The sequence below is a fragment of the Hippopotamus amphibius genome, chromosome X, assembly GCF_030028045.1.
Source record: "Hippopotamus amphibius kiboko isolate mHipAmp2 chromosome X, mHipAmp2.hap2, whole genome shotgun sequence".
In the NCBI taxonomy this organism is placed as follows: domain Eukaryota; kingdom Metazoa; phylum Chordata; class Mammalia; order Artiodactyla; family Hippopotamidae; genus Hippopotamus; species Hippopotamus amphibius.
Genome location: NC_080203.1, coordinates 123,945,260 through 124,521,975, shown reverse-complemented (window position 1 = coordinate 124,521,975; position 576,716 = coordinate 123,945,260). Strand labels below are relative to the sequence as shown.

Here is a 576,716-nt window from a genome sequence, read left to right as displayed (position 1 = left end):
AAAAATAAACAAATTAACCTGCACTTACCTTCTAAAACCTTCACGGCTGGTGTGAGGGAGACAAGAGAGAGGAGGGTTATTGTGTAGGATGACTTGCACTATCACTAACGGAATCACTGCTATCTATTGGCTCAATGGAATCTTTTTCTTTTTGTGCAACTTTAACAAGAAACCTATCCAATGACACTTGCTTGTGCCTCCTTTCGAGGATTTCGCGGAAATGTGACATTGCATTGTCGTTAAACAGATTCATCGCTCGCACTGCTACAGCCTTATTCGGGTGGTGCTTTTCTACAAAACTTTGCACTGTTTCCCACATTTTACACATCTCCCTAATCTCATTTGAAGTGAGGGATTCCTCCACCTATTTCTCCTCCTCCTCTGCAGATGAGATCTCCTCCATAACCACTTGCTGTTGCTCATGATGCAGATCCATCAGTGCGTCGGTGGTCAGCTCCTGGCCATGTTCCTCTACCAGCTCTTGAATGCCGTCCTCATTCACCTCCAGCCCCGTGCTCTTCCCAAGGACACAATTTCGTCGACAGCTGGCGGCTGCTGTTCATGAGCAAGCCCCTCTAAGTCATGTCCCAGAATGCAATCAGGCCACAGTTTTCTCCAAGCAGAATTGAGGGTTCTCTTGGTGACCCCATCCCAGGCTTTATCCATGAACTTGAGGCAGTTCACGATGTGGAAATGATTTTTCCAAAACTCTCGCAGGGTAAGGTTTTTCCTTCGGTCACCTCGAAGCCTCGCTGAAATAGTGCTTTGGTGTAAAGCTTCTGAAAGTTCAAAATGACCTGCTGATCCATGGGCTGGAGGATTGGAGAGGTGCTGGGAGGAAGGAACTTGACCTTAATGAACTCGAATCCCTCCCGTAAGTCGTCCTCAAAGCCTGGAGGATGAGCAGGAGCATTGGCCATAACCAGCAAGGCTCAGAGTGGCAGATTCTTTTCTGAAAGGTATTTCTTCACTGCAGGACCGAAGACCTCGTTGATCCACTCAACGAACAAGATACAAGTGACCCAAGCCTTGCTGTTGGACCTCCACATGACATTTAACTGCCTCTTTTGCGCCTTGCATTTCTTGGAATGATACACAAGCAGAGGTTGACTTTGAGATCCCCGCTCGCATTAGCACAAAACAAGAGGGTGAGATGGTCTTTCATGGGCTTGGAACCGGGCATTGCATTCTCTTCTTCTCTAATGTAGGTCCTCTTTGGCATCTTTTTCCAAAAAAGCCCCATCTCCTTGCAGTTAAAAACTTGCTCTGGCAGGTAACACTCAGAAACCATGAGCTTCTGGAACTCGGTGGCGAATGCCTCAGCTGCCTCAGCGTCCGAACTCACAGCCTCTCCGTGCCTCACAGCGCTGTGGATGCCACTTCTCCTAAAGTTAGCAAACCATCCCCTGCTTGCCTTGAAGTCTTCTTTGTTTTCTGTTGACATACCTGGCAGTTTACTTACGAGGTTGGTGTACAAGGCCTTTGCCTTCTCGCAGATAAAGTTCTCGGTCACAGTATCACCTGCTGGTTGCTTCTCGTTTATCCAAACCAGAAGCAACTTTTCTGCATCTTTCAGAACGCGTGGCCGTTGCTTTGATAGTCTCATGACTCCTTTTGCTGCATCTAGCCCCCTTATTTCTTCTTTCTTCTTTAATATTGTGCAAATGGTCGATGGAGACTTCTTATAAAATCTTGCAATTTCGGCCACTCGCGTACCTCGTTCGTACTTCTCGATGATTTCCTTCTTAACTTCCACCGTAATCATCTCCTTCTTATTGTCTTTCTTTTCGACCTTTTTCTGCATGGGGGCCATTGTATATGCTTGCCGGGATGTTGACTGCAGTGCAGTATGAATAAACTCTTGTCATAGACTGTATTTAATATAACTGGCAGTAAGGCAGCAGAGGAAAGGGTCCATATCTGCAGGCAGACTGACCTAGAATGAAGCAAAGCATTCCTAAGCTTCCCCCTGTATGGAAAAGCAAAGGACTGTCCATAGGTGCTTTGAAGTGACAAAAGATACACTAGTGCCAGTTGTGGGCACCTTCCAATGTTCTGAAAAATCACTGATTTCTGCCAAACTCCACGGCCTGAGGCCGAGCATCCGAGCATGGGAGACTATCGCCCACAATCCCGCAGAGAGAGACAGAGGAGAACCATTGGCTTAGTTGTCATCATGTGACGTTCAGCATCACGTACTACTCGTATTGCAAGACATCACTTGTTTATCAAGTTAAAATTTATTGGAAATGTTTGCTCATCTTGCAAAACACTTGCAGAACAAGTTACTCGCAAACCAAGGTTTTACTGTACTAGTAATTGGTCTGTTCCTGTTTTCTATTCCTTCCTGGTTCAGTCTTAGGAGATTGTATGTGTCTAAGAATTTGTCCATTTCTTCCAGGTTGTCCATTTTGTTGCTGTATAGTTGTTCACAGCAGTTTCTTATGATCCTTTGTATGGAAACACAATAGGCCCTGAATAGCCAAAACGATCTTGAGAAAGAAGAATGGAGCTGAAGGCATCATGCTCCCTGACTTGAGACCATACTACAAAACTACAATAATCAAAACTGTATGGTACTGGCACAAAAACAGACACATAGATCAATGGAACAGAATAGAAGCCCAGAAATAAACCCATGCACTTGTGGTCAATTAAGATATGACAAAGGAGCCAAGAATATAAAATGGAGAAAAGATAGTCTCTTTGGCAAGTGGTACTGGGAAAACTGAACAGCTACATGTAAAAGAATGAAATTAGAACATTCTCTAACACCATATACAAAAATAAACACAAAATAGATTGAATATCTGAATGAAAGAATGGATACTATAAAATTCCTAGAGGAAAACATGGACAGAACACTGACAATAAATCACAGCAATGTTTTTTTGGATGTCTCCTAGAGTAATGGAAATAAAAGCAAAAATAAACAAATGGGATTTAATTAAACTTAAAAGCTTTTGCACAGGGAAGGAAACCATAAACAAAATGAAAAGAAAACCTATGGACTGGGAGAAAATATTTGCAAACGATGTTACCAACATCTTAATTTCCAAAATATACAAATAGCTCATACAGCTTAATATCAGAAACATAAACAACCCAATCAAAAAAATGGGCAGAAGACCTAAACAGACATTTCTTCAAGGAAGACATAAGATGGCACAACAGACACATGAAAAAGATGCTCAGTATCACTAATTATTAGAAAAATGCAAATGAAAACTACAATGAGATATCACCTCACACCAGTCAGAATGGCCATCATTTAAAAAGTCTACTAATAATAAAAGCTGGAGAAGGTGTGGAGGAAAAGGAACCCTTAAACACTGTTGGTAGGAATGTAAATTGATATAGCCACTAAGGAGAAAATTACGGAGATTCCTTAAAAAACTAAAAATAGAGTTACCATATGACCCAGCAATCCCACTCCTGGGCATATATCCAGAAAAAAACTCTAATTTGAAAAGATACATGTACCCCAGTGTTCATAGTGGCACTATTTACAATAGCCAACACATGGAAACAACTTAAACGTCCATCAACAGATGAATGGATAAAGAAGATGTGGTACATATATTCAATGGAATATGACTCAGCCATAAAAATGAATCAAATAATGCCATTTGCACCAACATGGATGAACCTAGAGACTAGCATATTAAGTAAAGTATGTCAGACAGAGAAAGACAAATATCATATGATATCACTTACATGTGGAATCCGAAAAAATGATACAAATGAACTTATTTACAAAACAGAAACAGACCCACATACATAGAAATCAAAATTATGGTTACCAAAGGGGATGGCAGCAGGGGGCAAAGATAAATTAGGAGTTTGGGATTGACATACACACACTACTTTATATAAAATATATAGGCAACAAGGATCTACTGTATAGCACAGGAAACTATACTCAATATCTTGTAATAACCTATAATGGAAAAGAATCTGAGAAAGTACACACACACACACACATAACTGAATCACTTTGCTGTATACTTGAAAGTAATACAACATTGTAAATTTACTATATTTCAATAATAAAAAAAGAGAGTTAAATGTAGGCACTTCAGGCACTAGTGTGATTAGAAACACAAATGCAAATATGGGCAGGGATAATTTATAATGTGATCACAGAGATGTGGGATCAGCAAACATTTTCCATACAGGACCAGATAATACATGTTGTCCACTCTTTGGGCCATAGAGTCTCTGTTACAACTACTGAACTGTATCATCATAGTACAAAAACAGCCATACATGGTACACATGTGAATAATGTGTAGCTGTGTTCTAACACAACTTTATTTACAAAACCAGTAGTATTTCAGTTTCCAATAGTGCTGTGAATAAATTTTAAATTCTCTTTGTGTTCACTATTATATTTTCTGCTTTGTTGTGGCTGATTTGAAGGAAAGCTACTGATTTGTACATGTTGATCTTACAACTGGCTTACTTACTGAACTCTAATATTCTGTTAGAGCTTGAGTTGATTGAATAGGCTTTTCTAGGTGGATAATGGTAATAACTCCGAATGATGACAGTTTCTAATATTAATACATGTATCTTACTTATTTTTCTTATCTAAATTCACTTTCTAAGAATACCAGAATAATGTTGGTTGAGCAAATGAAAGCAGCCAAACTTGTCTTGCTCCTTTTTCAGTATTTTGCTTAGTTTTTTTTTTTCATTGTAAGAAACTTTATTAAAGTTTTCCAACATTCTTCTGGGTCTCTGATGTGAAGCAGACAATAGGGGCCCAAATTTGCTACTTGTCAGCTCTCCGGATTTAAGCCCTAACGCCGGTGGTTGCGGCTCATTAAAAATACTGGCACTGGACCAATTTAATTAATTTGCTGAAGGGCATATAAAACTCTTAGGTTACACCTAAAATATGAGAAACTCATTTTTATATCAATCACTAGCAAGGGGTATGGGTTTTGGCTCAGATAAATCATTAGGGACCATTGGATGGTGTGGAGACAATTAGCATAGCCATCCGAGTGGTCTACAGGCAGTACTTTAATTTCATAACCAACTCACAGTGTAGATGGGGTTAATTCTGCAAACTTAAGTGCCAGTTATTAAACTATTGACTCCCAATTCCAAATCTGCCATCCTATACTCGGCTCTTTGATGCTGGGGCTGAGAGTCTACAAAACACGTTTTTAAGTTGCCAGCTAATGCCTGTTAGGATCTCACTAGGTGATGCCAGTAGTAGACAGTAAGTTCAGAGAAGGAAGAGGGACTTGTTTTTTCCTGTTTCCTGTTTGTTTTCTATGGGCTTCCTGTTGGACTCTTGTTTCTATCATCACCCCAGTCTCACTTCTTTACCCTGGCTGTGGCGAGTCATTGCTGGAGCAGCAGCTGCATTTAATTTTCACTTTCTTTTTTTTTTTTTTTTTCTTTAAACACGGGCACAGCCAGCCTCACTGCACTCCACCACCGGCCAAGCAGTGTGCCTTTCTCAGGGCTCAGAATTTTAAATCCATGGGCACCTCCTCCTCCAACCTTCTAAAACATTACAATCCCAACCTCTTCCCTTTGCTTCCCCAGGGGTAATAGCTGCTTCCTGTAGTTGCTACTTCAACAATGCCCTTTTCAGTTACCTAGTTAACACTGTATACCTGGTTAACAGTTCTTTATATTAAATTCTCTTTATTAAGAAAGACAAATACTGTATATCACTTCTATGTATGTAGAATTTAAAAAATACAACAAACTAGTGAATATAATAAGAAAGAAGCAGACTCACAGTGATAGAAAACAAACTAGAGCTTCCCTGGTGGCTCAGTGGTTAAGAATCCGCCTGCCAATGCAGGGGACATGGGTTTGAGCCCTGGTCCAGGAAGACTCTACATGCCACAGAGCAACTAAGCCTGTGCGCCACAACTACGGAGCCTGCGCTCTACAGCCCGTGAGCCACAACTATTGAGCCTGCGTGACACAACTACTGAAGTCCGCATGCCTAGAGCCTGTGCTCCACAACAAGAGAAGCCACGGCAGTGAGAAGCCTGTGCACTGCAATGAAGAGTAGCCCCGCTCGCCACAACTAGAGAAAGCCCATGTGCAGCAACAGAGACCCAACACAGCCAATAAATAAATAAATTAATTAATTAAAAAAAAAAGAAAACAAACTAGTGGTTTCCAGTGGGGAGAGGGAAGGGGAGAGGAACAAGATAGGGGTGGGGGAGTGGGAGGTACAAACTACTGGGTGTAAGATAGACTCAAGGATGTATTGCACAACATGGTGAATAGAGCCAATATTTTGTAATAACTGTAAGTGGAAAGTAACCTTTAAATCTGTATAAAATTTTTAATTAATTTAAAAAAACAATAAAAAGAAATTCTCTCTATTACAATTGCTGGTGTGATTTTTGTCTTCTGATTGAGCCCTGATTGATACTTACCTACAGAGAAAGACTTCCTTACTGGTTGCATGGATTCGTGTTAATTCTCATGCCAAAGGGCTTTTCCTGACATTGCCCCTCCTTTTGAGGATTATTTTACTTTTTGAGAGCAGAAGGTTCTAGCTGAGGATCACAAGTTACCCACGATTAAGATAAATAGATCGATAGATAGATATCCTTATTTAAAACTTAGGTTCATTTATATCATATTCTTCCCATTACTTTTAAGACTTTTCTGTCCTCTAGAAATCTGAACCTCAAATCATATTTTATGAAGTGCTCCTCTGAACAGCAATTGGAAGGCAAAATCAAGTTAGGTTGAAGGCAAATAAATATCAAAGTTTTCGGAGTATGAAAACGCAAAGACAGCTTTCACCAATGTAATTAAGTTTTGTCCACTGGAGAATGTCATTTGAGGAGAAAGAAAAATGAAGATCTAGGACAGAACACACTACATTAGTGATTAAGAAGGCAAAATGTTGGAAGCGAGAAAATTGTTTTTTACCTTGTAGAAGTAAAAGATCTTATAGTTATATATATCATTGTCAACATATTTAATAATTAATACATTGAGCAAAATCACCTTTGTGTGCAAAAGAAAATATTTTGCTCCCATGGGGTCAGGAGTATGGAGAAATCATTGAAAAATAACGCAGTTAAGTTGGATGAGAATGAAACATCAGCTCCTTGGTGGGTGTTCCCAGCTTGCCTCAGGCACCAAGACACAGGATGAAATTTGAAAGTAATAAACTTAACAGAAATACTTGGCACTGAGAGCAGTCAATACTTATAACAAGTTTAGGTTCCCATAGGGAAACCCAGCACACATTTAAGCTGATGGCAGAGGGGGAATTCCCTTCCCCCTGTACACTGACATAATATCTGAGCCTGAAGACCTAGTGCCTCCTAATTCTCAATGTCATAATGCATCTAAATTGGATAGGAGGACCTAGAAAATCGAGCACTGTCCACCCTACCTCCATGCAGTGAAGAAAATAACAATTTAGTTTGTGTTTGTTAATTAGTGGTTCAATTCAACACGCCTCCTAGATAGAGAGATATAGGTATGTTCATAGTTGTACAAAGTTTCTGTCTTCTATGCCTCTGTCCATCTGTTTATCCATCAATCCATCATCCATCCATGAGCCAGGCACTGAAGTGTCCAAAAAAAAAAATGCGACTGCCCTCATCCCCTTATCCCTAATAAACTCTGCATGGAAACGCAAATATTTGCAGGGTTTTGGAGCATTCTATTCTCTACTTTAATAATCAAATCACTGTTTAAAACTCAGGTGAGGGTCTTCCCCATTGGTCCAGTGGCTAAGACTCCGTGCTCCCAATGCAAGGGGCCTGGGTTCCATCCCTGGTCGGGGAACTAGATCCCGTGTGCTGCAACTAAAGATCCCGCACGCCACAACTAACATCCAGCGAAGCCACATAAATAAATAAAATATTTTTTTAAAACTCAGATGAAAGAAAAAGACTTGATACTTTTTCAAACTACATCAAATTCCCCTCCTCAGAACCTTTAGCTCATACTTTTAATTGTGCCGAGAATAATCTTCTTTGCCTGGCTAATGATTACTTATGTCTCGAGATTCCATCCATCCCGTGCCCCAATAGCTCTTTCTTATAGCACATTTCATATTAGAATAATCCATTATTAATATATTTGAATGATCCTTTTATATTAGAATAATCCATTTAATTGTTGTTCTCACCTACAGACCAAGACTAGGACTTTGTCTGACTTGATTTTCTATTTCGTGTGCTTATCTCAACACTTGGCACATAGTGGGTGCACAATAAGTGCTTGGTGTTCTGAACAAGTTCACTGGCAAGTTGGAGATTAAGACATACAAACATGAGGGTGTCATCAGAGTTTTCTGCCCGTTCTTCTGTTTTACAAGCCTATGTCCTCTTTCCCCAACTAGATTTAAAAGTGCTCCATGACAGAGACCCTATCTAGTCATTACTTTATTCAACTTTTTTCTTCCATATATTTTGCCAGTGCTAATACAGTATCTTTCTAGAAACTAAGCAAATTTGTGGGTTACAATTTTTCACTGAGACACCATGATTGTAAATTTTTTCCAATCATACCCAAAGATGAATACTTTTATTTCCCTAAAGCAAATACCTAGCCTTGTATAATGAAATACGCTGTTCAAGGCTCTTTCTCACCCAATGGTCCAAATCCTTATTCATACTCATTTTTGAATTTCAACAGGTTTCCAGAAACAAGCGTTAATGTTCCCTTCTGGGATACAGCAAAGTCTTCAAGGCAGTTTCAGACTGCCACTGTGGACACAGAACAGGATCTTTAGTATGAAAAAGAAATAGAAATTCAATGAGCTGAGTTCAATCAAACTTTTATGGATGCAAAGGAGTTCATAAGAACTCATGTATTTCCTTTGGTTGCAGGTGGATTTCCTTCTACATTTCCTTCTCTTGAATTAGCATCACCAGCCAGTACTTTAATAGGAGATGAAAGGGCTGGAAACCCAGCAGCCAGAATAAATAATAACAAGGAGCATCCCTGGAGGAAAGTGGAAACATGATAACTGTGTGGTCTCCTTTAAGCTTCTTAAGGGGCTATACAGCTAGCAGGTGGCATAGTCTCACAGGAAATATTTATTGTCAGATGCTCATCCTCAAATTCAAGGCTAACCATTTCCATCCCTACTTATATCCCAGAGGGCAGAAGCGGATTTAAAACAGCCCTGAATACCAATATATGTAATATAAATTTTATGTACGGTAAAACTGTTTAGAAACAGATTTGGCTGTCCTACGCCTCTGCTACAGGTATAAAAAACAGTAAGAATGTAACCCTCAGGAAAAATATTTTGGTGATTTATAAAAACATACTGGTCTTATTTTGTCTAGTAGTATAAGGCATTTTCAAACATACAGTTACAGTACAGAAAATCATATACTTTTGTACACCAATATTAACTAGAGAGAAATGTCTTACATTTTATAAATCTTTTCGTATAAAGTGTAAGAGATACAGCAGTAGCCACTCCAGCCTGTCCGCATTCAGCCTGAAGGTAATGTGTATTCTTCTGTATGTTTTTAACTTTAACAACATAAGCATATATCCATCGGAAATTACATTGTTTTCCTTTGTTTTTAATTTTTACATAAATGATACAATGATGCCTACTGCGTGCCTTGCTACTTTCATTCAACATTATGTTCTTTAGATTTTTCCATCTAACACATGCAGACTTAGTTCATGCATCTTCACTGTTGTATGACAGCCATTTTCTGAATACTACAGCTCCCCATTATTCTATTGAGGGATAGAGTTAGATTATCTTCAATGTTCCACTACATTATCTTGTACTTGTCTTCCTGTGCACATGTGTGAAAGTTCCTAGAAATGGAATTGCTCAGTTGATGTGTATGTTTATCTACATCTTTATTAAATGTTGCAAAAATGCTTCCCAAAGTAAGTAATCCAGTTTATAGTCTACAACCAATGCCTCTGACTTGGTGTTTCTCTATGTTCAACTCTTGCCAACATTTGGTGTTTTTAGACTTGAACAATGTTTGCTAACCTGAGAGTGGTAGAGTGATATTTCATTATTATTTGGATTTGTATTCCTCTGATTATAAATGAGGCCAAGGAACTTACCATAGGGCTTATTAGCCATTGAGAATTTCTCCTCTCTGAATTATCTGTCCATCCTTTGCCCATGTCTCTTTCAGATTGTTTTCCTTTTTAGTAAAACTTGCCTGTAAAACCACCTGGGCCTACTGCTCATTTTATAAATAGATATTTTAGATTATTGATTCTACTTCTTTAGTGGTTATGTTTTCTATTTTTTTTTCTTTTGGGCAATTTTATAACCTAAATGTATGAGTAAGAAATGAACCATTTTTTCCCCAAGTCTTCATTTTGCCCTTAATTTTAAATGCTGTTTTAGCTGGGTGTGAAATTATAGATGACAGTTAATTTCTCTCATTATTTTGAAGATATTATTCCAATGTTGCTAGGTCTATATAACTGCTGTTCCAAAACCCACTATCTGTCTTACTGTTAATATTGTGGATAATCTGATTTTTCTTTTTGGCTGCTTTTTAAATGTTTTCTTTGTTCCTTTGCCTGCAGTTTCATTACATATGTCTAGATGTAGGCATGGTTTTGCTTAATCCTACTCATGACATGTTGTATTTTTTAAATTTTAGGAATTATGTCTTTTATCCATTATGATAAATTATCAGTTACTATCCTGCAAGTATTGCCCCTCTGCCGATCTCTTAATGTCTCTTAACCCTTCTTTCATATTTTCCATCCCTTTATCTCTTCATACTTCATTCTGATCAACATACTCAGATTTACCTTCTTGGTGACTGAACCTCTCTAGCTGTGTATAATTCACTGTATAACTTACCCAATCATTTTAAAATTTCAATACAAAAAAATCAGAAAGAGAAATTAAGGAAACACTCCCATATACTGTTACAACAAAAAGAATAAAATACCTAGGAATAAACTTACCTAAGGAAGCAAAAGACCTGTATCAAATTAGAACACTTCCTAACACCATACACAAAAATAAACTCAAAATGGATTAAAGATCTAAATGTAAGGCCAGACATCATAAAACTCTTAGAGGAAAACATAGGCAAAACACTCTGTGACATAAATCACAGCAAGATCCTTTTTTGACCCACCTTCTAGAGTAATAGAAAGAAAAACAAAAATAAACAAATGGGACCTAATGAAACTTAAAAGCTTTTGCACAGCAAAGGAAACCATAAACAAGACAAAAAGACAACCCTCAGGATGGGAGAAAATATTTGCAAATGAAGCAACTGACAAAGGATTAATCTCCAAAATATATAAGCAGCTCATGCAGCTCAATATCAAAAAAACAAACAACTCAATCAAAAAATGGGCTTAGAGGACTGGGACGGGGAGGGTGGGGGGGACTCAAGGGAGGGTGGGGGGGAGTTGAGGGAGGGAGGGAATATGGGGATATGTGTATAAAAACAGATGATTGAACTTGGTGTACCCCCCCAAAAAATAAAAAATAAATAAAAAATAAATATGGGCTGAAGACCTAAATAGACATTTCTCCAAAGAAGACATACAGATGGCCAAGACGCACACAAAAAGATGCTCAACATCAATAATTATCAGAGAAATGCAAACAAGTCAAAGGCACAATGAGGTATCACCTTACATGGGTCAGAATGGCCACCATCAAAAAATCTAGATATGTATAAATACAGCTGATTTGCTTTGGTATACCTCAAAAACTGGTACAAGAGTGTAAAGCAATTATATTCCAATAAAGAGCTTAAAAAAATCTAGAAACAATAAATGCTGGAGAAGGTATGGAGAAAAGGGAACCTTCCTGCACTGTTGATGGGAATGTAAATTGGTACAGCCACTGTGGAAAACAAAAAATAGAATTAAAAAACTAAAAATGGAACTACCAGATGACCCAGCAATTCCACTACTGGGCATATATCCTGAGAAAACCATAATCCAAAAAGAAGCATGTACCATAATGTTCATTGCAGCACTACTTACAATAGCCAGGACATGGAAGCAACCTAAATGCCCATTGACAGATGAATGGATAAAGAAGATGTGGCACATATACACAACGGAATATTACTCAGCCATAAAAAGGAATGAAATTGAGTTATTTGTAGTGTGGTGGATGGACCTAGAATCTGTTATTCAGAGTGAAATAAATCAGAAAGAGAAAAACAAATACCATATTCTAAGGCATATATACAGAATCGAGAAAAATGGTACTGATGAACCTAGTGGCAGGGCAGGAATAAAGAAGCAGACATAGAGAACAGACTTGACACAGAGAGGAAAGGGGGGGCTGGGATATAGTGAGAGAGTAGCATTGACATATATACTAACAAATGTAAAATAGATAGCTAGTGGGAAGCTGCTGCATACAGAGGGAGATCGACTCGGTGACTGGTGATGACTTAGAGGGGTAGGATAGGGAGGGTGGGAGGGAGGCTCAAGGAGGAGGAAATATGGGGATAAACGTATAAATATAGCCGATTCCCTCTGATGTAAAGTAGAATCTATCACAACATTGTAAAGCAAATATACTCCAATAAAGATATATAAAAAAATTTCAATAATCATTTTTTTATTTCTACAAATTCTACTTGGCTAGTTTTCAAAGTCTGCTCTTTCACTGTATTTTTTATGATTTTAATTACTTCTTTTATGTCTTTAATTATACTAAACATATTTTTTATAGTCTCCAATAAATTGTTCTATCATTTTCAGTTCTTTGAGTTCTAGTTATTCTATTTGTTAGGTCCATGGACTCTTGGCTCATGGTAGACTTTGTCCTCAATTATTATCATAAATATTAAGTTTTAAAATTATCAATAATATATCAGTCAAATTCCTGGCAGGAAACAGCATATCAAATACAGTAATTGTGGAGAGTTTAATGAAAGGACTATTTCAAAAGTGTGGGCAGGGCTAAGAGAAGCCAAAAGGTAGTGAAATACTAAGCTGCTGCTATCCCAAGCCTGAGTGGCACAGGGAGGGAATGAATATCAGACCTGTAGTTAGAGGACAGGGCTGCCTGACAGGAGCCATGTGGTCTTCGGTAGAGGCAGGCTGACACTTCCAACCAGTGGCCCAGTATTGACGTAGTAGTTGGGGGAACTAATATCATGACCTTGCTAATCTATTGTTTTTCAATCTCCTGCTATTACCTCCCACTGGCTGAACCCAATGAAAAGCCAGAGACCAGATTTTTTAAATGGGCAGAAAACCTGAACAGACATTTTTCCAAAGAAGACATACAGATGGCCAACAGGCACATGAAAAGATGCTCAACATCGCTAATTATTAGAGAAGTGCAAATCAAAACCACAATGAGATATCACCTCACATTTGTCAGAATGGTCATCTTCAAAAAAATCTACACATAACAAATGTTGGCAAGGGCATGGAGAAAAGGGAAGCCTCCTACACTGTTGGTGGGAATGTAAATTGGTACAGCCACTATGGTAAATGGTATGGAGTTTCCTCAAAAAACTAAAAATAGAACTACCGTATTATCCAACAATTCCACTTCAGGGTATGTATCTGAAGAAAATGAAAACACTAACTCTAAAAGATACAAGCACTCCAACATTTATAGCACCACTATTTATAATAGCCAAAAGACTATAATAGCCAAGATATGGAAGCAACCTAAGCGTCCATCAACAGATGAATACATAAAGAAGATATGGTACATATATACTATGGACTATCACTCAGCAATAAAAAAAGAATGAAATTCTTCCATTTGCATCAACATGGATGGACCTAGATGGTATTATGCTAAGTGAAATAAGTCACACAGAGAAAGACAAATACTGTATGTTATCACTTCTACGTGGAATCCAAAAAATAAAACAGACAATGAATATAACCAAACAGAAACAGACTCAAGGATATAGAGAACAAATTAGTGGTTACCAGTAGGGAGGGAAAATATAAGGGTAGGGGGTAAAGAAATACAAACTACTATGTATGAAATAAATAAGCTACAAGGATCCATTGTACAGCACAAGGAAATATAGCCATTATTTTATAATAGCTTGAAATGGAGTATAATCTATAAAAATATTGAATCACTATGTTGTACACCTGAAAGTAATAAAATATTATAAATCAACTACACTTCAATGAAAAAAAAAAAAAAGGAAAGCCAGGAAGCCCAAGTGATGCAGTAAGTAGAGGTCAGTCTGCTGGGGAACAAAGCAGAGTGGAGAAGGATGGAACAAAGATCTGGAGGGCCAACTGGAGGACGCTGAGCACAGCTGTAAGCTCACAGTCACGGTTACCTTATCTGTTAGAAGCCCCTGTTGCTTAGCGGGGAGGGCATCCCCAGCCAAAGAAGTTTTATATTTGCTTCCTGACACCTTAAGTTTATCACTAGCATGGACTCAAGTTCTGTGTCAATTTTCAGCTCAAGCATTCCTGATCCAGAAGAACAGCTCACAGTCTAACAGTAAATCATGTGACACACACACCCATAACCATAAAACATAAAAGGAGTCAATTTTTATTTCTACCCAAAGCCCATTCATGGGCAGAAAGTTTTTTTGCTGCCTTATACCAATGGATGAAACTTATCAACTCTTGCCCTACATATGCAGCACTTTAAGAATCTTGGCTTTTTGCAGAGATCTTGCTTCCTGCTAGCTGCCTTGCAATAAATTAAAGACCTTGTCTCCAGTCCCTGCATGGGTGGTAAAACCCAAACCCCCAGCTTAATAAGATTGAAAACCTCCTTACCCACCAGCTAGTCAGAGGTTATAATTCCCATCACAGAGATATAGGGGGAAATATGAGATCAATTTATGTTATTTTCACCTGTATAAGAAATCAAGCATCACTAACATTTTATACAAATACTGACACTGGCATGTTCTTTCAACTGCATGTCAGATGGTCGCAATTAGTCCATCAGATGTCCCGAAGGAAGAGGGGGACATCAAAATACGGAGGCTTTGACACTCTTTTATCCAGCATTGGCACTTTGAGACATTTCAATTCACATACTACAAGATGTCATCAAGTTTTCTTTTATAAAAATAAGACCTTTAAACAGTAGATTCTTTATAAGGCCTGGTAACAAGATGGTATACCATTCCATTGTGTTCGCTACAGAATTTTCTGGCTATCTTGTGGCAAAGTACTTAAAATAGTTATTGACTTAAAGATAAGTTATATATTTTCCTTTCATAAAAAGGCTAGTTTCTTAGTTTTCTGGCAAGGAAGAGAATTTTCGCATGAGGATAAGTGGTTGTAAGTAGTTGGCAACTTAGACTGAAACAAAATAAATGCACTTATGTGTCTTCAAGGTACATCTTAACATTTTAGCAAAATGTGTAAAAGTAACATTTTCGAAGAGAGCATTTTCAAAATGAATGTTTGGGAAATTTTCCAGCATTATGTAATTTCTTACCAAAAATTATGTAAGTATATCATTTATAAAAATATTATCATAAATATATACAGAAAAGCCTTGAAGTTGAATATTCTAAACTGAACGCTCGCTTTAAAATGCAAAGGCTTACTATCTTTAAAACCCATTAAAATATATTTAAATGTGAACATTTTATCAATTCACAAGAACAACTGATTTGTATCATGGAAAATGGAAATTAACAACCAAATGTCAACAGAAACTTTGGCATACACGGTTGAGTGGGATTTTTTAAAATGAGAATTATGAAACAGAAGCAGTAGGCAATGAAGCTCTTATAAAATACGGCGATGGATTTCAGAGAGCAGAAGCTGGGGCCATCACCCTCTGCAGCTGAAGATCTAAGAGGCGTACAGCAGTACAGCAGACAAAGCTACCACATTCTGTGTCAGATTCAGAGCCACCAGGACAAGTGAAGTCATTCCTGCCTTTCATCCAATTGTAAATAAGCTTGCCGACCCCAGCCTGCATCAGTATCTTCAGTGCCTACACACAAGCCCACCTACCCATTTGCTGAGTATAGCGGGATATTGCACACCACACAGTCTATCAACAGTGAAGCCTCACAGGGCACATCATTAGCCCACCGTGGGGATTGATGGGAAGCTGAACAGAAGAAGGAAAATCCGATTGCACAGATATTCTCTCAGATAGAATTTTGCAAATGCTTATCTCTTGTATTTCATCAAGTACTTGGTCGACAACCAAATATTATTTGGAAAATGAAAGGCCCATATGCTCATACAGGTATAAAAATTTTTTTAAATAAATGCTCTTTTATAGCTTATTGGGCTGTTTTCCAAATCCTTGGCCAAACACGATGCTTGAAATGATGAAGTCACCTCTACGAGGTGTTTCTGCTGGGAAAATGTTGTTTGATGCTACATTCCACAGTTGAATTTTTATTAAATTTTATCCCACAGGCTATGCTCTAATGAGCTCCCACGCAAATTTCCTAGCTCTAACTTCATTTTGTTGATTAATGAGTCCAACTTTCAATTTAATTATCAAATGTGTTGATATGAGACTTAAAAAACACATACAGAAGAAAGTCTAAAAATCCTTTGCACCAACCATATGCTAAAATAGAGATTCCCAACCTTTATGAAATAATGATAGTTCCTAAAACTGTAAGGATGTTGGGTGTCCTAATACAAAGACTCTATTCAACCCTGTCCACCATTTAAAAAAATATTTTGTGACATCTATTTATCTTGAAAAGTAAATTTATTTTAAAGTTGTATTTTTAACTTTTGATTAAATCTCAAAATAATCAAAGATAAATGAAGGTGTATAAAACACAAAGGCCTAAATTAAGGGACAGGTACACTTGAGTTGCTTTCTTATGTCAAGCATAGTATAGTACTAAGCTAACCCTATACTATACTAAACTATTAACCTACTATCATAACTCTATACTATATGTACTCACAGAGGGTTCATGTATTAGTTAATATAATGCCAGCTACTGAAACAAATAAATGTTTAAACTGTCAAAGGCATAAAAATCAGATATTTATTTTTTACTCAGGTACAGTCCAGTCAATGGCCAAACGGAAACTTAGGCCAATGGTACAGTGATTAAGAAAGTGTTTTTTATAGGGGGACATCTCTGTTCAAAACTCAACAATATAATTTAATACGTGTGTAACCTTTAGCATGTTACTTAACCATTCATTCTGTGTCACAGGTTGGCAGAGACTAAGGAGATACAGCTAAATCTAATGTGAGATCCAGGACCAGAAAAAGGACATTAGTGGGGAAACTGGAGAAAGTCACAAAAGAGCTGTAGCTTGGTGAATAGCGCTGTGTCAAGGTTAATTTCCTGATTTTAATCATTACTATGGCCCTGCAAAATGTAATCATTAGGGGAAGCTGGGTAAGGACTTTCTCTGGGAACTCTGTACTATTTTAGGAGCTCTCCTCTATGTTAAAGGTTTTTTAAAGTAAGAAGTTTAAAAAGTAAACATTTAAAAGATGTTTTTGTGTAGTGGCATTGTAATCTCATAGCAATGCTATGGATATGATCCCTAACCTATAACTGTCACTTAGTCTAGTTATTGGTTAGTTCACAACAGGTGGCCTCAATGACTCTGGCACTTCCAAGCTTTGCAACTCTTATATTCAAGCATGGAAAGAGGTTCAGAATAAGTGAAGGAAGAGGGGTGAATGGCAAAAAATTTGTGAAGAAGGAAATGATGGCTAACTCCTGTCCTCTCACAATCCCCCAAGAGAAAGAGGACACAGAGGACATCCAGTTTCTTTCACAGCAGGGATCAGAATTTGATGGGATTGAATTTGATGTCATCATCATTTTAAACAACAGCAAAAACAAGAAAATACCTAGATCTACCATGGACACATTTTGAAAAGGCACATCCAAGTTTCATAGTTGAAGTGACTTGACCCAGCTGGTGATCTGAAGAGTTCTCTTCCCCTTCTCCTTTTATGCCATCTGCCTGGCATGTCCTGAATACCTGGGCTCTGGAGTGCTGCTGGAGCTGCTCTGGTGTCACTGTTGTGTGGCTTTCAACAGAGCAATGGAAAGGGAGACACAGAAGTAATTGGTTTGTCTCACATTTTGACAGAGAGACATCTATTCTCTGCTGTTGTCCACGCGAGACTTCTCCAAAATGCGTGGCTTTGAAGTGAGATTCATCTGGCAGCGTAGTAAAGACTCCAGGGAGGTTGGAATTTATCAGCACAAAATGAACTGACATGAAAGTGTGAGTAGAGAGAGAAGGGATGCAGTTAGAATACAAAGCCAGGCTGGGACTTCTCTAGACCACCGAGGTTTTTCTTCCTCTTCTGACACCGGAAAGTGAAGGAAGCATTTCCTGCCTAGTCTGTTTCCACTTGGAGTGAGTGATGCTTTCCAACTCCAGGAATTGCCTTGAGATGGGTTATTTGGGTCATCGTCTGTGCTTCAGTTTCCTAATCTAGAAAATGGGGATGGCGAAAGGATACAGGCTTGTTGGAAGGATAAGTGAGTTCATACCTATAAAGCGCTTACAACAGTGCCAGGCAGCCTGTAAACTCCATCACTATTAGCTGTTGTTGTTCATGGGGAGGGGGCTTTCAAAGTGAAAAGAATATAGGCTTTGCATTCAGAATATGTGGGTCTGAGTACCAATTCTGCTACTCACTAGTTGAGTGATTTGAGGAAAAATAAGTCTCAGTGGCCTTAACAGTGAAGGGATCAGAGTGTCTTACTTCATGAGGTGGACAGGAGAAAAATGACAGATTGCTTAGTAGAAAATAATCCTTATTTTTATTAGCATTAAATCAGTGACTGGCAGGACTTTGCGATGTTTTGAGTGTGGTGACCTCAAAGGCCACATCTGTGCCTGTCGGATGAGCAGATGGCCTTAGACATACCCTGGAAAGCTAGAAATGGAAGGATCTTGCAAATCATCTGGCTTCCTTGTTTTAAACATTTTAAGCATATTGCTGTTGGGCAGCAAGCCACACCCAAACTTCACTGAGGTCAAGTTTCTCCCAGTTTTGGAGATGAGGCTGAATCCTGATAAACGAGGACTGGCTAGCTGGCGGAAATCATTTGGGATAAAACTAATAGGATTTGCCCAGCTGTGTTTGTTTACACAGACTAACCACTCTTATTTAGAGACTGTCATCTGACGGCTTGGAAGGGCACACACAAATGAAGAGTGGAATTAGTACCCTGACACTGTGAAGCCAAGATTATAGCCTTTCTCATATGATTTTATGCCAAGGGTCAGCAAACTATAGCTCTGCAGGCCAAATCTGTCCACCTTCTATTTTTGTGAATAAAGATCTATTGGATTCCGTATATGTGAGTTAGCATACAATATGCTAACTCACATATACGGAATCTAAAAATGGTACTGATGAACTCAGTGACAAGAATAAGGATGCAGATACAGAGAATGGACTGGAGAACTCGAGGTATGGGAGGGGGCGGGGGGTGAAGGGGAAACTGAGACGAAGCGAGAGAGTAGCACAGACATATATATACTACCAACTGTAAAATAGTCAGTGGGACGTTGTTGTATAACAAAGGGAGTCCAACTCGAGGATGGAAGATGCCTTAGAGGACTGGGGCAGGGAGGGTGGGGGGGGACTCGAAGGGGGGGAGTCAAGGAAGGGAGGGAATACGGGGATATGTGTATAAAAACAGATGATTGAACCTGGTGTACCCCCCAAAAAATAAAAAAAAATAAAAAAATAAAAAAGATCTATTGGAACAGCAGCAGCGCACTCAGTCATTTACGTACTGCGTACGGCTGCCTTCGTGCTATAACAGAGGTGTTGAGTAGTTGCAGCCAACACTGTATAGCCCACAAGACCTAAGATATTTACTATCTGGCATTTTTATAGGAAAAGTTTGCTGACCCCTGGCCTTTGCAGTCTCAGTCTACAAACTAATGGAGTAGACAATGGCATAAACACATCATTTACTCAAATGAGTGCCATTAAAAAAATGTGGACACCAGGCTTAGAGAATTTAGCATAAAAGTCATAATTGCCAATACTTCTTAAAGGATGAATGCCACTTGGTAAATTTTTTCCTAATAGCAGTGTGATAAAAAGACAACGTGAAACAGCTCAAATATTCCCATCCATTCTGAACATCCCCCAAATGGAACAAAAATAAAATAAATAGTTGCGAAGTATTTCCCACACTGATAGCTAGCGGGAAGCTGCTACAGAGCACAGGGAGATCAGCTCAATGCTTTGTGAAGACCTAAAGGGGTGGGATAGGAAGGGTGGGAGGGGAGCGGATATGGGGATACATGTATACATACAGCTGATTCACTTTGTTGTACAGCAGAAACTAACACAATACTGTAAAGCTATTATACTCCAATAAAGATGAAAAAAAAAGAGAAAGAGAGATACTATAAAGAAGCACAGAGAAACGGGTCAATAGGCCACATGTCCTGTGCTTCAAAGTAAAGTGTCAAATGCCAGTAAAGTTATTCTCTGGTAATTTTCTTTATTACTGAACATCAAAAGACAGTGGAAACTTACAAGCATAATAGGATGGTGTAGACGCTTGGAAACTATCATGTCAGAGAAACAGGGTAGGTGTTACTTTGATGATTAGTATCTCCCTCCTCAAATTTACACAGAAACTTTAATAAATAAGTGATTACAATCCTCAATTTATCTACTAAAAAGATAGCTACATAAAACAACATAGTCTCCTAAAGCATTCTAAAACTCTACCCAAACCATCAGTCTTTCTCAGATAAGCTCTGAGTTAGGTGCTCCACTTTGAATTTCAGAGAACAGAAACACATTTTTATGTCTGTACCATTATGAAGGTAATGGTCATTTTCTATCCTGCACAGGTCAAATCCTTCTGCTTGGTGTGACCTGTAGAAAAGGTCCTGGTTGCCACTTACATTTTAAAATGCTGCATTTTCTCCCCCAGATTTCTCATTCACGTATTAATTTCCCAATAATCTTGGGGCAAAATGAGGAAATAAGATTAGCCATCTAGTGGCATGGTTGACAGGTTGGGCTCTAGAGTGAGGCAGCCCTGGTGCCACATACAAGATTTTATATTAGCAAACCAGACTCGCTGAGGCTCAGCTGCTCCACCTGTAAAATGGAGACAATAGTAGCACTAACTCATAAGGTTTCTGTGAAGATTAAATGAGATCAAACATAAAAAGTGTGTAGACAAGTATGGACAAAGCAAGACGGTTAATACTTGCAACCGTTTGAGCGTTATCTTTAGCATCATTTTAATAAAGTTAAAATTAGTACCATGGCCATATTTGTAGTAGGAAAGTATGAGATGAAATGTTGAGGGGTGTTTATGTGCTTGTGCATGCACGTGTGTGTGTGTGTGTGTGTGTGTGAGTGTGAGAGTGAGAGAGAGAGTGAGAGAGAGAAATCCTCTCTCCAAACAAGTTCTCTAATCTTGTTACAATGTACTGGATTTTTGACTACACAATGTAATCACCCAGGGAGCTTTAAATATCCGGAGGCCACACCCCAGACCAATTCAATCAAAGTCTCTGAGTGTGGGGTCTAAAGCATCAGAATCTTTTCAGATTTCCAAGTGATCCCAATGTGAATCCCAAGATTCAGAACTACTGCTCTAAAGCGACCTTTCTCCCAGGAAGTTAGGGGGATGTTGACATTACAATATGGCTCTTAACTGAGAAACAAAATGGAATCCAACTTCCCCATCTTTTCACAAATCCCCTAAAAGACAGCCCCAGATTTTATTATAAAATCCAGCTCTTACTTCTGGATTTTCTATCATTGAACGATCCCACCAGGGTCTGCTAAATTTCTTCTTTGTCACTCCTCACTCTTTGGACTCGAAGATCCATCAGTTGGTATCTATCTTGGCATCTCATATGCATCTCTCCCTCCCTACTACCTCAGCCTCATCTGAGGTTCAGATCGTTATCTTCCTGACACGATTATCTCCCAGTTGGTCTCCATATCCCTGGTGTGTCCCTCTTCAACACCTCTGTCTTAGTTTAGGTTCCTCAGAGCATATCCAGAGACAAGAATTGAAGGGCAAGTAGTTTATTTGGGAGGTGAATGCAGGAAACATCAGCAGGGCAGTAGTTTTAACCTGTGGGGAGTGACAATTTAGTCCCCCAGGGATATTTGGCAATCGATGGAGATATTTGGGGTTGTTATAGTTTGGAGGGGAGGGTTTCAATGGACTCTAGTGGCTAGAAATCAGGAATGTTGCTAAGCATTCTACAAGGTATAGGACACCCTCCCCCTGACATACACACAACAATAGCAAAGTATCAGTTGGCTCCAAATGCCAATAGTGCCCACGTTGAGAAACCCTGCAGTAGAGAAGTACAGAAGTGAGACAGGAAAGAGAAAGATGCCAAATAACAATACATGATCAAGCTAGTTAGCACTGTGGGCAACCATAGCTCAGTTCTGCTACTTTAGGAGACAGAATAGACCACATGCCTCAGAGTTATCCCACCCAAGGGGATGTGGGAACTGGGGTATTTAAACAATATCCTCTGTAAGTCAGTAATAGCTGTTACAGCAGTGGAACTGTGAGCTGCCTAATTATCCCATACTTCTAGTCTGCTGTACACAGAAGCAGAGAAAGAATAGGGTTCCATTACTCACAGAACACCATCAGGCAATTGGTGGGAAGTCTATAACGGTAAATTCCAAGGTATATGGCTGGGACAGCATCTGCTAAACATCCTTCACACCTATGCCAGGGGAATCATTCTAGAGCTTAATCAGATCATTCTTTCATTGCTTTTCCAAAATCTTTAAGATAAAAGCCACATTCCGTAAGATGGTATACAAGACACTTCATGACTGAACCCTATCCATCCCACTGGATGATAGGGTTCACCTGAATCCTCTGTATCAAACAGAATTGGACTTTATAACTCTAGGTTTCACATTGGACTCACCTCTGGAACTTTGATGCTCAACTTGGATGCATGTTGGAATTACCCGGTGTGCTTTAAAGAAATACTTTTACTGGGGTGCCACCCCTAGAGATTCTGATATAACTCACCTGGAGTGTGGCCTGGATATTGGCATTCTTTACAACTCCTCTGATAATTCTAAAGTGTAGCCAAGGTTGAGAAACAATGTACTAGAAATGCTGTTTCCTGGGACAGGACTGCCTTATTCATCTTTGTATTCTCCCTGTGATTTTCCACAGAGTGAATCCCATAACAGATGCACAACCAATGTTTGTTGAATTAATATAATAAAGAGAGTAAGCAAGGCCAGGCTTGTGTGAAGAAGGGCAAAGCTTAGAATCAATATTGGTTGAGCATCTACTATGATTATTAGCACTTGTTTTAGTACTTTTATTCATTGCAGTGTAGCCTTGTGTGAGATAGGTGTTATTCTGCTTTATTTTTTCAGAGGGGGAAACTGGTATTCAGAACAGTTAAAGATCAAAGAGCAGAGCCTTGACTCAAACTTTGACCGCCCTGACTCCAAAGACCTGGTCCTGTCTCAAATAGGAAATGGGAGGTGGAGGTGATTCCTTTCCTATTACAAGAATCTGAAAGGGGTTCCCAGGAGACTCCTGGAAGCAACAGAGAAGCAGCAGGAGGCCCTCATGGTTCTGCTACCATAAGGCACTCCTATTGATAGCCTATATATTCAAAGGTAGAGATTATACATTGAGCACTGGTGCCATGGTAGGCAATGGAAAGTCAGAAACTACTGTCTCCAACAGGAGCCAATTCAGCATTACTGACATATGACCGTAGGATCTTCTTCAGTGAAACCCAAGTCTTCTTGTGCAATTGCCTTCTTATGGTTTGGGCCATGGCAAATGCTGGGATGGCCCAGTAAGCAAGAGAGCCGGGGCAAACAACTCTATGGCTTCAAGCCTGTGAATCAGAAATAATACAAATAAAAGCCTCACCAACCGGAAATAAGTTTGCAGTGATTGACAGGTAGGCTGAGAGAATGCCTAAATAAACAGGTGATGTTTCCTTTTCAGAACATCAACAGTTTAAAAATAAAAACATGACGGAGACTTTTATGTCTCTGGCTCTTTCCATTCTAGAAAAGGTGGTGAGGGGGAAAAGCTACTAGTCTACCTCCACGCAATTAAACTACAGAAGGTTTCTATCAGTCTTGGCATTAATTTTTCCCCCATCACATCTCCAGAAGAATTCATATTAATGGACAAGGCTTGAGTAGCATGGGACAAGTCAAAATATAAACTCTCAGTGTATTCACTGGGTTACAAATTTCCAGCCATTGTTCAATACGTTTTGTGGGGAAGGGTAACAACAGGGAGAGCATGCTGCCTTGGCTTTCAGAGACTTAAATATTGTGATGTACAAATGCAGACACTTTAAACAACATAAACACAACCTGGTTGTTAAGTGTAATACTAGAAAACACTGCTACACTTTTAAATACAGAGATTTCTCCCCACTCACGTTGCTAAGCTTTTCTTCCTACAAAATCTGGGAAACAAGGACTTGACAAGTCTGACAGGAACTCAGAAATGCTACGTACCATCTCTAACGTTCTGTGTCTCCTGATTTGCTGACAACCGTTTGATGATGTGTGAAGCATCAAATCTGAAACGCATGGTGGATTTCACAAATGCAAGGATGCTCTCAATCTGGCCCACTTTCAGGGGAATCTATCTGTCTGAGAGCCGCAAGGGCAACTGGATTTGTATGTGTAATTCAATAATGTTATGTTTCAGAAAGACAAATATAAAACTTTGTGTCATGACACTGTCATTTCAATGAAATGAGAAATACAATGTTAAAAAAAGCAATATGAAAAGAATGTACATATATGTATAACTGAAACACTGTTGTACAGCAGAAATTAACACAACACTGTAAATCAACTATACTTCAATTTAAAAAAAAAACACTAACACAGAGCCAAGAATATGGTAACGTTCAGGTCAATGCATAACCATGTGTCCCAATTCAGCATTAATTTGTCCATCAGAAAATCCTCACGTCTGAGGTTAACTGCCCTGTACTTGCTGGCCCACTATGTATCCTGACATCCAAAGGATTCAGGCACAGTAATCAACACATGTCGTGCTCCCTGATCAAGCTTCCAGTGAAGACCAAACTCTACCCTTGCCTCTAGTTATGTCTATTTCTGGTGCCAAAATCCAAAGACAAAAATGCTGTAAACAAGCTGTTGAGTCTCTACCAGCACAAATGCAACACAGAGGACATTTATCATAACAGATATGAATAAATCACTCTCCCAACTGTCTCAGGTAGGCAAGCCAAAAAGTGCTTCACTTTCCAGTACTAAAATATCTGTTAGGAGGGACTTTTTTCCCATTTTCCCAACCTGTAGTTTTTCATTTACTCTTTCACTACTCTTTCACTGAAAGAAGATATATGTGAGAGGTAAGAATAGCAATCAGCCATAAAGTTTAAAGGAAGACTTATTCCGGAAAACCCCTTGGTGTTAGAATCTTTAGTAGAGTTTGCAGCCTAATTTTTGAAACTGAAATTTCATAGGGAAAATGTGAGTATGAATATAAAAACCACTTTGTTCATTTGTAACACTATTTAAATAGAAAAACTGATGTTTCTAGACCAATTGATTCTAGAGAAAGGAAAACAAGACTCCAGATTGGTCATTTGGGAACACAAAATCGGTAAGAAAAGGAAAGTTGGGAATCAGAAAAGTATTCAGAAAAAGAGGCTGGGAAGCAAGGCAAGATGCCCTTTGGATGCCATTACCCTACCTGGGAGTTGTGTGGAGAGGACAGGGCTGCCCTTTCCCCAGGATCCACATCACCTCACTCTTTGCTTTTCCCCCAGCTCTTGTTCTCCTTCTTATCTGGCAAATCTTTATCTAGTCTTCAGGGCAGGAAGCCTAGCTCTGTCTCATCACAGTTTACTTGGTCTGTGCTCTGAGTCCCCTGGGACCTAAGCTTATGAAACTCATTTTTTTTTCCTGTCCCCTCACCCTTCTTGTAACATCCCTTTCCATGTGATGTAGCTGCTCAAAGGATCAAGATCGCCAAAGAAGATAAGGAATAGACATGAAAAAGAAGGGGATAAGCTGGGAGCCTGAAGCACAGCTGCCTGTGTTATTCCTATCCATGGATATCTGCCCACAGCTTCAACCATGCCCCATAGGAAATCTGTGAGACTCACTGGATACATTGATCTCTCTCCGGGTCTGTACTTGGTAGTGAAAAAAAGGGCTTCCTTTGTAAAATTTTGTTTATGGATTTATTTCTTTGTTGGCTTTTTACTGGGGTGTAACAGCACACACACTAAGGTTCATAAAGTGTACAAAAATGTATCATTCAAAGACGTCTTACCAATGTATGCACCATGTGACCACCATCCAGATCAAGATCTAGAACACTTCCAGTGCCCCATGAGGCTCCTTTGTGGACCCCCATCAATACCCACTTCCCTCCCCACACCCCAGAGCAGGAACTACTATTCTGACTGCCATCACTGTAGCATATTCTGACCTCATCTTGAACATCGCTGTACAGCTTGCACCCTGTCTGGTTTCTTTCATTCACCGTAATGCATGGAAGAGTTATCCACATAGCTGCACACACCAGCAGTTCGTTTTTTTTTTTTTTCTTTTTTTCTTTTTTTTACTACTCTGGAGCATTCCATTGCATGAATACTCCACAATTTAATTTCCATTCTACTCTTGATGAACATTTGTGTCGTTTGCGAGCTGGTGCTATTATAAATGAAGCTGCTATGAACTTTCTTGGCAATGGTTTTTTGTTTTTTGGTTTTTTTTAAATCGGCATAAGCATTCATTTCTCTCAGGGACATACCTGGGGGTGTAAAATTGCTGGGTCACAGGATAGGCATTTGTTGACAGTTTGTAGACACTACAGGACTCCCTTTTGAGAAGTTCAGACACCTTTGCAGCAAAAGGTTAAATCTCTTTACAAACCTCTGGGTCATTTGACTTCATAACGCTACTGCCGACAGTAAAAACTTAGTTATGGAGAAACCTATTGAATAGAAAGCAGGCAAGAGTATCACGCATGTTTCTTCCAGAAAGTAAGCCCTGCTTATTGTCCACCCATGGCACACGTCTACAGGTTTATCCCCAAGAAGAAAAATTAGAATCTTAAGCATCGGGGATTTTATCCTCCCCAAATTGCAATCTAATTATGCAGTATACCAAGCTTGTAAACAAGTTTCAGCTACTTGCCAGTTCCCCAAGACATTTAATTAGCTGTTTCTGTTCTCACTGCCCTAGTCCCTCTGGAGATAGAGGCAATAAAATAAATGAATTAAACATTTTTTTAATATTCACTTGGCAAAATGTGTCATTCAGCCTGTAATTAAGTGAATGGTTATATCTGAGACTGGCCAGCTTATACATATTTAAATTCCGCCCCCCCCCCCCCCAATGAATTGTGTTGTTGCACTATGGAGTACACATTTCTCGCTGACACTGGTCTCATGTTTACTTACTTGTTCTAGGTTTCTGTAATTCTATGTGGGATTGCAGCAGGAAAGAAAAAAAGAAGAAAGGAAGAAGGGGAAAAGAAGGAAGGGAAGGAAGGGAGAAGACAGATGGAGGAAGGAAGAAAGCAGCCATTTTTCATGTAGCAATTTTACACTCACAGTCCACTCCAGGTTGCCTTTACCCCTGCTGTCACTGCATCAGTGTAAAGACTCACGTGATCACAAAGGTTGAAAAGACCAAGTTTGTCATTTCAGGTATCCCGTCTTTCAAAACTTCCCTTTATGGCCACTTTGCTTTTACAAAAGACCTACACTAGCACCTGTTTTTGCTAACTAAAACAAATCTGAAGAGGATTCTCACTTTTATGAGAAAAGATGAAAAGTGAAAACAGCACTCAGCATTTGTTTTGCATGGAGGCATTACAGAGGCAGCGCACATCCCGAGCAGTGAGAGTGGTCCCGCCAATCTCCTTCCCCGGAACTGCGTTCAGCATCTCAGCATCCCGCCGCCACAGTTTTGACCTGTGTCTGTGAGCACCTGTGCTTTATCCCGATTTATTTTGTGCATCCCTTACCAAGACGTGTCTTAAGGTAATTGCTTCTTTACGCCATTTCAGCTTCTGAAAGGTTTCATAGGAAACACTCTACTTTCAAATAGTGGGGAAAACCTGTATTAAACCTTGTCCTCAGAAATCTCAATGACTTTTGACACATCGTGAGCAGAATCACCTCCCCATGAATTCTAAACATATTGCTAGATGGATATAAGTTATCTCAAAATATGGAAGAAATAGATCAATAGATTAGACAAATACTAGACTTAAATCCTACATATCCACTCAAGGAAAAGTGAAGAAATGTTTCTGTGTTGTGGTGGTGTTCTTTTTTGCAGGCTCACAGTACTCAATAGATGTAGAAACACAGGAGGCTGATAGAGATAAGAGCTGCAAATCATGTAATAAAAAGTGATATCCTAGGAGCTGTGTCAATATCATAAGCCAAACAACATGAAAAACTATAAGGCAGCTGATTATTAGAATTGGGTTTGCATAAGGTAGGATACAGGAAAAAACCTCATATCATAGGGCCCAGAAAGACTTTTACATATCACCAGAGGTGAGAAAATTCTTGGCTGAAAGGTGAAATAACTTGCCTAAGAGAACAGGGAGAAGAAAATTAATAAGAATTGAGCAGCTATAATGGATATTATATGTGACACATAATATGTGTTAAATAATTCTGCATATACATGTGGGGGGGGTATGTGTGTGTATCCTGCTATACAGGTATATGATTATTCCCAGCTTACAAACTAGGAGACAGTTAACAACAGTTACCTCAGAGAACAGGGGGCAGGAGTGGGATATGTAATATTAATTTTTACCTTATAAACCTACTTATTTTGAATTGGTTTTTAAAAATGATTGCTTGAGGACAATAATAATGTATCATTTTTAAGTTAGAAACTTAATGAGTCTGAAAGAAATACAAAATCCAGACTCCATCAAAAATCATTAAATTTGACTATTAAAAAAATCTGCATGGGAAAATTAACAACAAAAAATTTTGTTGAGGATTTTTTCATCTATACACATCAGAGATATTGGCTTGTAATTTTATTTATAGTATCTTTGTCTGGCTTTGGTATCAGGGTGTGCAATTGTGGCCTCATAGAATGAATTTAGGAGTGTTCCCTCCTCTTCAACTTTTTGGAATAGTTTGAGAAGGATAAGTATTAGTTCTTCTTTATATGTCTGCTAGAATTCCCCTATGAAGCCATGTAGTCCTGGACTTTTGTTTGCTGGGAGTTTTTTTAAATTACAAATCCACTTTCACTACCAGAGATCAGACCATTCAGATTGTCTATTTCTAACTGATTCAGTCCTAAAAGGTTGCATATTTCTAGAAACATCTACTTCTTCTAGGTTGCCCAATGTGCTGGCATATAACTGTAGTTATCTCTTTTTTTTTTTTTTTGTATCTCTGTGGTATTGGTTGTTATTTCTCCTCTTTCATTACTTATTTTATTTATTTGGGTCCTCTCTCTTTTCTTCTTGATGAGCATGGCTAGAGGTTTATCAATTTGTTTATCTTTTCAAAAAACCAGCTCTTGGTTTCATTGATCTTTTTTTCTATCTTTTTTTTGGGGGGGGTCTATATTTTATGTATTTCCTCTCTGATCTTTATTATTTCCTTCCTTCTGCTGACTTTTGGCTTTGTCTTTTTCTAATTCCTTTAGATGGTAGGTTAGTTTGTTTGAGATTTTTTTTGTTTGTTTCTTGAGGAAGGCCTGTATCACTACAAAATTCCCTCTTAGAATTGCTTTTGCTGCATCCCACAGATTTTGGAAAGCTGTGTTTCCACATTCACTTGTCTTGATGTATTTTCTGAGTTATTCTTTGATATGTTCATTGACCCATTGGTTTTTTTAGTAGCATGTTGTTTTGTCTCCACGTGTTTGTGCTTTTCCCATTTTTCTTCCTGTAATTGATTTCTAGTTTCATATTAGTGCTGTCATGAAAAATGCTTGACATAATTTCTATCCTCTTAAATATCTTGAGACTTGTTTTGTGGCCTAGCATGTGATCTATCCTGAAGAACATTTCATGTGCACTTTAAAAGAATGTGAATTCTGCTGGTTTTGGGTGAAATGTCCTATAGATATCTTTTAAATCCAACTGGTCTATTGTGTCATTAAGACCACTGCTTCCTTGTTTATTTTCTGTCTGGATGATCTGTCCATTGATGTAAGTGGGGTGTTAAAGTCCCCTACTATTATTGTATTATTGTTAACAAAGTGGATATTTTAATGGAATATTTTTAAAAGTCGAAATAAATGCCAAAAAATTCATGATGAAAAAATATCAAAATTTTAAATAAATACAAGCTGTTGTTTCATGACCTGTCATATTGGGCAATATTGTTTTTATAGTCTTGGAAGATAGAGATACTGTGTCCCTCCAGAACAGGTGGCAAGTTTGCTTGCTGTCCAATATAATGAAGATGCTGTCTCCATCTGGGGCAAAGTTCAAGCAGGTTTCCTTGCAGCTCATTATAAAATAGTTTAGTTTCCTAAGACTGCAGTTCTTCAACAATGACATAAACCCATTTGGTGTGCAGCATCCACCTGGGCTGCTCCATGTCACCTTTGTGGGACTTGGCAGGCAAGGGAAAGTGGCACAAACATGAACCTCATGCTTCTTCTTGTGCTGTAATAAAGATCTTTGTCTCTAACTCAGGTATTTCACTCTTCTGATTGCATCCATGAAATCCACACTAACTTGTTAGGTTGCTAGTATGGTAAAAATTACAGATCTTTTGCAATTCTTGACAAGAAGGTTTCTTTTCTCCCATTTCAGGAAAAAGGAATAGTTCATGTAAACATTTGGGGTTCCAAGAGAAGCAAAAGCCTGGGTTAATTTCAAAGGTAGAGTGCATAAACAGAAATAGCTGGAGATAAAGACAAAGAAGGGGGTTAAGGCTAGAGCTTAAAGAGTCTTATGTGCCATGCAAATATTTGAAATTTGCTCCATAGGCTTCATTCAGTTTTAAGCCAAAATGCAAGTCTTACATTTGTTTATTAGAAAGATCACTCAATGGCAAAGTGAGGTGTTGACAGAAGTCTGGAGGAACCATTAGGAGGCTGTTGAAATAGTAATAAAAATCATAATAATTAAAAGTGCAAACATGTATTGGTCCCTGAGTGTCAGACACCATTCAGGATCCCCAGCTAGTATTATGTTCTTTATTTCTGTTAGAAAAGAAATTATTATCTATAGTTTATACATGAGGGAAATGAAGTGTACAGCAGTAAATTAGCTTGTTCAAGTAAATGGCAGAAACAAGACTGAGACTTGAGCTATCTGACTCCAGATCCCAAGTCCTTAAACACACTCTGAGGAGGGTTTTGATTGAATATATTCAACTACTGACATTTAAATTCTTATGTTGTGATCTTCTGTCCAATATGGACTATAAGCTCTTTATATCACACTGAATGTTTACTTCTGCTTGCATTTACCCTGTAATTTCTAGCTATCTTTGGCCACACTACCTTGCAAGTAAATTTTGTCATATTTTATCTCCTCCAAATACCTTACCTTATCAGTTAACAGGTTAAATTCTCCATAGTTTGATTCTTGTCCATATCGAATCAAATTCTCTAGATCTATTTTTATAACTTTATTGGCCTTTCTAGTGTGGGAAAACTCTCTAATTAGGTATCAGTGTAAAATTTAATGAGCCTGCTGTTTATTTTCTCTTCCAGGCCATTAATGAAGACTTAAAATAAAATTTCCTCTCTTTCTGTGCCATCATGTGTTACAAATTAATGCAGTCCTCAGAACGCTAGAAGATTCTATTTTTATTAAGAAATGTAAGTAGAAAATGCTAATTAGGTATGCCTGTAAAAGATTACCAAACCTAATACATATTGATTGTTTCATATGGATTGTTCTATTAATAAATGATATCAATCATCCTTACACAATGTGAAATTCCTAGCATATCTATGTGAAAATTGGGAAATAATTTACATTTCAGTTCATTTTTTGTCAACTCATTATGATTTATTACTTTTATTATTATTTTTCATACAAGAGGAAGTTTCCATGATATAGAACAACATAGTTTAATAAGAAACAAAATTGGGGGGAAGGAAAATTAGATGGAGACACTCAAATCTTCATGGAAGAAAATAAACTATTTCATAAATACATAACTACATTTCCTACTTCATGGTTGGGACTATACACCCTTAGTTTATTTGAGAAATTGGACTATCTGATGTTGGTAGATATTCACTCTTCTTTTACAACCCACATGCCATACAATTTACTCCCTTTACAATGCAATAGTTTTTAGTACATTCACAGAATTGTGCAGCCATCACCACAATTTTAGAACATTTTCATCACTCCAAAAAGAAATCCCATACCTTTTAATCACCTCTTGATCCCCACATCCCCTTCAGCCCTAGCTAATCACTACTTTATGCCTCTATAGATCTGCCTATTCTTGACATTTTATATAAATGGAATCACACAATATGTGATCTGCTATGACTGGCTTCTTTCGCTTAGCATAATGTTTTCAAGGTTTATCCATGTTGTAGCATGTGTCACTATTCCATTTCTTTTTGTGGTCAAATAATATTCCATTGTATGGATATGCTACATTTTGTTGATTCATTTGTCAGCTGAGAGACATTTGGTTAGTTTTCACTTCTTGGCTATTATGAATAACAGTGCTATGAACAGTTGTGTACAATTTTTTGTGTGGATGTGTTTTCATTTCTCTTGGGTGTATATGTAGGAATGAAACAGCTGAGTCAAATGGCAACTCTATATTTAACTTTTTGAGGAACTACCACATTGTTTTCCATAGAGGCTGCACCATTTTACATCCCCACCAGCAGTGTATAAAAGTTCCAATCTTTCCACATCTGTGCCAACACTTGATTTTTTATTACACTCATCCTAGTGGGTATGAAGTGGTATCTAATTGCGGTTTTGATTTCCATTTCTCTAATGACTACTGATGTTGAGCTTCTTTTCATGTGCTTGTTGGCCATTTACATACCTTCTTTGGAGAAATGTCTATTCAGACCCATTACCCATTTTTTAACTGGGTTATTTGTCTTTTTAGTATTGAGTTGTAAGAGTTCTTTATATATTCTAGATATGAGTCCTTTATCAGAAATGTGATTTCCAAATATTATCTCACATTCTGTAGGTTGTCTTTTGACTTTCTTGATAGTGCCCTTTGAAGCACAGAAGTTTTTAACTTTAATGAAGTCTAATTTACCTTATTTTTCTTTTGTTGTTTGTGCTTTTGGTATCATATCTAAGAATTTGTTGGCAAATCCAAGATCACAAAGATTTGCTTCTATGTATTCTTCTAAGAATCTTTATAGTTTCTGCTTTTATATTTAGGTCTTTGGTCCAAATAATTTTTATATGGTAGGGGTCCAACTTCATTCTGTTACATGTAGCATCCTCATCAAAAATCACAATACCTACATATTTACTTTTAAAGTACACTACCTATACTTATTTTTCTTTTTTGTCCATAAAGTTGTCTTTCACCTTATTTATAGTAACACTACTTGTGTTTTTTCTTTTCTTCTTCGCTGTGGCTCTTTAAGGGAGGGAGGCATGATCGTGATACGTAATTTATCCCTGGCCGATCAAAACATTTCATTTCTTCAACCACAATGATTGGTTCAGGGATAGGCATGTGACTCAAATGATGCCAACAGTCCCAGTCAGAGTCAATCCCTGGACTTGGTAGGAGTTATGGAAAAAATGTTTTCCTTTGGAATGAACCTGGAATGATGAAGACCTGGAGTTTTTGACTACCACAAGATCTCTGGAAATAAAGCCAACACAAAAAATTATACAGCCAAGGGATAGAGAGAAAGTAAGTCCTAATGATATGACTTGAACCCCTGGGTCAATCTTTTCCTAGTTCCACTTCTCTGGACTTTTCAGTTAGGTGACTAATAGGCTTCTTCTTAGGCTTATGCCACTTTGAGTTGTGTTCTCACCTTTCACAGAAAGAGTCCTAACTGATACATAAGCCAAGTGGCCTTTTAAACACAGAGAGGATAGAGGTTTTGTTCATCCATTCTTTCCTATAAAAAGGCCAGGGGAAAATTTCAGGGGCTTCATATGTCCCTTAACAGAGAGAATATAGGCAGGTACAACATATAATCAGAATAACCATGACTCAAGCTCCTTATATGAAAGCAGATTAATGGTCCTTTAAATTAAAGAGCAGAATTTTGGTTTTCAATGCCAGGTAGTATTTGCATATCTTTCAGAGTGTCTACCACATGATAGGCTCTTGATAAAGATAATGGATGGGTGAATTAATTGAAAAAGTGTCCTCTCTCTTTGTAACTTCTTGACAAAGGTACTAATTCCATCCAGTTCTTCCCAGGACCATGACCCTGTGTATGGCCCCATTTTGGTTGTATTAGTCAGTTACTGTTGCATAGCAAACAACCACACTCACATGTCTATGAGTTTGCTGAGTTTAGATGTTCTCGGTTGGTTTCTAATAGATTTTTCTGCTTCAAGCTGTAGATCCAGCCAGGCTTGCCTTGCTGTGGGCTGGGCTCTGTTCTGCTCAATGTGTCTCATCCTTCAGCCCAGGCTGAAGAGGTAGCAACTTCCAAGGGGAAGCTTTTCTCATGGTGACAGCAGAGACATAAGCATGCATGCTCAACTTCCAAGTACACTTAAACACTTTGCTTGCATCACTCTTACTAACATCTCACTGGCCAAAGTTAAGTCACATAACTGAACACATCAATGGAATAGGAAAATGTATTCCTCTAGTGGAGATGGGGAAAAAGAAGACTATGTTATGAATAATAATTCTACTACAGTGTTGAGAACCATATTCACATCAAGAGTTAGATAGTTCTGGGAGGACTCCAGGAGGGCTCACGCCAATGAGCACTTCCCAGAACCCCTGCCGCCAGTGTCCTTGTCCTCGTGGTGAGCCACAGCCACCCCCCACCTCTGCAGGCAACCCTCCAACAACCAGCAGAATGATGCTGACTTTCCCCAGGCAGGAAATTTGGAAGAATGAATGTTTCAAATCCGGAATGTGATTTTCCAGATAAACTGGACTCTATGGGGCTCCTGGGCATGGAAGCTTTTCTTTGTCCCCTGTTTATTGTTTGTAGGGAATAGATTCCAGCCTCCATGACCTTTCCTGAGTCCAAAAAGGCAGAATTGAACAGTTGCTACTCAGGGAAGGGAGGGGGTGCAGAGACAAGGGAGGAGTAGTCAAGATACAATAGTGCAACCTTGGGGCAGGGTCCTGGTTCCTCCTCAAGGGGTACACATAATATTTTTTAGCTCTTCTGCAGAACTAAAACCCCCACCAACTAGAAGATGTTCCAGAGAGAAGGTCACAGTTTGATAACCTCGAGAATTTCATCAGGGGACCATGTGAGGCCACGTTAAAGGAACCACAGAAAATCATTAGGAGACCACCAGAGGCCAGATTAAAGGAGTGCAGGCCCTGCACACACCCTGATCCTTATCAGCAACCCTGCTGTTGAACCATTGCTCTAAAACTCCTCACCAAATCCTCCTGGGTTGGGCCACACAGTTTTTGAGGCATGAGCCCACTGTGTCCCCATTTGCCTGGCAAAGCAATAAAGCTATTCCTTTTCTACTTCACCCAAAACTCTGTCTCAGAGATTTGATTTGGCACCAGTGCACAGAGGCCGAGTTTTCAGCATCAATACCAGATATTTCATGAAACTCAGCTGACTCAACCATCACTGACTACTCAATAATGTTTCCAACATATGGAGAAAGGACTTCAAGGAAATGATCAGACTGCTTAACCACTGTTTCCAAATAATAATATGCCAACCTAGTTCTGGGTTGAAGCCAAAATCTGCTTTAAGCTTGCAAACAGTGTTGCCTACATTTCTAAAACTTAACCATTTCCTCTCAGGTTGAAAGAATTAGAAGATCTGTTGGGTTTTTTGACATTATTGTGTGTTTGCCATAGAAATTCATTGCACATACCTCTGAAGTAGGTGAAGGCAAATTCCAAGTTTATCTGAAGATTAAAATAAGCCAAAAGTTGTCTTGTTCATAGTCCCTTCACTCCAGTAATGTTTTTTTTTTTTATAGGGAAGTGGAGTTGAGTGGCACAAAGCCAGATGCCTGAATCACATCTCACAGTCACCAAGGATTTTTATGAGTAATAAAAGCGAACCAGAAAAAAGGTTATTGAAAGAAGTATTTTGTTGAAAAGCATTAAGTATAAGGAAAGGGAAGTGAGGGACACTACAAAACGAAAAGAGTAGCTAGAAATTTTGGACAGTTAAATCATCATTACTAAAAATCACCACAGAAAAAGGATAGATTGCCCAGTCACACATTCAAATATACATTAGTGGGAAATAAGAGTCATATTTTTATACAAAGATGAGAGAAATTTAAATGAAAAACCTTCTCTGCCCTTTGGCCTCCTCTCTACCCCACACTGTGCATTGTGTATCTGCATTATACATAAACCAGACCTCCCCCATCTGCAGGAATACCTGCTCAATCAAAAAGAGCAACACTGTCCCAGCATCAATGAATCAACTCCTTAAAAGATAGTGTTTCCAAAAGCCCAGGACCAGATGGGTTCATGGGCGAATTCTATCAAACATTTCGAGAAGAGCTAACACCTATCCTTCTCAAACTCTTCCAAAATATTGCAGAGGGCGGAACACTCCCAAACTCATTCTACGAGGCTACCATCACCCTGATACCAAAACCAGGCAAAGATGTCACAAAAAAAGAAAACTACAGACCAATATCACTGATGAATATAGATGCAAAAATCCTCAACAAAATACTAGCTAACAGACTCCAACAACACATTAAAAAAATCATACACCATGATCAAGTGGGGTTTATCCCTGGGATGCAAGGATTCTTCAATATACGCAAATCAATCAACGTGATACATCATATCAACAAATTGAAGGATAAAAACCATGTGATCATCTCAATAGATGCAGAAAAAGCTTCTGACAAAGTTCAACATCCATTTATGATAAAAGCTCTCCAGAAAATGGGCATAGAAGGAAATTACCTCAACATCATAAAAGCCATATATGAAAAACCAAAAGCCAACATTGTTCTCAATGGGGAAAAACTGGAAGAATTCCCTCTAAGAACAGGAACAAGACAAGGGTGTCCACTCTCACCATTAGTATTCAACATAGTTTTGGAAGTTTTAGCCACAGCAATCAGAGAAGAAAAAGAAATCAAAGGAATCCAAATTGGAAAAGAAGAAGAAAACTTGTCACTCTTTGCAGATGACATGATATTATACATAAAAAACCCTAAAGACTCTACCAGAAAACTGCTAGCACTCATTGATGAGTTTAGTAAAGTAGCAGGATACAAAATTAATGCACAGAAATCTCTGGCATTCCTATACACTAACAACGGAAGAGCAGAAAGAGAAATTAAGGAAACTCTCCCATTCACCATTGCAACCAAAAGAATAAAATACCTAGGAATAAACCTGCCTAAGGAGGCAAAAGATCTGTATGCAGAAAACTTTAAGACATTGATGAAAGAAATCAAAGACGACACAAACAGATGGAGGGACATACCATGTTCCTGGATTGGAAGAATCCACATCGTGAAAATGACTGTACTACCCAAAGCAATTTACAGATTCAATGCAATCCCGATCAAATTACCATGGCATTTTTCACAGAACTAGAGCAAGAAATCTTATGATTTGTATGGAAACGCAAAAGACCCCGAATAGCCAAAGCAATCTTGAGAAGGAAAAATGGAGTTGGTGGAATCAGGCTTCCTGACTTCAAACTATACTACAAGGCCACAGTGATCAAGACAGTATGGTACTGGCACAAAAATAGAAAGGAAGGTCAATGGAATAGAATAGAGAACTCAGAAGTAAGCCCAAGCACATATGGACACCTTATCTTTGACAAAGGAGGCACGAATATACAATGGAAAAAAGACAGCCTCTTCAATAAGTGGTGCTGGGAACATTGGACAGCTACATGTAAAAGAATGAAATTAGAACACTTCCTAACACCATACACAAAAATAAACTCCAAATGGATTCAAGACCTACATGTAAGGCCAGACACTATCAAACTCCTCGAGGAAAACATAGGCAGAACACTCTATGACATCCATCAAAGCAACATCCTTTTGGACCCACCTCCTAGAATCATGGAAATAAAATCAAGAATAAACAAATGGGACCTCATGAAACTTAAAAGCTTTTGCACAGCAAAAGAAACCATAAACAAGACAAGAAGGCAACCCTCAGAATGGGAAAAAATAATTGCCTATGAAACAACGGACAAAGGATTAATCTCCAAAATATACAAGCAGCTCATGCAGCTTCATACCAAAAAAGCAAATAACCCAATCCACAAATGGGCAGAAGACCTAAATAGACATGTCTCCAAAGAAGACATGCAGATGGCTAACAAACACATGAAAAGATGCTCAACATCACTCATCATCAGAGAAATGCACGTCAAAGCCACAATGAGGGATCACCTCACACCAGTCAGAATGGCCATCATCACAAAATCTGGAAACAACAAATGTTGGAGAGGGTGTGGAGAAAAGGGAACTCTCTTGCACTGTTGGTGGGAATGTAAGTTGGTACAGCCACTATGGAAAACAATTTGGAGGTTCCTTAAAAAACTACAAATAGAACTACCATATGATCCAATAATCCCACTCCTGGGCATATACCCAAAGAAAACCATAATCCCAAAAGAAACTTGTACCATAATGTTTATTGCAGCACTATTTACAATAGCCAGGACATGGAAGCAACTGAAATGCCCATCAACAAGTGAATGGATAAAGAAGATGTGGCATATATATACAATGGAATATTACTCAGCTATAAAAAGGGATGAGATGGAGCTCTATGTAATGAGGTGGATAGACCTACAGTCTATCATACAGAGTGAAGTAAGTCAGAAAGAGAAAGACAAATATGGTATGCTAACTCACATATACGGAATCTAAAAATGGTACTGATGAACTCAGTGACAAGAACAAGGAAGCAGATACAGAGAATGGATTGGAGAACTCGAGGTTTGGGAGGGGGCGGGGGGTGAAGGGGAAGCTGAGACGAAGTGAGAGAGTAGCACAGACATATATATACTACCAACTGTAAAACAGAGAGTCAGTGGGAAGTTGTTGTATAACAAAGGGAGTTCAACTCGAGGATGGAAGATGCCTTAGAGGACTGGGGCGGGGAGGGTGGGGGGGACTCGAGGCGGGGGGAGTCAAGGAAGGGAGGGAATACGGGGATATGTGTATAAAAACAGTTGATTGAACTTGGTGTACCCCCCAAAAAATAAAAAATTAAAAAAAAAAAGATAGTGTTTCTTCTTGATGACCCACCATGATGCCACTTAGAACTGGATTGTGTAAACTATCAATAATACGTTTTGATGTACAGCCCTCTCTCTTAAAAAAACTTATATAACTGTGCCTTGATGTCTAATGGGTAGAATGATTCTCGAGGTTTTTGAGATGCTCATCTCAAAAATTTTTCCGTTTCTTTCTTTAAAAAAAATAGTTCTTTTTCTTGGAAAAAAAACCACCTTTGATTAAGTCTGTTTCATTCATTTATTCGTTCATTCGTTAAAAACAATTCATTGAACATCTACTAATGCTGTATGTGTCTGTATGTGTCTCTGTGTGTGTGTGTGTGTGTAAAATGGGAAGGCTGAAAGGATTTCTCTGAATAAATCTACAACTATATTCCAAGGTTGACCTTTTTTTCTCAAGGACAGCTCCAACACATCCTGTGCCATCCTCTCCTGGACAATGATTCAGCATCCTGATGAGCCTCAAGGAAGAATACAAGGAAAGCAGGGGAAAACATGGATGACATGACAGCACGCTTTGTTTCCCCATCATTATACATTTGAATTATCCCAGTGTTGATAAAGCACTACCTAAATTCCCAAACTAAGCCCTCATTGTGTTCAGTTGTGCTGCCAACATAATCCAGCGTGGCTCCTTTGTGTTCCACAATAAAGAAAGGCTTCCACAAATCCACCCTCTTGCAAGGGGAAGCTGTGAGAGCAGATGCAGAGTCTGGGATGGCTTCCAGGAGTTGACAGTGCTGAGTTGGCAGCAGCTCCTGCTGCCACCAGGAGAGGTCCACCTAGAAAGATCCAGTTGTCTATACCCCCACATCTTAACCACCGTTCATGTTCCCTGGAGCACAGAGGTTTGACTCTTCCACTTAGCAACTCATCGCACAAATCTCTCCTTTGCCATGAAGACTGGAGTCTCCAAATGATGTGCCACTAAGGACATGCTGAATTTGCCTTATACCTGCTCATGAGGGTCGATTGTTAAATGTCAGGAAGTGAGAGTTGTTAAACATAACCTATATTATGTAAACTTGCCATTAAATTATTTTAAAAACTAAGGTAATACTCAAAACTCATCACTTTCTAATTATTTGGTGCATTATATGATCATGCTCTTAAGATCCATTACATCTATCATATCTGCATGTTGAAAATTCCATATAACAGGGGGCTACGGCCCCTATCTCTTCCCGGTTTTGCATTCATTGACGCTATATCAGTAGCTTGAAACCTGCCATGGTGGGAGTATTTACATCATGAGAAATCAGACCCTTTTAAACATTTTTTCCCTAGAGAACTGGTTAGTCAATGTTTACAAGCACATAACTAATGATCTCCATCATCTACTTTATTTAATAAAGGCATCTTTACACTTTACAAATACTAACCCCTTTTAATCTTCAGAGCAATCCTATGAAATAGATACTATTTTTGGCCCTATTTTGCTGAAGCACAGAGAGGTTAAGTGACTTGCCCAAGCTCACACAGCTTCTAGGTGGGCATTTTGGTTCCAGGCGGGCATTTTGGTTCCAGGCTCCATGTTCTTATTCACTGTGTATGCAGCCTTTCCTTTCGTAAAACTACAGTACATTCTAGGGAACACTCTGCCTTCACCCAGAATGAGAGCTTGAGTTGTTTTCATCATCTCCATCCTCCTAAATACGCTCACCCCTGGTCCCAGGCCCACTCTGGGAGTTGGCGTCAACCTAGAGTTCAAGGCCTGGATCCAGGGGTGGCCACCTGGGTTCCTATGTGTGGTGGAATTCTTCCACCTCCCTCTTCCCCTTTCTCATGCCTTGATGCCAGTCTAGTTTGCCAACATTCCTACTTCCTGTTACTTTCACTGAAAGTAATCCCTGAAAATATTTTAAAACTGTCGGGAGTATTAGTTTCTCCATGCAGACACTGGGGCTCAGAATGACTGGTAACATATATGCAAAAACCTTGCTCTGTATCAAATGAACATGAGCTGAATTTGCATAAGCTCCAGCTCACCTTCACACACCCTCCCCTCTTCAGCTTGTGCTGCAGGGGTCCATCCTGCTGACTTCATCCTGCCTAGACTGCTTTCTTGAGTCGTCAGAAAGTGATGGAGGCCTGCTTCTAGGAAGGATTTCTTAGAGAGTAGTAATTCCTGCTAAGATGCCGGATTGCTAGATGGGTCTCCATGATCAATAGCAAGGCTTGCCCCCAGCAGGAATTCAAGCCATTTTGGCTGCTTCAATGGGGCTTAGACACTATGGAAATGCAATTACTGACTTTCACTTATTGTAGCTCTCTGGGTTCCTGGCTGGCTCAGTCTGTTACCCCGCCTCTCCAAGTTCCTTCTGCCTCAACTCAGCCTCTTCCTTCCTCTTACTGACAAAAACTGCCTGTGGGTCTTTCAAGGCTGAAATACCCCTTTTTCTCACTGTGGGTTTTTAACCTCTGATTCAGGACTCCCTCCCCCACTGGGCAAAGACACAAGGACTCCCTTGTGTTCTGCTCAGCTCAAACTTGGTAGCCCAGAAAAAGATCTTGAAACAGCCGGAATTAGCTACTCTGCGCAAACTCAAAGAGACCAGGACTTGAGCCCCTCAATTCCTCTACAGCACAATTCCTCTACAGCACAAGTCAGCGAACTTTCTCTGGAAAGGCAGAGAGTAACTATTTCAGGCTCTGCAGGCCACAGTCTCTGTTGTAACTATTCCACTCTGCTGCTGTAGGAGGAAAACAGGCACAGACAATATGTAAACAAATGAGTGTGGCTTGGTGCCAATCAAACTGTATGGACACTACAATTAGAATTACAAACGATGCTCACATGTCACCAATATTTTTTTTTTTATTGAGCCATCAAAAATGTAAAACCATTCTTAGCTTGTGGGTTATAGCAAAATGGGCTGTGGGCCAGATTTTCCCCTTGGGCCACAGTTTGCTGACCCCTGCTCTGAAGGAAATCTTCTGTGAAACTAGAGTCTGGGGGGCTTTACATCCCCTTCCCAGGGTACCAGCCATTGGGATTGAACACCTGTGCGTGAGCCAACCTATCGGGGTGTCCTCATTCATTGGATGGGGTCAGTTTTGGGCAAGTATCTCTTAATGGCCCTTTTAAATGTTTGAAGGGCAGAGCGGGTATTTTTTAGGTTACTCAGTTAATTATTCTTAAAATGTTTACAGAACAGAGATGGACTCACATAGAGGACAGACTTGTGGTTTCCAAGGGGGAAGGGAGGGAAGGATAAACTAGGAGTTTGGGGTTAACATATACAAACTAGTATATATGAGAGATAAACAACAAGGACCTTTTGTATAGCACAGGGAACTATATTCAATATCTTGTAATAAACTATAATGGAACAGGATGTGAAAAAGGATCATACACACACACAAACTGAATCACTGTGCTGTACACTTGAAGCTAAGACAACATTGTAGATCAACTATACTTCAAACTTTTCTAAAAAAGAAAATTTAACTGGTTGGTCACCACCAAGCTGTGATTTTAGAATCGATTCCCTAGAAGTCAAGCCTGAGATAGAGTTTTGGAGGTATGTGGTTTATCAAGGAAGAGCTCTCAAGAGGAAGGGCAGGATGGGGCAGGATGGGGCAGGATGGGGCAGGATGGGGCAGGATGGGGCAGGATGGGGCGGGGGGAATGGAGAGACAGAGCAGGCTTGGCTGGAGACTAGCTTCAATCTGATCCCATGGGATGCTTCGGAGCATAAATAGCACCACAGAGCTATATACTCAAGGTGCCTAAATAGCACCTTGAGGCAAGGGGACTGACCATCTGTGCCCCATGCCAGTAAATCATTAGCTGTGGACCTTAGAAGTGGAGGGGGCCAGCTTAGCTCCCAGGTGAGGCAGCTGCCATTCAGTTGAGGACAAATCTTCAGAGAAAGGGGCAGCCATGAGCTGTTAGGGGTCAAGAGGTACCGCAGCCAGGGAAAGGGAGCCCTAGCCCAGGAAAGGGGATCCGGCTGGTGCACCTGCAGCATTACAGCGCTTCCAGTGCCAAGAACATGCGGTTTGCCTTTCCATCCTGGCTCCCTCCTTGCCACAGACTGCCTGCCCTCCTGAAGTTCTCACTGAGTCTCCCAGGAATGAGAATGGATGGGGTTGGTTGGAAGTGTGCTACTCCACACTCCTGGGAGCTGCTGGCTACCTCCACTGTGGGAAGATGTCTCCAGTTCTGAAGTAGGTGGCTCATAAGCCAAGTCGAGGGACATGAATTTTCCATTTCAGCTGCCACTCCCCCCACTGCCAACCTGGAGAAGATGCCATCTTGCCTGACCTCCTGCTCCAGCTGTTTTCACTTCCAGCCTTTTCTGGGAGCTGTTTCTAGCCACTCAGCCTAACTGAGACACTCAGATGTCTCTCTTAGGTCTCCCATAATGCCTTTTTTTGGATGAGTGACTCTTCTGTTTATCCTCTGATTCTCTTGGGAGTAGGGAACAGTTCACCCACAATGAATGACAGATGCTTAAACTTTCGTTGTAAGCAGAAAATGAGTCGAGGTGCCACAGAAGGTTTCAAAACCCCGGGGACATAATAACTGATTTAGAACCACAGCCGAATCTCATTTTTCTAACTTTTGCTAAGTGCCAAATCACAACCCTAATGGGTTGTCTTAAGAAGAAAATCTTGTCATGTGTGTAAGACCAAATTAAAAGTATAGAACACAATCCCTAACCCACCCCTGGGGGAAGCCCAACGACTGTCCTCTCCTCAAGCCTAAGAGCACAGTGTGAATATTCCCAGAATGTGAATGTTACAATCTCTGCCTTAGACTCCAGCGCACTAGTTACAGAAAATGTTTACAAGATACTGGCAAACGTATGTTTGTGATAAAATTTCTCTAAACATGCACTAAAGGATGTTTACAGAACTTATAAGACAAAAATCTCGACTGGTTTTCCCTTCTACCCTCTCACTCCCCTCACCTCTGCACTTGCAGCCACAAAGGGCCTCTGAGTACACACAACTGGCCATGCCACTCGTCTATTTAGCATCATTTACTGGCTTCATATGCCTCTTAAAATGAAGACCTGAATCCATCCCCATGAATCCCAAGGCTCAATCTAGTTCAGCCCAGCCCTCCTTTTGGTTTTATCTCCCGCTTCTCTTCTTCTCACTCTCTACACTCCAGCTACAATCACTATAAATGAGACACAGGGCCTTTGCACATGCTGCATACCATTCAGGATACATTTGCCGCCATGTTTCTCCAGATTATTGCTTACTCATCATTCAGACATCAGCTCAAATGTTACATCTATTCAGAAACCTTCCCACATAAACTTTGCTCTCTCAGACAAGATGAGATCTCTATTTTATATACTCTTGTAGTCTTGTGTACCTTTCCTTCATAGAGCACTTATCACAGTGTATATTTACATTCTTGTTTCTATGATCATTTGATTCTTTGCCTCCCTCGCCAGATGGTTGGGATTATGTCTACTATAATCACCATTATTCCCGGCACAGAGCATCATGAAATAATTTGAGGAAACATAGAGTTAAAGAGGAAGACGTGAGTCACATGGAGCAGAAGCAAATCATTCTAGCCAAGCCCATTCTAGATCTGCAAAGCCCCAGCCAACCATCTAAATATAAATGTTATTTTTTTATGCCTTGTGGATGTTTGTAACCCAGTATGGTCATGGCCACAGAGGACAAATAGACATTTTCAGAATTTTTACTATACTCATGAGCATAGTAAATCTCCAGGAAAGAACTGAAATACAAAAGTAAAACCTTGGATTGCAACTCATTCTGCAAGTGTTCTGCAAGATGAGCAAACATTTCTAATAAATTTTAACTTGATAAATGAGCAATGTCTTACGAGTAGTACGTGATGCTGAACGTCACGTGATGACAACTGAGCCAATGGTTCTTCTCTCTCTCTTGCTGAGGAATTGTGGGTGACCATCTCCCATGCTCGGATGCTCGGCCTCAGGCCGTGGAGTTTGGCAGAAATCAGTGATTTTTCAGAACATTGGAAGGTGCCCACAACTGGCACTAGTGTATCTTTTGTCACTTCAAAGCACCTATGGACAGTCCTTTGCTTTTCCATACAAGGGGAAGCTTAGGAATGCTTTGCTTCATTCTAGGTCAGTCTGCCTGCAGATATGGACCCTTTCCTCTGCTGCCTTACTGCCAGTTATATTAAATACAGTATATGACAAGAGTTTATTCATACTGCACTGCAGTCAACATCCCGGCAAGCATATACAATGGCCCCCATGCAGAAAAAGGTCGAAAAGAAAGACAATAAGAAGGAGATGATTACGGTGGAAGTTAAGAAGGAAATCATCGAGAAGTACGAACGAGGTATGCGAGTGGCCGAAATTGAAAGATTTTATAAGAAGTCTCCATCGACCATTTGCACAATATTAAAGAAGAAAGAAGAAATAAGGGGGCTAGATGCAGCAAAAGGAGTCACGAGACTATCAAAGCAACAGCCACGTGTTCTGAAAGATGCAGAAAAGTTGCTTCTGGTTTGGATAAACGAGAAGCAACCAGCAGGTGATACTGTGACCGAGAACTTTATCTGCGAGAAGGCAAAGGCCTTGTATACCAACCTCGTAAGTAAACTGCCAGGTATGTCAACAGAAAACAAAGAAGACTTCAAGGCAAGCAGGGGATGGTTTGCTAACTTTAGGAGAAGTGGCATCCACAGCGCTGTGAGGCACGGAGAGGCTGCGAGTTCGGACGCTGAGGCAGCTGAGGCATTCGCCACCGAGTTCCAGAAGCTCATGGTTTCTGAGTGTTACCTGCTGGAGCAAGTTTTTAACTGCAATGAGATGGGGCTTTTTTGGAAAAAGATGCCAAAGAGGACCTACATTAGAGAAGAAGAGAATGCAATGCCCGGTTCCAAGCCCATGAAAGACCATCTCACCCTCTTGTTTTGTGCTAATGCGAGCGGGGATCTCAAAGTCAACCTCTGCTTGTGTATCATTCCAAGAAATGCAAGGTGCAAAAGAGCCAGTTAAATGTCATGTGGAGGTCCAACAGCAAGGCTTGGGTCACTTGTATCTTGTTCGTTGAGTGGATCAACGAGGTCTTCGGTCCTGCAGTGAAGAAATACCTTTCAGAAAAGAATCTGCCACTCTGAGCCTTGCTGGTTATGGCCAATGCTCCTGCTCATCCTCCAGGCTTTGAGGACGACTTACGGGAGGGATTCGAGTTCATTAAGGTCAAGTTCCTTCCTCCTAGCACCTCTCCAATCCTCCAGCCCATGGATCAGCAGGTCATTTTGAACTTTCAGAAGCTTTACACCAAAGCACTATTTCAGCGAGGCTTCGAGGTGACCGAAGGAAAAACCTTACCCTGCGAGAGTTTTGGAAAAATCATTTCCACATCGTGAACTGCCTCAAGTTCATCGATAAAGCCTGGGATGGGGTCACCAAGAGAACCCTCAATTCTGCTTGGAGAAAACTGTGGCCTGATTGCATTCTGGGACATGACTTAGAGGGGCTTGCTCATGAACAGCAGCCGCCAGCTGTCGACGAAATTGTGTCCTTGGGAAGAGCATGGGGCTGGAGGTGAATGAGGACGGCATTCAAGAGCTGGTGGAGGAACATGGCCAGGAGCTGACCACCGACACACTGATGGATCTGCATCGTGAGCAACAGCAAGTGGTTATGGAGGAGATCTCATCTGCAGAGGAGGAGGAGAAATAGGTGGAGGAATCCCTCACTTCAAATGAGATTAGGGAGATGTGTAAAATGTGGGAAACAGTGCAAAGTTTTGTAGGAAAGCATAAGGCTGTAGCAGTGCGAGCGATGAATCTGTTTAACGACAATGCAATGTCACATTTCCGCGAAATCCTCGAAAGGAGGCAAAAGCAAGTGTCATTGGATAGGTTTCTTGTTAAAGTTGCACAAAAAGAAAAAGATTCCATTGAGCCAATAGATAGCAGTGATTCCGTTAGTGATAGTGAAAGTCATCCTACACAATAACCCTCCTCTCTCTTGTCTCCCTCACACCAGCCGTGAAGGTTTTAAAAGGTAAGTGCAGGTTAATTTGTTTATTTTTCTGTATATTTTGTATTTTCTTTATTATTTTGTATTATATTACAGTATTGTAATCACTTTTATATGAATATTTTTGGGTTGTGGAATGAATCATCTGAGTTTCCATTATTTCTTACGGGGAAATTCACTTTGATATACAATTGCTTTGGATTGTAAGCATATTTCCAGAACGAATTATGCTCGCAAACCAAGGTTTTACTGTATATGCCATTCGCCACTTATTTGACCACGAACTCCTTTTTTTTTTTTCATAGACTATGTTATGGGACTACTTTTCTGAGAACATGATATAGGAATTGCTGTTATAGGATTTTCCCAGTTCTAACACTCATTCTGTGATTAATAGAGACCACACAGCTGAGTTCTTGGGTTTAACCTATGGTCCTTGTTTATCTGGATAGTTGTAGATGCATGTTAAGTTAGAAGAAATAATACAGAGAGATCCCATGTACACTTCACCCATTCTCCCCAATGGCAGTATTTTGTAAAACTATAATGTAATATGACAAGCAGGATATTGAAAGTGATACATTCTACTGATCTTATTCAGATTTCCCCAGTTTTACTTAGTCACGTGTGTGTATTAATTCTATACAACTGATCACAAATGTAGGTCCACCACCACAGTCAAGATGCAGAGCAGTTCCAACAACACAGGTGCAAGGATCCCTTGCATTGCCCTTTATAAACCACACCCAAAATTAAGTTAATTCAAAATGGATCACAGACCTAGATGCAATACACAAAATTATTAAACTTCTAAAGATAACGTAAGAGAAAATCTGGATAACCGTGGGTTTGGCAATGGCTGTTTAGATACAGCACCAAAGGCATGATCTATGAAAGAAATAATTGACAAGCAGGACTTTATTCAAACTAAAAATTTCTGCTCTGCGAAAGACACTGTAAGAGGATGGGAAGACAAGTTACCGACTGGGAGAAAAGATTTGCTAAAGACACATCGGATAAAGAACTGTTTTCCGAAATATACAAAGAAGTCTTAAAGCTCCACAATAAGAAAACAAACAACAAGGTTAAAAAAATAGGCCAAAGACCTTAACAGACACCTCACTAAAGAAGACATACAAATGTCAAATAAATATATGAAAAGATGCTCCACATCATACGTCCTCAGGGAAAAGTAAATTAATACAACAACGAAATACTACTACACGAGCTATCTGAATGGCCAAGATCTGGAAACTGACAACATCAAATGCTGGCCAGGATGTGGAAAAAACAGGAACTCTCATTCACTGCTGGTGAGAATGCAGAATGATATAGCCGCTTTGGAAGACAGTTTGGCAGTTTCTTAGAAAACTAGACATACTCTTAGCATACAATCCAGCAATCACACTCTTTGGTATTTACCCAAAGGAGTTGAAAATGTATGTCCACACAAAATCCTGCACATGGATGTTTACAGCGGCTTTATCCATAACTGCCAAAACTTGGAAGCAACCAAGATGTCCTTCAGGAGTTGAATGGACAAATTAACTGTGGTACATATAGACAATGGAATATTATTCAGAGCTGAAAAGAAGTGAGCCATGAAGCCATGAAGAAACATGGTGGAAACTTAAATGTGATTAATAAGTGAAATAAACCAATCTGAAAAGGCTACATATGGTGTAATTCCACCTATATGACATTGCGGTAAAGGTAAAGCTATGGAGACAGTAAAAAGATCAGCAGTTGCCAGGTGTTGGGGGAAGGGAATGGTGAATCAGCAGAGCACAGAGGATTTTCAGGGCAGTGAAACTACACCATGTGATACTATAATGATGGATACATGTTATTATACATTTGTCCAAACCCACAGAAATGCAATCTATCCTCCCCTTCCTCTCTCTCTCCTATCACAGTATACCTATGGTCTCTCAGCACTGCTTCTCTGTGCTCATGTATTTTATTCTTTTCTTTCTTTTCCTAGTTATCTTTGTTTCTTTATGCTCAGAGCCATCCCTCCACAGAGCCTAAATTCCCATGTCTTCACTTCAGGTCAGACACAGAGGATTCCTATCCTTCTCTGAATCCTGATTCTCAAGTCCTAGGACAGAGAATCTGGTTTCCCTAACTTGGAGCATATGCCGTCCTCTAATAGTCCGCAGTGGCCAGTGGCTGGAAATGATAACAAGGCACTTGTCACAGAGAACCAATATGGCTGTCACCCTTGTGGGGTGGATCTTCACAGGCAGGTCAAATTTACCATAAGCAGTCTACTCAAAGCCGCACCCTAATCGGGTCATTATATGGTATTTTGTTAAAACATGATCATCTCTCCTCTAGTGGATTTAAATGTTGAATTTCAAGTTGAAATGAGGACGTATTTGTGCTACATCTTAAAGTGATGAAATCCACATAGATACATTGTACTGCCATTACTCTTAGAATCTACCTGTACCCAATTTGGGCCTTCAGGAGGGTGGCAAAGACAAAGCAGAATGAGGTTAGGACAGCCCCACAATCTATCCCAAACCTCAATGTTACTGCCAATCCATCTCTGGCCCACACATGTGGGGACATCTTTGGATAAGGATGAGGTACTTCGGTTTAGCACACACCTCTCTTACAATTTGTAAAAGACAAGAAACAGAGCTGGAGAAGAGCATCCAGAAACATTTGCTTCCTATTGCCTAAGCTTTTATCCATGTATGAGTTCCCCCAAATAAATAGATATAATAATAACAATAATAATAATACAACATAGCTATAGTGTTTTCCTAAAGACTAAGTGAGATGACACATGTAAAGCACCTAGATCAATGGCTGGCACTGAGTAAGAACTCGAGAAATGTCATCTATCATGTGGAAACTTCTTCGCACCATCAGTCACCACTGAGTGGAGCAGTTGAAGTTTTCATGGAGCAAACCGGACTGGACTTGGAAAGAGTCAGTTAAGAAACACACTGACTGGTATTGCTGTGCAGCGTGGTTTGGTCATAGGTAGAAGTGGCCTCATTGAAGAAGTGATTGGTTTCCGTATATATGGCTATGTTAAACATATATTTAAGGACCAGGTATCAGCTTCCTTTACATCATAAAAAGGAAACAAAGATATTGAGAATTGACCACGAATCCAAACTCCAAAATAAAATAAAATTAATGTCAGTAAAATTCCTGGGCCTCTTCATTTTCTTTCATAATATATGGATGAAAACATTTTCAGAGAGAGCTGACAATTTTTTAAATGTGGTCTACTGGCATGTCGGTAAAAGTGTTCTCTCTTATTCACTTTAATTTTCAGGTTGTATTTTTGGTCCTAATTTATATATTCTGACAAGAGAAATTTGTATCTGAATTGGGGGAATTAAGTAATTTTAATTTGATGGGACCCTAGGGAAGAAGACACTGCATGTGAATGGTATTTTTTTTCAGAGTGTAGTTATCAGTGTTTATCTAAAAAACAAATGAGAAAATCAATCTTTTCTCCACAAGGAAATGGAAATAGATTTTGGCTGTATAATGAGGATCAGGCAAAAGGTTTTTGGGTATAGATGTAGGTACTGTTAGTTAAAACTGAGCCTTTCTTTTCAGTGTTTGCTATTTGGGGAGCTCAATAATAGCCCAATTCTACCCCAAAGGGAGAGTCACATTAAATTTCATTCCAACTGGATATTCTAACTTCACTGCTGACTTCTAAAAAGAAAGGCTCTGGACTGTTTTCTTGTCTGTTTCAGTTACTCAAAATAATTACATAATTTTCTTGTTGTTATGATTATACTATAGTTCCTGGAATAATAGTCACTAAAACAAACCGAAAAATAAAAAATAAAATCCCAAAGTGGTGGGAAAAGTCTACTTAACTCATAAGCCCACAGAAGGTTTAAGCCAGGCCCTCTCTGAAAAAAGAGGTCAGTATCTCCCCTCTTCAATGTATCTAGGAACTTGCAAAACTGTTAGGAGAGCCTAAAGTCATGGTTATGCAACCTTGAAATAATCTCTCAGAACAGTGAGTAAAGTCTGGCAGATGGTGTCATTGGTACACAATAGCCATCCCAAGCCTCTTCTCCCTTGCCACTTTCTATTAAAGAAGTTAAAAAAAATACTTACATTCTTGGTCCCTCCTATAGCTACACGTGTCCATGCGATGCAGTTCCAGTCAGCTGGATAGAAGACGAAGCCTGCTGAGAACTTCTGGGAAGTTTCTTTTTTCCTTATAAAGGGACAAATGTGCAAAGAGTACTCTCTGGTACAGCTCCTTCACTCTTCTTCCTGACTTGAATGTGGACGTGGGATGCTCTGATGTGTAGAACTGCAGCAGACATCTTGTGACCTAAGGCAGAAAAGCCAACAGGCTGAGGATGACAGAACAGAATGACAGACCTTGCATCTTTGAAGGTTTCATCAAGCCATCACATCAAGCCTGGGACCACCAAACTTCTTGTTGTATAATATAACTGAATTTCCTTATTGTTTAAACTATTGTTAGCTGTGAATTCTCTTACTATAGCCAAAAGTACTGCTAGCTGATACAAAGAGGATAGAACTAAGATCTCGTAACACACTAGCCCTGGTTATATTCAGAGAGGGGGAGACTACAGTAATGCCTTTCAATCCCTTGTGCATAAAAATAAATAAGAAGAAATAACTTTATCCGTTCATAAAGTAGGGGAGAGTATATTCTAGAGAACCTCTGCTGAGCTCTAAGAATGAGCAGTAATCATGAAACATACTGGAAGCAGTATTAGCATGATGGTTAGGACAGACTGCGTTATGGGCCCCAATCACTCTTCTCTGTATCCACATCTTTTGCCATGTGTCTTTGTAGTAACCCTCACCTCCTGTCCCATGCCTTGACATCAGCCTTTAAAGAAAATGCATTGTATTTCATTAATTATTCTTCTATAATTTTTTTATCTGCCTAGTATTGAGTTTAATACATATGACAGTTACTTCATCCCTCTCATTGGCTATTTAAGGTATTTTAAATTTTTAAATATATTTTTAAATACCTATGTAGAACACTTTGAGCATTATGTGGCTAAATTTTTGTGAAGATTAATAATTATTTTCTCAGGTCAAAGCCCTAGAAATTGAATTGTCAGGTCAACAGATATAAATATGTTTAACAAATTTCCCATACACAAAGGTTGCGTTAATTTTCACTTTCACCAGCAGTGTATGAAAATATCTTTTTCCACACTGTCCTTACCACTGAAAATTACTAATCCTTTCAATCTTTTCAATCTGATGGGTAAAAAATAGTATCTTTCTGTAGATGCAATTTGCTTTTTTTAAAATTTGGCAAAGGTGAACTTTCGAAATAGAGGTACATCTTCTTGGTGACTTTCTTACTCATGTCTTTTGTCCTAATTTTCATTAAAATTGCTTTGTTAGTGCTCTATATATATTAATACTATTAATTCCTCTATCATACATGTTGCACATATGTTTCCTAATTGATCAAATGCTTTAAAAAATTTGCTTTGGTGTTTCTTCACAAAGCAAAGGGTTTTTTTGTTTTGTTTTGTTTTTCTTTATAAAGTTAAACCAATCTATGTTTTTAAAAATGTATATCTTCTATATTTGCTTTCATAGATAAAAATGCAACAGATCCTGTAATTTTTTTTATGTCTTATGTAGAATAAGAGTGAAACTACTCACTTAATAAATGCAAACAAGTCAAAGAAGGAAAAAAAGAAAGTATTACATGTATCTTAAATGTTGTGCACAATTCTAGATATGTTCTTATTCTTTAACATATTAACCCTTATACTTTACAGTGTGCTATGACTGGCCCTCAGATAAGAAAACTGAGGCTCAGGAAAAAAAGTATGTGTTCATCTTATAGGATTTGGAAATGAATTTTCTATTTTCTATTATCTTAGAAATTTAAATCTGTTTCTTAATTTTGATGGCACTTTTCCAGTCATATTTATTTGATAATATGAGTTTGATCACAGATCTGACCCCAGGTATAAAGTTATCTCTTAGAACAAAGCTGGCCTCCTGGACGTCTAAGGGAGCTGAAGAACACAATAGCATGAAGGCAGCAGAATACATATTGTTTTTCAAGTGCACATGGAATATTCTCCAAGATAGATCACATATTTAGCCACAAGGCAAGCCTCAGTATATTTAAGAAAACTGAAATTGTATCAAGCATCTTTTCTGACCAGAGTGCTATGAGATTAGAAATCAACTACAAGAAAAATTACAAAAAAACACAATAACAGAATCTTCCCACCTGTGGAGAAGTTACCTCAATGCTTAACACAAATGCACATTCTTAGGGATGGGCAGCAAAACTCCAGGTATCTCTAATTGCAACATCAATGTCTACCACTGAGATGGAGAGAACTGGGTTTAAATGCATTTCTTTTATGGAGTTAGGACAGAATAACATTCTAGGGAAACCTCAGAAGAAAGCATCTGGTATTTCAAAGTTCTAAAAAGTTTGTTCTCTGCTGAGTTCATCCATAAAGAGCAACCTGGAAGCAAAGTGCCTACATTAACCAGGAAGTCAATGTTTATACCACGTGACAGAGCTCTTCTGCCTCCTGGGATGCCTGGACCATGGTCAACAGCAAAAAAAAAAAAAAAATCAACAGGTGTCTGCACAGTTGCTCAGTGTGAAATGTTGTGCTAATGAGGAAAGCTGCTAAGTGTCAAAATGGCAAGTGCAAGGAAGGCATGTGTTCTCTGAAAAGCAAAGGCCTTGGGAATTCCCTGGACTGACTGAGCCCACATTTTGGGCAGTGTAACTGTGCTCAAACCTCAGAATTCTAGTTTCATAGAATCTTAGGCTTCACAGATTCCTTAAAAGTAATGTAAGCAGATTAACAGTTGCTTGGCACTTGGGCTGGGTAACTAAGATTGACTGCACATGGGCATGAGGAATACTTTGGGGGTGATGAAAATGTTCCAAAACTGAATGGTGGTGGTAGTTGCTCCATTCTGTAAATTTACTAAAAATTCAAAGAAGACATACAGATGGCCACCGGTACATGGAAAGATGGTCAATATTGCTAATTATCAGAGAAATGCAAATCAAACCTACAATGAGATATCACCTCACACCAGTCAGAATGGCCATCATCAAAAGTCTACAAACAGTAAATGCTGGATAGGTTGTGGAGAAAAGGGAACCCTCCTTTTGGTGGGAATGTAAATTGGTTCAGCCATTATGGAGAACAGTAGGGAGGTTCCTTAAAAAACTAAAAATAGAGCTACCATATGATTCTGCAATCCTACTCTTGGGCATATATCTGGAAAAGACGAAAACTCTAATTCAAAAAGATACATGCACCCCAGTGTTCACTGCAGCACTATTCACAATAGCCAAGACATGGAAGCAACCTAAATTGTTCATCAAGAGATAAATGGAAAAAGAAGGTGTGATATATATATATCACACCATAAAAAGAATGAAATAATGTCATTTGCAGCAACATGAATGGACCTAGAGATGATCACACTAAGTGAAGTAAGTCAGACAGAGAAGGACAAATCTCATATGATATCACTTATATATGGAATCTAATAAGAAAATATACAAATGAACTTACTTACAAAATAGAAATAGATTCACAGATATAGAAGACAAACTTATGGTTACCAAAAGGGAAAGTGGGGGGCGGGGGTTAATTAGGAGCTTGGGATTAACAGATACACTATATATAAAAATAAATAAGTAACAAGGACCTACTGTATAGCACAGAGAACTATATTCAATATCTTGTAATAACCTACAGTGAAAAAGAATCTGAAAAAGAATGTCTAAAACTGAATCACTGTGTAGTATCCAGAAACTAACACAACACTGTAAAGCAACTATACTTCAATTTAAAAAGAAGAAAAAAAGGCCTGGAGGTACTCGGCAAGTGATAATGATTATTAACAGAAGTAGATAAAGGCAGTCTAGATGTTAGCTCGAACTTATGAAATTTCTCTACAGCCCTTCTTATTGCTTACCATTATAATCATGGTAGGTTAAGCTATACACCAGTTATAAAATAACCCTAAAATCTCAGTGGTCTATTGCAACAAAAGTTTACTTTTTGCTGTCATCACAGTCTGATGATGGTTGGGGGGGACTCTCTTTGTTGGTTCTCGTCACAGAAAAAGGGACTGAGTGGAAGATTTCATAGCTAGTTTTATATCCAAGCCAGTAAGTAATATGTATCCTTATGCCTACATCCCATTGGCCAGAACTTCATCATATGTCTTCAGATAGCTGTAAGGGAGGCTGTGTACCCAAAAAGTGAAACAGGATTTGGTTAAGAGAGCATTTTCTCTGCCACAGTTCATACACCTACCACTCGAAACTCATGAGTCTATGTTTTGGCTCAGTAAGATTACCTTGTTTGTATCTGTTCTATTCAAGTGTCACACTTATAGATATGTCTCAATGTCCTTCAATATTGAGACTCTTCTTTCAACAAACAACCATGTGTCTGTCCCTATAACCTTGGTGTATGGTCTCTGCCCCTTTTCATACTGGAAGGTGTAATCTATTCCAGTTCAGTCTTTATTGATTGATTCTTCCGGTGCTGGTTACAGGACGCACAACCGCCCACGTTCCCCAGCTTGCAGCCTGCACGCTGTTGAATGGCCCATTTTTCTCTTACTGAGTCACTTTACTGCTGTTCATATTCATTGCTCCTACTGTTAGTTCAAAATTCAAAATCTAATTCCACTTCTATGTATATTCCCAACAGAAATGTTTATATAGATATACAGTCACCAAAAAAATGTCTCTGAGCGTGTTCATAGAACACTATTTGTAATCAGCAAAAACTGGAAGCCATGCAAAGGCCCACCAACACCAGACTGGATAAACTGTGGAATAGTCACACGATGGAATACTACATGGCAACGAGAATAGCTGATCGACAACTACACGCAACAATATGGATGAATCTTACCCACACGATGTTGAACAAAAGAAGCCAGAAAAAAAAAAAGAGGACATATTGTGTGATTCCATTTATATGAAATTCAAAAACATGCAAAGCTAGTCTAGGGTATGAGAAGTCAAGAAAAGGGTTGCCGTTGAGTAGCCATCTAAGTCGGTTACAAGGTGGAGGCTGCCAGATGCCAGTAATGTTATATTTTCTTCAGCTGAGAGCCAGTTACATGGACGTTTGTTCAAATTTGTTTTCAGCTGTTCGGTTAGGATCTGCGCAATTTTATGCACGTATGCTATGTTTCAGAAAGTAATTTTGGAAAAAAAACCAACTCAGCATCTATTCTACCCTGCTTAACATTTTTCTTCAATAAGTTCTCACCATATGTTCCTTAACTGTAAGTATTTAGTTTTATTCAACTTCCTCTCCCAAGCACATAGTACATATGTAATTAATTTTCATAAAATTGAACATAAAATTGTTCCATTCTGCTTGGGTCAGCCCATCATAGCTCACTACTAGAAAAAAATCAATTAGATTCAGTTTTATTTAATTCAATATCTGATTGTTAAGCTGTCAGATAACATACAACCTAACAAAGAACTATATAATAAAAATAATGTCATAATATCACAACAATAGCTGACTTAGTGGAGTGCTGGCTTAATGCCAGGCACTGAATTTAAAACTTATAAAAATTATGTAAGTTGTATTTGTATTCTCACTTTATAGATGAGGAAACTGAGGCACACAAATTCTCAGCCCAAGGTCCTTGATTAAAACAAAGTGAGTTGGATTCCAGAACTCCTTTTTATCACTACCTATATTAGTTTTCTACTGTTGTATAATAAATTACCACAAACTCAGTGGCTTAAAACAACGTGCATTAATTATCTCACAACTTCCGTGGCTCATGAGTCTAGGCATGGCCTAGCTCGGTCCTCTGTTTGGAGTCTTAAAAGGATGAAATCAAGGTGTTAGCCAGGTTACATTCCTATCTGGAGGCTTGACTCAGGAAGGAAACATCCAGGATCCTTCATACTGTTAGAATTCACTTCCTTGCTATCATATGACTGAGGTCCCCGTTTTCTTGTTAGCCATCAGCTGGGGACCACTCTCAGCTTCTCAAGGCTGCTCTCGAGTCATTGCCACATAGACACCTCCACAGGCCCTCTCACAACGTGTCACTTTACTTCCTCAAGGCCAGCAGTAGAACCTCTATGACCTCTAGACCCTCTTTTAAAGGGCTCACCTGATTAGTTCAGGCCCACTCGGGATAACAACCCTTGTAATTAACTCAAAGTTAACTGAGCAGGGGTCTTACCTTATTTACATGTGCAAAACCTCTTTACCTCTGCCATGTGATCTAAGCTAATCATGGGAGTGAGAGCCCATTATATTCACAAGTCTTGGCCATACTCAAGAAAAGCGGTGGGGGAGTTATACAGCACATGTGCACCAGGTTCCAGGAATCTCGGGGGCCATTTTAGAATTCTGTGTACCATGCCACCCTATCTAAGTACAAGCACGTTGGCTGCTAGGAAAGAAGATGTGGGAATATCCAATATTAATTCATCCTGGAATCACTTCCCATGGTGAGAGTTTGGTAATGAGGGCATGGAGGCTAAGAAAGAGAGCCTGTGTTCTGGAGTGACGGTGCCATTGCCCACTTGGCCCTCGTATGTCCATTGTGTAGCAAGGGAGACACTGGTGAAAATGCAGAAGTGGGTCACGGCAACTGCTCTTAAGTTCTCTCCATCTTTTATATCTCCTCCCTCTCAGGTCTAATGCAACAATCCAGGAATCTGGAAGTGTTTTTAGAACCATGTGGAACAGATGCAGTCAACGCCGTGCTCTATATCCCTAAGTGCTGCCACTGAGGGAGAGAGCTCCTGGCTGGCTGACAACTTCCCTCCGTGAGCAATTGCATCTCACTTCTACGTCTGAGCACTTTCTCTGACAGTACAGGAGCTCACTCAGCCACAAGTGCCTAACACAGATTCACAGGGGAGCTAGTGGTCTCAGGGAAAGCTCTCTACAGGGAATGGAGCTGGTGAATAAATGCTCTGCCTTCCCATCATCCAATAGGACCATTGTGAGGTGTGTTGCACACAGTTGCTCAGAAGGCCCCAGTGGTGCTGAGTGTGAGTTGCTCCCCCGGCAGTAACCTGACCATTAGTTCACCCCATAGTGGCTCTTCTTTCTTCCTAGTCTCATATTCCCCCTTTGCTCAGGCATACTTTCTGGGACTCCCTCCCAAATAACTGCCAGCAGCCAAGCCTTTGTCTGCCCTGGGGGATGGGGAGGTAAACTTCGACACCCTTTCCCTCCCTTAGGCCTCGTGTTTAAATAATACCCAGCGTCCTAAGTTCTTGTTCCATGGCTAACAATTTCCCATCATTTAGGCCTGTACCGTTCATTGCTGGGATGAATGCACTAACCTTCCGTTCATCCTCTCTCTCTTGGTTGCTTGCATCCACCCTTCCTTTGGTTGCCAGCATGCTCTTTCTAAAATGATAATTGATCTTGTTCAGTTTCCTTGCCCACAATTCTGAAAAGGCTCTTCTTTGTCTAATACTTAGAATCTAAATTCCTTACAGAAATATACAAAGTGACTCATCCATTTATTCAATGAGTAGTTACTGAGTATCTCTTTGCTGCCAGACACTCTGCTAAATGCTGGTGATGAAAGAGGCAGACGCGGTTCTCCCATCATGGAGCTTAGGGTTTCAGGGAATGGACATTAAACAACCACCTGGGGACTTCCCTGGTGGCGCAGTGGTTAAGAATCTGCCTGCCAATGAAGGGGACACGGGTTCGATCCCTGGTCCAGAGAGATCCCACATGCCTCGGAGCAACTAAGCCCGTATGCCACAACTACTCAGCCTGAGCTCTAGAGTCAGTGAGCCACAGCTATTGAGGCTGCATGCTGCAACTACTGAAGCCCACATGCCTAGAGCCCATGCTCTACAACAAGAGAAGCCACCACAATGAGAAGCTCGCGCACCGCCGCAAAGAGTAGCCCCCGCTTGCCGCAACTAGAGAAAGCCTGAGTGCAGCAATGAAGACCCAATGCAGGCAATAAATAAAGAAATAAATAAAATTTTAGACCCAACCATCCATGCAAGTAAATATGTAAGGACCATGGTAAGAAGTGGTTTGAAGGACAAGGGCGAGGTTCTAGAGCTACACTGTCCCATATAGTAGCCACAAGGCCGATGTGACTCTTTAAATCAATTAAAATTAAAAATTCAGTCCTTCGGTCTCACTAGCCACATTTCAAGTGCTGATTAGTCACATGTGGTGTGCTGGACAGCGTGTATATAGAATATTTCCATCATCACAGAGCGTTCTAGTGGACAGTGTGGCTAAAGGCCTATGTGAACGGGTGACCTCATCAAGACTTGCAGGTGGGGAGACATGTGAGTCAGAGGGGGGCCTGCAAGGAAAAGGCATTAGAGCTGAGTATCGAAGGACTGTAGGAACTGGCCAGGTTTGGGGGGATGAGGGGAGAAGGAGGCGGTGAGGAGCCTGGAGAATCCACAGAACAGACGGAGCCTGGTGACTGAAGGGCAGCGTGGAAATATAGACAAAGGCTGGAAAGCAAGGTGGGAGCCAGGTAGGGAGGGTCTGTGCAGGCCATGCCAAGGATTGTGAACATTTTCCTAACAGCAACATGAAGACCTTGCCCGCATGCTAAAGCATGGCCAGGTTCCTTTTTTAAAAGGCCACTTATGCTACGTGCTTATGCAGGAATGAGAAAGACCATAAAAGTTCTTTTTCAGTGTATTTTCTTAATTTAATATCTCATTTTCAAATATATATCGATAAATATAGATTAAGTTTACCGATTTTAACTACAATAAGGACTCCATTGTATGAATAAACCACAGTTGGTGTACATTTTAAAATATACAAAGCAATACATTATGTTACGCTCTATTCATAGAAGTAAAAGCATACACGCACCTACAGAAATAACATACACCATCTTCAGGGAAAAGAGGAAGGAAAAAACGATGGGAGAGAGGGAAAGAGATTTCATTCCGTTTATACTATTTCTTTCAAAAGAGATCTTTTGCACACTACTATATCTAAAATTGGTAAACAAGGACCTACTGTATAGCACAGGGAACTACATTCAGTAGTTTTATATATATATATATATATATATATATATATATATATATAGCTGAATTACTTCGCTGTACACCTGAAACTAACACATTGTAAATCATCTATACTTCAATTTAAAAGAGATCTGAATCAACAAATGAAAAATGTTTATCTATGTAAAATCTCTGTGAAACTATATTTATCCCTGTAAAGAGTGGTGAGTTATATTTTTCTTAGTTATTTACCTGTCTGTTACCTTCTCTTTATTAAATAGATCATAATTAATATTTTAACAAATTAAAGATACATTTGAGGCAAGAATGGTCCTGGACACCCAGTAAGGAGAGTATCCCAATGGTTCAAGCAAGAGTCGATGGGCACTTAGATGAGGATGCTGAAACTAGAGAGGGAAAGAAGTGGATGGACTCCAAAAGCAGAGTCAACAGAACATGATCGATTGAATGCAAGATGGCAGGAAGGAAGGAGCTAGCAAGAATGAATCTCAGGTTCATAGGATGAGAACTGGGTAGATGGCAACAACACGGCTCTAGACTCATGATATTAGAGAAGTGACAGAAGTGGGTGAAGGTGGTGAGAAAGACTAATGATTCACTTTTGGAAATGTGAGGTTCCTAATCCCTCTGAAATAGCTCCATTTAGATGACAAATGTCAGAGGGCAGCACGAATTTGGATCTTAACAGAAAGGTCTAAGCAGGAGATATAAATGTGGGAGCTATTTTATAGACAGACACATACATACATCTTAGGTCAGGATGAAACAACCTAAAGAGAAAACATGGGGTAAAAATAATTAGGGGCAATTGAACAGATAAAGGATTACTTCTCCATTGCTCCAGCCATACTACCTTGTTCTATAGTGAATAATATTAAAATAATTATACTACTGAGAGTGCTAATTATTAGTTTCTAACTCTTAGAATCAACCTATAAATAAAGCTTCTCAAATACTTAAATCAGGCATCTAAAACAGGTAAAGGATTCTTTTTTTAGATTTGAATATTGGCTCTGCCACTTACATGCTGCATGATTTATGATGAATTACTTTGCTATTGTGATGTTCAATGTCTTCATCTACAAAGTGGATGTGACCAGAGCCCCCCTTCTCACAGCATTTTGGTTATGTGAGCTAACGCACACGACTTGGTACACTAATAAGCTCTCGATAAAGTGACGATAATAACAATAGCAGTATTAACAGACTTATTTTACTGCATTGTGGAATGACATCAGCAGAAAATATCTACCAAATATATCCTAGACATTAATATATACAACAGGTATCTCTAGATGGGATGTCAAGTGCAATAACAGAAGTATTACTTTCATAAGCCTAAAAATGATCAGGTTTTGGTCATTTAAGATTTAAATGCTGAACTACTAATATTTTGCAACTATTATAACCCTGATATAAGCAATGGTCCTCATTCTGAAAATTTTTTTAAATATGAAAAATCCCTTATAAACACAGCAATTCTACTGCTGAGAGCAAAAACTGTACTCTTGTTGCCAACTGCTTTTGCTGATCAGATGAAGAAGTTGGAAGCATGGTGGTTAAGCTTGCTTTTTCTTTTTCTTTTTTTTCTTTGTTCTTTTTATTTTTCTTTTTTGGCTGCTTTTGGGTCTTTGCAGCTGCACATGGGCTTTTTCTCTAGTTGTGGTAAGTGGGGGCTACTCTTCATTGTGGTGCTTGAGCTTCTCATTGTGGTGGCTTCTCTTTTTGCAGAGCATGAGCTCTAGGTGGAGGGGCTTCAGTAGTTGCAGCACGTGGGCTCAGCAGTCGTGGTGCACGAGCTTAGTTACTCCATGGCATGTGGGAATCTTCCCGGCCCAGGGATCAAACCTGTGTCCCCTGCATTGGCAGGTGGATTCTTAACCACTGCGCCACCAGGGAAGTCCCAAGCTTGCTTTTTCTGAATGATGCTGGAACACTCCATGCCTCTTGCTCCATAGCATGAGTATTCCTCTGTCGTGGACATTAAAGACTCACACAATAGGAATTGTACTTTTGAAGGTAGCATTTGGATTGCCTGAGATAAAAGATGGGATGCAAACATGAATGTCCATAACCTCTAAGTTATTGATATTAACAGATCAACTTTTTTTTTTTTTTTTTTTTACCTTCAGCTGCGCCACGCAGCTTGTGGGATCTTAGTTCTGCAACCAGGGATCAAACCCAGGCCCTTGGCAGTGAAAGCACAGAGTCCTAACCACTGGACCACCAGGGAATTCCCAACAGTCCAACTTTAGAATGTGCCTGTGAACCTCTCCATTTTATTTGCTTGCAAAATAATTTTCACAAAACTTAGAATATTACATTTATGTGGCCTATTTATTTCACTTGAAATTATCTTTTGTTCTCCTGTTGACCTATGAAGAAAACAACACCCATGCATGGTGTTTTTGATTCAAAGGTCCAGAGAAAACCTTATGGGATAAGATAGTATCATAAGATGAATGAGCACATTTTTAAAGTTAATTATTTCTTCCAGAGCTCCAATTACTCTTCTCTTACCATTCTACACTTTCCCATTGATCCGCTTTTTTAAAGGTAAAAACTTGCTCTCTCCTCTAAAAGTATCAAAAAGACTTTCTTTTGGCCATGCCACGTGGCACACAGGATCTTAGTTCCTCAACCAGGGCTCAAACCCTTGTCCTCTGCAGTGGAAGGGTAGAGTCTTAACCGCTGGACCACCAGGGAAGTCCCTTAAAAATACCCAAAAGACATTGATGAAGCCCCTGCATCTCTATCAGAGAGGGCCCCAAGCATACATCTATCTGGGCTCTCAGAGATGTCAGATCAAGCTGTTTCCCAGCCATTCTTTCCTCCCCACTGCGGCAATGCTCCGGCCATGTGTGTGGGTATCCTAGGCTGTGTTCTTGATAAACAGACCCTGAGACAAGTAACACATTGGGGAGGCATTCCCCGGAAGTGCTGGTAGGCCAAGTAGAGGAGAGTGACAGGAAAGGGGAGGAAGCCAATGCAGGGTGGGCCACTGTGGGGGGCGGGGCGGGGGAGATGACTGCTACAGGCTACTGGTCTCACTCCAGCTGCTGGAGATGGCCTAGCACATGCCTCAGAGCTTCCCAGCTGAGGGGCCAGGAAGCGAGCACGTTCTTCCTACCAATCAGCAGTTGCGGGTGTTCCTAGGAGCTAAATTGCTTGGCACACAGGGCCTGCCCAGTGCACAAACAAGCCTGCTTCCTCAGCCAGAGAAAGCCCTAAGGCCTCTAGAGAGTTTAGTATCTGCAGGAGAAAGCCTTTGGGAGATGTACTAGTTTCCTATTCTCACTACCTTATTGGCTTAAAACAACACACCTTTATTATCTTATGCTGGAGAGCAAAAGGAAACTCGAGAGAAGAATCCATTTCCTTGCCTTTCTGAGCTTCTGGAAGCCACCTGGATTCCTTGGCACAGAGTTTCTTCTATCTTCAAAGCCAACTGCATAACATCTTCAACCTCTGCTTCTGTCACCGTATCTCCTTCTCTGATTCTGACTCTCTTTACTCTCTCCTAAGGACCTTTGTGATTACATGAAGCCACATAGATAATCCAGAATAATTCCCTCAAGATTATTAACCTCATCAAATCTGCAAAATCCCTTTTTCTGTGTAAGGTAACGTATTCGCAGGTTCTGGGCAGTAGGAAATGGAAATCTTTGAGAACTCATTGTTCTATGCCTACCACAGAGGATGCACAGAGCACATCACAACAGTGTTCCCTTCCAGCCTAAGGTAGGCCTTGGCAAGATAAATGTGGTTAATTAGTCTTCAGATACTTTATGGAAAGAAAAAGTAAGTGCTGCATAAATAACTGTTCCTTTTATTCAACTAATAAAGACTGATGTCCTGTGTAGCAAAACCCTAATACACATAGTATCAACGGAGACATCAAGTTGTTATTTTAGCATTAGAGTTAACAGGTTTGGAGGCCCAGGATCACAGAGGAAAAAAGAATGCCTGAATTTTGATTTCTTGTCAGTTTCACAGGGGAACAAAAAGCCTCAAGACAATCACATCTTATTTTAGGCGCCCATCTAATTTCAGGAAGTTTCATCAAAAGCAAAAAAAAAAAAGTTTTTCTGAGGAATATTTGCTGTTCTGTTTATGAAAACAAAACCAGCAAGTGTCCACACAGGTGTTGGGAGATACAGAGAGATGAAAATCAGAGTAAAGACTCTGCCTGCCATTGTGGGTTTTGCAAGAGGAGCCAATAGCTTCAAAACCAAGAAAACTTAACACTTGCCAAAGACAATGAGGCTGAATATAGGAGGAGGGGAAGAAACACTGCAAGTATCACCAACTTAAGGGATGGTTGTTGCTTGCTGTTTTTTGTTTGTTTTTGGTTTCTAGAATAACTTATTGAATGCCTCAGATAAATGTAGGTCTTATGCTAGATGTGGAAATTCAGAGGCAAATAAGAATTGGGCTCTACCCTCAAGATGATCAGTCCAGTTTGGGTGGATACAGGTAACCAAACAATACAGTACATTGTGATACTTCCAACTTGTGGAAGACTGAATTCTTTGTCCATAATTCTTCACTCAGCAGTGGGCACATTATATATCCACATCCTCATCAGATCTTCTTAAAACGTGAGTTACTTCTCTGACCCCTTGACTTTGGGTTTGGCTAAGTGATTTGTTTTGGACAATAGGATGTGAGTGGACATGATCCAATCAAAGGTTTGAAATGCGTTTGCTCTACTGAGCTTGTCCTTTTTTAGTCTGGTGCACTGCCATGAGAAGTACATGCCCCACATAGATACTGCCTCTTCATCCTGGGCCCCAGAATGGGACATGTTGAGTTCACCACGTGCCCTGGGCAGCCTCTGGCCCACAGAAGAAGAGGCACGCCAAACAGAACTGGATTCAACCTGGAGTCTGGAACCTGAAATCTAGATCCTAGAGCCCAGACCCTGGAACCCGGATACCAGCCTAGCCCCCGTGTAGATGCACCCAAACCACAGACCTGTGAGCACCAGAATAAATGACTGTTGCCTAAAGTCACTGAACTTGGGGACTGTTTGTTATGAAGTGTTATTGTGGCAAAAGCTGACTGATACACTGTTATAGAAGCTGGGGATGTGGGATCCCAGTAGGTGGAAGAAGGGAAAACTAATGCTCAATGCTTAGAGGGTCAAAGAGGTAGGTGAGAAACAAAAACAAAAAGAAGGCCAAAAATAGAACAGAAAAAAAGTAATTTTCCCATGGTAATGCCTTTCCTTTTTAATGAGCAGAAGACATCTTCCAAGTGCCAGGTCACAGTGGGCACTGCTGATGTGAACATCAAGATGTAGTCATGACTTCTGCCCCTAGGGCCTCTCAGTGCAACCTCCTCCCTTCTACCTCTGCTCTGGCTTCTGAAGGCCTTTTGCAGAAATGAATTGTAAACAATTACAATCTACAAAGCTACATTTTTTTTATCCTTTAGCATCTTATGTGGTAATCTTCTCCTTATGAAATTTGAAAACAATGGCTCCTAATGAGAAAACTAGTTTGCTATAGCAACATGAGTCCCATGTTAGGCACAGATAGGGGATCATATATTTTTGTTGCAGTGAAGGATTCTCCATCTCTCTGGACTCACTAGTTTCAATTTAAAATGTGGAAACTAAGATGGCAACCACCAAGAGAAAAAACATATAGTCTTATGACTGGATATAATTTCAAAAAAAATTTGGAAATCTCTTCCAAAGGCTCCTCAAAACATACTATGTAGGGATCTGTCATCCTTTTATAGGTTTTCTGCTGATTAGATATCTAAGTTTCAATGAGATAAGTATATAAAAATTCTTCTCAGATAAATGTAAGTCAGTGCAGCCACCATAGAAAATTGAAAATAGTGATACCATATGATCCACCAGAAAACTACAAATAGAGCTACCATATGATCCAGCAATCCCACTCCTGGGCATATATCCCGACAAAACTATAATTTAAAAAGATACATACATCCCAATGTTCATAGCAGCACTATTCACAATAGCCAAGACATGGAAGCAACCTAAATGTCCATCAACAGATGAATGGATAAAGAAGATGTGGTACATATATACAATGGAATATTACCCAGCCATAAAAAAGAAGGAAATAATGCCATTTGCAGCAACATGGATGGACCTAGAGATTATCATACTAAGTGAAGTAAGTCAGACAGAGAAAGACAAATGCCATATGATATCACTTATATGTGGAATCTAAAATACGACACAAATGAACATATCTATGAAACAGAAACAGACTCACAGACATAGAGAAAAGACTTGTGGTTGCCAGGGGTGGGGGAGGAAGGCAGGTTGGATTGGGAGTTTGGGGTTAGGAGATGCAAACCATTATATCAATATGTAGAATGGATAAACAATAAGGTCCTACTGTACAGCACAGGGAACTATATTCAGTATCCTATGATAAACCATAACGGAAAAGAATTTTTAAAAGAACGTATATATATATATATATGTATAACTGAATCACTTTGCTGTATAGCAGAAATTAACATGACATTGTAAATCAACTATACTTCAATAAAAAAAAAAAATTCTTCCCCGGTAATACTTCTGAAATACCCACCTTCTTCAAACCCACATTGCAAATACATTAAAAGTAAGTAAAGATGTCTATGCTAAGGTTGGCATGAAAAAATGAAGATGGGAGAGTACATGTATATTAAAGTAAACCTATGTGCTGGGATTCCTGAAATATTTTTCTGTCCTAAGAGTTGAATTTTTTTTTTAAGTTCAAGTTATAGTTTGTGTGGATGTACGATTGCCTTGGGGTGACTAGCTGTTATCACCTGAGAGCAAGGTAGAGCTTAAGAATGTCTCCTTTATGACCCCCTCCAAATACACACATACACACACACACAGACACACACACACACACACAGAGAGGAGGTGGGCAAGAAGTCACAAAGAGAGAACTGGAAAAGCACAGCCCAGTCAGCCTGAAAATTTTTTAGCTGTTGTGATTTTCCCTCTACTCAGTGCCTTGCAAGCCCTGCACCAGGGGTTTGCGTGCTTATCAAGTTTATCACACTCAGAAAGAGGTGTCAAGCCTTGCCCTTTCTTATCAAGCCTTCCAGCTTAGGTTTGGAGAGATGCATAGTACAGGTGAGTGGAGAAAAGGTCATTTTGACAAGGGTTTTAATCAAATATGCCACACCAACCACCTAAAGTCAAGTTGTTTCCTGCGGGTGGATTACACAACCTTTTCTTTAGTTCTTTTTACTCCTTTTTTTTTTTCCAATAACCTCTTTGGAGCTGCAACTGAGATCTTCAAGATGAGCCTTTACTATTTAATCTAGCCTCTGACCATAAACCATATCAACAGGCAGAAAAATAGAAGCAGCAGAACTGACTCGACCTGAATTGACTAAAACTCTGGGAGGAAAGCTATTTTGGTTTTGGTTTTCGTCTTATAAGAAAAATCAAACTTGGAAACGAAAAGCTATTCTCAGCTGTGAAGGCAGCCCAAAGAAAGTTCAGGAGACTAGCCAAACTCACTGTATACAATTTAATATAAAGGTGACTCCTTTCTGTCCTTTCTCACTTGGCTTCTTTGCTTCTGAATGAAAGCGCCTCTATTATGAGAGGTGAGGCCACAGCCCTAGGGTTTAAGTAACTGAAAATTGCTTGTGTGACCTCAGACAACTGTCTTTGCAAATATGATACCAAATCTTTGCACTGGAGTCCACGGAGCTTGGTTTCAGTGTAAGCAAATAAGCCCAATATGTAGCGAGCACATTCGGATGGGCAGAGTCTTGTATCACTGCAGGACCACAGTGCTCAGACCCCTCAAGAGGGAGATTCGCCCTTTAGTAAGGTCCCTGCCCCCTCAGCACCATTCCCCATCCCTCCAACTGCCCTCCTCTCCAGGAAGCCAGATCCCACAGCTCCCTTCTGTTTTGGCTCTCAGGGATTTCTCTCCATTTTTTTAAAACCCAGTTCTATAAAATGTATCCTTAACTGAAATGCGCCAGGATCTTTCTCCCTCACTACCTTCCTATTCCACATTTTCTGCTTATTTGTCCCCACTTCCAACCCACATATTTTCACATTTTGTAATAACCTATAAGGGAAAAAACTGAATATAGATATGTGTATATATATATTATACGTATACACACACGTATGTATAACAATCCCTTTGCTATACACCTGAAACTAAGACAACATTGTAAATCAACTATATTTTAATTTAAAAAAATAGGATACTTAAAATTAAAAAAACAAAAAACAAACAGAAAAACAAAAACAAAATAAAAGCACATCACCCTGGGAGTGGCAAGGAGGTGTAGTAGACCGACAGATCCAAAGCCTCAAGCTGAATCTCACTGCGCCACCTAGTGGCCATGTGGCCCTTGGCAACTCACCTCCGGCACTGCCATTTTCAGTTGAAATACTAGGATAACAAATGTTGCCTAAGAGGATTATTTGAGGATAAAGTGAAATAATACAGGTGGAATTGCTTTGTAAATTGTCGATTATTAACTTATGATAACTAGTAAATCTCCTTTTTATTGCAAGTTTGGTTTGGGGTTTCTCTTACTTGAAAATGCAAGCATCTCAAACACTGCTTCTAACTGACATTTCTCGGTCTAATCTTCAGCCACTTTCACCCACCCTTTCTACCTTCCTCCAACCAGGGCTTAGCTCAGACCAAGATTCTAGAACGGAGCAAAGTCCCTAAATGGGAAAGAAAAGTCAGCAAACTGACTAACATTAGGAAGTGGGAAGAATCACCTGGTGGCAATGAACTTGGCAGTAAATCCAAAGAAAAGGTCTATTTAAAGGTTTCGAGACTTGAGGATCCAGGAGACAAAACAACCAACTGAAACAACGGGCATGGGAAAGATAGTTTCAAACAGAGCCATGTGGTATGTCTAAAACCAGCCCCAAAGACCTTGCTTTCTTAAGGACATCAGACTGGAAATTTATTCAGACTCGGCTCTGGATGTTCTATGAAAGTAAGAAAAGAAATGAATTTTTATTGTGGAGGAAGTACAATTCTGTAATTTTGTTCTGAATATGTTTTCCACCCCGAGATTCCTTACCCATCAGGGAAATAGATTCTTGTACTTTGAACAACTGGCTGAGAGTCTGATGGAAAATTTATATAAAGCTGGGGCTCTGAGGAGACCTCAGGGAGAAAGTTGTATCCCCAAGACTATAGTTTTATCAATTTTTATCTCTTGTCTGGTGGTTATGGATGCAACTAGCCATGAATACAAAAAAGGCTTCTGTTTGGAGGTGCTTCTGGCACCTTCTCATAGAACAATTTTCTTTTTTAAAAAATGGCTGACCGCTGGATACTCACAAAGTTAGAATCTACCTGGTCATGGCCCTAGCCATTCGAGCCAAAGGGCTATGCTTCTGAAGATCTCTGCATCTGGCTTGGCACACAATTGATTTGACCAAGTGAACAGAACTATTTTCAAGGACACCAACACCCCTGTCTGTCTCCACAGCCATGCAAAAGGTGTCCCTGGTCTTGGTGCCTCCAGGGGAACGCAGTTGTAAGTATTTTTACATCACTTAGGAACTTCCCTACAGGTGGGCTAGTAGTCAAGAAATAATGTGGTTTCTGGTTTATAGATTGGGAACATGGTATTTAAAGTATTTTTTTTTAATCAGGGGATCATAGCAAGTTATTTACAAGGGAATTGAATAGTCTATCAAAGAGAAGTAGAAATGTTTTCAGATGAAAATACTATTATGGTCTATTTGAGTAAAAATCCCATTTTCCTTCTCTCTAACCAAGATATCTTAGAGTTCTAGCAGTAATTTTAGTTTTTAAGCCCCACCACCACCAAAAATGTGAGCTCATGGACTGCAAACATCTCAAAAATATGAATCTATTGACCTTTAAACAGCCACATCCTATGCTAACCTAACTTGGGGTGATTTCAAATTATCTATCTTCAATTTACATACGTAGAAAAGCACAAAATGGATAGGTGGTACAAAAATCGACCGGAAGAGAACAAAATCACCGAGTATTTTGCAGGCGATTTCTCTTGACAATGATATTGGGCTAAGTTATAGCTAAGTCAAGTAGAGACGAGAAATGTCAACTATCCCATCAATCTGCTCTCCTCCTTTACACAGTAAAGTGTGCCCGTGGGCCAACCAGGAATTTATCCAATAGACGATATGTGCCTGGCCCTGGAGAGGAAAAAAACAGTGTCTGTTCGCAAGAAACGTACAGCCAAGCAGACAGCCTTAACTGGGCTTCATCTGTAAAGTGGAGATAATACAACCTTCTTTAAAGATGTTATAGGAAGATACAATAAAACAATATGAAATGTAACCAAATGAAATAATATGAATAAACAAAGTAATGTGACATATAAAACTAACATGAAATCTTGTAAATTCTTCAGCTTAACAAGCTTAACACTTAACAGTGTTGGGTACCATTCCTGTCTGTGAGTGATGTTATGAAGAAACCTGGCTGGTGTTCTGGGATGGATTACAGATGGCAAGGTTAGGAGGTTATTCTCTGTAAGGAGAATCTCCACTTGGCTTGTTTCTGTGAAGCTGTGATGACTGTATTAGGACAAGTCAGTGGGTTAACATTTTCTATACTGAAGTAAGTTCCAGCTAGATGTAAAGGATTAAATGTAAAACAACCTGACCCCAAAGAAACTGGGAAAAGACAAGAAGAAAACCTAGGGGTATATTTTTATATTCTTGGAGTGGGCAAAGCATTTCTAAACATGACGTAAACTCCAGGAGGAAATGTTTGAATAAGGATAATTTGCCTTTACAAAAATGTAACACTTCCACAGGTCCAAAAATTATTAATGTTAAAAGGCAAACAACAAACTAGGAAAAAACTATTTGTAACATATATGAGAGACAAAGTTCTTTTAAATCAAGAAGATAAAGATAACCAACTCAACAGAAAAATTATCAAGGACATGGACAGAGAACACACAAAAGAAAGAAGACCAATAACATCTGAAAAGATGGTTAAGCTATGATCAATAAGGGCTGAATATACAAATAGCTGATACAGCTGATCATCAAAAAAACAAACAACCAAATTTAAAAATGGGTAGAAGACCTTTTAACAGACATTTCTTCAAAGAAGACATGCAGATGGCCAACAGGCATATGAAAAGATGCTCAACATCACTAATCACCAGGGAAATGCAAATCAAAAGCAAAATGAGATATCACCTCGTACCTATTAGAATGGCTATCATCAAAAAGATAACAAACAACAAATGTTGGTGACGATGTGGAGGAAAGGGAACCCTCCTGCACTGTTGGTGGGAATGTAAATTGATACAGCCACCGTGGAGAACAGTATGGAGGTTTCTTAAAAAACTAGTAATAGAACTACCATATGATCCAGCAATCCCACTCTTGGGTATATGTCCAAGAAAAACAAAAACACTAATTCGAAAAGATACATGCACCCCAATGTTCACAGCAGCACTATTTACAATTGCCCAGACATGAAAGCAACCTAAGCGTCCACTGACAGAGGAATGGATAAAGAAGATGTGGTGCCTATATACAATAGAATACTACTCAGCCATAAAAAAAGAATGACATTTTGCCATTTGCAGCAACATGGATGGACTTGAAGGGCATTATGCTAAATGAAATAAGTCAGACAGAGAAAGACAAATGCTATATGACACCACTTATATGTGGAATCTAAAACATACAACAAACTAGTGAATTAAACCAAAAAAGAAGCAAACTAAGAGATATAGAGAAGAAACTAGTGGTTACTAGTGGGGGAAGGGAAGGCAGGAGGGGCAATATAGGGCTTGGGGATTAAGAGATACAAACTATTATGTATAAAATAAGCTACAAGAATATAGTGTACAACTTGGAGAATACAGCAAATATTTTATAATAACTATAAATGGAGTATAACCTTTAAAAATTGTGAATCACCATATTGTACACCTGTAACTTACATAATATTATACATCAACTATACTTCAATAAAGTAATTTTTTAAAAGATTGTCAAGCACACTAAAAATCAATAAATTTAAAATAACAATAATGAAGTAGAATGCCATATATCAAAAAGCCATATATAGCTTAAAGAGGTAGATAATACCCACTGGCATTTGAAGACTGGGAAACCATACACTTACACATATTCTTGGAAGAAATGTAAATTCATATAAACCTCACTAGTTCAAGATGGCAACATATATAACCCCTTGGTGGCATAATCTTTGACCAAGAAATTATCCTTCCAGGTATTTATCCTAAAGTAACATTTAGAATGAGGTAGAAACATAGAGGTTCTTGGATATTCGATACTACCAGAGTAGATAAAATTGGGAATACTCCAAATGTCCACCAATAGAGAATTTGTTAAATGAGTTGTGGTACATCTATTTTCAGGGTTTCTCAACCTTGGCATTGTTGACATTTGGACTGGATCATTCTTGGTTGGGAGGGCTGTCCTGTGCCACTAGCACCTTCTGCTCAATTGTGACCAAAAAAAATGTCTCTAAACATTGCCAACTGTCCCCTGGGAAGCAAAACTGCCACCCACCCCTTAGATTTAAGTGAATAGGATATGGTCTTTTAAAAGAATGTATAAGAATCGCACATACTGACATGTAGAAACAAGCATGGTATATTGTTAAATTAGATAACTGATTGCAGAATTATATGTACTGTGTAATCTGATTTTCAAAAATAAAAATAATTTTGCATAATTATCTATACATAATGTCAATATGTCCATAGGAAAAAATCAGGGAGAGTCCTGGCAAATCATTGGTCAACAATGACAATCATGAACCTCTAATCCCAGACACTGAAGGATGTCTGTGTTTAATATGAACAAGTCACATGACCTCTGCTTCTCAGGATCTCTCACCTCTGCACGTCATTCAAATGATAAAGGATTCATGAGGAAGACATTTAAAAAATAACAGAATCATTTTGTGAAAATATTCTCTTTGAAAAGGAGCTAACTTTGGCTTTGAGGCCATTGTTTTTAAGCTTTTGCAAAGTAGATTTATAATGATTTCTAAAAGAATTTTTGTGAGCATGAAATTCCTATTTCAGATCCCACCAACTGATATTCAGCTCACCCCTCACCCCTGACTTTTCCCCCAATGCCCTAGGCTTCCCTTATGCTGTATTTACTTGGTATTTCTCTTTGTGGCAATTCATTTATTTTTGCGCTGACCTTTTTTATAAAACAAAGAAAATGTGCCCTTGAAATTCTGGAGAGAAAAGCCATTTAAAACATGAAGGTCTCTAGCGATTTTTGGCCCTGCACTGATATCTATCTTATGGACTATAAAGAAGAAGAATTTTCCAGCCTTTTGCTGTTTAAAAATAGGCAATGATGATCAGAGGTCTTGGAATTAAAATGTCTAAAGCTCAGAGAATGATGGAAGTTGGGCAGCAAACCCGCGTTGTCCTTGCTGATCTATTAGCTGTCTAATTCTCTGGGTCTTCAGTGTCAAGTAAAAGAATTTATCTGATTGAGATATTTCTTTAACAGGAAATCCCATCTGTGACAGGAAGAACAAAATTAACTGTTATGCTTCATTTGTTTTCATTCTCCACAAAACAGCATGTCTCTGAGAGCAAACAGATTTCATTCTTTTCTTCTTAACACAGCTATGGCAAGTGGCACTGAGGAGAGAACAAACCTACTTTCTCTTGTAGGCCAGAGAGCCTACAGGAAATAAGGTAAGGTGTGCACGGATTTAGGATTTTAACACAAATTACAGAATTGGATTGTATTTAAAGGAGAAATTGCGACTTCCCTGGCAGTCCAGTGGTTAAGACTCCGTGCTTCCACTTCAGGGGGCGCGGATTCGATCCCTTGTTGGGGAAATAAGATTCCGTGTGGCAAAAAAAATAAAAACAAAAAAATCAAAAAAAGGAGAAATTTTTCAATAAATATCACACAAACTTTCAGAAATGTCAAAGTAGAAGAGGCATTCCTGGAAACGATGAAAGATTAGGCTATTGAATGGAGGGAGATGAGATGAAATCTCCAATTACTTTCAAACCAGGAGAGCTATATTCTGAAGTACATGCTCTTTGTATAAGTGATTGGGAATTAATTTCAAAGTGCCTTCCTGCAGTGAGTTTGGTAATTTCATACCAGAAGCAACTCGGAATAATTCAAAAGTGAGTTATAAAATAATTAGCACATAGTAGATTTTTTACTAAGAGTAGCTACCTTGAATAATAACCAGCACTACAGGGTCTCATTTGTGCCATGGCTGAAGGGCCACCTGTATACTGACAGATTCCTAATCTTCTTTACCTCCAGCCCAGTTACTCCACCAGCCATCTGTTTACCTTCTGCTCCCCTACCCCTCGCAGCACTGAACTTCCCTGTGAAATCCTGTCTGCTCACTTCTCTGAAATCTGCTCATCCGCCTGGGTGGGCTGAAGGGGTTTTCACCTCCACTTTTTCCATCAGTCCAACTCTATTTTTTAAACTTCCAGGTATTCCTCAAAATGTCTGATCTCATGGTAGCACCCAAGTCTCTTTCCAGAGCTGCCATGAGTTCATCATAATTCTTACCATTCTTCTGACACATCAATGGAATTTTCAAGTGCAGAAAAAGGTGAAGTTTGCCCTCCTGACACAGAAGGAATAAATTATTATTATTTTGCTTAGCGCTCTCTTTCATAGACTAGACAGTCAATTGTGCTTTCCTAGTCCTATTAAACCTACAGAGCTCTGGTAAGTATGTCCCATGTAGATTTAAAAATTTAGTATTTCCTCCTTGTTTGTTTATTTCTTATCCTTTTTGTTTTCTCCTATATGAAAATTTCAAAATCCTCTAGTACTTCAGTTTTGAAGCTCCTAGCGGTACGAAGAGAAAGTCATCTCTTTAATAAATAATGTGCACAACTCTAATGATAGTTTTCTATTAATCTTTAGCAAAGCATGAAATTTCATCTCCTCAGTATGATAAACATATGGAATTGATGAGCTCTGGCCGTGGGGCCACAAAACAAAACACAGGCCTCTATAAGCTGTTATGCCGTGTGGAGAGTTTCATATTAATTTCTGAATTACTTGGGTTAATGATATTTCATTAACAAGCCCTTAACACATGCAAAGTGTTCACTCTCATGGAGGGATTTAATGGGAACTTAATGGATTTATTCTATCACTTTGCTCGTTTAAAAAAGTCTTTAATTAGATATTACTATTAATAGACCCATTACACACATTTCAAGGAGTCTCTCCAATTTTTCAGAATTTAATCATTAAGCTTTATCAAATCAGATGGAGGAAGCAAAGATGAAAACAGTTACATATTTAGATAAGCACCCTTGAATTTAAGACTGATGTTACAAACGAACGGCTGAGACTTTATAAGGAGGGGATATTACGAATATATTTGTAAATGAAAAAGTGATCACCCAAATTTTTCTTTTTTATATACAAGGGGTTAGTTATTCATTCATTCATTAAACAAACATTTTTTAGTACCAATGAGGTGTGAGCTACAGTGATTTTTTTTAAAAACACGGAAGAATTTCAGAATCAAATGAAAGCAGAAATAGACAATTTAAATCAGTAACTACACTAGAATGTGGTTTGTGCTAAAATAAAGGTAAGAACAGTGTGCCAAGCAGCAAAGAAGAGAAACTCACCTGATGTGAATGAGAAGGGAGGAAAAGGTATTAGAAGGTGACATTTGAGTTGAGTCTTAAAGGGTGATTTAAACACTAACCAGGCACAAGAGATGCGGAAGGATATCGTAGGCAAAGAAGGTATCCTTCCGCATCTTGAAACTTGGAACACTGTGTGTTTCAGGAGGTCATGGTACACAGCGGAATACTGTGACAGCCTGAATTAATGTCGTGGCAGTGAGGATACAGAGAAGATGAACTAGAGAACTATTTCAGAAAGCTTCACATGCCTTGGATAACTTATCGTATGCACAATGGGTTGATGGAGAGAGCTGGGGCATTTACCAGATTTTTTACTTGGGTGACTGTATGTATGATGGTTCCATCTACCCATAGAGGAAATACGGGAGTAAGAGTGGGTTTGTGGGGGCTGGGGCGTCTAGGACTATGATGAGCCCTGTCGAGGCCAGGTGCTTTAGAGAAGCTTGTAGGCAGAGAAGTTCCAGGCAACTAGATATATTTGACACTCTGGAAAGAGATCTGTACTCGAAATAAAGAGTTGAGATCATTATTTTCTGATCAAATTGTTGGGAGAGGACCTTTATTTTTGTTGTTGGAGAAAAAAAAAAGTGCTACTTTCCAAATTAGTATCTGGTAGCATCACCTGCCATAAAACATGCAGACCGAGCGTGGAACTGGAGCTTGATCACCTGCACATATCCCTGAATTAGTGACTCTAATGTTCTGTTGAGAACCAGGCATTCCTGAAACATGGTGTATGGGAGAGAATTTAATTGGGGTTGGTATGATTGGAGAAGGGGGGGGGAGTGAAGGGGGGAAGAGGGGAGTGAAGGGGTGAGGAGGAAGGGGTGAGGGGGAGTTGGAGAGAGGGAGAAGGAGGGGAGGGAAGGGGGAGGAGGAAGAAGAGGAAGAGAAAGAGGAAGAAGCTAAATAGCAATAATGAAGTATTTGGAGATATTTTTGTCAGACACCTACTCTTTATCTGGGACTTTATATCCACCTCTAATTTATATCCTCATAACAAACCTAAGAAGTAGCTATTCTTACCTCTACTAAACTTATAGAGATGCCCAGACTTGGGAAAGTTAAGTAATTCACCAAGGTCACATTGCTAAGGAATTAGAAGAGTATGTCTGCCTGGACCTTTCCAAAATTTCCACAAGCCTTATCTGTCAAGGAACTTTGAGCCCTGATGATATTCAGAGGAGAGGGGTAAAACCAAGCCTCAGGTAAAGAAGCTAGATCAAGTGATATGGGGGTAGCAGTGTCCCTTAACAATAAGGTGGGGTCCTAGCCAGAGGCAAGGAGGAAGAGGCTTGGAAGAAACTCAGTCCTGCAGGCTGGGCCAACATGGAGAAATATAGGGTGGAAAGATCAGAGACCAAGAGAAACAACCCAAGTCTGAATAGCTTAGAGTCCATGAGGATCACGGGAAACATGAAGTTAAAAAGGGGCTGGGGACTTCCCTGCTGGTCCAATGCAGGGGGCCCGGGTTTGATCCCTGGTTGGCAAACTAGATCCCACATGCATGCCACAACTAGGGGTCCACATGCCACGACTAAGAAGTCCACATGCTGCAACTATGAGCCCACATGTCGCAACTTAAAAAAAAAAAAAGATCCCGTGGGCTGCAACTAAGACCCGGCACGGCCAAGGTAGATCGATAGATAGCTAGATAGATATTTTTTAAAAAATAAAAAAAAGGGAGCTGTAACTTTGGGGAATGTTTGAGTATTTCAGTCTTTTCTCTGAGGATGCTGAGGTCTAGACCCAGTTTGCAGTGAAAGCAATTTCTATGAAAGAAATGCACAAGAGGCCTACAGTCATATCTGGAGTATCAGGGAAGCGATTTTATTCCACGTCCCACCAGACTGAGGTGAGTTTCAATACAGAGGATGTAGCGAGGTTCCAGCCAGCACAGGCTGAAATTCACATTGTGCTGCATCTTCTGGGCCGCTGGCCCTCTAAACAATGGTATGCCAGAGCCGGCCTGTATCAGCTTGCAAAGAGCTGACGCACACATCTCTTCCCAACTCCACATTCCCTGATGTCCCATTGGTGGTTTGTCATCATCCCTGGTGGGAGCATTTATACCATGGAAACTGGCAAATGCGCTAAATCAGGGCTTTTTTTCTAAAGAGCAAGTTGTTAAACATTTACAACTGCCTCTAGGTATTAACACAGATGGGAAAGGATGAAGGACCTATGAGGAGGTTTTGAGCATCTGGGAGCAGAGAAGAGAGGGATCAAGAGGCAAAGAAGATCGTATTATATCCATTCCCCAGCCTGACCTGAGCGAGGAGATGTGAACCAAATAGAGGGAGCTCTACACAGCAGGGACATTGCAAAATGAGCAGCACTATGTGAATCTAAATCGTGACCTAGCGCAGACAGGGAGTCTTTGTCAAGTGTTTCTATTTGTTTTGTGGAAGATGGCTTCAAGAGGGCCAGGTAGACCAGAGGAAGCTCCATCGCTGGGAATACTCCTGACAGAGAGCACTGGTAGGAACGTCAGTGCCTCGATGTGTCTCCTAGAGGCTGCTGCCGAAGACCAGGGTGGGGTGATACATGAGACTACATGACACACTCTCTGTGCCCTCTCAGAAGTAAACAAAGTTGACTTTGAGGGAAAGCCTGGAGACGTGGTGCTAGCAGGTGGGGCCTATGATCCAGCTATATTTGGGCATTAACCACAACGTCACCTCATGTGTACCTCTGTCTGTGAGACCTGGGTTTGGGTTATGGTTATTTTGTCGGCCCCATCCGATTTGGTTCACATTTGTCTGTGTGATAGGCAGACTTCTCAGATGTCCCCTGATGAGTCCTACCTCCTGGTATTCATGGCCTGGCATAACCCTTCCTGTTAAGCGTGGGTTGGACCTAGTGACTTGCTCCTAATGAATAGAATATGGTAAAGTCACGGGATGTCACTTTGGTGATTAAGTTATAAAAGACTGTGACCTGGCTTCCCTGGTGGCGCAGTGGTTAACAACCCACCTGCCAATGCAGGGAACACGGGTTCGATCCCTGGGCCAGGAAGATCCCACATGCCGCAACTACTGAAGCCTGCGCCCCTAGAGCCCATGCTCCGCAACAAGAGAAGCCACCGCAAAGAGAAACCTGCGCACCACAACAAAGAATAGCCCCTGGTCACCACAACTAGAGAAAGCCTGTGCACAGCAACAAAGACCCAACACAGCAATAAATAAATAAATAAATAAATAAATAAATAAATAAATAAAATCTTTAAAAAACTAAAAATTAAAAAAAAATTTTTTTAAAAGACTGTGATGCCATCCTGCTAGTAGACCATCTTTATTGCCTTCTTAGCTTGCACAATTTGATAAAGCGAGTTGCCAGATTGGAGAGGCCCACATTGCAAGGAACTGAGGGCAGCCTCCGGCCAACAGCCAGCAGAGAACTGACCCCTTAGTGCAATAGCCCTTGAGAAATGGAATCTTGACAACCACCAGGTGAGTGAATTTGGAAGTCGACCCTTCTGCAATTCAGCATGATAGGAGACCATAGCCTTGGTGACACAGTGAACACAGATTGTAAGAGTCTCAGAGCCAGAGGACCCACACATCTCAGCTATGCCTGAATTCATAACCCACATAAACTTGGAGATAATGAATGTGTGTTGTTTTAAGCTAAGCTGGACTTCCCGGGCGGCGCAGTGGTTAAGAATCCGCCTGCCAGTGCAGGAGACACAGGTTCAAGCCCTGGGCCGGGAAAATCCCACATGCCGTGGAGCAACTAAGCCCGTGCGCCACAACTACTGAGCCTGCATGCCCAGAGCCTGCGCTCCACAAGAGATGCCACCGCAATGAGAAACCTGTGCACTGCAACGAACAGTAGCCCCCACTCGCCGCAACTACAGAAAGCCCACTTGCAGCAACAAAGACCCAATGCAGCCAAAAATAATTAATTTTTGAAAAGCCACTAAGTTTTGGGATAATGTGCTATCCAGCAATAGATAACTAATACAGTTGGAATAATACAGGCTGGGAGGCCACAGATGTTTGTACAATCAGTTTCAGGTTGGCATGAACACAATCATAAATCCTACTACAAAAACTAATGAAAAAGGTAGTTACGAAATGGCAGGCTATTAACAAAAATAATACCCAAGGGTGTAAAGAGATACAGTAACAAGCAGGTCGACTTTGGAAAGTCAGGTAAATCTAATTTCAAATTCTGGTTGTTAAGCATAAGGCAAGGCCAAGGCCTGACGGGTCTGGCCAGTAAAGAAACATGAATCCTTTTTAGATTCAGACAATTTATTACATAGATACTGAAAGGAAGACTAGCCAAAGATGTCAGCTCCCCGTGATCCTCACTCAGGGAAACACTGAAATAAAAGGGGCTAGATGACTCCATCAATGATTGGATGTGGGCAGGAATTCTTTTGCATTGCTCCCAGTTATCTACAAGTTGGAGTTGTAAAATTCTCCCAGAGAACCAGAAGGAAATAAAGGGGGAGAGTATAGATCTACACGAAAACACACATTTTTATTACACCACTGTTTCAAGTGCTGTGAGGGTATTTACTCATTTAAGATCGACAATAATGATGTAAGAATGGTAATATGATTAGCTGCATTTTGGAAAGAAGAAATCTAAGGCACACAGAAGTTAAACTGAGCCATTCAAAGTCACACAAAGTGACCGGCAGAACCAGACTCTGAAGTGAGCATATGCTCTCAGCCACTGCGCGCTCTTGCCTCTCTGTGGTAACCCAACCAGCTTGCTTGGACAAAGGTCCCAGGGAAGGAACTACTGAAAAAGGGAAGCTCCTGACTTTTATGCTCAGGATCTCTGGAGAAATGAGAAAGGATGTAATTTAGATGATCACGTTGTTCTTTATCTTCCAGAAGCTGTGATGCTTGCTGTCCTCTAAGAAGAACAAAAGAAACGAAAAGCAAAACAAAATGAAGTTTCTGTGAGGGGCAGTATTCTCTCCCTTGTATAGACAAGAAAAACCAAGGCCCAGAGCAGGTGCTGTTCCTGAGATGCTGGCAACTTGAGAATAGTTCAAGAAACTACTGAGAAGAACCTCTGTCATATGGCAGCCACATTCCTTCTTAGGACAACCAAGCGGGCATCCTCGGTGGCACGTACTGCTAAGCTTCTGTTGCTGGTCTGGAGGCTCAGAGACAGGAAACACTGGAAACCTCCACTTGGCACAGAACACTCTCTCTCTCCAAAGCAGTGTTTCTCAATGGGGCAATTTCACTCCCCACCCCCACTCCAGGGGACTTTTGACAATGTCTGGGGATTTGGGGTTATCACAACTGGAGCAGGGGTGCTACTGGCATCTAATGGGTAGTTACATCCTACGATGCACAGCACAGCCTCCACCACAAAGAATATTTGGGAAGTCCTGCCCTAGAGGAAGGAGTGTGCTGAGTCTCTGACTCAGACACCACCCTGAACATCTGTAGGAAAAGAAGAGTGTGGACAAAGAGGGAACAGATGGATGAGGATAAAAGCAAGCATCACCTGCATTGTCCTTTGGTGAAATGGGTTCCTCAAAAAGCCAACAAAAGGGGTCAATGGAGCCCTAAATTGCTTTCTATCTTAAATTATTGGCTTTATACATCTCCTAGAAAATCATGTCTGGCTCATAGCTAGAGCCAATAACTGAGAATCATACCCTGAAATGCAGTCTAAGTAACCTTTCTTCCCATGCCTGCAATATACTCGGTCAACAATTAGGATCATCGGGCACCTTGTAAAATGCCTGGCCATACGTTTTTCTGGTTTCCAAGAAAACACAGAAATACAGAAAACCTGAAGTGCTTCATTATTCAGCAACAAAATTGATTCTGAGAGTCCACAAGCATAACCACTTTAACTTAACTGGTGCATTAGTATAATTTGAACTGCATAATGGCAAAGCCAAAAAGGCATTTGGTCATTGACAGATACAAACAAGCCCAAGAAATTTAAAAAGAAAGGCTTCCCAGAATGAAACCCAAACCTATGGTGGAAAAATGAAATAATCCAACCAACAAAACACCCTTTTGTATCAATATAGAAAAGAGAGGGAACACAATTTATCAAAGGGTGAGCACCACCAGGTTTATGTACCTGTAAGTGAGCTCGAAAGTCAAGCAAAGCCCAGAGAGAATTTTATACACATTTCTGCAGTGAAGTAGAAGAAAGAATAATTCAATCTTCTCTTATCTCCTCGAGAGATAAATGGGTTCACCTTGTGACAGTCTCCTGTACACCTCGGGAGAGAGTTAATTTTGGAGGTGTGTGTGTACAATGCCAAGGATCAGAAGGCTCCTGACGTTTCATTATAAAATTGTCAATATCATATGATATCACTTATATGCGGAATCTTAAAAAATGATAATAAGTGAACTTATTTACAAAACAGAAATAGACTCCCAGATATAGAAAACAAACTTATGGCTAGCTGAGGGGATGGGGTTGATAAATTAGGAGTCTGGGATGAACATATACACATTCCTTTGTATAAAATACATCAACAACGGGGAAACCTACTGTATAGCACAAGAAACGATATTCCATGTCTTGTAATAACCTATAAGGGAAAATAATTTTAAAAAGTGTGTGTGTGTGTGTATACATATACGTATACATCACTTTGCTGTACACCTGGAGCTAACACAACATTGTAAATTAACTATACTTCAATTTAAAAATGGTTATTGAAAGAATTAAAATGTCAGACTCTTATTGGTACTATAAGGTTTTCCAGGAAACACTCTAAGGAGAGGAGGGTGGAGCAGCAGCCACCCCTCCTCCATCCGAGAAAATTCATCCTTTTACCCTTATTCATACAGAGAGAAGACAAAGGAATAAGTATTTGTTTAGCTCCAACTAAATACCAGGCCTTTAAAGTACAGTCAGCTCTCTTTATTCATGGTAGTCTCGGTCTATACAGTCACCTAATCAGTGGATTAGCAAACACTAAATCACTCTCCTGGGGGAAATACAGGGTTAGGTTCCTGTGAGCCTCCGGTCACAACCAAAAATCAATCAATACGCAATCTTGTTTTATGTGTGTTTCTGTTTAAAGACACCTCATTGAATACATATTGCTGATTCATCAACAGTGAACTCACAGCTAACAGCAGCGTAACTCAGGCCTGAGGAAGCTTCCCTAACACACACATTTTCTCCATAAGGCCCCTCACAGCCTTCTTGCACTTAGGAACACTGGACTTCAGCACTATGCCTGGGGGCATTTAAAACAGCGAGATCACCAACAGTGCAGTGGACCCTTGAACAACACAAGTTTAAACTGCACAGGTCCACTTACACATGGATGGTTTTCAATAGTAAATACTCTAGTACTACTCCATCCTCAGTTCAATCTGTGGATGCAGAACTGCAGATACAGAGGGCCAACGCTTTCTATATGCAGATTTTCAACTGTGCAGGGGTTGGGATCCCTAACCCCCTTATTGTTCAAGGGTCAACTGTACAAAAATGTCAAACCTGTGGCAATAAACAGACCAAAAAACAAACACTTGTTACCACGTGAGAGATGAAACAAGAAAGCAGAGCACTGTCCTGTTCGACCTCAGCTGGGAAAGTGTGTTTTGGGGGATTCCAATTTTTTGCCACTCTGCCCATCTCTGTGAATGATTGTGAAAGGATGTAAGTATTAACTTTGGGTTACAAATAAATTTCAGCAAGCAGGCAAATCCATGAATACAGAACTGCAAAGAGTGAGGATCAACTGTGTATTACCCTGCTTAAATCTTACTATGACCTTGCAAATTAGCCATTGTAATCTCTATTTTTACATAAAAAGAGCAAGTTCAGAAAGGTTAAGTAACTTGTCCAAGATTGCAAACTAATAAGTGATCAATCTGTTGTGAACAATTCTTGGGTTTCCATTGCCCTGTGCCAGGACTTGAAGTCCAATAAAGGTCATCCAACATCAAAAGTCGAGTAAAGTAGAAAAGACCAGTGTACTTTAAAGCCAAGACACATTCAGGAGCTGTCCTTCAGCTCCTATTAAGACTCCTTCTTAAGCAATACAGTCAAACACACCCTCAAATTACCACGTTTGTGTGCTCTTATCTACCAAAAGGAGCAGGTACATGGGCATTGCCTTTCTGGAAAAACAGTGAAACAACACCTAAATGGGAATGTTGAGGCCCTGCCAGAAAAGAACTACTTTACAAAAACTGTAAATGTGGGATCAGAAATTGTTCCTCCTTAGCCTAACCTCCAAGTTACCAATGTGGTGACTCTGAAGATTTCACTGTTATTAGATCAGCTGGCAGAAAGGTGAGCAGTGTTCTCTAACTTAATGCTTCCCTTAACTCATACAAATGGGTCAACTCTCAGCCTGACAATGGCCTATTTACCTAGTCTGACTTTTCTGAAACTTCCACTGGGGGCTTCTGATGTCTGAAGAAGCATTTTTCAAAGACCTCAAGTTTTGTGGCCCATTAGATCAGTGGTCCAACAACTGCTTTCCCTTGTATGTGGAGTCACAGTCTCTCCTGCTCTGAAGGTCAATCCTTTGGTCCTCTATCTTCTACAACCTTCCTATCATCTCTTCTCCCACTGTACTAATTCTCAGGCATGTGAGTCCCCCAGAGACTTCCTCTGCAATCCCAAGTGAAAAAATAAGAGCTCTATCACCAAGGCTACTATGGTCCTGTGCTCCAGGCCTTGCACCCTCCCTCCCCTCCTTTCAGTGAGGTGACTGCTGGTGCTCCTGATCCCCAGCTTGAGAAGACTCACAGTTACCTGAGGATGGTCCCTCCCATAGGAAGGTAACAGGAAACTTCAGGACAGCAGCCTAGAGCCCAAGGAGATACCAGTTGAAATGGCAAGAGAGAAGGATGCTAGAAGGGCTATGTTTGCTAGCACAAAAGGGAAGCTCCAGAAATTCTCTGAGTTTTTCCTGGATTAGCCGGAGCAATTTGAGGGAAGAATTGGTTTTGTCAATTCTGGCTGTGGGATGAAGAAATACTGCTTTATATTTACTATTGAAACCCTATTTTGGGACCAGGCCTGGTGAAACACGGACTATGTGTATTGGGTCAATAACTTACTCCCCAGAGCCCACAGAAAGGAGTTCTGTTATACTAAGTCTACACACGGCACCATGTCTTTTCTCTCCTCTAGAGAGGACTGTGGGTTTGTACATCAGTGCTGAGTTCTACAAGTGATATATATTCCCACAGGCACTGGTTGGGGACATCTTAAGATTATAATACCCAACCTTAGTTTAGGGGCATGGAAAATACTGAGTACTGGCATTTGATGCCTACATTTCAAATGAGACTTCTTATGACTTATAAAAGCATTGGTAGTTTAAAGGAAACTGGGGCTAATGGAGATGATGGATGAAAGGAAATAAATTCAAAAGACTTCTTAATATTCTTCAGATATTCTTGTTTGACACCTGGCTGAGAATAAATTATACTTGTTTTATTTTAAACTCTGTAATTTAGAGAGTAAGACGTTTCCATAAATACCTAATGCACATCTTTAAGAATGTTTTGAAGGAACTTTAGTGACAAATAAAATAAAAACATTCAGAAGGAACTAAATAAACCTTATTTTTTTGAATGTTGATGTTTCCAACTAGATCACTATCTAGAAATTGCAAGCTTAAAAAGCAGAAGTTTTAAGAAAAGAGGTCTTATTCTTCATTTTGAAAGAAATCAATTTTTTTCAGGAGTGGGAATAATATGAGATATTTTTAAAGTGGGTAGGGTTAAGTATCACACAATTGTTTTCCCATGGTACACAGTGGCTCTTATTAGGTACCATCCTTTGGGGAAGTGCTATCGTTGAGATCACAATAAAATAAGGTTTTTGTTCTGTTTTGTTTTTAGGATACAAAAATTAAGCCAGCTTTAATGGCTCCTAGGAAAATTCCACGCTTTGTTTAAATACCTGCCTATGAGCTATTTAGTTCCATTTAAAAAGCTGTAATCAATAGAAGGAGGCATGTTCCCTTTTGTCAAAGCCAGGTTGTAAAAGTGCAAGTAACCTAGGCTGGTTGGTCAGGAGAAAAATTGCGTGAAGCTCTAACTCTGGCTCATTAGGGCCACGTCTTTTTTGCGAATCAACCGTGGTGCCTAGAGCAACATTTTATTCCTAAGTGGTGTCTGGTAATTCTCGCTGAGTGAATTAATGAATAGGGGACTGCGCTGGCGATGTGTACTGGGAGAGCAGGGGTGGAGGGGGCAGAGAGGGCATTGAATGACAGTCTCACCAATGATAACCCACGGGACTAGGGCACTCCATAAAGCTACTATCGACTCCCTGGAATCTGGCCTTTTCCGAAAAATTCAACAATTTCACCTCGTCGCTTTCTTGTATCACAGATATTGTCTCGTTTCTTAAGTAGCTATGCCAATAAGGCAGATTCATTTTTATCTGGGAGAAGGGTAAACTCTATGAGAAGAAAGAACAGGGGCAGTGAAAATCTCTGTGTGGCTGAGTTGTCTTAACAAAGCTGGTCATGGATAAGTAACTATGGTATGTCACCATATGCTAGTATATTCTACCACTGTGTGGACATTGACTATACATGAATATAATGACACCATTACCTTTTCTCTACAGTGGCACAGATACTCAGAAGAGGAGTTTAAGACAACTCCTTTCATGATGCCCTTAATGCGCCATAAATTTGACTATAAGGCTTAAAGTTCGATGCTTTCCTATTTCTAAAAAGCTTTTAAGCTATGGTGGATAAAGTACCTTGTGCTTTTTCAATTTGATGGCTAACCCTTGAAGAGGATTCTGAAAGCCAAGAGAATACCACTGCTGTTACCACCCATCAATTCAGCAAACATTTGCTGGGCTCCTGGTATGTGACTGGTTGTGAGCTGGGTGTTAAGGATACAGAAGAATAAGCTATGGGCCCCACTCATAAGCACTTTTAGTCTAGAAATCATAAACAAACATCAATGTAAACAAATAACTCTATAAAGAGAGACATAAGATGTGATAAATGCACGCACAGTGTACAGTGAGACCCAAAGGAGACCATCATCAATTCTTCCTAGAAGATTAAGGAAAGCCTTCACAGAAGAGATGAAATTGAACCAAGCCCTGAGTAATGAGTTGGTACCAAGGTAGCTCGACCTCTTACAGTGCAGTGGTATTTTTCAAACTTGAGTGATAAAGCGATAGAAAAAAATGGTTTGGCCTCTCAGAATTGACTTTCAGCATTTACTCTAATGATATTTTGAAATGTACATACATAAAACTAGGTATAAAATCCTTATATGCTTTTATTCTATTATAAAATCAGAACAAATTTACAAAATAAATATGATCAAAGCTCCAATACCAATAGACTCCAAATGAGCCACATTTCACTTAATATAATGGATGATGCTGTTTCCCTGAAACCAAGCTGATGTTGCTGATGTCGCATCTTCTGTTTCTCTGGCTTGTCACGCTGTTTAATATGTGCAAAGTAATATACTTAAAAATACAATAGTAGAAAAGAATTTACGATGAAAACCTGCAGCTGCCTACCTTGGAAGAAACCACTATTTCTAATTATGTTGCTCTGATAGGCACTGCTTTCTCAATAATTTGCTTATACTGATATTTATGCATTGACCTTAAGCATCCTGAATCAATTTCTTCATTGTTAGACGTAGACTTAACCCACTTATCTACTCTTCACTTCTCCTCTATATTCTAGCCAATAAACTGACAAGAGCGATCCCCTCTGCAAAATTAAATAGCATTTTAAATCTCCACGTCTACAACTATCAAACATAGGCTCTCTTTCTCTCATTGTGTTAGTCAAGGACAGTACAACCCCAACCTTCTTTCTTTCTATTTTTTTCATCTTTTTTTTTTTTGGCCACGCAACATGCAAGATCTTAGTTCCATGACCAGGGATTGAACCCGTGACCCCTGCAGTGGAAGCACTGAGTCTTAACCACTGGATCACCAGGGAAGTCCCCCCATCCTTCTATGTCTCCACGCTCCCTTCAATCTCCCAGCTATTGTCAACTATGTCTCTCTTTGCATGATAACATTTATATCCTGACTTGTAACCATAGTCAAGTTTCTCGTGATTCGCTATAGATTGATCCTAAAGGCTAAAACCTATAAGCTTAGTTAACATTGGTTTAACCAAACATTGTTCACCCTAGAACCAAACAATGTTCTCTGGAGGCAGACTGCCAGAGGCAGACGGTTGAAATCCCAGTTTGCTTGTACTATCTATGTAACATTGGGTAAGCAGTTTCACTGTATTTTCATTACATCATCTGAAAAATATGGAATACTAATTTTATCTACCCCATAGGTTTGGCATGACTATTGAGTTAGTATATATAAAATATACTGTGCCTACAGATGAAAAGAACAGACTTGTGGTTGCCGAGGGGGAGGGACAGATTGGGAGTGTGGGATTAGCGGATGCAAACTATTGTATAAAGAACGGATAAACAACAAGGTCCTACTGTAGAGCACAGGGAACTATACTCAATATCCTGTGATAAACCATATGGAAAAGAATATGAAAAAGAATGTGTGTGTGTGTAACTGAATCACTTTGCTGTACAGCAGAAATTAACATAACATTGTAAATCAACTATACTTTAATAAAGTAAATTAAATATATATATATATATGGTGCCTATACATAGTTACTCCTAAATAAATGTTTGCTTTTTTTATAATGTATTTTCTTCCCATGGCTTTTACAGGAGAATGTCCCTACTGTCAGGTTTAAAAAACTTCCTGCTCTCCATTTTCCCTACCCTCACTTTCTTTAATTTCTAAGTTTCTGATTTAGGTGACTGAGAGGATGTTTGGGTTACTTACCAGAACAGGAATATAGAAGGAGGTGCAGATATAGAAGAAATCAATTTTGGACAAATGTTTTGCCTGTGGGACATCTAGGTAGAGATCACATTACATATTCCCTACTCAGAAAGTTTTCCTCTCCTTTCATCTATAATTCTCTAAGAATTAGAAGTATGTCTTATTTGCAGTATTTTGGGGGGAAAATATTCACTTGAGAAATTATCTGAGAAAAGGATATTTACCAAAAATATCATGAGTCAAAAATATGTTTTCTCCATTATACCAAAGTTCTCAGTACAGGTTAACATTTTCCACTCCCTAGAATAACCAAACAGTAACATTCGTGACAGATAGGGAAAAATTAATGCTGATTCCAAAGGGACAAAACTAGCGGCTGGGAAGCAGAACTGAACGAGATGTTTAAAAAGCATATCTCTTCCATCCTTTTCCTTTGCTTCTCTAGTTTCTTCCTTCTTAATCACACATTACCAAAACATTTCAGCTCTCACATTCCAGGGTAACTTGTAAGGCTTGGAGTATGGTATAAAAACTCTCCCAGGTCAGAAGACATTTCCAGTTGATTGTGCCACTTGAAAGAGAGAAGAGGCTTGAGAAAATGAAATATTAAAACGCCTCTCCTGAAACTCTCCTGGAATCCTGTGTCTGCCACTGAACAAAATGTCCCCTTTTAATACAGGAAATTGGAGCCTTGGGGACCCTAGCGGTTGTTCACTTCATTTAAGCATTTAGCCCACAGGCATTTTAAGATGGTTCCTAAGGGATTCTCCTCAGTTCCTTCCCACAGTTATTTCCTTGACACAGTCTGGGCAGACAAATATGCTAGAGACTTTAAGCAGGCTCCAATCTGGCCAAGGAATCTCTGGGTATACGGAGGACTTAAAGAACGGGTTGATTCAAGAGACAGTTGAGAGAAGTAGGATACTGGTAGCAGAACACCATCTAATCTTGCATGGGACGGAACTGCTGACCCACAAGAAGGATTCCAAAGTCAAAAAGGAAGATATGATTTCCTTTGTGTGATGTAATAACTTCCGATTGTAGATCCACAAAGGTCAGGAATGTTGGTGACCACTGTGATGGACTGCCCAGGCATCCCTTCAGGGATGAAGGGCTTACACCTCCAGCTGCTGGGAGTGTCTCCCAGGGACTGCCTCAGTTGAATTTAGCAAACTGGGTCAAGCTATGTTCTCTTTCCAGGTCAGCCTCATCCAATGATGAGCAATGCAAGTGGCATAAAGGCCTAGACCCTGGGACATCCCTGGACAAGTCTGAAGGGCCACCCTAGCTCCAAATTCCCATGGGGTCTGTTGAGGCCTTTTTATTTTTTTTAGCATGCATCCCAGTTCAACGTCTCCCTAGCCCAATCCTGCTTCTTTCCCCTCCCTTCCATAGGTGCTAATCCCAGATACTTTCTAATAAATGCCTCACATCTTAATGCCAAGTACCATCCTGTACCATCTCCAAGTCTGCTGCCTAGGCAACCCAACTTGTAACAAATAGAAAGTGCTTAAGGGCAAGTGCCTTGCCAAAAGGCATCCTAATACCTCCAAATCTATGGGAACGATGTCTAGATGTTTGTGTGGTGTTTCAAAGATCCAATAGTGGGACTTCCCTGGCGGTCCAGTGGTTAAGACTCTGTGCTTCCAATGCGGGGGGCACAGGTTCAATCCCTGGTAGGGGAACTAGGATCCCACATGCCCTACAGTATGGCCAAAAAAAAAAAATCCAATAGTGCTTTCATCTCATTAGAGTCGCAAATCTACTTTGTGAGGTAGGGATAATTTTATCTCTATTTTACAGGTCAGGAATGTAAGTCTCAGAAAAGTTAGCTAGTATATGGCTCAATTCACTAAACCATTGGTGGGAATCCTAATGGTGACGGCATAAAGAGTGGCCTTAAGGATGGGAACTGCTACGTTTGACTGTTGCCTCCTGTATTTGTTTTCCATTGCTGCCATAACAAATCACTACAAACCTAGTGGTTCAAGACAGCACAAACTTATTACCTCACAGTTCTATAGGTCAGAAGTCCTGGTGGGCTTAGCTGCTTTCCGAGCTTCATATCTTACAAGACCAAAATCAATGTGTTGGCTGACTGGGTGCTTCTTGGGAGACTCTAGGAAAAGTCAGTTTTCAAGCTTATTCAAGTTGTTGACTGAATTCAGTTCCTTGGGGTTATAGGACTGAGGTTCTCATTTCTTTATCGGCTGTCTTTGCTCCCAGAGGATGCCCACGTTCTTATGCTTTCTGTGTGCCTCCCCCTACCCCCACCAGCAGTCAAGTCCTTCTCATGCCTCAAAAATCTACAGCTTTGCTTCTGCTGCATCTCTCTGACTGCCTCTTCCCCCTTCCTCTTCTGTCACATCTCTCTTCTGATTCTGGTCAGAGAAATTTCTTTCCTTGTAAAGGCTCATGTGATTAGATTACCCATCGGAGTGATCCAGGTTAATATCCCTATTTTAAGATTCAGTAACCTGGGACTTCCTAGGTGGCACAGTGGGTAGAATCTGCCTGCCAATGCAGGGGACACGGGTTCGATCCTGGCCCCAGGAAGATACCACATGCCGCAGAGAAACTAAGCCCACACGCCACAACTATGGAGCCTGCGCTCTAGAGCCCGCGAGCCACAACTATTGAGCCCATGTGCCACAACTACTGAAGCCCATGCACCTAGAGCCCACACTCTGCAACAAAAGAGGCCACCACAATGAGAAGCCCGCACATCACAATGAAGAGTAGCCCCCACTTGCCACAACTAGAGAAAGCCCGTGTGCAGCAACAATGACCCAACACAGCCAATTAAATAAATTAATTAATTAAAAATTTAAAAAAAAAGATTCAGTAACCAGAACTAGATCGGCAAAATCCCTTCACTGCAATATCTAGATTAGCATTTGATTGAATAACCAGGGGATCGAATCTTGGGGGCACATCTCTAGAATTCTGCCTATCCAATTTCATGACTTATAATATCTAAAGCAGATGGTGGCCTCAGGGACCAGGGAGTAGACTGCGTCTGATACATTTGAGCTTGCTAACTTTGATCATGGCTTCTGAGAGGCTGACGCTGCTGAAATGAGGAATGGCGGAAAATCCAACAAAATTACACAGCATCCTTTACACTCAGCCCCCATCTCCTTCACCACTCTATGTTCCAAATACCGCTGTTAGTTCTATATGTGTAGGATTTCCCAAATATATCTAATGACAGCGTTTACCTGTTTCCTAGCACTCGCCTCTCTAGATCCCGCCCCAGAAATTCATAATTTTTGAAGGTCATCTTATCCTAAAGGAAGATGGAAACACACCATCATAAGACTCAGGCCCTTTCCTGCCACTAGGCCTTTGTATTTGCTCTTCCCTCTGCCTGCATTACACTACCACCTGCTCTTTACAGGTCCAGCTTCCCCCCATCACTTAGGTCTTGGTTTTCATGTTCTCTTCTCAAAAGGATCTTCTGTGACCACCCTATCTGCTCAAGATTGTTTACCCAGTTATATTTCAGTTCCTCACTGTTTTCATTTCCTGTATGGTGCTGATCATAATCTGCACATATTTTATTAAAGAATGTACTCGTTTCTTATCTACCTCCTAAACTAGCATGTAATATTGAACAAGGCAAGGACCACTTTGAAGTCTGTCTCTTATGCTGAGTATGCTGCTAGATGCCCAGCAAGTATTCATTGAAAGAATGAATGAATGAACAAACTTTAGCAAACTCATGAGCACAGTGCCACATGCCAAGAAACGCCAAAGTCCACTAGGGCAAAAATTTCCTGGGGGCTGATCTAGAGATCTCTCCATTTTCCCAATAAGAATATGTGAAAAATAAAACATTTTTGTCCAATTTGAATAAACAAACTTTGGAGATGTTGATACAATAGTTGGTCAACTGAGAAAAGACTTGTGCAACACCAGTGTTTCTAATATTAAAAAGACAGAAACCATTCTGCTTCATGAGCACTTATTACTACCTCTCCATGTAATAGTTGATTATCACAGTTCTCTGCTTAAATATGTACCCAAATGTGTATAGACTTGCATATAAACCCAGGTGGATAATCTAAACTTTGGGCTAAAAACTACTTTAAGTGTTCCTCAACTCGTTACTATAAGTGCGGGGTCTAAGTCCTATCTTTTGGGGAGCTAAAACTCCCTTGAAACTGATGTTACTCGTGTATATTTCAGAAGTGATTCACAAGTGAGTAAGCAAAGTGAGCACGTCCCTCTTCCTTTACCAGCCCCAACTTCTTCTCCATCTTTCTTTGTCCCGCTATGTGCCTCAGAAAGCTTGATTTCTACGGACTGCATCACTCAGACCTCTGTACCTCTGGCTTCTGGTTGGGTTTAGCTAATGGGGGCCACCTGGAGAGTGATCACAGCACAGGAGATTTGGAAAAAGGTTAAAGCAGTTATTTCCCCGGCTTTCTCCTGGCTCAATACAATTCTTCTGTGATGACATCTCCTGTGGGGGGCAGAAGTAAGGGTGGCTCTTCCATGGTTCCAGCTATCACTGTGCCTGGTAGCTCTGTTTCTTCTTTGGCCTCATTGGGCCTAAGGGTACTAACAGTTTCCTGATGTTACTCTGCTCTGGTGCTTCAATGTCCCTTAATGTTTCCCTTAACTCTACCTGTGCCTCTGAATGGTTCCTTCACTAAAAAAATCTCTTCAAAACTCCCAACTGAGCATCCTGTTTTCTTCTGGGACCCTGACCTCTATACTCATTTTCCTTGGCCAATTTCCCGTTTCACTTGTGTGATGACAAAGCTAGAGAAGCTGAGCAAGCGTTCCTAGGATATCTTTTGCTCCTGCCTATGGCTATTCCAGATACTAGGCAAATTCCTGCCTTCATACTTCTGATGTCTTAAAAGACTGAGAAAGGCAAAATAAAAATAGCTCACAGTTGGACAGGGATTTTCTTTTCTGCTTAGTAGAAAGGAGACCTAAGGCTTTAAAGCTAATTTGAATTTTTTTAAATGAGGAAGCCAACCTTCAGCACTTATATCTGAAAGCTTAATTGTTCAGCTTTGGAGCATTTCCATTAATTTATGAATGATAATAAATCATTTGAGTGGCCTATTTTGTTTACAAAGTGCCTCATTTGGCTATATTTCAAGAAATGCAACATGGCAAACAATACTTGTAATACAAATGCTTCAGAAAACAAATAAAGAGCTAATAAAGTCTCCATTCTTTGAATTGCTGTAAATGGGTCCTTGCACTTGAACAAAGCTCACGTAAAGAATGTTTACCATTCTGAGTAATTGCAAAGGGGCTACTTTCTCCAAATGGGTTGCAAAATGCCCTATGCCTATCTATGCCGCTGAATTTTTACACAAATAATTAAGGTATTACATGGAAAATGCTTTGGATCTTAGGAGGAAAGGAGACACTGATGTTGTGGAAACGGTGGACTGGAATCGATTCTTAGCTAGGACACATCCCAAAAATAAAACTTTCAACGTGCTACTTTACCCATCCATGCTTCAGCTTTCTCATCTTTAAAGCAATAGTAATAAAACCTTCCAACTTCATAAATAATGAGTAAATATATTAGTTTGTGTTCCCTCCAAAGCAGAGCCTAAGACAGGTCTAGAAAGCAGGTCGTTTCCTTGGGAGGTAGGCCCAGAAATCAGGAGTGAGAGAGCAGGAAGAATGAGACAGGGAAGGAGAAAATAAAACTTAAAACTTCAAGAACGAGCTTGTTAGCACAATAAGCAACTTGAACTCAAACCCACCAGAGACTCTGAGCATCCAAGCAGCATGAGCCTCAGAGCTGCTTCCCTGGAAGAAGGAGACTAGGACTGTGGCCAAAGCGTTCGCCCAGAGGGTCTCCACTGGTTGGTGGCTGCCACCAGATGCTAACCCCCAGCACCTCCAGCTGCGCCTGTCCAGAAGTTAAGAGGGCCTCTGGGGCCCTAGCGCAGAAAAGAAAAACAATTCTGTATGTCTTTGAGGCTGGATAACTTTAGGGTGTGTGGAACTGTCTGCCTTGGAGGTGCTGAAATCAGAGGGATGTGACATGGGACAAAAAGATGTCTGTTAAGGAAATATACTTCAAATGCTTTTTGCTCATGGCCTGAATTAAGGCAATTGTGGTGGGAAGAGGGAGGCAGTAAGGTTTCAAGAGATATCTGAGGTAGAAATGACCAGGTCATGACTAGTCAGAAAAATCCTGAATGAACTTGATATTTCTAGTGTGGAAGGCTGGATAGATAATTGACTTGATCACTGAGGTAGTAATATGGTACCAGGACAGTTTTGTCAAAGGAAAATAAAGAGATCAGTGGTACCCAATACTTGGTGGAGGGTAAGGAATCAGTTCACTTTCTAGTTTCCATGATGTTTAGAGAGGCAACACTCTTAGCATCATGTCATTCCAGACTTTCTCTAATTCCCAGTGGCAACAGCAGTCTCAGCCCATGACAGTAAGTGGGACACTAAAGGAGCTTCCATTTCTGCAGCAGAGTAGGCAGTAAGATGACTCAATGAAGAGGTTTCATACTCAGTGATACTGGGGTTGGGAGTATTTAGTCCTCTCCATCTCTGATGTTTCCTTCCATGTGGAGGGACATCCATTAACGTAGTCATTCTGGCCTCTCCATTTGAGAATGACTTCCCCATTTGGTATGGGATTATAAAACAGGCTTCCATAACTACGTTCCTCCCTCCTCCTCCTCTCTCAAGTCAGCCTACCTGCAGAGTATAGGCTTTTGCTTTCTCTCAGCCCTCCCCTTGCATAAGAGGCTTGTGGTTTTCTAGGAATACTGGTGACCTTGTACAGTAAGTCTGATTGATTCTGGACATCAGTGTTAAGAAGCCCACTTGTCCACAAATATAAGCCACATTCTCCAGTATCCTAAATGTTGGCTTTCCCTGTGAGTTTAGAACCCAGATAGTAATGAAGAATGCTATTAGGGCTTTGTGAACCCCCACAAATGAAGGCCATTCAACTGGAAAGAATCACCAAAGTCCTGCACACAAATTACAGCTCATTCCAGAAAGGCCTTTGCGGTAAACACGGAGACGGCAATTATTTAGGAATAGACTAGGTTTTGGAAACGAAATGAGAGCACACATTTCCAGGATCTGGACAGAGTTTTGACTTTGAATGATCTCAACTGACCAAACATGCAATTATGTATGTAATCAGAGTGCATAGGTGCAATACCCTGGGATATTAGAACTATAAGGGATGAAAAAATGAAAATATTTCCTTTTGGAATAAAATGTCTTTATAGGACACACTGATCTAATTTACCAGAAGGGACGGCGTTCTCTGACTATTTCTCTTTCAGGGTCAGACAGCCAATTTTCCCTGTTACCAAGCATCTTGGCAGAATTATTATTTCTTTGTGCTCAAAAGAGCCTTAGCAAATTAATCCAGCTCTCTTATTTTCTGTCCCCTCTAAACCAGGACGGAAATTTTTTTTCATAAAGGGCCAGAGGGTACATTCTTTGGATGCCACAGGGTCTTTGTCACAACAACTCAACTCTGCCACCGTGGCCCTGAAAGCTGCCCTAGGTGTAAGCAAATGGTACACAGCCACACCTGCTTTAAACCAGTGCTATTTAAAATGTGGTCTGATGACCAGCACACGTCCAAAGCACATCTTTGCCATGAGGCCACAATGAGATAGAGAAATCGACAGTGAGCACTTAGAAACCCATACTGCCATTGGACGTTGTCAATATCCAAGCACATGATTATTTCCAGCAATTCATGCTTATTGTATTTAACAGAAACATCAATTGATGATGAAATGGAAATAAAACACCTGATCCTCTACCCATACAGTTTCAGAAGCAAGACTCTAAATTCCAAGCTTATCCTCATTTTCCAGATAGGTAAGGAGACTCAGAGAATGGAGCTGTTCGGCGTCATCTAGCCAGTTAGGGGAAGAGCCAGGATACAAACCCAGGTTTTCTGATCCCTAGACCAGCGATGCTTCCTGATATGGTACAAATGTCACAGTCTGTGTTAATGACTTTACACCTTAAAAGTCTCCCACAAAGCTACAGCTATAGCTTTGAGCCCTTTTGTCTGCTCAGCAGGTTAGATGATCACATGCCACGTGATTTTCTGTCAAGGCAGAGAATAGAACCCTTCAGCTTTTGAACCCCTAACCCTGTGTCTGATGTTATCTGGGCTGAGACTGTTGCTCCAGGCTGGTCTGCCCTTTCTCAATTATTTAATTATGATTCTCATTTCCAGGCTAAATAGCTGTAAGAAAAGAAAAATTAATTTCAGTATCCCTTTTCACCTCCACCCATGCAAAGTGGCTGCGTTACGAGGAGGGCTTCATGGTTTTCAATCAAACCAGAAGTCACATTATTCCAAATATTCTGCCCCCCTCCTATTCCCTACCATCCACCTAGATTTTCAACCCTTACTTACATAGAAAAAAATAATAGCTACTTATATACCCCCAAAGAGCAGATAGCTATTAACAGTACAGTGAGTAATGAGTCACAAATGCACTGTCAGTGGTGGAGGGAGCAGCTGACAAACCGTGTGGAGGGCTCTTAAGGCCTGCAAATCTAGATGATGCTAAAGATCCAGCGACCGTGTCAGCAAGATCAGCTTAAAGAATGGTTACTTAAAAATGAACGAAAAATATCGATTCAGAAGTGAAAAAGATGACTCCGGCTAACATAATTCAAGGATAAGACAGCCACACGATGGTAGATCAAGGATCAGTTTTAGATACAACTACTTGAATTTTTTTTTAGAGGATATTTGCATAACAGTCTCAATTTCAGATTCCACTGACTTAACGTCATTGGTGAATGACTTAAGACCTGGGCCAAAGTTTGCTGCTTCTGAATAAACTCTACATAGATTGGAGGCAATTAATATTACTTATTATGGACTTGATTCATACTTATAGACGTTTCTAGTTCGACGCCATTTTTCTCTGTTCCTTAAATGGAACCCTGAAGAGTCTTTGCTAGATGACATGGCAAGCTTATTTGTTTTATTCTGTTTCTAAATATCTGCATGAAAGAAAAGGCATTTATTTTAAAATATCTTATAATTCATATGTTCTAACGGTCCTGATGGAATTTTCTTCTAATTAATCTAGATTAGTGTTGACTGGGACTTTTAGAATTGCTATATCGTTGATCTATCCAGAGCAATGAAAACATTCAGGCTTATATTCATTCAAAAATGCTCACCAAGATGGAATGTGAAATGGTGCAGCTGCCAAGGAACACAGTACAGAGATTCCTCAAAAATTAAAAATGGAATTACCATATGATCCAGCAATCCCACTTCTGAATATATATCCCAAAGAACTGAAAGCAGAATCTCCAAGAGAGCTGGGGGGAATGAATTGGGAGACTGGGATTGCCATATATACATTACTAATAAGAAAAAAATACCAAATTGTACACTTTAAATATATGCAGTTTATTGTATGTTAACTGTATCTCAATAAACATTCTTAAAAAAAAAAAGAATCTCAAATAGATATTTGCACACCCATGTTCGTAGGAGCATTATTCACAATAGCCAAAAGGCAGAAGTAACCCAAATGTCCATTGATGGATAAAGGGATAAAGAAAATGTAGTATCAGCAGTCTTAAAAACTGAGTATATCATAGATGAGTTACTGACCGGAGGAGGGAGAGGAGGTGGGAGATGGTAGAGCTGAAGGATCGTCAGCAGTAGGAGATCGAGGGCCAGCTGCAGTTTCACTCACGCCTGACGCTGATGGCACAGGTTCTAGTTCCTTGCTGGATTCAATTCTATCTATAAAGATACTGTACTACTGCCACTCTATACAGTACTATAAAGTACACAAAAGCACAACCATTTGTAGAGGATGCACACACGTGACAATGTATGCCACACACGTGAACTAGTTTACGTGATCGGGCATGCGAATGCACGTTCGCATCTTTGAAAGTTTGCAACTTGAAGGTTCGTAGGTAGGGGACTTATTGTACTCAGCTTATAAGACCACTGATCAGACTAAAAGTCACCACTGATGTAAAGCCTCTCTCCTGCTCAAAAGATAACGGCTCTAAATGATGATAATGAGGTCTGTGATGGTGGTGATGCTGCTGCTGGTGCAGAGTACTGCAGGATGGAAGAAGAAGAAAAGAGAATTCCTAACCCTAAGCGGCTTTTAGTAATATTTAGGTTTGTCTCTGATTTTTTTTCTATCCAGAAGATAAGGAACACCCTCCAGTTTTTCTTAGGATGCTGTAGGAAGCCAGTAGAAGTGGCAGACTTATTCCCTTATTTTATAACAGTCATTTAAATGATGGGCCCACAACCTCTTATTATTCCAAACTCTTCATTTCCCAGGAGCAAAATAACCTTCTCAAATAATGCTCTGCACCTGGCTGCCACTAAGTTTTGCAGGCATTGACTAGGAAAGAGACAGTCTGTGCTCAACTGCCTGGAGGAAAGCACAGCACACTCACCTGCTCTGTCCTTGGATGAATTCACTGTGGCTCATACGTGTTCGCTGTCATGCAGCCTACATGTTTTATGACTGTAAGTCCCAGATTATAATGCCATGTATTAGAGTTTTTGTCTGCCATGTGGATTATTTTTAGGGCTTTCCTTTTGAAATTTTCATCTTAGGAAAAACTTGTCATGGAGCATCATGATTTTGGCCATAAAGAATTTTTAATATAGCATACTGGGTTCTCAGGAAATGTGAATGAGTAGAAAATAAAAAAGGGCCAGATAGCTAATGAGTTGTGGGTTTTTTTTTTTTTTTCATTTTAAGTGATCAATAAAAACAAATGAAGTTCTAAACAGGTTTCCGATTTTGATTATCTAGGCCAGGGGCTGGCAAACTGCTTCGGTAAAGAGCCAGATAGTAAATATTTCAGGTTTTGTGGGCCACACTGCCTCTGTCACAACTATTCAGCTCTGCTGCTGTAGCACAAAACAACCATAGACAATACATAAATAAATTAGTGTGGCTATATTTATGATCACTGCATTTCTGGACACTGAAATGTGTTGCAATAAAACTATATTTATGGACACTGAATGTGAATTTCAAATAATTTTCACTCGTCATGAAATAGTATTCTTTTGATAATTTCAACCACTGAAAAATGTTAAAAAAAAAAAAAAATCTTAGCCTACAGGCTGTACAAAGCTAGGCCACAGGCCAGATCTGACCCACGTGCTATAGTTTGCTGATCCCAGTCTAGGTAAATTGTCCTTTAGAATGTCATCAATACCAAGAGGGGTCCTAAATGTCCACAAAATAAAATCCAAACATCTTACTCTAGCATACCAAGGCTTTTGTTACCTGACCCGAATCTCTTCTCCCACTACCATGCTCCAGCTATCTTCCACCCAGGATACCAGTTCTTCATCATTGCAGAATATACCAGGGACTGGCACATTACCATGCATTTTCCTCTGCCTGTGCTTTCCCAACCAGTTCTACATGGTAAAACCCATTCATGTCTTAAGGTACAGCTCCCGTGCCATGTTCTCCATGAGAAATTCCTTGATGACTCTTCCCCTAGTCAGAACAAATCGCTCACATCCTTCTGATTCATGGCCTTTTTTATATGTCTCACCTGTGCCATGTATGTCAAAGTCACCATATTTTTGTCTATATTCTAATCATATGATCATCTCTGTGAGGACAGAAAAATGTGTTTTATCCATGGCAGTGTATTCCCTCAAAGCCAAATCTGAACATGATGCCTTGCATGCAGCAGGTGTTTAATAAATACCTGTGGGTGAATGGATTTCTTCATGTATTCAGACACAAGATCAGAGCAACTTTAAAATATGCTAACACACCTCTGTCTCTGTTCCCTTTGAGTCCTGATGGGGAGGAGATGGGGAAGAGTTCTCCTCTGAAAAGGGGACAATTCCTGAACAGCTATCAAACCTTTTGGACCACTTGCCATCTGAGCCCTTACGCATGCTGGTAGCAGTGGGGGGCGGGCAGAGATTTCACGGCTTTGAAGGTAAGAGTCATATCACAAGCAAGGATTTCATAGACTCTTAATGTAGAGCTTTTAAGGAAACTGAGAAATCACCTAATCTCACCAATCCTTGTAAAATGAGAAGGTAGAGCTCAGAAAGATAACAGAGCCCACCGAAACCTTCATAGAGTCAAGGCTGGGACAGAGCTCTGAGTCACATTTGGTTCAACTCCACTTTGTTGAATATACATTTTCATTCCTTATGGGTAAATACCTAGAAGCAGAATTGCTAGGACAAAAGTAGGTGTTTAACTGTTTTAAAAAAAAAAAAAAAAAGGAAACTTTTCCCAAGTGTTCATACCATTTCACATTTCCACCAGTAACGTATGAGAGAATTCAGGTCTTCCACATCCTTGCCAACGCATAGTACGGATGGGCAGTATTTTTAATTTTAAGCATTCTGGTGGGTGGCAGTATTTCCTGAAAACATCTCAGATGTTACAGAGAACACCTCACACATTTAAAAATTGTACTTAATTTGCATTTTCTTATTGACTAATGATGTTGAAAACTTTTTCATGTGCTTATTGACCCCTCATATATCATCCTTATTGAAATGGCCGTTCAAGTCTTTCACCCACATTTTATCGAGCTCTGAGTCTTTTTACCGGGCTATAGGAGTTCTGGAGCCTGCCGTACTTTAAAATGAGCCTCGATAATAGCTTTCAGAACATTTGACCAGAATGAATGTATTTTGGCTCACAGTGTTTCATTAAGGCCTCACCCATGTATACCATTTAGGCCCCACATCATATTCCTAAGCAGTGATACAGCTTATATTTCTTTGCTCACTAAACTGACTCATACTTTCAACTTGCAGATGAAGCACTCAATTTCTGCTGCAGATTCCTACAAAAAGCCAGGATATTCCAATCCAATATATGAAAACAGGTGTGGAGTAAATTGAATTTCTTATATTGTCATCAGGCCTGTTGACCAAAAGCTATTTGACTTGCAAAGCCCTTCCTGAGTAGATGGGTCAGTGTTTATTTTCATGGATTTTGCTGTTCTAAATCAAATCAACCAACCAACAGGCCTTTATTGAGTGCTCTAAGTCATCTCTGTAAGGCATTTCACGCATTACATATTAAATTCCAGCTCCCAAATCCAATCCCTCGTTTTTGACCTAAGTTTTATTTGCTTTCTTTTGACAGCCTGTATTAAGCCTTTTCATCATTTTTAGCAACCAGATATCCAATTGAGAAAGCAAATTATTTCCCCGAAATTTGACATCATAATTCCAGTACAATGAACAATAATAACACTAATGAAAACTTAAATTTTCATAATAACATACCACGTGCATACAATTCAGTTATACCTTGCTACCACTCCATAGGTTGGAAATTACTATTCTCTTTCACTGAAGGAAATATTTTCAAGAAGTAAAGAAACTCATCTGAGGTCATGTAGCTGTTGAATAGGAAGGAGAAAACCTGAACCCTTTTCTCATAAAAGAGCTCACTGATATTTCTATGTTGTGAGGAATATTTTCCAAAAGTGAAGTCCATTCCAAAATTAAACATGAAATAGCAAATGTAGGGACTTCCCTGGTGGCACAGAGGTAAAGACTTTGCACTCAATGCACAGGGCCCGGGTTTGATCCCTAGTCAGGGAACTAGATCCTATATGCACGCCACAACTAAGAGTTCGCATGCCCCAACTAAGGAGCTGGTGAGCTGCAACTAAGGAGCCCACCTGCTGCAACTAAGGAGCCAACGAGCCACAACACCGAGCGCAACCAAAAAAATAAAATATTTTTTAAAATAGCAAATGTAATTCCTGCTAAGTGCTGCTATAAATCACGTAACCTGGGAACTCGGCTCCTTTTTCAGCCCATGAAAAATATTTCAACAACCTATTTTCATTATTTAAAAAGAAAAGTCAAAGAATCAGAAAAGCACAAAGAAGAATGTAAAAATCAGGTGAAGGCACATCAGTTAATTGTTTGGAACATTTAACCATCCTTCCAAATTGCTTGCTCTCAATTTCCCCTCTATTTTGTTTCTCACAGTCTGCACACACCCACCCTATGCAGAATTACTGGGATCAGGCACCTCTATATCTTTATTCTCAAGGGTCCTCCACCAGTCTTATGAGAGGTTCCAGGAAACACCTCACACGTGCTGAGGGGTACACTCCACTCTAGCATCCCTGTTACACGGCCAACCAGCTGCCCTCCCCCACCTACCCCCTGTAACAGAGCACTGTGACCTGGGTCCCAGCTCTGCAGGACACTGCTATCCTTGCCAGGTGACTGCTCCTGCTTTCTCGCTCTACCTTCTCACAAGGGAACACTACTATCCCAACACTGTCTTCATCACAAGTGAGGGATATACCCTCCTCCATATCACTTATCAGCATAACACAAACCAGGCTATGCCTTTTCACAGGACTTTCCTGCAAAGCTGGCGATCATTTTTTTTAAGTAAAAACAAAACAAACAAAACAAACAAAAAAACAGGACAGCTTGATAGCAGGACCCAAATGAAGACCCATCTTCAGGGTTCCTCGGGAGAGGACTTCTCAGCCCTGCTCCCAGCTTCCGCATGCAGATTACCTCCCACCCATAGGTGTTCATTGGGTTTCCTGTCATCCTGACCCTAAGTTCCAGAAAGAGAAGAATTCTTTGTTCCATTAATGTGGCTGCCTTACCAGCCTGCATCTCACATGCTGCATTTCACAGGGTGATCAGGAGGGAGAATGATGACAAGCTGTCTAGGTACAAATGCTTATTCAACTACTAAGATATGGTCCCATCTTATGGCCTCAACAGAGGTCAGATGACAACTCTTAATGGAACAGTTTATTAGGCACTGAGCATGAGAACATGAGCACATCCTCTGATTGACCCTGGGCCCACTAGAATCTTCAATAACCCATCCCAAACTTGTTTGAAACCAGCTTCCTGGCATCAGTGACACAACACTTAAAGACAACCTATCCCAAGGAGCCTGCCCCCTGTGGCAACCAGAGAACTGTATTCATGACCTGCCTAATTCGGTGTACTTCTTCCTTTTTGCCCTGTATCTCACTCATCTAATTTCTGTTCAGAGAGACGCACTGAACTCACATCTGAGTGACACAGCTTTCCTTTTATAGGCCAACAACAGATTCAGTTCCAGGATTACTCCAATTTTTTTTTAGGATTCATCACATAAGTTCAATTCCCAAAGTTCCCATTATTCAGTCTTAAATAAAATTACATGGAGGAACAAAACTCAACAACCCATTTCTGGCCTGCTTCACCAAACTTCTCAGGTGAGTTCTTTAACACTTCCTTGCTGGGAATTAAAAATTATACACACACACACACACACACATACCTATACAGTTGACCCTTGAACAACATGGCTTTGAACTATGCGGGTCCACTTATAAGTGGATTTTTTTTCCAGCAAATATACACTTAGCCCTCTGAATTTGCAGGTTTCACAACTGTGGACTCCAGCCAACCAGGGAACTGAAATGTCCATCCATGGTTTGTTGTGTCCACAGATGTGAAACCCAGGGATATGGAGGGCCAACTGTACTACACCATTTTATATAAGGTACTTGAGCATCTGCGGATTTTGGTGTACATGGAGGGGTGGGGGGGAGCTCCTAGAACCAATCCCTTGCAGATCCTAATGATGACTGTATATACATATATATGTATATATGTTATTTTACTTCAATGGAATCATACTACAAATACTGATGATTTTCATTCAATAATGTCTCATTAACATCTTTCCATATCAATACATATAGATCTATAATATCCTTTCTAAAAGCTAAACAATTCTCTATTGCCTGTATCTGCCATAATATTTTTAATCAGTTCCAATCAATGTACATCGAGGCTGTAAATCAGGATTCTATTGGCCACAAGTGACAAAACCAAATTCAAATTAATTCCTGCAAAATGGAGAATTTGTTGGATAATATAACCAAAAATTTAATGGGAAGACCAAGAATGACCAGATCCTCCGTTGAACTCACCAAGGATTGATTTCTATCCATCTCTCACTTCTCATCTCTGCTTCTCTTTCCTTTCTAGATTTATTATCTCTTCTCCCATCTTGCTAACAAAGCAGTGCCAATATGTTGAAGCTTAGGAAGATGATGACCGACTTATTTTGAGTTACATACTGGCCTATAATCACTGTGCTCAGAAGAATAGATTAGTTTGATTCATTACCCTGAGTCTCTTTCTCACTGAGGTGGAAGAAAATGATGGAGAACCATGTTTCCATCTGATGGCATGGAGGAAGAGAGTTCACCAAGGTAAGTTCAGACTGCACTTACCAGATAAAGATAAAACAGTGATCCCAAAAGCTGAAGAAGAAAGCACTAGAAAACTATGACTAAATCTCTTCAAATACCAAAGTAAAAATAGTAAATAAAACGTCCTCAAAAAATCCACCAGAATGTGTAGAAATATGCCGTCTTAACCGATTTCATTCATTCTGGAAATTCAAGAGATTTTTCAACATTTGGATATCAAGAATTATAAGTTATAATTACCATACTGATAAGTCAAAGAAGAAAAATACATATTATGCCTAGAAGGAGGAGAAAAACAGAGCAAGAAAAGGGCACTGGCCTCCTATCTGAGTCAACTCCCTTTTAAAAAAAAAAAATCTTTCCTGGGAAATTGGAACCCATGCACACTGTTGGTGGGAATGCAAAATGGTGCAGCCACTATGGAAAACAGTATGGAGGTTCCTCAAATAATTTAAAATAGAACTACCATATGATCCAAGCAATCTCACTTCTGGGTATTTATCCAAAAGAATTGAAATCAGGTTCTCAAAGGGAGATTAACACTCTCATGTTCATAATGACTAAGATACAGAAACAACATAAATGCCCACTGGCAGATTATTGAATAAAGAAAATGGAGTATGCACATTCAAGGGAATATTATTCAGCCTTGTACAGTAATTAAACAAAGAGGCCATTAGACTGGGGTTGCTCTAATGCCTTGGCAGCCTAGAAAAGCAGACTGAAAGCTAAGCCAGAGTTAATTCCTGTAAATGCCTCAATGTTAAGAACTCAAACTTAAGAACCATCAATCACAAATAGCCAACTAGGCTTTCCCAAAAAAAGGCAACTGCTTAAGCTAAAGCCAATCAAATAATTCCCTTGCTTTGCTTCCATGCCTGCTCTACAGAAGCCTTTCCTTTAGCTCCTTCAGGTGGAGTGCCCCTAACCACTTTCACTTTTGACACTGCGTAATTTTCTTGCTCAAATAAGTCTTCAAAAATTTAATGTGCCTCAGTTTATCTTTTAACAGCCTTAAAAAAGACGGAAATTCTGCAGTATGTAACAACATGGACGGACCTTGAGGACATTATGCTCGGGGAAGATACGGCAGATACAGAAAGACAAAGACGGCATGATTCCATTTATATGAGATAATTAAAATTGTCAAATTCATAAACTCAAGGACTAGAATGGTGGTTGCCAGGGGTTGCGGGGGGGGGGGGGGAAATGGGGAGTTACTGACCAACAGGCATATCTTGTTAACTAAGATGAATAAGCTCTAGATATTTGCTATACAGCATTGTACCTATAGCCGACAATAATGTATTGTACACTTAAAATGTGTTTAGAGGCTAGATCTCATGTTAAGCGTTCTTACCACAATAGAATAAAAATTTAAAAAGAAAAAACTTTCCAGGAAATCTAACCCAACAATTTCTGCTTCTCATTAAGCCTTCCTCATCTTCATGGAACACTGAAAATACAATTTGTTTGAAAGTCTGGGCACATTGGTGCTCCCAATAAGAGGGTTCTGTTACTAAGAAAGATAGCAGACTAGGCAACGGAGGTGGCTGCCCTTAATTTCTTTTTATGTGCTTAATCTGTCAGAGTCAGAGATGTATGGGACACTCTTCCACTATTATTCCACCTCTTGCAAAACATTTTTTGTCATATTTCTTATGATGTTCATTGGGATTTAACAGCTTCTGACAGTTACAACTTTGTTATGGATTTTACCCTTCACTGTTTTAATGTGACCCGTCCTGTCCTACTTGATGCTTTTGAATATCTAATTAAACCCTTGTTTCTTTTGTATTTGCCTAATATATTTCCCATATTCTTTTATTTTTAATCATTCTGTTAAGTTTTTCTCTTATATTCAGCATATATTTGTATTACAGGTTTGTTTGTTTTTTTTGGTGCAGAGCATGCACTTTTGTTTTTCAAATACCTACCTTAGAGCTTTGTCTTTTAATATATAAATTTACTTTTCCATTTAACAATAAAACATGTTTGATTATGAATAATCTTTCCATAGTATTTATTTTTTACATGCTTTTTTGAGATTTCCTTTATTTTTTCTTTTTTACACAAATGTTTCATCATCTCTCAGCTCCTCTCTGGTAAATTTACAACTGAGTATCTTATTTTAAATTGCAATTTTGATTAACATACACACACATCACCTATTAAAATACATTAATTTTGGGCTTCCCTGGTGGCACAGTGGTTAATAATCCACCTGCCATTGCAGGGGACATGGGTTTGAGCCCTGGTCCGGGAAGATCCCACATGTTGCAGAGCTCTAGAGCCCACGAGCCACAACTACTGAGCCTGTGTGCTGCAACTACTGAAGCCCACGTGCCTAGAGCCCATCCTCCACAGCAAGAGAAGCTACCACAATGAGAAGCCCACACACCGCAACAAAGAGTAGCCCCCGCTCACCACAACTAGAGAAAGCCCACGCACAGCAACGAAGACCCAATGCAGCCCCCCAAAAATAAATAAATTTTTTTAAAAAGTAAAAACAAATTCATTTAAGAAATAAAAATAAACATACATTAATTTTTAAAAATTTAAATGGAAATGGAACAATATCTAGTAACAATTTTACGGGAGATGAGAGAAAATTCTGATTTTCCTCATCTTCCAGTTTTATAACTGCATATGTGATTTTTAACCCAATTACTTATATTAAAATTGCTTGTTTATATCATTGTACCAGGTAAGTTTAGATTCAGCTGCAAACTACAGACTCCCGAATAATGGCTTAAACAAATTATGCTCAGCAGTCATTCTTGCTAAAGCCCACTCACATCGCAATCCTGCCCTGCTCTGGTCCTCAGAACCTTCATCTCTGGGACTTTCCTGGTAGCACAGTGGTTAAGAATCCGCCTGCCAATGCAGGGGACATGGGTTCAATCCCTGGTCCAGGAAGATCCCACATGCCGCTGAGCAGCTAAGCCCGTGCGCCACAACTACTGAGCCTGCACTCTAGAGCCCGTGAGCCATAACTATTGAGCCCATGTGCCACAACTACTGAGCCGCAACAAAGAGTAACCCCCACTTGCCACAACTAGAGAAAGCCTGCATGCAGCAATGAAGACCCAATGCAGCCAATAAATAAATTTTTTAAAAAGGGACCTTCATCTCTCACCTGCAGTAACTTTGCACCTGCCTCACATGCAGAAAAAATGTTGTGAGCTGCAAAGTCCTCTCTTAATTTTGACTGAGTTTATTGTGGCTGATCATTGTTTTCCAGAGACTTGGTAAAAAGGGAAAGTCTTTCCTAGTTTCCTTGTAAGGTTTTGAATTTAAATTTTGTTCTCTGTGTACATTTTGGTAGGGATTGATTGGAAGGTGGAGGTATGCATGCTTATCCTAATGTATGTTCTTGAAATCATCCTCAGTTTATTTTTTATAGAGCAATGCATCTTTATCGTTAAAAATTTGGAAAATATAATTATAAAAAAGAAAATCAAATTATTTTTGCATGTGAGTATATTTCCTTCTAGTAATTCACATATGTGTATGTAAATGTGAGGGAAGGTGAGGGCATGGAGTGTTTGCTTTTTGTTTTTGTGTACAAAATTGTGATAATTTCTATCTTCCTTTTATTCACTTAATTCAATTGAAAATTTCCTGTGCCGTCATATATTCTTTCAAAATATTTAAAAGCTACAGAGAATTTTATTATATAGATGGCCATAATTCAAATAACCAGTTTGTCTTTAAATCTCTCTTTTAGTTCTAATTATTTGTCATAATAAATAGTGCTACAATGAATACTGCTTTCCATAAATCTGTGCTCACATCCCAATTATGTCCTTAGGATATATCCTTGGGAATTGAATATCAAGCTTTTTGAGGCATATTTACAATCTGCCCTCGAAAGGTTGACAAATTTGCACTCCCAACATCTATTTTGTAAGTGACTATTTAACCACACCCTTACCACTGCCAAGCATTGTATGTTGGGGGGGAAATCACATTTTGGGGTAGGTAAAAAATTCTTCATTATTGCACAAATTTCATTTATAGCACTTAACCACTAATAATGTACATATTTTCTATTTGTATTTCTTCTTTTCTGATTTTTATTTCTAGTGCCCCTATTTTCTATAGAGATTTTAATGATTGATTGATTTCTTTCTTTGGTCTCTTCCACCTTCGCTCTTCAAAGGTAAAGTACATCCAAATTGCATGTTGCAAGAAAACCTTCAGTATTTTATTCTATAATCTAAAGAGGGAACAGAAGCTAATCAATTTTTCAACAGCAACTTTTCTTATTCTTTTCCAGAGCCAGAGGCAAATTACCATGAAAACTGTGTTGTCTTTATGAAAGCAAAACGTGTGTTCCATCAGTGGACACAAGGGAGAAGCTAATTAGCTTGCGCTAGAAAACAGCTATATTTAATCTTCTTGGATAAAATTATATGAACTGAAGTCAATCAGTTCATATTTGCTCAGAAGACTCCTTGTGAAGTTTTTAATCACACAAGTTTGTTCTCGCTTATCTTTATTTGAAAGGGATTCCAACATGGACAGGGATTGACTTGGGAAATGAAATCCTATGCCTCCAAACAGGAATGATATTAAAAACACTTCATGACTAGTCAGGCAGGGGAACCAACCAATCAGGATGGATGCCAGCTGTAAATGTTTCCAGCCACGTGGGTGTGCAGCAGCAGAAAGAAAAAAAAAAAAGTCCTGCCAATGAGAAGACTTCTCTCACAGAATGAGAAGCAACCAGAGGCTTTTAGCTCCTTTCTCTTTCTTTAAATCCTATGATTCTGGGACTTCCCTGGTGGCGCAATGATTAAAAATCCGCCTGCCAACGCAGGGGACATGGGTTCAATCCTTGGTCTGGGAAGATTCCCACATACCTCGGAGTAACTAAGCCCGTGTGCCACATCTACTGAGCCTGCGTGCTGCAGCTACTGAAGCCCGTGAGCCTAGAGCCTGTGCTCTGCAACAAGAGAAGCCACACAGCACAACAAAGAGTAGCCCCAGCTTGCCACAACTAGAGAAAGCCCGTGCACAGCAACAAAGACCCAATGTAGTCAAAAGGGAAAAAAAATTCATTGGAGGAGATTACTACACCTACTCCTCACCCTAGAATATGTATTGAAAAAAAGAAACATTTATTCTGGTTTACAAGAGGAATTATATTTCAGAGTAAGAGAATTGGCACAGCTGATGAGAAGGCTTTTTCTCAAAGTAGAATGACAGCTGATAAATGTAGAACAAATGATAGAATCAGAAAAACCACCAATCGGCAGCCTCTTATGCATTCTTCATTAGGGCAAAGATTATCCACAGATGTTAAAACCATTAGATAAATTGTTGACGGGGAATTGGATAATCACATGGTATCAAAGAACCACCCCAGAGATTACGCCCTGCATGCCAGGGGGAAAATGTAACTTTACAAGAGCGGGATCAGGCTGTCACCACTTTAACCCAGTGATCAATCAGCATTTTCGCTAATATTGGAACAATCAGACCTGATGAGGCCCCTGAGGTGATGTGGTAGGAAATACACACCATAGTTATGAAGTACTCCTTTCAAGAAATGTCTAATGTGAATTAAATCGAGCCTGAAGATCTGACTTCCAGTTTACAGAAAATACAGGGCATAGCAGGACAAGTAAAATGACCCCACAAGGTAAAACTTAAACAAGTCCAGGAAATGGAACAATTATGAAATTATGGTTTGAAGCAGAGCTTCATGTTGGGTCCCACTGATTATTAAAGACTTTGGACAAACAGCAACTTTCTTTGCACAGTGGAGGCTGGAAGTCATTGGCCTTCTACACAGGATGTATGCATGGCAGAAAGCGTCACGGGGCGTATTTACAAAAGAGGGACTTTCATGAGCAACTTTGCAAGCAGAGGAATCCTGGACTCAGGAAAGTGGTAAACAAGTATTGTGTAGTTGGAAGCCTCTGCTGATAACACCTGGCAGGCTTGTGGGAGTTTGGGGCTATGTACAGCAGCACTTGATGGGGGGAGGCAGAGCCACCAATCTCAGGCAGCAGGAAACCTGGAGAGAACCAACACGTGCCATTCAGGGGACAATTCTACTTGTCTCCTTACAAGGCTAATCCCCTATGGGGGCTTCAACAGGTCAATGTGTGTGCGGGAGGGGGGATGGGACTTCCAGTTTCTAGTTCCATGTTTAAGGAGCTTGGAAGTCAGCAATGTATCCTAACCACAAGGACAAAACTGAACTGAAAAATCGACAGCTCTTCTTAGATGCGTATAAGAGAAGTGAGGTCACAAGGCAAATGGCTGCCCCCAAACTGGAGAGACGGACAGGCAAATACAAAGAACCACGGCTTACCAGAGCAGAAAGTTAAGAGCTGCAGCCTCCATGGGAGCCAGAACTGTAACTGAGGACTTGCTGTAGCTCAAAATGAACGAGCCTTAGGTTCCAAGTGGACCCGGTCATAGTAGCGCCCCCACACTTTTGTGAGTTTTAAATCCAGGAGCTCGACCAGCATCTCACAGTAAATATCAGAGAAAAATCCCCTCGTGTTTCTGACTCGAGGCGGGGAAGAGGAACCATTTTGATAGACAGCAGAGCACTCCTTTTCTTAACAAGGTCTACCCTCAGGAGAAACGATTTAACCAGAGCCTAAGTAACCTGGAGGAAGGGAAATACGCAACCCCAGCCCACTCTAGCCATCCTGTTCCACCTGAGAGGGGAGGGGGGAACTGAGAAGCCCTTGGGAACTTCACAATCCAGAGGCATAGACTCACTAAAAGACTGAAACCGATTTGTTTTGGGGGGTGGTACAGATTTAATATTTTTTAGTATTACAATATATTCTTATTTTAAAAAGTGCAGGCAGAAAGGACGCTGCAGATGTAGTGCATTACCCTCACTGGTCATCTGAAACAGCTGCTGAGAACAGCCTTGGCGTGGAGGGGTAGAGTTGGGGGAGATGCTCATGGCTCCCCCAGTGGGTGGAAAGGGGATGGGGTTGCGAAAAGCCTGGACCAGACCCTTCCCCAACCACCTGGAGAATTTTCTCCTCCCACCACCCTAAACACACCCCACTTCTGTCACAGGGAAGGGGGCATCGGTGCTGCTGCTGAGAAGGTGACAAGTTGCAGTAGGTTCACTGAAGGTTAACTCTTCATCCCCTCCCCAACACGCCTTAGCACCACATTGCTAAAGGCCTATTTATATCAGTAACTTTTACCCCGTACATCCTGTCTGCCTATCAAGAAAAAATAACAAGGTATACTAAAAGGCAAAAAAAAACAAAAACAAAAACCCCACAATTGGAAGAGACACAGCAAGCATCAGAACCAGACACAGCAGGAATGTTGGAATTATCAGCCCATTTAAAACAACTATGATTAATATGCTAAGGGCTCTCATGGACAAAGTAGGCAGCATGTAAGAACAGATGGGCAGTGGAAGCAGAGAGATGGTAATACTAAAGAGAATCTAAAAGAAATGCTAGCGGTCAAAAACGCCATCATAGAAATGAAGAAAGCCTCTGATGGGCTTATTAGTAGACTGAACGCAGCTGAGAGAGGGACTATTTAGGCACTATTTAGGGGTCAGTTATCACAATGTAAGTTACTTTAAAATACTTCAGACAGGGCTTCCTAGGTGGCGCAGTGGTTGAGAGTCCGCCTGCCAATGCAGAGGTCACGGGTTCGATCCCAGCTCCAGGAAGATCCCACATGCCGCGGAGCAACTAAGCCCGTGTGCCAAAAAAAAAAAAAAAAAAAAAAAAATACTTCAGATAAAATAGACAAAGCAAATATGGGAAAATCTAGACCATGGATGTCCATTATATTTCTATTTATTTGAAAAGTTGATATGCATGCCAATCAATGTTTAATGAATTAAATCAAACCTGCAGATTTAGTTATATACTTTAATTAAATATATATCCAATATAGGCATACCTCATTTTGTTGCACTTCACAAATGTTTTGTTTTTTACAAACTGAACTCTGCATCGAGCAAGTCTATCAGCGCCATTCTTCCAACAGCATTATATTTAAATTAAGGCATGTACATTGCTTTTTTTTTTTTTTTTTTTTTTTTTGACCACATCCTGCGGAATGCAGGATCTCATTTCCCAGCCAGGGACGGAACCCGTGCCCCCTGCAGTGGAACTGCAGAGTCTTAACCACTGGACCACCAGAGAAGTCCCTACATTGCTTTTTTAGACATAATTCTATTGCACACTTAGTAAACTACAGTATAGTGTAAACATAACTTTTATATGCGCTGGGGAACCACAAAATTCATGTGACTCGCTTTATTGCAAGTGGTCTGGAACCAAACCCACAATATCTCTGAGGTATGCCTGTATATAATATTTTAAATGTATATTATATTTAATTATGTATAAATATGAAAGAATAGTGTTTACTATATTACCCTATTCTACCAAGTACTAAATGATTGCAAGAAAACTGAAGACTTTAATTAGAATAATTAACATGTTAGTGGAACTCTAAGCAGGACCTGAATTAATAAATGTGCTAATTAGATGGTCCTGCTGAGAGCCTTACTTCATTTGGATTTAACTGTAGCATACATTATTTCTAATAGGGAGATTTAATATTTGCACAGCACTTCATTTTTATAGCTTTGTTTTAAAACATTATCAAAATACTGAAAAGGAAGTAAGTATTCCTTCTACCTTAGACCCCCATCAGCCCTCCCAAGAAGGAAAACATCAGTAGGTTTTTTTTCCAGAATTTTTCTATGCATATTCATTGTTAGATTGCTCCACTTATACTTATCCACCTTGCTTTTTCATTTTTATTTTATTTAGTTTTTAACTTTTTAATTGAACGTTTCTGGCTTCAGTTTTTAACTTCCAGTTTTGGCTTTTTCTTAGAAGAAATTTCACACACTCGAGTAGTGAAAGAATAGTATCACTATACGATTCTTTTCATTAAACTCCGTGTTTCCATCATGCATCTATAGGGCCAATCTTGTCTTATCCATGCTCTCCTTCCTTCCCACAGATTAATAGCCTATAAATCTTAATAATCCATAGATTATTATGAAGCAAATCCCAAACACCATATCATCTCACCCAGAATGTTTCATTATACATCTTTGTAATATAAGGATTCTTCTTTAAATAAAACTTTGCATTATCAAATGTAAAAACATAACAATAAATATTTAGTATCATCAAAATAGCCAGTGTTCAAATTTCCCCAAATGGCTCATAAATGCACTTTTAAAGTTGATTTGCTATAAGGATATTCAAACAAGGTCCACACATTGCATTTGGTTGAAACGTCTCTTAGTCCCATCTAATCTATATGCTGTTTCTAATTAATAAGGCCTCATAGAGATCATTCCAATGACCAATTTTTTCTTGCCTGCATAGTTTGCCATTGTACAGGTGTCCCATAATGTATTTTATCCAGTCGCCAGTGACGGATGGTGAGGCTTTTTTCAACTTCTTACTATTATAAACCGTGCTGCAATAGTCTCAAATATATGGCTTTGTACACATATGCACGTGTATATGTAGGACAAATTCGTATGCAAGGGATTGTTGGGCTAAATGGCATGGGACTTTGCAATTTTGACAGACCCCAACAAATTGTCTCCCAAAGAGATTGTCCCAAGCATCTGTTTCCCCATACCCACACCAAAACTGGGTACCATGAAATTGTGTGTGAACAGATGAAAAAATGGTAACTGATTATTGTTTTATTTTCATTTTCTTAACTAGGAGCAAAACTGATCATCATTCTGTATATTTATAAAATGCTTGTTCTTTATTTTCTATGAACTCTTTGTGACCTTTGACCATTTTTCTATTGGTCTTTTCTTACTGATTTGCATGACCAATTTCTACAGTAGGGAAATTAGTTCTATCTGATGTGTGTTGCAAATTTTTTTGTTTTATTGTTTGCCTTTAAATTTGTGCTATTTTTTTGATAGACAGGATTTTTCAAAAAAAATCCACGCACTCTATTTTATTCAGTCCATGATAACAAAACTTCTCCTATATTTTCTTTATACACAGGGCATTAGAATTTCCAAAGCCTTCTGCATAGGTTATCTCATTTGCAACAAAAAAAGAGTAGCAAGAGTTGGCTAAGCAACTTCACTCACATCTTTCATCTTTACTGTGACCACTTGCCTGGTAAACACTATTAATACACCAACATGTGTTTCCCCCTAAATTCATCTCAGATGTGTTCCACAAGAAATGAACACTCTGGGCAAGTAACTTTTAGAAATACTGGACAACTTCCTGGATGGTCTCTGGGGAACTATTACATTCAGTGATGTAACAGAGTAATTGAAAAGAATTGGTGAGTAGTGGTATTTTCCCTGAATATTAAAAAGAATTCATTAATGGTTAACTGAGCGGTTAACTGAGTAAGGCATTCAATGGAATTTGTTACCTAAAAAGTCTTCCTGAAACAAAAGCAAAAACAGTTTTTAATGGGAGAAGCTACAAGTCGAGCTTGTTTAGCCCCTTAATGTATAATACTGGAAAATGGAAGAGATAATGTCCCTTTTGCTGAAAAAAATGATGCTGAGAAAAAAAATAAGAAGTTAGAAGTTAGAGTTGCCCAAGGTCACCCAGGAAGTAAGTTGTGGAGCCACAATTCATACCTAAATTTCAGTTTGGACTGCAGCCACTATGCTGTGTTTTCCCAGAAGAATAATTCAGAAATGAGAGAGGATATTAACATGAGGCAACTATACAATGAAAATACATTTGGGGTGTTACTGGTCCTCATTTATCTTGAAAGACAATCGTTTCTGCCTTTAATATAAACTACTTTGCCTATATAACCCATGAAGCATTTATTTATAAAAACTTGCTGGTTTTTGCAGGGCCTCTTTCTCCTTCCCACACTTGTCAAGGAGTCACGCCCTGCCCTTTAAGCAATAGATGCTTGGTATCTACTGGTCCATTTGTTGAATGGACCCCTACTGCTACTCAAAACCTTGAAGGAAATTCAGCGGTTGGTTGCCACTTATGAATCTTGATTCTACATGCACACATGTATGTTAAATGCCCACATCAGTAAAATAGCCTCTTTTTTTTTTTACTGGGAAGATACCAAATGATTTGATTATGGAAAAGTTTCCATCATTGTATATGAAACTCAGAGCCTGAGCTGAGTCAAGGGAATAAAACAATTTCTTTTTTAATAAGCAAAATTAGGGCAACATATAAATAAAAAGAATTCTAAAACCCTTGCTGCCTACTGAAATCTTACATGTAAACTATAACAATGTTTTTTGAACATTCTCCATACGGTAGGCACTGGATTAAGGCACTATTTGGATTATCTCATTTCATCCTCATAACAACTTTTTGAGTTATATGCATTCAATTTCCCCATTTTACAGATGAAAACACTAAGGCTCAGAAGCTGGGGTGGATCTAGAATTCAGAACTAGGATTATGCAATGTTGACCATCTACTCGCTCTCTGCTGCTGAGTGCTGAGATGATCTGCTAGAACTTAAAGACCCACCTTTGTCAGCACAGCACCTGCTTATCCTTCAGTCTACAGCATGACTCACAGAAGGTTTAAAGAAGGAATTTTACTTGAACTGAGTCTTAAAAATCAGGGGATAGTTAAGATTTGAATTAGTAGAGAAAACAAGGAAGGGCTATCTGAGGGAAGAGAACTAATACATGGGGAATTATGCACATTTAATATTTGACAAGTGGCTTACGTATGAACTTCAAAACTGTGATTCACTGGCTTTTTTTTTTTTTGGAATAATGTCTGCAGACTTTCATTTCCATCCCTAACAGATCTAATCAGTTACCAGCTTGCCAAGATACCTCTAAAAATCACCTTCTTCCCTGAGATGCAAATTCCAGACATGTTAAGACATGGTTAAAGGCAGAGATTAAAAAAAAAAAAGGTAGAGATAATAAAATGTAGAATTGAGTTCTGTTTTGAGCTTTTCAAGTGAAAACAATGAGAACCTTCCTATAGAGTATACTCAATACACATGGTCTAAAAGTTGAAATGAAATTAGCATGTTAATGTTCTTCATGATGCAATCAGTCTTATCAATTACAGCGACAGCAGCCCTGAGCACCTTGTGAAGAATTGCCAATAAAAATACTAAAATAAGCTTTGAACAAGATGGGAGTATTATGACATCTGTTTTCAAAATTACTCTGCTGTAATTGTTGAATCTCAGAGTTGGTAAAAACTATATTCTTTCACCTGGGATAAGGGCCTGTGATTTTAAATAGCATCACTTCAGAAATGACGCTTGTGAATCCATGTTAATTACGCCATTGTGCCGGGCTTGCCATGAACAGAGGATTACCAGTGATTTGTATCAGCAAGGATGTTTATGGCTATGGGCAGCAACGAACCTCACAACAAACCGACTTACGAGGGAGGTGATAACGCGCGCAACAGGAAGTTGGGAAGCAGGGTTAGCTGCAGGGATTCAATAGTGACATTAGAGACTTGAATTCTTTCTGTTTCTCCCCTCTGAGGATTTGAAATTTTCAGAAAATTAGAAATAGTTTCTTCTCAAGCCTGTAGGGTTGACTTTATCCTAAGGCATTCTCCCCTTGTAGTTACAGGATGGCTGCAAGTGGTAACCTCCACGCCATCCATCCTCGCTCATGTGTATCAAGTGAGGGGAGGCTTCTCCTACGTCTCTCGTAACACTGAGGAAGCTTCTTTCCAAGATGCCCTCAGCAAGTCTCTCCTAGCATCTCTCTTTGGTCCAAACTGGCTTAGGCCTGCCTAGCCCTGAATTAAATTACTGGCAAGAGGGATGGAATTTCCATGATTGCCTTGGAGACTCATTGGCTGGAGTGGAATGGATAAAACAGTGGTTTTTAGTTCAATATTAAACCTTCTTAGGGCATCAAGGAAGCCCTCCCTGAAAAACTGAAATAATCTCAGGAAGTATGATTTAATTTAGCAAAGTCAGTCTCCTTTGATGCATGCAAATCATCAACACTAAAAGTGAGAGTACCTACCATTGCATCATTTTCTGTGGTCCCAGCTATTTTTGTGACAAAATAGGCCATGCCCTGAGAAGTAGCCCCTTAAGAAAACCCCTAGGTATGTTCTGTGATCTCATTCTCTCTCTTTTGGTTTGAAATTTGCAAAAAGGAAGGAGTAATGTCTTCTTAAAACTACTGCAGAGTTCACATGCTTTCTCTGCACTCTGGTGTCCAGAAACACATCTTTCACCTTTACCACCATGGTCTACTCTGTTCAGGTACACAACTAGATTTTATAAGTTTGGAAAAGTTTAGGTTCGAAATAACAACTGCTTATTGGTTGGTTGCTGTACAGTTAAGCTAATTCACAAATGCAGTCCTGATTTGGGCCAAGATTATAAATCCTTAAGGCAATGCATACAAATGACCATGATCTTAAAATACAGATTCTGATAAAGTAAGTCCTCAAAAAGTGTTACGATAATGCCACCGGCAAGAGCAAGGAGACCTATAGGAGGGCATGGTGAAATGATGGACAAGAGTGGGAAAGGCAAAATAAGCCTTCTAGGGAGACTGTGTTGCAATTTTGTATTGTATTCCTAGAGAAGATGGAGGACCAAAATGGAGGTATTGGATCTGCTCTCTGTTATTCACAAGACTTAGCCCAGCCTACTCTTCTTTGCACACAAGCCTCCAGTCATGAGACAACCTCAGGTATCTAAGTTGCTTTGACTTATTCCCCTCTTGCACTTCTCAATTCTGGATCTTATATTAAATAATATATTGATTTACGATACTGCAACTAGACAACCTACATGCCAGATTCTGCACACAGTTTTCCAACTGGCCACCTGGCCTCAATTCATTGCAGTTGTCAACTTGCTTACATATGTATTTAACTGCCAAGCTCTGGAGCTCCCATGAAAGACGATACCCAACTGCTCCTCTGTCTTCTCATGTGACATTCTTAGTGACATATCTGACCTCAGCTTTGGAGACCCCACAGAGTAGGTATGGATGACAAAACCAGAAGGCACACCCTTCTCCAAGATCTTAAGTGTATCATCTCATGAAACCTAAAGTCAGCAGAAGGAAGGAAATAATAAAGACCAGGGAGGAAATAAATAAAATAGAGATTAAAAAAACAATAGAGAAGTTTTAGCCACAGCAATCAGAGAAGAAAATGAAATAAAGGGAATCCAAATTGGAAAAGCAGCAGCAAAATTGTCACTCTTTGCAGATGACATGATATTATATATAGAAAACCCTAAAGACTCTACCAGAAAACTGCTAGCACTGATCGATGAATTTAGTAAAGTAGCAGGAAACAAAATTAATGCACAGAAATCTCTTGCATTCCTATACACTAACAATGAAAGTGCAGAAAGAGAAATTAAGGAAACTCTCCCATTTACCATTGCAACAAAAAGAATAAAATACCTAGGAATAAACCTGCCTAAGGAGGCAAAAGACCTGTATGCAGAAAATTATAAGACACTGATGAAAGAAATCAAAGATGATACATACAGATGGAAGGACATATCATGTTCTTGGATTGGAAGAATCAACATCGTGAAAATGACTATCTTATCCAAAGCAATTTACAGTTTCAACGCAATCCCTATCAAATTACCAGTGGCATTTTTCACAGAACTAGAATAAGAAATCTTACAATTTGTACAGAAATGCAAAAGACCCCGAATAGCCAAAGCAATCTTGAGAAGGAAAGACGCAGTTGGTGGAATTAGGCTTCCTGACTTCAAACTATACTACAAGACCACAGTGATCAAGACAGTACAGTACTGGCACAAAAAAAGAAAGGTAGATCAATGGAACAGAATAGAGAACTCAGAGATAAACCCAAGCACATATGGGCACCTTATCTTTGACAAAGGAGGCATGAATATACAATGGAAAAAAGACAGCCTCTTCAATAAGTGGTGCTGGGAACATTGGACAGCTACATGTAAAAGAATGAAATTAGAACACTTCCTAACACCATACACAAAAATAAACTCGAAATGGATTCAAGACCTACATGTAAGGCCAGACACTATCAAACTCCTAGAGGAAAACATAGGCAGAACACTCTATGACATACATCAAAGCAAGATCCTTTTTGACCCACCTCCTAGAATCATGGAAATAAAATTAAGAATAAACAAACGGGACTTAATGAAACTTAAAAGCTTTTGCACAGCGAAAGAAACCATAAACAAGACAAGAAGACAACCCTCAGAATGGGAGAAAATACTTGCCAATGAAGCAACAGACAAAGGATTAATCTCCAAAATATATAAGCAGCTCATGCAGTTTAATGCCAAAAAAGCAAATAACCCAATCCACAAATGGGCGGAAGACCTAAATAGACATTTCTCCAAAGAAGACATACAGATGGCCAACAAACACATGAAAAGATGCTCAACATCACTCATCATTAGAGAAATGCAAGTCAAAGCCACAATGAGGTATCACCTTACACCGTTCAGAATGGCCATCATCAAAACATCTAGAAACAATAAATGTTGGAGAGGGTGTAGAGAAAAGGAAACTCTCCTGCACTGTTGGTGGGAACGTAAGCTGGTAGAGCCACTATGGAAAACAGTTTGGAGGTTCCTTAAAAAACTAAAAACAGAACTACCACGTGACCCAGTAATCCCACTCCTGGGCATATACCCAGAGAAAACCATAATCCAAAAAGAAACATGTACCATAATGTTCATTGCAGCACTATTTACAATAGCCAGGACATGGAAGCAATCTAAATGCCCATCAACAGATGAATGGATAAAGATGTGGCACATATATACAATGGAAAATTACTCAGCCATAAAAAGGAATGAAATGGAGCTACATGTAACGAGGTGGGTAGACCTAGAGACTGTCATACAGAGTGAAGTCAGCCAGAAAGAGAAAAACAAATACTGTATGCTAACACATATATATGGAATCTGAAGAAATGGTACTGATGAACCCAGTGACAGGGCAAGAGTGGAGATTCAGAAGTAGAGAATGGACTGGAGGACATGGGGCTGAGGTGGGGGGCGAAGGGGAAGCTGGGACGAAGTTAGAGAATAGCATAGACATATTTACACCACCAACTGTAAAATAGATAGCTAGTGGGAACTTGCTGTATAACAAAAGGAGATCAACTTGATGATGGGAGATGCCTTAGAGGGCCAGGACGGGGGGGTGGGGGAGCGAGTCGCAGGAGGGAGGGGATATGGGGATATATGTATAAATACAGCTGATTCACTTTGGTGTACCTCAAAAACCGGTACAAGAGTGTAAAGCAAATATATTCCAATGAAGAGCTTTTAAAAAAAACAATAAAAATTAAAATTAAAAAAAAATTAAAAATTTTTAAAAAAAACCACAATAGAAAAAAATCAATAAAACCAAGAGCTGGTTCTTTGAAAGGGTAAATGAAATTGACAAACCCCTGGCCAGGCTCACCAAGAAGAAAAGAGAGAGAACTCAAACAAAATAAGAAATGATGGGAAGACTCCACACTTCCACGGCAGGGAGCACGGGTTCGATCCCTGGTTGGGGAACTAAAGATCCCCCATCCTGCATGGTGCAGCCAAAAAAATAAAACAATAAAATTAAAAAGAAATGAAAAAGGAGAAATCTCAACCGATACTGCAGAAATCCAAAAAAAAATCATAAAAGAATACTATGAACAATTATATGCCAACAAATTTGACAACCTAGAAAAAATGGACAACTTTCTAGAAACATACAGCCCAACAAAAGTGAATCAAGAAGAAATAATTTGAACAGACTCATCACTAGAAGTGAAACAGAATCTGCTAAAAAACAAAACAAAACATCCTACAGTCAAAAGTCCAGAACCAGATGGCTTCACAAGCAAATTCTACCAAACATACAAAAAAGAACTTATACTGATCCTTCTAAACTCTTCCAACAGATTAAAGGGGAGGAAACACTCCCAAAGACATTCTATGAAGCCACCATCACCCTGATACCAAAATGGGACAAAAACACTACCAAAAAAGAAAATTACAGGCCAATGTCTTTGATGAATATAGATGCAAAAATTCTCAGCAAAATATTAGCAAATTGAATGCAACAACACATAAATAAGATCATACACCACGACCAAGTGGGATTTATCCCAAGTTCACAAGGATGGTTCAACGTACACAAATCAATGTGATACACCACATAAACAACAGAAAAGCCGAAAACCACATGATCATCTCAACAGATGCAGAAAAAGCATTTGACAAAATTAAGTGTATTGTCTCCACACTCTCTTTGCGACACACAAACACACTCATGGTGTTTGTAAGACCTAGAGGGAATCTATTGCTTCAATACCCCTTGCTGGAAGGGCCACCAGAACTGAGCAAGTAGATTGTTGCTTCCCTCTATTAGGCCAGCATTAGGGAGAATGATGATAGGGTATGATTCTATTTCTCTCATCTAGTTCAGTATCTTTTTCAAAATAAGACTTTCCTTTTAAGCATCCCTGAAAACCATTCATCCAGTTTGTGCTTGAACTCCTCTGAGGCAGCACATTTCTCTTTTTTTTTTTTGACAGATCTATATTTTAGAAGTTCCATATTCTTAGCTGAGAACTATCATCATTGTATTCCTTCCTCACTTTGGCTTGACTAATTTTTTTTCATTCCTCTTCTACTTGGAAATCCTTCAAAAAGTTAAAGGCAGGTATCACTTCCCCTAAGAGTTCTCTTTCCCCAGTGAAATATGACTGGTTCCTTTAACAATTCCAAATTTAACATGATTTCTATACTTTATTATCTTAGTAACCCTTGCTTGTTTCTTTTGTTCCTTGTTCTGTTTTCATATTGTTTGCCTGGGACTTTACCCAATAAAGTTTAAACATTACGACAAGTCCCTCCTTTGATGTGAATACTGTACTAGATATTAACCCAGAATAAGAATCATTTGCTTGTTTGTATGTTTGCTTGCTTGTTTAAGCAGCGAGTTCACAGCACACACTTGTATGGCATTTGGGTCAACTAGAATATCTAGGGCTTTTGGGGCTTTTTTACAGGAACAGCTATTAAATCAGCCATTTCTCATCTCAGGAGGTAGCTGATCTAATACAAAAAGCATGGTACTTAGAACCAGAAGACATGCGTTCAAGCTCTGGTTCTTGCCACTTATCAACCTTGAACAAGTGACTGTCCTCTCCAGGCCTCCATTTTTTGACCTGGAAAACAGGACTGCTCAAAAGATTTGTCTTATCCAGCTGATGGGTTTCTTTAAAAAACTCAGCTACGACAATATATGTCGGACGGTTTTCTTGATTGAAAAACGTGATACAAATTTTAGTAATGTTCAGTTATTTTTCCATACCTGTGTTATTCCATTAATCTGATGCCCATTATCCCATTAATTCGATACTCATTATCCCATTAATCCAATACCTATTTATTCTCGAAGATACTAAGCCTAAATTAAGGCATCAAGATATTTCCTGAGTTCAGAAAGACAAATTGAGTTAATGAACTTTGAACATAAATTTTAACCCATGGTTTATTCTAAACCAGTTTCAAGGGACTTTCCTTACAGTGTAGTGGTAAAGAATCTGCCTTCCAATGCAGGGGATGTGGGTTCAATCCCTGGTCATGGAACTAAGATCCCACATACCATGGGGCAACTAAGCCCACACACCACAATTACAGAGCTCACATGCCTCAACTAGAGAGCCTGCGTGCCGCAAACTACAAAGCCCACGTGCCCTGGAGCCTGCACGCCACAACTAGAGAGAAGCCCGCGTGCTGCAGCAGAGAGCCCGCATGCCTCAACAAAGATCTCATCTGCCGCAACGAAGACTTGATGCAGCCAATCAATCAATAAATAAATTACTCAAACCAGATTCAACATGATCACTTTTTTTTAAAGAATTTTTATTGAGATACAGTTAACAGACAATAAACAGCATATATTTAGAGTGTACAATTTGGTATCCTAATCTCCCAATTCAGTCCCCCCTAACCCTCCCTGCTTTCCCCACTTGGTGTCCGTGTGTTTGTTCTCTACCCCTGTGTCTCTATTTCTGCCTTGCATTTCCTCTTTCATAGTTGTTAGCATTTGCCTTATGTATGGAGGTGCTCCTATATTGGGTGCATAGATATTTATATTGTTATCTCCTCTTCTTGGATGGATCCCTTGATCTTTATGTAATGTCCTTTCTTGTCTCTTGTAACATTTTTTATTTTAAAGTCTATTTTATCTGATATGAGTATTGCTACTCCAGCTTTCTTTTGATTTTCATTTGCATGGAATATCTTTTTCCATCCCCTCACTTTCAGTCTGTATGTGTCCCTAGGTCTGCAGTGGGTCTCTTGGAGACAGCATATATATGGGTCTTGTTTTTGTATCCATTCAGCCAGTCTATGTCTTCTGCTTGGTGCATTTAGTCCATTTACATTCAAGGTAATTATTGATATGTATGTTTCTATTACCATTTTCTTAATTGTTTTGGGTTTGTTTTTGTAGGTCCTTTTCTTCTGTTTCCTGCTTAGAGAAGTTCCTTCAGCATGTGTTGTAGGGCTGGTTTGATGGTGCTGAATTCTCTTAGCTCTTGCTTGTCTGTAAAGCTTTTGATTTCTCTGTCAAATCTGAATGAGATCCTTGCTGGGTAGAGTATTCTTGGTTATAGGTTCTTCCCTTTCATCACTTTAAATATATCGTGCCACTCCCTTCTGGCTTGCAGAGTTTCTGCTGAGAAATCAGCTGTTAACCTTATGGGGGTTCCCTTGTATGTTATTTGTCGTTTTTCCCTTGTTGCTTTTAATAACATTTCTCTGTCTTTAATTTTTGTCAGCTTGACTACTATATGTCTTGGCGTGTTTCTCCTTGGATTTATCCTGCCTGGGACTCTCTGTGCTTCCTGCACTTGGGTAGCTATTTCCTTTCCCATGGTAGGGAATTTTTCAACTATAATCTCTTCCAATATTTTCTCAGGTCCTTTCTCTCTCTCTTCTCCTTCTGGGACCCCTATAATGCGAATGTTGGTGCATTTAACATTGTCCCAGAGGTATCTTAGGCTGTCTTCAGTTCTTTGCATTCTTTTATCTTTACTCTTTTCTGCATCAGTGATTATCACCATTCTGTCTTCCAGCTCACTTATTCACCCTTCTGCCTCAGTTAATCTGCTATTGGTTCCTTCTAGTGTATTGTTCATTTCAGTTACTGTGTTACATATCTCTGTTTGTTTGCTCTTTAATTCTTCTAGGTCTTTGGTAAACTTTTCAATCTTTGCATCCAGTCTTTTTTCAAAGTCCTGGATCATCTTCACTATCATTATTCTGAATTCTTTTTCTGGAAGGGGGCCTATCTCCTCTTCATTTAGTTGTTTTTCTGGAGCTTTATCCTGTCCCTTCATCTGGTACAAAGTCCTCTGCTTTTTCATTTTCTCTCTCTTTCTGTGGCTGTGGTTTTCAGTTCTGCAAGATGAAATACTGCTGATACTGCTGTCTGCCCTCTTGTGGAGGAAGCTATCTAGGAGCCTCCTGTGTGCTTCCTGATGGGAGGGACTGATGGTGGGTAGGGCTGGGTGGGCGGAGCTCAGTAAAGCTTTAATCTGCTTGTCTACTAATGGGTAGGGCTGTGTTCACACCTTGTTGGTTGTTTGGCCTGAGGCCACCTAGTACTGGAGCCCACAGGCTCTTTGGTGGGGCTAATGGCAGACTCTGGGAGGGCTCACACCAATAAGCACTTCCCAAAACCCCTGCTGCCAGTGCCCCTGCCTCCTCGGTGAGCCACAGCTGCCCCCCCCCCCCACCTCTGCAGGCAACCCTCCAACACCAGCAGGTAGGTCTGGTTCAGTCTCCTATGGGGTCACTGCTCCTTCCCCCTGGGTCCTGGTGAGCACATTCCTTTGTGTGCCCTCCAAGAGTGGAGTCTCTTTTTCCCCCAGTCCTGTGGAGGTCCTGCAATCAAATCCCGCTGGCTTTCAGGGTCTGATTCTCTAGGGATTCCTCCTCCCATTGCTGGACTCCCAGGTTGGGAAGCCTGATGTGGGGCTCAGAACCCTCACTTTAGTGGGTGGACTTCTGCAGTATAACTATTCTCCAGCTTGTGAGTCACCCACCCAGCATGTATGGGATTTGATTGTAATGTGATTGCGCCCCTCCTACCATCTCATTGCAGCTTCTCCTTTGTCTCTGGATGTGGGGTGTCTTTTTTGGGGAGCTCCAGTGTCTTTCTGTCAATGATTGTTCAGCAGTTAGTTGTAATTCTGGTGCTCTTGCAAGAGGGAGTGAGCACACGTCCTCCTACTCTGCCATCTTAATCCTATCTCAATCACTCTCCTTTTAATGTCCATTGTTTTGGTTTTTATGCTTGTCTTTTGAAAAGAATTTAAGACAAAGAGAAAAATACAAGAAACACCTGTGTACCTACCAACAAGAATGAACAAAAGTTGCTATTTTGTATGTTTTTATTTTTGTGTTTTTACAAACCAGTAAGTAGAACATTAGGGACGAAGTTGAAATCCACTTTGTCCTGCTTTCTAGTTCCATCTCCCACCCTCTCCAGAGCCAACTTCCAGCACAGAGGGATGTTCATCCTCCCAGTTCATACTTTTGTGTTTTATTACACAGACATCCACGAGCAACACATAATCTGTTATGTGTTTAAAATGACATGAAGACTATCATATACTGTGTGTATCTTACCGCAAACTGCTCTATTTACTCAGTGGTGTGTTTTGAAGATCTGTGTTGAAACACATAGTTTAGGTATTCACTTTAACCAGTGTATTCAATCCAAACACATAGCATAATGTATTTATAAATTCTCTATTGGCCAATAATCAAGGCGTTTCCCAGCTGTTCTGTATTTACAAACAATACTACAGTGCACATTGTTCTAGAGCTCTCCTGATGGTCCTGTGCCAGACTTTTCTCCGGGGTTCATCCCTCAAAGTGGAATTGTGGATTTCCAGGCCATGCACATTTTTAATGATAATAAATATGGTCAAATTTTTGTCCAAAATGCTTATAACCATTTTCACTCCCACCAGCAGTGATGAAAGTTACTTCACCTCATATCTTTCCCAACACTTGGTGTTTATGGGTTTGAAAAAGCATCTCATTTTAACTTCTGAGTTTGAGCTCCCTTTCACTTATCCATTAGGCATTGAGAAATGTTTCCTGCTCTGTAAATTGTTTGTTCATATAAGTATTATTTTTCTAATACTACTGTATCAAATCACCACAAACTTAGTGGCTTAAGACAACACAAACTTATTATCTTACAGTTCCGGAGGTCAGAAATCCAAAATGGTTCTCACTGGGTTAAAATCAAGGTGATAGCAGGGCTGTACTTCTGGAAGCTTTAGGGAAGAATCCATTTCCTTGCTGTTCTATATATTGTAGGACATTTAGCAGCATCCTTGGCTTCTATCCACTAGAGTGAAAGCAACTAGAACCAGTAGCACCCCCCCCCACCAATGGTGACAACCCAAAATGTCTTTAGACATTGAAAATGTCACCCCCCCCGGGGGGGGGGGGGGCAAATTACCCCTGGTTGAGAACCACTGGTTTAGAAACTGCCTGCACTCCATGGCTTCTGGCGCCCTTCCATTGTCCAAGCCAGCAACTGCATCACTCTCCTGTCTGCTTCCATCCTCACATCTCCATCTTTGATTCTGATCCTCCTGCTTCCTTCTAAGACACTTGTGATTTCATTGAGCTCACCCAGATAATCCAGGATCAGCTCCCATCTCAAGATCCCTAACTTAATCGCATCTGCAAAGTTCCTTATGCAAAGTAACATATTTACAGATTGAAGGGATTAAGACATGGATAGTTTTGAGGGAGCCATTATCCTGCTTATCACAGTATCCTTTGCCCATTTTTCTAGTGGGATACTTCACTTATTCTCATTTATTTATAGGCATTCTGTGTGCATGACTGATATTAATGTTTTTTATCTATTATATGTATTGCAAGTGTCTTTTTCAGTCTGTTATTTGTCTCAACTTTGGTTAAGGGGTATTTTTGCATATGGAAGTTTTAGATTTTATTATGGCCAAAATTATCCAAGTTTTCTTTCTGGTGTATGCTTTTTGTATCTTGTTTAAGAAGTCCTTCCCCGAAGCGAGAGAGTAGCACAGACATATATATACTACCAACTGTAAAATAGACAGTCAGTGGGAAGTTGTTGTATAACAAAGGGAGTCCAACTCGAGGATGGAAGATGCCTTAGAGAACTGGGGCGGGGAAGGTGGGGGGGACTGGAGGGGGGGGAAGTCAAGGAAGGGAGGGAATACGGGGATATGTGTATAAAAACAGATGATTGAACTTGGTGTACCCCCCAAAAAATAATAAGAAAATAAAAAATAAAAAAAAAAAGAAGGCAAGGGAGTAGCATGTACCTTAGAGAGATTTTCACTCAAAATAGTTGAAATGTTGCTACTGAAGGATAAACTTCAGACATTTACAAACAAACAACAACAAAACCCACTTACAGAAAAACTTAATACTCCAACCAAGCTAGAAATAAATATTTGTCCCTATTAAAAAAAAAAAAAAAAAGAAGTCCTTCCCAATGCCAAAGCATAATCATGATGTCTTGGTTCAAAACCTCACACTGTTACTTATAATCTGTTGAGCTGGAAAAAGTTACTTAAGTTCTGTAAGCCTCAATTTTCTTGTTCATAAAATGGAAAAATAATTGCTATATATAGTCTCTTCTTTCCACTTAATTTTTAATTCTCCTTTCATCGCATATCAAGTCGGTATTTCTGTAAGACTCTTTACTGGGACTTTCTCTTCCATTTTCTACATGCCATAAAGATATTTTCTTCCAGTAGTTCCACAGTTTTACTTTCCTCATTTACATTTTCTATGTACCTGGATCAGATGTACTGTGAGATAGCAATGTAATCTTAATTTTTTTGCATGTCAAAAGTCTATAACCATGATTCTAGATCAGAGTTTTTGCACCTTGGAACTACTGACATTTTGGGCTAAATAACTCTTCACTGTAGGGCTGTGCCCTGTGCACTATCAGACGTATAGCAGTATCCCTGAACTCTACCCACTACAGCCAGTAACACCCCACCCCACCCCCCAGCTGTGACAGCCAAAAATAACTTTAGACATTACACATATCCCCGGGGGGGGGGGGCAAAATCACTCCTGGTGGAAAACCACTGATCTAGAGCTTCATGCTCTGAATCTGTCTCCTTTGCCTCCTATGATACTAACTGAAGGTCCTGCTAAATATAAGGCTGGATACAGAAAATGGAAAGAAAGACCCCCTATTATCCGGAAGTTAGAGTTGTGTAAGTAAGTTAGACAAGTACACATAAGACTTCAAGTCTTAGCAAAATGAGATAACCTGACAAAAAAAGTATAAAGGCAACAAAAAATTAAAACAAGTATGAAGTTTATATTCTAGATCATTTTATATTTGAGAACATGAGTGGAGATATTTCTAGCTATGCTTGGGAACAAGATTTCCATCAATACTTATGTTTACTAGGTTATTTATAGGTGAACATTTTCTCAATATGGCATATATACAAACTGAAGTAAAAGCCTCTTTTCCATTTTAATCTACTCTCATTTATATTAAAAAGAAACCATAATCTCTTATGATGCTTACTGGACTAAATTAGGTTCTTTAAGATGTCACCATGGAGCTGAAATTTAATGGAGAAAACAATTATGATTTGAACAGTCATTTTCATGTAATTATGGGGTATTTCTATAATCACCACAGTTCTTACTTTTAGAAAGCCCAAAACCTTAGTTTGGTTTATATTATTAAATTGCCACGAAGATCTGGGACACTTGTAGTTAGAATTCTTTGTCAGTTTATTTCCTCTCACCCTTGAGTTGATCTGAAGGACCTAAATTGAGTCTCCCAGATAAATCTTTCTTTTCTAGGTCAAACTGATTGAATATTTTATGATTGTAAGATGTATCCAATAAGCCATAGCCAACCTAATTACATGCCCTGTTCATGAACTCTTTGGCCATTCCTCCTGATCACGAACATAAAAATTAACCCTAAGGAGTAGGAGAGGCAGGGCCTCAGAGGGACAAGAGGAGAATTGTAAGCAAGCTGAAGAGGGCTGGGAGGGGATCACAAGCCTCCGCTTGTGGATGAAGCCAGCAACTCCAGCTCCTCTCAGTTTCCACTCTTGAGAAATGAGGGAAGAAATGCCATGGAAAGGCATGGATTCCGTATTGTTTGGCTGTGTGCACAGACTTGCCAGAGGACAGGAGTCCAGTCTGCAAATACACCCAGATATACCTTCTTTGAGACACCCTCATGTTGGGGAGAGAATGAAGAAGTTGGAGAGAGCAGACATGTCTTTGAAGAGTTTTTCGGGTTTCCAATTCGCAAAGAGTGAAGGATCCTTTCAGAGATGTTGGCACCAAGGTTAAAATTTAAACGTGTTTCACTGGCAGAAACTATAACTCTTGCAAGGCCAATTTATAGCATCTACCCAGAGCAATAACATTTAATACATGTTAAATATTAATAATGTCTGATTTTGCCAAGGCCTTCTGCCCAAGTTTCATTGCCTGATGAAGCTATCCATTTTTCAAAGTCCACAGAGACAATTAAAATACAACGTGTCAAATGCCGCAAGAAGGTTACATGCAGAGGGCAGGAAGAAAAGAGACCATGATGCCTTAGAGAAGATTAAAATATACATATATATTTTATTATGGATTATTTTAATTTTATCATATAAGTTTCTATAACTTATATTGTGATTTCTAATAGACTTTTTTTTAAGAGCAGTTTTAGGTCCACAGAAAATTGAGCAGAAGGAACAGAGTTCCCATACATCCCCTCCCCCTACACATGCACAGCCTCCCTCATTATCAACACCCCCACGGAGTGGGACATTTGTTACAATTGATGAACTTACACTGACACATCATTACCACCCAAAACCATAGTTTATATTAGGGTTCACTCTTGACATGGTGCATTCTATGGGTTTGGACAAATGTATAATGACATGCATCCATTATTATACCACCATACAGAGTAGATTCACTGCCCTAAAAATCCTCTGTGCTCTGCCTATTCATCCATCCCTACATCCCAACCCCTGGCAACCACTGATCTCTTTACCGTCTCCATAGATTTGCCTTTTCCAGAATGTCATTTAGTTGGAATCATACAGTTGGTATGGAGCCTTCTCAGATTGGTTGCTTTCACTCAGTAATACCCATTTAAGTTTCTTCCACGTCTTTTCACAGATTGATAGCTCACTTCTTTTCAGCACTGAATAATATTCCATTGTCTGGATGTACCACAGTTTATTTACCCATTCACCTACTGAAAGACATCTTGGGTACTTCCAAGTTTTGACAATTACAAGTAAAGCTTTTATAAACATCCACATACAGGTTTTTTTTTTATGGACATAGGTATTTAACTTCTTTGGGTAAAGATCAAGACTCCCAATCGCTTAATCATATGGTAAGAGCATGTTTAGTTTTATAAGAAACTGCCAAAGTGTCTTCCAAAGTGGCTGCACTATTTTGCATTCCCACCAACAATGAATTAGAGTCCCTATTGCTCCACCTCCTTGTCAGCTTTTGGTGGTGTCAGTGTTTTGGATTTTGGCCATTCTGATAGGTAGAGTGGTATCTCATTGCTCTTTTAATTCGCATTTCCCTAATGACATATGATGTGGAGTCTGTTTTGGTTGAAATATATTTCAGCACAGACGGAGCATAGGGGTAGTGGAGAGAGGCAGGTCTTGATAAAGGAGCACAGGCCAGAACTGAAGGAGTGTAACTGCTGTGGAGGAGGTTGGCTTAATCTGGAGGAGAAGAAGAGTCACTGAAGGGGTGAGAGTGGAAGTGGGGATGGGAGGGATATGATCAGATTTGTTTCTTATACTAATCATTATGATTGCATGGAGAGCACAGATTGACCAGTTGGATTGACCAGGTGGAAGATAGGAGTACAGGTAAGAGATGATGGAGGATGTGGAAGGGGGGTGGGGCTGGAATTAAATGAGTGGATTCCAAAGCTCTTTGGAGGAAGAAGAGAAAGGGACTTCAGACTGGTGTTCTCTCTTCCAACATGCCCTCTCTGATGACCCCTGCCTGCAGGACAACAGGCCTCCTTCCATGCTCCTGTCCTTCCTCCCACATTCAGCTTCAGCCATAGGTGGTGAGTAGAGTGCAAAGAAAGAGGCACAGAATGGGAGTCAGAATCTCTGGTTCTATTCATCAGCTCTGCCATCCAAGGCAAATTGCTTAACTTTTCTATTGTATATCTATAAAATGGAAACGTTTTAACCTTATACCATAAAGTTGTTTTGAGATTCAAATATGATGGTGCTATAAAAGTGATATAAAAATCATAAACAATTGTATTTTGCTTTTATTGCTTCCATGTTTATCTCTTACCTCCCCCAATCCATACATGTACAGAGAGATACATTACATGGAAGAGAACAGTTTGCCATAAAAGTAAATGATGTGAACTGAGGACTTCCCTGGTGGCGCAGCAGTTAAGAATCCGTCTGCCAATGCAGGGGACACGGGTTTGATCCCTGGTCCGGAAAGATCCCACACGCCTTGGAACAACTAAGCCTGTGCAACACAACTACTGAGCCTGTGTTCTAGAGCCTGCGAGCCACAACTACTGAGCCTGTGCGCCACAATTACTGAAGCCCATGTGCCCTAGAGCCCACGTGCCACAACTACTGAGCCCGTGCACTGCAACCACTGAAGCCTGAGTACTCTAGGGCCCGCATGCCATGACTACTGAGCCCACGTGCTGCAACTATTGAAGCCTGTGTGCCTAGAGCCTATGCTCCACAACAAGAGAAGCCACTGCACTGAGAAGCCCACACACTGCAGTGAAGAGTAGCCCCTGCTCGCCACAACTAGAGAAACCCTGCATGCAGCAACAAAGACCCAAAGCAGCCAATAAATAAATAAATAAATATTTCTAAAAAATGATGTGAACTGAGAGTCCAAGGCTTAGCTTTGTACCTGGCTAGACTGATGAGTATGGGCAAGTCACAGTCCCCCTGAACCTTGAATAATAATAATAGTCAAGGGACTTCCCTGGTGGTGCAGTGGTTAAGAATCCGCCTGCCAATGCAGGGGACACAGGTTCAAGCCCTGGTCTGGGAAGATCCCACATGCTGTGGAGCAACTAAGCCTGTGTAGCACAACTATGGAGCCTGTGCTCTACAGCCCATGAGCCACACTATTGAGCCCACATGCCACAACTATTGAAGCCCACGTGCCTAGAGCCCATGCTCTGCAACAAGAGAAGACACTGCAATGAGAAGCCCACGCACCACAACAAAGAGTAGCCCCCACTCACCGAGCTAAAGCCCACGCGCAGCAATGAAGACCCAATGCCGCCAATAAATTAATTAATTTAAAAAAAAGAAGTCCTATTTAAAAATAGTCGGACTCTGGAAGGGCTCACGCCAAGGAGCACTTCTCAGAACCCCTGCTGCCAGTGCCCCTGCCTCCTCGGTGAGCCACAGCTGCCCCCCACCTCTGCAGGCAACCCTCCAACACCAGCAGATGCATTGGGAATGCACCGAAGGACACAATAATTCCCACAGAGAAGCAGCTGAACACCAGCAGATGGCCGCGGACTCCGAAAGGACCGCAAGGAGCCCGACATGACCGCTAGGGAGGCATCTACAACGGCTCAAAGAGGGTGAAGCGGCGGAGCTGTGGCAGACGGGAGGGAGTGAGAAACATACGGAGGGTCCGCACTGCAGCACAGCGTTCCCGGACTGAGACGTCGATCCGCAGCTGAACGGAGGGTCCGGGAGCGGGAGCGTGGGAACCGGAGAGCTGGTTCAGGGTGAGAAACATTGTTGCCGGTAGGGTGATGGGCCGAGACGACAGGAGGGAAGAGGTCCGCGGCGAGGAGTGACTGCCCCTGAGAGCTGCCTGGCCATGATGGCAGCTGGATGCTGCAGGCTCACAGGCGGGGGGGAGGAGCCACGCGCATAGCCTCTCTCTCTCTTTCGGCGCCTCTGCAACAGGCAGTGGAGAGACGCCCCGCGGGCCACCTAAGGCGCTCAGGGATAACAAGCACCCTCAGGCGCTCGGGCGGGGCTAGATTAAAACCCCTAGGAAAGCAGGCAGCACGGAGGCTGCCGAGAAAAAAAACAACAACAACAACAACAACAAAACCCAAGAGAGGCCCAACTCTAAGACTTTCTGTTTACGCCTGAGCCACCAGCGTCCCTCTGCAACAGGCACCTCCAAGCCCAACTGAAACAACAGTGCGCCACTGCTCACTCACTCCCAGGGGAATGAGCCACTATTGTACCCTCTCCCTCCCCACACACCAAGGCTTACAGACGAACAATAAAGGAACCTCTGCTGGTCACAGAATAATGCAAAAACACCCAAGGCGAGGAGAAGGACACTTACAGCTGAGACTCTAAGGAAACAGAAATATTATTCCTATTGAACTGGTCCATTCTGGGATCAGTTCTGGATTTTTCTTTTTTTTTTTCTTCTTTTTCTCTCTCTCTTTTTTTTTTCTTTATTTAATACGATCTTAGCCCTAAGGGATCTACAAGTTTTATAACATAATTTTTTAAAGATATTTTTTATTCTTTTTTTTTTTTTTGCCTTTTTATATACTTCTATATCTAGCTAAGTTTTTGGTAGTACGGACAATATATCTCTCATACTTTCCTTTCATCCCTATCTTTTATACATTTCTATTCCTTTCTTTTTATTTGCATATTTCCAACCACACTACGCTCTTCTGTTCCCCTTTCTTCCAGTCATTTTAAGTTCATTTTATCTTAACATACTTATAAGCAACACTATCTATCTGCTCAGACTCCTTGCTCTATTCTCCAGATGACGCACTGCCGTGGTATTTAATATTAGGTTTTTGTCTTTATCTTAGTTCTTAGTACAGTTGTCTAATTACATTCTGAGAATCTCCATTCTCTCTGGTGGTACTCTGGCTCTTTTCTATATTTGATCCTAGCTTACAAAATCTCCCTGGATTAATGTTTGTATGTGTAAGGTGTTATTTGTTTGTTTGTTTGCTTTTGTCTCTGATTTGTTCTGTTTCAGTTGTCAATTTCTGTTGGGTTTCTCTTTGAATATCTGATAGCACACTGGGGTTCTGTCAGGTCTTTCTAGAGCCTTATGTCCTAATGGATTCAGTAATCATGTGTCTTATACATGTATGTGTTTCCTAGACTTAATATTTGCTTAATCCAATACTTGGACATTAGTCCGAGGCTTGGACAGTCTTCTATAAACACCTCTATCGCCAGGACAAGCAACCCCCAAAGTTTGCACAACCATGAGGAAACAAAGAAACACCATGCAGGCAAAGGAGCAGGAAAAAAACCCACAAGACCAAATAAATGAGGAGGAAATAGGAAAAATGCCTGAAAAAGAATTCAGGGTAATGATAGTAAAAATGATACAAAATCTCAATAACAAAATAGAGAAAGTACAAGAAACAGTTCATAAGAACTCAGAAAAACAAACAGCAATGGATAACAAAATAACTGAAATTAAATTAAATTACATTAAATTAAATGCTATAACCAGCAGAATGACTGAGGCACAAGAATGAATGAGTGAGCTGGAAGATAGAATGGGGGAAATAAACGGCACAGGGCAGGAAAAAGAAAAAAGAATAAAAAGAATAGAAGACAGTCTCAGAGACCTCAGTGATAACATTAAGCGCACCAACATTCGAATTATAGGCATCCCAGAAGAAGAAGAACACAAAAAAGGGTCTGAGAAAATATTTGAAGAGGTTCTAGTGGAAAACTTCCCCAACATGGGAAAGGAAATAATTAACCAAATCCAAGAAGCACAGAGAGTCCCATACAGAATAAACCCAAGGAGAAATACACCAAGGCACATAATAATCAAACTAATGACAATTAAACACAAAGAAAAAATATTAAAAGCAGCAAGAGAAAAGCAACAAATAACATATAAGGGAAAACTCATAAGGATAACAGCTGACCTTTCTACAGAAACTCTGCAGGCCAGAAGGGAATGGCAGGATATACTGAAAGTCCTGAAAGAGAGAACCTACAGCCAAGAATACTCTACCCAGCAAGAATCTCATTCAGATTTGAGGGAAAAATCAAAAGCTTTCCAGACAAGCAAAAGTGAAGAGAATTCAGCACCACCAAACCAGCCTTACAACAAGTGCTAAAGGAACTTCTCTAAGTAGGAAACACAAGAAAAGGAAAACACCTACAAATACAAACCCAAAACAATTAAGAAAATGGTAATAGAAACACACATGTCAATAATCACCTTAAATGTAAATGGATTAAATGCTCCAACCAAAAGACACAGACTGGCTGAATGGATACAAAAACAAGACCCTTCTATATGCGGCCTACAAGAAACCCACTTCAGACCAAGGGATACATATAGACTGAAAGGAAAGGGATGGAAAAAGATATTCCATGCACATGGAAGTCAGAAGAAAGCTGGAGTAGCAATCCTCATATCAGACAAATTAGACTTGAAAGTAAAGACTATTACAAGAGACAAGGAAGGACACTACATAATGATCAAGGGATCCATTCAAGAAGAACATATCACAATGGTAAATATCTATGCCCCCAATATAGGAGCACCTCAATACATAAGGCAAATGCTAACAGCTATAAAAGGGGACATCGACAGGAACACAATAATAGTGGGAGACTTGAACACCCCACTTACATCAATGGACAGATCATCCAAACAGAAAATAAAGACACACAAGCTTTAAATGACACATTAGACCATCTCAACTTAATTGATATTTATAGGACATTCCATCCAAAAACAACAGACTACACTTTCTTCTCAAGTGCACACAGAACATTTTCCAGGATAGATCACATCTTGGGTCACAAATCAAACCTCAGCAAATTCAAGAAAATTGAAATCATATCAAGCATCTTCTCAGACCACAACGCCATGAGACTAGATATCAATTACAGGAAAAAAACTGCAAAAAATACAAACACATAGAGGCTAAACAACTCACTCTTAAACAACCAAGAAATCATTAAAGAAATCAAAGAGGAAATCAAAAAATATCTAGAAACAAACGACAACAAAAACACAACAACCCAAAACCTATGGGACACAGCAAAAGCAGTTCTAAGAGGGAAGTTTATAGCAATACAGTCCTACCTTAAGAAACAAGAAAATTATCGAATAAACAACCTAACCTTACACCTAAAACAACTAGAGAAAGAAGAACAAAGAAACCCCAAAGTGAGCAGAAGGAAAGAAATCATAAAGATCAGAGCAGAAATAAATGAAAAAGAAAGGAAGGAAACCATAGCAAAAATAAATAAAACTAAAAGCTGGTTCTTTGAGAAGATTAACAAAATTGATAAACCATTAGCCAGACTCATCAAGAAAAAAAGGGAGAAGATGCAAATCAACAGAATTAGAAATGAAAAAGGAGAAGTCACAACGGACACCTCAGAAATACAAAAGATCATGAGAGACTACTACAAGCAACTATATGCCAATAAATTGGATAACCTGGAAGAAATGGATAAATTCTTAGAAAAATACAATCTTCCAAGACGGAACCAGGAAGAAATAGAAACCATGAACAGACCAATCACAAGTATGGAAATTGAGACTGTGATTAAAAATCTCCCAACACACAAAAGCCCAGGACCAGATGGGTTCACGGGAGAATTCTATCAAACATTTCAAGAAGAGCTAACACCTATCCTTCTCAAACTCTTCCAAAGTATTGCAGAAGGCGGAACACTCCCAAACTCATTCTACGAGGCCACCATCACCCTGATACCAAAACCAGGCAAAGATGTCACAAAAAAAGAAAACTACAGACCAATATCACTGATGAATATAGATGCAAAAATCCTCAACAAAATACTAGCTAACAGACTCCAACAGCACATTAAAAAAATCATACACCATGATCAAGTGGGGTTTATCCCTGGGATGCAAGGATTCTTCAATATACGCAAATCAATCAACGTGATACATCATATCAACAAATTGAAGGATAAAAACCATATGATCATCTCAATAGATGCAGAAAAAGCTTTTGACAAAGTTCAACATTCATTTATGATAAAAGCTCTCCAGAAAATGGGCATAGAAGGAAATTACCTCAACATCATAAAAGCCATATATGAAAAACCAAAAGCCAACATCGTTCTCAATGGGGAAAAACTGGAAGAATTCCCTCTAAGAACAGGAACAAGACAAGGGTGTCCACTCTCACCATTAGTATTCAACATAGTTTTGGAAGTTTTAGCCACAGCCATCAGAGAAGAAATAGAAATCAAAGGAATACAAATTGGAAAAGAAGAAGTAAAATTGTCACTCTTTGCAGATGACACGATATTATATATAGAAAACCCTAAAGACTCTACCAGAAAACTGCTAGCACTCATTGATGAGTTTAGTAAAGTAGCAGGATACAAAATTAATGCACAGAAATCTCTTGCATTCCTATACACGAACAACGGAAGAGCAGAAAGAGAAATTAAGGAAACTCTCCCATTCACCATTGCAACAAAAAGAATAAAATACCTAGGAATAAACCTGCCTAAGGAGGCAAAAGATCTGTATGCAGAAAACTTTAAGACATTGATGAAAGAAATCAAAGACGACACAAACAGATGGAGGGACATACCATGTTCCTGGATTGGAAGAATCAACATCGTGAAAATGTACTACCCAAAGCAATTTACAGATTCAATGCAATCCCGATCAAATTACCAATGGCATTTTTCACAGAACTAGAGCAAGAAATCTTATGATTTGTATGGAAACGCAAAAGACCCCGAATAGCCAAAGCAATCTTGAGAAGGAAAAATGGAGTTGGTGGAATCGGGTTCCTGACTTCAAATTATACTACAAGGCCATAGTGATCAAGACAGTATGGTACTGGCACAAAAACAGAAAGGAAGATCAATGGAATAGAATAGAGAACTCAGAAGTAAGCCCAAACACATGTGGGCACCTTATCTTTGACAAAGGAGGCACAAATATACAATGGAAAAAAGACAGCCTCTTCAATAAGTGGGGCTGGGAACATTGGACAGCAACATGTAAAAGAATGAAATTAGAACACTTCCTAACACCATACACAAAAATAAACTCCAAATGGATTCAAGACCTACATGTAAGGCCAGACACTATCAAACTCCTAGAGGAAAACATAGGCAGAACACTCTATGACATACATCAAAGCAAGATCCTTTTGGACCCACCTCCTAGAATCATGGAAATAAAATCAAGAATAAACAAATGGGACCTCATGAAACTTAAAAGCTTTTGCACAGCCAAAGAAACCATAAACAAGACTAGAAGGCAACCCTCAGAATGGGAAAAAATAGTTGCCTATGAAACAACGGACAAAGGGTTAACTTCCAAAATATACAAGCAGCTCATGCAGCTTCATACCAAAAAAGCAAATAACCCAATCCACAAATGGGCGGAAGACCTAAATAGACATTTCTCCAAAGAAGACATACAGATGGCCAACAAACACATGAAAAGATGCTCCACATCACTCATCATCAGAGAAATGCACGTCAAAGCCACAATGAGGTATCACCTCACACCAATCAGAATGGCCATCATCACAAAATCTGGAAACAACAAATGTTGGAGAGGGTGTGGAGAAAAGGGAACTCTCCTGCACTGTTGGTGGGAATGTAAGTTGGTACAGCCACTATGGAAAACAATTTGGAGGTTCCTTAAAAAACTACAAATAGAACTACCATATGATCCAGTAATCCCACGCCTGGGCATATACCCAAAGAAAACCATAATCCAAAAAGAAACTTGTACCATAATGTTTATTGCAGCACTATTTACAATAGCCAGGACATGGAAGCAACCTAAATGCCCATCAACAAATGAATGGATAAAGAAGATGTGGCATATATATACAATGGAATATTACTCAGCTATAAAAAGGGATGAGATGGAGCTATATGTCATGAGGTGGATAGAACTACAGTCTGTCATACAGAGTGAAGTAAGTCAGAAAGAGAAAGACAAATATGGTATGCTAACTCACATATACGGAATCTAAAAATGGTACTGATGAACTCAGTGACAAGAACAAGGACGCAGGTGCAGAGAATGGACTGGAGAACTCGAGGTTTGGGAGGGGGCGGGGGGTGAAGGGGAAGCTGAGACGAAGCGAGAGAGTAGCACAGACATATATATAATACCAACTGTAAAACAGATAGTCAGTGGGAAGTTGTATAACAAAGGGAGTCCAACTCGAGGATGGAAGATGCCTTAGAGGACTGGGGCAGGGAGGGTGGTGGGGACTCAAGGGGGGGGGGAGTCAAGGAAGGGAGGGAATACGGGGATATGTGTATAAAAACAGTTGATTGAACTTGGTGTACCCCCAAAAAAATAATAAATAAAATTTAAAAAAAAATGTATTCTTCCCATGGTATCATTATAGTTATAGTCTTTAGACACATGAAACAGAAAGTCAGTCGAACTTGAGTGTTCTTTTTACTTTCTGAGAAGAAATGCTAAATAAATGTAATTCTCATATTTTTGTGGTATTAGAAAATGATATGATAACCATATTTCCTAGTAGCATAGTATTCAATGTATTAATAAATTGGATTTTGTTGTGGTTAAAAAAAATAATAATAAAATAAAAATAGTCAACATTTCCTATGGAGAATTAAAAGTAACATTTTCTAAATAGAACAAACAGTTGTAACTGCTCTGCGTGGTTTAGCTTATTTGATCCACACAAAAATCCTATAAGGTAGGTACTGCTATTATTCTTCCCATTTTAAAAATGAAGACACTGAGGCACAGAGAAAGTAAGTACTGTACTCAAGGCTATACATCTAATAAGTAGTAGAGCTGGGATTTGACCCAGTCAGTCTGTTTCAAGAGCTCACACCCTCAACCCCTATAGGACCCGTCCAGCCATGAGAGTATGACTCCAGGTTAGCACACTGCAGGGGGATCTGCATGTGGTTGTTCCATTCTCCCTTAGAGAATGGGTTATTCGTATTCTCCATTTTCATCTTTAGCTGTCTTTGGTAATTTGGCAACACGTACATTTATCTCATTAATTTCCTGGACTAATCTCTCCATCAGTATTTCAGGGCTAGACAAACTCTCCTAAGACATGCTGTGAGTCATCTCTCCCTATTTCAAATTACTTGATGCTTGGTGAGTTCAGCTATTTCTCTAGGGAGCCTAGTTCCTCATTTCATATCCCAGTAATTCTTTAAATGAAAGCCATTTCTAAAATCATCCTCTCAATTTCCTTTATCACTTGTTTGTGGGCACAAGTTTTATTTGGCCCTTCCTACGTGTTTGAACACAATCACATGTGACCTAAGTCAGCAGCCCTTCATCCTGGTAATCCACAGCATTTCTCAATCCTTGTTCTAATAGCTAAAGGTAAATAGAAAAAGCAAACTTGACTTTAATGAATATTTCACTCAATGAATATTTATTTTTTCATGCTCTGTCACATGCATAAAATACATTGAGTTCTGAGACATTTCCAAGCTCTTCCAAAACTAGATCTCGAGGTTCTCCCTCACGTTCTTGTTCTCTGTCTCTCTCTCTCTCTCACACACACACACACACACGCACGCACACACACTCCTTTTAAATCCTTTCACCATCATCAGAGACCAGTGAATGATTTTCTAAAACTCAACTAACACCTCTGACATTTCACCCCAGTGTTCACTCACAGCTTCAGTCATGATGGAAACCACAGAATAACATATCCAGAAGTCTTCGTCTTGGCCTGGTGTGGAGCTTTGAACCTATTTATAAATAGCCTATCTTCTAATTGGGCATTATTTTTAAAGTAAGAAACAGTTAAAAATCTGTTCGACAGTCATTTCAAAAACAGTGTTTAGATAGTATCTAACCCAGCAGTTGTCAACCTGGGGTGATGTGGCACCTCAGGGAACATTTGCAATATCTGGAGACATTTTTATTTGTCACCACTTTGGCTGGGGGGGGGGGGGGGACATTGGCACCTAGTGGGTAGAGGCCAGCGATGCTGTTAAACATCCAACAATGCACAGAACAGCCCTCACTAGAAAGAATTGTCTAGCCCAAAATGTCAACAGGGCTGAACTTGGGCAACTCTTAAAACTTCTGTCGACATTTAAAACAATTTACACTTGCACAACTCAACTTCCTAAAAGAGTGCTCTCCTAACAATTACATAACATTTTAGCCTGCAGACAACTTTAGTGCCACCAAAGTTCCCCTCATACGTCATTCATTCTGGAAATAAAAGCATGGATACATTAGGTTATGAAGACAAACCAGGGCCCCAAACCTTAAGTAACCAGCAAAATCAGCAGTCCACAGTACATTGAACATTTCTAAAATTCTTCATTTTTAAAAACAAATATGCCAACTTTAAAAAGCAAGCCAAATTTCTTCTTGTAATTTAATTTCCTGTCCTCAGAATTTCAAGATTCTAAGACTTAGTGTCAGTCTGATCTCACTTTTTCCTTAATTTTGTTTTCCTATGAAAGGCTATGTGGTATCAGCCCTCTTGAGCTTCTAAATGAGAGAATCGAATGGTCTGACATATGACATAGCCTCAAAGTGTACCTCCAGATGAGAGCCAAATCTGAGTAATTAGAGAGAGGTTATACTGGAAAGGGTTGTGTCTTAGTTTTCATACAGAAAAGTTCTATTTGTTATCAATCTCATTTCTACAATGAGTCACCACTGGAAAAAAATGACACCCCCTTAGTTACTCATGGCCACAGTCTTCTAAACCCAGCCTAATGGCCCTTATTTGCCTTGGCCCAGTGCCACCAAGGGCTGTTGGCTTGCCCCAAAATCAATCCTCTCGGCTACTCTCTAATTTTCATTTAGTAAATTTAGAATTTTATGAAGAACACTTCTAACCTCTCTCTGGGACGATGTCCAGGAGCCACTTTGCCTAAACAAAGTCATTGATTTTAATGGAACAAATGAGAGAGCCAATTTGTATTGTGTGGCACCCTGACAAAGATGGGAAAATGCTAAGGACTCATTTGCCCCAAATTCTATCCCCAATTATAACAACACCTCTGCAACCAAAGCAAGCCTTCAAAAGGTAAGTCAGATCATGTCAGTCCCGGGTTAAACGTCTTTCATACCTTTCCACTGCTGTTAGGATAAATTCCCAAATATGCTGTACAGCCTGTGGAGCTGTTTTCTAGTCGCTGCCTGTCTCACCAGTCTTAATGTACTCCCTCTCCATCAAGTTCTGTGCTCCCCTCTTCTGGGTCTCTTTACTACTCTTCCCTCTTCCTGGAAAGCTCCTCCTCCCCAAGCCTGCCCCCTTCCTTTGTTTAGGTAACCCCTTCTCATCTTTTAGGTCTTGGCTTTGATTCATTTCCTCAAAGAAGTCTTTTCTGCTTATATTTCATCTGCTAAGAACTCCATTGGCCAAAGCAAATCAGATGACCAAGTCTAAAGTTAAAATGGGAGGATATATACTAATGATAAGGCCAAGGCATGAGTATGGATGTAGGGAAGGGGGAAGAATTGGGGCCAAGAAAGCAATCACCACATTCCTCTTCTATCATGTACAGGTGATGACTAGGCATGTACCCATATTCATCTGCACGGTCAACTCATTTCTAGACTTGAAGAGCTGTCTCTTTCGGGTTCCTTGTCTGTGCTTGTTCTCCACCTGATGTTCTATCACAACCTACAACACCCTAGTAAGATCTGGTAAAGTTCTTCTTTCCTCTAAATACCTCAACATCTCATTCTTTCTTTGAAATTCTACTGAAATTCGATCTAGTGGAGTAAATACAGGAGGCTAGGGGTAAGTCCTAAAGCCGTCCTGAGCAAGGAGGCAGTCACGTGCCTGAGAAAGTAAAAAGCAGCCCTATTGGAGCCAACCCTGCTATTTTCAACTGACCATAAGCAAGGCTGACAGCAAATGAAATATGCTCTGGAACCATGTCTGGAACAAGGCGAAGTCACCACCACAAAAATGATGAATGAAGCACCCTTCTCTTATGATCAGCACGAGTACCTGCTGCTTCCTTACCAATGACCACTCCAGCCTGGCTTTAACCCTTCTGCTTCCTAGATAAATATTATTAAGATATCCAATCACCAAATTGTTCCAGCTTAGTGATAGCAGGCAAGTTAGAAGAGGCCCTGATTTCTTAAATCCTCCTTAGAGGACATAGCTCAAGCCTAAGCCCTCTAAGGAGGCCCTCCCAGATCCCTCTTACTGAGATGTCCATGGTCTTCTGAGAGATGGTATTTCTTGTGGCAACAAGCTCAATAAAACTAACTTTGGTTGAGTACAGGTAAATTCTTGGGCTGTTTTCAGTGGCTTCATCTCACTCCTTTTGGTAACTCACTCCTACCCAAAAGGGTAACTGCTCTGACATAGGTTTGAAACACAATGAATTTCAAGCCCAGCTAAGCAGCATTAAGGAATCTTAAATGATATCATCAGGTGAATTGAGGATTTACCTGAGCTGGGCAACGTGCCAGGTCCTAGACAGCTGCAGGAAGCAGTCACTGGTAAAGCACAATGTTCTTTTCTACCACTTCTGAATAGGATGGTCAGTAATGTATTCAGAGCAAATGAATTTATCCTCCCATTAGTGCCTAGACTCCAACAAGATAAAGTAAGATTCTGTAGGATAAAATGGTGCCCCCCCACCCACCCACATTAGCTCCTTATCAGACTCAAACCTGCACAGACTAATCAAAACCAGTTCTTACAGGGACCCAGAGATTCATTCTTTAGAGTTAGCGTGGCTCGAATTCCTGCCTCATTTACCTTCACATTTTTTCCAATGAGTATTTTATACTCTCTTATAGGACACTGCTTTCATTTGCAGTCACTGAAGAGTGGAGATGAGCAGTAGATTCTCACTTCTACCAATTTTCCAGATGCCATCAAAATCATACACTATCATATTACTAGAAGACATGCACACCGCTGTAGAAATATCAGTAATCATAGTATTATCAGTAATTGGTATATTTTCTTGAAATAAGTTATTATTTGGAAAAAAATAGATATGTATTCAGTGTCAGCCTGAATACTTTACCCGATAACAAATGTTAAATCCTACTGAAATACCTCCCCAGGTATTCAGCCAAAATAGCTGTAGAAGAACCTACTTTTTCAGTGTATTGTAAGTTCTCCAGTTCTATAAATGAAGAGAAATGTTTCTTACTTAAATGAGGAAGGGATAGATGAGTAACTTTTGAATATTGATTAAGCTTTGATGAACATTACCATAGAGGTCTGAGCTCCAGTTTTCTCACTTGACTTTTCCTTTGTCCTATCTTCATTAAAAAGAAAATCATGCAAATATGGTAGATATTGGGCTGTATGCATGCAAATTCTCCTCTCTCTGGCCATATGCTGCTTGTATTTCCCCGCCCCCTTGGACTGAGGGTGGCCATGAGACTCTCACTTTAGCCAGTGAAATTCAAAAAGGGATATGTGTTAATTCCTTCCTGGAGAAAGGCTTTATATTGCTACCATGAGACCCTGTATCTCTCTTTCCCGTTGCCATGGTCACCAGTGAAGCTCCAGATGAAGGCTTCATCAGCCTGGGTCCCAGGATGGCAACACATGGAGCAGAGCCCACCAGCCAACCCATGATGAACACGTGCAACATGAGAGAGAATAAGCATTTGTTAAGTCACAGATATTTTTTTAGGGCAGTTTGTCATCACAGCGTGACCTAAACCATAATAGAGGTAGGCATTTTTATTATTAAAAAGTAAGTTTATTCCCAAAAGTATATAGAGCTGCATTGTCTGACACAGCAGCCACTAGTCACATGTGGCTATTTGAATTAAAAACTAAGTAAAATTATTGGAAGATTCGGGTTGACATACCTACACTAATATGAATAAAATAGATAATAAAAACAATTTTTAAACCACCATAAAAAAATAAAAAATAAAAATAAATTTAAAACACACCAAAAAATTAAGCAAAATTAAAGATTCATTTCCTCAGCCACACTAGCCATATTTCAAATGCTCAATAGCTACATGTCACTAGTGGCTACTAAAAAGGACAGCACAGACACAGGACATTTCCCTAATCCGGAAAGTTACATTGGACAGCGCTGAGGAGTTAACCAGCAAAATACAGGCACCCCTATGTTCACAGCAGCACTATTCACAACAGCCAAGACATGGAAGCAACCTAAGTGCCTGTCAACAGATGAATGGATAAAGAAGATATGGTATATATATATAGTGGAATGCTACTCAGTCATAACAGAAGAATGAAATAATGCCACTTGCAACAACATGGATGGACCTAGAGATTAGCATAAGTGAAGTCAGGCAGAGAAAGACAAATATCATATGATATCACTTATGTGGGGAATCTAAAAAATAACATAAATCAATCTATTTACAAAGCAGAAACAGACTCATAGACAAAGAAAACAAACTTATGGTTACCAAAGGGGAAAGGGGGGAACAGGGATAAATTAGGAGTATGGGATTAACAGATACACACTGCTGTGTATAAAATAAACAACAAGGATTTGCTGTATAACACAAGGAACAATATACAATATCTTATAATAACCTAGAGTGGAAAGTAATCTGAAAGTATACACACACACACACATAATACATATATATAGCTGAGTCACTTTGCTATAGACCTGAAACTAACACAATATTGTAAATCAACTATACTTCAATTTTTTTAAAAAAGCATTAACTAGCAAAATACCCAAATCACTGCCTATACCCCTTCACCACCACCTCCCTAAAGGTCATCACTACTGAGAAACTGTTATATATATCATTCCAGTCCTCCTCCTATCTTATATGACTTTTTCTATGGTTTTAATTATAAATATAAACACATATACATACATACATATATGTATTGCTAGGTGACTTGCCTTTTTAATTCAACTAACAAAGTACCCTGGAGGGCATTCCATGTAAGTAAATATAGATACCCTAATTCTCATTTCATGGCTGAATAATACATTGCTAAGGAATTTTCATAATTTATTTAACTATTTTTCTCCTGCTGGACGTTTAAGTGGCTTCTAGAATTAACTACTGTTAGCTTATTGATACGGATCCTTCTAGTACTTTCTCCAGGCTTTTTTTTTCTACTTTGACATGACATAATGCTGTAATTTCTTTTTTCCATTTAAATAATAATAAAATTTGGAGATTATTTTGTCATTTGTACTCTCCTAAACCTTTTCTAATCCTTTCAAAATTTTGATTTTACATTTAGCTCTTGAATCCAACTGCAATTTATTTCTTAGTAAAGGAATAAACAAGTTAAACAGAGATACCAAAAAAATACAATGGTGTGAATTAATCACAAATAAACATGTCAGATTCTGAATTCCCTTTTCTCTTCCATTAATCCATTTCTGTTAGTTTGAAGCCTGTGGCCTCATAGAGAACCTATAAAATATTTTCCCATATGGCAAGTTATCCTCAATATTCTTTTAAAAAAGTCTCTTGGTTCTTTTTAATACATTTTCACTTTTATGTGAATTTTAGAGTTGTATTGTCAACTTCCTCTTAAAATTTCATGTTGGAAAGGCACTGACCTTATGAACGAATTTGACAAAAGCTTACATTTTTACATTGAGTTTCATCATTCAGAAACGTGATGTAACTGCATTTTTCAGATATTATTTAATATCTTTCAGTAATAATTTCTTTTTTTTATTTTCCTCATAAAAATCTTACAAATTGTTTTAGGTTTAGTCTTGCTTTTTTAATGTGTATTTGCTATTGCTGTTGATATTGTGAATATGATATCTTTAAAATTTCATTTTCAAATAGATTGCTAATATAAGAAGACTATTAATGTCTGTATTTTTATTTTATATCTCCTTAATGATATGAACATTATTAACAGTTTTAATCATTTTTCAGAGAAATCTTTTGGATTTTCAAAGCAGATAATCAGTATTCTCTTCAGGGAAAGATACTTTTCTCTCTTCCTTTCAATATTTATGCCTCTCGTGTCTTTTCCCTGGCTTCCTGCTTTGGAAGTACAGCAGTGAAAATGAGCATTTTGTATTCTTCCTGGATTTAATAAAAATGCTTCTTACATTTCTCTAGTAAGCACAGGAGAAATCAGTCCTAAATGTAATTATCAAGTGATTTTTTTTCAGCATGCATGACGACTAAATTTGACTCCTTTAATCTGCTGCTGTCATAAACAGCGTACATAAATATCCAAATTCTAAACCATTCTTGCATTCCTTGGATACACCCTAAATGATCATTATGTAATACTGATTGAATACACTGCTGGATTTCAAATGCTAAATTTACTTAGGACTTCTGCATATGAGCTCAAAGGTGAGACTGGCCAAATGTGTATTGGGGGGTAGTTTTCTGATTTTTCTCTCAGTACACTAGCCTCAAAAACGTGAGTTTGGAAGCTTTTCATAGTGTTGTACAACCTGCAATAGTTTACAAAGTATGGAAGCTATCTGAGCTTGAGAGTTTTGGAAAAATTACTCAAAAAAAGGCACCTGTGTGTAAAATTATCTATGTCTTCTTTATTTTTCTTGACATCAGACTTACCAAGGGATAGACTATTTGGGGGGATCTTTTAAAAGAATCAGGTTTGTGTTCTATTGATCAGTTTTTAGAAAAATACCATTAACATCTGCTTTACCTTTATATTTATTGATACTTTTTTTTAGGTATTTCTGTTGTCCTTTAATTGGATTTTACATTTCACTGCTAATTTCATTTTCTCTGCTCTTCTAGGAAATATATTTGTAACTGTAAATTTTTCTTCAAGCATTTTTTGGCTGTACCCCACATTTTGTTTTTTATAGGGCTCTCATTGACTTTAATTGATCTTATAACTTTCTTTCTTTTCCTCTTCATTGCAAGAGTAATTTGGGTTATTTTGGCTTTTATTTTGTCATTAATTTCTAATTTTACTACATTGTGGTTAGAAAATATGGCCTGTGGTTTCTGCTTTGGAGAATTTGTTATCATACATGTTTGCAAAGAATATTATCTTCAGTCTGCTGGGTATAAAAATATATCAAGTTAAGCTTCATAAATGTGCAATTAAAAGCTCTACACACCAATGCTTTTGTGTTTTTGATATCAGTTTGTGAGAAGTATTAAGTTCTACCAATATGTTTAGAAATTTGTCTATTCTCCTTTACATATTTCAAAATTCTGTTGTTGGACTTCCCTGGTGGCACAGTAGTTAAGAATCCATCTGCCAAAGCAGGGGACACGGGTTTGATCCCTGGTCTGGGAAGATCGCATATGCTGCAGAGCAACTAAGCCTGCAAGCCACAACTACTGAGCCCACATGCTGCAACTGCTGAGCCCACACGCCTAGAGCCAGTGCTCCTCAACAAGAGAAGCCACTGCAGTGAGAAGCCCGTGCAATGCAACGAAGAGTAGCTCCCACTCTCCACAACTAGAGAAAGCCTGCGCACAGCAACAAAGACCCAACACAGCCAAAAAAAAAAAAAAAAATCTGTTATTCATAGTTGTTATGTCCTCTTAAAGAAATGTATCTATTGTCAATATGAACTTTTTCTCTTTTACTACTTTTGACTTTCACTTTTATTTTAGCAATATTAATATTTCTGCCCTTTCTTCTTAGCATTTCATGGTATTTCTTTTCCATTATTTACTTTTTCATTTTTCTATGTTATTTCAAGGTTATTTCTTGTAAAAAAATATATAGCTGGATTTTTTTAATTGTTCAATATAAGTTTTTCCTTTTCTTTTTTGTAAAGGTGTATTAACCTATTTATATTTAACGTGATTATTAATATTCTTGAATTTATTCATGCTGTCTCATTTCCTTTTTTCTGTTTACCGTGACTTTTCCTCATTTATTCTTTTTACTTCCTGGCTGCTGTGTTGATTGACTTTTTGTTCCACTTAATTTTCCTCTAATAATCTGGAAGTTGTCATCATTTTTCTATTTTGCTACTTGCTATCTTAAATTCTTAACAGAAGTGTATTTTAAATTATAGTATTTTAATTGTATTGAAAGGCAATCAGGAACTTCCTAGGTGGCGCAGTGGTTAAGAATCCACCTGCCAATGCAGGGGACACGGGTTCGGTCCTTGCCCCAGGAAGATACCACATGCCACGGAGCAACTAAGCCCATGTGCCACAACTATTGAGCCCATGTGCCGCAACTACTGAAGCCCACACGCCTAGAGCCCATGCTCTGCAACAAGAGAAGCCACCACAATGAGGAGCCCATGCACCACAATGAAGAGTAGCCCCCAACCACTGCAACTAGAGAAAGCCCGTGTGCAGCAATGAAGACCCAACACAGCCAATAAAAAAAATAAACAAATAAATAAACTTATTTAAAAAAAAAGAAAGTTAATCAGTATCTAAATCCTCCTCCTGAACAAGGCAGAAATCTCACTTCCTTCTCTCCCTTTTAATATCTAGGATTTTAGATCCTGCAATTATATTATCAGTATTATTATTATCGTTTTAGTTTTGCTTCTATAATCATGTGCAAATATCAATAGTTTTTTCTGGTATTTTGCTTACCACTGTTATTCTCATTTTGTCTCTCTCTCTCTGCTTACATTTTCACTCTGTTGGCATCCATCTTTAAGTAAAGCTTTCAAAGTGCCTCTATGAGTCTCTGAATATCCAAAAGCCTTTATTTTTCTTTACACTTGAATGGTAGTCTGCCAGAATATAGGATTCAAAATTCAAAATCATTTCCTTCGAGTTTTAAAAACTTTTGTGGCAAGAGGGAAGGGAAGAAGAAAACAAATATTTATCTAGTGTGGGCCATCCTGCCAGCCACTTTCAATATGCTCATTACTTTACCATCATAATAATCCTAAAGTAGAGGTAGTAGTTGTTCACTTCACATAAGTAGAAACCGAAGCTCAGAAAGATGTTCTCCTGCCAGAGTTACAAGCAAGTGAGTGGCAGAGATATTTGTAGACCAATGTTGTTGGACCCCAAAGCCCATGTGAGTCTAGACCACTGCCTTCCAACAGAAATATGATGCAAGCCACATATGTAATTTCAAATTTTCTAGTAGTCAAATTCTAAAATGTAAAAAGGTGGTATTCATTTTAAGAACACATGTCATTTAGTGTAATATATCCAAAATATTATCATGTTGGCATGTAATCAGTATAAAAAAATGATCAAGGAGCTATCTGGCTTTCTTTCTTCCTACTCAGTCTTTGAAATCTGGTGTGTCTTTGACCCTTAGAGAACATCTCAATTTAAACTGGCCACATTTCATGCGCTCCCTGGCAACACGGGGCTAGTAGGCCAGCTCTATGTCATGCTGCTTTTGAAAGCAAATACTTTTCAATGCTGATAGAACGTGTCCTATGTGGGTGATTTTTTTTCCATCCCATTTTGACATGAAGAAGTCTGGGTCTCCATGGAAATCATTTTATGCCTTTTTTTTTTTTCTGATTGCAGATACACCACTAATTCTCCCTTGGTCCTCATCCTCATTATGTAGCACAGCCTCTCCTCCTGGTCTATGCAGCCAAAAGTTAGAAGCGCCTTCTTAAAGCCAACTGTTAATCCATTCAAAAGACAGATGAAACAGTTCCTCATTTGATGCCAGCTGTGTATTTCTACACATGCCTGACTTCTTTTCTCAGGCAAGTACCTGGCCCCAGTTCAAACAAGGCTTTTTATCACCCTTGGGACAGCACTGGGGCTGGGGTGAACATTTGATAGCTTTCCTTTAGCCAACCCCCAAGAGAGATATGAGAAGGAAATAACACACACAGAGCAATTTATTTTAAATCTCTGAAGCATCCACCATTGCACGTCCGTCTGCCAGCATTTCCACCAAAATTAATCTCCCGGGCCCCTCACACAAGCTCCTTAGAGCCTCCTAAGTCCAGAGTAACGACAACTTAGAAACTAGAGTTTTAAATAATAAAGGGTACCTTCCCTCAGTGGTGCATATAACAGGTTGACAGGCTGGGACAGGGGAGATCAGATCTCAGCATTTGGGAGCTCCAAACTGCAGCCTGACTTGCACGTCAGCCGGCAGAGAAGAGCTGGGAAAAGCCCAGCCCAGAAACCCTTGGGATCAACAGATCACAGCTCTGTCTTCCTTAAGAGTTGTATGATCTCGGGCAAGTTACCTAATGTCTCTACCCCTTATTTCCTTTGTCTCAATATGAAGACCAGAATGCCGACTCCATGGGGGCTGTTGGGAAGATTAAAGGATGTGATATGTATAATGGCTCATTATATCTCCCCCAATAAAAGTTAGCTGAAAAATATTTTTTAAAGTGCTTACATTTTTTTTTCAACTTAGTGAGGTATAACTGACAGATGAAATTATATATATTTAAAGTGTACAATGTGATGATTTGACATCCATATACTTGGTGAAAAGATTACCACAATCAAGTTAATTAACACATCCATCACCTCACGTAGTTCTCGTGTGTGTGTGTGTGTGTATATGTGTGTGGTGACAACGCTTAAGGTCTACTCTCTTAGCTAATTTCAAGTACATGACACAGTATTATTAACCAGAGTCACCACGCTGTACGTTAGACCTCCAGACTTACTTATCTTTTAACTGAAGCCTTGTTCCCTTTGACCAACATCTCCCCATCTCCCCTCACCCCCCAGTCTCTGGTAGCCATTGTTCTACTCTCTATTTCTATGACTTTAGCTTTTTTCTTTAAAATTCCACATATAAGAGATATACAGTATTTGTCTTTCTCTGTCTGGCTAATTTCACTTAGCATGATGTAATTTTTAAAAAATATGTTGATGCTAAAACAATTATCTTCAGGCTTAGGTTCAAATGCTGGCTCTGTTTCTTACTAGGCTGGAGACCTTGGATGTGTTTCTTACTTCTCTAAGACTCAGTTTCCTTGATTCTAACTTGACCGTCAAGGTCTTGGTCTCACAAGGTTGTTATCAGAATGGAATAAGGCAACATACGGAAAGTACTTTGCACAATATGAGCTACACTGAGTGTTCCAAAAATCGAAGCTCTTGTTATAATGGATGGATCGGATATTATAATGATATTTCCTTTGTAATATTTTAAGTAGCAAAGATTAATTCTAATTGATGTTCCTGGAGGAATACTGACATAACACAACAGCATACCTCAAACTCTTAAACATACAACATTAATAATCAACTGGCGACCTTTGGATACAAAGGCATTTCATTTCTTTTGAAAGGAACTTATTAGGATGTTGGTAGATGACACGTGAGACCTTTAAGACAGCCTGATTGGAAAGATGTATACAGTGCAACGCCTGCTGGAGTGGTCGGTACACCTGTCTCCATCCTCACACCCTGTCCTTTGTCCTTATCACTTCTAGTCTCTAAGTGGCATCTGCTCACATCACTCAAAGTACATTCCATCCTAACCCCTGAGCTCCTGATGCCAGCTGGACCCCTTTGCTCTGACTTTGGATGGCCATTAGCACCATATGAGCCCTGGGTGGATTTCCCTTCAGCCTCCTTATTGACAAAATGGTATTTATTTCAGCAAATCAAAGGAAGGCTCCTTATTACCTGGACACCTGGAAAGCAAGATGAGGAGGCTGCAGGAGCACAAAGATCTCAACTCTCTGGTTTAAATTAAGTTTGTGCAGCAAATGAGCAGAAGCTGGCATGGGGCAACTGATTTCAATCTCTCTGTCTACACTGTGTTTTTCTGTTGCTCCCTGAATCTCCAAAAAAAAGTCAAGCCATTAGCCATGAAAATGCCTCTAGCAGAGGAACGCTTGTTAGGGGACAGTGACAGCAGGACGTACATAAAACGCCTGATAAAAAGCAGGCTCCTCAAAACAGAGGGCTTCCCCCGGGAAATTAGGGCTGGCGAGCTCAGGAGCGCATGCCATCTGCCTCGGCTCCCAGCGTCAGCCGCAGCCACCTGTGACCAAATGTCCCCACCTTCTAATGTGCCTCAGGGCTAGGCTCTCCCCAGCTGTTTACTTCTCTTTCATGTCTCCTCACTTGTAATCTCACTTTTGCTCTCTCTTCTCCCTCTCCTTGTTCATTTAATTATTCATTTGACAAACATCTCCTTCGCACAGAGAGACCTTGTTCTCCCCATTTCTCAGAACAGCCTTCTTGGTGTACCTGCATCAAAATCACAGAAGCTAATCATCAAAGTGCATATTCCTGGTCCTCTTCCCAGCTCTGTTGAATGACATCCTCTCATGTGCAGAGCTCAGGGACTTGAATTTGTGACCAGACCTCCAGGTAGCACCGTGATACACCGGCAAGTGGGTAAACCATTCATGTGGAACTCTCTAGCCATGGAAGTGCTTTCTCCTATAGCAGAATCCCTCCCAGCATCAATCAAGTCTCGATAACACCCCGTCCCTCAAACAATAAATGAGACAAGGGAAAACTAGCTACTTCAACAGACACATCCCTAAATTTGGGGGCTTAACACAGTAATAGTTTGCTTCTCGCTCAGATAACATTTCAATGTACTGTAACTAGCCATGTGGCTTTTCTCAAAGTGGTGATTCAGGGCTCAGACCCCTTCTATCTTGTGGCTGCGTTGTCTTCCAGGTACAGCTCCCAAAGTGTCCTCCACGGGGTAGCCTCCATTCCAACCCGCCAGAGGAGGAGTATGGAGGACCACAGTGGGGCTTTCCGTGAGCCAGGCTGGATGTGGCATTTCCCATGTCTGTCTACATTCCACTGGTCACACTCGCTCACAGAGCTAAATACAAGTAACTTCAAGGAACGCTGAGAAGCGGTCTGACCACGTGCACAGAGAGCAGCGGATTTTGAAGAAAAGTTATCAGTCTCTACTTCATCCAGCTCATGCCAAAAGAAAAGTTCTTTTCGGCACCAGTTGACAGTCGCCATATGCCTGCCAGCCGGAAGGAGTTATCCAAAGACTTGAGAACTTCATCAAAACGGGCTCTAACTGCTGACGCTGGCAGGATCCTTGCCAAAGAATAGAAATGAATCAATCTAGTCAACCCATTCTCTACCTCAACCTCCTTCAGGTCACTGAGACCACGCTGGGCCCTCAAGGTGAGTTGCAGCCTTATGGTGAAGTTCAGGACCAGAAACATCAGGTGTCCTCTACATGGCTCGAAAAAAACTGACCAGCTGGAAATCTGACCATAGTTAATCCATATGCTAGGACAGAAGAGTTTTGACAGATAGGAGTATTCCGGTGAGGCCTAGTCACCAAATGTGTACAATCAAGAGACTGTCACACTGACAGAGATCCCAGATCAAATGCAGAGCCTACTGCCTTGAAGGCAGTGATAAAATGAGCAGATGCAGTAACAGAACAATCAAAACTCATTATCTGAGCCCCTTCCTTCACTCTGGGGCTGTAAGAGGACTAGGAGAGAAGCAAGCTCTTGGGACTCTGTGATTTAAAGGAAAGAAAGAAACCTGCTCTGGGTGACTTTTCATCATGAGATGGGCAGTTGGAAACAATGAGAAGGGCATCAGGGTGCTGCTGTTTGATGACCATTACAAATTCGCATCTTCTGGGAGGAGTCTGTTTATACTTTCACTGGACTCAAAAAGATGCTACAGGTCCATTTTGGCAAGATACAGTGGGAAACGTGCTTTATTTAAAGCCCAGCTACAGTCCACATGTGTACAGATTAACAAACCATGCTCCACAGCTACATTTTTGCCAGAAATCCAGAAAGAGCAAAATATAATTAAAGCCTCAGACACACATAAATCAGCATTGCCAGCTACTCAATATCTTGATCAGCCTCTGGTTCAAGACCTAACAGTCCTTGGCCGTAGAGATGTATGAGACAAAGAAGGTAACCTTGGACTCTTCTCTGTAATAATACCTTGCGTTTGCAAAGAACGTTACTGTTTTTATAGCACTATCATTTCACTGAGCAGGGTGGTTGCAAGAATAAAATCAGAAGAGGTGAGAAGTGAAGTTTTATCTTTTTCTTCTCTATCGCCAGTATCACTACAATCCACATATACGTTGGCCCTTGATAATCTTTGCCGGAAATGTCCCTTCTCATTCTCCACTTCACCCCAAACTTTCAAAATCATATCCATATTTAAACTCCCATTAAGACTTCCCTGAGCCATTCATCCTAATTGTTTCCCATGGAGCTTTTGATACTATATGGTTACCTGCTTATTTCTTTGTATCTTTAATGCCTCTATTGGAATAAAATAATGGATGATTGAATAGATGGATGGATTTTTGAACGGCTGGATGGATGTGTAAGTAGATGGATGAATGGGTCAGATAGACAGAAGAGAAAGAGCTATAGAAAGGTAGAAAGATAGGTAGTGTAATAGTACAGTTAAATATTTGGGCTCTGGAGTCACCCTGAGTTCCAATTTCAGCTGTTTTATTTACTTGCTATGTGACTTTGGTCAAGTTACTTAACCCCTCAGTCCTCAGTTTCCTCATCTGTATAATGGGACTAGTAATACCCTCCTCTAATGTTATGCTTTGGATTAAATGAATTTATTCACATAAAGTGCTTAGAATAGCATTTGGTATAGTAAGCACTCAATAAACACTAGCTACTTTTACTTTGACACATAAATATTGAGTTTAAAACAAAACCTACATATGTGGTTCTTCCCATTTACCAGTCTATAAGCATCATGAGGGACTCACTCAAGCTTTGTGTAAAATTTCAAACACACCCATGAGCTCCTTGAAGCAGGGACTATGTATGTTCTGTTCATCTTTTTATAGCCAGCACAGTGTCTTATTCAGAAAACAATAGATGTTTCTCAAAAAAAAAAGGATGGAACAAGTGACTACTTGTTAGATTTAACTCTTAGCTGACCTAAAGAGTGCCAAAAATAAAGTTAAATTGTCAACTCTCTTCACTTTCCTTCCTTAGAAATAGCACTTAAAAAAAACAATCTAGGGAATATGTGGTGTTTGTGGAAACTAATGCCTTTTACTCCAAAAACTACTAAAATTGATTAATATTAACCAGGAACTATCTATTGTTATATCCTGAAGTAGATTCCCCGAAATAGCAGATGAAGCTCCCTAATGGGACTTTCTAGGAACAGGAACACTTGGGACTGATTCTGTTTCCCAGGGGTGTTGTTACAGGGTCAGGGCTTTCAGGAGGAAGGGCTCTGAAGCTAGGATCTAGTACTGACTAGTCCTGACTCTTCTCTTCTGAAAAAGAATGAGCTTCTTTAGTGGTCAATGGGCAGATGCTCAGATGTTCCCTGAAATTACTCACCATCCACTTCCATTTGGATAAATGAACCATGGGGTTAAGAGATGAAACATGGATGTCTGGCTTTGATAGGATGAAGTTCAGAGAATCCCAGAGCTGTCAGGACTCGGGAGGGGATGTCTCAGTTGGGACCCCACAAAATCAGAAACTGAGAGTCTATTTGAGAGGTGAAAGCGTGAATGGGAAGAGTGAGACATGGAAGGAGGAAAAGCCAATATTGGGGCATTTTATCAAAGTCACTGCTGTGAGAAATAGGGGCTCCATTCTACCAAAAATCAGAAACAAATGACCACCCTAAGGAGGAGAAGGTTGGAGGATTTATACATTAGCTTCCTTCCCTCATAGTGAGGGCTGTCCCTGAGGGTACTTCCCTCATATTTCTGGGCTGTGCTAGTACAAGGGCTTATTCAGCTTCCAAGGTGTCAGAAGAGACCTTGAAGCCGTGTGTAGAAAGGTGTGTGCTTGAGGTGGGGCCTTGTAAGTGCGAGCTGAGTCTAGATTTGCAAGGAACTGTCCAACTCAAGTGCGGCTGAAATCAGTGGTAGGCCAAGGAATAGGACACAGGTACCAGAGGCATCTTCCTTAAGAGATCAGCCCCAAGCTTCCCTTCTTCCTTAAAGAGTGGTCATCTCCACTTCCTCATCTACTATTTGATTTCAACCCACACGCAGTTGCTTTCAACCCGCCATGATCAAACTTCAAACTCAATGGAGCCGAGTTACTGTCTGATTATTATGCTGGTGATTGCCAAACCACATGCTCACTGCTCAGTTCTTACGTTTGGGAGTGGTTGGTATTACAGTGGCATTTATAGCCTTGGGGTGAGATAAGACCACCTGGAGAAGGAGGAGCGGGAGTGGGGGGTGAGGAAGAGGGGGGCGGAGTGGGGTGGGGAGAAAAGAGACAAACACTAAGAAATGAACCCTCCAAAGTCAGGGACATGAGTAAAAATCAGCAAAAGCTGCTTCAGTTTGTTGTTCTCATCTCACCCTGCACACTCCCTCTCTGCGGAGTCTAACTCACGACCTCTCCTGTGACCGACTGCCAGACCTTCTTGAGGTTCAGTGCCAAATCTCCATCTGACTGCTAGTGTTTCAAAAACTTTCTGTTTCACATATCCAAAAGACTGGTAACTATTTCTCCCCATCCCACCACTGTAAAAGAAACTCCTTCTCCCACCAGCCTATTCTGATTTATAGAACCATCATCTGGACAGGAACCCTAGTCAGAAATGTGGATATCACCCTAGCTCTCTCCATCGCCTTCTCACCCAACACCCAGCCTCCACCCCGGCATGCCTAGCCTACCGCTTTAGTATTTCCTCTTTCAGGCTGAATGACATCAGCAAGATGGCCAAATAAGCCAGCCATCCCTTGTCGTATCTCACACAACAATTTGGCATCCATCCACAGACAGAAGTGTCTTCGTGGGAGCTGTAGGATCCAGAAAGTAGATTCCAGTGTGGTACAATAACAAGGAGAGCCATTTTGAGAGGACAGGCCTGGACCTGGTGGCTGACTCGCTGGTCCTCACTATAGACTGGAAGCAGTTCCATGCCCCTGGGACTTGGCTACAGCCCTTTTTAGCTTTGGTTCTGTCACCAGCACCACATGTCAAGGGACCTGTATCATACAAGCTCTTTAGATTCCTCAATTGTTCTCAAGATTGTGAATGACTTCTGACACCAAAATGTTTAAGAACTGCTAGTTTACATTAAAAATAAAGATTTTGGTTTTAAAGTTTTGAAATTGCTGATAGTGTTATAAAGAATATGGGGTTAATATTCAAAATATGTAAGGAGTTCATACAACTCAATAGCAAAAAAAAAAAAAAATCCAATTGAAAAATAGGCAGAGGACCTGAACGGACATTTTTTCAAAGATGACATACTGGGTCAACAAGCAAATGAAAAGATGCTCAACATCACTAATCATCAAGGAAATACAAATCGAAACCACAATGAGATATCACCTCACACCTGTTAGAATGCTATCATCAAAAAGACAAGAGGCAAATGTTGGGAAGGATGTAGAGAAAAGGGAATCCCTGTGCACTGTTGGTGGGAATGTAAACTGGTACAGCCACCTTGGAAAACAGTATGGAGGTTCCTCAAAAAATTAGAAATAGAACTATCATATGATCCAGCAATTCCACCTCTGGGTATACATCCAAAGAAAATGAAATCAGAATCTAAAAGAGACATCTGTATTCCCATGACAACCAGGGTATGAAAACAACCTAAGTGTCTGTCAACAGATGAATGGATAAAGAAGATGAGATAGATAGATGATAGGTAGATAGCAATATTATTTAGCCATGAGAAAGAAGGAAATCCTGCCATTTGCAACAACATGGCTAAACTTGGAGCATGTTATTCTAAGTGACATAAGTCAGACAGAGAAAGATCTCACTTATCTATGGAGTCTTAAAAAGCCAAATTCACAGAAACAGAGAGTAGAATGGTGGTTGCTGGGGGATGAAGGGAAGGGGAAACTGGAGATGTTAGTCAAAGGGTAAAAACTGCCAGTTATAAGATGAATAAGTTCTGGGGATCTAATGCACAGCATGGTGACTATAGTTAAAGATACCATAGTGTATAATTGCAAGAAGAGCATGGATCTTAAATGTTCTCACCACACACACAGAAAAGATAATTATATGAGGTGATGGAGGTACTAACCCTAATGTGGTCATCATTTTGCAATATATAGGTCTGCCAAATCAACACATTGTGCACCTGAAACTTATGCAATGTTATATGTCAATTATATCTCAATAAAGCTAGAAAAAAATTTTCCTCTTTTACATCCATCTCCTCCTCTCCAACCCAATGTTACAGGCTTGATTCAGGAATTAATACCATCATCTCTTAGTCACTCTACCTCCAACTTCATTCCTGCCATCTCATCTCCCATCCATCCCACTGCGGAAACGATCTTTCTGTAGCACAAATCAGATCATGGTACTCTTCTCTAGAAAATAAGGCCCAAATTCCTAAGCATGCCACCACCACTCAAGTGATCACTACCCTGTCTTCTCAGATTCAATAACATCAGAGAAAACAGCCTGAGATGGGCTTCATTCAACATGCAGCAGGTTTCTGAGGAAAGGAAATGAGAAGGAAAAGTGAAAGTTAAATTGGGAATCGGATGGCTTATCAAGAAGTTGCTAGGAACAGCTTTGTCAACTTACTGAGCTGCAGAGAGTTCGTTAGTTTCTTATAATGATGTATTTGAGAAAATGCAATGTTTATGAAGCAGACATAGCACCCACTGTGATGGTGCGGTATATGAAGGTCAAAGGTAAGGTGTTAACCTAGCTCACATTTTAAGGGGCAATCTCATGCATGCACGCATGCGCGCGTCTGCGCGAGCACACACACATACACTTCCTAGGTCTGATGTGGTCCTTGCCCACCTTTCCAATATCATCCCCTCCCTACCCTTTCCAACCTGGGACAACCACGCCAAGTCAATTTCTCTTTTCTCAATGGGCTACATTGTTTCCTACTCTCTACCTCTGGTATAATGCTGACCCCAGTGTCTAATATTTCTTTCCTCCTTCTCTCTGCCTTCTCTACATTAAAAATCCAGCTCAAGGACTCCCTTCCCTGTATGTCATCGTTCCAGTATATGCTGTCTAAATGACGACATTCTGCTGCAATCATTTGTTTATGGATCTTTCCCTCCTACTAGACTGAGAACTCTTTGAGGGGGTATCTTATCTATCCCTGTATTCCTAGTGCCAGTGTCGTGTGGCAGGCATGCAAATGATGCTGCTTAATTAATAAATAAGTTAGGCCGCACTTTTCTCCTGGTGTGGTATCACACACAAGCCAGTCCACTGAACCCAGACGTGAAGGCTGTTCAGTGAAAGTTTTTGATAAAGAGATCAGAAGGATCTTGCTTGCAATTAGAGCCAATTCAGTTCTGATGACCATTTGACAGCCAAAAATTTCAGACAACTGTGCTAAGATGCTTCATAAGTGGATCATGTCAGTGCTAATACAAACAGTGATGCTCTTCAATGAGGAGAAATTGTTAGAATTACAGTGATTGTCTCATTCCTGTGAATTCCCTCAGCAGCAACACAGTCTGTTCATCTGAAAGGGGCTTTTTGAAAAGCATCCCACATTGCAAGGCTACGCTCAATGTGATGAACAAATTCACCCAGAAACACCTGTTAAGGTGCAGCTTCTACAAGGAGACAATGGTTTCTTCAAGTGTAGTGAATTACAGGGAAGTACTTGTCCAAATACTGTCCAACATTTGAAAATCCTATTGTCTCCCCAAAGAATATACAGCAACAATAAGGGAAAGAGGGGAAGCAGACAAGGGTTAACATTTACTTGAGTGTCAGATATTGGCGCTTAAAGCTGTTATTTCATTGGTGCTTAAAGCGTTATTTCATTTCATCCTCATGATAACTATTTGTAATTTCCTGAATGTGCTGTTCTCTTTCTTGTCTCTGCCATTTAACATTTCCTTTTCAACCTCTCCTCCGTCTAGCTAAATGTTGCTTGTCCTTTAAGACGCAGATCAGATATTATCTCTTCCAAGAACCCATCTCCAGCTCCCTCCAGGTACCTTGTCCGAGCTCCCTCCACATCTGGTACATACTCTATCACATTGCAATGCAGTTTTCTAAACCTTGTCTATTCCACTTAGTGGACTAGGGGGTCCTTGAAAATAGGGTCATTGTCTATCTCTAGCAACTAAAACAGGAACACTTCCTGAGTTTGGGCTTGGAAATGCTTGTTAGATAGATGATAGATAGATAGATGCATAGATAGACCATCTCTGCTCTGGGTGTTCTTAGCCAGAATCACATGTTCCCTTTCACACACTGTGATGGATAATTTTATGTGTTGATTTGACTGGGCCACAGGTAGTATGCCCAGGCATTTGATTATACATTATTCTGGGTATGTCTGTGAGCATATTTCTGGATGAGGTTAACATTTGAACAGGTAAACTGAGTTAAGCAGATTGCGCTCCCTAACGTGGGTGGGCCTCATCCAATCAGTAGAAGACCTAATACAACAAAAAGGCTGACTCTTTTAAAAGCCAGACAAAACTTCTATCTGACTGCCTTCAAGCTGGGACACTGGGTTTTTTTCCTGCCTTTGGACTTGGATTAAAACATCAGCTCTTCCTGGGCCTCAAGCCTGCAGGCCTTTGGACTGGAACTACACCATTGACTCCCTTGGTTCTCAAGTTTTCAGGATCAGACTGGAACTAAATCATCAGCTCTCCAGGGTCTCTGGCTTGCTGACACAATCAAGTGAGCCAATTTCTTCAAATACATTTGTATATACACATCCTACTGGTTTTGTTTCTCTGGAGAACCCTGACTAATCCACACATGGCTTTTTATTGGAGTCTTTTTTAAATGTAAGTCTACCATCAATATTTTAACAAAATCACAGATGATAAATTAAGATCACTGGCTAAAAAATTCTATCCCAAATCTCTGGGCAAACAGTGCAAAAAGGCTATGTTAAGAAAATGTTAACCCTGGAAGCACATTAACTTAAGTATTCATTTCTTATATGACTCAGGCATTTGGGACTCAGATGAGTAGAGCACTGTTTTACCTCCCAAAACTTCATCCTATTCTGCAGCTTGCCAAAGAGCTAAAAACCAAAATCAAAATCCCCCCCAAAACCCAAAAACATCTCTAAAAATGCCACCTTCCTGAGCCATTAAGGAAGCATTATATGATAGATTTATGAGCTGCAGTGTCACCTAGAATTCTTAATTTTTGCAGTAAATTGTACTTTCCACTTCACAGCACCACACAGTACACACTTCCCAGCATCACTGCATCAGCGCCCATGAGAATTCAGATAACACAGCCACTGCATGCATGTTAATGAAGTCTTTATGGTCAGCTCATCCTTCCTTCTTCACTCACTTGCACTAACTTACAGAGGATTTCAATTCCATGACTTTAAAAGCTGCAGCTTTATATCCATCAGCTTGATACAGGCTGGCACCTCTTGGGAGACCAGAGAATATTCATCATCAAGGATCCCCTTTCTCTTGAAATGATTTTCACCTTGACTTCTAATGTAATGTATTTCCTTCATTGTTCTAACATCTCTAAAAATATCTGCTTTGTTGTCTGAGCTGGTTCTTGTTATCTTCCCCTCACCTATTAACCTTCATTGGCAAATCAAATTCTTAGACCTTTTCTCTCAATAAAATTAGATTATATGTTTATCAGTCAGGGTTTGGCCATAAAAACAGAAACCACTCCAGGTATTTTGAACAGGAAGGGATGTGCCATAGGGAATTAGAGGTTTACACGACTCCTAGAAGGGCTGTAGGAATGAAAGTCAGGGAAACTGATCAGAAAGTATACAAGTCACAGTAACTGTGACCTCAGATGCTTGCAGTGTTGAAGTGAGCAGTTTTCAATGTTTCATCTATAGCTCCTGTCACCTGCCTGTACCCACCACAGAAAGATAATGGCTTTCCAAACTGCACTCTCATTTACAGAAGGAAACTGGAACCCTCATGGCAAGGTATCTGGGAGATGTAGTTTCTAGTCTTTCAGCCCCTGCATTACAGAGGAGAGTTCAGAAGGGCTGAGATGCTACTTGGTATCCACAGAGGCTATTTGATACAATATGTGAAGGTGCGCAGTAAAACGCTATAAAGTGCCAGCACTGCAGAGCCAAGCGTTCACTCAGTGCTAATAATGACAAGATCTAAGCAAAAGCATTTGGCAATAATAATCAGGAATGAATAACAGAGTGGGAAGAGTGAGACAGGGAAGGAGGAAAAGCCAATATCAGGGTACCTTTTCAAAGTCACTGCTGTGAGAAATGGGGGCACCTTCCCACCACAAAAGCAGAAAAAAAGAGTGACCGCCCTAAAGATGGGAGGTTGGAACATTCATACATTAGCTTCCTTCCCTCATAGTGAGGGTAGATCCTGGAGGTAGTTCCCTCATATTTCTGGGCTGTGCTCGTACAAGAGCCTACTGAATTTCAAAGGTGTCAGAAGAGGTCTTGACATAGAATGCAGAAAGGTGTGTGCTTGAGGTGGGGCCTTGTAAGTGCGAGCTTACAAGTGTAGATTTGCAAGGAACTGTCCAACTCGGCTGCAGCTGAAATCAGAAGTAGACCAAGTGAATATGATACAGGTATCAGAGGCATTTTCCTCAAGAGATCAGCCACAAGCTTCCCTTCCTCAAACTTCATCATTGGTTTCTTCTTGAAAGAGTAGCCATCTCCACTTCCTCACCTATCATTTTCACCTACCTACCACCATGATCAAATTTCAAACTCAGTGAAGCCAAGTTACTGTTTGATTGTCATACTGATGATTGCCACGTCAGATGGTCAGGTCTAATGTTTGGGAGTTGTTGGTATAAAGATGGCATTTACAGCCATGGGGCTGGGGAAGGCTACCTGGAGCTGTATGGGTCATCAAGAGCGTGGTGCAAGAGTAAGCCATGTTGTTTAAGAGGACAGAGACAGCAGACACCCTAGGTGGTGACTGAAGGGATACTCTGAATGTGCCTCTGGGCTCCAACATCTGTTCTTCCAACCTACAGAAGCATGGCATTAGAAGCTATTCTTTTTTGTTTTAAGGACTTTGCTAGAGAGTACCTTGGGCTTTCATTAACAAACATCAGAGCAGGAATAGTTAGCAGCCAGTAGACCCCAAGATGGTTGCATAGACGGGTCATGGGTTCTGTGGTGGGAAAAGGGACCAAAAGAGGTAATTAAAAACAGCTACTCATTACAAGTTTGCCATACTTCACAATCTGCCATAGGTCTGGTCTGAGTCCCAATACCATCTCCCACAACCCTATGAAAAAGTGCTTCCTTACTTCTCTCCCATCATTTTCATTGTCCCAACATGGCCTTTCCTTTCCATGAGGCAAGTCAGAGCACCTCGAACTCCTACTTTAGGTCAGAGTTGGAATATTGTTTGAAAATCCACTTATCACCCAGTCACTCCACCACATGAGTTATGACTGCATTCAAGCTCTTTATTTGGATAAGGACTAAAAATAATATTAATAAGGAGGAGGACATACATCAGTATGCACAATATATTATGATTGATATATGACAGATCAATGTTCAGTGATAGTATATCAATATTTTAGCATAAGATAAGTGAACAAAAGAGTTGCAAGTGTGGATGCTTTCCTGGGTGGTGCCAGCACCTTGCTAGCCTTCCCTGATCACTGCTGCCCCTTTTTATGCACAGGAAAGATGAAAGCAGGAGAGACGTGAGTAGTTTCCATGAAACAATCAAGTCCAAAGCAGAGTCGTGTTTGGGAGATGTGTCAGAACAGACAAAATGGTATACCTTTTCTTCTCTTCTTTACCTGACCACTTTGCTCCTCCTTCGAGACCCTCCTCTCTGCAAGCCCGACGCTACCAGGCAGTTCTCTGCACCCTCCTCTACACCAGGGTTTCCCCTTCTTGGCACTGCTCACATTTAGGTCAGGGTTGTTTGTGGTGGGGGCTGTCCTGAACAGTGTAGGATGTTTAGCAGTATCCTTAGCCTCTACCCACTAGATGACAGTAAATATCTCCAGACACTGTCAAATGTCCCCTGGAAAGGGTGAAATACCCCCCAAATGAGGACACCCACAGGCCCAAGAAGTCTGTGAACCCAAGAGGATTCCAGAAGATTCTACTGCATTGCACAGGATGGAGAAAGGGCTGCTGGATTAGATGTTGGATGTCAGCAATGCCAGATGCGGTTAGAAGCCAGATCAATAACTGAAACAGAACCCAAGGGGTGCATATTTCTCAGCATAGGGGGTATGGTTGAGCAGGCCTTTTTTCTCTAAGTGGTGCCTTCAGACAAAAGCATTTCTGAATAGCTGCACCCTAGAAACAAAATCTCTGGTTACCTGAGAAGCGAAAATCAGTGGAGATGCTGGTTCCCTGCTGTGTTCACACATCTCCTTAAGCTTTCATTTTATCTTCAGCAATAACATGCCCGATGCCAGTCCATTCGTGATCTGCTAATGGGCTGCGTTTTCATATTTATCTGCTTCCACGTTGTCTGCAGCCTCTTTGGGAATGCTCCCTGATTGCCCTCAAATCATTTCCCACCCCTTTCGAGAACATTAGGTAGTAATTCAAGCTTGTCAAATCTTATATGATATATTCCATCCAGGAGCTAATACCTCATCAACCTTACCTGGCACTGGAAAATTCAATTTCTCAAGATACCAGCTGTTATCCTGGAGACCTTGCATATCTGCTTGGAACAGCTAATAGGAAATGTTCTTGCTGAGCTTGTTTTTTTTTTTTTTTTTCTTTTGGTCAGCTAGTAAAGTTCTATGAATTATATGTAAAGTATATCTCAAAGAATCTTAAAAAATAAAGAAAATGAATCAATTTCTGACATGTAACTTAAGGGCTTCTCTGTCATTGCCCAAAATAACAAATACAATAACAACACATACATACAAGTTACAGGATTTTTTAAAAGACATTTTTGTGTGCAGGCTATTGTCGCTTCACTTCAAAAAAAAGAAAACACTGGACTGTGGCGTGGTCTTTGATAAGGTTGCAGGCACATCAACATGACGCACATCCTTTGCGTTTGTTTGAACGGGTTATCAGTGTTGAAAGGTCAATCCACAGAGGTACATTGTTACAAATGGAATTAAACTTCCGTAGCTCATTTTACAAGGTGAAGATAGTCTTCTCTCAAAGACATCAGAATTCTCCAGAGCTGTTTGTTTGTTTGGCTTCGTTTTGGTGGTGGTGCTGTGGGGCCTTTTATTTTTTTTTTTAATTGGGGCATACTTGACATAGAACATTGTATTACTTTCAGGTGTACCATAGAATGATTCAATATTTGTGTATATTGCAAAATGATCACCACAATAAATCTAATTCACACTCATCATCACACATAGTTACAGAATTTTTTTCTTGTGATGATGACTTTCAAGATGTGTTCTCTTAGCAACTTTCAAATCTACTCCCTTAGAACTTTCTGAGTTCAACTCCAGGTACGAAAATATTCAAGAGACAGGAAGATCGTGGTCATGTACAATCCAGCAGCAGGTTAATAACTACAGCAATTTCAAAGAAGTGAGGAACATAAAAGGTATTCTGGAATATTTGCAGCAACTATAGTGTGATACAAAAATATCTGTGAGATCTATAAGTACTATGAATACTACTCAGGTTGCCTGAATTCTTTTTTTTTCTTTTTCCTTTCAATGCTGGCCTTTTATCTCACATTTTATTTTATTTTTTATTTTACATTAGAGTGTAGTTGATTTACAATGTTGTGTTAGTTTCAGCTGTACAGCAAAGTGATTCAGTTATACGTATACACATATGCCTGAATCCTTAATTGAAAGAAATGCTCAACTTCAGTTAGAGGTTAATGAAAATATAGATTTTTAAAAATTTAAATTTATAGGCCTCTTGAATTCTATCCATAGACTCCTAGGTTAAGAATTCCTGTTCTAACGGACTGACATAGTCCATTAGAACATGAAGAAAAAAGCAAGGTAAACTCCAGAAACATTCCAAAGGTCACGGGATTCGGATTTCCACCCAGTATCTGCTCCTTACCTCTCTGAGATCATCTACTAAGTTTTCCCCCATCATTCATTCAGCCTTGACTTCAGAGACCCCCTTGCTTTCCTCTGAATACAATCCTGCCTCAGGGCTTGCCCCTTGCTGATCTCCCTGCATGGGGCGGTGCCGGGAGCTGCCTTCAGATTTCTAAATAGTTCTATCTCCACCTTGAGATTCTGGCTTAAATGCCACGCTCTCAGGCTCTCCCTGACTTAATATTTGGAATTGCAATCTCTTGCCAGTTATTACAACATTACAACTATATTACTATAATACAGTTCCCTGTGCTATACAGTCTTTGTTGTTTATCTACTTTACATATAGTAGTGTGTATCTGTTAATCCCAAACTCCTAATTGATCCCTTTTGTAATAACCTATGATGGAAAAGAATCTGAAAAAGAATATACATACATATATACACATATATATAACTGAATCACTTTGCTGTACACCTGAAATTACCACAATATTGTAAAATCAACTAGAGTTCAATTAAAAAAAAAAAAAAGAATTGCAATCTGTGCTATGAGAGTTAACTGCAGCATGCCTAGAATTGGCCTTAAGCTGTTCTGTTGAAATAAGAAATGCATCTGTATGGCACTGACCCCTGGCCAAGGCATGAAACCTGTTAATTAATTGTGCTATGTGACCATGAGTTGGAGGACTTTGGGAAGGTTTGTACCCTCAGAAGTCTCTGCTGTTAAGGCTGGTTACACAGCAGCAAAAATATGTATAAGGAATCAGCAAAATATGAATGACTTCAGCCAAGACTCCATTTTGGGTTCCCCGATTCCCAGGGGTACCAGGTACACATCTATGGCTCCTGATCAGAAAGCAAGAGTGCATCGTGCCACAGCCCTTAGAGACAGAGGATGATAGATCCCCATCCCTGACTCCTCCAGATCCCTTGCCAGGAGACAGTCTCTGGCTGTGATGCGTATCCTCACTGGAATGCTCTTTCTCTAGTGGATATTCTTTTCCTGTAATAAACTCCAGATTTGTAAGCACTGTCACTGAGGTTCCTATGGGTCTTCTTTAGCAATCAAACCCTGCTGAACTGTCACCATTAGTGCACAGTTCCAGCTACAGCTTTCCCTCCTCCTTATCTGGGTTCCCTGTCTCCATGGCACTTAGTGCCATCGGACATACTCTATGTTTTATTTATTGTGTTTATCACATTAACATATTTATTGATTGTTCCTTTGCTTATTATTTTTTATCATCCTCTCGCTGGGGAACTCCATGAGGGCAGGGTTTCTGGTCATATATTTTTTTTTTACTGGAATAGTTCTGGACCATAGCACACCATCTGCATTTATTATTTGATGAATAAATGAACTGAAGAAAGAGGCAGAGGAGAAAAATCACTTAGAGTTCAAGGCTGTTTTGGCCCAGCTCTGAAGCTGAAAATCAATAAACAGAAGCTTAGAAAGATGGACAATGATAGAGCGTGTGTTCACCTGCTTATTATACTCAAGTCAGTTATCATAAGGGACAGAGATGTTGACTGACAGTTGGCTGCGACAGGAATTGACGTGCCTAACCTACGTTGAGTCGAAGACCAAAACATGATGTCCACAAAGGGCCACAAGTGGCTAGGAACTTCTCTGACAGCTAGTCCAGCCTCTGATGGCAATCAGAGTCACCCCCACATGGCATCTCTTTCCGTTTCCCTGATATTTTATCTTCTTATTACTGGCAACATTCATCTGTAAATACCTCAGTCTTTCTGGGTGCCCACGTGGACAGCTCATCTAGAAAACACAGCTTAACCCTGAGTGCCACTTAGCTGAGCAAGAACGGAACCCTCCTTGGTCTAGAGCAGAGGTCCCCAACCTTTTTGGCACCAGGGATGGGTTTTGTGAAAGACAATTTTTCCATGGATGGTCGGGGGGTTGGTTCAGGTGGTAATGCGAGTGACGGGGAGTGATGGCATGGGGAGCGGCAGATGAAGCGTCGCTAGCCGGCCCACTGCTCACCTCCTGCTGTGCGGCCCAGTTCTGAACAGGCCGCTGATGGATACCAGTCTGCAGCTTGGGGTTTGGGGACATTAGGTCTAGAGCAGTGACTTCCAAATCTTCAACTGCATCAAAATCATCAGAGGAATTTTTTTAAACGTAGGCTCGGCTCTTCCTCTCCACTCCCCACCCTCATTGGGATTCTAAATCATCAGGTCTGAGGTGGGATCTAGAAAACTGGTATTTCCAGAACTTCCGTATGTGATTTTATAGTTGGGGAATATCTTCTCCAAATTGTATTATAAAGAATTAATGAATTCAAAAGTGTTTGGTGATTTCACTGAACAAATTATATGTGCTTCTTTTGAATTATAGGGAAAAACTCCTTTTTTAATGTTCATTTTTCTTTCAAGGAATCTTTTTTTTTAATTTTTCCCAGCTGTGTTGAGATAAATTGACATACAACATCGTATTAAAGTGCACAACATGATTTGACATATGTATATATTGTAAAATGTACACCTCAAGTCTAGTTAACATACATCACCTCACATAGTTATAATTGCTTTTCTTGTGCTAGAACTTTTAAGATCTGCTCTCTTAGCAACTCTAGACAACACTGACTGTTAACAATAGTCACCGTGCTGTACGTTACATTTTTAAGTGTCAAACTGATGAAATCCTTTTGGGAGACTGTGCAGTTTGCTCTGGGCTTGGTGAGTTTGCTGACATCATGTCTCTGTCTTCCATTCCTTGTCCTATTGTTTGAACTTCCAGAGGGAGAGTAGATCAGACAAAAGGTAAACTGCGTAACCATATAGGTTTGCTTTTGAGTTGGCTGGTCCCTGGATGTTATTCATAAGCTGTTGGTGAGGCAGTGAAGGAGGTGGGTGACATATGCTTTGTCCATGAGTGAAACGGTCAGTATTTGGAAGAGCTGTAGACAGAAGCAAGATCTTTCCCCCAGTGTGTCCCACCCACATTCCATTACGAAGTTCTTCCCCAATTCTGTACCACCACAGTGAAAAATGGAAGTCATTGGAGGTCACATACAATTTACCTTGAGTGGCCAAATGAATCCACATCAAGCGAGACAGCTCATGTTTAAGCCATAAATATGAAGCAGTTAAAAGTGACATCATCGGAACATCTCCCTTAACTCTCGTCTCCATTGGATATTCTTCTGATTACAGCAGCCAGGCTCGTTGGGTGCGGTCTGACAGTTCCTTGAAGACAGTGTTGTCTCCTAAGAGCTGACTGAGCTCATTTGTTCCCAACTCTGCATTCAATGGCATTCAGTTGGTGGCCTGAAATTGGCCACGATGGGCATATTTACACCACAAAAACTGATAAACACTACAAATCAGACGTTCGTATTTTTTTTCTGGAGCCCTGGATGTTAAACATTTACCAGCATACCACTACCAAAAGTTACCGTCCAAAACTCTAATTCGAAAAGACACATGCACCCCTATGTTCACAGCAGCACTATTCACAATAGCCAAGACGTGGAAACAACCAAAATGTCCATTGACAGATGAATGGATAAAGAAGATGTACATATATACAATGAAATATTACTCAGCCATAAAAAATGGAATAATGCCATTTGCAGCAACATGGATGGACCTACAAATTATCATACTAAATGAAGTCAGACAGAAAAAGACAAATATCACATAATAGCACTCATATGTAGAATCTAAAAATAGTACAAATGAATTTATTTACAAAAGAGAAACAGACTCACAGACATAGAGAACAGATCTGTGGTTACCAAAGTGGGAGGAGGTGAGGGAGGGATGGATTGGGAGTGTGGGATTAGCAGATGCAAACTATTAGAGAATGGATCAACAGCAAGGTCCTACTGTAGAGCACAGGGAACTATATTCAATATCCTGTGATAAACCATAATGGAAAAGAACATGAAAAAGAATGTGTGGGTGTGTGTGTGTGTATATATATATCTGAATCACTCTGCTGCATAGCAGAAATTAACACAACACTGTAAACCAACTATACTTCAATAATTTTTTTAAAAAAGCTATTGTCCATGCCCAGGTAGACAAAACAAAAATGTCATTATGTTGCCTCCACTAGTAAGGTACAGTGTTTGCTGAAGGGCTCTTCTACATTGAGAACAGCCAAACAGCCAATATTGCCCTGTTATTCCACATCAGATGAAAACAAGCCTCCTCACGAATTTCTGAGTCATTCTTCTCATGACTAACCAACCAATTCAGAGAAGCTCCCTATGCCACTACTCTCCACTTAAAGACAGACCTTTGCTCACTATGACAGACTTAAAAAGATGAAGGTTTACAGGAAAAGTCATTTGTTTGGATGACTTCTTCGAGCACGGTAGTTGGAAGTCTCACATCAAAACTAAAGTTTTTCTCCCTGCTAAAGTAGCTGTCTCTGCAGATGTAGAAAACAAACTTACGGTTACCAGGGGGGAGGGGGAGGGATAAATTGGGATTGACATACACACACACTACTACATATAAAACAGATAACTAATAAGGACCTACTACTGTATAGCACAGGGAACTCTATTCAATAGTCTATAATGGCCTATATGGGAAAAGAATCTAAAAAAGAGTGGATATATGTATATGGATAACTGATTCACTTTGCTGAACAGCAGAAACTAACACAACATTGTAAATCAACCATACTTCAATAAAAAAAATTTTAACAAAAATAAAACTTAGGGACTACAAAATCCATGTTGCAAATAAACAAATAGTAGCTGTCTCCAGTCCAGACCTACAGTGGAAATCCCATGAGACACAGACACCCACAGTACCAGGAAACTATCTACCAGCCTCATTGAGCAACCAATCTGGCATCACCACCATGGAATGGCCGCCTTCCATCCACAGTTTTTTGAACTAAAGATGGAGAACTGCCTATTCACTCATCAGAAGAAGTCATCATTGATCATGCATGAAAAAGAGAGTCCACTTGGAGCCTTGGAATCTGAGACATTAGGATTTTCACTGGTCAAAAGCTTTCCACATCTCTGGGGTAGTGTTTTTGTAGCAACTGATACTAGTACACATGCTTGGTTCTTCCTCTCTTCTGCCGCTAAATCCCCAAACAGTAGAACACATTTCCACTAAACCCAATTAACATAAGAAGTGATTGGATCAGAGGAACTTATTAACAAGCCAAAGGGCACAACGTGGTCTGTTTCCATCCATAAGTGTCAGTAGCTACCGGCTCGGGAGGATTTTTTTTTTTTTAAAGTTTTTTCCATTACTGGGTTTGACAGGTTCAAAGCATAACTGATGCAACCACATTTGAAATACGTTTCTACAAACACCACAGTTAATGTCAGTTCTGGAAAATGCAGGGAGGAAAACAACCAAGGTGATGTTCTAGTTATTATAAACCTTCCAAGGAAACCATTTGCACCTCAAATGCTCACTCTTAGCTTTGTCTGCGAGAATCCCTTTTGGGTGGCAAATAATCCCAGGGGCTCTTGCTATTCGAGTGTCAGTCCTTCCCAGTAAGACGAGAAAAGTATATCTGTTACAGAAAGTGTACGTATTGACTCAGATTGCATTGGGTTTGTGCTGTCGGTGGTCTTCCCAAGAGTAAGGTGGTTTGCATTTGAGCTGCTCCCTCCATATTGTTTTCTCCTTATGACAAAAGGTACAAAGGACAACTGGCCTGGGGAACACATCTTACTGGAAATCCTAAAAGAGACAAGACAGCGGACCCACTTATGACCAAGAATCTAGCACTCAGACTGTTTCAGTAATCATTTGGTTCTAAGGAATAGAATCTACTCAAGTTAGTCTAAGTAAAGGGACAAAGATCTCATGGAAGAAGCAGCCGTCATCCGCGATAACCAAACTACCTCCAAAATCTTGATTTCAAGCCTCTCACTAATAATCAACCCCTCCTGCTTTAACCCACGTACACTAGATACCAATAGTTCTTTGATTCACTGAGGTCACTGGGACAGCCAATCCATCTTTGGCCTTGCCACTTTTTTTTTTAACTGAAGTGTAGTAGACTTAGAATATCATGTTAGTTTCAGGTGTATAGCACAGCTATTCAGCCATATATATGTATATACCTTTTTTCCCTTGCCTTATAGGTTATTACAAACTATTGCATATACTTCCCTGTGCTATACAGTAGGTCCTTGTTGGTTACCTATTTTATATACAGTAGTGTGTATGTTAATCCCAAACTCCTAATTTATCCCTTCCCCTAGCCCTACAACTTTTTTGCTGTCTACTAGCCCTGTCCTACCATGTCCTCCTATCTCTCCTTGCCCAGTTTAGACAGCAACCTTACCCTTGCGTACTCCCCTGAACTCCCTTGTCCCTCTTTCCCAGCACTGCATCCATGCCACAGGTGCACCTGAGCACTGAGTGTGGCTGGAGGAGACACACAATCATGACAACAGATCTCAGGGGGCTACTCTGCGGACCCAACTATCCTACCACACTTCTCTGGGAGACTTAACATCTCCACTCTTGGAGACAATCATTTCACATCTTTTCCACCCTCTGACCTCCAAAGTCACCTTCTCTGACTCACGCTTCCTGTTTCATTGTGAAAATAGAAACTACTGGAGCCTGGACTGCCCTGAGCTCACAAATATTTATAATTCGGGATTGGAGGCTGGGGTTCCCTAAAGGCAGACACCTCTTGTGTTAAGTGCCCACTTTCTGGTTTGCATTTCTGAAATTCACTGAGGGGATCATGATAAGTTTTCCCAGAGCTTGAAGAGAGAACACTTGGAGACCTAGGGTGGAATTTGCTAACATGGGGGGACATTAATTCCTGTGTCCCCATTAATGAACACTGTCTGTTCAGTGAGACATTAAGACTGCAAGGGGACTGTGGTTTGGGGGGTGGGTACCAGAAGCGTGTGCTCATGGCCTCTTCCCACACAACAGCTTGGGGAAGTGGCACAGCGTTAAGAGAGAATTGCTACAGGGTCTGTCTAGGGAGGCTGGGTCGCAGGTACCAGGGCTACCAGCCTCCGCCGGCACATTAGGTCACGTGGTTGTATGTGAGGAAGCATGTGGGCCTGGACAAAAAACATCATCAGTGCCCACCTAGACCTAAGTGCAGGAGGCCCTCCTTGCATGTTCGGGGCAATATAAGACCCTTGAGATCTCTGCTTAACCCTTCAGTGGGATCTGGATTATGACTAAGGCTGTATTTCCAGCCAGGATGGTAGTGGTCTGGAACCAATTCACTTGAGAGCTAAAAGAAATGGGACATTTCTTATACCCTATGTGGAAGCATCAAAATGCAGACCCACTACGTTTGATTCCGTACAATGCAACTCAGAGGAAGAAATTTCCACTGGAAGCTTTCTGAAGTGCATTCTTAAGTCAAATGCACATGTGAATTAGACAAAAAGCAGGATGCTACCATCCCCAGCTTTCATGGTCCTGGCCCAATGTTTATAACGGAAATACTCAGGCATCCAGCAGAGGTATCTTCTAACAGAAGTATCTTGCAACCGAGGTATCTTCTAAGCCAATGAAGCTTAAACACTTAAAACATCACATTAAAATTCCCACACAGGCCTGTAGAACCACCTGATTTCACTGTACTTTAAAAAAGAAAAAGCTTTTCAAAAGGGCATAGAAAGTTGAAAAAAAAAAATCTCATATCGCCTGGAGTGAGCAGAGGCCTTGGGTGGGGAGGAAAGTGAGTGGAAATCAATTTTACTTGCTTTGGCCTCACAATGGATTTTGCAAAGTAAAGGGTAGAAAATCAATCTTGGCAAATCAGTGAGAATTTATACACTTGAAGGAGTCCAAAGCTCTGGGAGGGTGTATTAGACAGGAGGACATTCTCCTCCAGCACATCATGGGGGATAAAGCGTGAAGGTTGGGCCCTTTTCTGTGCTGAGGAGACTGTGCCAAGAATGTCTACCGTGTTCCTCATCACGATGAGTCCACGAACCTGAGTGCAACTTCCTCGGCCCCTGTGCACACACTCTGAAGGGTGGGACCAGGAAGGCCTGGAAGCGCCTGTTCCCGACTCACCAAAACAAGCCTCCGGGTTACAGCCAACAGAAGGCCCCTTATCCTGCCTCTGACAGTGAGTGCCTCCGCATTTGGGGGCTGCAGAACATCTGATATGAGGGACTTCCTGTGGTCGTGGAGGAAATCCATGCTTTGGGGAGTCACTCTCAGTCACATCCTCAAGGAATCAGACAGGAAACTACAGCATGAAAGGTGCGCCTGGAGCAGAAGGCAGACCTGGAGGCTCCCGTTGTCTCTGGGCTTCATGCTCCTGGGCATGGAGGAGACATGGCAGGTGAGCGCTGAAGGGAAGCGGGAGGGGGAAGGACCACTGTCCTCTGCCTGAGGGAAGTTGGCCAGCGGCCAGGAGGTGGACCGGTAGCAAACTTAGCTGCATTTTATAAGCCTGTTACTTGGTTTCCCTTTTGGTTTCTGTAAACTTAAGTGAAGTCTCCTGTAAAACATCTGCCTAGTTGGAATTCCTTGTCTTGGTCCCATTTAATCTGCCATAACAAAAATACCATAGCCTGGGCGACTCAAACAGCAAGTGTTTATTTCTCACACTTACGGCAGCTGGGAAGCCAAAGGTCAAGGCGCCAGTTGATTTGGTGTGTGGTGGGGACCCACTTTCTGGTTCATAGATGGCCATCATCTCGCTGGGTCCTCACATGGTGGAAGAGGTGAGAAAGCACTCTGGGGCCTCCTTTATAAACAGTACTAATCCCATCATGAGGCCCCATCATTGTCTTTAATATTTTATTTACTTTTTAATTTTCGGCCACGTGGCACGTGGGATCTTAGTTCCACAACCAGGGATCAAACCCATGCCCCCTCCATTGGAAGCACAGAGTCTTAACCACTGGACCACCAGGGAAGTCCCACGAGGGCCCCACCTTTATGACCTAATCACCTCCCACAGGCCCTACCTCCTAATACCATCACATTGGGGGTTAGGATTTCAACCACATACATTCAGGCCATCACATACAGAGCTTTAGAGACACGTCGTGAAGGCAAGCACAAGCGAAGGCAGCACTGCCCCACCTCAGCCCCAGGCAGGCGCGCCGGGGGCCTCGTACCTAGTCAACAGGCTCCAGAGGCAATGGAGGCCAGGCTGAGAAGGCTCACTTCTTGGCCCCACCTGGCCCTTCCTTCGTCACTGCCAAACTTGTGGATCTAGACTGGATGGGATTAAAGGAATCACGTGGCCCGTGACAGGCCTGTAGGAACTGGGAGAAGTTACTTGACCTCTCTTGCGGCTGTCTCCTTAGCCGTAAAATGTATATTATAACACACTTATATCATAGGATTCTTATAAGTATTATATGAGTTGATGTTTGTGAAATTCTTAGAGCCATGCCTGCCTGACACAGAGTAAGCATTATATACACGTTTGATTATATAACAAAAACAATCATTGTCATGTTATTCTATATCGGACTTCAGATAAATTGACACAACTTTGATACTTAGTAGCCATTAGTAGGTATGGTAGGCAGAATCCTAAAATGGCCCCCAAGACTCTGGGCCCCTGGTATGTACTCCTTCCGCTGGTTGTTCAATCAAATGCTCATCTAGGTGCTCATCTGAAGGGATTTTGCTGATGTAATTAAGGTCCCAAATCAATTAACCAGGTAGGCCTGACCTCATCAGGTGGGCCCTTTAGAAGCAGACTTTCCTCCAGCTGGTCACAGCATAAGAATGCAGGGAGATGAGCTCCACCTGGCCTGGAAGAAAGCCAGCATCCATGTTGTGAACTTCATATGGAGGGGACCACATGGCAGGGAACAGTGGCTGGTCTCTAGATACTGAGAGCACTCCTCAGCTGACAGCTAGCAAGCGTGAAAACAGGGACCCAAGTGCCACAGGTGCAAGGAACTAAATTCTGCCGACAACCAACAAGTCATCTTGGAGGAAAACCCCTGAGCCCCGGACGAGAGCTGTAGCCTCAGCCCAACACCTTGATTTCAGCCCTGTGAGGCCCTGAGCAGAGAATGCAGTCACGCCACGCCTGGACCTCTGACCTACAGAACCTACGAGATAACAAATTCATGTTGCTTTAAGCCACTAAACTTGTGATAATTTGTCATGCAGCAAGAGAACACTAATACAGCAAGAAAAAAAAAGAAAAAAACCAAACATCCAGAACTCGCAAATGAGCAGCCAATGTTGCTCAAAGCCCAGACAGCTTCCTCTCCACCCTCCAGATAAAGATTTTGTCACCAACAAAGAGTACAAAATACTCTCAGTTCGGAAAAAACTTCATTTGCCATGCTGGGCCAGGTCCCGCGGGAAGGCGTTGCTCTGTAGTCACCAGCATCACTGGCAGGGCAAGGCCGACCTACCTGCTTCAAGACGCAGCAAGTCCGGGGCCTTCCAGGCTGGTCCCTGTGGCTGGGGAGCGAGCTGAGTGATGCGCGACCTAAACCCGGCACAACCGCCTGACCTTATGCCGAGACCTTTGACCTATGCATGGGGCTCCGCCTCCACTTCCAAGGCCTGCCGGGAAACTAGACAGGGGGCTTTAGGACCCAGGAACCAGAGCCCCGGGATTTACTGAAGAAACTAGAAGGCAGAGGGTGTAACGGTTAAGAGCTCTGGCTTCTGCATTAAACTCTGGCTTCACCACCTAACTGTGACTTTTTGCAAATTCCTTACCCCCTCTGCACCCCCATCTGTAAAATGGGGGTAACAGAGTCGTGAAGGTTGGAGGTAAGGCTTATAAAACACTGGTGCCAGGGGCCTCGCCCTTAGCAAGCCATCTAAAACGCGAGTGGTTGTTCAGCTGATTTTGATGCTGATCGGCTCTTCTACGCAAGCCCTAACGCTCGGCTTTCATCAGACTGTAAATGCCCATCCCTGCCCCAGATCTGGCAGCTGAGCACATCTTGTTCGGTTGTTTTCGAGCCCCAGTGACTGCTTAATGACTAACCACTCCAGCCTGGAACATGGAGGATCAAACCAGGTCAATCGGGCCCAGTATAAACGCAGAATAAGTCAATCATCCTTCTCTGGTTTCTTCTTGCTTCCTTCTTGTACCAGCTGGTCAGCGCTTCTACTGGATAAAAGCAAGGGTACATAGTAAACGGACAACATGAGACTGGGCTACAAGGAATATGTGGAAGTTTGCACTCTTAAAACAAAGTAATTAGCATTTTTCAAAGATGGTTTCATGATGCTAAAAATTTACATCCCTCAGTCAAGAAGGTAGGGTTCTATTAAATGTCACCGCACCAGCTTTGATGATGGAATTTATGAGGCTGCGCCACATCGTGATGATAAAGCGTTCAAAGGTATATGTCACTTATAAATATAACCACATCGAGACTCATAAAAATAGACTTCCTATTTAAACAGAATCTTCTTTCTGAGCACTGCTAAGTGAAGTAATTAGAAATTTTCCTACTCTGCAATGAGGGAGGTGGTTGTGGTATTTTTCCCATTTGTGGAGATGACCATCTATTGTAGGAATCTGCAAATTGGTTAACTGGCTGGAAGATCTGAGAAGAAAAATGCTGTTCTAGTAATTTTGTACAGTCCTGGGTTAAACTCGGAGGATTTAGCCAAGAGAAGATTAACATAAGCAAGAGTCTGTTTGATACATGTTCTATGAGAAGCCAGGCTATTTTAATGTCTCGAATAAATGAACGAATGAAATTAACTGCATTCACAAGTGGTATGGTGTTAGTGTTCGTTTTCTAAATTCTGAGCAGTTAAAAATGTAAACATGATCAGACCAAGGAGGGAAAAAAAAAAAGGCGCAGGGAGGTGATGAACAGTCACATTTTAATTTTTGAGCACACTGGAAGAGAAGAAGAAAACCCAGTGTCGACGGAATTTACCACTACAAAGTTCTCATTCCTGCATGGAAATTTCCAGAGCCTATGTTGTAAACTACCTTATAATGGGTCATTTATGAGGAGCAACCCTTTTGCTTAAATGATTGCGTAGCAGCAGCGCCATCTTCTGGTTAACTAGTTGGGCATTTTAGAACAATATTCTAGAGTTTTTCATACAGCAAATTGAATTCGGAATCACAGAAAATTGCATATGAAATATCTTTAGAGATCATCTAGGCCATATGTCATCTTACAGGTAAGGATTTACCTTAAGTGGGTAAAAGATTTTCTTTCTTTCTCTTGATGCAATGGAGTCCCAAATTCATGTCTCGGAGAGAAGACACTACAGCCATCATTACTAAATTATATCACAGGTCTCATATAAGTCAGAAACTGAAAGGCAGTTAAAATCCACTTGTCAAGCATCTGAAGAGTGCTGTCCAATAGGAATTTCTGCAACAATGGAGCAATAGAACTAAATTCCAGCAATGGAGCGATAGAACTTTCTGTGATGATCTATACACGTGTGTGCTGTCCAGTCAGTCATCACTAGCTGTGTGTGTTTATTACACATCTGAAATGTGGCTCATGACTCTGAGGAACCGGATGTTTAATTGTATCTAATTTTTATTAATTTACATTTTTTAAAATAGCCACATATGGTGAGTGCATGGTTTCTCAACCTTGGCACTGTCGACAGTTTGGGCTGGATCACTCTTTGCTGTGGTGGCTGTCCCGTGCACTGTAGGATGTTTAGCAACAGCCCTGGCCTCTACCCATTAGGTGCCAGGAGTACCTTCCCCAATGTTGTGACAATCAAAAAAGTCTCCAGACATTGCCAAATACCCCTAAGGGGCAAAATCGCCCCTAGTGGAGAACCACTGGGCTAGCAGCTACTGCACTGAACAGCACAGTTCTAGAATATGCCTGATATGTACGGCACATTTTGGTTGAGAAAAAGAACTGCCCACTATACTATACTAGGGCAGTGGTGGTCTTGTCATGAGAACAGGGACGGTTAAAAACAATGTCAGATGTAGTCAAAGAAATGTCTTGCTTCTTTAATCTTCCTTCCCATGTAGTGGAGATGGAGCCAGAAGAGTGATACTGGAAAATTCTGCCTCCCTCTCAAGTCCCCAGGTTAGCATCAGAAAACCTACACTCAAATCTGGCTGCCTGTCCTCACTGTGGGCAACTGGACAAATGGACCTCCCTGAGTCTCAGGGTCTCACCTGGGGAAGGGGAGGGAATAGTACCCACCCAGTGGGGCTGCTGTGAGAGCCAAATAAGATGAAACATAAAAGCTGTTATCTTAGCCACCCTCTTCCGGAACAGGTTAGGGGGGAGGGATTTTTCATGCCCTCCAACCAATAACACAAAAGTACCCAGTATGTTCCATTACAGATAAAAATCTCATTGAAAAAAAAACTAGCCAAACTGTATAAACCTGACTTTATTTTAGAATCCCAATGGCCTCAACACTCAACGTTTGTCTGTTGTTTGTGGCACCATTCCCTTGACACACTTAAATGTGGAGGAGAAACCGTTTTAGCTCCTCGGGGAGGCTGAGTCTGGTGATCTTATGATGCTGCTGGATCCCAAAGCACTTCCGAATTCTAAGGCGGCATAACTGCATCAAAGAAGGGGGCCCTGGAGAAAGAGAAGACAAGTCACACATGGGTTTCATTGATCTAAGACTTTTCGTTTCCTTCGTTGAAAGCACACAAGCTAGAACACTATTATAAGGAAATAATATGATACAGCTGAAGACCATGTTCTGGTTTTTGTAGGAGGCATTTTTAGGCCCTGTTCTCTCTTTTCTGATACCTAATTGAGATGAGTTTGTTAGATTTTGATTTAGAACAAAGACATTCAAAGCTCAGGCTCACCAATGGAGGCTTGTGGGAGCTAATTTTGGAATTACAAAACTGTGGAATTCCCAGCAGTGACAAGAAAATCCATGTTTAATGGCTTTCTTGTCCTTACCTTTAAAAAATAAGGTCATATTTCTGGATGCAAATACTTTTATAATTTAGCAATTTTAAGATATTCAAATATAAGGAGCTATTGGTGAAGCATAAGTGTTATCTGAAGTCATATTTGTTTTTATATTCTGCATTCATTCAGAGCTGTACCAGTGCTTGAACTCATAGGTGAAAAGTGAACTAGCACAAACCTTGCATAGGGATCCAGCCAAGAGTTCACATCTTAAGATAGAGATTCTCAACGTAGTTGGGGGGTGGGGGGTATTTTGCTCCCTAGGGTCACTGGGCACTGTCTGCAGACAATTTTGTTTGTCACAACTTGGGGATGGGGGTTGCTACTAGCATCTAGTGGGTGGACGACACGGATGTGCTAAACATCCTACAGTGCACAGGACAGGACAGCCCCCAACTGGCCCAAGAGGAAAACAGTGCTGAGCTTGAGAAACCCTGTCACAGGGTGAAAAGATGGGAAATGATTTCCTATCCCCAGCCCCTGCACTAAATTGTAATGGGAATTCTCTTTTGGTTATTAAAAACTTTTTAAAAAGCAAAGCTGTATACCCTCAAGCATCCCATGAAGCAGTAGCCCTCAAGCCAGACTGGGGGGTGGGGGGCAGTGAGGTCTTTAAACTACACAAGGTTGGGCCTCACCCCAGAGATGTTGCTTCAGTTACGGTCAGGCAGGGCCCCCGTGCGTCTGGGCTTTGTAAAGACGTGTGCCCCAGGTTACTGGATTGTGTGGCCAGGGTTGAGAATGCAACCAAAAGGGTACAGTGGCCTCTAACTGTGATACCGAGCAGGAGCCTGTGGGGCTCCTGGGCGCAAAAGCCTTTCTGTGTCCCCCCATTTCTTGATTACATAAAATAGGCTTTATTTAGCCTCCAGGACCTTCTCTGAGTTCCCAGGAGCAAGCTCAAACAGATGCTAATTAGGGAAGGGAAGGGATCTGGAGACAAGGGAGGAGCAGTCAAAAGAAACAATAGTGCAGCCTAAGTTACAGGTCTGCTGCCCAGAAGCACGCAGACCCCAGACAGGTTGGAACCGGAAGGGTGATGATGCTGACTCCCTCCCTCCCCACCAACCAATCAGAAGAATGTCCACGAGCTGATCACGCCCTCTTTGAACCATTCCTATAAAACGCCTCACGACCTGCTCCAGGTCTGGACACACAGTTTTGAGGGCATTAACCTGCTGTGGCCCCCTTTGCCTGGCAAAGTAACAAAGCTATTCTTTTCTACTTCACCCAAAACTCTGTCTCCGAGATTTAATTCGGTGTCAAGGTACAGAGGCCAGATTCGGCTTCAATTTCTTATAACATCACTGCAAGCTACAGTATAAAATGGGTTGCATACTTCTCAGGTGATGGAAAACAAGGAGAGGTAGAAATAGACACACATACAAGGAAAGAAAGAAAGGCAATATTTTCAATCAGGCCTTCAGGGCACATTGAGAAGGTCCCTGTTGGAATTTAGGGCACCTTCCAGATTATGTTCAGTGTACTCAAGGCATATATTAATGAAGGATTTCCCAGTGTACTCAAAGCATTTATTAATAAGCTGCAAAAGGCATAGGGTGGGGAAACTGAACTTAATCTCCTCTGACTAAGGCACGTGGAAGGATGTAACTAACCACATGTGCTAGATACAATGTCAGGGACAAGTGCAGGAGGCACTGATAAACAATTACAGGGAACAAGACGTCACAGCAAGCCTGACGGAGGCTCAGGCAAAGCAGGCCATCAGTAAGCTCAGTGTAACTACTCATGGAAATCTCTGCTATTTACAAGTGGGATGTTGTATATCTAGAGCCTTCATTCCATATAAATAGAGCTGAAAACCCACTACTGCTTTGTAGCCATGTGTTGGCACCTGCAAATATTCAGGGGGGGGTTGTTTTACTCCTTAGTGGAATCAGCTAATTCTAATATATTGGTCGATGGGCATATTGCTTTGGGTCTCCATGTCTTTTTTTCTCTCCAGCAACACTCATGATGCTTTAAACCAAAGTGCATTCAGGGGTGACTCCTGTCGTGCTGGGCTGAGAGACACAGTCCTTTTTAGTTGTCATTGGGTGTCGTGAATATACACTGCTTCAGATGCTTTGCAAGGGGGGTGGGGTCATATTCTTGAACTCCTTTCAAATGTGTGTGTCTACATATATGACTTGATGACTTTAGGGGGCCCTGAGGCACTTCTGCCTTTGTGGATCTCTTTCTCAATTAAAAAAAAAAAGATATCTTACAACTGGTAATTTTACAACTGTGTCGGTATAAAGATGAATATACCCCAGGTTGAGTTCTATTTCTTTTTTTCCTTCTGATTTTAAAAGAAATTCAAACATTTCTGTGGGCCCCTAGAAACATGGTGGGCCCCATGCATTGTGCCACCTGTGCCTGCTGGCGAGATCGACTCTGTCTATATACATACAATTTTTTGAAAACAAGAAATTGTCAAAATGCAGAGTTGCCTGGCGGTGACCCCACTGCTTCTCATAATGGGGTTTCTATTGGACTGTTCCTTGTGCCTCGGCTTGGGGAGCACAGGCCTTGTTTGGGGGGCCCCAAGGGAGGCTATGGCTGCAAGTACCCTGGGGCAGTGGGTATAGGAGGAAGAAGGATTCAGGGGCCACTTTAGAATTCTGCCCAGAGCCCTAATTCTCAGCCTGTGGGGAGAAAATAACCAGATTACATGACATCAGAATCCTTCTTGCTTCAAACTCCCACAACCACTAAGACTCAACAAAGTCCACACGCCAGTAAAAAATAACTAACTAAATAAAGCAGGCCCTGAGCGCACTGCTCTCCACCTCTAGGGACAATTAAGAATGCAACCTGAGGAGTCTTTGCTCCCCACCTCAGCCCACCCTCCACCTCGCAGCCCAGGGACAGTGCCCCTAACCCCTCACACACTGCTCAACCCACGTTTAGTGGTTTGGGTTAGGAGTGTCAGCTTTTATTTATGGAGGAGTGTGGACTCGGTGTTGATTAACTTATAATATTGGGTTGGCCAAAAAGTTCATCTGGCTTTTTCCGTGAGATGGCACGGAAAACCCGAACGAACTTTTAGGCCAACCCAATAGTAAATGTCTTCAGACTGCTGTGAATCCTGAAAGTACTACCATGTAATACTCAACGAGCTGCATTCTTACCGCCCTTCCCAGAAGCCAATGCCCAGTAGCTCAGCCCATCTGCACTCTGCACTGCAGTAAGACACTGTGGGGCACTGTGCAACCCCAAAGATGCTTCTGCTGCAGCATTCTAAAGCACGGCTCACAAACACCATGTGCTATCACTTATACGTGGGATCTAAAATATGACACAAGTGAACTTATCTATGAAACAGAAACAGACTCACAGACAGAGAGAACAGACTTGTGGTTGCCAAGGGATGGGGGGTTGAGGGAGGGATGGATTGGGAGGTTGGGGTTAGCAGATGCAAACTATTATATAGAGAATGGATAAACAACAAGGTCCTACGTAGAGCACAGGGAACGCTATTGAATATCCTGTGATAAACCATATGGAAAAGAATATATATGTGTAACCGAATCACTTTGCTGTACATCAGAAATAAACACAACATTGTAAACCAACTATACCCCAATAAAAATTTTTTAAAAGATAATAAAGCATGTCTTAGGTAACTTTAACATTTTAAAACAATATCTTAATTCTTAGAAAGCTGGCCTATCCCATATGTGAATACTAGGTCATCCAAAATAGCCTGTCACCAACATGCCAAACAGCAGAATGGTTATTTATTATATAACCAGTACTGTACCTTGGTGAATACTAAATTATCTCAGCTCCCCAAGTTTGGTGAAGGCAGAGCACAATCTTTTTCAAAAGACCCAAAGTCAGAACTGGGTAAGTACCTGCCTCCTGCTAGAGCCCACAGGAGTCTATGGATTAGGGCTTAGATTCAGGCAAAGGAGAAGCACCTTCTCTCTGCAAGAAGAGCTGGCCCAGGGGGCTCTCTGGAGGCACCAGCTCCAAGGGACGTTTGCCTTCAGCATTCCTGGCCTGGGTGTCTGCTCCAAAGTCCATGAGCAGGCAGGCCAGCTCCCCACTGGACGCCCTGGCCACCGCATGCAGAGGGGAGTCCAGCCCCCGGCCTCGGTTCACGCTCGCTCCTAAACAGTCACGAGAACAACAGAGTCAGCCAAGGAGTAGAGCGCAAGCACCCCCTTCTCAAAGCGCTGTGCCTCAAAACTCCCTACCTAAAGAGCATCCGTAGTGGGCACGGTAGGTCTCCCGAGAAAGCAGGCGATGACTTGCTTCCATTTAATAATATGGGGAAAATGCCACTCGACAATGTGACAGGGTGCCACATGAGCTTTATGGCTTAAGAGGTTGAAAACCTCGCCTTTGAGCACTCTACACAGGTGTGATACTTACAAGGAAAATCCTGGTGGTGTGAAAGCTGCACATTCACTATGAAAGGAGCCCAAATATTAGCCGGCACAGGCCGGAAGTGAGGCTAGATGGTGAAATCTCATCTGTGGCGATTAGCCACATTCACACGCTGAGCAACTACTGTGAGGTTTAAACCGGAGACTCGGGACCATGTGATGTGGACTGTGACGGGCAACCAATGATGATGGCGCTGCCTAGATTGGGGTGGCCAATGCCAAGATCACAGGGAAGGTGGCAAAGCCCTCCTCTTCGGGGGTAAGGTAGATTTTGCGGACCAACCCCACTCCATTCCATCCCTATGCTCTCGACACAGGCCTCCCACTGCTGGCTCCCCCTGTGATGTGTGGGGACGTCTTTGCCTGAGCTGCTGCCCCTCTAGTAAAATGGGAATCTATGTCCAGTCCACCAGTGTTAACTGAATCATTCTTGTATTGGTCTTAGCTTTCTGAGGGATGCCAGACCTGGCCCTTTCCTGACTAGGAGCTTAAAATCCACCTAGGATGAGAGAAGGAGAGACAGAACCAACCTCCGAATTCATGGTAATGGCTGCTAAGTGAGTAGACGGCAATAAGAATTATAAGAACATTCAGCAGAGGGAAAGATGACTGGATTTTTCAAGAATAACCAGGACTCAAATAATTAAAGAAGGGATGAAGTGGTAACCCAAGTGCTGAAGAAGGGGCTGGACAACAGCAGGAAGGTGAAAAAGAATGATGTGACCTAGGCCTTTTCAAAAATATAACATTTGCAATGGACTAAAAATGGGACAAGTTCTATTTCCAAATCAAAGAGAACTTGTGAAGGTGACCCCAAATCCAAAGCTTCAGCCTTAATCCAGCAGGTGTTTGAGTTACACAGGGCTAGAAATCTCCATGGCCGCAGGGAGGGAGGCAGAGGAAAGGGAGGAGAAACTAATAATCACCGAGGACCACCCTGGGACGAGAGTCATCATCCGTATCCTCATTACAAGCGAGAGAACTAAAGGGGAAATAGTTTAAAAGCATTCCCCACGGAACACGGTCAACATGAGCTCTGATCTTGTCAGACTCCACTGCCCACACTCTTTTCTCTGCTACAACAGAAAGAGCATTCAAATACGTTTAATTTACTTTTCATTTACTTTCCTTGTTATGTGTTGCTTTTGGTTTTACCTGATTCCAGAAGCTTCTTGGCACAGGCCACCTGCAGGTTTTCACAAGCCAAATATAATGGGGTGCCCAGGTGGCCGATGTTATGGTCAACGTCGCCCCCGTGAGCCGCAAGGGACTCAATGCACTCCACGTGGCCTGCAGCCCAAAGTGGGAGAAAATAGTTAGGGCACAAATTCTCGTGGCTAGGAAACCGCCACCTTGCCCATTTTTTGTGTGTTTAAAATTTCCAACCACTTATCCAGGGACCAAAAGCGATCTCCTTTACTTAGAATAGGGAATGATCTTCAACACTGTCACCAGTTAAGGCGTTGACCATAAGATGCCACCTGTAGCTCTGGATGGAGCTCCGCACGAGTTTACCAGCCACGGCAAGCAAACAGCAGCCATCCACATCTTTAAATTGTTCGTGGCTTTGTAATCAGTTTGAGCACAGAAACCGAAGTGAGAGCTGGGGAGAGGTATGGAAGAACAGGGACTAAAGGTGACCTGGAGAAGAAAGGGCACAGAGTGGACCGAGGGACAGGGAAGGAAACTTACAACCTCACCAAGGGCAGGCCCTGGGAGAAACAGGCCGTGGGCACAGGCGAGGCTTAGAAGAAGGTGCCAGATCCAACGTGAGTGGGGCCCCGTGAAAGCACAATCACTCTTCCTTGGTCTAGAATGTCATACTTGCAACACTGCTGCTTTGCATTTATCTTGTTACACCGTTTTAGTTCTACGTGTCCAGTGAATAGGATGAGTTAGCACGTCTCCTCGTGAAGAAACGTCAATGCTTTGGGAGATAATTATAATATGGGTGGATCCAGTCAAATGGGGCTGCTGTAAAGATGATGGGGAGCCATCTTGTGACGCCACTGCGGAAATAGCCCTCCTGGCAAGGTACGGTCATCGTGACGATGGGGAAGAGGAGGAGGAGGAATATCGGAGAAAAGCAAAACTTATTTTATTTTTTGTCTCAGAGTTAAGAATAGCAGGAAAATTGTGGTTTTATGAAAACAATTACCCCAGATGAATAAGTTCTGGGGCTCTCATGTACAGCATGGTGCCTACAGTTAATAATGCTGTATTATATATTGTACTTTAAATTTGCTAAGAGAGTAGATCTTAAATGTTCTCACCGCAAAAAAGGTAACTATATGTGGCAATGGATGTGTTAATTAACTGGACTGTGGTAATCCTTTCACAACGTACATGCACACCAAATCGTCACACTGTACATTTTACATATATATGCTCTTACTTTGTCAGTTAGACCTCAGTAAAGCTGGGGGTGGGGAGAATTACCCCAAACTGTATATAACATCTTATATTTCCAAAAATTGAAGTTTGTTGCACTTAGCAAACTTCAGTGGCCCTGAGATAATATTTTCAAGGCCTTAAAATAGAAGACTATAATTTGTTTTATAAAATAACTTGATTTTATGGGGTCAGGAGTTCAACAATATATCCCACAAATACTGATGGATAGTCTACTACATGCCAGGCCCTGTTCCAGAAACACAGCAGTGAACAACATTCCAAATGTTCAGAAAGGGTGCTTCTCAAACTTATTGTGCACCAGAAATCACCTGGGGGCCTTGTTAAACAAATCACAGATGGCTCGGCCCCACCCCCAAAGCTACTGATTCACTGGGTCTGGAATGGGGCCCAAGAACCTGCATTTGCATGCCAGGTCAGGCTGACGCTTCTGGTCCCAGGGTGCCACGTTGAGAACGACTGCTCCACATACCTCCTTTTCCCTCTTCCTTTTAACAGTAAGACATCCCTTGAAGGAGTGGGTGGCAAGCTTAAATTCTCAACAGGTTTACCTCTCTTAGCAGCTTCGTGCATGGGGGATGCCAGATCGCTCGCAGGGTGGGGGCTGGCTCCGTGCTGCAGAAGCAAATTCACACAGTCCAGGCTGCCGCTGACACAAGCATTAAACAAGGGCGTATGCCAGTCTGTAGTAACACCATTCACCTAGGAAGTAAAGCTCAAGGATGAAGGAGGGCGGTGGGGTGTCCTGGATTCAAACCTAAGCTCCACCATTTTCAAGCTATTATTTCACTTGTCTGAGCCTTCAATTCCACAGCTATAGAAGGGGAACAAAAAAACCACAAACTCCACAAAGTTGTTGCAAAAAACCGAAGGAGGTATGGAGTGTAAGGCACCAAGGATGTTTCTGAATATTTTATCTCCTCCATGCCCTCCCCAGGGACATGAACTTTGAAACTAGTTAGGATACTTTGAACAGCTTACAAACAAATCACCTTATTTTAACACGCCATCCTAGACCCATCCCACACCAATCCAATTCGCCCACAGCAGTTAGAGTAACCTTTTTAAATTGTTAATGGATTTTTTTTAACTTAAAAAGATAACTTCCTACAAATATAGAGTGAACACAAGCCAAAGATTTTTTTTGGGGGGGGAGGGGGTGGGCCTTGCCTGCATGGCATGCGGGATCTTAGTTCCTCGACCAGGGATCAAACCCGTGTCCCCTGCAGTGGAAGCATGGAGTCTTAACCACTGGACTGCCAGGGAAGTCCCAAGCCAAAGATTTCATTCAACTCATTCATTAATGAGGGAACCAGTAAAATGGCAAGGTTGGCTGAAAGGAGAATTTATACAGTCAGTCAGTGGAATGCTGAAATGAATTTGCTAATAGATACAAAACTGGTTAATATCCTATAGGGCCTTAAGACTATAATCTTTGGGGCTATGTCTTCTAACACTGGAAATCAGACTGAAATTTACAAGTTAACTTCCAACTTCACCCTGTTTGGGCTATAATCAAATGGCAAAGAGCAAAGCCAAATGCAAATGCATTTTTCTCTATCAAGTAATTCTTTGGTGAATCTGGTAAACAATGATACTGTGAAGACAGTGACGTCATTCTCACACCTTATTTCCTCATAAGGCCAGGTCTAGCGAGACATTAAAGATGCCCAGGGTGCAAACTTTAAGGAGACACTCACTCCCAGAAACACGGAAGTGCTGCACGACCCTGAGAGTAAGCAGCTCTTTAAAGTTTGCACCCTGGGCTCCTCTCTTGCCTCTGCTTAGTCGTGGCCCTGTTTCCAAGTTTGGGGTAAGTTTTCTTAACCAAAACATAAACTTGATGAGGCACTCATCTATGGCCCTTGGCTGCTCTCAGGACAAAGCCCATTTTCTTGGCATGGACAGCAAGCTTGTTTGTGTTCTGACCTCTCTCACCTGCTCTCCTCTGCTGCTCTAAGGGATGATTTGAAGTCACAGAAATGCCCCCACTTTCTCTTCTAGGCCTTTGCGTTTGTTTTTCCCAGCAGGTGGGAAGTCCATCATTTTCCCCAACCCACCACTGAGCTGACTAACTCATACAGGTCCTTTAGCTTTCAACTGTGACATCATTTCCTGTAGGAAGCAGCTTTTGACTCTCTCTCCATCAGAAATAACCGGGCAGGAACACTTCTATGTGTTCCCAACAATCCCCTTACTATTAATACTTACTACATTGTGGTAGTTTGCAAAAAAAGGCCACAGATTCTCTGCCCGGGATGCATATCCCTTTGCAACATGGCTTTGTAACTCCTCCCATCACAAGATGGAGACTATTTTTTCAATCCTTGAATCTGGGCTTGTCCACGTGAATTGCTTTGGTCAATGGGACCGTCAATGCAAGCAGAGAGCTTGCCCTCTTTTGCTGCTCTTGGAATCCCTGCTACCACGTGAACAAGCCTGGCCACCTGCTAAAGGATGAGAGACCACAAGAGATTTTCTGTCTCTCCAGACCTCCCAGCATCCCAGCCAAGGTCATCATGAAGCAGCCTGCCCCAGCCCATCTATCAGCTAACCTCAAATGCCTCAGTAAGCCCAGCTGAGGTTAGCTGAAGCAGACCAGACCAGAAGACCTGTCCAGACAACAGACAGAACTGTGAGATAAATAAATGGCTACTGTCTTAAATCATTAAGTTAGGATGGTTTGTTACACAGCAGAAACTAACGGTTAAAAACAGCATATTGTAATTGCCTGCTGTGGCTGAGATACTATGCATTCAACAAACTCATTTCCTCTCTCTTGGGTGCAAAGCCATACTACACTTCCCTGGCTCCTTAGCAGCTACACATGGCCTGAATTCTGGCCAATGAGATGTGAGCAAAAGTGACATATGTCACTGCCAAGATTGGCCCTTAAAAGGTTGGCGCAGTGGTTAAGAATCTGCCCGCCAATGCAGGGGACACGGGTTCGAGCCCTGCTCTGGGAAGATCCCACATGCCGCGGAGCAACTAAGCCCATGTGCCACAACTATTGAGCCTGAGCTCTAGAGCCTGTGAGCCACAACTATTGAGCCCATGTGCCACAACTACTGAAGCCCGCATGCCTAGAGCCTGTGCTCTGCAACAAGAGAAGCCACCACAATGAGGAGACCACGCACCACAACGAAGAGTAGCCCCCTCTCGCCGCAACTAGAGAAAGCCCGCGCACAGCAACAAAGACCCAACACAGCCAATAAATAAAAATAAATAAATCAAAAATAAATAAATAACAAAAAAACAAACAAAAAAGGCTCCCATTCACAATCCTCCATGTCTTTCCACTTCCAGCCATCTGGAACAGAGCACACATGGGAACCACTCGTTGAAGACAGTGGAACAACAGGATGAAAGGAGCCTGTGTCCTTGAATCACCCTTGGAAAACAGCCACCCAGCTGGGAACACCCACACTGGAGTTGGAGTTGAACAAGAAATAAACTTTTATTATATGAAGCTAGTGAGATTTCAGGGTTTATCTACTGAAGCAGTTAGTGTTACATTCAGCCATTTACCTGTTTATCTGGTCGTCTCCTCATTTAGTTTAGAAGTTCCTGAAAATCTTTATCTGAGTTAGGCACATATTAAATGCTCAGCACAGACTGGTTGAGAGAAGATGAGACACCCATATAGAATTTTCTGATCTGATTTTTCCATCACTTTTGAGCAAGAGGGGACTTACTTAATGGAAGACCTACTGGTCCCTATGTTTGAATTCAATGATTTTACATCTTCCTTTTCCAGAATCTCGTTATATCTCCCTGATTCCCATTCTCCAAATAATAATCACATGCCTTATCCCTCTCAATCCTCACAATACCACAAAATCTGCTACATCATTTTTTTGTTATTTTCCCTGTTTTTTTTCTTTCATATATAGACTCTAAAGCTTACAGGCTAAGCAACTTGTCCAAGTTTCCAATGTTAGTAAATGGCAGAGGGTCTGGGACCATTATTTAGGTCTTATGGAGCCAAATGTTTTATGTTTTCTACAACATGTCACTACCTTGCAGCCATAGGAATGAAGGCAGAAACGAAACAGCTATTTATTAGTAGTGACGGTTAAAGAAAATGATATAGGCTCAGACCATGACTTTCTAGCTAAAAATGCAGTATTTCACCCACCACTAAAGTAAACAAGCTTGATGGATATAATACTTGCGGAAAAAAACCCTCTTCATATTTCAAATCAGGCTAATCAAAAATGCTGGAAAGTATTCAGAAGGGATAGAAATAGTCATTTTTCAGTCATAGGGTCTAAGATGTGATTTGAGCTGCACTTACCTGAGCTCCATGCTTCAATAAAATGTTTGCACAGGAGGGATGACCTCCGAGACAGGCTTCATGGAGCGGGGACACACGATCTGCCGTGACGAGGTTCACGGGCCACCCCTGGAGGAGGGGAAATGGGCAGAGTAAGGGCTGCAAAGCAACAGTTCTGTACAGTTGGGTTTCAGCTGTGAATCCAGTACAAGACAATTCTTTTAAAAGTTAACCTGGCTCACCTATGATAAACCAGAATGGAAAAGAATATTTTTAAAAATAATATTTATATAAATATATATATATAACTGAATCATTTTGCTGTGCAGCAGAAATTAACACAACATTGTAACTCAATTATACTTCAATTTTTAAAATTTACAAAAAAAGTTAACTTGGCTTCATAAAAAAGAATGAAATAATGCCATTTGCAACAACATGGATGGACCTAGAGATTACCATACTAAGCAAAGTAAGTCAGACAGAGAAAGACAAATACTATATGATACCACTTAGATGTGCAATCTAAAATATGATACAAATGGACTTATCTATGAAACAGAAACAGATTCACAAACATAGAGAACAGACTTCTGGTTGCCAAGGGGGCAGGGCTTGGGAGAGGGATGGATTGGGAGTTTGGGATTAGTAGATGCAAACTATTATATATAGGATGGATAAACAAGGTCCTACAGTCTAGCACAGGGAACTATATTCAATATCCTGTGATAAACCGTAATGGAAAAGAATATGAAAAAAGAATGTATATCTATGTATAACTGAGTCACTTTGCTGAACAGCAGAGATCAACACAAGACTGTAAATCAACTATACTTCAATTAAAAAATAAAATAAATAAAAACCCAACAACTTAAAAGTTAACCCGGCTCAAAATCTGACAGTACGCTAAGGTGTTGACGATGACGTAAAAAAACAACCAAGAAAAGGAACTGTCATGTGGGAAAACATTCAGATGTTTTTCTGAAGCCTTGAGAATGTAACAGAAAATATGGCTAAAAGTAGTCAAAGTACGTGGGCTGAGCAACTGGGGGCAGGACGTCCTGCTCGTGCAGCGGAGGAGCGAGGGGTGCGGACTTAGGAATGCCAGGTCAGCGCAAGTTAGAATACTGCTTGCACACGCACTGATTGTCCTTCTGCTGTTCTTGCAAGGACCACTGCCCCCAATTATGTGAGGCCCTTTGTACAAGGAGAAAATTTGGTTACTTCAAAGAAAACATTAATTGTGGGACATAACTGGGAGCGTGGGAACCTTTTGCTATCTTACTTCCTGAATGCCAAGAGCTCAATAAAAGCAATGTGGGATGAATCAGCAGGGCTCTCGATCCTAGAGGTCTTGAGTCCCCTGGTCCCATCTTTCTCTTAAGTCTGTCTTTGTGTTTCTTTATGCTTTGCAGCACCCATCATTCACCCCAAGTTGCTGAGCTGGTCTCAGCACTGTCAGACTGCTGGCGGGAGTATAATATAATACAACCACTCAGGAAAACAGTCTGACAGTATCTATTAGTGTTGATGACACACATACCTATGACCCAGCCATGTGACTCTTAGGTGTATACACTCAAGACTGAGTTTCACCTTGTTCTCACTCTCTCTCGTCCTCTCATTTATTGGCTCATTGTTTTGATGAGGGTCATGACAAGGAACTGAGGGCAGTATCCAGGCAATAGCCAGCCAGGAATCAAGGCTTTTAGTCAAAAAACCCAGAAGGAACTAAATTTTGCCAACAACCATGTAAGTGAGTTTGGACTGGGGTCCATCCTTAGTCAAGCCTCAAGATGCCTGAAGCTCTGGACCACAGTCTTATGGCTGCAGATTCATAAGAGTCCCTGACTCAGTTAAATTGTGTCTAGATTCCTGATCCACAGACACTGTGAACTAATACATGTCTGTTACATTAAGCTGCTAAGTTTGGGGATAATTTGTTACACAGCAAGAGATGACTAATACAGGCCAAAGCATTAGGTGAACCTCCACAGACAGAGAGGCAGAAAGTCCCGAGGCAGAGGGGCAATTACATTCTCCCTCTAGTACTCTAGGGCTGAAGAAGCAAGAAAGTGTCTGAAAGGCCCTGCGGTTCTTCAACTTCTGGGAAAATGTGCTCTCCAGGAAATGGACTATGAGCCCAATCTAAGCAGAACATCAAAAGAACTCCAGGAGAGGCTCCACAGACCCCCGATCTTAGAATATATTATCTATCCCTAACAGGAAGAAACCAGGTACAATAAAAGTTCTTTTTCTTGGGGCATGTCAGTTGAGAGCATAGATAGTTTAATCAATGATGTGGTAATATATTATACCTTTTCTTCCCAGAACAGTTTTTTTTTCCTTTTATTTTTGGCTGCACTGGGTCTCTGTTGTTGCACGTGGGCTTTCTCTAGCTGCAGTGAGTGGAGGCTACTCTTCGTTGTGGTGTGGGCTTCTCATTGCAGGGGCTTCTCTTGTTGCGGAGCACCAGCTCTAGGCACGCGGGCTTCAGGAGCTGCAGCACGTGGGCTCAATAGTTGTGGCTCGTGGGATCTAGAGTGCAGGATCAGTAGCTGCGGTGCACGGGCTCAGTTGCTCCCTGGCATGCGGGATAGTCCCAGACCAGGGATTGAACCCGTGTCCCCTGCATTGGCAGGAGGATTCTTAACAACTGTGCCACCAGGGAAGTCCCCCAGAATAGTTTAAATTTGCCTAAAATCATTCCAATAAATTACCTCACTCACCATCATTCCTAACACACATTCTTCTACTTTTGTGGCCACTTACAAGTCAGCCCCTTAGTCATGCTGTCCTTTGGGCTTTTACCCTCTCTCTGATTGGCAAGCTCACACGTTTGGATATATCCAATCATTCTGGACATACACCTGAGTCTACAGGATCTCAAACCCAGAACCTTTTTAGGTGGGTCTTGGAAGCAGCCCTGGGAGACTCAAAATCACCTGCTTATAAATGAGAAATTCCAATATCCTTTACACTACTTTGTCATCCCAGCTCTGCTGCTCACAGAGAGGGACAGGACTATATCTCCCCCCTCCTTCATAACCTCAAATTCCATCTGTATTCAATAAATGCTAACTGACCCTCTGACTCAAGAAGAATTGCCCACGCATTTCACAGTGTGGCATCTGCTGTTTCATTATTGTCATTATTACTTTATTAGAGGCATCCCCTCAAAGATCTGTTCTCAAATCTTTTTTTCCCGGTCTCAATGTTCTATATTTGTCCAATCTCTGCCATGCTCACTGCTAAAGGACACAAGAAATTCACAGCAAAATGTTAACGGCATTTTCCTCTGTGCAACGGATCATGAGGTGAAAGAAGACTGTCCTTTAAAAGAATTCTTTATTAAGTGTTCTGTTATTATAAATGTACTCCTGCAGTCACCACTGCCACTTCTAAGTCATCATTTAGGTGCTTATACATAAATCTAGATAAATGAAAATGTAAAAAAGGAATTATTCATACTACAAAAGTATTCACCACTCATTACATATTCACATTACAAAGACATTTCTTTAAATTAAAGTTCCCTTTGCAAACCAAAGACTGTATTTACAGTTCATCACAGATGTACAATTTTGACTTCAAGTGAACTGCGGCGATTTGTCTGAATTATTGACGAGTGTGAATCATATACTATTATAAGGTAAATTTTAACCCATTACTTCAGAGAAGGTCCAGTCTACAGTGGGTTCTCAGTAAAAAAAAAAAATGGATTGAATAGCTTATGTTTAATTTTTCTACCATCAATCATCAGTCCCCTAATCTCAGCCTATAGTCAGAAACTCCTTCTGATGGGTCCTTGGGGCTGTGCAATACCAGGGTGCCCATGAGTGACATAGTGCTTAGTACCTGGCAACTTTCTGTCCCAGCCCCAAATCATATGCCTTCCCAGGCTGAACCAACTGATTACAAAAAGGTGAGGCTTTATCATTTGCCCTGTCCACCGTTACCACTTCCCTCTCTACACTCAGCGGACACCCATCGCACTCACATTTATCAAAACACATCCCTTCCTTCCTACTTTACCAAGGAGGTCAAAGCCATTTGATGTGAGTTTCCTACATTCCCCTTCTTCCCACCCCTAAAATCTCTCCGCATTTCTCCAGTCTTCTTTTCTCCCATTGCTCCTCTCTTTGAGGAAGAAATATATGAGCTCACTCCAAGAGCCCGTGACCCCACATAGGCCCTCCCCACCATCCACCTTCTCACGTGCGTCCCCCACTCTCTCCTCTTCAGACACACTTTCTTTTTGTTTTCAGTCTCCCCATCCCTCAGCGCTGACCCTCTGCCAAGCATCCATTCAACACACTTCTTCCCTTTGCTGCCCCCTCTTTTATTTTTTTGAAAATAGTCTCTCCCCTTCTAAAATACTCTTAAAGTCTCTACTTTTACCCCTTCTCTCATTTTCTACCAACACAATCCTGCTTTAAAGACAACCAGTGACCTCCGGAATCCAGTATGCATTGCTCTCTACCCACCTCCTTCCACCTCTGGATTTACCACACATTCATCCTGACCACGTGAAACCTCTACCCTGGCTTCTAAAACAGAGTTCTACCTGGAATTATCTCTGGCCTCTGACGTCTTTTTTTCTGTTGCTTTCACTAACTCTGTCCTTTTCATCCTTACATCTCCTAAGGCAGGTATTTCCTCACGGATTTGCCCTCAAATCCTTTTCTTTTCTCTTAGTACTCTCTATATATTACATACGGCTTTCAAATCTGAATCTCCATCCCCAGTACATTTTTCTAATTCCTTTCTATGACATAATTACCCACAGATGCAGCTCACGACATAAATTCAGCCTTTGCCAAACAAACTCTCCTTAAAGGAGCTCCTTGCCTTGCCAAATCTGATTCTCTGACTGGCACGACTATCTTCATTTCATATGTAGGACTGAGACCTCAGAGAGAGAACAGCAGAGTGATTCCTGAGTTCAAATGCTGGCACCATCACCTAACAAGCAGTGTGACTTTGGGCCAGCTACTTTTCTCCCAAAGCCTCAATTTCCATCTGTAAAATGGAAACAATTTCACCTACCCTACAAGATTGTTATAAAGACTAAAAAATGATGTACGCAAAATTTTTAGCACTCAGTAACTTCTGGGCAGTTTTCTCTTTTTTTGCAATTCTAATTTTATTAAATGATGTTGCAATCCCAATTTTTGTAATGAAGTAATAATGTTTGGACTAAGAGAATGTGTTATAAAATTTGGTGGTATTCCACATCCCTATGACTTTGCCTGCCCTCTCCACTTCTGCCTGGAATGCCTTATTTTCATTTTGTTATCTTTTACATGAGACCAAGTCTCTGAAGCCTGGCCCAATATCATTAGAGAGTACATCAGAAATTGTTAAAGAGGACTTCCCTGGTGGCGCAGTGGTTAAGAATCCGCCTGCCAATGCAGGGCACATGGGTTCGAGCTCTGGTCCAGGAAGATTCCACATGCCGAGGAGCAACTAAGCCTAAGCACCACAACTACTAAAGCCCACGTGCCTATAGCCCGTGCTCCACAACAAGAGATGCCACCACAATGAGAAGCCCATGCACAGCATCAAAGAGTAGCCCCTGCTCGCCGCAGTTAGAGAAAAGCCCTCGTGCAGCTATGAAGACCCAATGCGGCCAAAAATAAATAAATTTATTTTAAAAGAAATTGTTAAAGAAAACACAAAGCAGAAAATAATGAAAACAATTTCATTAAAGAATATTATTATGTGCCTCATTTTCAGGTTATTTTTAAATTATTCATTGGACTTGTTTTATACCAACAATAGCAGTTTGTGAAAACCTGAGTTGTTTCTCCATAAATGCAGATACTTCACTGAACACATCTGACAGACTTTGAAGCTAAATTACGACTAGAAAACCAAATATGTGAAAAGTGTCTAGGCAATTATATCTGAGATTTCCTTTTGTTCTTTCTCACTTAGCCTTCAATTAGCTGCCATATCCTAAATGTCTGATGTTTCAGAATGCCCAGGATCTTTCCTAGGATTCACCCTGATAGTGGCTTAGCCCTTTAAAGATGCAGGGAGCAGCATACAAAGTTTTATTCAAGGAACAGAAAAGCCAGTCTTTATCCCTTTGCATGCAGTAGGACTTGACTGGGAAGGTTACTGGGAAGGTTTATAGGGCTGTGCATTCAAATCTCCAGGGCAGCTTTGAAAAAAAAAAGTCCTGATACCAAGGCTGCATCCCAGAGCAATCGCTATACAATCGAAGGTAGTTGAATTCAGGCATTAGTATTTTTAAGAACCCCCACCCAACCCCAGCCCAAGGGGATGCCAATGTGGCCCAAATTAAGGTCACACAATGCCCAAACGGTGTTTTAATTGCTTTCTGCTGACCTAACAAATTGCCACTGCTTTTTAAAAAATAAATTACTATTGAAATGCAACAGATATAAAGAAAGGTTCATAAATCTTTAGTGTAAACCTCAGTGAATTATCACAAAGACAATCTATCTGCATAACCACTATAGAGGAGAAAAAAAATTACCAAAAACCCACGTATGTCCTACCCAAATTACTACCCACCTCTCATTGGCAAAGGCATCCAGAATACTGACGTCTAACATCATAGATTAGTTTTCCCTGGTTTTGAACATTATATTAATTGAACCATGATGTATTTTTGTGTGTCTATTCAGCTACTTTCACTTAACACCTGTTTTTCAGACTCATTGATTCATCCATTTTCACTGCTGTACAGAGTTCCATTGAGTAATATACCAAAATATATTTATCCATCTTACTTTTGATGGACACTTAGGTTGTTTTCAAAGGGGTGTTTTTTTTTTGCTGTTATGAATAAGGCTGCTATGAATATACCTGTACATGTCTTTTAATGAACACATGTAAACATATCCGTTGCATATAAACCTAGAAATGAAACTGCTGGGTTGTAGGGTAGAGATAGTTTTAGCTTTAGTAGATATTTCTTAACAATTTCCCGAAGTGGTTTGTACAAATTTAGACTCCCACCAGCACTGTATGAGAGTTCCAGTTGCTCCACATCTTTGCCAACATTTGGTAATATCTGTCTTTCCAAATTAAACCCTTCCTGTGGGAGGAGTCAGTAACATATTTCTTATTTGTAATTTGAATTACTCCAATTACTAATAATAAGCACACTTTGATATATTTATTGAACATTTGGATATCCTCTTTTATGAAGTGCCAGTCCAAGTCTCTTGCTCATTTTTCTGTTGGGTTGCCAGTCTTTTTTGTATTGATTTTAGGCTGGGAATATGAATTCTTGTCAGATACATAGATATAGACATAGATATATCACAAATATTCTCTCATGTGTGGCTTGCTTCATTGCTTTTAAAATAATGCCTTTGATGAACAAGTCCTTAACTTTAATGAAATCCAACCTATCAGTCTTTTTGTTCCTTTCCACATACTATTTCTCTTTCATGTCAAACAGCCTTTTCTTTCTCCACTGTGAAAACGGCCATTTATAAAAAATTTCTGCACATAGTGGTCCTACAGGAGCTTAAAAAATATCAATGCAAAAAAAAATTATTCACATTATTTTAATGTGAAGTCTTGGTAAAGAATAATTACTTACAGATTCATTTTCTCCCTTCTTGGACCAAGTGAGAATTATTTTTTTGTAATTTTCTTTTCCCTTTGTTATAGCCATTTGAATGTTTAGTCTTATTCCCCTTACTAAAATTTGTTTGTTTAGTTTAGCAGGAGGGTTTTTCAGTATTCTTTGATTACCTGAAGTGCTAAGTACATTGTAATAAGAAAACAGATACTCCTCATTTATGAGGAGTAACTGGAGCAGGTAACTTACACAATGTCAACTTAATTCCCTCAAACTCATATAAGGTAACGTAATAGATTGAATTTTTGGCCTCACTTCTTCATGCTCCTGTAGCAGTGCAATACAGTCACACCCTTGCCATGACCTCATAGTTGACAAAATGTATCAATACTTCCTTGATCCTTGACTTTGTAGTCATCTGACTTGCTCTGACCAATGGGGTGTTAACAGATGTGACATAAGCAGTATGAAGTATTCTTTCATGATTGGGCTTGCCCTGCTATGCTTCAGCCTTTTGCCATGAGGAGAAAATTCCTCAGGTAGCCACTGGTCAAATAAGGATGGGAGATGTGTGCAGCAGAACTGTACCCAACCCACAGCTTGGAACCAAGCTCAGCCCAGATCAGCTTATCGAAAGTCTCATTAGCAAGAAATGTTTATTGTATTATGCCACTGGCTTTGAGGTGTTTTGTTACACAGCAAGATCTGACTAATAACAGGTAGGTATTGGAACACATTTTATAAAAGCAGAAATTGAGGTTCCAAGAAAATAACTTGCTTAAAAAAGAAAATAACTTGCTTAAATAATGCAGAAGAGCTTAAAGACATGATTCCAGCTGATGTTCAGTAAACACATAAATACTGAATATAAGTGAATATCAGTCCAATTTAATAAGTCATATATAAAAGCAGCAATGTTCATTTTTCACCCTATCAAGAAAAGGCAAATGTTTCATTTTATCAGAGAAGCAGCTTAACTTCACTTAGCTATTGTGTTGCTATCTATATTTCTATTTAATAAGAGGCTGCTGCTACCAAAAACAGCTTAAGAAAGTGGCTTAGAGTAGTCTGAAAATCATTTTTAGAAATTGTTTTCTTATAGGAGGATTTCTTAGTCTAGATAGGTCTGTGAAATTGGAACTTTTTCAAAGCACATTTATTTCTACGAACTACCACCTGAAATTTATCATGTCCTTCAATTGTGAATTTAGACCACAAACCACAGTAGTAACGGCAGTATATAGGACTATCACAGAGGAGAATCACAGATATTTTTAATTGCACTACTAATATTGCAGACATCTAAAATATCTCAAAATATACAGTCATCCTACCTAGAAAGTATGGTAGTAATTAGAATCACCACTAACTCTTCTTATTGAATGCATTAATAAAGAAGTTCATATATTACTATGTCACACATTTGTTTAATAGGGTTCCTCTATATTGTTTTATGCATTTAAAACATTAGTCTGAGAAGGAGTCCATAGACTTTGCCAGACTATCAAAGGGGTCCATGAAAGGGCCAAGACCTCCTAACTTAAAAGGTCTATCTAGTCTCTTCAGAGAATAGAACACTCTGAACAAAAACTTTATTAGAATTTTGAATGGTGATTGAAACTGCTTTCTTAAAAGTACCTTTGCTTAAGTTCCCAATAATTTCAAACCATCAAAACTCAAATTAATGTGTACTTGAAATTACACCCGAGGAGCAGAGAAACTAATATCAAAGTGGGCAGAGCCACTTCCACTGGACATTCAACAGAACTGAACATGTCTTTGAAATTATAAGATGACATATTTTAAAAGACATTTTCAAGCATTTATTTTACGTGAGGGGTTTTCAACCTCAGCACTATTGATGTTCAGGGCTGGATCATTTTTTAACATGGAGAGCTGTCCTGTGCAATGTCAGATGTTTAATAACTTCCTTGGTCTCTAGCTACTAGATGAATATATCACCACCATCCCACCCCATTCCCACCCCTGCTCCCAGTTGTGACAACCAAAAATGTCTCCAGACATTGTCGAATGTCCCCTTTGGGGCAAAACTGCCCCCCAGTTGAAAACCACTGTTTTACATGATAATTTTCAAGAACATAGTCTATTGAATAAAGTGTCAGCAACTTGAATGCAGTAATTTTCCCGCTATTCATTCAACAGATATTTATTATAGAATCTATTCTGTGCATAGAATTGTACTAAACTCTAGTATTATGCCAGCCTCCAAACAAAGGACAGGATTCATCTCATTTTGCTAAAGAGGACATTTATATCTTAATATCAGACTACGATTTCTTTTTCTCAATGTGGTGAACAGCAGAATGTGCTTAACGCTCACCTTTTTTTTCTCAAAAAGTTACCTACCTGGCTGATAAGGTTCCTCAAAGACAGCAGACGTCCATGAATGGCTGCCTCGTGCACAGGCGACCAATCCGACACAATATCTGTATGGAAAGGTAGGAAAGGGTTACATTCTGCTAACGCACTTCAGACCCAGAGGCTCATCCTTGCCCATCAATAAGAGCCTAACTGGTCTTGCTGGAGGGAGACACTGGAGTGAATCAACCAAAATTCCCATCAGGACTTCCGCATGTCTCCCCTCTACGGATGTTTCTTGAACACAGTTTATTTGAAATGTCTAGCTAGCTAAAACAATAACTACAGCCAGTGTCCAAACCGAGGACAAAGAGGTGGACTGAGATGACAGATTACTGTACTTCCATTTACACGCTAGTTTCAAAGGCAAATGGTCCATTTAGTTAAATGAGAACTTTGCTAATTACCAGCATTAGTGCGTTAAGCTATGGTTGCCAGTCTAGTTTCCAGCGTGAAATACAAACTCTGGCATCTCAGCAAACAGCGCCAGATACTAATAGTAGTAATCATGTCATTACATACACCATTAGGTTTGGAATCAAATCTAAACAAAACCACATCTATGTATGGATTACCTCCTGTCCCAATATCAAGCACAAATCAGAGTTCAGTCTCACCTTGTAACGGGGACGGGATTTACCCCAAAGGCAATGTGCCAATGTGATCAAAAGAAAGCTGTGAATTCAGACCTGCTTGACTTCTCCCGAGCTGGGCAGACCCTGAGCTTCAGTTTCCTTCTCCGTAAAGTCAGGACAGCAATATCCTTACCTATGGCTCAACTCCTATTAGCTACTATTATTATCTTGCCCTAACACTAACCAGAGTCTTGATTATACCGCACAGTCACTGCTATTTAAAATAGCAAATGTATTCTCCAACCATATGGAAAGAATACACTTTCTTAGGAAAGAAGCCTGTAAAACCCATCCCAACACATTAAATGCTTTTCTCTCTAATTGACTGGATGTCAACTGACTGCGGCGTAGACCTGAATTTTTCTCATCTCCAGCTGCATCTGCTTTCTAGAACAAACAAAGGCAGGAAGTCCGAATGTGAGGAGGCTTGCCTGAGCTTGCTGCAGCTCCAGCCCTGCCTGCTTGAGTAAACACACTCCAGGCAAACGAGGCAGGATGGTCCAATACCAGTCATGCCTCGTGAACAAACTGGTGTCTCCTAAAAGCCCAGAAGACCTGAGAACCAGGGTAGTTACTAAAGCCTGGCCACCACCAGCCCATCAAGGAGGAGGCTGGAACACTTTGGACTTAACACGTGTTGGCTGACACAGGCCTGCCACCTGGAGCTGTCGGAGTCCCAGAAAATCTGTCCCTGTGAGCAAGTTATCATCTTTCCAGATGGATTCATGAGGCATTTACTAGAGAAGAGCAAGTTGAATGAGCTCACCTACACGCTGCCCATCCATGGCTTCCCTTCTGGGCTCACCAACGTGCTCGAGGTACCTTCAGTGAAATGGCTTTTCCTAACCTCCAAAACCTTACGCTCAGTAGAAAATTAGTGTCCTCACAGCATTCTCTGAGGGTCCTAATGCTCTCAGGAAAAATATTGCTGCTTCTAAGGCTTAGAGACTACAGTCCAGGCAGCAGCTATGGAAGACTGATCTCCAAATCAGAATTAGAAGGACAACTAATTCTACCCTGTTGGTGCTGAGGCAAAATACCATCTACACAAAATCTTGAGTGAGAAGAGCTGATGAAAACTGAGAAAGGTCTTGAAAATCAGTTGGATCACCATGGGTGTGATGATTAAGCCATTTTTTCTTTCCAAGTACTCAGCTGCTCAGAAATACCGCTGCCACACTCTTCAACCTTTCTGAAAGCTACCTCAGGTAATCAGAGTTGACAGCCAGGCAGGTAATCTGGGTCCTAAATTGGAACTGTTTCAATTTCGTAAAAGTGATGCAATTATCTTATCAAGTGTAGACCAAAATGGGCTTTACTTTCTATGCATTCATCGTGGGAATATGACTCCTTCTATTTAGGGTAAATAAAGAATTATGGACTTCTCCAAGAGACAAAAAAAAAAGACTACCTGAGGTTTCGCAACCCTGCGGTAGGACACAGTATTTATATAGCAGAGACGGTCTGTGTCTTCGAGAAGCACAGGGTGTTGTCCTGGGCCATGTGGTGGTGGAGGGGGGCTACCCATCTATCTACCAGATTTAATGATTTATCATTCACATACGACACGATTCACCTCTTTCAAGTGTACCTCAATTCAATGGTTTTCAGCAGCTTTGACAGAGTTGTACATCCATCATCACAATCAATTTTAGAACATTTTTGTCACTCCAAAAAGAATCCCCTTGCCCATCAGCAGTCACTCCCCCCATTTCCACTTCCCCCAACCCCCCGCAACCACTGATCTACTTTCCATCTCTGTGGAGTGCCTATTCTGGACTTTTCATATAAGTGGACTCATACAATATGTGGTCCTTTGTGGCTGGCTTCTTTCCCTGAGTATAATGTTTCTGGGTTCACCCACACTGCAGTGCACATCAGTATTTCATTCCTTTTTATGGCCAAATATTTGTATAGATAGACCAAAAAGTTCATATACATTTGTGGGGTTTTCACTTCTTGGCTGTTATTAATAACGCTGCTCTGAACATTCGTGTACAAACGTGAGTGGGTAGATGTTTCCAGTTCTCTTGGGTAGACACCCAGGAGTGAATTGCTGTATGATATGGTAACCCAGTGTTTGGCCTTTTGAGAAACTGCCAGACGATTTCCCAAAGCAGCTGTACCACTTTATATTCCCATCAGCAGTATGAGACTTCCTTTCCTAATCTAAAGTCCTTTCGGAATAGGATTTGGCGAATATATCATAGGGTGCCAGCACTCCAGGCCAGAAGAAAACCTTAGGTGCTTCTAAAGCCAAAAGTCATCTCAAATGTATACAAAGACTTGAGCCTCAGCTGGTCTCTGAACACTTGAGTGATTACGTAAAGACTTTAAATTGTGAAAGGTTGACATTTTTCTAGCATTGAGAGCATGGGCTTTATATACAGCTCATTTAGCAAATGCCATAATTTGCAACACGGATTAATCCACACACTCTTTTTTGGCTCTTGAAAATATTGACAAGATGTCCAGGAGCTGTTTCTCCGGGGTTTCCAGAGCCCACATCACAAGCAGGCAATGAGCTACAAGCTCAACACATGAGCAACCAAACCCCAAAGCAGCTTTGCCTGCCTTCCTGCTGACAGCTGGAGGGAGCAGAATAAGCAAGAAAAGGGGACCATTCCCACCAGAACATGGACGCTGCTCACAGGAGGCGGCTATGGATGAAGGCAGAACTCAAGGTCACATCCCCTTTTCCACTGACCCCAATGAAGACTCTGAAACTCAAGGGCCATTATATCTATATAACACGTCATCCAAGCGCTTGGTATATATTAAAGATTCTTCCCCAGTATGCTTTCGGCCAAGATATATTGGTTTTACTGCCAAGAAACAGATGCCAAATGGGGTCACTGGCAATGCCACAGGTCCACTAGTGTAGCTCGTGGTTAACAAGGGGCAGGGAGCTGTCCTAATGAAACGACCCCACAAGTCCTCCAATTAGTGCCATTCAACTTACCTTTCTTTTAAATTGAGTCTCCATCAAACCCTGCAGCACATTAGGAAGGCTGCCATTTCATTTTTATTACAATTTCTGGATTGAATTTTTAATTTTTCAGTATTTCAGAAAAGATTTTAAATGCACTAATTGGTACTTTCTGAAAAGAGCTATTCACGAAGCCCTGAGAGCCTGCAGTGAATGCTGGGAGTGCTATCAATCTATTCCTCCTGGGAAACATTTTGCAAGGTCAAGGGTGGGATGGGGGAGAGGGTGGCTTGCTCTGAGAGGGTGGGAACACTTGCCTTCAGTCTTTGGGACGTGACGGGGGGGCAGCGTTCAGTGGTTTGCACCAACACTGGAGACAATCTGGGTGCTGTGTTTACAGTGATAGTGGGCCTTGGCTGGATTCCAGGACAAATCACAAAAAGAGGAACAGAAACAGAGGCTCATGGTCGCAAACAGACAAATGGAAAAGTCCATTGAGTCAACTCTTGGGCACATCGGTCCTGTCCACTGTGATTCTTTCTCCACTTCCACCACCCAGCCCCTCCTGTCTCTGTCTCTGTCAAGCTGCCTCCCCCTTAGGGACCTCACCCCATCACCCATTCTGTCTGATCAGGCAGGTTTCCCCCAGAAAACCTGCCCCTGCCAAGGTGCCCCAACATCTAAAAATCCACCCTAAGAGTATAAAATGATTTCCTTTCCATGCTTGTTCTTGCCTGTCTTCTGTTTAAATGGGAATACTCCCTACAGGGTGGGCTCAATTTTGTGAGGAAGAAAATCTCCCTACAGGTGTTGAGTCTGCAGGCAAAACTCTGAAGGAGAGACATTAAACACAGGAACGGTGATTACCTGCTCAGTGCAATTACGGGAGATTGTGAGTTTATCCTTCGATGTATTTTCCAAAGTTTCTTGAGTAGGTGTGAATTAGTTTCCTAGGGCTGCCATAACAAAGTACCACAGTTTGGGCGGCTGAAAACAGTAGAAATTCATTGTCTGAGAGTTCTGAAGGCTAGAAGTCTGAAATGATAGTGTCGTCAGGGCCAGGCTCTCTCCAAAGACCTCTAGGGACGAATCCTTCCTTGCCTCTTCTAGCTTCTGATGGTGGGTGTCTATCTTTGGTGTTTCCTGGCTTATCAGGTGCATCTTTCCAATCCCTGCCTCTGTAGTCATGTGGCTTTCTCCCTGTGTGCCTCCTCTCCTCTTCTTATGAGGACCTGTCATTGGATTAAGGGCCACTCCTACTCCACTAGGACCTCATCTTAACTAATTACACTGCAGTGACTATTTCCAATCAGGTCACATTCTGAGGTACCAGGGGTTAGGACTTCGGCCTATCTTTTGGGGGAACACAATTCAATCCATAACAAGGTATTTTCAGGAAAAAAAAAAAAAGACATTCTTTTCCCGCTCCTGGGGCAGAATTCGAGAATTAAATCTCTTTTATAAAGAACTGGTCGCCATCATCATATCCTTTCCTCCCTTCCTCCCGAGAAGCAGGCAAAGAAAAGCCTGCAAGTGCAGCTGGGAGCCGCAAAGTTCCCCAAGACCAACCACACCTGGGCCCTGGCTTGCCCTCTGCCCTGGTCCTGCGCCAGAGGATACGCTTCACCTGAGTTGAGTTCCTCCTCAGGGCCATTCGGAAACAACATCCTGAGTGTTTCACATTCCACACTTCACCAGGGGCGAGGCTTCCGAAGCATAAACAAATGCAATCCAGCTATCAGTGAGGTTCTGCCCAAGGGGCAGGACAGACACACAGTAGGCAGAGAGAACCTCCACTTGGGTAGGGAGGAGGAGAAAGCCTGGGAAGGCTCCATGGGGGCAGTGGCTCAGCTGGGTGGCAGGATGCAGGAGTCTGTGGGTCAGATGTAGAGAAGGAGGAGTTGGGAGAGCAGAGGGGTCCTGGCACCTACCCTTGTGATTTCTGCTTCTTGGTAAACCTCTCTTCCTTTAGTCCCTGTGAAATGACAGTACCCGAGTCATTTCACTGGGACTAAAGCATCTTCCTGCTTCTCTGTCCAATTTACTGGTCCTATGTCCTCAACTGGAGACCTGTCCCAGGGCTCCATCCTTGGCTCTTGGCAATCGGCCATCGGACAATGTCTTCTCCAGGATTTCAGCCCAGCCCCTCTGCAGAACGGCCTGAGGTCTGATTCCTGACCCGTATTCATTGCCCAGCCTCTGTCCCGCGCCGTCAGGCTGTGCCCTGGGCACTGGCATTGGCACCTTCATGTTCAAAACAGAAGTCCTTCCCCTCCCTACCTCGCTCTGCTCCCAAGCCAGCTCCCCTTCCCAACTTCTCTCTTGTCTAGTCCTCTGATCTGACATTAACTTAGGCTCTGAAAACTGCAGCTTCTCTCCTTTAGCCACAATATTTAATCAAGCAACATAGCTTGATTCCTCTTTCCTTTGAAATTATCACCCATATTTTCCCTTTCTCTGTCATTTCTGAAGCTTGATTCAGGTGTCAGCTTCATGCAGTGGTTCTCAAAGTGTGGTCCCCAACCAGCAGCATCAGCATCACCTGGGAGCTTGTTATAACTACAGATTCCCAGGCTTCACCCCAGACCTAGCATCAGAAGTGGTGGGGCCCAGCCATCTGCATTTTAACAATCCATCCAGGTGATGCTGATGCACATGAGTTTGAGAAGCAGTGGATTGGTGCAAGAATTTCTCATAAATCCTCCACAATCCATCCTGACTGTGGTTACCAGATTAACTACTTACGGTCTTCATTATGGCCAAGTCTCCACTCTAGAACCATCAATGGCTCCCAATTTCCTGGCTCATGAAGGCTAAGCTCCTCCACGTAGCTTCTTAAGCTTCATTTTCAGGTTCCAGCTCTCCAAACTCGTTCTCACTAGACTGGCTAAGACACTGCACGCCGGCTGTGACAGTCTGCTGTATATGGGGTTAGCCAAAATGCTTGTTCGGGTTTTTCCATAAGATCGTATGGAAAAACCCGAACGAGCTTTTGGGCCAACCCAATACATGCCTGCCCTCCCCCACCCACCCATCCAGCCCCAACCAGGGTTGGATTAGGACATTAGGACCTTTAGAAACCCTAAACAGTGAAAAGTGGCTGGCGCCCCTCTCTCAGATGGAAATAAAAATAAACATAAAACTACTCAGCAGTAAAATACTTATGCAGACGTCAACCACATTACTGATTCTTCCCCATATTGATCGGTTTGCTGCTTTAAAAATGTATTTATCAAATCCATTTTTAAAAGTTATTTTTGGTGCCACTCTGCCTTCTACTGCTCCAACTTCATGCTCAATATCTCTAATTAAACCAAGTCTGCCTTTGCAGATCCAAATCCTACTTGCTGTTGAGGGCTCCACTCACTTTACGAGCCACAGTGGGTAAACGAATGAATAAATGAGCACTCTTGTCTGCTCCACGAGCCAGGGGGAAGGCATTTTGTATTTCATTTCTTCTGTCTTTTCCCCCTCAGCACCTAAACAGTAAGAGAGTAATAAGTCCCAGCTGACCGCAGGGGCCCTGCTTTTTGTCCCTTTGACTGACAAGTGTTGTGGGCAGCCTCCCAGGGAGCTGAATAAATCATCTCTCCTCTAATGCCTACACCCATTTTTCAGGATCCCTTCAGTCAGCAGGTACCTGCTGAAAGCTCACAGGAAATGACAGTTTCCCGGAGGCGTAAGGCTCATAGACATTAGCAAAGACCCCACGAGACAGGTGAGAATCATACCTGTAAGACACTATTCCAAAAAAAATTTCTTTTAAAGGTTCCTTTTAAAGTGAATCAATCAGTGCTCAATGTTTGAACATCATTTATAAACCCAGCCCCACCCAAATGCCAAATATCTAAGACCTTTTAGTAAATATTTTAGCAGTAAAGATGTTCCTATTTAGAAGTAACTTTCAAACCTCCAGTGTAAGTGATACATTTGACCCACAAAGAATAGTTTGGAGGTAAAGTTTTTCCTGGAGAATAAACTGTGGTATGGTCCACAGGACCCTGCAGAGAGAGGTGTACACATTTTTGAACAACCGTGTGGAAGACAGATATCAGCAAGCCGGAGACATCTGTCCAGTAACTGCCCCGTGGCCACATCTCAGCTGGATCCACTGAAATAGCCCCACCCTTTTCTCTCCTCTCTCCTAAGCATGTTAACCGACCTCCCCAGCAGGCTGACTCCACAGCCCCTAGACTCACCCCCCATCAATGGGTTGGAAAGGAGCCTGATGTCCGGAGAGTCGCCCGCCCTCGGGGGCTTGCTGCCCCCGGGTTCGCCATCCATGGTGCTCTCCTGGGCCGGGCAAGCTCCGCGCTCCACTTCAGTTGTTCAGGAAAGTCCAAATTCCATGCTCCCCTGGCTCCTGGGAAATTCCAGGGCTGTGACTGGCTGAACGGCACCGTCCTGGTCAGATGGCAGAGAACAGAACAGGCAGGGTAATCTGAGTACTACCTGTGGTCAGACAGACACGCGCACACACACGGGGGGGGCGCGCGCGCGCGCACACACACACACACACTCCACCTAACTGGCTGGAGGCTGCCCAAAGCCTACAACAGCCCCCCAGCCCCAAGTCTGCAAAGTTGCTGATGTCACGTCCTTTCCAAAACTGAGACCAATCAGTGAGGAAGCCTTGAGGTTTATCAGGAAGGAAACTCACAGTTTGTAACTTTGGGAGAGCCCAGGGAATGGGGGGCGGAGTGGGGGAGGAAACCGCTGGCCTGCTGCACCGGTGTTCCCCCTGCTGGGATCCGTTTGCTGTTTGGGGGTTTCTTGTTGTTGAGACAGGCCCCAGAACCCAGGAGCTGAGAAAGCTGGTTTTGCTGCAGCCCTGCTGAACTGCTTGCACAGCAACTTACACAGCACGCCCTGGCCATCTGCACATGTGGTTTCAATTTTTCTGGGAGTTTCTTATGGGAAAATGTGTCTATATGTTACAAAAATGCAGGTTTGGAATGAACTTCTATTTTCTTCCTTCTGACTGCACTAAATGTCCAGCTCACCCTCCTCCATACATTATATTTTAACTTCTAAATAAATAATTCAAGGTTGCTATTGCAAAAAATGGATTGCTGGGTGGCAGGGGGGCCTGGAGGAGAGCTGCTATCTTTCAATGATTAGTTATAAAAAGTTTTACTTTGTGAAGGTTTCGCCTATTTGCCTTTACAAAACATTTGGGGTTTTGTCCACCTCCTTTCAGATAAATCCAGTTTCCCAACACCCCTGGGTGCTGGTTCAGGCTGATGGCCACTCCTGGACTTCCGGACTACCCCCCTCCCCCCGCCCCGGCCCTATACACACACACCCTGCTCCTGTCTTCCAAGTGGAAAGGGATTTTCTTCCCCATTCAGAAAGGCTCTGAGTTACTCTCAAGCATAGTCTGGCTGTGAAATAATTACAGATTATTTTTAACACCAAAGATACAGCCTTACTGTTTCAGATTTATGGAGCCTCAGTTGACCCACGTGGTAGCCGCTGTTTACAGTCTGAGGAATGTCCTTCATGTTTTAAAATGTCCGTGCATACATGTGGATACACATTTATTCCTTTACATTTTCCACATAGCTGTAATTATACTATCATATATGCTTTTTACACTTATTTTGTCTTGGAGATCTTCCCATTTCAGCAGAATAGCTGTCCCTTTCTTTATTCACTACTGCATAGCATCCCATAAATACTTCATGCCAAAAGTATTTCATTAGTCCCCTAATGATGGAGGCAGAACATTCCCATTTTCTTTTACTACTGCGAAAATACTGCAGTCCATATTTTTCTACATATGGCTTCGTGAACATATTGAAACGAAGTCCCTCTAAAACTCAGTTCTTCTGCCAAGTTTCTGATTAACCTCTCTATCCAAAATTTTATTCCCTTTCTTGTCCTGAACCTGTTCCCCTCAAGATTGAGAACTATCAAAGAAAAGGGGGAATTGAAGCCACACACAAGCCCCTGTATCCCTGCCCTTTGAAGTAAAAGACTTTTGCTTTAGTCTCCCAGGCCTCCCCTGAGTTCAAAAGGCTATCTCAAGAGTTACTATAATTAGGAAATGTGAAGACATAGAAACAAAAAATAGCTGTTGGGCCGGGAAACTGGTAACAATCTAGACTATAAATCAGCCACCTTGCAGAATCACCAAACTCCCAGTTCCCTGAAAGATATAGATAAAGGTCGACACACATGCCTAAGTTGTTTTCACAGGAAGCAGACCCCCACCAGATGAAAACTGCTGACCGCAAGCATGCCTACCCTAGATTGGTCAAAATCCAAAGGTTGTTGATGCTTGAAACTTCATCTTGATGCCAAGCAATCTGAGAATTGTGCACAAGCTCATCATGCAACCAGCAGCCCCCTCCCTCACAGTGTCTTTAAAACCCCTCCTCTGAAGGCCATTGGAGAGTTTGCATCATTTGAGCATGAGCTGCCCATTCTCCTTGCTTGGTGCCCTGCAATAAATGCTATATTTTCCTTCACCACAACCCAGCGTCAGTAGATTGGCTTTACTGCACAGGCCGGTGGAGCCAAATTTGTCTCAGTAACAATATACAAATATTTCTGGAGGCAAGATTCCTAATAGTGGACATGCTGGGTCCAAGTTGTGCTCATGTGATCATTTCTATGGAAGTAAAGACACACACAAGAGTGGGTACAAGTGAAATGAGAATCCTGAATGAGATCAATGGATGGTCTCAATGTCTATTTCCTGGTTGTGATACTGTACTACAGTTTTGCACAAGGTTATCATTGGCGGAAACTGGGCAAAGCTATGGGAGATCTTTCTGTATTATTTCTTGCAACTGCATGTGAATCTACAATTATTAATTAAGCTGTTCACTTAAAATTGAAACACTGCCATCTTGCCCTCTGGCTCTATTTGCAGAATTAACCGAGAAGGTCATAAGCATATACGTTGTTCACTACTGCATCAGGAAAGATTCGAAGAATGATGAAACTTGTATTTGGCAGAGAGGGAGAAATTTACTCCCAATTTAGACTGGCTGACAAGAAGTTAAACAGACAGGCATAGTGGGAAAGCTGGATAACATTGCCATTCTTTCTGAGCAAAATCTTCATAGTAGAGCTTCTTTATTTACTTTTCATTAAATTCCAAGAAGATAAGGTTTTTCCATATTCAAATTTAACTTGATCGTCCAAAATGACAATAAAGAAGATTTCCGTGGTGTTGCCTTAGTATCTGGGAGGGAATTCATCACCATTTTATCTTCTCATTATATTTATAATGTTGACCACCACCTGTGGATGTTGGCGAATGAGAACTGAATTTTTTTTTTTTACCTGTTTAACAGTTCTAGTCAGGAATTGGAAAACCATTACAAGGGAAGTTCATGCATTTTTAAGGATCTACATTAGGATAAAGCTAAATTACATGTATATGAGCTGTGATTATAGAGAAATAGGTTGGCTTACAAAAAGCCACAAGAGCAGAACAATCTTACCAGCTTCTAGTCAGTCTTTGTGTGTGTCTGCATGTTCCGGAAACTTGGCCCAGGTTAGGTAAGTAAAAGAATTATGGCCTGTAGCAGCAGTAAGGCCATAATCATTCTTTATCAAGTGCAGACTTAACACTAGCCACTGCCTCTGCCCCACCCCTCACTTAGATGTCCGTGGCTGACATCACTCATGCGTTATGAGACTTTTCTCCCGAGGCCTTCGGGAGCCTTAAAAGTCACCTCCAATCCGTCAAAGTTGGCCCAGGAGCTGAAACCTCTTGTCATTCCAGCTAGCAATTTTTCTAACACAAAAACCTTTAAAAACCTAAAAGGTGCACATCTCCTCTGGTCATTTGGAATGATCTGCTTTTCCTGCAAAAATCCTCTCTGTTTTCACTATGCTTGCCTAACTGGCTCTGCACGCTGAGCTGGCTGATATTGTTACTTTAGAAAGCTGTCACTCATTCTTACTCCATCGACCAGCACAGGAAGATTCAAACAAGGAAGTGTTTTTTAAAAAATCTGGCATAATGCAGTATTCTTGAGGAAACAATCAGGCAAATCAAAATTGAGAGAGAGTCTCCATAACAATGGGGCTGAACTCTTCAAAAATGCTGCTGGGGTGGCGTAAAAGACAAAAGCGGTGGGGGTGGCTTTCTACAGGAAAGGAGAATGGAGAGACTTGATCATTAAATGCGGTGATCCTTGATTGGATCCTGATTGGGGAGGACAAGATATAAAAGACATCAATGCCACAACCACGGAAATTTAAATACAGACATATCAGATACTCATAGTGCATCAATGTCAAACTTCCTGCATGTGATCACTGCATCGCCCACGGTTATGTCCAAGAAGCTGTGTTCTTAGGAGATGCTCACTGAAGAGGTCAGTGTGGAGCCACAGGAGTGTGACACAGAGGGGAGAAATGCGTGCTGCTGTGTACACAGTTAGCACCAAATAGAAAAAGTTAACCCAAGCTCTACAGTCAAATTGCTTGAGTATATATAAAACCCACGTTGCCCACTCTTTGCAAGCCATTGTCATTCCTCAAAAACCCAGCAGCCACATGTCCCAGGACCTTGGGCTGATTGGGAACACGGTTCTCATTGCACAATTATGCAGGGCTGTAAAACAAACCACAGCCTGTCTTTATTAACATTTTTGATATTTTGGTCATCAGGGGCTTTTTTTACCCTGAACATTTGAATTTTTTAATATTGCACTAAAATTTTTCTCCTGATGACTGCGTTTTTCAGTGCCCCCTTAAATTTTTGCCTCACTTGCCTCCTCCTCATCCTAGCCCTGGTGAAGGATCACAACATCCACAGTTTACTCACAAACAGTTCATTTAAAAACATATGTGTAGGACTGCCTGGGTGGTGCAGTGGTTAAGAACCCGCCTGCCAATGCAGAGCACGTGGGTTCCAGCCCTGATCTGGGAAGATCCCACATGCCATGGAGCAACTAAGCCCGTGCGCCACAACTACTGAGCCTGCGCTCTGGAGCCTGGGAGCCACAGCTACTGAGCCTGTGTGCTGAAACTACTGAAGCCCACATGCCTAGAGCCCGTGCTCCACAACAAGAGAAGCCACTGCAATGAGAAGCCCATGCACCGCAATGAAGAGTAGCCCCTGCTCGCCACAACTAGAGAAAAGCCCGCGTGCAGCAACGAAGACCCAAAGCAGCCAAATAAATAAATTAAAATGAAAAAAATGTGTATAGGTATTCACTATATATGGGCTTACTTATATATGTGTATAGTATATAGTTGTGTGTATACACATGCATACATATATGTATATTTACATATGCATACATAATGTACATACAAACATAGAAAGACATAAGCAAGTGTGGCAAAATCCCATCGACTGATGAACTGAAGTGATGAATGTGGATGTACAAATAGTCACTGTATTTTTTTTTTAAGAAGTTTTATTGAGATACAGTTAACAGACAATAAACTGCATATATTTAGAGTGTACTATTTGGTATCCCAATCTCCCAATTCATTCCCCCCCAACCCTCCCTGCTTTCCCCACTTGGTGTCCATATGTTTGTTCTCTACATCTGTGTCTCTATTTCTGCCTTGCAAACCGGTTGATTTGTACCATTTTTCTATATTCCATATATATGTGTTAATATACGATATTTGTTTTTCTCTTTCTCACTTCACTCTGTATGACAGTCTCTAGGTCCATCCATGTCTCTACAAATGTCCCAGTTTCCTTGCTTTTTACAGCTGAGTAATATTCCATTGTATATATGTACCACATCTGTTGATGGACATTTAGGTTGCTTCCATGTCCTGGTTATTGTAAATTCACTGTATTATTCTTACAATTTTTCTTTAAGCTGAAAGATTTTCAAGCTATGACAATGGCAGGGAATAAATTAATAAATGAAAATAAAAACCTAGTATACATTTTTTTAATAGGTTAAACTCTTGTTAAAAAATGAAGCTGCTATTGTGAATGTGATCCGGGTCTTCGTTCTGGTACACACTCTGCTAAAGGAAGGAGATGATGTATTTCTCATGCAAATGTCCATGCAGGAGCGGCCCCTGGCAAGGATTTGTGATGGGAGGAAACGCGAGGTCCTCTCAGAGAGCACACTTCCCTGACAACGATTCATCCCTCACCACGACAGCTTCAGGCAATGTCTCTAAAGTGTCAGCTGTTCTCTTTGTGTTAAGTGCATAAAATCATCTCAGCAATGAGCATTGTTACTGAAAAAAGAATTATCTGTAAACCTCAGGTTTGTTTGACATGCCAATATTAGAAATATCAGGGAGGAGGATTACTTTGGGAGAAACAGTTCCTTAATAAAATATGAACAAAAACTTAGAGATGTTGAATGACATACCCAAACTTTTAAATAATTTATGGGCTTTTCAAAGAGTTCAGGTTTACATCTTCAAGTGACACAGGCAAGCTTATTTTTTTTTTAAATAATGGGTCAAGACAGATGATGGATATAGTCAGATAAATGATGGATGGACAGATAGATGATAGACACATGGTATATAGATAGATATATTAGATGTCTATATGTAGAGACAGATGGTATATGAATAGATAATATGTGGTATTTGGTTATGAAAATACTTTTCCCTTAAAATGATTCATTATGTATATATTTTAAATTATTTTATACTATTATTTTAAATACTTTTCTTAATCAGTAAATAATCACTCTGAACATCTAAGAAATACTTCAATTTTAAAAGATTTATAAAAAATGAAGTTCACACTAGTATTATTTATAATAGCAAGAAATCAGAAATAATCTAAGTAGCCAACAATATGGAAATAGCTAAGAAATATGATACAACAATGTTAAAGGATAGTTTCAAAGGGTTTGAAACTTAGAAAATCATTACAACATAGTTTGTGGGGAAAAGGAATCAAAAATTAGTTTTATAGCAAAAATAAACAAATGAGACCTAGTCAAACTTATATAAGCTTTTGCACAGCAAAGGAACCCATAAACAAAATGAAAAGAAAACCTACAGACTGGGAGAAAATATTTGCAAACGATGCAACCAACGAGCACTTAACTTCCAAAATATACAAACAGCTCATACAACTCAATAACAACAACAAAAAACCAATCAAAAAATGGGCAGAAGACCTAAAGAGAGGTTTCTCCAAAGAAGGCATACAGATGGCCAATAGGCACAGGAAAAGATGCTCAACATTGCTAATTGTTAGAGAGATGCAAATCAAAACTACAATGAGGTACCACCTCATACCAGTCAGAATGGCTATCATTAAAAAGTCTACAAATAACAAATGTTGGAGGGGTTGTGGAGAAAAGGGAAACCCCCTACACCATTGGTGGGAATGTAAATTGGGCAGCCACTATGGAGAACAGTACGGAGGTTCCTTACAAAACTAAAAATAGAGTTGTCATATGATCCAGCAATCCCATTCCTAGGCATATATCTGGAGAAAACTCTAATTTGAAAAGGCACATGCACCCCAATGTTCATAGCAGCAGTATTTACAATAGCCAAGACATGGAAGCAACCTACATGGCCATTGACAGATGAGTAGATGAAGATGTAGTTTATATACACAATTGAATATTCTTCAGCCATAAAAATGAATGAAATAATGCTATTTGCAGCAACATGGAAGGACCTAGAGATTATCATACTAAGTCAAAGACAAATACCATATGATATCACTTATATGTGGAATCTAAAACACGACACAAATGAACTTACAAAACAGAAACATATTCACAGATATAGAAAACAAACTTATGGTTACCAAAGAGGAAAGGGGGTGGGGGGTGGATAAAGTAGGAGCTTGGGATTAGCAGATACAAACTACTATATATAAAATAGATAAACAAGGACCCACTGTATAGCACAGGGAACTATATTCAATATACTGTAATAAACCATAATGGAAAAGAATATGGAAAACAATAGGTGTGTGTGTGTATATATATATATATATATATATATATATATAACTGGATCACTTTGCTGTACACCAGAAACTAACACAACATTGTAAATCAACTATACTTCAATTAAAAAAATACTTTTATAATAGGATTACTACATTAAATCAGGCAAACAAAGAACAAAAAAAGCCACCATGATGTACTGAAAATATGCTGTAAAAAGTCACTAAAACCTTAATAGTAAAAATTAAATAATAAATATTAGCTACACACATGAATAGTTCTTTTAAAATTCAGTTACCTTATCTAAAACAGTGGCTTTCACCATCACTCTTTACCCCAATCTGCTTTTTCTTATCATTTCCTGACATGATGACATGTGTAAGCTTATTCCCTGCTGCCACTAACACATAAGCTTTTTGAGGGCAAGGACCTCACCTTTTTCACAGCCTGAAACTGTGTCTGGCACATAATAGATGCTGAGTAAAAATGTGTTGGACAAATGACTTGAGAAGTTACCCTAGAGCACTTCAAACATGATTGAAATTGTAAGAAATCACACCACTTTGGGCATAAAACATTTCACATCCTGTGAAAAAATGAAATAATCTATATTAGTGTTCAGAACCCCCAAAAGCAAGCAATATAATCTCACATAAACTAGATGATTCACCTGAGGGTCTAATTCTAGCTTGATGGAATGGAGGGCTCAAAGGGAATTTAAAGACTCCCGTGTCCAATCATAAATCGTAAAACATCACAACAACCCCAAGATGCAGGGATCTGGAGTTGTTCCGCATCCATTCTGGATCCAGAAGGATCTGTTCTAGTGAGTGATCTCCTGGGATTCAGTTCAGGAGTAGAGTGCCCCCCTACACACACACACACACACACACACACACACACCCCCACACCCACACCCACACACCCCTACCAGAGTTGGAAGGTCCATAAAAACGATTCTTGAAATCCATGGTGCGAAGTTTCAGAAAGTGGATGCAACAGCAGGATTCTCAAGTTCCTTGTGACCACAGACACACTGAACATCCAAGGACATCCTGGGGCTTAACACAGACTTCAGACATTCAGTAAGATAGAGGGGGACCAAAAAGTGCACTCTGGAGAACATTTTGAAGATGGAAAGCCTCCATTTCCTGCGTACCCTATGGTATGTATTTTAATTTATCAGTGTTTTCCTTTAAAGTTTCTGCCTTAGATGTTATGCTGAGAAAAGAGCTTCCCTTTCGTGTACATTCATGAACAGTTTATTCTGGTATTTTATACCATCATTTAAAATGTTTTAACATTTTTCAAAAACCAAGATGTGTTTTTAGATTATGATGTGAAATAAGAATTTAATCTTTATCCCCCAAATAGTAAACTAAGATTAACTTATTTGATATTCCAGGGTTGTGGAAATCAGCAGAAGTCTAGAACAGTATTAACAGAAATATAATGCTAGCCACATGTGTAGTTTAAAATTGGATTGTAGTCACATTTAAAAAGTAAAAAGAAGTAACATTAATTTTAATAATGAGGTGCATTTAACCTAATACATTCAAAATATTATCATTCCCATGTGTAATCAACATCAACCAGGACCTCAGTAACTGCAAGTCTCAATTAACTGTGATGGTTTAAAGTATTTGGCTTTTTATATATATAAAATAAAACACAAGGAAATAAAATTTTAGCAGAGATTTATTCATGGAAGGAAGGAAAGAAAGGGGGAAGGAGGGAAGAACTAAATCAGGAACCCACCTTGGAATATATATATTCATCCTAATCTTATCCACCCGGATTCACATGTGTCTACACACTATTCTGAATGCTGACCCTTAGATAATCGAAGACCATGAATCTTGAAAAACAGCCTACTATTTTCACTCTACTTCACAATTTTTTAAAGTTTCTTAACAACAAGAGCTAAAAACAAAAAGATTTCTGATTGCCCCTTGGTGAAAGAGAACAGGAAGCTAACCAGGAGTTTCCATTCCCACATGCCCCAGCTCATGAGGGAAGTGCTCTGACTAGCTGAGCTCACTTGAAGATACTAGGAGTCTAGCTGCTGAATGTCTACACTAGGTATCCTGGGTACAGTAGGCAACAACCTGTTTATTTCCCAGTATCTTCCTATGGAGGGTTGGGACTACTGGTATAGGAGGAATTTTTCCAGTGGCTCTGGCAGGTATAGTTTGTGGATGGTCTGATGACAGGTGCGACCCAAGCACTTCCGGACACACAGGCGGCACAGCTGGGAAAGAGCAGGCGGGCCTGAGGGAGGAATTAAAATGCACGGTTACAGAGGTGGTGTTAGGAGATGTGAGGGACCCGACAGTCAGGCCTTAGGGACCTCCTGGCTCTAGCTGCCCATGCGGCGGTCCTGGCTGGGTCCCCACTCACACTCGGAGGAGGCCTCCCTTCTCGCAAGAATCTCAGCTCAACACAGGATCAGGAGAAAGGACCCAACTCACTTAGATCCCATTATACCCGGAACCTCAGTCTCGTGGGGTCTCACGGCATCATCGTGCCTGAGGCTTTGAGTCCTGAAGGAAAGCAAACTAACCAGGGTCCAAAATATGCCTGAATAGGCTGAATGAGCATCCTTGTCACACAGGGGTTTTGTAATGTCCCGTTATTTCCTTACCTGACTGTATCAATAAAGATCAACGCAAGTAGATCTATGGAATAACTGGACTATACAAAGTTTTCCTTTTCAATAAAATCCTACTGTAACAGCGTCTTGCACCCCATGAGAACTGGTGACTATGCAGACAAATCGCCAGATGACGCTGGGGTTGATACTGCCAAGGAGCATCCATGTGACAGAACGCTGCCTGGAGGAGCAGACCAGCACCCTTAGGTAAAATCTTAGGAAGCAAGAATGCAAAGTGTCTCTCCAGCCACACAGCTAAAGCTCCTCAGAGTGATCTCTGACACACTGCTCTTCATCCTTCTAGAGCAAGCAGTGGTATTTAGGAAAACGTAAGACAGAGGAACTTGTTTAGAAGAAATACGAATTCTGCACCTGGAAACATTTTTGATGGAAGGAAACAGGAAATGTGACAACTGCTATAAAGCATATTCTCAGCTAATAGTTGTTAAGTACCTGGTATTTCCAAACTAGGAGCTGGTAAGGAAGGTCATAATTCTTCCAGTAGAGATTCAAATAAAAGAACAATTATTAATGACACAGACGACTGGAACCAATCTAGACCCGTCTTCCTCAAAGTGTGGCCTTAGACTGGCAGCATCAGCATCGCCTGGGAGCCGTGCAAAGTCTGGGGCCCCATCCCAGAGCTCCTGAGTCAGAGTCTGTATTTTCAGGAGATCCCCAGGTGATTTGTATGCACACTGAAGCACTGGTCTAGAGAGTATTCCTAAAACTATTGAATCAAGCAGCCCACTTGGAAGGTATATAAGACATGGGGGTGGCTTCACAAAATGGAACTGGTGAGTGAAATTAAACTCTTCCTCACTAGCAATTGTTTCAGAAGATTCAGGATTGGGGCATCAAAACATTAAGAGTATACATTGGAAACTTACGGTTACCAAAGGGCAAGTGGGGGAGGGATAAATTAGGAGTGTGGGGTTAACAGATACACACTACCATATATAAAATAATCAACAAGGACCTACTATATAGCACAGGGACCTACACTCAATATTTTGTAAAAACTTATAATGGGAAAGAATTTGAAAAAGAATACACACACACACACACACTGTGCTGCACATCTGAAACTAACATGACATTGTAAATCAACTATACTCTAGTTTAAAAAAAAAAAAAAAGAGTGCAAGTTGGAATCCTAGTTCTTGGTTAGCATCCTAGGCCTACTTTTTAGTAGCCATGTGACCTTCTGAAAGCCCATTTCTTCATGCTCCTCTTTTCCCATTTGCAGCTGGGATATTACAAGTCACTATAAAGTTCTCATGGCTTCAAAGTTTTGAGAATTCAGTGAGATGAATCTATGTTTCAAATCTAGCTTAATGTCTGATACATGGAAAGCTGAATAATTACTATTAATTTAATAGTCTCCCAAGCATACAAATACTCAATACAGGCTCAGATAGTGTTCTCTTTCTGTAGGGACACAGCATGGTTCTCTTTAGAGCCTTGTAGATGCCGCCTTCCCTCCTCTGGCAGCTAGAGATGCGTTAGCCCATGTGGACATGGGCGTAGGGCAATGCGGAGTGCAGACCCACCTACTGCCTGAGCTGGAGAACAGGCAAACAACTTCACCATTTAGTCCAGTTTCTATGTCCACCTGACCATCTCTACTCAAGTATTTTTCATTTTCCCTGAATTGCCTCCAAATATTACAAAGCAGAGTTTTGGTCTGCTCAATCATGTGCTTATGCCAGGACAGACATGACAGCCCAACCTTTTCAACAAAGTTCTCTGATTATTTTCTTGTTAATGCAAATACAAAGCAACATACCAGTTGTATGTAAATATCCCTTTGTTATACGTGAACATACCCAGGGGACAAAATCCCATCCCAGCGATGCTAGGACCTGCCCCCTCTCGCATGCCACTCCCAATTAAGAAGAGGGAAAGGAACCAGGTAAGAGTCTAGAGCAGAGACAGGAAGGAAAGAGACCAAATGTGCTGGGGGAAGAGAAACAGATGCCCAGCCCGTCCTTACCTTCCCGGAGCAGGAGCGCCTGCTCCACGCTGCTTTTTGGAGCTGCCAGATCAAGTGCACTTTTGCCCTGAGCGTTTTTGCACTTGAGGTTAGCCCCATAGTCTATCAGCAGGTGGATGATTTCCACACTGTTCTGCTTCGCGGCGGCATGGAGGGGCGTGTCCAGCCACTGGCCGTGGTCAACATTGGCTCCTTAACAAAGCAGATGACCACAATTCAACACCAAACATCTCACCAAATGGAGAAACACAGCAAGCCTGAAATGCGCTAGCTGTCGATAAAGACATCTTAACTGCCAATGACATATTTGACAGCTCTTTGAAAATGTATGATCGAAGCCTAGAAACTCAGCAATGCCTACTAAGATTGTTTCTAAATATTTTGATGAGAAAAGTATTGAATAAAGATATTTTTGGTCATTTTAAATGCTTTACTTGCATTCCCATAGGAACTGTGTGACATACAAAATTAAATCTTTGCAGCTCCTTTTACGTATTTTGTTTTCTGGCAAAGGACAAAGCTAAGTTTATTTAGTATTTATACTATTCTGGGATCAAAAAAAAGTTTTCTGAATTACTACAGTAAGTGGTAATTGATAGGGGATGAAAAAAAAATCTTGGAGACAAAAATTTTTATTTAAAGATTCTTACTACAATCTGTACCTTTATGTCAGTGGCTAAGTTTAGGGAATCTTTAACCAAATAATAGTTTCAAGACCTTTTACTTTTCCCTGGATTCTCAGTTTCTGTACATGCCTTTGAGAATTATAAAATTACTAAATAATTTGGCAGTAGTCTATGGCAAATGTCTGCTGTTTTTACTAGCCAGCATCTTCCTGGTAACCACACCTAGATTTCCCTCTGGGGAATAATCTCCCATGATTCCCAGCTCATGTTTTTCCAGCGATGCCCAACAACTGCAGTATAGACTGAAATCTAGGCCTAAGCCAATCTGGGCATCGTATTCCCTTGGCCACCATGATTGCTTCAGAGATGGGCAAGTGACTTAAAATAGAGCCAGTGAGATGCAACTGGTTTTTCCCTCTAGGACTTATGGGAAAGAGACTCTTGCTCTTTCCCGAGACCACCAAGGAGAACCATACTAGGTAAATGGAGCCAATATCAAAAGAAGCAGAACTGAGAACTACAGACACTCATCTCTGAGGTTCTGCTTTAAGCATTTAAACATCAAATGCTGTCAGAATTTTGTTCAGCCTGACATGAATTTTGTCTGTGAAGCCACGGAAAACCAACGTGAGGTTAATAGGTTCTTCTCATGAAAAGATTTCTGGACATTACCTAATTCTAGAAGCTTCTTCACACAGTCTAGCCGCTGGTAGGTGCAAGCCACATACAGGGGAGTTCCGAGGTGAGGCACTTCTTGGTCAATGTTAACATTATTTGCCAGAAGAATCTCCATGCACTCTCTATTACCTGGTGGAACACAAGAAAACCTCACTCAAGTAAGGGAAATATTAACTATTCACAGAATTATAAGATTGGTTATCTGGAATGGGCTTTAGAAAAAACTTAGATTTTTTTTTTCAGCAGAAAAAAAACTGGGGGGTGGGGGAAATCTTAGAAATCTCCAAAATAAAACCATTAAAAAGAAGAACATGCCCATGCATTCCCCCACTGAAGTTCTTCCTTGCAGCCCTTGAGGTACCTTCAATCAAACTAAGGTTCTGAGGAACACAGCTGAAATCACTTGCTATGAGAAGTCACTGGTTTATTGTGTTATTTTAATGGATTTTGTGCCATTTCTGATACTTGTCAGCTTTTGAAAATTTGTTGCCATCTCTTTCCTCATGCTAAATAAATACTCACTTTCATACTGGAAAAAAAAAAAAGAAGTCACTGGTTTACAGGCAGAGGTTACCAGACCCAGGAGGATAAATGACTCATGCTATTATTACCCTGAAAAGCCCAGCCCTGAACCAGCCGTCTCCATTACAAATCTCTCCTCTTCCTCGCCCATGCATGTAAGATTGGGTGGATGGCCACGCAATACACCTCCTTATTTTGGTTAACATGGAAGACTCCTATGAGGATTAATAAAAAGCCTCAAGCATAGACTCTATTTAAATACACTCTCAAGTTTAGTGGCCAACAAGAACTACATAAGCAAGCATTCTCCTTGGAGAGTTCGCCCAATGGATAATTTGCAGCATACGAATGATTTGTTTGGGAGCGAATGCTTCTGAGGTATTGATGGGAGTTTTACAGAGTTCCTTCTTTTTTGAAGGTTTCAATGTTCCCCCCCCCAAAAAAAATCTTATCATCACTGATTAGCTTAACCAACCTTTTCCTCAGAGATGACAGGAAGTAAGCTTCATCTCAAGCCTGCTTGATTCATTACAAATTCTGAATTAAGCATAATTATGCGTTAAAATCTACAAATAAGGATTCTGTGAATTCAAACTCTGTGTTCACATAAGTATATTTTATACCTGGATCATAGCATCAATCTGTCCAAGTATTGACTCAGACTGACCCAGCTTGTTCCTAGAGGTTTAAAGCTGTAAGAATCCAGAAATAATATCTAATCAGGACCTAAAACTGCCTGGTAAACATAATGAATCTAATAAGCATTTTAAAATAATTCCTATCCCTTCTTTTGTAGAAGAAACTGAGCCTAGCTTGAGTTCTGTGGACATTGGTCCCCAACATGTTTTTATGATACAGAAAAAAATATGTAGAGACACATGAATTCATCTGTTTATGACAAGCATATATATGTATAGTAGGCACATAGATACTGAACACTCCATATATAACCATCCAAGCACTGCAGAATTACTTAAGTAATTCAAATCATTCCCAATATTTATCCATTTTTAAACATTTGGATGGAAATGCAAATAATAGATTAATTTTTAATTCAAATCAATATTTAAAAAATTTTAAACACTAACATCATTTCCAAAGTAGACCATTTCCTACAACTTAAAGGACTCATTCAAAGTTTGGGAAATGATCAATTATAAATCAACAAATGTTTATTAAATATGTACAGGACATCAAAACCAAAGATACATTGAAATTTGGGGGGTTTGTACCATTTAAAGTAATCCACTGCAAAAAAAAAAAAATTACCAAGTGACACGTTTAACAACCTAGGACAAATCTTTCACTATTGCCTTTTGAAATAAAGACTTTAATCCTCATTACACCAGCAAAGGTCACCGTTCTACAGTGTTCTAAGTTCTCCACTGTATTTCTTTTTTCTTAATTAAAAAAAAGTTTTTTTAAATTTTGGCCGTGCTGCGCAGCTTGCGGGATCTCAGTTCCCCGACCAGGGATTGAACCCGGGCCACAGCAGTGAAAGCCCGGAATCCTGACCACTAGGCAACCAGGAAACTCCCTCCACTGTATTTCTGATCTCAATATAAGAGAATAACTCCACCGCAGGGTAACACAGAAATGTTGCTCTTCGGGTGTGACCTTTGACAAATGGTGTCGGCCTTTCAATGGCTCTTTTTATTCAGGTCTAGTCTTTGCATATAGTTTTAAGATTCCTTCATTTTATTCTTTTCCATCATTTCAAAAGCAACTGAGAACACAGCAGTCTAGAATCCACTTCAAGGTTTCCAATGCCATGCTTTTCAAAGTGGCAACATTTTTCCAGTAACTAATGACCTTGTGAACCATCAGCTCATTCAGAGTCTACTGTTTGTTGTGGACACTTACCTTTAATCTTCCATTAGGGACACTATCGGCCTGGGCTTTCAGGCACTTTCATCATCTAGTTTATGGTCACGGTTGACGTTTTATGGGCTTTGGGGCATGAGCTGTTCTTCTCTAGTGAGGACAGACACATAAACACAGTACAACTCATGGCAGTTAGCCCTGCACTCCTGACTCCACCAGCTGCCACCTCAACACCAGCAAAGAGCCTCAAGCAAAGCCTGTTGGGAGACTGAGCCCAGGAAGCGGGATGTCTGAGGCAGACAGCCATTCTCTGGTTCTAAGAAGAGCTGTATCATGCCCCAGTGGTATTTCCTAAAGATTTACACATACTGAAGTTTCTGCTATGGGATTTCTAAGCCACACCTAGTCTACCGGTAAAGAAGATCTGTGGGATCCTTGCAAAGTAAACTCTCTAGCATTCATTTATGCAGACTGGAGGGAGTCTATCAGTGTTCTGTGCACAATGAGATGCTTCATTTACCTCTCTTCACTGCCTCATGGATGGGTGAAGCCAGGTGCACCTCAAGCTGGGCCTTGGCTCCAAACTCCAGCAGCACGTTGACACACGCAGCACTGCCACTGCAGCAAGCATTGAAGAGGGGTGTGGCCCCATGAACTGTCACCCCATTGACCTAATGATGGGCAAAGAGAGAACCAGAGGGTTTGCTACTTCTTTCTCACCATCTCCAAGCGTGTATTCCTATGCATCTGCCTGGAGACACTTCCCATGCTGGTGGGTGAGCGAGGGAACTCCACATCCTTACAGGATTGTGGTTTTTAGGTACCAGTAGCCTGTCAACTCTCACCTATAAGTAGTATCACAACTGGGGCAAAATGGAACAGTTTTTCAAATGCATTCAGGGGTATTCTAGAGCTTCTTAGGAGCCTCCTAGCTGTTGAGGAGTGGTCCCACCTGGTGGCTTAGAACACGGTCAAAGCTGGGTTCAAATCCTAGCTCTCTTTTATGTTCTCAGAGATCTTGGTTGGGATACTAACTTTCTGTGCCTGGGTTTCCTTATCTGTGAAATGAGGACCATAAAAGAATCAACCTCATGAGATTATTGGGCGGATGAGGTGAGTTACTACATGTTAAACACCTAGAACATTGCCTGGTACCCGTAAGCATCCAGTAAACATTTGCAGCAGCAATTATCTCCATTTTCCTTTCATATAGAGCTGACTCTCCCTCCCAATCATAAGCAAACATGTCAGGAACAAAAAGGACTAGATAAATCATCTAGCCACAAATTTCCTTTCTGGTCTACTATAATCCACACATTGCATATGCTTAAAGTGACTCCTAAAGAGATCCTATCGAGGCAAAACACACAGAGAAAATATCCATCAACATGGTGTCTCTCACCATCCTCAGTGCCTTCTAGGGGTCTGGGAGGCATGTGAGAACCAGCACAGCTGGGAGGCATCTTTGAGTATTAGCAACAGATTGAAAAGAACATCCTGGAACCAAGGCATTCTGGTGGGGAGTCTCTGACAGGATTGAAATGTAGGACAATGAGCATTTGCTGTCAAGCCATTTTGCCTCAACAACTAAGGATATACGCCTGTGATAATCAGGATCCTAAATTTTCTTGTTTCAGAAACAAGATATTTCTCCACAGTGCCGGGATAACCCCCATTCAATTGGAAAGTTAAAGATAAGATGCTAAGATGGCAGAGACGGACGAGGACAGGGACAAATACCTGTAAATTCATGCACTCTAGGGACTTCTAGGAGGTTGTGATTAATTAGATGGGGAGATGGAAGAAATAGGATGATTCCAGGCTTGGGAAACCAAGAACATGCTTCACCAGGTTTCTGAGGCTGGGACTCCAAGAGGAGGAGCCGGTCCCAGAGGGAAGAAACGCAATAAGCATACTTTCAGGTGCACTGAGTTCGAGGTACCCGTGGGACTGCCAATTTTGAGGAATTTTCTACTGATTGATCAACTTTCTCTTATTCCTTCTCTCATTCAGATTTGAATGTTAAACAGTATAATATTTACTGTTCCCTCATAAGATTGCCAAAGACAAGGGACCATGTTATACTCTTTTCTTTGTTCCCCACAGAACCCCCTAGAGGCTCCTCTAATTCGCACTTGCGACTCCAGGTCGCCTAGCTTAAAAGGAAACGGCCCCCACCCAACCTTGCCCTCAAAGAAGTACTACCTAATGAAAATACATGACCGATACGGCATCAGGAAAGTCGCTTTGCCCAAGGAAGACTTTTATATTCAGTTCTACATGTAGAAACCCAACTTCCATATAAAATACAAAGAAAAATCTTTGTTGAGCACTTAAAAACATTACAGCTCACAAAACAAAGAATACCAGAACTGAGTTCAAAAATGAAATTAATATCAAAACAGTATCTGGTAACTAAAAAGTCATTGAGATTTTCAAGGGTTAATTTCAGAATTCTGTGCTGATATCTGTACTACATACAGCACCTCAGTCACTCCTCAAAAAGGAGAGAATTTCAGATAAAGTTCATTTTGTAGAGTTTTTCCAACGTATTATTTATTACAAGCTCATTTAGTTTGATATTTTTGCTCAACAAAAATCGTTGCGGGTATAGGGCGTGGAATTAAGAGTGGTTTTGGTTGCTGTTCTTTTTCTTTTCCATAGTTTTTTAAATTTAATTTTACTTTTTTGGCCAAGCCAAGCGGCATGCGGTATCTTCCCCCCGTGAACCAGGGATTGAACCCGTGTCCCCTGCAGTGGAAGCGTGGTGTCTTAACCACTGGTCCACCAGGGAAGTCCCCTGCTGTTCTTTTTCAATATGTTCTTTTAAATGTTTTAAAATAAGTTTTGCAAGATCACTTTTCAAATTACTTTAGTTCAAGCTGGTTTTTTTCAAGTCAGTATCCCAGTTTTGAACAAGTTCTGTCAATTACCTTAGCTGAACATTCGCACAGGGACATAAAGGCTGAAGAAAGGAGTAACCAGTAGTGTCTTCTGGACCGTCCAAGAATATGGTCGCGGATGGGGCCAGGCCTGCACACCCCACCCGGGTAAGGGTTCTGGAACGTGATGGGTCTTTAGATGTTACCGGTTGCACCTGGCTAGCCAGACCCAGGGGCGGGGGGGGGGGGGGGGGTGGTACTCACGTGGGCTCCGTTCTCCAATAGGGCCTTAGCACAGGCCACGTGGCCTCCAAGGCACGCCTCATGGAGAGAAGAGACCCGGTTAATTGTTACCAGGTTCACATTGACGCCCTACAATTTGGAGAGAAGTGAGTTAAAGGCAGCATCAGCAATAAGAATGAACGCAAGTTTGTGGGCCATGCTTGTGAAGTGGTCACCATTTAGAGAGGAGCAGAGGCCATGACCAGGGGAAACCAAACATAGCTGGGAGCCTCGGATTCATTGATTCAGCAGATGCGCATTCAGTATTCTGGGCCCGTGATGTGCCAGCACCTGGGGCTTCAAAGCTTATGACACGGCCTCTCTCCACTAAGAGCTTAGTGGGGTGACAGAAATGGTGGCGGGGTGGGAGGGGAGGGGGCCTGGGATGGTGAGGGGAGGAACTCAGCCAGAATACTGCTATACTGGAAGCATGTTCACATTTTAAACAGGGGCATAGGGTATCCTTGAATCTGGTTTGGGGAGTAACAGAAAACTTTGCAAATGAGGAAGTATTTAGCTAAGACCTGAAGCATAAAAAATTTCAAACTAGGAAGGCAAAAAACCCCAGAGCATTCCATTAGGAGGGAACAGGATATGCAAATATGGGACGCAGAGGAGGGCGTGGCAGGACCCGTAGGTGGATAGTTGACATATTTCTGAAAGAGCCCACACGTGATAGAGGCGGAAGGAAAAAGGGGAAGTGGAAGGAGGGGGAAGATGAAGGAGGAAGTAGGAGGGGGGAAGATGCAGGGGGACAGTAAGCTAGAGCCAGATCCTGAAAGGCCTTGATTTCCAAACGGAGGCGGGAGACGGGGGAACGGGGCATGTCTTACAGGGAATGAGGCGCCTTTCAAGTCTAGTCCGCAGAAGGTCTGGAGCTAAAATATTAGACGTTTTCGGAAAAACACAGTGGTAGCAGCATGGAGGACTGCTCGGAGACGTAGGGATGTGGCATTGATGAAAGGAGCTTCACGGAGACATGCTGAAGAGTCAGCCACAGGCTGATATGGGTGTGAACAGCAGTGGGTGTGGGGAGCAGGTGTCAGAGTCCAGGGTTGGGGGGTAGAGTTGGATTTGGCACAGAAGTATGACGCCCAGGCTCAAGAGTAGAAAGTAGAGTAGATGGTGCTCCTGGGATTCCTGTGCCAAAGTAGCAGTGATGCTGACTGCCACACCTCCACTGCTTGCCGAGGTCTCCGCAGGACCGGCGTCTGGAGCCGGGGGCTTCTCCTAAGGCTCATCTCCTTCCCCGGATCCAAGCATCTCCGCCCACTTGCCCTCCCCATCCTGCTGTGCTCCACTTTCCTCCTCTTGGAGTCTATATGAGAGATGCCAGGCTCAGCCTAGCTGACGGCGAACGCTGACTTCGTGCCCTGAATCTAACAACTTGGCCCTTACCGCTCCGCCCCCACCCATCCCCACCCAGGATCACCACTGTCTGTGAAAGGATTTAGGTTCTGCCAGGACCCAGTTCTGCTTTTGATTCTCTGCCTCGTAACTGACCTGCTGAAACCCTCCAAAACCTAGTGCATGACCCTGAACCCCAAACCCCAACCTAAAATTTCCCCCCCACCCCACCAGGCGTCCATGGTGTTGGCTGCATCCCTCCTGTGGTCAACAGCTGGGACTGCCCACTACTGCCGGTCCCATCGTCATCTTAGGGCCTGTCTGTGCCTCCTTGGTCCGGTCCGTGTTTATGTCTTGAATGTGATTTCATTACTCCAGAGCTGTGCTATATATTTGCAGCTGGATATCTAATACAAGAAGGTTTCTTTTCCGTTTCCCATATATAATTTCACTTTAAGAAAATAAAAAAATAAGAGCATTAAAAAAAATAGTTCACAAGGAGTTCCCTGGCTGTCCAGTGGTTAAGCCTCCGTGCTCTCACTGCGGAGGGCCCAGGGTTCAATCCCTGGTCTGGGAAATAATATCCCACAAGCCCCCGCGGCGTGCCAAAAAAAAAAAAAAAAAAGTCCACAAGGTGGCAGCAGTGTGCTAGGAAAAAAAAATAGATCCGATGCAAACTCTCAGAATCCTTGGAATTGTACAAATGTAATGCTGGACAGGCCTGAAAGATCAGCTAGAGTGAATCACTTTCATTGCGCATGAGAAAATGGAGGATCAGAAAGTTCAAATTATTAAGAAGATATGAGGTTCCCCAGCTGTCGGTGGCAGCCAGTGTGATCATCAGAAGCTCCTGATCCTTGGTTTAGTATCTTGCTCACAGCACACCACACTGTCTATACGTAAAACAGAGTAGAAAATAAAGTAGAATAATCCATTTTTTTACCAGTGTGTAAGGATAAAGAAGTGGAGATGTGCTAAGAAAAGGCTGAAGAATTCTCCATGAAGAATGTTTTTTACACATTGAAGGACACTGTAGAAACCAACATGCTTATGAAGTACAGTTAAAAATAGTGTTAAAAGCAATGTGATATCCTGGACCAGATCCTGAAAAAGAAAAAGGACCCTAGTGGGAAGACTGGTGTCACCCCAGTAGTCTGTAGTTTAGTTAATGGTGTTGTACCAATGTTAATTTCTTATTTTTGACTAAAGTACCACAGTTATGTATGATATTAACATGAGGGGAAGTTGGGTGAAGGGTATGCTGGAACTCTGTGTACTATCTTTGCAACTCTTCTTTAAAAGTGTTCTAAAATAAAAAATTTAAAATATTAATACAAGTATTGAGGTGGGAGGCCAAGAGGAAGGAGTTGAACGCAAGACTTCACTGTGTACCTTTTTCTATCATTTTAATTTGGAAAACGTGTGACTGTCACATATTAAAAATAATCAAATCAAATATTTTAAGCGCTTAAAGACAGAGGAGGAGGAGGTCGGGGGAGGAGAGAAATAGGTGAGGGAGATTAAGAGGTACCAACTTTTGGCTACAAAACAAATGAGTCACAGGGATGACATGTACAGTGTGGGGAATACAGTCAACAATTATGTAATATCTTTGTCTGGTGACAGCAACTACACCTATCATGGTGATTATTTTGAAATGTATAGGAATATCAAATCACCACGTTGTGTAACAGGAACAAACATGGTGTTGTAGGTCAATTATACTTCAAAAACAAACTCATAGAAAAAGAGATCAGATTTATGGTTACCAGAGGGGGCGGGGTGGGGGTGGCGGGGGTGGGTGGGAAGGAGTTGGATGGAGGGAGTCAAAAGGTACAAACTTCCCGTTGTAAGATAAATAACACTGCTGTATGTTATATATGAAAGTTTTTCAGAGAGTAAATCCTAACACTGTTTTTCTATTTAATGTTGTATCTATATGAGATGATGGGTGTTCACTAAAGTTACTGTGATAATCATTCCATGATGTATGTAAGTCAAATCGTGATGCTGTACACCTTACACTTGTACAGCGCTGTAGGCCAATTATATCTCAGTAAAACTGGAAGAAAAAAAATCAAACCAAATAAAATTTTAAGTGCTTAAAAATAAATAAGCAAGTGATAAAATCAAGTGCAAAGTCCATTTGATTATTACTGGCAGTACTGTTTTCCTTTTGCCTCTACTTTCTTAAGAAGTAACACGACTCATAAGGGAGAAAGAAAGAAAAGGCACACACACACTGAGAAAAAGAGCAGTGTCCAGCTGTTTAAATTCACAGCAAGGAAGCCAGGTTTGGCGGTAGCTAGGATGTGGAAAAAAGATCTAATGACCCGCCTCCTCTGCACACACATAGACTCTAACAAAGTAAATGGACTGTGTACACTTTCATTCAGCTCACAAATACTTCCTAGGCCTCTATTCACTATTCACGGTGCTAGGGCTACAGTCATAAATAAAAATAAATTAGCTTTAATAACTAAGATGAATAAATCTTCCCAAAGGAGTAAGATTTGCCCATTTGTCAACCTCTTTCAATGTTTGCTCTTGAAATAGTGGATCATCAGGGTAGGCAGCCTCTAAGATGATGGCTCGTGACTCCTGATACTGGCTCACTGGTGTAACCCCCTCCCCTTGGGTGTGGGCAGGATTTATTGACTCCCACCTAAGGAATACAATATGGCAGAAGCAATCAGATGTCACTTTGGAGATAGGTTATGTACTGAGAATTCCTTCTTAGGCCCTCTCTCATGCTGTCTATGGAGGAAGCCAGCTCACATCTCATGACACAGCCCTAGGGAGAGGCCCACATGTCAAGGCACTGAAAATGGCCAAAAACCTCATGAGTGAGGTTAGAACCAGGTCCTTCCCCTACTCAAGCTGTGGGAGGACTGCAGCCCTGGCTGATACTTTGCAGCCTGCAAGAGACTTGGAGCCAGACCCACCCCGCTAAGCTGCTCCTTGGCCTAACAGACACCGAGAATCTGTTTGTTGTCTTCAGCCACTATGTTTCAAGGTACTTTGTTACAGAGCAATAGCTGACTAATGCAACTTCAGGGCTGCTGTTACTAATGCACACTGGGAGAGGACAAGGTGAGTTAGTGCAACATAGGTTTGAGGGCATCCCTCATCAGCCTCACAAGGGAAACTTTTTATGAAGCAAAGGAAGAGTCTGAAGGGGAAGGATGGAATTGGGCAGAAAACCAGCCAGCTCCTGAAGAAAGGAGAGGCAGGAGGAACAAATAGTAAGTTGGGAGAGGATACATCCATGTAGAATGGCTGTGCTGGGACCCAGATGGGGCCAGCAAGACCCCTGCTACAGTCAAAGCTGATCAAGAATGATGCTTGATTGTAGCACAAGCACAAAGGATCAAGTCTTTCATTTACTCACTTGTGCAATTAAAGTTTTCAGGGCCAGTAGGCGCCCCTGAGCTGCCGCTTCATGAAGTGGAGAACGATCGGCCCAGCAATCTGAAACACACATCAAGCTCAGAGTCAAGGTCAGGAGTCTTCTTCCTCCAGCTTGTTCACGTGCCCACCCACTGTAAGAGGAGGTCTGGGGGAAAGGGAGGGGAGCTGGCACTGCACATCACGTTCTCCGGTCAGCCACTCTCAGGATGACAAGCCACTGAGGATCCAGTCCATGGGGGTGGTGGTGTGCGTGGAGAGGGAGCAGTCTTCATAAGGAATACATTTCATTCAAATAAATACTGCCCAGTGACTGACTCCAATAACTCTGAACAGGCAAAATGAAGGGCAAAACTGGTCCATGAACTTCTCCACTTTCTTATTTCCCCTGCCTCTCCCCTTTCACCCCTACCCTAAGACTCAACATCCTATATGCCAGGAAGGAGACCCTAAGGGATCAGGGAAAATGGTTTTGTTCGAAATTCCCTAGATAACTGTTTCATTTTGGTAATGAAACCGATCTGTTATCATAATGTAGAATGTTGCTTTTCAGATGACATAATCCTCCAAAAGTTTTTGGTGGGCAGTTTGAATGTGATGGCTAAGCATGGGGCCAGTGGAGCCATACTGCCTGGGTTCAAGTCCTGCCTCAACCACTATCTCTGCCAAAATGGGCAAGTTACTAAAATCAGTTGAACCTCAATTTCTTGATCTGTAAAGCGGGAGAATAGTAATCTAGTATTTAGCAGGTTCTTTGGTCCCTAAGTAGGCCAATAAAGTATATCCATGATGTTAGGTGCTCAAGAAAATTTATGATTAATAAGTACACATGGTAGGGTAGCACTCTAAGGAACAGCATTAGAACTGCCTTACTCATGTACTGTTCTTGTAATTGCTTGTCAGGAAACAAGACTAACCAGCTTAAATGTGCATTTGAGAAGCAACCTTGTATTAAATTTGCCAGAGGGCAATCCTTTGCTTTGGAAGAAAACCTACACTGGTTTGCAAAATTGGGTCATTCTCGTGGGGGCGTCAAGGAAGGGAGGGAATATGGGGATATGTGTATAAAAACAGTTGATTGAACCTGGTGTACCCCCCAAAAAAATAAAATAAAATAATAAAAAAAAAAAAAATTGGGTCATTCTTCAAATTATAACTGCTCTTCATACATTGACTAGCATGTCATATAGTTCTGGTTTAACACAAAGGGCCCATCTTATGACCTTTTTCTGGGTGATCCAGATGATGCTAAGGATTCAGGCTTTCCCATACCTACGACCTTGACAAAAACAATCCCAACAAATATGGAATTATGTGAATTTGAAGTAGCGTGTCCTCAAGGAGAGAGTGAATTTTTCCAATGGATGAGAACCAGGGCTCTAAACATTTCCATAAGCCTGCTTGTTACATTGAAACTCAATTTTTATCTTCTCTCTTTGGGTTTTGAAAAGGGAGAAAGCTAGAATGAACTCTACAGGGTTGGACTGAAATTGGAACAATTAGAGCAACTGGTATGAAAATGTGATTTTCAATATATGTGTGTATATGGAAAGATGGTGCCTACAGAAATATCTATGGGCTGAAAGTGGGATCTGGTGACCCATCTGGTTCTCTGTCTACAGATATAGCTATATATCTATACCTATAGACAGATACAGAGATATATCTAGATAGATAGAATAGCAGAAAACCTAAACCAGGGCTGCTTGGAGAAATGGCCAATTCCAAGGCTGAGCCAGGAAAAATATAAGATGGTCTGCAAACATCTTGCCATAAAGTAAGGAAGTTCTCAGTGAATGATGGGCAGTGTCAAAAAGTACAGAAGCTGCCTCGAAGGGGCTTCCACTGGCCAAATACGGAAAGATTTGGGCATGAAAATAAATCATGATTATACCCTAGCAAATAAAATAGGAATCTATAAGGCCTCACTGATATACATCAACATATAAATAGGGAGAAGAGAAAGCTCTTCTTCGTAGTAGAATACCAGCTCAGACACGTAGGAGAAATAATAGAATTGGCCTCAAATTATCTCCGCACAAAATAATTACATAGTTATCAAGGGAACAGGGGTAATTGTACAGTGGAACAAAATCGTAGGCACCACCTCACCTGGGGGATCAAAGTTAACCTCAAGAAGTGATGGAACCAATTGGCACAGTGTGCCTTGTGTTGGAACACAGTGGGCCACATCACGTACTATGGGAGGGAACGCAGTGAAAAGAACACAACGTTGCTTGGAACATTCCTGCTCAAAATGCATAGCCTGAATCTAATCGTGAGGACCCTGTGAACCAACTCAAACTGAGGGACGTTCTCAAAAATAATTGGCCTGTAACCAGATTGAAGGACACTGACGAGACACAACATCTAAAGGTGGCACGTGTGCCTGGATTGGATCTTATTGCTCTCAAGGATATTAATGGGACAGTTGGGTAAACGTGAATGAAGTCTGGGCAAAGAGAAGTGGGAATTCCTTGTACTACTTTAGTTCCAAAATAAAGTGTATATCTATTTATTTATATCTATATCTACCTACCTATCTATCTAATCACTGGTGAATTACATACTTCTGGTATGTAGAATGTTTTTTCTAATAAGAACAGACAAAAATTTTAACTGAAAATATATTGTGTTTGTATCTCCACTTGCTCCTGCATCAGTTAAAAGCTGATGAGTGGAGGGTTTTTCAATCTCGTTGGACATTGATCATTTGCATAAGCTAGGAATAATGAGATCATTTATGCATAGAATTGTCAATAGTCAGCCTTGGTTTTCTTCGACTACATCTCCGTCTCATTCAGTATGAAGTGTGGGTCAGACAAGTCGCCCTCTCGCCTCATAACGCTTCGAGAGGGACAACAAGCACCAGGGTTGCAGGGCCAGTCTTCCCCCATGGATGGCAACTCAGCACCCTGACCAACATAAGAAGCAAATCCACAGCTGTGGCTTTGTTATTCTTTCGTTCTAACAATAGCCAGTCAACCTGAGTCACCTGAAGATACTCTAAGTATTTGCTTCAAACCAGGATTTAAACGGCAACTTGCTATTATTAACTTGGAATAGCAACATGAAATGGCTTTATTATTTCTAAAACTTGCCTCCAAATGGGCTGCGGTGTCCCCTTTCCTGCTGGGAAGCAGGCACCATGACCACAATTTCATCCTATTTCTAGTAACTTTCTGTTACCCATCAGCCCCCTAACAGCCACACCGTACACACGACCTGGACAGATCTCCCGAACATCATGCTGATGAAGGCAGCCACACATAAAAGGATGTGCCGCGTGACTCCATCTCCATGAAGTACAAAAGTGTCAGACTCACCTCGGGTGTCAGGAGTCAAAAGTACCATGAGGAGGGGCAGGGACTGACTGGAGGTGGGCGGGGTGAGGGCCATGCAGATAACCGCCAGTCTCTTGCTCTTGGGAGCTGGTACTCGATGGTGAAAACTCACCCAGCTGTCCGCTTTGGGGTTTGTGCACTTATCTGTGTTTAAAGCTTACTTCAAGGAAGGTTTCAAAACCACCAGTCTACTGGTCAGTCCACTTTAAAACTGTCACCTCCGCTCCTCTGCCCACTCTCAGGGCAGGGGGTGGCCCTCTCTCTGCCCGAGGAAGGGCAGCGTGTTCTCGCACAGGTCCCCACTTCCTTCTTGAGGTGCCAGCTCCTCTGGTGCTGTGGGGGGTGGGGAGAAGCGAGAGGGGTGGAGAGCTGGCTCCCCAGCGGCCTGGAGGAGGCCAGTCTTGTCCACTCGGCCTTGACTGCAGGTCTCACTCCCAGTCCCCTGTCCTATGTGCTGGCACTTGGCCACCTCTCCTAGTCCCCTATCAATGCAGCATCCTCTGATGCCCCCAACTCCCACCCCAGCCTTCCGAAGCCAAGGCAAGCCTGCAGGCCATCTTCCGATCCACCGAGGAAGAGGGAAGGGTGGGTGGTCTTGGGCTTCTGCCACTGCTTTCCAGTTCTTTCTCCCTATTTGAGGAGCCACTTTGAGAATGCTCCCCGTTCTGGTTTTAAGAACGACTGGTTTTTCCATGCTGCCCATCCTCCTGTAGACTGACTCGTGGGGGGTGCTTGACTCTATCCCCCTATCTCTGTAAATACCATGAAATGAATGAATTGGATCGCCTTAAATGTGGAAGTCAGCTCAGTTTCCCAACTGGACACAAAGCCACTCTCAAGGAAATCACCTTTCCAGTCACTCTGTTTCCCAGCACTTGCTTCAAAGGACCTGGAAGGGTTTTCACACAAAACCCTTTTCCAGAAACTCTGCCACGGTGGCCTCTGCTGTGTTTCTATTCCGATTCCCAACACAGTCTCTTGCTCTTATCATTCTTGTTTTGCAAATAGGAGCTAATTGTGAGAAATTGGGGATAAAAGTTATTTGGCAGCTAGGGAGTTTTTCCATTCCTTTCAGGAAATATGCATCTAAGCTCTCCAAATAAATGAATGCTGAAGTAGGAATCAATCCTTTGCTTCTAAGGCAGTCTATTTTTAGTTCTTTGGCAGGCTGCCTGTGTCACAGGGCTGCAGGCACATTTTGAAGATAGTTTACTCTACAAATATGTTTACTTGTTCCTGATGAGGTGTATGGAAAACGTTCAAGGACTTTTTTCATTCCCCCTTTGACTTTTTCTCAGAATGTGATTTATATCTCTAGTTCTCTGGCTCTCTGAATAACAATTTCATGACAACGTCTAAAACCATAGATTTCAATAATAAAATGGGTTCAGATGGAATACGGTTGTCCAAGGTCCAAGATTTCAAGATAAAAATCAATTATTATTTTTAATTTTTTTGCAAGTTTTACCCTTAATTCTAACAAGTATTTGAGAAGATTGGTTTATTATTTTTTTTAAAGCTTGCCTGACTGGTTATCATCTCTAGTGCCCATGAGACAAGCTTTATTCTCCCTATTTAAGTTCCAGAATCAAAGGAAGGAATATCTTCTCCTGTAGCATTTATCAAAAAAATAGAAAATTCAGAAGGAATTTTGAATTTGAACCAAAATATAGGCAAGAGCCTAACAATATTTTAAGTAAAACAAAGGTAACTGGAAAAAACGTAGTATAAGAAATTTCCTGAGACATCAAAAATATTATAATACAATTGAATTAAAATGCATATTCTCTAGAACACTCAGCTCTGGCCAAGAGATGAACTGCAGTCAATGAACATCTCTTTGTAGTGTCAGAAAGAAGCTTCCTTTGAACCCATTAGGAGCAGGAGAGCTGAGCTGAAGATGACAGGTCAGGTGGCAGAGCACCTGCTGAGGACTGTGTGTCCCAACTTGGGAAAGCCAGCAGGCACCTGTGATATATAACCACTCAGGGGAAGGGTGCGCCCAGGCTTGAGGAGACAAGCACCAACACTGAACAAGGCAAGGTGGAGGACCGGACAAGAATGGACAAAAGGCAAGAAAAAAACTGTTGACATGGGAAGGATAGAAAAAAGGAGTCAGGAAGATGAGTCAGGCAGAGGCGTGGCCATCAAATCAAGGTCAGACCTTTGAATTTAGAAAAACAAGGACAACTGATTTTAGGCAAAACACTTAGACCTCATTTTTTTTTTTTTTTAAAGGTACAATAATTCCACAACCTCTTATCTACAATTGTAAAATTCCCCCAATTCTGAAAACCAAGTTTTCCCCCAAGTTGGAAAGAAGCTTCTTTGGCAGCATCATTCTAGTATCCTCCAGAGTCCTGAATCCTGAAACATGTCTGGCCCAAGGGTTGTGAATAACAGATCATCAACCTGTACCTACGCTTTATTTATATCAAGTTTGATGACCAAGTCACTGTTCTGGCCAAATTAGCAAAGGTCAAAAAATCATATGCCATGTCTTTTGGGAGAGAGAAAGTGCCTGCAGAAATATCTATGGTGGGGGCTGGTGATCCATCTGGTGCTCTAGATATAAGAATATCAAAGGCCAATGACAATGTTTCAAACTTAAAATATATATATATATATATTATTGACAAATTACACAAAGAAGCCTGAAAAAACTAAGAACAGCCAACCAACAATAGCTGAACTCAATTCTGATGAGTTATTTACAAATGTAAGTTTAAACCACAAAGAAAGTATCAAACGTACTCCAGAATATGAAAAAAAAAAAACTCTTCAAAAAATTTTACAGCCCCCCAAAAATGATATTTAACGAGGGATGTGATGCTAGGTGCAGCTTCTAAAAGAAAAGTGCCAGGACCTATGGCAGGCTAAACTCTCCCCTTGTTTTTGACAGCTCTGACAATAGTTTACAGGAACAGAATATGCTACTGGAGTCAAGAAAGGTAAACTTGGGCTGAGATTTTTAGTAAGTCAATTAGCTGATTTACTGATTAAATGTCACATATTTTCCCAACAAACATCTGTCTGACCAGCAAGCAGCAAAGGTAATTTCTGGTTTGAGTTGAACACTTAGACAAAATTTTGTTCTTGCTTTTTAAAACGTCTAGCTTTAAATATATACATAGTATCTAACTGTTAACAGTGTCAAAAGAAAAAAAAAACGCCGTTGGAGTCATGTAAAAATCACTGTTTCTGGCATATTACTGCCCCCGTTATTACAGAAAGCCTTATTTACCAAACCTGGATGTACTCTCTATCATATATGTGTGTGGGTGTTTCCATGAATGTGTAGACGTATACACCCCCATCCTCACACACATATACATGTATACAGGACGGCAATTCAACTGAGAAATTAACAGGCACAATTCGCCTCACTGCTTCTTGTTAGTGATCATTGAAAGACACATTTTTGACTTTTTTTTACTTTATAACACCATGCTATTTGCAGATTAAATGAATATTATCCTAGGAGCTTCAACAAGTAAAGAGATTTGAGGTAAAGAATGAGTTTTGAACACGTCTTTGCTGATACTGTCAGACTTCACCTAATTTAAACCATGATGATGACGTATCTATGAGAACATCAAAACTGCGTGACGGAATGTCTAGAAAGCCCCTGCCCCGATTTACAAATTAAATTGGAAAATAGCTTTTCAGATTATGCTTAACTTGAAATTAAAATTACTTTTAGTTTTTTAAACCAAGTCAAAGCGACATACCTCCCTGAAACGTGTGACAAATATAATCCCCAAAAGAAACCTCTTTCCACACTCCGAGCCTTCTGCCACTTCCCAAAACTTCCAGATTCTTCTCATTTTCCCCCGTTAATTGAAGCATTCTGATGCTTTGTCTTTGGAGGTCTTATCTCTTTGGATAAGACTGCTCTTCCCTAGTGTCCTTAAAGTTGTCTAGTGTTTTGGAATCACACAACATAAGCCTATTTTGAAAGAGAATCCAGGAAGCAAGGTGAAATGGATACTAGATAAAGAATGAGGTAACCCTGGAACCCCTACGAACACTAAAAATACATAGGGAAATTTGGAACTCTGTTCATGAATAAATACTCCTCTATCAAGTGGCAGTCCCAGCAGTAACCATGATACCGGATTCATTTACTTTTGTAGCATCTCCCTACAATTAAGGTGAATCATTTCTTGAAAGAAATGGAGACTAAATTCTACAAAGCGTGAGACTTCAAAATGTTTTGCCCAAAGGTTGGCGTTTCACATTATAATAACCTTTGTTTACTGTGCTTTCCACAGTGCTGGGTATAAATGGATTCAGTGGAGGGTTTTTCCTGACAGTGGCAAGTGGCTAAGCAATTTGAATTGCAAGTGACAGCACAAAAAATATATATAGCATATATATTGCTGCTTTAAATCAAATTTATTGGTCATCCCATTTCCTGGGGAAAACAGTTTTGTTAGAATGCATTGTTAACAGTTGATTAAAAATATTCAAGAAGATAATCCTATAAAGTAATTATTTGTTAGTAGAAATGAGTTTTCTCAAAATACTTAGAAAGCTACTAGTCTACTTACTTCTTAAATAACTGCTAATGAAACTAACTTGCAGAAAAGCTGAAAATCCTTCACAAATTGGTGCAGTCAACACCATTTGCTACTTTAATAATTCTTAAAAACTACCCACTCAAAGCCAAAGTATAAATAAAATCTGCCTTCTAGAAATATTATTCATGTGAATTATCTAGGAGGTTTCTTTTAAAGTATTGGGAACAAATTCATGTATTTTTACCTGAAATTTCACCATAGATCTCTTCTGCTATCCTAGCCGCTTCTTTTCTATTTCCTTTGACGATATAGAAATGGGTTAGGAGCGCCAAGAACACTTTAATTAAAAGCTTGAAGAAAAAAAAAGTAGCAAACATTGTAATAAAAATGTTTTTAAAGCCATAAGAAACAGGACCGTCCTCCATTTTGGCTTACACTCTGTATAGGTTCTTGGGACTGCAAAATTTCACTGAGTTATAATTGGTATCATATGACATCTATTTTAAACCTTCTAGCTCTCTGTGCTCCTGTTACGGAGAACTGAGTTTGTAGATTCTAAGCTAACTGTGATTTGGTGGCTGCATGCACTGACATTCATGGCAATGTTAAATGAACTAAAGAAACTTCCTTCAAACCAGAAACACTCAATAGTTCTAGACCTACATTCCTCAGTGTTGTTTAACAAACAGGCTTCATGTTCAAAACATTTTGACTGCTGAATTCCAGTTTTTGCTATGTTGTATTGGAAGGCAGGATTGGAAAGATAGAACAAACCTATCAGATCCCATGGGGACGAAGCAAGTTATCTGAAGTTCATAAAAAGAAGTACTAACACATTCTATGCTCTTGGTGGGAAGTACTAGCCTCTGGAACGTTTCATTTTCTCTTCATTCTGAGCTTTATGGGAGATAAAGCCCAAATCTAAAATATGAGCAGTTAAGAAAGAGTATTTACTCTAAGGCAGTATTTAATAAAAGGCCCAGCTTGATTTTTTTTTTTTTTTTTTGGCCACACTGCACAGCGTGCGGGATCTTAGTTCCCTGACCAGGGATCGAACCTGTGCCCTCTGCAGTGCAAGTACAGAGGAAGCACTGAGTCTTAACCATTGGACCGCCAAGGTAGTCCCTAATACGCCCAGCTTGGATGCCTCCCCAGACTGGAAGCATTAGACCACTTGCTGTAATAATTTCATCCATGACAAAGTCCCCTAGCAACATTCCTGATCTTTTATTTCCCACTGTAAATGTCAGTAAAGGTGGTGCTCCTTTCTGGAAAATGTGGGCTATAGGCGATCACGGAGGACTTGAAATGGATGAAGATGCTCTAGGTTTTGGGTGAAGTACCCAAAGATCCTACGAATCAGTACTGTCCCTTGCTGGACAATATTCTCTTGTAACCCTAACTCTTCAATATGCATCAACTGGCCAACACAAGCAAAGTTGATTTATGTTTAATTTTCCTCATCTGGGAAAAATAGATGAGGAAACTCTAGGTTTCCTCTTTCGTTCTTGGCTATATTAGATTTTCTAAATTTCTACAACCTATTGGAAAAGACAAGCCCAAATAAAATTATAGGAGACGACTAAATCAATCTTATTTAATAAATGCTTGATGCAAAAATATGGGAGTTTCTCCTAGCACTCAGGCAAATGAGAATGACTCCCTATGTAAGAATGGTCTCCCTATGCTCTGTGAAAAGGGTATGAGGATCAGCCTTGAGGCACAGTATGCAACATACACATTTCAGTGTACGACCACACCATCACGAGCTCGTGCTATTTCCATTCTCAAGGACAGATATTAACATACAAGGTTTACTTCACCAAGCTTATGAAAATACACGAACACAAGTATTTTAGCTCTTTTCATCTTTCTCCAACTGTTCTGTAAGAAGGTGATCATTTACTCATGTCAGTCCAGTGATGTATCCCGTATTATGTAACATTATTAAATCTTGTTTTGACCTTAATTTTTTCATCTAAAACCTGGCTCAACTTTTTGTTTTACATACCAGAAAAGCTGGCCCTGAGAAGCTCGACTTTTGTACTATTTCAGAGACACCATCTGTACTATGTTTAAGCACAACATTTGAAATGGGTGTAAAAGGCTACTGAAGTAAGGAGTTAACTCACGGTATCTCTTAAGGAGGCAAAACCACCTAGAGCAGGGGTCCCCCAACCCCCGGGATAAGGAATGCTACCGGTCCGAGCGAGCGAAGCTCCACCTGCTGCTCCCCATTGCTTGCATTACTGCCTGAACCATCTCCCCAACCCCCTGTCTGTGGAAAAATTGTCTTCCATGAAACTGGTCCCTGGTGCCCAAAAGGTTCGGGATCCCTGATCTAGAGCACCAGGGTTTCTCAGCCTCGGCACTACTGACATTTTGGGTCAGATAATTCTTTGGTGTGGGGGGCAGTCCAAAAGCACCACAGGGAGGCTGACATTTAGCAGCATCCCTGGCCTCTACTCAAGCGACGCCATGCCCCACTCCTATCCAGTAAGAATAATCAGAAATATCTCCCGGCATGTCCAGATGTCCCCCAGGGGGCAAAATCGCTACCACCACAGCCAGTTGAGAATCACTGAGCCACAGCCAAATATAAAAGATAAAGGAAAATCAACTCCCTAAAGTACTGTTGAATACAAAAAAATCTGTAGAGAACTGTGATTTTCAGTATTTCAGATGTAAAAAATCCAGCTACAGGATGATACAATTTAACATCTAGCCAGATTCTTTTGGGAATGCAAAGGATAAAGAGGCCTTTAAAAATCCTTCACGAGAGTAAACGCAAACCTATGATACCCTGACACAGCCAAAAGTAAGTTTTGGTATAAAATAAATCACAACATATCAACGTAGGGGACTGCTTTCCACTGCTTCCAACCAAGGGGGTGGGAGAAGCTGGACGTTGGGCGGCACCCCGCAGGCCTGCAAGCCCTGCACTTGCCCAGCCTCAAGACTGAAGAGCCCAGAGTCAGAGACAGAGACATCAGTGGTTTAATAGATGGGGGATCTTACACATCTGAAGCAAGGTCCTGGAGCGACACCCCACTGCGTGCGGCAGACAGCAGGTGGCAGGATGGCAGGACATGGCAGGAGTCTTCGCTGCTACCGAGGGAAGGGGCAGATTACCAGTTATAGGGGAATTGACGTCAGGTGGGCTCATCAGTTACCAGGGAAACCAGCAGAGGGGCACGCCCTTCACGGTGCCTTTGATAAGCTATCAGGTGGAGATTGATGTAAAGATTAGAATAATCGCCAGCTGGGGCCGGGGCAGGTATGTAGGAAGGTCAGTCAGATGAGTGGGGTGTAGGTGAAGCGGGGACTGGTCGAGCAGGGACACACAGAGCACAAGACAACAGCCACCCTGGGGGGCCTGACTGGACACTGGGCTTCTGTAAATGAAGTCAAAATTCCCATTTCTCTTAAAATTGCTTGCAAGATATAAAGGATAATTATGCAGTTCACACACAATAGTTTACAGATGTATTCATTGGTCTCACGCAGTAACTAGTGCGGTGAAAAACAACGGCTTGTTTGGATCAGGAAACAAAGGCACAACTGAACTTGCTATTCCATGAGTAAACGAATATTCTAGAAAGAAAAGATGACAGAGTAATTCATCAACTGAAGGATATTTCCCATTTTACTAACAGACCAAGCAAAACATCAAATTGCACTGAAAAAAAAAAAAGCACGCGAGGTAGCGGGTAGGGAGAATGTTGCTTGACCAGTAAATAATATTCTGTTCCTCCAACAAGACAAACTCAAGAAAAACGTCAAAATGTCATTTTGGTCTTTATGTTTGCACGTGTAGCATGTTTTCATAAATCAGGTTTACATGTGCTATTTTGCAACATCAAAAGAAATACAATATATCATCCATAAATTCCTCATCGCTGCAAGTTCACTTTCAAAGAAATGTAAGCAGCAGGGTAGAACAAGATGTTTCCACATATTGACCAGTGCAACACTGACAGTTACAATTAAGGTACTCAGGAAGCCTGAAAATTAAGATTTACCAGAACAAGCAAATTTACTTTCATTTGTTAAAGAAAAAAAAGGGAAAATATGCAAATTACATATTTGTCATGCAAGAACTTTAAATCCTATTCCATCAGAAATGTCAATTTAATAGTTAAATGACAATTTTGGGGAAAAAAGCTAAGAAACAAAATATAAGAAAAGGCAGCAGTATGCCTTTAAAAATCGCTGAGCAGAATAAATAAAACCAAATGTTACCGTTTCTTGCTTTATCATGAATATTGGCACTGTTTATCTCATATTTACATGTCAGTTTCTATGCATAAAAATCCCAGTAAAATTTAATAGTTTGGGTCAGTCTGTTTTTCTTTAACAAAAGAACCCATAACATCTAGATTTAAAAATTGCACTCTTGCATTTGTGTTTTAGTACAAAACACAAATATATTTCTTACATACCAGTGGCACCTGATTAATAGGCATGTTAAGATACTTTTTTAAAAGAAGTTCTCTGAATGTTATTTAAAAAAAAGAAAAATCCTGTACAGAATCACAATACTGCCAGCATCTAACTAGCGCGCCCACAGTGCCTCATTCTTGTGATTTCACAGTCGTTTATCACAAAAACTTATTCTAAGGAGTTCAAAGAATTAATAAGACACACCATGTGGATAATTGGGGGTTTAAAAACCCATGGCTCTGGGCAACAACGATTACAGTTAACAACATCCATCCACAAAGACACTGTGTTCCTAAAATTTTCAGACTCAGCTGGCTATACACAAAACATTCTGGGGTCAAGACGTCTGCACACTGACAATACTTATCAGGCATCAGCTAGGCCACAAGTGAAGGGAAGTGAATTCTATCAAAGGTACAGGGTAGCAGCTCATTTTGAGATGGCACACCTCGTACATTCTGCTCGGAAAACACGAAGGCATTGACAGAGGACTAAATTATGCACTGAGAGACGTGGAGGGCTTCTCTGCACTATCATCAACAGTGGTATCGGTCCCTAGGATTTAAAACACAAAAAGTATTTTCATACACACAACTGAAGACGAAGGCTCGACCTAGGAGAATGCAGCCAACAGGATCAGAGAACTTGGAGTATGCCGGCAATCTTTTCCTGGCATTAAAAGCATGAGTGTTTTTGGCATGGTGGACATCTTACCACTTCATGTCAAATATGACTATGACAAAGTGAGCCATCTGAGTGATTAACAAAGAGCGAATGCACACCCCCCACCCCGGGTCCTTAACGCAGGAAGCATCCAGTTCAACGTTCTACACGTGGTAGGTGCTTAAAACACGCTGGTTGCTGACGACCCATTTTACTCAAGAAACCTGCTGACTGTATGGAACACGTAGTGAGGGTACCCAATAAAAGTTTAAGAACACGACGTAAATGTCTAATAAATGTTGTACGAACACGACTTAAAATAGTATACAGAGTTGTTGTACTTCCCTAAAGAAAACTTGTAAACATCTGGTGAATGTCTAATTATGGTAGAACATTTAAAATTGGCCAGAAAATGCCCAGAAAATGTTTGGCCCTTCAGCACCCAAAGCTCCCAAAATATAACGTTAAAACATCTCTGCTAGAGGGATTTCAGTAGTCTGAAAAATTGCATACCTGAGTGGCTTCAATGTTCTCTCCTAAATTTTAAATAAGTGCAAGGAGTTTCTACACTCAGGAATTGCATAAGTGTTTTTCCTTCCTCAAAATGAAACATCGAATGATATAGAGGTAGCATAACTTACTAAATTAACTTTAAAAAGGAAAAGGAAAAAGAGCAAGGTTATTTTCAATAGTCGTAATAGAACTATTACAAGTGTTTAAAATCTCGCAATCAGGCTTTCTTCTACCTGGTTTTAGACACCTCATTATTCTCGCCCCCCTTTTTACTGTAACGATATTGATGAGTCCAGGCACCCTTTGGCCCTGTGGCATCTACTGCAACATCGATGACAGAATCTGGAGTCACCCATCTCAGGAAAATGAGGAAGAGAAAGTTGAATACAGCCAACAAAGCAAAAATGCAGCCTGTCACACGGCCACAGTGAGAGATCAGTCTGTCCAGTCGTTTGTCCATCGGTAACACAGCCTCCTGTGCCACTCGGTCATACACCTGGTGGGAGAGCCGAGAAGGAGCACCATGAGCCACAATAAACAACAACTACACGGACCAGGAGTGCTTTAGAGGTGTAAACAGAAGGCGCTTACGCGTCTTTGCTGTTACAGTAATGATGTGATGAATGAAACTGATTACACTAAGTACTGCCATTTGATTCAACACTTATGGAGTGCCTATGCTGGACAAAACCCTGGGGTATATCTACCGTGTGATACAAAGATGAGTCTACCATGGTTCCCGTCCTCTAGGAGATCCCCATCAATATTTAACCAACTATGAGAATTTCAAAGTCCTGAGAAGCTGGAAGGGCTTTTCGGGTCACCTCTGTTGAGGCCATATTTAATTCAGCAGTGACTCTCGGAAGCACGACTGGCCCTTTAAGATTCCTTGACTCAACTACCATCGGAGAATTACAATCTAGTGTGCTAGGGTACAGAGAGACTCTTCTTTCCACAGCCACGTGAGGCTGTGTTGCTGAGCACAGATGGGGAGAATATACAGATGGATTCCAAATAAAAGGAGGGGAAAGGGGGGACATTTTGGTAGATGGTATAGGTCAAACACTGGTAAACAAAATAAAGTTTACTGCTGAGAACTGGTAGTAGGTGGCTTGTTTTTTTAAAGTACTGCTAAGCACTAAACTCTGAAATACTAAAAAAAAAAGAAGCTCTTTGGTATGGATACCAAGGGGGAAAGGGGGATGGGTGCGATGAATTGGGAGATTGGGATTGACATATATACACTATTGATACTATGTATAAAATAGATAACTAATGAGGACCTACTGTATAGCACAGGGAACTCTACTCAGTGCTCTGTGGTAACCTAAATGGGAAGGAAATCCAAAAAAGAGGGGATATATGTATACGCATAGCTGATTCATTTTGCTGTACAGCATACACTAACACAACATTGTAAAGCAATTATACTGCAATAAAAATTAAAAAACAAAACCAAAAACCAAAAAAAAAAAAAAAAAAGCAAACAAAAAAAACCCCCAAAGCTCTCTGAAGATACTTATTTGAAACACACAGAATGGGCTGCCGGCATTCATGCTCTGTAACCGCGTCTGGGCGTTATTTGTGCTCATTCTCACGTTATCAGACCTGTAAACCATCTCCTTTTGAACTCAAGAAAGTTATGACGTGCAGAGCAAGTTCTAAAGGTCAACGGCCTCTGAAAGGTACGGGCTGTTTTCATCTAGCTCCTCTATCCCAAGGATATTTGGAATACATTTTAGTCAGAATTATGTCAAGCATTATGCTGAGACTGGTGAATTATAACTGAAAAAGTATGTTTCCAGGGCGAACACTGATTTAATTTCTTGATCAATTTTTCTAAATAGCAGTTAAACTAAGGAGTTGAAAGGGATCAAAGGTCCTGTGCAGGACAGGTAGAATTAAAAGAGCAACTACGAATTCTCCCATGTGTCCACCTTTATTTCTGGGTCAGTGATTTATGATCTCAAGTGACAAAATAACAATTTGCTACTATGGAGAGAATGATAGGGGTGATAATCCATTACAGAAAACGATTATCTGTTTTTTTAACTTTTTAACAAATATTTATTTATTTATTTATTTATTTGGTTGCACAGGGTCTTAGCTGTGGCACGCATGTGGGATCTAATTCCCCGACCAGAGATCAAATTCGGGCCCCCTGCATTGGGAGAACGGAGTCCCAATCACTGGACCACCAGGGAAGTCCCAACTGTTTTTTGAATGCATACTATAAATCACCAGAGTATAAAACTGAAAACAATATAGATGTTCTACTATTACTTTAAGCCTAACTAAAAGAAAATTTGTGGTTTTAAAAAAAACCCTAATGCTCCTTTAACATAAGCTGACAAACTGTCACCATAGTTCTTTGCCCTGAACTTATTATCTACAGTAGCTGAAACTTCTGAGGTTTACATGATGTTGAGCAAGGGAAAGGCACAAATACAGAGCTGTGGTTCTTAATCAGGGTGGGTTTCACTGAAAAAAACCTGCCTAACCAAATATCCCTGCCAACCATTCCCTAATTCTCCCTCTGCTCTTAAAGGGTCATGTTAGAGTCCAGCAGTGGCTGTGGAGGCAGGGGCACAGGAAGATGAACTGAATATTCGCGCCTGAAAAGGCTCCCGAGGCGATTCTGCCATGCACTCCCACAAGGTAATCAATCACTGCTGCGCCCCAACTTCCAAAAGAAAAGAAGGAAATGTACTTATTTCATGTGGGTAGAGTGATTGTAAAACTTCTAGAAAGTGAGTATCTCAGAGATATTTCAGTCAAAACTGTTTAATGTAAATAGCTCATTTTTCAGTGGAAAATGTATGTGACAATTTTTAGAGATAAAAAGAGTTTCATTGCACTTACATTCAAATATGGGCTCACCTTACATATGGGAATTTACAATTTAAACCGAGTTAAGAAGCCTTTCTGCTTACTCAGTTCTATCTTGCTCTCTACTTTGGGTTAAAAACTAGTTGCTCCACTGAATACAATGAATAAGAGTATAAAGCACTGTCTTCTCCACACTCCCAACTTAGTCTTTCTGGGTCACAATCTCTACGTTCTAGGAAGAACAGTGTTTCCATCCAGCTTGTTATGTGGTAATAAGAGGCAGGAGGCAGACAAAGTAATGAGAGGCACTTAAACAAAGGACAAAACTGAGTAGAATAAATGAAGTCCCAACCTTGAAAAAAGGAGGCATTTCCCACAACTGTACTCTCCCCCTAAGGGCACTAACCTATTTCCTGCACCCGTCCTTTCGGCAGTTCTCTATTGCTGCTTTTTATTTGTGATCCTATTTCCAACATCTGCCACGTGCTTTTTGAATTCTAACTTACTATGTTCTCAATCAGACGAAAGATGCAAAATTCTCTCTCCTGTAGAAAATCACAGCAGCTAGCAAAAGTGACACAAGAGGTTTAGGATTTAGGATGTAGCCTGAATTAAATATTTGCAAGTTATAAAGTTGCCACAATCGGGATAAGCAAAACCATATATTTTCTAATAGACCTATATGCTTTAGAATTATAAAGAGCCTCAAGAAAGTGTCTAAGAGTAGATTTTAATATTAATTTTGCCTCTAATTGTTGTGACTTCTAGAAAATTTTGTAACTCCTGTATGCCCAGTTTCATGAAAGGTCTAGATACTGCATTACTGCTATTTTCAGATGTCAAATGAGATGATTTGACTAGAAACTTAGCCTAACATATACCAAAAGTAATACATAAGTCACTTCTTTTCATTTGGAAGAGACTTCATAAACTTAAGCAATAGAGCAGAAATGGTAAATCTTATAAAAAGCAAATTGTGCACATAAAACATCAGGTAAGAATTCAAGACACAATCTTCAACTACCCTGCTCTTAACATGTGACATACTTTTTCAGTTCTCTCCGCAACATTCCTCCAGGTGTAGAAAGTCTTTACGGTGTTATGGATTTTTTCTGGAGGCAGCAATGCTCCTGACTTCAGTTGGGAAATAGCTTTTTCCAATCCCTCACACAAAGACTTTACAGAAGGCTCACATAAAATGATAAGATTTTCTGGAAGTACTTCAGGAATTCCACCAACCCTGGTACTTACAACCTTAAAAAGAAAAAAAGAACACCATAATTCATCTCTCAGGAAAATAAGCAAAACCAATTAAAAAAAATTAGACTGCATCTGATTATTTTTCAAAATACAAATACAGAAACCCCCACAATGTAATAAGCCCTCAAAGCTTTTTACCTGTAAACCACAACTGGCTGCCTCCACAATTGCCATGCAGAATGCTTCAGTAAGGGAAGTATTAAGAAAAATATGTCCTTGAACTAAGACATTTCTAACATCCTTGTGTTCTAAGGCTCCCAAGAGACGCACTCTGATTTTTGAAATGAGAGAAGAAAGAGGCGAGTAAAAATCATGCTGCAAAAGAAATGCCACTTATAAGCCAAGTGTGCTACTCATATTATACTTAAGATTCTTACTGCTTCTAATGTTTTCCATCTCAAAAAATTAATATCACCCAACTCTGATCTAAAAGAAAGTTATATAAAGCCGTGTGGTTAAAACTCATACAGCTAACATATTTCTAACTTTTACCACACAGATCAAATTTCACCTTCTCCAAAATCAGTCTGCATTCAATGAAGATATTAATACACTTTGATGAGAACATGTGAAAATGTTACTGCCAAAGAGGAAAATGTCCCTTTTAAATTGATGCTTCACATGCACACAGCTCACATGTTATCTAAGTTACCGAGGAAGAGCAATGCTCGAATCTGTACATGCAGAGCAATTTAAATGATTTGGGCCATGCTATTTAAATTACAACTCAGTATGGCTTGAGAATCTGCAAACATTTCCAATTGAAGTTGGTTTTTTTGTGCACTACTGGGTGCCCCAACCACTGTCCCTTAAAGTCAAATCATGTTGGACTAACAGAAAAAATAAGAATTATGAATTCCTTAACTAGGGTTTCCCATTTTATATCATTTTCCTTAAATAGGCCTTACATTACATTTTTATATCAAGTCCATGCAGGAGAAGCAGCCCACTTAACACAGGCATGTAACCAAAACCAATTTTAGCTAATTGATATTTTCTCACCCAAGACAATATGGAATCCATCAATACCTGTCATGGAGCTGGTATCTTTCCCGTACTTCTTCCAGAATGATTCTCTTTGGTCCCTCTCCTCCAATTATGAAATTTAAATCAGGATATTTCTGACAGAGTTCAGGTATTATACCACTAAGCAAATCGGTCCCTGAAAACATAAAGTTGAATGTTGGAGATATTAATAATTAACCTTAAAAAAATTTTATCAGAACTTCTGAGAATCCACTCACTTTGAAAAGTAGTATTAGCTACGCCTCCCTTACTTCAGTAGAGAAACAAATTCTCTTAAACCTTTCCGGAATGGTGGAATCGTTCACAAACTGCCAGGGGTCCCCCAGAAGTTCCTGCAGATATATACACTGACACCCATTGGTACCTTCCACACACACCCAGTTTGTGGACTATTCTGTTTCGTTTCAACATAGTGTTCTTTAAGTTATTCACCTGGGTTTACACAACACCTACTGCTTAAAAAAGGTATTTGAGGTAGGTAATATTTCAGTTAAAATTTCCTACAGAGCAGGACAGCTGACTGGAGATCTGGGTCTTGTCCCAGCCTTTTTACGAGCAAGCTCTTTGATAATGGGAATGTTTCCTGATAGAGAAAACGAAGAGCCCAACGTTTCTGAAGTCCAAGGTCTCTTTCAGCTACAAAATTCCAGCCTGTGATTCTATTTCCTACTATAGGAAAGGGTAAAGCAGCAAAATATAACTACTGCCTCCATTTTGTTGTGAGTACAGTTTGTACAGAGGATTTTGCAGCGAACATGAGGGTATCAGCAAAATTTATAATAGTCCATCCAAACCCGCTATAGCCCCACTTCCCCTGAATGACAGTGAATGAAGGTGGCAGGACCTCAACTGCCAGATCATTACAGTCCATAGAACAAAAGGGTACATCTTGGTCCTTTTTTCTTCTTTTTTTAATGAAACACTTTCTAATAATATGTAAATACAACCTCAGGTAATATAAAGCAGCAAAATAAGTCAAGCCCTCCTAGTCTGAAAGTGGCTATCCAGTGACAGCAGTGTTGATGTTTGAGAATTTAGCTCATTAACAATTACAAATCATACACATTCAAAAGTCAATGTAAAATAAGCCAAAGTTTAACAAATGCATACACACACATACACGAGAATTGCACTTCTAACAATCTTCCCAAATATAGGCAGATTATTAAAAAGATGGTAGGAGAAACAATACATATAGGGTCATTTTAATTAAATAATTCAAAGTAGGATTTATTAAACAAACTGCTAGAATTTTCAAAACGTGATTGCATTAGCAAACATAAATTCACATGTGGCTTTTCTGAATTATGAAGGCTTCTCCTTAAAATCTTAGCTATCTTTGTTTCAAGTTTATTACCAAGTCCATCAACTGGATTTCTAGATAAACCAGCTGTCTTCACTTTTAACAATTAGCATCCTATAATTCTTTCCTTCCCCTCTTCCTTCTAATACAAAGGTTAAGAATCCATTCTTCAAATGAAAAAAAAACCCACATAGAGTAATAATTGATTACCAACAACAGCTAACCTTTACTGAGTACTTACTATGTCAGGCAATGTACTTTAAATGCATTGGCATTTAACCCTGACAACTACCTTAAAAAAATGGAACTGATTAATATTACCAATGATCTATAATATTCTTCTAAGAACAAAAGTTTTTTTCTCCCCACAATAAAAAACGTTCTGATGCCTCTAACAAGCATCTAACACAATGAAACATACAAAAGGACTTTCAACTGCCCTATTCACACAAAATGGACAAGGGAAGTTCTGATTCGAAGTGCTTCTAAAGCACAGTCTAACAATATTTTAAAGAATCTTCTCAATCTATACCTAGCATAATGGTGGCTGGGCTGAGGTTGGAGGGAACAGGAGACCTTAACTCGAGAAGAGCTCAACTCAGGCTTGTCATCTCTGTTACTTACTGTGTAACCTGGGTGAGTTACTTACCCTCTCTGAGACTCAGTTTCTTTGTCTGTTACATGCAGATAACACCTACCCTACAGTTGGGAGGGTCAAGTGAGGTATGTACCATGCACAGGCTTTATCAACTGCAGAATATAAATGTAAGTCGTCATTACCACTAGAGCAAGAAGTGGGGCATGCCTGCACACGCACGGGAGTGCTGCGAAACCCTGCCTGAGAGCAAAACAGGCTCAACAGAAGAAAGAAAAGGCTGGCCAGGGATCCCGGGTGATAGGAATTTTGATTTATTCCCTTACTTAATATGTTCCAGTGGCCTTTGATATCTGGTCCAAATGAACACCTCCTAAAGAAATTAATTTATTAATAATTAACAGACCATTAATTCAACTACTCACTTTTGGCCTACAGATGTGGCCATTCCTTCTCAGAGTGTTACTTTTTGCATGGTGCCTGGCACATGGGGAGGCTTTGATAAATATCTGTTAAATGACTGAACTGAGAACAGGAAAGGTTGTACCTTTACTCTGTTGGTGGTTAGCTCATCTGGTTCAAATACCATAGTTAGTGAAGTAAAGGAAACAGGTTCAATCTTTGAATAGATAAGTTAATTTTGCTCTGATCCTTGACCATGCATGCATCATACGCTTTCTTAGCTAGCTATTTCACAAAGGTATAGTATTTGGTGAAAAAACAAAATAGGCACATTTCTTAAGTTACAATGAACACATCATCAATATCCCAAGAGGGATTCAGAACAGACTGCTGCTCCATCCACATCTTCTTCAAGCAAAGAATGAAAGCATGTCATTGCCTTCACCCCTCAAAACGCAGTTCAGTAGTTTTCTCACCAACCTCTGCTTAGCGGGTCACTGCATGGACCAAAGCTCTCTGTTCCAAATGTAAACCATCCTGACCAAGGCCCACATCGGGATTTTAGGCTCTCCCTAGTCCACTGGAACTTCTGATCCCACAGCTGAACTTCACGCTTACCAAGAATCAGCTGCCTTTGTCCACAAATCTGTTTGATGCCAACTGCACTTGTTACTGTACTGGCTTAATTAAATAGCACATAAACAGACAACATGAGTTCCTGTGAAACTAAGCTGAATGACTTGAAAAACTCAGTAAAGAAATAGAATAAAGCCCTTCTCAGATTAGGGGGTATCCTGAACCACTGTCTAAGATCAAAAACAAATGAAAAATCCAGCACATTACTCCATAAGCCTTTAAGTTCTCACTGCATTTAAGAGACCCAAACTGGCAACTGTAAATTATGCTCTTTGAAGGTGATTGTGCAAGAAAGATGACGCACCTCAAATCAGTGGACCAGTACTCTTAAGCCTACAGGCCTAAAACAAATTACTGGCAATTCAGTGCATGGTAATAATATTTTGAGTATATTCCAATATTTAAAAGGGGGAGAGGTTACATATTACCTTTTTAACAACTCCCTACTCTTAGTGACAATTTTGACTGCTGGACAGGTTTTCAAATACCATCCAGAAGACCATTTATGTTTTGAATAACTAGACTGCTTCAGAGTTTTAGTCAGCAAGGCTCTACAAATTCTACTGTGGCATCCATGAGGTGCTGCAGAGGCACTAAAACAATCCTCCTTGAGCACAGCAGACACTTATCAAGTACAAATTGGGCCAAGTACTTTATAGGAACCATCACTGAACCTCACAAGATTACCACTGTTGCCCAAATCACACAAAAGAAAAAAACAGACTCAGAGATGTTAAGCAGCTTGTGTTCAATCACACAGCAGGACAGAGCCAGGACTGGACTCTGGACCATCTAGCCCCTCTTTATCACTTACTTGCAAATATATTATTAATGTCTTATCTATGATTAAAGGAAATAAGCTACAAAATGCTAATGTGCAGAACAAGCTCACTGACTTTGAATCTATGCATAAAAAACACAGGAAAGCTATAAATCAAAATGTTCATTAGGGTCATCCCTGAATAGTACAGTAAAGCTGATTTGAGTTTTCACCCTTGTGATATTCTGAAAATAGCTGCAACGAAAAGAAAGGGTTATGTGATGGGCTGGGCCCTGCAATTCTTACTGCATGTGTAGGGAAATTTTAAACAGCCTGACCTATTAAACGTCATCAGGTTATTGTTTTTCCTTTTAAGAAACTATTAAAACATCAAGGGCGGGGAATAGCATTTACCACTGTTCCAGAAATTTCTCCTTCAAGATGTATAAAACATATTAGACCCTTCTTTCACTACATTTAACACAGAAGTAGTTATACAACCATAAAACAAAATGAAAAGCCCAACAATCATTATAACAAACATATTCAATAGCTTTCTACAAGGAAAAAAAAGGCTGCACAGTGCATTTGTAGCTATCATTTCATTACCTTTTCTGTAAACAAGTCTGCTGACAACAACAATAGTTATTACACTATCATGCCTTCTAAACGGGTCTGGAGTGAAGTCAGTAGGATCTACAGCATTAGGAATGACGGACACTATTTCAGGATTCAGTGCTGCTCTTAGCACAGTGTTTTCCTTACTAGTGTAAGAGACACAAATTATGTGGTTTGTGTCACAAAGAGACACAGTTAGAAGCTTGTTTGTAAGCACCGAGCTGACATCAGCAAATCCAAAAAGGGAATGGTCCGTGAAGACGGTCTGGAGGCCCATTGTCTTGGCGTGGAAGAGGGCATCATGGGCCATGGCAGAAAAGGAACTATGTGAATGAATTATCGTGACTCTCTCCCGAACAAATATGTACCTGAGCAATGGCAGGCTGTGAAAGAGGGTCGTGGCTGTAGATTGGTTGTACATGACTTTCAGAGGCAAGTAATAGACTTTGAGGCCATTAGTGAGGTAACGGATGCCTTTGCGATTTCCGTAAGCATGGGTGACAATTATGACCTTGTGCCCTCTTTCAATCAGGCACTGAGAGAGCTGGTAAATGTGGCTTTCCACGCCTCCCATATTTGGGTAGAAAAAGTCTGACACCATGCATACATTATGGGTACAGGTTCTACATGTGGAAAGACTTCCAAAGCTGACATTGGAGAGCGAAGCTGAGGGAGGCTGGCCATGACCACCTCCTCCTCTATAGGCCATGCTGAGATGGTGTAGGCATTAGTCCTTAAAAGCAACCCAGTTAAGGTATGTGTCCTCTAGTACCTGAAAGAGAGAGCAAACAGGATCTCAGCTAAGAGACAAAACACATTTCACATTCCAAATGCACACATAAATATTCTTTTAATGTTAATCTGTTAGCTTTTCCCCTAGAAATAAAACAAAGCATACGATGAATTCATGCATTTGATAGCATTTACTGCGTGCCATACAACAAAACTAGACTCTGCAATGTCTTTCTAGCTTAATTTTGCTCTAAAAATACCAAGACACATAATTTTAAATAAAATTTGTTACACCAAACTATATAATACTCTGCCACGCTAACAAACCGGTTCATTCAAATAATTAAATATACGGCTCTTCACAGAAAAGGTTTGCTAACCCCACTTTAGAGCTTAGCCATTGACTCAACAAATCTCATCAAGTTCGCTACTATTAATTCTGTGGTTTACACTAATACATACCTGGAGTTAGAACTGTCTTTTGAGAGCAGCTCTTTAAAGTGTCGCGTGTAGCACATGCCACAGACCTCATTTTCTCCTTCCTTATTCAAGAATGGTGATAATCAAACCGTCCCCCTCATTTTCTTAAACTTTCAGTTATGTATATCTTCCCTCCATGAGTGTCCCTCCCTTCCGTTCGGAATCTAAAAACTAAATTAGAGACCGGCTGGATCTGGGGCCATTTTCTACAACTAAAGTAGGGAATGTTCACCTCAAGGGTCCCTAAGATCATCAGTGCAAAATGCCCACTCAATATTCAGTATGATTATAGATTCTTAGATGTTTAAAGCTAAACAGTCTTGGAAAGCGAGTGAAACTCCTTCTCAGCTTTACAAATGAGATTTCCATGCCTCCAGAAACTCTACAATGGGAAGCCATCCTAAAGGTCTGAGTTTCTGATTTCACCACAAACTCAGAAAATGCAAAGTAGCCTTTTGTGCAAAATCTATTCTCTCCAACAAAGTCACGTTTATTTTAAATATAGTTTCAGAAATACTTAGTGGGTGTTTGTTGAGCTGAATATACTCATGACGATTCAATGTTACCAAGTCATAAGATTCTTCAAGTCTGTGCTTCAAAGTGGCTTCACTAACGTTTTCTTGCTGTGGTTTGTCACCTAACTCTGAATTTCCAGTTCCATTCAATTTTAAAAGAAGGATAACGAAAACAGTGAGCAAAGCACCAAATGAAATCATTTAAAGTTCTGTCATTAACCTGCAATGTTCTGTGAGAAATGTGCCTATCAGGGTATCACGCCTAACACTGGCATGGCGGAAAAGCTCAACAAACGGCACAATCACAGACTCTTTAAGATTTTAAAGCTGTAGGGAGGCTTGCAGACCTAGTGAATACCTCTCTTATTTTACAAATGAGAAACCAGACAAGTTGAGCGATCTGTCCAAGGTCCCCACCCAGCCACTTAAGTGGCAAATGCGAGATGGCCGTAAAACCTATGGCCACGGTCAACGAGTTCCTGGACAGTCATTATCAGCACAGACTTCCTAGAAGCCTTAGGGGGACCCGGTGGGGGCTCGGGGTCAAGACGACAATGCTTCCACTCACCCCCTGGGCGCCCTCCCGGCTTCACTCGCTGAGAGGTCGCTGGGGAGCGCCAGGGCCAAGGAAGGGATGACCCCGCTCAGTCAGCGACCCCGCCGCAGTCACGCGGGGTCTCGCCAGGCCCAAAGGGAGGAAACGGGCAAAGAGTGAGTAGGAGGCCGAGGCCGAGGGTCCCCGAGCCGTTCGCCCCACTTGCCTCAGCCGACGCGGAACCGGCTAGAACGCGGCCGCCCCAGCGCACCCTCAGCCCCGCTCGACTCCGGGGACCCTCGACCCCGACTTCCGAGCCTCACGCCGGGTCGGCTTCGCCCCCTCCATCGTCACCCACGCTCCCCTAAAGGCAGCCCAGTCCTATCTGGAAGCCGCAGAGAGTACCAGCGAAGGCAGGTTAGACGCGCACTTACCGGCGAGTCCCATGGCCGCTGGTGTCCGGACCTCCCGCGGCTGCAGCCGGAGTCCCACCCCCCTGCCCCGAAGCACCAATTACGGGCATCCGCGCCCGAGCGCCGAGCCCCCGAGAAAACCAATCAAACAGAGGCGCTGGGGTCACGCGCAGGAATGAAGCTCAGTCCCCACCCGTGAGCGTGGGATGTAACATCAGGGCGCGCCTGTACATGTCGCCACGATGTTCCGGAAGGCTTGTTTTCTCCGTGTTGACAGCACTAATGCTCGGTTTAACTTTTTATATGAATTCTTCATAGTGAGATGATCTAAAAATCGGCCTTGGTCCCTTGTTACACATGCAGCCCACCAGGACCCTTCGACGTGGTAAAACAGGACTCCCAGCGTGCCTCGCAGTGACCCTTTTGGCGCTCCTGGGAGTTGTAGTCCCGTGGACTTTGGAGGCGAATCCTAACACTCCCAGGATGCACCGCATTCTAAAACGCGGATCTTGCGGAGCGTGGGGTGGGTTCGCGCCTTGGTTGCCTAGTTACATAGTCTTTTTTTCTGGAAGCTTGTGCTCTCTGGCTTCCAATTGGAGAGACTTTTGACCGGGAAGGCTACAGAAAGCTGGGGTTATGGTGGCGTTTTTGTTTGTTTTCTGTGCCATAGCAGACCCGCCAGGTTCTTACCGCTCTGATAGGGTTGCCTGATGTAGTAAATAAAATACACAAATAAAAAGTCACATCAAAGTATTTAATTTGAATTTCAGATAAATAATTTTTATGTATGTCCCAAATATTGGGGACTTCACTAAAAAATTATTCGTTGTTTATGTGAAATTCAACTTTACCTGGGCACCTTTTATTTTACCACACAACCCTCCACTCTGGAGGAAAAAAACCCAGCTGAGTGAATGCCTTCCTGAGCACCATCACCACCATCATTACCAGCACCCATTTCAAGCCTGTAGATAAGCCTATTCATCCCTGAAGATTTCAGCTCCTTTGGGATGCCCTTCCCAAACTTCTAGGGAGAATCAAATCCTCCCTGTTTTGTATTTTCACAGTACTTTGGCCATATACTGGTATAAAACTTATCAGATGATATTCAAGTTGTTTGCCTGGCTGTCCCCCACCTCCCTTCTTCCTTAACCTGATCCTTGGAGACGTGTGTCTTCTTGGGATCTCACATGGACTTCTTTCTGAAAATTGGCAATTGTATTTGCTTGTTAAATGTCTGCCTTCCCAGCCAGATAGTGAGCAGAGTCAGGGTCTGTTTCTGGTACTAGACATTGAATAAGTTTTAGTTGCATTAATGAATTTCTTTATTCAATGCCTGCACAGTTCCTGACACATATTATATACCCAATTAAATGTATTGAAAAATCTTCAAGGGGTGTACCTTATAAAAATTACAGTGCACTAATATAATTCAAAGAGCACGTTGGCTATAGAATTGGAAGTGTATTAATGAGTTCACTTTAATGAGTAAGGCTCAAATGGGAATAGGTACTCTGCCCTGTGTTAATATTGAAGCATCAGAGAGTAAAAGTGATGAAGACTCAGGGATACTTATTTAAGCTTAGTAATTTGCAGTTGGTTTCACAGATGACACCAACACTACCAGGTAGTACAGCATTGCTTTGGTCTCCTTTTCATCTTTGCAATAGGTATTAAGACAATACCTACTGGGTAGAAATCCTGGAAGGTATAAGCGAGGGTTAAACCTCATTTATTGAACTCCTGGCTTGCCACTGCCATAGCTGTGATCACAATACACATTTGAAATTCTGCCGTGAATCTTCTAAGATCCTGATGCCAATACTCCTTCAAAAGACTTGTGAGTTATTTTCAAAAGAGGATAAATATTTTCTATCTTTATCATCAAACATTTACTGAGTGCCTACTCTGTAAAAGGTTTTGTGGGGAATACAAGGAATATTAAACATAGTCTGTTTTAAAAGCTTTTCATCTTTTCTAGTTTTTATATACCTTTTACCAATGGCAAAAAGCAATCCACTTTTCTTGAAAGGTTCTTTGTATTTTAAATACTGTAGAATAGGCTGACCTTTATAAGTAGATATTAATAAAGGCACGCCGAGTCTCTGTGAGGGAGGGGGCTGAGAAACCTGCAGGCCGTTCTGATCTCAGAGAGGCAGCAGTGAGCAGTGGCCTGAAGTGAGATCTTAGTTCCCTGCCCAGGAATTGAACCGGGGTTGCCTGAATGAAAACCAGGAATCTTAGCCACTAGACCAGCAAGGGCTAGAGGCTAGGGACAAATTTTCCTGGCTCTTGCTCCCCTTGAAAAAATGCATTTCCCAAGGAGGCAAAAACTGTGAAAACAGGTACAAAGTTTATTATTAGAGACACAGAACAACAACAAGTGGGAGAACAGACAGAGAAAACGGTTTGTTAAGACAGAAGCAAGGAAGAGATACACACCAGAGAGAAAGGGTGTAGGCGTCCCGCTAGTGAGGAGGAGCACAGTAAAGCGGTGGTTGAATCATTGACACAAGGCAGTCCTTCCGGGTCTTTGTTTACCTTTGGCCAATTGCCTGGTTTCTTTTTCCACACCTGCCCTGCCCTTGGGCCCTCCCCAACATGCGGGTGCACCTTTTTTCCAAGATGGATTCCAGCCCAGAGGCCTATGGGGTGTGGGAGGCTTGGCATTACATATTATGGGGTGGTGCCACCTCCTTTATGACCCCCAAGGAGCCTTTCTGTGCATGTGCAATGTCTCCCTTGCCCCAAGGATGGGAAACATATGACCTCTTGACCTTTTACTCAAAGGGTTTAGGCCCTCTCTGTTCCTGCCATGTCTGTTATCTTAAAGTGTCCTCAGGAGACAAAGCCTGGCTATTTACCCTGTTTCTGTTGTTATTTCTATTTCAAAGTGCAAGTGGGAGGCTGGTTGTAAATATCTAACCTGGAGCCCACCCACCTCTTGTCTCAGGAAATGCAGACAGGAGGCTAGTTGTAAGTGTCTGGCCTGAAGCCCGTCTCCTGCCTCAGTTCCAACAAAGTCTATGGTTCCAACAAAGTCTGAAGACATTGAACATTCATCATGTTCATCTCTGGTCTAGGCACTGAACATTAGAAGGCAAATAAATCATGATTCTGTACACGGTTCACAATCTCCATGGGTCTACGACTCCATTTTTATTCAGTTAAACCTTAAGCAAAGGTCACCAGTTAAGGCTGTTTTCTAAAAGCCAAAAGAAAGTTGCAGCAGCAGCAGCAGGATGAAGCTATACATCTGGGAATAATTCTAATTCTAGTGTTCTACCTAAATGTTCTACCTATGGCGTCAGGGTATGCCTTTAGAGAATTTCCTTATAAACCACTAAAATTAGACTAAAGTACTTATTACACACAGTGCCTTCTGACTGTACTTAATAGAATCTGAAGGTAATCAGTACCAGTGGTAGGATAAAATGACCTATAAATGGAAAAGGTATAAAATAAAAGTAGATATCACCTTCCCTTGAAATTCAACTCTTTGCAAATTCACATGTAAATTAGCTCTTGGATAATTCTGGAGTGGGAAGGCAACGCATATGTATTGAGAACCTACTATCTATGTACAAGGTACAAGGCAGGGAAAAACTGGCATGAGCTTTACCCCCAAGAAACAGAGACAGAATTAAGGTATATGTAAATATCTATGATAAAAGGCAGGAAGTGATAAATGCCACAAAAGAAATACAAGAAAAATACTGAGAGTTCAGAGGGAAAGAATATTTCTGGCTTCCAGCATGTAGCTAGTGGAAGCAAAGAGTGCTCATGCAACCGCTGGGAGCAAGATTATTCCAAGAACAACGTGACCAGGGTACAGAGACAGATGCTGACTGTCCAGTGAACACTGTTGTGCAATTACACAGGGGGAGAGAGGGGTAAGGGTTCAGATAAGAGAAGGGTGGTATTTCCAGGGAAGGCTGGAGCAAACTGATAGAGGATCTTACTAAGGAAAATGGACTTGATGTTGAGCCAGACTTCCAGTCAAGGTGACATTTTCAATTAATATTTTGAGACTCCTCTCCTCTCATTGTGCTTCAAAAAGAAAAATAAGAGACATAAATGAGAAAATTCACATCTTATAGCCGTGATTAAAAGATCCTACACATTTCCACGTATCAGAAACAGAACCAAAGTGCAAAATGGTGATCAGAACAAAGCCGTGTAGGTGCTAGACTCTCTCTGTATGTGGAAGCAGGAAGACACTGACCAGGGTTCAGCTCTTGCAGAACAATAGAGACTAACAGATCTCCATGTGTAGCTAGAGACATGAACCAACCCTGTGGGAGACTGTTACACGGTGGCCTTCAATGACCCATTTTCCTATATTCACGCCCTTGTCTAATCCCCTCCCACATCAGCTCTAGGCTTGGCCTTGTGACTCATGCTATGAAGCAGCTCAGGTAAGATACTGAATGATGAGAAGCTACCTGGAGAGAGGCCCTGGAGAATAACAGTTCATCTTGGGCACTCCAGGGGCAGATGAACTGTTATTCTCCCATTCACTGGTCACAAAATCAATCCAACACTTCACTGTTAACTAAATAATTATTTATTAGGCATCTACTATGTGCAAGACATTGTCCCCACACTGAGGATTATAAGTAAATTAGACAAAGTCCAGCTCTTGTTGAGCAAATGACCAAATTCATTAAGCTCACAATTTTCACCCAATTCTTTCCTTAAAAGCCTTAAAATGGATTCTTTGTGTCATCTCCCTTATCAAGTATCTCAGGCAGTATTTTAATCTCATCCAACTCTGACCATTATGCCGTCCAATCTGTTTCCATCTCCAAAGGGCCTCCCACCACACCGCCATAGTCACAGATTTATGATCTGTGCTGTGCTATTAATGCATTTTCTGCCCTTGTGGCTTAGATAATCAGGGACATCATGCATCGCTGGCATTTATCGTGTTTGCTTTAAGCTCTCGGGGCTTTCTCACATATTTTTATTTTGCAACACACTTTTGTGGGTTGAAAAATTGCAGCTCACGTTCCAAAGCTATTAGTATGACAAATATTCCTGTACAATGACCAGTGAACTCTAATAAGGCAATAGGCCAGCTCCCCCACCTCCACCCTAAGGACCAGCTCCATCCCAGCCCAGACCGAGCCTCAGGGATCCAAGTGCAAGTTGCTGGGTGGGGTTACTGATTGTTGGGGAGAAAGCCGGGGGAGAGGTTTTAGAAGTGGAAAGCCAGCTCTCCTATAGTTTTGTCCAGAATTCCCTCTGATATCTCCCTCTAAATGGCACTTAGGAAGCAGAGCCACTAACCAAAATGTGGTTTGAGTCGGTTTTAGGGCAGATCCAGGAATCCAGTATAAGCCAAGAATTTTGTTCACAGTCATGCTTCTCTTTGGGGGGATAATCCCTTTAATGTGTAAAGTACATTGTATTTTTCAAATTGCTTTCATTTATGGAGTGAAATTAACAACTCTGAGATACAGGGAGATGAGATGATCACTTGGCCGGTTTAGCAGGAGAGGAAGCTGAGGCCCGTGAGGTGGCCTCATAATGCAATTAGGTGGCAGAGCTTGTCCTTCAACTCAGGTCTTTTCTCCTTGTCTGGGATTCAGCCCCTCTTCTTAACCAGTCAAGATGAGCAAAGTGAGTCCTTTAATTGTGCAGTGTCCCTTGGATCGTCTGCTGACCCAGCTCTCAAGGGAATTTAATCAAAAACTGTTGAGGAGGAGAGAAGGGGAGGAACTGGATGAAGGAACAGAGCGAGAAACTGAATGCTAATACATTTAAGAAACTAAGTTACCTGTGAAAGAAACTAAGTTACCTGTGAGCCCTTTCAGAAGCCTGAGAATCAAATAGCACAACTAGAAGAAAGAAGACCCATTGACACAAAGGTCATAAAGTGAGGACAAGAGGAACAGTGACAGGACAGGTGTGACTGGGCCAACACCAGTAAATGATGAGACCATGGTAATGGCCGCACTGTGGGGACTGGTCCCAGGCAAGGTCAAGAGCAGCTGTGTCCCCAGGGCCAGGGACTGAGAGAACTAAGGCCAGGAAGGAAGCAGAGGGCCCAGAGCCACAGGCCACACAGAGAACTTCAGTGAAGGAGGGGAGAATTGAGGAACTGCTTAGGAACCCTGAGAGAAGAAGGGCAGGGATTTGGGACAGGATCCAACAATTCTAACATTCGGCTCCAGGAGAAACAGAACAATTTTTTACTATATTTGTTTATTGTTCTCTATCTCCTTATTATTATACTGTTCCACATGGTCTGGCCTGAGAAACTTGGGTTACACAAGTTTGATCAGGACACAGTTTCCAATTGTATGGAGGTCACAGTGTAGTGGGGAGATAACATGAACACAACTATTTACGAAAGCATGCAATAAATGTTGTAATAGATTATGTGTGTATCATCTATCAATCTATAATCTATCTATCTATCTATCTATCTATCTATCTATCTATCTATCATCTATCTATCTATCATCTATCTATCATCTATCATCTATCTATCTATCTACCTACCTCTCTCCCTCCCTCCCTATCTACCTACCTATCTATGCAAGATATTTGGGAGAGCGTCAGTTTTTAAGTTATCTGCTAAGTAACTTAGTTCTGCTAGAGCTGCTAAATTCCCTCTGTTATATCAAACTTTTCAGTAAAGTCTATGCCATCAACAAGTTATTTGTGGGAGTATTTGAGCAAAAAAGCAAAGGAAAAAGGCTTGTGCTCCCTTCCCGGGTAGCTGTGGTGTAACAGAGAGATGAATCATGTGGCCCTGAGAATTGAGTTGTGCATGAGACTAATAGCTAAGTACAGAAACGTGGAGCAGGAGGTGACTGGAAAACACACACACCCACAACAATGTCAGGGGCACCAGTGGTCTGTCCTTCATCAAGTCAAGTTCAACTGGGGGGTTAAGTCAAGGTGAACTGAATCTCAAAGGAAAGACTGATGTCCAGCTGATTTTTGGGTCACATTTATTTAACCTCATTTAGAATCTTAAACCTTCTGAGCACTACTTCTTCAGTTTCCCCAAAACTGGAGTCTAGTTTTATTGTGTTCATGTCTCTCCCACACCTCCCACTTCTGAATTCCTTTCTCTCCTTAAAATATTTACTTCTTTAGCATAAAATTTACAGCGGTAGCATATTAAATAATACACAAAATTCTCTGGCTTGAATAATGTGTTTATTTTCTTTAAATACACTTAAATATGAAACAACAGAGTAGTTTGATAAACTCAAAACTACAAGCTGGACAGTAATCAGATAATCAGTGCTGATCATACAAATCAAAATCTGCAATAGAATCAGAATAATTCACAAGAGAGTTGCAATTAGCAAAGGACTTGAAGACTATGCAAATTGCCTCATCTGCTCTGAGTAATTAATCACAGGGTACCTGTCATTCCATGATGATCGAACATTTTTCACTCACCAAAAAAAAGGGGGGGGGGCGGATAAGGCAAAATTCTTCCTCTATTCCTTGGTGTGCAGAGCATCTTCAGTTAGAAGACATCTGTCAGTGAGCCAGGGAATCCTCAGCTGGTGTTTAATGGGAGCTGGTGTCGGTCTGGATTCACCATGCTACTATGTAAAATGGATTTTTTTTTTTAACACCTGGAACAGTGACAGCAACTTGGCAAAGCAGCATGCTGTTTAAAATGACAGAGATGAGGAACTGGGGATCAAGGCTGAATTAAGGATTTTCTCGATCATGAAGCCCATGGGTGGCCCTTTTCTCCTTTGGGAAGCGGCAATGCTTTGGACATGCTGGTTTTCCATTTGTACAGGTTCTCGTGTGAAAGGGGCATCTGTCCTCACAGCTGTGACAAAAGAAAATAAATATGACAATTCAGAATCAAGGACTAAATTCTAAGGAAAAACTGTTCTGATTTGATTACGTTTTCAAAGTAAATTTTCCAGATGCATATTTAAAATGTAAATATAAAATCCTGGATGGTTATCCCACAGGGTTTCAAAATCTATTAAAGCACAATTGCTAACTTTTAAGCGTTCTATTCATCGGTAAATTTCGTGCTATATAAATCCAATGACAACCCCTTCCTCAAAGAAAAAAACAAACATGTGGATATATATTGAGAGAGAGATTGAACTAAAGAGTCAGCTGATCTGAAATAACAATTGTTTAAATTTCATCAACTTTAATTTTTGCTTAAGATCCATAAGCCAACAATAGCAGGCAGGATTTTCTCGATTTCACAATTAATCATCACTCTATATACTTATTCCGTAGTTGCCAAACCTCTGTTTTACTATCAAAAAGGGGGCTTGGCACTGAAAAATAAAATTGGTTTAACAAGGAATCTCACCGAATCTAAATGGTATTTACATTAAATGTCAACAGGTCAAATTAAGGCTAAAGTGCACAAGGCAGTCACCTGCAGGTGTCTGGGTGAAATATCTTGTGCTTCTGGCAGCAGCTCTCCAGAGTTTCTCTGCACTCAATGCAACTGCAGTTTTCTGGGTGCTGGATGAGATCTCTGGGACATGGCGTTTTACAGACACACTCGCAACGATCTTCATCAAACTTCATGTGTGGACCGCAGAGAGCCAGCTCCTGGAGATGAGCGTGATCTAAACAGGAAAAGTGTTGGTCGAATAGCTGTAGCATGGAGAACGTGATCACAAAGTTGGCTGTATACTTTACATCATTCTAAAGGAATTTGGATTCACCCAATCTCCTTTGTTATAGGTTTTCACCTCTAATATTTTCAACTCTGATTTCACAATACTAACACAGAATTCATGTGTTCTCTTAAGTTTATTATAAAAATATTATATGCTGTATTTTTGGATAAGATTTTGTAGACATTTTTAGGTTGGTGACTTGTTAAAAAAAGCAAACTTTCACAACCAAGTATTAGTCATAAAATACAGGATGTCTAAGAATTATGAGTCTAGTCCTTCCCAGTTTTTAGGTAAAAATTAAAAAAGGAGAAAAGAACAGAAATACTGGCACTGTAGAAATATACCTCACACCTTCCAGGCTATGGGTAGAAACAGTGGTGCATTTCCTCACCACATATCATAATACTAATATATAAGATACAACAGTGATAATGAACTTTGATTCCACAAACATCTGTTGGAAGACACAATCAGCTGAGAGAGGAGGGTCTGAGAGGTTTTTGACACACCTAGCTGACTGATATTTCTTCTAGAAAATGTACAAACAACTGGATAACTACTGCTCCAATTCTGATCATCAAGCTGAAAGTCATTGCAAAGAATAGAAGAGATAGAAACTGGAAGAACTTGACAATGTCACCTTAGCATCTTTTTTTTCCAATTCCTTTTTTTTCCCCAAGCTCTTTATTGGAAAATAATTGCTTTACACTCTTGTACCAGCTTTTGAGGTACACCAAAGTGAATCAGCTGTATTTATACAGATATCCCCATGTCCCCTCCCTCCCACACTTCCTGTCCTGGTCCTCTAAAGCATCACCCATCATCAAGTTGATCTCTCTTTGTTATATAGCAACTTCCCACTAGCTATCTATTTTACAGTTGGTAGTGTATCTATGTCTATGCTACTCTCTCACTTCGTCCCAGCTTCCCCTTCACCCCCCACCCCCCAACCCCGTGTCCTCCAGTCCATTCTCTGCATCTGCATCCTTATTCTTGCCCTGTCACTGGGTTCATCAGGACCATTTTTTTTTTACACCTTAGCATTCTTGAAAGGCTTGAGGAAAGTTAAGTGTTGAGCTTCTTCCCCAAACCTGCTTCTCTCCCAGTTTGCGTCCTTTAGTGAATGGTGCTATCACCCTTGCTCACCCACCATACTGAATCTAATTACCATGTCCAACCAGTTCTGCCTCCCTGAATTTGTTCTTTTCCATCATCACTGCCAGTGCCTCAATTCAGTCAGTACCTTGTACTTTTTGTGCAGATGGCAGTCACTCACTTCACCACCACAAGTTTTACCCTTTCAATCCATTCTCCAAATATCCAATGCAAATCTAATCATGTCACTCTACTGCTTTAGTTATCTTAAAAGGTTCTGTCTTTCCCAATAAAAGTCAATTTCCCCACCAAGACATAAGAACCCTCCATGAGGTAGACCCTATTAACCTTCCAGACTCATCTTTTGCCTCTCTTTCATGTAGCCTATGCTTGTCCATACCAAATTATAGTACTTTCTTCTGTTCTCGGGACGTGTCAGGGTCTCTCAACCCCATGCCTTCCACCTTGTCCTTCTCTTTGCTAGTCACCCTTTCCCCCGATACCTTTCCCAACTTCAAGTTAGTTAAGTGCCCTTATCCTGTGCATATTTCCATTCTGTCCTTTCTTGCATCGCTTACATTTGTCTGTTTATTTCTTTGTTTCCTCCATTAATGAAAAAATCCTAACGGTTATAGAGATCAGGTCTCATCGTTCTGGCATAAAACAGGAACTTGATAAACATTTGTTGAGTTTATTTGTTGTAACAGAAGGGTCCTGAAGCAGGCCGATATATGCAGACTCTGAAGAATCCCATCTAGCATTCTAAGACATTGGGTTAAGCCATATGGTCTTGCCAATATCTGGCCATTAATGATGTATCAAAATGGCAGTCTCATGCCATCCAATCTCATTGTCCTAACCGCTCTGTGGTTGATGATGTTTGAGAGCTCATGTAGAATGAGTGTTGAAAGGCTAGATCTGAGGATACTCCATTCTGAATTGTGCCGAGGAAAATGGTAAGCTTTGTAAGCCACATGCCAGTGAAGCAGATGTCACTATGGAACAAAATGAGACTAGATAGAAGCTCTTAAAAGATCTGCATGGATCACTAGGTGGCAGTAGAGATTCTCTTCGAGTCCTTCATGCCTGCCCACCTCCATGCTTGGAGAGGTGGTTTAGGGAAAACACAGTCTACCAGGTATTTGCTGAACTTCAGCAAGGAAGTTGGCAGTGGCTGACCTAAATCCTTATAGATAAGTTAAAAGTGACAGAGAATGGATATAGGAGACCTGAGTGAAGAAGTAACTAGCTAAGGGTGATACCTGGAAATATTGTATATCAATTTCAATCCTAGGGAAGTTGATGATGGGACACCGTGTTTGGTTCTCAGCCTTTTTCCATTTATCATTTTTATCAATAAACAATGGAATTTTTCCAAGTAAATTCTTGAATCTGTGGGTATCTTGAGGAATGTAGAATTCAGAATTGGGACTCCCCAATTTTTTTTTCCTTTTTTTTGGTATTGTTAGTTGTGTTGTGTTTTGTTTTAAACAGTTTAGAGCAATGGCCTGAATCTAACAAGATGAAATTAAACTGGACTTGGATTCACTAACTCACATATGCTCACTCAGGGAAGAGAAGTTATTGTAGAAAAGGCAGTTGGCTTAGTAGCCACATGTGTGGAAGAAAAAGTATTTAATGAACAGTAATCTCAATATATGTCATCAGTTTGATGCAGCCACTGGAGAAGTGACCATGAACTTGGCCCACATTAATTGAATTGCAGGAGATAAAAATTAGAAATGATTAGAGGTCATCCAGGCTACTCCATGACTCTCACTTCCATCATTGCCACAACTTTGCAAAAGGTCCCCTTCCTCCTTGCCTGCCCCAGGCCAACCCATCCTCTCGTACACTGTCACTGGGTTGATTTTGTTAAAATTCTAACTGGTGTTGTCACTGTCCACTTGAACCAGTTGAGTGGTTTCCTTTTGCATTTAGCATCACATCCAAGCTCTGGGACATGGTTCACAATGTTCCCTGTGAACCTTTCTGGCTTCCTCTCTCACATCTACCCAGCCCCCTCCCGTTATGTCTCCACCATGCTGACCATCTTCCAGCAGCCTGATGAGCTGAGGTCTCTCACTTCGAGCCCTGAGCGCTCATTTTTCCCCAGCTCAGAGCACTTTCTCTTTCTCCACCACTCTTCCCACCCTCAAGACACATGTACACTGGCTAAGTCCCTCCCCAGGAATTACCTTCAGCAGAAAGAAGCTGCCTCACCCAAGGTAATATCCCTTCCCTGAGGCAGCCCGTATCCAGTGACCAGTCCACAACACCCAGCCCCTTTGCCTCAGTTTGAGACATGCCCGTGTGGACTGTCCCAGCTTCAGCTCCCATAGGCTGGGCTAATGCCTTTCAGCAACGGCAGCACAGTTCAACTTCTCCCTCTGCCCAGTCCTGCCACCGCCCCTTCACCTCAGAACACAGTCCTGCATGTGAACCTCCTAAGCACAAATCTCTCTCCCAGGAGCTGCGCACCAGGGAAAGCTTGATTAGAACAGCCCTTAAGTTCTATGTATACAGCTTTCCACAATAACTTTTTTTTTTTACTTTTTATTGAGGTATAGTTGATTTACCATGTTGTGTTAGTTTCAGGTGTACAGCAAAGTGAATGAGCTATACATATGCTTATATCCACTCTTTTTTAGATTCTTTTCCCATATAGGCCATTACAGAGTATTGAGTAGAGTTCCCTGTGCTGTACAGCAGGTCCTTATTAGTTATCTATTTTATATATAGTAGTGTGTATATGCCAATCCCAATCTATGCCTCCTCCCCTCCCCTTACCCCTCGGGTAACCATAAGTTTGTTTTCTACATCATTGACTCTATTTCCGTTTTGTAGATAAGTTCATTTCTACCATTTTTTAAGATTCCACAGAATAACTTTCTAACACAGTTTAAAAATGGGTCACGTGGAGAAAGAATTAGATTGGTTTTACATGGTTCTGTAGGGTAAACCTGAACTAATGAGTTGATGCTCTAGATCTGGGCTGTCTAACATGGTAGCTACAGGCCACCCTGAACATGAAATGGCAAGTCTGAATTGAGATGCGCTGTAAGTGTAAAATACACACTGGATTTCAAAGACTTAGTGCAAAGAATGAAGGCTATATCACTGATAAATTTTATATTGCTTGCATGTTGAAGTGAGAGTATTTTTTATATTCTGGATTAAGTAAAACATATTAAAATTAATTTCATCTGTTTCTTTTAACCTTTTTAATGTGAGTACTATAAAACGTAAGTTATAAATGTGACTCTCACTGTAATTCCATTGGAGAGCACTGTTCTGAGAGAGAGAGAGAAAGGGAGAGAGAGAGAGGTAATTCAGGTTCAATATAGTTTACTAGCAACAAGAGTATACCCAATGTAATTGGGATGCCTCAGTGGATTTGACAAGTTTCTCCATGACTGATGCATTTTCTAGCAGAGGATGGCTGAAGACTTGGTGGGAAATTCAAGAAAATTGAAATCGTATCAAGCATCTTCTCAGACCACAACTCCATGAGACTAGATATCAATTACAGGAAAAAAACTGCAAAAAATACAAACACATGGAGGCTAAACAATACGCTATTAAACAACCAAGAAATCACTGAAGAAATCAAAGAGGAAATCAAAAAATACCTAGAAAGAAACGACAATGAAAACACAACAACCCAAAACCTACGGGATGCAGCAAAAGCAGTTCTAAGAGGGACATTTACAGCAATACAGTCCTACCTCAAGAAACAAGAAAAATATCGAATAAACAACCTAACTTTCCCCCCAGAACAATTAGAGAAAAAAGAACAAAAAAACCCCAAAGTGAGCAGAAGGAAAGAAATCATAAAGATCAGAGCAGAAATAAAGGAAAAAGAAAGGAAGGAAACAATAACAAAGATCAATAAAACTAAAAGCTGGTTCTTTGAGAAGATGAACAAAATTGATAAACCATTAGCCAGACTCATCAAGAAAAAAAGGCAGAGGACGCAAATCAACAGAATTAGAAATGAAAAAGGAAAAGTAACAACGGACACCACAGAAATACAAAAGATCATGAGAGACTACTACAAGCAACTATATGCCAATAAACTGGATAACCTGGAAGAAATGGATACATTCTTAGAAAAGCACAATCTTCCAAGACTGAACCAGGAAGAAATAGAAAATATGAACAGACCAATCACAAGTATGGAAATTGAGACTGTGATTTAAAATCTCCCAACAAAGAAAAGCCCAGGGCCAGATGGCTTCACAGGCAAATTCTATCAAACATTTAGAGAATAGCTAACACGTATGCTTCTCAAACTCTTCCAAAATATAGCAGAAGGAGGAACACTCCCAAACTCATTCTACGAGGCCATCATCACCCTGATACCAAAACTAGGCAAAGATGTCACAAAAAAAGAAAACTACAGGCCAATATCACTGACGAATATAGATGCAAAAATCCTCAACAAAATACTAGCTAACAGAATCCAACAGCACATTAAAAAGATCATACACCATGACCAAGTGGGGTTTATCCCTGGGATGCAAGGATTCTTCAATATATGCAAATCAATCAATGTGATACATGATATTAACAAATTGAAGGAAAAAAACCATATGATAATCTCAATAGATGCAGAAACAGCTTCGGACAAAATTCAACATCCATTTATGATAAAAATTCTCCAGAAAATGGGCACAGAAGGGAATTACCTCAACACAATAAAAGCCATATATGAGAAACCAACAGCCAACATTGTTCTAAATGGTGAAAAACTGAAAGCATTCCCTCTAAGAACAGGAATAAGAGAAGGGTGCCCACTCTCACCATTAGTATTCAACATAGTTTTGGAAGTGTTAGCCACAGCAGAGAAGACAACAAAATAAAAGGAATCCAAATTGGAAAAGAAGAAGTAAAATTGTCACTCTTTGCAGATGACATGATATTATACATAGAAAACCCTAAAGATTCTACCAGAAAACTGCTAGCACTAATCGATAAATTTAGTAAAGTAGCAGGATACAAAATTAATGCCCAGAAATCTCTTGCATTCCTATACACTAACAATGGAAGAGCAGAAAGAGAAATTAAGGAAACTCTCCCATTTACCATTGCAACAAAAAGAATAAAATACCTAGGAATAAACCTGCCTAAGGAGGCAAAAGAGCTGTATGCAGTAAACTATAAGACACTGATAAAAGCAATCAAAGATGATACAAACAGATGGAGAGACATACCATGTTCTTGGATTGGAAGAATCAACATTGTGAAAATGACTATCCTACCCAAAGCAATTTACAGATTTAACGCGATCCCTATCAAATTACCAACAGCATTATTCACAGAACTAAAACAAGAAATCTTAGGATCTGTGTGGAAATGCAAAAGACCCTGAATAGCCAAAGCAATCTTGAGAAGGAAAGATGGAGTTGGTGGAATTAGGCTTCCTGACTTCAAACTATAAGGCCAGACACTATAAGACTCCTTGAGGAAAACATAGGCAGAACACTCTATGACATCCATCAAAGCAAGATCCTTTTGGACCCACCTCCTAGAATCATGGAAATAAAATCAAGAATAAACAAATGGGACCTCATGAAACCTAAAACCTTTTGCACAGCGAAAGAAACCATAAACAAGACAAGAAGGCAACCCTCAGAATGGGAGAAAATACTTGCCAATGAAGCAACGGACAAAGGATTAATCTCCAAAATATACAAGCAGCTCATGCAGCTTAATACCAAAAAAGCAAATAACCCAATCCAAAAATGGGCAGAAGACCTAAATAGACATTCCTCCAAAGAAGACATGCAGATGGCTAACAAACACATGAAAAGATGCTCTACATCACTAGTCATTAGAGAAATGCAAGTCAAAGCCACAATGAGGTATCACCTCACACCGGTCAGAATGGCCATCATCAAAAAATCTAGAAACAATAAATGTTGGAGAGGGTGTGAAGAAAAGGGAAGTCTGCACTGTTGGTGGGAATGTAAGCTGGTATAGCCACTATGGAAAACAGTTTGGAGGTTCCTTAAAAAACTAAAAATGGAACTATCATATGACCCAGTAATCCCACTACTGGGCATATTCCCAGAGAAAACCATAATCCAAAAAGAAACATGCACCATAATGTTCATTGCAGCACTATTTACAATAGCCAGGACGTGGAAGCATCCTAAATGCCCATCAAAGGTGAATGGATAAAGACGATGTGGCACATATATACAATGGAATATTACTCAGCCATAAAAAGCAATGAAATGGAGCTATATGTAATGAGGTGGACAGACCTAGAGACTGTCATACAGAGCGAAGTTAGACAGAAAGAGAAAATGAAATACCATATGCTAACTCATATATATGGAATCTAAAAAAAATGGTACTGATGAACCCAGTGACAGGGCAAGAATAAAGATGCAGAAGCAGAGAATGGACTTGAGGACACGGGGTTGGGGGGTGGGGCGAAGGGGAAGCTGGGACGAAGTGAGAGAGTAGCACAAACATAGATACACTACCAACTGTAAAATAGATAGCTAGTGGGAAGTTGCTATATAACAAAGGGAGATCAACTCGATGATGGGTGATGCCTTAGAGGGCCAGGACAGGGAGGGTGGGAGGGAGTTGCGGGAGGGAGGGGACATGGCGGAATCTGTATAAATACAGCTGATTCACTTTGGTGTACCTCAAAAGCTGGTACAAGAGTGTAAAGCAATTATATTCCAATAAAGAGCTTAAAAAAGAAAAAAAGAAAGAGGTATATGACATTCAAGATCAGCATGGGTATTTATAGATCCACCATACGCCCCAGCAATCCTACTCCTGAGCATATATCTGGAAAAGACGAAAACTCTAATTTCAAAATATACATGCACTCCAATGTTAGCACTATTTACAACAGCCAAGACGTGGAAGCAACCTAAATGCCCATCAACGGATGAGTGGATAAAGATGTTGTATATATACACAATGGAATATGACTCAGCCATTAAAAGAGAATGAAATAATGCCATTTGCAGCAACATGGATGGACCTAGAGATTATCATACTAAGTGAAGTAAGTCAGACAGAGGAAGACAAATATCATATGATATCGCTTATATGTGGAATCTAAAAAAAAAAGATACAAATGAACTTATCTACAAAACAGAAAATAGACTCACAGACATAGAAAAAGAACTTATGGTAACCAAAAAGCGGGGGGAGGCTAAATTAGGAGTTTGGGATTAACATATACAGACTACTACATATAAAATAGATATATAACAAGGACCTACTGTATAGCACAGCGACCTATATTCAATATCTCATAAGCTATATATATATATATATGACTGAATCACTTTGCTGTACACCTGAAACACTGTAAGTCAATTATACTTCAGTTTAAAAAAAAAAAAGATCTGCATGGGCATTTAAACTACATGAACTTTAAGATTCCCTCAAACCCTGGGTTGAGCTTTCATGAAAACACTTGGAAGCTGAGACACAGAAGCATAGGGAATAGCTTGTTATTTACAGTTTCTAGGACAGATTCCTTAGAGCTTAATCTTTACTAATCTTGCTCGTAGACCACAGTTGGAAGCAAGCAAGGTTGAAATTGCATGATTCCTTGCTATCTTTACAGTGGAATCATGTCAAGTTCTCTCAGAAGTCAATAAAAAGTGGATTCATTTTCAGCCAGATGTTCATGATAAAAAATCAGAGCATTACGAGTTACATGCAGTGATGAGAGCCTAGCTCATCTGGTTCCCAACTCCCCTGAGCCCAATAGCCATGTTTTGCTTTTACTTTGTCCTCATTTCAGAAGAAGTATTCTCTTATTCCCCATTTTTTCAAATTCTTGGCATGTTTCCACATGACACAGTTGAAAGAAACCAACAAGTCCAAAATGACCTTACGCTCATGGAGGACTTTTACATAAATAACTTAGTAAAATGTGGTTGATTTGTGTTTAGTTCTGAAGTGGCTTTCATTGAAGGTTATTTTCCCCTTTCAAATTCAATGTTTTGGGATGCTCTAATCATCTGAATCTTTTCTTTAAGATTAAAAAGCAGAATGATGCACTGGGTAGACTTACTGTATAATTATAGCACAGAGGGCTCTGGAATCTTGCTGCTTCTATCGCTCTTAGCTGTGTGTCTAGAAAATTACTAGACATTTTGATGTGTTCATTTTGTAATTGTAAACAAAAATGGATACTAATCATACATTATAGGATTATTGGGAGGATTAAATGAGTCGGATACATATAAAAGGCTTACAAGATCGCTTGGTCAATAAATACTAGTTGCTATTGTTGCTATTATTATTATTGCTATTATCATCTCACCACTGCTATCATTACCTTCCATTCCGGCCAGTGGATTCTCCTCCTGTAAAACACATCTACATTTGTTGCTGTCCCAGAGCATGTCAACAGGACAGAATTTCTTGGAATGGGAACAGCTAGGAAAAGAAAACAATAAGATTTTAAAGCTTTCAAGGGTTATCACACCTTTGGAACATTTTTTTAATGTTGAATACATTTCTGAGTGGAGGACAGTGAAGATTTTTAAGGAGCTTAATTAATATTTACGAACAGCATGTTATTAGATAGCAATTTTGTAATTACAAATAGTCTCTGTGGAAACCTTTGGAAACTAAACTGTAATTTTGGAAAGTTATAATCTTTTTAAGAGGCTTGGTGTTAAAAAACTATGCAAATTAGCTGTCAACAGTGCTTATTTAACAAAAGTAAATAGTGTTCTAACATAGCTTCTAAGCATTATCATCTGTAAAATGGAGATAAGAACATTGGCCAGGAGAGTAGGAAAATCTTGAGGATAAATGTTCCTTTTATATGAGCTTTCTTTTCTCTTTGAGAAAAGCAGAGCCAAGGTCTTCTTGGCTCAAGGCTAACTAAGGCTCACTCCTTCACTTGCCACTCACACAGTGCGTTTACTCCTTTACTTTTGCCAGGTCTAAGTATCCAACTTAATTACTTTATATTTTTATTCAATGCTTGTAATTTGCCCTTGTTTCTCTGTTTTTTCCCAAATCAATGATTCTTACCTTTGATTTCGGGACACTTCAAGGTGTCATAATTTGTCTCATAAAGAATCACAAAATATTCACAAGAAAATGTAGTCAGATTAAATTTGTCATTTTTCATTTAAAATAACATTTCCCATTTGGTAAACTTCAGAGGAGGGGTTAAAAAAATTGCCAAAATCAGATGCAGACAGTCCTGCCACTCCTCAGTGATTCCAGGAGCCTTTTATCCCCCTCCTAATTTCAGGACTTAAATATATAAACAGCCTGAAACGAGTTCTCTTTAATGCTTGTCCTGGTATAGGGGAACAGACACAAAATTTGAGGCTGGAATAGAGTTTTACAACTGCATCAGTCTATTTGTATTAAGAACAAAGGTGCCCACCAGTTGACATGCTGAGTTCATAACCACTAAACTTTCTGATCCTACTGCAATACACATGTAACACCTAATAAAAAATATACACTTGCCAAACAGTCATTACCCGTAGATATGGGTTAGAAGCTAAAAGACAAAGAGCTTGCAGAGAGAGTGATGACTCTGTAATTAAAGCAGTATTCTCCACACACAGCTTTAGCCACGGCAAGAACAAGAATAAGGAAGTATAAGAAATGCTTACCGATCTTCTTCTGGGATCTGGATGGATCTTCTAATAATCGAGTACGGATGGCGGGGAGCCGTTGGCAAGCACTTACAACCTGTATGGTTGGCAACTTTAACAGGCACTAACTCAGGTACTGATGTCAAAGGCACTGATATTTCAAAGAGCTAGAGTAGAGAAAGGGAACTATAATACAGAGTTAAAAAAATAATTTCTACAGTCTGCATTTTTGCCTTTGTCCTTTACAGTAGTGACTTTAGCAAAGTTGTCCATTAAGAATAGAGCTAATATGCAAACTATTACATATAGGATGGATAAACAACAAGGTCCTTCTGTACAGCACAGGGAACTATATTCAATATCCTGTGATAAACCATAATGGAAAAGAATATGAAAAAGAATATATATATGTATAACTGAGTCACTTTGCTGTACAAAAGAAACTAATACAACATTGTAAATCAGCTAACTTGAATAAAGTTTTTTAAAAAACAGAACTAATAAGGATAAGGGCTGGCAAGATGGAAAGAATTCTGGGCTGGGAGTCAGAAGACCAGGGTCTTAACCAAGTTTATCAAGTATTGAAGTTTGGTCAAATCTCTTAACTTTTTGGTGTCCCTAGTATCCTTGTGAAATGGTAACCTTGTAAAATGTCCCCTGCCCCTGCTTTAAGTCTGTGTGTGAATCATAAGGATTAAATGAAATTATAGCTATGAATTTTCTTTGCAACCTATTCAAGTTTCTTTGAATAGATTATTGTGCAAAACAATTTACTTCTCCCTTCCCATGCCATCTCCATTGAAGGAATATAGTTTCCTGTTCCTTGACTTTGGACTTGGCCACGTGATTTGCGTTGGTTGACAGGACATTAGCAGACAAGATACAAGCACAAACTTGAACTGTGTGTGCTTTCTGCGACCTGTTTTCTCATGCGTTTGCTCTAGCCATGAGAAAAGTGTGATCTGGCAGGCTTGCTGGTCTAAAGGATATGAGACACAGGGATCAGACCTGGACTCAGCCTGCAGCTTGATGTCAAGCCCAGCTGAGCCCACTCTAAACTAAATAAATTTCAGATACATGAATGAGAACAAGATGTTGTTTGAAGCCACTAAGTTTTAGGGTGTTTATTATGCAGCATTACATAGTAATAACTGACTGATACAAGACCATCATGCCCAAACAGTGATAGGTAACATGAATATCATTCTTTCTATGTTTCTATATGCTAGCCCCTGTTGTAAGCACTTTTATATTAATTCAATTACCCCTGATAACAACATTATAGGGTGGGGTTTTTTTGTTACCCCCTCAATTCTACAGGTGAAGAAACAGAGGTACAGAGAGATTATATAACTTGCTTAAGGCCATATAACTATTGATCAGAAGAGTGGGGTTTTGAACCCAGGCAGTCTGCTCTAGAGCCAGAGGGGATACTCTTAAGAATATGCCTTATTACTTTTTGGAATGAAATTGCTGTGACCAGAAGAAGCAAGATGGAATCTCGGCAAGTACAACTTACTTGCCGAGAATATCAGTTACTTTGTTTCTAAAGTGGTTCTCTGATGTATGGATCAATTTGAACTTGATTTTAATTCTCTGTCCATTCAATCACCATCCCATGTAGTCCCTACTACATAGAGTCTTCATTTATTCACTTAGTTTCTAAGAGGTATTTCACTGAACAGTTCACAACTTTGGGATGAGAGGTAGGTTTTTTTTTTTAAAACCACTATTAAAATGTTCAAATATGCATATTTGGAAAGAAAAACTGCTGTACACTTACACTTATGCACATTCTTTAAAACCGCTCATTTGTTGAGGACAGCGGTCAAAATAAAGTACTCAATTATCTATTAAGTGGAAACAATCTGTTAAAGTTGTGTTTGCCCTGACCTTTCGATATGTAATGGCGTGTCCATGAGTCTAAGTAAGAGAGTGTTTTTAGAGTGTTTATTTTGCATGAACTTCAACTTCTTGCGAAACTTTTCGGCTATACTCTAGGGTATAACACGGTCATGAACTAAAGCCTCTCGCGTTACACAAGCTTTGTTCCTACTGACAGTTGATGCTTAGCCCTACTTATGTCATTTTTCCGCCTGACTGTCAAACAGTAGAGGTCAGCATTTTTACAAGTTCCAAGATATTCTAAAAGAGTTTAGAAAAAGAAACTCTACAGTTTAAGGGATACTTGAAGAGGCAGGGGGGAAAAATTAAGGATAAGTTAACTTAGTACCAAACAAAACACCATTCCATTCTTTCCATCCCATTAAGATAATCACCTAACATGAAAATATCATATTCAGTGCATGTGTAATTTTATTGTGCTACCTCTTTTCACAATCATGAGACTAGATTGCACAGGCCAATGTGACAGTTGCAACATAGAACCAAAAGGGATGTAGTTTGACTTACAGCTTTCTAATGTTTTCCTAAGTTTATTATTACTGCTCTACTGTGTCACATTTATTACATTTTACAACAGTATGGTAGGGATAGAAAGAAAAATGTATCTACTGAGCAAAAGCGGTTTTGTAAGAGGGAGAAGGAAGAATTCTTTCTTTCATGGTGGATTATTTTCATAGGTCTTTTATGCTACATATTCTCCATTTGCCCCTCTGGAGACACCATCCTCTTTCCTTCCTTCCCCACTGGGCTGTATCCCAGGGTGCTGACCTCCATGGACCCGGATCTATAGGCCCTCTTGCCTTCCCCCCACCCCTTGCCGGGCTAAGAGTTGGCAGTGGCTGCCCCTCCTCCAGCCAGTCCTGTAGCCCTCTACTCCACTTCCTCTCTGAGTTCCCATAACTGCTCCATCCTCTTGCTTCTTCTGTCTAAGGGTGGGAACTGCTCCCCCTTTCTGCCAGCTCTGGGTACTTCACCAGCCCTTCCTCCTTCCCTCACCCAGCCCACACCCTTCATTAAACCCTTCTCCATCACTCCATTTGAACAACACAGAACCTAGGGAATACACAAGTCAGTGTGGCTATCCTTGTTCCTTTGAACGTCTGTTCTAGTAACTTTCATATGATTTTCGGATCCTTGACATTACAGCATCAGAGAGACAGTAACTGTCAGTTAACTGTCAGGGTTCAGGCTCTGGAGTCACCTGGATTTGAATTCCAGCTCTGCCACAAGCTATCTCTCTGAGTCTCCATTTCCTCATCTATAAAGGAAGATAAGCTACCCTTTTAGCTTGTCTCAGGGTTAAATGAGATGATGCACATAAAGCTTTGAGACAGCGCTTGGCAACCAGCTGAGCTGTGGCTGTCAACACTATCCGCGTCAGGGCTCTGGAGAGGGCTGATGTCCTCATACCTGTTTGGAAATGTACGAGGTGCTGGTGTTGACACAGACGAGGCTCTCTTCATTGCAGCAGCCGCCACACCGGAACACGTTCACGCAGGGAGGCTTGAAGAACGTGTTGGTGCTTCTCCCCAGCTCGCTGGCCACCTCCACGCACGTCTCTCGAGGGCTGCACTGTGTCCTTCGCCATTCTTCATCTATAACTGCGGAGAGGTAGCTCGTTGAGCCGGCAGAACAAACGGCCCTGACGTGCCCACGTGTGCCGGGGCCACACTCAACAGCGCCATTCTCACACACGTAGTGCTTGTTGATTTCACTAGATGGGTATTTGGGGTCAGTCCTTTAACCAAGGATTGTTTGCAGAAAAATGACAAACAAAATCTGCGTTCCTTCCCATTTACACGATCCCTTTGTAAACTCTAATTCTACTTTCCGTTGGTGATGAACACCATGTCCTAGATATAACTACATTGGGTACATCTGGAGAAGCCGGCTAGTAAGAAAATAAGTGGATGCACGGAAAGCAATAACATGCAAGCATTATTTATTAAGCAATTCACAGCTGGAGAGCATTTCTTCTCCTTGAAGCCAGGTGTGGGTAGGTTTTAGCACCATTAAGAAATACATTTCGGGAATTTCCTGGCGGTCCAGTGGTTAGGACTCCACGCTTTCACTGCCAAGGGTGTGGGTTCTAATCCCTAGTTGGGGAACTAAGATCCTGCCAGCCTTGCGGCCAAAAAATAAAAAATAAAATAAAAAGAAATACCTTTCTATTGGTTGCTTAACTAACTACATATGGCAAACACATGAATGAAAATTTAAGTGGAACTGATCTTTCCTCAAGTCAGAGTGTTCTCATTTGCAAATGCCTGACACTGATGTTTCTGTCAAATGATGAAGTAAGCCAGTTCATTTTGATGAAAGGAGCAATCTCCTGGCCATTCTAGCTAATGTGTGGGAAACAAGAAAAAGAAACAAGTCTCAGGGAATCAAAAAAGATTACATACATTCTTGTAAAGCAAGTATGTAAAACATACTTGCCTTTTCTCTCAAAGTTTTTTTTTTCATTAGATTTTGATGCTTTGATACTTACTGTTGTATAGCCTTTCTATGGACGTTTCTGCAAAATGATTCAATTTTATGATAAAGACAACATTTAGAGATTTTCTTTTAGCTTGCCATGGAATTATGGAGTTGGTTTTACGCTGGGGGTGGGGGGTGAAAACGCTTTGTGCTTGGCAGCTTCTAATCTGACGCTCCATCATGCCCACCTCCTGGTGTTCACATCCTGTGTAATCCCCTCCTCTGCGTGTGGGCTGGACCTAAGGACACGATTCTTATGAAAAGAATACAGCAAGAGTGATGGGATGGCACTGCCATGATTAGGTTAATGAAGACTGATTTCCATCTTGCTATCAGTCACCATCTCTTGCTGGTAGTCTCTTGTCTTCTCAGCTTGCAGGCTTGGATGAAACAAGCTGCCATGTTGGAAAGGCCCACATGGCAGAGAACTGAGGGTGGCCTCTACCCAACAGCCAGTGCAGAGCTGGGACCCTCAGTCCAACAGCCTGTCTGGAACTGAACCCTGCCAACAACTTCTGAGTGAACTTGGAAGCACATCTGGCCCCAAATGAACCTTGAGATGCTGCCCGTGGCGCAAGTTGATACCTTGACTGCAGCCTCCGAGGAAACCCTGAAGGAGAGACACCGATCGAGGCTATGTCTGCACTTCTGACTCACAGAAACTGTGAGATAAAAAATGTCCGAAGCAGCTTTTGGGGGTAATGTGTTACACAGCGACAGATAAACTCTTCTCCATTTTTACCCCCATCTTCAAAAATTTGTAATTGGTCTCTGCCCGGATTCTGAATTCCCATATATGTGAATGTGTTTCTACTAGAGGGGACAGAACTTCTATCTGGAGGGTAGAGATAAAATATTGTTGCAGATGTGATGCTAGTCTCTAAATCATTCCCTTAAAACATCGTTTCCACAGCCTTTTTCCTTTTCCCCACATTAATCTCAAATTTCCTCATATGCTGCTTTCTTCAATCATTGAAAACACAAAATATGTTTGGTTGGCTGAAAAGCACTGCATACACTATGCAATTTACCTAAACTGTTTTTTTTTTCATCATAAAATCTTCTAGCCCAAGAAACTCTTTAAAATTTCTGGTTAAGAATATTTATATACAGAGCCTGAAGGCTGTAAACATGACAGATAAATTACCCAATTAGGTACTATTGAATTCACTATTATTAATCATACATCCTTAAAAAAACAAGGAATCAACTTATAACATCATTCCTTGTTTAAAATTCTATTTAAATGTTGCTTTCCATTTGCTTTTTTATAAACTAAGTTTTGAAAATCAGAACATTGTATGGAACTATGACCAGTGTCACCACCCAGCAGGACGGCTCTTCCTCAGGGAATTACCCTGACATCCAGGAGGAAGAGTTCTAACAAGTTATACTTGGGATACCACACTGATTTGTTTATTTGCTGCTTCTAAGTTAGCAACTTTAGATGATCCCACCCCCACCCCCCATGTAATGAGACATTTTAGAGCTGGCAAATTCCATATTATTTATGTTTTTTTTAATTAAAAAACAGTTTTATGGTTTCCTCCTTAGAAAATGTCAATTTGAGCATCGATGACTTCTTAAAAATCACCTCGTCTTGGTTTTATGGTTATACTTCTCTCTCTCCATCCTCACAGAGTATCTCAAGGCTTGCCTCAGGCCTTCAGACAGGTAATCTGGTTAAGGCCCTGAATCTCCAGATGAGGTCTGATCCCTTTACTTTCATGAAGTCCTTGCTAATTCACCATACAGAAACAACTAGAGTTTCAAACTGCTGGCTAAGTGGGGTTCTAGGCCATGGTTCCAAGCATCTCAGCTCATTTAGACACAGTCACACATGTGCGCACCAAGCATCCTCTTCACACCCAGGCCCCCGGGCTGCTGAGGGACTGATCCCGCCTACGCACAGCCTTCCCCACGGCCAACAATAGCGGCCCGTGCGATGCCATCATCCTTTACAAATGGAAGAAAATCAAGATAACTCTACAGAGAAAGAAAAGAATAATTTTGGCTGAGCAGTCAATTTGAATTATGCAATAGCTACAATCTGATACCAGGTAATCATGTTAGTCAAATCTAAAATGCCAAGTCATTAATGCTGCGGTGGCTTCTTTTGCTGTTCTGATACATCCTCAAAACAGTTAAATGCCTAATTGGAGGCCGCACAACTGTATCTGGTAAGCATTTCATTCATTAGAAGACAGTACATACAGACAATGCTTTTCTTATAAAGATCCTCCAAACCTTACTAGGAAACAGTCATTCCCTTTATTTCCAATCATGTTATTTTCCAGTCCAGAGTCTGGATTCTTTTGTCTAGAGAATTTCCCCCTCCATTATTCTCCTAGTAACACCAATATACATCATTCCAACTCAGCTTCTAGATTCTACTTTTTCATTTTTACTTAAAAAAAATCACAGAATTCTGAAGACATAAAAAAGCTATACCTAATCTACTGGTTTTCATCCATGCACGTATGGCCGTGGAATGCGCCTTACTAATGAATACCCAGGTTGTTTTATTTTTTAAGTAAACTCAATTCTTTTCTCTATTAAGAACAGTCTTTCTGGGTTTGTTTTGTCCTCACATCTCTGAGTTAAACATATTTGTATACCGGGAAGTGTTATTTGGTATTGAATTTTGATCTCAAAATCATATCGAGTGTGTTTCTCTGCGGAGTAAACACAGGAAACCAGGATTCTCCACTAGCACCGGAGCTATGAAATCAAAAACCGCCTTTTCTTCTCCCAGACACGTGCCTGCCCTACTCAAACTTTTAGAAGAAGTTGGCACATTTGTCACTATCTGATAAAGAGTAAGAACTGGCCTCTGCACGCACGCACCTACCTTTTAGTGTCTCAATGTCATAGAAAGTGGCCGCAAACCTGGTGGACCGATGCGATGCTGAGCGAGAGTCCGCGCTGGTGAGACTTTTGAGCTTCAGTCTGCACCTCCACAGCTTCCAGTCCTCGAAGTGTGTGATCTGCAGTAGTTCCTCCAAACCTGAAGCTGCCCTAATCTGCTGCTCAGATCGTTCTAACATTGACCGAGATGCCCGCTTAAAGCGAAACAAACAAAAAAACTGGCTTACAAGCGAGTTACTCAACTTCTAGTTTGTCTTGATAATACACATTGCTAACACAAATGTAGGAGAGCTAAAAAGAAATTAGATTATTCACATGAACACCAGTACCTAGGAAAAAGGACATCTAGTATTTTTGATTCACATTCTGTTCATTTATGATCGATGGAATGACATTCTCCCCAGGTTCTCAGAACATTTAGAAACATTATCGTAGTGGGATGAATGGTGAACTTTTAAATGACAAGTCCACGTCCTAATCCCCAGAACCTGTAAATATGACTTTTTTGGGGAAAAGGATCTTTGTAGATGTAACGAAGTTAGGGATCTTGAGATGAGGTCATCCCAGATTATCTGGGTGAACCTTAAATACAAAGACAAGCACCCTTATAAAAGACAGAAGAGGGAAGACACAGACACAGAGGAGAAGGATTTGTTAAGGTGGAGGCAGAGCCTGAAGCCACCAGAAGCTGCAAGACGCAATGAATGATTCTCTTCAAGGGCAGATGGAGGGAGGATGGCCCCGCTGACACCTTGATTTGCAACTGGATTCCAGAACTGTGAGAGAATAAACTTCTGTTGTCTTCGCCATCAAGTTTGTGGTAATTGGGTACGGCAGCCACGGGAAACTAACATAGATTTTTTCAATCACACTATTTTGTTCAGGAGCCAATGATAATTGTTTTCATCTGTTATCTGAGACTGACCCACAAAGTCTTGGGGACTCTGCCTATAGTCACACAAGAAAGAAAGATTTTAAGATCCTGATTATCTGAATTTGCTGACTTCTAACTTGCTGAACTTTTTTTTCCTTTTTAAACCTCTTTACTATTTCAAAGCCATGATTTTTTTCCTGAATAAATACACTTCTGGAGTTTATGTTGAAAATTTGCTTTCCACACAGTTGCATGAACTCTATTGGCTAATACAACACATGGATTTATGAGAAAAAAAAGACTTGGCTGATAAAGGATTTTCAGTATGCAGTCAAACTGTTCCAAATTAGGGACTTGGTTATATAAATAATGACATGTGCATACAATGAACACTGTGTGGTCATCAACCAATGATGTAGGTGTATATTGAGACAGAAGGAATTGAGGTCCTCCCTGGAATGTGCTGGAGAGATAAGGTAGTCTGTCTACAGTTAGGGACCTGGATTTTCTCCTGCTGAGGCTGCGGTTACTGGGTTTATGTTCTGCTGTATGGTTTGGATATGTGCGCTGAGGATGTTTTTAGAGCTGGGGAGAGGGAGGAGAGGGAGGGAAGGAACAGTATGGCTGCAGGATGGTTGCTGAGAGAGGAAGGTGGAGCGAGAGGTGAATGTCAGCTGCATGACAGGGGGAGGGGCAGTGGGGGAAACAGGTGAGCAAATGGGACTTGCAGGAAGCTTGACAATGGCTGGTGTGATGCACATTCTCCGCCACTGCCCCTCAAAAACTTTAGTTAAAATCTATCATTTACCAGTGTTTTGGGAGCGGGATTTTTAAAAAAAATTTTTATTGAGGTACAGTTGCTTTACAATGTTGTGTTAGTTTCTACTGTACCGCAAAGTGAATCAGCTATGCGTATACATCTATCCCCTCTTTTTCAGATTTCCTTCCCATTTAGGTCACCACAGAGCACTGAGTAGAGTTCCCTTTGCCATATAATCGGCTCTCATTAGTTATCTATTTTATACATAGTAGTGTATATATGTCAATCCCAATCTTCCAACTCATCCCACCTCCCCTTTCCCCCTTGGCGTCCATACGTTTGTTTTTGGTACCATTTCTGCAGATGTTTGCCATCTGCAGATGTTTACCATCCTGTGATCAATTTTACATTTTATCATTGCTCAAAACATGAATGCAGAAGGTCGTCTTTCTTGGAAGTCCAGATGTGAATGTGAATGTGTGTGTGTGTGTGTGTATATATGTGTGCATGTTTAAATAAAGGTGGGAGCATCTTGAACATGTTTATGAGCTGAGGGAAAGAGCCAAAAGAGAGGAAGAAACGGAACATATGCAGGAGAGAAAGCAGGGACCTAGAGGAGTTGGTGTGACATAAGTTGCAGAGATAAGTAGACACAGGATGAATGAATGAGAGGGTCTGAAAGAGGAGGCTCATAAAGATTGACACGGGTCTATACATAGCAGGACTGCTTGGGACCTATGATTTCTCACTTCTTTGAGAAGTTTGAATCAAGGCAGTTTTCTGGGAGCAAGGGGTGGAGGAAGCTTGATGAGCATACATAGGGTTTGGGGAATAGGCATTGAATTTCAGGAGCATGCCGCAGCTGCTTCATCTAAGAAATCCGGGGATGAAATTGAATAATTGCCAATTTCTCCAGCAACTCTGAAATTCAATGATGCGCCATTAAGGCTCGTTTTTCAATAGTTTCTCTTTTCGTGATTATTCATTCCCTCTTCTAGTTGGATGCTGTAACTACTTCATATTCAATCCACTCTGCGAAATAAAATTTTGTTACAACACTGTTTCCCTATGAAAATAATGAAAACAATCAAATAGCTTTTTAAATGTTTTAAAAATTGTACTCTACTGAGAGGATTTTTATTTATTGAGGCAAATTTCATTCAGTACCATCCATAAATACAGAATGATAAAGCTTCACAGCCCTTTCAGGTTTCAATTCAATCTGAGAAATATTTTTCAACTATCCAACCATGAGAGCTCAGGAGGAAATAATCAAACCTCTGGATTGAATTAAAGCCATTAAATAGCTCATACGACTTCCCTCATCATAAAAAATGAAATGTTTACTCAAGTACAAGTTATTTAAGCATACTTTCAGCCTCATAATTTAAAACCTCGTTTGAAATAACTGAGAAATTGCAGACAGTTATTTTGCTCTTACAAGTGGAGGTACTAAAAGTTCAGAATAAGCGGAAACTTGACAACTAATTCATTGTGGGGGGTGGGGGCAGTGGGCGGACATTTACCAAGGGTCAAGAATGGCTGATTGTTTCCAAGAGGCTTTCTGCACTGGCTGGTTTTTGTATAATTAATTTTATCTTATCTGCTTGAGCAAGACAAACATTAAAATTAAAAAGCTTAAATATAGCCCCCAAAACATATTTAAGCCATGGATTTCAATGGCTTTAACTACCAAACGATTGCCAAGTCAGTTGCTCATAATTTCTTCCTGTTTTCTAATGGAAGGGCTAATCAAAACTAAAACTAGAAAGCATTCATCAAGAGGAAGGAAGTGAAGCAGGGTTACCAGATCTCTGCTTTTTGTTACAGCAGCATCTTTTTATGGGTCTGTGATAACTAATCCAAGACTATTCACAATTGCCCTCCTAAATAACAAATTATTCTCTGATGTCTTGGCTATCACAAGCCAGTTTCTAAATTGTGAGGCGTAACGTCTTTGTAACAAGATTTTACCATTTTACCATTATTTCAATGCATACTGCTTCCTGCGGTACAATATGAAGGGTCGCCACTTTTCCTTTTGTTATTTCTAAGTTCACATGGCGTTCTCCTGGAAGAAGCACGAGCATCTCCATTGCTCAGGCCCAGACAGTCATCTACACCAAGTGTGACCAAGATGGCAGGCAAGATATTTGGAAAGGTATGGTAGCTGGGTCTGGAGGAGGCATTTGCAAGCGTCCACACTGTGGGGAAATCACAGGCCTTCTATACTCCTAATAATTTGAGCTCTCATTTTCCATGCTCGCTCCCTCCAAAAAATATCTAGTCAAGAACACACTCAAAGAGTGAGCAAAGGCATAATTTGGGGATATGAAGGAGCCCCACTGAAAAGAACAGCAGGAGGTTCATTTGGTGTGGGCACAGAGCAGGTTTGAGAGTGTGAGGGCTGGCAAATAAGATTAGGAAGAGAGGTTGGTGCAGTGAGGTACCACTTCACATCCACTAGGATGGCCACAGTCAAGAAGAGAACACCAAGTCTTGTTGGGGACCCCGGGTGATGGGGACCCTCATCCATTGCTGATGGGGTTGTAAAATGGTGCTGTCACTTTGGAAAAGAGTTCAAACTCACTCCACTCCTAAGGATTACCCAAGAGACAGAAATTCGCTTATTGGCTGCCTGGGGCTGGGAGTGGGAATGAGGGTTAATTGTAAAAGGAAGATGGCTGCACCACTCAGTAAGTTTACTAAACACCACTGAACTACTTCAAACAGGTGAATGGGTAAATTTCACAGTATGTAACTTGTATAATAACGTTCAAGTTTTGTTTAAAACAAAAAAAAAGAGGAAGGATTGGAAGCTCCAAAGCCAGGCTACCTGTATCCAGTTCGCAAGGCAATGGAAAATATGAACAATGGGCTATCACTGGACGCCTTTGCTCTTTTGTTCATTTCTTCTTGCTTTGGCCTTAGTCCATGCTGTTCCCTCTGCTGGGAATGCCCTCTATTCTGTCTAGCTAAACCTTCCTCAGCCAGGTGTTACCTGCATAGGGAAACCTCCTCCACAACTCCCACCCTTGCCTAGGTCTGGTCCCTCAGTCACATGTATTCTAGCTCCCCATCCTCCTCCCCAGCGCTTACCACCGACACTAATGAATTATTCGTGTCGTTACTTACTTCATGCTTGTCTTCCCCACTGGGTCGTAAGAGCCACTGAAGCAGTAATGATATGTTTTATTCACATAGCAATAGTAAGAGCTATGAATTAGGAGGCTGGGATTAACATACACACGCTACTATATATAAAATAGATAACCAATAAGGACCTACTGTATAGCACAGGGAACTCTACTCAATATTTTGTAATAACTTATAAGGGAAAAGAATTTTAAAAAGAATATATATATATAAGGACTTCCCTGGTGGTCCAGTGGCTAAGGCTCCCCACTCCCAATGCAGGGGGCCCGGGCTCAATCCCTGGTCAGGGAACTAGATCCTGCATGCTGCAACTAAGAGTTCGCATGCCACAACTAAAAGATCCTGCATGCTGCAACTAAGACCTGGTGCAGCCAAATAAATAAATAATATTTAAAAATAAATAATTTTTGAAAAGTATACACACACACACATACATATTGTGGATCACTTTGCTGTACACCTGAAACTAACACAACATTATAAATCAACTATACTTACATTTAAAAAATGAGAGCTATCCCTTGTGGTGCAGTGGTTAAGAATCCACCTGCCAATCAATGCAGGGGACACAGGTTCGATCCCTGGGCCAGGAAGATCCCACATGCTGCGAAGCAACTAAGCCTGTGCATTGCAATTACTGAGCCTGTGCTCTAGAGCCCTCGGGCCACAACTACTGAGCCCATGTGCTGCAGCTACTGAAGCCTGCATGCCTAGAGCCCATGCTCTGCAACAAGAGAAGCCCCCGCTCGCCACAACTAGAGAAAGCCCATGCTCAGCAACGAAGACCCAACACAACCAAAAATAAAACAAATAATCAAATAAATCTTTAAAAAAAAAGAGCTAAATATTTATTAAATGTATGAATAAATAGATTTATCAAACACTATAGAAAACTTAACCCTGAGATTACTTATTCGAACTGCATCACCTGGTTTTCAAGGATCTTCCTCTGAATGTCCTCCTTCCAGGTCCAAATCAAATGCTACTTTTTCCATCAAGCTTTCTATGAAGTCCCTTAGACTATATTTTTAATGAGCACATTGCATTTTCCTTAGTAGACTGTGATCTCCTTGAGGGTACAATACATGGTCAGGTTCATCTTTTTATATAATAAGTACTGAATGCATATCTGAGGAAGGAATTTATGAGTAATAAATATAATACATACACGCATTTGACAAATAGTGATCGGGCCCAGGTTTGTATGGTCTGTTTAATCTTTTGTATAGAGCAATGCTTCTCAGAACTTCCCATGCATACCAGTCACCTGGCAATCTTGTCGGGATGCAGATTCTGATGCAGTAGGTTTGGGGTGAGACCTAGGATGGTGCATTTCTAACAAACGCCCAGGTGATGGTGATACTGTGGTTGGCTGGCCACACTTTGAGAAGTAAGGCTTTGTAGCAGAGGTTTTCAACCTTGGCTTCACCTTGAACTTGCCTGGGAAGACGCCTCATGGAAACACTGATGCTTGGATCCCATCCTCAGAGATTCTCATTTTCTGGGTCTGGGCTACAGCTTTGCCATGAGGATTCTGAAAAACTTCCCAAGTGGTTGCTAGTCTTAGGAGAAGCTGGGTGAGAGATACACAGGCTGTTCTCTAGGCTATCTTTGCAACTTTTCCGTAAATATAAGATTATTTCAAAATAAAGTTTCTTTAAGGAATCTTCCCAAGAGATTTGAATGAGACACACTCATCTTGGGGATGGTGCGTGCTGGTTTAAGTTCAAAGGCCTGGGTGAGTGCCTGAGCTCTGTGTAAGTCCATTGAGTGGGGAATAAATGGTAAATGTATGCTGAGAAACAGTCTTATTCTTTAAAACCCTTTGAGTTATACCTTGGATTCAAAACACTTGGAGGGGAATCTTGCTGAACTGGATTTTCTAAGCCTTTTTTTTTTTTTTAATTTAATTTAATTTTATTTTTTTTTGGGGGGTACATCAGGCTCAATCATCTGTTTTTATACACATATCCCCGTATTCCCTCCCTTCCTTGACTCCCCCCCCTCGAGTCCCCACCACCCTCCCTGCCCCAGTCCTCTAAGGCATCTTCCATCCTCGAGTTGGACTCCCTTTGTTATACAACAACTTCCCACTGACTATTTTACAGTTGGTAGTATATATATGTCTGTGCTACTCTCTCGCTTCGTCTCAGCATCTAAGCCTTTTCTTAACGCAAGTGCCTGGATTGATTTTTTTGTGGCCCACTTTCCAATCTGTATGACTTTTTCAAGATTGAAGACCAACAAAGCTGTGTTCCAGGCTAAACAGCACGAGGGGATCAGCTGCCGTATGTGAGGCCACCCTAGATAACAGGAAAAAAAATGCTGCTCCAATTCCCCAGGAGCCAAAACAACCCATTTCTCCAAAACGGAATTAAATATAATAGGTACTGCTTTAACTTACTGGAATTTAACTGCAAATAGTAAAATTCTAATCCTTCCACATGGCGGTCTAGAAAATAGTTGAAGGAAAATAGAAATTAGAACATAAACACGATGCCCGGGGAAGGGGTGTGGCTTGGGAGTACACGTCTGGATTCTATCCTGGCTCTGAGCTGTCAGAACTTCCAAGAGGAATTTCAGAGTGGGGACCTTGCCCACTTTCTCAAAGAGTTGCAAAAAGCTGTTCTTGAGTCTTGCTAGTCCTATGCTCCTAAGAATTCTACTGTTTTAGATACAAAAAAGGAGACCAGCTTTGCAAAATTTCCCACCGGACCTCTTGAGAACTGTGGGTCTATGTTTCCAAGCCTTTCAAAACTGATGATGCTATTTTGTCAAACTGTGTTGGCAACATGTCTTCAGGAAGTTTAGTGATAAGGGGGTGGGTTGAAGAGAATTTGTATATTTGGAAGATCCAGAAGCTTCGGACTGCACTGTGGCGGGAACACATTTCACACAACTCTGCCTAGATTTGCTTAGGGATTTACAAGTGTTGCCTGGGCAACCAGTCCTTTGATTACTGGGCCCTGGAGTTCAGGGAACCACAGGTCAGCAATTTATTCCCCTTTGCAGTGGGTTTAGGGAGGTGGATGAGGTTGAAAGACAAACAATTCCATGCCCCCTCCACCTCTCAGCAACTTCTCTTTCACTGGAAATGCATTTTGCATTTCATCTTTAGCTTGATGTTTAAGGCTTAGCCAAACAAAACAACTAACTTTTCCCTGGTTTGGGGTCCAAGCTGCACTGTCACGTTCCCAGCTGTCCGCAGATACTGTTCCCCCGCCCACTCTTCCCTTTTCCCACTCTCCCACCTGTCAAGGAACCCGCCCAGGCCATGTTAGATGCGTAAGGCCAAACTGAAGTTTTGTGCTTTTGCCTCCTGTAGCTCTCAAGTGGAAATTACATCCCCCGAAAGGAAGCTGTGCCTGATACCAGAAAGCACTCTGTGGTCTGGACAGACAGCTGATTGGAGCAGGGAGGCCATGGATGAGAACTGTTCAAAACTGGCTTTGAGTGGTAGAGCATTCTGGGCAATGCGTTGGCAGTTTCTTCTTTTTTTTAATCAAAATTTTTTTTTATTTAAAAATATTTTTATTGGGGTATAGTTGTTTTACAATGTTGTGTTAGTTTCTACTGTACAGCAAAGTGAAGTAGAGTTCCCTGTGCTACACAGCAGGTTCTTTCTAGTTGTCTATTTCATACATATTAGTGAATATATGTCAGTTCCAATCTCCCAATTCACCCCACCCCCCAACCCCCACCACTTTCCCCCCTTGGTGTCCATATGTTTGTCCTCTACATCTGGGTCTCTCTTTCTGTTGGCAGTTTCTTATAAAGTTCAACAGACACTCACCATATGACCCAGTAGTCCCACTCCTGGGCATTTACCCTTAATGAGCGAGAACTTACGTTCACCCAAAAACCTCGACATGACTGTTTATACTAGCTTTCTTCGTAACAGCTAACAACCTGGAAACAACCGTCATGTCATTCAATATGTGAATAGTGCTCAGGCAAACCGTGCCACATCCTTCCCATGGAATACGACTCAGCTCTATAAAGAAATGAATGGCTGGTATCCACAGCAACTTGGGTGGATCTCAAAGGCATTGGGAGTGAAAGAAAACAGTCTCAAAAGGTTACTGACTGTATGATTCCATCAATAACATTCTCACAAAACCAGAACAATAGTGATGGAGAACACAGCAAAGGTTGCCATTGGCTGGGAGGAGGGTGTGACTATAAAAGGGCAGCGTAAAGGAATTTTCCCTGTATCCAGATTATGGTGGTGGTCATAGAAATCTCTGTGTTAAAATTCATAGAACTGGGCTTCCTAGGTGGCGCAGTGGTTTAGAATCCGCCTGACAATGCAGAGGTCACGGGTTCGATCCCAGCTCCAGGAAGATCCCACATGCCACGGAGCAACTAAGCCCGTGTGCCAAAATAAAAAAAAAAAAAAAAAAAAAAAATTCATAGAACTGCACATCAAATGGGAAAAATGAAAATTTTACCATATAGTAACTTTAAAAAGATAAAGTAAGCTGGGTTTGAATCCAGGCACTGCTCCCTTTTAGCTATTTGACCGTGGGTCAATTGTTTAATTTCGTTAAGCCGTGGTTTTACTCATTTCAGAAGGCAATGCTAATAATATCTTCTAGAGCTGATGTGGAGATTACCCAAGGTCACACGCGGGAAAGGGTCACATATAGAAGAGGCATTCAATAATATTTGTTTCCTTTCCTTCCTCTCTGAGGGGTGGGGCATCTGGTCCTGTGTTGGGGTTTTGGGGTGTTTTACGGCCCTTGATTTCCCTTAGCAACCAGAGAGGTGAGTCTGAAAAAAGCAAGACAGGGCAACTCAACCAGAGTAAATAAAAATTAAAAAGAGAAAAACTTTTCAAGGGTAAATCAAGGAAAAACTTTCTTCTTCTTCCTCTAATTTTTTTTTAACATTTCTTGGCAGTATTTTCAGATGAAAGGCCAATTTTAAAGTATCTACCCAGGCTTTAGACACGTCTTTATAGATGAGTGAGGGAAAACCACCCACTTCTTAAACCTTTGTGTTTTGTCATTAGGGTCCGGCCATCCCCAGAACAGATGGTACCTACTAGCACAGGCCACGTCCGCTGAGAGCAGGGAGGGGAGCACATGTTTGCTGATAACGATTTACATGGAGCCAACCGAGGGCCTGTCCTGCTGCTCTGAAATCCAGAAACCTGGCCATTTGAGGGGGCCTCATACTATCGGTGGCTCTTTTACTCATGCACTTTTATATTTAAACGTATACATATGAGAAACCCAGGGTGTTTAGTTAACCTCAAGACTAAGGAAAGGAACTACAGATGCAGAGAAAGAGTGTGTGTGTGTGTGTGTGTGTGTGTACTCAGCTGTCTGGATATTTTAAGGGGATACTAGAGGGCTAAGATATCTGGGATCTCCACATGCTCCAATTTGATGAATATCGTGGGTGGGTTTCTCCCCTGCGAAATTGCTTAGCATGTGGGGAGAGGTCTATGTCTCCCTTTATATGTTTTAAATCCGTGCTCCACTCAAATGCCTCTGCTCCCGTGGGAGGCACTGATGTTTAGGAAATGTGGAGGGCAGATGAGTGCGGGATGGGCTCGAGTGGCAAAACTCTAAAAGGATGCTCTGAATAACCCCAAGAGAATATATTACTAAAGTCTGTTACAGTCTCTTTATCATTGATCTCAAAGATCAAGGGCCTAACGTCTAAGGAAACCATCCAAAGCCTTTATGGTAATTGGGTTATTGTTAAAAACAACTTCACTGCCTGCATGCCTCCACCTGCCCTCCCCCTGCCCAAGAGAGGAGTATATTTCTCAGCCCCATTGATGCTGGGCCACGTGGCCTGCTTTGACCAATGGGATATTAGAAGACGTGATGCAAGCATAGGATTGAAATATATTTATGACTGCACAGCCCTCCTACATTTCCACCATCACCACAAGCACCTGCTCCTGCTGGCCCACTGATCCAAGGTGGATGAGGGTCATGTAGGGCACACCTGTACTCAGCCTATGGCTTCAGCCTTGAGCCTCTGCCTCCCAGCTGACCCACAGTAACATAAGGAAAATAGGCTATCAATGTTTTGAGCCACTGAAATTTGGACTGGATTGTCACACTGCATTATTGTGGCAACAGTTAACTGCTACAGCCTTATCTCAGTCTAAGTGTAACATAATGCACTGGATGGACAGAGGACCTTTATGCCAAACCTTATCCTCTTTTTTTTTTTTTTTTTTTTTTTTACAAGGCAGCCTTGCTGTGCCACTGCTTTCCTTTTCACCTTTCTCCTAAAGATGCAGTGGTCCTGTGTCAGTACACTGCTCTCTTCTTCCTCACCTACAACCTCTGCCTTGTCTAAGATGTGCAATGATCTCCAGTCTTGATGTGACAGTATCGTTATGAACCAAGTTATGAACTGTTCTTTTTGGAGGGTCTCTTTTATAGGATGAACTCAGGGTATTCCTTCAATCAAAATCACACTCTTCCTAACTCCCTGCAGAATGGAAAGGTAACAAAATCTTTGCCATAGCAATATTTGACATATCATTTTCTTTCTCCAGAAATAGTTTTAGGCAAACCTAGATTTCAGGAAAGCAATACTTTTCTCAAAGATATGAGTGGTATAATTATCCGGATGACAATGGATGACAAAAAGAGACTCATTACAATTTTCTTTATTACTTAAAGTTTCAGGCATTAAAATGATCCTTCTCACAGGCCAAGTTGAGCTCTTGGCTGCTGGTAAGATATGCAAATAACTGAGACATCTTTATCTTATAACAATGTCATTTCCACTCCTGTGCCTAGCACACGGTGGACATCCCACAAATGTTCACTGAACTCAATGTACAGCTTTCCTTTTCCCAGGAAAAGGGAGCCTCCTGAGCAGCAGAAAGAAACCCGAGTGCCTTCCTTCCGTGATTCTACCCGTGTCCAGCCACAGTCACTTCCCATCTCAATGGTATGTTCAGAAACATTTAGAAGTGACCAAAGTTGTGTGTATTATAGTCATTAACACTATTCACCAAAGAGTTCCAGCTTTCTACCTTCTAAGCACATGGAAGGCTTGCACTTCCTGGCCCCTGGTGGTTGGATGGGGCAGGGGGTCAAGGGGCTATGACCAGAAGTGATGTGTGTCACTTTCAGGCCAGAGCATTTAACTGCCAGGGTGAGGCTCTCCAGGGCTTTCCTTCCCTCTGTCATGGTGGTTAATGATATTCAAGATGGGGAGGCCCAGCCAGCTTCATCCTGATGTGGAGCTGACCCTGGATAAACCAGGATGGTCATGTGGTGCGAGTAGTAACTACACCTCTGTTGTTTACGAGCCACCAAGATACGGGGTGTTTGTTATCACAGCAGATCCTAGCCTAGCCTGACTGATTGAGCATCTGCCCAGATACTTTGCCATAATTTACCACATCTTCACAAACCATGTGGTGTAGGATGAAAACACAGTACTTTTCAAGGATCTCAAAGATGAAGGAAATCATCCAGGTGTCCAAGTTTTATCCAGATCTGCTGTGTGGCCAGCTGCTGCTTTGCCAACTCTTTCTGTGACCACCAAGCTGGAAAAATGGGCTAAGGTGACTTCTTTCTATAAATGGCTCCTAGAAGTAAACACCTTCAAGGATAGCTTATGACTGAAAAAATACTGCAGGATTCTTTGATTCCTCCACCCAAATCCTCTCTAATCCCCACAGAAAAACAGCACAGGGTGAATATACTGCCTGGGTATCTCAAATCCTAAACACCTGGTCCATTAGTCAATAACAAATACTTTTTCAGTATCCATTCTACTCCATTTTTGCTCTAGGGGATTGGGAAACTGAAGTAAGTAAGACAACAAAAAGTCCCTTTCCTCAAAAAGCGTTCATTCTACTGGAGGGTGACAAGGCAATAAACCTATATACATAAGCAAAAAAAAAAAAAAAAGTCAGGTACTGATACATCCTATGAAGAGGACAAAATAGCGTAAATATACAGATCAGGGTTGTCCAACTATGACCTGTGGGGCAAATTCAGCCTGCAGCCTCTTTTCATATGGCCCATGAGCTAAGAATTCCTTCCTACAATTTTAAATGATCGTGACAAATGAAAAGAAGACTATTTCATCATGCATGAAAATGATACCCAATTCAAATTTCGGTGTCCATGAAGTTTTAGTGGAACATAGTGACACTCTACATGATCTGCCCTGGCTACTTCTCCAACCTCAAACACTGCAGCTCTGGCCTCCAATCTCCCTACTCCAGCCACATTGGCCCCCCGGCTAATACCCAACACCTCCCTGCCCTCACCACGGCCACTGCACAAAGTTGCCTCTGTCTCCCTCACTTCATCCAGGGGTCCACACAAAGGAAACGGAATCTGAGAAGTCCCCCCACCCAGCCATCCCTCCTTGATTTTCTTCATGGCACTTTTCACCCCTGACATGTTCTAGATTTGTGTATTGCCTGCCTCTACCCACCACACTTGGAATATGAGTTCCATGAGAGTTGAAACACTGCCTTATTTCCTGCTGCATTCGACACAGTAGGTGCTCAATAAATAAACAAATGAATTGGCAGATATTGGAAAGTTCTAAGCAGGGGCAAGGAGAAACTTTAGGAGTAGGACTTCACAGTCAAGACTTTCATGATGCAGGGGGGCCTCAGAGTGTCTTTGCTTTGTAACATCCTAGTATCTTGGTAAAGACTATAAGAACTAGTGGTAAGACAGAGAGAAAACAGGACTTTCCACCATAAAAGCACCCTATAAAGAAACAGGGAGACTGGGATTGACATGTACACACTGCTATATTTAAAATAGATAACCAACAAGGACCTCCTGTATAGCACAGGGAACTCTGCTCAATATTATGTAACAACCTAAATGGGAAAAGAATTTGAAAAATAGATACATGTATATGTATAACTGAATCACTTTGCTGTACACCTGAAACTAACACAACATTGTTAATCACCTATACTCCAATATAAAATTAAAAATTAAAAAAAAAAAGAAATATCTCATCTCACCTCATCTCAACCACAGTCCCAACTGTAGATAGTTTGCCGCCCTCTCTGCTCATCTCAAGCGGTGGGAAAGAGCTGGGATTAGAAATGTGCTCAGAAACAATTTTATTGTCACTAGTGTCCCTCTTCCTCTAGTATCTCTAGATCACTGTGGTAATGATAAATGTGCCTGGGAGTTCCCGATCGTCCTACGTTACATTCTACACGGAAGCATCCGTGTGTCCGAATATTACATTTTCATTCCATAAACTGTCTTTATAAGCCTGTCCCAAGAGCAGTTCCTTAATGAAACTCGCCCAGCAGGCAGCTTTAATGTGATTTTTTTTCTGGTGCTTTTAGGGGTCTATACTAAAGGTTAATCCACAAGTCCAAATCATGTGTTTTGTTTTTTTGGCCATGCCGTGCAGCTTGTGGGATCTTAGTTCCTCGACCAGGGATTGAACATGGGCCATTGGCAGTGAAAGCGCAGAGCCCTAACCACTGGACCACCAGAGAATTCCCCAAATCAGGAGTTTTAAATTAAAAAATAAGTCATACAAGGAAGTACTATATTCAAGCTATAAGATACAGGGGATTTTACTATATGCTGAATAGTAATAAAAGGCTAAAGTGATATACAGGCTTCAATGACCAGTAATAATAGGCTAAGGTGATATAAAGGCTTCAACCACTAACTAGGATAGAAGAGATCTGTGTACAGAAGAATGTAATGCAACACGTTTACCTATAAGGTCATAAATGAAGAAGAAATTAATGGAAAACATTTCAAATGTATTTTGTGTCAAGGACGGTGCCTGATGGGAAAGTGGACACGAGCTCGTTGGGCCATCTGACTAGCAGCAAAGTCAGTGGACTTCGCTGTGCACAACCATAGGGAGGGCAGTGGGGGCAGCTCTGCTTCCTGGAGTTAAATACAGAAGGTGTATCTTAGTGCTTGTTATTCAATTCCCTTTAGAGACAGGAGAAGGCAAGTGACACAAACATTAAGAAGTCTTGTGAGCCATATGGCTTCTCATGAAACCTAGAGGAGTCCCACATGCCTGTGGATCTTGGACTTATTCTAGTCTTAGGCAAAGTTTGAACGACTCTGCCACTCAGCAATATTCTTCCATCAGTGAAGTTATGAAAGAGGGGGGTAAAAGGTAGTGTGGGGAAGAAGGAAACAAATTTCCTCAGAAAAGAGTTGGGAAAACCTACCAGGACCTGGAATTAATCCTTTGTCACTTCTATGGGTATCTCTGCATCAGTGATTTTGAAAAGATTTATGGCTGATGGCTTCCCCAGGGACTTAAGGGGGTGCCAAGATTCCTGGTGACAAGAAATGCTTACCAAATACACCAGCAATAGTGCTGGCCAGGAGGTTGATATGAACGACAGGACAGTGAGGTTACAGTTATTTATTTATCAAATGCCCAAAGTGTCTACACTACTGTACTCAGGGCTGTCACATACAGATGTGAGACCATGTGAATGGAGCATCCTAGAGTTATTCAGCGCACGTCCTGTGCAACTGTATATGACTATCCCAACATATATAAAAGCTGGAGAAAACAGACACAGAAATAAATCCCATATCTAGCTGGTTAATCTGATTATAATAGCTAAAAAGAGGCATTGGCTTAACCTTAATTCTAGAAGAAAACACATTCTGCTTAGATTGAAAAACTTAGCAGCTAAACAGTATGTACAGTAGATTTGAGGCGAGATTTTTCAACAGATTTATCTCAGTTCACAAATTCCAGGCACCACTGACCCCAAACAGCTGTCCTAAGTGCAAATGGCAAGACTAATGAAATCAGGATGCCTTACACTCAAATGGCATTGAACACGACTGTGTGGGGTACTGGTAGCCGTTTGCATGGTTACTGCAGAAAAAAATGTTCACAGACTTATATAACTGTACTAGAGGCAACGCTAGTCTAAGCTGAAAAAACAGGAGAGTGTTTAAGGCTAGAAAGTGAGGACTGTGGGGGAAGGGCAACCTAGGGATGGAATCGGCATTGCCATCCTTTTGGGAAAAGAGATGGTTAGAAGAGGGGAAGGTGATAGATAACTAATAATAACCTGTCGTATAGCACAGAGAATACTCAATACCTCGTAATGGCCTACATGAGAAAAGAATCTTAAAAAAAAATGAGTGGATATATGTATATGCATAACTGATTTACTTTGCTGTACACGGGAAACTAACACAACATTGTAAATCAACCATACTCCAATAAAAATTAAAAAAGAGGGGAAGGTGGAGAGAAGAACATGCTCATGGACGTACCACCGAGGAGGACCCTGGACACATCTTATAATAAATGAAACATTTTTATCTCAAAAAGCACCAGATACATTCATATCCCAGTGTCCAAACCATTACCACCTTGAATATGCTTTCATAGTAAATTCTGATTTAAACAAGAAGAACATTAAGAAACACATTTCTTCTTGGATTTTTCTCTTAGGTTATAAGCGAAAAGGAAAAGTATAATAACCAACATGATATACCTCCTTAGCCCTCATCACCACCCACTCACATCTACGCCCAAACTTCTGTTTAACTGTAGGCACACCTTTCCTTCACATCAGAAAGATTTAATTGAGCCGTGGGTTGGGTGGATTTAAGCTCAGTATATGGAACTTCCTTTTTTAAAGGAAATTCTTATATACATGAAAAAAATCCCTAATAGTATCACTAAGCATGTAGCACTGCATCTTCCATGTGTAAAGACATGCTTTCTATCACATGCAAATTCAACTGCTTTCCTCCAGTGCTCCGTTAAATAAACTGTTTAATAAAATTAATAAAACTGTGTTAGCAGTAAATCTGAAACTTTCTTTTTTTGGCTGCATGGCTTGTGGGATCTTAGTTCCCTAACCAGGGATTGAACCCAGGCCCTCAGCAGTGAAAGCGCTGAGTTCTAACCACTGGACCACCAGGGAGCTCCCTGAAACATGTAAAACCTCACTGTGCCCAGGGCAACCGAAGAAATCTTAGTGTCTTTACTCTTAAAAGAGCTGAACAACTAAAGAATATGACTTCTTTCCAACAATTCAAAGTCTCCTCTTGTACCACCACATCAATTGACATTTCAAAGTAAAATGGAAACACGTGAAAACTCCATGTGGGGAGAGGGGTGGGGGGAACCTCCGTAAACCCAATAAACCTAAAGGATTCCTGAGTTTTGTGGACTTAAGAACAGCTGAACAGCCTGAAAAGCCTTACTTGCCTCAAACAAGTCTGATTCTTTTCTCCTGTCCACTAGGCTCAAAAAGGGATTCCTTTTTACCTGCAATCGGGCACTGAGATCCCACATCCGGGCTGACGGCAATGAAGTGGAGCTGAGTGACCGTGATCTCTCTTGTGTCCATTTGGAATTTTGGAACGTTAGAAAGGTGTCGCTTGCTGGGCAAAGGTGACTCTCTACCCCTAACACAGAGTTCAACCTTCGCAGAAATACTGTGTATCTCTTTCTGTACTGTATGTACATCTGTGCTTTACACATAAGATAAAACATTTTCACCCCCAAGGACGAATTCTCCCCTGTTGGGGGCGGTATCACCCTTGTTGAAAATGCATGTCCTAACAACAGCTACAAAAACTCAAGTCCACTTTGTCTGTTCATGGCCAGAGATTCCTAGGTTAATAATGATTTAGCACCACTGAAGTCAAAACAATTATATCTGAATCATTTTCAAAATCAAAAACTGAGAAAAACAATATAATCTGTGAAATACATAAAACTGGGTGAAACAGTGCTTTCATTAACATCCCAGTTAATTTTTTTGCATTACTCTCAATTCATTGGGCTCTATCTGATGCTTGCTCATAGAATCAAAGATTCGATTATGGTTAAGTTTTACACACATTTCAAAAAGCAAAGGACCAAAACGACTTCCAAGAAAAGATTTTTCTAGGTGGTGGCGATGGGTGATTTGGAAAACCAGACAGAAAACGTTTATAGAAAAATATGGCAGTTTTCAATTTACAGAAGAAATTAACTAACTAAACTAACTAAAGGAACATTTGCTGCTCACAGATGACCTGAAAATAAACAGCCCGCAAAATTATCTGTGTCATAAAAACAAATCAATGCTTCATCAGAAACTCTCACTGTGGTACTGCAGAAATTAACACAACATTGTAAAACAACTATACTTCAATTAAAAAAAATCACTGTGCCAAGTGCACATACAGCTGAGGGGAAACTTTCCTATCTGAAAACATTCTATTCATGTCCTATTACATCTCCAAAAGCCCCCCCACCCGCAGCATTTTAAAAAACTCATGGCAAGATTCTTAGTAAGCCTAAGAAACAGAATACTCATTAACAAGTACAGAACATATCCTGTCCACTACTAGGAGTGTTCTGCAGTTTTACAATGTCTCAAAAACAGTAGGGGCAAAGAAAGAACATCCTCTGTATAAGCCAACATAAAAATCTGCATCACATGAAAAATTGAGCTCACCTACCTTCACTGGTCCATGTTCATAACTGGAGCCCTGCACCAACTGCAGAGAAGACATCATGACAATATTCACCACTGCCCACTGTCTGTACATTTTGAATATTCTAGTATCCACTGATTACCAAGCAGTTGACATCGGGCAGCTACAGCAAACTGGTTCGAACAGCATTCTCCAGAAGGAAAGTTCGAAACCCCAAGAGTTCACAGGGAAAAACAAATAATCAGTTGTGATCAAAATCAATTAGTCAAGGTACGTTTCTGCACAATCTTATGGGGGGGAGAGAGATGAAAAAAATGTCAAATGTTCTCATGCTCCAAAAATAATCAGGAAGTGGACATGTCTTCTACTTGAAATGAGAAAGCACTCTAAATCCATTTCATGTCCAGCAAATTAAAAAAAAAAATCTTTCCAGCCTATATCCCAGGTTCAAGCTGTTTTGTAAGTAGGTGGTGCAGCCACCAATGTTTGCAGCTATGGAAGGCTGGAACCCAATTGTGGATTCAAACTTTTTTCACAACCCTCATGGAAGCTTGCAGGAGCATGTGTCTTAAATCTGACACAGATTTTGGCAGAAAAAGCAGGGAGGTCTTGGCCGTAATCCTGTGGTGTCCCTACCAATAGCAGGGCAGTTTTGAAAACTGACAAACGCTCAGAACTGCTGTTACTTTAACGCAGATAACCTGTAACATGAAACCGCAGCACATAAGCATCACAACTGTATTGCTCAGAAAGGGACCTTAGATGCTCACGCACCTACATCAGTGACGCACAGAAAGTAATCAAACGTGCTTTAAAAAACATAAAAAACACACAGGCACAAAGACAACAAAATATCCACATGGCTGGGGAAAGGCAAACATACACAAAATGATTTTTTTAATAGAAGCTTAGTAATTTAGGTTGAAATAAAGAACACTGATCTTTAAAGAAGCAACAATAAGGTTTATTTGCTTGGGCAAGGAAATATCTCAGACATTGCTAGAAAAAATATGTTATCACTTGAGTGTGGAATTCTTTAGAAGCACTGGTGAAGTCAGTTTTGGAAACTGGACACATTGAACGGGTGGATGCCACAAAGGGCAAAACTCTAGAAGGCAGCCAGACCTGCCCTTGTGCTTGTCACTAGTTTCCAATCTTTGATTTCCAGGTTTTGGCTCTTTCAAAGCCGTTTTTTGCATTTCTGAAATCGAGAATGGCCTGAGAAATCTCTTCATCTGTGTTCATCACGAATGGACCTAGAGCAGAAAGAGACATTCAGAAAGTTCTGGGTGACGAGAATATTGTCTTCTACTGTGAAAATGGTACATATTTCTGTAGTTCTTAATTTGAAACAAACTCAGGCATATCTGAAAAGTGAAAGGTTATTTTCACAGCATCTGATCCCCGAGGACTGTAATACAAGTTTCTTGACTGGGACTGTGTATGATTAGAAAGACCAAACTTCAGGTAAACAAATGCAATAGTCTCACTAGTCCACTGCAAGCTGTCATCAGCAATGGCGGTCTCTATTCAAAACATTCTTAGATTTGGTTCTATTACAACTATTTTTGGAGTTGTTAGTTCTCTTTAACCTCTTTTTTTTAATTGAGGTATAATCAACATACAACATTATGTTAGTTTCAGGTGTACAACATAATGATTTGATGTTTGTATATATTGGGAAATGATCACCACAATAGGTCTAGTTAACATCTGTCACCGTCCATAGTTACAGAATTTTTTTCTTGTGATGAGAACTTTTAAGATTTATTGTAGTTGTCAGGTGCATGGCATTGGCTGATGTCAAGAACTGAACCAATCTGATTAAAAAATTGGCAAATCTCCTCACAGTGTTGGTGTCTCCACAGTATATGAGGCTGTGTCCCTACATGAGGGGTCTAAGTCATTTTTGAAAATTAGTAGCACCTCACTGGCAATAGATTACAAAAATTTCAAGTCAAGAAAGCATCACATTTTGGATTCTCTAGGGGTCAGTACACTTTTCCTGTAAAGGGCCAGACAGTATATATTTTAGATTTTGTGGGTCAAACAGTGTCTGTCTCAACTACTCAACTCTTCTATTGAAGCACGAAAGCAGCCACAGACATAACAGTGACTAGGGATGGCTGTGTTCCAATAAAACTTTATTTACGAAAACACGCAGTGAACAGATGTGGCCCATGGATCACAGTTTGTCTAATTCCTAGGTTTGAACTTGGCTTTTGCTAAACATGCAGAAGTCCTCCCCTAATCGACCAGGAGGCAAAATGTCTGTCTCTTCCCTCTCTTCACATACTGTAGGAGCAAAGGGGTACTGTCTTAGACTGTATCACCCCCACCATCTGTTGGATAAACAAGGCCAGCGCTTAAATGGTGCTGGCAGTATCTTGAAAGCAGTTGACAGATTTGTCCATTCAATCAGAATATTTCTTTCCCCAGTCTTCAGAAGTTCTATCAGGTTTTCTCTGAGAGACCCAGATTAAAATATAACTTAATACTTAGAGCGAAAAACACAAACTTCTTAACTACGGTTAGCATATCAGCACAGATCTGGTGCTCACTTTAGTTTAGCACTTGAGAAGGAAGACCCAGGATAACATGCTTTGATGATGCTGAGGTCTTTTGGGAGACTGCAGGGAATAGGATGGCAACAGAAAGGGAAAATAGGTAGCAGGTATCTAAATTCATTCCTTTACTCAACGACCTCTTTATCCAGGCTTTATTGTGTGCTTATCGAATGATGAACACGGTGCCAGGAGCTAGAGACATAAAGCTGAAAGACAAATGAATGACACACTCTCTCCCTTCAAGGACTTCAAATCTATCACATAGAGAGATATGAAAACAAATTATTACAAAACTGTGATACAAAGAATGATAAAAGTATGGAAAATCCAAAGAATCAACACAGAAATGGGAGAAGGAGGGGCCCAGGACATAACTCACAACTGTGGTGATGTCCGAACAGGCAGACATGGGGGAAAGGCGTTTTTAGGACTAGTGTGCTGGAGGAAGTGGGGGTGGGGGGGCGCAGTGCTGGAAGAAAGGATTGAAGGGGGAAAAGAAGAGGGACGGGATCTAATGTGTAGGAAGAGGCCAGACCCCTCTGGGTTTTGGATGCCATCTATGGGAAGAAGTTTGGACATAATTCTGCAGGTGACTGGGAATCACTGAAGGGTTAAGGAGAGAGCAATGTGATCTGACCTGTGGTTTTTAGAAGACTTTGGCATCAGGAGAGGGAAGACGTCTGGCCTGGGATGCTGAGTTGATGGTGGATTTGTTTAAGGGTGACTGAGACACAAGACACTGGAAGCTGTGGGTAGAGCAAGGAGCTCAGTTCTGGATATCCTGACATGAAGGCCCTGGAGACAACCAGATAACTTCCTGGCAAAGGTGCTCAGTACACTGTTGGAAATAGGGGTCTGGGCTCACGAGAGAAATTTCACCTGTATCGGGTAGGAAAGAATGAGAGTGTCCTCATGCAAAAAAAAACAGTAAATCCAAGAGGGCGTCCTGGAAAAGCCACCTTTTTAAAGGACACAGAGAGGAAAGGGAGATGGAACTCAGAAAATGAGAACAGATACTGGGCCAAGGACTGACTTCCTGAATATCGTAATTTTGCTATAGATGGGACTTGTGGAGCACCTCTCCCCTCCCCCAATTACTTCTCTGTGCACACAGTACACTTCTGGGCCTCCATGTTGACACTTCTCTGGGGTCTTCTGCTGTGCTTCTCAAGTCATAATGTGCACATGAATCACCCGGGAATCTTATTAAAATGCATATTCTGATTCTGGAGGCCGGGAGTGGGATCTGAAACCCTGCATTTCTAACTATCTCTCCAGTGACACCAGTGCTGCCGGTCCACGGACCACACTTTGAGAAACAAGGGAAGCGTTGGAAGCATGAGCCTTCCAAAGCTAAGGTGAGGAAGCTCATCTCCTCAAATTCTCAAGAAGAAGAAGAAAACTGAAACAAGAAAGTGTTATGTTTTTGTTTTTCTTCCATTCTTTTTTTTGGGGGGTAGTATATAACTAATTTATTTTTTTGAAACTGAGGTATAACTGACATACAGCATTATATTAGTTTCCAGAGTACAGCATAATGATTTGGTAGTTGTATATATTGGGAAATGATCACCGCAATAAGTCTAGTTAACATTTGTCACCACACATAGTTACAGAATTTTTTTCTTGTGATGAGAACTTGTAAGATCTACTCTCTTAGCGACTTCCAAGTAGGCAGTACTTGTTATCGGCTAGAGACACCATGCTGTACATTACATCCCCCAGAAAGCATGTTTCTTAAGTGATATAAGGGTTATGAACAAGAAAATGATTTTCTAGTTATCGAAATTTCCACAAATCCTCTTTTAAACTACACTTTTCATCTCTTCTCTAATTAAACCTTTGAACTCCCTCCCTTCTCCTCTAATAAAAATGGTGTGAGTTTAATCTCTCATGGTTTAGAAACTTCCTATAGTGAAGAGAGCACAAGACAACGGTTTAGGATATTAGGGTTCAAACCCCAGCTCCACCACTAACAAATACTTCCCAGCAAAGAAGCCACAGGACAGAACAATGAGCAACCAGGCACAGAGAGAGGCAGAAGGGCAGAGGGGTTAGAAACCAGACAGCCTGAGTGTGAATCCAGCTATGCAGCCAATGAACCTCAGCACCTCTGCTTCCTCATCTGTAAAGTGAGGGTGAGAGTACCTACCTCGTCAAGCTGTTTTGAAGCTTAAATGAATTAATATTTGGAGAGCACTCTGACCAATCCTAGCAGACAGTAAATGCTACCCAAGTATCTGCTATGTAAATAAGTGGAACATCTGGATTCCATTTCCCTCATCAACTAGTCCTGGCTCCCAAACAGCTGAGATGGTAGCGCTAGTCTTCAAAGATGCACAGGTAACAGAAAAACTTAAATGTCTGGGTTTGAAAAAGTTAACAAAACAAACAAGCAGAATGCTTTGCCTCTCATTAACTGAGCCTTCAGGGGCCATCTGTATGTTGTCTGGTTAATTCGAGTTTGTGTGTGCCAACCCTCTGGGAGGGGATTCTCGGGGGATGAACGGAGGGTGACTTCAGGTGGCCCCACCCCTTTGGCCTGTCGCCTACTGTAGCTGGACTCTTTTCATCATTGATGCAGAGGACATAGCTTAACGGAAAAGATTTCCATCCCACACACCCTTTTCCCACCTAAATTCTAGCTGCTATTAATAAAGATGATGACCCTACTCAATTTGTCTGCAGGCTTATTCCAGAGGAACAAACTATTTCGGGGTGATTCAATCAAGATAAAAGAAAATGAGAACCATGAACCTTTGGAGTGGAGGTCAGAAGCCTGCAAAATGGAGGTCAAATGCTATGGGCTGGGTGGAGTATAATTTAATACTTTTCCCTTAAGTTACTAATAGAACAAAAGAGACTATTTTAAAAATAATCAGTGTTCTTTACATTTATCATCAACTGGTTTTCTTTTTTCTGAAATCATTGTGCATACCTTTAGGCAAGGCAAGGTAGCACAGCATAATGGGATTTTAAGGCATGTTAAATTTAATAATTAGATAAGTGGACATACACTATGTTTTGTAGCATTTATCTAAATAATAGATTGGGTTCTGGGTGCTTTCAGATGTTCCTCATTCAGTCAAACAACAATATTTTGAAGAAGTCAAGACAAAGAACTGAAGTGACTATTATGAGTATTTATTGCAGAATTTTCTACCTCCAAGTACAGTCCTATTTCTACTATACCACAGTCACCTCTATTTTTTTTGTTTTTTATTAAAGTATAGTTGATTTACAATGTCATGTTAATTTCTACCGTATAGCAAAGTGATTCAGTTATACACACACACACACATATTCTTTTTCATATCCTTTTCCACTGTGGTCTGTTACAGAATATTGAATATAGTTCCCTGTGCTATACAGTAAAACTTTGTTGTTTATCTTTTTTATATGTTTATTTGTTTTTTTTTAATTTTATTTTTTTGGCTGCACCATGGGGCGCGCGAGAGCTTAGTTCCCCGACCAGGGATTGAACCCAGCGCCATGACAGTGAAAGTGCCGAGTCCTAACCACTGGACCGCCAGGGAATTCCCTCTATTTGTTTTTTCTTAATAAACTAAGGGTGACTCAAATATTTTAGAAACTTCCAAAGAAATATTCCTAAGAGGTTCCTATTTTTCACTAAAAATACAATAGACTACAAGGATAGTACTGAAATCACTGTTATTTATGGGAATTCCCTGGTGGTCCAGCGGTTAGGACTCAGCACTTTCACTGCCGTGGGCCCAGGTTCAATCTCTGGGAACTAAGATCCCATAAGCTGCGCGGTATGGCCAAAAAGAAAAAAAAAAGAAAGAAAAATCACTGTTATTTTTGGTAAAGATAAAAATGATATTCAAGTCTCCAGTAGACCCCGAAATCTTTTTTCAAGTTGAAATTCCCTACGACACTATGTAAAATACACTATTTTTGTTCTCCCCACAGTTAAAACCTCAATGTCCTACATGTGATAGATACTCAAGAAATGTTTCTTTAAAAGAAAGAGAGAATGAAAGTAGAAATGAACACCACGCATACATTTTTCCTTTGACAATGGAGAAATGAAACAAAACCCTCAACTTTGTAGATGGAGAGAGGACAAAAATCCAGCTGCTCTTCCCAGTGATACTATATATGTACACTGCTTTCAAAGATAAGGAAAATCAACCCAAAAAAATCACCATCGTTTGGGGCTTACCATGTCGGACAACTGGTTCTCCTAATGGCTCCCCAGCAATTAGGATGAAGTGGCTTCTCTCAGGATCCTAAAGTCAAGAAAGAAAGCATCAAACAATAAACAGGCTGATTTTTAATGTCTGATTAGGAATGATATGAAGTTGACATTCTGGCCAAATGGATAATGTCTCTAATTCTAAAGATACATTCCAGAAATATTTTCTGTACAATGCGCGATATGGAAATGCTTATCCTTTAAGATGTTTGGTAGCAGTCAGAACTTAAGAACACGTCCCGACCACCAAACTAATAACCTTCTCTAATAAAGAAGGATAATTTAAGATTTTTCTTTAACTAGAAACATCTTTATGACAAAGTATGTAATTAACTTGGCTTATTATAGAGAGCTTATAATTTCCTGCTCAAAATTTACTTTTTAAAAGGGAAGATTATTTATGCAAATCCAAATGTAACACTTTATTACTTTTGACATTTATTACTATTAAAGTAAAATATGCCCCAGAAATGTTGCACTAAATGGAACCTTATAAAAACATCCCAGGCATACCTGCTCAGGCAAATTTCTCTCCAAAGGGGTCCTATTGTGTTAAAGTCTCTTAAAAGTTTTTGTTTAGAATTAAGATTAGGTTTTCTTCCCTAAAACTGAAAAAAAATATTAATCATTAAATCCAGTGCTAGTGTGGATGCAGGGAAAGATAAACTTCTCTATACATCATTTGGGAGATTTTAAGTGGGTGCTGTAATCCTTCCAGAGACCACTTTGACAATATGACTTCAAGCCCCCCTATTGCTGATGTCCTCTGAACCAGAAATGTCAGAGAAATCAGTAGAAGAACCTCCCATCACATTTGTGATAATATAAATATGTGATAACATGTTATATGCTCCCATTAATACAAAGCTCTTTAATTAGAAACCATTATAATGCTACTAGTACCATAAGATTTATCACTGGATTCAACTAACATGAAGCATATGAAGAATGAATTCTTTAATCTTCCAAGTAGTTAGAAATATTTGTATTTTACAGAACTGACATTTATGTATCCTTCTGCCCCTAACTTTAAAAAACTAAAAGGGAATTTAGGGTCAAATGCTTCCTGCAAAAGTCTTACTTTACTCCCTATAATCCAAGGGCTGTGCATTTAGTATATCCACCCAGTGGATGCTTTAATCATTTCTTCACGTTTAAAAAATATCTGTTTAACCACTCCCAGGCCTGTATTTATTTATACATCACCTTATGTATCCATAACCCAATTTGCCGTCAAAATATGTCAATGTGAACTCAGCTGAAAATCAAAAGAGTAAGCTAAAAAGGCTTCTGCTAATTCAAATTTTAAAAACAGATGTCATAAACCCCACATACTGAAGATTAGTGTTTTAACCTTAGGACAGACCCTCACTCAATCTCCACTTATTCTCACATTATACACAATGTTAATAATTAAGCTTAGCGATTATCAGACCCATGAGATTTAAAGCTAGAAGACAGGAAAGCACTACTATGCGGCAATGCAAGGAGATGGACAGCTTAACATCAATTATGGAAATTAAACACACCAAAAAAACCATGAAAAACAGGCATAGAGGCTTAAAAAGTAGTCTAGGACCACTTACTGTAGTAGTCAGCCAGCCCTAAAGACATCATCATGCTTTACAGCTCAGGACAGTAATTAATATACATGCTGATGACTCAGGGTTATGAATAAGTTAAATTCATAGTCCTATGAATAGTACATAGTACTATGCAACACCTCAACAGTCCACAACAAAGGGGAAGGTTTCTACCCGAAATTCAATGTCATGTTTAAGTGACTTAAAAAAAAAAGCACGCAGTTATCAAAAAAGATTTACTCCCTAAGGGCTTTGAAGGGGTGAAATTTCAGTGTGAATCAAATGACATATTCAAGGAAAGTATCTTAGAAAAATAGTTCTGATCTCTGGTACTACATAATTTATAATTTAATCTGAGAGAAGACATCACTAAAAAGTGTTTTGAGGTGTTTGTTTTTGGAGGGGATACACACTTGAGTTCTAGGGTCAGGAGGCAGAGGAGAAAGGGTTGGGGGTCACGAGAAAAGGGGAAAGGAAAGACTGACCTCCTTGTGTCACGGGAGGTCCTCTTAATTCAGAAGATTCGTCTTTTCTGAGTGACAAAACAATTTACACAGTTTGGAATAATAATAAAGTGTTCAGAATACAAGTTTTGCTCCTTCTGATATTACTCAAATCAAATGATGACTTTCATTTATGTCAGACAGTAGGATAATAGGACACTTGCTTTTGGTCTGAAATGAAAAATGATTCAACTGCTGGGAGTTGGGCTTTCCATTTCAGAAAGCTGAAGCCTGGAAGTAAGCCAGAAAGAGGGAAACAAATATCGTATAATAGCGCTTATATGTGGAATCTAGAAAAATGATACAGATGACCTTATGTGCAAAGCAGAAATAGAGACGCAGACCTAGAGAACAAACGTATGGATACCAAGGGGGAAAGGGGGGTGGGATGAATTGGGAGAGTGGGATTGATAATATATACACTACTATGTATGAAACAGATAACTAATAAGGACCTACTGTATAGCACAGGGAACTCTACTCAACGCTCTGTAGTAACCTAAATGGGAAAAGAATCTAAACAAGAGTGGATATAAGTATATGTATAACTGATTCACTTTGCTGTACACCTGAAACTAACTCAACATTGTAAAGCAACTATACACCAATAAAAAATTTAAGAAAGAAAGAAAGAAAAAAAGAAAGAAAGCTGAAGGCTGGTCCAAGCTTCTTTGAATGACTTTTTCACAAAATTAACCTCTGCGTGGCCCCTTCTCCTCTAACATAAGCCAATTGTCTTGGGTCTTTTTCTTTTTTCTTAAGTGCATCCTTTTTCTTCCCTCAACAGCCTTCTTTGGTGAAAGCTGGTCATCTTTGTGGACATTCAGTAGAGTGCCCCCGTGGCTACAAGTCCCCATTGCTGCTATCTTGAAAAGTCCTCATCTATGGCGACCTTGGGTACAGTGTCAAATGATGAAAATCAGGCCAGAGCAAAGAGAAAGAAAGACCTATTTAAGATCATGAGTCCCTGTGTGGATCTAAGTCAGAGCCCTGTTGGGGTCTGATAAAGAGACCTCCATACAAAGGTGACAGAAGTCCACTTTCTGCTTCACGGATAGTTGCCCCAACTGAAACTCACGCTCTTTTGGGGTCCAGACCATGTCCTTCCCTTTGGCACACCTTCTCCGAGTTCCTAGTCTCGAGTCAGGCCCTTCTGGGTTTATGCAATAATTTACTTTTACAAATTGCTCTTTGTTATTCCATAAATATTGGCAAGACATGTCTTGAGTTCCACTGATACCCACAATAAATGACCGAAGCCCAAATGAAGGCGCTAGGATTCATTTCACATGCTGGTAACGTTTACACTATGAGTACGTACTCAGAGTTTGTTTCACTGATCAGAAATACAAAGCTTGAGGTGGCAGTGGGACTCTCAGAATGACTCTAAAAGCGTGCTTTTGCTTCAGGAACATTTATTATAGTGAAATATTACCTGAAAACATTACCAGAAAGAAAGTGAACTTTAACAGGACTTAACTGCATGCAATTGTTCTTACTAGAGTTCACTGTTTGTACTTCTTAGGCCAATTGAAAGAGAAAACAATGAACTGTTACCAGTTTTTGAAGATTAATGGTTTATTTTATTATGAATTTTTACACACAAGAAAAAAGTTGTCTCTAGCTTTTAAAGGGTGTTTTGTCTTTCAATCTTCATTTTAATCAAATGTTAATCTGTATTAGTTTAATGAATTCCCCATGAATGGTGCCAGTTAGGGTATCGTTACTCTCAAGTATGGTTTTGATGGCAGAGAGAAATTGATTGTCTACGTTGACAAGCTACAAGTAAGTCTGCTAATCCATGAGGCGTAAGACTCCCAATAGGATGCTAGTATAAACATGAGTTTAAAAGTGAGATCAAGCCTTCATATCAAATCCATGCTCCTTGATCATGGGGCCACCTTGGCGACCATGGTACTAATTGTGGGTCAAGGCAGCACAGGGAGCCTTAGCACTTGAAACAGAGGCTGTTCCAGGGTGACCACTACAGTCCAGGCTTAAATGTCCAGAGTAGCTCAGGGTTGATCCTCATCTCTAAGAACAATGACAAAGTTCAGCCATTTTGAAGGCACTGCTGGGGTTTGGGCTTCCTCTAAGAAGTCAAAGATAAGCCAAGCCCCCTGCAGTTGCTACCTACTATGGAAGACTTTGGAGTATGGTTATGAAACACAATCCACGCTCTGAGTGAAAAAGACAGAGTTCCCTGCAGCATAAGATGTGCTGGCCTAAGGTGAGTCACATGCTAACATGGAGCAGGGAAACCTGGAGAGAGGAAAGATGTGATCTATATCAACTCTTCTCTGCCCTCCTCGCCTGCCCCGCAGGACTGGCCATACTAAAGGAAACTGCCCAGGCTCCTGGGCCACCAGGAAGGCAGGCCTGTTGGTGAAGACACAGAATGAGGAGAGAAACAGCGGGAAGAGCAGTGCCAGAAGGAAGCCAGGACTATATATCAACTCCTCACTCCTGCCCACAACTCTGTGCACATGGGAATAAGGGAGAAATGGGAAGGCCCAGCTTCCTTCTTTAATCCTCAGGCTACGTCTAGTTCCAAGTGAAGATACCCCTGGCCTAGAGCCCGAGTGAATTAGGGTCCTTTAGGGCCTTCTTCTAGCTGTAGAAATTTATGTGCCCTAAACCTTAGGGCCTAAGGTATGAATCCTCATCAGGTAACATGTATGTGGCATGACCACCTGTCACATCAGGTGTTTAGATCAGTGAACTTTCCAGCTCCCATCACTGGGCACCCACTATGTACCAGACCAGGGATTAGCAGACTTGTTTTGTAAAGAGCCAGAGAGTAAAGATTTTAGGCTTTGTGGGCCCTCCAGTCTCTGGCACAACCACTTACCTCTACCTGTGGTGGGAAAGCATCCACAGGCAAACAGAAATGAATGGGTGTGGCTGGGCCTCAATAAAACTTTACAGGAAGTTTACACCTGGCCTACTGGGCACAAATCACTGACCCCCATGCAGATGTGGCCTAGTCTCTTGACCTGCGCTGACAACATCATGTAGTTGGTATCATTATTTCAATTCTGCAGACGAAGAAACTGAACAAAGCTCAGGGTGATTGAGAACCGTGTCCAAACTCACATGGCTAATGAGTGGCAAAGCCAAGATTCACACCGTCACAGGCTCTTCCTGTTTTATCTAAGGGGGACTTTCTACTCCTTACAGATGTAGGTGATACGTGCCCATTTAAAGGCTAATTTTGGGGAATAGATTTTTTTCACAGAACTCTCCCTAACGTCTTGATGGCTCAGGCTGTGCTTACACACAGGGCACAGAACAGAACCGTGCCCTGGGGCCAAGGCACTGCCGGCTGCAGTCAACTCTTTTCCATCCCTTGGCCTCCCTCTTTTTGGCCCCCCTCACCACTTCTCGCCGATGTTCTGCTTCAGCTTCCGAATCCTTATCATCTGCAATGTGCCCTCTGGTATAGTACAGGAAGGACTGAGGTTATCAAGTCAAACCAGATAATGTCACAGACGAATCTGCTGTCAGTAGAGTCTGGCCCACATACAGCTTCCATGCCTCTCTCATGCACTGGGTGGCAACAGATGAATCGCCGTTTTTCTAGGTCAAAAGTGGCAGTTTCACACACTTTGACCTAATCATAGCGAGCATAGACCCCGAGATACAAATTTCCTTTGGAGCTCATGGGGTTTTGCTCTGCCTACTTCACTGTGCCTGGAGGTGCTGCAGAAAATTAAAGTAGCAGCAGGACAGCTACCAGAAAAGGGGTTGAGATATAATCGTTCCTGACACCCACTGCACTCTGCCACGCCAGGGCCTCTCCGTCAGTCACCTGCACACCAGCACAGTTTTTATTCCTACTTTTCAAAATTCAACTTTGTAGGAGCTTCTACAACTGTCTCCTCAATTCTCCTTATTAGAGTGTCACAAAGCGGCCAGATGGGTTTCATAGGCTCACAGGACGGTGAGGGAATCGTCCAAGGGAATAAAGGAAGAAACCTGGCAACTTGGATAAAAAAAAAAGCTCCCCAGACTTCTAAACGATCAGAAACTTTACTTAAAAAGCAAGGACTCAACACAAAAGGACTATGGACTGGATCATACGTTCCTCTCAGCTCAACACGGGGCTGACTTCCAGACGGCTCCACGGGAACGTGTGTGTAAACCTACATTTACACCCCTACAGGCTGATCCAGTTTCACTGAGGCTAACAATAAAATCAGTCAACTGTATAAAGAGAGAAAAGTGAGAGACAAGGAAAGCTGTTGCCTTCAGATTCAAATTTCTAGGGGTTAACAATAGGGACTTTCAATGATTCCTAAAGAGGAGGAATCAGTATAGATAAAACCTTAAAACAAACCAGTAGAAATAACAGAAGTTAACGAAAGGGGTTGGTAAACTTGTGGCATAGTTTCTTTCCCTGAGGAAGAGAAAAATTTTTCCAGGTACACAAGAAATTTGGGTATTTTCCTGGAAACTAGTAGAAAGTACAAGTTAGGAAAATTAAAGCAACCTAAGCATCCATCAAGAGATGAATGGATAAAGAAGATGTGGTATATATACAATGGACTATTACTCAGCCATAAAAAAGAACAAAAGTTTGCTATTTGCAGCAACATGGATGGACTTGGAGAGCATTATGCTAAGTGAAGTAAGTCAGACAGAGAAAGACAAACACTGTATGATATCACTTATATGTGGAATCTAAAAAATACAACAAACTAGGGACTTCCCTGGTGGTGCAGTGGTTGGGAACCCACCTGCTAATGTGGGGAACACGGGTTCAATCCCCAGTCCAGAAAGATCCCACAGGCCCGTACGCCATGGCTACGGAGTCTGCACTCTAGAGCCTGCGAGCCACAACTACTGAGCCCATGTGCTGCAACTGCTGAAGCCTGCGTGCCTAGAGTCCATGCTCCACAACAAGAGGAGCCACCACAATGAGAAGCTCACACACCGCAACGAAGAGTAGCTCCTGCTTGCCACGACTGGAGAAAAGCCTGCATGCAGAAATGAGACCCAATGCAGCCAAAAAAGAAAAAATAAAAAGAGAAAATACAACAAACTAGTGAATATAACAAAAAAGAAGCAGACTCACGGATACAAAGAACAACTAGTGGTTACCAGCGGTGGGGCAATATAGAGGTGAGAGATTAGGAGGTACAAACTACTGGGTATGAGACAGGCTCAAGGATGTATTGTACAACATGGGGAATACAGCCAATATTTTGTAATAACTGTTAATGGAAAGTAACCTTTAAAAATTATATTAAAATTTTTAAATGCAAAAAAAATAAATTTTTGAAAAAAGAAAATTAAAGATTTTTAAATACTTACCTTGTTCTCCACCTGTACACTGTCACCTTCCCCCAGCACAGCTGTGTGATGAGGTTCTATTTTCTGTTGTGCGTCATCAGGTCCTACAAGAAAGATGACCCACCTAATTGAGTCCTCATGGTAGTACGTTTCTCATATGCTTACAAATTTGGTTAACTACACGGCACCATCATATTAATTTCAAGTTCAGAAATAACCAACTTAGGAATCTCCTTAAATCTCTTGGTTGATGGTATTTGCAATTACTGAAGTCCCAAACTGGTGGTTTTCCAACGTAGAAAGTGAATCCTGTATTATGTTTCCACTTACACTTTCAATGTCACGCCTAATAGCTTAATAAGGAAAGCCCTTGGCATTACATGCTAATGAGAGTGTTTCCGTGGGTCAGTTATAAACCTCATAAGAATTAAGCATGCTTAGAAAAATTAGTAAATTCCATCATTAATTCAGTTCAACAAGGACTTCTTGAGCATCTACAACTGCCCAGCACTGTGAGAAAATGCAGAGGAGTGCAAAGCTGATTCCTCACATACAAATAACTCAAAATCTCACTGAGAGAAACTAAATATATATTCATAAAACAGAATAATTCAATTGGAAAACAGGTAATTTGGAGAGCTAGTGAACAACAGCTATGAACTATGTACAAGGCCCTTTGCGAAATGCTGTGGCGGGGTGGTGGTGGGGTGGCTCAAGATGGATATATTTCCATCCCTTCTACATTAAGGTTCACAGATGAAATAGAAAAATAATACAAGTGAAATTGTGTGTTAAAGGCAATAAGAAAGGAATCAAAAAAGTTCAAAGAGGGAACACGGACTGCAGAGCTCTGTAGGATCAGACAGACAGATAAAAGGCAAAGCCAGGATGAAGGGCGCTGCAGACAAGAGGACAGGCTGTGCAAGGGTGAGGGGCTAGCAATGTGCAGAGCCTGCCTGGGGGAATGGTAAACCTTCTATCATTGCTGGAACATTCTTCTGGGAGGAATGTTGGCAATGCAGACTTGCATCAGGTCAAGGAAAGACTTGAAGGCCATGCTTATCCATATAAAATGGAGGACCTCTGAGGAAAGGGTGTGTGTGGGGGTGGGGGTGGGTGTGTGTGTGTGGGGGGGGGGTGTGTGTGAAATGGTTAGTTCTGTGTCTTGGAGAAATAACTGAAAGCAGAGCACAGAATAAATTGGAGGGAGCAAGACTGAAGTTAGGATGACCCATTAGGAGCTTATTCTAACAGTCTAAGTGGAAATGAATTCCAGTCTGAACTGGGAGAGTGGACACAGAAAGACAGGGATGGATTTGAGGGGGAGTTGAGAAAGGATCTGAAGGATTTGGCAACAGTGGGAGAGAGAAGAGTCAAACATGACTTTCCCCGGGAGCAGCAGAATAATGTAGTGGCCTGAAGATGACAGCAGTGGTTCTGCAAGAGGAGGGTAGAGAATGCAGAAGCCAAAGCAGGCTAGGACAGCCACAGCAGGCTGCAGGAAGGCAGTGGGGCTTGGCTGGGTCTTTCAGTTGGGTAAAAAGCCAGACATGTGAAGGGACAACAGAGAGAATACTCCAAGCAGGGTGAGAAGCCCATAATGATGCCTGGGGGACCCACTGGCATGACATTCTGGGCTATAAATAAGGCCATTCACTTGACACAATAGAGCTAAAGCTGAATAATCAAGATGGAAGTGCTTATTTAAGCAAAAACAATAGCTTGAGGAATTACCATATAAATAGAAACATAATTTGTGAATATTGACTGGAGTTCAAACATGGCCATATTTTTCTAGAAAAGTCCTCCCTTTCACTTCTTGGAGATAACCTTTATGATGCCTACAAACGTGAAATAGGATTCTAAGAAAGGCCTTCTCAACCTGGAGTCAGTGTGTTCCCATGGATCCATGGACAGACTTCAGAGCAGTCGTAGACTTGCATGGGAAACAAATAACATCTTTATTTTCACGAACACCTAACTGAAAAGTGGTCTTTCTTTCAGTCATGAATGTAGCAGAAAAAAAACCCACAGCAGTATTAACTGGACCAATGATTCTGTCTCCAGTAGAAATCACGGACATTTTCATATCACATTAGCATTGTAGAGATCTCAAAATAAGTTTATGTTAATCACTACTTAATTTAAAGTAGACCCGCTCCTGGATCATGTTATTTCAAATGTCATCAGAGAAGCACACATGGAACCATATCACAGACTTGTTCTTTGAACCTGACAATGACTCTGTGAATTAAAACAACAACAACAACAACATTGTTTAGAGGTGGGGCCTTGGCAAATCTCAAAAGGGTTCATTGCACAAAAAACTTTAAGAACCTCCGTCTCAAAGCAGTGGTGTGTGCCAATTTCCGTGGTATAAATGCTCCCGCTGTGGCCAACTTCAAGCTACCAATCTGAGGTCAGGGAAGAGGTACACAACCAGCTCCTGTGAGCTGCCAAGAGCCAGCCCCAGCACATCACTAAAGGTTTCTTCTTCGCCAAGGATTTAGGTTAACAGATGTCATGGCAGTGAATGATACAACTCCACTGATTTTCCACTCATGCAAGGATGTGGCAATAAGACAGAGGTCTTGGAGTTTAAGAATAATTTCATTTAGAGTGCGGTATTATTTTTAACTGTGATATGGAGCAGCATTTTACTAAGTGTGCTTGACTGAGATTCCCTGGGAACAATGAGCCATGTCTTTATTTTCAGCGAATTCATATGTGACACCCATTACCCACATGGTCTACCCCGGCCCCTAATTTTATCATGTAGGATGTTTCATGATACAGAGACCAAAACAGTTGATAAAGCCCCTTCACTTTGTTTTAATGCAGTGAGCTGGCATGAGGCAGCTCTCAAAAATAATGCTGAACTGGGATTTCTCTGTACCTCCTATCAGGGTAGCTTGCTTGACTGCAGTTCATTGGTCTGTAAGGAAATCTTAATTTAGAAACAGAGTTCATGTTTCCCTAAGAGCTCTCATTCTGATTTTACACGGAATGCAATTTATGCCCATTCTACTTGCTGATCTAGGAAAGGAATCACAGTGTTGATTCTGAAGAGGCCACTTGAAATGTTCCACTGTAAGGTAGATTTTTTTATAGACACTGGAAAGTCAGGTTTTCAGATTAATCATTCTAAGTGTACCTTTAGCTTCTGTATTATTTTATGACGTTTAAAATAGGCTTACAGAAAGCAAAGACAGATTCTATCTTCATGTCATTTCTATGCTGTTTCACCCATCTGGTTATCTCCTGAACCTAAAATAAGTCTCAAATATATTTTATTGGTTCTGATTACTTTCAATTATAAATCAAGCCAAATCAGATAATAAATAGTTTCCATTGGGAAGCTTCGCCAAGAATGTTAAATCTAATAGTGCAATTAAGGAAAATTTAACTGAAAACAATTGAATTGCAAATATTTTTGTTTGCCTAAACAGTCATAAAAGGGCAAAATACTTTAAAACATATTTTAAAGTTAGTGCTGCATCTTCAGTGTTTGGTTTATTGCTGTGAAACTTCTCCCCATATGCCAGATTTCCTTTTTCTTCTCTTTACAAGAACTACTATCCCATTTACTCTCTGTTCCATACATTCTGGTACTTCTATCACAGATTTTGATATCATCAAGTTTGCATGCACAATTGAAGCTTTCTTATCTGATGCAATCCAGATCATTAATTGAAAAAGATCAAACTGCCTCCAACATTCTACTTTAAAGTGTAAATGTACATCCATTTGCCAATTTTTAGAAATATAGTCAAGGTGAGCCTGCTTATTGGATTGAAGTACTGCCTTTCTTTACAAGGCATACCCATAATGCACCACTGAAATCCTTCTAGATGATCACAGTTTCCCCTAACCTTTTACTGTCTCCGCCATACTAATTCAAAGGGTTTTCTTTAGCAATTCACTTTTACAAAGCATTTGACTTTAGTTGCTCTAGAAACACGAACTCTATTTTCACACCTATTTCATTAATTTAAATATTAAATTAAATCGCATAATTGCAATCACTGGTGCAACTAGCATAAACAGATTTGAGAACTATCACACCTGCCTTTAAGTTCACTTCCACTTGGCCAGAGGGAGTAGCAGGGGGCAGGTAGACCAAGGGAGCTGAACATCCTAGGTGTTCAGGCACCTCATTCAAGGTATTTCACGTGCAGTGAAGAGCCTGGCTTAGTCCAGTCCGTTTTGCGTAAGTGGAGGTCAACTAGGAGGGCTTCTGGTGTGTTTCCCCGCCTTTATTGAGATCCAGGGGCTGTGTCAAACTTTTTAATACCTTTCAGAACCAGAAGCAAAGGGCAGAGCACAAAGTGAGCATGAATAATTACTTATTTAAATAAGTTTGAAACATTTTACTACCCACATAAACTACTTAGTTGTCATCTAAATAAGCACAGACAAATATTTTTAGATTTCTAAATACATTTTCTAAGCCCCAACAGTATACTTGATACTGGTTCTTCTAGGGGACTGGCATCCAAGCTGATAAACTGTCCCAAGCTTCAGGGATACAGGATATCAACTCCTCTAACCTGTTGATCTCTGTGTTAATGTGTAATGTCATTTTCATCTCAGCTGCAGGGATGGGGTATAGTGCTAATATCCTTGGGATCTACTGGTTTTCTGGCCATGTTGTTTTAATTGTCTTTTTTTTTAAAATCATATACTGCACAAGATTTCAGCTTAGGGCTGGTCAAAGGACTTGCTGCCTCAATAAAAGACTTGTCAAAGATCTCTCTCCTGCACAATTTTTAAAGCTACTTACTATTCAAGTCAGCTTAGATAGCTTGAAAAAAACACAATTATTAAAAATTAAGAAGATCTGCGAAAAACCATAAAACACCTCAAATAAATACTCAAATAAGGAAGTACTAATTCCAGTTGTCTTATTTTAGTTGTCAATTCCTTCTCTTCTTCAGGGTGTCATTAGCAAGCAATTACATGGCTTCACCATACTCACCATGAACTTTAAAATATCTTAGACAACTAGTCAATGTCCAGCATTTTCTAACCTTCACAACTCCACCTGTCCTTACTCAGACTAAATCTACTGATGTCCCTCTTTTAAGTACTTCCTGCATCAATTAATATTTTTAATAGTCCTCCTAAATCTTCATTTATGGAATCTCCCCAGACTACTTTCTCAAGTCAAACTGCAGTCTATTTATTCCAGCCCCATACATTAAGTACACATTTAGAACATCTATTTCAGCAGAACAGAGGTACATGACATTTTGGAAAAGACAATTACTTGCTTATCAGTTCCTGCCATCTGTGGTTGGCTGGTGCCATCCTGGTTTTATAAGCAAGATTAAATTGAGGCAATAAAGTCAGAGAGCACTTTCTGGATTCCCTCTATAGATTTTTATAGGTCAATATGCATTCAGCGGCTATTTCTGCTTTGGTGTTTCTTTTTCTCTGGAGATTTGCTCTTGTGCTTTTGTTTTGCTCATTAACATCTCCATTAGAGGGTGAAGAGGAGGAAGGGAAGGAGATAAAATTCAAATGAGGTCACCTGGCCAGCTACTCACTGGCTGAAGCAGATTCCCAAGAGGGCAGTTTCCCGAGCTAGATTCTCTCCATGGTCCCCTTTACCCTGGACAGATGCAAGTTTGCTCTGACGCTACAGACCGCGAGCCCATTTCCTGCCAGATGTTTTGCACTTGTGGCTCATAGTCACAAGAGGGGACCAGGCCAGTGAAGAGAGATGACTCAGGAAAATCCTGCCTCACCTCGAGAAAAACAAGTGCGTGTATAAGTCATTCTTACCCCTTGAACCACTGAACTTTTCACTTGTTAAATTCTTGGACTAAAGGCCTGTCAGGAAACAAGGCTATAACCACTGATTCAAATAGGTTTTGAAGACTATTTGTTAATCTTTCTTCTCTCCAACCTCTACAATGCCATTTAAACTGAAAGGGTTCAGAATGAGCCTCCGCAAGATGTGCCACTTTGGCAGGCGGATTGTTTTGAACTGAGGACAATCAAGGCCTGAAAGACTCAGGAAGAACTTCCAACCACTCTCTTAACTACCTAAAAGAATTTAGATAAGGGGCCTGGTTCAAAGAGAGAGCTATTATCAGAGAGAACTTATATCAGAATGACCTATCTGTATGGCAGGCAAACATCTAATTACCAAACATCTGCTCTTCTTATCATCCTGTGAATTACCCTCCTCCCCTTTGAAGCCTCAGGTCCCTATCTCATTCTTTAGCTCAGGATGGCATCTGCCCAACTTGCCCTTGGGTCTCAGATTTTATGGGACTCCTGTACGTATGTAATTAAGTTTGTTTTTCTCCTGTTAATCTGTCTTCTGTTAATTTAATTCATAGCCCAGCCAAAAAGAACCTAGAACAGTAGAGAAAAAATTTTTCCTTGCCTATAAAACCAAAATCAAATGTGAGCTTTTGTAGCGCCCACAAGCTAAGAAAAGTTTCTCTGTTTTTAAATGGCTACAAAAAAACCCCAATAGTAGTTCATGACACATGAAAAATACATGAAATTCACATTTCAGTGGCCATTAACCAAGTTTTACTGGAGCAGCCATCCCAGTTGTTTATGTATCACCTGTGACTGCTTTTGTGCTACAAAGGCAGGAAAGAGTCATTGCAACAGAAACTGTATGGCCTGCAATGATGAAGATACCTGCTATCTGGCCCTTTACAGAAAATTTGCTGCCCCTGTCCTTTATCACTCTACACATTTCTGGTATTCTTATCACCTCAACATCCATGCGCTTTCTTTACTACTTTCCATTTGTGCAGATTATTTAATTTCTCTTGAAATCCTAAGTCAGGGGTGCTACCTCCATGAAAATGGCTTTTCCTCTCCATCTGTAGAAAGTACTATGTGAAAACCAAGATTTTCAAAAGACCATAAAAACAAATGATGCTTCATCTCTTCCAGGTGGTTAATATACTTCAGTGTGCATGCCCACGGACTTGTGATACGACTACTAAATTGTTTTCACACTTTCTCAAATGCTGAAATAAATGAACTTTGCTTCTGAACTATAACTGAAATGCTAATCAGTGAAAGAGGAACTAAGCCCATTTCTACGGTATAAAATCAAAATACACAAGCTTGTCTTACCATTATTTTTCAGAAGATTAATTTCAGGCAATTGAACTCCCCTTTTGGAGAATATAAAGAATGGTTTAAATGGCTCTGGGTGTGGCCTTCAAGCCCTGAGCAGATAGTATCAGTAAGCCAGCTGTCTGGGGCTGGAAGTGTGTTCTCCAAGGAGGTAGCCATGTTAGGGCAGCAAGTTCACTGCTGCAGAGGCTACCCTGCAGGCTGAGGTGGAGCGCCCCCAACCGCAGAGGGTCTCAGAAATGGGATTCTTGGCCTGCACCTTGGAGTGGTCAGACGCTCTGCTCCACCCCCCTCACCCCATCCACACCACCCAACACTGTCCATGAGGAGCAGGGAAGGGGAGGAGGGAGGCTGGTTCTCTTACTGTAGGTTTTCCCAGAAACACTGCCTGAGGTGCAAATTTGAGTCCAAGGAGTTTATCTGGGAGGCAGTCCCAGGAAACACCAGTCCAGGAATTGGGAAAGTTAGATAGGAAAGGGAAGGCAGACAATGAAGGATGTGTTACCAAGACACGCTCACATGGGTAGCTTGAACATAATCCCTCTGGGAAACTCTAGGAAAAAGCCTCACACACCAGCCTCAGCGTTATCCCACCTGAGGGTCAAGGCAGTTTCCTTAGCACTTCCATCCTGCCCTAATTGGAGCTGAGTAGTCCTCCCAGTATTCAGAGAAAGCCTCAGGCCAAGAGACACAGGTACTAGTAGCAGTCGGAAGTTGGTCAGTGGGACCTGAGGAGCTAAGGCCCCACAGGTGTGAGGAGGGCACCAATGGCATCTGCTATAGCAGTTTTCTGACAATCTTATAGAAACTTTTCCTGGCCTCCACCCTGCCTGCTCTACAAGCTGCACTCTCCCACCACTCCTGGCTCTTCTACTGCTGGGTTGGCTAAAGGGTTTAGATTGGAAAAAACAAGTTAGATGGTGTGGTCCCTGTACTGTCATCGCACAAAGGATATTGGGTGGGACATGGGGAGTGGAACTGACAAGCCCTTGGTTCTGGTCCCAAGTCTACCAATGCATAATTCTGGCAAGTTAAATAACTTTCTCTAGACTTCACATACCTCATCTATAAAACGAAAGTTGACTGGGTCTCAAAGATCCCTTCTAGACTAGACTCAACAAGTGGCACATACACAACCCTTGGAATAAAAGAAAACCGACTTTGAGATTTCTCAGAAGCACCTGGGACTGCAAATTCACCTCTTTCCACCTCCCAGGAGATGGAGTCCTGCTCTCCTTGGAGCCCATTAGAGCTCCATCCCTTTACCAGTATAGGGGTTGCCAACATCTTAGCATAACTGCACCTGGACTTTACATTTGCACACAGGCTGCAGTAAAATGGCTGCTGTCATGACTGCTGCTCATATTCTCCTTGCTCACTGAATATGCTGGAAGCTGAGAGGTGCCCTGCCCCGGGCGTACCAGGATGTATTAGGATGTAGAGAGCACTGGTGCCGAATAGGAGGGGGCACAGTATTCAACTGCACGAAAGGTTTCATTTTACCTTTCCTTCCTGGCAGCAGTTTAAATGATATTTCAATTGAACCCGAAGTCACAGACTCATCACTTACCAATATACACATTTCCAGATATGGTATAAATGAAGCTTGTCCACCCTGAAAAGGGACCAGCGACATTAAAAGGTTAGTGTCCATAATGCTAAAAGAAACAGAGATAACATCAAATATTTAACAACTATCTCTATAAATGACATACAAATATATAAACTTACATAACAGTTATAAAAGATACGTTTGGGGGTGAAATCTTTTAGATATATATATTTTAAAACTTAACTTCTGTAAACTTTTAAACACACACAGTCCCACATGCATGTATACACACACACACACACACACACACACACACACACACACATACACCAAAACCTAAATGACTTGGTCCCAAATATTTAAGAGCCACCCCGGTAGACAGGGTGCTATTCACTGGCTATATATCTATATGCCAAGAGCTGTACTAACAAACAAGCTCTTCACTCCAGGTCGAACATCATGCTAATAACTACCACACACCAGCTAGCTTACCTTCAGTTCCTTGGGCCTCCAAACAGTTTTAAGTGTTAAAAGAATACTAGAAATGTGCTTTTCTTCACTTGGTTGCATTTTAGTTTCCAAGGAACTCACTTCTTTCTAGCTATCCTAAAATAGACCATCAGTTCCAGGGAAGCGGGGAGGCATAATCTTTGGGGTACGAATGGGCTTCAGATGGCCTGGAATTGTCCACAGAATCTTTCAGGTGGGTAAGCTTTTTTGCGAAGAGGGTACAAAGCATTTGCTAGATTCCCACTGTGACCCATGGGCCAAGAGCTCAGAAGCACAGACAACCCACTGTCTGCCCTCTTGGCACCAGCACTGGATTTCCACAGACGTCTCTATGGCCTAGAGGAGATGCTGCAGTGCCACTGTAGGAGTGGCCAGCTCTAAACAGAATCAGAACATCACTCCGTGTGCCTTCAGTGCAAAAGAAGATCTCGAAGGGAACGCAGGGCCAAGTCCACGGTACAAGGGCAGGACCCAAACTGGAGTCTGTGCTAGGGTCAACATGGGGACAGTGTAAACAAAACCAAGGCAGGTATGGAAGAATCACAGAGGACAAAGTAGACTCTAGGGATGTGGCTGTGCTGGCAGGTGGGTTGAAATGTGCAAGAGAGGCCCATACAACAAGACATGACTGATCAAACTTAACATAAACTGAGTCTGGTTCAGAAAACCTGAAGGATGGCAAAACAAAACAAACACTCGGGTGAATATCAGATGATATTTTTTCATCCCCCTATTTCACACTTTTTCCTCCCCGAAATTTTACTAGGATGAGTTTAAGGGCTCTGGAAGTAAGTCTATCTGCTCAGAGCACACTTGTACTTTTGCTCCCTTGCTGACCCACTGGCTCAGTCTTCTGAGCTCAGCCTCCCATCATCCAGTGACCAGCTACCACTCACATGCACTTGTTGTGGGTGGAGACACGAAGATGAAGACACAGCCAGGGGTCTCCATGTTGTGCAATTTGGGGGAGGGAGGTTCGTGCTAGATGCTGAAAACACATGCTAGCCGTTCCCAGCCCATAAATATCGTTAGCAATTCAGTATTTATGCTTTCAGTTTCTTTCTTCTTTTATGCACTATATGTCATTTGCTTAAAAACTAGAACTCAGTGTTCTATTTTAGATACCTTTCCAAAACATAGAGAAATAATTCATCCTTGGGAAAGACTGCAGAGCTTTCCATTGTAAGGACACGTCGTGACTGGCATAACTGATCCTCTCCCTCATTGAAAGGTATTAAAAAATTAATGGTTTCCAAGTTTGACAGAACCTCAAAGCTCTCAATTGTTCAAGTGGGGGACTTTATTTGGAATTGTTCTGATTGTTCTAATCTCATTTCTTCTCCACCCCCTTTGCTTCATTCCTACTCACCCTCCAAGCAGAAAACTAGTCTACACATAATTGCCTCGGTCTGTTTTCTTTCTCTTTTTATCTTTTTTAATCTTTTATCCAGAAGGACCAAACATTTGCTTAAAGAAATGGCCAAGTCAATGGATTATGTGCACTTGCCTATTTTTGTTCCTTGCAAAAGTCTTCTATTAGGATACAGAGTCCACCTTCACCACTAATCACACAACTCCTGTCACTGGCTAGACGGCACAGAGTGTTAGAGGGAATAAGATAGGAACAGAGGGCAACTTCCTTTTTTCCTTCTTTTTAACATGTTGTCTATCTGCACTTGCTTCTATTAGACCTTGTTTAATTTCCACTAAGCATTTTTCTTAAAGCTATAGCAAAACAAGAGCCAAACTGTGTGAATGCTTACTATATGTTTACAAACTACCACATTTTATTGGAATTCCTTCTGTGCTCAGAGCAGGCTTGTATCAGCAGGGAGTTCTCTTGTGAGATTTTCAGGTCCTTCTCATCTTTCTTTCTTCCCCTATGTCTCCTCCCACTTTTCCGTCCTGCACCAGGAATGGATACCATCCCGGCATTTTTATTGCTCTGTCAGAGGTCACAGGCCCTGCAAATGTGGTCTCCAAGCTACTGGCTCTTCACAGCTGAGAAGCTCTTTCCCCTCCCTCCCTCAGGCAATGACAAAGAACGGGAGTTGGGATGAAGGTCACATTTTACCCCCTCGGTTTAATCGGTAACACATTTAAGTCAGACCTCCTTCAGTCCAACAGAAGACGTGTAAAACTTTTAAACACGGATATCATTTTCTGTGGCATTCGCTCTCGTTTCCAGGGAGGTTCCCAATTCTCACAAAGTCCCCAGTGAGAGCTTTTCTTGGCCTACATTCCTTGCCTTAACCCAGCTCATCTTCCTTCTCCCTCAGTCTTAAGTTCATTATTTCAATGAACTTTCCAAAGGCTCCTTACACATGTATGGGTATAGAAAGTAGAAAAACATACGACTTGGTGACATGCCAAATCCATGACAAAGGTCAGCTCTAGGTTCAGAAGGGGAGAGGGGAATAGGGCTAAGGAGAGAAGAAACTTCTCCCCCAAACTCTGGGTCCCACCAGATGCCACACCCCAAAGCAGTGCTGGTTCCTAAGAGCCTCCCCCCAGATAGCTCTGCATTCATCTTGGGTAGGCAGCTCACTCACCAGGGACCTCATACCTGGCCTCCTGGACAGGAGCCAGACCCACCAGGTCTTCGCCTCCTCCTCCTCATTCCACCAAATTATTTGTTAATTTTTACTTTGAAATAATTCCAGACATACAGAAAAGTTACAAAAATAGTACAGAGAATTACCATACACCACTCACCCAGATTCTCCAAAAGCTAACCTGTTATCACACATGCTTTATCATTCTCTCTAGAAATATATGTCATTCTTTTTTTTTCTGAAATATTTGAGAGTAAACTTAGAGACATGATATCCCTTTACCTTGAAATAATTTTCAGAACATATTTCCTAAAAACAAGGATATTTTCCAACCTAACCCTAGTGCATTTAAAAAAATTATGAAATTGATACAATATCAGTGAAAAAATTATGACCATTAATACAATACTATTAGCTACGTACAGATATTCAAATTGATCCAGTTGTCTCAGTAATGCTTTTCAGGGCAAAAAGAAAACAAAAAACAAAAAACATCTAGGCCAGGATGGAATTTGGGTTCACACACGGCATTTAGTTGTCGTGTCTAATCTCCTTCCATCTGAAATAGTTCCTCAGTCACTTTCTTCATTAAAAGTACAGACCTATTATTTTGTAGAATGTCCCTCAGTTTGGGTTTGTCTGATGTGTCTTCATCATTAGACCACATTGTTTCTTAATCCCTTTCCCCCTCAACTTTAGAGACTGGTTTTTTGTTTATTTTCAATATTTTAATTTTTTTAATTCAGAAGAGCACAAAGAATGAAACAGGGAACATATACACTGGCATATTTATTTTGTATCTTTCTTCTCTTTACAGATAAAATCATACAGGTAAGAGAAACAGCTCTTAACTGGTTGTCTCCAATCAACTTTCTACACCTGGAGAATGTGACTTTGTTGCAGGAGAAGGGGATGTGAGAGAATGGTCAGGTCCCCCAAGTCTCATCTGAGTCCCTGGGATGGGCTGTCAAGTAAGGGTCCTTGGCTTTACAAAGGAAAGAATTCAAGAGGGAGCTGAAGGAGAGTGAAAGCAGATTTATTCAGGAAGATACAGGCTCCGTAGACAGAGTGTGGTCCATCTCAGAAGGCAAGAGAGGCCTCTAGGGTGTGGAGTGGTTAGCTTTTATGGGCTGGGTAATAGGCTAACAAGTGGAGGATTATTCCAGCTATTTTGGGGAAGAGGCAGGGATTTGCAGGAATGGGGCCACTGGTCATTTTTTTGGCCTTTTATAGTCTTCTTGGAATTGTCATGGCAACTGTGGGTGTGTCATTAACATGTTAATGTATTAAAATGAGCATATAATGAGGCTCAAGGTCTACAGGAAGTCAAATCTTCTGCCATCTTGGGCCTAGTAGGTTCTAACCAGTTTTTGCTGTACGTACCTGCTTCGATGGTCACACCTCTTTCTCTCACTCTGACTCCCATCTCCCTATTTATACAGATCCTCATGATTACATCAGCCCACCTGGATTATCCAGGCTAATCTCCCCATCTCAAGATCCTTAACTTAACCACACCTGAAACATCCCCTATACCATGTAAGGTAACACATTCAAAGGTTCCAGAATTACGACGTGGACATCTTTGTGGGGCTATTATTCTGCTGACCACAGAATAATGGGATAAGCTATATGTTCTCTAAAGAAATTTTGTTGATGGATGTACATATATTCTAGAGAAAAGTTGAAAGTTGGGGGAAGCAAAAAAGGCTTAAAAAATTAAGTTTTTCCATACCATAACATTTCTCCATTTTTTAACATTCCAGATCATGCTTTTAAATACCAAGTAGCGGGGATACTGTGAAAGAAGAAGGAGAAAATAAATAGACTGGGTGTTGAAGGCCCAACTTTAATGCAGTCAGCCAGAAGACAAAGGGGACAGGAGGACCAAAGGGCACAAGTTTCTTGGAAAAGATTGATATTTTCCTAGAAATACAGATTTACATCCTTCTCAATGAATGATAACAAACAGTGTATCTATATATCAGTTTACAGTAAGGGAAATCGGACTGCTTTGCAAGAGATGGTAAAAGTCACAGCAAAAAAACAAAACAAAACAAAACAAACCGAAAAAACAAAAGAAACAAAAAACACAACTACTTATTCTTATTTTAGCCAAGAACTAACATGAAAAATGTGTGGCCAATGTGAGAGGCATCTGGTACTGTCAGAGATACAACAAATTGGATTCTTTGTAAGTGATGCACCGTCCAGCTCAATTCCTGACATCAACTGCCTTCCAAATCATCACTGCATGAAACATATGTTTTCTGCAAGATTAGCACAACCCTACAGAAACGTGACTTGCCTGAACGAAATAAAGAGATGGTAAAAATCGATTCCAATACTATGGGAAGGAATTCAGATAAAACCCCATCTGACGCATGAGAAATGTTTCAAGTCTCCCTTAACTGGATGTTCCTTGGGACCATATGCATTGTCCCGGTGTCAGAAAGGGGATGGTAGCAGTGTATGCCTCTTTTTCTATCCCTTTAGCTTGGTAAGGAGACAACAAAGTCAACATTAAATTAGTCAGATTGCAAAGCTTATGCCAAAAGCCAAACATAATCCAGACATCCATGTCAAAACCCCTTACCATGAATAACAAAACAATCAAAATATTATAAACAAAACATGATGAGGACCCAGCCAATGGGCTACACATTTCAAGGAATATTTGATGCAACAAAGTACTCAAATAAAATGAATTTAGACAGTCCTTGGATTTTATAACGGAATTTGACCTGGGAAGGTGGTTTGAAAAAAGAAAAAAGACAAAAGGTGACCTTGACTGAAATGATTTGATATTAAAATTTATACAGTATCATTTTACTAGCCAATATGTTGGACTACAGGCAGCCAGTATTGTTGAGTCTGTAACTAATAAGTGCTTTATAATACCTGAATTAATTGTTTGTCTGGCATTGGACAGGGAAGCCTCAAACTTTAGATTTGTCACCTAACGCAATGAAAGCATGGATGAATATATATGGGGGGAGGAGAACACACAACAACTGGAAGTAACATATTGGAAAAGACAGGTTCTTCTGCATCATAACTGGGTTTATAACAGACTTGTTTAAAGTGGGTTTACAGCAATTCAACGACACACACACATTTGTAAGCTACTTGTTTTTGTATGCATCCCCAAACATTCAGGTTTAAAATTCATAATGACAGAATAATCTAGAAGTACAGCTTTGTAAGCTGACAAATACACATTCTCCTATGAGGTAATATACAGGGTGGTGGCGAACTGTAGTGCCAAAATTAACATGAACTCAAGTGCTGGTGGGGTCATGGATAAACTGGCATCTCATACACTGCTGATGGAAAGCGGGACTGCCTTTCTGGGTTGCAACCTGCCCGACTTTGAAAATTAAACATGCATAAACCTTGTGATCATCCCTGGAAACCGGTCGCAACAAAATAAGCCCCTATATGGAAATACATGAGTACAAGCATGTTCACTGCAGACCAGTGTGCGGTAGCCAAGCGCCAGGAACAAAGGGAAGAGCTAAGTGCATCGTAGTCAACCCATGGTGCAGAACGCCGCCGTTCAACAGAGCCCCAGGAGCAGACTGGGGGGAGGGATTTCCATGAGGTACTGTTTGTTCACAAAAGCAAGATGCAAAAATATATTTCTGATGTGATTCCATTTTACTAAAACAAAGGCAAAATAATCCTGTATATACATGCGTGTGTGTATACTTACACGCGCATACATGTTAGTGTAGAAAAGTAAGTGTCAAGAAAAATACTGTAAGATCTAATTCACGGATATGTCTGGCATCTACTCCAGATCTGGGATATATAGGGAGGATACTGCTATGGGTGGATTAGGGAGGGAGGGAAAGGGTTTGGAGGAAAGCAAACTTGAAAGTAAAAGAAAAACCCACAGCACTAAAACTTCAAGCACATGTGCTATCACATTTATTGTTATAAAAATTGTGTATGAAGGTAGGCATATGTTTAACTGCATTCATGTAAAAAATCCTTCTGTACTTAAAAATAGCCAGAATGAGGGACTTCCCTGGTGGTCCAGTGGTAAAGAACCTACCTTCCAATACAGGGGATGTGGGTTCGATCCCTGGTCAGGGAACTAAGATCCCACATGCTGCAGGGCAACTAAGCCTGAAGCACGCGGGCCACAACTATAGAGATTGCATACCACATACTACAGAGCCCACACGTTCTGCAGGCCCCATGCCACAACTAGAGAGAAGCCCATTAGGCTAATGCCTAATGACCTCAGGGGTGGCCATTTTTAAAAATAAAACTGGCCTTTTAAGGCCAGTTACTTGGGAGTTTTCTAACTGTTCTTTGGATTTAAACGGCAACTTAAAAGTAAATGCTCCATAACAAAGGCTGTATCTCAATCAAGATTGCACTTGTTCATAACTAACACAGATTGGATTGCCTGGAACTCTGCGAGTCAAAGGTTGCCCAGAAGTCAGAAGACCTGGGTAAACGTCCTGCTGTGGCCTTCAGCAAGTAGCGCATCTGTTAGGTCTCAGTGTTCACAACTGTAAAATGAGGGACGCCGTCCATGGTTCAGCCCTAACAGTCTATGAATTCTTTGTGACTTTAACTTGAAAAGCTCAAGCAGTATTTGCTAATTTAAACATAATTAAACATAAATAAGGTTCACAGAACTTTGTGTTGAGGTTCAGAAACAAGTCCAATCCAGAGAAAGCAGCCCTTTATGTTTTTTTTTTTTACCCCTTGAAATGATCACTAAACCCCAGAACCCATCATACCTTTAGGAATACACTGGGAATGCTTTGCTCCTTGGTCCAATTTGAAGTCCAAATATAAAGTTGGTGTGTAAGTGTAAATCTTGGACTGCAAAGAAAAAGAAATCATCAGCATCTTTCCAAGAATAAGGTTCATTTTTACTTCAGCTGGGCTCTGTCATGGTCCTGGGGCCAGGATCTATTAACATTTACAATTCCTCCTTGGGAGATACTGTTAAAGCAGGGAGGATGGGCTGCCCATATAGCCCTCTCTTGAGGGTCTCAGTCTAAAAGTTAGCCCTCCTAACTTGACAAGCTAATTTCCAGATGACAGCTATCTCCCTACAGCCATTTCTCAAATATGAACCAATGTCAACAGTTTACCGCCCAATAGCTGCTTCAACTTTCTCACTTCTGCTCTTCTACTGAATATGGTAGGTTAATGCACCTCAAATGTATGTTTCTTCCCCAGGTCTCAATAAAGCCATGTCCATTTTGAAATTCAAAGAGAACAGCCTGTAAATATTTTTATTTGTTCTAACTTGGCCCTCTTGCATAAAAAGGTGGTCCAACGCTGCTGGCCTGAAAAAGCCACAGCCCCAAATGTAAGAAAGGCCCACTTTGGCAGGATTTTCCATTATAAACAGTGGCTTTGAGTCCATCAACAGTTAAGCAGAGCTTGTAATTCAATATAATACCATTCTGAATCATTGGCACAGACCAAAATCCAAGGGATTATCACTGTTGCCATAAACTTTATGATGTTTCATTGTTTATCACAAAGTCCCAGTGGTTCTGTTCTACTTACTTTTTAACTCAAAAAACACACAAAGATGAAAAAAGTACATAACGCCAAATTTGGCAAGGACGTGGAGTAACTGGAACTTTCATATACTGCTGGTGGGACTATCACTTGATATAAACACTTGAGAAAACTGCTTGGCAGTAAGTAGTATGGGTGAACATATGCGTAATCTATGACCCAGCATTCCAACTCAATAGGTATATCCCCAACAGAAATGTCCACCTAAAGATATGTACTCACATCCCGATAGTGAGACTGTCAACAATAGCCCCAAGCTGGAAATATTCCCAATGTCTTTAATGACAGAATGGATAAATGAATTGTAATATATAAGGGACTACAATACAGCAAGGAGAATGAATGAACTCAACTATATGCAACAACTCAGATGAATCTCACAAGCACAATGTTGAACAAACAAAGGCAGACACAGACTGTATGGCATATGATTCTATTTCTATAAAGTTCAAAACAAGGCAAAACTAATCTATGGTATCAGAAGTCAGAAAAGTGGTCACCTTGGGAAGGTTAGTAACTGAATGGGGTTTAAAGGGGGGCTTCTGGAGCCTGGCAATGTTCTGTTTCTTGGTTTCACGGATGAGTTCACTGGGTGAAAATCCCCTGAGCTGTACACGATTTGTGTACTTTTCTGTGTATATGTTATATTTTAACAAAAAGCTTACACTCATTAAAAACATGCATGTGTAAACAGACCACAAAAGAGAATCCAGAGCCCAGAATTATTTACTAGCCTTGATAAAGGTATCATTTTGCAGAGAATAACTATGTAAACTCCATGAAGACCTGGACATATCTGCCCTTTCCACCCGGGGCCAAGGCACAGGGCCGGTCACATAGTAGGTGTTCAATAAATATTTACCAAATGTTTCATAATGGAAAATCTCATGTATAATAACAAATCTGTTTACAGTATACACAGTGTATTCATCAATATCTTTACCAACATGTAGCAAATTGCCTCTCTTCAGGACAGGTGATTAGGCATGGCCCAAGCATTATGTCTATACTTTAAGTTTGGGAACAGAGAATTGTAAATAATGCTATCAGAAGATTGTTCCCTTTCCTGTTAAAGTCTCATGTATAGAAGCTTTGGGCTTTAAGTGGTCTGATAGGAGGACACGCTGCACCCCTACAGCTTCAAAGACTGGAAAGGCATAGTCCCCTGTATATACATAACTGAAAGCAGAAAGAGCTGTGACATCAAGGGCAACCTGAGGCCAAAGATTCCCAATCAATCTGAAGAGCCTGCAACACACATGAAACAAGGGCAGCACCCGCGGGATGCTGGCTCTGACCCTCCAGCATCCTGAGGTGTGTAAGGCACCATCTGGAAAGGATCTGGCTTTGCCTGATGAACACTTCTAAAATTACCTCTAAAAAGATCAAGGGGAAACTTCACTTAGTATCGGATGACTCCTCTTCCTGGGCAATATTTTGCTCTCAGAAAAAGAATCCCTGTTTGGTTCAAGCATCTTTCCTAATCTCTGCCTCCAGGGCCGATGCAGTATCCCTGCTTATAGCAAAGAGATGAATCACAAAGAGGCTCTTGATTTAACTTTTGCTAGAATTCTCCCAGAATGCAGTCATAAAAATCATCCTGACCTGGAAACCAGGAGTCTCTGATGCTGGTATTGCTTTACCTTCTTCTGGGCTTAGTTCACTCAATCTGAAAATCTGGTGTTGGGACTTTCTTGATGTTGAAGTGTATTTCCGGTTCTGAAATTCTGAGACAAAATTAATCTTTTCCTCCACTTTAAAATTTTTTTAATTCCCTTCTGATTTCTCAGACCAGAGCTGAAGAGAAGTGAGAACGTGGCTGGGGCAAGGGAGAGCCACTAGGGCTGTGAGGAGCGAGTGGGGGCTGCTGGTTAACTCGCGCTATCCTTGCCCTCAACCTCGGTCATCAATTTTGCCCTCCTGGTTAGCTCTTCTTTTCTTCCTGCATCTAGCTTCTCAACCTAATCCATACTGTCCCCAAAACAGTAACCTCTCTCTCTAATACTGCAAGGACACAGATGTGAGTAAGCACACAGACACAGAATTCTGTATTTATGTATTTCTTTATAAAACTGTAAACAGAAACCAATGAGAGACATGATAAAGCCACAAATATATCCTACTACGTTACAGTGTGAAAAGGGCTACAGGGAAATTTTTAATTCATTTTGAAGGTGTTTTTCACAACATCTATAGCCAAAAACAGAATTCTGATTCTACTCTCCTTTTTGTACTGAAAATAAGATCATTGACGGTTTCAATATAACACGTCTTGAAAAATCAACTACCCAAAACCTATACGTACATTATTCTATTTCAATTAATCCATACTGAGACAAAATTCAATCTGAAAGCTGTTCCTGTGAGTGTGTGCATACGTATATGTATGGCTATATATACACACACAAACACCCACAGAGTTTTTGAAAAGCAGATAGCTGCTGCTTTCTTAAATTTTGATTTTTCCACGGTAACTGCTGAAATACCCAATGTAAATTCTGTTCATTTAATGCAAGGATGATAATACCAGCCTCAAATGCACTCTGAGCAAATCTGGACTTAATTTTTCCTTCACATACACTGCTGATGTGCAACCATAAAGAAATATGGCCATTAGGCACACTCTTTCCTGTTTTCTGTTTCGTTTATTTTCATGTATAGTATTAAACTATTAACAGGCCCTCAAAATAGAATGAAAATTTAATTGAACAAATCATTCCTTTTTGCTCTCAATCTATTTCCATAGGATTAAAATAATTGGTCCAAGGCAACCTAGAATGAAACATTATAAATCTGTTTCAGCAAGAACCAAACTAATGCACCTAACTTCCATCAGTGAAATTGACTTTCTTTTTCCTTTTTCTCTCTTTTGGTCCTGATTAATACTGCCTTCACAGGTACTAAAATCCCAAGCTATTCCTCTTTTCTCATTTCTTAATTCTCTGTTCAAAGCGTTTGGGAAACTTATCCTTAAAGGTTTTAATCTGTATTTTAAAAGCCCAATGGCTTAAAATCTTACAGTTCAAATATCATGAAGGCAAAGCTTCTAGAAGTGAAGTAACAGAACTGTTTATGAGACATTAAGGGTAAATTTTGGCTAACCTATAACAACATGGGTGCTACCACATCCAGACAAGCCTTGTCTCTCTTTCTCTATAAATATGTCAGAATTAAACCCTAAATGAGCCTAAGACACCACTCCAATAATGACCACAAAACAACCAGGATAAAACAAGGTCTACAAAACCACTTCCTTCTTAACCCCAACTACCTTCATCTTCCATCCTTCAAAGACCTCCCGCTTCCCCTGGTTTTTGGTATGATACCCGTATTAAGCTGGCTTCCTTCCTCTGCTTTAATTCGTAAATGTGATCTTAATTAGAAGATGAAATCACTTCCACATGCAAGCCATGTGGCTTAGTTTTCCCAAGAAAAAGAAAAGAGAGTGCTATGTTGCTTGCTATGTACAAACATGGTAAAGAAAATGAAACATCTTTCATTTTGCCATTGTTCCTTCACAGAGAACTGCACCCATTTATCCCTGACTGCTACTCATTTCGCCACCAGGCTGGCCTTCCCTAAAAGCACAGGGCAGCAATTTGTCAGGTGTCAGGGCTGTAACAAATGCTTTCACATCTTGGTGAGAACTATTTCGAAAACTCTTGACAATTTAGTGATTTTTCAGGACATGCACTAGAATTCTTAGTCTTACTAGACGTTACTTAAGCAAATTACTCTAAGGTAACAAGTGCAAATCCACACTATTTTATAAAGGAATGGTGTGCATACCTATTCCTGGACCCTCACTCTCATGTTGGATCATCCCCCTAACGCTGGGGATTTTGTTTTACAGTTGTTCTTTGGTTTTTTGCATCATTGTGAACTTTTGATGAGTATCTTTGCGCATAAAAATTTGACCACATTTCTATTTTTTTCCTTCACAGTCAAATTGTGGGTGTAAAGGTATAGACATTTTAATAGGGCTCTTGATATATTCTACAGGTTTATGGCCAAATGCAATGTGGCCAAAAGTGAGCTGGTCAACACGATCACATGACTGAACAGCAGTTTTCCCGAACGAGTCTACTGCTAGTCACTGGTTTTTCTGGTCTCCGTAATTTTGCTATACCACAGGGCAGTTTTCCAACTCATTATGTGCTCCAAATAGTGGCTTTTTTTTTCACTCATATAATCTCCTATTGTTAGAAAGTTAACTGATTCCAACAAATTCCCTATTGTTACACACTTAAAATTTCCCCCCAATACATCCTTGTCTAAAAATAGGAGGAAAGGATTAATTGCTGGGAAAAAGAAAAAAGAAAAAAAAAATACCTGGAAATCTCTGAAAAAATAGACAAAAGGAAAAAAAATAAGGAAAAAACTTAACCTAAAAAAAAGTTTAAAGGCACAACCACCACAGTACAAATACCAATATTTGAGCAAGCAGTGTCTAGCAGCATCTGTTTTTGAACAAAAAGATCATTTTTATCAATTGTTACACGAACTGAAATGCTTTCATCAAAACTGTTTTTGGTCAAATCAGTTGGTAATTACCTGTAAAAAGTGCCCATCTCATCAAAATGTTGACCATCTTATTTTTTTAATCTTAGCTTATTTAAGAAGCAGAAATAGACATCTCATTACTCTTTTAATTTGACTATTAGTTTGGGTGCTATTATTATTATTTTAACAAATACTACTAAATATTATTAACATAAGAATAACAACAACTAAATATATTGAGGGCTTAGTATACACCAGGCACTATTCTACATGCTTCATGTGTATTATTCAATACTTTGGCCATTTGTATTTCCCTTTTATAAAATATCTGCTCATTAACCTATTTATGTTTTCATTCATCACGTAGTTCTCTCATTTAAGAAATACTGACTGAGAGCCTGTAGTGTGCTAGTCATTGCTTATGTGTATCAGTGAATAACAGATCTGCTCAGCCTTTGTGGTTTACTTCCTAATAAGGAAGACAATTTAATAAATTAAATATAAAATTATACAAGCTACAAATGAAATAAATAGGGTAGAGAGGGAGAAAATAAAATGGGGAGGAATGGAAGGCCTTGAATGAGAAGAGTTGTGGGTAAGAGATTTCTGGGCAGAGAAAGGAGCAGGGCATGTGCAAAAGCCTTGAGGCAGTGAAGAGCCTGGAGGATCTGGACACTGACCGGAGAGCCACGTACAGACACGAGGAGGAGGCTGGAGAGAATGGCATGAGATGAGTTTAGAGAGTTAGAAAAGACCCAGTCCGGATTTCTACAACAGGAACACATGGATACAATTTTTATTGTAAAGAGATGCCTTGAGCTGTTATGTGGAGAGCTGGAAGGGAGTAAATAAGAGAGAGGAGCCCCCTGAAGAGGCTGCTGTAGTGGGCCTGGCCAAGGCTGGGCAGGGGATGGGAGAGAAGATGATTTAAAATATATTTTGGACTAGATGTGTTTGGGGTAGGAGATGGAATAAGGATGACCACCGTGTTTCCATTCTGAGCAGTGAGTGATGGCGCCGTCATTCATTCAGTCGGAGAAGCCAGGAAGGGAAACGAGTTTGTGTGTGTTTGCTGTCAAGGCAGCTGGGGTAGGGTACAAGACTTCAACTTTTGCCATTTTAAATCTGACGTGCCTGGGAACCATGCAAACTGAGATGTCAAACAGGTAGGTGAATATATGAGCTACATAGAGCTTAGAGGTGAAGCTTGTGCTATAAATATAAATGTGGCAGTTGTCTGAAAGTGGGAGACATCTGAAACTTACCAAGATAATAAATGTGTTTTTTTAAGATTTTTTTGATGTGGACCATTTTTAAAGTCTTTATTTAATTTGTTTCAACATCGCTTCTGTTTTCTGTTTTGGCGCTTTGGCTGCAAGGCATGTGGGATCTTAGCTCCTGGACCAAGGATCGAACCCGCTCCCCTGCATTGGAAGGCAAAGTCTTAACACTGGACCCGCCCCCAGGGAAGCCCCACCAAGAGAATAAATCTTAAAAATTCTCATCACACACAAAAAATTCTGTAACTATGTATGGTGATACATATTAACTAGGCTTACTATGTATTGTGGTGATTATTTCACAATATATACAAATATCAAACCATTACACTGTATACCTGAACCTAATATAATGTTATACATGCTATAATTCAATAAAAAATATAAAACAAATGTGGGAGTTTTAAGACGGTAAATGGTATCTAAATCCATGGGATGGATGAGATCATCTAGGGAGATGATGTTCACTGGGAGAGAAGAGGACTCAGCACTGAGATCCAGGGAACCTGGGTTTTCAGGGCTCTAGCAGAGGAGATGGCACCTACTTGAGAAGTGAAACTGAGAAGGAGCAAAGCACATCCAGAGAAACAAGAATGTGTTATCTCAGAGGCCAAAGAAAGGAGAGATGGTGTGGAGAAACAGAACGTTCATCCCATGGAAAGGAAGGAAAACAAAGACCTCTGGGTTTGGCCACCTGGAGTTGAGTAGTGACTCAAACCACTAATGGGGGTGGCTGCCAGGTGGAGAGAGCCTTGAGGAGGTGGGGAAGTGGAGAGAACACGTGCAGACAAATTTGCTGTGAAGTGTGACTCAGAGAAGGAGCAGAGAATTGCCGGGTGTGGGGTCAAGGGAGTTTGGTGCTTCTCTTATCAATTTATATGAGAGGGTTTCTTTATTAATTAATTAATTAATTTAATTTATTTATTGGCTGTGTTGGGTCTTCGTTGCTGCACACAGACTTTCTCTAGGTGCTGTGAGCGGGAGCTACTCTTCATTGTGGTGCACAGGCTCCTCATTGCGGTGGCTTCTCTTGTTGCGGAGCATGGGCTCTAGGCGCATGGGCTTCAATAGTTGTGGCATACAGGCTCAATAGTTGTGGCTCACAGGCTCTAGAGCACAGGCTCAATAGTTGTGGCACACGGGCTTAGTTGCTCCATGGCATGTGGAATCTTCCCAGAGCAGGGCTCAAACCCATGTCCCCTGCATTGGCAGGCAGATTCTTAACCACTGCGCCACCTAGGAAGTCCTGAGAGGGTTTCTTAAAAATAAATTAAGGCTATTTGTCCTTCATACTATTTGCTGTGAAAAATCTCCCAGTTTGTTTTTGGCCTTCAGTTTCATTTATGGGATTTCTGACATGGGTCAGACCTATCCATCTTTTCCTTCTAATGCTTTTAAACTTCGAAAGTCTTTCCTTATGGGATGAATTGGGAGATTGGGATTGCCATATATACATTACTAATAAGAAAAAACCCTCAAATTGTACACTTTAAATATATGCAGTTTATTGTATGTAAATTATATTTCAATAAAAGTTCTTTAAAAAAAAGAACCCAGGGACAGAATGATTTAAAAAAAAAAAAAAGTCTTTCCCCATGCAAAGATCACATTAAATGTTTGCCTGTCTTTTTCTAGTTCAAATTTCCTAACATTTAATTCTTTGATTTACGTCAAATTTATTCTCCTATGAAGTGTGAGATCATGACCGGTTTCTTTTTATGAATGGCTGACCAACTGTCCCAGCTGACTTACTCGTCTGTTTTCCCCAAATGATGACCACCTTCTTTATCACTAAGTTCGCACATATACTCGGGTCTATTTCAGGTAGGTTCTCTTTCTGCCAATCACAAAAAAGAGCCTCAACGGAAACAACTTCACTGGCAAGCTCAGGAGCCTCAACTAAGACAGGACAATTGACTCCACAGGAGTTCTGGGCATCATCTAGGCCATCGCCCGCGGGGCTTCCCCATCTCATCTTCCTGCCAACCACTTTCCTGCTCTCATAGACTCATTCTCTCCACCACTTACACCTTCATACACACTCAAGAAACTCACTGCCAGATCTACAGCCCCAGTGCGGAGAACCATACCTTCCCCTTTCTTCAGGAGATCGCATGCTTTGAGGAAGTGAAAAGTAGATTTACCACATTATTTAAAGCCAACTTCCAACTCTTGTGTTGAGAATAGGCTGATGCTCTTCAACCAAAGGGTAAGTGTCTTCTATCTCCAATCTAAAGCTCTCTGATTTCTGAATTCTTGATTATTTTAAAGAATTCTGATAAGGAGTGGGAGAGATTAGTTTCTATCCTCAGTGCCAAAGGTATTGTAGGAAGGATTAAAACCCTGTAATCACATTTTGACATATACATGAAGTGCTATACAAAGAGAAGACAAGGAACTCTTGGGCAAAATGCCAATGACTGTATAGGGTGAGAGTTTGAGAGGGCCACACATTTTTCACTTCTATCAACCATAAAGGATTGCAGAAAACCTTGACCATCAAGCTGTCTAGCTGACCAGGAACTGTGGACATAGCCAAATTATTCTACAGTCTAGTCTCCAGAGTATCCTTTTTCCAGCAGTATTTTCATCAATAGTAACACTCGAGTCCCTCTCTTCTCACTTTGTATTTGGGAGCAGGGTAGTGAGGAGAGAAGAGCTAACCGGGAAGGGAATAAAGATGCTGACAGGACTCATGGCCCTGAAATTTAATCAGAGACGTTAATTGTGAAAGTAGACTTTGATTTCTTCACACTTTGAGTCAGCATCCTTGCCCGAAATTGGGTTACAGATGTTCTAATTTTTCGGAAAATTAAAACCAGAGAAAGAACAAATGCCCACCTCTTTCATGAATAATCTACCCATAACCCTACAAAGGCAACAGTATCATAAAATCACAAATGACCCCCAAATATGCCAACAGGGAGCCTTCCTATCAGTTATCTCCCATTCACGGGTAATGTTTTTCAAGGCTGAGTCAGCAAATCTGTTAATCGATGCTAGAATACTCCTCACGGGGCTTTATAATACATTTAATCTCTATCAGTTACACTTGGTATCTACTAAGAGCCTTTAAGAGTTCTTGTAAGAAAGTACATCGACATGGGAAACTATTTGGCAAAAATACGATTTCATAGAGCTCTGGGGACAGACCATCATGTAGACATGAACCTTCAATTTTACATCTAAGGGGGAATTAATTATGGCGCAGGACTTCTCCTATATGACCATTTGCAGGATGTTCTGACACAGACGAGGTGTCTGAAGACATGTGCCTGAGGGTACCCTTTTGGTGCAGAAAGAGATGGAGGTTCACTGTGAAGCTTTCTTTCATGAAAATGAGCTAAGGTATTCCCCAACTGAAGAGACACACTCAGCAAGTTTAGGTACAAGAGCAGAATGGTGTGATGAAGGCAGGGCTACTGCGCAAATAAAATGCGGCAAAGCTCAGGAGACCTGAGTTTGGGTCTGGGTTCCTTCCACAATGAGCTATGTGACCTTTGGCCCAGCTGAGTTGCCACGTTCTCACCTACAACACGGTGGAGGTGCAGCGCAGCTCTCTCACATCTACTGCTGCCTGACATTCTGATTCAAATGGAAGTGCCAGAAGAAAAAGGAAGAGAAGGTCTTGCCTGGCTCGAAAAGCATCTCTTACTGTCAGGAATTCTAGGCTCTTGCTTCCCTAAGAACTTCATTCACATCTTAATACCTCATTACAGCAACAGAAGAGGTGAATGAACGGAAAGCTTCCTGTCCAGCTGTTATATATACGGGCCTGAAGTGGCCCCTGTGTATGAAGTGAAAATGGTGCCCATCTTGTTTACTTCTTCATAGCAAGCTAGGACCTTTAGCTCAAAGACCTCTGGAGCCCAACTCAAATTCTCACACATCCAATCTCTTTAAATATATTCCAAAGAAACATATTTTTAGCCACTGAGAGCCTACCTACTTTACATACTCTGTGGGACTGCCCCCAACATCTACCACAAATAAAGACAAACCCTACAGCTACAAAAAAGACCCCACACTGCAGTTGCCTTTTGGAGCTCTTTGACCCAGAGACTCTCCACCTTGTTGCTGAGTGACATCACCTAGACACGTAAGCCCCCTCTCCAATTCCCCTTCCTCCCCAGGGAGCTCCACTGTCCTAGTCCCCTTCTGGGTGGCAGCCTTGCGCTACTGTCTCTGGAAGGACTCTGAATGTAACAGACTTCCCTTCTCATGCCACCCTGTCCAAACACCACCTGAACAGAGCTTGTGTGTTACTGCCTCTCAGGAACCTATGTCTTCCTTGATCAGCCCCCCCAACCCCCAAACTTACTACACCAAGCCATCTGAATAAAGTAAGCATACATATAGGCTCCAAAAGTATCAAATATTGGCCTCCCGTCTACCTACAAACAAGAAAAGAGGAAGTTCCCTGCAAAAGAAAGCAGCTCTCAGCAGAAAATCTCATTTCTATTGGGTTGTGCTGAACTGGTAAGGACCTGTGTAAGCTTGTGGTTAAGAGCGCAGAGTCAGGGGCCAGACATCCAGTTAGAAGACCAGCTCTGCCACTCACTAGGGGCATAACCCCAGGCAAGTCGCTCATCTTGCCACACGTCGGTTCCCTCCCTCATCAGGCTGCTGTGAGAGCCTGACTGGACACATCTTATGTGCCTCCTCAGAGTCTCTCAGCTTCACTGGCTTCTGAGGCCTTGGCCACTTATGGAGACCCCTGGGTGCCATGGCTACTGCCACTGTTGACACTTCCAGCTGCCTTGGCCCCTCCTGGCTGTCAAGTTCTGAATGGCTTTGTCGCCCCTGCAGTGGTGGGAGCTACAGCAGCTCCAGAGCCTGGCCTGACAGACCTCCAGGCCCAGACTGGAGTGAAGATTCAAGCCACCGGATGTGGTGTGTGGCCTCCTCAGAGGCTGCCAGAAAGGGCTGGTGACACAATCTGGAAGGGCAGGAAATTAGTCCCTATGGGGCAGACTTTGGCCAAAGAGGGATGGAAGGTGTAAGATGATGGAAAAATTCTTCCTCTCTCTTCCTTCATTAGTAAGTCCTGAGCTACAGTTTTCTGAACCGGCCTCCTGTCTCGCTTCCCCTCTCCCTCACCCTCACTGCCCTGGGGCTGCATGTGAGACCTGCCTCAGGCTCTGTTTTCCAGAGAACCCAAGCGAAATCAGGAGTAAAAGAACTGATACATGTAAAACACTCAGAACCTCACTGTCCAATACAGTTGCCACTACCCATGTATGGCTACTGAGCACAGGAAATGCGGTGAGTGTGAATGGAGATGTGCTGTGAGTGTGTAAAAAAACAATACACACTGGATTTCAAAGACTTGGTATAAAAACATTAAAAATTTCCTAATTTTATACTGGTTATATATTGAAATGATAATATGTTGGATAACTGGCTGAAATATATTATTAAAATTAGGTTCAGCTGTTTGTTTTTACTTTTTGAGTGTGTCTACTAAAAACTTTAAATGACATGTGGTTTCCATTATATTTTTATTGGACAGCTCTGACTTAGAATTTAGTACCTTGTAAGCCTACAAAAGATGTCAGCCATTTTCATTTCTCATCCCAAGAAATTCTAGATTTGTTGTCAGTAAAGTCTAATGATAAAAAGGGAATGGGGAGAGAGAGGGAGATAGATAAGGAAAAAGGGAACAATATTCATGAATTACCTTCTTTGTTTGTTGCCAGGCACATTATACATCATGCAAATAATTCAAAGACTATGCGTTACTCTCTCTATTCAGCAGGTGAGGAAATAAAGGCGCAAAAATAAATTTTCCTAAGGTCACAGAGGTATTAAACCACAGAGCTGAAATTTGGACCCAGGTCTGCCTGACTCTTTTCAATCTATCATACTGTCAAAGGACTGACTCTCTAATCGTACAGTTTAGATAATGTAATTGAGAGTTTGGGGCATGGATGAGGGCATCCTAGAATCCCTTAAATCACCCACAGAGGAGATCACCTACACTAAACAAGTTAAAAGCTGTTGCTGGACACAAAGCAATCAATCTCAATCTCTCTCTCTCTCTTTCTCTCTCACACACACACACCCCCACCCCCACCCCTGCTGTGGACACATGGAACTCAAGTGCTCATACACCATGCTATGGTGTACAGCACATGGTCATATACACCCATGAAAGCCCCTCTTGTTTTGTATTTTTTCCCCCATCATCCTCTGCCTCAACCCCATTTCCCCACTGGCTCTCAGTCAAGCATACATAACGAACATTCTTCCAACCTACCGTCTGTAAGTTTATTTAGAAAGACAGGTGTCCTTAAAAAATAAAGTGGTATTGCGCACTAAACTGCCTTCTTGTTCTTATTTATTTCATGTTATTTCCTGAGATCTAATAACACAGCTATAAGTAAACAAAATCTATGCTTCTAGCAGCTGTACTGTATTCCATAATACATAACCACCATATTGTACTTCTCTATTCCTTAAGTGGTCGCCACCTATATCATCCCTGACTCCTTTCTACCACGCATGATGCTGGGATGACCACCAGCATGTCTACCTGGTGAAGTTTTGCCGGAGTAAGTATGTAAGGGTGGGATGGCTGGGGCCTGCCCTGTATGCAGCGCTAGCTTCACTGAGTAATGCTGGCTCATTCCCCACAAGGAAGAGTCACACCAGCCTGTCATGCATGAGGTTTCTATTTCCTCCTATCCTTCCCAGCACTTGATAATACCCAACTTTCTGATTTTTGTCAACTTAAACAGTGTCGAGTGGTAGATTATTAGAATTCACATTTCTCTGTGTGTTGGTCAGAAGAATACTGCTTCATATTCTCCTTAGGCTTCAAAAGTTGGGTGGAGGATATTCTAAAGACCTGGTATCTGGAGCTGCCACCAATACAAGCGTCTAACTTGAGAAGGCACAAATGTCTCACCTCAGAGGATGGAAGACTACGGGTACATGGCTTTGTCCTCCCAACTAAGTTAATGCTCCAGCCTGACCACGTACATCGATTTTTTGCAGATGTAACGGCTCTAGAGCTTGGAGAGTTGCTTGTGCAACAAAATCTCATGGAACCAGGGCCGGTATTGCAATAAATGTGTGTCCGTTTATCTTTGGGGTGGAATGGATCCCAGCCTGGTGGTCCTGACGGAGCCACATCCAGTCCAGGGGAGGCTCCCCGGGCTACTGTGCTTCTAAAGAAAACGAAAATCCATATTCTACCCAAGCAAAGCAGAATTTAAATGGGGTGAGAGCACATTGGGATTTTATTTAGAATGTAATTTTTAATTTATTTTGACTTGGTTTATAAAGTCAACAAGTTTTAGAGCAGAAGCTTACTTTCCTCTTAGAGATTTGATAATAGGATCTGTTCAAATTTGTGATATGTTAACATTTGGATGTTTCTTATGCTATCACTTGGGCTTCTCACACTGCTCTCAAACTGGTTGGATATACTTCTGCCAGGGAAATAGGATGGGGGTCAATGTGCAACCTAGACTACGAAGGTGCCTCAGTGTTAATTTAGTGAAAATACTCTCTGTGCACATTTCAGAACTTTCTGGTTAGTTACATTTATTCTAGAGAGCAGAAGCCAGTTTTGGTGGCAGGAGGTCCAGGCCGATAAATTTCTCCTCTCCTTCCCTGAGGGGGGCAGTCACTGCTAAGTATCAAATCCAGTAGGTTAACAGAAGACGGTGGGAGCCTCCAGACCCCTCCCTGATGTCCCCCAGGAGGCAGCACTGCCAGCTGCTCTTCGCCTTCCTTACTCATCCCTGGAGGTGAAGGGGAGGAGGAAGGATGGGATCCTGTTGGTAAAGGTAATTCGAGGAACTGAACACACTCAGCTCACACCCTTCTGGGCTTTTTCCTTTTCGCTCTCTCTCCTTCTGCCATGAGGTAATAAACCCTCCTCTGAAAAGGATGCCTATGACGGTCCAGCTCTGCCTAGACACGTTTAATGAAGTGGGGGAAGTAGTAAGAAGTCCCAAAGGTCTCAGACACAAGCCATGTGCTCTTATCCAGATCTTACTGGTAACAAAGATGATATCTGGATCCCCACCTGGACAGCTTCTTCGAGTCTCCCTCGCAATTCATTCTGAGCTTGGGAGGGGAAGGGGAATTATATCTTCTGGTCTTCTCCTGCACCTCAACTCCCTACATCTGCCTTCTACTCAATTCTAAGTCCTCTCCTGCTTTTGTCTGGCTGATGGACTCTGTCAGTTAAAATCTATGAAAACATTTAATCTCAGTCACTAGGAACTCTCACTCAAAACTTCTTTTGGACTGATCAGTAAGAGATGGCCTTAAATCAGTATCTGATGCCGGTAAAATCCACCAGCCAAGTCTCGGTAGTTACTGAAAGGCACTCTAGGTCTCCAAGGCAGACAAAGACATAGATGGGTACCGACTCCTGACAAGCAGTGCAGCCACAGCCAGGCGTGGATGCTGCTAGGGAAAAGAATCCGGCCAGGAGGACTCAACTGGCAGAAACTCTAACTGGTGATGGTGATGGGTGGTGGGGGGTGGGGGAGGAGGGGCCGTCTACGAGAAAACACTCCTGTGGAGAATGGGTAGAAAGGCACAAAAATCAATGCGAAAGGAACCAAGATGGAGTAGAAAAGGTGTTGGGTTATTTCTCTTCTTCCTTTTCATAGCCCAGCTCTCCTGCTCTCTGGTGGATGGCTTCTTGCGATCAGAGAACAGTGGAAGGGGAAGGGGATGCCAGCATCATCCTTAGAGCCTAGACATGCGAGGAAAACTGGCCACAGGCAGGTGTCTGCAGGTGGTGGCAGAGAAGGGCCCTGTTCTGAGTTTCAAAATGGTTGCTTTTAAAAGGAAGCATTTAAATCTCTCCAATTGCTATTTATAGTTGAACCAGGAAAGAAATTTTGGGCCATCACAGTTTCCTTCCAGAATGTTAAAAATGATCATCTACATGGAAGCAAAGAGAGCAAGGGGCCTTCATAAGGGGCTTAAGGTTTCATGAAAAAGAGGCAAATTATTGCTATTTTATTCTTCAATGAACCTGGAGCTTAATCAAACCATGTTGCACTTCAAATGGAACCGCTCCAGTCTCCACATGGGTGATTTCTACAGTGACATGAGACGTGTGTCTTTGGAATTTTGCACTGTTTTGGTTTTGACCACCCAGAGAGGGAGAGAAAAGGCAGAGGAGGCAGAAGAGCAATTACACCAGGTAGAACATCATTGGTATATTCATGATTTTTTTTAAAGACATGAGAGAATGAAATGGACAAGTTAGAGAGAGATTACTAAATTATCAGAAAAGCTTTACATGACAAAGATGATTAACAATTTTCATACTTAAAACAATGGACATGCATTCTGTACACCTCCTAAAAGAACTGAGTTATTCCACTAGACACCTATGAATAAAATCACTTTCACTCCTGCTGTCTCCTTCACAATGTCTACATGCTTTCCATTCTTCTTTGCCAGGCCAGTTCCCTCCTAGATTCAGGCCTGCTTTTCCTGACCCTTCCTGAGCCTCCCATTGTTCTGTCTTCCCCTAATCCCGCCATGTTTACTAGTCCAGTGACTCAGCAGAGCACACTCATGTTAGCAGTGGATGCGTGTGTCTCTCCAGCTGTGCCCTTCCAGCTCTGATTTTTTTCCTCTTTTCCCCTCACATCTTCACAGAGTCTTGCACAGGGATATCCCTCAGAACACATTTGCTGAGCTCAACTGAACTACGGTAGCATAAATAGCTTCCTGGAAAATCCTCCCAGTTCCCCAAAGGCCAGTGTGGGAGTCCTTCCAGGAACGGCTGGCTCTGACCATGTCCTCATCTCATTTTACCAAGGGTATACTCAACAGCCCGTGGCCTGCAATGGATGGTGAAAAGGATTCCCTGAGGTCTGAAGATCCTAACAGGCTCCTCTTCTCAGGGAGTCATCCCCATCAATGATTTAGAGCCCATTACAGTGAAAAATGTTTGATTCTTATCTTTCTTGGGTTACCTATACCTGACCACAGGAGAATTCGCAATGAAGCTTCAAGTAACCAGAATTCTGACACCAACGTACTTGTCACATTTTAGTGAGTTTGGTCAAATTGTTCAAAAGCCACATGATCCCAAGGATTTGTGCTTCGTTCAAAACAAGGTATGGTGTTTGTAGCTCTCAACAGTGTAGCTTTATATATGCCAGTACCAGTTTTTAAAATACCAGTATCCACTTCATTTATATCCACAAGAGCTCAGTTTTTAATGCGATAGGCAAGAGCCTCTGCAGCTGTCCTGTGTTTTTTCACTGTGGTTAGAAAAAAATCTGTAATGTGTTCCTGGAGAAAGACTTCTTACATCCTAAAAGAACAAGCCTTGACAGTCAGAGAAGTGATTATAATGATATGTAAAGTGTCTGCTCACCTTTACTGAAGGTGATACCTTGCTTTTTATAGCTTTCATTATGCTCTTAGTCTAAATCCCCTGCTAATTTGTAACCCTGATTACTAATGGCCAACAACGTATGACTGACTCAGGATGTAACTTCTGGTTTAAAACACACTTATCCAATCTTCATTTACTGGCAGAAGAGGGCTTGTCGACACCACTGGAATGTTCTTCCTAGGTGATTAGCTCGGCAGGGACATCATGAAAGAATAAGAACATCTGGCACCCTTCGTGCACACCAAGAATGGTATTTCTGAGGTGAACGGGCTGCCCTGGGCAAGAGCAGCCTTCTGTAGAGCTGATGTGAGCAGATCCTGACCACTGTTTATTTGAACATTCCTAACTGCAAATGAAGTGCCAACTACGGCTGCCAACTCAGGACAAGTTCTTTGGTGTCTTCCTATTTACTGAACAAGACTAACAGACCTAACTGTGCCTGGTCTCAACATTCAGTCAAAACCAAGATTTGTACTTGTCTGTGTAAAGAGGCTGAGCATCCGCTTGGGCTACCCTGACTGGGATGAGGCGGCTCCTATCGAATGAACTGCTTTGTGAAATTTGAGATGAGACAAGGCTGCACACAACACCTCATCTGAACTTATCCTCAAACCATGCTACTGGAAAACCCTGGGAGAGAGAGAGAGATGCAGGAATATATGTAAAACCAAGGTCAGCCTTAGATAAAATCCAGGAGTAGACAAAATTGATCTTGGGTTTCCCGCCTCCCCAATATTTTGCATCATCTCCTTTTGCCCTATTGCATCCCCGCCAGGATCTGGTTGCTTCTGGTGCCTATGCAGCCCCCCATCATAATCCTCAAATAGTTGGTGCACCCCTACTATCCAAGCCTTTTATACAAGCCATTATAAGACATGACCCCTGCCCCCCTCTTTTCTTTCATCCCTTTCCTCCCTCCATCCACATAAGCAAAATTACTTCTCCGTCCTCTGGACCGCCATGGAAGTTTTACACAACCGCTGTTTTAGAATTTCTTGTACTACATGATACTTCTGATGTTGGCCTGTTTCTCCCCCCACCTAGACCATGACCTTATTTGAGGACAGAGGCTGTATTTTATTCACATCATATCTCTAGGGCAGTGCACACTGTACCCAGAGCAGGTGTCTAATGACTGAATGAAAAGAGCTCATAGAGAAATGGGACGTGAATTAAATAACTGTCAGTCCAAAAACCTCATGGATGATGAAGACAAGATGGCTGCATGGATCTAGGGCAGCTGAGAAGGCTTCACTACAGAGAGGGGGCCTGGGCTGGACCTCGGTGATGACTAGCAGGCAGATAGAGATGGTGAATTCCTCACCTCCACATTTCTATAGGACTTCACACTTGACAGTAACTTTTCCTCCAACTGCTCTGTTTCCCCCTTGCCCTGTGTCAGAGACAGACCAAGAGGCTCTCTTGCCTTGCGTGATATTTCCTTTCCTCTCTCCCCACACCCACCCACTAAAATACATTTATTTAAAACCTGAAAAGGGAAATTCAGCCTGAATTCATTTGGGTGATTGTGAATTTCTTAGGAGGGACTTTCTAAAAGCATTCCTCGTAGCATCTAATTAAACATGGACCATAAAAGAAAAATCAATGGAAAAAAAATCCAGTGGAAAATGAAATTGCAGTCAGAAAGATAAAATAGCATCATTAAAAATCTTGAATTCCTAAAATGATCAAATTATATTAGGTTTCCAGAAACTGCCTCTTAGAGACAATGGCCATCTGTTGAAAAAATATTAAATATTTAATATAACATTGAACATTATAGTATTTTTCTAAACTTTTATATTTGTACCTATTTTTCTTACACTGAAAAATCTTGATTTCTAAAAATGTTAACAAACTTCCTCGTTTTATTTCATAGTGTGTACAAAACTGTTTTAAAATTGTAACGCCATTAACAATACAAATGCAAAATGAAGTTTAAAATTTTATGTTTTTGCCTTTACAACACATCCCACTCAAACTGCACAGTCAGAGAACTATGTTTAAAAGCCCTTAAAATAAATATTTTCTCTGTGTGGTTATGTTGCTGAGATCTTTACACAAATTTTTACGTTCTTCATTTGTTTCCGTTTGGTTTTAATTTTAAGGTTTGGGATTTTTTTTTCCTTTTCTGGTTTAACTTGATGTTTCAAATATGTAAACATTTACATCTTTCGAAATTAAAAATAAAAAGACATACTGAGAGAAGTCCCGGGTCCATCCTTATCCCCCTCCATCCCAAAGGGAATGTTTTTTTTAAATATCGAGTTTTTAAGTCTATCACAGAGTGCTCTGATTTATAAATAAAATCAATTAACAGAGAGGCCTTTGGAAGGGAGGATTCCTTTCTGAGCAAGCACTGTTTTCCCTCTGCTTGCTCTCGGGTCAGCTAGAGCCTCTAACCTGAGCTTCCTTTGTCAGAAACCCACCGCCCCACTCGCAACCTCCGCCACTGGGAGACTAGTCATTATTCTTTTTCAAGCTAGACTCATGAACTTGCTGGAATACTTCAAAGGAAAAAAAAGTTCCTGGGCTATCTGCTTTCAAGATTTCTTGTTTTTTAAATGCTACCTTGAGAAGCTGTTCTTCTCGGCTTGGGAAGGAAAGAGAGGCCCCCCGTGGGAGGGGGTCAGCTTTCCCCACATCACCAGGTGAACAGAAGCCAGCTCAGAAAGGCCAGGGAAGGGGAGGTGGGTAGCGGAGAATCTGACGCCAGATCCAGTTCATACTGCAGGATCCAATTTTAAAAAAATTATAATTTCCCCTGAAAGAGCAAAATGGGTACAATGTAAAAATGTTCTAAGTTAACTGTTCAGTGTTACTGCCAAAAACCCACTGCCATTTGGACATGCTATAAAACTATTTCCTCGAAAGCCACATAAACTACATATTTTTAATCAAATTAAGGTAGAGAGGATACTGATGAAATTCTACATGACATTCTGCCCTTGGAGTTTCCTGGATGAAAACAAAAGCTGGCAAACGTGGCAGGCAGCTGTTTCTCTCTAGTTCTGGTGTAGAAAAAGGTGTGTGTGGGCACCAACGGCCTGCCACAGCCTGGAGACAGCCCCAGCTCTCCGAATTGGAGGTGACAAGCACTGGCTTGGTTACAAATCACGTGCTACCCCATGACCAACAGGCTGATTAATGGGTATGTTGTTTTTTTGGCCAAAGGGACACGAAGTCTCCCAATGCCTGCTGGGGCTACATCGGGCCCAAGAAGGGGGACAGCCCACAGGGATGCAATGAAAGCCAGTATGTCTGCTACTCCAGATCAAGCCACACCCTGAAACCCACAGGAAAGATGCTACCACAGACAAGGAGACACCTGTCTGTGGACCCTCAAAGTGAACCACAAACCTCCAAACCTCTGCTCACTGACTGCTGCCACTGCTTGAATTTAAGAAACCTGCAGGGAACAATCTAGGTCTTGCAAAACAGCCTAGTATTCATATTGAAAGAAAAAAAAATCAATCTGGTTTCTATCTCCCTGCTTCCGAATCCTTTAAATAGTTTATCTCATTTAAAAATGGAATTTAGCTAATTTTACTGTTCTCTCAACTTTTTGATTACCTTGTATTAAGCTTAGTGCAGTCATTCTTAATCCCTATATTGTCGATCTTATTACTTCACCCTAGTTTCTCTTATTCCAGCATTCGTTTACATGTTAATGATTTCACTTATGCGTCCAGCAAATATTTACTGATTGCCTTGTACGTATCACGCACTGTTTCAGGCTCTGCGGGCACAGGAGTAAACAAGACCTGAGCAAACTACATGAGAGGCTTGGCCAACTCTTTTGGAAAGTGAATTTTAAAATGTTGGTTATCCAATACATGAATATACAATCTGCTCATCAGAAGGAAGCTGATTCTTGTTATATCTGTCAGTCACATGAACACTGCACAAAGCTCCTGCAAAGAAGTAAAAATAGTAACCACTTCCAGAGGGCTTAGTCGACACCAGGGATTGTCCTAAATTCTTTACCCTCTGGGTCATTAGAATTATCTCCATGTTACAGATGAGAAAACTGAGGACCAGTAAGCTTACATGACTTCTCTAAAGACAGTCAGTGGTGGAGCTGGCCTTCAACTCAGCAGTCTGGCTCTAGATTGCCTTTTTCTGACCCCGGTGGGGCTGAGGCCTCCGAGAGGTTTGCTTCTGACATAACGGAATTTAAAACAGCAGGAGGCATTTGTTGGGAAAAGAAGCATGTTCCAGAGAGAACTGGCAATAAATATTGCTGACCGGCTGCCAGATAAGGATGGAATGGGGTTTGCAGAATTTCATACTCTCATGAAATAAACATGTGATTTTTGACCTTCCAGAAGTGACAGAAACTATTCAAAGTATCCCATTTTTATCTTTTCCCCCTTTCAGCCTTCACTCTAGACTGCGCTGTCCTGGCAGATCTTGCTCAAAATTGCCTGTGCCTTCCCAAGGGCTAAAGAAATGCCCAGACACATATAACCTGGGAAACAGGGACACATCTACCTTTGGGAATATCAAAAGGTCAGTCGTGCTGCTTGCAAAAGCTTATAGCATTCTGCACAAAAACCCCCTCACACTGCTTTTGTGGCTGTGGGAACAAGTCCAGAAAGGTTAAAGATTTGCCAAAAGCCACCGAGTTGGACCTTAACATCTTCTATAAGCATCTAATCAAACTGTTCCTCCTGATAAGTAAACTCCCGAGTCTTCGATCCCAGGGACATTACACATACTACAAACCATGGTCCCCAGACCACGGCTCAGCATCACCTGGGAGCCGCTTAGAAATGGAGACCCTCGGGCCTCATCCAGCCCTGCTGAATCAGAACCTGCATTTTAACAAGAGCCCCGAGTAATCCATGTGAGTATTAAGACTGGAGAAGCTCTGGAATGGTCACTAATTCCATTTTCTAGATATTTAAGTTGTTGGAAGGGGAGTTGTTGGTGACTACTGGTTATAAACACGTCAATCTCTTGAAAGGTATATTCTCAGCCTCACCTCATGATTTAACTTATTATCTTCCTGATGCAAAACAATGTTCAGTTTGTTTTTATGGTAGATCTAGACTTTTTACGATCCAATCATTCCTTTGTGAGCAGATATTAAGGCTTTAGATGTGCAAAACTACGTTTCTTATGAGACCCAGAAAGAAATGGCCAAGAGCCCCCCGTGTGTGCAATGACTCACACTGGTGTCTTTTCTTCAGAACAGGTTAGGTACCTTTCCCAAATCCCAGCAAGCCCCTTTAGCATAGACCGCAAACATAAATCTCAGCCCAGCTCCTGTCCAAGTTAACACGAAATAATCAGAATAATAATAATAACAGACACCGTTTATGTGGTGCTTACAATGTGCCTGATGCTATCTTGACAATCTAAAGTATAAAAAAAAATCACTTAATCCTCACAGCAACCGTATTTTCCACATGAGGACAGTGAAGCACAGAGAGGTTCAGTGGTCTGCCCTAAACCACACAGCTAGTTCACGGGGTGGGGAGTCTAATTCAGGCCAGCTGTCCCAGAGTCCACGCTGGCAACCACAGCACCACATGCCTCTCAGAGTCCAAATGAATGCTGCCCAGGCTTCCAAGAGTCCTTTATTCAAATGCTCTCATAATACAGACTGATCACTTATTTAGGAGAATGAAATTCACTTCAGAGGTTTTACTTGACAAAAAAGAGAAAGAGAGGTTGGCAGCTAGTAAGACATTATTTCACTAAGTTAAAACATTACCTCTGGCTTCTAATTCTTAGTTGGGATTGCAAGACCACGGGGTCTGCTGCTTGGAAGTGCTTTAAAATGTCCTGCCTATAACTGCAACCAGCTCCAACACTGAAACTGCATTGTATTTTCTATAAATAAGAAGCAGTTGTAAATGCTAAGGATTCGTGATATTGCTGGCTTTGATTATGCATTAAATCAGTGGCCTAATTTCTCCTTTTAGCTGCAGATAGCTCAACTCTTTTTGTAAGTGAAATCTTAAAGATAATTCCAACACACATGACTGGGTAAAGACTTGCGCCTGGTTGAAGTGGAGAGACGGAAATCTCTTGACCTTCACCATCCGCCTCAGTATCCCCTGAAGGCCAGTCCCTAGAGCCCTAGAGTCCTGAAAACACAGAATGAAAAACACCATGGGAAACAGGGTGAGTCACCTCTCCTCTGCACCAATTCAGCTCTCCTTAAACCCTCCCTGCCTGACTCTACACACAAAGCGAGATCCTCTGCCTTATTATACCTGGAAGACCTCACAGGACCTGAACTCTCCCCTGTGGAGCGGAACAGGAGGAAACTCTGGACGCACAGTTGAAAAGGGCACTGCCCAATGCTTGGCAAAACACGAATGGGTCACAGAAACACAATGAAGGGTGACATTTCCAACTGAAAATTACAGCGGAGGCCTGCCAGGGTGTAGACAGCAGTCAGCTATATATGCTTACTAGGGAGTGAATTTTGATATTTTTTCTTCAATCACGTCTGTTTGCACTGGAAACAAAGCAAAATAATGCATACCCCTAGGCACAGTACAGGGAAAGAACTGCAGTTACAGTGCAGGAAATACAAAAACCAGTTGAGTCCCAACCAATAATCGTGACCAACCTGTTAATCACCAAATGCATCCCACTGCCCAGCCAGCATCCCTGTGGGTACATACAAACAAAATTTAAGTCTCCATAAATTAGTATTTAAAATAGTTTTAAGTGCTGGTTGCACAAAGAGAATGGCAAAATGGTTCCCAATATGTTGATACCACTCAATAACAGGTAACAGACAACAGGTAGCACAAGTGGAACTGGAGGTCGAAGCCCCTCCCACATGCCCCCTCCCATCCCTTTTAACCATTTCTGTGCCATCCACCCCAAACTCAACGGCCATAAGTAATGGCTTAGGGTATGGGAGTATGAAAGCCCAGCTCCCTTGCCCAGGGTGTGTCAGGACAACTCGGAGGCAGATCCTCCCAAGTCCCCGTTCTCTTTGGAACTTTGCCTGAGATGAAGCCCTTGCTTGGCTACCTTCCCTTCCCTGTCTGGGTTCCCTTTTCTGTTCCCCGAGGGACACTTCCTTTAAAACTGCTTCCGCAGGAGTGCCCGTCGCTAGGTCTGCCTCTGGGAAACCCCACATAAGGGACCACACTACCCAGCTCACTATGAGGAACCTGGGCTTCCAGCAAGCAGTTCTGGTGTGCAGTTAACACAATACTGGCCATACCCCTTTCCTACCAAAGTCTGTTCACAAAGTTTAGCCAAAACTGATACTATCTGATTAAAAGGTGGGACCCTGAACTGAAACTTTCTTCTCAGTTAAGAAGAATGTACAGGGTATGGGGTGTATGGATTAAATACATGTTCAAGTTAATTTTTTTAAGCTCTTTATTGGAATATAATTGCTTTACACTCATGTACCAGCTTTTGAGGTACACCAAAGTGAATCAGCTGTATTTATACATATATCCCCATAACCCCTCCCTCCTGCAACTCCCTCCCGCAACTCCCTCCCGCTCTCCCTGTCCTGGCCCTCTAAGGCATCACCCATCATCAAGTTGATTTCCCTTTGCAAGTTAATTTTTTTAAAAACCTTTCTATGATGTAATAGTGTACTGTCCTTACTAAGTTGAGCATAAATAATTTAAATAAATCTTTGGGGAGTGGAGTCGGTTTTGGCTTTTGTTTCTTAAATGTGGCACTAAAATTGCACCATGAATGAAAGGAAATCGGCTCAATCTGTACACATATAAGATGAATTTTGAAAATTTCTTTTTTACCAAATTCTTTACATGACTCTGTTTTCCCATAATTTTCCTAACTGTAACGGTTTGCATGTGCCAAAGAAATTCTGGGTTCCCTTTGGTTGCACTTATTCTTTTTTTTTTTTTTAGGAACTTTTATTGAGATACAGTTGACATACAATAAACTCCATATATTTAGTGTACAATTTGATATTTTTTTTCTTATTAGTAACGTATATATGGCAATCCCAAACTCCCAATTCATTCCTCCCCTCCCCCCCCGCTTTCCCCACTTGGTGTCCATATGTTTGTTCTCTACATCTGTGTCTCTACTTCTGCCTTGCAAACCAGTTGATTTGTACCATTTTCCTATATTCTGCATATATGTGTTAACATAAGATATTTTTCTCTTTCTGGTTTACTTTGCTCTGTATGACAGTCTCTAGGTGCATCCATGTCTCTACAAATGTCCCAATTTCATTCCTTTTTATGGCTGAGCAATATTCCATTGTATATACGTACCACATCTTCTTTGTCCATTCATCTGTTGATGGACATTTAGGTTGCTTCCATGTCCTGGCTATTGTAAATAGTGCTGCAGTGAACATTGGAGTGCATGTGTCTTTTTCTTTTTTTTTTTCTTTTCTCTAAACGGCCCCTCCTTCGGCCCAACTTTCCTCCCCCACCCGGAAGTGGCCGCCCGCCACCTACTGCCTGCCTGCACGGAAGAGGCGGGGACGGGAAGGAGGAGGCCGCATGTGTCTTTTTGAATGACGGTGTTCTCTGGGTATATGCCCGGTAGTGGGACTGCTGGGTCACATGGTAGCTCTAGTTTTAGTTTTCAAGGAACCTCCATACTGTTCTCCTGGTTGCACTTATTCTGACACCTCTGAAGCAAGTCCATCCCATAGGATGTGAACTGTGACAAACCCAGTGAGAGTTGCCGACCCAGAGGGGGCCAGCCTCGTGTCACTGCACATCTCAGCTTTCACAAACACACCACAGCACGGCGTACCTTGACTCCCAGGGCTTCTCCAGAAATCACAGTAACGGTCACGCCATCCTTACTGGGTTTAGGGATTTCGCTACTTTTCAGTTCCTGGTACCGAGGCTCCACCATCTTCTGTGAGCTCCTCAAATTAACCCACAGTTGTAGGCCATGGACCGGCTCCTCTGAGCAAGGCATCTCGGCATGCACGATGCCCCGGCCAGCAGTCATCCACTGGAAACACCAGACCGACAAGAAGGAAGTGTGAGGCAGCCTCTAACGAGGCTTCAGGTGGGACAATTAAGACCCGGCAACTAGGCCAGGCACCTTACAAGTGCTGCCTTCTGAGTCCTCGGGCGTCATGAGGAATAACAAAACAACAGCGACAAGTGCTGGGGCCCTTTCCAGCTTTCCAAACGTGTCCCATGCTTCCACGTGTGAAATCAAAGCATCAGCTCTGGAATTCACAAAAATGGAAGAACCCCCTCTTTGCATCCCTGAGTCTTAGATTGTGCTCTGAGATGGGGAGTTGTGGGCAGAGAGTAAAGTGGGCAGGGGTGGGGGGAGCTCTCGGGAGACGCATCTTAACAAGTGAAAACAGCAGACTGGGAAGAGGGAGAAGCCCACCATCAGTGCAGTTACAATGGAGGCCTTAGCCGAGCCAGCAGGGAGCTCTGGAGTTGGATGAAACTTCAGAATTGTCCCAAAGTGAGGCTTTTCTACCCCATCAGCAAACCCTTGACTGTGGGCCACCCCGCAGTAGCGAGCATGACCTTGGGAGAGGCAGTTCCCGGGGCAGAGGGCAGTGCCCAGGGAGGGATGCAGCTGAGAGCCATCAGCAGCTGATATTCGCAGCAGCTGGAGGATGGGAGCGTAGGCCTAAGGGTACCTGTGCAGGGCCACGGGATCCACCACACCATAGACAGCTGACTTAGTCAGCTGCCTCAACTCTGGGAAAGTTATTGCCTGCACTATTGTGCAGAATTTTCAAGCATTCATTTATTTCTTTATTAAGAGCACATGAGGGGCCAGCCCCAGATGCCAACCTCGGAATCCGGGGATGAAGGGATAGAACACGATAGATAGGTTTCCTGCCCATCTCAGCTTGGGTTCTCCCACAGAAGATCCTGAGACAGGGGCTCAAGTGCAGGGACTTTATCTGGAAAGTGGTGCAGAAAGCACAAGCAGGGAAGAGTAGCAAGAGTGAGCCAGGCAAGGGAAAAAGCCAAAAAGGGGGGTTAACGAGCAGGTTACACCTGTGGGCACCTGGGGCTCACTCCCACAGGGAACCATGCCTATGCATGTTAGAACAGCTGCATGTAGGGCGGAAGAATCCACTTCCGGGGTCACAATCAGTAGAGCTATACTTTACGTTCTGCTCTGGTGAGAGGTTACTGCTGACTTTTGGCCACGACTCCTCGCCCTTTTGCTTTTCTACCTCTCAATCTCATGTTTACTGAAACGCCACAATTCAAATTTTGCATCTCTTCCCCCAAAATATGTAAATGAGCCTAGAAAGTACCTGTATAGAGTCCAGGCTTATAAAAACTGGCAAAGATGACCCGAGCACTTCCTGGGGATTTTAATTGTAACACATCTCAGACAGGACTAGGATGGTGGCCGGGTCTGGGTCATGCTCTTAAGGGACAACACCTACCCCTGCGAATGAACTGGAAGATAAATAGAAAATTGTCTCAAAGGCAGTAGAGAGATCTAGAAAGATGAGCACGGAAACTGGCACGGTGAATGTGGCAACTAGGACATCATGAGTGACCGTGACCTGAGCACCTTCAGGAAAGGTTTGGGGGGCAGTGCTGAGAGGCCACCCCTGATTTCAGTGAGCAGAGGATGGGACAGAAGAGAAAGAAGCTGAGACAGTGACTTGTGATTACTCTTTTGAGAAACGTCAGAAAAAGCCTTAGGTGGGAGCCAAAAAATGACTGTGGGGGGGTCCAGGGAAGCATGAGAGAGGAATACAAGACACCTATGCAGGTTTCCAGGCAGAGTGCAAGGAGCTGTAGAAAGGGAGAAGTCTAGGATGTAAGGGGGAGGGGGGCTGTGCGTGCGGGAAGGTACTGGAAGTGGGTGCGTTCGAGCAGCCACATGCAAAGACTATGAAACCACCAGCCATTCCTTATCTAGGCCATACCTGCAGGTCTCCTGGGTTCAACTGACCAGTGTGTCCACAGAAGTCTTCGTGGGCCATGCTGCCCCCTTCCAGGAGGTAAGACACCTTTGGAAAAGAGAAGAAAAAGTAGGTGTTGGGGGGCTGTGAAGAGTTATTCACTTTTTCCACTGAAAATGTGTTGACCAAAGTGTCAGGAGCAGCTAAGAAAGTCGAGCGAGCCGAGGGGATGAGCCTCAGTGACAGGGCCACACTAGCCCGTGCGACATCTTTGAGACAATTTCACATAGGAGCCCCTTGCTCCGGGCAGATGCAGCCCTAAGCAAGCAGAGCTCCCAGCTAGGTGAGAGGGGCCCCCATTCATCCCCTCCACCCATAGGGCGAGGCTCTGCCATGGTGGGGCCCAGAGCTCAGGGTGAAAGACAGGCAACTCCTGTTGAAACAGCAGGAGCCCTGTTACCAAGGCCACGTTCACCCAGGTGTGTGGGACAACAGATCTCAGGCCTCTACACCTTCCTCTACAGGCTGATCAGAGAAATCCAAAGGACATGTCTTTCCAACACCAGACACACACACTTACCAGGTGCTCAATAAATGCTGGCGGGATAAGTCAAATGAATTCATGGAAATTAAAGTCAACTTTTCCAGAGGCAAGTCCGTACTAACTCTAAAAGCACTGTCTGTGTTGAAATTCTGTGTTGTCCGTCAGGGTAGCCACTAGCCACAAGTGGCTAAGTTTAAAATAATTAAACAAAATAAAAACTCCAGCTCCTCAGCTACACTAGTCACATTTCAGGTGTTCAACAGCCTCATGTGCCAAGTGGCCACCACAGTGGACAGCGCACATTATAAGGCATTTCCATCTATACAGAAAGTTCTATTTGACAACACTGATCTTGGCAAATAAATCTGAATATCGACAGCCATCTATGGTAGGCATTTTGTGCGGGGTGCAAAACCTGCCCGGGAGCCTCTGCAATCACAGTATCTCTTGGCAGAACGAGATGTCACCGATTTCAAACAGCACAAGAAAATCGAGCCCTTCTTATTTCATGATTTGACTAAAAGGAAAAATCAAGCAGCTCTAAAATTCTCATTTAAAAAACTATTGTGGGGACTTCCCTGGTGGTCCAGTGGTAAAGAATTCACCTTCAATACAGGGTACACGGGTTCGATCCCTGGTCCTGGAGCTAAGATCCCACATGCCGCGGGGCAACTAAGCCTGTGCACCACAACTACTAAGCTCACACACCTCAACCTACAGAGCCCACGTGCCCTGGAGCCTGCGGTCCACAGCTAGAAAGGAGAAAACCTGCACGCCACAACCAGAGAGAAGCCCATGTACCGCAACAAGAGATCCCGAATGCTGCAACCAATACCCAACACAGCCTGAATAAATAAATGAATATTTCTTTTAAACTTCCTTTTAAAAAATAAAATAAAATAAAATAAAACAAAATAAAAACTATTGTGATCATCCTAACAGATGAAAAAGACACCCAACTACTCAGAAAGAATTTTAAACTCCCCCAGGGACATGGTAACATTTGAAATGTGAGATTTAACACTGAAAGCTTAAAAAGTCGTTTGCATGTTGGGGTTGGGGTCCTCTCTGTACCACTCTATTTAGATTTGACCTTCCATTTTGCTCATTTTCTACATACTTATGAAATTCATCTGTAATGCTAACAGGAAATACCAATCAGCCTCAACAGTTCTGAAAGGTGTCTCCAGAGCCATGTTTATCTGCAAACCATGCGTGGCTCCCCGCCTCAGGCTTACGGGTGACAACTCCGATCGTCTGCATCACTGGATGAAGTTTTCCTATTCTAGCTATCCAAACGCATTCTTTAAAGCTTAATGTGTTTATCCATTTTAATCTTGGAAATTTTATTTCAAAACTCTTTAACCATTATTTAATGAGCGAACCAGAAAATGCAGTCTGCAATTAAAATCCCAACATCTCTTGTAATTATGTAAGCCAGACCTAATTTTCACTCAAAGACCCATTCCACCAAATATAACAATTTAAATCACTACTTAAAAAGAGCAAATACTTTTTAACCAACAAATCACAAATCTCTAAAACCACAAAAAGAAGGAGAATAGAAATATTATACTTCAACAAGAAAAAAAAATATACCCAAGAGGTAAAAGAAGAGAAAATATCTTTGAAGGTCTCAGCATATATATCAGATACTTCTGTTTTACACAAATAAGATTATTTCCTCCTCCACACAAAAACCCATTATATATGCCTAGACCAGATTGTTTTTGTAGTCTACGTTTTTGTTATCCTGAGGCATAAAAAAGTAGATCTAACTAATCTTTTTTAATATGAAAATTCAAAAAGTTGTTTTATAACTTATAAGTGGCAATGGCTTTCTGATCATTTTCCTATATGTTTGTGTACTTAGGAAATAGCCAAAAGATTATCGATTCAGATATAAAACTTATAATAACTTCTAAATAATAAATTAAGATTTATTCCTTTATGAATTCATTGAACAAATAGCCAGTGAGGTCTTCCAATGGAGAAGACACAGAAAACACCAGTAGTTGTTTTCATGCAGAAGAGAGTAAGCAGGAATAAAATGCGGAGTATGGGTCCTGCTGGGTAAGCACACAAGGTACTTCCTGTGCTCCTGTGAGGAGCGCAGGAAGGATTTAGCTCACACTTGGGTGTCAGACAAAGCTTCTCAGAGGAAGCGAGTCCTAAAGAGGGAAGGGAGTAAGTCAGACAAAATAAGATGGCAGTGAAGGTGGGCCAGGAGCGTGTTCCAGGCACATGTGAAGACTAAGAAGTGAGGCAGATCTTGACTCATTCAAGGAACAGGAATAATGGCAAGAGATAAGCCTAGAGAGGAGAGAAGGGGGCATAAAATGAAAGCAAGCATAGCACTAACACTAGGTTCAGCCACGGCCTTGGTCTCCTATAGCATGTGACCCCTGCTCCACCAGCAGGGCAGCGCCTTCCACAGTGTTAGGGAAAACCTCCATTGCCCTTGGTGACATCTCCCTCCCCATGGAGGGTACGCATTAACATGAACACTCCTCAGCTCTTGCTGTACTTCACCCACCCCGCCATGGTGGGAAAGGAACAGCTTGATCTGATGGGCGGGCTTGAAAGCAGCAGCTGCGCTCACATAGCTGAACCCTGGCTCTCCCCTTCCTCTTTGGGAATCAGCCTGCTCACAGAAGGCCAAGGTCCTCTTTTCCTCTCTGCCTCTCTGAGAAAGGCCAGCCCCCACGGTGGTGGCCTGCAGGGCTCCCACACAGCCAGTGAGGTTTGAATAGAGACTATCTCAGGTTCAGGTGCTGTATTCAGAAGCCCAGCTGCCTGCAGACATATGCCACATTCGACAGTACCAGCTTTATTGGAAATAAAGGTCTATTTTTGTCTGCTATCTATCTTACTCTTTCATCTCAACTGGTTCAGAACTCAGGCTGGGAAAACGGGCCATCGTTTATTCTGCCTCTTCATGCCCCCAACTAAGGGCAATTTAAGACCTGCTACTGTCATGCTATTGAAATCTTACACTTCAGCCTTATAATAAACCCACCTCTTCTGGAGCAAATTTTATTGAGTGCCGGATCTTGAAACGAAGTATTTGTAGAGCACTTACTATAGTGCAAATCAAGCTGGCTGACACGAGGACTCTCCATGTGTCATCCTGCAAAACGTCACTTACCTCAGTGATGTTGTACCACTGTGGACAGAGTGGCCTCGGCAGCAACCCTTATCTCAGCAGGTGACAGGCAGATGGCTACAGAAACTGCTCTAGACTGTGGTGAATTTCCTTTGTCAACTTGACTGGGCTAAGGGATGCCCAGGTAGCTGGTAAACATGATTTCTGGGAGTGCCCGTGAGGGTGTGGATGAGATGAGCACTTGACACAGTAGACTGAGGAAAGATGATCCACCATCACCAGTGTGGGTGGGCACCATCCAATCCGTTGAGGGCTCATGTAGCACAAAAAGGTGGAGGAAGGGCGAAGCCTTGGTCTCTCCTCTTCAGCTCTGAAGTCAATCTTCTCCTGCCCTCAGACATCGAAACTCCTGGTTCTCAGCCTTCGGATTCTGGGCCTCGGTCTGACTTACACCACCAGCTTTCCTGGTTCACCAGCTTGTAGATGGCAGACTGTGAGCATTCCCCACCTTCCTTAACTGCGTGAGCCAATTCCTATAATAAATCCCCTCTTACATAATCTCTATATATCCACTTGGTTCTGTTTCTCTGTAGAGCCCTAACTGGATTTTGTCTAAAACTCCCACCTGGAAACTTGCTATCGTGATGGTAACAGTGCAACATTGGCATGGGAATAAAGGAGACCCATTTGTAGGGGAAATTAACATATAATGACAGCAGTTTCAAATCAGTGGGGCAAGGATGCATTTTCCAATAAACAGTATTGGAACAAGTGACTGACCATATGAGACATCGACTAAAAAATATTCACAACCTAAAAGTTGAGAGTTATGTTTTATTTGGTGGACATACTAAGGACTTGAAGCCCAGGAGGCAGCATCTAAAGTAACCCTGAGGGAACTGCTCTGAGGAGGAGGCGAGGTGGGGAGTCAGGTTGTAGAAGTTTTGCAACAAAGGGCAGGTAGTCTGAACATCAAAAGATTACTGTTAATTAAAGAAACCCAGATATCTCAAGTTAAGAAATTGAGCGCTTTTCTACATATGGGAAGATGCAAGAGTCTGGGCTCACTGAAATCACTCCTTTGATATGCATCTCAGCTATCTGGGGCCAGTATCCTGTGTTTTCACATCCTGAATTTCCTCAGGGCTCACTGCAGGGAGTGGCTGCAGGCTGAGGGCTGCTAGATGGCAGGTACTCTTTCCTTCCTGAGTTCCCTCAGGGCTCCCTGGCTCACCACAGGCTGGTGGCTGCAATCACTGATGACTGGAGTCCTGTTTATTGACATGGCAGACAATATTTTATTTCTCAGAGAAAAGAGAGTAAGCCCCCACCACATACATAAATGTGTTGCAAATGGATTAAGGATATAAAAAATACACATCAAAGATTTAAATCTGAGGTGACAACAAGAATACAAAATGTCTGCACAAATCTACCTTGGCAATGTTTATTATGATAGCAAAAAGACAGGGACAATCTGGATGACAGGTTAATAGGGTACACAGCTAAATGATGGTCCAGCCATACAAGAGGATATTATTATCCAACTGTTAAAAAAGTCATACAGAGGGCGTCACTGGTAGCACAGTGGTTAAGAATCCGCCTGCCAACGCAGGAGACATGGGTTCGAGCCCTGGTCCAGGAAGATCCCACATGCTGTGGAGCAACTAAACCCGTGTGCCACAACTACTAAACCCGCGCTCTAGAGCCCGTGAGCCACACCTAATGAGCCTATGCTCCGCAACTACTTAAGTCCACATGCCTAGAGCCCGTGCTCTGCAACAAGAGAAGCCACTGCAATGAGTAGCCCCCGCTCTTTGCAACTACAAAAAGCTTGCGCACAGCAACGAAGACCCAACGCAGCCAATAAATAAAAATAAATAAGTTTATTAAAAAAAAGTTTAGGACTTCCTAGGTGGCACAGTGGTTAAGAATCCGCCTGCCAATCCAGGGGACACGGGTTCAATTCCTGCTCCAGGAAGATCCCACATGCCACGGAGCAACTAAGCCCGTGTGCCTTAAAAAAACAAATGAATAAATAAATAAATACAATAAAAAATGCTTTAAAAAAGTGATACAGATCTTTATTCACTGACACAGAAAAACAAAATATTATTTAATCAAAAAAGCAGGCTACAGAATAGCAACTGTATTTAATGGGATCTAATGCAATGATGCATTTAAATGGGTTCATTTAAATCAAACTGTATCCAGTTATGTTGTGTATGCATGTAAGTGCCCGAATGGCCACGTGCTAAAATGTGAACAAAGGTCATCTCCAAAGGGTGGAATTGCATGTATGTTTTATTATCTGCTTTCTTTGCTGATGGTTTGCATTTTCTGCAATGAGCAGTTTACCCTTTGACAATGGAAACTTTTTTATTTTGGGAAAATAAAAAGATGCTGCCACTAATCAGTGAATTAAAGTAAGTGATACACGTTATTCTGCAGAGATGCTGGTGAATATTGGTTCCCTGTGTAGGTAAACTGGGGCTTGACAGGAAGGCAACGAGACATAAGGCAAAACACTAAGAATCAGAAGAATAACTCTCTATTACCTGTGAGGACAACATAGCTAGCTCTGACTTTACTATGTTACTAGGTGGGAAAGATCTGGAATTGTTATAGAGGGCACTCATGCCAAAATAAGAATTAAGCACTTAGGACTCCATACAAAGGTTAAAAATTTCAGAGGACAAATAAAAAAAGCTTCCAAATTTCAAACAACCAGCCAAACTAAACGGTGTCTAGAATTGCTTTCCTTTTCCTGTTATGCATGCATTTTTAATTAAAATAACTGCATAATAAAGGCAATTTTCATTCTGTTTGGGCTGAAGCTCCCCTTTGGCTTCTCAAAGGAGTCTCTTTCAAATCACGTTCTTTCCATCCCCCAAGATTTTTCAATTATCCAAGCCTCGGGACTTTCAAGTTGTTAATCATCTAAAAATATGTCAGGCAACTTTCAAAAGTAAATCATGGGGAACATGACTCATTTAAAGATGAAAATTTACATGGATATCAAAAGAGGGGTTTTTTTGGTTTGGGGTTTTTTGTTTTTTTTCAAATTTTATTTTAGGGAGCAGTTCCAACACTGTTTCTAAAAGACTGAGGAGACTGTTATCTCCCCCTTTTCCACTATGTTTGCTGTGCGGATGTCCTTTCTCTTTTAATACAAAAGTAAACAGCATTTCCCCTATCCTAAATACTGTAAAATCTGAATTAGAGAAGTCTGGCCAACGACGTTTTACCGAGTCCATAATGCCTCTCTTTTACTACTCAAGGCAAAAAACACACGTTTAGCCTTTGGGGAAAGAAAAATCAGAAACCGAGGAAACTTTATTTACTACCTTTTATTTCTGCTAAGTGCTGTAAATGCTACACTGAGACCTTAAGGATCAATTAACGTCTGCAGAGGATTAAAAAAAAAACTCAGGCAGTACTTTGAGAATTGACATGATCCAGATGATTTTTTAGGACATTACATAATCGCAAACACCTGGAGAATTGCCGTGGGTGGTTGACGGAATTGGGAGTGTTATGTTTAAACTCGAGAGTTGCATGTGTCTAATTAGGTAAGAAATCTGTAATTTGAAACAGGTGTTTTCTGAAGGGACTTGATGTGCTTCCTGGTCCTGCTGCGTCCTTTCCTCCTCCTGGTCCTCAACTTTCCACGAGTCTTTACTAAATATTTGTGCTTCCTTGTCAGTTCTTATTTGTTTGTGTGTTTGTATTTGGAAAGAGAAAGACACAAACCCACAACGGTAAGGAAAGAAAGGCGTCACCTGCAGTATGAAGTTTAGAGAAGGTGTACATCAAGGAGCTATAAATGAATTGTGAAGAATTACAGCACCAAATAGGCTTTGTTTTTCCTTTCTGACTGGTATTTAGGAAGAAGCGTGTCATGACTTCATTCACTCTTTAAAAGAAAAAAGTTATATTACAGATTAAACTCTGTTTTCTTTTAATTTCCACTTGCCCTAGAATGGTGTCTTTTTTTCTACTGGTAGCTGAGTAGGAAAAATACAAAAACAAAACAAAAACACGGGTTGAGGTCATGGCTGATGAGAGAGGCCGGCAAGGAACATCTTGCGTAACTGAAGTGGCTAACTGGTCTTCAAGGACATAAACAGAATGTTTCAATCCATACAATTCAGAACCCAGGTTATTTTACAAAAAAGTTTTTTCTTGAGCAATCACTGAGAAACCTGGAAAATCGCCCCCCCCCACGTTGGCTCATCCAGTCCCTACCCCCCCCCAAAACACCGTCACAAGTGCCAAAAGGTGGCTGCACAAAAGAGGAAAAGATAAGCAACATGGTTTAGGTATTCAGCCAAGGGGCAAACCCAAACCTTTTAAAGTTCTGCTGGGTCCTGTCATGACATTTCCTGCCACAACCCCTCGAGGCACCAATGCTTCTGGGATCGTGCCAACACTGCCTCCTGCTGGCGTGGCCCTGCCCAGGGGAACCACTCGGGTACTGGGGCCCAGGTTGGAATCTGGGCTTTGCACTTATTTACTAGGTGTGAGACGAAGAGTGAAGTCCTTAACTCCTCAGAGGCTCAGTTTCTTCATTTACAACAGGGACTCAGGTAATAAGCTCACCAAGTAAGGCGAGGACTAACCCAGGTGATGTGTGCAAAGCACATAATGAGTGTTCCGTAAGTTCCAGAATCAGCACATTTGCCACATTCCTCGGGCAGAGATCCCGTTCATGGGCCTCCCCTCAAGTCTTCAGTGGAGCTTCCTGGAATGATTTCCCCTGAGAGTCTCATTGTTTGCGTCCTTACTTCGTTCAGGCTTCTGTTCAAATGTCACTGCCTAGGGACTTCCCTGATGGGCCAGTGGTTGGGACTTTGCCTTTCAATGCAGGGGGTGTGGGTTCGACCCCTGGTCAGGGAACTAAGATCCCACACGCCTCTCAGTCAAAAATCCAAAACATAAAACAGAAGCAATATTGTAACAAATTCAATAAATTCTTTAAAAATGGTCCACATCAAAAAAAAGAAAAAACTTAAAAAAAAAAAATCACTGCCGAAGAGAGGCCACCCCCATCTAATTGGTCAATCGATTCACAGCCCTCCTACTCTGTTTCTTCTTCCTAGCTTTTTCACAAAAGGGCACTATATCATATAATTATTTGGTTATTGTTATCACACTTATTGTCTGTCTTTCCTAAGAAAATGCAACATCCCTGAATGCTAGAACATACAGCTGACACTGAAGATGGATGGATGGATGGATGGAAGGAAGGAGAGGGAGGGAAGCCATCTTGTATCTGCATAGCATTTCAGCACTTACAAGGCATATAATCCTGGGAATATATTATTACCTACACGTTACTGATGAAAACATTGTGGCTTAGTGTGATTAAGGTTACACCATTAATAGTAGCAGAGCAAGGACTAAACATTTTCTGTCTCTGAGAATAAAACCATTTTCACTCTCCCACGGTGCCCCACAAACGCTGGCTCCATCTTGGCTGTAACGCAGGTGTTGTGAGCACTGCGCCCACCTTGGAGAGAGCTGATGGGAGCTGCAAGAGGAGCCAGGGCTGCCAACTCGAGGGCTTTAGGTGAACTGCCACCTCTGGCAAAGAAAGGGTCCTTGTGCCACTGTACACAAAGCTGAAAACAGGCCTCAGGATTCCGGGCGAAGTGGAGAAGAGGCTGACGGAGGCACAGGCAGCCCCTGGATCCTGAGATGAGGTGATCATGGGGTCCTTCTTTGGTGTGGACATTGACGAGTTCTACCCAATGATGTCTAACTACAGAGAAATGAACAACTGATTTGAAAGCAATTTTCCTTTTCTATTTTTCTGTTGCTCCCATTTGCAAAAGTCTCCCAAATCTACTAATTTTCCTTTAACTCGGAATAAAATTTCAGGTGTGCACATCAAGGTTCTATGATGATCACATTCCCAAATCTAGCTATTCAGGTAAGCTGAACTGCAAACTCCCTGAGAATCATCCAGCTGCTTCTAGAACCCTGGAGTCAGAAATGCCCTTCCTCTTCAAACCCCACTCAGGATTCAACCCTTTGGGGAATCTCTTCAGACAAACTACCCATGGCTCCCCATGCTGTCAGGCCAGACTTGTAACTGATACCACCTACATCTTGTAAAACTGTGGTCAAGGTGTTCACGTCCATTGTTTCATCTCCCGTGTTATACTGAAAGGGTCTCAAAGGAATGGTTTGCCAGCTTCTAGGATGACCCCAACTTCCCACATACAAAAGCACTATGTCTGCACCCAGCAGGAAAATGGCTAGTTCGAAGCACTGTTGCTTAAGAGTGCCCTCTGCTGATCCTTACGATGGGTGCTCAGTTTTTCTGTAACAAAGTCAGTTCTTGCCAAACCAGGGATACGTCTTGCTAAAAGATCCAGTGATAACTAACTGCTTCTTCTAGCCCCAGCACATTGTCTCTGTTCAAAGACCACGTGTCCATATGGCGGGCTGACCTCCAGTCTTCAAGGGAGGGGCTTTGTTTTGGTGTGGAAGGGACTTTTTCTGTCCAGCAGTCTCTAGTTAAAAGCTGCCAAGGCCAACACCCAAGAAAGAAGGGCCTGAAACGCTCCTCCGCACACATGGTCCTGGGCAGGCTTGGGGCTCACAGGGCTCTTACAGAGACGGAGTTAAGGGAATCATGTCAATTTCCCTTTCAATATTTTCTTAAAATTCCATTATAATAATATTTAATTTAATTAAGCAGCTGACACCTTTTGGTGGGTGATTTCTTATTCCAGATTCATTCATTGGAAGGATTTAATTTCTGAAATTTTCAGTGAATGTGTTCATGGCACTTGATGTTATTGGGCCATAGTTCTTGGGATTCTGGACTTCAAGAAGCAATAAAACCTTTTATAATAAGGGCGGGGGGTCTGATACAGGGATGCCAATTTTTGTCTTTCATCTTTTAAATAAACTTTTTATTTTGGAATATTTTTAAATCTCTTTTTATTTCATTTCAGCCTGCACAAGGGAAAGTGTCCTCACACACTCATAAACAAGAAGTCAGAAAGCACTCAAAAAGAACACAATGATTATCCCTTCCCTACCTTCAGGGAACAACCAGTAACTCCAGCAGGGGAACCAGCAGGGGAACCAGTACGGAAACATGCAGCTGAGAGAAGCAAATGCTAAAGAGAAGTACAATAAATCCCGCTGGAAACACAAAAGAAAGATTAATTCTGATGAGGATGAATCTAGAGGAATGGGGGAATAATTCATGGAGGAGACAGCCCCCCCAGCTGGTCCTCAAAAGACTGAAATCTTGGGGAAAAGCTGGGGTGGCTGGGGCAAAAAGGTATATAGAAGGAAAAGAATCTTTAGGTTGTAATAAAAGGTCATAAGTAACTAAAGCAGCATTTTGTTAATTATCATGTTATTCCTAGATCATGAATGGTCTCCTTGAAGCTACAAGAAGTTAAATGATTGCTCAAGTATCTGGACAGTCAACCAACCCAATCCAGTTCCTCATTATACCAGAAGTTCAAAGGGGAAGTGAGAGCATTACTTTGCACTTTGGGGCAATAAAAAATCCGGGTCCCTGAACCATGAAGGCACTGGATCCCACACTAAGTTACAGAAAGAGTCTGAGGTGTCACAGTTTGAGGATCTGTGTCACCCATGCAGTCTCACTTCAAATGCTATGAACATGTCAGTGTATTGAAACACTATCAGATGTACAGAATGGGAACTTTGTTCCAGGAGTGGGAGCATGGAAGAGTGGACATGTGCGGGCCTGGGATCAGAAGGGCCCACCTGCCTTGTATGGGCTGCGAGCTTGGCAAGTCACCATTTCTCTGGTTTCTGTCTCCTCATCGGTAAAATGGGGCGCTAACAATTCCTACTTTCCAGGGTGGCTGTGAGGGTGAGAGGTAACACAGAGAAAGTGCGTGAAGCTTCTCAGAAAACAGGTTGCCAGTATCACTGCATGCAGATTTCCTCTGCATTTAATCCTGTGGGGTCAGGCGTTTCATTTGAAGAGTCTCCTGAAGGATAACTCTGAAGAAGCTTTGCTGAACATTGGGAAGAAGCTTTTTGTCCTGTAACGATCTATGTTGATTTATTTTGGATGTTTTTAGTCTCACTTAAGCAGCCCCTCCAATTTGTCTACTAAAGAACCCTAGGAATGCAGTCTCTCAGCCACGAATGGTTTCTGCTTGTAATTGTAATGTGGGGTGGGGCAGATGGGGAAATTGGTTGGGAATTTATTTAGACTGCTTTCGCATGAAACTGCTACTTCCCCTCATATGACCTATGCTGGGAACCGTCCTGGGCACTGCAGGACATTCAGCGGCATTTCTGGCCTTTACCCACTAGATGGCAGTAGCGCTCTCCAGTTGGTATAAGCAGTAAGGTCTCAAGAAATAGCCACAAGACCCTGTGTGGACAAAATCACCCCCAGTTGAGAAGCACTGACATAGTCTAAAAGCCAGACTTTCAGACTAAAGATAGTTCTAATTTCAAAATGACTGCATTAACTTGGGAGTTTCAGGATATAAATATTGGCCATTCATTTATAACTAGAGCTCGAGCTTGGCTTTGAAGGCCTTCCCCAATGATGGCCCAACCTACAGCTTGAGATCTCACCCTGCCCTACACATCCAATTTTTAGGTCTGACTAAACTACTCCCTGTTTCTAGTTTATCCCCATACTATGCCCTCTACTTTTTCCTCTGCTATGCAGACAGTCATATCTAACTTACCCCCTGCTATCCAAACAGTTATATCTAACTTATTCCTTAAGGTTTTACTAAATGGTTAACTTTTCCCTGAAACCCTCCCAGACCTGTTAGAAGTGCTAGCTTCTCCCTCAGAATGTGAAACTTCATCAGTTGGACCTCTCTTGTTCCTCCTTAATCATTTTCTAACTTTCTTGCAAACTGGAAATCCTCTGCCCCCTCTTGTAAACTCATGTGCGCACACAAACACAATTTTAATTTCCTTTTGGACAGGCAACATGTTGGAGAGGACAAAGTTGTGCTTTCTAATTTGAGCACTCTTAAATTTCATGGCACCTCTAATGGTGAACAAATGTTTCCTAGAGGAAGCTGCCCCTAGGTCATACCCCACCCCCACTTCCACTCTGGCAAATGTTATTAGCTTATCTGGTTGACTGGAATAGAACAAAAACCAGGTGGATTTTATGTGGGGAAGGCAGACCCAAGATGAAGGCCTCAGCAAGAGGCCCTGGAGAGCAAGTGAGTGCCACAACCTTCACCAACCATGAGAGCACTGTGTATCCTCAAATATGGCATGTGAAGAGAGAATTTTTAAAATATCAATATTCTAAACAACCGATACACATAGTTCAAAATTCTAATGGTACAAAGAGGAAAAGAGGGTTAGAATGAAAATTAACTCTTTCCAACTCTCCCTCATCACCCAGCAACCTTCCCTGGAAGGTACATTACCAACTTCTGGGGTATCCTTTCAGAGATAATCTAGGAATACCCAAGAATCAAAGTATAAGTGGAAACAACCCAAATGTCCATCAAGGGATGACTGGATAAACAAAATGGGACACAGCCATACAACGGACTATCAGCCACCCATAAAAAGGTTCTGATACAGGCTACAACATGTATGAGCCTTGAAAACATCATGCTAAGTGAAAGAAGCCAGTCTCAAAAGACCACATACTGTATGATTCCTTTTATATGACGTGTCCAGAATAGGCAAATCCATAGAAACACAAGTTTCAGAGGTTGCCAGAGGTTGGCAGATGTGCTAATGCAGAGTGACTGCTAACGGGTGAGGGCTTTCTTCTGGGGGGTGATGAAAATGTCTGGAATCAGTGGTGATACTTGCACAATATTATGAATATACTAAAATCCACTAAATTTTCAAAAAAGCTTTGTAAATATGTATTTGTATCTGTCATTTTTTTTCTCTCTTAAGCACCATTTTCTTTTGGTATTGCTACATAAATTTTGTGACTTTGTTTTCTTTGCGTCAGTGTAGTCTGTGGAAGTCATCATTCATTCAGATAGTCCACCCTCCCCACAATAAATAATAAACCATTTTTGAAAAAGAATAAAGGTATAGCCTTTGCTCTTTATACAAATCCTACATTCTGCCATAATGGTTTTATACCTTGCCTCTGTCGCTTTCCAACTATTATGGAGATTATTCTTTATCAGGACCTATCAAGCTGTGACATTCTTCTAACAGCTGGGTAGTACGTCATTGTATGGACACATGTATGTAAACTACTAGTTCTCAACTGGGGGCAATGTGGTGCCGCCCCTGCCCAAAGTGGACAGTGGGCAATATCTGGACACATTTTTTGCTGTCACCACTGGAGGTAAGGGGGTGCTACTGGTATCTGGTGAGAAGAGGATGGGGATACAGCTAAACATCCTACAATGCACAGCCCCCGCAGCAAAGAATGATGCACCCAAAATGCCAACAGCGCCAAGGGTGACAAACCTTGATTTAAACAGACCATGATTCATGAAAATTTAAATTATTTATATCTGCTTTTATAAATAATGTTGCATAATATTCCAGCTTCCAGATATATAATAATTTCCTTGCATATAATCCCCACATATATAATCATTCCCCTTTTATTTTGGATACTTTGTTTCTTTTTCTTTTTTTTTACTTTTTAATACTGCACAGGAAGAAACATTGTATAACAAGCCTCTGTTCTTATGCTGCTTTTTTTTTTCCAGAAAATTATTAGATTCCTAGAAGTAGGATAACTGAGTTAGGAGAATAACCTTTTGCCCTGGAATTATATGGGGTTCTTATTGCTATTATAAATGGGATTCCCCCCCCCCCATTATATCTGGCTATTCCCTTTGTGCAGGAAAGTGGTGATTTTTGCATAATTATTTTCTATCCAGACATCAAGTAATAGGTTTTGGTTGATGTTCTTAGCATGGTGGTGTCAAGGGGTGCCCTAGGGTGGGGGTGGCTTTAGCTTCCTTCCTATAACCTGTTACCATCACCCCCAATTCATGCCAAATAAATGTGTACAGTAAAATCCAAGTGCTACACTGTAACCATAACTTCAGGACAAGTCCTGTGCCCTCCGTCCTCCTCCAATCACATCACCACCCAAAGCTGGATGCAGCCACCGTGGGGTTTCCTTTTATTAGCATATTACCTACAAATAAATAATATGTCCTCCTCCTTCTCAACAGGTGTCTTATTAATAGCATCAAAGCTTCCAGAATCATTCAATTGTATGGTGCTGGTAGACACTGGCATCTTTTTTCTCATAGTAACAGGAACATGTCAATACCTCCATGTTAGAGATGAAAGAGGATGTTCCTTGAACGATAGAGCCTTTCTGATGTTTAGAAAATATCCTTTCCTAGTTTTCCTAAAGTATCTTTTTTTTCTTTCCAGAATGAATTTTAAATTCAATCAAGCTTTTTTTCCCCCCAGCTTTGATTCAACAATGGTATGGTTTGGGTTTGAAAGTGCAATGCAAGTTAAAAAAAAAAACAAAAACAGGCTGCATGGGAGATGGGAGGTGTGAATTACCAGAACCCTACCCTTCCTCTCGAGGTATTGTTCAGAGGCTGCATGCAAACATTGCTGGCTGCCAACCAGTAAACATGAGCGTGGCTTTCCTGATGGGCACACCCTTGGAAATAGAGCAGGTTTGTTCGCTTGAACAAAATCAAAGAACCTGCTGAGGCTTGTAATGAAAAACTTGATGAAACATTTCTAAGCCCAACTATAGACAGAATGGACCAGACCATCCTCATACCTCCCTGTGAAGCGGGCAGGACAGATACTCCCAACCATTCTTCAACTGAAGCAGTGGTGACCAACCACATTGGTTTCCCCAGTACCGACAGTTTCCCAGGAACATGGGCCTTTCAGTGCTAAAACCTGGAAAGTCCCAAGAGTGTAATTTAAAGGATGACTTTGAAAGGCACAAAATGCATTTCTTCTCTCATGGTAGTGAAGGGGGTTCAACCTGAAGCACTTCTCTTTCAGGCGAAACTAAACTTGGGCAGGGCGTGGAGTAAAAAGGAAGAGTGCCGCACATTTTTTCAGATGGTTCTTTGTTTCTGAGCATACCGAGTTGCCCTAAACAAATCAAGATATCAGGCCCGACCAGAAATAGGTAACTGCAAAATTGTTCCACCCTTTACCACTCAGCCTTTCAAAACAATGTTCCCGGGAGGCCAAACTCCAGGCAGGAAATACTGAGTGCATTTTCCCCTTTGTCTTGGGACCACCAGCTGTGCCTCCTCCAGGGCCTTCCTTCTTCCTCAAGTTTTATGCAAGTTTTTAATAGAAAATATCTCAATATCCAAACTGAAGAGTTAAATTTTAAGAAATGATTAGCCATTAATTTAGTAAAATCAGGTTCTTGCTCTTAGCTCATAGAGCTACAATATTTCTTGGATAAAGAAGATGCAGTACAGGGGCTTCCCTGGTGGTGCAGTGGTTAAGAATCCGCCTGCCAATGCAGGGGACACTGGTTTGAGCCCTGGGCTGGGAAAATCTCACATGCTGTGGAGCAACTAAGCCTGCTCACCACAACTACTGAGCCTGTGCTCTAGAGCCCGCGAGCCACAACTACTGAGCCCATGTGCCACAACTACTGAAGCCCGTGTGCCTAGAGCCCGTGCTCCACAACAAGAGAAGCCACTGCAATGAGAAGCCCGTGTACCACAATGAAGAGCAACCCCAGCTCTCGGCAACCAGAGAAAGCCCACGCGCAGCAATGAAGACGCAACACAGCCAATTAATTAATTAATTAATTTTTAAAAAAAGAACAGCTTAGAAACAAAATCAATTAAAAAAAAAGAGATGTGGTACATATATACAATGGAATACTACTCAGCCATAAAAAAGAATAAAATAATGCCATTTGCAGCAACAACGTGGATGGACCTAGAGATTATCGTACTAAGCGAAGTAAGTCAGGAAGAGAAGGACAAATACCATATGATATCATTTATATGTGGAATCTAAAATATGACACAAATCAACTTAACTACGAAACAAAAACAGACTCAGACATAGAGAACAGATTTGTGGTTGCCAAGGTGGGGGTGTAGGAGGGGTGGATTGGGAGTTTGGGGTTAGCAGATGCAAACTATTATATATAGGATGGATAAACAAGGTCCTACTGTAGAACACAGGGAACCATTTTCAAGATCCTATGATAAACCACAATGGAAAAGAATATGAAAAAGTGTGTGTGTGTGTGTGTGTATCTGAATCACTTTGCTGTACAGCAGAAATTAACACAATTAGATGAGCAGTTCTCAAACTACAATGTTCATAGCAATCACTTGAGGATGTGGCTAGGATGTGGATTCTGATTCCTAGGTTGAGGTAGCACCTGAGATTCCAGGTGATACCACTGCTGGTTCACAGATCACACTTGAGATAATAAGAATTTTGCAGAATAATATTCTCCACATTATTTCATCATGCAACATTATTAGTTTAAAAAATACAAGCAGGGACTAAACAATACATTTAGTTCTATTTTATATTCATGTTATATTCATAATTTCATTTTCTTTCAAAATATAAAATGCAAGCTCTAATATTTTATTCCAGCACAGCACTGACTCATCTTGCACAAAGCCTATTTTGAGGATCACTGATCTTGATAACACATGCATTATGTTAACATGCAGTGCATGCTCATATTTCTCCAGGAATAAGAAAATCACCGATCCAGGGGGTCTATTCCATCTTTGCAGAAGGAATTGTTAAAAAGGTCTTCTTTCTATTGGGTTGTATCTGTGCTTTGTATCTAAAGGTTTACCTTTGGGGGCATGCAAAACAAGCCTAATCCCTGTTAACACTATTTCAACTCCTATCACTGAAAAGGGCCTGACTTCCTTAATATATAAAGAGCATTTACAAAACAATAAGAATAATACCACCAACCCAAAAGAACAAAATAGGCCAAGGATAGAAATATGTATGGTAAAAACATGTTTAAAAATGAAAAGATAACCAACCTTGCTCAGCTGTGGGATGGAGTGGTGAGAATATCCTGATACCAGAAGCAGAAGAGCACAGTAGGGAGACCTGTTCCAGGAGCTGGATCAGAAGCCAGCATGGGTGCAGGGGAGGGGGAAAGGCATGGCTTCCATTATTGCTGTAAAGCAAGGCAAACTGGCCCCAAAGTGGTCACAGAAAAGAGAACCGGAAGGCAAATGGCTAAGTGAGGAAGGGAAACCGGTCCAACGACCTTAATCCTTCATACTGTTTCCCGAAGCTTCTAGGCTTATTCTATTTTCACATGGCTGTGATTAACTCTTTATCTGTCCATCTTTTACATCCTTAACTACAAAGCATACTGGAGGCAAGCAGGGCTCACACCTTATTCTTCGTTAGCCTCCCTCCCTCTGCCTCTGCCCACTCTCCCCAACACACAAACACACACATCCCAACATACAAAAGATCACCTGACACCATGCCTCCATGTCACCAGATATCAATAAATATTTACTCATTAAGCAATGGGCTTGACAAACACACTAAGCCCTGGTCTGTTTCCTTAGAATACGGGTTTTCCTCAGGGAGCAGATGACTAAACTTTGTTAGGAACTGTCCCTACATTTTCCCCACAATATATGTGTGTGTGTAGAATGGGAATCTTCGAAAGTGCCTCAATATTATATTACACATTCTTATTTTCTCATCGAACTAAAACTGAAAACTAAGTGTGCAGCAGAATTCCTATAAATTTTACAGTTAAATTTATAAATGTATATATCTGGCCGTAAAATCCTCATTTTTAGGCCATGTTCTGTTTTATTCCCTCGAATCTATAATTCCTTACAACTGAGTTAAAATACTAATAGTGTTGATTGTCCTTTGAGGTTTAAAATATTCTATTACATGAGATTAAACAATTCTGAAAATTCTTGAGAAGCAGGTTTTTATATAAAAGTATTTTAACCTCACCTTAAGTTGTTTCTTCTATCTCCAATAAATTATTTTAATATATATAAATATTTTAAGAAGCCAATTCTTGTTCTTTATTAACTGCTCAGATAGGAACGTCTCCAGTGGCACAAATTCAAAGATGAAAAACAATAAATATTTAAACTTGAATATGCTTCATGTAAAATAGATATTACAATTCTATTAACAGCCAGTCTATAACTAGGAACTTATAAATTAATTTTCTTGCCCATTATTCATTGCTTCTAAATTTGAATTTTCTGTTTGAAGCAATTAGTAGTTTCAAGAACAGAGGTAAATTTTAAAATACACACTTTTGCAGTCAAATTGTTTTACTTACTGTTTCAAAACCTCGGTGTGGGTGATCAGGAAATCCACCCGGTCTACCGCCTTTAAATTCATCAAACAGTAAAAATGGATCCAGATTTTTTAACTGAAATAAAAACAAAATCCAGCAGATTAGATGTGCCTTTTAAGCCATGCTACTTGGGGCTACATTCATGAACAGATCTAGCAAACATCATTTAAAATGATTTGGCTAATGAGCAACTTTTTGCAATGCAAGTTGCTGTCAGGAAAGAACTCCTTATACACACACACACACACACACACACACACACACACACAGATTCACTAAGTTAAACAGTTGACATTTTATGAGAAGTGGACAAACAATTCATGGGTTTTGTCCTGAAGGTGATTGGTTTTAATCAGGTTGACATGATCAGATCTAGAAAGATATGTGGAAGATGGTCTGGAAAAGGAAGAGATGCGAGGCAAAGAGAATTTAAAGGTGATTTCAACAGTCTGGCCAAGGACAAAGCCCAGTTCTAAGGCAATGGCGGTAGTGACAGAGAATGGGAAAAAGAAACAGCATTAGATCACTCCCAAATTTCTAGCTATGGGGCCTGGGAGGATGGTAGGGCCATCCAGAAGCACAAGAAACATAACAGAAGAAGCAGCCTTTGAAATAGCCATGGTGACTTCATTCTAGGACGTTGAGTTTGAGATATGTATATAAATTTTTATATAAATAGAACTATGAATATTCAGTGTCCAGTATATTGTGTAAAAGCTAGATGGCAACTGAAGATAACTCTTGAGCCCAAACGAGAGGTAGAAACAGATCTGGCTGTCATCAGCATATCTTTATGGTTGTCTTGGTTATTCTCGGTCATTTGTTATTCTATACAAATTTTAGAAAACTTAAAAAACGTATACAAACAAAAATGTTGGACTTTCAATTGTAATTGCTTTGAATCTATGGATCAATTTGGGAATAAATGACATTTATACAATATTGAGTTTTCCTATTCATAAGCATGGTTACCTTCATTTATGCAGGTCTTTGAAAATGTCTTTCAAAAGGATTTATAATTTTCTCCATACAGATTTTGCACATATTAAATATTTTTTCTAACATACTTTTATGGCATTGTAAATAGTATTTTTATTGAGGTATAATTGACATATAACATTATGTTAGTTTCAGATGTACAAGGTAATGATTTGATATTTGTAAATGCTGCAAAATGATCACCACACTAAGTTTAATTACCATCAGTCAGTATACCGAGGTACAGAAAAAGTTTTTTTTTTCTTGTGATGAGAACTTTTAAGATTTACTCTCTTGGCAACTTTCAAATATGCGTACCATAATCTGTTGAGTTTCTATGTACTAAAAACAAACTACTAGAAAGAAATTTTTTTAAAAATCCCATTTACAATTGCATCAAAAAGAATAAGATTCCTAGGAATAAATTATCCAAGGAGGTAAAAGACCTGTACACTAAAAATTATAAGACATTGATGAATGAATGTGAAAATCACACAAAAGGAAATGCATTCTGTTATAAAATACCCATATTACCCAAAGCATTCAACACAACCCCTATGAAAATCCCAACAGCATTTTTCATAGATATAGAACAAACAATCCTATAATGTGTATGGAACCACACAAGACCATGAATAGAACCAAGCTGGAGGCGTAACACTCCCTGATTTCAAACTATATTACAAAGCTACAGGAATGTAAATAGTATTTTTAACTAATGTTTTTGAACAGTTTGCTGCTGGAAATTAGAAATGTGAATAGAGGGACTTCCCTGGTGGTCCAGTGGTTGACTCCGTGCTTCCACTGCAGGGGACACGGGTTCAATCCTTGGTCAGGGAACTAAGATCCCACAAGCTGAATGGTGCAGCCAAAAAATTAAAAAAGAAAGGAAGGAAGGAGAGGGAAGAAAGAAAGGAAGGAGGAAAGAAAGAAAAATGAATAGAAAGGCAATTTTAAACACTGCTAAGCTCTTGTTAATTTTAATAATTCATCTGTAGCTTCTTTTGGTTTTCTTTGCAGACATTCATATCACCAGTGTATTTAAAAATAAGCTTTTGGTCAATAGTTCACAAACAGTATTTTTTGCTTGCATCAGATTAAAGCGGCGGCAGGCTGCCATTTCTCTGGGTTTTGCTGGGCCAGGCTGGCCTCTACATGTCTTCTCATTCTGGGTTCCAAGGTGAAACAGTGGCCACTCTCCAGGACATGCTGTTCTCATAGCCAAAGGCAGGAACCAACAGTGCACGAACACAGTAACACATCAAACTGGTCAAAGCATGTGACATGGTCAAGCTCAAAGGCAGAGAGGAAGGCACTTAAACCCTCCCTATGGGACTCATGGGTAACGCACCTAAAAGTGGGCAGGAGTGTATAATCTATTACGGGGAGGGAGTGAATATTTGGAAGCAATATTCCAACCAACACCCGTTGGCAATAACTGTTTTCCCCCCTTCATTTTCTTTTTTCTTCCCTTTTTAAAGATTTATTTTATTATTTATTTATTTTATTTTTGGCTGTGTTGGGTCTTCGTTGCTGTGCACAGGCTTTCTCTAGTTGTGTTGAGCAGGGGCTACTCTTTGTTGCAGTGCACAGGCTTCAGTGTGGTGGCTTCTCTTGTTGTGGAGCACCGCCTCTAGGCGCACAGACTTCAGTAGTTGCGGTGCACCGGCTTAGCTGTTCCACGTCATGTGGGATCTTCCCGGCCCAGGGCTCAAACCCGTGTGCCCTGCATTGGCAGGTGGATTCTTAACCACTGCGCCACCAGGGAAGCCCTCAAAACTCCTCCAACCACCTGGAGACGGCTCTTTCCTTTTCTCCTCCTCCCCCTCACCTTCTGAATTTATTTTTTTCTCTTCCACCAGTAACTCTCCTTTCCAGTGAAAATCAGATCCTGGATCCTTTCAGTCTCATCCTGTCTCTCATAATTCCATTTCAGCTCAATGAAAGCCCAGGAATGGAACTTGGGCTGGGAGGAGGAAAGGTTGAAAATTCTCATACCTATTATACATTGTTTCTTCTCACAGGATAATACACACCTTGAAGGCCTGGAAACAATGATGTAGAACACCTGCCTCAGTGCCTGAAGCAGGGCAGGTTCTACACAGATGAGTGGTATCTATGGCAGTGTACCGGTTCTATAAATCTCTGAGACACAACTTCCTTACATGCCAAACGGTCTAGAGCCTCAAGGTGGCTTTTTAGTTCTAGATTATTGTGGTTCTATGGTATTGAAATGTGGGTAAAGGTGAGATCGAGATATGTATTGCTTCTTGGGATCAAAGAATTTCCCATGAGCAAATACGTCCTGCTGTTAACTAAATCGTGAAAAGAAGAGGTTCCCTGTTTCCAGTCCTACCCTCATTACCATCCACCACTTAGAGAACAGTAGTTATTCATCGTTTGGAAAGTCCTATTTGTGATACCTGGATCACATATTCAATCCTTCCGGTCATCAGTCCATGACATATGGACACACACACGAAGAAAGCCAGCACAAGGAGAAGCCTGCAGAAGTCAGGGGGCTGGTTGAGGTCAAAGTCAGAGGGATGAACCTTTTATTTAGCCAAAGGATGCAGCACGTGTGTAAGAGACATTCTTCCTCCAACAAGCAAGAGTATCTTGCATTAGACTATTGTCCTAAAGTGTTACTCACAGGCGGGGTATTAGGCCTCATCGAAGTTCCTCACGTTCTCTAAACATTCAGCATGTATTCAAGAACATGTTAGACAAGCTCTGATACATATGAGGACTCTGAGTTTCTAAAATGTCTTGACTTGGTCCCCAACTCATCCACAGCTGTCTCTTCCTACATATTAAACTAATGATCTTTCAAAGTTTTTGAACCACATGAGAATTTCCTTTCCTTCAAACAGTTCCAAATCCTTTAGCTGCCACTTTCAGCTGGCAGCTTCCAAGCTATTTCTTTTGATCTCTTAAGAAGGCCAACACCCCTCTGGCATGTGGCGGTCCCTTAACAAAGCTCCAGCGGCCAGGCATTTTGTTGAAATCAGGAAGCAATGGAACGAACTGCCAGAAATATCAGTCCCTCGGGGACAGGGCCAACATTATGCTTGCTTTATGATGCTCCACTGAATCTAGAATAATTCTGTGTACACAGAAGGTACTCCACCCACATCCCAAGTGGTACTTGTGCTAGGTCCCTAGCCTCCCTTGTAGCTAGGTGTGGTCACATGACCTAATCTGGCTCATGAGAGGGATGTGGAAGTTGTTGGGTGGGACTTTTCAGGAAATCCTTTATAAAAGGAGGATGGGCAGCTGGCATATATCGTTTTCCCTTTCCCCTCTTCCTCCTCTCTGCAGCCAAGGGCAAATGGTTGCTATTGCTCCAACAGTGTCTTGGGCCATAAGGTAATACAGTTAAGAATGTACTAAGAATGATGAACTAAGATAGAATGAGTGTGGGTCTCTGGAACGTGTGGAGCCTGCAGGCCCACCCTGGAGCACCTACTTTTGGATTTTCAAAAGAAAAACACAAATCCTTACGTACATAAACCACTGGTTTTGGAGGATGCTTTCTGTTATACACAGCTGAGCCTAATCTAACTGATATAACGGCAATAATGCCTGTTTTTAAATTATTTTTTATTTTTTTTACAGTATTGTCTCATGAGAAACTTCCCCCCAACACTTGACAAAAGGCCAGGCTACATCAAGACAATACGATGGCAGAAGGCAGAGGCCCCTCAAAGGTAGTCTCCAACAGCTCAGACCACCCCGGGGCCTACTCAGCTTCTAGACGGGAGCCTGAGGGTAATGATAAGAAGGTAGAAAGAAACTGCCAACACGTAGTTGCAGTCGAAACCGAGGTCTACACATGGCCTTGAATGGACTTGACCTGTGACTCTATGCTCCTCTACCTTGACTCAAGGTCTAGAAATACTGATAATGGAGTGCCATCTATAGCAGCTGCATCAACTAGGAACAGGGTGGTTTGATATTAAGAAATTCTTATAAGTGTGATAATGGGATTATAGTTATTTTTTAAAGTTCTTATCTTTTAGAGATACAAACTGAAATACTTATGAATGAAATGAAATGATTCACTTCAAAAACTGAGGGAAGAAATGGATGGGGACAGAGAGAAAACAAGATTGCCCATGAGCTGTGGATGCTGGGTACATGGAGAGTCCTCAGACTATTTTCTACTTTTCTACGTTAGAAATTCTTCCTAATAAAAAACACACACAGGAACACCTTGTTTTATTGCACTTCAAGGTATTGCGCTTCACAGATATTGTGTTTTTTACAAATTGAAGGTTTATAGCAACCCTGCATCGAGTAAGTCTATTGGAGCCATTTTTCCCACAGCATTTGCTCACTCTGCGTCTCTGTGTCACATTTTGGTATTTCTCACAATGTTTCACACTTTTTCATTGTTATTCTATTTGTTACTGTGATCTGTGATCAGTGATCTTTGACATTACCACTACTACTCGCTGAAGGCTCAAATGATGGTTAGCATTTTTTAGCAATAAAGTTTTTTTTGGTTTGGTGGGGTTTTTTTGCTGTGTTGGGTGTTCGTTGCTGCGCGCAGGCTTTCTCTAGTTGCGGCGAGTGGGGCCTACTCTTCGTTGCGGCGCACGGGCTTCTCAGTGCAGTGGCTTCTCTTATTGTAGAGCACAGACTCTAGGCGTGCATGGGCTTCAGTACTTGTGGCTTGCAGGCTCTAGACTGCAGGCTCAGTAGTTGTGCCTTGCAGGCTCTAGAGCACAGGCTCAGTAGTTGTGCCTCGCGGGCTCTAGAGTGCAGGCTTAGTAGTTGTGGCACACGGGCTTATTTGCTCCACAGCATGTGTGATCTTTCTGGACCAGGGCTCGAACCCGTGTCCCCTGCTGCGCCACCAGGGAAGTCCCTAAAGTATTTTTTTAAGTAAGATACGTACGAGGGTGAGTCAAAAATTATCCACACTCTGGCTATAGAATTAGAAGTTTTAATATAACTGGAGTGCAGATAATTTTTGACTCACTCTTGTACATTTTTTTTGACATAATGCTATTGCACACTTAGTAGACTACACTGTAGTTTAAACATAAGTAACTTCTATATGCACTGAGAAACCAAGATAAACATGTGACCTGCTTTCCTGCAATATTCACTTTATCACAGTGGTCTGGAACTGAACCTGCAACATCTCTGAGGTGTGACTGCATGATAGTGGTCCAAGGAAAATCACATCAGCAAGTACTGTCTGGCAGAGGGGGCAGTGGGACAGAGGCAAATGCAGATAAGCGACGGGTTTCCCTCCTGCTGGGAGCACAGAGGAAGCACCCACTAACATCACACTATGCAATCATTTCAATTCCAGCCTGGCTGCCCCGGCCCATATACAATTGTAATGGAAGGTGCCAGCAAGCCCAGCTCCATCTTTTGTTTACCATTCATCACCGAAACACCACTGTGAATTCCTCTACCTCCACATTTACAGTCACAGGGAACGTGTCACCTAGGGCCACTAATATTAAACACTGTTGTAAATTCTATGCTAAAATAGCTCTGGGCTCCAGGTTTTTTATGAGATTTTATTTTCCACTGATAGAGCCTCGGTGCAATGAGTTTGAAAAGTAACTGCCTTGAAGTGAGAGTGATGCTTTCCTCCCTGTTGATGGGAGGGTTGGGGTCCACCTTTCTGGCAAGTTGGCAGTGTGTGGAGAGCTAACAAATATGGTAACAACCTCAATGGTCAAAAGTAGGGCCGGCATCACCAAGAAGTCTACAGGTAACAAACGCTGGGGAGGGTGTGGAGAAATGGGAACCGTCCTGCACTGCTGGTGGCATTGTAAATCGGTACAGCCACTACGGAGAACAGTGTGGAGGTTCCTTACAAAACTAAAAATAGAACTACCATACGACCCAGCAATCCCACTCTTCAGCATATATCCAGACAAGACTCTAATTCAAAAAGATACCTGCACCCCTATGTTCACAGCAGCACTATTCCCAATAGTCAGGACATGGAAACAACTTAAATGTCCGTCGACAAATGAATGGATATAGAAGATGTGGTACATATATGCAATAGAATACTACTCAGCCATAAGAAAAGAATGAAATAATGCCATTTGCAGCAACATGGATGGACCTAGAGATGATCATACTAAGTGAGGTAAGTCAAAGAAGAACAAGTATCATATGATATCACTTATATGTAGGATCTAAAATATGACACAAATGAACCTATCTACGAAACAGAAACAGAATCATGGACATAGAGAACATACTGGTGGTTGCCAAGGGGAGGAGGCTGGGGGAGGGATGGAGCAGGAAGTTGGGGTTAGCTAATGTAAGCTATTATACATAGAATGGATAAACAACAAGGTGCTACTGTAGAGCACAGGGAACTATATTCAATATCCTGTGATAAACCATAATGGAAAAGAATACCAAAAAAAGAATGAATATATGTGTGTGTGTGTGTGTGTGTGTGTGTGTGTGTGTATGTATAACTGAATCACTTTGCTGTACAGCAGTAATTAACACAACCTTGTAAATCAACTGTACTTCAAAAACAATTTTTTTAATAAAAAAAAGAAAGGCCAGGAGTAAGAGAATAATGCTATGCTCATACACTGGAATATGTCATAACTACTTAAATGGTGTTTATGAAGAATTTATAGTAACATGGGAAGTGCTTTTGCTACCTTGTTAAATGAAAAACTAAAGACACAAAATTCTTTACTCTGTACAACTAAAATATGTAACTATACAGAGACCAAAAGAAAACAAAACACCCTCTGTCTTAATAGTGATTAAACCAGGGTGGCAACATTAGGAATGATTCCTATCCATTTGTTTTCCTTTAGCGCAGAGGCACACCTGGGGCATGGCAGACCCTCTGAATTAGTAGAATGTGGGGGTCTTTAAAGCATAGGTTTTCAGCCAGGGACTCTTGACTGGGTACCCTGGATAGAATTCAGGGTGACTGTAAACTTGGCTGGGGGCAAAAAACCCACATTTTTATTTTCACTAACCTTTAACTGGAAATTTTTTTTCTTCTGAATTTTTTTGTAGTAAAACAAACATAACGTGAAATCTACCAGTTTAACCATTTTTAAGTATACATTTCAGTGGCATTAAGTACATTCACATTGGTATGCAACAAGTCACCACCATCCATCTCCAGAATGAAATGTAACATTGCCTTTAATTATTTATGTAGTCAAAGAACCACAGTAAATTACCAGGACCTGTGACTTTGTCACTAATAGAAATCAAAGCTCTTTTCATATCATATCACAGCTGTTGCAGCTATACTGAACTATTGTTCATGCCCCTCACAGCTTTGAAATTAGGTAGCTATGAGAACTGCCACCAGATCTTATTTACTGTTCACTAGAGTTAAGTTACTAGATTACAAATTGGTTTTGTAATATTCTGCTAACCATATTTCAATACAGAGGTTTTCCTTTGTATGTAATCCCATGTATTTGATGCATTTAAAAAGCATTATTCTGAGAAGGAATTGATAAGACATTATTCTGAGAATGAACTGATGGGTTTCAGCAGACCGCCAAAGGGGTTCACAAGACCAGAAAAATTAAGAACCTCTCAGCAGATGTGTTTCTGACAGATGGAGTAATTAAAGTATTAGCTACCCTCAACACACAATAATGGGTTTCCTGATGGGTGTTTGAATTCTTCTGTTGGAGGTGTGGCCTAGTAGAATATGACACCACATCCACCTGCATCTTCCCAACATCCACTGTGCAGTTAGCCCTTAGAATAATCCTGTTTGTGTGTATGCCTTTGAAAAACAATATTTGACGGACTTCAAAAGACATTCTCAGATGAATAGGAAGCTAATGGTGGGAAGAGTATGAGAATATCAGAGCAGAATTTAAGAAAAGGAACAAACCAGCCTCACTTTTCAACAAGAATCCATTTCCCTAATATACTTCTTCCTTTATTCAAAAACATTTTTTGGAAGATGTGCAATATCACTAATTAGGGAAATGCAAATCAAAACCACACTGAGATATCACTTCACACCTATTAGGTAAGCTATTATCAAAAAGACGAGAAATGACAAGTGTTGGTGAGGATGTGGAGAAAAAGGAACCCTCCTACACTGTTGGTGGGAATGTAAATTGGTGCAACCACTATGGAAAACAGTAGGGAAGTTCCTCAAAAAATTAAAAGTATAACTGCCATACGATCTAGCAATTCCACTTCTGGGTATTTATCCAAAGAAGATGAAAACACTAACTTGAAAAGCTGTATGCATGTTCACTGCAGCATCATTTACAATAATCAAGACATGGAAACAACGCGTTCACTGACAGATGAATGGATAAAGAAAATGTGGTGTAAATATACAACGGAATATTATTCAACTACAAAAAATAATGAAATCTTACTGTTTGCAACATCGTGGAAGGACTCTGAGGGCATTATGCTGAGTGAAATAGGTCAGACAGGGAAAAACAAATACTGTACAATCTCACTTATATGTGGAAACTAAAAACAAAAAAACAAGCTCATAGTTACAGAGAACAGATTGGTGGTTGCCAGACGTGGGGGGGGTGAGCCAAATGGATAAAGGGGATCAAGAGGTACAAACTTTCAGTGATAAAACAAATGAGTCATGAGGATGTAATATACAGCATGGTGACTATAATGAATACTGTACTGCATATTTGAAAGTTGCTAAGAGAGTAGATCTTACAAGTTCTCATCACCAGGAAAATAATTTTCTATGTATGGTGACAGATGTTAACTAGACTTGTGATCATTTTGCAATATACACAAATATTGAATCACTGTTGTACACCTGAAACTAAAATTATATGTCAGTTACACCTCAATAAAAAGAATTCTGGGGACTTCCTAGGTGATGCAATGGTTAAGAATCTGCCTGCCAATGCAGGGGACAAGGGTTCGATCCCTGCTCCAGGAAGATCTCACATGCTGCGGAGCAACTGAGCCCGTGCCCTACAACTATTGAGCCTGCGCTCTAGAGCCCATGAGCCACAACTATTGAGCCCATGTGCCGCAACTACTGAAGCCCTCGCGCCTAGAGCCCATGCTCTGCGACAAGAGGAGCCACTGCAATGAGAAGCCCGTGCACCACAATGAAGAATAGCCCCCGCTCGCCACAACCAGAGAAAGCCAGTGTGCAGCAATGAAGACCCAATGCAGCCAATAAATAAATAAATAAATTTTTAAAAAAAGAATTTTGTTTTTGGAATCTGGTGCTGGGCACTGTATCCCTTGGACTACAACCACCATTTGATGACCTTTCTGTGCATATAAGGTTTTCTTTTCCACAAGTCCCATGTCTCCCATAATTTTCAAATAAGAACACTCTCTGATGTTGAAAGATGTCTGCCTGATCTACAATCATCATCTCTGAGGGAAGCCCCTACTTATCCCCCACGAAGAGGTCCACAGTGCCGCATCTCAGCAGTCTGAGAACTCACATCCCTGGCAATGGCTGACTGGTCCAGGGCAGAGACATGACCCAAGCCAAGCCGATCAGATTCTCTCTCGTGGGAATTTGGGATTGGGCCCCACGGTTTCTCCCTGGTGCTTTGACTGTGGGCAGGTAAACCTGCGGGTATCAGGTGGGTGTGTCTGGTGATGTGCACGTTGAGGCTGACAGATCAACCCAGGACGGGCAGTGGGTGTGCAGAGAGGGGCACAGATGTTTCAGCTCGGGACCACTGGATCCATATGACAGACACCCCCTTGGGGCTGGGGCTGGCCCAGGGGAGACCCCAATTGTTAAGTTTAGAGTTGGTTCCTAAGGCATCCCACAGGGCAGCTCGGGATCGTCTCATGCCCTCTCTTTCCAAGTTTACCCTCAGGGTCCCACCAGTCCTTTCTGCAACAAAGCAGGAAACAGCTACCCAACCAGTGTACCTCAGGTCTGCCAATGCTTCTGCGGACCCGCGCTCCAACTCCTTCCGACTGCTCCCGGCTGAGCACTGAGAGGGTAACCTTCTTGGACGACGCCATGTCCAAGACTAAAAAGAGAGTGTTCTGAGGCTGAGCTGTAAAGGATGGAGGGCAAAAGGAGGGACAACAAAACAGAGAAGTCATCAAGGAGGGACCACCCAAGGGCTATAAAATACAGGATATGAAATTCATACCTGCCCCAAATATTAACATCTACAATTTTTAAATTGATTACTCTGCACAAGACCTGGGCTAGATGCTTTAAAACAACAATAATGATGGTGAAAAAAGATAATAATAATGGTGAACGCGTATGAGTACTAACTAGGTTCCCAGCACCCTACTAATGATTTACAATGGTTATCTGGTGCGTCCTACCTACCACCACCTCTGAGGACGGTTAGCAATAACAGCTCTGTTGGGTATTTACTTAGAACCTCTAATGAGCACTTTATGTGCTTTACCTGACTGCAATCTCTGTACTTCCCCCCTACCCTGCCCTGCCCCGCCCCATGAGGGAGGTGCTACCATGAGCTGAGAGAGATCGGTGTGGAGATACAGGGAACACGGAGAAAAACCAAGAGGTCTGGGACTCTCACCTGAACATGCCGAAGACCTTGACACTGAAAGGGGTCTTTGAGGGTCAAATTCAAATACCCATCCATCCCCGAAGTTCAGGGTCAACTTAAGTGGCAAGAAATCTTTGCGCTTTCTCGTGAAGTCTTCTTCGAGAGTACAGGAAACTCACGCAGGGGGTGCCCTTGGCAATGCTATCCCTATTTCAGGATCCACCCATACCCCCAATTCAAAAGTCTACTCAATGGCATATCACACAATAAGTATAGTCAATCCCGTTTCCACTTCAAATGCTTGCGGACCATAGCCGCAATTCCTAACCCTCTTCTTTAAACGATTTATAATCCAATCCTTCAAAGATTCCCACTCAAACGAAGAGAGATGCTTTAGCAAGAAGCACAGACTCTGGAGCCACACAGCCTGGGTCTCCCAAGTTCACCATGTACCCGCTGTGTGACCTGAAGCCAACTGCTAAGCCTCTCTGTTCTTCAGTATTTCCACCTGTGAAATAGGAGTAATAAGACTGCCTACCGCAAAGGAATGGAGTTAGTGCTCTAAGAATGTGAGCTGCTGCTACTCAGGGCACTCTGCGCGGCAAAGCCCGGCAGGCAGGCAAACAAGGCTTACTCTAAATGTGCCCTCCCCGGGGCAGGCAATCAATATTTACTGGGTGCCGCGCTGTGGGGTACAGAACTGTCATCACCTACCTAGAGCATCTAGAAAGTGCTTTACGCCCCGCCCCCAATTTGGACTATTTCTGGGTCTTTCCACACTCCTACAGTCAAGTTCTACGCACGTGAACCACTAACGAGGTACTTACCAGATCGCACTGCTCTGCAGAAAGAAAACTTGTCTGTACTCGCACCCAATCGTAGAGGACTATTTAAGCATCTCTAGCCATCTCCCTAGGAGACTCCCCTGGGAGTCTCAAGCGGGCGGGAGAGGGCGGGGTCCTGCTAATTGAACGCGGCCCACGCCCCGCCCGGCCCCGCGGGCGCCCGTACTCCCGCCCAGTGAGGGCGGCTGAGGCAGCCCGGGCGGCGGCGGCCAGGGCGTGGGGAGGGCGGACTCGGAAGGCGCGGCGCAGCTGCCTCACCGTGACTCAGCGCTTCGCAGATGGCGGCCGATGGGAGGCGGGAGGCGGGAGGCGGGACTAAGTGGGTCTCGCGGGCCCTGGGCGCGGGGTACTCCTTGATTGACAGCCCGCCATGGCGCGGATCCTTTCGCTCCGCCCCGCTTTGGCCTCCACGCCCCTCCCGCCCCGGGACGGGTGGATGGGCCTGGTAGGTGTTCTGTTCAGGGCGAAGGCCCCAATTGGACCTTGTAGGAAACGTGTCTTTATGTGGAACCCGCCGGTCACGCAACCCGAGGAGCTCGGCGGCACGGATTTGAATATTGCCTCTACCATTTCTAGCTGTGTGACCTTAGCAGGTGGCTCAGCCTCTCTGTGCCTCAGGTTCCTCCACTGTAAAAAGGGCATGGTGATGATAATACAATACAAGGCCTTGGGGTTGTGATGAGAATTAAATGAGCTGGGCAGGTCCTAAGCACTACACAAGTTTGTTACATAAATAAGTTGTCTGCTGGTCGCTTCTTACAAGGGGGTGGGGGAATCGGAGAGTGTTCCAGGAGATTGCGAGCTTGCAGATGCTGCTGCGGGTTTCTGTTCTGTAAACACCAAAAAGCTCATTGCCTGGTTTTGAAGAAGGAGAGAAAGTGCTGGATACTAAATATTTTCGATTTTGCACGTGTTCTCGGTGGAGACTGTGCCAGTTGGAGTTTGTAGCAACAAAACACCCAGAGACAACATGTAAATAAGTGGGCATGGCTGTGTTTCAATAAAACTTTAAATATGGCTACTGACATTTGAATTTCATGTAATTTTCACTTGTCATGAAGTGTTATTCTTTTGATTTTTTATTTCAAGCACTGAAAAGTGTAAAAACCATTGTTAGCTCACAGGCTCTAAAAAAGGTAGTGGGCCAGACTCAGCTGCACGCCTAGTTTGCAGACCCCCTGCTCTAAGAGAACAGGCCACAGAGGAAGAAAGACTCCCCCCACCATTCCTTATTTGTCTGTGGCGCCCAAATTCCCCCCTTCCCACCTAACGTCGATGAGTCAAAGCTAAATGAGATAATGCACAGGAACGTTAACAGCGCCATGAGATAATATTGTCACTCATCATCATACTTATCTCTGCAACTGTCTCCAAAGATGACAGAGCATGGACTCTCCGTCTGGCATTTGGTGGTCCTTGATAAATGCTTCTGCATTCCCTACCAAAAAGTTCAACATTTAGCCAATCACCTGAGCCTGAAACTCAAGCTATCACTCTTCCACCTTGAAATCCTGTGGATTCTGCTCCTATTATCTCTTAAATATGTCCAAGTGCTTCCCATTTTGACTGCCACCATCCATCTTCTCTGATAGCCAAGCCATACTCCAAGTCGCACGGAATTGGAATAACCGCCTAAAACCTTCACTGCCCTCAAGAGAAAGTACTGTGATGTCTTTTAATCCAGCCTCACCCTCAGCATGCTGACACTTGCTCAAGGACACACACACACTCTCACACACACAGACTCACCGACAGCCTCTCATTCCATTATGCTGAAGTTTTTTAGGCTCTGGAATGTTCATTCACTCTCTTGGCAGCTTGCTGTGCCTCTGCCTGGAACTTTCTCCTTGATCTGGCCTATCGCCATTCATCTTTCAGCTCTCAGTTCCCACATCGCTCCCCCTAGGAAACCTTGCCAGTCTGTCCCCTCAAGTCTGGGTGAGAAGTTTCACCTAGCAATCATCACGACTACACATTGCAGACCAGTCACTGTTTCTCCTCCTTTGGAAGATTCTCTTTTCCTCAGATGGCTCGAACAGTATCTCCCATATACACAGGTCGTCTTCTTCAATGTGACCTTGACACTCCCCCCCTTCACAAGTGGAGTTTACTTCTCTTCCTCTTGAGACTAGGCAGGGCCTGTGGCTGCTTTGACCGATGGAATACGGTAGAAGGGACAGTGTGCCAGTTCTGGGCGTGGCTCTGAAATGACCCGGCAGCTTCTGCTTCCTGCCTTTTGGAAGCCAGCTGTCGTGGAAGAAGAATGATGACTCTCAGACCAGCATTCTGGGAGAAGCCCACGCCACGTGGAGGAGAGGTCCTAGAGGAAGAAAGGCCATGTGAGGAAGGAGATAGAGGCCGAGGACACTGCAGCGCCAGATATATAGACAAACAAGCCATCTGGGAAGTGGCTGCCCCAGCTGCCCCAGCTGACGCCACGGGGCTAAGACACTAACACCCAACTGTGTGCTTCCTACTTTCAGAGCCACAGACTTGTGAGCAGATAAACATGGTTGTTTAAAGCCACTCAGTTTCCAGGTCATTTGTTTCATGAGAATAGATAACTGGAAAATGTGCTTTTATCCAAGAAAAGAGATGAGGTAGATTTTCAAAACTCTCTGGGCTAAAGAAAAACTCTTACAAATATTTACCCTTTCAGAAAGCAGATCTGTCCATCTAAATGTTATTACCAAGGCAAGCAGCCATCCAGTAAGATAAAAAGTTATTAAACTAGACTTGAGAGGTGAAATATTGCATCTCACTGGCCAGAGCAGTAACTTCTGAAGCACAGGTGTCCTGAAAGTTTCCTCTGTAACACGCAGCACTTAGAAGGACAGCTTCCTAATACAAGAAAACAGGCGACAATGACTTTGCTGTATATTTTTACCCACTTCTATATCGGACTTGCCATACTCTTGCGGATGCTTCCAGTTTGTAACCTTTTCAAAGCTTCCCCTGGGACTCAGAATCCCCTCCACCTCTGAAACTAAAACAGGCAGAAGAGCTTCCCTTCCTTCTTGATTTTGAGAAGCCAGTCACAGGGAGAAGCTAAGTCCAAGGGCCTGCATGGTCAGGGCAAGGCAGGGAAGTCTATTTGCAGGCTACTGCAGAAAAAAAGAAAAAAGAAAGGAGCAGACCTGAAAAGCTAGAAGACTTAAAATGAGGGGGGAAAAAACATGGGGGGGGGGTTAAATTTTTACAAATGGAATGTGCAGCATGTAACGTTTCACCATAACAGGGCTGGCTTTTGAGATGAGAGATGTGACTTCATACATAGAGCTTTGAGCACTTTTCACACTATCATTTGCCATCCAGTTGGAGATGTTGAACAGGCAGCTGGAAGTATAAGTGTGTAGATACACCATCAATCGCTAAATGATTCCGAATAACACCGTTATCTTTGAAGACACTCATGTTATCAACATATTTTATGTGACCTTTTTTCCTCTTTCATTCAAAATTTTTTTCTTCTTCTGGATGACTGACTTTCTTCTCAAAAATATACTGTATAGAAATACATGGACATCTTATATACTTCATCATTTGCAATTTTTTTCTCCTTCAACAAGCAATCAACTCAAAAAATCTTTCTTAAAAAAAATCTATCTTGCAGATTGGTCAGGTTTTGGTAATTTGCCTCCCAGGGCACGGTAACCGCTGTTCATTACATGACAAATATCTCTAGAGTGTCCCATATTAGGGATTCAGACTCTCTGGACCCAGGGAATGGCTCTAAGTAAGGGACTGATTATTTTGTAAACATTCTTTTATGAAGGGCATTAATGTGCTCGTGGTCAAGGATATCCAAAAATATCCAGAAAAGATGTGTATGCATGACTCCCGTTTCCACCCTCGTGAGAGCAATCTGCATGAATGTGGAATGGTCCATCGGCCAGTGTTCTGACCCAGAGGCTACATGTGATCAACCATTGCATGAAACTCAGTACTCTCTTGCCCGTGGGTTTTTGTCAGCATGTTAGAAAAGAATAGCTTATGACCCTCTCTCTTGAGCCACAGAACTTTCCTAGAATTCATCAGAAGCAAAACATTCTCAGCCTGGAAAGGCCGATTCATCTCTGAACAAGGGATTTGAATTAATTTTTTTTATTTTTTTAATGTATTTTTTGGCTGTGTTGGGTCTTCGTTTTTTTAATTTATTTATTGGCTGCGTTAGGTCTTTGTTGCTGCACGTCGGCTTTCTCTCGGTGCAGCGAGCAGGGGCTACTCTTCGTTGTGGTGTGCAGGCTTCTCATTGCGGTGGCTTCTCTCGTTGCAGAGCACAGGCTCTAGGGCACACGGGCTTCAGCAGTTGTGGCGTGTGGGTTCAGTAGTCGTGGCTCACGGATTCAGTAGTTGTGGCTCACAGGCTCAGTTGCTCTGCGGTATGTGGGATCTTCCTGGACTAGGGATTGAACCTGTGTCTCCTGCATTGTCTAGCTGATTCTTAACCACTGCGCCACCAGGGAAGCCCCTCTGAACCAGGGAAATAGAGAAATTTAGGTGAATGATTCCCCTGATACTTACCTCAGTTATCCTGATAACCCTTCTCAGTTTTCAGATTGTGTAAGACTGTGTCTTCTGGCCAAATGAAGGCTGCTTTCAAGATTGCAGGATTGGAGTTAAAATAAAAGGCTAATTTGAATTACCCTCCAGTTGATGTTATGTACTCTGAGGTATTCATGTATGAAGTCCACTGATGTCTGTGATTTACTCTGAATGCAGAAAAAAATAACAATAACAATAATAGTAGTACTAGTAATACCAATAAGGTGGACTGATGGATGGATAAAGGGTGGATAAATAGATAGTAAAATGTAATTGTAGAATCTAGTGTGTATGAGTGCTCACCATACTTTTTAAAAACTGTTCTGTATTTTAAAATTATTCATAATAAAGTTTGGGGAAAAAATAATTTGAATCAAAGTGGGAATCATAGGTGGAGGGGTTCCATAAAGATCTCCCCTTTGCCTGCTTCCTTTGCTTCCAACTCTGGCACCTTGCACACAAGACAGTTCAGTGAAGATCTATTGAATTCAGCTATTGAACTAAATCCCAAGCTACTAGGTCACTTCCACAGCTGGCAGGATTCTCCTAGAGCACGAGTTTTCAAATTTTGGGGGGGTCTTTGCAGGCATATGGCCTCTGTCGCAACAACTCAACTCTGCTGTTGGAGAAGGAGAGCAGCCTCACCCAATACGTGAACGAATGACCATGGCTGTGTTCCAATAAATTTTATTTCCAAAAACAAGTGGTAGTCATAGTGCACCAACCCCATCTAGACCCCAATTACCTTCCACTAAGAAAACAGGAGTGAAATTGATAAAATGCCAATAGCCTATATAAAGATTTCATTGATGTCAGGAAAGGGCACAACAAAACCACCTGGCAGTCCCTCACTGCCAAGGACCCCAGTTTGATCCCTGGTCAGGAAACTAAGATCCCATAAGCCGTGCAGCACGGCCAAAAAACAAAAACAAAAACAAAAACCCAAACAAAAAAACAAACAAAAAACAAAATAATAAAAAAAAACAAGCAAACAACTCCCCCCCAAAAACAACAAAAAAACCAAAACCAAACAAACAAACAAAAAAAAACCAAAAAAAAAAAAAAAAAAGAAGGAAACCAAACAAAAAAACACATAACAAACCTTTCTGTGTCCACCCTCACCCTCCACTCACAATCTCCTTTCATGAGGAAAGAGGCTATTTGTTCCACCATTGAACCTGAAGTTTAAGCATCTGTAGGAGAGATGACACATTCATTGATTCCAGTAAGTGTAAACTATTCACATCAGATCCCAGCCTCCAAGTATATTATTTTAGCACCAGGAGACATAAGAGCAGGAGGTGACGACAGAGTGACACCCACAGTGAAGAGATTCTTGTGGGAAAACCTCAGGCTGCAGAGAGAAGCTATCAGAGCCCTTGTGGGCTTACCCCTCAGGGAGGAGATAGACATTAAAGGTAATAAGTAAATTATGTAGTCAGTTTTAGGGTGTGAGGTGCTGTAAAAAAAAGAAAAAGTAGAGCAGAGTAAAGGAGATTGGGAGTGCTGAGTGGAGCGAGGTGTTGTATTAAGCAAGATGGTCTAGGTAGGGCTAATTAGGAAGATGCCATTTGAAGCAGAGCCTGGAGATGAGGAAATGAATCAGTCAGATGTCTGTGATGGTTTGCCAAGCAAAGGAAACAGCCTGTGCAAAGGCCCTGGGGCAGGTGGTGCTCAGAATATTGTAAGAGTGGCAATGTGAGGTAGAAGAATCATAAGATGATGTTAGAGACAGTACTAGGGGACTAGAAGTGAGAGAACCATTGGAGAGTTCAGGCAGGAGGAGTGGCGGGCTTTTGACTTACATGTGAAAGCATCATTTTGGCTAGTCAGTGGAGAACAGACAGCAGGCGGCAAGTGTGGAAGCAGGGAGAGCAGACAGCAGGCGATCACAATATTCCAGGCGATGGATAGTGGCAACTTAGACCAGTAGGAGGCAGCAGAGGTGGTGAAAAGTGGCCAAATTTGGGATATATTTTGAAGATATGGCTAACCATATTTTGTGATGGATCAGAGGTTTGGGTGTGAAAGAAGGGTAACAATCAAGGGTGATTCCACATTCTTTGGCCTGAGCAACTGGAAGGCTAGAGTTGCTCTTAGCTGAGAAGGAAAGCCTGTAGGAGGAGCTGGTTTGAGGGGTTAGTCGGGAGGTCACCTTCAGACATGTTAAGTTTGACATGGTTATTAGATATTCCAAGTATAGGTGGACAAGGCGACAGTCACACACAAGTCTGGAATGCAGGCAAGAGGACCTGGTTGAAATTTGGAACCATAAGTACATAGATGGTATTTAAAGCCATGAATCAAATGAATTTTTTAAAGTAAGAGAAAAACAGAGGTCACCAGAAGCCGGAAGAAAGACAGACGACACATTCTCTTTCTCCTCTCCACCCCTCCCCCACCCCCCACACACAATGGCTCCTATCAGGTTCTTTCTTGTTCTAAAAATGTAAGCACTACTGCTCCCAACTGAACAAGCTTGTTTACATCATGAAGTCAAATCACCCCATGCTGCAGCCCTACTCAAGCTTGTTGCCTGCTAAAAGCTCACGTGGAGAAGCTCAGAGAAAATTCCTATGGGTCTCCCTGGGTAGAGGTGACAATGCAGACCATAATTCGAGCAAATTAAATCATTTGAGGGAAATAACAGGTTGCCATAACAAGTTAGAATTGGACTAAAGACATGGAAAATACAGAGCCCAAGAAAGGTTCGGGAGAAGTGGCAGAGGAAGTGAATGAATAGAATAAGTAAATAAATCTGGGACATTTTGACTCAGAGGAAACCACTCCTCCCAGCTGCCCTTGAGTGTTTCAAGCCCCAAGAAGGGATGAGAATCCCAAGAGATTGTGCCTAGGTGTTTTCAGGGTTCTGCCACTTCATCTTCCCCTGCCCTAAACTGTCTTTTTCTTATAGAATTGATCTTCAGCCGTGCTACCATGTTTAAACAGCAGAGTAAATACAAATCGCCAGATGGGAAAGGAAATGAATTAGCAGAGTGTAGAATGAATTCATTTGTCCAGGTTGCTTTGACACTGTCACTCTGCTTCACCCTCAATTTCTCAAATGACTGTCTACTTGATTCCTAGAGGATGGAGAGCTATGTGGAATCCATCAGTGACTTATTTGCTATCAGGGTATAATTTCTCCTCTTTTGAATTGTCCTGAAGGACTCTGTCGTTCCCCAAATTCCAGTTTCAAATAGAAATATTTACTTTTCAGACACTCTACTGTAATTAAGTCTTTACTTGTGGTCCTTCTCCATTAGACATAAGCTCCCTAAAGCTGTGGGCTGCCTCTGTTCTGTTTACTGCTATGTCTCTAGCCCCCTAACAGAATGCTTGGTAGATGGTAGTTTCTCAGTAAGACTGACTGAATGAATGAATGAATAGAAATAATGCTCATCTTGTGTCCACTCAAAAGAATACCTCTTTGAAAGTCAGTGGCTTCACCCTCCTCGGCCCACCCAAGATTTCGTTACACCACAGACGTTTACAAATAAGTTAAAGTAGCCAACAATTTATAAGCTAATACAGTGTGTCAATGCATGCCAAAAGGATGATTAATTTTCTCAGCTGTCCATAGGTGAGCCTAAAATAAGTCATTAGATTCATTACAGATTATATAGTCAGTGTGCACTGGAGAAGATGGTAGAATGAATAAAGCCATGATGTTGTGACTCACAGACGTAGAAAACAATCTTATGGTTCCCAAAGGGGAAAGGGGGGAAGGAGAAATTAGGAGTTTGGGATTAACATATACACACTACTATATATAAAATAGATAATCAATAAGGACCTACTGCATAGCACAGGGAACTATATTTGATATCTTGTAGTAAACCATAATAATTGGGGAAAGAATATATATATATATGTATGTGTAACTGAATCACTTTGCTGCCCACCTGAAACTAACACAACATTGTAAATCACTATACTCCAATAAAAAATATTTTAAGTAAAAAATAAAATTTAAAAGTTGTGATGCTGTCCTAAATCATTAGAGTGGTCATCATAAATCAGTCAAGTGATAATCATATTCTTTCATTGCACTCTTGGTGCCTGGTACATCAGCCAAACCCATTTCTCTTCCACGTCTGGATTTCTTAATTTAAGCTGTGGAAATGCGCTCCTTTTCGATCATTTGCTCACCTTCTCTCTCATAACCTTTCTGACCTCCCTGGGTCCAGTGTTGAGTTGAAGTTTTCATTGCTTATTCTCTGCACACTTTGGCATTACCTCATGGTTTCCTGACTCGTGTGAGAGAAGTCAGCATCACAAGCGGGCTTTTGCCGAGATATTTTCTTGTCCTTTCCAGCGCAGAGCTCTCCAAACAAAGACGGGTTATCACATGTACCCGAGAGCTGCCTGGGAAACGCAGGAGCTGTAGTTATCAAAGTTGGAACCTTTATGAAATATGCTTTTGTCTCCGTTCTTGTTGCACTCAATCAGGTCAACAAGTGTTGGCTAAGTGTTGAGCGCGGTTTCCTGTGGGATTGTGTAAGGCCTTGCAGGACAATAAACGTTTGGGGGGCACTGAGTAATGTAGCCATTTCTGACCTAGTAGCCGGGAAAATGTGAGACAATTTGCTGCTGCTGGAAGGAGGACAGCTGGGGCTGTGTTCCTGCAAGAGCAGAGCAACCTCACCGCCGTGGACCCGGGCAGCAGAACCAGGCAAAATGGTGCGTGGAAGGGCAGGTGGCTATGCAGTGTCAGATCCTACAGGAAAATAGGTTCGATCTGGGTGTTGCAGAGCCTGAAGTTCACAAACTTGGGGGGAGGAGGGCGCTTTAAGAAAAATACTGCAAAATTATGAATGTGAAATTGCTGGGGCTCATCTGGGGACTTTGGACGGGACCATGTCATTCGGGGACTTGCTATAGGAAAGTCACTGGAAATTCCCTCCTAGCGCAAGATCTCGTTCAGGGAACCTGTTGGGTCGTGTGTATATCACCATCAGCTTGATTTAGCTTTGTGTCATTTCCTCTGCTGATTTTCTCCGTACCGTTCTTTAGCCATTGCCCTTCCAGGACTTTTCTTTGTTTTCTCCCCCTTTAGTTATTTATTTTTTAATTAGAGTTGATATACAGTGTTGTGTTAGTTTCAGGCGTACAGTAAAGTGACTCAGTCATACATGTATATAAATATATGCATAGATATAGATATAGAGCTGTTCTTTTTCAGATTATTTTCCTTTGTAGGTCCTTCCATGACTTTTCATACTGGTTTCGTAACTGCTCCCAAAAAGACAAAGAAATGTTAGTCATGCCTTCCTTTATTTATCTGTGTTTTATGATGGGGCTTTTTTTGCTACAAATATTTCTTCTTAACTTCCTGAAGTCTAAGTCAGGCACCTGGGAGTATTCTAGATGGAGGTAGAAAGATGGGAGGGAGGTGAACCACAGAGTTGTAGCCATATGCATAGAATTTTGAAAGTTCTCATGGACCATGATGGTTTCACTGGATTTAAAAAGTCGTACAACTATAATGTGGTCTAGGTCAGTGCTTTTCAGACTCTCATGTGCACATAAGTCACCTGGGGGTCTCACTAAAATGCAGATTCTGAGGCTCTAGTGCTGGGGTGGGATCTGAGAGTATGAATTTCAAACAAGCTCCCAGGAGATGTGGATACTGCCTGTCCACGGGCCACGCTTGGAGTAACATCCACGTACTGATTTGTTAGAAATCTGGTGGCACAAATACACAGTCAACCTGGTTTTGAGGTAACCAGTCCTGGGATCACACGGAGCAGGTGCTTGTCGACTAGAGAAGGCGTGGAGAGTCTTCTTTTTCCCAATATCTCCTATCCCCAGAGGGCCTGGGGAAGGAGTGGAGGACTAAATTTTATGTTGAGGGTCATCTCGTTGTCTCCAGTTTTTAAACTTTGCTGTGGTCTCTTTAAAAAATTTGCCTACGGAGTGATGAGGGGGAGGGGGTACAGGTTTCTGGAACATCTACTAGGGTGCTAGGCATGGTACTGCCATTTTCTGTTGACTCCTCATAACCCTTTAAGGTGGTTACTGTTTTACTCCCTTTACAGATGGGGAAGCTGAGGTTTAGAAGGGTTAAGTAACATGCCGTGTTGCACAGAGACGGGACAGGGATTTGAACCCACCAAAGCTTGGTGCTTTTGTCCACACCAGCCTGTATCCTTAGCAATGTTCTGTGTTAAACTAATTCAGCATGAGGTATCAGGACTTGGATTTATCACTTTTTGCTTTTCTCCTAAGGAAGGTGCCCAGAGGGGTGCCCCAGGCAGAGGGGACGGAGCAGAAGGAAAAAGGTTGCTAAAAAGAAGGAAGGGCTTTAGCAAAGCTCTATGAGGCACTGAAGATGAATTTCACATCAAAAGCAAATTTTAGTTCTAACAGGAAAGGCACTGGCATTCTCGTCTTCTTTGTGCAAAAATGGCTTCCTAAAGTGTGTGGTTTTCATAAATTCATTTTGGAGCAACCAAGGTATGGTGTTTCAGAATGCTGGGTTCAAGTGTCAATGTTAAAGGATTTCTGTCCGTATCGTGCCAAGATCAACTGTAATTTTCTCTTGCCTGCAAAATGTCCTGTGAAATGGGGATGTATCAGGTTCTGTGGAGCCGGTATTTGTCTTTGGCCAGCATCGTAAGAGTTATATTTTTGAACCACTTTACGTGATTCTGAGTTAAGCTTTTTGTTCCTGTTTAACTTACCATCATATTTTGTTCAGTTATTTAGCAGGAAGATAAGCAGGCCTGCCCTTGGGCAAATAATGGAAGATCAAGTTTGTCACAGGTGTGCTATTTTGGCTTCCAGAGCCCCCATCCCAGTCCGCGCTTGGAGTGTCTTCCCTTTCCTTCCTGCCCTCGCCCTCCACCGCCTTCCCACGATAGGTATTATTTTAATATCTTGACACCTATCAAAATCTTCATCTAAGTGATATGTAAAGTAAGGCAGGATAACTAAATCAAATAAAGGGGTAAGGAATTGCTACCCTCATCTTTCAATTCTAAAAAATAAAGCTTTAAAGGTACCATCCCGAGCCGGTCAGGGAATATACATTTTGGTTGAGGGAACTATCCAATGGCCCGAATTAACTACACATACCTTTCTCCCTTCCTTACCTGCCTCCTGCTCCCCCTCTGCACCACTTAGAATTTATGCCAACTTCTGAGGTTGTATGTTCTTACCTATTTTCAAAACGTGGCCTAGAATTTTGCTATTTAATACTGCTTTACAGGTTCCTGCTGAATGATTATTTATAGATCACGTCTTTCTGATATTTCCAATAAAATCTCCCTTGTGTGGATCTGGTAAGACTCAAATCTATGCCTAGTTCTACCAGACCAACCACAGGCTTTAGCAAGGCTATCCTACATTTAGCGGAATACATAGATCTCTTTTAGTGTATTTATTGCCATGATGGTGTGGGCAGTGCCCCAAGCAGGACACCAGTAATCTGGCTCCCTGGGCTGTGTCTCTCTAGTCACAGTGCCGCGATACTGGCTACGATGCCTAGGCTGCCAGGGCTCAGTGTTGCATCTATAAAATGACTTCTAGGGTTCCTACCACCTTTGATACCCTGTGGCTGCCTTCCTACATTTAAGTTAGAGGCTTCTAGGAGGGTTAGGAGGGTTACACAGCTGGCATATCCTTCTCTAACATCTGCGTTGTGGTCAAGAATCTGGGCTGGGCACAGACATAGAAAACAAACTTACGGCTACCAAAGAGGAAAGGGCAGGGGAAGGATACACTAGGAGGTTGGGATTAACAGATACACACTACTATATACAAAATAGATAAACAACAAGGACCTACTGTATAGCACAGGGAACTCTACTCAATATTCTATAATAACCTATATGGGAAAAGAATCTGGAAAAGAATATGTATGTATATTTGTCATATATATAATATGTATATGTATATATATTCCCATATGTTCTTTTCAGATATATATATATCTGAATCACTTTGCTGTATACCTGAAACTAACACAATATTGTAAATCAACTATACTTCAATTAAAAAAAAGAATAGATAAGCAACAGGGATATATTGTACAGCACAGGAACATAGAGCCATTATTTTGTAATAACTTTAAAAGGAATATAATCTATAAAAATATTGAATCACTATGCCGCACACTTGAAACTAATATAATATTGTAAATCAACTATACTTCAATTCTTTTTATTTAACATAAAACAAACAAAAAAAAGAATATGGGCTGTGGAGTTAGACTGCCTGGATGCAGACCGCAGCACTTGCAGTGTGGCCAGGGTGATTTACTTACCTGTGGCAGCATCAGCAGCTATAAGCAGCGAATGAGGTTGCAACTTACCCCACAGGGGGGCTTTGTTACAACTTACCGCACAGGATGGGGCTGTTTATGGCCTAGCCCATAGAATGGTTGTGACCAGTAAACGAATGCATATTTTCAAGGTTCTTTAAAGAGCACCGCGCACTTGGTGAGCCCTCCTTAAACATTAGCCAGGATTCTCATCGCCAGTCACTCACATCCTTCAAGGTCCAACTTGAATGCCCTCCCTTCCATAACATCTTTCTCAATTATCTGAAGAAAAATAATAACTTTCCTTCCTCAGGCCCTTCATAGCAAAGAGTACAGATTCCTCTCTAACTTGAGTTGTTTCTTTCCACCTTTTTCTTTTTTAATCATAAAAAAAATTATGGGTACCTCTAGTGTGCCCAGGATTTTCACATTAAGTTTCACATTTAAGTCACGTAAAGTGAAAGAGTTATGACCCATCTCATTTTGCAGATGAGAAAACTAACATTTACAGCAGGGAAGGGGCTTGGTCAGGGTGACACAGCACACAAGTGACAGTCCTGTCACCTCTTCCAAGGCTTCCGAATCTACAAGCCCACAGCAAGCCTGCATATTCCTGAGTTATGAAACCATCTCTCAAACCTCTTCATTGTTACTCAATCACACTGCAGGCTCAACATCAAGTGTGCTGAGTAGATGTACAGGCTTGAACTCCTTATTCTTGTGATATCATCTCCTTATAAATGCTAAGTAACCATAGTGATTTCAAGTCTGGTTAATTCAGCATGCACCTTTTATGTTTAAAGGTTACACAATGGTTGTTGACTTCCTTATAGAAAACACTATACTGATTTCTGCCAGGTATTTTTTGCTTCCCCTGCACTTTAATCTTTCTAGTTTCAATGTGTTTATGGAAATAGGCAGCCAGAGGTATTTGGTAAGCAAATTGATGCATCTGTTCTATGTAGCTAGTGATAGATGAGTGCTCAGCCAAATCCCACCAGCTTCTCTATGGAAATAGATTTCTAGCTTTAGGATCGAATTTTTTTGTTTTGTTTTGTTTAAAACAAACAAACAAACAAACAAACAAACAAACAAAACCTTCCCAACTGAGGGACTTCCCCGGTGGTCCAGCAGTTAAGACTCCACGCTCCCAATGCAGAGGGCCCCGGTTCGATCCCTAGTCGGGGAACTAGATCCCACATGCCACAACTAAGAGCCCACATGCCGCAACTAAAGATCTTGCGTGCCACAACTAAGACACGGTGCAGCCTAAATAAATACATATCAAAAAACAAACACAGAACCAAAAAAACCTTCCCAAATGAATTTCCTTTAAGTGTGGGTAGGCAGAGCCGAGTTTGCTTGTCGATGGACAGGTAGTTGAGTCAACAGTGGTTCCAGAACCCTGTTGACTTATTGTCCTAACACAAGGGGGGAGACACTCCACTTCTAAGTATCAATCCTCACCATAGAAATGCCTTCAATTTAGAATTTAGGTTAATCTAGGAGAAGAGGGAAGTCCAAGGAAGGGACAGAAGCAAATAGAAGGAGAAAGGTCCAAACTTGATCAGGAATCAGGTATTGTCTCAGAAGAAACTGATCAAGAGATGACAAAAGTGTGTGTCATCAAAACAGGGTTCCTTAAGTTTGTTAAAATGCTCTGGAGTGCAGCTTAGGGAGTGGAACGTCGAAGGACTGCAAAGGCAGGTGGCTCCAGGGGTTTGTGATATGAGAACCATGGATTACAGACATGTGTGCACAGCACGTGAACTCATTTTTGTGAAAATAAATACCTGCGTGTGTAATTTGAAAAAAAATCTAGAGGTATATTCACCAAAATGTTAACAGTTTTCTTTTGCTTGTCTGTAGTTGTTGGTTTTGTCGAATAAACGTATATCACATACGATTTTTAAAATGAAAGCCGAAAAATTCACAAAGGGCAGGATCTGGAATAAACACTTTTGTTAAAATTTGACAAATCATATTTCATCAGATGCAACAACGTGTATAACCTCTTGGAGATTTATTAGAAAATGTTCTCGAGGACTCAGTACCTTCCTTTCTAGTCAATGTCCTTGTTCCCTTCAATATACAGAAGCAACTTTGTGAATTTCATTTATCAATGGTTTCTGTGGCTCATCATATTATTTTTTTTTTTGGATAAAATTCCCCAAGAAACCATTTTTCATGTGATGAATATGAAAGTTCTATGAACAGAAAAGCATGTGTATTATCATGTAGTACCAGGAAGGGGCTGTGCACTACCTTGGACATTGGGATTTGCATTTGTAAATGGATATAAAAGACATTTGACAAGAGTTTTCACAGTGTTCTCTTTCTGCTTTGTTAGTTCATTGTTTTCATGGAGAAATTTAAAAGGCAAAAGTCCCCTACACCTCTGACCAGTGTGATATGGTTCCTCAAAAGGAGACTTTAACTCACAAAAAGTAGACCCTCCATAGTTTCAATAAGTCTTCAAGCACGTTCTCTTCCGGCCATAGACTACAGGCATAGAAAATAATATTATTTGAACAGGCATGTGTGTAGAGTTTATCACGGAGGCAAAGGTGAAAGGGAGACATGCTCTCTGCCTTCCCAGGTCCGACTGGGTTTACTGCACCCCGATTTCTGCCTCATCTTCGAGTCCAGGACAAAGAAACCAGTGACCATGGAGAAGAACACTCATTGGGCTCAAAAAGAAACCCATTCTACTTTCACAAAAGAATTATACTTTTTACCAGATAAAACAATATTCAAAGGAAAAAGTGACCAGGACTATTATATTTAATGGATAAGATTTCTACTACTTCTGCCTAGGAGATGAACAATGCCCTTGGAGAACATTTGAGGGATTAATGAATAGTCTCCCGATCTATGTAAATAAACACTAAAAGCTGATTTGCTTCACTCCCATTTTTAAAGTGGCATGGCCTATGTCAGGAGAGAAGCTGGTGGGCCTGACCGTGGTTTATTCAATGCCAAGCTGAGTTTCTTAGTCTCCCTCCTTCCACTCCCCTACCACAGTGGGCCCATCATATTCTGGGGCTATGCCCGTTAGTGATTGGATAGGGTCACTTGGCACCTGCCTCCAACCATATCAAGTGATGCAAATATCTGTTTTTTAATGCATGACCCTGGCATAGCCAGAGGGAATATGAGCAGGGTTGCCTCAGAGCAGTGACTTTTTGCCTAGAGCTTGAAGACCTACCAGCACACTTCTTCAGCTCTATCGAGATTAAGGTGAGTAAAGTTAATTACCTTCAGATTATCAAAGAAAGATAGTAATGATTGGGCATCTGACTGCTAATAACCATGTGATTTCACAAAGCGAAGAACATAAGGAAGTTGGTCTCTTCTCAGCGTGGCCTACTGCTTAGCGTTCCTTTTCACTACCAGACTTGATATCAGACAGGGTTGAAGCAACAGTCTTAGTAGAACCAGAAAATGAATGCATTTATTGTCCAGAAATATCTTAACTTTTAATGTTTTATGCAGTTTTGGAAGAAAAAGCAAGAGTGTTTTAGTTTATGAAGCACCAATTCTTTCAGTTTTCGAATCTCGTTTGATAGCTTTTGAAAATGTTTTATGCTCAGCAATAGTGAAAATTATACCCATGTCCTCTATGTTAAAGATCTGATCATGTTCAGAGGCTGTGTCATTTTCAACAATATCAGAGTTGCACAGTGGTTTGGATAATTGGGTCCAACAGACCACATTAGTAGAGAGAAATTTCAGTTGATCAGTTACTTTAGACATGGTGAACTGTCTAGAGTTCAAATTTTTAAAAGTTGGATAATATTCAATTCAGTTCAACAAATGTCCATAGAATGCTTAAGGAAAAAGGAGAATTTTGACATGGTGGTGTGAGGGTAGTACGAAGATGGTGAATTTATGGTCCAAAGTGGGAGAGGAGTACAATGCAGAAAATGCTATAAAAAAATCAATGTATTTATACAAGTCAAAGCCAAGGTAGCAGAAAAAAAAGAAGTGCAGGTACGTGTGTATTTAAAAGCCTGCTTCATTGCATTTTCCTCTACACTGGTAAATCTAATTTTTTTTTTTTTGGCTGCGTTGGGTCTTTATTGCTGCACGTGGGCTTTCTCTAGCTGCGGAGAGCAGGGGCTACTCTTCGTTGAGGTGTGTGGGCTTCTCAGTGCAGTGGCTTCTCTTGTTGTGGAGCATGGGCTCTAGGCACGTGGGCTTCAGTAGTTGTGGCACATGGGCTCAGTAGTTGTGGCTCACAGGCTCTAGAGCGCAGGCTTAGTAGTTGTGGCACATGGCTTTTGTTGCTCCGCGGCATGTGGGATCCCTCTGGGCCAGGGATTGAACCCGTGTCCCCTGCATTGGCAGGCGGATACTTAACCACTGTGCCACCTGGGAAGTCCGGTAAATTTAATTTTTAAAAATTATTTATATTATCCCTGAATGAGAAATAGTTGAATAAAAATTATGAAAGCTAAAAGAGAACCTAGCTAGATGCTGCCAACATTCATTTATTCATCTTATTTTATTTAGGACGACAATATGGACACAAAATCCATTCTAGAAGAACTTCTTCTCAAAAGGTCACAGCAAAAAAAGAAAATGTCACCCAATAATTACAAAGAGCGGCTTTTTGTTTTGACCAAAACAAACCTCTCCTACTATGAATATGACAAAATGGTGAGACCATATTTATTCTGTTGTTTTTATACTACTTTTTTTCTCAAGTCTCCACAAACTGCTTAATATAAGGAAACATCAGGTTTCTTAGCTTTCGCAGTAAAAATCAACTTGCACTCTCTTATCACATTTTTTCTTAACCAAGTTATAATTAATTCAAGATAAAGCATTTTCAAACATTGGTTAACTTTACTAAGGCAAATTTTAACATTAGAATAGTGGTTCTCAACTGAAGGCGATTTTGCCCCCCAAAGGACACTTGGCAATGGCTGGGGAGGTTCTTGGTTGCCATCACTGAAGGAGGGGTTAGTTTGCCACTGGCATCTAGTGGGTGGAGGCCAGGGATGCAGCTAAATATCCTACAGTGCACAGCACGGTCCCCACCACAAAGAATGATCTGGCCCCAAATAGTGCTGAAGATGAGAAAACCTGCCTTAACAAATGCTGGAAATAAGACTATTTCTGTGCAGTTGAGAATCCTATCACAGTAGAAATACTGAACTCCTGTCATAAAATTGAAACAAAATGAAGATGTTTTGTGGAGTTAAATCTTGATTTTCCTAAATAAATAACCACATGGCAGGTGATTTGAAATGTTTCAAGATTATCAAAAAAAATTATTAAATGCTGCTTGAAGACTTGCTTTTGGAAGAGTTTATGTCCACATTCAAAAAATATATTCTGTTGTCATTGGATTTTGACTGTTATAGAATACTTGGAATGACTCTCAGGTGCCCTTCTCATTTCCCAATCTCCCTTGTAAGCATAACCTTAACTTTATGCTTTTCTTTGCACACCACCGTGTATCGCATGAGACATCTTATATTTTCCTTTTAATTCAGAAAAGAGGCAGCAGAAAGGGCTCAATTGAGATTAAGAAAATTAGATGTGTGGAGAAAGTCAATCTTGAGGAGCAGACCCCCGTGGAAAGACAGTACCCATTTCAGGTAAGGGGAGGGATAACATTCCATTGGATGGATGGGTCTTCTTTTAATGTTCTCTATTATGCACTCGGTATTGACGGGATAAAGATGTTGCAAAATGATTCATTAAGATGATGGCAAGTGCTTATATTTGTGTGACCACAGACAGCATTCTCAACCTCTCTCTGAACCTCAAACATCCCCAGATAGGTTTGGGGCAGTTTGCTAAAATTCTGTCCACCAAGCTGCCTTCCCTAGAGGGAGAGAAAGATGAGTATGTAAGCCTTAGTGGTCTGACTTGCCTTGGGGTCTGATGATCTCTTTCATCAAACACTGTGGAGCATGACCAGTATGCTACAAGGTACTAGGCACACTATCAGGAATAAAATGCCATCCCTGTCTCCAGGGCATTTACAGGGGAGGGAGGTGAGTGTTAGGATGAAGGTGGCAGCGTAGCCGTGGCATCCCAGAAAGAAGCAGCTGCACTCCTCACTCCAAGAGGTCAGTAAGATTTCCTGCTAGAGGTGACACTTCGGTTGGGAAGGAAAATGGAGTTTAGCCCAGCAAAAACAGGAAGGGCAGCAGAACCAAAGACACAGCAGATGTCAAGGCACTGGTAGGTGAAACAGTATGGCATGCTTGGAGAGATCCAGGTGGTGCTTAGAATTAAGCAGCCCTGTGAAAGAGTGAGAGATGAGCCTGGAGAGGTAGCCAGGGCCATATCATGAATGGCTTTGCACAGCATGTTAAGGAGTTTGAATTTTATCCTGAAGTATTTCAAACGCTGGTCTACTATGGAGAGTATACCTATAATACCCCATAGAAATGGCCTGATCTAGCACCTACCCTAATTTATTATATCAGGAATACTTATCTTTCTGTTCTAGAGACAGACAGACTGTCCTTCCAATGGTCGGACTACCCTGTGCTAGTAGGAGGGAACAGTGGCCAAAAATGAAATAAAATAATCCAGTCAGTGAGCAATCCATACTTCCCACTTAAAGAAAGAAAAAAGAAGAACATTACCCAATTGGGAGAAATCAGAGGAGCATGTGCTCATGGAAGATGCTTCAAATGAGTATCACCATGGCATGGAATACTCAAAGGAACATGGGCTTTTGAGCCCCACAGAGCTCCTAGCCCCATTGCTTGTATTTGCGTAACCATAGACAACATTCTCAACCTCTCTCTGAGTTTGTTTCTTCATTTGCGAAGTGGGCATAATCATATATTTTCTTAGAGTTGAAAGGAAACTAAAATGTTAAATTATCTAGGAAAGAGCCCAGCAACTAGTAGGTATTTAATAAATGGTCTGTATTGTTTATCCGCAAAAGCTGAATAAACTAGAGAAGGATCTGGGCAAGACACTGGAATGTTCAAACATTTCACCAAGTGTCTTAAGGAATAGAAAATGATTTATCCTGGGGATTCCCAGGGTGGGACATGACCCAAGGGAGTAAAGTAACAGGAAGACATATTTTCACTCAATATAAGCATGAACTATATAATGATCAGAATGAATGGAAATTGGCAAGGCTGGCATAGCAAAAGTAAAGGACATTCTATACCTGAAGATATTTTCAAGGATAGATCAGATAAACATTTTCCAGTGGGCTATAAAGACAGTCATGCCCTGGGTTGGTGGATGGACCAGAGCACTCCTAAGACACCTGTAATATCTAACATTTTATACTTTCATAATTGTCCATGGTCCAGGGCATTCCTGCTGAGACCTCAACGTTCACTGCTGTCAGATGCACCGTTGCTGTGACTTTCCAAAGTGTAAAGGTGTCTGGGATAAAATAAACTGAGGGGTGGAGGATAAAAATAATTGGATTTTAAAAATCTAATTCCAGAGCTAATGTATATTATATACACAAACTCAATGTTTCTTTTGGATAATGAAAATTTGTAGTTGCACCAGAGTGAACTATAACACAATTATATCTAAATGCACCACATCTTTTGCTTTCTAGATTGTTTATAAAGATGGGCTTCTCTACGTGTATGCATCAAATGAAGAGAGCCGACGTCAGTGGTTGAAAGCATTACAAAAAGGTAATTTTTTAAAAATGTCATCAAAGGGAGTTGCCGATCGATTTATTTTGAGGCTTGGTGGAGGAAAGATATGGCAAATAAAAGGGCCTAATGCCAAGAATCTGCTGATTTTCCTACCAACCTCAGAGAATGTGCTGCATTCATCCTCTTTTTGCATTCTCTTTGTTACCTAGAGGAAGCCTGGGGGATCGGATTCCCTTTCCTGCCCGGCACAGAGCTGGCTATTGTGCCTTCCCCACAGCTAGGAGGAAGCTAGGCCACCTGCTCTCCACCCACTGTGCTTGCCTTTATCAGAGCAAAGTCTAGGTCCTCATGGGGCTATGTCAGGTCCTGTGGCTACTGTAGTTTGGATGTTTACAGGAAATTATATCTAATACTTACTAACATATCATTTGCCAGCTACTATGTCAAGTAGTTGTAAAACATTTTCTTAGGTAATCCTCTTGACAACTCTATGGCAAAGGGTAATACTATTCTCCATGTTTCAGATAAGTGAAGTTAAATAAGCGTGGCAAATGTCACATACCTAATTACGGAGAACACATAATTCAATTACCCAAACCCAACTTTTTAAACAGTACAGTATAAATGCCAGGCAAAACTGGGAATTTAATGAAACATTTATTTAGTGATTCTTAGGCTGCCCTGGTTGCAACCTTTGACAGAAAACAGAAAATTATTAGTAATTTGGCACTGTGATGTTTCTATGATATTTTCATTTTAAAGGTGGGTAATGGTGTGAGGACAATATTTAACTCAAACGAGTGACTCTATTGATGGAATAGTCAGATATTAAGCTCCCAGATGGGGGAAGATTTTATTTCATTTAAGTTTTAGATTTGGGCTCTTTCTCACCACACTTCAAATTACACCACTTAGACAATCACCTACTCTACTTCAATGCAAATATGTCCTTTTCTACTAATAGAACTTGATTTTGCCTTTATATGAAAGGGTTTAGCAACCTATTCTGTAGGATAGTCAAGTGGTCCAGGGAGGAGAAAAGCCTCCCTCTACCTGCCACAAGCTTGTTGAGGTGAGAAGTGCATCCCTTGTAGAGTCAGACAAATCTGTGTACAAGTAAGTACTGCTTTGCTGTGTCATCTATAAAACCATCTAACATCTCTGGGTCTCAGTTTCCTGACCTGTAAAATGGGAGATCAGATTTCTTTTTTCCTAGAGTAGTCACGAGTCACAGATGAATGATTCATAAATACATTAAAGTGTCCGACACACAAACATGAGCCACTGTGTTACAGCGGGGCCTCCAGGAGGAGCTCTAAGATGCTGCTTCCCATTCAGTCTTCTTTGGGGGGATTTGCCAGGGGCAGTTGCTGTGTAGACACCCCCTGTGTGCAGCTATTTGTCATGCACTAGGGTTCTGTGTGGGTCTTTCTGGAACTATATATGGTAGGCAGGTTTGGGTGGGCCCTGGGCAGCTCATGTGAAGGCATATGGAACATAAAAGGAGAGCAGAGAGAGAAGCAGAAGTGAATCTCTTAGCCCCTCATAAACTGCAGAGAGACCCTATCACTAGGGCTGCTGAGTGCACAGTAAGCCATTTGTATCAGGTAGTAATGCTTTGGGATGCAGGTAAAAAGACAGCAAACAGTTGCTGAAACAACTACATGTTCCTCTTCCAAGTCCAGAGGTAAGCAAGCTCAGGGCCGGTGCAGCAGCTCAATGAAGTCAGTAGAAACCCTGGCTCCTTCTAGGTTTCTGCTCTGCCACCCTTAGAGGCTCCCAGAAAGGCTCTGAGCTTTCCCAGAAGCCCCTGTGCAAATTTTTGCTTGCATCTTGTTGACCAGAACTGTGTTTCATGGCCATCTCTGTGTGCGAAGGAAGCTAGAAGACAGTACCTGGCTTTTCCAGCCTCTGTGCCGGAAGATAGCAAGACAGAAGGTGGGTGAGGTCAGCTATGAGGTTGGCCAACCAACCTGCCACAGGAAAACCAAAAGGTTCCCTCACTCAAGTCCTCCCCGCTATGAAGTTTCACTGTGCTATAATAACCCTCTCCCTGCCCCCATATTTTTGTGTCTATTATTTGGCTCAGGCATTATCAACTAAGGTGGACGTTGGAGACATAGAATTTTCCAGATGGTAACCTGCACTGGATTTGGGCTGATTCAGTAGGGATTTAAGGAGTATCAGCTACCATGGCTCTGAATTTGGTGGACGAGACATGAACAAACTGTACCCTTCTTTCCAAACATTAAAACTGAAGGGGGTTTGGCAGGGAAGCACGCATCTGGGGATTGGAATATAGCAGAAAAAGTTTGGAGCTGAGTCTCAAATATGCTGTTGACTAGATTTGTGAACTTGAGCAAGTTACACCACCTCTCTGCACCTCAGTTTACCTGACTCTGTAAGGGCCATGATAACAATAGCAGCTCCCTCCAAGGTTGCTGAGTAGGTTAAAAGAGATGGTATAAGTGAGGGAAAATATGTAAATGTAAAGTCCTATACACATATCAATGTATGAGCTCCTCTTATTGTCATTATTAGATGGAGGGAGTGTTGCAATGTGGACTTTTGGCCTTGGTTGGAAAACAATTAGCTACCCAGTAAACTAAATCCATGTAATAGGAAATAATAGGAATCCTGGTACATGGAGATCAGTAGCTTACAGAGCAGGAAGGCAAGAAATGTGCCCAAAGAATTGCAATGACCATTTGGGACCAAGATCAGAAACTACTGTTTTGTAATTTTAACTTCTTTCACTTTTTGTGACTTCTGTAATAATTTCCCTTTAATTCCCATTAATATTTAGTAAAGTTTTTTTATGCTAGAATTTTCAGCTAAGCTGAGCTGAGTTAAACTAAGGGAATGATATCATTAAAGCCCATTGTTCATTGAACACCTACTCTGAGCCAAACACTGTGCTGGATGCTTTACATACATTGGTTCATCTCCTCCCATTGACCCAGCAAAGTAGATATTATTATCCCCAAACACTTCCTTGAGTCAGGGTTGTAAAGAAGGAGCAGAGTTCTCCTGGGATCAAAATAAGGAATCCTCAAGAAGAATATAAAACCAAGAAGGAAAGAGTTTAAGTCACACGTAGAACCAGCCTTCCCTACCCAGAGACTCTTCTTGAATTGTTCTCTACTAAGACTTTGTAGGTTTCTTTGCTGTATTTCGAGAGAGGTGAATTTGTTATACTCCAATACTAGAATTTCATTTGTTTGGATTCAACATTGCCCTATTTCCATGGTTTTTTAAAAATATGCACATATTCCTAGAAAAGTAGCCCCATAAATCATTTATTCCTTAGTGAAAACAGGTCAAAAGTCACGAAAGACAAAGAAGGGATGAGGAACTGTTGTATATCAAGAGAAACTAGATAACTAAATGCCACGTGTGATTCTAGATTAGATCCTCGATCAGAAAAAGTAAATGATTACAAAGGGTATTACTGAAACAACTGGAAAAATTTTTAATACAAAATATATATTAAGTAATAGTATGCTATCACTGTTAAATTTCTTGAATTTGATAATCGTATTATGGTTATGTAAGGAAATGTCCTTGTTAACAGAAGTTACATGCTAAAGTAGTCATGAATGACATTATTTAGGTCATGATATCTATGACACTGTCAAATGGTTAAGCAAAATATAATGATAAAAAAGTTTAATAATAATAATGTGTATTACAGAGAGAAAGTAAGATGAAACAAATGTGGCAAACAGTTAAAAACTGGTGAATCTGTGTGAAGGGTATATGGACATTTACTGCACTAGTTTTGCAACTTTTCTGCACATTCGAAATGTTTCAAAATAAAAAGCAGAAGGGGGGAGTATGCGTTTATTGGAAACTTCTTTTCTTCTTGCTAAGATCTAGTCCTACTCTAAAATCCTAATACCAGACTGATGTGTATATGTATTTTCTAGTAGTTTTTTTTCAAGACTGATATAAGCTATTGTGTTCTCACTATAAACATGATTAAACATTTCTTTTTGGCTTTTTAACTTCTGAGTGAAAGACTTACATCCTTTGGGAACCATTTGCTCTTGGCCTGGTTGCTGGCAAAATGAGGTTTTCATTGTTTTATGATAACAGCACTTACTGAATGTGTTTCTTCTCTTGGGCCAACGTTTGCTCATGCTGTGTTTTCTTCCTGCCTGCTCCCCAGAGATAAGGGGCAACCCCCACCTGCTGATCAAGTACCACAGTGGGTTCTTCGTGGACGGGAAGTTCCTGTGCTGCCAGCAGAGTTGCAAAGCGGCCCCAGGATGTACTCTCTGGGAAGCATGTAATGTGACCCCTCTGTTGGGCTGGACCCTGTGTGGACAATGTCCTTTAGGCAAACATGGCAAATGCCAGAACAGCTCGCCAGTTTGGGAACACAAGATGTGCCAGATTGGTTGGCATCGTGAATATCCAGCCTTGAAAATGCTATCTAGCAAGTGAAATCTAATTCCAGGGTCAGCTGAGTCGTGCTCCTTAAAATATTAAGAATAAGAATGTGAACATCTGCCATTCATTCATGTCATGAGAAATATTTTTTAAATGGAAATCATAAGTCAAGCAAGGAGCTGTTTATTTCCTCCCAAAATTCTTCCTGGTTTAAGATAAACTCCAAATGGGTAGAATATGCTAAACATATCACCATGGTTCATAAATGTTATAAACTAAAAAAAACAACATTCTTTTAAAAAAAAAAGTCAAAGGATAAAATTTAAGTAATATTTTTAATCACCATATTACCAAAATGATGGATGGCCAAGTTTTCCAAGATATATTTAAAGTGGTTTGCCATTCTGTACATGTTTGTCGATTTCTTAATAACATCAGAGAAGATAGTGTAGGGTTTGCTTTAAGTGCAATCAGATTCTATCCAGAGTTATATTCCCAGGGAAGTCTGCCTGAGATTTCGTCCAAGGACAGAAAGCCCACTGAGTGGCTTTGAAGGGCTAATGGAGGGAAAGAATTATGTTGTTTTCTGCTTGTGCTCTATAGGGTCCCATTCTATCATACTCCCATTCTAAGCATACTTACATGAAGCATCATATATTTTAGAAGTTTGTCATTGTTTAACAACATGAAGTTGTTGATAAATAAAAAGGAGAACTTATTTTGGTAACAGTTTGACCAGCTTGGACAAAATACGCTTGGATTATAATGACTTTAAAGAATTAAGTGAGATCAGCTACATGATAACTTCAAAAACTGTATAACACACAGGGACATGAAATATTATTCAAATTCACCCCACAATAGTATTGACACCCGACAATGTTACTACAGGTAATTTTACAACAAAATCAGTGACTAAACAGTCATTGTGTTTCCCATCTGAATTAAACTATACAAAGAACATTTATTCATCTTAATTAGATCACATTGCCCTTTATACTCATGAATTGTAATGATTTAATGAACTATACAGAATGCACTGTGCATGGATCTTTCCTCCAGTGTGAAGGGCCAGAGAGTAATGTCTCCTTACAGCATTAATTATTTACCCCAATGATTCTGTCTATGATCAGCATTATTACTCGGAAGGCCAGATTCCAGCTCTGGACCTTGCCCTAACTCTCCGAGAAAGAGCAGGAAAACAGGCCAAAGAGAGTAATGCCTTGGGATTATCTTCCTGGGCTCTGTCTGGATGGCACCTGCCATATGTTCTGGGCGCCACAGGCTCTCTGCCAGCCTCTGAAGAAAACTACAGAATGTAGTAGAGATGTTATGGCTCGCAGGCAGCTGTGATATTGTCTGTCTGCCTAAGTGTAATTTCCCCCCCCCAGCCTCCTCCTCTGCTGAGCTACAGGGCAGCCCACAGGCACATCTACTAGGAAGGTAACAATTGGGCAACTTTGCTTCCTTCTGTTTCCAAAATGTCAAGGACCATCCTCTGTCCAAGGTACACAGTCTACAAGTAAGTTGACCATACACCCCAATTTGTTTGGGACAGTCTCATTCTGCAGCTGGGGACCTGGCATAATTATTAAAAGCCTACCTATCACTGTCAGAAATGTTCCAGCTGTGTCAATAAACCATATAGTGACCCCACTTATAAGGCATATAATGGCTTCACACTCACAGCCTGGATGTCTGTCTACATGTGTGAGTAGAAAGAAAAGCCAACAATTATCCTAAGAACGGGGTGGGGGGAAGCATAGGATAAGTTTGTTCATTTATAAATCAGCTATTTATATGCATTTGTATGAGCTGATCAAAGAAGAATCATACATGGATTCTGAATCTTAGGGTCGTAGATACTACCCAATGAGATCAGACATCTGTTACTCAAATACAAGGTGGAAATGTGGTATAAATTAAGAGTACATAGAATTTCGAGGAACTCAAATTTCTTAACTTGGGACGATACTAATAATCAGTGGTGAAGTGGTATTTGAGTTGGGTATTATACAGGAAAGCAACAGAATCACTCCAGAAGTTGTGTCTAAATTCATGTAATCTGGAGTATTGCTCACACAAGCTAGTTCACTCTCTTGATTCATAACATTGGGTGTTTTACTTTGTTTTATTCAAAATTTCTTCTGCTATTACTTGGTTTTACTCTTCAGATGCTGATCTGCACATTGCACCTGAAGAAGAAAAACACAGAGTTCCCATCTTCCCAGACAAAGTGGTAAGTCGACATTTCAATTTTTTTCATAGTCACAATATATTAAATAAACCAAGAGTTGCCAAATTCAAGACTAGAATACATGGGCTTCAATCAGAATGCCCAGCATAGAGACAGAAGACTGAGCTATCACCAATAGCCATGTAGTAGCAAATAATAAATTCAAACATAGAACCATTTTACAATTTTATGTTTTTGCATTTAATAACTGGGCCTTTTTCTAACCTGTAAACACAAAAAAAATGGTGTATGTGGGAGACGTCCTTAAGATGGCATCACATATAACAGGCAGCTATTGTCAGCTGACACTCCTCCTCTACCACCAGCACGGCTAAGTCTGCCTCATGTAAGTATCCTGGCAAAGGAATGGGACCCCATAGGGCACAAGCAGAATACAATTCTTTCCCTCCATTAATCACTCAAAGCCACTTTGTGGGCTTTCCTCTCTGTCCCTGGATGGAAGCTCAGGGAGATTCCATAGTTTTCCAGTCATCTAAGGTGACATAAATTTTCCCAATTACTAGCAGTCATGAGAACAGCCTCTAAAGTAATCCATCCAATGTTATAATCACATGACTCCAAACATCATTTCAAGTTAAAACTTCCCCTCTTCCCTTAGCTCAAGTCTGCATCAGAGGGCAGCCTGCTTTGGGGGAGAGGTCATGGAGAGGCTGAGATTTCTGAGCCTTTCAAGATTGAGGCCCAGGAGGAGAGGGTCTAATGAAAAAGAGACAGTCATACATGGCTGGTCCCATCATGATTTGGTAGTGGTGGCTTCTGGGTGAGAGAGTTTTCCAATGCTGATTCTTTATCATACGGGAGACTTTTGTGGATTTCCCCCTGGGGTGTAGTTTTATGACAGAGCAAATGTCTTGACCCTTAGCTCTTTGGTTTCTAGCCCTCAAACTTTCTACTGGGTCTATTCACTCATCTTGTGCAGAGTTCCTTTCAAGATGGCTCCCAGCCAACCCTCAGTCAAGGGTAGAGTTGGCCTACAGGAAAACAAACAAAAACAAAACCTTCATTGCTCTGCTTAGTAAAACTGTATGTCTCACGCTCACAGTAAAGTCTATCCTTGTACTCTGCTCTCTTGGGTTCAAAGCATAACTTCTTGCTTTTAGGCTTCCCAGGTAGGTGTCAGCCTCCTCAAATACCAGGAGACACATTAAATGGCCTCCCAGTGGTTTTCTGGAAGCTCGCCTGAAAGTAAGGGAACATCTCCATCCACCCATCAGCTCTGTGTTGTCTTGGGTACTTATTTTCACCTACACACATTCACACGTGCTTACTTCTCTCTTTCTATCTAAGTAAAAACCATATAATTTTTGTAAACCAACATGAAGGACAGAAAGAAACCCATTATTGTCATAGGTTGAATTTTTGTCTCCCCAAATCCAAGTCCACCCAAAACCTCAGAATGTGACCCTATTTGGAAAGAGGGTCTTTGCAGATGTAATTAGTTAAGGATCAAGATGAGATCATACTTGATTAGGATAGATCATAAATTCAATGACTGGTGTCCTTATAAGAAGAGAGGGGACACAGAGAGATACACAGAGAAGGAGGCCATTTAAAGACCTAAGCAGAGATTGGACTCACGATGCCACAAGCTGAGAATGCCTAGAACCACCAGAAGCTGGAAGAGGCAAGCAAAGATCCTCCCCCACAGCTTTTAAATGAAACCTTGATTTTGGACTTTTGACCTCCAGAGCTGTGAGAGAATAAATTTCTGTTGTTTTAAACCACCAAATGTGTAGTAATTTGTTATAGCAGCCCTAGGAAACTGATAGAATTATTAAGGTTTGGGGGTTTTATTTTGTTATCAGTGACATTGCTTTTTTGGTTTGGATACATGCTCCACTCCTGAAGCTTGACTATTATGGCTCTGTAAAACATCTAAGAGCAATGTCCAGAAGAAGCAAAGGTCGATTAGTGGTTACCTAGGGGCAGGATGGCAATGAGGATTGACTAGAAATAGGCCCCAGAGATCTTACAGGAGTGATGGAAAGATGCTAAGGCTGCATTATGGTGATGACTGCTCAACTTGATAAATTTACTAAAAGTCACTGAATTCTACACTTAAAAAGGATGAATCTTATGGTATGTGGTATGTAAATTATACTCCAATAAAGTTTATTTTTAACAAATCTAAGAGCAGAGGATAATTTAGGAGCTCAAAACCATGGCATCTAGTCTCTGGCAAGGAATTCTTTGGGAAATGTGTTGAAAATGATTGGTTAGGCAAGTCAGTGGCCAAGGGTTCCTAAGTTTGTTTTGATTATAAGCTGTGCTAAGTGATTAGGGATTAGAGAGGATATCGTGAAAAGCATGTTTTCCTCTGTTTTGTTTTCACTAGATCATTCAGTAGAGGACTTGCTTTACTGAGCTGAGGAAAATTAAAATCTGCTCTCTAGTCATTCTGTTTAGATTTCTGTTCAGGGAACTTTCTACTGCATTTATCTTTGGAAAGAACCACCTCACAGCTCATTAATAGCAGTGCCCTGCATAACTAAAATCTCTAGGATGTCAATCACTGGAAAAAAGTAAAACACCATGTAAAAGAATTAAACTCAGATTATATATTTAGGTGAATTTTTAATGAAGTATAACATGCACTTAGAAAAGTATACAAGTTTTAAGTGTTCAACTTGATGAATTTTCACTAACTGAACACATCTGTATAACCCACACTCAGATAAGAAACAGAATATCACAGAACCTGAGGGCCACGCTCATCTGCCCTTTTGGTCACTACATCCACCAAAGGTAATCAGTAGGCTGACCTATAATATCATAGATTATTTGCCTGGCTTTGACCTTTATATAAATGGCATTATAAAGTATATAGTTGTTTATTGTCTGTTTTCTTATGAGATTCAGCCATATTTTAGTATGTGGTTGTAGTTTATTCTCATTGCTGTACAGAATTCCATTGTGTGAATATAACACTGTATTAGTTTCTCATGGCTGCTGTAATAAATTACCACAAATTTAGTGGCTTAAAGCTACACAAATTTATTCTCTGTTAGTTCTAAGGTCAGAAGTCTAAAATGAGTCTACACAGCTGTGTTCCTTCAGGAGGCTTTAGGGGAAAATCTATTTCCTTACTTTTTCCAGCTTCTGGAGGCTGCTGACACTCCTTGGGTCCTGGCCCCTTTTTCCATCTTCAGGGCCAGAATGGTTGCATCATCTTTCCTCTCTGATCTCTGCTTCCGTCCTTACATCTGCTCCCTAATCTCTGACCTTTTTGCCTCCCACTTATAAATGCCCTTGTGATTACATCTGGCTCACCCCAATAATACAGGATGATCTCCCCATTTCCAAATCCTTAATCACATCTACAAAGCCCGTTTTACCATGTAAGGTGACATACTCACCGGTTGCAGGGACTAGGACATAAACATCTTTGGGGGAAGGGCATTGTTTAGCCAACTACAGCCACAATATGCGTATTATTGGGCATTTAGGTCATTTCCAGTTTTTATCTAATTGAAATAATTCTGCTATGCGCATTCACTATTGGGTGTGTATATTGACTTTCTGGATCATAGGGTATGTGCACATCCAACTTTAGAAGATTTCACAAACAACTTTCCAGTGTGGTCATGCTATTTCATACTCCAACCAGCAAAGTATGAGAGTCGCAGCTGCTCCATGTCTTTGTCACTACTTGTCACTGCCCCCTTCCTCCCCTGCTTCCTTCCTTCCTATTTTTTAAAATTTAAGAGCTAATCTACTTTGGTTGTTAGTCCCCAGTTCATGAATCTGTGCCTCACCGTGATGTACTAAAATCTCTTGTCCTCCAAAGCTGAAGATTCCTCGAGCAGTTCCTATTTTCAAAATGCATGAACCATCTTCAAGTACCACTCTAGCCCAGTACGACAGTGACTCCAAGAAAAACTATGGCTCCCCGTCAAACGTCAACATGCGGTATATTCCAAGAGAAGACTGTCCTGACTGGTGGCAAGTAAGAAAACTGAAAAGGTAAACCCCAGCTTTCAGTCTGCCTGCACAGCACATAGACATCACCCCACTGCTTTGGAGCCAAGGCATAGGCCTCAAGTTGAGATAGGGCTGCCCTCTGCGAAACTGTTCGGTGCCTGAGCTGGAAGCCTGGTAGCATCGGCCCCACTAGGACTCAATAGCACAGACTTTCCATTTAGATGATCGTATCTAATGATCTAAATAATACTTGAGCATTTTATTCCCTTTCCTTTCTCTCCCCTCTTTCTCCAAATAACCCCCACGTTTCAGAACACCGAATCTTTAAAATATATCCTTTATCTGAGAGAGCTTAGAGCGGCTTTACTTTTTTAATGTGCTTCAGCATCACTGGCCAAGTGACTAGTATTTCAAGTGAGGCCATGGCTGCCTTCTCAGGAGGTACACCTTTGCCTACACAGCCTTCTTTGCCACTTCCTCTTTTCACTTAACATCTGGGACATTCTTTCCCATTTGAATACATGAGAACATACTAAAGTTTTAATTTTTTAAAGTTTTAGCTGTGGTAAAACATAACATAAAATTTACCACCTTAGTCATTTTGCAATGTAGAGTTCAGCTGCGTTCATTACATCCCCAGTGTTGTGCAACCTACCCGATTACTTTGAATGTCTATATAGTATTCCTTCAAGTGGATAAACCTAAGCAATGCACGATTGATGGACACTCTCCACGTGCTCTTAAAAGCCACAAAAAGCTAAATAAATTGCTTAGCACTTTTAAATAAGAGTTTTCTTATGAAGAGCTGAAGGGAAAAAGCTATGCTGGTGAGCAAGGCTCTCTGGGCAGCTGGGGAAGGAGGCACTGTCATGCTGGGGCTTCTCCGGGCAGTCCTTGAACTGGAGCCAGAGGAGCACTTCCTTGTCAAGGAAGCTTGTTGCCCTAAAGTGTGGTTTTGAAAAAGAGCCTGGGCTGTGGAGGCAAACAGGAAATAGGTCCTGCATTCCAAATGAAACAGCCTTTGGACTTGGAGAAGTTGAAAATTCCCCATGCTCTGCTTCACACCCCAAACGAAAGAGATAAAATGATGGGTGGCAGGGGAGGAAGACATGCAGAGCCATCTGTGTCCACGTGGAGTTAAAAGGTTTGGTATTTTCAGGACTTTCCTTTGCACTCATAACAGCAAAGAGGAAAATCACTTATTTTAAAATATATCAGCAACAGAATGCTTGCATACACATAAGAAAATCAGGGTAAACCTAGTCAGGATGATTTATTAATCCAAGTTTTCTATTGTTTGGGGTTATTATGAACCATTATTAAAGATTCTCTTTTGTTTAGGCATCCTGTCAAACTACTGCTTTTTAGTGGAGTCCCTGCAAGGATGAAAATGTGAAAATGACTCATTAGCTTCAATTTCCAAACCAAGCGACATATATGGGTCAAAATGTTAAATAAAGCTAAAACATTTCTAACAAAATTACTTCTGTCATTTAACATTTATAAATAAACATCAACTTATGAAATGTATCCCTCTTTTTTGTAGCAGTGAAGATCTGGCATCCAATAACCAAAGAGAGAGAAATGTTGTAAATCACAGCACTTCAAAGATGTCATGGTAAATCAAAATTCAGCTATTCTTTTATACACCCAGGATTTCTTTCATTTGCAGGAAAACTAACCACATTTGCAATAATTTTGCAACTAGCCTTTACTTTTTAAGGTAAATATAAAACAAACAAATCCAGGTAGTTTGCTTCTCTGAACCCTGAAGGTGGTCTGAATTGATGGCTTCTGAGTCATGCTGCTATTTCCTACTCATCGTTCATGATATACACTGGTGTTCGCATGAACACGGACATACCCGGCTCAGGCATCTCTAGCATGAGGGAAAACAACATAGAGTTGAGTAACTCTTCTCTGAGAATAGCTCTATATACAACCCAAGATTTTCTCTAGCTTTTTATCACAGCCCTCCCTGAAACATCTTCACCTATTTCATGAGCTAGCTCTTCTGACAGAGCCAAAGAAATCTACATTCCTGGGCACCTTCTGTATCAAGGAGCCAATTTCTCATGAAACTGGGCATGAGCTCAACTTTTAAGCAATTCTCTCTTCACTTTGCTGACACCTTCCCAAGTGCAAAAAAAGCAAAAGCTACCAGTCCAGATTTTATTTACGTGGATGAAAGCAGGGTGGGATTTGATATGGCACTGCGAGACACCTGGATTATTTCTTGGTGTTTTGGTTTTTTGTTTGTTTTGTTTTGTTTTGTTTTTTGTATTCATGTCGTTTCCTCTCTTCTTAAGGGGATCCCCTGAGTCAAGCTCATCTGAAGAAGAGGAAAACCTTGATGACTATGAGTGAGTTTTGAAAGTCCTCTGTGTTCACCTAAAACTAGACATAGATGTTTCTTTCTATTCTTCCCCAAAGACTGTATTTACATAGAGAAACTCATGTGAGGTTCTGGGCCATGTATCTGGAGGATGGTGACAATGAACTGGGCTGTTACTAATTAAATATTTTTCCCCAATCTGGATGATCTAAATTGGCTGCACATATTCCTGGGATTTATCACATACCTGGCCTCCCCTTCATTTCGCTTTGTCTTCTTAGATACTGCCTATGACATTTCTGCTGATTATTTCTTCCCTGGAGGCCCCTCACCAGGATGATGTTTGAAGGCTCTTATAAGCGTTGAGTCCAATTTTGAAGTTAGTTATGATGCAATAGTTTTATAAGGTATCAGAACTGAGACTTGAATATCACAGCAATTATGTTGCGAGATTCCTATGCCTAGAGTGACCTTATCATTGAACATCCAAACTAGGACACTTTAGGAAGAGAAAGAGTGCACTGTTCAATGCTACCCCTGGACACCAGGCATAAACTAGACTCCTCTGGGCAAACATGAATGTGTGATCACCCCAATTACACTGAGACAGGGTGATCTTAAGTGACGGTTAAAGTCCTTTCCAAAATCTACAATTCTATCACGCAACAACAAATAGGGACAAATAATCGTCTCCTGGACTCAAAGTTTGGCATTAAAGAGAGGTGGGAGTAATAAGGCACACTGCATCGCTCAGACACCTGCTACCCAACAGCGACCAATTCAGTTGCACACTAGGATAAAGCGTATTTCTAGCTGTTTTTGTGTGAGTTCTGTTACTGATTCATTGGCTAAAAGTGCAGCAAGAGCTTTCACAAAGTACACGTCACTGTTCACCATCATTTTGCTCCCCTTTAACCGTAGCTTCTTCCCAACATCTACCCTCCAGAAAGCACCTACTGGAATCATTCAAACTAAGATAAAAATAATGGAGAAATACTAGAACAAAAATTATCCAAAGGTGATTGTATTTGTTAACAGATGACAAAGACTTAAACCAATGGGAGTGAACCTTTACTCGTGGATCTTAGTCTTTAGCATTTAGATGAAATGGAAGGTTTTCTTTGATTCGGAAAGCCCAGATCTGACCATATAGACAGTCGCTATCTCCATCATTTCTAGATTCCAGTGGGGTGTGAGAGGCATGCATTGGGGAAATGATCAGGAAAGATATGCAGGCCACACCCCAGAATCATAACTGGGTGGCGGAGACTTAGGAATCTGAGGGGTTTTTTAAGCTCTTTATTAGAATATAATTGCTTTACACTGTTGCACCAGTTTTTGAGGTACACCAAAGTGAATCAGCTGTATTTATACATATATCCCCTTATCCTCTCCCTCCGGCAACTCCCTCCCACCCTCCCTAACCCAGCCCTCTAAGGCATCACCCATCATTGAGTTGATTTCCCTGTGTTATGCAGCAACTTCCCACTACCTATCTATTTTACATTTGGTAGTGTATATGTCAGTGCTACTTTCTCACTTCATCCCAGCTTCCTCTTCGTGCCCCACCCCCAGCCCATGTCCCCACGTCCATTCTCTGCAACTGCATCTGTATTCTTGCCCTGTCACTGGGTTCATCAGTACCATTTTTTTAGATTCTATATATATGAGTTAGCATACGGTATTTGTTTATTTCTTTCTGGCTTACTTCGCTCTGTATGACAGACTCTAGTTCCATCCAACTTACTACAAATAACTAAATTTCATTCCTTTTTATGGCTGAGTAATATTCCATTGTATATATGTGCCACATCTTCTTTATCCATTCATCTGTGGATGGGCATGTAGGTTGCTTCCATGTCCTGGCTATTGTAAATAGTGCTGCAATGAACATTGGGGTGCATATTTCTTTTTGGATTATGGTTTTCTCAGGGTATATGCCCAATAGTAGGATTGCTGGGTCATATGGTATTTCCATTTTTAGATTTTTAAGGAACCTCCAAACTGTTTTCCATAGTGGCTGTACCAACTTACATTCCGACCAACAATGTAGGAGGGTTCCTTTTTCTCTGCACCTTCTCCAGCATTTATTATTTCTAGATTTTTTGATGATGGCCATTCTGACTGGTGTGAATTGAAACCTCATTGTGGCTTTGACTTGCACTTCTCTAACAATTAGTGATGTTGAGTATCTTTTCATGTGTTTGTTGGCCATCTGCATGTCTTCATTGGAGAAATGTCTATTTAGGTCTTCCACCCATTTGTGGATTGGGTTATTTGCTTTTTTGGTATGAAGCTGCAAGAGCTGCTTGTATATTTTGGAGATTAATCCCTTGTCAGTTGCTTTGTTGGCAAATACTTTCTCCCATTCTGAGGGTTGCCTTCTAGTCTTGTTTATGGTTTCTTTTGCTGTGCAAAAGCTTTTAAGTTTCATTAGGTCCTATTTGTTTATTTTTGATTCTATTTCCATTATTCTAGGAGGTGGGTCAAAAAGGACCTTGCTTTGATGGATGTCATAGAATGTTCTGCCTATGTTTTCCTCTAAGGGTTTTATAGTGTCTGGCCTTACATTTAGGTCTTTAATCCATTTTGACTTTGTTTTTGTGTATGGTGTTAGGAAGTGTTCTAATTTCTTTCTTTTACATGTAGCTATTCAATTTTCCCAGCACCACTTATTGAAGAGCCTGTCTTTTTTCCATTGTATATTCTTGCCTCCTTTGTCAAAGATAAGGTGCCCATATGTGCATGGGTTTATCTCTGGGCTCTCTATTCTGTTCCATTGATCTATATTTCTGTTTTTGTGCCAGTACCATACTGTCTTGATCACTGTAGCCTTGTAGTACAGTTTGAAGTCAGGGAGCCTGATTCCTCCAGCTCTGTCTTTCCTTCTCAAGATTGCTTTGGCTATTCGGGGTCTTTTGCCTTTCCATACAAATCATAAAATCTCTTGTTCTAGTTCTGTGAAAAATACCATTGGTAATTTGATGGGGATTGCGTTGAATCTGTAAATTGCTTTGGGTAGGATAGTTATTTTCACAATGTTGATTCTTCCAAGCCAAGAACATGGTATGTCCCTCCATCTGTTTGTATCGTCTTTGATTTCTTTCATCAGTGTCTTACAGTTTTCTGCATACAGGTCTTTTGCCTCCTTAGGCAGGTTTATTCCTCAGTATTTTATTCTTTTTGTTGCAATGGTAAATGGGAGAGTTTCCTTAATTTTTCTTTCTGCAGTTTCGTTGTTAGTGTGTAGGAATGCAAGAGATTTCTGGGCATTAATTTTGTATCCTGCTACTTTACTAAATTCATCGATTAGTGCTAGCAGTTTTCTGGTAGAATCTTTAGGGTTTTCTATGTATAATATCATGTCACCTGCAAAGAGTGACAATTTTACTTCTTCTTTTCCAATTTGGATTCCTTTTATTTTGTTGTCTTCTCTGATTGCTGTGGCTAACACTTCCAAAACTATGTTGAATACTAATGGTGAGAGTGGGCACCCTTGTCTTGTTCCTGTTCTTAGAGGGAATGCTTTCAGTTTTTCACCATTTAGAACAATGTTGGCTGTTGGTTTCTCATATATGGCTTTTATTGTGTTGAGGTAAGTCCCTTCTATGCCCTTTTTCTGGAGAGTTTTTATCATAAATGGATGTTGAATTTTGTCCAAAGCTTTTTCTGCATCTATTGAGATGATCATATGGCTTTTATCCTTCAATTTGTTAAAATGCTGTATCACATTGATTGATTTGCGTATATTGAAGAATCCTTGCATTCCAGGGATAAACCCCACTTGATCATGGTGTATGATTCTTTTAATGTGCTGTTGGATTCTGTTAGCTAGTACTTTGTTGAGGAGTTCTACACCTATATTCATCAGTGATATTGGCCTGTAATTTTCTTTTTTTGTGACATCTTTGCCTGGTTTTGGTATCAGGGTGATGGTGGCCTTGTAGAATGCGTTTGGGAGTGTTCCTCCTTCTGCTATATTTTGGAAGAGTTTGAGAAGGATAGGTGTTAGCTCTTCTCTGTTTGATAGAATTTGCCTGTGAAGCCATCTGGCCCTGGGCTTTTCTTTGTTGGGAGATTTTTAATCACAGTCTCAATTTCCGTACTTGTGATTGGTCTGTTCATAGTTTCTATTTCTTCCTGGTTCAGTCTTGGAAGATTGTACTTTCCTAAGAATTTATTCATTTCTTCCAGGTTATCCAATGTATTGGCGTATACTTGCTTGTAGTAGTTTCTCATGATCTTTCGTATTTCTGCAGTGTCAGTTGTTACTTCTCCTTTTTCATTTCTAATTCTGTTGATTTGCGTGTTCTCCCTTTTTTTCTTGATGAGTCTGGCTAATGGTTTATCAATTTTGTTTATCTTCTCAAAGAACCAACTTTTAGTTTTATTGATCTTTGCTATTGTTTCCTTCCTTTCTTTTTCATTTATTTCTGCTCTGATCTTTATGATTTCTTTCCTTCCGCTCACTTTGGGGTCTTTTTGTTCTTCTTTCTCTAATTGTTTTAGGTGTAAGGTTAGCTGTTTATTCAATATTTTTCGTGTTTCTTGAGGTAGGACTGTATTGCTATAAACTTCCCTCTTAGAACTGCTTTTGCTGCGTCCCATAGGTTTTGGGTTGTTGTGTTTTCATTGTCATTTGTTTCTAGGTATTTTTTGATATTCTCTTTGATTTCTTCAGTGATTTCTTGGTTGTTTAATAACGTATTGTTTAGCCTCCATGTGTTTGTATTTTTTACAGTATTTTTCCTGTAATTGATATCTAGTCTCATGGCGTTGTGGTCTGAGAAGATGCTTGATATGATTTCAATTTTCTTGAATTTACCAAGGCTTAATTTGTGACCCAAGATGTGATCTATCCTGGAGAATGTTCTATGTGCCCTTGAGAAGAAAGTGTATTCTGTAGTTTTTGGATGGAATGTCCTATAAATATCAATTAAGTTGAGATAATCTAATGTGTCATTTAAAGCTTGTGTTTCCTTATTTATTTTCTGTTTGGATGATCTGTCCATTGATGTAAGTGGAGTGTTCAAGTCTCCTACTATTATTGTGTTACTGTCGATTTCCCCTTTTATGGCTCTTAGCATTTGCCTTATGTATTGAGGTGCTCCTATGTTGGGGGCATAGATATTTACAATTGTTATATGTTCTTCTTGGATGGATCCCTTGATCATTATGTAGTGTCCTTCCTTGTCTCTTGTAATAGTCTTTACTTTAAAGTCTAATTTGTCTGATATGAGTATTGCTACTCCAGCTTTCTGCTGACTTCCATTTGCACGGAGTATCTTTTTCCATCCCCTTACTTTCAGTCTGTATGTGTGCCTAGGTCTGAAGTGGGTTTCTTGTAGGCAGCATATAGAAGGGTCTTGTTTTTGTATCCATTCAGCCAGTCTGTGTCTTTTGGTTGGAGCATTTAATCCTTTTACATTTAAGGTGATTATTGACACGTATGTTCCTATTACCATTTTCTTAACTGTTTTGGGTTTGTTTTTGTAGGTCTTTTCCTTCTCTTGTGTTTCCTGCCTAGAAAAGTTCCTTTAGCAATTGTTGTAAGGCTGGTTTGGTAGTGCTGAATTCTCTTAACTTTTGCTTGTCTGGAAAGCTTTTGATTTCTCTGTCGAATCTGAATGAGATTCTTGCTGGGTAGAGGATTCTTGGCTGTAGGTTTTTCTCTTTCAGGACTTTCAGTATATCCTGCCACTCCCTTCTGGCCTGCAGAGTTTCTGCAGAAAGATCAGCTGTCATCCTTATGGGTTTTCCCTTATATGTTATTTGTTGCTTTTCTCTTGCTGCTTTTAATGTTTTTTCTTTGTGTTTAATTGTCGTTAGTTTGATTAATATGTGCTTCGGTGTATTTCTCCTTGGGTTTATTCTGTATGGGACTCTCTGCGCTTCTTGGACTTGGTTAATTATTTCCTTTCCCATGTTGGGGAAGTTTTCCACTATAAACTCTTGAAATATTTTCTCAGACCCTTTCTTTTTTTCTTCTTCTTCTGGGACGCCTATGATTCGAATGTTGTTGTGCTTAATGTTGTCACCGAGGTCTCTGAGACTGTCTTCCATTCTTTTTATTCTTTTTTCTCTTTCCTGCTCTGTGGCAGTTATTTCCCCCATTCTATCTTCCAACTCACTTACTCATTCTTCTGCTTCAGTTATTCTGCTGTTTATACCATTAGAGTATTTTTAATTTCGATTATTTTGTTATCTATTACTGTTTGTTTACTCTTTAGTTCTTCTGAGTCCTTATTAACTGTTTCTTGTATTTCCTCTATTTTGTTTTTGAGATTTTGGATCATCTTTACTATCATTCTGAATTCTTTTTCAGGCAATTTTCCTATTTCCTCTTCATTTATTTGGTCTTGTGGATTTTTTTCCTGCTCCTTTGCCTGCAAGGTGTTTCTTTGTTTTCTCATTTTGTCTAATTTATAAGATTTGCTGTCTCCTTTCCCTATGCTGCCTAGTAGTAATTCCTCTTGTTTCTGCTCTCTGCCCCCTGTGGTGGGGTTGGTCCAGTGTCTTGAGTAGGCTTTTTGGTGGGAGGGTCTGGTTTCTGGTTTCTGGTGTTTGGATCTGAGTCTTTTCCCTTTGATGAGCAGGGCTATGTCAGGTGGTGTGTTTTAGGGTATCTGTGAGCTTAATATGCTTTTAGGTAGTCTGTGTGCTGATGGGTGGGTTTGTGTTCCTGTCTTATTTGTAGTTTGGTGGGAGGTAACCAGCACTGGCAGTTGCAGATGAGGCCGGGTCTTAGACTCTGATAGAGGCCTTTGTGATAATTCTCTGCAGTTAATCTTCCCTGTGGCTGAGGACTCTCTAGTGGTCTAGCATCCTGGACTCAGTGCTGCTTCCCCAGAGCCTGCAACTTGACTTCTGGTCAAGGAATCCAGACTCCAGAGGTCGACAGTTATGTCAGGATCTTTGCAGTCCTTTCTGGTGTCCAAGGTCTTCTGCTGGTGTTCAGCTGGTTTTCTGTGGGAATTATTGCATCTTTTGATGTATTCCTGATGCATCTGTGGAGAAGGATGCACTCCACATCCTTCTACCTTACCGCCATCTTTTTCTCAGGAATCTGAGTTTTTTAACAGCTCCTCAAGTGATTCTCTTGAACAGGCAGGTTTGGAGAACCCCGATCTAGGCCAATGCCTCATTTTACAGATGAGAAAGTTAAGTGACAAGTTATGGAAGTAAAAACTATTAATTCTCAAAATGCATTTCTTTCCTATTGCAGCTGGTTTGCAGGTAACATCTCCCGGTCACAATCTGAGCAGTTACTGAGACAAAAGGTAAGTAGTCTCATCTTTAAAATTGCCTCTAAGAATGTCTTTCTATTTTTGGGCCCAGAGGCCTTATTGCTAATTATACAGTCAAGACATCATATTGTTAACTGTCCAGCCTCTGGGTTACCAGGCCCATCTAGCCACTTCCTCTATTCCCATTGCTCTATAATAAACCACTCCAAAATTTAGTGGCTTGCAACAACCAGATTTATGATTCTTCACCCTTCTGTGAGTCAGCTGGGCCAGCAGTTCTTCTGCAGGTGTTGCTTAGAGTCACTTATGTGGCTGCATTTAGCTGATAGATTGACTAGGGGTTGGCTTAGCTGGGGTAGTTAACCAGGGTGCCATATTCCATATCCATGTGGCTAACCTGGGCTTCCTCACAGCATGGTGATCTCAAGGCAGTGGTTGAAGAGGCCAAGCCCCACAGTTCAGTACAAGCAAGCATGGAGTCTCTGCTTTTGTCATGTTTGCTAATGTCCCACTGACCACAGCAAATCACGTGGGCCAGCCAGAGTCGACGTGGGGGAGGACAACACAGGGCAGGAATGTACAGAGAGATGATTTACTGGGGGCCACCTGTACCTCATACTTCAAGCCTGTCACTAAAACCATTAGCACCTAAAGCAGAGTACAGCACGTGTAATGGGGAACAAATCTGTTGGATTTTGTTACTAATTGGTAATGGAGTTACCAATTGCAAACTCTTTAGACCTACAAAAATGACACTTTGCTATAGTTCAACCTATTACAACACACCAATTATTTCTTTGAGGGGTACTAGTGTGAATGTGGTGACTACTACCTAACTCAGTACTCTGTCAGATTCACGGTTTAATATCCACTTTGTCTAAATTTAAATCTGCTTAGAATCAGCACATTATAAAAGACAAGTTGAGCACAAATTTAACAAATGATTTGTTCTGCATCTTGGTTTTCTAAAGCCTTCCAAGGGCATGATATGGTGACGTGGTTTTAAATTTTATTTCTGAAAGATTAAAACGTTAGGTTTGCACAAACACAAAACAGGGAAAATTATGAGAGAAGGTTAAAAATTAACTGAAGAGGAAGAACTGAAGCACACAGGGTAGATCTATAAAGACACCAAGTGAGAGGAGGAGGAAAGCTAAACTAGGGGTCCCTTCTGCGCCAACTGGTGGGTAATCTGTGCCATCAGTGACATTTAAAGTGAATCTGAAAGATCTACTTTCCTACCACCTACCAGGACAAATCGTTTTCAAGAATAATGAAAATGTTTTCTGTCCCTTCCACACTCTCCTTCCTATTTAGGGAAAAGAAGGCGCATTTATGGTTAGAAATTCCAGCCAGGCGGGAATGTACACAGTGTCCTTGTTTAGTAAGGCTATGAAGTAAGTATGATGTGGATTTCTTTCTTTTATCTTCTCGTGTATGTTCTTTGAATACGCTGGTCATTCACTCACATTTTGGGATGAGACCCCATCTTTAAACTCTGGAATTTGGGATCAAAGTATTTCTGTTGAATGCGACCATTCGTAGTTGCCTTTTCCCCCCTACTTTCAAGAGGATGTTTTCTGGGCGATTTTCTCCTGTCCATCTCAGACAGCAGCAGCACACCCAGTGCATGGCATGCCTTTAACATTTGTTAAAGGAATCCTGCATTATCCCTGCTTTGATTCATCCTAAGCCTAGAAAGAGAGAAAAATAGCAATGGCACCTCTACACTCTTGGTCCTAGCCACCTGCTGAGCTGAGAAACCTATCCCACGGTCTGGTTTTTAGTACATCTTTCCAGTGGGAGCAGGAGGTCGAATCAGTGCAGCTGTGTTCCCCAGATGGCTTCTTTCTAGGGTGCTGTCCTGTTGGTGTGGTTAAGAGTTCTGGTGTGAAGCTGCACCTCCGAGTCCAAATCCTGACTCTGCCATTTCAAAACCTTATGACATTAAGCAAGTTTCTTAACTTCTGTGCCTCAACTTCCTCATTTGAAAAGGGGACATAATATCAATTATTATGTTCTATGGATGAAGTGGGTTAATTCACATATTGGATAAGAACAGTGCCTGGCACATAGCAAACACTTAATAAAGTAATAGTAATTACTAGTATTACTGTTGTTGTTGGGAAATAGTAATTCTACCTTCCTCACTACCCGCACCCCGACACTTAAGTATATAAGGCCCCCAGAGTCACCTCATGCAAGTCATCCTCACCAACATGAGGATCCCCCGCCAGAGTTTTATAAGCCACTTTCCCATTGGTTGTTAGCCTTTTTGTTCCTTCTAAATATCCTGTGAAGCAAACAGGAAAGCTGTTTTTATTTGCACCATTTTACATATTAGAGGATTGAGGTTGAAAGAGAGCTTACAAAGACCACCCTCAAAACTAATAAATGGGGACGTCCCTGGTGGCGCAATGGATAAGACTCCGTGCTCCCAATGCAGGGGGGCCCAGGTTCAATCCCTGGTCACAGGAACTAGATCCTACATGCATGCCACAACTAAGAGTTCACATGCTGCAATTAAGGAGCCCTGGAGCCACAACTAAGGAGCCCGCCTGCCACAACTAAGACCTGGTGTAACCAAATAAATATATAAGTAAAAGATAAGATTAAAATAATAATAATAATAATAATAAATGACTGACTTGAAGCCAGGCCTTCAACAGCCGGGTTCATGTTCCCTCAATCATACCCTGTGTCTACGCTGAAACCCCCCAGTGTTTTGGAATGAGAATCTGGTCAAATCTTGATTAGGACCATTTGAAAAAAAATATCTACATGTGCGACCCATTTTTAACAGCTGGACTGAATGACCTTGAATGACTGAAGGGCCTTGGTGGTTTCTCCATGTACCCTGCCTTATGGTGCATATACGTATTTTTTAAATAATTAAGTGATGAAAAAGTTATTTTATTTGGGGATTTTTTTTTACAGAGTACCTATACCTCCAATTTGAGATAATAGCATTTCCCATAAGCATTTGCATGGCATTTTCTGATGCCAGAAGCCATATCCCCGGTGCATCTCATGTACTAGCTTGCAAATTTGGATGCTGACTAAAGCAACCCAGTAAGAAGGGGGAGGAGGATTGGTTTTCTGAATACCAAAAGATCTGTGGCGCTCAGGCCCTCTAGTTTCAGCCAAATCTGATGTCAAAAGCCTTATTAGTTAAGCTTCTTGACACTTTGACATTTTTGAAGGTGGCCAGGTAGAAAAAATCAGCAAACAGATGAGGAACAAAATGAAAAAAATCCCAGTGAATGACTACAGAAGCCTTCTTTTATGAAACACCATCAATGGGCTGGAGTGAAGGTGATGTTGAGACCAAGAGCCAATGAGCCATTTGCAACAAGAAAGCATCCTTTCTCCTTTTTGTAACTGTAATTCTTTACAGCAACAAAAATATATTAACAGTTTCTTATGTGCCAAGCATAGTGCAAACTGATATATACATAATCTCATCTGAGCTTTATGACAACTGGATGAGGTAGCTAGCCAATAACAGGAATGTCCTCAAAGCCCAGTTCTTGACTGCTATGCTATACTCTAAAATCTAAGACAGGCATATCACTCCTGGTTAGCCTAAATCAATGTGTGTCAAGTCACCACTATTTTCTACAACTAGAGCCAACAGAAAAAAAAATGTTTTATGTGGAAAAGGTACAAGTTCACATGAGGAATTAAAGGCTATCTCCACCCACTCCATTCTGTACACTCCGTTCCCAAATGAGCCTCCCATTCACAGCCTAATGACCTTTGCCTCCCACATTTTAATCTCCATTATTATTCTAAAAGAGAATTAATGTTCGAAATAATGATCCTGAAAACTGCAGGGCTTTCAATCATCAAAGAAAGATGCCGGCTTTATACTTCCTAAAGGAAGAACGGTACAGAAAGGGGGGATTTTATTAAGGATGAGTTCTGTATGAGCACAAAGGATCCACTGAGTTCAGAGAGGAGCCCTCTTCCATAATTACAGACTGTCATGGACAGACACCTCCAGAAAAACACTAGATGTCAAGACTGAGAAACCACCTCTGACTTCCCTTTCCAAAATTTGCAAATGCACCTAAAATGATGATTTAACCATTATTTAATCAAGCTTCAATTGTTTATTGAAAACATTCTGACATTCTCTCTTCCTTACTAGTGATAAAAAAGGAACTGTCAAACATTACCACGTGCATACAAATGCTGAGAACAAACTGTACCTGGCAGAAAACTACTGTTTTGATTCCATTCCCAAGCTTATTCACTATCATCAACACAATTCAGCAGGTAACTTGCTTCAGTTTTTCTTTTATGGGTCCCTGTTGATAAATATAAATTTTCTGGGATATTACTGACCCTCCTAATACTTTTTTTTAAGTTGAAGTATAGTTGATTTACAATGTTTCAGGTGTACAGCAAAGTGATTCAGATATATATATATATAATATATAATATAATTTTTCAGATTCTTTTCCATTATAGGTTATTACAAGATATTCAGTAGAGTTCCCTGTGCTATACAGTAGGTCCTTGTTGTTTATCTATTTTATATATAGTAGTGTGTATATGTTAATCCCAAACTCATAATTTATCCCTCTTCCCCGCTCCTAATACTCTTAATTATATAAAAAACTATGAAAGTAGGGGGAAAATGCTCACAAGCCCTATGCCTGCTCTGATTTTGAACCTACATTTCCTGGAATATAACATTATACACTCTATGATGCCAGAAAAAATGAAGTTGAGTGAGTTCAGTGACTTAGAAGTAGAGATTCTCTTTATAAAAATATCTGCAGGTTTTTTTCTGCCTATGGAAGTAAGATGATTGCACAATTCAAACGATGTAGAAATGTGCACTGTTGGAGGGATAACCTTCATGGGCAAGTTGGTATCTATTTTGACAGAATTTTTTTCTATGCTGATACTAACATTTATTATTCATTATATATATGCATATATAATATATAGTATGTATACACATTATATATTTATAGAGATGAGATCATTCTACAAATAATATTTTTCAACTTGCTTTCTTTACTTTGCAAGTCTTAGAGGTCTTTCAATGCACATGTGTGTAGCTCACTCTGATCTGTTTAATGAAAATCTATCGGAGATTTACTCCCTTATTTACTCACCGAACCCTATACTGATGAGCAGTTGGATCATATACAGTATTTTCACATAACAATGGCTGTTTCAGTGCACAGTCAGGCACACATAGCTTTGTGCACCTGTATGAGTGTTTCTGTAGCCAAATTCCCTAAAAGTGGAATTTGAGATAATGGTTAAGAACATTTAAAATTTAGACATTACCAAATGCTTTTGAGAAATGTACACTCCCACCAACAGCAACACTTCATCCTCACTGCCCCTGGGTGCTATCACTCTTTTTAAATTTTGCCTGATTGACTAAGATAAGTAGTATAAAATAACATAAAAAATATATAGAAGTCCCTTGTAATGGAAGTGTGAATTAACCTTATTGTGGCAATCATTTTGCACTACATACTATATGTATCAAATTAGCACAGTTATACAGCTTAGAGTTACCTCTGTTATATGTCAATAAAATCTCAATAAACCTTAAAAAATGAAATTAAAATTTAAAAATCCTCTCTAAATGTCTTATCTAGACTAGTTCCACTTACAGGCAGTGACTGGATAAATTTCCAACAGTGAGAAAAAATAAGCTGTGGGATCAGCATTAGACTTGTGCAACTCGACCTGACTGATCACAGGCACGTAGGTGAATTGGTCTTACTCCTGGTGTTGATTTTAGTTCTTATTTGTATTTCTCCATGGTCCCAATTTCTTCAATTGTTTATTTTAACATGTAGCACCTGAAAAATACACTTTGGAAAAGGTATTGTAGACGTCTCCAAGTGGAATGATTCCACTCCAGAGGATACACAAGAAATTCCCCAGGGGATTGGAAGAAAATACTAAAATGTTTACTTAGATTTGTTTCTAAAATCTCATTCTCTTCAGTTTTCTATTTGTGGGTATATTTTATGATTCATATATTGTATCAACATAGCAGCAATTATATATACACGTATTTTGGAGGAGTGTGTTAATCTTTTCCTTTCCTTTTTTTTTTTTTTTTTTTGCTAATTAAAGGTGAAGGATTTAAAAGAGACCACTCATATAAAAACTAGATAAATATACAGAAAAAGGAAGGAGAGGGCTTCCTAGGTGGCGCAGTGGTTAAGAATCCGCCTGCCAAAGCAGGGGACACAGGTTCAAGCCCTGCTCCAGGAAGATCCCACATGCCACGGAGCAACTAAGCCCGTGCGCCAAGAAAAATAAATAAATAAAGAAAAAAGAAAAAAAGAAAAAAAAAAAAGGAAGGAGAGAAACAAAACGTGTGATAGTTCCCAGGACTTGGAAAACGTCACACATTTAAAGCAAGAAATATACATTTTTTAAATGAGTTCTTTTGAGCCACTATAAATACCTTATTTTAATCCAGCTTTACCATAGCTCCATGTAAAAAATTAAAATGACTTGACCATAAAATGCAATTTAGGAATAAGTTCATTTTTTTAAAAAAAATTCAGGTGGTTTACTTATCTTGTACCCTTGTGTACTGTTTGGATTTTTTTTTTTTTTACCAAATGTATGTGCTGTGTGTATACATACTTACATATGGGACTATACAAAGATAGCAAAGAACCTGAATAGGCATTTTTCCATAGAAGATATACAGATGGCCAAAAGACACATGAAAAGATGCTCAAGATCGGTAATCATCAGAGAAATGCAAATCAAAACCATAATGAGGTACCACCTCACACCTGTCAGAATGGCCATCATCAAAAGACAACAAATAATAAGCATTGGTAAGGTTGTAGAGAAAAAAGAACCCTCGTGAACTGTTAGTGGCAATGTAAATTGGTGCAGCCACTATGGAGAACAGTATGGAGGTTCCTCAAAAACTAAACATAGCACTGCCATATGACCCAGCAATCCCACCCCTGGGTATATATCCGAAGAAAATGAAAACACTACTTTGAAGAGATACATGCACCCCATATTCAAAGCAGCATTATTTACAATAGCCAAGATATGGAAACAACCTAAGTATCCATCAACAGATGGATGGATAAAGAAGATGTGGTATATGTACATGTGATGGAATATTACTCTACAATAAAAAATAATGAAATTCTGCCCTTTGCAACAAGTGGGTAGACCTAGAGCGTTTATGTTTAGTGAAATAAGTCAGACAAAGACAGACAAATACTCTGTTATCACTTACATATGGAATCTAAAAAAATAAAAGAAATCAATGAATATAACTAACCAGAAACATACTCGCAGATAAAGAGAACAAATTAGTGGCTACCAGTGGGGAGAGAGAAGGGGGGAGGGACAAGATAGGGAATTAAGAGATACAGGCTACTATGTATAAAATAAATAAGCAACAAGTATATATTGTACAGCACAGGGAAATACTGCAATTATTTTGTGATAACTTCAAGTGAAGTATAAGCTATAAAAATATTGAATCACTGTTGTACACCTGAAACTATATAATATTGTAAATCAACTATACTTCAATTTTTAAAAAATAGTCAATGGCTAGCTACAAATACAATAAAATAATTAAAATGAAAAAAGCTAGCAAAATAAAAATGGGAAATTTTTTAAGATTCAATCAAGCAACTAACTTTGATGAGATTTTTAAAATATCACATAAAGTATTGATAGTTTTACTCTTTGAATTTTTGCTCTACATAGAACTAGCTAGTTAAGTAAAGCAAATTAATATAACTACAAGACGAATATGGTTAGAATGGATTCTCTCTCTGCATGACAAAATCCTGAACTCTGTGCCTTTTCAGCTACTCTAGAGAGAGGATAAGCAGATGTGCAAACCAATGTAATGTAATGTGATGTGATATAATGTGATCATGTGACGGTACGATGCTGATTCCATTGCAGGCATGATCACACGACTCCGCCACCCTGTGTCGACCAAGGCCAACAAGGTTCCCGTCTCCGTGTCCTTGGGAAGTGGTATGGACATGCCCTTGGGCTCTTAAACTCCATTTCCTATCATTTTTGGATATATATATAGTTAATTTACTGAAAAAAAAATATGGAAGACAGGGAGGAGACCCCTGTTCAGATTCTGCCAGGGAGGGCTTCAGCTCTAATATATTCATTCGTTTTCTTAAACAAACAAATCTTTTCTCCTTGCACCCTAACTCTGTAATCTCCCCAGCATTACCAAAAATACTGACCCAGTCATCAGCCTCTAGAACCCCACTGCCTGTACTTCCTTCTTCTGGGATTCTATGCCTGCTTAGGGGAGCCAGTCTGCAACACGGATCACAGTTTATTTTATAAGAAAATGTAATGATATTTTATCAAGTTAAGGGCACTGAGCACATTTTGACACCAAGTCTTTCTAAGATGCCTCTGGTTGGCAAAGGTTTTTTAACTCCAACTTTTCTTGTCAATAATTGTAGCTGCTTCAGGAACAATGTTGTTCCGGTGCATTACCATGTGGTCTAATAAGTCATAAGACCACATTACTCAGGGTTTTATTTTTGTTATTTTTGCTTTTTTTTATAAATTTATTTATTTATTTAATTGGCTGTGTTGGGTCTTCTTTTTGCTGTGCACGGGCTTTCTTTCAGTTGCGGTGAGCGGGGGCTACTCTTCGTTGTGGTGCGCGGGCTCCTCATTGCCGTGGTCTCTCTTGTTGCAGAGCACGGGCTCTAGACGCGTGAGCTTCAGTAGTTGCAGCACATGGGCTCAATAGTTGTGGCTCACGGGCTCTAAAGTGCAGGCTCAATAGTCGTGGCGCACGGGCTTAGTTGCTCCGTGGCATGTGGGATCTTCCTGGAGCAGGGATCGAACCCGTGTCCCCTGCATTGGCAGGCGGATTCTTAACCACTGCGCCACCTAGGAAGCCCAGGGTTTTATTTTTAAGTGATCAACTTAAAAAAAAAGAGTCTTGCTGTTCTTCATACTGTCAGTGTTAAAATCTCGTTGGAGAGGAAATCACTTGGAAGCTGTTAGCCCCAAAGCCTTCTATTCTCATGCTAAAGAGTTTCTGTCTTGCCTTATTAGGAATCTGGGAACTGAAAAGAGAAGAGATTACCCTGTTGAAGGAGCTGGGAAGTGGCCAGTTCGGAGTGGTCCATCTGGGCAAGTGGAAGGGGCAGTATGATGTTGCTGTTAAGATGATCAAGGAGGGCTCCATGTCAGAAGATGAATTCTTCCAGGAGGCCCAGACCATGATGTAAGTTTCTTCTGAGGAATGGTGGTTTACCCTCACCATGGGAGGACATTAATGCTAACAGTTCTGGCCCTAACATTTGGTAAGGCCTGAATCAAGAGTCCACATATCAGAATATATAATAGAATATCTCTCAGCCATAAAAAAGAATGAAATAATGCCATTTGTAGCAACATGGATAGACCTAGAGATGATCACATTAAGTGAATACAGAGACAAATATTATATGATATCACTTACATGTGGAATCTAAAATATGACACAAATGAACTTATTTACAAAACAGAAACAGACTCAGACAGAAAACCAACTTATGGTTACCAAAGGGGAAAGGGGTGGGGGATAAATTAGGAGTATGGGATTAACAGACACACACTACTATATATAAAATAGATAATCAACAAGGACCTACTGTAGAGCACAGGGAACTATATTCAATACCTTGTAATAATCTATAATGGAAAAGAGTCTGAAAAAATATATATAACTGAATCACTTTGCTTGTACACCTGAAACTAAGACAACATCGTAAATCAACTATATTTCAACTTAAAAATGCACCATTTTTCAACAGAAAAAAGAGTCCACATATCATAGGTACAAATATTTAAAAGTTATAAATCAATTTAACACACCATTACACGAAATTGGTTCCATGCGTCTCCATTGACAAGTTTACCTTCACAACAACCTGAAAGGTCATATTCAAATTGAGAATTTTCAAGACTCCTTAGAGAAATCGGCCTCTGGCCCATGCAGATCCCCCCAAACTCAACCCCTCCCCCTTCTCTTCCCAACCCCGGCTCCATCGTACACTCAGCGCCTATGTGCAGACATAGCATTTAGCACATCCAAGCTCCCTCCGTGTCTCCCACAAGCAACTACCTTGCTTAGGGGCAGGCACACCCATAGCACAGTTCACTCTTGGGGAGACAGAACCAGGAAGAGTCTGCACAGGTCCTGGAATAAGCCTCAGGACTATGTGGACAGAGTCCCGGTACCCAAGAGTGATAGAGAAAGGAATGCATGGGTTCTGAGTGGACATGTCTCCTTGGCCCTCTGGCCTCTTTGCCGTGTGGGGAGGTACATGGTGGAATGAGGAACAGAGTGGGGCCCTGTAAAGCACAAGCCCACGGGCATGAGCCTCTAGTGGCCAGGACTAAGGCACTACTGAAAACGAATGCCCTACGAACGATATCCCGATACAGTCTGGTAAAAATCATTTTTTACCCTACTTCCCTCATCTGATAAATGAAGATACCCTGCCTAATGGGCCTCAGCTCCAAGCACGGCTCTCAATTCTTGGCAATTCATATGTCTGTCTCTCTCTCTGTCTCTCATCTATGTAAGTACAAAGAACTCTTTTAATGATTATACCTCTTCTTGTCAACATGGTGAATCGGACTTTGAAGGGTGACCAACCATCCAGGTTTGCCTGGGACTTCCCTGGTTTTCGTGCTAAAAGTCCCACATCCTAGGAAACCCCTCAGTCCCAGGCAAACTGGGACAGTGAGCTGGTCATCCTAATTTAAGGAACCAATCAGCATGGTATCAAAAACAAGGCTATAGCAGGACTTTGGTCAAAGACACTTGAAACCATAAATCCTAGCCTGCTACAGAGAAATAGCACTTTAAAAAAATTTACTTAAATGCTTATATATACTGTTTACAGGCATCTCTCTGAGCACTTTATACACATTCCATCCTCCTAAGAAGCCTGCGAGGGATGTACCATTGCTATCTTTGTTTGGTAGGAAACTGAAGCACAGAAATGTTAAATAACTAGCCCAAGGTCACCAAGCTAGTAAAAGTGGCAAAGCAGAGATGCAAACCCAGCAGACCTTCCAGTGTCCACTTCCTTAGTCATTTTTTTATGAAGATCAAAGGTACCCGGAGAGATTAACTACTTTTACCACAATTGCTGCATTGTTTGGAAGCAGACGTACTATATGAACAGAAGCCTTTGGCCGGGGCTGGCTTCACGGGCACGCAACCTGCACAGTGTCAAGGGCTCCCACACTTAGAAGGACTCCGCAATTGGTTTAATACTGTGCTGTCACCATCGAAGTTCTTAATAATTCTTAAACAAGGATCCCTGTCTCTGGCAATTGTGCTGTCATAAAACTGGAGAAGGGGCCTTTGATGTAATAACAGAAAAATCTGGCAGGAACTCCCTTAGGCTCATGGTGTAACCCCCATGTCCTGATGTAACTTTACAAGATATTTTTTGCTGTTAGAGGGCTGGTAATCCTACAAAATCCTAAAAAGTTATTAACAAGTCACCTGGTCACAGAGAAAGAGGTCAAACTGTATCATCAGGGGAAACCGTTAAATTGCAAATGTAATGGTTAAACTGAGGCCTGAGATGTGGGAACTGTCCGTTGACATGGTGTTCCCACCATGTGCTCCCTGGGCAGTGACTGAATTTGCTCAAGGAACAGCTTTTATTGGGTGATGGGCCTTAGTCCCACCACAAGCCTTCCCTTTGAAGGCAGCAATGCAGGTCTCTAAAACTGCTGAGAGATGCATAACCCAGCGCATCGCCATGTCCCTATAGTTAAACTAAGAAGGAAGAAAATAACTAAATATTTAATAAATCCTCACCCGTTAAAAAAAATTGTCAAGTTGACATGTTACATTTAACTTACTTTACACATCTGAATGTTAAAGAATCATCCTCTAATGCTTATCATCACTAATCATTAGAGGAATGCAAATCAAAACGAGAGTGAGGTACCACCTCACACGGGTCAGAATGGCCATTGTCAAAAAGTCTACAAATAACAAATGCGGGAGAGGGTGTGGAGAAAAGGAATGTAAATTGGGCAGCCACTATGGAAAATAGTATGGAGGCTCCTCAGAAAACTATAAATAGAGCCACCATATGATCCACCAATCCCACTCCTGGGCGTATATCCAGACAGAACTATAATTTGAAAAAATACATGCACCTCTATATTCATAGCAGCACTATTTACAATAGCCAAGACATGGAAGCAACCTAAGTGTCCATCAACAGATGAATGGATAAAGAAGATGTGGTACATATATACAATGGAATATTATTCAGTCATAAAAATGAAATAATGCCATTTGCAGCAACATGGATGGACCTAGAGATTATTATACGAAGTGAAGTAAGTCAGACAAAGAAAGAGAAATCCCATATGATATCACCTATATGTGGAATCTAAAATATGATGCAAATGAACCTACGTATGAAAACAGAAACAGACTCACAGACATGGAGAACAGACCTGTGGTTGCCAAGGGGGAGGAGGTTAGGGGAGGGATGGATTAGGAGTTTGGGATTAGCAGATACAAACTATTATATATAGAATGGATAAACAACAAGGTCCTACTGTAGAGCACAGGGAACTATATTCAATATCCTGTAATAAACCATATTGGAAAAGAAAAAAAAAAGAATCATCCTGTAAATTGATAAGAATAGATCAATTACATAAGGACTAGTTGATGAACAGCATAATAGCTGTCATGACCTACTAGAAATGCTATGTCATGTGGTTACTATTTTCTAAATTTATCATCAAAAAATAACATCACAATAATGTAAAATGAAAGTTTTTTAAAAGAAAGGAAAATCACAACTAATCTCACTTTTCTAACATGGCAACTATTTTCATTTTACCTAGGCCCTTCATATTCTATTACTTTTTAATGAAATGTTTATATATGGAAGTTGGATGCTTTAAAATGGAAGTGATTTCTCCCAGGGTATAGCTTCCTTCAAATCAGTCATGGAAGTTCTCAAGATGCCACGAGACTAAGCAGAATTTCTGAGGCAACAGACCACTGCTTCCCTGAGTCTCTGTAGGAAAGTTGAACAAGCACCCAGAGCAGCTTAATGGCTGCTGAGGTTGTCAATGTCCAATAGGCAGCATTTTTTCTGCCTACAAAGGCTAACACTCCCAGAATCAGATCCTAAACTCTTCCCTTTTTCCCTCCATTCCAGTAGAAGAGGGGAAATTAAACAAAAGTCTGAGAGTGATTCTTTTTCAGGACGTTTGGAAAATGGAGTATGAAAATTCAGTATTGAACTTTCAACATCTGTTGTTTCCAGGAAACTCAACCATCCCAAGCTGGTGAAATTCTACGGAGTGTGTTCAAAGAAATACCCTATATACATAGTGACTGAATATATAACCAATGGCTGCTTGCTGAGTTACCTGAAGAGTCATGGAAAAAGACTTGAGCCCTCACAGCTCTTGGAAATGTGCTATGATGTTTGTGAAGGCATGGCCTTCTTGGAGAGCCATCAGTTCATACACCGGGACTTGGTAAGGAAAAAGTGATCCTCAGCTCCCACCTGGAGGGATGACAAGGAGGGCATCTTCACTTATACTTCGCTCGCTTGTGACTTGCTTAAGCGCGTGACACTTTTGTAATCAAAATCACACTTTCAAAATAAAATACTTGAGGGACTTCCCTGGCAGTCCAGTGGTTAAGACTTCGCCTTCCAATGCAGGGGGTGCGGGTTTGATCCCTGATCGGGGAGCTAAGAACCCACATGCCTTGCGGCCGAAAAACCAAAAACAGAAAACAGAAGCAATATCGTAACAAGTTCAATAAAGACTTTAAAAGTGGTCCACATAAAAAAATCTTTAAAAAAAAATAAAATACTTGACGTATAGAAAGAAGAGAAAGAGTAAAAGTACCCATCAAGATCTATGTCATTGTATTGTGGTATAAAGGAAAACAGATGGAAAGGAAAGACTTTGGTCACTTTAGTGCTTCCCAGAACCATTTAACCCAAGTTGACCTTTACTCCAGGAAGGGTTTAATGCTAAAGGAGTTGTTTAACACGATAACTCAAAATACAAGAAATGAAATTTGTGTGTGTGTCTTTGGGTCAGGGTGGGCGTGGAGACTGTTCCGCTTGGTTTGCACTGGTATTGATTGATCATTAGAGATTTTCTTGTGCTGAACAGCAAATGAGCCACGCACGCTAGGCCAGTGTATTCTGGATCCTTGGTGTAGCATTTATACCTTCAAAGTGCCTGTTAAAGTACACTGTCCTAGCGGTGGAGACATGATTTTTCCCTTCTCACTGATGAGTGCACTTTCTGTGTTTAATGTCTAATACCTTTCATGCTGTTTGACAAGGATGGATGCTTGAGGGAAAATATGGGAGCATATTCTCATCTGAAAAATAAAAACCTGCAAAGGAAAAAAGACAACTTCTATATTTCAGATAGTTCCTCTGAAACACAGCATTTGGGGTTGTGATAGGCAATCTTAGATTTTGCTGAGAATTCTGCCAAAGATAAGGAAAATGTCTGATTTTGATGTCAGGGGATTCTTGGTCATTTTTACTACTTGGCAATTTTGTTTTCCCTCTAAAGGCTGCTCGAAACTGCTTGGTGGACAGTGATCTCTCTGTGAAGGTTTCTGACTTTGGGATGACGAGGTAAGCCAATTCCAAAGGGGCAACCAATGAAAGAGGGATTTCCATTCATATCTAAATGGGGATACAGAGCCTGCTCTGAACTGGGGGCTTAGAAACCTGGGTCCCCTCTCCTACACTACCTCTGACCACCTCATTTCTTCACCTATAAGATGGGATTATTTCTCAGAAATTATCCCAAGTCCCTTTTAGTTCTTTCAACACCTTGATAAATATTTTCTAAACTTAAGAATAAATTCCACAAAAGATCCTAAATAGTCAAATATAATATGTTACCATCGGGGGCGGGGGGGGAACAAAAAAGAAGAGTTTAAAAAGCCTTGATTGAGAGAGAGAGAGAGAGAGAGAGAGAGTGTGTGTGTGTGTGTGTGTGTGTGTGGTGGCTTCTTTAGCCCTTTCTGGTTTTTTCTTAACACTGTATGTTCAAATACACAGAGCATTTATACTGGGAAAATTTTGCTTGTCATGTTATTAAATTTCTTGTATCATCAGGTAAGGCAGTAGACTCAGATTCTCTTGGTGAGCATTCCAGCAACACTTCAGGATTTGAGAAATTAGTTTGATTATGATAGCAGTTTAAGAAGAGTCTTCCATTTCCAAAATTCTGAATCCTCATACTATGTAAGCCTCAGAGTCAATTTTCATGGTTTTACGTAGGAAATGAAGATATACAAGGTAGCCTTTCCATTCAACAAATATGTATTGAGTGCCTACTAAATGCCTAGGCCTTATGAGAGATACTGAAATGAACAGGAGAGTCCTTGCCCTCAAAATGCCCATGGTTTAGTCTACAGGGCAAGTAGAGTCCCTGCCACTGAGAAAAAATACTACTGTAAAGGTGTGCCAACTCAACATACACTATGTCACTCTGAGGAGAGAGGATGCAGTTTCAAAGTGATCTGAAGAGGTGACCAAAGCCAGCTCTATGTTTAGCAAACATGGCCCTAAAACACCACAGAAATATCTGGTTTTCTAAGTCTTCTCCAAAATTCATCACGAGAAGCTGCTCCTCTTCTGGGACCCCTCAATGTTGGCAGGGTGTCCCTTTAGCCGTGTGCTCCCTGCCATCCTGCTCCAACCATACACTTGCTGTCCTACACTAACACTCCAAATGTGTAGCTCGTCTGAGCAAGAGAAAAAGCTGCTCACAGCTCCTCAGGGCAGGGAGAAGCTCCCAGGACAAGGGAAGTGATCCCACTTTGTTCTCAAAGCAGAAATATTGGCCGTTATGCCAGCATCCAGGGAATATACTGTCAAGTTCTTTGTAACTTAGGAAAAGGGGGCTGCAGGTCTTGCTCTGAATAAGGGATCCTGGAGGCCACACACCAGGCCCTGTTGCTCATGAAGTTCTGGGGTCACATTAGTCAGATGCCTGTGATTGAACTTGGTCCTGATAATTTGAAGGAAGGTTTAAGCCATGAGCAGAGCCCAGTCAGGGGTGTCAGGGTTGTTTCTGAGTGTCTGGTGGTGTCTGAGGAGCTGAGGGGGCCTGGGAGGGAAGTATGGAAGGTGCTATATGTAATCTTATGGAAGCATTATTTATTAGTAGTATTATTAATATTTTCAAGAATGATTTGCCACACTAGCTTTGTCAGCTATTTTAAATTACAGTAAACATCTCTAACACATTTTGGTGTGTGAAGTTTTCCTATAAATCTGAAGTTTCCTATATCTGAAGTTTCAGTCTCCATCATTTTCATTTTTCTATTTTCTTGAGTTAATAGTCATTATTTATTTGGGGTTTTCTGTGGGCTTCTCCTCGATTAATTATATAAATAATATGTTTATTGTAAGAAATATAGCAATAGTATATAAAGCAAAAAGTAGATTCTACCCCCCCACCCCTTCTGCTCATTTTCAACACTAGGAGTAACTATGGCTAACACATTTGGTGGATGTCCTTACATACCTGATTCCTAAGTGTACCCAATCATATACACAAATATGGACCTTTACTGTTTGTCCCCACAAAAATGGAATCACATTATCTATACCTGCTTTTGCACATAACCATAAACTATGGGCATCTTTCTATTGTGGTCAGTGTAGAGTGATCTCCTTTTTCATGGCTGCATACTATTCTATTAATGTGCCATATTATATGTATATATTTTTCATCTATATCTTCAATTTTATTTACTTCTCAAAGGAAATTTTCTGTTTCTTTCCAAGGCCAACCTCCCCACTGCCATATTATATTTAATCACTCCTCAGCCTGGGGACGTTCTGGTTGATTGCATTTTTATCACTATTATAAACAAAAGTATCCTGCATATCCTTGAGCATATATTTTTATGGTCTTGATATCTTCGTAGGATATTATTGCTGTCCATCATTGTTTATAATAGCAGACAATTAGAAGTAACTTATACGGTTAAACAAATTACGTTAATCCATAAGAGGGAAGACTTTTCAGCCATTAAACATGATGCGGTAGAAGAAAATGTAAGCATGGGGGGAATGTTCTTGATATGCTATTAAAGGAAAAAATAAAAGCAAACCTCAATACAACAGAAACCCAATTTTGTTCAAATTATATATAGAAAAAGAGATTGGAAAGTACAAGCAAAAATGTATCTTGAGTGGTAGTATGACAGGTTATCTTTGGGATGGGATTCAGAATGATTTTACTTTTACGTGTTTGAGTTTCTATTTACCAAATTTTTTGCATTCAGATTTTGGTATTTTCAAAGTTAGATATCATTTTTTTTAATGCTTACAAGTCATAAGAAGCCTCTAGCTAAGCTCACACACTGAAAGGAAGCAAAAGATCCAGAAACACTGGGCCCTCCCCTGAGATCAGACAGCTGTACGTCCTACATCGGCCAGCAGAGGGCTTCCCACTTGTCACAGCCAAGTGGCTTAAGGGCTGTGTTGATGTTTTCCCCTGCAGGTGGTTGTTTTTTGTTTGTTTTTAGAACTTTTATTGAGATACAGTTAACATACAATAAACTGCATATATTTAGAGTGTATAATTTGGTATCCCAATCTCCCAATTCACTCCCCTCCAACCCTCCCCACTTTCCCCATTTGGTGTCCATATGTTTGTTCTCTACATCTGTGTCTCTATTTTGCAGGTATGTTCTTGATGACCAGTACGTCAGTTCAGTAGGAACAAAGTTTCCAGTCAAGTGGTCAGCCCCAGAGGTGTTTCACTACTTCAAATACAGCAGCAAGTCAGATGTATGGGCGTTCGGTAAGAATGTGGCCACACGGGACCCAGCCCCATTTCATAAGCTGGCTTCCACAACAGGAAACCACAAGAGCAGCAACATTCATTTTCAGCAAAAGTTCTGAGCACTTACAAAATTACCTGCATGGCCAGAGGCAAGCAAGGGATTGAAGACGATGGTGACCCTTTCTTGTGTTGGTGTTAGGATGTCTGCCACATATTGTGTAATTGGCATCCTGCTAACACCTTCTCATAAAATCAAAAGGGACAAAAGCTTTTCCACTGAAGATTGCAGTTTTCAAAAGAGTCACTGAAAACTAAAACCCAGTTTGCATGAGGTACAAAATGCTTAGGGGCTTAAAGTGAAGTCATCGACTTTCTGCACGGAAGCAGCGTGATAACCATTCCCTTCTGAATTGATCATTTTGGGGGGGCATGCCTGGCATAAATACCAAACAGGACTCGGCACTTTCTTTGGCACATCCCAATTTCAATAGTGTCCTCATTAAAATGCATCATTTAGATCAGGGGTCAGCAAACCATGGCGCAGGACCAATTCCAGTGGCCTGTTTCTGTAAGGAAAATTTTATTGGAGCACAGCCATGTCATTTGTATATGGTTTATGTATTGTCTGTGGTTGATTTTGTGCTTGCAACAGTAGCTGCCACACAGACTGCATGACCCTCAAAGCCTAGAAAACTTACTGTGTGGCCCTTTATAGAAAGAGTATGCTGACCTCTATTTTATTAAAAGATCTATATTGAAATTTAGTAAACGTAATCAGAAAACAGATAATTCTTAAATTGTGATTCTGCAGATTTTCTGGTATTTTTCTACATTGGGAGGAATGTCAGGCTTGTTTAAAATCACTGTCAGATGGGCCCAGGATAAATATTCCAAATTATCATAAGGCTATGGAATATATTAAATACAACCGAGAACTATTTCATGCCTGTCTTAGCCCATAAGCACAATTTGATTTTCTACATGACAGCCTGAAGAAAGGAAAATTTAGTTTCTATGTGACACTTTTAAAAATAATCATTCCTTTTGTAAAAAGTGGTATTGTTCATTGTAAAAAACAATAATAATAATCCAATGTATATAGAAAAAGGAAAAACCACAAAGAGCATTTTGGTGAATACTTGATGTCATTTTGTGGTGATGAACTTGTCAAAATTAGTTTCAATCTCTTTGTGTCACTTGATAGCCTTACAAAAGATATTTTTAAAAACCAGTATCCTTACTCAATAGTCACAGCTGGTTTTTGACCAAAAAATTGCATTACCCAGGTCGACTGCTTACCTTATGTGCCAGACTTTGGCTCCAAATATTTTCTGGCTGTTTCCAAAACCTAAATTCATTCATAAATAATTTGTCCTCAGTGAAGATACTCAAAATAAACTGGGACCGCTGAAAGCAATTCTCAAAGAGGAGTCCCACAGATATTTTAAGCAATGATACTATTCTTGAGATAAGACGTTAGCCTTCCAAAGAGAGAATTATGAAGGGGGCAACACATTTTTGAATGGTTGTTTTAGAATGCTTGTTAAAAAAAAAAAAAAAAACCACAGCCACCACAACTTATAATATTGCCTTACTGTAAATACTTTACATAAAATCTGTAGCCCTAAAAGTCAACGAAGTTTTGAAGTTAGTACTTCAGTTATGATTCCAGAACAATTTTCTCCCTTCTTACATATTTCTAGTTTTCCAAGGTTTTGATGCTGGCTGACTGCTGGAATTCTCTGGCTTGGCCAATAAGACAGCACAATGGCCACTATTTAGAAAGCATTTAAAATGTCCCCAGTGCCCTTCTAAATGTTCCGCATCTTTTATCCTATTCAATCCTCACGACAACTCTGTGATGTGCAAATATCTGCATGTTACAGACAGGAAAGCAGAGATGAGAAGGGCTAAGAAACTTGCCCAGCCTGTAAGTGGCAAACCTGGGCCTCAAAAGCCACATCTGACTGGCCCCAAATGCCACCCTCTTGACCACCATGACCAGAACTCAGTTTCTTAACCTTGAGTCCACCATACTCTGGATAATTCCAGAAAATACCCTGTGAACTTCCAGAAAATAAGCCTGAAAATGCTGTGCATTCACTTTCCCAAGGGAAAGCCAATGATTTTAATCAGATTCTTGAAAGGACACCTGACCCACAAAGTATTCTAGAACACTGTGGCAATAGAAAAGGAGGAATGTTACCCATGATTTTATCTTAAATTTCCAGCCAAAGGTAATTTGATTGTGCAATGAAATTGTTGCCAAGGCAGAGAAAGGACGAGGACTTCCATCCATCATCCCTAAGGGTTGGAGCCGGGGGTTGTCACTGTGGGTTGGACCAGGCCCCAGCCGCCTCTCTGAAGCAGCCCAAGGGCCTTGGCCCCAGGGAGGTCCCCAGCAGCTGCCCTGGCCGGTTCCCGGCTTCCCGGCAAGGATGGGCATCCGGGTCTCAGGGAACAGGGAGAAGAGAGCCTGGGCTCCAGAAGCAATGGTCCAGGCCTTCCCTCCCTACCCTGTCCTTCTTGCTGGGACTCATCCCCCAGGGATCCCGGCTCTGACCCAGAGCCTTCCTGACCTGGTGCATGAAGTTTGTTCAATAAACTGTACCTTTTGACGTTGGCTCTCTCTCCTCTTTGTCCGCTGCCGCCCTCGCCGCGGTGCAGGGATCCTGATGTGGGAAGTGTTCAGCCTGGGGAAGCAGCCCTATGACTTGTACGACAACTCGCAGGTGGTCGTGAAGGTCTCCCAGGGCCACCGGCTCTACCGGCCCCAACTGGCGTCGGACACCATCTACCAGATCATGTACAGCTGCTGGCACGAGGTGAGTGGCCCGCAGAGGGGAGCGGGCAGGGGCCCCGGGCACACGCGGGCTGGTTGCTACGTCACTGCCGGAAGAAGCATTTTTGAGGGGAGGCACCTGCTACAGAGCAGGGGGAAGTGGCCCCGGGCCCCTGCCGTCAGGTGTTTGTGATCTGAAACCAGCACTGTAGGCACCAATTTAACAAACAACTTATGTCAGCAGTGTTCTAAGGACTTTATGAATATTAACTCATTTATTCAACGGGAAACACTGTGAGTAGGTGCTCTTATGGCTAAACTAACAGAAGCGGAAACAGAGACCCAGAGAGGTGACGTGACTCGCCCAGGCTCACACAGCTAGTAAGAGGCAGGCTGGCTAGTGTCGGAGGCCCTGTTCTCAAGCACACCACTAGAGTATCCCAAGGAGAAAATATGTAACAGAGAACAAATAACACGTGTAGAGAACACAGAATGGATACCACTCTGTCCTCCCTTTCCCTGCCTCCCAAGTGCTGAATAAAAGCCTTCGGTGCAGGGAGAGAATAAAAGTATCTTTTTTGGCGGGACTGAAAACAACAAGTAGTTTATAGTTATATGTGCAAATTAGAAATATAGACAAGTAAGTACAGGAAGAACTCGAAGGAGAGGGAGCCCAGGTTCTGTAACACATCGTTATCTGAGCCGGTTCTGGAAAGCTCTGCAGAGCTTCCCCAACTCTGTGGATGGAGACACAGTTCAAGGGTGTGCCCATGAGAGCAACCAGCACAGGTGCGGAGGCAGCAAGGAGCACGGCGTGCTTGGCTGGAGCTGTGGTTGGAAGGGCTGGAAACGAGTTTGGAAGGGTAGGTCTGGTCCAGATTCCGTAGCCTGAATGACAGGGAGAGGAGTGTGAGTTTGTCTTTCTATAGGCAAAGAGGAGCCACTGAAGACATTTGCAAGTGATATGCTAATAGGGGACTGCTAAGAACATTCATCTAAGAGCCCGCAGCCCGTAGCCATTATACGACGCGGCCTCATTGATGAACGGACCTAATGCTGCCGTCATGCGTTCACGCATTCATTCATTCACTCGTCAAAGGCAGATTGGTGTTATAGTTAAGAATATGGACTCTGGAGCCAGAATGTCTGGGTTGAAGGCTAGCTGTGTGACCTTGCGTAAGCCTCCTAACATCTCCGTGCTTCACTATAAAATAGTACTTAACTGATAGGATTATTGTGTGGATTGAATGAGTTAATATTATAAAGTCCTTAGAACAGTGTCCGGTATACAGTAAGTGCTCTAAGTGGTTGTCGCTGTTGTTACAAATTAATACAGCAGCTGTGCACCAAGCACTATGCTGGGTGCTAGGAATAAATGACTCCACAGGATTTAAAGAGTTCCTCATCTCTTGTGTTGGAGCCTAGAGTTCCACTTTGGAAGAGTTACTGACTGCATCATGTAACATTTTATCTTTTAGCTTTAAATTATTCTTGGGATATGGGCGCTTGGTGACTTCCAACCCAATGGCACTTGGAATACTATCTAAGGCTCCCCCACTCTTTTTTGCCCCAAATGTAGAGGGGCTGAGAGCCTCAGGTGGTGCTAGAGGGTCAGACTGGTTCAGGGGAGGGTTAGAGACCTGGCACTGCCCACAGCCAGGCTGACTCACTGCTGTCACCTGTCAGATGGAGAAGAGGAGCAGACAAGGGTGTTTGACTTGAAGCCCTCCCTGGCCTTCCCCACTCCAGCTCCTGGAAATGTGCCTGCACCATCAGATGGACAGGGGTCCCCGAATGGGAAGGAACGGCCTTCTTCCCACAGTTGGTCCATCAAAGTGTACGAATTGGGGCAGAATCCATTGAGGGGGGTTTGCACAGAGGCAGTCCCCAGCTGAAGGTTCTGCTCATAGTGAGTGTTTTGTACATTTTAGTCTCCCATCTTTTTGATATTTTATTTCACAACTTTTGGGAGAAAATTCACAATTTTCATTAGATTCCAATTTAGCTTTCCCATATTTCTTTGCAAAAAATGAGCATGTATGTATCCGTGTGTGGTTTTGGTTCCCTTTCTTTCTCACAAAAAAAAAAAAAAAAAAAAAGAGCATACAGATTCCTCTTTGCAGGCATTGGCCCTCTAGCAACACTGACCATTGTCAAGCTTCTGAATTCCTGCCAATCTGATAGACGAGAAATGGCATTTTAGCACAGCTTTCATAGGTGCATCTTTCATTATGAGTGAGGAATATTTTGAAGAAAAGTTGTATATCTTTCTGAGAACTGTATGTCATGTCTTTTCCCTTTTCTATCAGGTTTTTGTTCACCCCACCTCAATTTTAAAGATTGCTTTATAAATTCAGGAGATTAATACTTTATCTCTGACATAAGTTATAATTATTTTCTCCCAGTTTGTCACTTATTTTTGATTTAATTTATGATGTTTTTGCCATGTGAAAGTTTAAAAAAAATACAATTGACTATCATTATTTGCTTTTTTTTGCTTCTGGAAACTGAGTTATAGTTAGATAGGTTTTCCCACACCCAGACTGTAAAGGCATTCACTCAGATTTTCCTCTACTACTTTGATGGTTTCATTCTTTAACTTTTAAGTGTCTGATCTAGTTTGTTTTGGTGTATGGAATAAAAAGAATGGATCCAAAGATTTGGTTTTCTAAATGACTACCCAGTTGTTCACGCACCATTTATTGAAACACTATGTTCTCCCCAGGGATAAGATTCTATTGAATCATGTCAAAATACCCAGGAACATGATAGGAAATTTCCATATGTATTTGGGTTCATTTTGGGACTTTCTCTTCTGTTCTCTGGTTTCTATTCATGTGCTAGCACTACATTGTTTTAATTACAGAGACTTTGTAACACTTTTTTTAATGTCTAATTTTTTAAATTAATTTTTATTGGAGTATAGTTGATTTACAATGTTGTGTTAGTTTCTGTTGTATTATAACATGTTTTAATACTAAGTAGGCTAGCACCCCCTCATTGCTCATCTTTCTTTATAGTTTTCTTAGCTATTTTGTATATTTAAAAATCCACAAACTAAAGAATCAATTTGTTCAGCTTGAAACAAGCTTGTTCATATTTTGGAGGAGATTGTACTTGGTTTGCATTTTAACTTGGGAAATTCACCATCTTTATGGTATTGGTGTGTCCTATTGAAGAACAAGCAATCTTTTTTCTGTGTTCAAGTTTACATTTGTATTTTTCAGCAGCATTTTGAAGTTTTCCTCATTTGGGGGGTACATTTTTGTTAGTATTTTATTGGGGTGTTGTTGCTATTGTAAATGGGGTTTTTCTCTTCCATCATATCTTCTAATTGGTTACTGTACCTATATAGGAAGGCTATTGATTTTGTAAGTTAATTTTATATACTGCTCTCCTGTTGGATTCCTTTCTTATTTGGGTTGGTTCTATCATTAACTCCCTTGGTTTTTCAAGGTATGCAGTCATATCATATGCAAATAAAGGTACTTTTTCTTCTACAATTCTTAGGGCTCTAATTGTTTTCTCTTTAGAAGAAACGTCTATAGTGTTTGTTTCCATATTTTAAAATTTGCTAGTTTTAGGACTAAGGTATAAATATTTTACATAGTTTATTTTCAATCATAACCTTTATAAACTAAACCATTGGGTTTTTCTTTTCTCTAGCTTCCAGAAAAGCGTCCCACATTTCAGCAACTCCTATCCTCCATTGAACCACTTCGGGAAAAAGACAAGCCTTGAAGAAGAAATGAGAAGATCGGATGAGAATGAGTATAAATGTTGGCCAACATTTTCATTCTTTTTAAGGAAAGTAGCAAAGCACAGACGTAATTTAGCTAGTTCTTCTTAATGGTAATCTGCGTGCTGTTTGTTCTGTTATCTAGAAATGAACAAGGTAGGAAACAAAAGATTTCCTTGAAATTTAGGTCAAGTTAGTAATTTTGTTTATGCTGCTCTTAACATTACACTTCCCAGCCTATAGCAGAAGCACATTTTCTGATTGCAAAATAGAGAGGGTGTGTACCATGTGTAAAGACTGAACAGAATTGAAAAATTATTTGTTGGATATTTGTTCTTTTCTTAATATCACCACTATCATGATAATTAAATATGCTATTAACAAGTATGGAAACAGTGACACTTGCTTTCATGTTTCAACGTTCTCAATCTTTAGCATGTATAAGAATCAAATGGAGAGTTTATTAAAACACAGGTTCCTTAGGAACTGCCCCAGAGATTCTGATCCAGAAAGTCTGAGTGCAGACTAAGAATGTGTATTTTTAACAAGCTCCCAGATGTTTCTGTGCAGTCAGCCCAAACTGCCCTAGGGGACCTCATTATCTGGTGGGCACCGTTAGGTGGTCCATAATTCAATTCAAATGATACAATTCTCATCTGATATCCAAATCAGAACAATGAATTCATGTCATCATGTACACAAATATAAAACTAAAGTTAAATAACATTAGTCAATAACATATTAACTATGTGTTACATAGAGACAGTTTTTAAAGATGCTAAGGTAAAAATTGATGCCTTTGTCCTTACGCTTAACTATTATCAATTTCAACTCAAGTATAACAACCATCTTGTATTAGATTGTTGCTTTCTACAGTACTCCCACCTTATCCACAGGGGATACATTCCAAGACCCCCAGTGGATGACTGAAACTGAGGATAATACCAAACCCATATATACTATGTTTTTCCTATACATACATACCTATGATCAAGTTTAATTTATAAATTAGGCATGGTAAGAGATTAACAGCAATAACGAATAATAAAATAAAACAATTATAACAATATACTATAATAAAAGTTATGTGAATGTGATCTCTCTCTCTGTCAAAATATCTTGCTGTACAAATTTAATGCCTTTTCCATATTAACTAAGTGCTTACGCACTGCGGCCATAACTTATGCAGTTTGAGGTGCGACAGCAAAACTAGTGTGAATTTCTTTCTTCACAATTCCCCGATAAAAGATTTGTTCTTACAGCATCCAATTTTTTTCTTTCCTTATTAAGTTGAGGGTTTTCACCTTTTTACTTAAAAGAAGCACTTTAGGACTTCTCTCTGGCATTTCCAAATCGCCAGCATAACTCCTCTGGTGCTTTGGGGCCAGGATTAAGTAAAATAAGGGTCACTTGAACACAGCAGTGTGACACTGCCACAGCAGATCTGATAACCACCGCCACTAAGTGACTAAGGGGTGCGACTTGCTGGACAAAGGGATGATTCACGTCCCGGAGGAGCAGAGCTGATATCATGAAGTTTCATCACACTACTGAGAACGGGGTGCACTTTAAAACTTATGAAATCTTTATTTCTGAAATTTTCCATTAAATATTTCCAGATAGTGGTTGACTGCAGGTAACTGAAAACACCAAAAGTGAAACCGCTACTGTGGTGGGGCGCTACTGTAATCATTTAAAATCCTTGAGTTTGGGCTCAGGGGCCTCTGGCTAGTTTGATAACTGAACTTTCAGTCTTCTGTCCTGACACAAAGGAACAGGAGTCCTATTTTAGCTTCTCATGGCTATTACTAAAAGGGACCTTAGCTTTCAAGCTTCCTGGGAATGCCCACCTTCACGGCCTGCTGCGGAACCCATAGGTTTTCAACATTTTGGAGTACGTCATTGTCATGTCTGTAATGTCAAGAAAGGAAAGAGAAAGTTTATGTGAAAGGCACTATTACAGTGAAAAGACACTAATGAAACCCTGCTACTATTTTCCAGGTATAAGTTAACAGTCTCCCTTAAGAGACATCCACACCCTTCCTCATCCCACTCACCCCCACCCCCCAGCTATGGCGACTGTCCCCTCCTGGTTATTTATCTCTTGACATTTAAATAATGGTTCCTTTATTTTCAACAGAATTGACTTATGATAATAGTCTACTTTTTTTTACCATGGTACACAAATCTCAATATATAATGAAATGGAACTTTTGAAATAACCACTAAGGCATTTATACATTCAGCGAGCATTTATTTAGCATGTACTGTGTGCCACGTTCTTTCCTCCCCAAGGGCCCATAGTCAGGTTGGGGAGCCGGCCTTTGCTGCTCTGATTCCATCCATCAGAGATTTGCACTACAGACTGTTAACACCCACTGAGAAAGATTTCTCATGCCCAAACTAGGTCTTCCTGGTCCCCTCCTTGAAGGGTGTTTTCCTCTCTTCTCCTTATTTTTATATATTTGATGTTCTAAAAATGAAACTCAGCAGGACTCTATGGGACCTTCCTGGGGACATGACCCACCCCCACCCCTGCCTGTTGTTTGCAGAAAACCTTTAGCTTCCTAGGCCTTCCCCAAGTTCCAATGAGTAAATTTAATAAGAGAAATGAGAAAATGCAGGAACAAAGAAAAACAGTCTATCGACAAAATAGTAAGTTAGCCATAAAGCAAAGTCGAGGACCTTTAGCTCCTCCTCAAGGGCTATAGATAATATCCTGAGCCATATCTTTGAGCTGCTTTGCAGATCCTAAAACCCATACCAGGTGGAAGAGCTCAACTGCATGCTGACCACCAGCACACAGACCCCAGACTGGTTAGAGCCAGAAGGTTGATGATGCTGAGTTCCGAAATACCACCCAATTACCTCACCACCAAACTAATCAGAAAAATGTCCACAAGCTGATCAGGCACCCCACAACCCTCATCCATAATGTGGCCTTTAAAAGCCCCTCCCTAAAGGCCATCAGGGAGTTCAGGTCTCTTGAGCATGAGCTGCTAGTTCTCCTTACTTGACAAAGTTAGGCTGGTCACCACAGAAAGTGAATTGATGGGTAGAGTTTGGATATTTTAATCTGTTTAATCCATTTTAAATCAGTTTCCAGGTCTGTATTGGATGCTGTGCTCAGAACTGGGCTGGGGGCTCTGAGATGTGTAAAAGCATTACCAGGTTTGGTTCCTAACCTGATGGTGTAGACGCTCTTAACACAACTCTTTTTCGACTGATTTTATAATTGCTTTATACAATAAATATAAAACAGTTGAAGGCATTGGGATACATTCCAAGACATTTGGGAGGTCAAGAGTCCTGGACAGTCAGATGGCAACTTTGTCCCTGGAAGTAAAAAGCAGACAGAATGCACAGAAGCCTAAGCACAGAACTACACACGAGACCACAGGAGTGTGTAAATCGAGTAAGTATTTATTGAGTGTCTGCTTCATGCTAAGCACTAGTCAGACGTTGCGGGCAAATACAAAAAATTTCAAAGATTGGGAGCCCACTTCAGAGGGTGACATTCAGTTGGGATCTCTATGCACTCCATAGTTAAGAGAACAACGGAAGCGAGTCTCTATCATGTGTGCTCTGGAGGGGATTCACAGAGGCCCCTGGGGCTAGTTTGATGTTGTCAGGAAGATGGTGATCAAGCAGCTTGGAAGTGAGAAGGCAATGTCCTCCAACAGCTCTCTGGATTCTTCTCTCTTCTATAGCCCTGTCACCCTGAAGAAGGCATGTTCCAGTCCAATCATCACTGGGGGAAAAATCACTAGAGTACTTAGGTTAAGTTAATGTGAAAGAGAGTGTCATCCTTTACACTTGAATTAAATCCAAGTGAACAGTGCATGCCGTTCTCCATCCCTGCAGCTTCATCTGTTCACAGGCACCGTCCTTAAAAGCGATCCATCCAGATTCTACACCAGAGCCCACAACCTGCTCCTGCCATGTCTCCTTTTTTTTTTTTTTCAACTCCAGCACCACAACAGATGTTTTCATTTCTATTACCCGCTGAACAGCCTATGAGGCCAAAGACACACTTTCTCTATTCTCAAATAGAAACATCTCTTTCAGGAAACAGAAGAGAAGTCATTTCCTGAGGAAGAAACAAATACTAAAAGTGATGCAAGTGAAGATGCCCTCTCCTCAGGCGTGTCTTCTTTGGACAACGTTTCCTGAACAGAGCCATAGCTTTGACATTTAATGACATCCTTATAATCTCCTATTTTCTGTACTGTGAATTAACGTTTACACAAAATAAAATCACCTCGAGGGGAAATAAAAGAGATTTTTCTAAAACGAAGTCTGAACATCATCACCATTTTGGAATCCTGAATTATTTTCTCCTTTACTCAAGTCCACAGAGCTATAAGGATTTTCTTCGCTGCTTGCTTGATTTTTCCTGTTAAATAAAGTGAAGTCACCTTATTATCATGGTCTTAGAATGGCACGGCCTCCCTTGGACCCCACTGGGCCCAGGCATCTTTTCCGTCTCAGCATATAATCACTTGTACTTATTTGTATACCAGTCCCCTCTTAATGGACTATAGGCACCCAGGGTGCATTGGATTCACTTCTTTAGCCCCATGATCTGTTGGCAGGATGGCTGGCAGAGTATAGGAGATTGGTTAAGGTATCAACTCTGGAGTCAGCGGGAGCCTCTGTGTCTCACTCTGCCTATTCGGAACATGATGGCAATTGTGTGAAGTCAAGGAAATAATGCTGGCAGAGTACTCAGAGCACCTGGCATGTGATCCTCAACAAATGTTAACCGTTATTATTACTTTTAGGAACTCAGTGGTCTTTTAGCCAATCATTTCATTTTAAAAAGCTTCCCCACTAAATTATCAACTTCCAAAGTATGTATAAAGATCAGGGTAGGCCTGCTTTGCAGTATAACAACCAGCTTTAGAAACCAAGCATATATCCTCAAGTGTTACTGACTAGCTGTGCAAACTTGAGAAGGTTTCTTGGCCTCTCTGAATTTCAGTTTTATATATCCACGAAAATAATTACATATTTACATCATATAATCACTGAGTACATTAATGTAAGAAATCCATAAGCAGGGTTGACGGTCTTATTTTTCTGTGTAGCTTCTATTAACGTAGTGTGTAGCATGAAGGAGGGGCCCCCCAAAAATTTCTTTAATGAATGAACTTTGGAATAGTGTCTCCTGTGCAAATTCTTAGTATGTAGAAGAGTGCTTCTCAAACTGTAATATGCATACGAGTTTTAAAAAACGGATCCTTTTTGTCAGCTTTGGGAAGGGAACTTGGATGCAAAGTGTGACAGGGAGACTCTGTATCCTTTTGTATTTAAAAAATTTTAACTATATGAATGTATTCTTGTTAATGCCTAATTTTTAAAAGGAACTTATTTGGGGGAACAAATAATATAGTGAAGAAAACTGAGCAAAATAGAATAGTGCATGTAAAAATTAAAGAACATGTTTAAACAACCTAAAGTGTGCAAAGAGTTTTGTTAGGTGCTATAAAATATGATTAATCTCAATTACATAAGCCCAACAAAAGTAAATGATGTCTCAAGGTCAGAAAACAAATCCAGTGGCAGGGCAAGACTATACATCAGGCCTTTGGTGATTTAAATCTTCCATTATTTAAGAGAAATTAGAGGGTGCCTGACCCATGAACTGAGGGGACAGTAGGGCAATCTGGGCTATCAGAGGAGGGATGGAGAGGATTCGAGTGCGGCAGTTTGAAACAAATCTCAGAGCTCATGCTCAAATGATTTCACAGTTCAAATCCATCACGAATGCAGTCTCCAGGGTCACTTCTAGATCAAGGAGGACTTATTAGTAAGGATAATCCCCTGAGCCCACTTGTCCCTGCTGGGCTTGGAGTGCCTCTTAGCAATGGGGCAATGATGCTGTGGCCAGGATGGAGTTTACCAGGGCACTCCAGCAAACCCCAGGCTGGACATCTCCTGTATATACGGTGGGGCTTGCTAGGGAGGCAAAGTGCTGATGAAGTCTGGTAAGTTTCTAGGGGAAGCACAAGAATATTTAGCTGCAAAACTGTCCAAATAAGTAATTGGCTTGTACAACCTAGCACTTACTGCAAAATTTCCAGTTTGTTTTCCCTAAACCTTTCTATTTTAGGATAGATGAGTCTAAGAAAGGTCACTTACTTCCTTTGATCTCGGATCCCAGTGAAGATAAGCACAACAATACCAATCACTACTGCTCCCATCACGACCCCGAAGATAATCAGCCATATGGTGACAGGTGGCTCGTAAGGGGGTTCCAGCGTCGGCTGAATCCCCAGAAACTCCAGGCTGTTGTCATCCAGGCGGAAAACATCATTGATACGGCCCCGGGACAGCCTATTCCCAGAAGCAAAACACTTAGGCAAGAGGGCCACTTAGGCAAAAGAAAATTATGTGCAATTATATACTCCCTACATCATTGTTCCCAAAAGGATTTGATGAGGCTTATCCTAAAAATGTACACCTAAAATAGCAATGAAATCAAAGTAAATAACCAGGTTCAGTGACAGATTTGAGTTTTGACAATTATGCCTCTTTCATACCTTGCAGCCTAGATTAGGTCTGAAAACAGCTTCACTGGAAGATTAGGTTGTAAGTGTGGAAACGTGCAAATGGTTGGCATTTGTTCATTTGTGACTACTGTGTTGTAAAGGCAAAGTTAGCATGTTTGGTGAGAATTTCCCTTTTGACAGGGTATGTCTACAATGATTTTATATCAAATAATGGAAAAGGACAATTGGGTTCACCTCTCCTATAAATGAATCAGGCCCTATATGCAAGCCTTGACCATTGTATTTTCCAAACAAAAGGTGTTGACATCCACATAAAAGGCAGCACTAGGGAGGAATACAGGGAAGGAGCCTTGCCAAATTCTCCAGCACTGGGCTAGGATATGGCTGAATTTTATAGAGGAAAAAGGGATGAAGATTGTTTTTAAAACAAAAAAAGAGTGACATGTTCAATATTCTAGATTGAAAACCAAAGTGTCTGGCATCCCATCCTCCTGCCCTTGGGTATAGTGCAGGTCAGGAGGAAGTCAGAGTCTACCCAGAGAGAGAGAGAGAGAGGGGTCAAAGCAGCACTGGCCATGTGACCCTTGGCAACCTCCACCTGAAAGAGTGTCATCATTCTGGAAACAGGAAGTTCGAGGACCCCTGTAGCTTGCAGGAGGGCTGGGCTCCTTCGTGATGATCTCATCTGGCACTTTTCCCCAAAACAAGTCATGTGGAGGCAGCCAGTGAGTTTATGGGCGTGCTCATGTTGTAAACCCCACTAAACCAAGTTTTCTAGGCCCACTCTGCCCAACAAGTCTTGGTTCTGCTTCCGAAGATGAACAGCAGCTGACGAGCGCCCCCTAGTGAGCATTTCCCATAGCAGTGGGTATCTTAAGCCTTTTTTTTTTTTTTCTTTTTTCTTTTTTCTTGGTAAATGACAAGGGGAAACACCTACATCTATCCATTCTTTACTTTTGCTGTTTGGGGAAACAGTGAAGCAGATTGGGAAAACTGTTCCTTCTAAACACTCACTGCCAATAGCAAGTCCCTATTCTGGTGTGGAGGCTAACCAGTGTCTAAGGAATCCTATCCTTGCCTACCTTGTTTCTGACTTCAGTTAGTTAAAGGAATCCTACATCAAAGTCCCTATAGCAAATAATGGCAACACCTGTCCGTATGTCCGCTGCACTTACCATTTTCCGGGCGTGCTGGCCAGACTTTCTTCAGCCAGTAGCTGCTGCCTTTGCCTGAGAGCATTCTCAGGCCACAAGATTCAGCCCTGTCTGCAGGCCAACGATGCTGGGGAATCACTGTCCCCTGTAAGCAGTTCTCAACCAGTGACTGACGGGAAGTGGCGAATAAATACCCCAGCTCTAAAGGGACCATTCAGGTGCATATTCTACACCATCTCCCAGAATTCCCAGCAGAATGGCGCTCTAGCTGCCCACAGCGGTAACTTGCTCATAACATGTTATTTATTACCTTCTTTCTATTCTGTCTCCTGTCCACACTCCTCTCTCTGTGCTTCTTGAGATCAGCTCCCAAATAAACTACTTACACTCAAATCCTTGTGTAAGGACCTGCATCTGGAGAAATCCAATTAAGACAATCCCCTTTCTATGAGATCCTTCTGGAATTAAAACCCAAGTTTTTAAGATGAGGGAAAACATGTAAATGACTCAGAACAGTGCCTGGCACCGCAAGAGCACATCAAATATTTGTCACTGTTGTTGCATTGGGGAACCCCCTCACCCTTCTATTGTGCATTTGAAAGTAAGACATCACCTGATGGCATGTTCAACTTCAGTTTTAGGAATGATGTCAGACACATTTTTAGGTGAAGTGACAAAGAAGTTGAAGGAGATTCTTGGTTTCAAGTCACTTATCCGTACATCCTCCTCCCTGTGGAGAAACAACAGAAACATCTTCCCTGGTGGCACAGAGGACACTATAAAGAGAATGAAAACTTCTCCTGCTGGTGAACAGGAGATGAGGGGAGGGTCACAGGGTATAAAGTAGAGAGACATGAGGCAGAGCCCATCATGGAAGGATGTAATTGTCCCAACAACCTTAACACTGCCCAAAGCACATGAACTCAACTACGTGAGGTGTGACAGCAAGTCTTGGCACTCTTGGTTCTGCCACCATATAAGAACCACAGTTTTTTTTTTTTTTCAGTGATAGAAATATTTCAAACTGAAAGCAGCAGAAGAATCAGTGAAGAATCATTGGTGACCCAGGATCATGATAAACATGGTGGGCAGCGATGGCTCCGTTCCATGGACATCTTCCAAGCTTGCCCGTCCCAGCAAAAACTGTCGTTACCCCCACGTGTGAGCGTGAGGAGTGGGGTTTACAGTAGGATGTGACAAGACTCTGCTCTCACAGCTGCCAGACTGATCCTAATAAAACCCAAGTCGGATCATGTGGTCCAGAGCCTTTCTCACCCAGAAGGAAAGCCAATGGCCTTAGAATGCTTGTGAGGCCCACATGAACTTTCTTCTCACCTTCCCACCCCCACAGCCCAGTCCCACCCTGACCACATCTCCCACTGGTCTTCTATTAGCTCACTCTGCTCCAGCCACACTCAATAAGTGAAGGATATTTGTTTCTCGGGATCTTTCCACTTGCTATTTTCCCAGCAGAAACATCCCACCCTCCCCCCATGACTGTTTCAGCAATTTTCTCAAATATTAACAAGGACTTCTCTGACCATTTTAGTTAAAATTGAACCCTACACACACACACACACACACCAGCACTCCCTAGCCCCTTTCCTGTTGAATTTTTCTCCCTCGCACTTCTCACCATATTTTGTTGATTGTCTATAACACACACATACACACACATAAAACGATGAATTAAAATATAAGCCTGATGAAAGCAGAGCTTTCTACCCTTTTTTTCAGTGCTGAGGGTGGATGAGAGCATTCGGGGAAAAGAAGGCGAGAGGAAAAGAGGAGAGGAGGGAAGGGAGGAGAGAGCTGGGGAGAGCGCCATTTACTAACAATGCTCTTCCATCTGCAAGTCAAATAAGTCACAACCATCCCTAAACAGAGTGGCCCAAATTCCAGGATAGCAAAGAGGTTTAAAAGCTATTAGGAGGTTTTTCTTAATTTCACTTGAATAAAAGTTGAAGCATAATATTTTCTCAGACCCAAGAGTAAGGGAAATACTGATTGAGAGTACAGCAAATCAACTCACTTGAAAGGAATGGTCTCGTTTCTGTCTTCTGAAAAATACTGTCTCATGGCGTATGCAACAGATGACCGGAACAAGTACATTTCATTGTCATTCCATTCATACTGCAAATTCAAAACAAAAACACTGCTCAGTAGAGATCATGGAGCACGTTAAAACCTGATATTTCACAAGCGTTCTTTTTCAGTTGTCTAATATCCCAAAGATTCTTGCTCTGCATGTGGTCAGTGACCTCCAACTTGAGTGTGCATCGGCATCAGCTGGAGGGCTTGTTATGCCACTGAGTCCTGGCCCCCAGCCTTAGAGTTTCTAATTCAGGAGGTCTGGGAGGAGACCCGAGAATTGGCAGCTCTACCAAGCTCCCAGGTGGTGCTAATGCTGCTGGTCCTGCAGCCACACTTTAAGAACCACGGGATTCATTGGCCCTTTTCATTTAAGTTGATGTAAGCTGAAATAAACACCCCTGCGGGCAGGTTTATAGATGGGAGTCATGTGAGCCATTGGTTTTGGTTGAAACATCCATATACTATAGACAAATATGCTGTTTTTACTATTTTTATAGTAAATTCTCAGATATGTGTAAGTGTAAAAAAAAGAAGAAACTTGATGTTCAAAGGAAAAAGTAGTCTTTTGTAATTTGTTTGTTCTTGTTTTTCAGTGCTAAACCAATGGCTTGTGCATTTGCATTGTTCAGGAAAAACCCGTTGAAAGAGAAAAAAAAAAGCATTCACTCTTTGCTCCAGTAGGTGACAGTAGAGATCAATGAATAGCTCGAAGTTTGCATCTCTCCCCTTTTAGGAAAAATAATTATAAAATCATACTAAGTGAAGTGAGCCAGACAGAGGAAGACACATATCATATGATATCGCTTATATGTGGAATCTAAAAAAATTATACAAAGGAACTTATTTACAAAACAGAAATAGACCCACAGACATAGAAAACAAACTTAAGGTTACCAAAGGGGAAAGTAGGGGTGAGGAGGATAAATCAGGAGTTTGGGATTAACATACACACACTACTATATATACAACAGAAAATCAACAAGGACCTACTGTATAGCACAGGGAACCATACTCAATATTTTGTAATAACCTATATGGGAAAAGAATCTGAAAATAAATATATGTATATGCATAACTGATTCACTTTGCTGTACACCTGAAACTAGCACAACATTGTAAATCAACTATACTTCAAGTTTTTAAGACTGTAATTGCGTTTTCAAAAGTAAATCTAAAATTTTAGCTGTTTTTTTAAAAAAGATTTCATTGTAAAGCAACTATACTCCAATAAAAGTTAATTTAAAAAACAAATAAAAATAAATTTTAAAAAGATTTCAAAGGATTGCTACATTGACTCCAGCTTGACATCACTCAGGTGTTGGAAAAAGTTGCTTTAATAGTAATAATGATATTATTAATATTACAACTAATATTCTGGTTACTATTTCTATAATTCAAAAAAAAGTAAAGGCCAAGTTCTCAAATTAGAGTCAAAGATCCAGGTGGACTTTGCCATGCAATAGCTTGAACTGGGCAGCTATCCTGGCTAAAAGTATGGTTCTAGTCTCATCAAAGTAGCCTGTTGCTCAGTGAATAGGCCTCAAAATGTTATACCATCAACGCCTCTGAAGACTATCTACCAATCCCTCACTGCATGGAAAGATAACATGAGAACATGTGTTAAGAAAAAAGAAGATAATTTAAAAGGATCCTGATCTACTAGATACTTTAAATTTAAATTATTAAATTGTATTAGTCCAAAGAAGAGCTAATAAAAATACGACAAAGAGAAATAATCCCAGAGACATTCAATGATTTTAAGAAACAGGAACTTGAACTTTTAGAGCTTGGGAAGTGATGCATCTCCATTTTTATTATTTCTTTCTTAAATGTTCATTTTTTTTACTCCTACTATGTTATTTATATTTAGATGCCTTACTTATCTATGCAAGTTATGCTACAACTACTGTGGAGCCTTGGACAAAATTTAACTTCTCAGGAGAAGTAAGGGGATAGAAATGCCATCTCTGGGTCTATCCAATGCAAAGAACGATTTTCTGTAGCACCTTGGACTGCTTTATCCAATAGTGCCAGGTTGCTCTCTAATCCTGCAGAGCCTTCAGGGTGCCACACCCCCACCCACACCTTTGATCCCCATCTGCCTGAGGTGACCCTTTCCTCTTCTCTTTCCCAATCAAAGCTGCTACTGCTTCAGATGGGATAACCTGAGACAGCTGTTTAGGAGAAAGCAATAGCTGATTAAAGTAATTCACATGAAGGTAATCTGATTTTCTGTAAAACATTTTGTTGTCCCGAAATGCATCTCTACATTAGTGGTTCTCAAACTGTGCTGTAATCAGAGTCACCTGGGGAGCTTTGAAGACCTGCTGCCACACCCCAGAGCAATCAGGTCAGAACCTCTGGGAGTGGGATTCAAGCATTAATATTTTTAAAACATCCCGAATGACTCCAGTGTGCAGCCAGGTTTGAGAAACTGTGTTCTAAATCAGAGCTTCCCAGTCTTTATTGTATCTACAAACCCACCTGGGGGGCTTGTTAAAATGCAGGTCTAGAGCTGGCGTCTAAGATTAAAACAAGCTTCCAGGCTATAGATGATTGACAAAGACAAAACAAAGCAAACTGCCTACACTACTTCTAAAAACAGTCTCTCAAAATACAACCATGTCCTCTTCCTCAAATACAAGGAATGGTGATTAGAGTGAATTGGGAGGGTGGGTATTTGATACTTAAGATTTGATGTCTTCTCATTGATCTTCATAACACCTTTAAAGTCACAGGGAAAAAGGAGGCATAGCCAATCCAATAAGGAATGTGTTACTATAAAAACCAACCCAAAAGCCAAAGGCCAGAATCTAAAGGCCATGTTCCCTCTCATCTTTTAGACCACACTGGAATGGGCTTGTTGTGCCCTATTTAAGGGAATGCAATGAAAAGTCATGGACGTGCTGTCTAGAATACTCACAGCTTTTTCTCCAAGAGCCGATTTTAGGCTTATCCTCACTTTGATGCTTTGTTCAGAATCTGATTAAAGAGAAATAACAGACTGTTGTTACAGATGACAGATTGACCAAGTGTGTTTATTTCCTTCCCCTCCCAAGATCTCACTAAAGTGATAGTAATTTTTTAAGGTATAAACATGCTTTTAGAAAATGAGAAGTAATGGAGGAGTGGTAAGTGCTTTCTCAAGGGTCAGGAGGCCTTGACCTAATGAGTACTCAGAGGCAGTACAGACCCCCAAAGTCCCAGAGAATCCCAGAGAGGCTTGGGATTCAGGTACAGCAGGAGGTGGGAAGAAGATACAGGACTGAAAACAAGGGGAATGAAAATCAAGGTCTGGTTAAAGCCACTTTGGGGAACAGTTGATGCTCCTACCCCATGAGCTCTTGCTTAGAAAGTCACTTGGAGGTTGTGCTGCAGCAAAACAAGAGGTAATTCACAAAAGAAGACATGGCATCCAGGAAGCAGTGGATTCAACCCAGGACAGCAGCAAAGGGATGACTCAGGATGAAAACTGTGGTCCAGATTGAGAAAGGAAGACTGTAAGAGGGAGTTCTTTAGGAAAAAATGAGACTGAAAAGAATACACATGTTGGAATAGTTGAAAAAGATGAATGCAATGTAGACAGCAAATTAGGCATGCCAAAAAAATGAGGCAATAGAAACTCCAGGACAAACAAGAAGCCACAGAAGAAAGGATATAAAATAGTATATTACCCAGTTCTACAGGCATAATGATGCAAATATTCATAATTTCTTTACTAAAAATTATGTTGAACTTCATTGTGAGAATGAGAAAAGGAGGCAGATGAGTAGGCAGAAGTGCATAACTAAAACTGAGCAGTAGGGAAATGACAATATAAAAAAATTGTTTAGAAATATGAATGTAACTGCCAGAAAGAAGAGGTAATAGCATTAAAATTGTTAAAAGTATTTGTCTTTGAAGAGCAGGATTCAAGTACAGCAGGTTGGAGACTGTTAGACTCTTTTAGTTTCAATATGGTGCTAATGAAGCAGACTTGAAAAAGAGAGAGAGAGGTAGTTTTCACTTTGCCAGCTACATAGTAGGTGCTCAACAAATGTGCTTCCTCCCAGATAAAATGGCAGCTGCCACCATAGTACAGGGGCTAAGCAGAGGACTAACATACTCAGCTGTGTCACAGTCCCAAGAGACTGGGGCTAGAGAGGACTAGGGAAACAGAAAGGGGGCAATTAGAAATGTGTCAACTCAATGTACTAACATGGAGTCCAGTCCGTGCTCCATCCCACAAACGAATTCCCGTTCTGGTCTTTCAGCCAGGTCAACAAGGGCTCGAAGTAGTTGAGCAGTGGTTTTACGTCCATAGTCTTTGCTCCCACAATACGTTCCAATGCTAAGGTCCAGGGTTCTGATTTTCCAAGGTTCAGCATTTGGCTACGTGAAAAAAAGGGGAAGGTGGAGTCAGGGCCTTTGGAGGGATTCCAGATGTACATCTATTTACATGTACAAGCTGTGGTTTCTCCTGTTTGGCTTGACTAAGTTTGCTCCTGGCAAGTAAGAAAAGAAGGTATGTTAACGGATATATTCATCCTTCAAGTTCTCTTCCTCTCCAGTTACTACAAAAAAAGCTCTGTAGTTATGACATCGAGAGAGGAGGTGGCCTATCCAGCCATCACATGGTCCATGTTCCTGGGGGACCACAAAACAAACATTTAACATGTAGATGAGAACATTCTGAGGCCCCCAATTTTCTTTTTAGAACAAAGAAATCAAATTCAAACCTAGGCATGGAAATGAGTAATATTAAATAGGATGAGAGGGTCAATATTTTGAAGCATCTCTTACAGCAGCCTCTGCCCAGCGTCGGTGGAATTTGAGATATCACATTTGTACAGGGGACCTTCATGTTTAGCTGTTTGACAAAGGGCTTCATGAAACTGGAATTGATAAATGGTTCTTGTGTAATATCTGTAAAAGAGACAAAGGAAAAAAAGTTATCCTGTGTTTAGTTTCTGTGATAGAGTCAAAGATTGGGGCCTATATTTAAATTTTGAGGGCCTAGTAACCAAAGAAGTACCAGTTAAGCCTTTTTCCTCCAGAAAGACCCAAACACGAACCCTACAGACTCATCATACTTGCATTTATGTGCCAGCTGATAAAAAGGCAGTATTATTTTGTTAAATGTTAGCTCACATCTGTGTTGTGTTTTACAGATTGATAGCCCTTTCGTATAAATGATGCCAATTGATCCTTAGGGCTGATCAACTATATTATTTCCACTTTACAAATAAAGAAACTGAGGCTCAGCAAATTTAAGATCTGGAGCTAATAGGTGAAGAACATAGGTTTGGGGACTTCAAGTTAAAAATGCTCTATTAAAAATACCATGAACTCTGCCAGTAAGAAGAACACAAACAAAACTATTTCTATTTCTCCCAAGGATACTAGAAATTCCCTGATGGTGAGAGAAAAGATCTCATATGAGTTTTATTTAACTCAATACATCATGTTGAGTTAAATCGAATTGAAACTGATCATCTATTTTGAGGTTCTAAGTGGGAGGTGAATGGAGACAGAAAAAGAAATTAGAGTAATCACTCTGTCCACAAATCCTAGACGTGAAATAGAAGAAAATTGTCATTTACCGGATGAATGAGTAATCTTCAGCAACATGGAACAGACACGCGGGGTCACAGTATGTTTCATCATGGGGCAGAGGCTCCACCACCCCAACTATCTCTCGCCTTTGGGGAAAAAAAGAAGATACGTTAGCTGTGGGTCGCTCAGAGTGAGAAAGAACAGATGGTGCTATTAGTGCAGTGTCATCAGCCAATGACATTTCTACTGAAATTGGCTGTCAGGTGAAATTGAAACAGTGTAAAGAATTACAGAATAAAACTCGTCATGTAGTCATCTCTTTCTTTTTCAACTCAGCCAGTCTACACCATGGGGAAAAAGCTGTACCTTCAAAACACTAATTCAACAAAGGGCATTGCATGGCCAAAAACGTACAATGAAAGTCCTAATAATTCGTCTCCGGCACCACATTTTATGGGGTCCCGGTAGGCAGAATATTCTAAAATTGAAATCTCACTGATTCTTCAAGTCTAGCTCAAATGCCCCCTCTCTGTGAGGCCTGTCCCTGATTCCAACCACCTGCCAGCACTGTGAACCCTCCAGCTCCCTTGGCCATCTCTAGTTCTGCCTTCTTTGCCATTTCTCTCTCTGTTTTATAATTATTTACATACAGCTCCTTCTTGCCCTGGAGACTTGAGCACCTAGTGGCTGGGGCTGTGTTTTGGTCATCTTTACAGTTCCAGTGCCAGACATGACGCCCAATGCTACGAAAAAACTTCATGTGGATTCATTGAATGCATCAAATAATTAATGTGTTAATGAATCATTTTAAGGGTCTGATTCCATGTTCCTTTGGAAATAAACAAAAAGGGATCAAAAATTAATTCAATCAGAAAAAAAGGTAGGAAAACCATGTATTTGGCATTGTTTAAACTGAATACACTTGTCCTTTCTGATTGTGGGACCACGATAGACATAATTTCAGTAATACTCAAATGCTAGAAACAGTTACTACAGATGCTGCCTCCTTCCTCCCAAGGAGGATTTATGTCAACAGAGAGAATCTTAGCAGAAGAGTGGCACTGACTTCAACTTATGGTTATGGGGCTGAATGTTTTAATGGTAGATTTTTCACTACAAAAAGGAAAAATAAAGAAAAATAATTGACAGGAGGCTGACTAATAGATGGTGAGGAGAAGATTTCTTTGTTTTCTGCCTTCCTTTGTTCATTCGTTCGTTCATTCCTTCCTTCCTTCCTTCCATCTTCTTCTGTAATACTTCCATCATTTATTTCATACCTGCATGTGCCAGGCACAGTGCAAGGCACCTGGGGTACAGTGATGAATGATATAGTGCTAAAACTATTGAAAAGAATCACCATCTGTTGCCCAAACGTGGTAGGTTCTCACTAGCTTGGAATTGTCTCCCTTCCCCTCTGCATACCCCTGGTTAACTCACACATCTTTCTCAAAGCTCAACTTGGATGCCTCTCCTCATATAAGCCATTAGCCAGGGCTTTGGATCTCCCCTTGGATGCTCATGGATCCCCACATTCTCCCATGACAACCAAACATGTTGCAGTGGTTTCCTTTTCCACTTTCCTCCACAGACTACAAGTTTTTTGGAGTTGAGGAGAACATTAGAAATGATCAGCATCAGATCCCTGGTGCTTCACCTAAAATGTGGGGTTAATATTTTCGCTTCAAAGAATGGACAAAAGAAAAAATAAATGAGTGAATTGCTCACTTCCTAAATAATATCATAGTTTAACGCGTGCCTCAACATTTAAGAAGATAGAGCGTGAGAAATTATGTCACCTGACCCTGCTGGGGGGTGGGGCAGAACCAAGGAAACATTATCTAAGGAAGCTCCCAAATGGAGACTTAAAAAATAAAAAGGAGGCAGTTTAATGTGCGTGCGTGTGTGTGTGTGTGTGTGTGTGTGTGTGTGTGTGTGTGGTATGTGACGTCATTCCCCTAGCCTGAATACATCTCTCTCATTTTCACATATTTAGCCCCACATCACCAGATTTCAAGATTTAGCTACTGAAATCCCAGTTACTCTGACTAGGAAGAATTCTCTGAGAACCCCCATGCTAGTTGTCTTGGGTGGGGTTCTCACCCAGGCAGATCCTGAGACGAGGTTCTGGGAGGTGATCCCAGGAAACACTGGCAAAGGAGTAAGGAAGTGAGACAGGGAAAGGAAAGCAGTCCCCCAAAGATGTGTTATCAAGCAAGTCACCATGGTGGGTAACTGGAGCCTATTCCCACTGAGGAACTCTAGGATCCCGTGTAGAGCACTCACCTCAGAATTCTCCCGACTGAGGGCAAAGGAGCTGAAGTACTTATGCACCAATTCCCATCACACATTGGTTGAGGGTTGTTGGGGTGCCATTAGTTCCTCAGTCTTTTCTCCATAGGAGGGTTCCAGTGACCAGAGGAAGCCCTCAGGCAATAAAATACAGATACTGGTACCGAGTATATGATGTCTGTGTGTGTGTGTGTGTGTGTGTGTGTGTGTACAGGTCAACAAAATGCTTTTAAATAAACAGCAAACTCATGAGGAAACATTTTACTGATTGCATATTCATTGACTTACTTCATCTCCCACCACTTCTGCATCCACTGCTCTTTGGGAATTTTACCCTTAAAGACCATCCACCTCCACTTTTCTAACATGTAAGTAAACGGTAGGGTTCCAACAATGGTAAGTGCTTGTTTGAGCAGGAAGTTTATTTCTGTTTCTGAAAATAAAATGGGAAAGGATAAATATTAAGATGAAGGTGACAGTCGATTTTTGTATTAGATAATTTCCTAATCTCAAGATATTATTCCTCAAGATATACTTACTATAAGGATGATCACATGAGAAATATTGACAGTGGACATAATAACATGTATATATTTGTTTTCTCAGCTGAGGGATTTGGAACAGGGTGAATCCTTGGACAGAACAGATTAAATAAACCCACAAGGAACCCCTAATCCTTTTTTAATTAGTTTTCAGTTGCCTTCCTTAAGAATCTCTTATCAGAGCTAACTAGGGGTATTTTATCTGTTTTCCTAGTCAAACTGTTTATTCTTGTAAGCTCCCTGAAGGCAGTCACTGTCAGTGTCTCATTCAAGACTGTATACCTAGCCTGGTGTCTGCTACATGATGCACTCTGTGAGTCTTTGCTAAATAAACGAATATTAAACAGATGTGGCCAAAAGCCAGTAAATCAGGGAGGAAAAAGACCAACAAAAAAAAGAGCCTCCCTAGAGGAAACCATCCACTGGATAATCAGAAGTACAATGTACGTTAAATTTACTGACATCTTCCTTCCCTGAGCTTAAAAAGCTTTAACAAATTATGTTATTTCATGTATCCTTTATTAGTGATGTAAAAAGGCAGTGGAGCTCATTTCTAGTGTATACATGAAGCTCACTGGAGTGTAAGCACGGAGATATTATCTACTTGGGACACCACTGTATCTCTAGTGTCTTTAAAAATGCTTTAACACATAGTAAGTGCTCAATAAATATTTTTGGAAGAAGAAAGGAAGAGAGGAAGGAGGACAGAGAGAGAGAAGGAATGAAGGACTTTAGTTTGTTTAACATCATTCACAGATCAGGGGGCAGAGCCAAGGAAAGAAGCAGGAGTTTTTCAAACCAGTGGTTTGACCATATCTAGTACTGTCTTAGTGATTCAACCATCTTTGCCTGTTGTCAAGGAATATTAAAAAATGATAAAACAAATAATGGTCTGTTGATTGACTTGAGACTGCTACTTTAAAATGAGGAACCCCCTTTCCTCTGTTGCTCCCTTCATGGGAGGATGCTGCTACTTGTCTATTGCCCACTGGGTCTGTGCTTACAGTAACTTTTTCAGACAGGATGATGGCTTTACACTGACCTACTCCCAGGTCCTTGTGAGATCATCAAGGTCTGGAGCCAGAAGTCAAGGCAAAGTGGATTGCCCACACAAGGATGGAACTCATGACCTTGACCTCATCAACTAAAGGTACCAGTCAGCAGAGCTGATGCTTATGTCCCAAATCACTAAAACAAGGGGAGAGAAATACATGGGAAAGAAGAAAATATTTGGCTCTAAGTGTCCTCCTCTTACAAGAAAGAATCCTCATGGAAAAGTCTGGATCTCGTGAATATTTGTTGTGTTCTATCAAGTCCAAGCCATCCAAAGAGAAACAGGCTGCCTTGGGCAAAGATGCTGAGGGATGGCCTGGATCTGAGGGGATGTTACGGGGCAAATTCATGCTTCAGCTAGATGAACAAAATGTTTCAGTCTCTTCCAACCTTGATATTCCACCACTTGTTCCTTAGGGACTCTCAAATTTCAAGTTATGCTTTGTTTTGCATAATATTACAGGAAAAATTGTAGATTAGGACTCTGGTTCTGGTTCTGCCACATTGCTTTTTGACCTTGGGCTGGTTATTTCCCCGCTCTTGTCTTCAGTTTGCTTTCTCTGCAAAATGGTTTTTAGAATCTGTTTCAGCTTCACCGTTTTGGTTTTTACCTAGAACCGGGGGATCTAGTCAGAATTCTGACACTAATTGCATAAGCCGTTTCAGTTCTGTGGGCCTATTTTAGCATCTTTTTAAAAGTCTTATGTTAGATGGTTCTTAGAGTCCCAAGACCATTCACTTAGTTACCTCTCTTATGCCCTTTTCAAGGATATAAAACCAGAAGTTGGCATGTTATGTTACACACTTAAAAGTTTTTTTTTTACCTGTAGAAATTCCCAGTTACCCATAAATACCTTATATTTTATATGGCAAAATTTAAATATATCCTATGCATGACAATAAATACCTTTGCCCATGTTAGACTAAAGAATCCCCAAAATAAGCCATGAAAAATGTCCATACCACTGTCTTCATAAAAATCAGGTGGCAGAAGACCAAGGGCTTTCAAATAATGAGGTGTAGCTGCAGAAAGTGACATGATTTCCCCAACAGCTTCATGGAAGCCTTCATTAGCTCCATTTCTGAGCAGGTAGGGTTGTGTGGCATATGCCATGTCATACTGGATGTGCCCCATCTCGTGATGGGCTGTCAGGAAGTCATCCATTGTCACCTTTGTGCACATCTTGATTCTGAACAAAAATGGGCAATATTAAAATGAATCTTGTTAAATTTCATTTAATTATCACAATAGAGTTATGTGGGATTTCCATAGCATGGATCACCCGTCCAAGATTTATTCACCAATGATTCTTAAGGACCTACCTTGTATGTCCTAGAAACTGTACTAGGTGCTCAATATAAAGTGATGGGCAGGGCTGAATCTTGTCCTTCTGCTCACAGACTAACAGAAAGGAAGATAAACAGAGTCTTCTACGACAAAAACTCTGAGGCAAGTACTCTACAAGTGATCAGTAGGCATGGCCTTGGGCATAGCATTGAGTAAATGCAGGCATAGTCTTCCAGAAGCACCAGGAAGGGTATAGCTCAGGATGCAATGAGCAATCTGGTCCTTGATTAACAGGCAGGTGTTTGCCCGGTAGATGGCAGGGAGGGACTAGAGATTGACCTTCCTAGAAGTGCTCAATGAGGATGGCTTGAGAAAAGAAAGTGGACACAGCCAGCAGTTTGGTACATCCAGGACAGAGAATTAGTAGGAGAAGGGGCTAGAAAATGATATTTGGGAATCATTAGCATGTAAGTCAGGGAGTAGATGTGATGGCTCACGAAGCTGGTGTTGGATGGCAAGAGAAGAGAGCCAAGGACAAAGCCCCAGCAGTCCCAGGATGCACAGGGTGGAGAGAGGAAAAGGAGATATAGAGAGAAGTCAAAGAAGTCCAGAAGGGATGACAATGCAGACACCAGTGAAAAACAGTACTTTAAAGACAACTCGTCAACATTGTCTTGTGCTGCTGTGGCCCAATGATATAAGGACTGCATTTGGCAATTAGATGCTGGTCCTTTTCAACTTGGCAAGAGCAGTTTCATGCAGGTGAGTGTAGGGGTCATATTTCAGTAGGTTCAGTAGTTTCCCCACCACTCTGAGCATGTCATCCCCCTTTAAGGACTCTCACTGCTCAGGAATAAATTTGACCTCCTTTATACATCCCAATATGACCTCCTTTTCTAACTTGGTTTTTCTCTATTCTCTTTTAACACAATTATAAGAATACTATATAGTTAATGTCTACTGTGTGTAAGATCCTGTGCTAGGAAGCTTACATACACTTACTTGTTTTTCAACCTCACCCTGGTCCTGGAGTCAGTAAGCTCTGGCCTGCAGCTGGCCACCTGCTGTGATAAATTAGGCTTCATTGGGACACAGCCCCAACCATTTGTTTCTGTGTTATCTATGGCTGCTTTCATGCCACAAGGGCAGAGATGAGTAGTTGCAACTTACAAAGCCTAAAGAAACTATTTACTATCTGACCCTTTATAGGAAAGGATTGCCAACCCCTACTCTAGTGGATGTGGCTGGGGCCCTGCCTAGATCTGCTTTACCAGAAAGATCCACCCATCTCCCAGGTGCCTGAGTCCTGGCTGTTAAAGGCCAACAGCTGCTTTCTTCTTCACTGTTTTTGGCTAAATGGAAGGCGCCTCAACCAGGAGGTTATGTGCCCCCACACTCTGGGGCAGTCCACAGTCAATGACTGACTAATATGGGAGTACAAAAGGGCAATCCTCTTGTCTCAAGGTGTGACCAACTCAGTGGTACAAATCATGCTCCAGAGAGCCCCTTGGGATCAGGCTGAGGCCAAGTCTTCAGTAGAGACCACTTCCTTACTTAACTCCTTCCCCTGCCCCATCCTGCTTCCCTTACTCCTCTTTGCCTGCGAACTCTCCCTCAGTGAAACACGTGTACAAGAATCTCCATCTGAAGCCAGGGAACCCAACCTAAGACACTCACAAACATGCAAACTGGGAATTATGATTCCACTTTATAGATTAGGAAATTGAAACCCAAGAAGGTTAAATACCTTGATCAAAGTTGCCTAGTCATTAAGTGACACACCTGGGATCAGAAAGCCCCTGCTCATTCTGCCATATCACATGGACTCTTCTTCACATGCCCTTTATTCTAGCCTAACCTGCTGACTCCAGTACACAATGCCAGTCCTGCCTCTCTGCATCTGATCCTGCTATTCTCCCAGCCCGATGTCCCTCCCAGTTCTATTCGTCCAAACCCTTCTCGTCTTTCAAGCCCAATTCAAATGCCACCTGAAAAGCCCTGTCTGAGCCCAACCCCTATTCCAGGTGTGCTCACTTATCTTCCAATTCTCCATGGAGTGTTCTCTGTGTTTCTCCTATGACACATACCAGCGTATCTATTCGCCTGTCCTAGCTCATCAGAAGAGAGAACAAAGGAGAGGGGATCAATACCTGATTCACATATCCATCTTCCATAAATCTTGCACCAAACCTCTCCTAATGTGGGCACCACCGTACCCATGACCATACAACTCTAACGGGTGCACATTATCTCACATGAGGCAAACTGTCTAAATGTTCAAGTGAGGCCCTGCTGACAATCCCCTTTTCCTTGGAAAGTCCAGATGTGCTCTCGTGGACTCCCAGCCTTTGTTCAAGGAGAATTCATTCATCTCTTCTGTGCTCAGAGAAGCAGAGAAGGAATCCAAATCCATCCTATCCCTCCATTGTCTCCCGTTTTAGTATCAGCTGTGGAAACATCAGCCTCACTACCTGAAGTCACCCTTCCCCAGGTCCCACGCTGTGGGGTGGCAGACCACTTTCCGGCCATCGCCTGGCTCAGTCAGCATGGAGTTATCCCAGAATCCTTGAGTCATATTAGGAAGGCCAATAGACACAAAGAACTTCTCAGCCTCCTTGAATATCCTCTTTGTATCCCAGGACTGGAAAAAAAAGAAAAAGAACAGCATTTAATTCTAGCATTAAAGTCATGGCATTCTTTCTGTTGGATATGTACAAAGGCATAATCTTTCTGGTAGGCAATTTGGCAACACATATGGATAACTTTCACGTTGTTTCTATTCTTTGTCTCAGTAATCCTGTCTCTAGGGAACTAACCTAGGAAATTCTCAGAAATTAGGTCCAAAAATTACATCTAAAATGATTTTTATTATTATTTTTCAATTGAAATATATTTGACATATTGTAGAAATTTAAGGTTTACAACATGTAAAATGATTTTTAATGGGGGAAAAGTGGAAACAACCACCAGAATGGTTAAATAAATGATGATGCCTTTGTGGAATGGAAAATCAAAATAAATTAGATTTATAAAGAATTTTTATTGATATTTTAATAATTTAATAGTAAGTGAAAAAATAAAATATATAAACCACTTACATAGTATAAGAAAATGAGGAAATACTTTAATGAGGAAATACATTAAAATGTTAACAATAGACTGGGTGAGATTATGTGTGATGTTCTTTGTCTTTACTCTTTACGTTCCAAGTATAAACACAAATGATAATGCCCTTCCCTTTGCTAAAAACTGTTCAACTCAAGACAACAACCTTGACTGGGCAAGGCCTGGCACTAGGCTCATTATAAGACACAAACAATACAGCAGACATGAAGCTGCGTGCTTTTGGAACCAAAAAGGCCCGCATGTGACCCAGCAGCTGATGGACAGCTGGGCCTTGGCTTCAGTCTATATGGGAATCTAAATTTTCAGACTATTCTGGAATTGGAGAGGGGCAGCAGTATATATCTGCCATCTAGTAAACTCTTCTGGGAACCAGTGTCCCGGGAGCTGACCCAAACTTCTCTGGCAATAAGGCCCCATCAGTCAAACTAAGTTTGTATAATTGGCAGATATTTAATGAGTCACTTTTTAGTGACACAGAAAACTTCCTCTGATCTTAAAGACCAGTTAAGTTTGTTTTTTCTCCTCTGCCAGCCTCGGGGGTATGAAACTAGATATAACAGACACTATGGATTTTTTCTTTGACCTTTAAAGGCTTAATGTTGGGCAATATTGCTATTGGTGAGCATGGCATTCTTAAGGAGAATGAACGTATACCAAAACAGTGTAGACTGGCAAGCACAGTTAACATCTGTTGAATGAAGAATGAATGGATAGAAAACCAGACTGGAAATATTAGGAGTTCTGAGTTCCAACCTTAGTTGCCACTGACTATCTTTGTGACTTTGAACAAATCATTTACCCAAGCCTCAGTTTCCTCACCTACAACATAGAACCATCACAATACCTGTCCTGACACTCCCATAGGCTTGTTGTAAACACAACATTAGGAGAGATGGTGGATGGTAAAACACCATGGATAGGCTATGGAGCTACATAAAGATAGGCCTCTGCTGGTGCTCAACTGCAAAGTGGGGCTAGAACAGCTGCAGGAGTTTAGGGGCCCTTGCAGCTTCATGTTTTTATTCCGCTGTGGACTTTTCCCAGGAGTATTTTATGTAGGTGAAGATGTTCATTGCATTGCTGCTTACAGATTTAAAACTGTTAACAAGCAGTGCATAAATAGTAAACCATGGTGCAACCATCTGAAGAAATTTTACACAGCCAATAGATGTATGATTACGGATCCTACCCAGAAATGTAGGCTATTAGCCAAACAAAGAAAAATACACAATTATAACTATAATATTATTTCATCACTGGAAGGGAACACAGAGAATTTAAATAATTATACCAAGATGGTAACAGAAAGGTTATTTAAAAAATATTTTAGAGTCGTAATACTTTTGACAATAATGATTTCTAATATGCAAAAATCTAATGACATCCTTTATTTTTTAACTGTTCATAGAGATTACTGACTACTTAGCAATGACTAACTTTAGAAAGAGTTATGGCCACCAGTTGATAATGACACATCTTATTGCTTAATGGAAAACAGGTCGTCTCCACTTTTAATATCTCTCAGCAAGATCAATACCATACTTATTCAAGGTACTTGATGTCACTGACATTGTAAACTACTTCTCCATGCAAAGATAGCTACATAAGAAATAAATTTAAATTAGCTTGAATTTTTTTTCTCATTTACATGGTTTCATAAGACAAGAAAAGAAGGATGGCATAAAAAGCAATGAGGTTGAGGATTTAGATTTGGTTTTCAAGGTGTCTTCTTCCTACCTGGTTCTCCATTTCTCTGGTAACATCTATGCTTGGTTTCTGTCCAAAGGGGACTGTCAAAGGGTACAGATTTGTCCAAAATCTCCCCCACATATCACCTATTTTAAAAAAAGATTTCATTAATACATGACAAAGACAGCAGAAGTATAAACCTGATTATACATAGTGCATGAGGTAGGACTGGTAAACAGGACATAGAGTATTCTACATTTAACCTAGTTTCTGTGCTTCCTTTTCACTACCTCTTTTCCTCTTCCCTTATGTTATATTTTCAGCATTCCCTTCTTTTTCTATCTCCTCTAAAAGGTTAAAATGGCAGGAGGTGATGTGGCTAGGCAAAGCTTGTTAGGGAATCATCCCTGTTTCTCACATTTCAAATTACAATTAAAAGGCACAATGTATTAAATATACGGGACATCATAGCTACTATAGATTAGAAGTAGATTTATATAGTCCCTCATCCATGCGACAAAATACTACAAATTAAACTATTAGTAATCCATGATATTGGATTCAAGAGAGATCATATAGACAGACTTGTAGTTGCCAAGGGGGATGGAGGGGGAGGGAGGGATGGATTGGGAGTTTGGGGTTAGCAGATGCAAACTATTATATATAGAATGGATAAACAACAAGGTCCTAGTGTAGAGCACAGGGAACTATACTCAATATCCTGTAATAAACCATAATGGAAAAGAAAAAAGAGAGAGAGAGATCATATAGGATCATCATTCAGGAATCTCTGCTAACTAACTAGTAACTAAGTTCCACTTTTATTACTATACTATAGGAATCCACTTAACTGGGTGATTTTTCAAACATCTCAAACCAATGTTAAACTGGATTCCAAGGCCAGAAACCCTAAAAGGAAAAAAAATGGATCTAGAAAAAAATCAGTCTAATAATAGGACCAGAATCCTGGTACCAAAGGAATGGGGAAAAACAACTACATAAAGAATATGCCAATTAACTCATGTTTTAAAAGATAAAATTCAGTAGAGATCAATGTAAGGACCCAATGCTTCAAATTTAAAGAAACATCGGTCTATTATAGAAATATGTGATATGTGACATCAGGCTGAAACATAGCCCACATGTAAAAGACCAAAAGGGACCTGACAAACATTATGACGTGGCTTCCAAAACACAAATGTGACTGTAAAGTAAGTGAATAGAATTATAGTGTCTAGAACAATGGAAACCATAGCACCATTTTTATTCCATGTTGGTCAGACTTCATCTGGAGTAACTGTTCAGTTCTGAGCATGATATTTGAAGAGGAACATCAACAAAGGATAGCTTGTCCAAAGGAGAACAAGTAGAAAAGTGAGATTTCAAAGAATGGTTGAAAATCTATGTAGGATATTTAACATAAAAGAGGAAAATAGTGTATACGTGACGATAACAATAATACTCACTAAAGTATACTGAGTACATACTCTTGTGCCAGGTACTATGCTGTGCCTTGATAACGGCTGTTTACCAATCTCTAGAAGGCCATCTTGTGGAAGAAGAATGGACATAGTCTGGGTAACCTCATAGCATGGAATTAGGCAAAATGAATGGAAGGCATTAGAGGGGTGTTGATTCACCTCCACATAAGGTGAGACTTTCTGATAATTGGTACAATGTAGTGATGGATTATTCTTCTTTAGAAGGAAGAAAGAGCCACCTTACACCAGACAGATTTGAGCAGAAAATGAATTTCTGAAGAATTTCTACCAAAGACACTACAGAGAGTATTTACACATTGCTTTAGAGGAGCAAGTCTCCACTGGTTCTTTGTCCAGATTGCCTCCTGCTAAGAGAGAGGCTTGGCTGTGGAGAATCAGCTACCAGCAACTTAGCTTGACTGTAGTTGGCATGCTATGTATGCAGGACATGAACTTTTCAAACACATATTTTATTTGGCCTCAGCTTCTGGGGTGGGGGAGATGGGAGGAAGGATGACCACTCTCTGACGGGGAATAAGGAGGTTCAATAAAGGGCCCCAGGTCTTGCATGGTCTACAAAAGCTCTATGGCAGGATCCAAAGTTCTCGGAAGATTGCTTCTCCTCCTAAACTAGGCATCTTCCTTCATGATGAAGACTTCATTCATTACTCATATGATTCCAAACCAAGTACTTTTCAGCAAAAGAAACTGTCACAGTTGAACAATGAACTTCCGAAGCTTTTACTCAGGCTATACCTTAATTCTCGAGAGTCTTTCTCTCACCCTTGACCTCCCTCAGCCCACCAAGCTTCTTTCCTCTGACAATATGATGTTAAAGTTCCACCTCAAGGATTAGCCAACCAAACTGAATAATAAAACTTATTTTCCCCATTTCCACTCTCATTTCTCTAGTGATCTGGAATAACCCCTTTATCCTATAGACTGCGGCCAACATAACTCTTTATGTATAAAGTAATGCAATAGAGAACAATTTAAAATTACTTTTCTGCTGAAGACAGTGCTTTCAAAATGTGATTTCTATAATGTTACTAACTTCATTCACAGAATTTTTCAGAAGTTGGGCCTCACTCCAAAAAAACAACTTTATTGGTGGAAATAACAAAGAGCAAAGTACACAGAGAATTCCTGGAGTTTCTTACCAAGCAAATGGGCAGGGAGGCAGCCAGTCGGACTGATATGGGAAGGGTAGGCATCCATCAACTTTGTCCTCACATAAGCGTGAAGCTGTTCATACAATGGTTTAATCTGAAAAGCCCAGGAAGAGAGTTTAAGACCAACAGTAGCCTACTCCAATTTCCAATCCCCAACACTAAAAACAGGAGCTTCTTTAGACAAGTAGAATTTCCCTAAGTTCTAATTTCTTCTCCTTGGAAATATTCTGGAGAGTTTGAAAGCATTCCTTCTTCCCAGACATTGATGATGACTAGTTCCACTGCATAAAGCAATGAACACACCTAGAGGGATACAGATCCCAAAAGGAAGGCAGATGCAAAAAAATATTCATTTTTAAGATGCTACCCACTTCCTTCATTTTTAAATTGAACCACCATTTACATACCATAAAATCCACCCATTTTAAAGTATATAGTTTCGGGAGTTTTAATAAAAGTATACTGTTGGACAACCATCACTACTGTTCAGTTTTAGAACATTTCCAACATCCCCCAAAGTTTCCTTGTACCCATTTGCAGTCCACTCCATTCCCACCTCCAGCCCCAGGTGATCACTGAACTGATTTCTCTCTCTGTAGTTTTGCCTATTCTGCACATTTCATATAAATGAAATCCAACAATATTGTGACCTTTTCTGTTTGGCTTCTTTCATTTAGCATAATTTTTTTTATTATTCTATTTATTGATAGGTTTACACTCTTTTTTTTTTTTTTTTTTTTTTTGGTTGCGTTGGGTCTTCATTGCTGTGCGCGGTCTTTCTCTAGTTGCAGCGAGCGGGGGCTACTCTTCGTTGTGGTGCCTGAGCTTCTCACTGTGGTGGCTTCTCTTGTTGCAGAGCAAGGGCTCTAGGCGCATGGGCTTCAGTAGCTGTGGCACGTGGGCTCAGTAGTTGTGGCTCACGGGCTCTAGGGCGCAGGCTCAGTAGTTGTGGCGCATGGGCTTGCTCCGCGGCATGGTGGGATCGTCCCAGACCAAGGACTGAACCCATAGCCCCTGCATTGGCAGGAGGATTCTTAACCACTGCACCACCAGGGAAGTCCCAGCATAATGTTTTTCATGTTTATCCATGTTGTTGCAAGTATCAGTGTTCTTTCCTTTTTATTACTGAGTAGCATTTCATTGTATGAATACATCAGAGTTTGCTTCATTTATATCTTATGGATAAAATTCACCAGTTGAAGGATGACTAGGTTGTCTCCAGTTTGGGGCTATTACCAGTAATGTTTCTATAAACATTCATGTATAAGTCTTTGTATGGCTATATGTTTTCATTTCTCTCACATAGATCGTGAACAGTGAAATACCTTAGTGATATGGTAAGTATGTGCTTAACTTTTTAAGAAACTGCCAAAGCACTTTCCAAAATGGCTGTACCATTTTACATTTCTGTCAGCAGTGTTTGAGGGCTCCAGTGCCTCCACAGCCTCACCAACACTTAGTATTGTCAGTCTGGTTTTTCATTTGTTTGTTTTGTTTTTTCTTATTTTGGCTGCACCGGGTCTTAGTTGCGACAAGCGGGATCTTTAGTTGCGGCATGCAGACTTCTTAGTTGTAGCATGCATGCCAGATCTAGTTCCCCAGTTAGGGACTGAACCCAGGCCCCCTGCATTGGGAGCTCAGTCTTACCCACTGGACCACCAGGAAAGTCCCTGTCAGTCTGTTTTAATCACAGTCATTCTGGTCGGAATGTAATGGGATTTTTTTTTAATTGAAGTATAGTTGATTTACACTGTTGTGTTCGTTTCAGGTGTACAGCAAAGTGATTGAGATATATATATATATATATATATATATATATATATATATATACATATATATATATACACATAGATATATTCTTTTTCAGATACTTTTCCATTATAGGTTATTACAAGATAGTGAGTATAGTTCCCTGTGCTATAAAGTAGAACTTTGTTGTTTATCTATTTTATATATAGTAGTGTGTATATGCTAATCACAAACTCCTAATTTATCCCTCCCCCACTTCCCTTTGGTAACCAAAATTTTGTTTTCTATGTCTGTGAGTCTGTTTTTGTTTTGTAAATAAGTTGATTTGTATCATTTTTTAGATTCCACATATAAGTGATATCATATGATATTTGTCTTTCTCTGTCTGACTTACTTCACTTAGTATGATAATCTCTAGGTCCATCCATGTTGCTGCAAATGGCATTATTTCATTCATTTTTATGCCTGAGTAATATTTCATTGTGTATATGTACCATATCTTCTTTATCCATTCATCTGTCAATGGACACTTAGGTTGCTTCCATGTTTTGGCTGTTGTAAATAGTGCTGCAGTGAACACTGGGGTGCAAGTATCTTTGAATTAGTTTTCATCTTTTCTGGATATATGCCCAAGAGTGGGATCACTGGATCATATAGTAACTCTATTTGCAGTTGTTTTTAATCATGGTTTTAATGTGCTTTTCCCTAATAACGTTTTACTTGCTTATTTGCCATTTGTATAATTTCTTTGGTGATGTACTTATTCAAATCTTTTGCGCATTTCTTTTGCAGGGTGGGGGGGGACTTGTTTGTCCTACTTCCATTTTTGATAGCTCTGCCCAACTATGGCTATGACAGAATAGCTTCACATAAGAAGTTGGAAGGCATAGGGGTAAGGAGGGGACGTGGGGGTCAAAATGAAGGAAGAGGGAGACACTGAGAAGTGTCTATGGGCACTTTTAATAGGACTCTCCCTTCCCCAAAGATAAGGAAACAACAGTGACAATTGTCCTGAGGAAGGAAGCAAAGCCTATGGCTCTGCTAAAAAAGGAAGACAGCACTGGCCCCAGGTAGCCCATGAAACCCATTCATTCTTATGGTCTAAAAGACCACTCCTTTGTACAATCTTTCCTTCTCATAATCTTGCTATTGTTAACTGTTGGTCAGTGGTTGAAAGGGAGAGAAAAGCAGAGCAATTCTGATCACCCGTAGGAGTTGCCCTGCGATTGCTTACAATCTTTTCAAGTTGTAATATTCCATAACTCTGAGGCCTGGGAGTGACCAGCCAGTGTGCTAAGAACAAGCCAGAGTGCTTTTGGTCCCTGTCTCTTCTTCCCACGCACTGCCTTACATCTGTCTCTGCGGACAGTTCCTTATTACCTCTGCAAACGTACGTTCCACATCTGTGATCAGCTGATCGCGGCTGTAGTCATAGTCACCTGCCCCCGTCACTTCATAATCCCCTCTCCAATAGTCCCCGTAGTCCTCATAATCTGTTTTTAAAAAGAAGAAAGATGAGAACATTTGGAAAGAAAGAGATAAACCACAGTATACATAGAACAGCTTTCCTGGGAGGTTAAAAAAAACTCCAAAGACCTGTCAAATATCAACTCAAAGGATGCAAATAAATAATAATACTAGCTAATGTGCCTGAAATTTAATTCATTACCTCATTTAATAAGCACAAACACTCTACAAGATGGATAGTATTATAATCCCCATGGTGCAGGGTGACAGCCTGCTCTTGGCCGGGTAAATGATTCATCCAAGGTCACACAACTGGTGAGGGGCAGAGGCGCACTCCTAGTCTCCTAGCCCCGGAGAGTCTACTCTCTCCACAGGTCAGTTTACATCTTTAGCTTTAAAATATGCGATTGGATCTTTAAATTCTCATTTTGTTCAGGGCCTTATATTTTCAAGTGTATCCCAACTCATCTCGGACATGGCCATAGTGGGCCCGTGTTTGTTGGCAAACTGTATGTGTGTTTCGTGTAGTATCTCGTTATCAGGAAATGCAAGCTTGTGTCGGGGTAATAGCTAATACGGTTTGCAAATGTATTTTAGCAATTTTTATTTTTACACGCACGTTGGCAATGGATGCTCAGGAAGATGAGGAGAGAAGTAAATATTTGGATGGAAGGATGTGGCAATGGGCTCTGTCTCCGGCTTGCCTGTGGCTTGCGAATATGAGTTTAAGCGGTGGTGAAAGACATTTAGAAAGAACAGATGAAAAATGTTTTTCCTTCCTCAACACCAGGAGGCAGGGAATGACCAAAGCATAAATTTACTCATAATGCCACGGCTTCGGCTCATTATTCAGGCAGGAGGATAAGATATGTGGAAATTCCTCCCCATGTTAGGATTTTGATGACCACATGATTTGAGTTATAATTACAACTGCAGAGAATAGTAGGTTTCCAGCCTAAACTACTCTGATTTGTCTCCTTCTAGAACACCGCTCTGAGGTAAACACACAAATGACCTTTGAGAATGAACTGTGGCCAGATGGGAGTTTAGGGGATAGATGGTGTCCATCTCTCATCCTTTCTGGTAAATAGCATCTGTCAATCCCCAGACTACCTCAAGAACACTTGGGGGCCTAAGCCCTTCCCAGACAAATGATTTGTTTGAGGCCTGGTAACTTAGTCTCACCCTTGAGCCCTTTCAACTGCAGAATGTCAATTCACCTTTCCTTATTCCCTAGTGGTCTCCTCTTTGAGACACATAACCTGAATTGTTCAGCAGGTGATTGTTAGTTTAGAGATACCCCTCATATCAAAGGGAAGGCTTGGTGATTCATGAGAAATAGCCCTGCAGCCCCGTAGAGAGCTTCAGACCCGCCACAGCCCAGCAAACTCACTGTTGGCTCTGGCCATCTCATTTTCCAGGACCACATACTCTTCATACAATGGCCTCAGCTGCTTGCCGACCTCAGCCCTCCAGCCTTCCCAAGCCCAGAGCCTCCGACTGTAGTCTTGGCTGTTTTCCATTATGTCGTCCAAACCTGTTATCGCCAAGCACCCAAAGGAAAATAAACATGTATTTGTAAAGTTTTTATTTGTGAAGAATTATATGAAATTTAAAGAATTAAAAGGCTGGCAGACATCAAGGTCATTAAGCTGTTCAATGAAATCTCATGATTCATTCATTTCCTCAGACTTATTATAGTTTCAAAATATTTCTGCAGAGAAAAAAAAGCACCAAGGTCATTGAACTACTAACTTAGTTAAATTACTTGAGTGTGACAGGATCTACAGTGCAGTTTTGTTAAAACTTAAAAGAGCATCTGTGTGCTGAAACACACACGTTTTGACTCTTCTCCTCTTTGGAGTATCCATCTGAAAGGCACAATGTTAATGTTAATTTAATGTTAATCTCATTTTTAAAGACTGCAATAAAAAAAAAGTAAATTTTATAATCACTGTTCAAAATTAATAGCCCACCTGGTTCAAGTACTAAGCACTCCTGTGTATTTGGGTCCAAAACTTTCCCACTACTGTAGATGGTGCTCATTGTATTTAGAATCGTGTTCAACTGCAAATTAAAGATAATAAACAGTGTTAAAAGTGGGAGATGTACAAAAGAGAATGCTAATGTAGAGATGTCCTTTCAACCATGTGATTTTTTTATGCCTCAAAATACAGCAATTCACATCTTCTTGGCCAAGTACCTTCTTTTATGTAGGGTTGGAACATCTCAGTTAAATTTTCCCATCATCAACTAGACTGAAAAAAAAAAAAACAGATCTACCAAAATCCCAAGAATGTTTCTCATCCACACACGCACAGGGCAGTGCATTTCTTGTTCCATTCAGCCTTCACTGAGTGCACATTTATTGAACATCTCCTATACCCTACACTCTAAAAATTATGACATGAATGAGCCACTGGTCCCCAAGGACCCCACAATCATGTGACAGTGAGACAGTCATGAAATCAATGATTACATAAGAGAGTGACAGGTACTATAACTGTCACCAAAAAGCGATGTGGCAGCATAGGGGGGAGTGGATAAATTAATAATCTGGAGATTCAGAAATGGCTTCAAAGAAGGGGTACATTAGAGCTGTGTCTTGGAAAAGAGGTAGGAATTGGTCAAGTAGAGAAGAGAGGTAGAGGATAGAGCCTACAAGATGGAAGAAGGTTGAGAAAGACAAGGCATTTGCAGGCAGTGGTGACATGAGAGAGAAAACTGGTGTAGTGGTGTTGATTGAGGGGCATGGAGGATGGGAGAATAGAGAGGGAAGCAGGGGCAGCTCATGAGCAGCCTTCTATGCCTTACTGAAAAGTTTAAATTTTACCTTGTAGGTAAAGGAGCATAAAGGTAATAGACTAAAGCAGCACTACTCAAAGTATGATCCATGGACCAGTGCAAGTCAGCAAATAGTTTGCTTCTGGTCTATGAGAAGCACAGGAATTGACAGAATAAATGTTTATAAACTTTTAAAAACAATTTGATATTTCCATGACATCTAAGCATGTGATCAATGAAATCAACCAAGCATTGATCTGTGATGGATTGGAAATAAAGAAAGATTGGGAAGAAGTGAGGGAGTAAAGGAGGCATGGAGGGATGGAGGGAGGGAGAGAGGGAGGGAGGAAGGAAGGGAGGGAGGGAGGAGGGAGGAACTGGTTCTCTCCCATAGATGATTTAAGAAGCACTGGATTGGATGAATGGCCCTGCTTCCCCTTCTCCTGTTTCTCTCATCCGTTATTCTTTCACTCTGCTACAAGAGCCATTATCCTAAAACATGAAATAGATCCCATGCTTAAAACTTCAGTGAGATCTCACAGCCCAAAGGAATAAACCCAAGTTCCTTACCATGGCACAAAACCCCTCCTGGTCTCTTTCTCTACCTGCTTTTCCGATCTCCCCTCTTTGCTCTCCACTGAATTCATGCATCCTTGAGTCTCCCCTCTTCCCAAACACTTCAAGCTCTTCTTACATGCTTTTCAGTGATTTTTAATCCTGGCTGCACGTCAGAATTATCTGGGGATCTTTAAAAATACAATGTCCAATTTCCACCTAGACTAGACCAAGCTCCAGATAATAACAGAGCAATGGGCAAGGTCTCACATGGTGCCCTTGTGGAAAAGATGCGGAAGCGTGAAAGGGATAAAATAAAGTGGATTAATAACTATTTGAATAATGGGCCCCAAAGAATGCAGAATAATAAATATCAACTTGTAGGAAGATACACACCATATGGTTTTATCTTTGTCCTTATTGTGCATTTTTCTTCTTATAGATGCAGATAAGAACACAGTACCAGAGGGCAAGCAACCGAGAAAGACTTTGATCTTAAAGAGCCAAATCTTTTAGAGAGAAATACTTCAATAGGTTAAATCAAGGGTCTGTAAACTATGATTTGTAGACTGAATCCTGTCTGCTGCCTGTTTTTGTGAAGTTTTATTGGAACACAGCCACACCCATTTATTTCTGTGTTAGCTGTGGCTGATTTCCCGCTACAGCAGCAGAGCTGACTCATTGGGCAGAGACAGTATGGCCCACAAACCTAAAATGTCTACTATCGTTCCCTTTATAGAAAGAAAGTTTGCTGACTCCTGGGCTAGAGAGATGGGATGAGAGATTCTTATTTTAACAGGGGTAAATACAGGCTTTCTTGAATTTAGAGAAACTACCCACATAAGAATAGTGTTTTAAAAGGTATCATTTTCGGAGCAACATTGGTGGAAGGGATTTAGAGACTTTCTTGATAGTGATGTTGATATCAATTGACCATGGAATTTGACTGTCAAAAAACCAAAGCAAGCAAACAAAAGCCTAATGTAGTCCTGAACTCTCTTAGTAGGTGTAAAGCACAGGAGGCAGGATGTTGTACCCCCGCTCACCTCCGTGCAGACCCGAACCCACTCGGAGGACTGTGTTCAGTCCAAGGATACTGACAAAATGAAGCCAGCAACTAGGACTGGTTAGGGAACTTGAAACCATCGTATAAGGAAAAATTGACAAAGTGAAGGATGTTTAGCCTAGAGAAGAAAAGACTCGACTAGTTTAAAAAAAATTATCTGCCTTCTTTTATTTAAAGACTATTATAGGAGAGAGCAATTTGGCTCCAGAAGGCGGTACAAAGTAGAGGTAAAGCACTTTATGCTCAGTGGAAGGAGTATCTTGCCATCAGTCAGAGGGACCCACATATGGAACTGATGTCTTGGAAAGAAGTGATGCGCCCATCCCTAAAGTGGTTTGAGCTGGGGTGGTTTAGCCACTTGTTAAAGAAGTTGCAGAGGAGAGTTGAGAATTAAAGGGGTGGGAGAGGATCAGACGACATACAGGCCTTCTCAAGCTTGGCATCATTGACACTTTGGACCAGACAACTCTTGTCTTTGGGGGCTTCCTTGTGCCTTGTAGAGCGTTTAGCAGCATCCCTACCCACTAGATGCCAATAGCACCCCTCACCAGTCGTGACGGCCAAAATGTCTCCAGATATATTCAAATGTCCCTGGTGGGCAGAATCACTCTCAGTTGAGACGCACAGACATAGACTAAGTGCCTGATCCTCAGGAAGGTGACCTCTGTCACTGTGTCCATAATACACCACAGCGCCCTGACAATCCTGGTTTAATGATGTGTCCTAACATACCTGCGTCTTCCTTCACTCTCAAAGGATTCCAGTTTGGATGATAAATTATGTGGCCACCCTACCAAGGCACACAGCTCTTTTCTATTGTGAGCATTGCTATCTTTGCAGATAAAGGAAGCAGCCCTGGGTGATATTAATGTTTAAGATTTCCCAAATATTTCAATTCTTGGGATCCGTGCTTGCATGTCACATACTCGTTTGCTCTTATCTGCCGAGAGCGCTGAGGTCCCACTCTGCTGAAGGGCCTGCAACTGGCGCTTGAGTGTGAGATCCTGAATTTCTTCTAGTGAAAACATTTTGGCAGCCTTGGACTGTTCTTCATAAAAGGCAGACCATTTGGCCCTGGCTTCATTCTGAAACGGCAAAAAAAGACACAAAACCAAACCAAAAGTTGAAGTTAGAATGGGACTGCTCGAATAGATAGAACAGAAGAGAGAGTCCAAAGAACATCTGGTGGAACATCTAATATTTCCTGAGTGATTTAATTCTCTACTTTGCTGAAGGTCAAGGTTTAGCTTAAGAGTGACCAAGCCACTCTTGGTCACTCTCTCTTTCTGGCCTAGTGCTTATTTTTCCCAAGGGTCCTGTCCCCAGAAATGGAAGTGAATTCTCACAGATGATTCATGTTGTGGGGCCCTGGAATGTATGGCCTTAGCACTGTGACGTGGGTGAGTTGCTCAAGGATTCAAGGATCAATGCTCTAAACGCAGAGCCCAGCAGAGCTCGGAGCGGACTTCCTGGGAATACAGCTTCCTCATGGTGATGAGAACCATGAGAAACGAGAACTAGTTTGCATGAAGTACCATGGTGCCGTGATTTACCAGAGATTGTGATCTTAAATTATGATCCCCTTGATCTTAAATCAAGGATGCCCAGGATGTGGCCATTTGGTAGCCGTGATGATTTTCTACCAGCCAAAGAAACCAATAAGCAGGTGACAGTGCCAGGATTCACTTGCCCCCTATCTTGACCATCAGCAGGCAAGCGGACTTCTCCAGACTTATCCAAAGCAGTTTTCTCTCAGTGCACAAGCTCACTTCCACTTATCAAAGACTAAAATGAGCAACTACTTTGTACATTGTACTTCTCCAGGCCATATAAAAGAGGTAGCATAGGAGGCAAGTAAGAACTCCATTCCTGGGGTCAGACACCTCTGACTAGCTGTGTGACCTTGAGCAAATTACTTAGCCTCTCTGAGTCATGTTACCTTACCTGTAAAATGACTGTAATAGTAGAACTTACCTCAAAGGGTTGTTGTAAGTACAAGAAAATTTAACAAATGATAAAATGCCTATCAGAGTGCCTGGTACATCCTAAGCATTAAAAAATGATAGCTACTTTATCACTTATAGGGAAAAAAGTCCTTGTCCTTAAGTTGCTGACAGTTTTATTGAACAGACAAGATATGCATCATGAATGTTTCATTACTGAAACATAAGAGCATATGATAACGTGAAACTATGAGTGGGGCCAAGCACTTCCTGTTACAGGGACCAGATCTGGCAAGCCCTCATGGAGGAGGTGGAACTTAAGACAGACCTTAAAGTAGGTAGGAAATAGATGGGTGTAGAGTACTTTGCAAAATAATTTACCTCATTTGGTCTTCTTAACAACCCCGTGAGATAGAAAATTATTCTATTTCCATTTTTTTTTTCGTGTGTGTAGAAAGGGGCTAAGAGAAATAAACAGTGGAGCTGGCAACTAACAGCCAGTATCTGAATCCTGGATCCTGTGATGGACAGACTCTAAGATGGCTCCCATGATCCCTACTTCCTAGTAGTACACCCTTGTGTGTTTCCCACCCCTTGAGTGTGAGAAGGACCTGTGACTCGCTTCTAACCAGGAGAATATAGCAAGAGTGACAGGGTATACATGTTTATGTTACATAAGATTGTCATGTTTATCTTATAAGGCCACATGAAGATGGCCTCTGACTGACATCTTAAGGACCTCAGTCCAGCAGCAGATGAGGATCTGAATGCTACCACTAACCACATTAGCTTGGAAGCGGATTCATCCCCAGTCGAGATGCAGATGAGACCACAGCTATAGCCAGGACCTTGATTATAATCTTATGAGACTCAGAAGCAGATTCACCTAAGCTGTGCCTGGATCCCTGCCCCCACAGGAACTGTGAGACAATAAATGTGTGTTATTTTAAGCTACTACACTTGTGGTAATCTTTTACTCAATAGATAACTAGTACACATTCCAAAGCAGGACTCCAAGCATGACTGCACTTTCTAGGCCAAGGAATTTTACTTTTATCCTGTAAATCCTAGGGAGTCACTTAGAGGTTGTAAGTAGGTGTGTGACATGATGAAAGTAGTGCATGAAAGGGACAACAATGGGTCAGACAAGAGGTGAAGGGACTAGTCACAGTGAAATGGAAAATGATTCCTCTCTTTATTGAGCACACACAACCCCTCAGGAACTACTTCTCAATTAATCCTCACAAACAATCTTGTGAGGTAGTTGTGATTGTCTCCACTTCACAAGTGAGATAAATGAGGCACAGAGTAGGTAAGTAACTTTGCCTAGGTCACACAGCTAGTAACTGGAAGAGCCAGGGTGTCAACCCAGGTATGTTTACCTCCAAAGCTAATGCTCTCAACCATTGGCTATAGATTGGATTCGACACATTCTGGTCTTCTCTCTCACATGCCAGAGTGAGAGGGAGTGAGCTATGGAAAGAGGAGTTTGGTCTACAGCACAAATTCATTTATGCAACCCACCACTCAGCTCTTAGTCCCTACCCCTTTTCATCCAATCCAGGAAGATTTACAGCAAAATTTCTGGTGAAACTTTGATCCCAAATTAAGGCAATTCTTTTCTTTTCAATCTACTTTGGAAACAGCTTAAAATCCCCAAAAGGCCTCAGTCTTAAAATATTTTTTTAAAAATTATACTGCATGTGGGAACTTTGACGATATCTGTTTTATTTTATTTATCACTACCATATACAACTGTTATACTTTATATCACAAAAATGTTACTTTATGTTGCCTTGAATTTTGGCCCCTGGGGACACACTGTTCCATCCCATGCTGTTCTTTTAAATATTATTTACAATTTATTCCATATTCATACTATAAGGCTCCCAAGCCTAAATAAAACTGACAGCTTAGCAGTTATAAAGAGAATCAAAGTCAGTTCATGCATACCATCCAAGTAACAGAGACAGTGCTTGAGAGCTATATGTAATTTTTGGATTTGACTGATGAATGAACTGAAGCATATACAGTAACTTACATAGCTACAGGGTTCAAAAGGAACCATTACAGGTCAAACAAGTGGCATCCCGTGCTGCCTCTATGCAAGGCAAGAGAGCAGCAACTAACACAGCAAAAATTTCCACAGCCATTGATTTTGGGGTCAAGATACACATTACTCAGTACAAGCACAGGAAGTTAAAACCCTCTCTGACTTCCTATGTATAACTATAGTGGATACCATATTCTCATCCTATGAGAGATCCTTTGTAATTTCAAGGACTGAAAATGTAAAATCCTAAACTATATTTTAAAATATTCCAAAAGGTATCCTGATCTTTTTGGCCCTTAATGATGGGCAAGTTAAATATGCTTTCATTATGCTTTTAAATGTTTTCATATGAGCTTCATCTTAAGCCATAGGTCTGTGGTCTCTACCCAAATTGTGATCATTTTATTTAAACAATTAAAATGTTTTTGTGATAAGTTGTTTGAAATGCAAAGAATTAAAATCTCATTTTCTTTGTTTCTATAACTCACTATCAACCCCTAAACCACTTCTTCCCCTGTAGGTATGAGAGTTCCCTGAAGACAGAAGATGAAAAACCGAATGGAACCTTAGCATCCAAGCAGTAACTTGGAGCCCAACAGGCCCCCAGGGAAGCCCCCACCCCCACCCTCAGGTCCCATATGCTGGCCCAGTTTCCAGATATAGCTCTCAAAACCACATCAGATTCAAAGATGAAAACTGTCTTGGTTACTTTTCAAATACGCCCAGATACCTGCATATTTTTTAAGCACTCTATTCAACAAAGCAGATAATCTAAATTGTAACAACATGAATTCTATTGCTTTTCCTTGAGAATCAAAAAGTTATTTTTTCTGTTTTCAGATGGGAGGAAGGGATGTGGCGTTCAAACATTTTAATTTTTTTCTGAATTTTATCTCATAGGGGAAAAAAACCACTCATACCTGAAATTGGATCCTGCCAGAAAGTGGCCCACCAGATATATATTTGAGATATTTCATAATAAAAAAATATAATATAGTATTACTAACATAGCAAATATCACGAAAACCTCTACTCAGATATTTTAAATGTTGACACTTGGCAATCGTTGCTTCAGACATATTTATTTAGTGGTTACAGTCAATAATATCATATTATATAATCAAAAGTTGCTAAGAGAGTAGATCTCAAATGTTCTCACAACGAAAAAGACATGGTAATCATGTGACATAAGGTAGATGTTAGCTAAGGCTACTGCTCCCATGGTAATCATTTTGCAATATATGTGTGTCAAATCAACATTTTGTACACCTTAATCTTACACAATGTTCTATGTCAATTATATCTCAATAAAGTTGGGAAAAAAAGAAAACCCCTCTGCTTTTTTCACTCAACATTACCTTTTTTTCCAGTTTTTCAAGTATATATACTTTACTCATCTTAACTGCTATGTAATATTTAAGTATATGACCAAATCCAAGTTTATTTAATAATTTTTCATCTATGGATGTTTATTGTGTTTCCTGTTTTTAAGTATTATATATTTTTTGCCATATACATCCTTGAATTAGGTTGAATCATATGAAATTGCGAACATTTAATTTTAACCTGCAAATATGCAAATTTCATAGGATGCAACCCAAGTCAAAGTTTCTTGAGCACACAGGTGAGGCTCTCCAGGGGGAATTCATAGAAGTGGAATTGATGGGTTAAAGCAATTTTCAACTCCTGTAGATATTGTCAAATTTTGGTAAACCTGATTTTATGTCAACTCAGCATTTCATTACTAATATGATGTTATCCCTCCGATTATTGGTGAGGCTAAACATACTTATGAGGTATGTAAATATATGTATATTCAAATTTCCTCGTCTATGCATTTGCTGCTCATATCTTTCCCCCACTTTTCTAGTGAATTTTTGTCTTTTTTATCACTTAGTAAATTTCTTCATATATTCTGGCCGTTAATCTTTTGTGAATTATATGTATCACAAATGTTTTCTCAAGCTCTGCTTCTTGTCTTGTGTGTGTCTGTGTGTGTCTGCGTTTATGATGTCTTTTAGTGTGCAAAAATTTCTTTTTAATCCTAATGCAATTGATTTGCTCAGTCTTTTCCTTTATAGATGCATCCTTTTGTCTCTTATTTAATAAACCATTCCCAACCAAAAGTCATTTAATAAACCATTCCTAACAAAGAGTCACCTATATTTCCTTATAAAAGTTTGTCTTGCTTTTTATATTTAATTTTTAGTCTATCTTAAATTTATTTGTATCTATTGTGTAAAGTAGGAACACCTTGAACTTTGGGTCATAAAAGGGTCCCTACACCAACTCGAGGATGGAAGATGCCTTAGAAGACTGGGGCAGGGAGGGTGGGGGGGACTCGAGGGGGGGGCGTCAAGGAAGGGAGGGAATATGGGGATATGTGTATAAAAACAGTTGATTGAACCTGGTGTACCCCCCAAAAAAAATAATAATAAAAAAAAAAAAGGGTCCCTACAGATTTTTAAATTTGCTTCTTTTTTCCAGAGCTCTAGGAACCTGAACTAGTTTCTTGTTAAATTTCTTGGCTCAATAGTCCCGCATCCTGCTAGTAGTATAAAGTCAATTTCCACACCTATTAAAAAACTCACAAGTGAAATCTGATTTTGATCAAGTCTCTAGATCAGGACTCTGCCTACCATCTGTTTTTGTAAATAAAGTTTTATTGGAACGTATTCACACCCATTTATGTATTGTCTATGGCTGCTTTTGTGCTACAAGGGCAGAGTTGACAGGTCTGCAATGGCAGAGTTGAATAGAGGCTGTAGGCTCACAAAGCTTGAAATATTTACTGCCTCCCCCATTAGGGAAAAAGTGTGCTGACCTCTGCCCCGGATCTGTACATTTACAGAAAACACAGGGGTCAAAAGAGCATGTTAAGCAACACTATGGGAACACAATCAGCAAATCCAGAAAGTGGGAGTTTCTATAGGACTAACAATTCAGGTCTTCTGCAAATAAATTGCAAAACAAGACAAAACAAACAAAAAGATGAGGGAGGGACTCTATAGACTAAAAGAGACTTAAAGTACATATGCCAAAATGATCAAGAGAGGGAAAACCAGCTGAAACTATTTTTAAAGGAGACATTAGGGTACATTTAAAAATCGACTAGGTATTTTATGATATTGAGGAATTATTGTCAAGTTTTTGACATGGTACTGTTATTAAGGTTGTTTTAAAAATTCTTACTTTGAGAGCTACAAGGTGAAATATTTATACATAATACATAGTTATATGATGTTGGGAATTTCCTTCAAAATAATCCAATAAACATGGGGTTGGGTAGAAAAATAAAACAAGATTGGCCAAAGTGTTTGATAATTGCTGAAGCTGGGTGATGGGTATAAGGAGATTCAACATACTAGTCTTTCTTCTCTTATATGTGTTTGAAGATTTTTACAATAAAAAGTAAAGAAAATGCATATAATGGAATATTATTTGGCAATAAAACGGAACAAAGTAACGATACATGCTACAGCATGCAGAGTGAAAGAAGCCAGTCACAAAAGACCACCTAATGTATAATTCCATGTATATGAAATGTCCAGAATAGGTAAATCTGTAGAGACAGAAAGTAGATTAGTGGTTGCTTAGAGCTGGGGGGTGGGGAGGAAGAGTGATTGCTAATGCGCATGTAGTTTCTTTTGGGAGTGATAAAAATGTTCTAAAATGAGACAGTGATGATGGTTGTACAATTCTGCAAATATACTAAAAAGCATTGAATAGTATACTTTAAATTGGTGAAGTTGATGGTGCATAATTGTATCTCAGCAAAGCTGTTGTTAAAAGCCCTCAACAGTAACAGCAAAGAAAGAAAAAAACCCACCTTATTCCCTAGGTCCTATAACTAGATCTGAGATACCCATGGAACTGCTCCAAACCAAAGGATTTCGCCAAAATTAAGTGAATTCTCTTTGGCCCGGTTACCTGGCACACATTAAGAAGCAGCAGCAGCTCCTGACCACCAGGCCTCCCTCCCTGGGTGTAGCTGACGGCTGCTTGGTGTCCTGTCAGAGTGCTTAGATCAGTGAGTAATTGTCAAATTTGGATGGAATTAAGCATGTCATTTTGAGTTGCTCAAGTTTGCTTTCACCAAATTACACCACTCAACTGAGACATTATCAAATCTTCATGACAAAGAAAAACTAGTATGAACAAGGCCTCCAATGCACTGGAATCCTGTTAATCCTCCACATGTGAAACTTATCCATTCACCACTGTTCTCCACTGAAAAATCTTGGCTGGGCCCATCCACCCCCTTATGAGACAAAAAATAAGTGACTTGCCCAAGGTATCACAGCCAGCTCAGAAAAATCAAGATAGCATCAGATTTCCTAAATTGCATCGTATCGGCATTACACTGACCTTTCCCCACTCTTACACCTGGGTGTGGGTACTTGTATGTGTTGGGGAGTGTGGGACACACTCACTGGAGACAGGGTTGAAGTCTACATTCTTTCCCTGGGTACAGAATAGCAGCTTAAAATAACCCGGCTCTGGGTTCACTGTGGACAGAGGAACAGGTCCAGGAAGCAAGTGTGCCCAAGGACTTCAGGGGCTCTGACCACCCAAAGGGTAAGTGTGGGCCTCTTGCTCTCTCTTCACAACTTCTGATAACTCAACAAGAAATATTTATAAAGTGTTCTTGGAGACCTCCAGGGCTCCAACAAGGCAGTCTTCGACACCCCCTTCAGCTGTGTGCACAGGAATTTGGGGCAGCTGTAGTAGTTACTGCCAAATACTGGAACAGTGAACCAGGATGCCCCTGCCAGTGGTGAGATCTTTTTGCTCTCTTCCAGTGATAAAAAAAAATTGTCTAGGGACCTCCTATGTTGCTAGAGAGCTTCTGACTTTGCAAAAAAAAAAAAAATCCTTTTGACTTACAAAGGACTCTTTCAAAAATAAAACCAACAATAAACTTACAAAGAAGGGGCAATGCAAAAAAGTAATGTCATTTTACGGAGAAGAGAATTACTATAATACTACTACATAACAACCAACCAAAAATCTCAATGGCATAAGCGTTCATTGTTTACGTGCCTAGAATCACTGAGGGTTGCCAGGCAGCTCTGCTGATCTTGGCTAGATTTGCTTACAACTCTGGGGGTTGGTTTCAGAGGGGACAGCTATTCCATACATCTCTCACTCTTTAGGTGACCAACCCAGGCATGTTCTCATGGCAAAGGCAAAGGTGCAAAGGACAAGCCCACTGTTCAAATCCATTCCAAGCCTCCACTTATATCACGTCCTCGAACAGCCCATTGGTCAAAGTAAGTCACGTGGCAAAGGACACAGTCACATCACCTTCAGTGGGATGGCACTGCAAAGTGACATAACCTTGGGCATTGATACAGCGAAAGGTAAAGAACTGGGTCCATAAATGCACGTAACCATACTTCCTCACCCACAGTAGATCTACAATCCTTAATGTTCGTTTGAATACTTTAAAAACCTATTTATAGTTTTCAATGTCTCACTTTTTTAAAGAACGGCCTAGTTTTACAAATCTTACCAATTTCACCACCTGTAATGTAAACAGCATCTCCTCCTATTTATTGTAAATTTATCTCTTTTGAGGTTTCAAAGGCACTACCTTTCCAGTCTGAAGAGAGTTGGCCAATACAGCTGGGAACACTCTATCCTTTCTTGTTCCATTTCAGACTCATTTTTTTTCTTTTTGAGTCAGGCTTTGTAGAGGTAATTCCACTTTCTCTTCTAACTCTCTCTGATCCCCCTAAATCATTCCAGTGGCTCTTTCTTGGAGAACATGTTCCATTTCTCCAATTCCTTCTATTGATATGAGCGTGGCCACCAGCAGCGGACCATATCTCAGCTTCCTGCTCATCTTGGTACCTCTTGTAGCACCAGCTGCAGTGCCCGTTTCATCAGGGGATCTCGATATATGTGATAAGATAATAGAAGAGCCATTGCCCTCCCTGTCCATTGCCCCTCCCCAGGTAAATCCACACAGGTGCACTAATGCACTAACGTGCCCCTTCACCACCGCTGGAGGAAGGAGGTATTGCTTCTTGAATTCAGATATTTTCACTTTTCTTTAAAGGGCCCATACTGTCTGCACTTTGACCACACTGTGGATTTATGCCCTTTCATTTCTGGCCTTTCCTCTAATCAACCAGCACAATTCAAAAGTGATAGCACTTAATGATCCAGAGATGATTTGAACAAACATCACAACATCTCATTCTACAACATGCCTTCTCAGCATCTGGGCACTCAACAGAGCTCTTACATGTCTCTTCAGCAATTATAACTCCCTCTCACATTCACAGCAATGATATTGTATTGTTCTCCCAGGCTCACAAGCATTGAGCATTATTCTGGTGGTTTTGTGTATTAACTGTCGTCACAGCAACCCTATGAGGCAAGTATGAGTGTTAGGTTGTTTTCCACAGGCAGAAAAACTAAGGCACAGAAAGGTTCATTAACTAGCTCAAGTTCACCCAGGTAGAAAGTGGTGGAGCCAGGATTTGACCTTGGTAGTCTGACTCCAGAGCTCTTAGGCACAATGCCAGTCTACCTCCATGACTACCTAAGGACCATTCGGCTGAGAATCAAAACAAATGCACAATGCACTTCAGCTACTTCCAAGAGAGATCAAATAAAAAATGAGAAAAAAAGCAACAGTGAAGAGATGGAGAGGTAAGACCAACATGTGAGACAAGAAAAGAAAAAAAATGTTCTCCTATGACAACACTGGGCTGTCAAAATCTCCTGGATTTCTTTAAGCTTTAGAAAAATGGGGGGGGGGGGGGAGGGGTGGAATCTCCTAAGGAATTCAAATGAGGCAGCAGGTCTCAGATTGGATCTGTCCAGTGAGTAGCAGTAATTTAATTTAAACATGCAACCTACTATTTGAAAAAATAAGCTCCTCAACTACATTTTTGAAAGAATGTATTACTGTACAAGTGTCACAAAAACTTTTCTTAAATAATGTCGCTCCATTTCCAGTACTGCTTTGGGATCTGTGAGGGAAGAAATTTCCTAAATCCTTGCACTTGTCAAACAAAACATCTTGCTTTCCCAGAGCATTCTGAGATTTGTCAGAACCAGTTTGATTATGGTTTTTCTTAGAAGGCTGTGTGGATCCCGTATGCTCTGGGAGTCCCTCATAGCTCCATGACCATTAAAGAAGGAATTCCCAAGTCCAGCCTCACTCGACCCCTGGTAATCTTAATTACTGGATAGCTCTTTCACTAAGCCTCCAGTTGCATTTTTTCAGTTAATAGATCATTTGTAGAGAGTCTTTAGACATTCCTGTTGACATTGTAGGCTTAGGGAAATTATTCACTCAATAATTTATGGCATTTCTGTGAAATGCTTTGAAAGCCTGACTATGATGAGAATTATTGTGGCAACTTTCTAAAGCATGTTCACCGGTTTCCAAGAATCTGGACTGAGACCAGTGAATTATTTTGTAACAATTTTCCAAGTGAAACCAGAGGTCAATTGTTCAGACATCTGGGACTCCAGAATCAGAAATACTGAGGCAAACATCCAATCTCACAGCTCAGAGCATTTCTTTGATTTCCCTTTTCAGTTTCCTGGGCAATAAGCTGATTTTTAAGAAGCAACCAATACCCCTATGTAGCCATGAGAACTCACCATCTTTTGGACATTCTCATCGGTAATATTGGTGTTATAATTCCAAGAAGCAAGTGAACTTTGATAAGACAGGTCTTCAGCATCATGGTCAAACTTCAGCAAAAATGTCTTGGCCTGTTCCTCAGTGGTGGATTGAGCAGCAGTTACAGCAACGAGGCTGAGAAGGAGCCAGAAAGAGCCTGACATCTTTCTCTGTGCGCCAAGATTCCATCCACTGAACAACTTCCCTAGAGTAAAACCTCCTCATGAGATTTTCTCTCTCATCAGCCTTTGAACTTGGGTTGGGCACTGAGCAGGGAGGATGAAAAAAAAAAAAGGAAGAAGAAAAAACAGTAAACAATCTGCTGAACCAACATAAAATTCATCCTGGAGAGGACAGATATGTAAATAGATTTTAGAATGATTTCTTAAAGTAAATCAAATAAACAAATGTTATTCATTAATCCTAGAGAATCATAGCTCTCCTGGACTTTTATGGCCAAATCAAAACTTGTACATTTGGTTAATATGTTCCTTAAAATCTGTTAAAGATACACTGAAGATGTTATGATTTTACAGTGACCAACGAACTCTAGAATTAGGGAGCATGGGGGTAATGTTGGGACTTACACGTTTTAGAGACAATTCCATTAATAGTCACTTATCTCTCCTTCCTTTTTATTTTACACTTATATTCATAGAAACTCTCTACTTGGGTAACGTTTTACCTTCTTAAATAAACAACTTTGCCCTTGTTTTTATAGAATTCATTTTTTTCTGATAAATTCTCACTTCTAGGGCCATTTTTTGAAATTATAAGATACCCTCCACTCCACAAGTTAACTCTCCTGATTTAACTTGGAAAAACTTAAAAAGCCTCCTTTTCTCTTTCTCAGATGATCATATTAAACACTGGTTCTACAACTGACTTCACTGTGTGCCTCCGTCCCTTTCACTTACCTGTTTAAAACTCAGTCAAGGTAACAAAGAAATCAGAATGCCTCCACATGGTATGAAATTCAGAGAGTGTCTACCTCAAGTTCTGGTCATCCACAGCCATGGATCATGGCATAGAATTCAAAGAGACTTCAGTGGTTATCCTGTAGACTCTCAGGAGCTGGACCAGTGTCCTCATTCCCAGGGTGTAGGTATGAGTGTCATAGATAAAAGAGAGGAGCCACTTTAAATGGCAGGGCTCGTGGGCCTGCTTGACTGTGATTATGAAACCTTCACACAGGGAAAACATTTCTTCACCCAGAAAAACAAGTCTTCCAGGTCCAGGTGAAATGGCAGTAACCAAGCCTTTAAAAAAAACTTTCCACTACTTCTCCTTATTCCAAAGTTGTACATATTATTGTAGAAGAGGAAAAAAATAATAAGTAACTGTTAAAAGTGCTTTGCATTATAATATCTCACTGAAGCATTACAACAAACCTAGAAGTAAATATTTTTATTGTCATTATACAGATTATGAAACTGAGGCTCAGAGAGCTAAAATAAATGACCAACCTTACTCAGCCAGGAAGTGGTAGAGCCAGGATACAAATGTATGCAGTTTGAGTTTACAGTACAGGCCTTTAAGTTGCTGTCAATAGTCTAAGAACAATGATGAAGGTGTAAATAAAGAGTAGCACAGGGACATGGACCTTTGGTGATGATGATGGATTTGGTTCCACCGCATCAAAAAAAGGTGGATTCTGAGACTTCCCTGGTGGTCCAGTGGTTAAGAATCCACCTTCCAACGCAGCTGATGTGGGTTCAATCCCTGGTCAGGGAACTAAGATTTCATGTGCCACGGGGCAGCTAAGAGAGGCCATGTGCCGCAACTACTGATCCCTCATGCCACAACCAGAGAGCCTGCATGCCACAACCAGAGAGCCCACGCACCACAACAAAAGATCCTGGATGCCACAATTAAGACCCAACACAGCCAAATAAATAAATAAATATTTTTAAAAAGAGAGAGAGGTGGATTCTTACCAACCTTGATATGAATCAAAAGACACGATCCTTCTAAGAAATAAAGTAATTGACACATTTAAGCAATTATGATCAAGAAGGTTAAAAGAAAATGAGCTAAGGGGATCAGTGTAGTTTCAGTCAGGCTCCTCCCACATTCAAGGAAGCTGGCTTCTCACAGGCATTAAGAGAAAAACCGGTCAAGAGAAAAGAGAGCAGTTGTGAGGCTCTGAACAAAGAGGTGGAATGTTACTTTAATAAAAGCTGAAACACAACTCTACTCAGGTTGCTTCCTGAATGAAGCTCTTGGGTTCAGAAAAAAAATGAATGTAGTCCAACTTCAATACATGGAGGCAGAAAATCAGATTAAAGCAATCAAATTGAAATAGAGAAAGCAGGACATGAAATCTGAAAGTTAAAATAGATGAACAAGGAGACTGAGATAACAGTGAGGCAGGAAAATTGCAGAAGCCAAGAAATTTTGAGGATCGAGGTAAATGGGAGAATTTTGTCACAATACTTCTGTAGGAAAACTAGCTCACAATGGCCAACTGCAAGCAGTGACTGAATTATTGGAATTTTTGTTGACTCTCCACTGAGAAGATGCTGATGTTCTGATAACTGCCCAGAAGTGTCCTTTCTGAGTCCATTCTGAGAATGGAAAGAATCCACTAAAGACCCAGGGGATGGGACCCAGAAAAACAACTGGCCTAAAGGAATAGATCCTTTGTGAAAGAATAGAGAACCAGAAAAAATAGGAGAGTGGAGATTGAGGAAACCTGTTATGCTTTTCAAAAGGGTAGATGGAAGAGATTGATCTTGACACATGGCAAAACTATAAAATATCATTTTTAGAAAGTGGTTTGCACTTGGAAAATATACATCTCTGGTCCCAAATATATATCTAGGGATTCACTAGGAACAAATCATATTTCCTTTGTATCTTTCATTTCAATAAGGGATTTAATAAAATGTAAAGTTCTATGACTAGATCTAAATGTCCCCAAAAGAACCACACAGCACAGAATTAAGCACTCCTCCGATCAACAACAGTTCATGTTCAAAACAACAAAAATCTTGATTCATATATATAAAATAGATAAACAACAAGGCCCTACTGTATAGCACAGGGAAGTATATTCAATATCTTGTAATAACCTATAATGAAAAAGAATCTGAAAAAGAATATATACATATGTATGTATAACTGAATCACTTTGGTGTATACCAGAAACTAACACAACATTGTAAATCAACTATACTTCAATTAAAAAGAAAAGAATCTTTATTCAACAATTATCTATTGGCTACCTACTATATGCTCAACACTATTCTAGATACTGGGTATACACTAATGAATAAGATAAGTTCCCTTGGATATCATATTATATGAGGTGGGGTAGCAGGAAGAAACAAATAGCTGATGATAAATGCTATGGCTTTACAATAAGCAGAAAAGGAGGATGGTGAATGATGGGGTGGGGACGAGAGGATGACACTTGAGCGAAGACCTGAAGGAAGAAATGAAAGCCACGTGGATATCTGAGGGAAGTCTATTCCAGGCAGAGGGAACAGCAAGTACAAAGGTCTCAAGAACATCAGAGGCTTTTGTGGCTGGAGCCCAGTGCATGGGGACAGTGGCAGGAGATGAAGATGGAGAGGAAGCTCTAAGGAGGGCCTTACCGACAATTGTAGGACTTTGGCTTCAACTCTGAGTAATGTGGGAAGACAGTGGAGGACTTCGAGCAGAGAAGTGATCCGGCAAATGTTTTAACAGGATTACTCTCACTGCTGGTTAGAGAACAGACGCTGAGGGATAAGGGTAGAAGCAAAGGGGCCAGTCAGGGAGCTACTACAGCTGCCCAGTCAAGCGGGGTTGAATAAAAGCTTAATATGAGCTATCAGTCCAACATGGCTGCCACCAGAAGGCAAACCCATCTTAGACTACCTTAAGACTTTGTTACTAGAAGTATTAGATACAAAACCATTTAGAGTGTCATGCTAATTTCTGAGACACACAATTTTAGAGAGACACAGGAGAGTATCTGGAGGAAAATAAAGAAGAGAGTAAATAGGTCCAAAATAATGTCATTTGAAGCACAGTGCAGACATGGGAAAGGAGACCCAGCATGGACAGCTCTCCTCTGTCATGGGACTGTCATTTAGAAGAAGACTTAGGTAGCTTAATGGATTGACTCTGCAGCTGATTACCTGTGTGGCTTTCAGCAGGTAATATTTCCCTCACACCTAATTTCCTTATTTCAAAGCTGATAGTCATATTATACTCATGTCACAGGGACATCGTAAGTATTCTATGAATTAATACATGAGAACAGAGAAAAAAATGCTGGGAGCCTAGTAATAAAAGCCACTCAAAGTGAGAGGAGCTGTGTAATAATTAGGGGACTTTGAGAAGTGAGGGAGATTGGAGACTGGTCCATAAGAGATCTGTAGGAAAACTGTCATATTCTGAGAATAAGCAGGCCCACGTAAGCAAAACAAAAATGCACTGCTTTGATTTTACTAGCTTTGTTTTTTTTAACCATTTAAGGTAGACATTCTTCTAAAATACATTCTACCCTAATCAGGATGTTGCCTGAACATTATTTTATGTGTCCTTTTTTCTTTCCAGATGACTCAGTGTCATCACCTTGGACAACGTTTACTGACTGCGCTACATTGTGACAACATCTTCGGGGCTTTACATTAAATGGCTCCAAACAGCTTTATTGCTATTAACTTTGCTGTCTCTGCAGGTTCTGAATTCTGTGCCTCTTCTTGAAGAATGCACTTTGAGTGGCCCTGCCCACCACAAATCCCCTCCCTGTTTCTGATTTGCTGTCTGCTAAGAACCCAATGGAAACCAGATAACCACGGAGTTCAATCAGAACTCTCCCTCTTCACAGGCTCAGACCTGTGGGTGGGTCTTCATTCTCCTTGAGCAAAGTGCATAGACTTTGAGATCCATATTTCCCTTACTGCTCAGCTTTCTATCCACTTCCAACCGAGTCATAAATGGTGAGGTTGCTGAGTAGCTCTAGGAAAAACTTCCTCTAGTTCCCAAAGTTAAGAGGACAACTTTGGTTGGAGCAAAAAGGATGTTTTGCGTAATTTCTTATCTTAAAATTGAGAGAGTAATGCTTCTGACAGAAATAAGAAAGGATATCAGGAATATAAAGTAGAGAGAACTTAAAGCTCTACATGACCAAGAATGATTTGCCTTTAGTCCAATTGGTTTTGACCACATATTTATCACACAAAGTGAATTTGTAAGTACTTTACAGAAAATAAATAGCAAGTTGACTCTTTAGCCCAAAGGAAAAGCTAAAGCTCTTTCCTGTTTACATTTCTAGTTGCATAGCTGTCCCTTTTTCCTACAGATAGAGCAAAGATAATCTTCATTAACCAAACTCACAAATATTTTCAACAGACAGAGTTCAAGTTTGTGAGGCCAAACTGTGGATTCCAGGGAGGTTGTACGGATTATTTATTTATTTATTTATTTATTGGCTGCTTTGGGTCTTCATTGCTGCACACAGGCTTTCTCTAGTTGCTGCAAGCTGGGGCTACTCTTCATTGTGGTGCACGGGCTTCTCATTGCGGTGGCTTCTCTTGTTGTGAAGCACGGGCTCTAGGCGCGTGGGCTTCAGTAGTTGCGGCACATGGGCTCAATAGTTGTGGCTCATGGGCTCTAGAGCACAGGCTCAGTAGTTGTGGCACACGGGGTTAGTTGCTCCGTGGCATGCGGGATCTTCCTGGACCAGGGCTCGAACCCATGTTGCCTGCACTGGCAGGTGGATTCTTAACCACTGCGCCACCTAGGAAGTCCCTGTACGGCTTATTACTGGTCTGAATTTATGATAGTACAGTGCATGCCATGTAACCCGAATTTATTCCCACACCCAGACTGTATAAATAGCAGGTAACACTAGAGCCGCTAGCATAAATTTATATCTAGGCCTTGAGAAGTAAAACTTGAGTCTTTATCCTAAGTGAAATTCGGATCCATGGTAGAGTTTGAATGGATGAGTGACAAGATCTCATTTACATTTGAAAAGAATCACTCCGGCCCCTGTAACCAGAACAGGTGGCTAGATTTTGAATACGATTTGAAAATAAAACCAGAAGGATTTTCTGCTGAATTAGATATAAGCCGTGAAAGACAGAGTCAAGGATTACTCCAGGGTGTTTGGATTGAACAACGAGAAGGATGAGGTTGACATCAATTTAGATGGGGAAGGTTGCAGGTAAAACGGTTTGGAGAGAAGACTAGGAGTTTAGTCCAGGTTGTGAGGATGTTGAAAAGGCAACTAGATATACAAATCTGCAGTTTGGCAGCGAGGTCAGGGATGAAGATATAAATTTGAGAGTTGTCATCTAGAGATGGTTAGTCAAATATGTCTTTTCAGTTAAGACAAGGAGTAAAGGATCTTCCTTCTTCAAGATCCCAGTGTGCTGCAAAGTATTACTTAGTTCAGACCTCAGGAGTAAAATGGGATGAAATAAGAAGGAAAAAAGTTACTTGAAACAACCCTCCCTAGGGGAGCCATCTGTGGACTGCACAGGGAAGTGATAAAAGGGAGTTTCAGGAATTTGGCCAGAGCATCACATTTCTTGACTGGTTTATAGAAAAGTAGACACATCCCAGGAGCACAGGATGTTTGAGTTGAAGCAAGGTGCAGGCTCAGAGAAGGCAGCTGACATGATACATAGTCAAAGTCAAGTGGCTTAGACCCAGTCCAGGTCAAGGCTGAAACACTGATGGGCATTCAAAGCATAGAAGACTCCTTTTGGAGCTAGCTCCAGCCTGTCAGCTAGAGTCTCAGGGTGACTAAAGACTTTTACACTTTGGTTAATATTTCCTAATTGGCTCTAAATATCTTAGAATAAGCCTTCATCCCTATTGACCTCTATGTTAGTCTGCAGATTGAGTATAAGAGCCATGTTTCCAGATCCAACTAGAAATGTCCAACAGTAGTTATCTTCTGGAAGTCTAGCAGGTTCATCTTGGAGACACTGTACCCTTCCCTCTTCCTCTTCTAAGGGATGTGCCTGGTCTGGGTCATCGGTGGGGCTTGGTCAAGGCTAGTTACCTTGGCCAAATCAGAGAGACAGGGAGTAGATAAATCACATTATAAATCCTCAAGGTCCTAACATCTGAGCTTCAAGGAGTCAAGTCTGGAAGTCAAGAATTGAATGATAAAAGCTTCACTCTCATGCCCACATGGATACATGCACTTAAATTATAAGAACTTTCCTGAGACTTCAGAATCTACCATTATTTAAATCAAAATATCTTGGCTTTGGATGAAATGTCACCACAAATATATAAAAATTAGAAGCTCAGCTGGGTAAGAGCCTTACTACTACTTCATTCTTTGCCCTTAAAGACCCTCCTAAGGTTTGCCAGCCTGTCATCAATCTCATCAGGAATCTTCTTTGGCTGAGGAATATGTCAGTGCCTAGACACTAGAAACTATACAACATAAATCCCAGGGCAGCCTTGCATCTTCTCTAGGACAGTCAGAATGTGCTAGATATTAATAATATTCATTTGGATTCCATCCAGTAAGGAATCAAGGCCTTATGGCCTTGGAATTTGGATAATGCCATTATGTTACAAGATGTTATTTTTGGATCTCAGTTATTCCCAAAATTTGGCATTGCTTTACATAAGGTTAGGCAAAGCTTCAGCGATCTCTGCAAGCATGAAATCACTAAGCAATCGTGAACACTGAAAACTTGAAAATACACTTGGAGGAACTCTCATACTGAGTGTCCTTCTCTGTTCAGTCTTTCCCCTGGATTTTCTGATTTGTATTGTCACAGGCTTTTTTGTCTCTCCTATTGTAATACTGGAATCTCCCTAAAATTAGCTGGGGAGCAGGAGTCAGTTATAGCTTGCTGGGATGCTTGATCATCTTTGGAAGCTGATTCAGAATCCTCTCTAAATTTATTTGGTCAAGAAGTCCTTAGGTCCAAGTTCCATACAAATTCAACATGAACCTGAAATTTGGGGGATAGCTCCAACCTTTCCACACCATGTTTCTGGAAGATCTAGGATGTTTTGGAGCACGGGGCACTCTAGAGACACTTTTGGTAGTCTAGATCTATGCCTGCAAGTAACATACTCCATGGAAAACTGGAAAAGCAGTGGTGGAGGGCAAAAATCTCCATATATTACTCAGTTGGGATTTCAACCTGGCACTCTCCCTAAGGAGGAAACTGCTGGTAATCAAAAACCGGAAGTAAGAGGGCCCAAGACAAGGCAAGGCATTAGGTCAGGCCCCCATACACCCATCAGTGAGCACCAGGCATTGGCAAGCCAGCATCCTAAAGAGCTCCGCTGGAGACACAAGCCTCTGACAGGTATGGAGATGCAGTGATGTAGCTGCCAACTAGAACAGTCATGGGGTAAAGGGGAGTAGCAGAATGGATAAGAAATTACTCAAAGTGTTGTTTAAAAGAGGAGAGGAGAATGAGGAAAAGTGAGAGAGATGGAGAGAGAATTCTAGGGCATTAACTAGAGCATACAAGCCTGTCTTTATAGATTACAGATCATGGTTAATATTTATATGCCAGGGACTGCGTTAAGCACTTAACAAGCAACATCTTCTTGAATCCTGTCACCCTGTGAGTAAGGAATTATGATAATTTCCATCTAATAGGATTATAAATGAAGACTTAAAGAGGTTAACTATAGAGCCTAAGTCTAATTAACAAGTAGAGGTGCCCACATTTTAACCCATTTATTTACCATGATGCTCAACTAATCAGGGAGAGGGCTTTGTAAATATTCACTATGAGATATTTGTAGTAGATCGCAAAACTACTTCTTTACTCCTCCTTGTATCAACACCCTTTATAATATAACTTTGCAGTTTCCCATCAAGATAGATAGTCTATTTCCTTCTTCTTGAACCTGCTTTGGCTAATAGAATGTAGCAGAAGTGATAGCAGGCGAGTCCATCCTTTTCCTCTATCTATCTATCTATCTATCTATCTATCTATCATCTCTTTCCCCCCCTCCCCGCCTCCCCTGCTGAAAGCTGAGTAGCTACCAAGTGAACAAGTCTGAGCTAAACTCCTGGAGAGTGAGGCACCACTGGAGTAGAGATGACACAACAAAGCTGAGGCCATCCTAGACCAGCCAGCCCCCAGCCTCCCTGGCAACTGACTACAGTTGCATGAATGTGAGCAGCTAAGACCAGAAGAACTTCTCAGGTAAGCCCAGACAAAACTGTCGACCCATAGACTCATGAACTAAACAAATGGCTGTTGTTTCAAGCCATGGAGTTCTAGGCTGGCTTTTTGTGTAGCAAAAAGCTAACTGATACAATCTCTTAATAACTCCACCAAGGTCTTTCCAAATTATCTATTTAGATAGGATGCTCTTGGGATGCAAGTCAGAAGACACTCTTACTCAACTGGCTTAAACAACAAGGAAAACATAGTAACTCATGCAAATAAAAGACCATGATAATGTTAAATCCAGAGTTAGTTAATTTAGTGTCTTAATGATACCATCAAAGACCCAGGTTTCTTCCATCTTTCCACTGTGCTACCCTCAGCATGTTGGCTCTGCTCTGATTAAAGCTTCCCTTGGGGGTCACAGATTGTTACATTCATTTCAAGCATCACTCCTAGAAATGACAACATGGGAAAAGAGGAGCAGTTTCTTCCTGTGAATCGCTCTTTTTTAATGACTTCTTTAAGACTAAGGGAAGCTTTCTCAGGAGACCAGCATAATTGGCTTAAACTAATCAAGATTTACATTTGATTCAAGATGAAGAATGGTAGACCTCCAGCTAAACATGGCTTTGCCTTAAGGGAGTAGGAGGGGATGCCTTTCATATACATAATATAAGTCATGCTTATTCCACCTATTGTAGAAGGGGCTATTTCTGGGACATTTTCTGTAGAGATTTCATTCCAACCATGAGTGTGGGTTCTTATGAATTTCAGGCACAGAAGACAGAGCTTGCAAGATCTTCCTGAATTGTGCCTTGGTCTGGAGGGAGTTTCCATCTGAGTATCAATATCATCCTGATGTCTCTGCCCACTGACTATAATATAACCAAGAAGAGTGAGCAAGAGGAGGAAAAAGTCCTAAAAGGAGAGAAAAGATATTTTCCCAAACCACTACCCATTTTTTTCCAGGGATATAGATCCCCACAACAGTGTTAACAACTACTTATCCAATAAATGAGATAGATAAGAGAACGCAAATCATGTAGAACACATAATCTCTGGCTCATTACATCCTGTGTTGTTGGGAAATTTTACTCAGAAGACACAGATAAAAGATGATGGGACAAACTCTGATTTGTAAGAATATAAAACTTTTCATGATTTCAGAGAAATAGGAGTTCAGAATGGGCCCAAGGAGTCAGTCAGGTAGGCTTTACAAAGGAGATGAGACTCTGAATCTTATAGGCTAATACTACTAACAATAATACTAATATCCAAACTCTGTTGAGTGCTTATTATGTGCCAGGCAGAATGTAACTGGCTTACACGTGCCCCTGCATTTAATCCTCACAATGACCCTATGAGGTAAGTGATAGCACCATCCTTATTTTCTAGATGAGGAAACTGACACATGGCATCAAGATCACAAAGTTGGAAAGCAATAGGGTTGGAACCTTAGCAGTCTGACTTCATGTCCAGACTCTTCACGGTCAGCAAGAGCTTTTCAAAAGAATTCCTATTGCACGCATGGAAGAGAGGGAGACAGTCAAGACATAAAAAGCATAACAGGTGTAGTTGGACAGCTTGAAAAATGGTCCCAGGATGACATTAAGCTTGTATGAGTTTACAAACACAGTCTCTGCTTGCACTCCTTTTACTGCATTCATCTCCACAATTTTCACTGAAGGGAGACCATCGGTGCTCTACGCTCTTTTGGTGAAAAGCTATGTTTTTCTCAGTAGGGTGAGAATGTTCAGGAATAGAGAGTAATTAGAGATCATAGGTTCACAGATGACCACCTCAGATGGCATGGCAGTCATTTTGTTCTCTTCAAAGCAAATCTATATCAGTAATAGAGAGCAGTGGTTCTCAACCAGGATGATTTTGCCTCCCAGGGCACAAATGACAATGTCTGGAGACATCCGGGGGTGTTACCACTTGGGGGGAGGGTGCTACTGCATCTAGTGGGTACAGGCCAGGGATGCTGCTAAACACTGTACAATGCATAGGACAAATAAGAATTATTTGGCCCAAATGTCAAGGGCTGAGGTTAAGGAACCCTGACCTAGATACTGCTATGAATATAGTACTCTCGAGAATCATGTGTGCATGATTCCACCTCCCTACATCTCAATCAGGACCAAGCAGAATAGTAAATTACCTACTCCCAATAGCAAAGCTGTCAAGACATTTGAGCACGAAGTGACTAATCCTGTTTAGACATGTACACGTGTGCATTTGTACTAGTCTCAATAACAAATAGGAGAAAGCAGGAAAAAATAAAACAAAATATCAGTACAAATAATTAGCCCTGACTTTAACACTGTACAGGAGAAGACTAACACTTAAAGCATTTACTGTAGATCACCTGACTGAGTGTTCACAACCGCCTTTGTGGAAGTTGTTACTTTCTAAACACTCAGCATGATCAGTAACTAGCTCTGTGTCATCCAGTAAGAGAACTGGGGTTACCCTGTCAGTGTGTTTTCCATTTCAACTCCTGCCCCTCTCCATGCGATGTGGTCAAGTTCAAAAGAGCTAGTAAGACTGCTGAAGAAGAAGATAATTATGATTTTTAAAAATAAATGAAAATGATGTAGTACCTCTGCCTTGAAAGTTGTTGACGTCAATATGTAGGAGATATTATCCAGACAGCTCTGTCTCTCCCAAGAGAAAGACAGGAGGAAATGGGCTGAAAGGACGTGATGGCAAGAGTTCAATTTTAGTCTAAGAGAGAATCGCTTGACAGTTGTCAACACTGACATAGACTATTGAAGGGTGTTGTGTAATCTTTGTCTCTGGAAGGTTTCATAGGCTGAGGAAGGTTTAGGGGGGTTTGAATTTGGCCTTGACTGAGAGGGGAGGACATGGATGGGCAGAGCTCCAGTCAAATGCTGCTCTGGGAAAAAGAAAAAATAACGAAAGGGAATGAAGAAAGCCTATGGGACTAATGGGACACCATTAAGAGAAATCATGTCTGTGTCACTGGAATTCCAGAAGAAGAAGAGAGGGAGAAAGAGGTAGAAAGACTATTTAAAGAAATAATGGCTGAGAACTTCCCAAACCTGGGAAGAGATTTAGACATCCAAGTTCAAAGCTAATAGGTCACCCCAAAATCTCAATCCAAAACAGTCTTCTCCAAGATACGTTATAATAAAACTATCTAAATCAAAGCCAAAGAGAGAATTTTCAAAACAGCAAGGGAAAATTTTTTTTTCTCATACAAGGGAACCCCCATGAGGCTATAACCATATTTTTCAGCAAAAACCTTGCAAGCTTGGAGAGAGTGGGATGATATATTCAAATTGCTGACAGAAAAAAACTGTTAGCCAAGAATACCTTACCTACTGAAGCTGTCCTTCAAAAATGGAGGTGAGATAAAGATTCTCTAACAAACAAAAGCTGAGGGAGTTCATCACCACTAGATCTGCCTTACAGGAAATGCTGAAAGGAATTCTTCAGGCTGAAATGTAAGAGTGCTAATTAATAGTGTGAAAACACATGAAAATATACAACACACTGGTAAAGAATTCACAGTACTCTAATACTGTAATATGGTGGTGTGTTAACCACTTAACTCTAGTATAAAGGTTAAAGGACAAAATTATTTTAAATAGCTATAGCTACAATATTTTTGTACGTGATCAAAGTTAAATTATCAGCGTAAAATATTCTGTTATAGCCATATGATGTTTTATGCAAGCCTCATGGTAACTGCAAAACAAAAACCTACAGTAGAGTCACAAAAGATAAAGCAAAGGGAATCAAAGCGTACCACTATGGAAAATCATCAGTTCATAATGGAAGGCAGCAAGAGTGGAAGAAAGGAACAAGGGAACTACAAAACAGCTAGAAAACAGTGAATAAGATGGCATTAGTAAGTCCTTACCTATCAATAATTACTCTAAATGTAAATAAATTGAATTCTCCAATCAAAAGATATAGAGAAGCTAAAAAACAAGACCCAACTATATGCTGCCTACAAGAGACTCACTTCAGCTTTAAGGACACATAAAGTGAAAGGATGCAAAAAGATAATTCATGCAAGTGGAAAGCAAAAGAGAGCAGGGGTCGCTATATTTATATCAGAAAAAAATATATACTTTAAGTAAAAAATGATAACAAGAGACAAAGAAGGTCATTATATAATGATAAAAGGGTCAATTCATCAAGAAGATATGACAATTGTAAATATACGTGCACCCAACATTGGAGTACCTAAGTATATTAAGCAAATACAGATCTACAGAAAGAAACATTTCATCCAACAGAAGCAGAATACACATTCTTCTCAAGCACACATGGAACATTCTCCAGGATATATCATATGATAGGTCACGAAACAAGTCTTGGCCAATTTTAGAAGATTGAAATCATACCAAGTATCTTTTCCAACAACAATGATATTAAACTAGAAATCAATAACAGGAAGAAAGCTGGAAAATTCATAAATATGTGGGAATTAACCAACACACTCCTGAACAACCAATAAGTCAAAGAACAAACCAAAACAGAAATAAAAAAATATCTTGAAACAAATGGCGATGGAAACACAACATACCATTATCTTTTAAAAGACATTTTTCCAAAAAACCCCATACAAATGGCAAATAGGTACATGAAAAGGTGCTCAACATCACTAACAATCAGGAAAATGTAAATCAAAACCACAACGAGCTATCACCTCACACCTTTTTAAATGAGTATCATCAAAAAGACAAAAGATAGTGTTGGTGAGGATGGAGGAAAGGGAACCTTTGTTCACAGCTGGTGGGAATGTAAATTGGTATAGCCACTGTGGAAATCAATATGGATGTTCCTCAAAAAATTAAAAAATGTAACTACCATATGATTCAGTAACCCCACTTCTGAGTATAGATCCAAAGGAAATGAAAACAGGATCTCAAAGAGATATCTGCACTCCTGTGTCTATTGCGGCATTATTCACAATAGGCAGGATATGGAAACATCATATGTATCTGTCAATGTGTGAATGGATAAAGAAGTTCTGGAAATGTAGTGTACAGTATGGTGACTATAGTTAACAATACTGTATTGTATATTTGAAAGTTGGTAAGATAGTAGATTTTATAAGTGCCCACCACAAAAAGAAAAATTGTAACTATTTGAGGTGATTGGTGTGTTAACTAACTTTATTGTGGTGATTATTTTGCAGTATATGCATATAACAAATTATTATGTTGCACACCTTAAACTCACACAATGTTACATGTCAATTATATCTCAATGAACCTGGAAAAAAAGATGTGGTATACATATATATGTATGCGTGTGTGTTATATATATATAGTTATATATATATATAACTATTATCAGCCATGAGAAAAAAAGAAATTCTGTGATTCGTGAAAACATAGATCGACCTTGAGGGCATTATGCTAAGTGAAATAAGTCAGACAGAGAAAGACGAATACTGTATGATCTCACTTATATGTGGAATCTAAAAAAGCTGAATTCTTAAAAACAGAGAGTAGAATGGTGGTTGCCAGGGGTTGGGATGGGGGAAACAGAGAGATGTTGGTCAAAGGGTACAAACTTCCAGTTATAAGACAAATAAGTTCTGGAGATTTAATGTAAGACATTAAATTACAATTAATTACAATTAATGATACTATATTAAATACTTGATAGTTGCTAAAAGTAAATCTTCAGTGTTCTCACCACAAAAAAGGAGATGGTAATTATGTGATGTGATGGAGGTGTTAGCTAACACTATGGTGGTCATCATTTTGCAATCTATATCAAATCAACACATTGCACACCTTAAACTTACACAATGTTGTATGTCAGTTTTATCTCTATAAAGCTGCGAAACAAACAAAGGAAACCAAATGCTGCTCTGGGAACAAGCCTCAACCACAGCCCAAATGTGGCTTCTTCCCCCCTCCCCTCCCCACCCCTACTTCCCACTCCCTGTGTAAGGATCTCCACTTCATAGGCAGCCTAGCCCATCTTGCATTACATCTCTAACAGCCTGACCGGGGCGGGGCGGGGCGGGGCGGGGTGGGGGGGGGCCTCTCTCCTTTCATTTCCAACATTCTCAGGACTCCATCTCTCCCAGCCCTTTATGATTCCAGTTTTGAATGGTTAGATCTAGGTGGTGGATAAGTGAGTGTTCATTATATGACACCTCCACCTTTCTTTAGGCATGATAATGTTTATAACACAAAATAGTCGGCAGTGTACAGGACTGAGGGCAGATCGTGTCTCCACTTAGAAAGGTTGGGTTCTACCTGGAAAGAGATAGGTAGAGAGGAGAGGCTTAAGTAAAGGAACGATACAGTCTGACTTTCTGTTTAGTTTTTGTGGGTTTTTTTTTTTTTTTTTGGCTGTGCCACGTGGCTTGTGGGATTTTAGACCTGACCAACGATTGAACCCAGGCCCTGGGCAGTGAGAGCTCGGAGTCCTAACCACTGGACCGCCAGGGAATTCGCTGACTCCGTTTTAACAGGATATGTCAGGGTTTTCGTCCTCCATTTAAATCTGACTCAACATTGCAGTTTTACCAGAGCCTCTAAAATGTGCCCTTCATTAACCCTAAGCCTGGTATAAATAGCAAATGACCTAAAGCAAGCACAGCACAGGAGTAGCCAACAATGATTCAAAGAGCTACAAATGCTGAAGAAAAATATAATCCTCATTTTAAAAATTTTCCAGTTGTGAAACATGTTCAATCTGTTTAAGATTCTGATTTCTCTCTACGCCCCTGCCCATGGTACTGTATTTGGTTTGGACCAAGAATAATCCTGGCAACCACCCTGCACATTACCCAGTCTTGGGGTTTCAGGCACCCCAACTCCAGCTCTTGTCCTCCATTGAGGACACACCTGGCATGGCACAGATGACACGTTCAAGTTATTCCAGGGATAGGAACTGATGACAAAGTCCTTTTTAAATGGAAATAAGCTAAACGTAGCACAATATAGTTAAAATATGGAAACTAAAAGAATCAGTTGCTCCAAACCCTCTAACAACATGAGAACATTCTTAAATGCTGCCTGATTTCCGGCAAGATATTTAAATTCTCTCAGCTGTTTCTTCTTTTGTTAAGTAGGATTAGTAATACTTGCTTTTGAATAAAATAAATGAGAAGCAATAAAAATTCATGAATAAAATGGACCTTGTGAATAAAACTTTTACATTCTTTATAAAAAGTGTTATTGAAACTACTCAACTTGAGTCCACAAAGAAAAGAAAAAAACTCATTTAGGGAAACTATTTTACAATATGGATATTCACATCTACAATGACTAAATCTTAAGTAACATAACCTATCTATCTGGAAAGAAACAGATCAGGCAGGGAAGTGGTGAAAGGGAATACATACATAGTTAATGCATCTTTTTGGATTCTCAACACAAACTAAAAAAGAACTACAAAACTCTGAGAAAAATTGCCAGGTACCCTGATTTCCACGTCCACCCCCAGCCCCCCGCAATTCTCCCCAAAGGACTCCTGTACAATCCTTGGGGAGGTTTTATAAATGGCCTCCCCCCCCCCATCTATTGGAATGTGCTGTGTCAAAGCACTGTGTTTGAAACTGTAACCTGAGGCTTTCTGCAATCATTGTACTACTACAGTGAACCTTGGTATTCCCCTTTATAGCTAAACAGATGATAACCTAGCAGACAGACATGATAAACTATGATGAGAATTTAATAGGAGCCTCAGTCACCCTTGGAACGATGGCAAAGACATCAACATTGGCAAGCCTCTGTCACTTTTGAACAAGCAGATTTTAGTTCTTGCATTCACAGGTTTACATTTTCTTTAGTTTTTCAGAAAGTATGTTAGATTACCTGGAATTGTGCTAAATAAAAGCCAAAAGGCTTATCATATGAATTAATTGTTCTACTGCTGTCTTGTGGCCCTGTCCTCCCAGGGACCTTTGAGTCTTTGCTTGTAAGAGCCCCGAGTAATGAAGAAATAGGATGGGTGACTCATCCCCACATACCTGGCAGACAAGTCACAGGCACCAATCCTAAATATAGGAGAGTCTAAGTATCATTAGAATTTGACTGCATGCACAAAGTTCTACCATATTGACTAGTTAATTCAATAAAACAGCTTGTCCTTCCAGTCAGATAGAAATTTTAACTCAGTTGATTGGGAGGCCAGTTGATTCAACAAATGTCAACTGGTTCAATGATAGTCAAAAATAAAAAGTAGGACTTCCTAGGTGGCACAGTGGTAAAGAATCCGCCTGCCAATGCAGGGGACACGGGTTCGAGCCCTACCCTGGGAAGATTCCACATGCCACGGAGCAACTAAGCCCGTGAGCCACCAAAAAAAAAAAAAAAAAAAAAGTAATCATTTAAAAACATTATCATTACCTAATTGAACGGAAGTTAATACTGTGATAATTAGCTGAGTTACCACAAGTTTCCCTCTCTCTCTGTCTCTGTCTTTCTACTTCTGTCTCTTCAGGGATTACATAGGATTATATCCGCTGGGGGAAAATGAAGGCATTGTGGTAGTTAGAAGCAATGTGTACGGACTTGGAAGTTTTTTCTTTGCAATTACACTAGCAGAGTTTTGTAGGTTTGTTTTTTTTTTTTTTTTCAATTTCTTTGGGTTGAAAATTCAAATAGATACTTCATCTATGTGTAGTTGTGTCTTCCTGGACAGTTAGGTTATCTACTTCTGAGATTACGTCATTGTAGTTATGACTTATTCATACAGTAAAATATTTTCCTTAAATCATTATTCCTCTTTATGGCCTCAAATTGAGACGTTTTACTGTCAATTTTAATATGTAAAAATTTCATTCACAATGCACATTTTCTTTATTAATTTTGCTGTTTTTATTCTTTATTTCATTCCATTCTAGCAACAACCCTTTGGGCAGATAGGGCAAGTATGAATTCCTTTTTAAAGCTAGTCTATTTACACTAAATGGAAATAAGTTATTTGACTGGGTTGCTTCCTCTTCGCTTTTATGAACCCCTACTCACCTGGGGCCACCCACTTAGTAAATGGTGGTGTCTGGATTAGAACTCAGGCAATACAGATAATACTGTGCATATACCATGTTAATCTATACCCTGTGAGATCTGGGGCAGCATCCTATCAGTAAACACTTGAATATTTCTGCGTTCAATAATATTAAGTACAATAAATAAAGACCATTGAGTAGAATAAAGATCCTAAAGAGTACTATATCTGTTCGGTTCAGAGGTTGCTGCCAAATGGTTTTTAGAGGGGTTTGAGTTTTGGAGTTGCAGTTCGCGGATGAGTATTCCCCTAGCCTTGGTGCTTTCCACCACTGCAAGAAGCACTAATCATTTAACATACAATGACTACTTATGCACCTTTTATCTCTTACTCCAAGGCTTCTCTGAAGAGCAACCAACATGTTGGTGGTCAGCAGAGAGAACCATTAAGCCCAAGTATTTTCTCCTTCACCTTCATTATGCGCAAGAGGCAGCTCTCTTTTCTTCCACTACTGAGAGCTTTACACAAAATCTCTTAATTTTTCACCCGTGTCTTTCACTCCCTTTCAACTTCTTCTCTGGCTTCTTTAAGAATGATTAGAGAGAGGGGATGAGTGAAAGGATAGGGTCATATCACAGAAAAGTCAAGAAGGAAGAGTGTGTCAAAGAGGGGGGCAGAGCGCCCTACACTGTCAAGTGAATCAAAGAGTTTCTGGAGGCTGAGGACTAAGACACTGTGACCTTGGCAACCAGCAGTTCACTAGTGACCTTTCAGGGAGCAGTTTCTTCAGGGTTATGGGAATGGAATCCAGAATGCAAAGAGTTAGGGAGCAAGTGGATGTTGGTGAAGCCAAGACAGTAAATACAGACCTAATTTTTAATGAGCCAGGATCAACATCCTTTAAAGGTCTTCAGAGTTAAATTCCTTTTACTAGTTCCACGCACTTCCTTATTCTTCCCTTAAAACCTGCTTTTCCTCAAGCACTGACAATAAAATACAATCAAAGCTGGTTCTTATGAAATTGTCTTTTTTGTTGTTTTTTCCATTAAATTGCTGGCATTATAACAGTTTGTCTTCTAATATTGTACACCATAAATATACAACATTTCAGCTACTTCATGGGTTAATTTGCTCCTGTGAGCTGGCCTGAAGGCTACCTTACCACGTATGATATATTTACATGGGGAACATCTTTCCTAAATTCCAAAGAATTGGCTAGCAAACTAACAGCTTGAACCATAGGAAATTGCCATTTTTGTGGGTCAAAAATGATTGCACAGCAGCAGTTTGATCTGATTCAACCTCCTAAGTTTTCAAATGCAACCTTGATACAAACTGAATATTGCCACCCTGCTTCACTGTTCACTAACTATGGTGGATTGTGAACTAATAGTGGAGGAGGACGAATGGCATCCACAGTGTCTAGTGCACACCTTTGTTCTACGCCAGGCCCAGGAGCTCTTGTTCCACCCTTTCCGATGGTCTTGGATATGACCTAGCCCTGCTGTTCTGGGAACCTACTTTCAGATTGGGCCAAAAGACATCAGACACTTGGGAAAAAAAACAAACCTAGGATCACTTTCTCTGCATCTGATTAAATGTCTCCCTTTATACAACAGCCCAAACCCATATTATTGTCATATGTTCACTAATTTTCAAAAAATATAAACAACATCAAGAAGTAACTATGGAAAAATTACATCTAGGGACACAGTTGTCATTTCGTTACTGGCCAAACGTCCCAGTACCATGATAAAGACTTGTACCAAGAATTTGCATCCTACTACTTCCCCTAATGTGTTATAATAAAGAAGAGACTAAAGAAGCACAGAGAGTCCCATACAGAATAAACCCAAGGAGAAATACACCAAGACACATATTAATCAAACTAACAACAATTCAACACAAAGAAAAAATATTAAAAGCAGCAAGAGAAAAGCAACAAACAACATATAAGGGAAAACCCATCAGGATAACAGCTGACCTTTCTACAGAAACTCTGCAGGCCAGGAGGGAATGGCAGGATATCCTGAAAGTCCTGAAAGAGAGAAACCTACAGCCAAGAATACTTTACCCAGCAAGAATCTCATTCAGATTTGAGGGAGAAATCAAAAGCTTTCCAGACAAGCAAAAGTTAAGAGAATTCAGCACCACCAAACCAGCCTTACAACAAGTGCTAAAGGAACTTCTCTAAGTAGGAAACACAAGAAAAGGAAAACACCTACAAATACAAACCCAAAACAATTAAGAAAATGGTCATTGGAACACACATGTCAATAATCACTTTAAATGTAAATGGATTAAATGCTCCAACCAAAAGACACAGACTGGCTGAATGGATACAAAAACAAGACCCTTCTATATGCTGCCTACAAGAAACCCACTTCAGACCAAGGGATACATATAGACTGAAAGTGAAGGGATGGAAAAAGATATTCCATGCAAATGGAAGTCAAAAGAAAGCTGGAGTAGCAATACTCATATCAGACAAATTAGACTTGAAAGTAAAGACTATTAAAAGAGACAAGGAAGGGCACTACATAATGATCAAGGGATCCATCCAAGAAGAACATATCACAATGGTAAATATCTATGCCCCCAATATAGGAGCACCTCAATACATAAGGCAAATGCTAACAGCTATAAAAGGGGACATCGACAGCAACACAATAATAGTGGGAGACTTGAACACCCCACTTACATCAATGGACAGATCATCCAAACAGAAAATAAATAAAGACACACAAGCTTTAAATGACACATTAGACCATCTCGACTTAATTGATATTTATAGGACATTCCATCCAAAAACGACAGACTACACTTTCTTCTCAAGTGCACACGGAACATTTTCCAGGATAGATCACATCTTGGGTCACAAATCAAACCTCAGCAAATTCAAGAAAATTGAAATCATATCAAGCATCTTCTCAGACCACAACGCCATGAGACTAGATATCAATTACAGGAAAAAAACTGCGAAAAATACAAACACATGGAGGCTAAACAATTCACTCTTAAACAACCAAGGAATCACTACAGAAATCAAAGAGGAAATCAAAAAGTATCTAGAAACAAATGACAACGAAAACACAACAACCCAAAACCTATGGGATGCAGCAAAAGCAGTTCTAAGAGGGAAGTTTATAGCAATACAGTCCTACCTTAAGAAACAAGAAAATGATCGAATAAACAACCTAACCTTACACCTCAAACAACTAGAGAAAGAAGAACAAAGAAACCCCAAAGTGAGCAGAAGGAAAGAAATCGTAAAGATCAGAGCAGAAATAAATGAAAAAGAAAGGAAAGAAACCATAAGAAAAATAAATAAAACTAAAAGCTGGTTCTTTGAGAAGATTAACAAAATTGATAAACCATTAGCCAGCCTCATCAAGAAAAAAAGGGAGAAGATGCAAATCAACAGAATTAGAAATGAAAAAGGAGAAGTCACAACGGACACCTCAGAAATACAAAACATCATGAGAGACTACTACAAGCAACTATATGCCAATCAATTGGATAACCTGGAAGAAATGGATACATTCTTAGAAAAATACAATCTTCCAAGACTGAACCAGGAAGAAATAGAAACCATGAACAGACCAATCACAAGTACAGAAATTGAGGCAGTGATTAAAAATCTCCCAACACACAAAAGCCCAGGACCAGATGGATTCACAGGCGAATTCTATCAAACATTTCGAGAAGAGTTAACACCTATCCTTCTCAAACTCTTCCAAAATATTGCAGAAGGCGGAGCACTCCCAAACTCATTCTATGAGGCTACCATCACCCTGATACCAAAACCAGGCAAAGATGTCACAAAAAAAGAAAACTACAGACCAATATCACTGATGAATATAGATGCAAAAATCCTCAACAAAATACTAGCTAACAGACTCCAACAGCACATTAAAAAAATCATACACCACGATCAAGTGGGGTTTATCCCTGGGATGCAAGGATTCTTCAATATACGCAAATCAATCAACGTGATACATCATATCAACAAATTGAAGGATAAAAACCATATGATCATTTCAATAGATGCAGAAAAAGCTTTTGACAAAGTTCAACATCCATTTATGATAAAAGCTCTCCAGAAAATGGGCATAGAAGGAAATTACCTCAACATCATAAAAGCCATATATGACAAACCAAAAGCCAACATTGTTCTCAATGGAGAAAAACTGGAAGAATTCCCTCTAAGAACAGGAACAAGACAAGGGTGTCCACTCTCACCACTGTTATTCAACATAGTTTTGGAAGTGTTAGCCACAGCAATCAGAGAAGAAAAAGAAATTAAAGGAATCCAAATTGGAAAAGAAGAAGTAAAATTATCACTCTTTGCAGATGACATGATACTATATATAGAAAACCCTAAAGACTCTACCAGAAAACTGCTAGCACTCATTGATGAGTTTAGTAAAGTAGCAGGATACAAAATTAATGCACAGAAATCTCTTGCATTCCTATACACTAACAACGGAAGAGCAGAAAGAGAAATTAAGGAAACTCTCCCATTCACCATTGCAACCAAAAGAATAAAATACCTAGGAATAAACCTGCCTAAGGAGGCAAAAGATCTGTATGCAGAAAACTTTAAGACATTGATGAAAGAAATCAAAGATGACATAAACAGATGGAGGGATATACCATGTTCCTGGATTGGAAGAATCAACATCGTGAAAATGACTGTACTACCCAAAGCAATTTACAGATTTAATGCAATCCCGATCAGATTACCAATGGCATTTTTCACAGAACTAGAGCAAGAAATCTTACGATTTGTATGGAAACGCAAAAGACCCCGAATAGCCAAAGCAATCTTGAGAAGGAATAATGGAGTTGGTGGAATCAGGCTTCCTGACTTCAAACTATACTACAAGGCCATAGTGATCAAGACAGTATGGTACTGGCACAAAAATAGAAAGGAAGATCAATGGAACAGAATAGAGAACTCAGAAGTAAGCCCAAACACATATGGGCACCTTATCTTTGACAAAGGAGGCACGAGTATACAATGGAAAAAAGACAGCCTCTTCAATAAGTGGTGCTGGGAAAATTGGACAGCAACATGTAAAAGAATGAAATTAGAACACTTCCTAACACCATACACAAAAATAAACTCCAAATGGATTCAAGACCTACATGTGAGGCCAGACACTATCAAACTCCTAGAGGAAAACATAGGCAGAACACTCTTTGACATACATCAAAGCAACATCCTTTTTGACCCACCTCCTAGAATCATGGAAATAAAATCAAGAATAAGCGAATGGGACCTCATGAAACTTAAAAGCTTTTGCACAGCAAAAGAAACCATAAACAAGACTAAAAGGCAACCCTCAGAATGGGAAAAAATAATTGCCTATGAAACAACGGACAAAGGATTAACCTCCAAAATATACAAGCAGCTCATGCAGCTTCATACCAAAAAAGCAAATAACCCAATCCACAAATGGGCAGAAGACCTAAATAGACATTTCTCCAAAGAAGACATACAGATGGCCAACAAACACATGAAAAGATGCTCAACATCACTCATCATCAGAGAAATGCAAGTCAAAGCCACAATGAGGTATCACCTCACACCAATCAGAATGGCCATCATCACAAAGTCTGGAAACAACAAATGTTGGAGAGGGTGTGGGGAAAAGGGAACTCTCCTGCACTGTTGGTGGGAATGTAAGTTGGTACAGCCACTATGGAAAACAATTTGGAGGTTCCTCAAAAAACTACAAATAGAACTACCATATGATCCAGTAATCCCACTCCTGGGCATATACCCAAAGAAAACCATAATCCCAAAAGAAACTTGTACCATAATGTTTATTGCAGCACTCTTTACAATAGCCAGGACATGGAAGCAACCTAAATGCCCATCAACAAATGAATGGATACAGAAGATGTGGCATATATATACAATGGAATATTACGCAGCTATCAAAAGGGATGAGATGGAGCTATATGTCATGAGGTGGATAGAACTACAATCTGTCATACAGAGTGAAGTAAGTCAGAAAGAGAAAGACAAATATTGTATGCTAACTCACATATACGGAATCTAAAAATGGTACTGATGAACTCAGTGACAAGAACAGGGAAGCAGATACAGGGAATGGACTGGAGAACTCGAGGTATGGGAGGGGGCGGGGGGTGAAGGGGAAACTGAGAAGAAGCGGGAGAGTAGTACAGACATATATATACTACCAACTGTAGAATAGTCAGTGGGAAGTTGTTGTATAGCGAAGGGAGTCCAACTCGAGGATGGAGGATGCCTTGGAGGACAGGGGCGGGGAGGGTGGGGGGGAATCGAGGGGGGGGGCGTCAAGGAAGGGAGGGAATATGGGGATATGTGTATAAAAACAGGTGATTGAACCTGGTGTACCCCCCAAAAAAATAAAATAAAATAAAATAAAAAAAAAAAAAAAAAAAGAAGAGACTAACGCTGTGCTTTATAAATTGGCTCATAGTCCCTGCCCATAACTAATATAAAATCCCTTTTCAAACAATGCTGTGAAAATAAAGAACAAAATAACCCAATAAATAACGACTAGAAATTATTTATTTATGCAAATCAAAATTTCCTAAAAGAGAATGGTATTCTCAGTAATAAACTGAATCTTGTCATAAATAATGAATGGGTCCCTTCTAGGAAATTCTCTGTTTCTATTTCCTGAACCTAGCATCTTATCTTACACAGAGTGTCTCCATTTAATAAATTCTTCAGGGAGGGAGGGAGAGAGGGAGGGAGGAGGCAAAGGAAGATTAGTAGGAAAGAAGGAAAGAAAACTTCTCTGCATTTGCTTACGTAATTGAGGTAACTAGATATGCAATATTATTTATGAAAGAAAACAAGATGTAAAATGGGAAAGAAAATACTATGTTAAGGGGCCCCATGACTTTGAAATAAGAACTGAGAATTTGGACTTTGAGGGATTTTATACTCTTTTTGGTTCTTAACCTGTGTTCTCTCCTATTCCTTGTTCCTTTTCCAGGGATGATAAATGTGCATACTTCATTTGGTGATACTAATGCCTGGAATCTGATCATGTATCATTCTAAATGTAAGAATTCACTGCATTCTTTGAATACTGATGTTTTGTATTGGTTAGTCCTTGTGGAAAAGATGGTAGATGAAACTACACCTCCAAAACCAAAATCTACCTGCATTTACATTTCTTCTGTGAAACAAGTCCAGATATCACCATTCCAGCCCTTTTTTTCTGCAGTGACTTGGTTTTCAGATGCCTCCATCTTTCCAGTTTCATCATAGTTTTGGCTAAGGACTTGGAGACTGGAGTGACAGCTATATTTCCACTCACTTTACAACATTTTATTTCCGGTACATATCACCTCACAATGTGTTCCCCTGTGGGACATTACAGGATCATTATTTTTAAAATGAAAGGTATGGTTGATAATTGACTGCTCTCTAATTACCCAGAGTGTTTGTCAAAGCCAGTGGGCAGGAGACATAAGCTCTATTTTGCTGTTATATTGACTGTCAAGTTTACAGTGCATCTCTGCTAGCATGGAAAGCTTCCTTAACAAGGATATTTAGTGGAGCAGAGCTTTGCAAGTGGAACAAATCCCCTCAGCTTCAGGAAAAGCAGTGAAGAAAATGATCTAGTGATCAAATTGGTTCAACCCATGCCTTCAAAATAAGAAGCTTATTTAGGATCAGTGTTTCTCAGTCTTTTTTTTCCCCCTTATTGAGACTTTTCAGACATCTTTTCCTAATAGCTCATCCAGGAAATTTTAATACCATAGATATACTTTTCATCTGTTTATGTAATGTGGTCCTTCAAAGCATTATAAACCATTGTAATATTGAAATTTTTTCTCCCCACCAAGAACAATTTCCACCCTCTTGAGAATGCATGTCTTGGATGATGCTTGCTAGTGCACGCTGATTGAATTCAGATGATGTTTCACCAATTCTGTGTGCAAGACTACCATATTCTGGAGTATGCAACTCAAGGAGTTGTAAGATAGAAAATGGTTCTTTAGTAATCCAATTATCACCAACTAAAATCTCATTCCTGTCCTAAAAATAAGGAAGCCCTAATAATGTTAAAGAGTATATGGTTCCCAAGTCAAAATGGTGTCCAAGTCAAAAAATTTGCACCCACCAATTCAAGCTCCTCCACATACACAGAGGGGGCAGGCTTTGCTCTCAGAAGGTATAAGACTATGGGCTTGTGATGGCCACCATCTCATCTGCTTGTTTATTAGCACACATTCATTGAACTCTGACTATGTAGGCTTTCAGCTCCATGAGGGAAGGGACTGTTTTCGATTTTGTTCACCATTATATAATAAAGGAAAGAAAGAAGGAAGATGGGAAGGGAAGGAAATAGGAAGACAAGGCAGTACGCTAAGTGATTTGAACACTGTCTCTAAGAATATTACATTTAGTGTGAAGGTATATAAACAAATAAAACAAAATATTGTGATCGTTATAACTGAAAAGATGTATAGATATGGTGAGGTTACAAAGCAGTGGTTAATTCTATCTGGTTAGAAGTGGGAGGAATATGTAGTTAGTTATGAAAGCGTTTATGGAGACAAGGTTGTATTAGAAGACTTACGGGGGCCCCAGGGCACTCTTGCCTTTGTGCTCTCCTTCTTCTACAAAAGCACATTTAAGTATAATATAATTCTAGTACAATAAGATGAGTATCATTATCTAGGCAGTCTAGGAGCACGCAGCCTGGAGGCCCACCAAAGACCTCTTGGAGGATGAGAGGTTTAAATGAGAGAAACTCTAGGACAAGCTGGGAGAGTGGCTGGAAGATGGGACAGAGTGTTCCAGGCAGAGGCAACAGCTTGTTTAAAGGCCTGGAAGAGACCTATTAAAGTTGGATGAAAGAGAAACAGAGACACAGAAGGGGAGAAGGGTGAGAGATGAAGTTAGAGAAGAAGGTGGGGGCCAAACCGCAGCATGCTCTGTGTTAAGGAGTCTGGCTTTATCCTAAAGAGAATAAGAAACTATTTTTAAAAGCTTTTATGTGAGGAACCAATAGAATCATGTTTGCATTTTGGATATTCATTCAAGCTACACTGCAGCTAACTGACTGGTGAAGGTGTGGATATTCTGGGGTTCCACCCAGGCCCTCTCTTTAGGACACACATACCCATCCCCAGCTTCTGGAAATAATGGCTTTTGAAGGTTCATGGCTGAGTCCTTCAGTGGGAATTGCCCTCAGCCAAAGGAAACTGCCCTTCCCAAGGGCAGATTCTCTCCCAGACAGTACCCATGGCTATATCTGGCTAAGGTAGAGATACAAAGGCCCAGCCACACTATCTCAATAAGGAACAAACTCAGCTCCTAAGGTCCCTGAAGGATTGGCTGAGGCCTCTGTTGTAACCATGTTTCTGGTTACCTCTCCCTCTGCTTAATCCTACTCTATTAGTGTCCTATGGCTGCATAACACTTTAGCACAAACTTAGTGACCTAAAAAACACACATTTATCATCTCACAATGTCCATGGGTCAGGATCCTCTGCTCAGGCTGCAATCAAAGTGTTGGACATACTGCATTCTCACCTGGAGACCTGACTGGGGAAAAAATCCACTTCTAAACTCACTTCAGTTGTTGACAGAATGCATTTCCTTGTGGTTGTAGGACTGAGGATTCCAGCTTCTTACTGGCTATTGGCTGGAGGCTATCTTTGGTGCTGAGAGGCCATCAGCAATTCCTAGAAGCTCCTTACAGTTTCTTTCATGTTGGCTTTCCCAACATGGCCACTTACTTAATCAAGCCAGCAGGGAGAGTCTCTAGAGCAAGTTTGCTAGCAAGACAGACTCAGATATAATATAAATTAACTGCAGGAGTGATATCTCACCACCTTTGCTGTATTCTATTCATTAGAAGCAAGTCATAGGTCCCCTCCTTACTCAAGGAGAGGGGGCTACCTAAAAGTGTCAACATCAGAAGATGGCAGACACCTTAGTGTCTCTCTACCATACTTGCCTTCCTCACTTCTTACAAGTATATCTCCTGAGAGCACTCCCCAACAAACCTTCTGCATTCCACTACCCATCTTAGAGTCTGTATCCACTGGAAGCAGGGACGTGAGTTAGAGACTACTGCTGGAACACCAACTGTGGATGATAACAGTGGGAGATTGAGCTGCAAACTTTCCATTAATACATGTATAATAATTATTATTAGAAGTTAGAATGATACATGACCTATCTGGAAGTAAAATCAAGTCTAAAAACTACAATCTTCAAGCAAGGATACTCACAACAAAAATAATTCATTTCTAGGACTGGAGAACAGATTAAAACATAACATAAAAATTAGGCTTACTCTGTCCCACAGTGTGAAAATAAATTGCAGACCACAATCAGTCACTTAATCAAAAAGAGATGGTTAGCACTTTATTAAGTTAGCAGAGATTGTGCTTTTACAAATTGCAGAATAATCAATTAATAGAGCTGCCCTACTAGAGACTGATAGTCAGAAAATATATATAAGCAACTGTTGGTATGATAACAGGATCAAATTCCACCTTGTATATCAACATTCCCATTTTTATCTATCCCATTTATAGTAGTTACTTGTTATTCTTGCTTATCTAGTCATATACAGAGTGATATAAATGATATTCAAAAAGGATCCATTTTCAATGATTTTGACACCATATTATAGACATTCTCCATTGGAAAAATATTTTTTCTTAGGTATTCAAAGTGTGATATATATATACTGGCCTGACCTTACTGTCGGAAATGCTTAAATAGTAATGCATTTTAAAATCATTAACTACAAATGCCACATGACTATACTTATACATTGTATTCTCAGAGAAACATTTTAGAATATTTTGGAGAGTCAATAGCTTATGATTCCAATGGTCTTCATGGGTATAATTCATTGCCTTTCAATTTCATGTATATTCAAAACTTCTTACAAAAGAAGAACGGTGAAACAAAATATATAATCTTCCCTCAATAAACTGTGATGTTCAGCAGTCACACAGAAACAAGTTTCAGGAGGAAACAAAACAGCAGCCCTTCAGAGAGGAGTGAGCCGCTCATCCTCTGTCACAAAGGCATCATTAACATGCCCTCCCTTCATGTCCAGGGGATCACAGGGGATGCCATTTTCAATTGTGATCATGTTTTCACACTTATCTTCGGTGTCTTCCATTTCAGACGGTCCTTTGTTCTTCCTAAATGCACATAAAAAGAATGATTGGGATCCAGGAAGAGAAAGCATGGTCTTCTGTACAAACATGGAGATCAGGAAAGGGAAGAGGAACCTTAGAATGATGGGAAAAAATGGATGATGTTGTGCATTTTCAAATACATTTCAAAGATCATAAACTGCTGATGAGGTGAAAAGATGCTATCAGAAGTCTGCATGGATTATATATATATGTATATGAGTGAATATATATTTATATGAATGAATGTATACACACGTACATATGTACATTCACACACACAAACTGCATGAAGGAATGTGAGGAATATGTATGGTAAACTGGCAAGTTGAAAAATTTAGCTCTAGGAGAACAACTTCACAAAAATTGAATTTTAAAAAGTAATAAATTCCTCTCACAAGATTTGACAAATTAATGGTCTGCAAATGTTGGGTAAAAATCAGACTGAAATGAAATATCAAGAAGCAAACTCTCATTACTTTATAGAAAGGATGTAACCATTGTAAATTGCAGATATCATTCCTTGGCTCTACTCATTACAAAATAGTTGCATTCATTTGTAAGTCGGGTTTTTGGAACTCAGAACACATTTTACCAATTACATTACAATTCACAGTTATAATCCCAGGTCGTTCCAAAAAATTCTATGTAACAGGATAAATTTTTAACTAACTCATTCTCAGACCGTTTCTAGACCCTGCTACCTCAACCCAAGTGGTAACCAGACCCTTCGTGTTTCCTTGAAGTGTGGAAAGATGTAGCCTTGAATTCAAAGATTCTTCCTCTCTGTAGTGAAAGGCCAAAACATTTAGCCAATTGTGCTTGATATCATATACGTGGGGCGAGGAAAGAGATGTGAGTACCTCTAGGCAACCAGAGGGCAGAAGAGTTTCCCTGAGGATTATCACAAGTTAGACATTGGGGTACCATGGAGGCATGATGTTAGGAATGAGGCTTCCAGACTTGTCAAAGATTCTCTTGTCCCAGAAATCTGTGGAAATTCCAAAGAGGCAGACCTGAGTGGATCACATGGCTGGGATGGTGGACATTGCTGTGATGACCAAGATGGACTCCCACCACTGTGAAAGTCCCTTAGAACCTTAGTGAGTCTCTAGTGGATGAGGAGGTGGTGAAGATGCCCCAAAGATGACTGAGGTAGAGTTTCCTATTAGTCCTACATGGGAGTTTATTTCAAAGTGCTTTAAAGAATATGGTGGAGGAAGGCAGAGAAAAGAGAGACTCTTGCTTACAAAAGAATGACAACCAATATAGAAGGTGCAACAGAAATAGAAAATCACCATATAACAATAATCAATTCTGATGAGGCTCCTCAATGGATGTGGGAGATGATTAAGGAACAGGATACTCACAGGGTCTCAATATAACACCCCTAAAAGCAATGTACTAATTATAAAGAGACATTTGTATTTCATAGAGGAAGAAATTTGGTGAATATCACCAACAATGAGACAAACTGACAAGTGCCTCTAGATGTGATGCACCGAGAAGATATATTTTTTAAAAGTAAAATTCTGTGTTCTGTGTTCCTGCCCTACCCTATCACCAAATTTTTTTGACCTGAATCTCTCAGGAGGGACTAATCAGACAACTCCAAATTAAAAGATATTTTGTAAAACACTTGAACTGGACTCAGCATAGAGTAGGCACTCAACTAATGTGCTTAGAGTTGGATGGACAGACATATGAGTGGCTGGTTAACTAGTGAGACAGATAAATGGATGGATCAGTGAATGTAGATCAATGACCGGTTGGCTGGATGATCAATTAATAGATAGATGGATGAATGGGTGGATGGATGGATGGATGATTGGACGGTAGTTGGGTGACAGGGCAAAAAATTGGTTGGAAAAATGGATGGACTAATACTATAGGCAAAGTTACTCAAAACAGTCACCCAAGGTAGATTTTGAATGGGATCTATCAGAAGAAAGAGTGAAAGAAGGAAGGAAGGAAGGAAGGAAGGAAAGAAGGGAGGGAGGGAGGAAGTAAATATACACGTGATATTTCTTGTATTTCTTGAAGTTATTTTTTCAAATGGATGGAGGAAAATACTGATTTTCATACCTTTGGAATTCGGAGTGAGTATCAATTTTGCCAGGCTTCACTGATGGTTTATTAGATAATTTCAAATAGGTGGAGTTTATAAAGAAAAGTAAAGTAGCATTCCAATACTGTAGATCCTACTGTCATCACTTGAAAGTATTTTGCCATTGTACATGCCACTGTCAAATGTCAAAATGTGTCACTAAAGGCTGGGAGTGGAAGTCGGAGGGAGGGGCAGGGTTGTAGTCCCAGAGACCTAGGTAAGGACAGGCTGCTGTGTTTTTCCTTCCTCAGAGTGAAGATACTGCACTGTCCATTCCAAGCATCAGTGATCAATGATCAGTGGCAGTTGGGGTGGGCATACAATTTCTTGTGATGAGAAGGTCCTCCAGCCAGGTAAAATCACCTACGAGAGGACTAGACTTCTTTGGCTCCTCCTGGTGTCACTTTCCATGTTGTCCAGAAAGCAAAGGCAACTGACATTCTATAACCATCGAACACATCACTTCCATTCATAGTATCCAACATTCATTCAATAACTATGTTTTGAGTGCCTACTATGTGTTGAAAGAGACACAGTTCTTGTCCTAAAGTGAAAAGAAAGGGCTCAATAAAAAAGAAAAACTCCAAATTTCACTCATCCTCCTCTCCTTTTTATGGATTATAAGAGAGGAATGATGTTTCAGTAGGAATGACACCCTAGTGACAAATGTATATTTATAAATTATAATAAAAAATGTCTAGCTCATGCAATTTCTCCCCAAATCACTTCTCATTGGGTTTGGAGTGAATAATAATTCTCCATAACAATAAACAGGTTTTTCACAGTCAAATTTTACCCTGAAATTTGTGTATGTAAGTATGAAACCCATATTACAGAAATCTTAGTGGATGGAGCATTCTGAAGTAGGTGGCAATGCCATGGTAGTCTTAGAAATAATGGTTGCCAGTGTTCATTTGCCAGTTTCTTCAGTTAAAAAAATGTTTTTATGGAGTTAGAAGAAAAATTGCACAGAGCTGGACACTTGCAGATCATGGCAAGAAATCTTGCCCCACGCAGCCACAAAGGAAAAATAATCCACCAGGCATCACAAGGAATGAGGAAGAACGAAAAAGGAAGATGTAGATGGATGAGGACAAGTTTCTCTTCTTTAGAAGGATTTCTTAACCAAAAAGATTCTGAGCAAAATCGCTGTGGAAATTTATCAGAACGAGAGCTTTGTCCATGGCAAATTAGGTACATATTATTCTTCTGTGACCTTAGACCCAGTTGTTCAGAGTCTTGGCATTGCTGGGCTTCACAAACTGCAGTATCAGTAACTTGCTGGCTGGCGGACATGATAAGAAGCTCAAAGGTTATCTAACAGTAATACAGCCCTTTGTCACATTTCGTAGCGTGTCCTGTAATAAACTGATTCACTGCCTGAGCATTGCTCTAAGTATAATAAAACTTAACTATCTTTGTGGATCATTCCAATTTGATGTTCAGCTAAAAACATGAATTATTTTTCCTGAAAAATAAAATTGAGTGTTGACTTCCGCTGTTCCTGCATCGTCAGGTGGTTCAGGAAAAGGATTTAAAAAAAAAAAGTGACTAAAACACCTGAAACTAGCTCTTAGAAGCCTTAGAGTGGCTACTTCTCATAAATCCAGAGAGAAGATGGGCAAAAGAGGGGACAAAAAAAGTAGAGGCATACCTCGGAGATGTAGCAGGTTTGGTTTAACTGCAATAAATCGATCCACACAAATTTTTTGGTTTCTCAGTGCATATAAAAGATACGTTTTCACTATACTGTAGTCTATTAAAAATCTAAAAAAAATCACTGTATATACCTTAACTTAAAAATATTTTGGAGATAAAAAATGCTAACCATCATCAGAGCCTTCGGCGAATTGTAACCTTTCTGTTAGTGGAGGGTCTTGCCTTAATTTCGATGGCTGCTAACTGATCAGGGTGGTGGCTGCTGAAGGTTGGGGTGGCTGGCAATTTCTTAAAATAAGACCATGAAGTTTTCTGCATTGACTGACTCTTCCTTTTATGAACCATTTCTCTGTAACATGCAATGTTATTTGGTAGGATTTTACCTACAGTAGAACTTCTTTCAAAACTGTAGTCGATCCTCTCAAACCCTGCTGCTGCTTTATCAACTAAGTTTATGTCATATTTTAAATTCCTAGTTGTGATTTCAACCATTTTCACAGCATCTTCACCAGGAGTAGATTCCATCTCAAGAAACCACTTTTTCAGCTCATCTATAAGAAGCAACTCCTCATCTGTTAAAGTTTTGTCATGGGATTGCAACAATTCAGTCACATCTTCAGGCTCCACTTCTAATTCTAGTTATCTTGCTTTTTCCACCATATCTGCAGCTGCTTCCTCCACTTTAGTCTTGGACCCCTCAAAGTCATCCATAATGATCGGAATCAACTTCTTTCAAACTCCTGTGAATGTTGATATTTGGACCTCTTGCTATCAATCATGAGTGTTAATGGCATCTAGAATGGCGAATCCTTTCCAGAAGGTTTTCGACTGACTTTGCCCAGATCCACCAGAGGAATCACTACCTATGGCAGCTGTAGCTTTATGAAGTGTATTTCTTAAATTGCACAAAAGTTTAAATTACTCCTTGATCCATGGGCTGCAGAATGGATGCTACGTTAGCAGGCATGAAAACAACATAAATCTCGTTATACATCTCCATCAGAGCTCCTGAGTGACTAGGTGCATTGTTAGCGGGCAGTAATATTTTGAAAGGAATCTTTTTCTGAGCAGTAGGCCTCAACAGTGGGCTTAAAATATCCAGTGAACCATGTTGTAAACAGATGTGCTGTCATCGAGGCTTTGTTATTCCATTTACAGAGCACATGTAGAGTAGATTTAGCATAATCTCTAAGGGCCCTGGTATTTTCAGAATGGTAGATGAGCACTGGCTTCAACTTTGAGTTACCAGCTGCATTAGCCACTAACAAGAGAGTCAACCTGTTCTTTGAATCTCTGAAGCCAGGCACTGACTTCTGCTCTCTAGCTATGGAAGTTCTAGGTGGCATCTTCTTCCAATAAAAGGCTGTTTCATCTACATTAAAAATATATTGTTTAGTGTAGCTACCATATTAATTCTCTCAGTTAGATCCTCTAGATAACTTGCTGCAGCTTCTACATCAGCACTTACTGCTTCACCTTGCACTTTTATGTTATGGAGATGGCTTCTTTCCTCAAACATCATGAACCAGCCTCTGCTAGCTTCAAACTTTTCTTCTGCAGCTTCCTCACCTCTCAGCCTTCATAAGATTGAATAGAATCAGGGCCTTGCTTGGATTAGGCTTTGGTTTAAGGGAATATTGTGGCTGGTTTGATATTCTACCTGGACCACTGAAACTTTCTCCACATCAGCAATAAAGCTGTTTCACTTTCTTATCATTTGTGTGTTCACTGGAGTAGCACTTTTTATTTCCTTCAAGAACTTTTCCCTTGCATTCACAACTTGGCTAACTGTTTGGTGTAAGAGGCCTAGCTTTCAGCCTGTCTCAGCTTTCGACATGCCTTCCTCACTAAGCTTAATCATTTCTAGCTTTTGATTTAAAGTGAGAGACATGTGACTCTTCCTTTCACTTGAACACTTAGAAGCCATTGTAGGGTTATTAATTGGCCTGCTTTCAATATTGTTTTGTCTCAGGGAATAGGGAGGCCTGAGGAGAAGGAGAGAGATGGGGAACAGCCTGTCAGGGGAGCAGTCAGAACACACAGTATTCATCATGAAGTTCACCATCTTATACGGGCGTGGTCTGTGGAGCCCTCCCCAAATTCCAATAGTTACAACAAAGATCACTGATCACAGATCACCATAACAAATAAAATAATAATGAAAAAGTTTGAAATATTGCAAAAATTACCAAAATGTGACACAGAGACACAAAGTGAGCAAATGCTACTGGAAAAAGTGGTGCCAACAGATTTGCTCAACACATGGTTGCCACAAAACTTCAATTTGTGAAAACCACAGTAAGTATCTGCGAAGTGCAATAAAGTAAAAGCACAATAAAATGAGGCCTGCCTGTATCGGGTGGCCCACGTAGCTAGGCGGTGTTGAGGAACAGGGTTTGCTCAAGATAAAGTATTTGCAGCTAAAAGCACAAAGAGTATTTTTGTCTCCCTTCAAACAAGATAGGGCTGAAAAGCCAAGGCCCGAGAACAGCCAGACAAACAACAAAGGACAGACAAATATGATTTCAAAACAGGACAGAGTTAATTATTGGGGAATTGGAACTGTCATCATAATCAGTATGGATGAGTCCTGGAAAAACAGCAGCGTTACTGGAACAATTTTAGGGGGTGTTGCAGCACAGTGAGACTGCTGGGCTTTGGCATCAAGGACGTCTGGTTTAAAAAACTGGTACCTTCTAACCGTGTGAGTGTCTGTAGGCAGGTAGCTTTTTGTCTGCCATGTAATAGCAAAAACAAGAATTAGTATCTATTACACAGCAGACTAAGTACTTTGTATATATCACCTCAACTAATTCCTACTGCAATACTATGTAGATTTTATTATTATCCCTGTTTTTCAAATGAAGGAGCTGAGACACAAATATGTAGAGCAACTTGTCTTTCAGAATGGGACAAGACTGGTGAAAGGAGTGGACATGAAACTATTTCATCTCCTCAGGCTCCACTCAAAACACATATTTGATTCCTATTGAGTGTGTACATTTAAGAACAGCAAAGTAAAACAATTATTAGCTCTAACATTTCTGATTTCATTTACATTTCTATTTTCAAGACAACTTATTCATTTAATTGAGACTTTATAAGAATGTGAAGTTTCAGTAAATGAAAATGCTGGCTAAGCCCCAGCCCCTTGTGTGAAAAAATTCGTAGAAATCCAAATGTGCTTCTCTTTACTATTGACCTTATGGGAAGAGAAATATAACCGGAAATAAACCAAGTGAATTTACTAGTGACTTTGCTCAACTATGAGCATTAGCTAGGGTTCAATGCCTCGAGTCCTTGACCTGGCTTTGTTACAACTACAAGACTATCATCTCCTTATAGGCAAGGACCACCCATGTTATCTATGTATGTCTCTTCTGTGATACGTTCTAGAACTCCTATCTCAGAATGGATGGTCAATAAAGGAATAAGATATTTTTACCTTTCTGGGCCTTGGTTTCTGGAGAGATGGATACAGATCATTGTTTAAGGTCCCTTCCCAAGACAATAACATTATAAGTCTATTTATATACAGGATTCATGAATCAATTCTACTATACACATACAAGTCTGAAATTGCGCTGTGTCTGTGACTCTCCTTTTATAGCACAATGTGCCAGATTACACAGAATTAGTACTTTGCTTTTTGATGGTTATGCTTCTATACATTGCTATAGCACTCCCCAGTGTATAAAGCACTTGTGTGTATTCTCTAATTCTGTCTTCCCATCATTATAACTATTTAAGAAAATATTGTCCTCATTTTCCATATGTGACCGGATCAAGGTCATTCAGCTAAAAAATGCCAGGGCCTGAGACTGGAACCCAAAACCAAGAGTACTGATCCAGTGTTCTTTCAACTAAAACACACATCACATCATCAGCTTCATCACCATTACCATTGTCACATCACCCCCCCATTACAGCCATCACTGTTGTCATCACCATTGTCATCTGCCATCACTAGCACCATCACCATCACCACCATTACCATAAAGCTGACCAGAGAGCTAAAATATCCACTTCCAGGCTGGGGCTAGACAGCGATCTAGTACAGACATCACTGTCAAGCATATGCAGTTCTTGTTGGTAGCCTTCCCACCTACCCAACGCCCTAACTGTTCCCCAAGGGGAAAAAAAATCACTTTTCAAACTTTTTTCCTTCAACAAATCTCTCATTCCACAAACTGTTGTTCTCAACTAGATGGTAATAGAGAAGCAACCTCCTCGAATTATTTCACAAAGAGGTGGCAGTTGTAATGGTGTGATGAAACTGGCTGGTACAGACTTGCAAGAGGTGACTCAAATATTCAGAAATTTCATACTGCATAGGAAGTCAGCAAATGCTACAAATCAGGGTATTTTTTTTAGAGAGCTGGTTAGCTAGTTCACCACTATTATAGTAAACAGTAGGCCTAATAAGATCACTTGCCTTTTAAAATAGGTGTTTGTTAACTAATAAAATCTCAAGCAATGAGCCACTGAACTGGAAAATTTTCTGCAGTATGGTGGCAATATCTGGATGGAAAAGAGATCTTTTTCTGACATCCTTTAATCACAGAAACGGCTTAAGTTCATCTTGGATAATAAAATTACTGTTTATTTAGTACTTACTATAACTTAGGCACTTTATACACATTTATCTCACCCAATTCTGATGGAAGTCCTGTGAGACATTATCTCCCTACTACAGATGGAGAAACAGACCCACAGAAATTAGATGACACAACCAAGGTCACTCAGCTAAAGGGTATAACTAGTATTTGAGTTTGCCTAGCTTGGGCCCCCAGTGACTACATACTTTCCACCCAGTGGTTCTGAACAATCAATGGAATGCTGTTATTGACACAGCTAACAGAATAGTTAAAGCTTTACTTGAGAAATTTCTTCAGTAGTAAGTTTAAAGATGCACATGTCTTAGACGACACTGGCACTCTTCTCTGTAGAAGCAGAACGGTGACTGAGATGACCCTGTGGTCCCCCTGGTCTTCTAGGTTTAAGATTTTGTATCACACAAACTATGTTCATTACTATCTAATGTATGGATTGGATTCTTGAACAAATCTTTGTCTTCCTCAACACTAAAGGCTTTCAGGGACAACTCCTATCTTTTCCACGATTAGAAAAGGCTTTCATCACAATGATCAGGGCTCTCCCCACTTCAAACTGCACCCTCTCCCCACCTTTGAAGCAATACTTTGCCCAAGAGAAACCCACTAAATTCTTTCCATATCAAATGGAAAACCCAACAAATCAATTTCTCTTCAGAAGGTTTCCATAACTGTCCTGACTCTATTTGCTAATTATTGATGCCCTCCGGGTTGACACAGGAGATTTGTCCATCTGTTTTCCTGGTTTGAACATGAACTAAATTTGTGAAGGCAAGGCTGTGACAACAGCCTCACTTCTCCCAGGCAACAGATTATGATGCTACACACCCAATTATTATATTACTGCAGAATCTGCTCAGAAGGAAGAGATAGCTGATCCCAGCATAAATGAGCTGAAAGACCAGCAACTGGCAGGATAATATAATAACAGTAACAGCTAACAGTAGTAGCACCAGGTATGACTTCGAGAACTCTATTAACTCTTTTGATCCCAGCAAATTAATTCTTTCTAATATACCTCCCTGTCACTTGAGCAAAGTTTTCTATGCACAGACAGTAAAGAAAAGTTTAATCAATTTGACTCTAGCACCATAAACCATATCCTCCTGTGCTTGGTTTCCCTGACTCATTGCCTGTGTTTCCTGATATCCATACAGTTAATGGATTACACACAAGAGCATAGTCTAGGCAATAAATACTTTGAATCCAAGCAGTCTATCCCCAGAACCCATTCTTCTACCTCCTACACCATATTGTACTAGTGAGGAAATTGGGAACCAAGGAGATGATGTGAATTCACAAAGGTTACAATTGTTAGAAACCACAGAATCCTAGCATTTCAGGATTAATATAAAACTTAAAACTATTAAACATAGGTATTCAAATACTGCAAGAAAATATTTCTTAATATTCTGAAAAACAAAACAAAACAAATTAATGATTTGTACCAAGCCTTTTGGCATTATGTGTCATGCCAAAAGCAAGAAAATCAAGCAAGTACAACTTGATCTTAATCTTTGAGTTTAATTGGGGGATTAGACATAAATCACATTTATTCCAGAGCATTTCACTTACCATTTGTGAAAAAAATTATAAAGCCCCCAATTTAAAATGATTACCTTCTGCTAATAACCAGGGAGAACCATATGGAAAGTAGAAAGTCTCGGGAGAAACATTCAGTCAAACACACACTTGGCCAAACACAACCTGCATGTCCCGCTTTGGCACCAACCCTTTTGAAAACCAATGTTGTGCCTATGATTCCCACTTACCAGAATTCCTCTTCCTTGGTATCAGAAGGGAAGGTTTAGAAGCATCAAAGTGTCTAGTGAAGAGCTGAAGATTCTCTCTACTTCCCCTCTGAATCAGAGGTGCTTGTAAACAAAGTTATTTTCTCCTTTCATTGTGCTAAGAAATCTTGTCTCCTCTCTACCTTAGTCACTCTCCCACTGGTCTGAAATTCTCTAATACCAATAATTGAGACAGAAAAGTTTGCATGTGCCCCAGAATGCAGATAAACGAACTCCAGGAGTAGAAATCTAAATGTAAGTAGTTAAATTGGAAGCTCTCAAACTGAGTTAGAATAGCCTAAATATTCATTAAAAACATATCTCCAGTTGTACATCAACTAAACTTCAGTTAAAAGAATGCATCTCCTTCAGAGAATCGACTTTAGTGGGTCTGTGGTAGGGCAAAAGAACCTACATTTTAAACAAGTGTTCCAGGTGATTCTGACGCAGGAAGTTGATTCGAAGGCCACTGTGAAGAACATGGGTCTGTACAAAATCATAGGCACTAGAGGGAAGAGTGTCCATCAAACGGAGGGAATATAAAACACCACAAAACTATGTGGTACAAGATGGTGGCTGCAGGCACTGGAAGGCCAAGGTGAGGAGGCATGAAAAGGACTGGGGAACTACTAGCATTTGGAGGTGGATGACTAGCAAAGATTAACACTGCCTACCCAAAAAGTCTACTCAGCTCTGTATATCCAGCTTACAAAATCATAACCCAGATATTAACACCAACTCTAGATATGATACATTCACATGGTATAGAATAGAAAGAAAACAGTAATGGAAGGAGTCATAACTAAGTGAGGGACACTGGACTCCAAAAAAGTCTCCAAAAACAAGAGCATAAGTGATATTTTGAAAATCACCAATTTTTTCAGTTTGGCATTTTCTTCAGCTAGGGGGAAATCCTCTCCTTGTTTTTCCAAGTCATGAGGAAACAGGAAAATGCTCTTTAAATCACTCCCTTTAAATATCTTACCTTCTACGTTGTCGGATTCCTGACAAAATCAATAGCATTGTTGCCACTATGACGATGCAAAATATCACACCAAATACAATAATCCAGATGGGCACAGCTGGGTCAGTAGGTGGTGTAAGCGTGGAAGGAATTCTTAAAAATTCCAGAGTCTGGTCATTCAAAAAGAAGGCATTGTTGATCCGGTTCCTATTCATTCTAAAAGACAATGATGGTTAAAAACAAACAAAACAAGACAGAAGAAACATTAGAAACAGAAGCTGTAGCCCTATCTCCCCATGACTGTAACTATCTCTATAAATAGAGCATCTCCCCAGCAGGAGACTTCAAGATGAACAGACAGTTTGATGAGGGCAATCATGCTGTGGTTTTCTGTCCATAAGTGGCAGTGCTGGCTGCCAGAGAGATGCTTGTCTATGGAGGGCACCACTGCCCTCCATTGTGTGAATGTCCTACTAGTAACTGGAAGTCTTGCGCTTTGAGCTCTGCCCACCATGTTTTATTTCCTGAGAGGTAGCATCTAGATTAAAATGATGGAACTCTATTTAAGGTGTCTTACATAAATACCAACAACCTAAAAAGATAAAACAATACGTAAAAGTGGGTGATAACTATAAGAAGAAAAAACAAAACCAGCAGCACAAAAGAAAACACGAAGCCAGGAGCAGCAGCAAATCCATCAATTTGATCTGTTTTTTTCATTCAATTCAACAAACATTTGCTGAAAATTTACTAAGTGCCAGTTCCTGTGCTAGGTGGTGGAGATACAAAGTGACATAAAAATACCCAAGGAGCTTACAGTCTAGAAGAATGGCCCCTCAGTCTCTCCACAATCACAGTGCAGTACAAAAAGTTCTATGAAAGAGGTAATATGGGCACAGTGGGAGAACAGTGGAGGGGTGAGTACATCATAGTAAGAAATCAGAGGTGCTTTCCTAAGAAGGCAACTTTTGAGCTGTGCTTTGATGGACAAGTAGGAATACTTTAGACCAAAGTGTGTAGTGAGCACAGGAATTGGAGACATGGTATATAGTATGACTTGTTGTGTTGAATGCAAGTAGTTCCATATGACTAAAGTAAATGGTGCTTTAGGAGTCCAAAAGTCTAGAAAAATATGAAGGTACATGCATTACTTCTCCCGGGGAAAATCTGCATTTTTGGTGGTGGTGGCAGTTAGGGAGGGGTTGGTAGCAAAAACTTATTTGACTGAAACTAAATTTCTAACTAGAGCCTGCAAATCAGGTGAGGAGATTTCTTGGAGATACTGTATGGCCTTTACTGAATTTACACTAGACAAGCTGACTTCAACAACCTCTAGGGCAGCACTGAAACCAGAATATAATGTGAACCTCATGTGTGATGTCAGGTTTTCTAGGAGCTGTGTTTAAAAAAAAGTAAATAGTAACAGGCAAAATTAATTTTAATAATATATATTTTGCCCACTATATCCAAGAAAATGTAATTTCAACATGTAATCAATAAGTTGGTTCAGTTTTATTTTGTGCTAAGTCCTTGAAATTCGGTGTGTACTTTTCATTTACAGCATATCTAATCTTGGACTAGCTACATTTCAAGTGCTTGAGAGCCACATGTGGCTGGTGACTTCTGTACTGGACAGTGCAGATCTTGAACCTGAGAGTAATAGCTTGAGAATCTCTGCAGACCAGCACCAGGGTATCAGGAAAGACCTCCTTTAGCAAATGAAAATCTGTGGGGAGGCCTGATTATTAATAAATGTGAAGGAGAATCCCAGCCAGGTAATCTGCAGCAGCAGATAATTTCAACGCAATTTTTATCAAACCATGGAATGTTTTCTTTTTTCGTAACCTAATTTTGATAACATGGGAACACAAACCTTTCCACAAAATAATGAACCCCACTACCAATGCATAACAGAGTAAAACCATTCTCATTCTGTCTACCTGGTTGGTTAGCACTCAGGCTGATTGGAAGTTCTAGTTTAGTACAAACTATATCTCCATCTACTACTGAAATCCCCAACAGGTGTCAATCACCATGGATATCTTCTAGCCAAGATTGGCCTTGAATAAGGCCAGGCCGTCAAAACAGACCAAAAGCAGACATCTTAGAACTGGTCTGTCATCCCCTCGCCTAATTCCATAGGTGTGGATACTCTAGTAGAGTGGGAAAAAGAAATCACTGGGTGTGGTGGCAGCATGGCTTGTGTTCAAGTCGTCACTCTTTAATTTTTTAGCACGGTGACCTGAGCAAATCAATTAATCGCCTTGAGCCTCAATTTCCTCATTTATAAAGCAGGGATAATAATAATAACTCAAAAATGATTGGTGTTGACACTAAATGCCACAGATGCATCAGAACATGCCTTGTGGGCCAAAAAATATGCAAGCATTAGGTGGTACTGGTATTATTTTGCCCAACCACATAGATCCTTCAGCCTTGAAGTTCCTATTACCTGCCTTCTAGTTACCATCTTCTTTCTTTTCACTCTATCCTTCCCTCTTGGTACTGTTTCCTTTATTTTCATACAATCCTGATGTGCCCTATCCATTCCTCAACATAAATTCCCATTCTATTGGCCATCCTTACCCCCTCAACAGCCCTTCCTACTAGGGCCTTTGAAACAGACATTTTCTTATGAACATATTCATATACATCCTCGACCTTCACCTTAAACACTCACTTCCTCCTCTTCACATTAACTGAAGCCTGGTTTAACCACAGTGCCTTCATTTTTCTTGCAGCCCTCCCTGATCACAGGGCTTGAATAAAATCCCTTTTCTCATGAAATACAATATTCCTAATTCTTACTCCCTAAGTAGTGGCTCTTAGCAGTATTCTTAGTGGCAAAATGCAGAAACAATTTAGTTCAAACCTTCTTGTTAAATCATTTCCCATTGGTATAGAGCCTCAACGCCTTTCCTTCAGCAAGGGAAACAAATTATTATTCACACAAAAACATTTGGCATTTGATTATACACCCATTATCTTAAATGTTAATATTTTATAAAGAGCAAATTTAGATACTTCTCTTTGGTAACGAGAAAAGTATGCATTTCAGTAACTTGTAAATCCTTTGTAAGGAGAGTGAACTTCATTTCATTCTTTTTCAGGAAACAGTTTATTTTGTGAACTTGTTCTTCCAATATACCTTTGCCCAACACCAATCATGTGTGGGATTTGAAGTTTTGACACACATAAAGTGTACATTAACTGAAATAAAAACAAATTGCATCCTCTGCTTCTGTCCAGAAAAGAATACATTTCACTTTTGAAAGTCTGTTATAATCCCAAGGAGAGGAGGAGGGGAACTGTCAGGAAAAAATGGGTAAAACTTCAAATGGATGAAAAATATGACTAACTGTCCAGCAAGTCTACCTTTCTGGACAATATCCATCTTTTACTGTCTTTGACTTATTTTGCAAATCTGTAAGGTGGAGGAAACTGATATAATTTAAATGATTCTTGTCCACAGAAAAATCAAGGTAAATTGTGTCTGGGGCAGCACTGCCAATGGACAGACTGGTGTATCTTTTTTTTTCTTAGAGGAGTATTTTAAAAAATATTTTTAATTAATTACTTAATTGGCTGCATTGGGTGTTCACTGCTGCACGCGAGCTTTCTCTAGTTGTGGCAAGCAGGGGATACTCTTCATTGTGTGTGGGCTTCTCAGTGCAGTGGCTTCTCTTCATGTGGAGCACAGGCTCTAGGCGTGCAGGCTTCAATAGTTGTGGCACGTGGGCTCAGTAGTTGTGGCTCGCAGACTCTAGAGCACAGGCTCAGTAGTTGTGGCGCACGGGCTTAGCTGCTCCTCGGCATGTGGGATCTTCCTGGGCCAGGGCTTCAACCCGTGTCCCCTGCATTGGCAGGCGGATTCTTAACCACTGTGCCACCAGGGAAGTCCTTGAATATTTATTTATTTATTTGTTTAGACTGTGTCCAGTCTTAGTTGTGGCACGCAGGATCTTTTAGTTGTGGCATGCAAACTCTTAGTTGCAGCATGCAGACTCTTAGTTGCAGCATGTGAACTCTTAGTTGTGGCATGCATGCAGGATCTAGTTCCCTGATTAGGGATCGAACCTGGGCCTCCTGCATTGGGACCACAGAGTCTTAGCCAGTGGACCACCAGGGAAGTCCCTAGACTTGCGTATAGTTCAGTAAATAAACATCACCATTCTTCAATTCCTGTACTTGCATGCTACCTTGAAGGCTCCTTTAAACTGGTTTTAACAGCTTACTAATTTCCTCATTAACTAATAAGATAATAAAATCTTTGATAGTATTTAATTTTAATTTGTATGAAAGTCGTGATTTTACCTTTTTTTCAAAAAAGTATCTTTTAAAAGTAAGGATTGTACATTAACTAAAGAAGGTAGAGACCCAAGAAATGTGAATATTTTTCTTGTTTTTAAATAAAAGTCAAAGGTATGACTTGTCCCTCAATATGCCTTACATTCAATCTTCTCAACAACTCTGAGAGAAGATTACCATAATTATTCCTGTTTTATAGATGATAAGAGGAAAGCAAAAAGAGGGGAAGTAACATGTCTATATTCAAATAGTTGGCAAAAGGCAAAACCACAATTAAAAACCTAAGCATTAGGGGGACTTCCCTGACAGTCCAGTGGTTAAGACTTCACCTTCCAATGCAGGGGTTGTGGGTTTGATCCTTGGTCGGGGAGTTAGGATCCCGCATGTCGCGCAGCCAAAAAACCAAAACATAAAACAGAAGCAGTATTGTAACAAATTCAATAAAGGCTTTAAAAAAATGGTCCACATCAAAAAACAAAACAAATAAATAAATAAACCTAAGCATTCAGGCTCGAGAATGCATGTGATGAACCATCACACAATAGTGCCATACAAGGTGTTCTTGCCAAAAGAAGACAGTACTAAACCTTAGCTAATGTTAAACCAGGGCTTCTCAGCGACAGCACAATTGACATTTGGGGTTAAACAGTCCTTTGCTGTGAAATGCTGTCCTGGGCATAGTAGGATGTTAACTAGCATCCCGAACTTCTGCCTACTCTGTGCTGGTGGCCTAATGCCCACCACCAGCACTGTACAACAAAAATGTCTCAAGACATTGCCAAATGTCTCCTTGGAGGTAAAATTGCCCCTGGATGAGAACCACTGATTTATACTAATCTCTATTCCAAACGAACGAAATGAAATCTTTGACATCTTAATAAATAAGTCATTGTGAACCAGAGAGAGAAGTCTTCAAAATCTATGAAAACGGCTGAATTAATCAACGAGTTGATTTACTAGTGGAAGGCATATATAGTGGTGATTACCTTATGGCTGACTGTACCTCAACGGCAGGAAGGGTGTGATTTCTTGAAGGATCGGTAACCACAAACCAGAATGACACCCGCTGGGTTACATTGCAAAGTAAGATGTGGGAAATACTGCAGATGATGAGAAGGAAAAAAAATGCATTATGAGCAAATAACACCAAATTGCATTAGATATTCCACTCTGGTGTTATTACCATCTTCAGAGGTGTCTTAGCTATGAATTAAGCCATTTCTACCATTATGAACAAATGTCTTATTAAGAAGAAAATAATATAGGAAATTTCCTTTATTTCAAAATCATAGACTTGGGGATCGTTCCTTACATAAGGAATCTACCAAAAAAGAAAAAAACTGGGGAATGACTCAGTAGAGGGCATTGGGTATCTCACTCTCCATCACCTATTAGCTGACAGCATCCCTGTTTCCTCAACACTTAGCCTCTCTCTCTAATACAAAAGCCTTTTGTGTTTCCTCATCAAGATCTTTTTAGTGTCCTCCTCATTCAGCCTTCCAGCTCTCAGAACCAGACAAATATGTTGATCCAGTACTTGCTTTCTCTGTTGGCCACTATTTCCGCCCCTCTACTACTCCAGTATTGGGGCCACCGAATAACAGACCTCCAGACTGAAGTGCTGTTAACATTTACCAGCAGGCTTTGAGCACTGTTTTTGTGGGTACCTGCTTTCAAGTATAAATTGGAAATGTGCCTTGCTACACTCTGTACACCTCGATCACTAGTAGAAATGACAAGAAAGAAATGGTATTAGTGTTCAGATAACAGACAATCTACATATGAATGCATGAAATGTATGCAGGTAGAAAATTAGAGGAGAGTCCATACTAAACCAGCATTGTCAGGGCTGAAAAATAAATGCTGAATAGCTTTCACCAGGTCCTTAAGAATAAAATTCCAAAAAGTGACATTAGCAACCATTCTAGAAGAATGAAACACACAGTCCGTTTACCAACACAAGTAAATTCGCTCTTTTTTCCTTAAAGGGGCGTTCAAGTGCATTATGTTCATTTTTACAATAATGAAAGAGAGTGCCCTTGAGTCAAGTTTCTGTAATCTTCAGGACCTGGTACAAATTCCTGTATTTTCTCCCTTTAAACGCCAAGTGCATAAAGCCGAGGGCTCTCAGGCCCCTCCGCGCAGAGCCCCGCGCCTGGGCCAGCAAGGGAAGCCGGAGGATCCGCCGTGCCCCGAGCACAGCGGCTCCCGCCAGGCCCCGAGCCCGCGGGGCGCTGTCCTGACCCGCGCGGGATCTCGTGTCCCGAGGGCCCCGAGGTGCCAAGCTCGAGGTGCCAAGCTCGAGGTCCCGCGCGCCGTCCTGCCCCGCCTTGGCCAACGGTCAACGGTGGCCTGCGTGCCATACGCTTCCGCGCCTGCAGACTCTGGTGCCGCCCAGAAGCCACAGCGCCTCGAAGGCCCGCCCCGCCGCCCCGCGAGCATGGGCAGCTACCTGAGCAAGTACCTGGGCGCGGACAAGGCCTCGCAGCCCGCCCCCGCCTGGGAGCATCGGTCCCTGCCATGACCAGGGCCCAGCCCTGCCCGCTGCGGCCGCCTCCCGCCGGGCCAGGCCGGCCGTCAACTGCTGAGCGTCCACCAGGAACACGGGGTCCTGGTCCGCAGCGGCCCGGTCCCCGCCGCCCCGCCCGGCTGGGACCACGGCCGGGGCCACGGGGCCTCGGTGCGAAAGGCCTGGAGGCGCCTTCCCAGCGGGCCGCCCCTCCACACCCTCAAGGGGCTGGATGTGTCCGGCCATCGCAAGAGTTTCATGAAGACGCTCCGGTGGGACGCCTGCCACCCCGGCCGCATGCGGAGCCCGGTGACCATGCAGATCGCCCCGCCCGGGCGCAAAGGCAGCCTCTACGCGTGTCCGCCCAGCCAGGCGCGCCCAGACCCCTGTGCCAAGGAGACCGTGCTGAGAGCCCTCCACCGATGCAACAAAGGAAAAAGGAGGTTCGACGGGCCTCTCTGGTTTGAGAGCCCCGACCCCAAGAGAAGGAGGCAGAGCCCGGCGCCCAGACCATCGGCCTTCCAGCCTGTGTGGAAGAATGGAGTGGTCCCTGCCTTTGTGCCCCTGCCGGGGCCTCTGAGAAGCAGCTTCTGCTCCTAGTGCAACAGCGTCTGAGAAGACGACACTGAGCCGGGGCCTCACCCCCAGCCCTGCCTCAGCCTTCCCTGTTTGCCGCCCACCCTGCTGCAAGGCCACCCCCCACCTCCCCGGCCCAGGGCACAGTCACAGACCCTCGCTGGAGAGATGAGAGCGGATCAGCCCTCCTGGGCCGGGGCCTCCTGCAGCCTCATGTCCCCCTTGAGTCCTGAGAGCCAAGGCCCGGCCATCACCTCCTCCTGACACTCAACCCCACAGTTCTTTTGCCCAGCTGACCCCTGCTCTACCCCTGCCGGAGCCACTGACACCGCCAAGCCACCTCCCTCCACCCCAGCCGGCGGTTCTGCCAAGCCCCAGAGCCACTTCTCCTACCCTGCAGAGCCCGCCCTGGGGAAGCACTGCTGGCCTCCCGCCTGCCCAGCCACCCTTCCTGCCTTCCCCCACCACCCACCCAGAAGACCCTTCTCAGGAAGGCATGCTTCTCCCCTACTGCCCAGTTTATAGAGTTTAAAGGTTGTCCTTATTTTAAATAATGGTAAAAATAGCTTTATTATCCTAGAGATTGTCATAGTCTTTCTTTCAAAGATTCAAACATTAGGATTTCATCCACACCACGGTTTCTCCACCTTGGCTCTGCTGGAGCCAGACAGTTTTTTGTGGGGTGCACACCTCTGCATGGTAAGGTTTTAGCAAAATCCCTGGTCTCTATCCTTTAGGTGCCAGTAGATAATCTACACTGTGAAAATACAATGTGTCTCCGGTCACTTCCAGATGTGGGGGTGGGGGCGGGGGGGGGAAGTTACAGAATGACACAGGTGGAGAACCACTGAGGGACAGTGACCTCTACTGGCAGAAACAGTCAAGCCTGGTCTCCCAAAGTGGGCCTTTTTCAAAGACACAGAGATGAACAAAACGAAGTAATGAAGTGGTGTGTGCTTGGCAAAAACATATCCCCCATTTTGTAGAATTACGTGGGGTGCGAATGACTCATGTTTTGGGCCTTATTAACAATCAGACAATGCAACTTTTTAAAACCAGCTACTCATGTACCACCTTCAGGTTTGCAAAAATTAAAAAGTGAAATAATATCAAATGCTGGTAATGATGCAGAGAATTGGAATCCCAGGCAGTACTGTGGGTGTCAGTGGGTCCAGCCCTGCTGAAGCGGCACTTGGAAGTGTTTCCTAGAGCACAGTGTGGCCACCAGAAACACTCTTACACACACACACACACACACACACACTGGTGAGGATGTTCTTCACAGCCCCCTTTATCAGCGCAGAGAATTGGAAGAACCTAAATGTCCACCAAGAGGGGAAGGAAAAAAGTAAATATGCTATTGCTATCAAGGGACTATTATTTCACAGATTAAAGGAAAGAATGAGCCCAGGGTGTCTCCACTGTTGGGTCTGGGTCAGATAATTCTATGATGTGGATGCTCTGTGTGCTGCACGATGTTTAGCAGCAAACCTGGCCCCTGTGGACTAGATATCATCAGGACGTCCTCCAGTAATAACAATCAAACATGTCTCCAACCATTGCCAAAGACCCCCCGAAGGACAAAATCACCCCCAGTTGGAAACTACGGAACTAGAGTTACACTTTTTTTTTTTAAAGGTAAATCTCAACAATACACTGTTGAATGAAAAAGACGGGAAGTGGATATTATGGGTAGTACGAGCCATTTATACAGATCAAAAAAATACAAAGTACTATTGCTAGCATAACAGAGGAGGCCAGAAACCCAGTAAGTGGTCATTTGGACACTTTGCCTGTATTGCTCTTTCCATCTAAAGCCTCTTTAAACAGTGTTCAAACATGAATTTCAAGGTGTCCCCTTTAGAGTGTCAGAGAATAGGCTATAAACATAGCAAAGCCCCTTCTCCCTCCCATGCAGCACGCTTTCTAAGGGGGCGGAGACAGAAGGTACACATGCAAATACATGTACACACTGACAGGTGGGGAGATGTGCTATGAAGAAAAACAAGGCAGGAGGAGGGATGCACACAACTCCATCAACACACTGTGGCCCGAAGCGCTTCCTCTGTCCCCATCACCATGGAACCCCCTATCCCTTACTATGAATTCAAGTTCTTCATTCAGTGTTTCCACTGGGTGGCAACTCATGCTTTAACACAGCACCGCAGCAATAAAAGGACAATATGTTATCTTCTTAGAAATAAAGATTTCCAAAACATTACAACTGTCGCTGAAAATATTAAGCTCAACATTTTCAGTGGAGACACTTACTGTTATATACAAAACATCCTGGGCTGAAACTCTATAAATCAAGCTTTTATTTTGAAGTTTACTACCTGCCATTGGCTAGACATGAGACAAGGCATTTCACTCTTCATGAGTTACTAGAAAGGGCTCGAGAGCTTCGTGTGTCAGTGAGGGTGCGCTTAACCGCTTAGGGCCTTCCTCAATAGAAGAATAGTAAGTATCCCTCCTACATGATGGTTTGGCCAAGGAAAGGAAGTCTAAGATTTTAAGCACACAAAACAGTAAGCTCGCGCTCTACAAACATCAACTATAGAAACAGAATAACAGAGATGTGTTCACATTTTGTTCCAACCTAGGCAGTTGAACTAGTAAGGAGTAAGCCCACTTGCTAAAGTAGCAAGGCTGTGGGGAAAGGGCCAGCGGAAAGCTCACGCGTGCTTCTGGAGACAGCTGCAAGGCAAAGGCTGCATAGGAAGATGCAGACACCCTCGTGGGCTGGGGCTTCCTCCTTGTTTGGATGATCCTTTGAGAAATTAACTGATGTCTTGGCTACCACAAGAGTAAGACACGGAGGTCTAACGCGAGATAAAATGCAGGCGGTGGGGAGCTCCTTCTAGTATGACCATTCCCGCCACCTGTACCGTGGGAGTATCTGCCCAGGGGACTCAGGTGCAACAAGAGGGAGAAATGGTGGGTGGGACACCGTCTGCTTGTGTCCACTGCAGCCCGGTAGACGGGCCCCTGGTTTAAGAGCCAGGATGTTAAGCATGCTTCATTCACTCACAGATGTTTTCTAAGAGCTAACAATGAGCAGCCACTATGGTTAGGGAGGGTCAGGAAAAGAGTTCTCCCGCAAGGGCATTTCCATTCCACGACCCTGCGCATAAGTGCCTGGTCTAGGAGTTTAGCACTATTAAGACTCTTGAAGAGCAAGGTCACAGTGTGAGCTCACCAGGAGATTAAAACCAAAGTGGGGGCCAAAACTCCCGAGATGCCAGAATCTGCCCACGAGACTCCATGCTCCGTCTGAGAATAGCCCCAGGACAGTGGGGGAAGGCACAGGGCTTCTGGATTCCATGTGGTTTGTCCACAGTCTTTGTCAGGAGGGGCTCTAATTTCTACCCACAGTAGAACTTCATAGTCTCCAAGCTTTGAACACCGTTTCCAATTTTATCATCCGAGGGTCCCCTGGGAGCCTATCAAACACTCTGTCCATCTGCAACACAGGACTTCTCTGGGCCCTGGGGCGTGAGGCTGAGGCCCAAGTCTACCCTGCACTGTGGCGGCCCTGTATTCCCAAAGTGTGGCCCATGTGGGCACTCAGTGGTTGTGAAATGAATGGATGGATGAATGAACTAACTAACAGAATGGAGGAATGAACTCCATTGTTTTTACTCACCGTTTCTACATTATTCCCAAGAGAGAGTAACTGGGAAAGTAAATTGGGCCAGCACAGCAATAATAGAAAAACGAGGAAGGAAAGGAGGGAGATTACTTCCCCAAACCTTTGTTTCCCCAATCACAAATATTCAGACAACATAACAGACAGAACTCTCCAGCATAAAAGGACTCCTGAATATAGTGCAGATAGAGGTAGCCAAGAGCACGTGTACATGTTAGGAAAGTGGGTGCTAAAGGAAGTAACATGAAGACTCATTTACAGCTTTCAGTAGATAATTTACTTAGCGACCAAAAGATGCAGACTCCTTCCATTTAGAGATTATGTCCAACCAGCGTGACTTCTTTCATGGCCTTTCTTCCAAATGTGACCACGCTGATTGTCCTCTAAGATGTGCACAAAATGAAAGATTAATCAGCCAATAGCACTCACTGAAATAAACGTGTCTTTTAAAGTATGCTTTGATGTAATAAATGAACTGAAATGCCTAAATCTTTAAAGTTCTCACCCCAAGAAAAAAAATTATATTGCAACATATGGTGATGGATGAGGTGATCCTTTCACAATACAAACAAATATCAAATCATTATGTTGTACACCTGCAACTAAAATAATGTGATCTGTCAATTACACCTAAATAAATAAATGACTGAAATGGCATTAGCACAGCTAAATCGAAAATCTACAATTTCAAGGTTGGTAAATATAAATGCGTCTGATGGAATTCTTTGTATTCACTTGAGTGATAATTTTGTCCGACTGTTTCACAAAGCTGTAATATTTACACATATACAGTTGCTTCTGTCAGCAAATCACTGAAAAGGTAGAAATGTCCACTCCCTTTCCTCAAGTGTGAGGAGCCCTGGGCTGAAGGTCATTGTCTAAGAACTGGCTCCACTGCCTTTTCTCCTCAGTGGCGCCAGACAGGGCCAACTGGGGTGGGAAGAATCGGCTCTTGTTTCTGGAAATCAAAGGACTCAATAGGAGCTGGGCTGCTGTTTTACAAGCACAAGACCATTAATCCCCTTACCATGGATACAACAGCATGTTGTTCCTTCTTAGACCACAAGGCTTATCCTTGAATAATTACGCAGAGGAGGAAATCCATTCCGTGCCCTACATCGTTTTACTCGGAAAGAGAACACTTTGCCTGAGTTGGATGGACTTCTACTTCTCCTGCTAAAAATGATAAGTTATTCTAAAAAAACCATTAGTTGAGTACACTAGGCAGATACATTTCTCAGATTACCTGGAAAATAGACTAAAGTTTAAACTTAATCATATTTTCCTGAGATACTACTTTCAGCATTTAAAAATTCCTGTGAAAGTATTTTAGAAAATCTGGACTAAATCTTATTATAAAAACTTGAAAACACCTGTTTACCATCTTCAATCAAAGTCCCAGGAAACCTTCAAGTAACGGGATCTGATGAAACCAGAACCTTCTACTACTTAAAGTTTTCCTTCCACCTTCCTTTCTACTTTTAAGAAAACCCAGGGAAGAAGAAGAAAACCACTTGATATCAAGATTTGTAAGGAACGATTTCAAAAGAATTGTCTTGTTTCTGTCACATTTCGCCCATCTTCCATGTCTCCCAGGATCAGCTTCTTGGGCGTGACCTGTGCTGGATTTATGCATCAATAAACCTCAGGGCTTACATAGCAGCCTACACAGCAGGCTTCCAACAGAAGTTACTTAATCCTCTGGCCCCCACCCAGCAGTGCAGCACAGGGATGGCCTCAGGAGAGCACAGTGAAGAGGCTTCTGCTTCTCACACCACTGCCTTGGGCGCTCTGTCAGCTCTTTCTCTCCTTCACTCCCCGACACCATCTGGAGTCGGGGTGAGGGAGCTTGCCTGCCATTTCTGGCCCATCTGATCAAAACCTAGATGACCTGTCTTCCCGCCTCTGACACACAGCTTCCCTCCCCCAGCCATGCTGGCCTGAGCAGCCCGCTCTGCTCGTTTACTCTCCCGGCTCCACTCCTCCTGCACATCAGCCCTTACCTCCCCCCACTGCTGCTCACTGAGGGACGGAAAAGGGAGGTGGGAGAGGGCAGGAATCTGACAGGAGAGAAAATAGCAAGCTTCTTTTTCCCTCGCCAGGCTCCTCGTGCTGCCCTCTGGCTGTTGGTGGCCCCCGCGGTGGCGGGTCCTCGCCTCCTCCACCCAGAGTGCACCCGGGGGGCCTTAGGAGACTGTGTGGGGACCTCGGCACTGCCCCTTCCCCTGACAAGGCTGCCATCCTCTGGCCACTGGCTTCCATCTCGCCCCCACTCCCCTGCCCGCTCTGCCGCCTTCCCTTTGCCCCGCACTTGGATCTCGGGCCCATAGGCAGCAACTCGTCCAGCTCCCTTGGGCGGCCTCCGCTTGGCCCTGGGCTGCCATCCGAGTGCAGACTGTGGGCAAAGCCGCCCTCTATCACCCAGTCACGGAGGCTCAAGCCAGCCTTCACCTTCAGACTTCTCCAGCTAAGAGCCAGGTGCCAGTTTCTGTTCCACCCACAGGACAGTCTCCGTGGCTGGGGACACCACCACGGTGTCTAGAGCTCCAGGTGCTGCTACTCTGGTGGCAGCTGGAAGTGGTCCTGGGAACGCCTGCAAGTTGGGGAGTGATGTGCCCGTCTCTCTTCTCACAGACGACTCCTCTCTGCTAACGGCTCGGCCTGGCCTGAGGTGGGCAGGGGAACACACAAGGGGGGCACTAGTGTGGCCTGGGCACCAACTCATCACATGCACCCAGCTGTCAGCTCCCAGCAGGCTGTGTGGGACATCCATGCTGGGACCCATCCCCGCCCCTGTCCTGTGGGGCAGGCCGTGGACACCCCACGCCCTCTCTGCAGGCCCTCGCCCTCTGCCTCTGACACCTCGACCTTCTCTTCCACTGCAGGCTTGGGGTCATGGTGACTGGACCCGTTCAGCTCTCCTGCAAGTCCTGCATGGATGCAGCCAGGAGCTCGCCTTAGAAAGAACTCCCTCTTGCAGAGTCAATCCAGGTTATACTGGGTTAAGGGTAGGCCGGTCATAGATTCCCAAATATGTAGAGAAGACACTGAGCCCTGTGTCACTGGAGGTGATCATGCTTGATATGAGATACTGTAGTTAGAACTGGGTAAAAGGTGGGGTGAAAATGAGAGCCTTCATTACTCTGTTCATTATTTGACTGTCTTTAGTGAGTTACTCTTTACATTTTCCATCCAGTGCATCTCAGTATCTCTAAATTTTCTGCACTATCCATAGAATAAGCAATGAAAGGGCAGGGAAAAAAACTATGTAAAAAACTGGCTGAGAGGAAAAAGATGGCGGCGAAGTAGAGGGACGTGGAGTGCATCCCTCTCCACAGATGCATTGGGAATGCACCGAAGGACACAATAATTCCCACAGAGAACCAGCTGAACACCAGCAGACGGCATCCGACACCAGAAAGGACCGCAAGGAGCCTGACATAACTGGTAGGGAGGCATCTACCACGGCTCAAAGAGGGTGAAGCGGGGGAGCTGTGGCAGACGGGAGGGAGTGAGAAACATACGGAGGGTCCGCAGCGCAGCTCAGCGTTCCCGGACCGAGAGGTCGATCCGCGGCTGAACGGAGGGTCCGGGAGCGGGAGCGTGGGAACCGGAGAGCTGGTTCAGGTGTTGCCAATAAGGTGACGGACCGAGAGGACAGGAGGGAAGAGGTCCGCGGCGAGGAGTGCCTGCCCCTGAGAGCTGCCCGGCCATGATGGCGGCTGGAGGCTGCAGGCTCACGGGCGGGGGGAGGAGCCGCGCGCGTAGCCTCTCTCTCTCTTTCGGCGCCTCTGCAACAGGCAGTGGAGAGACGCCCTGCGGGCCACCTAAGGCGCTCAGGGATAACAAGCACCCTCAGGCACTCGGGCGGGGCTAGCGTAAAACCCCTTGGAACGCTGGCAGCAGGGAGGCTGCCGAGAAGAAAAAAACAAACAAACAAAAAAAAACCCGAGAGAGGCCCAACTCTAAGACTTTCTGTTTACACCTGAGCCACCAGTGTCCCTCTGCAACAGGCACCTCCAAGCCCAACTGAAACAACAGTGCGCCACTGCTCACTCACTCCCAGGGGAAGGAGCCACTATTGTACCCTCTCCCTCCCCACACACCGATGCTTACAAAGGAACAATAAAGGAACCTCTGCTGGTCACAGAATAATGCAAAAAAAACCCAAGGCGAGTAGAAGGACACTTACAGCTGAGACTCTAAGGAAACAGAAATATTAGTATTGATCCTATTGAACTGGTCCATTCTGGGATCACTTCTGGATTTTTTTTTTCTCTCTCTTCTTTTTTTCTTTATTAATTACGATCTTATTCCTAAGGGAACTACAAGTTTTATAACAATTTTTAATGATATTTTTTATTCTATTTTTATTTTTTTGCCTTTTTATATACTTCTATATCTAGCTAAGTTTTTGGTAGTATGGACAATATCTCTCTCATACTTTCCTTTCATCCCTATCTTTTATACATTTCTATTGCTTTCTTTTTATTTCCATATTTCCAACCACACTATGCTCTTCTGTTCCCCTTTCTTCCAGCCATTTTAAGTTTATTTTATCTTAACATACTTATAAGCAACACTATCGATCTGCTCAGACTCCTTGCTCTATTCTCCAGATGACATACCACCTTGGTATTTAATATTAGGTTTTTCTCTTTATCTTAGTTCTTAGTACAGTTGTCTGATTACATTCTGAGAATCTCCATTCTGTCTGGTGGTACTCTACCTCTTTTCTATATTTGATCCTAGCTTACAAAATCTCCCTGGATTAGTGTTTGTATGTGTAAGGTGTTATTTGTTTGTTTGTTTGCTTTTGCTTTTGTCTCTGATTTGTTCTGTTTCAGTTGTCAATTTCTGTTGGGTTTCTCTTTGAATATCTGATAGCCTACTGGGGTTCTGTCAGGTCTTTCCAGAGCCTTATGTCCTAATGGATTCAGTAATTGTGTGTCTTATACATGTATGTGTTTCCTACACTTAGTATTTGCTTAATCCAATACTTGGACATTAGTCTGAGGCTTGGACAGTCTTCTATAAACACCTCTATCGCCAGGACAAGCAACCCCAAAAGTTTGGACAACCATGAGGAAACAAAGAAATACCATGCAGGCAAAGGAGCAGGAAAAAAACCCACAAGACCAAATACATCAGGAGGAAATAGGAAAAATGCCTGAAAAAGGATTCAGAGTAATGATAGTAAAAATGATACAAAATCTCAATAACAAAATAGAGAAAGTACAGGAAACAGTTCATAAGAACTCAGAAAAACAAACAGCAATGGATAACAAAATAACTGAAATTAAAAATACTCTAGATGCTATAACCAGCAGAATGACTGAGGCAGAAGAACAAATAAGTGAGTTGGAAGATAGAAGGGGGGAAATAACTGCCACAGAGCAGGAAACAGAAAAAAGAATAAAAAGAATAGAAGACAGTCTCAGAGACCTCAGGGATAACATTAAGCATACCAACATTCGAATTATAGGCATCCCAGAAGAAGAAGAAAACAAGAAAGGATCTGAGAAAATATTTGAAGAGGTTATAGTGGAAAACTTCCCCAACATGGGAAAGGAAATAATTAACCAAATCCAAGAAGCACAGAGAGTCCCATACAGAATAAACCCAAGGAGAAATACACCAAGGCACATATTAATCAAACTAACGACAATTAAACACACACAAAAAATATAAAAGCAGCAAGAGAAAAGCAAAAAATAACATATAAGGGAAAACCCATAAGGATAAGAGCTGACCTCTCTACAGAAACTCTGCAGGCCAGAAGGGAATGGCAGGATATACTGAAAGTCCTGAAAGAGAGAAACCTACAGCCAAGAATCCTCTACCCAGCAAAAATCTCCTTCAGATTTGATGGAGAAATCAAAAGCTTTCCAGACAAGCAAAAGTTAAGAGAATTCAGCACCACCAAACCAGCCTTACAACAAGTGCTAAAGGAACTTCTCTAAGTAGGAAACACAAGAAAAGGAAAACACCTACAAATACAAACCCAAAACAATTAAGAAAATGGTAATTGGAACACACATGTCAATAATCTCCTTAAATGTAAATGGATTAAATGCTCCAACCAAAAGACACAGACTGGCTGAATGGATCCAAAAACAAGACCCTTCTATATGCTGCCTACAAGAAACCCACTTCAGACCAAGGGATACATATAGACTGAAAGGAAAGGGATGGAAAAAGATATTCCATGCAAATGGAAGTCAAAAGAAAGCTGGAGTAGCAATACTCATATCAGACAAATTAGACTTGAAAGTAAAGACTATTAAAAGAGACAAGGAAGGACACTACCTAATGATCAAGGGATCCATTCAAGAAGAACATATCACAATGGTAACTATCTATGCCCCCAACATAGGAGCACCTCAATACATAAGGCAAATGCTAAGAGCTATAAAAGGGGACGTCGACAGTAACACAATAATAGTGGGAGACTTGAACACCCCACGTACATCCATGGACAGATCATCCAAACAGAAAATAAATAAAGACACACAAGCTTTAAATGACACATTAGACCATCTTGACTTAATTGATATTTATAGGACATTCCATCCAAAAACGACAGACTACAAGTTCTTCTCAAGTGCACACAGAACATTTTCCAGGATAGAACACATCTTGGGTCACAAATCAAACCTCAGCAAATTCAAGAAAATTGAAATCATATCAAGCATCTTCTCAGATCACAACGCCATGAGACTAGACATCAATTACAGGAAAAAAACTGCAAAAAATACAAACACATGGAGGCTAAACAATTCACTCTTAAACAACCAAGAAATCACTAAAGAAATCAAAGAGGAAATCAAAAAATATCTAGAAACAAACGACAACAAAAACACAACAACCCAAAACCTATGGGACACAGCAAAAGCAGTTCTAAGAGGGAAGTTTATAGCAATACAGTCCTACCTTAAGAAACAAGAAAATGATCGAATAAACAACCTAACCTTACACCTAAAACAATTAGAAAAAGAAGAACAAAGAAACCCCAAAGTGAGCAGAAGGAAAGAAATCATAAAGATCAGAGCAGAAATAAATGAAAAAGAAAGGAAGGAAGCCATAGCAAAAATTAATAAAACTAAAAGCTGGTTCTTTGAGAAGATTAACAAAATTGATAAACCATTAGCCAGACTCATCAAGAAAAAAGGGAGAAGATGCAAATCAACAGAATTAGAAATGAAAAAGGAGAAGTAACAACGGACACCTCAGAAATACAAAAGATCATGAGAGACTACTACAAGCAACTATATGCCAATAAATTGGATAACCTGGAAGAAATGAATAAATTCTTAGAAAAATACAATCTTCCAAGACTGAACCAGGAAGAAATAGAAACCATGAACAGACCAATCACAAGTACGAAAATTGAGGCAGTGATTAAAAATCTCCCAACACACAAAAGCCCAGGACCAGATGGGTTCACGGGAGAATTCTATCAAACATTTAGAGAAGAGCTAACACCTATCCTTCTCAAACTCTTCCAAAATATCGCAGAAGGCAGAACACTCCCAAACTCATTCTACGAGGCCACCATCACCCTGATACCAAAACCAGGCAAAGATGTCACAAAAAAAGAAAACTACAGACCAATATCACTGATGAATATAGATGCAAAAATCCTCAACAAAATACTAGCTAACAGAATCCAACAGCACACTAAAAAAAAATCATACACCATGATCAAGTGGGGTTTATCCCTGGGATGCAAGGATTCTTCAATATATGCAAATCAATCAACGTGATACATCATATCAACAAATTGAAGGATAAAAACCATATGATCATCTCAATAGATGCAGAAAAAGCTTTTGACAAAGTTCAACATCCATTTATGATAAAAGCTCTCCAGAAAATGGGCATAGAAGGAAATTACCTCAACATCATAAAAGCCATATATGAGAAACCAAAAGCCAACATTGTTCTAAATGGGGAAAAACTGAAAGAATTCCCTCTAAGAACAGGAACAAGACAAGGGTGTCCACTCTCACCACTATTATTCAACATAGTTTTGGAAGTTTTAGCCACAGCCATCAGAGAAGAAAAAGAAATCAAAGGAATCCAAATTGGAAAAGAAGAAGTAAAATTGTCACTCTTTGCAGATGACATGATATTATATATAGAAAACCCTAAAGACTCTACCAGAAAACTGCTAGCACTCATTGATGAGTTTAGTAAAGCAGCAGGATACAAAATTAATGCACAGAAATCTCTTGCATTCCTATACACTAACAACGGAAGAGCAGAAAGAGAAATTAAGGAAACTCTCCCATTCACCATTGCAACCAAAAGAATAAAATACCTAGGAATAAACCTGCCTAAGGAGGCAAAAGATCTGTATGCAGAAAACTTTAAGACATTGATGAAAGAAATCAAAGATGACACAAACAGATGGAGGGACATACCATGTTCCTGGATTGGAAGAATCAACATCGTGAAAATGACTGTACTACTCAAAGCAATTTACAGATTCAATGCAATCCCGATCAAATTACCAATGGCATTTTTCACAGAACTGGAGCCAGAAATCTTACGATTTGTATGGAAACGCAAAAGACCCCGAATAACCAAAGCAATCTTGAGAAGGAAAAATGGAGTTGGTGGAATCAGGCTTCCTGACTTCAAACTATACTACAAGGCCATAGTGATCAAGACAGTATGGTACTGGCACAAAAACAGAAAGGAAGATCAATGGAATAGAATAGAGAACTCAGAAGTAAGCCCAAACACATATGGGCACCTTATCTTTGACAAAGGAGGCATGAATATACAATGGAAAAAAGACAGCCTCTTCAATAAGTGGTGCTGGGAACATTGGACAGCAACATGTAAAAGAATGAAATTAGAACACTTCCTAACACCATACACAAAAATAAACTCCAAATGGATTCAAGACCTACATGTAAGGCCAGACACTATCAAACTCCTAGAGGAAAACATAGGCAGAACACTCTATGACATCCATCAAAGCAAGATCCTTTTGGACCCACCTCCTAGAATCATGGAAATCAAATCAAGAATAAACAAATGGGACCTCATGAAACTTAAAAGCTTTTGCACAGCAAAAGAAACCATAAACAAGACTAAAAGGCAACCCTCAGAATGGGAAAATATAGTTGCTTATGAAACAACGGACAAAGGATTAACCTCCAAAATATACAAGCAGCTCATGCAGCTTAATATCAAAAAAGAAAATAACCCAATCCACAAATGGGCAGAAGACCTAAATAGACACTTCTCCAAAGAAGACATACAGATGGCCAACAAACATATGAAAAGATGCTCAACATCACTACTCATCAGAGAAATGCAAGTCAAAGCCACAATGAGGTATCACCTCACACCGATCAGAATGGCCATCATCACAAAATCTGGAAACAACAAATGTTGGAGAGGGTGTGGAGAAAAGGGAACGCTCCTGCACTGTTGGTGGGAATGTAAGTTGGTACAGCCACTATGGAAAACAATTTGGAGGTTCCTTAAAAAACTACAAATAGAACTACCATATGATCCAGTAATCCCACTCCTGGGCATATACCCAACGAAAACCATAATCCCAAAAGAAACATGTACCATAATGTTTATTGCAGCACTATTTACAATAGCCAGGACATGGAAGCAACCTAAATGCCCATCAACAAACGAATGGATAAAGAAGATGTGGCATATATATACAATGGAATATTACTCAGCTATAAAAAGGGATGAGATGGAGCTATATGTAATGAGGTGGATAGACCTAGAGTCTGTCATACAGAGTGAAGTAAGTCAGAAAGAGAAAGACAAATATTGTATGCTAACTCACATATACGGAATCTAAAAATGGTACTGTTGAACTCAGTGACAAGAACAAGGACGCAGGTGCAGAGAATGGACTGGAGAACTCGAGGTTTGGGAGGGGGCGGGGGGTGAAGGGGAAGCTGAGACGAAGCGAGAGAGTAGCACAGACATATGTATACTACCAACTGTAAAGTAGATAGCCAGTGGGACGTTGTTGTATAACAAAGGGAGTTCAACTCGAGGATGGAAGATGCCTTAGAGGACTGGGACAGGGAGGGTGGGGGGGACTCGAGGGAGGGTGGGGGGAGTCGAGGGAGGGAGGGAATATGGGGATATGTGTATAAAAACAGATGATTGAACTTGGTGTACCCCCCAAAAATAATAAATAAATAAAATTTAAAGATTAAAAAAAAAAAGCTGGCCAATATTCAAGATTTGAATCCCTGAAGCCATCCTAAAAGGGATACTTCCCTACCTCTAGAATCCACTCTGCCTCACACTGGCCCCAAAGACCTCTGAAAGGCACATTTAAAATCTGATCCATTTGCCAAGCTAGTGACGTCTTTCTATTACCCATCACACTTGGAAGAGGCAGCCTGTCTGGGAAGTTGTTTTCAATCCATCTTGCATTGTGTGGTGCCCTTTCCCATGGGGGATACCTACTCATGTGAAGAAGCAGCCACCTTTAGGGCAGCGCATGTAGAATCGGGTTCAGCACTTATACTGCATCTTAAACACATCCCGATTCATTTGGCAGCCCTCCTCACTCAGCCCCCTGACAGCAGTATTGCTGGGACTCAAGCTGCCTGAGCATTTACAGGAAAAAATTTGTTGACCTCCAATTTAGTTTTGCACTTTTCAATTTTTTCAGCTGACTATGGCAACAAAAGGCTTTATATAGCTTATGCACCCAGTTCCAATTAAAACACCTTTGCAAATAAACCAGATCATATATTCACAGACTCCTACAATTCCCAGTTTCCGGAAAAAAAAATTTCAAAAGTGAATTCCTCACAATTAATCTGAAATGTTAGGTATTTCAGATAAGTTAATTTGAAATTAACTTTTCCTAAGAATGGAAATGTGATTTAACATTGTCATTTACAAGGTGAAATTTAGGCACTTAGAGGAAGTAATAGTACAATTAACACAGCGGTGTATAAAATCTGCTGATCAAAAACGACAATAAGATAAAAAGAGACCAGTTGAGGGGTTAGCATTGTGAGATGACCAGTGGCCTTTTTCCTTATATTTTTCTTTTTTTTTTTCATTTTTTTAAAATTGAGGTATGGTTTAGGTACAATATTACATAAGTTTCAGGTGTAGAACATAATGATTCACAATTTTAAAGGCTAGAACTCCATTTATACTTACAAAATATTGGCTATATTCTCTGTGCTGTATAATATATCCTTGTAGCTTATTTATTTCATATATAGTTGTTTGTACCTCAATCTCCTACCCTTATCTTGCCCCTCCCCCTCCCATCTCTCCACAGGTAACCACTAGGTTGTTCTCTATATCCAAGTGTGTTTCTTTTTGTTATATTTACTAGTTTGTTTTATTTTTTAGATTCCACATATAACTGATAACATAATATCCTCCCAAGTCCATCCACCGTGTTGCAAATGGCAAATTTTCATTCTTTTTTCTGGATGAGTAGTATTCCATTGTATGTATGTATGTATATATATATGTGTGTGTGTGTGTGTGTGTGTGTGTGTGTGTGTGTGTATACAACACATCTTCTTTATCCATTCTTCTGTTGATGGATACTTAGGTTGCTTCCATATCTTGACTATTGTAAATAACACTGCTATGAACACTGGGGTGTATGTATCTTTTTGAATCAATGCTTTTCTTGTTTTCTGATATATATGACCAGGAATGGAATTCCTAGGTCATATGGTAGTTGTATTTTCAGTTTTTTGAGAAACCTCTATACTGTTTTCCACAGTGGCTGCACCAATTTACATCCCTGCCAACAGTGTACAAGGGTTCCCTTTTCTCCTTATATTTTTCCTTTTTGATTTTTTGGAAGGCAATCTTCTAATTTTTATTTTTAAAAGGTTATTATAAATTGTTTTAGAAAGAATGCTTCAGTTTAAAGGCATAAGATAAAGGCAAATATATCTTTTCTAAAAATCTATAAAATAGGAGTAAAGTTCATATAGGGCATATTTTTCTTTTACCTTACACCTCCTTCTTTGAATTTTCTGAATCATGTGAATATGTTATGTATTTTAAAATAAATATGTGTGTGTATATGTGTGTGTGTACACACAAATGTACATATATGTTTATTTTCCTCCCCCAAATTTTACTCTTCTGTTTTATCCCTTATATTCACAGCCCATGCATAATACAATGTGGGTTTGAGGAAGACCAATAAATAGAAACCATCTTTGCCAGGTTCTCAATAGAATTAAGACAAAAGAATGAAGCAGACAGGAGACCAACATAAAAGGCCAGGTTGGAGGATATGACTTTTATCAGTAGGCAAATTTCCTTCCTAATTTAAAAAAAATCCTGAGATGAGATAAATTCATCTATAGTGACCCAGGTGGAGCCGAACTGAGGCAGTATTTGCCATGTACTGGAGTAATATGCTTAGGGTCTGGCACCTGCCAATGTAAACAGTTCGCAGCTGAGGACAGCACGGACAGCCGTGCGGGTGTGTGAGCCTGCCCAGGCAGGGCCTGATTCTGTACGTAGTGTGGGGAGCAGCATAGAAAAATGCATGCTGTTTGAGGGCAGGCCAGCTCCTCAAGAGAAGGAAACCCATGCCCAGTTTCTCCTTCCAGCCCGCCAATCCGATCAGTCATTTCACCTCTCAAGGGGAAGAGTGAAGGAGGGGAGTAGGGAGAAAAAAGGAGTGTTACCCTAATCACAAATGGAGATGGGAGGAAACATCACAAATAGGGAAGATTCCTCTGGAAGAACAGATAAAAATGTACAACTGTTAAAAATTGTACTAAAGCTTTTAAGAAAATAAAGAAGGTGCTGTGATAGATACCAACAGTGCAATGAACCTATACATATGTAAGTTATTTTCAAAATGAGTGTGATAGACTTATCCCCTTCCCCCCAAATTCATATGTTGAAGCCCTAACCCCTAATGGTGGAGCCCTGATAGAGAGAATTAGCACCCTCATCCAAAAAGACACCAGAGTACTCACTCTCTCCCCCGCCCCTTTCCCCTCAACAAAGAAAAGGTCACATGAGCATACAAAGATTTTGGTGGTGCCTGCAAGCTGAAAGAAGAAGCCTCAGAATGAAACCTACCTTGTCAGCATCTTAACATTCAACTTCCCAGCCTCCAGAACTGTGAGAAATAAATTTCTGTTGTTTAAGCCAACCAGTCTGTAGTACTTTGTTATGGCAGCCAGAGCAGATGAATACAATGAGAATAGAACTCTTTTCTTTCTTTCTTTATCTCTCTCTCTCTCTCTCTCTCTCTCTCTCTCTCTCTCTCTCTCTATCTCTCTGTCTACAAGAGAAATATATATAAAATAGAAATGTAGAAATCTTCTGACATAACTACAAATTTTTATATTTATCTTCATAGTGCCTATTGAATGAAGAGCATTGTTAGAACATGATATAAACTATAAGCTGAGCTAAAGGTTTTTTTTAACGTTAAAGTAAAATGTGGGTCCCTTAAAAATTAGATGTATAAATTATTTTTGAGATTGAGTTTTGAATTAATGTCCTATCTCAAATAATATTGCAAACAATCAATTAAGACTTTTCATTGCTTACTTACTCAGTTGCTTCTCTGTTGGGAACTTTTCTCATGGAGAAAGCCACCATCGCTTTGAAGAGATATTCTTCATTTGTATCCCAGGCATACTGAAAGAGAAGTAAAACAGAGAATGTAAAGTGAAGAGACATGGGATAAAAATTGGTCCATTGGATTCTAACTGTGGCCACAGTGGTGTTGGTGTGTGTGTGTGTCTGTCTGTGTCTCTCTCTCATCTTTCTCATACAATAAAGACTGGAGACCATGATAAATCATGTCACCATAATGTTTAGGACAGAGTTTCCTGGCTATTCCATCATTGTAAGTGTGGTGTGTTTCCCACTGCGTTATCGTCTTCAAAATCTGCAGTATTTGTAGCTGGTCAACAAATAGGGCATTTGGACCTCTCATCCTGGACATAGACAGTTGTTTCCCTTCCTTCCTTTCTCTCTTCCCTCATAAACTGACTCCCCATCTCAGCTTCCTTTCCTTTATTAACACCGGTACAATTTTTCTTTTTATTTTCTTAGCTGAAAACTTGAGTGTACGTGTGTGTTATGGGCTGAATTGTACCCCCTTCCAAAGAAACTTATATGTTAAAATCCTAACCCCCAGGTACCTCAGAATGTAACCATATATGGAGATAGTGTCTTTACAGAGGTGATTAGGTTAAAATTAGATCACTAGGGTGGGCCCTAATCCAACATGATGGGTGTCCTTGTAAGAACAGGAGATTTGGACACAGACACATACAGAGGGAAGATGTGTACACACAGGGAGAAGGCAGCCATCTAGAAGCCAAGGAGAGAGGCCTGGAACACATCCTTCCTCATAGAACTCAGAAGGAATCAACCTTGCTGACACCTTGATCTTGGACTTCCAGCCTCCAGAATGAGAGAAAACAAATTTCTGTTGTGTAAGCCAATCAATGTGTGGTACTGTGTTCCAGCAGCCCTAGCAAACTAAAAGTGGTTGACCCCACATTTTAGGTGAGTCATCGAGTATAACTGGAGAAAATCACAAAACAGGTTTTGTGGCTTAACTCTAAATTTATGATGACCTACAGCCAAATTGCCTGGAATTCCCTTAGGATTCTCCATCAGTTTTCTCTCTCTCATGGTTCACAACGACTATTTCAAAGCTCCATCAGGCCCCCCAAATCTCAGTGCTTCCCTCACACCTCACTCTCAGCAGGCGCTCTTGTTTCATAAGTTACTGATACATCTCGAGTCATCCATTTACACTCCCCCAGCCTCCTGACACTAAGTACAAAACTCCCTCCATAGGCACATGTCTTATCCACATCCTCCCCCAAAGGCCCGGATGTGGTATTTCTCCTGTCAACGGCTATTCTGTTCACCTCTATTAGGAACACTTCCATTCGGCCCTTCCCAGGATCTAAACAATGCAGTTTCCCCCTCTCTTCTGTGCATTCAATGCTGACTGGAGGCTGTCCATTGACTTTAAACTATGCTCAAGTCTTTCCCATTAAAACAATAGCAAAACTAAATCACTTTATTCAGTCCTTGTTCTTCTACCCATTGCTGTCTCTCTTAAAGGAGTTGTCCATCTTTCTGTCTTTACATGGTCACTGCCCACTTATTCTTAACCTTCTCTACCATCTGCCTTCCAGTCCCTCCACTGCACAAAGCAGCTCTCTCACATTACCAATGACCTTCACATTGCTCAACACAATGAGCAGTCTTCAGTCCTCCTCACTTGGCCTCTCTACACCATTCGATGCTCTGGAACAGTCCCTTCATCTCAGAGCACTCTCTTCCCTTTCGCGATACAGCATCCTCCTCTACAAGGGCTAAGCTTGAGGCTAACCCCTCTCCTCTTCACCCTCCACTTTCTTCCTCAGCACTGTCATTACCACCTCAGTGCAAGTGATGCAGAAATGTGTATCTCAAGCCAGCTCTGTCCTTGCCTGTTTGTCAATAATACCTCAAACTTAGTAAGTCCAAAATTAAAGCCATGGTTTTCTTGTTGGTTCTTGGTTCCCTGACTCATAAATGGGCCATCATCCATCCAGCTGCATAGTTAGAAACAAAAGCTTAACCTTGACCCCTCGTCCTCTCTTCCTTGTCATCCCATCCCCACGGCTCTCAAATCCCTTCACTGTCTCCTCTCTCCACCAACACACCGTACTCCAAATGGCCAACATCTCGCACCCGCACTACTCCAATCACCTCCCAACTGGCTCCTCCTCTCTACCCTAGTCCCCTTGAATCTGTCTTCCACACTGTGGCCAAAGTGTCTTGTAAACACAAATTCTGTCATGACACCCCTTCCACGAAACTCCCACTTGCTTTAAAGATAATATCAAAATTCCCCAACATATTCCACACCTTCTTTGACCTGACCCCTCCTTTCTCTGGAAGCTCATCATGTGCCATGCTCCTCTTCACCACCCCAGTTCCAGGCACCTCGGCCTTCCTTCCACCCCTCACCCTCCCCACGTTCCTTCCTGTAATAAGCCTTGGCACATGCTGTTCCCTCCACCTTCTTTCCTTCTATCCCTTGGTTCACTTCTACTCGCGCTTTAGACCTCACAGCAAATGCCAGTTACTGTGGCCCCTGATGAGGCCAAAGTCCCTATGTACTTCTTCGTGTAATGCTTGTCAAGATTGCACACTTGCATTTAGTGCATTGAATATGCAACCAATTCCACTATTGTAAGCTCCCCAGGGGCAAGGATAAGGCTGGTTTTAGCTGCACTGCACCCCCAGCATCCAGCACGGTGCCTGCCCTCACAGGATCCTGGGATAAGCAACCCTAAGCACTGGCAGAGATGGTGGATTCTGCAGTTAGACTGCCTGGGTTCAAACCTGACCCCTGCCCCTTGCTGACTTGAGATCTTGAGTAGGTCACTTAACGTCTTTGCACCTTGGTTTTCTCATCCACCTAATAAGAATGGGAATACCCATGCCACCTTCCTCAAAGCGTTGTTGTGAGGGCTAAATGAGCTGATGTGAGCGAAGTGATCAGAAGGACCTAGCTAGAAAGTAAACTACGTTCTTAAGGAATGCTGGCTGTTAAAATGATTATTAGTCACTGAGTGAACAAAATAATCCACTGGTGGACTGCCCTGCAGACGGAATACTTCCAAGTTTCTTTAGCACTCTTTTATCATCTCTAGCCTGAGGCATCTTACTATCACCTTCTATTGGGGAAAATTTTCAGACCACGCTGGAAAACTGAAACTAGAATGACACTACTCCATCTTATTAATTTGACAGTCTTTACTGTTCCTATAGCTACCGGAGCCCCATGAGTATTTTTTTAACTTTAATTTCATAAGCATATATTTCATGTTGCTATTTTGAGATCTGAGAAGAATTGAAGAAACCTCACCTTAGAATTGAAACATTCTGTGCTATGAAAGATTTTATGTGGGTGAAACATATACCCTCTTTTTGATGATGAGAAAAGTGACTGACAAGATTCAAATGACCACAAGGGTAAGGAGCAGAGCCCAACCCAGACCTGAGAGCCTGATTCAGGCCCCTTTGCTGCACTCTGCTAGGCTGAAACGTGCAGGCTTGCAAAATCGTTTTGGGTAGCACAGAACTTAACATATTTTCCAGCATACATTAAAGAGTAAATACTTCAGGCAAAGTCACTTTATTAACAGTTTCTATTTTACCACAAATCTTTTTGCTTTAAGAAAATATCAGATTTGAGGTCTTTAAAAGCAATCTATATAAATTTAAGATAACTATGCAGATAGGCTCATTATCAGAGAAAGCAGTGTTATTATTAGCAAACAAAAATTTAAAGGAACATGCAGGTTCTTCACTTACTGCTTTATCTCCCAGAGCTGTTCTGATACTAAGTCTCACTTTAAAAGCATTTTCTGCATCTGCCAGAGAGAAAAAAGAGAGAGAGCATTATATGATGATAAAATCTGCCAAAATGGAGCCTGATAAATCCTAATATTTAATGCAACTCAAATCAACAGAACACAGAATTGCAATTAAACTGCCCCAAATACTACTGAAAGTTTAACTGCAATCATCTTAGACGGTTGAAATTTTTCTTTCAAACTCATAAAACATCCACAGGCTCAACTTTCAAGCCACAACATGCTGGCAGATTTAGAAAAATAAAGAAGTCTTTCAGTCAGAGACTTGTCAATCATTTAGAAAACTGTTAATCTATTTTGAAGTTTCAAGGCTTACGTACCTGGTTGACAGAGTTCGGCATGAACAGCAGTCACTAGAAAAAAGAGCAGCCACAACATTCTTTCAGAGTGGAAAACACAAGGCAAACGGAGGTAAAAATTCCACCCTTCACTTAAAGCTGCCTTAGCCATTCTGTGACCCAGATTAGAATATCACACAAACAAGCAAGCCACCACCTAAAAGGTTTAATGATTAACCCCCATCATTTGGGTTAATACTTTGATAGAAGCAGCTCATCTCCTGTCAGTTATTTACAAAAATCTGTTTGGAAAACAGATTAGTGGTCCTTTCCAAACTCTACCTCCAAAGAATGTTTTCTCTGCTGACTCAAAAGTCAGAATCCTCCCCCGCCCTTTCTGGTTAAATGCACGGTGCAAAGAATTAGTCCTTTCTGGAGGTTTACCTTGGCGTGAACTTCCCATCTTTTCAGGGCTGAAATATCTGCCTTACAGATAGACTATCTTAATTTAGGAAACAAATATCACTTCTTTCTATCTCTGGTGAACAAAGGACACCCTTCCAAGACTGGCCTCATTAGACTCTCACCTCCACAGGTAAACATCCAGGAGAGCATCCAATTCCAAGAGAATGGTTTTGCTCAGCCCTCAGGTCTGGTAGTTGTGTAAAATCAAAGTTAACGATACAGAGCAATGCTATCCAATGGAACATTCTATATGATGGAAATGATCTATATCTGCACTATACAATATGTATACAATACATACAATATGGTAGCCATTAGGCATCGGTGGCCGTTGAGCACTGCAAATGGGGCTAGTGCTGCTGAGAAAATGAATTTTTTATTAAGTTAATTTAAGTAGAAACATGTGGCTAAGCAACTACATTGGTCAGTGCAGCTACACAACAGTAATTAGCAGCTTCCTACCATGAGCTAGCTTTGCTGAATTATTTCTCTAATCCTCAAAACAGCGCCCCACAGCTGCTGTGTTATAATCACCTTACATACGAGGAAACTGAGGATTTAAGGCATTGGTGGCAACAGGGAGTGGAATGGGTGTCTCTTTACCAGCCTGAATGACTTCCTCTTGAACCCTGTCTCCACCACACTGAACCGGACTGTGTCTCGGGTCACCACTGGTCAAAACGGAAATTGTAACAAAACCTCAGAGATGCTCTGAGGATTACGGCAGTGAGCGGAGAAGAACCTGTCC

At 40.9% G+C, this 576,716-nt stretch overlaps 8 protein-coding genes across 29 annotated transcripts; 1 reads left to right on the top strand and 7 right to left on the bottom strand.

The window, feature by feature from the left end:
- Positions 1 to 180,909: 180,909 nt before the first annotated feature.
- ASB9 (ankyrin repeat and SOCS box containing 9) lies at positions 180,910 to 210,897 on the bottom strand. 3 transcript variants are annotated; one of them, XM_057718249.1, is made up of 8 exons: positions 210,728 to 210,897; positions 210,267 to 210,471; positions 202,492 to 202,571; positions 192,579 to 192,686; positions 188,833 to 188,983; positions 187,025 to 187,159; positions 185,399 to 185,590; positions 180,910 to 181,124 (listed from the first exon to the last, which is right to left on the bottom strand). In XM_057718249.1, the coding sequence occupies exons 2-8, from the start codon at positions 210,349 to 210,351 to the stop codon at positions 181,000 to 181,002; spliced, it is 876 nt and encodes a 291-aa protein (XP_057574232.1). In that variant the 5' UTR covers positions 210,352 to 210,471; positions 210,728 to 210,897; the 3' UTR covers positions 180,910 to 180,999. The 3 variants fall into 3 exon arrangements, with proteins under 3 accessions (XP_057574232.1, XP_057574234.1, XP_057574233.1); XM_057718250.1 differs by having other exon boundaries at positions 181,048 to 181,124; positions 185,333 to 185,590; XM_057718251.1 differs by lacking the exon at positions 185,399 to 185,590.
- An 8,726-nt stretch (positions 210,898 to 219,623) lies between these two features.
- Positions 219,624 to 245,675, bottom strand: ASB11 (ankyrin repeat and SOCS box containing 11). 3 transcript variants are annotated; one of them, XM_057717970.1, is made up of 7 exons: positions 242,273 to 245,675; positions 234,145 to 234,224; positions 229,389 to 229,496; positions 226,763 to 226,913; positions 223,891 to 224,025; positions 222,593 to 222,784; positions 219,624 to 220,214 (listed from the first exon to the last, which is right to left on the bottom strand). In XM_057717970.1, the coding sequence occupies exons 1-7, from the start codon at positions 242,451 to 242,453 to the stop codon at positions 220,090 to 220,092; spliced, it is 972 nt and encodes a 323-aa protein (XP_057573953.1). In that variant the 5' UTR covers positions 242,454 to 245,675; the 3' UTR covers positions 219,624 to 220,089. The 3 variants fall into 3 exon arrangements, with proteins under 3 accessions (XP_057573953.1, XP_057573954.1, XP_057573955.1); XM_057717971.1 differs by lacking the exon at positions 242,273 to 245,675 and adding an exon at positions 241,237 to 241,722; XM_057717972.1 differs by lacking the exon at positions 242,273 to 245,675 and adding an exon at positions 237,488 to 241,223.
- Positions 245,676 to 245,806: 131 nt separating this feature from the next.
- On the bottom strand, positions 245,807 to 260,008 carry PIGA (phosphatidylinositol glycan anchor biosynthesis class A). Of its 7 annotated transcripts, none has more exons than XM_057717965.1 (7): positions 259,372 to 259,762; positions 258,271 to 258,459; positions 257,068 to 257,848; positions 252,766 to 252,898; positions 251,875 to 252,007; positions 251,524 to 251,730; positions 245,807 to 248,143 (listed from the first exon to the last, which is right to left on the bottom strand). In XM_057717965.1, exons 3-7 carry the CDS (start codon positions 257,783 to 257,785, stop codon positions 247,877 to 247,879), a joined length of 1,458 nt encoding a protein of 485 aa, XP_057573948.1. In that variant the 5' UTR covers positions 257,786 to 257,848; positions 258,271 to 258,459; positions 259,372 to 259,762; the 3' UTR covers positions 245,807 to 247,876. The 7 variants fall into 7 exon arrangements, 6 of the variants coding, with proteins under 6 accessions (XP_057573948.1, XP_057573946.1, XP_057573947.1 ...); XR_009050262.1 differs by lacking the exons at positions 258,271 to 258,459; positions 259,372 to 259,762 and adding exons at positions 250,883 to 251,040; positions 259,773 to 260,008 and having other exon boundaries at positions 248,010 to 248,143; XM_057717967.1 differs by lacking the exons at positions 258,271 to 258,459; positions 259,372 to 259,762 and adding exons at positions 250,983 to 251,040; positions 259,773 to 260,008 and having other exon boundaries at positions 248,021 to 248,143.
- Positions 260,009 to 266,914: 6,906 nt separating this feature from the next.
- VEGFD (vascular endothelial growth factor D) lies at positions 266,915 to 305,104 on the bottom strand. Its single transcript, XM_057717731.1, has 7 exons — positions 304,586 to 305,104; positions 286,337 to 286,547; positions 282,415 to 282,605; positions 279,118 to 279,266; positions 277,812 to 277,912; positions 268,141 to 268,336; positions 266,915 to 267,564 (listed from the first exon to the last, which is right to left on the bottom strand). The coding sequence occupies exons 1-7, from the start codon at positions 304,673 to 304,675 to the stop codon at positions 267,438 to 267,440; spliced, it is 1,065 nt and encodes a 354-aa protein (XP_057573714.1). The 5' UTR covers positions 304,676 to 305,104; the 3' UTR covers positions 266,915 to 267,437.
- A 404-nt stretch (positions 305,105 to 305,508) lies between these two features.
- Positions 305,509 to 396,009, bottom strand: PIR (pirin). Of its 5 annotated transcripts, none has more exons than XR_009050237.1 (11): positions 394,223 to 394,378; positions 392,791 to 392,921; positions 381,916 to 382,008; positions 363,040 to 363,123; positions 360,918 to 361,124; positions 335,219 to 335,303; positions 327,412 to 327,456; positions 318,750 to 318,832; positions 313,416 to 313,462; positions 311,315 to 311,381; positions 305,749 to 305,817 (listed from the first exon to the last, which is right to left on the bottom strand). XR_009050237.1 is itself a non-coding variant. In XM_057717733.1 (10 exons), exons 2-10 carry the CDS (start codon positions 392,884 to 392,886, stop codon positions 305,705 to 305,707), a joined length of 873 nt encoding a protein of 290 aa, XP_057573716.1. In that variant the 5' UTR covers positions 392,887 to 392,921; positions 395,990 to 396,009; the 3' UTR covers positions 305,509 to 305,704. The 5 variants fall into 5 exon arrangements, 3 of the variants coding, with proteins under 3 accessions (XP_057573716.1, XP_057573717.1, XP_057573715.1); XR_009050238.1 differs by lacking the exon at positions 305,749 to 305,817 and adding an exon at positions 311,861 to 311,955 and having other exon boundaries at positions 311,351 to 311,381; XM_057717733.1 differs by lacking the exons at positions 313,416 to 313,462; positions 394,223 to 394,378 and adding an exon at positions 395,990 to 396,009 and having other exon boundaries at positions 305,509 to 305,817.
- A 7,342-nt stretch (positions 396,010 to 403,351) lies between these two features.
- Positions 403,352 to 460,136, top strand: BMX (BMX non-receptor tyrosine kinase). 3 transcript variants are annotated; one of them, XM_057717728.1, is made up of 19 exons: positions 403,352 to 403,468; positions 411,567 to 411,713; positions 412,556 to 412,660; positions 414,613 to 414,694; positions 418,830 to 418,949; positions 421,228 to 421,292; positions 425,098 to 425,273; positions 426,778 to 426,849; positions 427,541 to 427,594; positions 434,792 to 434,846; positions 436,131 to 436,210; positions 438,967 to 439,094; positions 442,758 to 442,832; positions 443,895 to 444,066; positions 448,148 to 448,364; positions 449,430 to 449,494; positions 452,569 to 452,687; positions 455,337 to 455,494; positions 459,118 to 460,136. In XM_057717728.1, exons 1-19 carry the CDS (start codon positions 403,466 to 403,468, stop codon positions 459,190 to 459,192), a joined length of 1,968 nt encoding a protein of 655 aa, XP_057573711.1. In that variant the 5' UTR covers positions 403,352 to 403,465; the 3' UTR covers positions 459,193 to 460,136. The 3 variants fall into 3 exon arrangements, with proteins under 3 accessions (XP_057573711.1, XP_057573713.1, XP_057573712.1); XM_057717730.1 differs by lacking the exon at positions 412,556 to 412,660; XM_057717729.1 differs by lacking the exon at positions 442,758 to 442,832.
- Positions 460,137 to 462,598: 2,462 nt separating this feature from the next.
- Positions 462,599 to 507,491, bottom strand: ACE2 (angiotensin converting enzyme 2). 6 transcript variants are annotated; one of them, XM_057717723.1, is made up of 20 exons: positions 507,311 to 507,486; positions 506,372 to 506,659; positions 495,676 to 495,834; positions 492,321 to 492,411; positions 491,738 to 491,881; positions 490,258 to 490,370; positions 487,117 to 487,222; positions 484,524 to 484,621; positions 482,132 to 482,301; positions 479,336 to 479,562; positions 477,066 to 477,210; positions 474,536 to 474,634; positions 473,736 to 473,858; positions 473,152 to 473,324; positions 471,877 to 471,935; positions 468,892 to 468,992; positions 467,473 to 467,589; positions 465,335 to 465,529; positions 463,452 to 463,586; positions 462,599 to 463,280 (listed from the first exon to the last, which is right to left on the bottom strand). In XM_057717723.1, the coding sequence occupies exons 2-19, from the start codon at positions 506,555 to 506,557 to the stop codon at positions 463,478 to 463,480; spliced, it is 2,415 nt and encodes an 804-aa protein (XP_057573706.1). In that variant the 5' UTR covers positions 506,558 to 506,659; positions 507,311 to 507,486; the 3' UTR covers positions 462,599 to 463,280; positions 463,452 to 463,477. The 6 variants fall into 6 exon arrangements, with proteins under 6 accessions (XP_057573706.1, XP_057573705.1, XP_057573707.1 ...); XM_057717722.1 differs by having other exon boundaries at positions 462,599 to 463,586; XM_057717724.1 differs by having other exon boundaries at positions 462,599 to 463,586; positions 507,385 to 507,485.
- A 27,338-nt stretch (positions 507,492 to 534,829) lies between these two features.
- On the bottom strand, positions 534,830 to 575,691 carry CLTRN (collectrin, amino acid transport regulator). Its single transcript, XM_057717721.1, has 6 exons — positions 575,546 to 575,691; positions 575,164 to 575,222; positions 571,382 to 571,467; positions 552,067 to 552,180; positions 546,794 to 546,988; positions 534,830 to 535,645 (listed from the first exon to the last, which is right to left on the bottom strand). Exons 1-6 carry the CDS (start codon positions 575,673 to 575,675, stop codon positions 535,489 to 535,491), a joined length of 741 nt encoding a protein of 246 aa, XP_057573704.1. The 5' UTR covers positions 575,676 to 575,691; the 3' UTR covers positions 534,830 to 535,488.
- Positions 575,692 to 576,716: the final 1,025 nt, after the last annotated feature.

Coding starts and splice junctions, on each gene's coding strand:
- ASB9 (XM_057718249.1), bottom strand. CDS start 210,351: ATGGATGGCGAACCCGGGGGCAGCAAGCCCCCGAGGGCGGGCGACTCT. Junction 202,572..210,266: donor TTCCAACCCATTGATGGGGG/GTGAGTCTAGGG, acceptor CTTTCCATACAG/ATATTGTGTCGGATTGGTCG. Junction 185,591..187,024: donor CAAGAAGCTTCTGGAATCAG/GTAAAACCAAAA, acceptor GTGACTGTTTAG/GAGCGAGCGTGAACCGAGGC.
- ASB11 (XM_057717970.1), bottom strand. CDS start 242,453: ATGGAGGACGGTCCTGTTTCTTATGGCTTTAAAAACATTTTTATTACA. Junction 226,914..229,388: donor TATTGGAGAACGGAGCCCAC/GTGAGTACCACC, acceptor GCCCATCATTAG/GTCAATGGGGTGACAGTTCA. Junction 220,215..222,592: donor GGCGCTCCTGCTCCGGGAAG/GTAAGGACGGGC, acceptor TTCCTCCCTCAG/GCCCGCCTGCTCTTTCCCAG.
- PIGA (XM_057717963.1), bottom strand. CDS start 257,785: ATGGCCTATAGAGGAGGAGGTGGTCATGGCCAGCCTCCCTCAGCTTCG. Junction 252,008..252,765: donor AGATACCAGCTCCATGACAG/GTATTGATGGAT, acceptor TTCAAAAATCAG/AGTGCGTCTCTTGGGAGCCT. Junction 251,731..251,874: donor CAGCCAGTTGTGGTTTACAG/GTAAAAAGCTTT, acceptor TTTCTTTTTAAG/GTTGTAAGTACCAGGGTTGG.
- VEGFD (XM_057717731.1), bottom strand. CDS start 304,675: ATGTACAGACAGTGGGCAGTGGTGAATATTGTCATGATGTCTTCTCTG. Junction 282,606..286,336: donor TGACATTGAGACACTAAAAG/GTAGGTGCGTGC, acceptor ACCTCTCCGCAG/TTATAGATGAAGAATGGCGA. Junction 279,267..282,414: donor CCTCGTACATTTCCAAACAG/GTATGAGGACAT, acceptor TCTCTACTCTAG/CTCTTTGAAATATCAGTGCC.
- PIR (XM_057717733.1), bottom strand. CDS start 392,886: ATGGCGTCGTCCAAGAAGGTTACCCTCTCAGTGCTCAGCCGGGAGCAG. Junction 363,124..381,915: donor CACACCGAGGTTTTGAAACA/GTAAGTAAAACA, acceptor TCTTTTCCAAAG/GTGTCTTACCTCCTGGAAGG. Junction 318,833..327,411: donor ATCTGGAAATGTGTATATTG/GTAAGTGATGAG, acceptor TCTTTCTTGTAG/GACCTGATGACGCACAACAG.
- BMX (XM_057717728.1), top strand. Junction 412,661..414,612: donor AAAGACAGTACCCATTTCAG/GTAAGGGGAGGG, acceptor TTTGCTTTCTAG/ATTGTTTATAAAGATGGGCT. Junction 414,695..418,829: donor GTTGAAAGCATTACAAAAAG/GTAATTTTTTAA, acceptor CCTGCTCCCCAG/AGATAAGGGGCAACCCCCAC.
- ACE2 (XM_057717722.1), bottom strand. CDS start 506,557: ATGTCAGGCTCTTTCTGGCTCCTTCTCAGCCTCGTTGCTGTAACTGCT. Junction 482,302..484,523: donor CCAGAGAAATGGAGAACCAG/GTAGGAAGAAGA, acceptor TTTTTTTTCCAG/TCCTGGGATACAAAGAGGAT. Junction 474,635..477,065: donor CAGAAGTGGTGGGAGATGAA/GTAAGTCAATGA, acceptor TTTTCCCCAAAG/GCGAGAGATAGTTGGGGTGG.
- CLTRN (XM_057717721.1), bottom strand. CDS start 575,675: ATGGCTAAGGCAGCTTTAAGTGAAGGGTGGAATTTTTACCTCCGTTTG. Junction 546,989..552,066: donor GAGGTACAGTCAGCCATAAG/GTAATCACCACT, acceptor ATTGTCTTTTAG/AATGAATAGGAACCGGATCA. Junction 535,646..546,793: donor GGAATCCGACAACGTAGAAG/GTAAGATATTTA, acceptor ATGTGCATTTAG/GAAGAACAAAGGACCGTCTG.